This window comes from Ambystoma mexicanum, chromosome 14 (genome assembly GCF_040938575.1).
Source record: "Ambystoma mexicanum isolate Mex_15411 chromosome 14, UKY_AmexF1_1, whole genome shotgun sequence".
NCBI lineage: Eukaryota > Metazoa > Chordata > Amphibia > Caudata > Ambystomatidae > Ambystoma > Ambystoma mexicanum.
Genome location: NC_090940.1, coordinates 505,085,474 through 505,662,189, shown reverse-complemented (window position 1 = coordinate 505,662,189; position 576,716 = coordinate 505,085,474). Strand labels below are relative to the sequence as shown.

At 46.9% G+C, this 576,716-nt stretch overlaps 1 protein-coding gene and 1 long non-coding RNA gene across 6 annotated transcripts; one reads left to right on the top strand and one right to left on the bottom strand.

Annotated features, from left to right (window-relative positions):
• Window positions 1-214,397: 214,397 nt before the first annotated feature.
• On the bottom strand, window positions 214,398-350,981 carry LOC138526905 (uncharacterized). Its single transcript, XR_011283771.1, has 2 exons — window positions 350,842-350,981; window positions 214,398-218,193 (listed from the first exon to the last, which is right to left on the bottom strand). It is a non-coding gene; the product is annotated as an uncharacterized lncRNA (long non-coding RNA).
• Window positions 350,982-354,242: 3,261 nt separating this feature from the next.
• Window positions 354,243-546,816, top strand: BCL11B (BCL11 transcription factor B). 5 transcript variants are annotated; one of them, XM_069637728.1, is made up of 4 exons: window positions 354,244-355,154; window positions 376,422-376,787; window positions 540,332-542,191; window positions 542,837-546,816. In XM_069637728.1, the coding sequence occupies exons 1-4, from the start codon at window positions 355,097-355,099 to the stop codon at window positions 542,878-542,880; spliced, it is 2,328 nt and encodes a 775-aa protein (XP_069493829.1). In that variant the 5' UTR covers window positions 354,244-355,096; the 3' UTR covers window positions 542,881-546,816. The 5 variants fall into 5 exon arrangements, with proteins under 5 accessions (XP_069493828.1, XP_069493829.1, XP_069493831.1 ...); XM_069637727.1 differs by having other exon boundaries at window positions 354,243-355,154; window positions 540,332-546,816; XM_069637730.1 differs by lacking the exon at window positions 354,244-355,154 and adding an exon at window positions 355,474-355,560 and having other exon boundaries at window positions 540,332-546,816.
• Window positions 546,817-576,716: the final 29,900 nt, after the last annotated feature.

Here is a 576,716-nt window from a genome sequence, read left to right as displayed (position 1 = left end):
CTTCCTCACCCTTTGGAGTAGATTCATTTTCTTCACATGTAGTGCCTCCCATATTGCAGCTCTGCAATTGTTAAATGGAGCTCTGTCATGCGCAGTATTAATTGTGGTCACTCCAGGTTAACCTGCTCGTGTCCACACGTCGTCTGTTCTCTCACCAAGTATGGTGATTGGGAGACCCTTGATATCCCCTATAGGTAACGTGTTTCCGCCTGTCATTTTTTCTAAGTCGTGTATCCACTTTCTGGCTCCCTATGTCAGCATTGGAAGCTTGCTTTTAAAGTTTTCTCAATCCATGCGTGGCCATGGAATACATTGTGGTTTCGCTCCCCTTTCTCAACTAATGGAAATTGGAATGCATAGCCCTCCCTCTCTCCTCTCATTGTTCTCCTGTCTATTGCAGGGGTAATATTCCCCCATAGCCGTCTGCCTGGCAATGTCCTGAGCCTGTCCACATAGGGTGGTGATGACAGCCCCCTCTATCTGTGAGATATTCCTTTGTGTCGGTCTGACTGTGTGGCTGACTCTGATGCCCTTGGTGCAGACTCACAAGTGTCTGACCATCGTATCCCTTTCTCCCTTGGGAATCGTCTTTCATTCTTTCTCTCTTCCTCCTTTTCCTCCCGCTCCTCCCTTTCTGAGTCAGACATTGTCTGTCCCCAACTAGTGCAACCTCTTGTATCTTCTTTGTTCCTACTTATTTCTAGGCTATCCAGGGATATTTCTCTATTCCCACTACTTCGGGAGACATCCCCAGTGTCATACAGCTGAGTGCTCTCCAGGCGCTCGTCTTCCCCCTCCCCTTGGGGTGTTTGTCCTAATCCTATTTTATCATATATTCTATTGATTGTTTAACCGATACTTCTGGTGTCGAAGTCATCTTCCATATTTGCCCTAGATGTGCCTGGTACTGAATCATACGCAGGGAAGAATTCTTCTACATCTTCCCAATCTACTACTGGATCAGGCTTTTTAACCTCTCTCTCCAGATATTCAAGATCGTGTGCTCTCTGTCTTCGCTTACGTTCTACATCGTCATCAAATTCTCTGCGCTTACTCGCTTCCTCGCCTCTTCTCTGACCCTATCTCCTTCCTTTTCTTTTCATTTCTACATTCATCTGCCCTTCGGATTTCTTCATCCCTTCGTCTCTTTATTCTCGTCTTTCAGATTCTTTGCTCTTCCTCTGACTTTTGCTGCTTGTGTCTGTCTTGATCATTGGCTGCTCTTTGTTTGTGATCGAGCGATATAGCTTTTCTCAGCTTTGTCTATCTTTTTTCCTTATTCTTTCATCTCTCAATTCCTTCTCATTCTCCTTTCTCTGCACATTGTCTAGTCTCTCCTTTTGTTTCGCACTATCAATGCCTTTGCCATCAACTTTCAATAAAATTTGGCCTCCCATCCATTTGTTTTTCGCGAATGCTATCTCATCAGTTCTATCTTTGTTTCCCTTCCATCTTTTCCCTTCTCTCTCTTTATCCTTGGGACCGTGGAGGCGATATCCTTATCCTTTCTCTCCCTTGATTTTCGTCACTACTTTACGTAGGTAACTCATATGCTGGGTTACTATACCCTGTAGCTGCTTTAAGTTCTCTCAGCAGGTATAACCCTTCGTCTTTGTTTTCTTCAACCTTCATTTTGGATGGGGCGGGCGGCGCGGTTGGTGTCACACCCCCCCGTGTGCATACATTAAGTATCCAATCTATTCGCTGCTCCTGTTCCTTTCCCTGTTCATACATTTTCCAAAGTTCTAGAACAGCGAGGCGTTTGTCTAACTTTTTGCCCGTGTATGTGGCATGCAAATATGTTGTCATGTGTTGCAAGACAGCTTTAGATAAGGACCCCCCTTGTGGCCATGGCATAAACATTTTGTGGGCAGTCTGCTTAACCCACTCTGTACTGTATTTATTTTTTCTCAGGTGCATGTTTCGGCAACTGTTTGCATAGGTGTGCAAATGGAGTTATGTCTTCCATGCTTAAATCTGTTCCCTTTCTCCTTATATAACACGTGTCAACGCTTTGCGTGACTTAAACAACTTCCAACAATATGAGCGAGCACCAAACACTGCAAGCTCCAATCTCGATTTTTTCCACAAAATGTTATATCTTCTATTTCACTCAAAAACATCGATTCGCACGCAATATTATCTCAGCTATTCAATCACGTAAAATTAAAATCAGTTTTCTCAAAGAAAATGTTTTGACTTGTGACGTCACAACAAACAACATGTAAAACAGACGGTTTAACAGACTCGACGAACACCAGCTGGTCACACGTATCTCTGCCTCTAAATATTACCCCGACATGGAGTTTAACCGTACCCCTTTCACGGCGTCTATAATCGCCGTGGTAGTCGATTTGTTCCCCTTTAGTTGGGACTATAGGTACACGTTTCTTCTAGCTGCTTATATTAAAAGCATAGGAATAAAGCGTATCCTCTCATTTCTCGGATGTCCTCCCCGGTAACCTCTCTCTTCTCGGATGTCCTCCCCAGTAACCTCTTTCTTCCCCTTAGATATATACATTCTTCTCTGCTTCTAACTATATTTTGTTTTTTCTCCCACCTCCCTCCGTTACCTTTTCCCTTTACTTGTTCTAAAGCATGCACTTTTGCAAAAACACTCAGTCTTTTTCACTCACTGTTCGCTTTTTTTTCCTCTCTGGACCCTCGTTATCACCGCGTTCGTTACTGCCTTCTTCGGCTTTTCGCCCGCTCAGCTGCCTGTAGGAATGGGAAGGGGTTAGGTGGGGAAACATGGGTTCCTTCAGACCCTGGTCTGCAGATTTCTCTTACACTACCACTGTCCACACAGAGCTTCATGGTCTACTCAGCCGAATGGCAAAGGACTCGTGATATTGCCGAAGACCTAGAGATACTTTGGATGGATGGAGGTGCAGATTTATTACTCCAACACCAATCAATAAGGACAACTCAGTGGTTTGGCTAAGGGAGTCCGTTTAATGACAAGTACAAAAACGGGGAGTCATTGATCTCGCTTCAACTCCAACAAACTTCATACAAGTTGTAACATTTATACTCAAAACTCGTCATAATTGACGTGTAACACTCAAAAGTTAACATACAATTCTATTGGTTAGGAAAAGGTAACTTTACTATAGGTACTATAGGTACTATATCTTTATATGGTAACGGAGTGAGGGGATTGGGTAAGCACTGTCAGGTGGGTGTCTAAGCCCTTCCTTCAAAAATGACTACTGTAGGCATCACTAGAAGTACGACGACTCATTGGTTCTACTAACTATAGGACCGTAGATTATTTGGTCCATTGTGATTGGGTTGGCACCAACCCCATGCATACTTTTCTACTTTGATTACCAGCACACAGAACGGTCAGCCAGGTGTGAGGTGCCCCTTAGTTGCCCGGCCTTCCTCCAGCCCTTGTCACAATCAATCATAACTTTAATAGCCATATGTCAATGAGTTCACTGTGGTTGGCCTCAAAACTGCATCTTCTGTCTGGAAAGGTTCTGATATCTCTGCTTGATCCGGTGTCAAGCGTGGGTGTGAACCTCTGCTTCTTCTTGCTCGGCTGGTCACGGGATTCCCACACTGTGAATTTGTCTTGTTTCTCTCAATTTGTGTATTTGATTTTTGTTTCACCTGCCACCTACCTTCCCCTTCTTATCTTGATCCTTCAAAGGCAGGATATTCCGTTCTTAGTTTCAATTAAGTACCTACTGTTCATAGCTTCTATTGGTATGACCTTGGCTTCCCTGGCACGAGCTGCCTCTGCCGAGTTTCGATTCAGCCGTCTCTCCTCATGTTGCTAGAATATGAATCTTCTTGCGTTTGACCTTTAGTAACCTGGGTTGGTTCTGCTTTTGTGCAAAGTAGAAATAAGCTTATAATGAGGTGCTTTGTTTGAGGTAGATTATGTGTAATGGTGCTTGCCGCACTACTATTCTACTTAGCATAGCAAGCCGCACCGTTTCCTTAGCTTTCTTGTGGTTCCAAGCATATTTACAGGTGTAAACTAGTTGAATAGCTTCATCTTGCTTACAGCTTGAACTTCTTTGTATTTCAACATTGTTCTCCCCTTTAGGATCACAATATCTTTATTCATGGCCTTTTGTCTCTGTGTGTCATTCTTTGGTTGTCATTTCATCTATCTGCACGTCAGTCCGAGCCCTCGTGACGTCACCATTCGTCTTCCATTAAGGCCTTTTTGGTTTCTTCTGGGACAGTACTTAGGCAATCTTCATTTCGTTTCATTTGCTGGTAGGGTTGCCTTAATGGATAGTTTACTGTCCATGGTTTTCTGGGTATCGGTACTTCAATAGGTGTTGCTCTTCTAATAGGCACTGTGCAGAGCCCCACTGCGGCTCTCTGCTGGTTTATTTGCTCATCATACGTCACATATTTTGGTGTGAACGTTCCTGGTACTTCAAAATGGGCGACTGGAGTGCAGGCTTTATTTGGGACCTCCTCTACACCGGAAGAATTATTTACAAAGACATTAAGATTCCTGAACCAGGTAGAGGGAGGCTGGAAATTGAGAGGGGTCTGTGCCAGGAAGAGAGGGACCCAGGGGTGAGAAATGATCACCCTAAGCACCCTAAAGTGGTAAGAAAAGCCATAATGCCCCCGGAGGAGGGAGGAGGATGAGATATGAAAGAGGTCTGCGCCAAGAAGAGGGGGACCCAAGGGTGAAGAACCCTCACCCTAAGTGCCATAAGAAAGGAACTCTTATTGTTTGAAGACACCACATATCAGGCCCTCAGAAACCAGAGATATAAATACCAGACAGCGCTGATATTGCTAAAGACTTTTGTGGATCTGAGCCCGGCAGAGGGGAATCCAAGGGTGACAAATATCACCCTAAGCATGACGAACTGTAATTTCTTATTTTTTGTCAATAAACACCCTTGAACTGTGATCAGTTGTGCCTGTCTTTACTGTTGCCACCATGAATTCCTTACACTATCCCCTATAGAGGTTATTCTACTGGTCCTCGCATGTCACATGTTGGACCTGCCCCATCCCCAAAAATGATCTATTACATTGTTGCAGGCTAGTGTACTTACCGTTGGCCCTTGACCTCTGCCATCCACCCCTGGATTTCTGTCTCTTGATTGCCTGCATCTGATCTCCCCAGGCAAGGGACCCAGCTCGGTTCTCAGCTCTCTGTGCACCTCTTCAAGGTGATGTGAGATGTCTGTGTCTGAATTGTATCTGATAGTAGACCACTATTTGCCTGTGAGAGTTCATTTCCACGTTGCAACACTTGTTTCACTTCTCATCAGGATCCCTGAGAACGGCTCATTTTCCCACCATGGGTGAGTGCCTATTTTCTAGTTCGGCTGCATCACGTGGTTGACGACCACAAAATTGAGCTCTCTGTGTCTTCATTCATGAGGATTTATTCAATTTTCCTGCAGCTGGTCCCTTGTCGTCTGAAGCTTAGAATGTTACTTTTTATCTCTGATCTTGGCTGCGAGCTCGGTTTGTGCTTCTTGCAGCCTGAGTCTGCTCCTCTTGTCTCATGTTCTGTGGTTTGAGGCCTTCTATAATTTTCCTTAGACATAATGTGATTTCTACATGCTCTTTCTGTGCTATGTTACCAATGAATTAGTCGTACGTGGTCCTATCAGGCTCCATATATGTTCATGTAGTTCCATATAGTAAAGTGCCAGGAGCATCTTCAAGCTTGCTCAGGATCTTGTGTTGCCTTACGTTTCAATGTTACTGCTTTTGTCTAATGAGAAAAATAAGAAAAGCTTTGACAATATGCATATGTATCCATCCGCTACCTACAGAACTGTCTAAGCATGTTCTTCGTGTATGCGAATGTGTGCCTGTGTAATGCGGTACAGGGATGCGAGTGTGCTTCATGACTAACGCTGCTGCATCGTGGTGTCACTAGTGATGTCAGCACAGTGGCTTCTTGGCGTTTAATCGATACATTCCATTATAGTGTTTGGGTCCACGATCTCCATCGGATTCTCTGGATCTGGAAGGATCTGCACTGGATATGGCTGTCTGACGGAATACCTTTCTGCAGATGTTTCAGCCAGTGGTGAACTTGGGGTTTGTCCGAAAAAGGATGAGTGACTTTGAGCGTTTCTAGCCCTTCGGCCTGTCATGTTCATGGGGGTGAGGCGGGCCATTCGTGGGACCCTCTCTTCATTTTTGCTGCCCTCAACAAAGTCTTCAAATTTGCAATACACCCCCTTTTCGACTTCTTCAGATCCTCCCTCACTGCCTCCTACTATCGCCATGCGGGATGACTCCCCATGTAAGATCACTATCACTTTAAACTCCTGGTACAATCAAATAATGGTTTTACCCACCACTACCTCACTAAATGCATCCCACTGTATGCTCCCTCTCAGACTCACCACTCCTTATCTCCTCAGAACATATCAATGGGCCTCATTCCGAGTACGGCGCTAACCAATGGCGCTATTAACGCCTTGGTTGACGCCGTACCCGGACCGGCAGCGCCTTGGTGGATGGCGGAATCACCGCCCCATTCCAAGGTTGGCGGGGCGGTAATTCCCCATTCACCAAGGCTCTTCCCCATTCCCAAATGAGCCCCCATAGGGCTCAATGGGAATGGGGAAGATGCAAATAACGGTGACCGTTCATTACGGTCACCGTTATTGGCTTGGAGGCCCCTTTGCGCCCTCGACTTTAACACCTGCTCAAAGCAGGCGTTAAGGGCGAGGGCGCAGAGGGAACTCGGAGTATGGCGGTAAGGGATTACCGCCACCGGTCTCGTTACCGGTGGCCGCTATCCCTTACCGATATACTCGGAATGAGGCCCAATGTCCCACCACCTTGGTGCCTCCATCCTCTTGCACTTATTACTTACCCTGCTACAATGTAAAGCTCACCCTCAGCCATTAATGCCATGTCTTCAGTGGAATTCTTCAAAATGAGGCAACACTACCTGCTAGCAATAGAAGCACCCAAATCCCCTGCACCCACCTAACCTAATTAACCACCCACGCCACCTCTCCTGCATACTGCCATCAAAGGTATTCTATGTTATGTGTACATGTTTATATACTGGCATCAGGCTCATAATGCTAAACATATTGGGCCTCATTACGACCCAGGCGGTAAGTTACCGCCTGGGCCGTGACTTTACCACCATGGCGTAAACTACGTTTACGCCATGGTGGTTGGCGGACTTACCGCCCCATTCCGACCTAGGCGGGGCGGTAAGTCCCCAATCCCCATTTACCCTTCCCCATTCCCATTTTTGCCCCATAGGGCATAATGGGAGTGGGGTAGGCGTTAATTACGCCACCGTAAATTACGGTGGCGTAATTAACTCCATGGTCCCTTAGCGCCATGGATTTTAACACCCGCTAAAAGCAGGTGTTAAAAGCACCATGGCGCTAGGGGACCTCGTAATTGGCGGTAAGGGGTCGGCGCAGCTAACGCTGGCGTTAACCCCTTACCGCCAGGGTCGTAATGAGGCCCATTGTCATCTTTTTCATCTCCTGCCCCTGGTTTATTTTCCTATTCTGCCCCCTACACCACCCGCTATACCATTCAAACCAACAATGCTCTTATGTAAATGCTCTCTGTTTACCATTTCTGTTTGAAATTGAAGAGGGATGGGGAATCCCCCCCCTCCTCCCCCCTCCTATAAAATACATGACGTGGAAGAAGGCCAGGAGATACCGAGATCACTCATACTATTTCGGACCAATTCCTAGTGCTCCAATAATTGATAAATATGTCACTAGGTACCCACTCAGCCAGCCATACAGACCAGGTGCAGTACAAGTCTACCACCGATTGGACGAGGAGCCCCAGGCTACAACCAAAGAGACCTCTATTGACAGTATTGGTTAAAGCACTGAAAAGCCGTGTTGCTGACGTCGATAGAGACACCACGACTTAGCAGCATTAGACATGACGCATACATTCCATCCACACATTGGAACACAAACACACTCTTGAGTACATAAAGAACACAAGCATACAGTTCTATAGTTAGAGGGCATATACACATACATACTGTCATTGCTTTTATTGTTTTGCCATTAGCTAAACGCAGCAACGCAGAAACCGCAAGAAGCAAGAGATCCTGAATAAATCTTGCAAGGGCTTATATGCAAATAACCTTATGCAACTGCAGGAGCACCTATGGGACCTGACATAGCCAAGTGTGACTAAAGTATGGGGAATATAGAATAGCATGGACACTGTAGGAACCGCATAATGGTTTAGGAAAATTGCAGCAGGCCCCAAACAAGTCTCTCCGCAAGAGCTGAGCTGAGTTGAATTCAGTCTGGACAAGAGCAAACATGTGAGACAGGACCCACTGCCAAGGCCACCAGATACAAATGGCATTCCATTCCCTGAATGACAGTAACACCAGCTGCAGTAAATGTAAATAATTCTTCATAATTCAGAGCTGCAGAGCTCCAAATCATGGTCTCCAAACACGTGACCCGGCCAACTCAGACAATGGACAGCAACCAGCACTGGGAAAGGAAGCCAATCTCACGCCACCAGACAGAAGCTTGCAACATAGATGTTATAATGTGAGACAAGTGTTGCACGAGAAGAAACAGCACTCTCATAGTCTAAGGTGGCACACACAAGTTAAAATGCAGACACCTAGTAACTCTTATTACCATGAGAAGGTACACTAAGAGCTGAGAACCTTTGCGTATCCCAGGCCTGGGGAGGTCAGCTGTAGCCAGTCACAGTTCAGGCTCAGAGGGGTGGGCAGCAACGGGCAATAACCAATGTTAAGACCCTCACACTGCAACTTTGGTATAAATAGTGATTTTGGGGTGGACCAGGCCAGCCAACAGACATGCAAGAGCCAATAAATTAACATATATAGGGCCTCATTACGACCCAGGCGGTAAGGGGTTAACGGCGCCGCAAACTTTTACGGCTCCGTTAACCCCTTACCGCATAATTACGAGGTGCCTTTGGGGGTCCCTACCTTAACGGCTGGTTTTTACCAGCCGTTAGGGATTGGACCCGCAACGGGACCTTGGAGGTAATTACAGTACCGCAATTTGCGGTACCGTAATTACCGCCTTCCCCATTCCCATTGAGCCCTATGGGGGCAAAAATGGGAATGGGGAAGGGCCAATGGTGAATGGGGAATTACTGCCCGCCAACCTTGGAATGGGGCGGTAATTCCGCCATCCACCATGTTGCAATCGTTAAAATACCGGCATCAACCATGGCGCTATTAGCGCCATGGTTAACGCCTGGGTCAAATGACCGCCATAGGGTCCACTATAGGTAGACTATTACTCAGTACCCAATCCAGTAGTCCGTTAGGTTTTCTGGAGAGGGGCCCAGTTTGTGACATCACTCTGATGCAATTTTAGGTCAAAACTGTCCTGTGAGTCAGGAGATGTTGAGACGTCCACAGATTTCTTCTGTCCTTGTACTGATTCCTGTTGATTTTTGCTGTGATAAACCGCAGTTTGAACTTGCCATTTGACTGAGTCCTACATTCCTTTTGGGGAAGGTGTTGGGCCTTCCAAGAGTTCGCAAACTCCTAGAGGCCCTCTGGCATACCTGGGAGTTTATCCCAACAAAATGACAACCTATGCTAAAATAAATACAAATGTACACTTCTTGCAGAACACTTTTTTCGTCTGAATTAAGTGCTATCAAGTTTGTATCCTGTGTGAACCGCGTGTACCTATTCTTATCAGCGTCCATATGATTACCCAGATACCCTTTCCTATGTTGTATGTGCTCAATGGGTGTCATCAAGCCAGTCACCCCAGGTCTAGAAATTTCAGGCCTTTGATGAGGTTCTCCTAGGTGTGTATTTTGGGCACTAGAAACAAGCTTTCCAGAATCTGATGTGCTGTTTTTTTTGGCAAATGCTTATACTGTGTTTGATTTTCTCCTTGTATTTGCTAGTGACATTTTCAGCAGATTAAACCCCTTTCAGAATTTTAGCAGGTCTGTGATGTTGTCATGGATCACGAATGTACCGTTGTCAAAGATAATAATTGGAAGAGTCTTTGGGCCTCATTACGAGTTGGGTGATATTCTGGCAGTAAATCCACCAGAATACTGCTGAACTGAATTACTGTTACCGCCATTTGGTCTGGCGGAATTAGCGCCAGATTAGAAGTGGTGGTGACCGTTTAAAGCCCAATTTTTTATGAGTCCACAGGACTTTATCGGGCTTTTTTGGCTGAATTACTGCTGTGGTAATTCTGCCGATTTTGCAGATTTTTCGGTGGAGAGTTGGAGGATTTACCAGTTGGAGGATTTACCTCCAGCATGATGCTGGAGTTCAATTCTCCACTACAGGGCCATACTCGTAGTGTGGTGGAGTGGGAACATTGGCGCTAATTTCATTACAGACCTTTTTTTCCCTCTCCGCCATACTGGTAATGAGGCTTTGCTTGCATTGGCCCTCATTACGACCCTGGCGGAAAGCGACTGACCGGAGCGCCACAGCGTAAATAGCGTTTCCGCCATTGTACGAAGGAGCAAAGTGCGGCCCATTCCGACCCATCGGGCACGAGCACCACGCCACGGCGGAAGTGCAAAGTCCGCGATGGCGGAAATGACCCCAAAACGGCCCACACCGCCGCCGTACGGCGCCCTAGGTGCAATACCGCCACCCCTCTTAGCGGTCACCGCAGTGTGCGCCTACCGGAAAGTACGGTGCCCGGAAATATACGGAAACGGAAGTTAAAACATGGGCCCGGAACGGGAAACATCCCGGCGTACACCTATAAAAACACTAAAACCACACAACCACTAAAATCACTACCCTGAAACACACCCCAACCCGTCAACCACCCTAGCGAAACCAAGAAAAATGGGAAAAGTAGCGAAGAAAGCGTGCGACCGCAAGCGGCAGGTCCACTTCTCCCGTGAGGAACTCACCGTGCTAACAGAGACCCTCCAGGAGAATGCTGCCGTCGTCTTCTCCACGCAAATGACCAGAACGGCACTTGCAAACAAGAAGACCATATGGGCTCTTGTGGCACAGCGGGTAAGTGCGGTGGGGACCGCACCCCGCACCCCACAGCAATGCCGCAAGCGATGGGACGACCTGCGGATACGCGTCCGCAGCATACTCTCTGCCAACCGCAACATTGCCACAGCCACCGGGGGAGGTCCTGAATCACCCATCAAGTTGACCCCCTGGGAAGAAATCTGTGCCTCCACCATCGGAATGGAGAGCATAGAGGGAGTCGGAGGGATGGAGAAAGGAGTGCAGACATCCGAAGATTCAGGTAGGTGGGCCAGATAAAACAATGCCAAATCCACACAGTCCATCCATGTGAAGTACCATGCGTCCACATAGTGCAACAGAAACACATGTCCAGGAGAACGTCCACACACATCGGCCTGAAAGCGCACGTCAAAACCCACAATAAATACATAAATAATTAAAAACCCCTAATACACGCACTACACGTGCAGCAGGCACACCCTAACTGCAGGCTGCCAAACAACTGCACCCTCACTCCACACACAAATCAAAGCACCTCCAAGACCCCGACCCAAATCACCCTCAGGTACCACCCCAATGCATGTGATACAATGCCATTCCAATTCCCACTGACCCATCAATAACCCTCGCCCTCCTTTACTCCACCACAGGGTCCGATCCAAACGACGAGCTACAGGACACCCCTACCAGCACACCTGCAAAGAGGGCCAAGACCAACGGCCAGAGACCCTCCACCTCAGCTGCACGCATCAAGACACGGCAGCAGCACAAATCAGGTGGCAGCACAGAGGAGGGAACATCAACAGGCACCCCAGCAGCCAGCATGCCCACAACACCACCACCACAGGTCCCCCCAATGGATGCCACAGAAGGCACTGCCTCTGGTGGCAGCAGCACCATAGGTGACACCCCATTGATGGCAGCATGCTCCGACACAGAAAACGGGGATGTCGAAGTCAGATCCATCCATGACCTGTCCCAATCCCCCTGTCTGTCCCATCCCGTACAACATGAGGATACCACGCAGGGGCACCCACAAGACAACGACTGGCCATCCCCCCCGAGCCCTGTGGCAAGGCAACATGAGGACAACAGCCCCTCTGTGACACCCCCGCAAATGGGCATGGCCCAGCAGAGGCAACAGTCCCTCGACCAGTTAATCGTGCAACAGCAGCAAATGGCCACGCTCCTCAAGGACCATGCCGATGAATGTGGGGGCACTAAGGCAGACATAGAAACATCAACTGAGACACTTAGGGCAGAAATGGAGAGAGGCACAGAGACGCTGAGGGCACAAATGGAGAGTAGCACCGAGAGCCTGAGAGTCCAAATGGAGAGAAGCACCGAGAGCCTGAGGGGGGAACTGCATGCGACGTCCAAAGACGTATGTGCCGAACTTGCCGCAGTGCGCCGTGTGCTCACTGAGCTCTCGCAAACCCTTAGGGACATGCATGGACGTGAGCAGGCAGACACATCATCCGTTGCAAGTTCCGTCCAGGGCAGCCCTCAACGTAGATCTGGAAGGAACCTGCGCTCCACAGGCAGGGGTGCCCCTGATACCCGCAGAGGGGGCATGCAATAGCGACAGCCCACTGACAATGAGCATCTTTGGACACTGGTGTTCGGGGGGGAGGTAGGAGGGTGGAGGGGGTGTGTTGGGCTCACTTGGGTGGCGGGTCGATAGGGTGTTCAACATGATATCACATATGCCATAAAAAGTGCACGATCAACCAATGAGAAGTGTGGACATTGATCTTTGTGTACTAGGCCATCATAGGCGTACAGTCCATATTGTGCATGTCCCAGACACACGCAGTGCCACGAGTCCCGTGTCCATGTATCAGCCACCAGGCGTGAGTGCTAGAAGCATACATCAATGAGATGCTGACGAATGTCACGGGCCTCCGGTGCCTCGCAGACTCCATGAGGTGCTGCCACATCCCCACCCTCATCATGACCATCATCAGGTGCTTGCAGTTCAGCGTCAGGGGGCATGGGCACATTTCTACGTACGCACATGTTGTGGAGCATGACACATGCCATCACCATCTTTGCAACCTTCTCATGGCGGTACAGGAGTGCCCCGCCAGACCTGCTGAGGCAGCGGAAACGGGTCTTCAGTAGGCCGAATGCCTGTTCAATGACTACACGGGTACGTGAGTGGGCATGGTTGTAGTCCTCCTCATGCTGGTTCCGTGCGTTCCGGACTGGTGTGAGGAGCCATCTCTTCAGTGGATATCCAGCATCACCTGTATGTGGACGAGAAACGTATGATGTGGAATGCCATTGATACGTACGCACACCCCCCCCCCCTTCCTGGCAGGTCATTGCCAATTCACATACCCCACATCATCATGCATGTAATGAGACTCACCGAGTAGCCAGGATCTGTTCCCTGCGTGTCGCTCCATGTAGCGTGGTATTGTAGAGTTCCTCAAGACCATAGAATCATGGGTTGATCCAGGGAATCGGGCACAACAATGTGTAATGATCCTGTTGGAGTCACACACCATCTGTACATTCAGGGAATGAAATTGTTTTCGGTTGCGGTACTGGGCCTCCATGGCATGTGGGACGACCAATTCAACATGGGTGCAGTCGATGGCACCAATGCAACCCGGTATGCCGGCAAGTGCATGGAATCCCACTTTTGTGTTGGTTATTTCCTGCTCCGAGCGTGGTAGAGAGATGTAGTCGTCTGCGTGCTTCAGGAGGGCATCGAGCACTTGCAATAGTGTCCGTGAGAACAGTGGCTGAGAAATGCCATGCAACTGTCCGACTGTGTGCTGGTAGGTGCCTGTGGCCAGGAAGTGGAGTACAGACACCACCTTCAGTAGGGGTGGGATGGCGGTTGGGCTATCTATCATGCTGACAAGGTCAGCCTGTGTCATATCCACAATGGCGGCTATGGTGTCCCGGTCCAGACGGTAGAGGGTGTGGATCTGCTCATCAGTGAGGTTGAACGGATGTGCTCGGAGGCGTGGAATTGCGGGCTGCCTGCGTGGTGGTAGTGGCTGTGCTGGTGGGCCTTGCTGGCCCTGCCTTAGCCTCCTCCTCCTCCTGCGTCTCCTCCGTGCGGCTGGTTGTAGTTGGTGTTCGTCTACTTCTTGGAGTCGGAGCACTTGCAGTGCTATCAGGTCCCCCAGGGCCAACATCGCGAGTCCTGCCGGTAGCATTTCGGTGTGGTTGTGGGAGGAGACTGGCTGTGCAATTTATGTGTTTTCAGGCTGTATGGCCTCCACCTGTGGTGATTGATTCCACCTGTGCTAACTGCTCTCCCCTTTGGCCGAGCACGTCCCGCGCACAACGCTGCAAATCGGGGAATTGTATCTTGCTATTGCAATCATGTATTTGTACCCGATGGCCGTGTAAGATTGGTTGATATGTTCATTCTGCTGTGGTCCCATTGTTTCACATACTATCTGTGCAGTCGCGAACAGACTTGTGAGGGGTCAGTGGGACGTAGTACTCGAGTAACGGTGGGCCCTCATGCATCACTGTACCGAGTTGCAACGACGGGCGGGGCGTCCCATTCGTGGGTGAAGGCAGTTGCCATTTTCACACACAGCCGCACTCGATGGAATAATTAGTGATTTCAAACGGCCACAGATGCCTTTTCGACGTGATGTTGCAAATGAGGAATTCGAAGGGCGGCGCTTTCGGTTTCCAGCTAGCGGCGAGGAGATGCCCACAGGTCTGACTGCAAATGTAACGTTCTATTGTTCTATGTCCTTGAGACAGGGCCCATGGCGAGGGAGCAATGATTGATATGAATAGTTTGGGATGCGCAATAGCTACGTGGGCGATGAGGCCGTCCGTTCCCAAATACATGTTACTTCACAACACTGGAATTACGGGCTGGGGCACTGTGGATTTAGCAGGCTGCATAACGCACAGACTCAATGGATGTTTCTAATGTTATGTGAGTAATTATTCAGGCATTTTGATCCCGGGATGAGGGAATGATGGATGGATGCATGGGCAGGTGATTTGATACAGAGTTTGCCATGTACAGGGCTTCTTGGGATCTATCCGCCTCCCCTACGCTATGTGATGCAGGGCTGCCATAGTGGGACCATCGTCCATCTGGCCTTGTTGAGCCCTCCCTGTCTCGAGGCGCCCTCAGACACTCGTTTCTGATGGTGTTTGCACCTCGATATAGATGGTTATGAGTCGCAAGTGGTTTTGGGGTGGTGATGTTCCTTTGGAGTGGGCTAGCATGCATATGGCTGTGGATTTCGTGTGATCATTGAAGTGAGTTGTTGGTATGTAGTTCTGATGGCCATTCTGTTCTTTTTCTTTTCTTTTGGTTGACAGGTATCTCCTCCCCTTTTGCCACTGCCATCTGTATGCCACTCCTGCAGATGGATTTTACTCCCGACACCTGCTGCTTCGTGTTAATCAGTGGAGCAGCATTACGATCTTATGGGACGATCGCCAATGGGCCACATGCCCTTACGCAGTACTGGTGGCTCGGAGCAACATTTCGGCCTTTCAGCTGGACTAGTGCCTCCCCATTGGGACGGCCCTGCGGTTCTGTGCGCTTCCATGTTGCCTTTTCGTACGTGAATGTGGCTCTGTGTACCATGGGGGAACAGGGCGACACACAGGTAGTGGCTGGTCATTTCTTGCGGAAGCAGCCCACAATGGTGATTAGTGTTTTGGAGTTCATGGCCTGATGGCTGTATGGGCTTGGTGATTTTGATGTGCATTAAATTTCTATTCTGATTTGGCCCGTGTAGCGTTTTTCTTTGCAAGTGATGTGGCATATGCCTATTTGGGGGGCGATGTATTGTGAGGAGATCTGCATTGGGTTCCAGCTTCGAGGTTTAGTTGCGTGGTACTGTGCTGTGCGCGTTTGCCTACGAAGCCCAGTGAGGTCAGGGATGGGGGCTGCCAATATGCCAGTTTGAATGTTGTCATGCTCAGGGGCGGGGGATTGGGTTTTGTGTAACAGATGCCGGTCAGCCAGGTGGACTGGTGGAATGATGTGGTTTTCGGAATATTGCTGGTCACAGGTGCCTGTGTTTGCGTGCGTTTCTTGGTGGGGGACTGTGGTCATGTCCATTGGGATGGCTTCTGTATTCGTGCCATCTGTGCCCTGCAGCTCCCATTGGCCCCTCTTGTGTTTCTTTTGTTCGTTGGCATGCATGGGTGACTTGTACATTTCAATGGTTGCATTGTGGCTTCATTGCACCTACGGGGAGTTGTACTTTGTGGGCAGGGAGCGGTGTACAGGCACTCAGTGGGGCCGTTTACGGTTGATTCGCGATGCCGTACTTCTCGCCATGGCGGAATGGTACATTACGCCGTGCCTGATGGCGTTAGGTACATGTCCGCTAGGGTCGGAATTGGCGTACCGTTGCACCATGGTGGTGTTTGCGGTTTGGCATGGCGCGCGCGCGCGTGCTTGGTGCAGTTAGCGTTGGCGTTCACTACGGTGTCGCTAATGGCTTCGTACTTTGCGGTGACGGGTCATAGTCGCACCGAGCGCTATTCGATGGCGGTATTGCATTTCCGCCATCGTTTTTCGATTTCCGCCAGGGTCGTAATGAGGGCCATTGTCTCCTTGGGGTTCAATCTTTACTCTCCCTGCATTGCAAACTTTCCCTGCTGGTCAGATAGCACAGCCGGTTCAATGCTCATCCCTGATATCTGTGTGCAGCCTGCTCTGGCAGGTTCGAATCCCGGCAAGATCCACTCAGCCTTTCATCCTTCCGAGGTCGATAAATTGACTATCACTCTGTGGGATAATGTCATCTGTTATTTCAGTGCTCTGAGACTCATAAGAAATATTTGTTATTATTACCTTATTGATGGTGAAGTTTCCAGCTAATTATTTTAATTGTGACTTAGAGAACAACAGGTCCATCGGGGTCTAACCCATTTTGTAGTTAAGGCATGAGCCTGCAAGCAGAGATCTGTTAGCCTTTACAGTTGTTATTAAGTGTTCTGATCTTGATGGTCATGCCGATTATTGAATACCTCCGTCCCCAATTACCACACAGACAGAATGACCAAATACTGTCTGTGCAATCTTTGAGGCCACAGGTGTGGTGAGCCGTCAACTGGAACCAGGAAACGCCAGAAGAACCCCTTTGACCGCTGTAAGGCAATACACGGTTATCAACTAATGCAATATGGACACAGCAATATGGAACTGATTGTAGCAAAGCTTACCTAGATGAGCTGTGGGTCAGGACGTAATGCACTATGGGCAACCAGCAGGGACAGTGGGCCGGGTTTCAGAGAGGCTTGGGTAGTAGTTCCAAACCAGGGCAAGTTGGCACAAGAGGAGTCCAAAAACACGTAATGGGGTCAAAACCAGTTCAAAGCATAAGGTCCAAGCAAAGGGATAGTCCATTTAAGCAATCCGTGGAGGAGGTGCAGGGTCGAATATCTTTAGAAGTAGGCAAGAAGAGTTCCAGGGCAAAGGTAACAGATGAGGCCAAGAAGAAGTAGAGTATCCAAAAAACAGTCCGTGGTCGTAGAGCCAATGAATCCTTGATGAAAACGATAACGCCAAACAGTCCTTACGAGAAGCCGCTGAGAAGCGCTGCCACCGTGGATTCCGGCGCTTTTGACTGTTAGTTGTAGTCACATGATGCAAAAACGCGGCAGCGTGGGAAAATCACGTAATGGCAGAGGATGAACGTGATTGGCAGCAGTTCACCTCACGTGACGCGCAAATCGCCGTGTTCCTCGGCGGTGCTGCAAAGCATACAAGAGTTTCCACGGGAGTTGCCAGGACAATGAAGGTCGGAAAACACCTGGAAAACCAGTCATCTTTCTCCAGTGTCGAGCAGAAGGTCGTGTTCCTGTGCCCCGATGTGCAGCGAAAGATGTGCCAGGTAAACACGGGCTGATCGTGGGTTGCCTAGTGGGTTGCCTAGTAGTGGGCACACTGGGAGATGTGACAGAGCCCTCCCCCAAGGTCCCACGACCCTGTGGGCAGGAAGGATGATCCTGATGGAAACGAGCTACCAGTCTAGGGGCATTAACATCCCGGGAAAAAACCCAAGAGCGCTCCTCAGGACCGTAACCCAACCAGTCCACAAGGTATTGCAGCCGACCCCGTCTAAGACGAGAGCCCAAGATGGCACTGACCTCAAAGACATCTGGAGAGGAGACCGAGACAGGGGCAGGAGAGGAGATGATACGTGTGGGTGGAAAGCAAGGCTTGAGCAGGGAGACATGGAAAACCGGGTGTATACGCCATGTTGATGGAATCAAAAGACATAAGGCCACAGGGTTTAGGACCTTGAGAACCCTGTACGGGCCAACAAATCGAGGCAGCAACTTCTGGCAACCAGGGATGTGCAGATGGCAGGTCGATAACCAAACACGGTCACCCACATGGTAGTCAGGGGCTGCCAGCCGTTTCCAGTCTGCCTTTGCCTTCATAGACACTTGGGCCTCACGTAAATGGAGAAGGGTCTGGTCATGAACCGAAACAAGATCGCAGGCGCAGGCCGTAGCAGTAGGGGCAGTAGAGGAGTCGAAATCAGGGAAAGGAAGGGTTCGGGGATGCTGGCCGTATGAAGCATAGAAAGGAGAAAAGCCTGTGGAGGAATGCTGAGAGTTATTGTATGCGAACTCAGCGAGGTGGAGAAGGTTCAACCAGGTATCTTGGAACTGAAGAGTCAGACAGCGTAAGTATTGTTCTAGGGTCTGGTTCACTCTCTCCGTCTGCCCGTCGCTCTCCGGGTGGTAAGCGGAGGAGTAGCGGGCGTCAATACCAAGGAGCTTAGTGAGGGCTTGCCAAAAACGTGAGGTGAACTGTGAGCCATGATCCGAAACCAGGATCTGTGGCAAACCAAAAAGACAAAACACTGATTTGAAGAATAATCAGGCCAATGTAGGGGAAGAGGGTATCCCTGTACAAGGAATAAAACGGGCCATTTTGGTGTACGAATCAACGACTATCCAGATTGTGTCATAGCCCTGTCTGCGAGGTAGATCCGTGACTAGATCCATAGAAACAGTGTGCCAGGGTCTGGGGGGTAGAGGCAAAGGATGGAGCAGACCTAATGGTCGACCACGGCGTGTTTTGCACTGAGCACATATGGAGCAGGAGTTCTCGTAGCCTTCCACATCGCGCCGCATCGATGGCCACCAGCACCAGCGCTTTAGTAGTTCCAGGGTACGTAGTTGTCCAGGGTGACCATTGATGGCGGCACGTGGGACCAAGCAAGCGCCTGATTGCGTACATCAGTTGTGGGGAGAAAGAGTTTCCCGTGAATAAATGGTAACCCTTCCTGAAGTACCAAGTCCCAATCTGTCAATTCATTTGGATGTTGTGAAACCCACTGCCTAATGATGGATAGCATTGGTAGGGATGGTGTGCATAAACAGACTACGTGACCCTTCCCTGGTAGTGTTTCAGGATACAAAGACAGGGATATCCCCCCAGGAGAACGAGAAAGAGCATCCACCTTGCCGTGGGTAGTTCCGGCCTATGTTTCACTACAAAATCATATGCAGCGAAGAAGAGATGCCAGCGTACCTGTCTGCTATTTACACATTTAAGGGAGGCCAGGTCTTGGAGGTTTTTGTGATCAGTGTATACCACGGTCTGATGTTTTGCCCCTATAAGGTGATGTCACCATGTTTGAAAAGCGTCCTTAATGGCCAACAATTCTTTTTCAGTAACTGTGTAGTGATATTCGGACGACGTGAACTTCCTCGAGTGATAGGCTATGGGATGCAGTTGCCCCGTGGCTGAACAAGGTTGAGAGAGCACTGCACCTAACGCAAAGGAGGAAGCGTCGGCCTCCAGGACAAATGGAAGATCCGGATCAGGGTGTTGAAGCACCGGGGCGGAAGTGAACCTGGACTTCAGGGCCTCAAAGGCCTTTTGATGCTCCGGTGTCCAACAGAATGGGGCAAGAGGGTTGGTCAAGGCGGTTAGTGGTGATACAATGGAGGAAAACCCAGCGATAAAGCGCCGATAAAAATTGGCAAAACCAAGAAAAAATTGTACCTGTTTCAGGTTGGTCGGGGCAGGCTTGTCTATGATAGCACAGACTTTGGAGTGGTTCATGGATAGGCCACCAGGAGTTATGTGAAAACCCAAAAAATCCACCTCTTTACTGTGGAACTCACATTTTTCGGGTTTACCGGATAAGGCATGATTTTTGAGGCGTGTTAATACTTCCTTAACATGGACGATATGTTCCTCCAAGGAGGAGGAAAACACCAGAATGTCGTCCAAGTGAGCCACTACGTATATGTCAAGAATATCACTGAACACCTCGTTGACAAATCGTTGGAACATAGCTGGGGCGTACATAAGCCGAAAGGCATCACAGTATATTCAAACAAGCCATGTTTGGAGCAGAATGCTGTTTTCCACTCGTCTCCCTGACGCATACGGACAAGGTTGTAAGCACCTCAGAGATCCAGTTTAGTAAAAATGGTTGCACGTGTCAGTTTGTCTAGTAGTGGGGAGATCAATTGAATGGGATACCTGTTCTTTATGGTAATAGCATTCAGTTTCTGTAGTCCACACAAGGGCGTAAGTCCCCTTCTTTTTTCGGTACGAAAAAGATGGGACTAGCAGCCGGAGAGCAGGAGGGTCGTATGTGGCCTAATCGTAAGGCTTGTTGGATGTACTCCTTTAGGGCATGTTCCTCTGACTGAGATAGGGAATATATCCTGCCCCTTGGGATCACTGTATCAGGGACTAGATCAATGGGACAATCATAGGGTCTGTGTGGTGGTAAACATTCTGCCGTGGCCTTGTCAAACACAGTCAGGAATTCATGATAAACGGTGGGGATACCAGCCATTACAGCCCCTAGAGTATGTGTTGAGGGTACACTTTGCATTGTCTCCTCTAGATGGAAAGAGGCCATTGCCCCAAGAATACTGGTAGGGGAGGAGAGCGTCTGAGATTCTATCAGGCAGAAGTGTTGACAAATATCAGATTCAAAGGTGACTTGACCCATATCCCAATTGATCAGTGGGTTGTGTTGTCTCAACCAAGGAATGCCCAGAATGACACCGAATTGCGGGGTGGTGATAAGATCGAATGACATGGTTTTCTTATGGGTGTCTTGGATTATCACTTCCATAGGAGCTGTTTGATGCATGATAGGACCGGAGGCAAGGGAGGTACCATCAACTGCTTGCACTGGTTCTGGGTGTTCCTTCTTAATCAAGGGTAGATTGAGTTTGAGAGCCAATGCTATATCAATCAAGCAGCCAGTGGCACCAGAATCAATCACTATGTGTACCTGGTGTGTAAGCTCCCTAGTAGGTTTCAATGAGGCTTGGACCACGATAGGTCTGATGGGACCGAAAACGGGTTCAGTGGGGGACATGAAGGTGCTCGCCCGTACCCCCGCTCTTAGGGGCGAGCCTTCTGAAAACCCTGATTCTTATTTCTTGGGCGTTGTGGCCATTCTTTCACATAATGTCCGTTGATGCCACAGTAGAAACAAGAATTATCCGTTCTTCTGCGTTCCCGTTCAGCCTGAGTAATGGGACTCCGAATCCCACCGACTTGCATGGGTTCAGGGGCCGACAAAGTCGAGGATGTTTGATTTGAAAAGCCGACTTCTGCCTTACGCTCAGATCGGCGTGCATCTACTTGCAGGGTTAGGTCTACCAACTCGGAAAAAACAGAGGGAAGGGCCGGGACCACTGAGAGAGCGTATTTCATAGTATTACATAGCCCTTTGTAGTACACGATAGCTTTCTTTTCCTCCGGCCATGAGGTCTCTGCAGCAAGTTGGTTAAAACGTGTTATATATTCAATAAGTGTTTGTCTGCCTTGTGAGAGCTCTAGTAGTTCCAAGTCTCGAGATTGTGCTTTATACCTGGTATCAAATACCTTAGCCATTTCCGTTACTAGAAGATCGAAATCATATAATGCTGGATGGTTATTTTCCAATAACGGGTTCACCCAGGTAGCTGCCACGCCAGATAAATGGGAAAGAAGGAAGGCTGCCTTGGTGACGGAATCAGGAAAGGCCTGGGGTTGACATAGAAAATGTAGTTTACACTGGTTCAAGAATGTGCAGTATTTCTTTGGATCACCTTGGAATCGTTCTGGGGCAGCAAGGGGAAAGGAAGTAGGAAGTAGTACAGGGGTGGGAGTTGTGGGCGGAGCGGGTGGAGACTGGGCTTGAGGAGCGTCTCCAATCTCGGCATCAGCTGGTAGAGGATGACGTGTGCTTTGCAAGGTATCGAGACGGTGGTGGATTGCCGTTGTTGCGGTGACCATGTCGGTCCTAAGGGCCGCAACTGCCTGCATTAAAGTGGTCACGGGGTCCCCGGCGGAGGGATCCATAATCAGGGCGACCAAAAGGCTTCTCAGTCTGTTCTGATCTTGATGATCGTGCCGATTATTGAATACCTCCGTCCCCAAGTACCACACAGACAGAATGACCAAATACTGTCTGTGCAATCTTTGAGGCCACAGGTGTGGTGAGCCGTCAACTGGAACCAGGAAACGCCGGAAGAACCCCTTTGACCGCTGTAAGGCAATAGACGGTTATCAACTAATGCAATATGGACACAGCAATACGGAACTGATTGTAGCAAGGCTTACCTAGATGAGCTGTGGGTCAGGTCGTAATGCACTAGGGGCAACCAGCAGGGACAGTGGGCCGGGTTTCAGAGAGGCTTGGGTAGTAGTTCCAAACCTGGGCAAGTTGGCACAAGAGGAGTGCAAAAAAACGTAATGGGGTCAAAACCAGTTCAAAGCATGAGGTCCAAGCAAAGGGATAGTCCGTTTAAGCAATCCGTGGAGGAGGTGCAGGGTCGAATATGTTTAGAAGTAGGCAAGAAGAGTTCCAGGGCAAAGGTAACAGATGAGGCCAAGAAGAAGTAGAGTATCCAAAAAACAGTCCGTGGTCGTAGAGCCAATGAATCCTTGATGAAAACGATAACGCCAAACAGTCCTTACGAGAAGCAGCTGAGAAGCGCTGCCACCGTGGTTTCCGGCGCTTATGACTGTTAGTTGTAGTCACATGATGCAAAAACGTGGCAGCGTGGGAAAATCACGTGATGGCAGAGGATGAACGTGATTGGCAGCAGTTCACCTCACGTGACGTGTGAATCGCCGTGTTCCTCAGCGGTGCTTCAAATCATACGAGAGTTTCCACGGGAGTTGCCAGGACAATGAAGGTCGGAAAACTCCTGGAAAACCAGTCATCTTTCTCGAGTGTCGAGCAGAAGGTTGTGTTCTTGTGCCCTGATGTGCAGCGAAAGATGTGCCAGGTAAACACGGGCTGATCGTGGGTTGCCTAGTGAGTTGCCTAGTAGAGGGCACACTGGGAGACGTGACATTAAGACCCTTTTTTTCTAGCTTCTTTGGGATGGCAATGTCCTGACTATATGAAAGAGTAGCTGACAATGCTTGTTTATCTGAAATAGGCTGATCCTTCAGTCTCTGTGTATATAAAATGTTTAAACCTTTAAGCTGACATTGTATGACTTTTTGATTTGTGATTTCTAGGGGTAAATTGACCAAACTTCATGAATGTATTACTTTGTATTTGAACCTATAAAATAGTTGAGTCTCCAAACAATGGCAGATTAAGGCATCATGCATTACCTTAAATTATTTACATTTTAGAATACATTAATAACATTTTAGGTTGGGGTTGATTGCATAAATCAAACTATCACCAGTTTATGTGTCAATTTTGGTTGCTGGATATTCAAATTAAAGGGGTAGTTTGGTCAAAAATGTTATTGGCCCAAACAATCGGGCTTTTATTTTAGAGCATATATCGATCATTCTTAAAAAAAATTCCAATGCAACTTGCCAGAGTTTTTCTCACTTTAACACATGCGAAAAAGATGTATCAGGTACCGCCATCTTGTGCTAATCTTATCCGTTGATCCATCGCACTAAGTTCAAGTGCCCTTGTAGCACTAATTCAGATCACCCACCATTAACGCTGACAACACTAAGGGGTTAATTCATGGAATTAATGTGCGCCGAAAATTCCTGCGCAGAGGTGCCAAAACGTGCGAATCGCAGGAAAAAGTGCGAAAATCGCAGGAAAACCAGCGCACAGCGATTCATGGAAGTCCGTGCGTGAGAAAAACATTGGATGTGCGCTAAAAATGTGCCGGCGCACGCCGGCGCACAGGTCATCCAACAGCGTGCGCCACGGCCACTGCGAAATCGCACATAGCGCGGCGCACATCACAAAAGTAGGCGGAACACGGGGCATAACACTCGGAATGGGGAACAACGCGTGAAAATATGGGCGTCACGGGGGAATTACAGGAGGCAAGTGCGCGGAACGCCCACACGCTCGCCTACAACCCGTATTCATGGAATCGAATAGGGCAAACCAGCGCACGGTCAAATACGCGCACAGGGCCAAACAAGTACGCCACAAGAAAGCAGGCGGTAGCGCCCCTGCGACTGAAAAAAATGTGCGCCAAAATGTGCGCTAACAAAAAGCACCCATATACAGCCATGATGAATGGCCCATACAGTGGCCCTCTAGGACATATGAGGTGCAAACGGGCACCGACAAACACGGACACCCGCTGTGTGAAAAATAGCGTGTGCGCGTGTTCCTGGGTGCGCGGGAAGTTCCACACGCAATTAGCCTGGGTACGTGTACTTCGGGGTGCGCGGGAAGTTCCACACGTGATTAGCCTGGGTACGTGTACTACGGGGTGCGTGTGAAGTTCCACACGCGATTGGCCTGGGTAGGTGGGGGTGCGTGGGAAGATCCACACGCGATTGGCCTGGGTACGTGTACTACGGGGTGCGCGGGAAGTTCCACACGCAATTGGCCTGGGTACGTGTATTCCAAGGTGCGCGGAAGATTCACACGCGATTTCTGCAGGGTACGTGTATTTCGGTGGTGCCGGGGAATGCTACACGTGATTTGGCCATGTGGGTCCCCCCAGGTGTTCCCTCTACACCCTCCACGGCCCCTGCAGGCAGCCCACACCACAGGGTACTACCCTGCACCCCTGCTCATGTCCCACAGGCAACCCATCCACCATGGCCATGCCCACCAGCCAACCCACATGTCACCTTGCACTACTGATCACCAACACATCTCTCCCACCACCCCCACCCCCCAGCCACCAGGGGCAGCCTCCACCAGGCCCCCACTCATGTCTCCCACCACCCCCACCCCCCAGCAGTAGAGGGGCAGCCTCCACCAGGCCCCCACTCATGTCTCCCACCACCCCACCCCCAGCAGTGCAGGGGCAGCCTCCACCAGGCCCCCACTCATGTCCCCTATTACCCCTACCCCCCAGCAGTGCAGGGGCAGCCTCCACCAGGCCCCCACTCATGTCCCCATGCACCCCCACCCCCCAGCAGTGCAGGGGCAGCCTCCACCAGGCCCCCACTTATGTCTCCCACCACCCCCAGCCCCCAGCTACCAGGGGCAGCCTCCACCAGGCCCCCACTCATGTCTCCCACCACCCCCACCCCCCAGCCACCAGGGGCAGCCTCCACCAGGCCCCCACTCATGTCTCCCACCACCCCCACCCCCCAGCCACCAGGGGCAGCCTCCACCAGGCCCCCACTCATGTCTCCCACCACCCCCACCCCCCAGCAGTGCAGGGGCAGCCTCCACCAGGCCCCCACTCATGTCTCCCACCACCCCCACCCCCCAGCAGTGCAGGGGCAGCCTCCACCAGGCCCCCACTCATGACCCCTATTACCCCCACCCCCCAGCAGTGCAGGGGCAGCCTCCACCAGGCCCCCACTCATGTGTCCCACCACCCCCACCCCCCAGCCACCAGGGGCAGCCTCCACCAGGCCCCCACCCATGTCTACCATCATCCCCACCCCCCAGCAGTGCAGGGGCAGCCTCCACCAGGCCCCCACTCATGTCCCGATGCACCCCCACCCCCCAGCAGTGCAGGGGCAGCCTCCACCAGGCCCCCACTCATGTCTCCCACCACCCCCACCCCCATGCCACCAGGGGCAGCCTCCACCAGGCCCCCACTCATGTCTCCCACCCCCCCCACCCCCCAGCCACCAGCGGCAGCCTCCACCAGGCCCCCACTCATGTCCCCTATTACCCACACCCCCCAGCAGTGCAGGGGCAGCCTCCACCAGGCCCCCACTCATGTCCAACTCATGTCTCCCACCACCCCCACCCCCCAGCCACCAGGGGCAGCCTCCACCAGGCCCCCACTCATGTCTCCCACCACCCCCACCCCCCAGCAGTGCAGGGGCAGCCTCCACCAGGCCCCCACCCATGTCTACCACCACCCCCACCCCCCAGCCAACAGGGGCAGCCTCCGCCAGGCCCCCACTCATGTCTCCCACCACCCCCACCCCCCAGAAAAGCAGGGGCAGCCTCCACCAGGCCCCCACTCATGTCTCCCACCACCCCCACCCCCCAGCAGTGCAGGGGCAGCCTCCACCAGGCCCCCACTCATGTCCCCATGCACCCCCACCCCACAGCAGTGCAGGGGAAGCCTCCACCAGGCCCCCACTCATGTCTCCCACCACCCCCACCCCCCAGCCACCAGGGGCAGCCTCCACCAGGCCCCCACTCATGTCTCCCACCACCCCCACCCCCCAGCCACCAGAGGCAGCCTCCACCAGGCCCCCACTCATGTCTCCCACCACCCCCACCCCCCAGCCACCAGGGGCAGCCTCCACCAGGCCTCCACTCATGTCTCCCACCACCCCCACCCCCCAGCAGTGCAGGGGCAGCCTCCACCAGGCCCCCACTCATGTCCAACTCATGTCTCCCACCACCCCCCCCCCCAGCCACCAGGGACAGCCTCCACCAGGCCCCCACTCATGTCTCCCACCACCCCCACCCCCCAGCAGTGCAGGGGCAGCCTCCACCAGGCCCCCACCCATGTCTACCACCACCCACACCCCCCAGCCACCAGGGGCAGCCTCCGCCAGTCCCCACTCATGTCTCCCACCACCCCCACCCCCCAGCAGTGCAGGGGCAGCCTCCACCAGGCCCCCACTCATGTCTCCCACCACCCCCCAGCAGTGCAGGGGCAGCCTCCACCAGGCCCCCACTCATGTCCCCATGCACCCCCACCCCCCAGCAGTGCAGGGGCAGCCTCCACCAGGCCCCCACTCATGTCTACCACCACCCCCACCCCCCAGCCACCAGGGGCAGCCTCCACCAGGCCCCCACTCATGTCTCCCACCACCCCACCCCCCAGCAGTGCAGGGGCAGCCTCCACCAGGCCCCCACCCATGTCTACCACCACCCCCACCCCCAGCCACCAGGGGCAGCCTCCACCAGGCCCCCACTCATGTCTCCCACCACCCCCACCCCCCAGCAGTGCAGGGGCAGCCTCCACCAGGCCCCCACTCATGTCTCCCACCACCCCACCCCCCAGCAGTGCAGGGGCAGCCTCCACCAGGCCTCCACTGATGTCCCCATGCACCCCCACCCCCCAGCAGTGAAGGGGCAGCCTCCACCAGGCCCCCACTCATGTCTCCCACCACCCCCACCCCCCAGCCACCAGGGGCAGCCTCCACCAGGCCCCCACTCATGTCTCCCACCACCCCCACCCCCAGCCACCAGGGGCAGCCTCCACCAGGCCCCCACTCATGTCTCCCACCACCCCACCCCCCAGCCACCAGGGGCAACCTCCACCAGGCCTCCACTCATGTCTCCCACCACCCCCACCCCCCAGCCACCAGGGGCAGCCTCCACCAGGCCCCCACTCATGTCTCCCACCACCCCCACCCCCCAGCCACCAGGGGCAGCCTCCACCAGGCCCCCACTCATGTCCCCATGCACCCCCACCCCCCAGCAGTGCAGGGGCAGCCTCCACCAGGCCCCCACTCATGTCTCCCACCACCCGCACCCCCCAGCAGTGCAGGGGCAGCCTTCACCAGGCCCCCACTCATGTCTCCCACCACCCCCCCCAGCAGTGCAGGGGCAGCCTCCACCAGGCCCCCACTCATGTCCAACTCATGTCTCCCACCACCCCCACCCCCCAGCCACCAGGGACAGCCTCCACCAGGCCCCCACTCATGTCTCCCACCCCCCCACCCCCCAGCAGTGCAGGGGCAGCCTCCACCAGGCCCCCACTCATGTCTCCCACCACCCCCACCCCCAGCCACCAGGGGCAGCCTCCACCAGGCCCCCACTCATGTCCCCATGCACCCCCACCCCCCAGCAGTGCAGGGGCAGCCTCCACCAGGCCCCCACTCATGTCTCCCACCACCCCCACCCCCCAGCCACCAGGGGCAGCCTCCACCAGGCCCCCACTCATGTCTCCCACCACCCCCACCCCCCAGCCACCAGGGGCAGCCTCCACCAGGCCCCCACTCATGTCCCCATGCACCCCCACCCCCCAGCAGTGCAGGGGCAGCCTCCACCAGGCCCCCACTCATGTCTCCCACCACCCCCACCCCCCAGCAGTGCAGGGGCAGCCTCCACCAGGCCCCCACTCATTTCTCCCACCACCCCCACCCCCCAGCAGTGCAGGGGCAGCCTCCACCAGGTCCCCACTCATGTCCAACTCATGTCTCCCACCACCCCACCCCCCAGCCACCAGGGACAGCCTCCACCAGGCCCCCACTCATGTCTCCCACCACCCCCACCCCCCAGCAGTGCAGGGGCAGCCTCCACCAGGCCCCCACCCATGTCTACCACCACCCCCTAGCCACCAGGGGCAGCCTCCACCAGTCCCCACTCATGTCTCCCACTACCCCCACCCCCCAGCAGTGCAGGGGCAGCCTCCACCAGGCCCCCACTCATGTCCCCCACATCCCCCACCCCCCAGCCACCAGGGGCAGCCTCCACCAGGCCCCCACTCATGTCTACCACCACCCCCACCCCCCAGCCACCAGGGGCAGCCTCCACCAGGCCCCCATTCATGTCCCCTATTACCCCCACCCCCCAGCAGTGCAGGGGCAGCCTCCACCAGGCCCCCACCCATGTCTACCACCACCCTCTAGCCACCAGGGGCAGCCTCCACCAGTCCCCACTCATGTCTCCCACCACCCCCAGCCCCCAGCAGTGCAGGGGCAGCCTCCACCAGGCCCCCACTCATGACCCCCACATCCCCCACCCCCCAGCCACCAGGGGCAGCCTCCACCAGGCCCCCACTCATGTCTCCCACCACCCCCACCCCCCAGCCACCAGGGGCAGCCTCCACCAGGCCCCCACTCATTTCTCCCACCACCCCCACCCCCCAGCAGTGCAGGGGCAGCCTCCACCAGGCCCCCAACCATGTCTACCACCACCCCCACCCCCCATCCACCAGGGGCAGTCTCCACCAGGCCCCCACTCATGTCCCCCTGCACCCCCACCCCCCAGTCGTGCGATTTGCCTGGGTACGTGTACTTCGGGGTGCGTGGGAAGTTCCACACGTGATTGGCCTAGGTACGTGTACCTCGGAGTGCGTGGGAAGTTCCACACGCGATTAGCCTGGGTACGTGTACTTCGGGGTGCGCAGGAAGTCCCACACGCGATTAGCCTTGGTACGTGTACCTCAGGGTGCGCGGGAAGTTCCACACGCGATTAGCCTGGGTACGTGTACTTCAGGGTGCGCAGGAAGTCCCACACCGATTGGCCTGGATACGTGTACTTCGGGGTGCGTGTGAACTTCCACACGCGATTGGCCTGGGTACGTGTACTTCAGGGTGCGCGTGAACTTCCACACGTGATTAGCCTGGGTACGTGTACATCGGGGTGCGCGGGAAGTCCCACACGCGATTGGCCTGGGTACGTGTACTTCGGGGTGCGCGTGAACTTCCACACGCGATTGGGCCTGTGAGAGTGAGGTACATGTATTCCAGGGGTGGGCGGGAATATTTACCCGCGACTGTGCCTGTGAGAGAGTGCTACGTGTATTCCTGGGGTGGGCGGGAAGATTCACACGTTAGCCTACGACGTGCCGAAAAATAAATGGTCCAATCCTGAGACACGTACGCCAGCATGAAGCAGGCGTACGTCGACCTGCGCAGCATAAAAGTGCACGCAAGCAACAAACAAGATCATACGCCAGGATGAATATACCATTCCTAGCAGCAGTGGCCGTGGGTTACCAAAGGAGGAGGAGGAGGATAGTGAGGGTCCGAATTTTCACTCCGAGAACCACCCTTTTTGGGATGCCTGATGACCAGGTGTATGGGAGGTACAGGTTTCCCCCACACATAATACTGGACCTGGTCAGTGAGTGGGAGGATGACCTCACATCACCCACCCTGTGCTCCCAAGCACTCAGCCCCCTGGAGAAGGTCCTCAATGTACTGCACTTCTTGGCCACAGGATCATTTCAGCGGACAAGTGCCATAGTGGGTGGGGTGTCACAGGCCACGCAGTCACGCTGCCTACACCAGGTCTTGAACATCATCACTGCACGCCCATCAGTCCGTAGGCACATATACCTGCCCAGGACACCTGCAGAAAGGCAGGCTGCTACCCTCGATTTCTACGGTGTGGCACAATTCCCAAAAGTGCTAGGTGCCATTGACTGCACCCATGTGGCACTACGTCCCACCAGGGCATCTGAGCACATCTATAGGAACCGCAAGCACTGGCATTCCATCAACGTGCAGGTAGTATGTAATGCTAAGGGAATCATCACCTCAGTATATGCCAACTATCCAGGGTCCACCCACGACAGTTTCATTTACCGAATGTCTACCCTAAGCCGGGACCTAGAAGCTGGGCGGCATGGCGATACATGGCTGCTTGGTGAGTATGAATGCCACTGCACATGCATGCATGTCAGATGCAGAGTTATGTCACTACCCCACTAATGATACCCATCACCTCCTCACCAGGGGACAGTGCCTACCCACTGAGCACCCACATGATGACGCCAATTCGGGACCCCATCACGCCTCCAGAGGTAAGATACAACACAGCCCATATTGCAACCCGGGGCATAGTGGAGCGCACATTCGCAGTGCTCAAGTCACGTTTTCGCTCCCTTGACCGTTCTGGCGGGCAGCTGTTATATGCGCCCCCAGTAGTGTGCAGGATCATAGTGGCAGCATGTTTCCTGCACAATGTTGCAACACGCCGGGGCCTGGCTGTGGACATGGTGGTGCCCCCACATCCCCAACCACATGCACGGCCACTGCGCATGGGAGAGGAGAGGGCACGGGGTGAGGCAGCCCGTACGCAGCTGGTGGCTAATTACTTCACATAGAAATCACACCCCAGTGGAGTGCACACAGGCCTGGCACATACCATCTGATAAGCAATGATGACTCGACCTGACAATTAAGACGAACAAAGGGACTGTCAACTGTCAGAACCATAGCAGCCTGAGATTGTTCATGTGGAAGTGTCACAATATGTGCATCCCTACCTACACAAACACCACCAATGCAGTGTCATGAAAAGACACTTCCATGCTGCAGAAATGAATACCCACTTGCAAAATACTACATGAAAACAGTGCCATGTCACCCACCCCCTCCCCGGCACGGCCACACAACACACCAGGGCATGTCATGCAATGTGAGAGGAAATAAATTAATCCCCACAACATGCCCCAAGTGTCAGCAGCTACAGTGTCCCTAATGGAAACATGTCCACACACGAAATGCTCACAGTAATGCAGGACCTACAACCCACATTACCAAATACTTACCAAGAATACCAATCACCCACACAACCTCCAACCTACCTTAAATATGACATTACAGACTTAAAAATTAGCTAGCCTCACCAGCTGATGATGACAGCCCTCCGAACACTTCCAAGTATACAGTGTTAGCGCCACGCAAGAGTGTAGGTGCACTGCTTACAACATGGACTCCAGTTCCAAGGTGGACCGCATTGTGAAGACATGAGGAATGGACCTGCAAATATGGAGGATGAGATGGATGCAGAGGCACATATCAATACACCACGCAGTGTACAATACAACAACAATATGCACTATGAATGTATACACAGTATTGACTACAGACTGCCCACACAGCTCATGGGAGTCCAATGTCACCATGTACGTCAATGTCACTTGGGCACACCCTTTGCAAGCCCATGGAAACGGGAAGCAGGAGGGGTGTGTGTGACAAGAACCCAAGCATCTGAACCAAATCCATGACAAGCCTGCATGTGCCCAGCCACAATGCAGCGTATGCCCACGAGAGCCACACAAGGCAACACACTGTCCAAAAAAAACAAAAAAAAAACAAAAATGGCCATTAATGGGCCCGGGGGGATGGGGGAGGCCACCCAGGAGGTCCGAGGACAGGGTGCACACCAAAACCCACCTGTGTGGATCTTGCGAAAAAAAAACACCTCCATGGGCTCATGGCCTACACGGCTACCCTATTGTGGGAGTATCACTGCTGTCGCTATCCTTACCCTCTGCAGCTGCATCAGGAGGTGGTGGCACTATGGGAGGCAGCCCACGCAAAGCCCTAGTCTGTTCCTCCATGGCTGCAAGCATGCGGGTGTGGTAGGTCTCGTTCTGGAGGATAAGTGTGCGGAGGTCCCCATGCAACAACTCACGGGATGCCCGGACCTCCGCCCTAGTTGCCTGCATCTCAGCTGAGAGCGTACGGGTGAGACGCTCCAGCTGCTGTTCTGTCCTTCGGTTTGTTGAAGCCTCAAGCTCAACAAGAGTCGTCCTGAGGTGAAGGAGTTCCAGCCTCAGGGCTTCCCTGTGGCCCTCGGACTTTACGGAGATGGCTTACTGCAGAGTCGCCAGTGCCGCCCGCCTGTCCCTGTCGGACGCTAACATGTCCTCCCTGTGTGACTGGCAGATGGAGTTGGTTGCCTGCTGTAGTCGCTCCAACAGCCTTTCAGGGGGGACAATGGAAGTGGCCACCCTATCCATGGCCTGAGCCATCATCTCTGATGATGCTGCCTGTTGGGTTGCCATACCGTAAATGGATTGCTCCCATGCGGTATTGCCAGGTGGCGTACGGCCACCACGTCGGCGGGCACCACACCTGTCTGGGGCAAGGCGAACTGCGCCTTGCTGTGCCGGCACTGCCTGAGGCTGCAAGACTGCATTCCCCCTCTGATCTGCTGGCCCAGGAACAGGATCAGATGTCGCAGAGTGTGACCCTGCATCCGTAACCACCAAAGGCGTACCTGCCAACACTGACATCCCCATTGAGGGTTCTAACCCTGGTGCAGGTGGGTCGGACAGAACAGAATCCCTCCCAGGAACACTCACCTGCGACGGCACGTAGGTCTCATCATCCGAATCGACACCTGAGTACAGCTCGGGGGAGGTGCAGCCAGAGACACCCCTTGAGAGCACGACCTGCAGCAGTTGTGGGTTCTCACCCACCACCACACCACGTCCCTCACAGGGTGTCGGTCGGCCCTCAGTCCCCTCCTGGGTCTGCTCCATCTCCACAACCCCAGCAGTATCAAGTGCGTCTTCCCCTGCAAAGACATAAAAGAAAACAAATGGAAACAGGCATTAGCACTATGGCACACAATTAGGGCTGAGAGGCTACAGAAACAGTACTTGATTGACACATGTCCCACATGACTAAAACACTCCCATGCATGCACCGTCACTGCGTGTGATGGGGAGGCAGATGGCACACATTGATGACACCAAGATGGAAGATGAACACATTTGCTGCATGCTGCCTAGCAGTGTCATCACACATTGGCCAGTGATTGGCAGGTCAAATACACATGCCATCACACAGATGGCATGTACCCTAGCCATGAAGTGAAGAGGGAGAGGAGGTCACCAATTGTTCATTCAGTCCAGTTTGTTCATATAATTGATTATTTTCATTGTAATGGTTCAAATGTTTAACCTGCAGCTGCCAGTCAAAAATGGTCCTATAGCACAGGGACATGTCCAAACTAATCATGTCCACGAAACTGAGCCAGTCCACTGTACCATAGCCATGTCAGACATGTGACAATAGGACTGAGAAATCCCGAGTAAAAGTGGTGGTATGCAAACAATCTGCCTGAATAAACAGAGGTAAATAAGCAACAGTGTTGTGGCAAGATGACACTCCAAGGGCAACTGGCGTGGTGTTGGGCTGGATGTCTAATGTTGGCCGAAGGGATGCTGCTATACCCAAATGCTGTTGCCAAGAATGTATAGGAAGAGGCACATGGGTGAGCCGAACCACTCAGGCACACACACCCTCCCCTGGCACCCAAACAGAAGCCCTCCCACACACACCATGCACATGGATGACACACACATGCATGTGCACTCACCGGACAATGCCTCGTAATCTGCCAGTCCTCCCACGCCTTGGATTTGTTCCTCCGTGACGTAGGTCCCAGCAACCTGCTCATGTGGAGTGAGTTCTATGTCGTCTGCTGGAGACCCACCTCCAGTCACTAGAGTTGCGGCATGACTTGAGGCCAGCTTATTCTTTGCCCTGCACTTCAGGTCATTCCAGCGCTTGTAGCATTCATTAGCTGTGCGCCTCACAATTCCAAGGGCACTTATGATGTCCGCAATGGTCTGCCAGTGTGCCTGACGTTGTGCAGGTGTGGTCTTGGATCCTGCAACAATCACCATTTTGCGGTCATGTGCGGACACATACTCTACAAGTGCATTCAGTTCGGCCTCATTGAAGCTGGGCTTCCTTGACGGGCCGGACTGTGTAGCTGTGTCTGGGGCATCAGCCTCTACTGGACGAGCACTCTTCCTCTTCCGCTTGGAAGGTGGTGGGGATCCTGAGTGTCCTACGCCGCTCTGGACACTAGGGGCAGGAGCGTGGGATTGCACACTCAGCATGGGAGTTGGTGCAGGCATTATCTCAAGTGTGATGGTGTCAGGGGGAATGTCAGCATGATGGACTTGGACCAACACTGTCCTGGATGGGTGTGTGAGAGGTGGGGTGGATGGAGCCGCAGCTGCCCCTGCGGCTTCCCCAGCCTGCCTACGCCGGGCAGCAGATGACCTAGCTGCCCCTGATCCACGTGGCCTGATGACACCAACGTTGACCGCCGCACGTGGCCTAGACCTGCTGACCTGGAAGTCAGCCATGGAGTCACCCTGTGCCAGGTCTGGTTCCACAGTGGGCTGGTCCAACAAGGGCTGAGCATGGATGGTGTCAGCCACGGTAACCTCAACCAGGGGGGGGGACATGGGTGTCCCTGACTGCTCCTCCACACATGGGGGGCTAGGGGCACCCTGCAAGTCACGGCCACGTCCCCTACTGGATCCACCACGGCCACCACTTGGGGCTTGGCCACCTTTGCCACCCTTACGGCTTGGTCGCCTCCCAGCCATGGAACTGATGTTATTGTGCGTATGGGAGTCGATGTGAACTATTGTCCTGGGCAATTGGGGGTCAAAGGGGTTGGGTACCAGATGGTAATCGTACCCTAGTGCTCTAGCAAGGCTGTATGTCACCCCTGGGGAAAGATGACGGGTCACGCAACGCACAGGCACCCCAAAAAAGCGAAGTAAGGTGCACGCAACCCCTCCTAGACTACGTGCGTTGAAAAATAAACCTGCACTACGCTGTGGCACCCAGGAACACAAGAATGAACGTATGCGTGTCACACGCAGCCTAGAATGACCTCTGAAGGGGTACGTGACACACGGGGCAAGCACAGATGTTAAATACGTGCGCGACTCACCGTCTGCCAGGAACAAAAGCTTGAAAAATATGCGCGTGTGCGCATTGGCAACACCCCCGCCAAAAGAAGAATTGTACGCTGTCTGAGGAGACAGGACAACAGTAGTAGGGAACGCTGTTTGAGGAAACAGGCCCAGGAAAAAGAGGAAAAGAGAAAAAGCTGTCAGAGGTAACAGGGAGTACGAACTGGAAACGCCGTGAAGTAAATCGCGTGTGAACCGACAAGAAGTACAGATTTCACCCACTCGCTCTCCACGAAAAGCACGTACAAGGAAATGGCGTTCTACACGTACCTTTTATACACACGTCACAGACGCGCATACGCGATGATGCCATTTCCACCAATTACACTCTTTGACACTCGGACGTGTATCTCTTCATTTTTACATGCGCCATTCTCTACGGCCATGCGCGTGACATCACAGCTGCGCATGGTGGCCTTTGGGCCAATGAAATCGCATATGCGAGCACACATGGTAAAACTGCACGTCCGAGTGTCATCGCGTGTAATCGGAGGGAAGTGAGCGTACACGCGATTGGCCTGGGTACGTGTATTTCTGGGGTGCGCAGGAAGTTCCACACGCGATTGGTGGAAATCCACGTGTGCTCTGTCATCACGTGTAATGAGGGAAACACCCGCACGCCTCACGTCACAGACGCGCTCACGCGCTAAGGGCCTTTGGTCCAATGAAATTGCATATGCGTGTTGACGTGCATACGCGCTAAGGGCCTTTCCTCGATTTACACGCAGACGTGCAGGATTTTCACGTGCCAAATCACTCCTTATCAAGCTGGCCAAGCGTAAGCACATGGAAGACCACGCTCCTGCCCAAAAGGCCAAATTACTGCCCCCCAGAGCCCTGAGCAGCCTCCCACGAGCCATCTGCTGCTGCCTGCCTGCCTGCTGCCACCGTGCCCTGCCATTTGGTGCCTGCCCATCAGCCATCTGCAGGGGTCCATTTGCTGTGTCCACCCCTGCTGGAACAGAAGACTCCCGACTGGGATACCATCGCTCCACAGCCCAGCCCCAGGACCCAGTTGCCCACCCACTCCTGCCTCTGGGGTTGCCATGTTGGGCACTGCAACATCTGGCACCACTGGCAACCCCCGGCCAGAGTGGCAGAGGGGCACCAGCTTCACTGCCACCGAAGTTGGTGTCCTGGTGGAGCAACTCCTGGGGCAGTATGATGCCCTCTTCGGAAGTAAGCGCGCCAACAAGGAAGGACGGACTCGGATCTGGACGGACATCGTGACTGCCATCAACGTGGAGGGGGTGGCAGTCCGCGACTACCAACATGTCAAGAAGCGCTGGGATGACTGCAGGTCCAGGACCCTCTTGAAGGCCCGGCGCCTCGTGGAGGGGCGCCGGGGCCGCATGAGTACCATCCAGATGAGGGTCCTGGAACGCGTAGGCCCAGCGCTCCACGCCCAGATCCTTGAGAGGCAGATCCGTCTGGAGTTGAGCGGTAAGTGGCCAAGCATTGCTGTGTGAGACAGGGCATGTCGCAGTGTGGTGGTTGTCTGATACTTGCCTGTATGTGTGACATAGGCCATGTATGCATGTGTGTGTGCAGGGACGTCATGCATGTGAGACCAGTAATGTGTGAACCACACGGTTGGTGCATGTGTTCAAATGCAACATGGGTTGCCCTATGCGGAATGGCCACATGAAAGCATGCCAGTCTCTGTTCCTGGACATGGGTGAGGGATGGGTGCTGATGCCATGTACATGTATGCTGTCCATGTCTGTGTGTCTGACCTGCGTGTCTGTGACTTGTGAATGCCAGGGATGCATGACACATGTCTGTCGCAATGTTCAGGTTCACTGATGCAGCCTAGTCATCCTTGTATCCACTGTGTCTGTGGTGTACGAGGCCAGATGGATGAAACTAGGGTGAAGTGTGTGCATGTGATAGGCATGGCCCATGATGCATGTGAGTTCCAAAACAACAGTGTATGTTTCAAGAATCACTTGGACATGTATGCTAATGTTCATAGCATGCGCCATGCCTGTTACTGCATGTGTTTTACCTGCACTGAGCCATGTGTTGTGGAGGGACATGATGGAAGTGATCTTTGACAGTGCCACTCATCTGCTATTGCTTCCTGTCTAGGGGACCATTGTACAGTACCCTGATGCTTGTGTTCTATGTCTCCCTCTACACAGCGCCACGTGAAGAAGAGGGCGGAGACGGTTCTGTGGAGCAAAGCGGCGGGGATGCCCCACCGGCTGCAGCGGAAGGGGTGGGTGACCCCCACAGGGGCTTGCAACGGCGGAAGACAGGGTGGAGCCATCCAAGTTGGTGGTTTCCACAGAGGATGAGGAGGCCGCTACTGAGGCGCACATGGGGCCTGGTGGGGGCATCCCTGCTGGTGCAAGTGTTGCAGTCCAGGGGCAGGGGCAGGAGGCAGCACAGGTCGCCATGGAGGGGCCTGTGCATGTCACTGTCCCTGACACTGTGACTGCACCACCATGCACCAGCAGGGATGCCCCATCCCAGGCCCGTCCGCAGGTAGGGGGGATGTCCATGTCATCTGACTCCCCTCCACCTGCAGACGAGGGGACCCCTGGCCGTATGGAGAAGGCCCTGATTGGTGTCGCGTTGCGCACAGGTGCAATTCGTGATGAGGTGCGTGCTTCCCGGGAGGAGCATGCACGTCATCACGGAGAGCACCGTGCCAACGTGGCCCAGTTGGGATCGGGCATGGTCGGGGGTTTCCTACATGTGTCGGCCAATCTGGCGACCCTCTCCTCCTCTGTGGAGACTATGCACCAGTCGTTCTCCATGCCGTCTTCCGGCCAGATGCCACCGGGGCCCCCTGTGGACCTGCCCCGACCAATGCAGCCGGCTCGGTGGGGATCCCATCCCTGCCACAGTCGGGAGTCGGAGGTCCAGCAGGGGTGGACACACCAGCAACTGGACCCCAGCAGATGGAGGATGTGACGGCATCATCGGGCAGGGCACGTGCACGACGGCGTCGGTGGATTCCATCAGCCTGGATGCCGTCGTGCTGGCAGAGGCAATTGCGTCGGAGGCAGCGGCAGGCTCGACGTGGGAGGCATCATGGCTCGGGGCCATCAACATCAGGGGTGCAGGCATCGGCCGGAGGTCAGGAGAACCCTGGAATGGGAGTGGCTTCCGTGTGGGAGCGGTTGGGCCAGCAGATAGGTTCAGAGCGGCAGCGGGCAGAGGAGGAACGGCTCACAATGGTCAGGGCGGAGAACTCCATGCGGAGGGCGCTGAGGCGGGCTGAGTGCCTCGAGGGTCTTCGCAGGGAGTTGGAGCTGGACACTGCTTTATCCCTGCGAGACCTTGGGGCCAGGGAACATGCCCGCCTCCAAGCCATTGAACAGGAGTTCGATGATGCCCTGGCCCATGACAACATCCAGTGAGCCGTTGGACTAGCCCGCTGCCCATGTAAATAGTTATGTAGTTAGTGTTAGATTTCCTTCGTTTTTGCATTTTCTTTGGACCTTTTGGACAATGGGCCACATTTTTGTATATAGTTATTTTTTATTAGGTAGTTTTGTTAGATAGGTTTCATTTCTTTTGTTGGGATCATGGACCCTGGCTTGTTCACCTGTACATAGTTCACTGTTGGATTTTCTTTTCTTTTTACAATTTACCCATGGAGCAATGGCTTTCATTTATAATTTCCCATTGGATTTTCTTTTGTGGACTGTGACTTTGGACACCATTCCTTTGGATTCTGAATTTTGGTTTTGCATTTTTTCACGGACATGCTTCTTTTTACTTTTTTTACATTCCCATTTCTGTTAGTTTATTTTTGATTCAATTCATGTTTCCTTTAATACATATTTTTTGATCAAACTTCAATGTGTAGTATCATCTCATTGGTTTCATGCATATCATGATATGGGTTTTGAGATTCACTGACACCCATTGGGTGTATGTGAGGGACATGTGTTCGTTTCCAAACTTGCAATTACTGTTCTATCATGTTATTGCCATTTCTGAGTGGGTGGATGCAATACTCGGGTGGGTGTTTTGCATTTGGAGGCTGACCATAGGGACCAGGGATCTAGATTGTGATGACATGTTGGCTGGGGAACATGAGTTGGACATGAGTGGGGGCCTGCTGGCAGGTGCCCCACAGTGCTGGGGGGTGGGGGTGCAGGGGAATATGAGTTGGACATGAGTGGGGGCCTGCTGCCAGGTGCCCCACAGTGCTGGGAGTGGGGGTGGTGGTAGACATTAGTGGGGGCCTGGTGGAGGCTGCCCCTGCACTGCTGGGGGTGGGGGTAATAGGGGACATGAGTGGGGGCCTGGTGGAGGCTGCCCCTGCACTGCTGGGGGGTGGGGGTAATAGGGGACATGAGTGGGGGCCTGGTGGAGGCTGCCCCTGGTGGCTGGGGGTGGTGGGAGACATGGGTGGGGGCCTGGTGGAGGCTGCCCCTGCACTGCTGGGGGGTGGGGGTGGTGGGAGACAGGAGTGGGAGCCTGGTGGAGGGTGCCCCTGACTGCTGGGGGGCAGGGGAGCAGGGAGACATGAGTGGGGGCCTGGTGGAGGCTGCCCCTGGTGGCTGGGGGGTGGGGGTGGTGGTAGACATGGGTGGGGGCCTGGTGGAGGCTGCCCCTGCACTGCTGGGGGGTGGGGGTGGTGGGAGACATGAGTGGGGGCCTGGTGGAGGCTGCCCCTGGTGGCTGGGGGGTGGGGGTGGTGGTAGACATGGGTGGGGGCCTGGTGGAGGCTGCCCCTGCACTGCTGGGGGTGGGGGTGGTGGGAGACATGAGTGGGGCCTGGTGGAGGCTGCCCCTGGTGGCTGGGGGGTGGGGGTGGTGGTAGACATGGGTGGGGGCCTGGTGGAGGCTGCCCCTGCACTGCTGGGGGTGGGGGTGGTGGGAACTTGAGTGGGGGCCTGGTGGAGGCTGCCCCTGCACTGCTGGGGGTTGGGGGTAATAGGGGACATGAGTGGGGGCCTGGTGGAGGCTGCCCCTGCACTGCTGGGGGGTGGGGTTGATGGGAGACATGAGTGGGGCCCTGGTGGAGGCTGCCCCTGCACTGCTGGGGGGTGGGGGTGGTGGGAGACATGAGTGGGGGCCTGGTGGAGGCTGCCCCTGGTGGCTGGGGGGTGGGGGTGTTGGTAGACATGGGTGGGGGCCTGGTGGAGGCTGCCCCTGCACTGCTGGGGGGTGGGGGTGGTGGGAGACATGAGTGGGGGCCTGGTGGAGGCTGCCCCTGCACTGCTGGGGGGTGGGGGTAATAGGGGACATGAGTGGGGGCCTGGTGGAGGCTGCCCCTGCACTGCTGGGGGTGGGGGTGGTGGTAGACATGAGTGGGGGCCTGGTGGAGGCTGCCCCTGCACTGCTGGGGGGTGGGGGTGATGGGAGACATGAGTGGGGCCCTGGTGGAGGCTGCCCCTGCACTGCTGGGGGGTGGGGGTAATAGGGGACATGAGTGGGGGCCTGGTGGAGGCTGCCCCTGGTGGCTGGGGGGTGGGGGTGGTGGTAGACATGGGTGGGGGCCTGGTGGAGGCTGCCCCTGCACTGCTGGGGGGTGGGGGTGGTGGGAGACATGAGTGGGAGCCTGGTGGAGGCTGCCCCTGGTGGCTGGGGGGTGGGGGTGGTGGTAGACATGGGTGGGGGCCTGGTGGAGGCTGCCCCTGCACTGCTGGGGGGTGGGGGTGGTGGGAGACATGAGTGGGGGCCTGGTGGAGGCTGCCCCTGCACTGCTGGGGGGTGGGGGTAATAGGGGACATGAGTGGGGCCTGGTGGAGGCTGCCCCTGCACTGCTGGGGGGTGGGGGTGGTGGTAGACATGAGTGGGGGCCTGGTTGAGGCTGCCGCTGCACTGCTGGGGGGTGGGGGTGATGGGAGACATGAGTGGGGCCCTGGTGGAGGCTGCCCCGGCACTGCTGGGGGGTGGGGGTAAAAAGGGACATGAGTGGGGGCCTGGTGGAGGCTGCCCCTGGTGGCTGGGGGTTGGGGGTGGTGGTAGACATGAGTGGGGGCCTGGTGGAGGCTGCCCCTGCACTGCTCGGTGGTGGGGGTAATAGGGGACATGAGTGGGGGCCTGGTGGAGGCTGCCCCTGGTGACTGGGGGGTGGGGGTGGTGGTAGACATGAGTGGGGGCCTGGTGGAGGCTGCCCCTGCACTGCTGGGGGGTGGGGGTGATGAGAGACATGAGTGGGGCCCTGGTGGAGGCTGCCCCTGCACTGCTGGGGGGTGGGGGTAATAGGGGACATGACTGGGCGCCTGGTGGAGGCTGCCCCTGGTGGCTGGGGGGTGGGGGTGGTGGTAGACATGAGTGGGGGCCTGGTGGAGGCTGCCCCTGCACTGCTGGGGGGAGGGGGTAATAGGGGAGACGAGAGGGGGAGCCTGGTGGAGGCTGCCCCTGGTGGCTGGGGGGTGGGGGTGGTGGGAGACATGGGTGGGGGCCTGGTGGAGGCTGCCCCTGCACTGCCTGCTGGGGGGTGGGGGTGGTGGGAGACAGGAGTGGGTGCCCGGTGGAGGGTGCCCCTGGTTGCTGGGGGGTGGGCGTGGTGGGAGACATGGTGGGGACCTGGTGGAGGCTGCCCCTGCACTGCTGGGGGGTGGGGGTAATAGGGGGCATGAGTGGGGGCCTGGTGGAGGCTGCCCCTGGTGGCTGGGGGTTGGGGGTGGTGGGAGACATGAGTGGGGGCCTGGTGGAGGCTGCCCCTGGTGGCTGGGGGGTGGGGGCGGTGGGAGACATGAGTGGGGGCCTGGTGGAGGCTGCCCCTGCACTGCTGGGGGGGTAATAGGGGACATGGGTGGGGACCTGGTGGAGGCTGCCCCTGCACTGCTGGGGGGTGGGGGTGGTGGAAGACAGGAGTGGGAGCCCGGTGGAGGGTGCCCCTGAGTGCTGGGGGTTAGGGGGTGCAGGGAGACATGAGTGGGGGCCTGGTGGAGGCTGCCCCTGGTGGCTGGGGGGTGTGGGTGGTGGTAGACATGGGTGGGGGGCTGGTGGAGGCTGCCCCTGCACTGCTGGGGGTGGGGGTGGTGGGAGACATGAGTGGGGGCCTGGTGGAGGCTGCCCCTGCACTGCTGGTGTGTGGGGGTAATAGGGGACATGGGTGGGGGCCTGGTGGAGGCTGCCCCTGCATTGCTGGGGGATGGGGGTGGTGGGAGACAGGAGTGGGAGCCTGGTGGAGGGTGCCCCTGACTGCTGGGGGGTAGGGGGTGCAGGGAGACATGAGTGGGGGCTTGGTGGAGGCTGCCCCTGCACTGCTGGGGGGTGGGGGTGGTGGGAGACAGGAGTGGGAGCCTGGTGGAGGGTGCCCCTGACTGCTGGGGGGTAGGGGGTGCAGGGAGACATGAGTGGGGGCCTGGTGGAGGCTGCCCCTGGTGGCTGGGGGGTGGGGGTGGTGGTAGACATGGGTGGGGGCCTGGTGGAGGCTGCCCCTGCACTGCTGGGGGGTGGGGGTGGTGGCAGACATGTGTGGGGGGCTGGTGGAGGCTGCCCCTGCACTGCTGGGGGGTGGGGTGGTGGGAGACAGGAGTGGGAGCCTGGTGGAGGGTGCCCCTGACTGCTGGGGGGCAGGGGGTGCAGGGAGACATGAGTGGGGGCCTGGTGGAGGCTGCCCCTGGTGGCTGGGGGGTGGGGGTGGTGCTAGACATCGGTGGGGGCCTGGTGGAGGCTGCCCCTGCACTGCTGGGGGGTGGGGGTGGTGGGAGACATGAGTGGGGGCCTGGTGAAGGCTGCCCCTGGTGGCTGGGGGGTGGGGGGTGGTAGACATGGGTGGGGGCCTGGTGGAGGCTGCCCCTGCACTGCTGGGGGGTGGGGGTGGTGGGTGACAGGAGTGGGAGCCTGGTGGAGGGTGCCCCTGGTTGCTGGGGGGTGGGGGTGGTGGGAGACATGGGTGGGGGCCTGGTGGGGGCCTGGTGGAGGCTGCCCCTGCACTGCTGGGGGGTGGGGGTAATAGGGGACATGAGTGGGGGCCTGGTGGAGGCTGCCCCTGGTGGCTGGGGGGTGGGGGTGGTGGGAGACATGGGTGGGGGCCTGGTGGAGGCTGCCCCTGCACTGCTGGGGGGTGGGGTGCAGGGAGACAGGAGTGGGGGCCTGGTGGAGGCTGCCCCTGGTGGCTGGGGGTGGTGGGAGACATGGGTGGGGGCCTGGTGGAGGGTGCCCCTGACTGCTGGGGGGTAGGGGTGGTGGGAGACAGGAGTGGGAGCCTGGTGGAGGGTGCCCCTGACTGCTGGGGGGTAGGGGGTGTAGGGAGACATGGGTGGGGGCCTGGTGGAGGCTGCCCCTGCACTGCTGGGGGGTAGGGGTAATAGGGGACATGAGTGGGGGCCTGGTGGAGGCTGCCCCTGGTGGCTGGGGGGTGGGGTAGTGGTAGACATGAGTGGGGGCCTGGTGGAGGCTGCCCCTGCACTGCTGGGGGGTGGGGGTAATAGGGGACATGAGTGGGGGCCTGGTGGAGGCTGCCCCTGGTGGCTGGGGGGTGGGGGTGGTGGTAGACATGAGTGGGGGCCTGGTGGAGGCTGCCCCTGGTGGCTGGGGGGTGGGGGTGCTGGGAGACAGGAGTGGGAGCCTGGTGGAGGGTGCCCCTGACTGCTGGGGGGTAGGGGGTGCAGGGAGACAGGAGTGGGGGCCTGGTGGAGGGTGCCCCTGACTGCTGGGGGGTGGGGGTGCAGGGAGACAAGAGTGGGGGCCTGGTGGAGGGTGCACCTGACTGCTGGGGGGTGGGGGTGCTGGGAGACATGCATTGTTGATCAGTAGTGCAAGGTGACATGTGGGTTGGCTGGGGGGCATGCCCATGGTGGATGGGCTGCCTGCGGGACATGAGCAGGGGTGCAGGGTAGTCCCCCGTGGTGTGGGCTGCCTGCAGGGGCCGTGGAGGTTGTAGAGCGAACACCTGGGAGGACCCACACGGCCAATTCACATGTAGTACTCCCCAGAACCCCTGAAATACACGTACCCTGCTGAAATCGCGTGTGGAACTTCCCGCGCACCCCTGAAATACACGTACCCTACTGAAATCAAGTGTGGAACTTACCGCGCACCCCTGGAATACACGTACCCTGCTCGCACTGGGCCAATCGCGTGTGGAACTTCCCGCGCACCCCTGAAATACACGTACCCTGCTCGCACGGGGCCAATCGCATGTGGAACTTCCCGCGCACCCCTGAAATACACGTACCCTGCTGAAATCGCGTGTGGAACTTCCCGCGCACCCCTGAAATACACGTACCCTGCTGAAATCACGTGTGGAACTTCCCGCGCACCCTTGGAATACACGTACCCTGCTCGCACGGGGCCAATCGCGTGTGGAACTTCCCGCGCCCCCCTGAAATACACGTACCCTGCTCGCACGGGGCCAATCGCATGTGGAACTTCCCGCGCACCGCTGAAATACACGTACCCTGCTGAAATCGCGTGTGGAACTTCACGCGCACCCCTGTAATACACGTACCCTGCTGGAATCGCGTGTGATACTTCCCGCGCACCCCTGTAATACACGTACCCTGCTGATTTTGCGTGTGATACTTCCCGCGCACCCTTAATGCACACGTACACAGGACAATTGTGTGTGGAACTTCCCGCAAACCACTGAAATACACGTTCCCCGCTTGGCGTTTGCTGTTTGCCAGCCCTGTGAACTGGTCCAGGGTTAGCGCAGCCCTTTGCGATTATTTGGGGATTTTGAAGGCTTTTCCTTGCGCGAGGGCATTCTTGGGGGTGTAACTTGCACTGCTGCAGGGTCGCTGCGCCACGCTGCGCCACGGCTGGTTTTGGATGCGAAAATCCATGAATACGCTGTGCGCGGAAATCGATTTTAGCGCACGCGGCTGGCGCAGACATTCGTACGGGCACGCTGTGCGCCAGTCGCGTGCGGCACTTTTGTGCGAATTTCTATGAATTACCCTGTAGATGCTCTCGATGAGCTCCACCTATTTTAATGACGTCAGTGGGCAGCGTAGCCAAACGTACCCTGTCATCACCAATGCCATAACCTTATCTAACACAGAACTAGGACAATAAACACACACATCCACAAAAGATGCAAAAGTTTTGGTTCTTTTCACAAAAATGATAAAAACTGTTTATTTGAAAGAAAACAGCAATAGGCGGGAGCATAACAAGTACTTTCAGTTTTGACATAACGCTGAAAAGAAGTAATTAAGTCCACAAAAACATGGGTAACTTTTTCCAATAGAAGTTATAGCTAGCAAACATCGCATGGTTCTCATTTTTTGTTTAACTGTGAATTGTGACCTTATAATGCTGATTCTGTTCATCAGTCAATTAACCACAGTCTTTGCATTCTTCACAGAAAGTTATTATCTTCCATCACTGATTTCTGATCGACGCACATGGCGTTCCATTACAGAGAACAATGAGTGGTTTAAATTTCAAATGCAAAACTTACACATTCATTCGTTTTCAAAACCTATAGGCTGCCATGTTGATCCTTATTGCTGCAACCGCAAAAGGACAGATTGGTCTCTGTGATCGTCCCAGATAATGGTTATCACTGATGCTTTTTCGATGATTATTGTTTAATTACGGATGAAGAAGCCGTTGACTGGTAAACTGTAACCATGACAGGTGCACGTTGGTATAATACAACTATGTAGTATCGTGAAAGTAAAAATATATTTCAGTATCCAATTTATAATTGTATATGCACAGTACATATTTATGTTAACCATCAATTGAAGTTACAATTAACACATACAATGTCTATTATTTGCATCAAATTGAACATTCATCTGTCACAACGTTAATCATGTAGCATACAGCACACTTGCCATCCTCAGTTGCATAAATATTATTTAAAACTTTGCTTACATTTTGTCTTGTGTTTCCGTCCCCTTATGTGATGGATGACCAACCACTTCAAAAGAAAAGATCTCAGTAATAGAAACTTAACTTACCTGCATAAGATTTCAATATAGTGAATCTTATCTATTCTTTGTGGATATTCAACACATTTTGTCCTTCAAATTGTTAGTGCTGTGAATTCATGGACAAATAACAATGCAACCTTTCACCCAGCACAGTATGTCAGAGAGAGTTTCGTTTTGGGAACAAATGCCACAACAATTAACAATATTAATGCCAAGCTCTGCAGTGAAAAACAACCAAATATTTCATGTGAAAATATTTACTTCCATTTGAACGGTATCAATGCACTTGGACCCACAACATTTACGTATTATTTCAAAGATGACCCTATGCTAAGTGCAGACAGGATCGGATTTCCCTATACTTCATTAGGGAAATGCCTGAATAAAAGCCAAATTAATAGTGTCGGGCAGTTTTTTTGGGCCAAACTGGGCTACTTATTTTATGAAATAAACAGAATTCGAAAACGCATTAGGAAAACAGGCTTTTGCATCTTGAGCCCAATACGACGCCTTCGGCAATTCTGTCAATTGGTTAAATAAATTCACTGTAGAGACTATAAAACCTATTTCGACATTACTCTATGCACCTGGAACCCAAAACCTGATAAGTATTTATTGCTGTTAGCTAAGTAGCTATTTGCTACCCATCATCAGTGCGGATAAAAAAAAACATTGGTCTATTGCAATCTGCAGCCACATATCATGATTCCTACTTTCCAGCAAGGTTAGACTTCATTTATTTTATTTATTCTATTTATTTATTGGTTATTTGTAAAGCGCCTATACAAAAAATGGTGTTTCAAGGTGCCACAAGACTAAAAAGGGGGGCAGGGAAGAAAAAACTATAACTGTCTTACTAGGCCTTGTGTCATTCGGATCGTGCAAGAGCAGTAACAAGAAGTGCAAGGGGAGGGAGTAGGAAGGGGGAGTTGTAGGTCAGGGCAGAAGGGAAAATGCTAGGGTCGGAGGTAGTTGCGCAGCAGGAGGAAGCATACAAGTGCAGGGGAATGAGGAGTAGGAGGAGAAGAAGAGGAATAATGGGGATAGGGACTTGCTAAGGGGAAGCCAGGTGGGCAAGTGACAGGGGAAGCAGGCAGTTAGGACCACATGTGAAGCATGAGAACAGGGATGGACCAGGCTCAGTAGGGATGTACACCCACCAAGCTTGTCAGGGGAAAGGGGACTGGTAGAGCAAGTGCAGGTTGTGGGGGGAGGAAGTCAAGGTGCTGGGGTATACTGGGCGAGGAGGGCCTGGTGCCCTGTGGAGCTCAGAAGGGCCCAGTCCACCATTCAATGTGACAGAGGGGGGCATCAGCAGGGGGGTAGGGAATGAAGAAGAGACAAGTTGGGTCTTGAGAATCTTCCAGAACTTAAGGAGATGAGGCAGAAGCCCAAGAAGGGCAGGGAGGCCATTACAGAAGGATGCTCCTGCCGAGGAAAGAAATCTACCCACACTCGCTGCTTGGAATAGCATCTGATTTGCAGAGAATTGCTAAGGATGTAGTGGCGTCCCTGGCCCCAGAAAGCCATGTGGATGATGCAGAGGGTCTTGAACATGATACTTGCAGCCACCAGCAACCAGTGGCGACATTTATGTGCTTGAGAGATGCGGTCCCTGGGCTTGAGGCCAAGGATAAGTCGTGCAGTCCTATTCTAGATTAGTTGAAGAGGGCAAAGGGAGGATTTAGGTTGAGTGAGGAACAGGCTGTTGCAGCAGTCCAGCTTGGAGAGGACGAGTCCTCTGGAGACATTGGGCCTCATTAGAAGTTTGGAGGCAGCCATGCCCTTAACAAGGGCATGACTGCCTCCAAACTTGTGTCCGGGTTCCCTGAATGGGGAATTACCGGGCCATTCTGACCTAGGAGGGCCCTGTATTTCCCCATTTAGGGGACCCGGACCATCCCCATTCCCATTCGAGCCCCCGTATGGTTCAATGGGAATGGGGATGATGCTAACAACGGGCCCCTTAATAACGGGTCCGTTGTTAGCATGCTGGTCCCCTCACAGGACCCGCAAAGGATGTCTGGTCTGACCAGACGTCCAGAGTGGGTCCCGCGAGGGAACCTCGTAATGAGGCGGTACGGGTTACCGGCACCGGCACCTCACCAGCGCTGTTAAACCAATACCGCCATGGTCGTAATGAGGCCCATTCAGTTTCTGTATGTCTGGTGCTTCAATTTTCTGCTTAGATTCCCTCAACTATTGTGAGTTAATTACAAACAGGGCTTGAAATTAGGATTGGATAAACAGGAATTACAAGCAGTGCCAGGTTATCCAGCAGTAACCGGTCACCAGGATCTACCACTAGGGAACAAGGAGCTAGTTTATAGTGGTACATTAGTTGGCCTGGGGAGCCAAATGTTGCTCCTGGTAACTGTTGGTTTTGAGCTCACCAGTCTCTTCTACATTTCATTTGATTTGAGTCACATACTTGAAATAATCAGGCAGACATTTATTGTTTTTATATAAATCAATTATATTGATGGTAACAAATATAAACATCTAAGAACATAGGCATTTCAAGGCCTATCTAGTGACATTACTTCACAAACAATAATTAATTGAAACAAATGATTTAACAATTACATCTCAAGCAACATATTATTCAATTTATTGTAAAATGGAAACAGTTTCCAAACACTGTGCAAAAGCTTGATACTGGCTTTGTTAAACATTGTGAAGAGAGCCATACATCATTTTAATCTTGAAGTCATCTTTTCAACATATTCAGGTTTGGGGGTCAAACCTCTTGTGCAATGTTCTGTGGCATAGACTAGGCCTGGAAACAATTTCGGGATCAGTTTGATGCATGGGCAGCACATTCAATGTCTGATCTTTCACAAATTCAAAATCCATCTGCTGGAAGATTGGCTTTGCCACCCTCTGTTGGCTTCTTTTGGTAAAATCCTTGTTGTAACGAGACATCACGAAAAATACTGCAGTTTTTGCTCTTTCCCTTCCAATGTTCTCATTGTGTGCAAGTACAACCAGTCTTATTCTGGCCTTCATATCGTCTATGCCAAAATGCAACCTTTTATGCCTGTACTTTAGGCACATATTATGCAACACCTCCAAATCTCCAGTGTGGCAGAACTCAGAGGGCCTCATTCTGAGTAGGGCGGTAAGGGTTAACGGTCACCATTAACGGGACCGGTGCCGTTAAACCCTTACCGCCCTACTATGAGTTCCCTTTGCGTGTCCTTCCTTAGCGCCTGCTTTTAGCAGGCATTAAGGACGGGACCCGCAAATGGACTCCGGGGTTATTGCCGCCTTCCCATTGATCCCTATGGGGCCTCAAATGGGAATGGGGAATGGCCCTGGTGAATGGGGAATTACTGGTCCCTCCGACCTCGGAATGGACCGGTAATTACTCCATTCACCAGGCCGGAGTTTGGACGAGTTCGGAGGCAGCCATGCCATCTTTTCTTATGTTCCTTGTTCAATGGTTCATGTGCACATTCATGCAAATGTTCGTTTTCTTTCCAAGAGTGTATGTTAGAGCAATGGTACATCAATGAATGCCATTTTTCAAGCAAAATATCTACAGATCAATCACAAGTTTTTGAACTCCACCAAAGATGGTTGCTGATAGACTGTGACCAATTTAAAATGATTTCTGTATCTTTTTTTTCCAGCAGCTGTAATTGTTTTCGAAATTGATTTTGCAACATGCCATACATCATATTGATATTTTATAAACAGGAACTTCTCTCACATGACTTTGGCTATTGAAACGTGGCTGTCAGTGGCGATCAGGTCTATTTGCATTCCTCTGAATTGCAGCAGTTGAGTGGATTTAATGAAACAATATATTTTGATGGCAACAGAAGATGTAAATTCCGATACTTGCACAATGACTGAACTCACTATTTCTTTGGTTTCCATGTCTTGGAAGTGGTAAGTGCAGTATTTAGCAGAAAAACCTGGACTGTCACACTGTCCACCACCAGCAAGCCAGAACCTTTTGCCAGTGAGAGCATTGCCCATTGACATCTGTTTGAGTGTCCATGCCTGGCTAATAACGGTGAACATGAAATCCTTCTGATATTTGTAGTACTGGGATTTTGAAAGGAACTCGAGTCCCACAAAGTTAGAAAAACTTGAAATTGTACTGTACATTAATCCGAAAAACTACAAAGCAGATGGACAAAGTAAATTTCCAGCAGGAACTTTTCCAAGTATAGGTGAAGCAGACCATGAAAATGAATTTTTGTGGTGTAAACAGCTACCCTTGATCTTCAGGTTGGTGCCTTTGACTACACAAGTAAACTTCACCGATTGGTCACCACAAATCTTCCTATGCAATTCAATCATTTTCATAATCTCGATCAGGCAGCAGTTGAATACAATTGTATTTTGGTTCCTTTAATAGCCAATTGTCCAGATGTGTAGTGGGTTCTGATTCCATGTTGGTGGATAAGTCACCAACACTAGGAAGAGTGAAGTCCAAATTACAAGCACAATTGTTAATCAGTAGCAAAGATGCTTCTGTTATTTCTGTGTGTGATGGTTCTGATTTGTCCACATATATTGGGGAAACAGGAACACAGGGAACATTGCCTGTTTCTTAGATAGCATTTTTTTAGAGGATGAGGATTGTGTGAGCAGTTCTGCAAGCAATTATGAAACATCTTCTGTGTTGTCTGTTTCTTCTGGGTGATGTTGTGTGCTGTAACAATGATCCAGGGTTACTTTCCATGGGTCACTGCTGATATTCAATTCAAATATTCCGGCCACTGGACATTTGCATCAAGAAGCTGAATTTGGCCAGGAACATGCTGTGCCTCAAAATGTAGCTGCTCCCAAGTGACAACGGTTTGGCAAGCGACATCATTAGTTTTTGTAGAGTCTTTATGCTCCTCTTCTTCCTAGGCCTCTACAAAGAGACACAAACATGTTTAATTTATACCACAAATACAGAATATATGAATTACAACATGAAAATGGAAAATCAATTAAATAACTTAAAACAACACATTTGTTTTAAAAATCTTTGTGTACCCTTGTTCCCAAATTTTCCTTGAAAACAGTCCAATTTGATTTGCCGATAACCATACCAGGCTAAAAAACAGCATTTTTAAATTGTATAGACCTTGAAATGTGCTCTTCCACTTAAAAAAATCATACATAAACACATATATACATAATTAATATATATATATATATATATATATATATATATATATATATATATATATATATATATATATATATATATATATAATTAAAGGGGCATCGGACACTGAGGTGAGAAGACAGGAAGGCCAATGGGAAGAGATTCAATCCATCCCAGAGTGACAAAAGAAATTATACGATCTCAACCAAGGAATGTCCCTGGCGTCATGGAACTCTAGAGGTCATGGGTCCTTCTTAAGGAATCACGAGAACTTGGCGTTATTGAACACAATGTCGTGCTTCTGCCTGCAAGAAACATGGCTCTGCGAGCCCGGGTAATGGATGGTTATACGATAATTCACCGTTTGGCTGCGCACCCGATTTCAGGAAGACCAAAAGGGTGCCTCTGCATTGGAGCCAAAAATTGGCTCAATTTGGTGGAATATTCGGAAGGACCCCGAAATCTGAACTTCTTAGCAGCCACTATAACGATCCCTAACAAGAGCTCTTCCCCTATTATGGTCGCTACTCTATATGACCCTTCTGGAGGAGCTAAGACCTCAGAGATAAAAGCCTCACTGGTAGCTACCTTAAGAGCATGGTTAACCTCTAACAAGGATGGCCGAGTGATAATCGCCGGGGACTTTAACGTGGATTGTGGTCATACAGAAAAGGCAACCCCCCGGGGAAAGCAGGAGGGCATTTCAAGCTACCGAAGGAAGGGCTCCCAGAGAGCCAGAGCTTGGCTGCGAACAATGGCCGAATTCGATCTATCCCCCATCCGCGTTGAGAACAACGCAAATGAGGGTACATGGTCAAATGGAATAATCTCGACTAGGATCGACTTTATTTTTATAAATAAACAAGAGAGCTCGAACTTGGTGAAACTGACTCTGATGGAGAACAAGACCAGTGATCATGTAATGCTAAGCTGCAAACTACATGATTACATTTGCAGTCCTAAAACACAAATGAAGGAGAGTGTGACGGTCAACAATGGGGGAAATCGTGTTTGTTGGTCCCGAAAGACCACACTGAGATATAATACTCTATTAAGACATGATCTGAAGAACAGAGAAGGGGAGAGAGTACAAGACATCATTTAAGAAATCTATGCCCGGGTGGAAGCAGATGCTGCGACGTCTAACAAAGGGGCATACAAGAAATTATGGAGACCTGGTCAATATTTTGACCCTGCTATAGCCAATAAAAAGAAAGAGAAGAATTCTGCCATCAGAAAGTTGGAGAAAACATGTGGAGTTAACACTTCGGTCCAAAAAAAGCAGATAAAAAACATTAGGAACAACTACAACTCATGGTTACGAAATCATAGAGAATCCATTGAGGATGCCGGGTGGAAACATCTGAACAAATTAATAAGAACAAATGACTCCATGAAATTCTGGTACTGGATAGGGAAAGCACAGCACTCTACAAGGCCACAAAAAGAAATTGCTACAGTATCCGAGGCAAGCTGGATAAAGTTCATTAAAGGCTCATTTGATGGTCCGGACGGACTCGGTCTGATACCTGTGCAGCAACAAAATTCCATAATACGAGAGCTGATGGAAACTACAGACCTTGAGACAAGAATTAAGAAACTAAAATCTTCAAGTGCTACAGGTCCTGATGGACTAAATAATATGATCCTGAAAAGTGACCCAGAGTTATGGGCCAGCGCCCTGAGACAACTGTTTATACAGATCTGCCAATCAGGAGTGATCCCGGATACATGGAAAGAGGCCATCCTGATCCCAGTTTTCAATAAAGGTAATCGGGAAAAGCCTGAAAACTACTGTCTTGTAGCTATGCTAGACTGTAGTAGTAAGGTCTTTGCTAACATCCTCCTTGAATTACTCACGACCTGGACTACAGAAAGGGTATTTTAACGTACCATCAAACGGGGTTCAGAAAGGGGTGTTCAACAACTCACCCCATCTGAACCCTGCTAACCCTGATATCTGACCTGGATACAAAACCCGGGATGACTCTGTATGCATGTTTTGTGGACTTCAAAGCAGCGTTCGACAGTGTTGACAGAGCCAAATTATGGTCCATGCTTGAAGAATGGGATATAGAGCCTTCTCTGCTCTATTTCATAAAAGCCCTCTACGGGGACACAACAGTGAGAATTAAGTTGTCCCAGGAAGGGGCCCTCTCGGAAAGCCTCCCTACCAGGAGGGGGCTGAAACAGGGATGTGCACTAGCCCCTTTGTTCTTCAATTTATATCTTTCCATGCTGGCAAGAAGACTGGGGGCAGCTCATAATACCCCCCCTCAATATGGTAACAAAGGCTTGACGTGTATTGCTTACGCTGATGACGTGGTGATCCTCGATCGAACTAAAGTGGGGCTACAAAATTCTCTGACGACATTAAACCTGTTTGCACAAGAACTGTCTCTCAAGCCCAATATCAGCAAAACCAAAATCCTGATATTTGGGAATCCTAGCACAGCCAGGAAGAACAATCATTGGTGGCTGGGAGGAGAAAGAATTGACACCACCAACAGCTATTGATATCTGGGTATTAATATCACAACAAAATCCATGATTACCTCTATATTAGAGGAAGTAACAAAAAAAGTGTGGGGGAAATGCATAGTCCTAAAGAAAACCATCGATGGCCAAGGTGGCAGGAATATAGAAGCTAAGCTTTTAGCCTATAAAACCTCAATAGTGCCAACAATCATGTATGCCTTAGAAACTCTCCCTTGGAAATGTGTTGCGCCTATTGAGAAGATGGAAGGGAAGATCTTGCGCTCATTGCTGAGCCTTTCGCCTGGCACTCCTGCTCAGGCCATTAGACTCGAGCTGGGCCTAGCCTCCATCGCCATGCGCTGGTCCTTGGCATCATGTAATTTATGGGCCAAGATAAAGTTCGACTTAGCAGGCCCTGATAGCTTGCTGGCGCTCTCCACTCTACATGCTAGGAGATTCGAATCCAGTAAATGGTGCAGTGAGCTCGAGGCTAGAAGTATAAATTACAAGCGCAAAATCGGCCTTATACAAATACCAAAGACCTGGCTTGAATACAACCTGGCAAAAATTCCTGAAAAGGCTAGGACCTATGACATAGACTCTGCTTTGTCGCACCTTGCTACCTTGAGCAAATACAGAGAATATACCAAACAGGCATTTGATAGAAACAGCCCTTGCCTCTACCTAACCAGGAAACGGTACCCTAAAATGACCAGATTCATTCTATCACTCAGACTCCAAACCATCAAGGTTCTTGAAAATACGGGCGCATGGAAGGCAATCCCTTGAGAACAAAGGAGATGCAGATTATGCGGGAGATACCTTGAGACTGCCAGACATCTCCTAACTCAATGCGAAGAACTAGAGACAGAATACAAATTAGCGTAAGGAAAGCACTGTAACCCCAATTTTGATGTGTTTTGGAGTGAATTGTTTGCTGCTAGGTCGTCAGTACTAAATCATGCGGCATTCCATGTGTGGGAGATAATTAACAAAAAACTAGTGGAAATAGAGGAAGAAAATGTACAGTGACTGTAAGGATGCTGTATCGGGGAAATGTATGCAGATAACTGTTTATTACTCATGATGAAATGTAAAAACAGATAACAAAAAAATTTTACCTGATTTTATGTAGGTATTTTAAAATGAATGAAATGTCAAATGTTAACATAAAACTGTAAATTGATTTTAAATGACAGTGTGAAAAAGATGCACGACATCTAATAACACACTATAAATGAAATTAAAAAAAACATATATACATACATGACTAAATGTCACTATGGAAGCCATTAAAACATAATAAGCATTGCATCACAGTTAAAATGGATGATAATTGTACATCTTGAGGAAATTCATTTAATGATTGTCGACCTTACAACCTTACATTATCACTTAAACTGTGTACACAGATACAGTTAATCGTCTGATTAAAATTTTGAAATTAGTATTGACATAAAGTCGAACAAAAATGTACCTGATATCCTTCAGAGATGTTGCAAGGAGTTGGTGCGAAATCATCCTGCAAAACATATTGATTAAATGGTGTCCCCCGTAAATGCATTGCAATGTTATTTTGTTTCACCAATTCAATTTTTCGCTAAGCAGCTAAAGGTTATGAACAAAAAACATACACCATTGATATAGTGAAAGGGTCTATGTCAAAGTACATTTTTCTGAAGGTTTACTTTCATTGTTGCATGCGTTATTGCGATAAATACATCAAGTTTGTTGATCTAATGCTTTGCAATTTGCTGACAGTATTGCACATTATCAAAAAATATGTTATCTTAAATGTAAAGAAAGATATTGTTAATCAATAACTATTAGTATAAATCAATAAATTATCACTTCCCATACCTCATCCTCCAGACCGGTTGCAGCAGAAGAATAGTACGTTGTTTAAGTTCCAGGCTTTGCCTATATAACACTAATTGTAATAATAAATATATAAAATGAATAACAAAAAATACATGTAAAAGATGGTTGATAAAGACAAAGAAGCCTTTCAAGCCAGTTTGTATCAAAAGCTAATATTATACATACCATTAATCAATATGTTTTAAGTTGACTTTGAACAAATACATATTTGTATAGTCGCATCTGAAGGAATATTCTAAAATAAAATGACTTGAAAGGTGAGTGAGGTTGCTCTTAACTACGGAATAGATGTTGATGTAGCATCACAGTCCTTTAATCGATGTATATATTCATATCATTGTTCAATAGAAAATAGACATTAGTTTTATAATTGATTTTATTTTTACAACGGTAGCGGGCGCCCCTCTCTCGCAAGAACAGACATGATAACCTGTTCAGTGGTTATTAACCACTTGAGAGTTCGCAGCCACTGCTTTTACTCACTGTGCCTTTCACAGATGGGAAATATCCATTTGCATATCAGTCTTTGTCCTGCCCAGGGGCAGTCCAGCACCGAAATACAATGGCAATTCCAATCTGAACGAGAGTACCACCAGCAACCCCATACACGTGTTTCACCCTTGTTGGGGATCATCAGTGAGGTGAAGCTGATGCCTCTCTAAGCACAGTGAGAGGGAGACCACGTCTGGTTGCCCCCAGGAGACCCAGGGTTACCAATCCCAGGTTCCTTAAAAAATAGTTTTACAACGGTAGCGGGCGCCCCTCTCTCGCAAGAACAGACATGATAACCTGTTCAGTGGTTATTAACCACTTGAGAGTTCGCAGCCACTGCTTTTACTCACTGTGCCTTTCACAGATGGGAAATATCCATTTGCATATCAGTCTTTGTCCTGCCCAGGGGCAGTCCAGCACCGAAATACAATGGCAATTCCAATCTGAACGAGAGTACCACCAGCAACCCCATACACGTGTTTCACCCTTGTTGGGGATCATCAGTGAGGTGAAGCTGATGCCTCTCTAAGCACAGTGAGAGGGAGACCACGTCTGGTTGCCCCCAGGAGACCCAGGGTTACCAATCCCAGGTTCCTTAAAAAATAGTTTTACAACGGTAGCGGGCGCCCCTCTCTCGCAAGAACAGACATGATAACCTGTTCAGTGGTTATTAACCACTTGAGAGTTCGCAGCCACTGCTTTTACTCACTGTGCCTTTCACAGATGGGAAATATCCATTTGCATATCAGTCTTTGTCCTGCCCAGGGGCAGTCCAGCACCGAAATACAATGGCAATTCCAATCTGAACGAGAGTACCACCAGCAACCCCATACACGTGTTTCACCCTTGTTGGGGATCATCAGTGAGGTGAAGCTGATGCCTCTCTAAGCACAGTGAGAGGGAGACCACGTCTGGTTGCCCCCAGGAGACCCAGGGTTACCAATCCCAGGTTCCTTAAAAAATAGTTTTACAACGGTAGCGGGCGCCCCTCTCTCGCAAGAACAGACATGATAACCTGTTCAGTGGTTATTAACCACTTGAGAGTTCGCAGCCACTGCTTTTACTCACTGTGCCTTTCACAGATGGGAAATATCCATTTGCATATCAGTCTTTGTCCTGCCCAGGGGCAGTCCAGCACCGAAATACAATGGCAATTCCAATCTGAACGAGAGTACCACCAGCAACCCCATACACGTGTTTCACCCTTGTTGGGGATCATCAGTGAGGTGAAGCTGATGCCTCTCTAAGCACAGTGAGAGGGAGACCACGTCTGGTTGCCCCCAGGAGACCCAGGGTTACCAATCCCAGGTTCCTTAAAAAATAGTTTTACAACGGTAGCGGGCGCCCCTCTCTCGCAAGAACAGACATGATAACCTGTTCAGTGGTTATTAACCACTTGACAGTTCGCAGCCACTGCTTTTACTCACTGTGCCTTTCACAGATGGGAAATATCCATTTGCATATCAGTCTTTGTCCTGCCCAGGGGCAGTCCAGCACCGAAATACAATGGCAATTCCAATCTGAACGAGAGTACCACCAGCAACCCCATACACGTGTTTCACCCTTGTTGGGGATCATCAGTGAGGTGAAGCTGATGCCTCTCTAAGCACAGTGAGAGGGAGACCATCTGTGAAAGGCACAGTGAGTAAAAGCAGTGGCTGCGAACTCTCAAGTGGTTAATAACCACTGAACGGGTTATCATGTCTGTTCTTGCGAGAGAGGGGCGCCCGCTACCTTTGTAAAGCTATTTGTTAAGGAACCTGGGATTGGTAACCCTGGGTCTCCTGGGGGCAACCAGACGTGGTCTCCCTCTCACTGTGCTTAGAGAGGCATCAGCTTCACCTCACTGATGATCCCCAACAAGGGTGAAACATGTGTATGGGGTTGCTGGTGGTACTCTCGTTCAGATTGGAATTGCCATTGTATTTCGGTGCTGGACTGCCCCTGGGCAGGACAAAGACTGATATGCAAATGGATATTTCCCATCTGTGAAAGGCACAGTGAGTAAAAGCAGTGGCTGCGAACTCTCAAGTGGTTAATAACCACTGAACGGGTTATCATGTCTGTTCTTGCGAGAGAGGGGCGCCCGCTACCTTTGTAAAGCTATTTGTTAAGGAACCTGGGATTGATAACCCTGGGTCTCCTGGGGGCAACCAGACGTGGTCTCCCTCTCACTGTGCTTAGAGAGGCATCAGCTTCACCTCACTGATGATCCCCAACAAGGGTGAAACATGTGTATGGGGTTGCTGGTGGTACTCTCGTTCAGATTGGAATTGCCATTGTATTTCGGTGCTGGACTGCCCCTGGGCAGGACAAAGACTGATATGCAAATGGATATTTCCCATCTGTGAAAGGCACAGTGAGTAAAAGCAGTGGCTGCGAACTCTCAAGTGGTTAATAACCACTGAACGGGTTATCATGTCTGTTCTTGCGAGAGAGGGGCGCCCGCTACCTTTGTAAAGCTATTTGTTAAGGAACCTGGGATTGGTAACCCTGGGTCTCCTGGGGGCAACCAGACGTGGTCTCCCTCTCACTGTGCTTAGAGAGGCATCAGCTTCACCTCACTGATGATCCCCAACAAGGGTGAAACATGTGTATGGGGTTGCTGGTGGTACTCTCGTTCAGATTGGAATTGCCATTGTATTTCGGTGCTGGACTGCCCCTGGGCAGGACAAAGACTGATATGCAAATGGATATTTCCCATCTGTGAAAGGCACAGTGAGTAAAAGCAGTGGCTGCGAACTCTCAAGTGGTTAATAACCACTGAACGGGTTATCATGTCTGTTCTTGCGAGAGAGGGGCGCCCGCTACCTTTGTAAAGCTATTTGTTAAGGAACCTGGGATTGGTAACCCTGGGTCTCCTGGGGGCAACCAGACGTGGTCTCCCTCTCACTGTGCTTAGAGAGGCATCAGCTTCACCTCACTGATGATCCCCAACAAGGGTGAAACATGTGTATGGGGTTGCTGGTGGTACTCTCGTTCAGATTGGAATTGCCATTGTATTTCGGTGCTGGACTGCCCCTGGGCAGGACAAAGACTGATATGCAAATGGATATTTCCCATCTGTGAAAGGCACAGTGAGTAAAAGCAGTGGCTGCGAACTCTCAAGTGGTTAATAACCACTGAACGGGTTATAATGTCTGTTCTTGCGAGAGAGGGGCGCCCGCTACCTTTGTAAAGCTATTTGTTAAGGAACCTGGGATTGGTAACCCTGGGTCTCCTGGGGGCAACCAGACGTGGTCTCCCTCTCACTGTGCTTAGAGAGGCATCAGCTTCACCTCACTGATGATCCCCAACAAGGGTGAAACATGTGTATGGGGTTGCTGGTGGTACTCTCGTTCAGATTGGAATTGCCATTGTATTTCGGTGCTGGACTGCCCCTGGGCAGGACAAAGACTGATATGCAAATGGATATTTCCCATCTGTGAAAGGCACAGTGAGTAAAAGCAGTGGCTGCGAACTCTCAAGTGGCTAATAACCACTGAACGGGTTATCATGTCTGTTCTTGCGAGAGAGGGGCGCCCGCTACCTTTGTAAAGCTATTTGTTAAGGAACCTGGGATTGGTAACCCTGGGTCTCCTGGGGGCAACCAGACGTGGTCTCCCTCTCACTGTGCTTAGAGAGGCATCAGCATCACCTCACTGATGATCCCCAACAAGGGTGAAACATGTGTATGGGGTTGCTGGTGGTACTCTCGTTCAGATTGGAATTGCCATTGTATTTCGGTGCTGGACTGCCCCTGGGCAGGACAAAGACTGATATGCAAATGGATATTTCCCATCTGTGAAAGGCACAGTGAGTAAAAGCAGTGGCTGCGAACTCTCAAGTGGTTAATAACCACTGAACGGGTTATCATGTCTGTTCTTGCGAGAGAGGGGCGCCCGCTACCTTTGTAAAGCTATTTGTTAAGGAACCTGGGATTGGTAACCCTGGGTCTCCTGGGGGCAACCAGACGTGGTCTCCCTCTCACTGTGCTTAGAGAGGCATCAGCTTCACCTCACTGATGATCCCCAACAATGGTGAAACATGTGTATGGGGTTGCTGGTGGTACTCTCGTTCAGATTGGAATTGCCATTGTACTTCGGTGCTGGACTGCCCCTGGGCAGGACAAAGACTGATATGCAAATGGATATTTCCCATCTGTGAAAGGCACAGTGAGTAAAAGCAGTGGCTGCGAACTCTCAAGTGGTTAATAACCACTGAACGGGTTATCATGTCTGTTCTTGCGAGAGAGGGGCGCCCGCTACCTTTGTAAAGCTATTTGTTAAGGAACCTGGGATTGGTAACCCTGGGTCTCCTGGGGGCAACCAGACGTGGTCTCCCTCTCACTGTGCTTAGAGAGGTATCAGCTTCACCTCACTGATGATCCCCAACAAGGGTGAAACATGTGTATGGGGTTGCTGGTGGTACTCTCGTTCAGATTGGAATTGCCATTGTATTTCGGTGCTGGACTGCCCCTGGGCAGGACAAAGACTGATATGCAAATGGATATTTCCCATCTGTGAAAGGCACAGTGAGTAAAAGCAGTGGCTGCGAACTCTCAAGTGGTTAATAACCACTGAACGGGTTATCATGTCTGTTCTTGCGAGAGAGGGGCGCCCGCTACCTTTGTAAAGCTATTTGTTAAGGAACCTGGGATTGGTAACCCTGGGTCTCCTGGGGGCAACCAGACGTGGTCTCCCTCTCACTGTGCTTAGAGAGGCATCAGCTTCATCTCACTGATGATCCCCAACAAGGGTGAAACATGTGTATGGGGTTGCTGGTGGTACTCTCGTTCAGATTGGAATTGCCATTGTATTTCGGTGCTGGACTGCCCCTGGGCAGGACAAAGACTGATATGCAAATGGATATTTCCCATCTGTGAAAGGCACAGTGAGTAAAAGCAGTGGCTGCGAACTCTCAAGTGGTTAATAACCACTGAACGGGTTATCATGTCTGTTCTTGCGAGAGAGGGGTGCCCGCTACCTTTGTAAAGCTATTTGTTAAGGAACCTGGGATTGGTAACCCTGGGTCTCCTGGGGGCAACCAGACGTGGTCTCCCTCTCACTGTGCTTAGAGAGGCATCAGCTTCACCTCACTGATGATCCCCAACAAGGGTGAAACATGTGTATGGGGTTGCTGGTGGTACTCTCGTTCAGATTGGAATTGCCATTGTATTTCGGTGCTGGACTGCCCCTGGGCAGGACAAAGACTGATATGCAAATGGATATTTCCCATCTGTGAAAGGCACAGTGAGTAAAAGCAGTGGCTGCGAACTCTCAAGTGGTTAATAACCACTGAACGGGTTATCATGTCTGTTCTTGCGAGAGAGGGGCGCCCGCTACCTTTGTAAAGCTATTTGTTAAGGAACCTGGGATTGGTAACCCTGGGTCTCCTGGGGGCAACCAGACGTGGTCTCCCTCTCACTGTGCTTAGAGAGGCATCAGCTTCACCTCACTGATGATCCCCAACAAGGGTGAAACATGTGTATGGGGTTGCTGGTGGTACTCTCGTTCAGATTGGAATTGCCATTGTATTTCGGTGCTGGTCTGCCCCTGGGCAGGACAAAGACTGATATGCAAATGGATATTTCCCATCTGTGAAAGGCACAGTGAGTAAAAGCAGTGGCTGCGAACTCTCAAGTGGTTAATAACCACTGAACGGGTTATCATGTCTGTTCTTGCGAGAGAGGGGCGCCCGCTACCTTTGTAAAGTTTTATAATTGAGACCACATCAAAAACGATTAAAAATGTTTGTGTGCAAGTTGCTTGGCCTCACCATTAGGGTGTTGGATGTGTCTGTGGTTTCCTCTATGGTAATGGTCTGTAATTCCATCAGTGCGGTCTACGTAAAGACAGAAATTGTAATTAAAAAATAATTACCTATTTTTAAAGTACGCAGTGTGAGTGTGTTTGGAAAGTCTCCCATTGTACTAAACTATTAGAGTATCTCTAACAACAGTACATCGGATCACGAAAGAAATTTGTGTACTAAATATCAATGGAAAATCAGCCAACAACTGACAACCGTTCATTATGTTATTGTTCATAGATTACTTCAATATATTGAGTGGTCATTTATAAGACGTATTATACAGGTAAATTTAGACAATTCAGCGTCCACTACTCACCTGGGTCAGCGTGTGCTGAAATTCAGTTGGAACTGCATTGGGAAGTAATTTTGAGAAGGAGTCCGTGGCGTTGCTTTTTAAGTGTACTGTAATTGTTCGTGAATATCTTCTGAGAAGTGCATGCTGCAGATGCGGAATCGATTACCCTTCACATCATCCAAGACATCCTTGGCTCTACTTTCAATTTCAGAAACTGGAAATCTGCAGCTCAAGAGCCATTTTCTTATTAAATTTAAATCCTTTGGAAATACATGCAGGACTCTACTCTGACTTTTAGCATGGCTGTCACAAGAAGTGCCCAGCTGTGAGGCTAAGAACCTTGGGGTCATCTTCGACTCCACACTCTCCTTCTCTCCTCATATCTCTGATGTCTCTAAGAAGTCTAACTACCAGCTGCACCTCCTCAGATGTATTATTCCTTTCCTTCCGTACCCCCAGAAGTTCACTGTCTCCAGAGCTCTGGTTCTCTCTAGGCTGGACTATTGCAACAGCCTCCTTTTAAATCTACCTGCCTCTACTCTCTGCTCTCTGCAACTCATCCAGAACATGACTGCAAGACTTTTCCTTGGCCTCAATACCAGGGATCATATCTCTCCAGCCCTGAAATCTCTCCTTTGGTTCCCAGTGGCTGCAAGGATCAAGTTCAACACCCTCTGCATTGTCCACAAGGCCTTCTGTGGTCTGGGACCGCAGTACCTCCAACTCTCTCTTCAGAAATATCTTCCTGCTGGAGCTCTTCGCTCCTCCACCTCCAACTCCTTGAGGGTCAATCGCTTCTCCAAACAACAAGTTGGGGTAGATCCAGATGTCGAAGTGTACAAAGAAGTAGTGGAACGATGTTCCCTACTGGTCTGCACCGCTCCCCACAAACCCCATCGCCACGCCCCCTCCATGCACAATACAAACTCCAAAAAACATGGGCCTGCTGTTTAAGGGAAGATTCAGTGCAGTAAACTGAAAGTGCAAGTTTCAACTTCTTCCTACACTTTTATTTTAAAACAAAACTGTTCTGGAATGGTTTATTTTTAAAATAAAAGTACAGGAACGGTAAAACTTGATTAAAAGAAGTAGAGGAGCACCGCTCCCGACCGCTCCCGCCCACTTTGACCACTGGGTAGATCTCTCTCTTCGGCTGGCACCTCCCTCTGGAACAGAGTCCCTGCCTCTCTGACACGTGATAATAACCATCTCCGGTTCCGGAAGCACCTCAAGACCTTTGTCTTTGCTTCTGCCTTCTCTCCTCCTCTCCCCTGCTGATCTCCTGTCCGACTCTGCTGTAGTCACCTGTCTACCATCTGAATTTGGGCACAGGTCCCTGCCCGCCCAGTTGCACACCCGCACTGCCTCCTGGCAACCCCTGCACTTTGGGTCTGTATCTGTAACCCTACAGTCCCCTTATCCACAGTTATATGACACCTGCCACTACTTGTTTTTATCCGTTGTACTCCACTCTCCCTCCTCCCCCTACTCCCCGGCACTTTTTGCCTCCCCTCTACCCTGCACTTGCACACGCTCAATGTCACTTGGCCTAGTAAGATCGTTGCCTTTTGTCCTGCCTCTGTTTCCCTCCCTTGCCTCGGTGCGCCTTGAAACACTTGTATATAGGCGCGTTAAAAATACAATATGATATCATACATGGTATTCGGCACCTTGAGCGCTCCCATCCTCCCAGCCCGCTTGTGAGTGCACGCCCACAGGTGCGAACTGTCATTGATAGTGGAGAGGGATGATGGATGTGGATGAGGCAAGCGCAACAGGCCCGGAACTCAGTCAAAGGACACAGACATATGTTGATTGCTGGAACAGGGGTCTTCGAAGGGGAGTCTGGAGACACCAGGTCTGGGGTAGCCATGTGGATAAGGGTGTCCATGCGAAAGATACCTTTGTGGTGTACATGGTATTCGGCACCTTGAGCGTTCCCATTCTCCCAGCCCCCTTGCGTGCTCACACCCACAGGTGTGAACAGCCATTGATAGCGGAGGGGTGATGATGTGGACGAGGGGAGTGCGATAGGCCAGTAAACTTGTTAAAGCACACCTATCTTTTACAGTACTCTTAGATGTTTGGACGTGTTTTGGACTTACGAAATGTTCTAACAAATGTTCAGATTAACACATTTTTTTTTGTTTGGTAAAGTGGATGGCAATGACACTACGATCTATACTGCTGCGGTCGACGGATTGTCTGTATAAATCAACAGTATTGTCTGTGGTCACTGGGGAATTCATCACGAATGACTCGAACCACACAGGCAGGTATTACTCATCGAACGCAAAATCCAAGTCTTCCATGAATCCACCATGTAAAAGGCATAATATGCCACAAGTCTGTATTACCTGTGTAAGATATACAGAAATAGTTTACTTGAATGAACCAAATAATTGCATTTCTTTTGTTTGCACTACCTTGTAAAATGTAACTCATTGTTATGCTTTAAAAAGTATCATTTTTGTGCAAAGAACTCACAGTACTTGTGATTTCAAGTAGGGATTCATTAGAAATGTGAACTCACATTCCAGCAAAAACAGTTTGGGAGATACTTCCAAGTGAAACTTAATTGTTTGGATGATAAATCTAAAGATGAACACTTTGCTTTCAGATTAGAATGAGTAATTCATTCAATTTACAGACAAATTCTTTCATCAGTGATCCATCTAAGTTATATTGATGTAGGGTAACAACATATTATGTTAGCCATCTCGGTTGTCCAACAGACACATATATAGAGTGAACATACTCGTTACTCGCATTACGAGGGTGAACTGTAGCTCGAAGCTCATGTGTAAGGACCATCAACACAGATCTTTTAAGGCAGGCGGAAACACCCTAAAAGACTGAGGTAGAAAAGACTGAATCTCAAAAGACCGAATTTAATATGCCAGATTTGACCACATATAAATGTGGGGTGGGAGGCAGGGGGTAAAGTTAATAAAAAATGTGGAAGAGAAGGGGGGACCATGGCCAAAGAGGGAGAAAAAGAAAATGTGGTCTTTTGAGATTCATTTTTTTCCTGGTCATATCACAGTAAACCAATGCAGGCGGCCCTGAAGTCATGCAGCTTGGTAACGCATAGCTGTGGTGTGTCTTCTTTGGCAATGTAGGCCAAGCAGACAGAGTTTTCTCTGCAACAGTAGTTCTCCACCAGAGTAGGCATAAGCTCACAATGATTCCGGGTACACCAGGTGGAAATGTGTTCCATGCGACTGGGTTCAGGCTCCAGTGATTGTCCTCATGACATTATTATTATTATTATTATTATTATTATTATTATTATATCATTTTTTATGCACAACCAAGAGGCATACGGGTGCAGGTCCAGGCCCTATCACTACTGTCAAAAGAAAGGTGGCCCAAACCTCATTTCATCTGATTCCACATCGTCTCGACTTTTTTCTCTTTCAGTGATTTCCTCTTCTGAATATTCAGGATCTGACAGGTAGGGCCAGATTGTTGCCATAGTTCATGAATAGTGAAGAAGCACAGAATCAACAGTAGGCAAATAGAAACGTTTTTGTTTCCATTCAGTAAAGAAAAGACGTTTCCTATTAACATTGAATGATAAAGACAAGTGAACAAATAGCCATGTTCCAAAAGCACATCATGAAAAGACAAGATTAATAGGCTCAAACTTTAAAGGTTTGGAAGGACACATGTTTAAATATGGTTTGGTAAATATATTTTCCAAAATCTTAGAAATGAAAAGCAACTACTGAGTTAATTCATTTTAGGCAGTATAAGTACTGGTTCTCAGTGTGTCATACTTGGCAGATAGCTGAACAGATCAGAAACAAGTCAGGGAAACTCGAAATGAAATATACTGACAGTTAGGAAAACAACTTCAACGTTGTGTGATCAGAAGGGGTTTGTTTCCACTTGTCGAGGGACGAGGCATCTTGGCATTTTCATGGGGACACATCAAATTGCACACACAGGACGTTTACATGAGACGTGCATTGGCGTTGTGAAATGGGGCATGAGCGTCTAGAGACATCAGCGTTAGGGGCGGGTGATCGGAATTGGTGGTGCAAGGGTACTTGATGGTGATGGATCAACGGATAAGATTAGCACAAGATGGCGGTACCCGACCCGTCGTTTTCTATGTGTTGAAGTCAGAAAAACTCGGGTAAGTTGCATTGAAATTTTTTTTAAGAACGATCAATGTATGCTCTAAAAGACATACCTGATTGATTGGCCCAATAAAATTGCTGACTGCACTACCCCTTTAACTTTGGTAAAATCCTTAATTTGTATTCATTTCGGCAGCCCTCTGCAACCATTGGTGCAGCAAATATTGCGTATTGGATCATTCAAGCAAGCCGGTATGATATGATTACTTGCTATGTGCATGGTACTTTACGAAGTGATGCATGCACAGCCTTAATTCAGGATTTTGTTTTTACTGGCATGCAGCGGGTCTGGGAATAGGCTGCCCAAGACCATATTTTCTTCTATCGTCATTGAAGTGTGTGCATTAGATAATGTGAAAATCATACTTGTAGTTTTTGTAAATCAGTATCAAGAGGGTAAGAAATCATTGCGATTTTCCTACCGGGTAACTTTTTCTGGGAAAGTATTCTGCGGCAGGAGTGGGATTTTTTTTCGGGACTCTCCATCCTGTAAGACTAGATACCCATATTTGATTCTTTCCCATAATCTCTTGTTTTCGGACGGCCTTTCAGAAGAATGTCATACAGACGTTGAACACTGCCGAGCATCTCACGATTTTCAGAGGCTAGCCAGTGTTTCCTTAAAATACCTGAATGGAACCTGTGCAAGGATTGAGTAAAAGGAAGCCATGCGAGTCAGAAAGGGTGAATAGCTCCTGAACAGATAATCTTGTGGGAGGGCGGCTGGGGCCATTTTTTGAACAAATTTAAGAAGGGCAGAGTGAGAAAGCGGGCAAGGAGATAAGAACTCAAAAACTTTAAACTATCAGTGCAACGTTCTACTCGTCTGTACACAATAATGTTTTGCCGCGATACATTTAACAGCACAGTTTTGCAAAGAATTTAGATAAAAAGGCACAGTTTTAGAGTGAATTCTAAGGTGGGGCTGATTATAAAACATTTCAATATTGTAGGGTCTGCTGATGGAACCAAACACTTTGCAGCAGAGTTTGGGGTTGAAGACGCAGAGAGAAGTTTGATTAAAATGTATCAAATTGATGCATTTTCCATTACAATTTTCCAAAGAAATTGACAATAAATGCATAGGTTTTAGAGGAATTTTAAATAACCTGGATATGCAATTTTACAGCCACTTATAATTGCTTAAAATGCATAAAGAATCTCCTACAATTCTACCTCTCACTTCCTTCATTTTTCCATGCTCTGTTTTCAAAGTAGATTCCCACCTACACAATATGATTGACAATGTTTTCGAATGAGGCAGGATGGAAAAATGAAAGATTCCACAGATCTCACAATTTCTGTCCTTAAACCAAAGACCTGTCTCTCATGTTAAAAAAATCTGACACTCTCAGATAGCAGCAATACTGCTCAGGTTACATGGATCTCACAAACTTAGGGAGTCGAAATATCCCTTACATTACACAGAGGCTACACTCAGAGATCTCAGAAAAGAGTTCAATATAGTGACAATAAGGCCAATAAAAGTGTTATGAAATGCTTTGACATGAGTAAACAAGAAACGCTCTGCAGCAGCAGTGCCACCTCTTAGATTACATGAACCTCATCAATTTTGGGAGTCGACATACTCCTTACGTTATACAGATGTTACACTCAGAGAGAGATCTCAGAAAAGAGTTAAATATAGTGCCAATAAGGCCAATGGAAGTGTTATGAAATGCTTCTACATGAGTTAGGAAAAAGAGCTATGCAGCAGCAGCGCTACCTCTAAGGTTACATAAACCTCATCAATTCGAGGAGTTGACATATCCCAGAGGTTATGTAGATGTAACACTCAGAGATCTCAGAAAAGTGTTAAATATAGTGGCGAGAAGACCAATGAAAGTGTTATGAAATGCTTCTACACGTGCTAAGAAAAAAAGCTCTGCAGCAGCAGTGCTACCTCTAAGGTTACATAAACCTCATCAATTTGAGGAGTCGACATATCCCATAGGTTATGTAGATGTAACACTCAGAGATATCAGAAAAGAGTTAAATATAGTGGCAAGAAGGCCAATGAAAGTGTTATGAAATGCTCCTACAAATGCTTAGAAAAACAGCTCTGCAGCAGCAGTGCTACCTCTAAGGTTGCATAAACCTCTCAATTCGAGGAGTCAACATATCCCACCATAGGTTATGTAGATGTAACATTCAGAGATCTCAGAAAAGAGTTAAATATAGTGACAAGAAGGCCAATGAAAGTGTTATGAAATGCTTCTACACGTGCTAAGAAAAAGAGCTCTGCAGCAGCACTGCTACCTCTAAGGTTACATAAACCTCTTCAATTTGAGGAGTCGACATATCCCATAGGTTATGTAGATGTAACAATCAGAGATCTCAGAAAAGAGTTAAACATAGTGTTAAGAAGGCCAATGAAAGTGTTATGATATGCTTCTACACGTGCTAAGAAAAAGAGCTCTGCAGCAGCAGCGCGACCTCTAAGGTTACATAAACCTCATCAATTCGAGGAGTTGATATATCCCATAGGTTATGTAGATGTAACACTCAGAGATCTCAGAAAAGAGTTAAATATAGTGACTAGACGGCCAATGAAAGTGTTATAATATGATTCTACATCAGTTAAGAAAAAAGCTTGGCAACACCAGTGCTACCTCTAAGGTTACAAAAACCTCATCAATTCAGGGAGTCAACATATCCCTTAGTTTATATAGATGGTAAACTCGGAGATCTCAGAATCAGTATTTGAAGTGGGCAGGAGCGGTTTGGAGCAGTGCTCCTTTACTTTTTTTTTTTAATTAAGTTTTACTATTCATATACTTTTATTTTAAATGAAAACCATTCTGGAATGGTTCTGTTTCAAAATAAAAGTGTAGGAAGCAGTTGAAACTTGCACTGCACTGAACATTCCCTTATACAGCAGGTGCATTTGTTTGTGGGGTTTTATTGTGCGTGAAAGGGGGCCTGGCAATGGGGTTTGTGGGGAGCGAGGCAGGCCAGCAGGGAACATAGATCCGCTACTTCTTTTCATACACTTTGACCACTGCCGAAAAGAGTTAACTATAGTCAAAGTATGGCCAATGAAAGTGTTATGGAATGGTTCGACGTGAGTTAGGAAACCAAGCTGTGGAGCGGCAGAAAGTTGCAGTGTAGCACTGTTATTTTTATATAAAGGGGAACCACACGTGAGCTGGATCAGCAAAGTCATTTTATTTATATCCTTACAACAGGTAAGGTAAGCTGCTCACATAGCAACCCCTAGCCAGCACAACCTCTCCAACTGAACAGCCTGGAATCTGGAACCTTCATCATCAAGACTTCAGATTGCAGCTGTCAATAACTAAGTACATGCAATGAGTATGTGAAATAACATGCATAAATACTCATGGAATGATAAACATATGTATAACTAATGAAGAAGCACCGATAACAAGCACCAAATAGGCACGAATCCCCATTTAAATAATATGTTGGAAATGAGCTCCAATTCAAAATAGCATCTTATCAATCTGAGTGAAAACACGAATCATGTCTGCAAATATCACCGTTTCATGTTTGATAAATAAACTGATTGCACACCCAAAGATCAGGTGTTATTAACCGAAAAACACTGTCTTTGCATCCAAATACTAGCTTCAAAATGTGTATTACATAAAATCCCTGGGTTCTCCAAAGTTATCTTGTCCTTTTCTGAAAAAGGTTTTTTTTCCCTGACACACAAAAAACATTTTTATGTAATAAACACCTTTCTTTAAAAAATACACACATGTTTTGAACAAATAACAACTTTTTATTATTAATAAATGCGCAAAACATATGCTTGGATGTTGGGCTGTTAGATTCGGTAAGCACACATGTATCACTTGCCTACATGGGGAGATGTTGCCTCACATGTCCAAGTACACCATTTATCCATGTAACACTGCTTATGCCCATCTACCATGCACCAGGAAATGCTTCATGTGTCCAGGGTTCCCAACATAGCCCTTAACAGATCTATTTGTCCATGTAAAAGGCTTAACACTGTATTGTTCAAAACAAATTTTGAGTGCTGATTTCTGTCATGATTCCTGCCCCTCATGTCCGCAGCCCTCCAAGATGTCAGGCTGGAGCCAGGCCACGATCACCTACAAGGCCCTCAAGGGCCTCTCCATCCCTCCAAAGACCCAATTGGAGTCAGACTTTGCGCTTGTGGCACCAGACTCACTCACTCCCATAAGATAACATTGGGGATTGGACTTGTAGTGCATTGATGGGGACAAGATGGATGCCCCAACATAATACGGTTCCCAGAACTGCATGTGCGGTCTAGTCTTTTGGGTGTGGTTCAGCCCAGAGACACCTGGGATATCCAGAGACTATTTAAGCAACACCCAGGCTGAGAAACATGCTTTGAGTTTTCTGCATCTGCAGCGTGACACTCACCGCGTTCGGATCGGTCTCCAGTAGGCCTGCATCTTCCTTCTGCGCTCAGCTCCTGCAAGAACCAGAACATCGTTAGGAACAGCCTTACCTTGCGGCGCTTGTGCCCATCATTCATCGCTCCTTCTGTTCTGCGGGCATCTTTGGCGGTGTCATTGCCATCCCGGAATGCCACTTCCTAAAGAAAAGAAAAGAACAGAAAAAAGGCATTAGTAAGCATTCTGCAAATCTTTGCTTATTTTTAAATAATGTACGAGCTTCAAACGCTTACCTGAATCCCAGCCGCTCTGGGGGAACTCTGTCTCCGGAACTTCTCATCCATCTGCAAGAGGGAAAAGACACTCCAGGTTAGCGTGGAAACATCTAGAAGTGCCGCATACCGCGCTTCCCCACTGCATTTGTTCTTCATAACTGGCATCCACGCTGAAAACATTGCGGCACCTAAAAGACACAGAAAAAGAACTCAGGTCAATGCAAATACGAAAGGGGTGCATTGCGCATCGCGCTCTCACTCACCTTCAGCGCTACTCATCTAGGCAGCACGCCGCCATCCCCGGACGCCGCCCATCATCTAAGGAAGGAAAGGAACGAAGTTAGAGAACTGTTCAAAAGACTCTTTATACTGTCGGACTCTTGCCAGTGAAGTAACTAGGCAGCAACGAGCCCGCATCAATCAACACACCCCTGCGCTGAAAGCAGGACGGAGAGCACACTATCCAAGAAAACAAGGTGGGCTTTGGATCAAAGGGAAGGGTTGGAACCCGGGGAAGAAGGGGTTCAAGCACAAAGAGTCAATAGGCAGTTAAACTCTACCAATCCTGAGTTTCAGGCCTAGTCTCCAGTCGAATAGCCTCCAGGGAAGGGTTCAAGGTCGTAAGAGGTCAGAACAGGCTGAGTGACGTCCCCGTGGATATCAGGTGAGCGTTACAATTTCATGTTGTCTAGCCTTCTTTGAACATTTTACATTGTCGATCAAGGAACAAGGAAAGTTGATGAACTTTTTTCATCTGTTTAATACTTCATCAGTGGTTAACATTCCGCACTGCTGTGATGTTCTCCCAATGACATGTGTGGTGCTTATTCTGGTGTTGTTGTACTCTTGTGTACTTGAGTTTGTTCCGGGCACTTTCCATTCACCCATGCCCTTCCAAAACATTATAGACAGGAAATGTTCCCAGCGTGAGAAGTATGTGGCCCACTTTTACCTTCCCACTATTTACATGAGTAGGATTCCCAACAACATCATTTCTTTACTTACACTTCAATTCATTCAATATCGATTTCTATTTAAGGTCCCCTGCATGGTTATATCGTAGGCCTGTATGTACAAAACATCTTTTTTAATATGTACTCCGATTCAATTGTGGGATATTTTTACCCATGCTGATGCGCCCCACTGCACCCCTGTACAAATGGGGAAAGAAACAGCCAAAAATGAATGCGCTAACCCTTCTGCATGCAAAAATCTGCAAAACTACACATGGGTCACACTCACCAAAGGCTACACACCCCTGCCACACAGTCAAGGTGGGGTGACAACAGAATTCTCACTGCAGGAGAATGCCACTGGGTGCTGTTACAGTTAACATGAGGCAAGGCCACAGAATTGGGCTAAAAACCGAAAATGCCTTTTAAAATGCAGCTTTTGCAACCTTCACAGTGCTGTTTTGGTGCTAGATCTATTCATTTCTCAGAGAATCATTGAGAGTAAAAGAATTACAGATCATCCAGTGTGGCCAGAGAAGCCGGGCCTCATTGACTGACAGCAGCTAAGAAATGTATCTAATGAAAAACCAGCTCAATAACATTTGGCTCCATTTCCACGGGAAAAATGTGGCTAAAAATGGCAAAATATGTAACAATTTCTGTATTGTTTTGTCACCACATTGGGGATTGCTGCCGCATATATACATATTAAAATGTGGGTTTCATTTGAATTTTAAATAAATAAATACATATTTACCTTTACCAACCAGCCTGATTCCTGGTCCATTGTGACCTGGGGGTTATTTTGAGACAGGTGTGATATGAGTGGTATATCGCTCAGAATATTGAACCTATAGACATAATAAATAAGTATTTAATCTGTGCATTACATGCTAGGCGAGACCCGGGTGTGTGCCTGATTGAAATCCTTAACACAATACAGATATTACATCGACTTCATAAATTCAATTTCCTCCAATGGGTAAAACATTTGTAAAAAATCCAACATATAGTGCAAGACAATGGTAAAAACACACACCTGTTCATCCATATGTCATGAAATGGAACCAATAACAGTGTGCCTCGCATACAAATATCAACAAAACAAATAAAAAACATGAATTCTCTTGCTGTGCAAAACGAATCAACACCATGTGCCACTGTTCACATATGTCTAACTGGTGCATAGGTGTGTGTCTTTTACCACTGTCTTGCACTGTGTGATGGATTTTTTACAAACGTTCCAGTAAGTGGAGTAAATTGAATTGGTGAAGTCGATGTAATGTCTGCATTTAATTGGTGTACATATTAAGAAAGATGATTTGTACACACAGGGTTGTGATATAAACATGCATGCGTTCCTGAATGAAAATCAGAATGTATATTGAATACATTGATGTGCAACTAAAACAATGATGTTCTTGGGCACCTTACTCATGTAAATAGTGTTCAGAGGAGTTCCAGGGTAGGTAGGCTACCCTCTGCCTCTGGGCTCCTATATTTGAAAGGGGCCACTTTTACCCCATCCATCCCTTCCTTCCTCCCTTTTCCTCTTGGAGCACCACCAAGGGGCTGTGCTTTCAGTGGATGCCTATAACTCACAAATAAATAGATAAATAAAGTACCGCATTGTATCCCAAGGATGCTCCCCTTACTCCCAGGCACTGCCTTACATGCACCTGTATCATCACATAAGCCCTAACATATCGCTGTATGCCAGTAAAAGAGTATTGTGCCGGCAGCTAGTGTCACACAACCAGCTACATCTTCAAATAAACACGTACTGACAGCTGTGTATGCAGAAACGCACGCTCATCTGCATATTGGCTACCTCACATGCCTATCTATCGCCATGGAAGACCCTGCACCGTCAACATACACCAGGAACAGCTTTATATAATCATGGTCAGCCTCACATTACTTTGTGCACCCTTCTTTGCCCGTTTAATGAAGGGATATGCCCATGTCCAGCCTCACATGCCTATGCATAGTCTACTATGTCCACGCACTGCCCTGTATGCTAATGAACAGTCCTCATCTACAAGGAAGAGACGTTCATACCCACACTGAGCCTTGGGGTGCCATGTACAGACTCATATGCACTAGTGCCACTGCCATAGACCTTGAACAGTTTCACATGTCCCGGTTCAAACAAAGATGCTCTATCTGGTGACATCTATCCTCGTGCACTACCATGATATGCCCGCAAAGGCCTCATCTTGCCATGTGCAGCCTTGCACACCAATATACTGGCTCATATGTTCCATGTACTCTAATCACATGGCAAGAACAGCCACACATGCCATTATGCAACCCCAAATGCCCACAGCCAGTGATGTGTTTGCCCCAGGACACCAAATGGATGCCTTGGTGCCCTCCGATCACATGTAAGTGTGTGTCATCACACACCTTAATGCCAGAAGCCACATAATATGCCCAGGCATTCCCATCACCTGCCTAGTAGAGCCTTCGTAAATGTATCCCTCACCACACACTAGATCCTGCACATGCATGTCCACATGCCAGGTACCGCGACCAGACCCCATGTCACATGCTTTCTAGTACCATCATATGCCTATGTACAACACCGCCCATGTACTCAGGTTCTCACACACAGGGCTATCCTATCTTACACAGGTACACACACACACACACACACACACGAACACACGATACCGGCATCCCTGCACAGCCACTGTGTGGCCTGGTGCACCTGCTTCCACTACCACTTCCCTTTGTTAATCATCAGTGCCCCGTCTATGATTGAACGCTATTTGTTCACTCACGTTTACTCGTGCAACACCACCTCTGTGCTTTCTAGAGGAGCTGCCCAGAAAAACTCTCTCTCCGAGGTTTAGTGGGAATGTGTATGCCAATTGTGACAGTGACTCACCAACGTCTGAAGGCGTGAGCTGTAGCAGGGTGGGCCTCTCCTTAACGCCTCCAAATTCTCACGTAAGGTGCCAGACCTCTTGCATATTCTCTGGCTTTAATGCAATAACTCTGGGAGGCTGCATTAACCCGCCCAAAGCCTAGGACAGAGTGTCGTCACGGAGGGCTTCCTGCGCATGCCCAGTGTGGAGATTAAGTATGGTAGTCAGCATTACTCCAAGTCCTGGCTCATCACAGCCCTTAATGGTATACGGTTATGTATACACTTTGATGAGGTAGATGCAGTGGTCGAAGTTGCTGGTCAGGAGCAGTGCTGCTCTACTTTTTTTATATTTTTACTGTTCCTATACTTTCATTGTATTCATTTTATTTTAACAAGAAACCATTCTGGAATTGCTTGCTTTTAAAATAAGAGTGTAGGAGGAAGTTGTAACTTGCACTTCAGCGCTCTGCACTAAACGCTCCCTTAAACGGCAGCTGCGTTTGCTTTGGGGTTTGTATTGCGCATAGGAGGGGTGTGGTGATGGGGTTTGTGGGGAGTGGGGACAGGCCTGCAGGGAACATACTTTTTTTCATACACTTCGACCACTGGGTAGATAACAGGCAATATGCTCCTTACACATGTGCAGATACAGAGTGTCCAAAACATGCACGTTGCTTTAACCTTTAGCGGGGGGGGGGGGGGGGGTCAGAGTGGGCTAACTGGGGAAGTTGGAGTAGTCCGTCCACCTGCCCTAACAGACCTGCCACCACTGCTTTCCCCAATCATTTTGCCAAATGAGATTCTGTCCAATCACGTTGACGTTAGCCAAACGTACAGCACTCAGACACCTTTTCACCTTTGCGCTGTGGTGTATAAAAACACTGAGCGGCGACTCGCAGATTTGACCCCCCCAAAAAACAACAAACCCTGAAGGCCGCAAACAGTGTCAGGAAACCCGCGAGCAGGGTAGGCTGAGAAAAAAGGTCACCTCTCTCTAAAGTGATGGTCCTTGTGCATGCAAAGTGAGCCTTTCATCCCGTACAGTGGCTTCCCCGAGGCCTGATTCTGCCAGTGACCTGGGGTGTTGCTAGGTCTGGAAAAGTTCCGGGGAGAAGATGATATCGGAACTGGCAGGACTCGAGGCTAGGTAGCATTTTGGTTGTAGAGTACCTGAGATTCTATCCGGGGCTACAACCAAAAGACCCGGGGCTATAGGCCCCTCAGCCCTCCCCCCCCTCGCAACGCCTCTGCCAGTGACGGAGCTTTGACCTCCTGTGATCTCTTAACATTTGCAGATTTTGCGGCCCTGAAGCGTATAGCCTCGCTGCCACATCTCTGGAAAAAAAAAAATTAAAAATCGATTCAAGTCCATTGGGGTTAGGCCCAAACGTTATTGATGGCGCTGAATTAGAAGAAAAGAAAAGGCTAATTTCTGGTTTTCTGAAAATGAAGCATACACTGATACACACGTGTTTACAATTGGGTTAATTGGAAGAACAGTTGATTGCGTTTGTCCCATTACTACATATATGTTTTACTAATGTTTCACTTTTTCAAGAAAGTCACTGCTCGTGGACACTTTCGCCCAAGATCACAAGGCAGTCAGTCTAGTGCAAACCCATCGCTTCTGAATACTTATCAAAGGGTAACTCGAAAGTGCAATACAGAGTGATGTGGATAAAAGGAAGTGCTTGTCTGTCAGCCTAAGCACACATCACGGACAACTGAGCAACTGTCACCTCTATTGGGGCAAACACCCTTATCTACTGTATTAAACACTATAACAGAAGGGTAAAGAGAAGGGAACTATGCGTGTTTCCAATTGTAATACAACATTCCTCAATGTGGTGGGTCCACAGCTCAGCTTGTCCTTTTAGTGCGGAGCTGTGCAAATTGTGCACATTTTTGGGGTGTGGGCAAGGCACACGTGACTCTCGAGCGCACTGTGAAAAGTTGGCATGTATGAGACTGCATACATTAATGTAATTTTATTTTCCAATACCTACACACATATCAGCTATTTGCCCAACTGTGGAGATCTCGTGGGACCTTTCTTTCAACTTTTGCCACTAAAACCTTGTAGTGTACTTTGAATGACCATCTGCGGGCTGCCAGCATGTGTTTGCCCTCACCACCCGGGCTGATGCTTGTGGGCAGCACTTTAGCACTGCCAGCCAGCCCCAGAGCCAGGCAGACCCCCGCTTTCATGGCATAGTGGCATACAGGCCCCATGGAGGCCAAGCTGCCGCAGAGCTCCACTGCAGCTGAAACCCTTCCTGAGCCAAGTGCCCCACCTGGACCCCACTGCAAATGATTGTTTCCAATCACCACCTGTGCGCTCCTTCCCATGCAACTTATTGATGTACAATTACAGCAACACCAGTATAAATAAGTTATGCTGTGATTGTAAAACGCTGGCAAATGTTGCTGTAGCAATTACGTTCGGCAAGACGACAAAATAAATTTCCAGCCCGGAGCCCGCAGTAACCTGGGGAATGCGAACCTTTAATTTCCATTCATTTCGGATAATTTGGAGTAATTTCGGCATGTAATAACTTTGTAATGAAAAACACAGTGGTACTGAAGTGATTTGACTCTGTATTTTTTTTCTTCCCCCTCCCCGGTTCGACACGGCGCGAAATAAATAATAAAAATAATATTTCCTACTTGGCGCGTATATGTCAAATAACTCTTTCAGCAAAATCATAAACTAATACCAGGACTAAATCCGTGTCCACAAAATGAAAAATAAATTGAGTTAAAGAAAGTGTGGAAAAAAAGTCTCAAAGGCCATGGATGTTTTATTGTAACTTTATCACACCGCATCGTTCCTGCACACCATGATATCCCCTAGGGATTTTTGGGATCTCAGAGGGTATGGGGGGACTACCCCATAATAAAATCTGGGCACCCAGGAGGACAGCCTGCCCCAGTTGGGCCTCGTCAAACTGGGGCGGGGCAGATCTCAAGTTTAGTCTCCACAGTTTCTGTACTAATGCAATACTGGTTGCGTTTCCAATCAATGATGTCCAATTGTTGCCCTCATTCTGAGGGTGCACAGTCAGAAAAGTATCCAGGTTTTGCCCCATATTTTGCAACACAGCATATTCTCACTATAGCAGCATGCAGTGCAGCCTCACACATAGGCGCAGACAGCATACATGTGGGGATGCAGTCATGCATTAAGATTTCAAAGTTATCCGTAAAATAGTGTGGGTTGCACCAGCACACTCCAAGCGCAATCCGGACGGCGTGCATTACGGATGCTGACGCAATAATCACTGCCTCGAGCGCTCGCGACGCAGCCCAATGGCGTACATTGGAATAGCGGGAATAGACCGACCAGCGGGGCAGGTAAGGGGTGGCCCACTGTCCTTGGACAATCCTCCTTTCGTAGGATAGGATTTTCATGTCAATTTCAATTTCCTCTAGCATTGAAAGGGTTGACCACGAATGAGACCAAGCAAATCATTGTGGGGCACTGGGTGTAAGCAATGATCCCCGAAAGAAACGGCATTACGACCCTGGCTTTGTGTAATGTCCTCTCTAACAGTATTTATAGCTTTCATAAACCTTATTCACCTTAAAGAAATATTTGTATCATATTGGAATGACAAAAAGCCTCTGGTATGCACTGTTCTAAATGTTCAAGCCCTTTTGCCAATGTCAAAGGGTTTCAGAGCATTACCGCTGTGGTCTGACCAATCAAACTTTGCAATTCTCTTTGCTTTGCATAGACATTGCCGCTTAGGTACACATACTTATTACGTGCCCCCAATATAAATAGCGATGGTGCACTGAGTTGACTTTTTGAGATACTCCCAATGTTATTGATGGGGGTCAGCTATTCCATATCACCAATGACCACGCCCTGATAAAGACCTTTTGGGTCGAAACATGTGTTGGCTTTGCTCATGGAGAAACAAGCGTGTCCATACGTATGAAGTAAAAACCACTGCCCTAAAGATAACGGTGGCATGACTTATTTGAATGCGCTCCACGCACCAGCCTAATGAATCTCACCTCAACTCTTCCAGCGGCAGGACCAACAGGGTTCCCCCAAACCCCCTTTTCCTTCCCTCTAAGGTATGCATGCTGCTACTTTGGGTAGCGTGGCAAAACTCAATGCTTAACAATGCACGTCTCCTAGGGCTTCTGAAATATCAATCACAATGTTAAACAATCAAGAGAAAAATAACTTGCTGTGGATCCAAAGGATATCCATCAATCATGGCATCTACCGGGGGGTGCTGTGGTGCAGCCGAGGGATGAGGATGTGAGCTCTGTCAGCTCCGTTGGAGCCGCATATATCCTGCTGATAATATCCTGCTGGACCGCTGCATTTTGTCAACCCGTGTCTTGGTGCGGATTGCAGAGAGTCTCCGATTGCCCCGGTGTTACTCCAGTGGAAAATCGCACCAGATGACAGAAGAACAGCAAACTGTTCGGTGGCACTCTGTAATCCAGGCAGCATCTTGATGATCGGGCCGCTAATTCAGTCCTCTACGGCGGCATGACGGCCCGCTGCAGTGAGAGCGGCCTGTGAAAAGTCCAATATTGGCACAAGGGTCAGCAGGGGATCTTGTCTGGAATCTTCTGGTTGGGGTCGGTGGTGCCGGCAACCACATCTACTTAGGAGGTGGAGCGGGGGTGGCTAGCGTCAGCGATTGCTGTTGCACTGATCTGGACACCGGGAGTGTGGCCCGCGACCTGTGCATTTGGCATTGACTGTGATGAGTTGCTGCAGCAACGGTGCTGTCCACAGAGGCAGTCAGGCAGAACCAGTTGGGCCTCTACAATGACGCTGATCTCAATGACAGCCTGAGACCCGTATGGATCGAGTTGCATGCTGAATTCTGAAATAAGCCAGCCAGGTGGTGACAATCGCTCCACCAACCCCCCCCTTTTTTTGGTGACCCCCCAGAGTTGGAGACATACTCATTCCACCCCGACAAATGCGGCTGGGTGTTGGGGGATTTTGCAAATAAACCTGACAGGATCCCTCCTGGCTTGGGCAACGATTACTATGTGTGCTGATCCCTCAGTTCCAACATACCGCGTAACAGCATGAGGTCCTGTGGCAAAGTCTGCTGTGCTCTGACATCTCGGGCCGTGACTGGACTGCGTTCACACTGCTCAAATGACCAGCTGAAACCTGTGCAACACAACGCTGGCTTGATGATCTTGGTTCCCCACTACACCTTCCTGTGATCACTAAACAAGATGGATCATTATGCGGTATGTAATCCGCTGTCTGCTAAACTGCAGACTCCACTGAAACAAACACTACTGTGGACTTACAGGAGTGCTCCCTTTCTCTTAAGTAAGCAATGGGAGCCATTGCAGAATGCAGGATCTTGACGGAGGGGAAGGTGGATGGGCTCTCCTCGAAAGTATCCCCATTGCCTCATGACCTTCACAAGTTGTCTTTGTGATTTGGAGATGCAGCGAATCATATTTCGGACTCAGAAGACGTCATCAAAGCAATGCAACATGAACTTTCATCAATCTCATGACAACTCAAGGCATTGGAAAATAAGGCTGAGGACAGTGAGGGTCGATCTAGGCGCAACAACCTACGCATGTTAGGGCTTCCCGACAAGGAGGTAGTTGCCTGAACAGAGCTCTTCCTGGAACAATGGCAGACAGACCTGATGGCACCAAAGAAACTATCCAATTTCTTTTCCATAGCAAGAGCACACCGAATTATTACGGGTTGACCCATACCGGGGGCTCCCCTACATATTGAGATTGCTAGGCTTTTGAATTAACGCAATTGCAAAGCCTTACTACTAATATCACGGGCCACTGGTCCCATCATATAGAATGGGCCCAAGATTGCCTTCTTTCCGGACTACACTAGAGAGGTGCAGCGAGCCAGACAATCCGATGATTCTATCAAGAAGAAGCTGCACTCTCAGGGCCTTAAATTGTCTTACCGGCACAACTGAAGGTGTTCCATAAAGGGACAATCCATCTTTTCAATAATCCCTGCAAAGCTTGGGACTAATTTGATATGTACATTGTGTTCACTTCGACACCGAGGCCTCATGGGCAAGCTCCGCATCTGGTTCATGACCAGGACATACCCCCGGGCCTGCCTGATCCTTACATCCTTCACTCTCCCGAAGTGGGCAGCGAAACACAAGCAGCAACCGATACAGGATGACGAGTCAGATTTTCTCTGACTCTTATATTGTATCCTGAAGCACAGGCACAATTCTTTTACTTGTGATTTCAGATAATATGGCTCTCTGATAGAGTCGGGGCTCCAGAGTCTGTAATATCCCAAACACTGGCTGCCTCTCCATTATCCCCGCAGTTAGTCACACTTGGTTTGTTGTTTATGTTTCTTATGAGGTTTGGGCGACAGGTGCTCAGGTTGGGTTGAAGTGCGGGGTGGGAAGGGTGGGAAATGTTTTTATGTTGACATTGGTTCATTGGAGTGCTTATATGGTTTTCACATTGGGGATCATGGTTTCTTACATTCGATATGTGGTAAGAACGACAGACACATTGGGCACACAATCTTTCGCTTACACATATGGGGACCAGAGAACCTGATGGGTTGATTTCCTTCCCAACCTGGAATGCAAACAGGCTGGGATCAAGCATCACAATGCGGCTCGTGCTGCAGTTTCTCAATAGATTATCACTAGATGTGGTTCTTGTTACTGAAATATCTGGCTGCGTCTGAATGTCGATTTTTTATGAGATCCAATTACAAGATGTCAGCCCATGCTGGATTATCTAGGGGTGCAGGAGGTATCCTAATCTTGATTCATAGGTGACTCCCCCTTAGCTCCTCATGGTGAAGCATGACCCACGTGGGCAGTTTGTGTTTCTTTGGGGGGGGAACTTTGCGGTACTATTTGGGGTATTGATGCCGTGTACGCCCCTTCACCACTAATGCTTGATTTCTTGCACGACCTTCAGCTGGACCAGCTCAACATCCAGGTAGACACTTGGGTCCTCTGCAGGCACTTTAATGATGTGATAACCCAGTCGTAGACCGGACCCATCTTAAAGACAGGAATCGTAATGTGCCCATGAAATTACATTCCTTCCCAGTGAAAGGCTAAGTTGGCCTTGCCGGGATTCGAACCTGCGACCTGCATATCACGCTGAGATCGCAGCAGCAAGCGCTCAACTAAATTCATGAGGCCAGTGATAAGCAGAGAAAATGCTGGCATTGCTCTAGAGGGAAGATGAAGGCCACAGACATATGAGAGAATTAGTAGACAATATGGGGGACAGGATTACCAAGGACACTGATATTGCTGTGGCGTTTGCTACCTATTACGAAGAGCTGTACTGCTCAGAGCAGGGCCTGGGCTCGGTCACTAGGTTTGATGCCCTAAATGAAGTCACTCTCCTACAGTTGACTAACCAGCAGAAGATAGACCTAGAAACTGAAATAACTGGAGATGAGATTGCCACTGCTATCTCTTATCTTCATTCCGGGAAATCCCCAGGGCCGAATGGTTTCCTGGTCGAGGCCTGGAAGTGACTTAGCGACCTGACGATCCCTCATATCTATAATGTATTCCTGCACAGCAGGGACATCGGGATTCTCCCCCCTGACCTTCGAAAGGCTTCTGTGGCAGTCATTCCCAAAACTGGCAGGCCACCAGAACTCTGTACTTCATACAGGCCTATTTCCCTAATAAATAGGGAAGTTAAAATACTGGCTAGGGTGCTTGCCAATGTCTGAACGGGGTGATTAACTCTGTGGTTTACCCAGATCAATGCGGCTTCATGTTGGAAAAGTCAATCCACATGAACATCCAGAGGCTGCACCTAGCAATGTCTCAGGCAGCCAAAGTCCCAGACCCACTCGCTCTTCTTTCGGTAGATTTTGAAAAGATTTTTGATTCCGTAGAGTGGGACTACCTGTGGGAAGTTATGTCCCTTATGGGTTTAGGGGAGGATTATTTGGGTTGGATTTGCCTGCCCTACCCTTCACTGATTACAGAGGTGAGGGTTAATGGAGTTTCCTCTAGGACCTTTCCCCTAGAGAGTGGAACTAGATAGGGATGTCCCCTTTCCCCTTGCTGTTCACACTTTCTATAGATCCCCTTGAAATACGACTGAGGATGGACATGAACTGGTCAGGGTTTCCGATGGCCATTTGGGGAGGACGATAGGGTCTCTCTGTACACAGATGATCTGCTGGTATAGACTGGGGACCCAATACATTCTTGTCAAATAATTACTTAGATGTTGGGCGACTACCAATTGATTAGCAGACTCAAAGTGAAATGGAAGAAATACATTTTCTTTCCAATGCAAGGGGAAGATAGGCCAACCCTCCAAGTTGCCCATATTAGATATCATGCACTGGTTTCAAATGTTTAGGTACACGAGTCGGACATAGACTTGCTTGAACCTCCACGCCATTACAGATAAGTTCATGCAGAATCTGATACACTGGAAATCCCTTTAATTGACTCTCCTTGGGAAAGCCGCCCTGTTTAAAATGTGAACTCTGCCCAGATACCTATGTATACTCCATAATGCCCTGCTCCAGATCCCCAAGGGGGAATTTAACAAAATGAATGCTACCCTTGGAAACCTGCTGTGGGGTGGAGGTCAGCCCTGGATTGCCCTAGCTACACTTCAACGCTCAGTGTGGGAGGGGGCATAGGGCTCCCTAATATACAGTGATATTACTGGGCTGGACAGTTGACAATAGTTCATGATTGGCTACACGGGGATCCCCTACTTCCACATATCAAAGCTGAGCGGAGGTGGATGCATGGACTGCTCCCCACTCAAATCGTGTACAGTGAACGGGGAACACCACAACTCCCGGCCATTTATTTATTTCATTTGTTATACGCACCCAGGACCCGAAGGTATCATAGTGCTAGATTACATACAGTAAAGCATAGGTAGTTACAGTACAGTCCAGTCAACAGTAGTTACAGAGGTAATCATGCATATTTGTTAAAAAGTGCGGTTTTGACTTGTTTGCGAAATGCAAGGTAGGAAGGTTTGTTCCTGATTGTGGGAGGGAGAGTGTTCCATAATGTGGGTGCGATGACAGTGAAGCAGGAGCCCCCGATCGTTTTCTGGTGAATCTAGGTGTAATAAGTGAGATGGAGGGTGTTGAATGTAAGGTTCGCAGATTGGGTTTCTTGGAGATGCGGTGCGTGAGATAGGGGGGGCTGTGTTGTAGAGGCAGCGGTGAGTGGTGGAGAGTATTTTAAAATCAATGCACGATTTAATGGGAAGCCAGTGGGCTTTGCATCTAATTTGGGAGGTGTGCATTTGAGGCCCCAAATTGCTCTGAGGGCGTTGTTCAGTGTGAGTTTTGTGGCTGTGTGGCCATGACACAACATTTTACCAGGGTATACACAGATGCACACCACAGGGTGGAGGAAAAGGTCAATCCTGAGTCAACCCCTACGGTATAACGCACACATGCCTGAAATTAAAAAGATTGTCCGCTTCATGATGTGGGAGAGTTGTAAGATCCTAGCACTGTCGGATGTGGTGAAGGACGGCAGAATCAAATCGTTTGAAGGCGTTTGAAGACCTACAAACTACGTTCCGGATACCCTTTTCTGAACGGTACCACCATATGAAATTGTGTCATGCTTTGGGTACACACTTCCAGAACCTACAAGATATCCTGCCTTGCTCCCCCCTGCAGGCAACCTCCTCCCAGAACGTATCACTACCAAGGTTGCTTCCACTTTGTATCAGGTCATCACTGTTTCGGGACTAAGGAGCTGCCCAACCTTAAAGCAAGATGGAAAAGGGATGTAGGCATGCTCGACTCTCAAGAGTGGGTAGAGGCCTTGATGTTTCCAAGGGAGAGCGGAATTTCATCCAGACTGGTTAATCCAACTCAAGTATTACACCCATACTGAATTACTTACATTGGGGCGCGCTAACCACGCTTGAGGTGCGGGGGAGTGAAAGGTACCATTCTTCATACATTGTGGGACTATTGTGATTGACATTCTCGCTTGGTCCCTGCATCCCGGTTGCATGAGGTGTGAATTCAAGGTATGATGTCACGAATGGTATGCTAGCAGAATGATTGGAATGTTGTGTGCGAATGAGATTCCACCCAGGGCAGTTGGAAGATGTAGCCTGGGTGGTGGGAGCCAGTGGGTTCCCTTCTGTACTTCCCTATCTCCTAAATGTACCTGATTAAAATAACCTGAAGAATACCTGCAGCCTGCCAGCGTATCCTTCCTGAGTAACCCTGACTTTTAGTCTTAACAACTATGCTCAGATCATCACTTCTGGAAGAAATGCCTAGATAAACTAAATACTGAGCTGGGACTCACAATTCCAGTGGACCCAAAATTGGTTCTCCTGGGGATATGAGGAGACACAACTTTTAAAAGGTACGATAACTATTTATAGCCACTGCTTTTGGACTGCTGGAACGAATCATTGCAGCAGAACGCCCCCGCCTGAGCCGACGGATTTCTGAAATGGTTCTATGCATGACCCTGGAAAAAAGGGTATGCAATGCATGGGTTGTGCTGAGAAAAGAGGGAAGATATGGGGGAAATGGGAGGGGGAGGGTTAGAAGGAGTGGTTTTATGTGTGGATCCAATTGCCCCTCACCGGCTTTGTTTTCATCACTACGTACGCCAATTCTCTTTTGTAATTGTGTGCACCCTGAAAGAGACACCCAATCTTGTTCTGTCTTTCTGTCTTACTGTTAATGTTAATTTCCTTTTTGGAAATAATAAAATGTGTCAATCATGGCATTTAGTAACTTGCCACCACTATAATCTCAAAGGAGGAAACAGGGAGAATGCTAATAAAAATAGTCTTAAAGGTCCAATGGGAATTCATGTAGGGGGCTAGGATAAAGGCTAGGATAAAGGCATCTAGGGGTCCCATGGAAACCTATGGACCCTAGAAAATATCCCCAAATAATGATAATGATGTGTTATTTATATAGCGCCTTAATCCAAAGCGCTTCACAGAGAACATATTTACATACAATATCACCGAACCGAAATTGGTACTCATTTATCCACCTCGGAAGGATGAAAGGCTGAGTTGGCCTTGCCGGGATTCAAACCTGCGACCTGCAGATCACGCTCAGATCGCAGCAGCGAGCGCTCGACCAGCTGAGCTATCTTACCAGCAAACACCCCTCATTATGATGTGTGCGGATGCAAATCCTGGCACACCAGCTTTGTCCGTCTTTATTTCACTTATGCCAATTCTCAGGAAAGTGGAATGACCAGGTGCATAATTACCGCATGCAATAATACCACATGTGGAATTAACACAGGCACTATTACTGCTTCATCCAACACATGGCGATTCCCAGTAAATTGCAATTCGTTCAAACAGAAGGATTTTGCATGGGTTTTCCTCACCACACGACAGCACGCACAACTTGATACACGACCCACGTTCAGGGCCATGAAAGAGGAACATACGCCACCAATGATACAAGGTGACGTCATACCCTCCTATAATCACCGGAATTCTGCCAACAATGCAATTTCAGCTGTTCTAGGGTAGAGCATGCGCTACCATGACAAACCCCATTATCGCATGCCGCTGTGTGAATGCTCAGGGCAAAACACATGAAAACACATAAAAACATGCTAATGCACCCCTTGCATGTGGTAATTGACCATTTTATTACTGCCGGCTGAAGAAAGAGTTCAGAATGGCAAAGGCAAAAAGCCCAACTAGAAGTTGTAGCAAGGGTTTAGCTCTTGTCATGCTCTGAAGAGGCCTTGGAGTGCAAAGGTCATGTTATGAAAACTGATACCAAAAACAAAAAATAAAAATACATTTTCCAGGCAAACTCCTCATTCACCTGAATAAAGGCGAAATGGATGCTATCGTTTTTTTTTCTTCATGGGGGCAAGGTCCAAGGCCAGGAAGAGTTAATAGTGGCATGCGCCAGAATATTGAAGTTTGTATCCAGTGATAATAGAGAATACAATTACAGAAAATGCTATAACAGAGAAACAAAAACAGAGAAAAAAACATTCAAATTATTTTAAAATAGATATGGGGGTGGGGTAAGGAGGTAGAACAGGTGAGAATGTGGTTGGGGTTGGTTACATAGAACCAGAGGTTTTTGGGAGGGACTCCCCAAAATAAAAAAATAAAAATATAAAAATATAAAATCAGTATTTTTTCACTGTTAGGGTTTTTGCTGAAAAAGCATTCTCTGTTATGTATTATCTGTAATAACATAGAACTGTGGAAGTTACAATTCCAATGAGGACATTAGTACCAGACCACTAGCCCTGGCTTTTGGCCATGGGCCGTGCCCACTGTATTTTTTAAATCACTACCAGACCACTCGAAATGGCCTTCGGCCATGCCCACTGTCCATTTTAAAACCCTACTAGACCACTAACAATGGCCTCCGGCCATGCTCACTGTATTTTTAAATTACTACCTGATCACTAGCCATGCCGTTTGACCACGGCCAGTGTCCAAAATGTTGCCATAATTTGCTGTCTGGAGGGGTCCGGGCATACCTAGTTGTCTTCCAGATATTGAACAAATCCGTAGCACAAGTTAAATGTTATAAGCAATCAATTTTCTCAGGTTTCCTACGAAAGTCTGACTCACCTTAAGTATAGGGCAGTGGCCGCCGCCCTATGATATATTACATGGCCTGCGGTAGCGGCCATGTAGTTATGGTTAAGTTGCTAAACCCATAGGAAGAGCACATTTTGGGCAGCTTATAACTTCGCTTCCCCTGGATGAATCCTCACCAAACCTTGCAAAAAAAGTATATGGCCCCCTCGAAATTGTTTTGCAAGGTTTGGTCCAGCGGGGGCAAAGTTATAGGGGGGTCCCAAAATTTATTTGTTTCCCAAATTTGCGCACGCCTACAGCTCAAACTGCTGGACAGATTTCGACCAAATTTGCGGCAGGAGTGGCGGATTAGTCCCGAAAGCCTGCTTTTGTTAATTTGGTGTAGATCCGTCCAGTAGTTTTCTTTTAAATGACCAAAACGTAAGGCAAAAAAAAGTGTGATATCTATGTCCGCTCTGTGAACACACTTCCCTGTTTGCTCCGCGGACAGGACACCGATTGGCTAATCAACTTGCGTCATGTCCGCGGACACACAACGTGTCCGCCGATTGGCTGGAGTGGGGCGTGAAGTGCGTCACATTGTTTAGGTGCCCCTGCCATCTTGGATCACAGTGCGGCGGTGAAAAGGAGGCAAAATTCAATATTGGGGAGTGCGATGGTGTGTAGGAGTGCTTGGGGAGGTTGGGAAGTAAGAGATGGGTCAAATGCTGTATTTGTTTATGTGGCAGGTGCCCCTGATGTGTTTGCCATGCCCGCGGTCTTCTCGGCTATCCTCGGACATAATAAATGCACTACTAGCTATTTTACTTTAGTGTGATGTTGGTTTTGGGTTGTTTGTAGAGCATTGATTGCAATTAATATCCCCTATAAGCAGCCCACATACCACAGTCAAAATGTTTGGTAGCATAGGTGTGTTATGCTGCGGTGGTTGTGGCCAGGGCCTAGAGTCTTGGGTGCATGGCCGATGCACCCAAGACTCTAGGCCCTGGCCACAACCACCGCAGCATAAACACTCATAGAATCAAACACCCATCAAATATCCACAAACCAAAAGTTTGTCTACTATTTCATTTGTAGAGTTTGTATGTGAAGTTTTGGTTAGGTTATGTAGTTAAGATTGTACAGTTTGTAACAAGGACTGCGTCATAAAATACCCTTGGAAGTAAACATTTTGGATTGTGGTGTATGGTTAGATGTTTGCTTGAATGGGTGTGTTATGCAGCAGTGTTTGTGACTCCATTTATTTTATACTTACTGGTTTAGTGTTTTGTGGTTGTATGTAGTTTTTTCATGACATGGGTAACTGGACCAGACATACTTTTTCGATCTCTGTGATAAAAGAAAAGATCATATGGTAGAGTAGGTAGTTCATAATGAGTTATTGCATTGCATAATAGACATTTCTGTATTTTATTTACCCTCATATTTAGTACTTTACAAGTGCTACAGTTCAAACCTATGTACTACGCAATTTGCTCAGTTTGTGTGTTTGTTTTCTAAATCATTGGGTCTGTGGGAAAAAAAATCCATGCTGAATTAAAAAAAAAAACTTGTATGACAATATATTTCTTTCATTGTTTTACTGTTTATTTCTTGTTTCTTGCTAATCCTCTATCTGTTGGCTTGCTGCAGATTTTTGGGGCAATTAGATACCTGTTGGCATATTCTAATTGTTTACTTCTACTTTTATGCTATTCATGTATTTGTTGGGTTGTTGCAGATTTTTTGGGGCAGTTAGATACCTGTTGGCATATTCTAACTGTATATTTCTTGTTTAATTTTAGTGGTATTTATTTATCTGTTTGCTTGTTGCGAAATCTTGGGGCAGTTAGATACCTGTTGGCGTATTCTAACTGTGTATTTCTTGTTATAATTTAGTGGTATTTATTTATATGTTTGCTTGTTGCAGAATCTTGGGGCAGTTAGATACATGTTGGGGTATTCTAACTGTACACAGTTTTGAAGTTGAAGTTTTGCTTATGTTCATACACAGATTACATATCTAAGTTTGGTTTTAAGAATATTAAGTAAGCGTTTACAAGATTTGCTGGTAATCTTTGCTTTAGGGTAATTGTACCATCATTAAATTCAAACCATCCACAATTCTTTTTTATATATGCAGTGTAGTGACCTGCATTAGTTGTGGCTCCTGAGTAGTAGATTATACCTATTGTTTTGAAGGTTTTCATACCAAGTGACACATGACCATGTGTGAATCCAATCAGCTTACAGCTGTTTTTGGTACCATCTGCATTGTAACGTAAGAGCCTTACTATTACGTATTTACGATGTTTCTGTATTTGTAAGGTGGAGCGATTATCTGAATTGCATAATCTGCCCTGGTTTGCATTTTATTCAAGGTGCTGAAATGGAATGGATTCACAGTTAGGTATGGATACATACACAAAGCGTTCATTAGGGACTTGTTCCTGTGCCACATGGCTGTAGAGAGTGCATGTATGTTTCCACATGTATGAAATCTGGAAGATTTCATTTATAGGTATGTTTTTGTTTTCCAGTACTTGTAGTAAGTACATTAGAAATTCTTGTGGAGCTTCTTGTGAGTTTATAGTGAATTTGACCTTTCCAGCACAGTAGTCCAATTCTTGTCTTATTCCATGAACACGGTAAGTGTTGTCAGGATTGTTGGTTGCATTTCTATGAAGGACTAACATTTGCAAACACAATTGGTCTGTACTGTGTAAGTAAATGTTCTCAATAATTGGTGGCAATTGGAATAAAAGATTTCTTGCTACATTTGCATAGCAATTTACAGCAGTTGTATCTGAAAATGTGAATGGACCTGACTTTTCTGTGTCAAAGTCATTTGTTCTGAGTGTGCGTTGCTTCTTTGCAGAAGTAGTTGAGTTACTTTGACCAGTAGATTCTTCTTTGGTTGTGGTACTTGATGAAGTATTAGTTTGAAGTAGTTTTCTTTTACAACGTTTTGCTTTTTGTGGAAAAGGATAGGTTTTTAGATAGGGCTGTAGAGTGAAGGCAACCTATTGTATTCTAGAATGCAAGGAATAAATGCATTTACTTTACTTTCATCAAAGTTGATTAGAAATAGCACGTAAAGTGTATGTAAGCATGATAGTGCTACATAGCTCATGCCTTCTTTAAAGACTGTGCTACCAATGTCTATCAATGCTTTATCTAGGGTACGAACTTGTGATTTGTGAATGGTAAATGCATATGTTAGAGTTAGTGAAAATTGTTCTTTGCGTACATACATGTCTTTGAAAAGAAGGAAGCAGGCTTTTGAGCATCCTATCCTTTTAACTTTTGTTAGTTTGTCAAAGAGAATATTGACAAATTGAATGTTGTTGTCACGTGGGTATCTTTGAAAGCCAACAACTGTATTAAGTGCTCCATTAATTAGTCCTTGCTCCACATTAAGGTTATGTTTAAGCATTACTCTACAGTTTAAAGATAATTTTAATATTTTCTCCAAACCAGCTGTGTTGGAGATTTAGTTTTCTAAGGTATTTAGTCTTGTTGTGGCTTGTTGACACATGGGTAGCATCATACCATGTGCGTCCAGTTTATCTGTGGAGCAAATTTCAATTATTGGTTACATTTCTTTTTTCAACATTGTTTCATTGAATTTTGAACAGCTTGCAAGAGTTGGCATCAAGGACATACAATTGACATTTGTGTGTGCTAATTGTTCCATGACATCAGTAGCACACGAGTTATGGCCATAGAGTGTGTGGATGTGCCTGGTTTTTAATATTGATTGTGCTTCTTGAGATAGTATACCATCTCTAATACTTTTTAAAATGTTGGCGTATGTGAGGTCTGAAGACTGGCGCATGTTTTCTGGTAATTCTCTGTATTGGAAATGTTGCCAAAGGTTGACATTTCCTATGCTGCCAAGAGATTTACGGCACAGTTTGTGCCCTAAGGTTTTAAAAATAGGTTCAGCTTTCACTGGTGTCAATTGAAGATCTCCGAAAACAATAATGTGTTTTCCTCCAAAGAGCTATTCATAGTCTGTTTTGAGGACCTCTTGTAATCTGAGGTGAATCAACGCCAACATTAGGTTGGAGACCATGCTCACCTCATCTATTAGCAGCATTTTCATTTGTTTGAAAACTCTGTGTAGTTCCATTGCAGCTTCTGTGGAAAGTTTGTAATAGTCTAATTTGTTTTGATGTTCTACTGGAAGGAGTAGTAATCGGATTAAAGTGACACCGCCTATGTTGTAGACAGCCAAACCTCTGGGGCATTTACAACAGCTGACAGTTTGTTGTTTGTCAATTGTTGGAGGAACTTGCAGATGATTTTGATTAACAATGTTTTGACTGAACCAGCTTCACCGCTCACGTATAGCAGTATAGGTTTGTAATTTTGGCAGGTACAGTTTTTATTTTCATGTTGCACACCATGTTCATCAATTTGTTTTGTTATGACTTGTTATGAATGAGCTATGCCGCTCATTGTCCAGTTCCGATTCCAGTACAGCAAAGTCTTCTGTGGCTTGTTCATACTGACACATGGTGTTTTCTACTTCTGTCATGGCTAATTCTGCCTCATTTGCTATTAGTGGCTGTCCAAGTGGTTCTTGGCTTCCTGTTACAGAAGGTTGACTACTGTCGGGAGTGTCCACTTGTAGTTGGGCCTGGAGTTCTTCTTCGTGTTGCTGTTCATTGTGCAAAATTGTTTGGTACTGTGTAAAGTTTACATCTGTTATAGTTCTTTCATTTGCTTTGAAAGCGTCTTCATAGGAGTCATATGTATCCAGTAACTCTTCTTCTTTTCTCCATGGTTTAAAAAGTTGCAGCAGGGACATGTTATACCGTTTTTTATGTTGAGGAGTTTTTAATGACAATTTGATATGATTAATTAAGATGCATTTGGTAAGTTTCACTAAGCTGCCTTCACAATTTACAACTCTGTATCTACATTTCTTTTCATCTGGTTTAATATTATTTTTGTATGTGAAGTTTTGGGCTATGTGGTAGAGACACATGGTTTCCAAAGTGGTACTCCTGTTTGGGTAGTATGTGTCTAGTAACTTGTTTTTCAAAATGTCTTGGTTGTTGGCATATTTTTTTGCTATTGTTTCTATGTCCTCATATGATCTGAGAACTCTTTTTCTAGATTTAGCAGGACCAAGACTTAGCCATACTATATTGTCAGATTTTCCATACAAGGCAGTACAGGTCAAACGGTCTGCAGCTTCATAGCAGCCACGTTCTCTATGACAGAGCTTTTGATGCCTAAACTGTACAATTTCTGTGATAGTGTTTTGTCAGATGGTATTTCATCCCAGAGCTCTTGAAGCTCTGTTTTCTCTGCTTTGGTTAAGTAGGCTGTGACATATCGTGCAACTGCAGTGGAATTATGTGCAATGTACTGCACATCTATGTTTGCATTCCATAGGATGGCAATGATTGTATTGTAATCATTGATGTATTTTGATTCTTCTGTTCTTTTAATGTTATATTGTGTTCTTAGGTGATTTACCTTTGACACTATGTCTGACTGAAGACATGAAGTTGTTTACTTAACCTGTTGCTGAAGCCAGTCTGCGGAAACCAAAGTGGCATTTGGTGTAGTATATCCCTTTTTTTATATTTGCGACAACATTATTTCCCACATGGTGTCTTTGAAATTGTAAATTTGTGAAGGGACTGACAAGGGCAGTCTGCAGTCCTTGCACGCTGTGCTGGTGCATGAGTGACTTTTCCTGTTCCATTGTTGGAGGCGTGTGCTCGGAGGCGTGACCTGAGCCCTCCACCCTTTTTCTGCTCAGTGCTACGCGAAGCGGACTGCGAACCGGACCGCCAAAGGACTGACAAGGGTAGTCTGCAGTCCGCGGGCCCGCGTGACGGCGCGACACTTTCGACAACTGTGAATCTTCTAACAACAGAATTTTCGTCCTCCAAACCAACTCAACTTCGGTAAACAGCGCAGCCGGCGGGCTGGCGTATGGCAGCCCAGGACGAAGCCGTAAAGCGGAACCTTGGCTTGGAGGAGCAAGATAAACGTTCGCTAAGAAGCACCAAAGCCCGCCTGCAGAACCGTAACAAGGATTGCGCAGTTTCTCCGGAAACCGTGGAGCAGCTGGCAACCCAGAGACTCCAGCGCATTTCCCGCATCAAGCTTGCGGGGAAAGTGACACAGGCAAACATAATCCGACCATCTGAGCCCAACGAAGTAAGTGACTTCATGTTTCCCCCGAGAGAATCTCTGGGTCTGGATTGTACGCCGTCCCACTCGGCGGTGTACACGGGACATGACCCAACCATCTCTCAGGGTGCTCTTCCAGTGGTCATTTGTCCCATTACTCCCCACACTCCCCCCTCAAATAACCCTAATGTTCGAGGTTTGGAAACTGGGCGGGGTCCCTCCCTCCCTCCCCTCCCCTGGAGCTGATCCCATCGTCCAGTCAGGGAGCGCAAGAGGTCGTATCTGAGCAGCCAATGACCCCCTCACGGGTTTTGGGGGGGGGAGCCCGAAGCTGCTCAGCAATCTTGACTCTTCTTTGAACCGAACTACGAGTTTCGGGGACAGGAAAGCACCCCAGACAGACCCCATTCCGCTCTTACCTCTGGGGGAGCAGGTAGTGATTATGATAAACAATACAGAGGGAGTGGAGGACTTAAGGACACCTCCTGGATTAGATGTCCCCTAACCCTCTCCTCAGTTGTCGGAACATGCTCGTGAAGAGGGAGGGGAGGAACATAGGGGGTTGGAGAGTGCGGGGCTCGCTTTTGAAGAAGGTGGTGGCCAGATTACTGCTACTCCCTCTCAACCGACAAGTCCAAGGCGAAGCTCCGGCACCGTGAAATCCCTATAATCTTCTCCAAGCGCTCCCCCCACTGCCCCACATGTCTCTGTCGTTTTGCCAGTAAACGGTAACCAGATCCTTGGCAGCTTGCCGAAAACCTCGGGAGGCAGTCAAAAGATGTCTTCTCGTAGGACGGTGAGGGCCAAAGCCCCATACAAAAGAGGGCAGGTGGGCTGCAAAAAACAAGCAATCCCCCATAGTGTGAAATCTATGTCAACACTGAAAGAGTTTTTTGGAAAAAAAATACGAATGGAAGGGGAAGGTTGTCAGGATGTATCAGACGCGGAGCTATTGGCCATAGTCGAAGATACAGCCACGCACCTATCTATCTTGAACTTTCCTCTTAAGATGCCACTTTTGTCAGAAAAAACTGCCTATAAGTCACCACTGCCGACCCCCCAGGGGAGTCGGGGCCTCAAAATAACAAAGACGGGATCCGAGGGTCTGATGGGGAGGCGTGCTACAGAGCCTTCCCAGGGTGGTGGAACCAGTGGTCCGCAGAGCAGTAGGCTTACTACATCTCAGCGGAATGCCGAGACAGTTCAGCCGGGGAAGGGGGTTCAGGGGAGTGCCACCCAGATACCAGGTCTCTCACCCTATATGGATATGCAAGCAGGGGGAACGGGGCCGCCTGGGGCCCCAGGGGAGGTGATATCCCTCTCCCTGGCTTTGGAGATCGGCCCCCTTGTGCCACCAAAAGTGGCCATTCCCTGCCCTCCCCGTCCTCTAGCGGCTAGCTTGGATCTATGTATGGGGGGGTGGGTCCTCCTTATGACATAAGTCCGGGGCATTCCCAAAATCCGGGCTCTTCACTGCCCCTTAGACTTCCAACCGAAATTCCATCTAGACCAGCGACTGAAACCCCCTCAAAAAAGTGGACCCAATGACCATTCTATCCACAGTTACTATTGCACTGGCCCCGTTTGGGAAATTATATGAAGCAATTAGTGACACTCTAAAAGATCAAACCACTCTGATTGCTCATATGCACACCAAATTGAATTATTTAGAGGGGTTCATCACTGCTTTTCAACAGTATAGGGGCGCTGACACGGGGGGCAATAGCACTGGGAGCAGTGGACTATCTGTGGTCCGAGCAGCATCCCCCCAGCCGGGCTTGGTAACTAGGACGGTATGTGCCCAGGGGACACAAACGATCGCATGGCCTCGTCGGAGGGAAGCCTCTGCGCAGGACCAAGGTTCCGAGCTTTCCCGGGAGGTGGAGTTTATCGATCGGCCCTTAGATCGGTCCCCCCCTCCGGTGAAGGGGGCAGATCAGATGGAGCGATGTACAAAAGGGGGTCAATCCCAGAACGGTTTGACTAGTAATCCAGCAAAGAAAAATGGATCGGTGGCCTTTGCCCTCCCAGAAAACGCAGCTATTCAACCAGCTGCGAAAGCAATAGACTTTTCCACAGTGAAAATGCCTTCTACTTTCGAAATATTTCAACATATAGGTCAAAGTAAACCGGTTCGTAAAAGTAAGAAGGTCTGGAAACATAATCCCTCTCAACAACCCGCGCAAAAAGATAAGCCCGAGATCAGAGGGTCAAGTAACCGAGAAAAAGATACTCCTCCAACGCAAAACCGTCAAGTGTTTAAATTAAAACCCTCGGACAAGCCGCGGCAGGCTCCATCGAGTCCAGAGAGGTCGCGAGAGGTCTCATGTAGCTCAATGGACTTAATGAACATGAGTATATACACGGTCGAGGAATCGGAATCAGAAATTCCGCTAGCTCTCCACCAAAAAAGAAAAAAAACAGAAAGCCGTGATAATAGAGAAGTGGATGAACCGAAATCAAAGGCCCTGCTCCTTGACTCTCCCTCGACATCGCCGTGGACTGTGGAAAAAGCGACCCCGCCTCATAGAAGAGTAAGCAGGACGCTGGGCCAGGGGCGGGGTAAGGGGCAACAGGGGAGAAATCAAGGGGAAGGTCACCCCTGAGATCCACAGCGACGATCCAGCCCCCGCGGGGTGAAAAACCCTTGGGTTCAGCAAGATAGAAAAAAGGACAGGAATCCGTCTGTGGATAAATCTAAATCCCACTTCATATCAAGGGTCCATGCTCCGAGGGGATCTACAGATCGGCTGGCCGGTAGAGACACTCGACCAAATCACTCCCCTCTGCCCAGGCAAAGGAAAATGACGTCAAGAATGTTTAAATTGCAAAGGATACATGAGACTAAGGATAGCTGGACTCTGAACCGCAGGGCCTTATTTAAACTGTTCCAGGAGAGTCGGTTGTCCCAAATTGATGTTACAAAAGATATAAACATCTTGGAACCTAATCCTAATGGAAGAACAGATAGTTTGTTTCTACATATAAGGTCAAATCATATCCAAGAGCAAATCTGGAAAGCAAGAAGCAAATTGCATAACCTTGGCTTTGACCTGATAAATGCAGCGGAGGGCAAATCGTCGACCTTGTCTCCTCAGGAACGGACTCATCGTCGCCCCTCAACATCCCAATCTAGACACCAGGAATCTGATCAAGGCTCTTTGCTTCATAGGAACAACTCCGGGGAAAGGGCTTACAGTGAAAACGTTGAAAACTGGACTTTTCGAAAAACGAACGCCCCCAGCACTCGACGTGACGCGTATAGGAGACCGAGCCCGAAGAGGGGTCACTCTCCGGTACCTCACTCCATACTCAATTCCACTCGTAGAATTTTTGAACGCGTGTGGAAAAAACGGATGATGCAACGAAGCAGGGCAGAAGTCCATCAAGAAAAATTGCTCCCCGTGAGGAGGAACCCAGACACAGCAGGATCGTTCCGAAACCACAAGGGAGAAGGCTGTAGCCACCAGAGGGACTTATCCGTCACTCCAACCGGAAGGATTTGGTTCCCCTGGAAGTGCTGGAGGTGATTTTGAAACTAGGCTCGTGGAACACCAGAGGTTTCGCCCACTTAACTATCACATCAGATGTTAATTTTGGGAGTTTTGACGCCCTATGTTTGCAAGAAACAATGGCTAACCGAGTCACCTAAGCTGGACGGTTTCCAATTGGCACATTCACCTGCCCACAAAGGTGATATGGGTAGGCCTAGATCTACCCTTATTACAGCCATAAGAGTGGGTTTGGGTTTATCACTGTCCAAGGTGCTCTTGGCTTCAGAATTCATTTTGGCGATGCTATTGGAGTGGGAAAGGGTGGAAATCCCCACGGAGTCAATTCAACGTGCAGCGATCCTGCTGATCAACGCCTACTGGAACCCAAAGCGTGTGACTAATGACCATTTCCTCGCCCAAATCGAGTCCCTAATAGATGACTTTCTGATCACAACTAAGTCCAGTGATATCATCATTGCTGGAGATCTAAATGTCGACCTATCCCAGTGCTCCAACGCGCCCCAAAGCAGAAACAGCATGTGGCACAACCTACTAAATTCTAGAGAGATGCACATTCTCAAACAAAACGACGCTGTGGTGACTGAAGTCATCCCCACTTGAAGAAGCAACAATCGATTACATCCAGGTTTCCAGGAGCCTACAGCCGGTGTCTATATGTTTTACAGTTACCAGGACGCAGCACAGTGATCATAACTTGCTAACCTTCTTGGGCTACTCACGGAGAAGAGAGGCGGTTTATGGTGCTCAGAACCTGGTAGTAAACCAGAGCGGTATAAGGCTAAGATTGTCAGAAACTGCTATTGCCAATCTAACCAAGCAATATAAGGAACGCAACAGGGTTGACCTTTCTAGCCCGGCAAGCTTGGTCGATTATTCGCCTCTCCTGACAGTGTATCAACGGAAAAAAGGAGTGGTGAAACCAGGAAATAAGGCTCCACAACATGCATATAACGAACAGCTGGTTGCCCGAAGAAAAGGGGTCAGAAAGTTACAACGGGAGGCTGCTAAATCTATATCTACAAGAAAGAAGGTAGAAGCTATCACTGCAGCAAAATCTTATAAATGCTGGCTGAAGTCAACAAAAGCACAGAGGGCCCAGGTAGATGCGGAAAATATGCTACGCGCTATCTGTGGTCACAAGGCACGCGATTTTTGGTCACTGATTAAGGGTAACTCTAAATTAGTGAACCAGGCATTGCAAAACTCAATTGGTGAGAAAACTTGGCTATCCCACTTTGAAAATCTCTATGGAGTTCCGGATAAGGAGAAAGAGATCCGGGTCCCAAGTCCTGCGGTAGTGTGGGCAATTCCTCTGGACCTGAATACAATCAAATGGAAAATAACCCATCTTAAGGGGTCAAGGGCGGCAGGCCCGGATGGAATAACCAATTTTGATATAAAAAGCAACATGGAATTTTGGGCCCTATTCATCAAGGAGGTCTTTTCAAATTGCGTCCAGTTTTCGACCATTCCATCGTCCTGGAAAAAAGCGATCTTGGTCCCCATTTTTAAAAAGGGAGACAAAGACAATCCTCTACACTATCGGCCGATCCCTTTACTCGACTCTATAGGAAAGCTTTTTGGTGCCTTAATCCTGGACTCCTTCAGCAATTGGATCTCTGTGACTGGCCTGTCGGACCCCTTTCAGGCCGGTTTTGTAAAAAACGTCGGATCCATGGTTAACATCTTGGCGGTGAGCACATTCAAAGCCAAAGTGTTTGAGGGCAGCCCAAAGATCTATATGGCATTCATCGATCTGGTCCAGGCGTTCGACCGGGTAGACAGGCAACTACTCTGGTCAAAATTACAATACCATGCCTGTCCTCCAAGGATCTTGGAGCCTATAAAGGCCTTATATACCGAAACCACAATGTGTGTCCGTTTGAACAATCAACGCCTTCTATCGTCCTGGATTCAGACGGAACGAGGGGTAAAGCAGGGATGCCCCCTAGCCCCCGCCTTGTATAACGCATACACGGCCGATTATAAAGACTATGAAGCTAGAGTCCGTATGTTCCCCCCAACATTGGGAATTAGCAAAATCTCACGCTTATTATATGCGGATGATATAATACTTTTTGATGTAACACCTATCGGACTCCAGAGGCAGATAAATAATCTTGACTCCTATCTTAAAGAGAACAAACTCCTGATGAACTTGGAAAAAACTAAAATCATGACTTTGGGCGTAAATGAAAGGAAATCGGAGAAATTTTCATGGTCGGTAAATAACATCAAAATTGAACTTGTGGATAGCTTTAAATACCTGGGCATAATCATTAATAAAAGCAGTAATGAAACGCTGATGCAGGAGAGCATCATGTCAAAGGCGAGATTACTTATCTCTCAATCTCGGGCTATGATGAACAAGTATGGCAAATACACTATGGCGCCAGTGGTGATCTTCTATAAGTCGAAAGTGATTCCAATTCTCACTTATGGGGCAGAAGCCTTACCTAATCTTCCTGCATCCTTTTGGTTAAAATTGGAAGATTTTTACTGGAGAAAGGTTCTCAACCTTCCTGACTCTCTTCCAACTGTGTTAATAAGAAGAGAACTCTCTCTCCAATCTCTGGGCTCCATCGTGATTCGCAATGAAATTATGTTATTCCGAAAAATCTTACTTCCAGGTCCTCCATTGATTCTGCAAGAAATCCAGAGGGAAATCCATTCGGGATCCTGTAAAATGTTAACGGAATGGGCAGCAAAGATCTATTCATTGCTAGATGGGGCTGGCAGTTCCAAAGAAGAATTAATTCATAACCCTTCTAAGGTCAAGCAACGCCTCCTAAACCAAGACTGGATAGACACTTTGGAAAAGGCAGCAGCCTCGAAACTGTTAAAAGATCTGCCTCCGCAGTTGACTAAAGTGAATGACCTAAAATCTTACCTGATAAAAAGCCCAGACCCTAAACTCAGGGCGAACTTTCTAAGAATCCGCCTTAATATTCTTTATACAAAGGAAGTCCTGTCAAGAAGAAAATTGGTAGCGGATGCAGCTTGTAGATTTTGCAAAAATCCAGAGATGGTGGAAACTATAAGACATCTCCTGTTAAATTGTTTAGGGGTCACTGGCCCCCGTTTGACACACCTGGGGCACTTGTTCAAAAACGTGCATGTCTATGACAAAGAGGAATGGTGGTGTCGGCTTTTGAGTGGGGAAAAGACCACCTGGGTTATGGCGGTGGTGGGCTTCTTCCGAGATATCGACCTACTTACTTGACTGTCGTTATGGTCGGGCAGGGCCGAAAGAGGGTGTTCTCATCTTAACATATCCTAGGAGGACGTCGACTCCGACCCCGTCTCTGAATGTGAATTTGAAACTGAGCTGAACTGCCTGATTGGGATCGTTCTTCTGCTTCCTCTTCTTGTTCTTGTTCTCCTTTTTTCTCTCCCCCCTTCTCCTTTTCGGCTCCTCACTTTTTCATTTTCTTTCTCAAAGGGAGATTAGGTTTGTGTAGAGCTGAGGGACGACCTGGACATTGAATGTGGAGTGAATGTGCGGGGGATCCGGAACAGCTATGTGGGGATTATTATTCATTTTGTAAAAATTGTTTTATACAATTAAATCAAATAAAAAAAAATAAAAAAAATAAAAATAAAAATTTGTGCATGAATGTCACTATGTGTTGTTTGTGAAGGGATTTCACAAGTGACATATTTTTGGATGAACTGCAAAACAGTGGAATCACTGTCCTGATCAAATTTAGGAGCATCTTTAATCCATAATAGCATGTGCATATGTGGTGCTCCTCTGGGTTGGTATTCTTTTCTCCAAAAGAAGTGTTGAACTTCTCAGAGGGGAGGAACAGTCTTATTACAAATAAAGTGTAGCATAGCAATGAAGCGATGATGGAAATATCTTGATACATTTACAGGATCTAGAGAGCAGACTTCTCCTGGTGTTTTTATATCTATGTTTGTTATGTTTTTGTTTGCTATGCGTAGGAAATCGTGTAAATCTTCCCATGCATATTCTGTACAACTTAATGTAACAAACCAAGTGGGTGGGCCAAGGTTTCTTATCATACAGTGCACATCTCTGTGATGTTGGAACAAGTATTCTTTTGTACCACGCATGTTTGCTAAAAGATTTGGAATACTTGACTGTAAAACCTCATCTTTTTTCTTGCTCTTTTTGTAATAATTGCATAGCTGACATATTTTGAAAATGGGTACCTGATTTTAATGTGTGTGCAACTCCGTAGCATAGAGTTGCTAGTTCACTTTCAAAGAGAAAGTGGTTCCACGTTTTGTTTGAATCTGGGGTTGTCAGAATACATTAGTAGAGCGATATTCTGATGCTGTTATCTGTGTGGGTCTATCATCGTACCTTCCTCTTTTTCCAGTAGGAAAGAGTAGAGGAAAGGCCTGTGCTTCTATACTTTTTTCCCATATGCTGATTGGAGAGCCTTTGGCTTGTTGCATTTGGTACGTTTCCAGTGCATCATCTATAGTGTCTTTAGAGTCTAAAGGATGAATTGTATAATGGTCTAAAATATTAGATTCTATAGCAGGATTTCAAAGTTCAAATGGACCAGTTTCTGGTGACTCTTGAATTATTTCAATGGTTTCTCTCAGATTTTCTTCAATATTAATTTCTTTGTAGTATTCATTGTTGTTTTTTAGATATTGCATGGATTTTCTAACTTTATGGAAATCGATGAGTTTTTGCCAATTTTTTTTTGTTTTGTAGGTACACCATTTACTAAGACAATTAAAGATTGATCTATTGGCCGTTGCACATTTTCTTTGATATCGAATGGTAAATAAACTACTTTGCTACAAATGCCTTTCACTAATTCAGAGGGAGGTAATTTTGCTGTTTTTGGTTCAAGGCTTATTATTGCTTGAAATGGGTGCACTGTTTGAATTATGATGCTCTCATATAAATGTAGTTGTTGCAGGGGTGTTGATAGTGGGAATAATTCCAAGTTATTTGTGATAGCATGTGAAGGTGTTTGGTTGTTGTCAAGTTTTGCAGTGCAGTAATTGCAAAGTATTAAGGGGTCAGTAATGTCGTATTTGTTTTCTGCTATAAGGTAGAGAGCTAATTGGAACCATTTGGAGTCTTCATTGTCTTCTATTTTGTACGTTATGTCTACAGTTTTTGTGCTACTTTTATAAAAAGTCCTGCGGCAATACACACACAGATGGTTTGGTACTTCAGTGGAGGTACTTTTAAACTTTAGTATTTCTTTTTTGTATGTGTTTAATAGAAGGTTGCTAGTTTGTTGTAAAGCTATTGCATTTTGTAAGTGGCTTTCACTTCCAAAATATTTTCTCTGGATATGCTCTATTTCTTCGAGTAGTTGTTTGGCTGTACCATGTAGAAGATTGTTATTTAAATTGGCTAGTGCTAAAGCATGACTTTTAGCATGTAGAGTTTATGGACCAGATTTCTTATAGTTGAATGATTTGTTGATATCATTTTGATATGATGGAAGGTGCTTTTGCAAATAGGTCCTGAAATGCAGGCTAATTAATGTCTTTGTAGTCCTGTGTATTTGCGCACTGGACAGGCATCCATATTTTGTAGTAGTTTCATTTTGAATTTGTCTTTTCTTTTACATACTGATTGAGGAACTGGCGTAAAGATTTGAAAGATGTTTTGTCAATGTGACACATTGATGTGCACCGCCATTTATAGACTGCACATTTTGGTTCAGTAGAATGGATAGGTGATGCTGAGCTTTCGAGGGGTTATTTTTGTGTGCAGAGTTTCTTGTTCCATAAGGGTGTTATTAAGTTTTTCATACCTATGTCCACTGCTATGTATGGCAATTGGGTTTGTTTGCTTTTTTTATATGCTCTTCATTAAAATATGCTTTTGTGCTCGTGGTGTGACTCCATTCACCTCCACAGATGTTTAAGAAGCTATTTTTGTTGATATTCCTTTATTGAGAAGTCTTTTCTGTAGTTTAGTAGTTAGTTTTGTTAGTGGTTTCATTCTGTTTAAAACTAAAATAAATAACTTCCTTTTGAGAAGGATTGCGCTGTCTATGACAGCTTCTAGGGTTCAATTTTCTATGGTGGGTTTTAAGGGTTGTGCATGATTTGTCTCCTGTTTTTATAAGGTTCTGAACGATTCTGTGGTGGAACATTTTTTGTAAAATATTTTCTTTGGTATGGTTACTTGCCACTACATCAAGATTTATAGGTGCAGCATTAGCAGTAGTGGTAGCTGATGTCTTGTTAATCACTTTCTGTTTCGTTTTACATTTTGATAGAGGAGGGAAGGTTTCTGTACTGGAAGCTTGTTTTGTTTCGCTTAATGACTGTATTAGCTGTTTTGTTTGAACTTTTTGTACAAAATCTGCTAGAGATGAATGCTTGTTTTGGACACTTTTATTTTGATTTGCTCTACTTCTGAGTTGCTTTCTACGGAGTTGCTTTTTGGTAGGCATTCTTTGGGGTCTGTTGGAGAAAAAACAGAAAGTGTGGTTTGGGTTGTTGTGCAGTGTATGCGTGCTTTGTGCATGAGTGTCTGAGTATGATGGTAAGGATTATTGTGGAGGTGTGTGATTGTGCAATGGGCAGATACATCAAGGTGGGAAAGCTATTCTTGTATTTGTGTGTTACTATACTGGGCTTCAGATGACAATATAAAGTATGCAACTGGGAAGGGGAAGCACTAAGACTACATCTAATGGTAAAGGGTTAATACGCTTGTTTGTTCTACAATACTAAAATGCTAGTGTGTTTGAGTACTTCAGACGCTGCTGCTTTTTAGGAGAGTTGTCTTCACTGTAATCATAAAAGAAAGAAGTTAGTGAATATGTGTGTTTATAGCACTTTTGTTAATGTAGACATTTTTTTTTGTTTTTGTAGTAGTAGTGTTTTCTTACAACTGAGCATAGTATGCACATACACTTTCCTTTGCCTATGTGCATCCTGTATATTTTATTTAGAATTTGTTAGTTGAATATGTTTTACAAATGAGTATAATAGTAAACGAATAAAGCACACTTGTTTTTTTTAATGTTATGTTATTGGATGTTAAGAGATAGAAGAAATAATCATATACATTTTTTGCTATTTTTACAGTGGAAATGGCAGAGATTGTACAGAAAAGCATGCAATGTATGCATTTGTGAAGGTGTGGGAAATAAAGCAGAAGGATTTCATATAGAGGCAGTGGTGTTGTTTGAGCTGAGAGCCTTTCTAATGATATTGTCTGTGTGTATGTGCGTGCTTGAATGAAGATGCATGTACTCATCCTGGCTGCATGTAATTTTATATCACATTGGACAGCCTTTTCCATAATTATACTGTTATTTCTCCCATCTTTTAATATGAAATAAAAAAAATGTTAGATAGCTGTGTGAGCAAACAAAAATTTGGAGAACAGACAGGTTTACAATTGACACTTCATCATAGCAGATGGAAGAAATGACAGTAAGTTCATTTTACAATTTATACAGGGTAAGTGGCAGATACTCTGTTTATATGTATTCCTAGAAGAGCTGTACATGTACTGTGTAGAAAATATTCATACTTGTAGTCTGTGTTCATGCATGTGGATGTGCATGAATCTGCAAGAAGAAATCTTGGTGAGTTTTATAGTAGTTGTTGCTGTAGGTCCATTGCAGTCACAGCCGAATTGTACTGAGAGTGATCAATAGTACATCTAAAGTGCTGATCTGTGATGATAGAGTTAGATGTAGAGTTCTTGGATGTGACTGGTGGATGATTGTGTAACTGCTTAACAGTAGCCAAGGAGGAAATGGTGCAGAGAGTGAAGTGGAAAGGGTAGAAGGGCTGCACCAGTGTTACGTGCTCCGCGGACACCATGGCTGTCCATGGAGAGGGTGTGCCACATCGGGGGTTTCTCAGCAAATCCAGCATGGAAAGGGGACTGTAGGGATAAGCCAATCAGATGTTGAGTTGTGGTTTGTGTTGAAAGAGCCTGTGTGTAGTGAAGATGGCAGAGGTGGAGAAAGTCAGGGTGTTGGTGGTTGGAGATATGTTTGTGCATGGTTTGGAGCAGTATGCTCAATGCAGGAATGTGGCAAACAATTTTAATGTTAAAGAAGTGGAGGTGGTGTGGAACACTGTGCCTGGTTTCATTGTGCAGGGAATTGTACAAGTTTGTCGAGATATGAGAAGGGTAAACATTCCACATGTACTGGTTTTACACTGTGGTGCGTTGCATTTGGGGTATGTCAGTGCCCTTACTTTGTTGGCAGATTTGGAACACTTGGTTCAGGCAGTAATGAAAATACTTCCAAATGCCAAGGTTATTTTTTCTAGTTTAGTACCTAGGGCAATATTGGACAATAGTTTTGTTTTTTGTCCTCTGCAGGTGTAGAGAGGAAGATGTAGGGTGGGCTTTATTGAGGTAGGTCACAGTCCTTCTCATTCTCTGTTTTACAGTAATGTTGGTATCATTATATTTGACCCATTACACTTCTTTTTTATATATGCAGTGTAGTGACCTGCATAGGTTGTGTCTCCTGCGTGGTAGATTATACCCACTGTTGTGAAGGTTTTCTTACCAAGTGATAGTTTACCATGTGTGTATCCAGTTACCTTGCAGTTGTTTTTGGTACTATCTGCATTATAATGTAAAAGCATTACTATTACATATTTACTATGTGTCTGTATTTGTAAGGTGGCATGACCCCCACACCATTCATCTCGCTAGTGACCGAAAGTGGGATAGTACAAATACTTGTGTGCAAATTATAGGCCTCTAATATATAACTTCGGTCATGGGGTCAGGAGAGCGCGGTCTGGCTGGAGGGGGTTGCAGCAGGGTGTGCTCGGACATTCTTATACAAGCACATTTGTCAGGGCTCAAGACTTGCTCCTTTGAAAAATATTTACGTGATTTGCCGTGTGAAGAGGAGATGGGCTGTGATGACAGGTGGTGTGGCCTGGCTGTGGGAGCCACTGGGAGAGTGTGAAGTTCTCCAGAGGAACAAAGTAAATCTGTAGAAATGTCGCCCACATTGGTGAATGGTAGCAAACAATTCATATGTTTTTCAAAAATATTTCTAATGCCACTATGGTCTAAAGGGCTATTGGCTCCCATTCTGAGTGAAGGTCAGCGCTGTTGAATTTTTGTTTCCGAGCTGAGCAAACCCACACATTGTACACAGTATAAGGTTCAATTGTTTTTCGACCTGGAAACAAAGGGAGGATTCCGAAAGGAATGCATGAAGGGAGGCATGTAACATGTTCAAATATGATAAGGTTCACCATGCCAAAACTGGACAAAGGAACACGTAATTTGATGTTATGAAAATTTGTTGTCCTGATTGGAGTGTCTGCGTTGTGCTGATAGAATGGAAATGATGAATATTATGTAAGTTTTACTTTCGACGATTTTATAGACAAACTAGTCAATTTATCATTTGCTGACCGGTTGTATACTAATTGACCTTTTCACAATTGACCTCGGGAGAATTGACCTCGGGAGAATTGACCTAATTTAGAAACCCCCCCAATTCCCCTCCTAATCCAAAAACCCCCACACCACCCACCCAATCCCCTTATATTATTTATAATCTAAAACCAACCCAATACATATATAAAATAACTAAAATAATATAAACGTCAATTGTGCAGAAGGTCAATTAGGACCACTATAATTAGGTCAATTGTGCAAAAGGTCAATTGTAAAAGGTCAATTTGGATAATACCTCGCCGACCATTATTGGTGCTTACATTGTACGTGGTTGTTGTTTGTGGCGTATTTCAACGACACGTAATTACAACTTGTGTGTGTACTTGGCTTTGTCCTGGGCACATGGGCATTCCAGCATCGAGATGCGTGTAGTGCAATAGTAGGTTCCCCCAGATTACACAAATGCATAATTCAACGCTAATATTTCATTAAAATTCCATCTCTGTGTTCTTCTTGGCCTTAGATTGCTCACTGATTGTAGCGTCACCGTCTGCATCCCATTTTCGAGCTGACCATACTCCATAGCACTAACTTCTGAAGCAAATTGAAGAGTACTTTCCACATTGTTTTCTCTGTGTTCCCATTGTTTCACGTCCTGTTTATCAATAGTTGTAACACAGGGCCAAATGAATGGTTAAAATGATAAACTGTAATAAAGATCGGCTACTGAGACACATTTCTGTTATCGTTTTTAAACAGCTACATCTTGCCTTTCTGCGATTGTCATCGGTTCCAGATACCAACTGAGGTTTTTTTTAACCGTCAGCTGCAGATACACGTGAATGGGTGGATCACAGTGACTCTTTTTTGGGATGATCGCCACTGGCCGATAAGCCCTTATGCGGTACCAGCGATAAGGAGCAACTTGACATCGTTTACAGTGGCCTAGCGCCAGGCTGATGCCAAAGGTTTGCGATTCACAGTGTGTCCAATGCGCTTTTTATACCCGAAAGGAACACTGTGTGACTCACGATAAACATTTGTGGATCGAGAATGAAGAAAAACATTACACATTTGCTTGAATATGGCAATCGCCGGATGTTCTCGGAGCATTTATCATGCAATAAAAGTACTTTACAAATTGTACAGTTTTGCTATTTCCTTTAAAAGTATGGTTTTATATAAAAAATGGGGACCCGCTGCGTTGTGAGATGATGTTCGTTGATATTCCGGGTTCTGCGTTAACTAACACTATCACATAGGTGATGACTGGACGCATTTGGCTATGCTGCCCAGTAACGTCCTGGAGATAGGTGGAGAATATTACTAGGTTTGGTGATGTCAGCCTCAGGGGCGGGGCATATGAATTAGTGCCGCCAGGGCAGTCCACCTTGGGCAATACAGCAACGAATAAGATTATCACAAGATGGTCGCGCCCAGCTGCCTGATTTCTCATGTGTAAAAAAGAGGAAATGTACGGTAAGGTGCATAGGAAATGTTTGTACGATCGATCAACGTATGCTTAGAAAAACATGCCAAAACCCTCGGGGGAATCATATTTCTGAGCGCACTATTCCTTTAATAGATCAAGTTTTTACTCCATTCGCTGCAGATGATTTTCTAAGGAGTTTGTTTCTGTATTATTTTAAATTTCTGTATGGTGTGTTGAACAAAATGTGGTAAGTACACATAAACTAATGGTTAATAATTGGTTTATATAGAGAAGTGTAGTGTCTACCATTAGTATCACTGTTTTCACTCATTTCATTATGAAGAAAATGTTCTTCCAGCCATTCCAAAGTATTAGACATTTCTGTGGAAAAAGAAATATATATATACTATTTTTACTGTACCTAATACAGAAAGTTTATAAATATATAAAATACATGTAAAGGAAGACTGGGTTTGCTCTCACACTGCGCACACAATATCAAATAGAAAGCACAATTTGCTGATTATATTGAGTGATTTTAATCAACAACGTTGCAGCCTGACACGTGTTGCGAGCTACATGCTCTTCTACTGAGGCTGCTTAGACATAATTTTGGTAAAAATAATTATTACACAATTCCAAAATCAATAGTAAAAATAGAACACAAACACCCAGACCCAAAACACATGGAACAGGTAGGTTGTACCAACCAAATTAAAGTCAAAACAACCACAATGCCATAGTAATTGAATAGAAAGTTAGCAATAAGTACATTTGAATTAAACATAAGGTAAAAAACATATTATCAATGGAGTGTGGCATTGTTTGTCAAAGGATATCAGGTTGATAAAGAGAAATAAGAAAATAAATAAAGAACATTAATTGAGGGAAAAGGGTTGCAATGGTGATCAGCCAGAAAGTACATGGGTAAAGCCCAAATTGTATAGGGGTACCTTAATCTTGGTCAATCTGCAAATCTCGTGGTAATGGAAATAATTGCGCAATGAATTGATTTGAAATAAAAATGAGTCAAGGGATAACAAAAATGTTTGTCAAGCGTAAAGGGCTTACCAGGTATTGAACCTTAAATAGAGTTGAAAAGTAATAGGTGGGCTCCCTATAAAACAAGAAAAATGTAAGAATTTATTTTTAAAACAAAGGAAAATTTTGAGCTTCTATTAGCAGACATTACGAGCAAAAATAGCACATAATTGAAATTGAAAAAAGAAGGCAACATACCAATAACTTGTAGTTGCACGGAGAACGTATTTAGTCAATCAAAGCAATGCTGAAATGTAGCCAAAATCCAAGTGGTGAGCATCCCGTAAATAGAAAGAAGAGCAAAAGAGAGGCATCAATTAGCAAATTGGATGTTGCCTCCGGCGGTCGACTAGACTAACATGGAATTGATTTGGGTCCCCGTATAGGTTAGGGTTCATCTACAAACTAACTGACCGATAACTTACCAGCGCGTCCGCTGCTGAATGAAATGAATGGAGCCGCTCGCGTGAGGTTCTGTGTCCATAATTAAATGGAACAGAAAGGGGCGGAAACAGCGAAGAAGGCCGAATGCCGACACAAACAGTATGGCAAAAGGGCCGCCATGTTGAACTAGTGTTTTGCTCTGCAATGCTGCAAAAGAGGAGCAATGGAAAATATAGTATGTGAGAGAGTGGCAGTAGCCACTGGTAATTTTTAGAAGGGCTGAATGTAACTAGGCCCTTGAAATGCACATATTAAAGTGTTTTGGGTTACTGTTTTTCTTCTGCGCCCTTATGGATAGAAAAAATACGTATACCAAACAGGACCATTTGACACAGTATTCGCGGCTGAAGGGATTTAACCCATGACTTATTTGAGTCCACAGTAATGAACGTTTCAAATATTATGAATATCCAAATTAAAACATTAGCCCTGATTTGAAAAAGGCGATGGTTTCGCCGAAACACGTGTTATCATAGAGGGCAGTTCAACAAACATAACAATATGTTTGAATAAAAGATATCTATGTATTACAAAATTCAGAAAAAAGTTTGGTATACGTATTTTTTCTATCCATAAGGACGCAGAAGAAAAACAGTAACCCAAAACACCTTATTGTTTCTCAACCAAAACGGAGTAGAGGAACCGGAACTCCGTTGTTACAGTCATTTGCGACCACTCCGAAAATCAGTGAACGTTTTACAAAAACAAACAGGGCGCTGAGGTCAAACCCTTGGGAAACCCACACCAGAAAGCTTCCTCAATCATTATTCACATATTAAAGTGGCAGCTTGGCCATCCGGAACAGGGGACCATCCGTGTTATGAACATTAAAATTGAAGACATTTAGTACAAGTGACGGAATCCGGAGCCAACATGCAAGAGGAGGAGCCAATTAGCGAATCCCACCTTGAATCTATGATGGTTACTGATTACGTAACCGGGTCAAAAATAAAGGTTAAAAAATCGTACGCAAACACATGTATTGATTGACTGATCTCCATTGTTACAAGTATATAGTGGTTTAAGAAAACCCTTAATTAATGACACATAACAGATCACATAGAATAGTGTTCTAAAGCATATGTGGTCACAGAAAAACAGATAGTTCATGGTCTGTGTTTAGACCAAAATCAACAGTACGGTATTGGCATATTAGGCGGGCTTCTAATTGCCGGAGTTTTAATACCAGGTTGCCTCCACGTTGCGGGAGTGTAACCTTCATGATCCCAGCAAATTGGATCATTGATGTATTGTCCATTTGATGGACACGTTGCCAATGCATGGCTAGGGGGTATTTGGAGTCAGGTTGTGCAATTGAATGGAGATGTTCCCTAATACGGATTTTCAATGGACGAATCGTACTGCCAATGTAATAAAGACCACAAACACATTTGATATAATAAATGCAAAAATTAGAATTGCAATTAATGAAAGAATTGATCTTGTGTGTGCCTATATGACCAAAGTCAATGGCCGTGGTCTCAAGTGCATGTGGGCACACAGAACAGCCCCCACATTTGTAGAAACCTGGGCGTGAGGGTCGGTGTAACCACGTTTTATGTTGTTGGTGTTGTGGTGATGTTGGCATGAATGAGGAGGAGAGAATATTCTTAAGATTGCTTGCCTTGGTATAGATGAAGCTTGGTGTGCTCTCAACCCAAGGAGTGATGTCCCGGTCGAGTTGTAAAATGTGCCAGTGTCTTTTGATTATATTGTAGAGTACTGAACTATCCAAATTGAATCTGGTGATAAATTTCAGTTTATGGGAGTGAGTGGTCTCATTCCGTACTTTCCGTGTGAGTAGATGCAAAGCCACTTTAATATGTGCATTTCACGGGCCTGGTTACATTCAGCCCTTCTAAAAAATTACCAGTGGCTATTGCCACTCTCTCACATACTATCTTTTCCATTGCTTCTCTTTTGCACAATTGCAGAGCACAACACTGGTTCAACATGGCGGCCCCTTTGCCATACTGTTTGTGTCGGCATTCGGCCTTCTTCGCTGTTGCCGCCCCTTTCTGTTCCATTTAATTATGGACACAGAACCTCACGAGAGCGGCTCCATTCATTTCATTCAGCAGCGGACGCGCTGGTAAGTTATCGCTCAGTTAGTTTGTAGATGAACCCTAACCTATACGGGGACCCAAATCAATTCCGTGTTAGTCTAGACGACCGCCGGAGGTAACATCCAATTTGCTAATTGATGCCTCTCTTTTGCCCTTTTTTCTATTTACGGGATGCTCACCACTTGGATTTTGGATACATTTCAGCATTGCTCTGATTGACTAAATACATTCTCTGTGCAACTGCAAGTTATTGGTATGTTGCCTTCATTCTTCAATTTCAATTATGTGCTATTTTTGCTTGTTATGTCTGCTAAAAGGCGCTCAAAATTTTCCTTTGTTTTTAAAAACATTTCTTGAATTTTTCTTGTTTTATAGGGAGCCCACCTATTACTTTTCAATTCTATTTAAGGTTCAATACCTGGTAAGCCCTTTACGCTTGACAAAAATGTTTTGTTATGCCTTGGCTCATTTTCATTTCAATTCAATTCATTGCGCAATTATTTCCATTAGCACGAGATTTGCAGATTGACCAAGATTAAGGTACCCCTATACAATTTGGGCTTTACCCATGTACTTTCTGGCTGATCACCATTGCAACCCTTTTCCCTCAATTAATGTTCTTTATTTATTTTCTTATTTCTCTTTATCAACCTGATATCCTTTGACAAACAATGCCACACTCCATTGTTAATATGTTTTTTACCTTATGTTTAATTCAAATGTACTTATTGCTAACTTTCTATTCAATTACTATGGCATTGTGGTTGTTTTGACTTTAATTTGGTTGGTATACCCTACCTGTTCCATGTGTTTTGGGTCTGGGTGTTTTTGGTCTATTTTTACTATTGATTTTGGAATTGTGTGATAATTATTTTTACCAAAATTATGTCTAAGCAGCCTCAGTAGAAGAGCATGTAGCTCAAAACACGTGTCAGGCTGCAACGTTGTTGATTAAAATCACTCAATATAATCAGCAAATTGTGCTTTCTATTTGATATTTTGTGCGCAGTGTGAGAGCAAACCCAGTCTTCCTTTATCTTTTACTCTGTGGGTAATTTGGCAGGTTCCCACTATCGATCTCATCCGCAGCCCACCAGCAAGCACCCAAACTTGCCATCCATGCGCTGCACCCTTTAGGATGCTTTCTCTGCCATAAAATAAATGTAGTCTACTCACTAGTTTCTTGCTATGTTTTGGTGTCACTGCTGCGTAGGTGTGCTGCTGATTTTTTCTGTGCAGTTTGTGTGAGGTAATTCTGTTGGAGGCATAATTAATTTCTTTTGGTATATTGCATTATGTTGCATATGTTATGTAATTGGACGATTGGTGTGTTACAAATAGTTTCCACTTCTTTTTTATTGTTGAATATAATGTATTTATGTGCTGCTTTTTGATTATGTTCAGTGTTTTTATTCCATGATACAACAATGTGAGGAAGTCCCTGAGTTTTTGGATAGTGTTGCTGTTGACGGGGTCTGTCTGCGAACATACGCATGGTCAGCAAACATCAGACCCGCTAGCGCAGGTAGGGGGTTCAGTATGTTCTATGTTATATGTATATAAACTAAGGGAATCCTAGGAAACATTTATCCAATTTATATTGTCTATATCTGTATAAGTTGTGCTACTAAACACCTATGAAATTCAGTGAAAAGAACTTTGTTAAAGGGACGTTATGGTTAAGTTGCGCTACTAAAAACCTATGAAACTGAAAAACCCTTGAAATTCCCCAGTTATGGTAAGCTAAACAACCATAACCCGTGCCACCACTGTGCACTACTAAGACTAACACCCAGGATATCAAAGATGACATCACAAATGTCATTGATGACATCACTGATGACATCACATGTCTGGCTCCCTCTTTTTTCCTTTACTGACATATCTAGGCCAGTACAGTCATGAACTAAAAACTCATATACTCATAATTCATATTCAAGTACTATATTTGTAGAGTTATACTTCAAATATGTTCTTACAGTAATTTACTTGGGGTTCACTAACAGCATATGAAACATATACATAGGAGAAAACACAGATTTGGAAAACAGCAATGCTTTGTGTGTATAAAGATAATCATTAAGGTTATCAGCACTTTCTTATAGTTCTGCCTTTTTTTATTACTTTACTTTCCTGGATATGCTCATATTTGTATACATTGTATGCACACTACTCTCCTTAGGGTCCAGTCACATTATGTGGTAGCGCGAGTTATGGTTGCTTAGCTTACCATAAGTGGCGAATTTCAAGGGTTTTTCGGTTTTACGTGGAACCATAATGTCCCTTTAAGAAAGTTTTTTTACTGAATTTCATAGGTTTTTAGTAGCGCAACTTTAACCATAACGTCCCTTTGACAAAGGTTGTTTTAAATGCAGTTTTCCTTGTTTTGGGACACAGTTGGACCCTCAATCTGGAGGTACTGCTTTAGCAGGGTACTTTTTAGCTGGCTTTCTTGAAAGTCAGTTTCTCCTGTGTGGGTTATTTATATGTCTGCAAGGGTTCCTTTCCTCAGCCTAGCTGGAACCGAACTATCAAGATGATTTCAGCTCTACTTCCTCCATCCAGTTGTATCAAAAATCTTCAATGTTCATCTCCCGATATTCCATGTTAGTCTACCATCTATGATGATCCTTATTATACATTATTTAACTCCTCCCATATCTTGTGACAGAGGTGTGGTTTCTACCAGTCTCATGATATGATATGATATGATAGGTTATTTATAACACGCTCAATACTCAGAGGTTTCTAAGCGCGTACCCAGGGATCGAACCTGTGTTGCTCTGTGTCGTCTTGCATCCAAGGCAAGCACGTTGCCGCTGAGCTATCCTCCCAAGACACAGTAAGGAGGGCTAAGCTAACACCTAATGAAAAATGACAATTTCATTTTTAGGACATTGCTTTAGATGCATGTGCAATGTGAGATTCTTAAAATTAGTTTTATCGGGTTCCGTAGATCAGTGACATGGTCACATGTGTGACCCATCGTGGTGTGATAAACACTGAAGGATGTACGTGTTTTTCCTTATTGTCTCCTAATCTTTACAAAACACCCTAAGTGAACTTTTACATGGTTTGGTAGATATAATTTCCATCCACACAATATGATTTTTTTGTGTTGATCAGACCTCGCATCACAGAGATACAATGGCCCTCATTACGACCCTGGCGGAAATCAACTGACATGACCGCCATAGCGTAAATAGCGTTTCCGCCACTGCACGATGGAGGAAAGTGCGGCTAATTCTGACCCATCGGGCACGAGCATTACGCCATGGCGGAAGTGCAAAGTCCGCGATGGCGGAAATGACCCCAAAACGCCCCTTACCGCCGTCGTACGTCGCCCTAGGTGCAATTCCGCCACCCATCTTACCGGTCACCGTAATGAGCGGTCAGCGCAAAATACGGTCACCGTAAATATACGGAAACGGAAGTAAAAACATGGGGCCGGAACGGGAAACAGCACGCCGTACACCTATAAAAGCAGAATCCCAACACAACCATTAAAATCCGACCCTGAGACACATCCCAACCCGTTAGCCACCCCAGTCCAAAAAATCAATATGGGAAAAGTTGCTAAAAAAGCGTGCGACCGCAAGCGGCAGGTCCACTTCTCCCACGAGGAACTCAGCGTGCTCACAGAGACCCTCCAGGAGAACGCTGCCGTCGTCTTCTCCACGCAAATGACCAGGACGGCACTTGCGAACAAGAAGGCCATATGGGCGCTGGTGGCACAGCGGGTAAGTGCGGTGGGGACCGCACCCCGCAACCCACAGCAATGCAGAAAGCGATGGGACGACCTACGGATACGCGTCCGGAGCATACTCTCTGCCAACCGGAACATTGCCACAGCTACCGGGGGAGGATCGGAATCACCCATCAAGTTGACCCCCTGGGAAGAAATCTGTGCCTCCACCATCGGAATGGAGAGCATAGAGGGAGTCGGAGGGATGGAGAAAGGAGTGCAGACATCAGAAGAATCAGGTAGGTGGCCCAAATAAAACTATGGCAAATCCCCAATTACCAACCATGTGAAGTACCATGTGTCCCCATAGTGCAATAGAAACACATGTTCAGGAGAACGACCACATACAATGCCATGACAGCGCCCCTTAAAAGTCAGATCAAATAACTAAATATTCAAAAAACCAAAAAACACACCCTACATGTGCAGCATGCACACCCTAACTGCAGACTGCAAAATAACTGCATCCCCAATGCACACAAAAATGAGACCACCTCCAAGGCCCTGACCCAAATCACCCCCAGGTACCACCCCAATGCATGTGATACAATTGCCATTACAATCACCACAGACCCATGAATAACGCTCGCCCTCCTTTACTCCACCACAGGGTCCGATTCCAACGACGAGCTTCAGGACACCCCTACCAGCACACCTGCAAAGAGGGCCAAGACCAACGGCCAAAGACCCTCCACCTCAGCTGCACGGATCAAGGCACGGCAGCTGCACAAATCGAGTGGCAGCACACTGGAGGGGACATCAACAGGCACCCCAGCAGCCAGCATGTCCACAACAGCAGCTCCACAGGTCCCCCCAATGGATGCCACAGAAGGCACTGCATCTGGTGGCAGCAGCACCATAGGTGAAACTGCTTTCATGCCAGCATGCTCCGACACAGAAAACGGTGCTGTAGATGTAGGATCCATCCATGACCTGTCCCAATCCCCCTGTATGTTTCATCCCGTACACCATGAGGACACCACGCAGGGGCACCCACAAGACGACGACTGGCCAACCCCAACAAGGCCTGTTGCAAGGCAACATGAGGCGTCCAGCCCCTCTGTGACACCACCGCAAATGGGCATGGCCCAGCAGAGGCAACAGTCCCTCGATCAGATGATAGTGCAACAGCAGCAAATGGCCACGCTCCTCAAGTAGCATGCTGATGAATGTGGGGGTTCTAAGGCAGCCATTGAAACATCTACTGAGACACTTAGGGCAGAAATCGAGCGAAGTACAGAGACACTAAGGGCACAAATGGAGAGAAGTACCGAGAGCCTGAGGGGTGAACTGCATGCGACGTCCAAAGACGTATGTGGTGAACTTTCCGCTGTGCGCCGTGTGCTCACTGAGCTCTCACAAACCCTTAGGGACATGCATGGACGTGAGCAGGCAGAGACATCATCCGTTGCAAGTTCCGTCCAGGGCAGCCCCCAACGTAGATCTGGGAGGACCCGGCGCTCCACAGGCAGGGGTGCCCCTGATACCCGGAGAGGGGGCTTGCAATAGCGTCTGCCCACTGACAATGAGCGTCATTGGACACTGGTGTTCGGGGGGGAGGTAGGAGGGTGGAGGGGGTGTGTTGGGCTTCTTTGGGTGGCGGGTCGATTGGGTGTGTAATGTCTTCTCACATCTGCAATACAAATCTTCATATTCATCCTATGAGATGTGTGGACATTGATCTCTGTGTACGAGGCCTATCCTGGCGTACAGTCCATATTGTGCATGTCCCAGACACACACAGTGCCACAAGTCCCGTGTCCATGTAACAGCCACCAGGCGTGAGTGCTAGAAGCATGCATCTATGAGATTCTGCCGTAATTCACGGGCCTCCTGTGCCTCGCGGACCCCTTGAGGTGCTGCCACATCCCCACCCTCATCATGACCATCTTCAGGTGCTAGCAGTTCTACGTCGGGGGGCATGGCCACATTCCTACGTTGCACATGTTGTGTAGCATGACACATGCCATGACCATCTTTGCCACCCTCTCATGGCGGTACAGGAGTGCCCCGCCAGACCTGCTGAGGCAGCGGAAACGAGCCTTCAGTAGGCCGAATGCCTGTTCTATGACCACACGGGTACGTGAGTGGGCATGGTTGTAGTCCTCCTCATGCTGGTCCTGTGGGTTCCGGATTGGTGTAAGGAGCCATTTCTTCAGTGGATACCCGCAATCACCTGTATGTGGACAAGAAAGGATGTTTGTGGAATGTCATTGCTACGTACGCACCCCCCCCTTCCTGCCAGGTCATTCACGCATCACCTACCCCACATACTCATGCATTAAATGAGACTCACCGAGTAGCCAGGATCGGCGCCCTGCGTGTCGCTCCATGTAGCGTGGTATTCTAGAGTTCCGCAAGACCATAGAATCATGTGTTGATCCCGGAAATCGGGCAGAACAATGTGTAAAGATCCTGTTGGAGTCACACACCATTTGCACATTGATAGAATGATATTGTTTCCGGTTGCGGTACTGGGCCTCCATGGCATGTGGGACAACCAATTCCACATGGGTGCAGTCGATGGCACCAATGCAACCCGGTATGCCGCCAAGTGCATGGAATCCCACTTTTGTGTTTGTTAGCTCCTGCTCCGAGCGTGGTAAAGTGATGTAGTCATCTGAGTGCTTCAGGAGGGCATCAAGCACTTGGAATAGTGTCCGTGAGAATAGTGGCTGTGAAATGCCATGCAACTGTCCGACTGTGTGCTGGTAGGTGCCTGTGGCCAGGAAGTGGAGTACAGACACCACCTTCAGTAGGGGTGGGATGGCGGTTGGGCTATCTATCATGCTGACAAGGTCAGCGTGTGTCATGTCGACAATGGCGGTTATGGTGTCCCGGTCCAAACGGTAGAGGGTGTGGATCTGCTCAGCTGTGAGGTTGAACGGATTAGCTCGGAGGCGTGGGATTGCGGGCTGCCTGCGTGGTGGTAGTGGCTGTGCTGGTGGGGCTTGCTGGCCATGCCTTGCCCTCCTCCTCCTCCTCCTGCGTCTCCTCTGTGCGGCCGGTTGTTGTAGTAGTTGGCGTCCGTCTTCTTCTTGAAGTTGGAGTACTTGCAGTGCAATCAGGTCCCCCAGGCCCAACATCGCTAGTCCTGCCGGTAGCATTCTGGAGTGGGTGTGGTTGGGGGAGGGGGTTGGGTGTGCAATTTATGTGTTTTCAGGCTGTATAGCCTTCACCTGTGGTGATTCATTCCACCTGTGTCAGCTGCAATGCCTTTCGTGCGAGCACGTCCCGCACACGACGCTGCAATTCGACGCATGGCATCTTGCATTTGCAATCATGTTCTTAATCCCGATGGCTGTGGAATATTGGTTTATATGTTAATTCTGCTATGGTCCCATTGTTGCACATACTATATTTGCATTCGCGAGCAGACTTGTGAAGGGTCAGTGGAATGTAGTGCTCGATCAACGGTGGACCCTCATGCAGCACTGTACCGACGTTCTCCGACGGCGGGGAGTCCCATCAGTGATTGAGGCCAGTTACCATTTTCACACACAGCCGCACTGCATACATGTATTTGTGAATACAAGCGTTCAGAGATGCCTTTTCAACGTGATGTTGCAAATGAGGAATTCGAAGGACAGCGCTTTCGGTTTTCAACTAGCGGCGTGGAGACGCCCACAGGTCTGACTGGAAATGTAACGTTCTATTGTTGAATGTCCTTGGGACAGGGCCCATGACGGGAATGCAATGATTGATATGGTCTGAATGGGATGCGCCATGGCGTAGTGGACGATAAGGCAGGACGTTCCCAAATACATGTGACTTCACTACACAAGGAATCCGGGCAGGAGCACAGTGGATTTTGAAGGCTGCATTACGCACAGACTCTATGGAAATTTCGAATGTTATGTGAGTGAATATTCAGGCGTTTTCATTACGGGATGAGGGAATGATGAATGGATGCATGGAAAGATGATTTAATTGGGAGTCTGCCATGTACATGCCTATTTGGAATCTGTCCCCTTCCCCTGCGCTATGTGATGCAAGGCTGCCATAGTGGGACCATCATCTGTCTGCCCTTGTTGAACCCTCCCTGTCTCGACACGCCTTCAATCACTTGTGTCTATGCACGTTGATGATCCCATCTGATGGATCCTGTTCTGACAGGCGCATGCACACAGACACTCGTTTGAAATAGTGTATTCACCTCGATTTGTGCCGTAATGATTCGCAAGTGATTTTTGGGTGCAATTGATCCTTATGAGTGGGCTGGCATGCATATGGTTGTAGGTTTGGTGTGTTGAATGAAGTGAGTAATGCATATGGAGTTCGGATGCCCATACTATAATTTTTTTCATTTGGGTGACAGGTATCTCCTCCCCTTCTGCCGCTGCCATCTGTACGCCACTCCTGCAGATGGCTTCTACAGTCGACACCTGCAGCTTCGAGTTAATCAGTGGAGCACCATTACGATCTTATGGGACGATCGCCAATGGCCCACATGCCCTTACGCAGTACTAGTGGCTAGGTGCAGCATACCCAGCTTCCAGCTGGACTAGTGCCTACTTCATGGGACGGCCCTGCGGTCCTAGGCGCTTCCATGTTGCCTTTTTGGACGTTGATGTAGCCCCTGTGTGCCATGAAGGTACAGGGCGTCACACATGGGGAAGCTGGTCATTTATTGCGGATGCAGCCCACAGTAATGCTGATCATTTGTGATTTTATGTTCTAATGGCTGTATGGGCTTGGTGATTTTGATGTGCATTAAATTTATATTCAGATATTTACCGTGTAGCGTTATTCTTTCCTAGTAATGTGGCATATTCCGATTTGTGGCGCGATGTATTGTGAGGTGTTCTGCATTGGGTTCCGGCTTCTGGGTACAGTTGTGTGGTACGTCCTTATGCTGATGGTTGGTTTGACTACTGGCATGTGTACAGGGCTGGTGCAGTCTCCCTCAGGTTACTGCTTTGGATGTTGATTTGCACTGGTGGCAAGCGATGGGGAACTGTTGTTGTTTTGTGTCATGGAATTTTCTGTTCGTTTTGGTGTACTTGCACCTTCAGATGCCTGTGCTGCATCAGTACGGCAATGGTGTGTTGCCAATTGTGGATGGCCACTCACAGGGCACTTGGGGCCCCTGCATGCATTTGTTCGTTGGCATGCATGGGTGACTTGTACATTTCGCTGGTTGCATGGTGTGACTGCATTGCGCCTACGAGGAGTTGTGCAATGTGGCCAGGGAGTGGAGTACAGGCACTCAGTAGGGCCATTACGGTTGGTTCGCGATGCCGTAGTTCTCGCCATGGCGGAATGGTACTTTCCGCCATGCTTGATGGCGTTAGGTGAATGTCCGCTGGGGTCAGCATTCGCGTACCGTTGCGCCATGGCGGATATTGCGGTTTTGCAGGGCGCGCGTGCGCGTACTTGGTGCAGTTAGCGTTGGCGTTCGCTACGGTGTCGCTAATGGCATCGTACTTTATGGTGACGGGTCATGATCGCAACGGGCGGTATTCGATGGCGGTATTACATTTCTGCCATCGTTTTTCGTATTCCGCCAGGGTCGTAATGAGGGCCAATGTGTTTTAATAAAGGTAACGTGTATTTTCCCATCCAGTTTGGGAGTGAATAAATGTTGGCTTCATCCTACAGAGGTCATCATTGTTACATCTCCTGCATACTCCTTTTTCATGATATTTATATATCAAAAAACAATTTATTTGGCCACTCAGGAAGATCACACAAAACGTTGTGTGGATTCAGCTAAAGGATTTTTATGTGGCCTAAGTTTTGACAAATGGTCACATGTCTCTTTGATACCCAAGTCCATTAGCCGGCATCTGGCAGTGGTTTATTGGGGTGTCTTATTAGAAACTACTTTCAGCAAAATAGATCAGTGGTTCTTTGTGAGCCCATATCTTGTGACTACATTCCCAAACTAGGCCTTGGCTTTGCAAAGGATTTTCAAACAGTTTCAAGTTACCCAGCTTACTCAAAAATATGCCAGATACATTAATTTTGTATTAATATAGTATGATTCAGAGAGAAATACATGTGAGCATAGGGCCCTTTGGTTATCTTGCATGCAATGGATGGGGATGCAGAATAAATCTGACACCAAATAATCAAACCAACTCAGGAAGATGGCAAAGGTGCTGTTTTAATAACAATTATCTAAAACAGGAAGTTACAACAGACATCAACAGACGTGCGCTCGAGCTCTCAATGCATTTCTCATAAAAACATCCTTTTATACAAAAAATACATCAGCCGTGAGGTCATACTATGTGGCAAATAAGAAAAACCTATGAGGGATTGTGATAGGTTCAAGGGGAACACCTAAGTATACCTTCTACAAGGGGTGGGATTGTGATTGGCTGTCTAATGTCAGGTGGACAACTTATGCCTACCTATGAAACATGTCATCTTCAACACTATTAAGTACACAGTATATCATTGGCGCTCAAACTATACAGCCTTTCATTATAGGGCCCTCTATAATTGGTTGGCACGCTTGTGCCATGTCTGGAACTTTCGGTTCACTTAGCAGCACGTAAACTCAGACCAAGGTGCCAGGAGGTGGACTTGACTTTACCTCCCCAACCAATTAGCCCGACATCTCTCATCACCCATGCTTTCTGCCATGAAGTTTGTCTTTGAACTTGGCCTTGCAAAGTATTCTTGTCTGTGAGAATATATGGGAGTGAGGGCACTCACTATCATTGTTCTAGATCTCCAAGTTCAACTCTATTTCCATCCTTGGCTCACGTTACAGGAGACTACGATTTGGTCCATTTTGCAGCATTTAAATGTCTTAAATGAATGTCTTAAAAAGGAATGATTCAGCTTCTAATGTTCACCACCTTCAAGAATAGATAACTGGTCTTGGCTGCTTTAACCTTGACACCAGGCCACACAGCCTTACCATTTGCATCCACGATCTTAGCTTATTCTTGTTGCAATACAGTTTGGGGCCTTTTCCTCTCCATCGGTCCTGGCTCACTAAATTCATGACACTGATGTCCAGTTTCTATACAATGGCAGCATTGTCTGCAGTCTATTCACTAGGTATAGCCAGCTTTTAAGATTACTTAGGGCCTCATTACGACCCTGGCGCTAATGGGTTAACAGAGCCGTAAAAGGCTGCAGCGCCGTTAACCCATTAGCGCCTTACTACGAGGTCCATTTGCAGGACCCGGCCTGAACGGCTGGTCTAAAGTAGGGACCCGCAAAGGGACCTTGGTGCTAAGTACGGTACCGAAATTTGCGGTACCGTACTTAGCACCTTCCTCAGTCCCATTGACCCCTATGTGGCAAAAATGGGAATGGGGAAGGGCCAATGTTCCATGGGGAATTACCGCCCCGCCAACCTTGGAATGGGGTGGTAATTCCCCATTGAACATTGGCGGACTTGTTACGATACTGGCACCAACCATGGTGCTAATAGCGCCATGGTTTAGCACCAGTATCGTAATGAGGGCCTTAATTTACTTGGTGTTACTGTGTCTCTACATTTATTGAACAGCTTGCACACGTGCAATCTTCTTTTTGCATATGAAAGTTTACTCGATTCTGAACTTCGTCATCAGTTCTCTTCAGATGTAATGCTTACCTGGACTCCTCGGGAGCGTAATGCCTTCTCAGCCTATGAACCTGTACTTGGGCACTTTCTGGATTTCTTTTCTGTAAAAATGATAACAGCAACAATAGAATGGCTATAACATTAATTACTGAGAAGGTCCTACCTAAATAACATATATACTTTGATAATTCTCTCCTCTCACCTGTGTTTATTATGTGTGGAGCTCTCCATCCTGGTTTCTACAGGGGGCACGTTGAAAATGAATACAATGGAGTCTTGGAATGCTGGGGACTCAATAGTTGTTTGCCTTGAAAATGTCTTTGGGTAAGTATCTTGGTAAAATACTGTATTCTTTATATCTTGTAATTATCCCTAAGTTGGAGAGATCTCTCTTTCTAACAATTAACCTTTCTTTTGCAGATTCAGGAATTCTGAAAAGTTTATGGCTGTGAAAAACTATGAAGTTCCTTAGGCTGAGGAACCTTTTAATAACAAAAGTTCAACTATGCAGAAGAACTGCAGTCCTCAGGAAAAACACGGAACAAACTGTGCTGAGAGAAACTTGCAATACTTCAGGTACGTTAGCTTATTTAACTTTCTTTTGTATTTTTCTATTCAGTTCTTTGGTCAATTAAATACTTCTCTTTTATCTGCAGAATTTTGGTAACCTGAGGAAAATCTTTTCGGATGATGCAGAGGTGGCGGAAAATACTTCTGACTGAAGATGCTGCGGTTTCGGAGAAAACTGCAGTCGGAGATGCTGTGGCTGTGAGAGGAACTTCTGACAGGAGCTGCTGTGGTAATAAACAACCACTGCTGACTGAAAATACTGCTTCGAAGAAAACTACGGTTCGGTAAGTTTTTTCTATTAACTATGAGATTCTGTTGTCTCTTTTGTAGACCTAATGTTTAATATTTCTCTCCTTTTGACAGGTTCTGTGTGGAGAAAGCGTCGGAAGCGTTACCCGCTGTCAGCGGACAAGACGCAAAGCGAGCACTTCAGTGGAGGCGGTGCTTAAATAGCTCCCTCTGCAATATCAATGGAACGCTCTGTCAGATATGAATTGGATCTTGCGAGAGCCATGTTTGGAGTATAAGACCAATGTTAACCCTATGAGAGTCTATGAAAACTGATGCTGGGAGTGGTGCAAAAGCCATGTATGACAGGCTAACAACCACTTTATACCCACTGACTGAGGTAATGTTCCTGGCTTATCTGGGATACCTGAATGTACACTTTGCTCATTGGCTGGGATCATGGCAGTCCCCCCCCCCCAAGACCCCTCCCACGGATATACCCTCTGGTTCTGTCCCGTGGACCAAACCCTTACCAATCTACCAGGTAGAATAATGTCTTTCTTACAATCTTAGATCCTAAGATTTCTTTCACTACGAATTCTGGTTCTCCTCCTATGATGATTGTTTGTGGTGATGGTTGTGGTCTTGTCTCTGGGTTCACTGGTTTTAGCATAGAGACATGGAATACAGGATGAATTTGTATGTGAGATGGCAGATTCAATCTTACGGCTACGGGATTAGCAATGGTTTCCACAGGAAAAGGGCCCAGAAATCTAGGCTGAAATTTACGTGGGCCTTTAAGTGCAATGCGTTTAGAAAACAACCAAACCTTGTCCCCCACTTTATACTCTGGAGATTATCTTTGAAGGTTATCTGTGAATTTCTTTTGGCTTTCCTTTGCTGTAATCAAATGTTTCAGGACCCCTTTCTGTACGTGGGTAATATTCTCGTGATGGTTCTGTACTGCAGGCATCTCTAAGGCTTCTACTGGGTCAAAGGTAGAGGTCTGAGGATGTGAGCCATTAAGTATGTAGAAAGGAGTATAACCTGTGGAAGTGTGTTCGGTGTTCTTATACACATACTCAGCAATCCAAAGGACATCCACCCAAGAATAATCTATCTGGTGGAGCAGACATTGCAGGTATTGTTATAGAGCCTGGTTGGTTCTTTCCGTTTGGCCGTCAGTTTGTGGTTGGTGACTTGTATATAAACATACTTCGGCTTTAGCCAACTCACAGCACTTCCTCCAGAATTGGGAGACAAATTGACTTCCCCATCAGAGATCTCTGCAGACGGAAATCCATGGAGACGTACTATTTGTTCCAAGAATACCTTTGCTAGGACTGATGAAGTAGGAAGCCCCTTGAGGGCAATGAAAGGCGTCATTTTAGAAAACAAGTCCACTACTACAAGGATCGTATTAAAGCCCGATCAAGGGGGCAATTCAGTAATAAAGTCCATAGAGATGGTATGCCATGGTGCTGGTGGGACAGGTAACGGTTGCAGTAGTCCCGCGGGTCTCTGCTTACAGCTTTTGTTTTGAGCACAAATACCACAAGTTCAAACGGAATCTATGATGTCCTCACGCCATGTTGGCCACCAGAAGTGTCTTTTGATTTTGGCCGTGGTCTTAGCGATTCCAGGGTGGCCTTCCAATACAGCTCTGAGGTAATCTGCCATAACTTTCCTTTGTAGTTTCTGATTTGGTAGATAGAGCCGATTCTGGAAATAAGGTAAACCTTCTTGAATTTCAAACTTGGGTCCTCTGGATTTCCAGGCCTCTAACTCTGAAGTTGTCAAACTATGCAGAATGTGTGCCCATAAGTCTTCTTCAGAAGATCCTGTAACTCCTATAATTTTTTCTTCAGGAATTATATTTACAGGGTATGAGGTACTGTGGATTTCTTCTTTCTCTCCTATCCGCGACAAGGCATCCACTTTACCATTACGTGCTCCTGGGCGGTAAGTGATAATGAAATCATATTCTCCGAAGAACAATGCCCAATGGAGTTGTCAAGATGATTGTGCCTTTGTGTTGCGTAAATATTGCAGGTTTCGGTGGTCTGTGAAAACGGTGACGGTATGCCGGGCCCCAAACAGATAGTGTCTCCATTCTTTAAAAACATTCTTTATGGCTAGTAATTCCTTATGTGTAATGCTGTAGTTTAATTCTGCGGCTGAACATTTCTTTGACCAAAAGGCCACTGATTGCAGCTGTCCAGTTTTAGGATCTTTCTGGGATAATACAGCTCCCTTTACAGCCCTGGAGGCATCAGTTTCTACGATAAATGGTAGCTCAGGTTGTGCGTGTCTCAAAATGGGAGCTGTAGCACATTTTTCTTTTAAGCCTCTTCAGCTTCCTTGTTCCAGGAGAATGTATTGTGTTTTTGCAATAATTAAGTTATTAGATGAACTAGTTGGGAAAATCCTGCTACAAAGCGTCTAGAAGTTTGCAAATCCCCCAAAACATTGGACTCCTTTAACTGATGGGGAAGGCCAACTCAGGACGGCGTCAAGCTTTTGGTTATGCATTTGAATTCCCATTGGTGACAGGATGAATCCCAGAAACTCCACTGAGGGCGCATGAAAGGAACATTTCTCAAGCTTGACAAATAGTTTGAATAGTTTGTGTTGCCGTATTTTTGTAACCACTGGTCTTACATGGGGGATGTGTTCTTGAACCGAGCTTGAATAAATTAGGATATCCTCAAGGTACACTACGGGACAGACATTGAGTAATTCACATAAAATATCATTCATGAAGTTCTTGAAAGCTGTGGGGGCGCTGCAGAGGCCAAAGGGCATGACTTGGTATTCATGTAAACTGTATTTTGTGCAAAAGGCAGTTTTCCATTCATCTCCTTCCTTTATTCTCACTAAGTGGTAGGCTCATCGAAGATCTAGTTTAGTGAACATGTTGGCATCCTTAACTTGATCCATTAGCACAGGAATGAGTGGAAGGGGGTACCGGTTCTTTACTGTTATTTGGTTTAGGGCATGATAGCCTATGCAAGTACGAAGGTCCCCTTCCTTCTCGGGTATGAAGAACAAAGGAGACGCCATCGGGGACTTAGAGGGCCGAATGAAACCGTTAGGAAGATAATTTTCCAAATAGGTCTTCAAATGAATATTTTCTTGTTCAGTTAAAGCGTAAATTCTGCTGCATGGGGTCTTCGAACAAGGGATCAAATCAATTTGACAATCATAAGGTCAATGAGGGGGTAGCACGTTAGCTTGTTCTTCTTCAAATACTTCTTAGAAATCCCTGTTCTCTGGTGGAGGAGTTCCTATTAATCCTAAGGTGGATTCTTCTCTAGAAATCACTTGAACTTCCTTTTCAAAGGTTCCGTCTTGAACATAGCAGCAATATCTGTAATCCTCTGTAAATACCAAGGTCTTGGCATGACAATCATTCTGTGGGTTATGTTTCTCTAACCATGGGATCCCTAGAATCACTTTAAATTTTGGAGCATTAATTAGGTCAAACAAGATCTTTTCTCAATGTCCCTCCTGGCAAAGCAAGGTGCAAACTTCAGTACACTTTGTCACTGGTTCGGATATCAGTTGAGTTCCATCTACTGCAGTGACATTTTCTACCACAGCCTTTTGGTGCATACCAATACCCATCTTGCCTGATAGCTCATAATCCATGCAGTTCCCTATTACACCACTGTCCACATATGCTTCTAGAGCAAATGTCTGGGAAGGTTGAAGGTCACTGCTTAAGATAACTGGAACAACGAAATGAGAGATCTTAATTTCCTTCTTCAGGCTCGACAAGTCGACCTCTACACTTGTTGGGTGTTAGAGTTTTCCGTCGCCATTGTTTTCTTTGATATTTCTATCTGCCTGGTCTACTGCTCCCACTGGTTTCCATGGTGGATTCACTGGAAAATTTTGCAAGTGGTGACCTGCTGATCCACAATAGAGGCATAGATTCTGTTGCCTTATTTTGTCTCTTTCTTCCTTAGAAATGGGACCCTGAACACTTCCTAACTGCATTGGTTCAGAGTGACCTTCAGTCGCTGAACAAGTTCTACAATCTTTTGAACGAACATAGAAAGACCTAGGTTGCGATCTGGCACTATCAGAGCACCGGTTCTGCAGTCGGCAATCTAACTTTATAGTTAAGTCTACAAATTCAGCATAACCTGTAGGAGGATTCACTACTGTGCTAATATGTTTTTGAGTTCCCCTCGTATTCCGATAAAAGAGGGTGGTCCTATTCTCCTCAGGCCAACTAGTCTCTGCTACTAATCATTTAAAGGAAGCTATTGTGTGGGAGTGACAGGGCCATTCGGGCCCCCCATCTCCCATTCAGTTTAAGATGTATCACTTGCACGACCAAAGGTGGAGGACACTTCCTATTTTTGCCCCTGTGCACATAACCAGCCCCTGTGCTGATGATGATGCAGGTGGGGCTGTTGGAGAGAAACCTGGCATCCATCTTGGACACCTCCGACTCCATCTTTGGATTAGGCCTCACCGCGATACTACGAGAAGACTTCTCTCCCCTCTGCAGCACCGTGCACAGCGCTTGCAAAAGCCCCCACCTTTTCTCCCTGCTCAGAAAGCCCTGCAGCTCCATTCTCACACCTGAGCCGGAGGTAATTGCAACAATATAAATGTAACGCCTCACCATTCCTCTGAGATCACTGTCCTGTGTGTGAACCAGCTCGAACCATGCCTTGCGAACACATCCATCTCCACAAAACCTGCCTATGCCTCCCTCACCCCTGGTACTGGAAAACTATTGCCAATGCAACCCCATGGCCCCGATAGGTATTCTCTTGATGTGCCAAACATATAACCCCAGTGCAAAGCCCACCCCAGTGTGCCGCGACTAATAAAAGTCAACCTCTGTCACAGTATATTGCACCTTAAAACTAACAAATGTCAGCATGCCCCCTAGTCCCTTTTGATGCACCTAAACCCACCCCATGATCAATGATCCCACCTGGATCGAGCCCCCCCGAGTCGCAATCAACCCCTTAACACCCCAGTGAATAAGGATGTTGTTGTAAACTTAGAATTTATAGATGATAATGATTTTCTCAAAGAAGCCTCAGTAACTATTATTTAGTGCATGCTTGAAACAATATGTTATGTTATATTAGCTAGGGCCTGCCCTGCTTCATCGTGACCTGACCCTCACCCCACCCGGACACAGGCAGCTGGACCTCGTGGTATGAGCCCTCCCGCCAACTGAACAACCAATCCACCGGGAGCAACATCATATATTACATATGTATCCAACTGTTTTATCCAATCCTGTGTCTATGTAGTCACCTATGCCATGATATCATGTATGACGCGATATTCTTACTTAAGCTGCCACATTTGTAATGTTTGCCAGAGCGCTCTTGGGCAGCAGAGTTCTCTGGATGCCAAATTTTATAAACAACTAACTCTTGCAGCCTGTCCTCCTGGTCTCATTCCCCGCTGGGGTGTGTTATATTCTTTTGTATCTTGGGCATACAAGTCTGGGATTGGGCCCACATTTTGGTGACCCTGACGTGATTGGAAGGGTGCCCCGAGGCCCCTGTGCCGTGCGGCAAGATCCGGGACACCCCCCATCAAAACTGTTTCCTCCACGGTCGACCAGTTTGTGTGCACAAAAGAGCGGGTCCAAGGGTTCCCACTTGCCAAATACCCAACTAAAAACTGCTTGCCAGGGCTTGGTTGGGGTGCGAACCAAATTGTGGATAGACCATGAACGGTGACTCTCGGACCACCCAACTGAACAGGTGAGTACTGGCTGCAAGATTTTGCAAGGGGAAGAAGGGATTGGGGTATAAAGGGACAAGGGAACGGCTTGGGTAAAAGTATAGAACAGTGGGGGACAAGATACAGGGTCTGTGTGAATGTTACTGAGGCTTTTTGTCATCTATCCTTTATATGGCCATTATGTTTTGTGGTAAAGAGAAATAAACAGGGAGTATGGAAGCCTAGCCCGAACGGGGTAGAAGGCGGCGCTGCATAGCATTGTCTCGTCCAGTGCAGGGAACAAGTGAAGATAAAGAGAAAAAGTAGGAGTCGCGTATATTGAGTAGGCTCGGAGTAGTAATTTAGATTATGAGCAGAGTTCGTGGAAAGGTAGCTTGAGGGGGCTTACAGATGGGGATTGTGTGTGAGACAGCAAGAGTGAGGGGCAATAGCATTAAATAAGCCAAAACAGGGGATAACGAGAAGGCAGTTTATGTTACATGTACTTTGTTTTTTCTGTTATATGTTTGTCTGTCAGTAAGTACTGTTGCATTTGTGGTCCAAGAAATATAATGTTTAACAAGAAGTAGTACTGACAATATTGTGATTGACGATCAAAAATGTTCTGAATATTGGAGAGTTGTTGGAATTTTCTTTTGGTAAACAAAGTTGAAAGGTAAATCGAGAAAGTTTATTTGACCCGGGGAGGGGAAAAGTAAAAAGAGGTGCTAAACACGAGCCAAGGTAACACAAACGCCACTATGGGAGGGAGCACGCCACTAGCACATATCTGTCAGCATCTCCCTCTATATAGCGAGAAAATACAGAAGTATCATGATCAGTGGGTGACGGAAATAAAAGGAGATAGCATACAGCCCATATGGCCGGAAGGAGGGTCTTTCGATAAGAGGGTATTGGAGCTGGTATCAACACATTTACTAGCGAAATATAAAGGTAAGCAGTTGCAAAACAGAAGGGAAATACTGGATTTGTGGCGCATGTTCGAGGAAGTAACACCTAGCGGTGAGGTGAGTAAAGACCTGATAGTAAAAGAGGAAGAAAAACAGGAGGGAGGAGACGGATGCCCAGGGGGGGAGTGTTCAACGCCACCGAAAGAGAGCGAGTTGACAAAAATTTACCCGTTGCTGGCAAGGCCTGCAGTGGGGTACAGTGAGCCCCTGTATGTTCCAGCGTGCACCACAGCAACCCCAAGAACAGCAGCATCTCCCACTGCCCCGCCCCCTATGAGAGAGGAGGGCTGTATGGACCAACTACCGTGCCCCCGGTGAACATAACACGACCAACGGGAGACTTAGATAGACTGCTAGCACATGCACAGATGGAGATAACGAGGTTAAGAGCATTGTGTGACAGGAGCCAAATGTTGCAAGGGGGAGGGGAAATGCCACCATTGACGACTGGTGAACTCTCACCACCGTCGAGTGTTGCAGGATCAAGTATTGCTGGAGAAAGTGTTGTACGGGGGACACCAACACCACCAACACCTGTGCAGATACCAAAGGGACAAGAGCAAGAGTGGCAGTCTGGAGAGTTCCTGTTTCATTTAAATTGCAAACTGGTGAGGAAAATATGACTGGCAACACCAGACAGCCAACACGGAGGAGGGCAGGGGGAAAGGAAGTCAGAAGAAGAGTCAAAGGAAGTGTGGAGTGATTTAGATGAATATGAGGAAGGAGCAACAGCAGCGGGAGCAACACTGCCATTCCACTTTGATCAAGGAGATGTTAGATCGCCACCAAGGTGGCAAGGGAGGTTGAGACAGAGAATAGGAAGCATGCTGGTAAGTAAAACAAATAAGGGAACGGTAAGTAAAAGAGGGGGAAAGACAAAACTACAAATGCCTCTAATACACAAGGGGGCAAAGAGGCCCAACTACATACCATGGGTGCAAATGGCAAGAACAACTTGTTGAAGCTCCTCCCCCCACTCTCGGGTGGGGCGGGGAAGTGGATACATGCGTTCGAAAAACATACCCGCTAGCGATAGGGGTATGTAAAGAGTTTGTTGGTATCGGCGGTAGGTGATCAATCAGATGCAGTGTGGATAAAGGCGGGGTTCCCAGGAGTGACTATGAGTTGTGACAGCCATGACGGGTCAGCATTTAACAATGTCAGGGCAATGGTGTGGGATGCATTTTGAAGGACATTTCCTGATACTCCAGATTTACACTTAGTGATGCAATGCACTATGGGAGAGTAGGAGGAGCCTACGCAATTCACCCTCCGGGTGCAAGATCTGAGTAGAACTGAAACTGGCATGCCCTGGGACCAATCAACAGCCTTATTTTATTTTATAATAAAGAAAGGGCTCCCGAAGGAGGTTCAGAAGGCCTTGGATAAAATTGCTGGGATAGAAGCCAAAGGTTGGCCAGAGATTCAAAGCATAGTTGTACACCACTGTAGGAGGATCAAAGAAAGGGAAAAAGAGATAGTGCAGCGAAGGTTGGCAGATGAAGCAAAATTGGTACAGAATAAATTAGTGAAGGTTGCGGATATGAATGCTACAACATCAACAGCCAGACAGGAGGTAGGCGAAGAAGAGGGAGGAAGCGGCCCAATAAAAATGGCAGCAACATGGACAGGAAAAGGGCAAGAACAGTGGGATGGAGAGGAGCAATACGGAGGGCAACAGTGGCAAGGAAGGACACAAAGAGGACGAGGTGGATACAGAGGGCCGAGAGAGGGGGTCGGGGGGATGGGAAATAGAGGATTTGGAGGACCTGGGGCCAAGGGAGGGCCACAAGGATCGTGTTAGAACTGTAGAAGGTGGGGGCATTACTCACGAGAATGCAGGATGAGACCTATGGGATACTTCCAAGGGCAGCCCCCCATGGGAAATGAGTAGCAATATGGCCACCCCCACCCAGGCAGTCCATACGGGTTACCTATGGGTGGAAATGGACAACAAGGGCAAGGGTATAATGAACAACAAATGCAACAGACACAGCCACCACAGCAGCATGTGCAGCAGAGAGGTATGCCACAGCAGATAGCAAGACAAAACACTATGGCGAATTTTTGCAACATCTGCAAACGGTGCACCAGCACCTTTTCAAGGTGTAACAGTGGTAGGGGATAATGTATTCTCCGTTCCAGGAACTGAGACATATGCAGATTAGGACAGCCCACAGAAAGCACTTGCGTGTCCAGTCCTATCCACCACCCTAAGTGCAGAAGAGGAACCACTAGTGGGGGCGGAGATAGGCAACAAACAGTTAATCTTTATGGTGGACTCGGGAGCTGAAAAAATCATGCCAAATGGAAGGCCGGTTCCCGCTCTCGGGCAGAAACATGGAAACGCAGGTGTTCTCTGGGGCTATTTTAAAAGTTCCTTACACAAAAGACCTTGACATAACAGAGGGGGGAAAACAGTGCGAGCACCCCTATTGTATCATGAAGACTCGCCAATAAATTTGTTGGGAAGGACCTTCTAAGCAAGTTGAATATGACCATTTCCTTCACTCAGCAGGGAATAGTTTGTTCGACCCCAGGAGTATGCCCCATGCGGGCAATGTTAATGATCAGCACAATGATAAACGAGGTGGTGGTCAGAGGGGTACGTATAGATATAGACATGTTCATTTATGGTATCAGAGTGCTGGCACGGGTGGTGCCTGAGATAACAAGAAAAGAATGAAAGGTGCCTTCAGATTTTGTTTTCCGCCCAATTGTAAATACAGACACTGCTCCTGTTACAATTTTGTCTATTGATTTGGAAGCAGTACAAGTATCAAGTAAAAGTATTGCGGTGATAGGACTGGACACACATGGGTGTGAATGGCGAACAGTGTTATGCATAGACCTGAGCATGATGTTGCGCAATCTAACTGAGGAGGAGCTATTTACTGACAATGAATGTGATGGAGAGATAATAATGGAAATTAGTGTGCCCTGTGATATTATGATTGAACACAGAGAGGTACACAACCCCCTCATGGCCAGTGTCAATATACCACCCACTATATTTGAGAAAGACATGGAAAAGGTATCACCAGAGATTTGGACAACAGGCCCACACGACGTAGGATTAGTACAAGAAGTGACACCAATCAGGATTAAATTAAAACCAGGTGCCCTCCCACCTAGAGTAAAACAGTACCCTTTATCAAGAGAGGCAGAGGAAGGGATAAGAGAAACTATAAACGCATTGCTTGAGCAAGGAATAATAGTGCCATCAAACTCGCATTGTAACACAGCAATTTTCCTGATCAAGAAAGCAAAGGGAGGGGCTTGGAGGATGATCCAAGACCTTCGCCCACTCAATGACATCATTACAGAAAGAGTTCCCACTAGTTCCCAATCCGGCATCAATATTATGCAGCATACCAGAAGACGCTTCATGTTTCACAGTGGTAGACTTGAAAAATGCTCATCACACATGCTCCAGTACTAGCGAGCCCTGATTATGATTGAGAATTTGATCTCTTTTCGCACAGCAATGGTATACTCATGACCGCAGTGCTCAGGCAAAAAACATCACTGGGCCACGAGCCAATGGCCTATTACAGCAGCAGACTAGATTCTGTAATGCAGCGTCACTTCACATGCGAACAAAGTCTCGCTGCAGCGGCCTTCTCAATAGAAAAAAGCACCACAATTGTCATGGGATGCTCAGTAAAACTATACGCTGAGCACTCGCTGTTTACAATACTAGAGAGATCAAAGTCGACATTGACAACTCAAAGAGCAACAGCGTATGAAATAATCATCTCCAGTGCCAATGTCCATGTGGTCAGGTGCAAATCAGTAAACCCTGCCATGTTCATCACAGAGCCATGCACAGTGGAAGACATTAAAGGCATGGTCTAGTAAAAAATTTTATTTAAAAAATAGATAGGCAACATTAAAAAAATACTAGCATTCTCTTTTTTAAAACTTCCTATGTAAAATTTTGAGCTATTCAAGCTCAGAATTCGCAAAAGCAAGCACATGGGCGCATCCATTTTGTGAAATGGATGCCCTCCTGTGCTGGCTTTTGCTTTTGCGGCACTAATGAAGGAAAAGCCAGCCAGCTGTAGTAAACAAAAGCTACCGCTAGGTGGCTTTCCCTTCATTAGTGCTGTACGCGGAGGACGGGGACCGGAGACCAGAGCAGGAAAGCTGCAGCTGAATCTCGGTAAGTGCTGTTTATTTTAAAAAAAAATAAGCACTAGCTGGGTTTTTTTCTAAGTTTTCAGGGCTGGAGGAGCCCGGAAAACTTAGAAATAAAACCGCAGCTTTAAAAACGTTGTATTTATGTTTGCGGTCCCTTTTGAAGCGACCGCAAACATAAATACAACGTTATTGTGTTGGAAAACGCTGCGGTTTTTCTTTCCAAGTTTCTCAGGCTCCTCCGGCTCGGAGGAGCCTGAGAAACTCGGGGGAAAAAAAACGCAGCGTTTTCCAAAACAACCGCGTTGTTTCTGCCTGAATCTGCTTTCCCAAATGGGAAAGCAGATTCAGGCAGAAACAACGCGGCATTGCGGAAAACAACTGCGTTGTTTCTGCCTGAATCTGCTTTCCCATTTGGGGCTCTCGGGCTCCCCACGGGGAGCTGAGAGCCCCAAATGGGAAAGCAGATTCAGGCAGAAACAACGCAGCATTGCGGAAAACAACCGTGTTGTTTCTGCCTGAATCTGCTTTCCCATTTGGGGCTCTCGGGCTCCCCACGAGGAGCCCGAGAGCCCCAAATGGGAAAGCAGATTTAGGCAGAAACAACGCACATTTAGCATTTCCCATTTGGGGCTCTCTGACCCCACGTGGGGCGCCCGACAGCCCCAAATGGTAAATCAGCTGTAGGCAGAAACACTGCGGCATGTAAACACAACCGCGTTGTGTTTCTGCCTGCCTTGGCTTTCACTTTGGGTCTCCGGTGCTCCCCTGTGGGAGCACCGGAGACCCAAAGTGATACCCACAGCAGGCAGAAACACAACGCGGTTGTGTTGGAAAATGCTGCGGTTTTTCTTTCTGAGTTTCTCAGGCTCCTCCGAGCCAGAGCAGCCTGAGAAACTTGGAAAGAAAAACCGCAGCGTTTTCCAACACAATAACGTTGTATTTATGTTTGCGGTTGCTTCAAAAGCGACCGCAAACATAAATACAACGTTTTTAAAGCTGCGGTTTTATTTCTAAGTTTTCCGGGTTCCTCCAGCCCGGAAAACTTAGAAAAAAAAACGCAGCTAGTGCTTATTTTTTTTAAAAAATAAATAGCACTTACCGCGATTCAGCTGCAGCTTTCCTGCTCTTATCTCCAGTCCCCGTCCTCCGCGTACAGCACTAATGAAGGGAAAGCCACCCAGCGGTAGCTTTTGTTTACTACAGCTGGCTGGCTTTTCCTTCATTAGTGCCGCAAAAGCAAAAGCCAGCACAGGAGGGCATCCATTTCACAAAATAGATGCGCCCATGTGCTTGCTTTTGCGAATTTTGAGCTTGAATAGCTCAACATTTTACATAGGAAATTTTAAAAAAGAGAATGCTAGAATTTATTTTTTATGTTGCCTATCTATTTTTTAAATACTTTTTTTACTAGACCATGCCTTTAAAACACACGATTGTGCTTCATGTGAAGGAGAAGGGGATGGCATACCGAAGGCCAGTGAAAATGCATTACAGGAAGGAGAAATATACTTTGTTGATGGGTCTGCGTCAATAGACAGTGAAACAGGAGAAAAACATGTAGGGGCAGCAGTGGTACGATTGGAAGAGGAAGAATATGAGATAATTGTAAAGAAACGCCTACCATCTCATTCCTCAGCACAAGCAGCAGAACTAACACCATTAATTGATGCACTATGCACAGCTAAGGGGGGTGCAGTGACAATATATTCTGACTCAGCATATGCCACAACAACAGTTCATTCAGGGCTATCACGATGGAGACTCAGAGGGTTTCAGAGGGCGGATGGCTCACCTGTGCAACATGCCGCCCTATTGAACGAATTGATAGATGTATTGGCAGAACCGTCAGTAATAGCATTGGTGAAATGTCAGGCACATACAGCCTATACAGATTTCATCTCATTGGGAAACGCGGCAGCAGACGCAGCAGCAAAAGATGCTGTGTATTTCAATATGCCACAAGCAATAGAGTGCATCAGTAAAACACAACCTACAGAGAAACTAGGAGAAGGGTATAACAATACGCCAACCTCCCAAGTAATAGAGCTTCAAAGGTGGGTACCAACGGAAGAGAAAGAGTTGTGGGCCAAAAGAGGGTGCAAACAATCAGCAACTGATTTGATATGGAGGCAAGAGTTAGTTAACCGGAACAGTAGTAATGCCATTAGAGCTACTAGAAATTGCATTCCAACAGCCGCATTTCCCAACACACGTAACAAAACAACACATTACAGCGGACATACAGGAACATTGGTTCATTCCCAATTTTCAAGAGCAATTGTCAAAGTTCTCAATACAATGTACAAAATACCAAACATACAGCTCAGGTATGTCACTAAGAACATTAAGAGGAACACTACCAAGACCAATAGGTCCATTCAGGGAACTGCATATTGATTATGCAGATATGGGAGAAAGGTGCAATGGAGCGAGGTACTTAATTGTGATTGTGTGCCCGTTTTCAAGGTGGGTTGAGGCTGGACATGCGCTCACCCCGATGCCAAATGCCCTGCAAAATTTTTAGCGCAGGAGGTCTTTTAAAAGTGGGGCATTTGTGATGTGATACGGTCAGATAGCGGCTCACACTTTGTGAATGACCTCTTCAAGGAAGTGACTACACTGCTGGGGGTCAAGCACAAACTGTGTTCGATTTATCATCTGATGGCCAACGGAATTGGTGGAAAAGATAAACGGTCTACTGAAAAGCAAATTATCAAAACTGTGCAACACATTGAAAAAAAAACGGGTTTACTGCCTGCCACTAGCACTGTTTCAGCTCAGAACGCAACCAAACAAGGACCACCATTTAAGCCCGCTCGAAATAGTGATGGGCAGACGCATTCATATGCCACTATCCCCCATAAGAGGAGCTTCGGAGGCTCACAGAGCTGCCACAGTACTCGGGGACGAGTTTAAGGAATATCTCACCAACTTGACTCGTGCAGTACGTAGCATAGCCAGACAAATTGCACTACCATTTACCGAGAATGCTGCGACTGATACTGCCATGCCAGCGAATGATAGCCCAAAGGGTCAACTCTTCCCTGGGGAAAATGTTTACGTTCTGAGCTTTGTGCGGAGATGGAATTCACCAAGGTTTCATGGCCCAAATGAAGTTATTTATTGCACACCCACAGCTGTTAAAGTTAAGGGATTGAAATATTGGGTGCATTTGTCAGATGTGAGAAAGGCACACAATACTACAATCCCCGAAAATGAACATGGAACGAGCAACTAAGTTACGAGTGGATAATGGAACATACATGGTGTAACACTATGAGTATGAAAAAATGAAAAAATGATAAACTAGCCAACAGATCAATTGAAAAGATGCATATATCGACTGACATATAATTGTGTTTCCCTCTTTTATCTGTCTCACAATATATGACTTCCTACTGTACCTGTCTTTACCGCACTCTCTCTCTCTCTCTCTCTCTGTCTCTCTCTCTCTCTCTCTCTCCCTCTCCCTCTCTCTCTCTCTCTCTCTCTGTCTCTCTCTCTCTCCCCCTCTCCCTCTCTGTCTGGTTCTCGTTAACTGCCTACAAATACTTTGACATATAGCTCTATCTAGAGTTCTTTAGCTATCTCTTATCTATAGTTACAAACATAGGAGATGCCTATCTTGCCCTCCCTCGTCTCAACATTACCACCATTAAAGTAACTTTACGCCTATTGTATGACAAACATTTGGGAAATATGAACAAATGTCTTGATGATGATATGGTACAAGAGTAAAATATAAAATAAATGCAGTGTGTGAAATGATATGAAAAAGATTGCAAAAGTTGAAAAGTTAATAGAAAATAGTAAGATGTGCACATCATAGAATAGAAAAAGGAGTGGTAGAAAAATAGAGTAGGAAAAAAAATGAAATGTGTAAAAATTATAATGTATGTATGCATGTTACTTAACAACTTCATATCACCCCTTCAGGTAACACAATGGCAGAAAGGACTGCGCTCACGGATGACGACACAATCTTAGTTAGAGATAGGGTAGTAAATAGAAATAATAAGTGGTACAATTATGAATGTGGGGTGAAATACAGTGTTATATTGTTTTCCGTAATGTTATTTTTTATGGCATGGTATTACACGATTTCTTTTATTGTAGAAGATATAAAAGAAGGGGGGAGTGGGATAAACCTAATACGAGAAGGCTCAGCACTGATATGGGCCGGGGTTAAAACAATGTGGAAACACAGTCCCTCTAACAATGTAAATCTCACCACGTTGCACAAGAATCGAACTGAACCAATGCCTCTTTTTCCACTTCCAAGTACTATAAATGAGACGAACCAATATGATGGGGATTATCTTTGGGAAAGTGAGCATGATTTAATGTATACTAATGCACAGACAACCATAGAACCTGCCTCGCAAAGCACTGTAATGCACTTTAAAACTGCTGCTACTAGTACACCAGAAACGCCAGACACACAAGGCTGGGAAGCTGCTAACAACAATACAAACACAGCATGGGCAGGGGTATTTCCCATACACTATCGAAAAGTGAAAATGTCCCAGAATCACAAAGGGAGGAGGAGGAGACGAAAAAGGGGGTGGGAGGGAAGAGATATGATATTTACCATGGGTTGGGATTAGATGAAATAGAATACCCCCGCCACCCAGACCAGTCCAACAAATGGTACTCAGACATGAGCGCAACCGCAAAGCAAGCTACTAATGAGAGCTGCTATGTCTGTTCCCTCATACCGCACGCATCAGGAACTTCTAAAATACGAGTACCACAAGAAGTACCCTTGCAAGAAGCCCAATGTTTGATTCATCTAGTATTATGTAGAATTCGGAATACCTTCCAGGCACACACAGTTACAATAGAAATGCTGGAAAACGACAGAACGTGTACAATTAGGCGCCAGAGAGTGATTTGCATTAAAGAACCATTCTTTGTCATAAAGGGGACCAGATTCATAGACAATAAGTGGCATGACAAGAAAATAGAGTGCAAAGCTGAAGCATTAAGAGGGCTCACTGAAGAAAACTTCTAATGGATCAAAGAAACGTGTGCTCCCATCTGGTCCCAGCACATTGGAAAACTGACATGGGTTACTGCCCTTGAGAAACCAATCAAACCACAAAAGGAAATTTCACATGAACTATGCTTCCATGGAGAGGGGAAGGTGCAAATGGGCACAAACAAACAATGCAACAAAACCATCATCATCCCCGACATGAAGAAAGGTACAGCTGCACTTATGGACATGTATTGGGCGTGTGGCAAACAAGCGTACTTGCATTTACCAGCATCATGGAGAGGTACTTGCGCCCTGGCCACCTTGCACTCCGCACTAATGGTGATGCCAGAAAGCAACATCCAAATAAAAGGGAAATCGGCTGGCATTTCGGCAGCAGGGGAATCGGCTGGCATTTTGGCAGCAGGGGAATCGGCTGGCACATCGGCAGCAGGGCAATTGGCTATCACACCGGCAGCGCCCCAACCAACACATACGATATCATATCCATGAACAACCTCAAAGAGAGACTGTCCCGCAGAAAAAGGTCAAATTATATTTCCACGGAATCTTCCAAACTCTTTGCTGAAATTCCTTCAAAATACAAGCTTTTCAATGCAGCAGAAACATTCTTTGCATCCCTCCTAACGCCAGGGCTCCAGGCATGTACCAACATCAAGTGGTTACAGATCGTCCGCTGGGAGCTGATCCAACTGGCCAATGACACTGAAGAAGGGTTCAATGTCATCAAGGTGGAACTGCGTGCCTTGCAGCTAATGACAATGCAGAACCGGTACGTCCTAGACCTCCTCACAGCGACGGACGGCTGTGTTTGCCGAAAAATCGGGAGCGCGTTCTGGTCATTCGTACCTTCTGAGGACGCAGACAATGGGACCCTCACCTATGTTATCTCAGCAGTGCACAGTCTGGGGGAACACATGTGGGAAGAAGGAGGAGTAGAGCCGAGCAACTGGTTTGACAACATGTTCAATTGGATACCCTCTTGGTTCAGTATCATGATGAAAAAGTTTGTCCCGGTCATCGTTTTTATTTTACTTTACTTTTATTTTACTAATTTTCTGTGTGTGCCAACTAGGGATCCGATGTTGCGCAAAGTCTATGCCTAGTTCAGCAATGATGATGGTAAAAAGGGCCAACAGGCAACAATGATAGATGCACAAATGCAAACTGGAGAACCAAACCCCCCAAAATGCTGCATGACTGCTGTCTACCATCAAAATGGGGACATGGTAGACAACTAATATCATACCACAATCAAAGAGCCAGCAGAGCTGCAGTGGTATAGGGAAGTGTGAGTGGACCTGGATGGAGATGGAGGAATATACATGACCTGTACACCCGATGAGTATGCCAGGAATGGCCATAGTTTGGGAAGTGTATGTAGAGCATGGATGCCCATAAAAGGCACATCTGCATGGGACGAAGTGCTAGCTGAAGCAGAGTATTATCGCAATGAGAGTAAAAACAAAAAGTAATTTGTTACTTTAAATGTAACGAAAGAGGGGAATGTGTGGGAGTGGCAGGGCCATTCCCCCCCTCACCCATTCAGTTTAAGATGCATCACTTGCTCGACCAACAGTGGAGGACGCTTCCTATTTTTGCCCCTGCGTACATAACCAGCCCCTATGCTGATGACGACGCAGGTGGGGCTGTTGGAGAGACACTTGGCATCCATCTTGGACACCTCTGACTCCATCTTTGGATTAGGCCTCACCGCGATACTATGAGAAGGCTTCTCTCCCCTCTGCAGCGCCGCGCACAGCGCTCGCAAAAGCCCCCACCTTTTCACCCCGTCTCAGAGAGCCCTGCAGCTTCATTCTCACGCCTGAGCCAGAGGTAATTGCAACAATATAAATTTAACGCCTCACCCTTCCTCTGAGATCACTGTCCTGTGCATGAACCAGCTCGAACCATGCCTTGCGAACACATCCATCTCCACAAAACCTGCCTATGCCTCCCTCACCCATGGTACTGGAATATTACTGCCAATGCAATCCCATGGCCCCGATAGGTATTCTCTTGATGTGCCAGACATGTAACCCCAGTGCAAAGGCCACCCCAGTGTGCCACGACTAATAAAAGTCAACCTCTGTCACAGTATATTGCACCTTAGAACTAACAAATGTCAGCATGCCCCCTAGTCCCTTTTGATGCACCTAAACCCACCCCATGATCAATGATCCCACCTGGATCGAGCCCCCCCGAGTCGCAATCAAATTCCTAAAACCCCAGTGATAGAGGATAATGATTTGCTCAAAGGAGCCTCAGTAAATATTATTTAGTACATGCTTGAAACAATATGTTATGTTAGATTAGCTAGGGCCTGCCCTGCTTCATCATGACCTGACCCTCACCCCACCCGGACACAGGCAGCTGGACCTCGTGGTATGAGCCCTTCTGCTAACTGAACAACCAATCCAGTGGGAGCAACATCATATATTAAATATGTATCCAACTGTTTTATCCAATCCTGTGTCTATGTAGTCCCCTATGCAATGATGTCATGTATGACGCAATATTCTTACTTATGCTGTCACATTTGTAATGTTTGCCAGAGCGCTCTCCGGCAGCAGAGTTCTCTGGATGCCAAATTTTATAAACGACTAACTCTTGCAGCCTGTCCTCCTGGTCTCATTCCCCACTGGGGTGTGTTATATTCTTTTGTATCTTGGGCATGCAAGTCGGGGAGTGGGCCTACACTATGTAAGCCAACAATTCCTGAACACCTTGACGTAGAGAGAGCAGCTAATTACGCAAAGTATTCCCCTGGGCAGGATGGGCAAAGAGTTTCTCTAATTCCTGCAGAAATCCTGGGAAATTCCTCAACAAGGGGTCATCTTGATTATCTGAGGGTATAGACCAGTCAGCAGCATGTCCCCCCAGATATGATAACACAAATGCCACCTTGTCTTGATCTGAAGGGAAACCCCAGGGTCTACACAGGAAGTGTAAATTACACTGGTTCATAAAAACTGCAAAGCGCTGAGGATCCCCCGTAAACCTCTCCGGGGCTGCTAATGGAAAGTTCCTGGTCAAAACTACATGTAAAGGTGGACTGGGAGCAGAAATGGGACCCTGTGAAACCCCACTAGGGAGTGTTGCTTATCCGGCTTGGGATTGAAGTAATTGGCAACCCAATTCATCAGTGCGTTCTCTATTAACCACCAACTCTCTTCTGAGAGAATTGGTTTCAGACCTAGCTCCATGGACTTCTGCTCTTAATTCTCCTCAAATCTGAGATAAATTATTAATTCATGTGTCTTCCATTATGCTCAGGTAGAGTATTTTTAAGTATGTCTTTGCGTTCTGTAACGCTCACCTGGACTCCTTGGGAGCGTAATGCCTTCTCAGGCTGTGAACCTGTACTTGGGCACTTTTTGGATTTCTTTTCTGTAAAAATTATAACAACAATAGAATGGCTATAACATCTAATAACAGAGAAAGTGCTGCCTAAATAACACATATACTTTAGTAATTCTCCCCTCTCTCCTGTGTTTATTATGTGTGGAGCTCTCCATCCTGGTTTCTACAGGGGGAGCATTGAAAATTAATACAATGGAGTCTGGGAATGCTGGGGACTCAATAGTTGTTTGCCTTGAAAATGTCTTTGGGTTAGTATCTTGGTAGAAATGTTGTATTCTTTATGTCTTGTAATTATCCCTATGTTGGAGAGATCTCTCTTTCTAACAATTAACCATTCTTTTGCAGATTCGAGAATTCAGAAAGGTTTATGGCTGCAAAAAACTATGAAGTTCCTTAGGATGAGGAAACTTTTAATAACGAAAGTTCAACTATGTGGAATAACGGCAATCCTCAGGAAAAACACGGAACAAACTGTGATGAGAGAAACTTGTAATACTTCAGGTACGAAAGCTTATCTAACTTTCTTTTGTATTTTTCTATTCAATTCATTGGTTAATTAAATTCCTCTTTTTTATCTGCAGAATTTTGGTAAGCTGAGGAAAATCCTTTCGGATGATGCAGAGGCGGCGGAAAACACTTCTGATTGAAGATGCTGCGGTCTCAGAGAAAACTGTGATCAGAGATGCTGTGGCTGTGAGAGGAACTTCTGACAGGAGCTGCTGCGGTAATAAACAACCACTGCTGACTGAAAATACTGCTTCGTAGAAAACTACAGTTCGGTAAGTTTTTTCTATAAACCATGAGATTCGATTGTCTCTTTTGTAAAACTAATGTTTACTATTTGTCTACTTTTGACAGGTTCTGTGAGGAGAAACCGTGAGTAGCGTTACACGCTGTCAGCGTAGAAGAGGCGAAGCGAGCGCTTGAGCTCCCTATTCAATATCAATGGAATGCGCTGTCAGATATGAATTGGATCTTGCGGTAGCCATGTTTGGAGTATAAGATCAACGTTAACACTATGAGAGTCTATGTAAACTGATGCTGGGAGTGGTGCAAATGCCATGTATGCCAGGCTGACACCCACTTTAGATCAACTGACTGAGGTAATGTTCCTGGCTTATCTGGGATGCCTGAACTTACACTGTGCTCATTGGCTGTGATCATGACATCAGCCAGTATCCTCAGGGTGTCACGCTCATCTTTTGTGACATCACCAGCTCCTCTTTCACTCTTCTTCATATTCGTTCAGGGAGTTACTCCCTCAGATTACCATCTCTCCAGGGATACATTTGATAGAGTTTTCTCAGTGGGTACCTTCTTTTGAATCTTCGCAGTAGTATGGTCACAACTGCTGGTGTCGAGCATGGCACAATCTCAGGCTTTCAACATACAGGAAGTAAGGGGGCAGGATTTCCTGCAGAGGCATGTAACTGCTCCTCTACACATGCATTGCAGAACAAAATGGAACTCTAAATGAGGCTTTGGATCAACTCTATATTTCAAATTGTTTCGGATAAAAAAACATATGCAAATATAGTCATTGAAATTATATACAGTTTTCTATGCTACAAAAGTGCAGTTTATATTATCTGTGCTTGGTACCTGGGACCAAGGGCATCACATATGACTACACTCTAAAGTTCAGGGACTTGTCCTTTCCACATGTTTTTAACAGTGATTTAGACAATAGTTGAAGAAGTGTGCCAATTCCAGTTGTGTTTTTAAAGTATAAAATCCAGCCTTGGAAATCATTGCAATACAATATTTACTTGCACAACGTTAAAATGTTCTTGGGCACATATATTTGTTCACACCTCACACTTTAAACATGCATCCTTTTTATCACTAAAGCAAACAAGATGCACAATCCAATAGGAAGTATTATTTTGTGAATATCCCCTCTCTAGCTCTTTCAGAAAGGCATCATCTATTCAATTTATATTTAGCAATCATCCTTTGCTGTATTTTCCCACCCAAACCCCAGACGTAGTTCGGGGATTTTGTTTCAGGAGATAAGTTGTCTGCAATGTTTAACAAATTTAGTGATTGAGTTAATGTCTACTGCTCACAGTTACATGTTCTTACTAAGACAATTAATGTTTTCAAATAAAACTTTGACTATTTTCTCATAACAAAATTACAATTTTCTGCTGACACAGTAGCTTTGCATGCTTTAGTCCTATGCCATTTCTAAGCCAGTTTGTGTTGATTAGTTAGTAAAAAATGGTTTACCTACTTGAATGATATTTGTGAAGTTTGGTAGTTTACTGAACTATGATCTTTATTCTTTGCTTCTGATTTGAATGTACCAGCGTTCTGGGTGCCTGGTATTGTTGGCCAGTTGTCTGCTGCTTCGCTTGTGTGGTTGGAAGGCAGCTTGGACATGTGCCTTTATCTTTGTTGTTCATAGGATGTTGTTTTACATTGAATAGACAATGGGCCTCATTGCGGGTTTGGCGATAATTTGGTGATAAATCTGCATAATTTCTACCAACCACATTTACTGTTATCACCACTCAGTCCTGTAGAATTGCTGTGGGATTAAGAGTAGTGGGATTGCAGTATAGGACTCTACAGGGATTTGTACAGCTTTACCCCTACTGGTACATCTGCCATAGTAATTCTGGAGTAAGTTGGAAGATCTACCTGCAGCCCTCCACTTTACCATCCAAATCTAATAGTATGGTCTTGCAGTAATGCAGTATTAAAGTGGCAGTAATGGAATTGCTGCCATTTAACCATAATTTGTACTGCACCATCATACTCATAATGAGGTCTAATGTATTGTTTGTTAACCACATCACAGTGGGTGCATGATGATTTTCTCACATTTTCATGCCTTCACATAAAAATGTTATAATGAAGTATGACTTTCTCACATTTTCATGACTTCACATATGTCAATGGGCTCACTTCTCAGTATTCATAGCTGGAGTTTCTGTCTCCAGGTCTCCAGGTCCCAGTACTAGTAGTATTTGGCTTGCAAATGTCTCCTAGGGTTGGGAATCTGTAATGCTGTTGACCAGTTGTTGGTAGCTTATCTTCTGTGGTGGAAAGTCAACTGAGCTGGTGCCTTCAGCACTGATGTAGTTTGGCAACCATTTTATAATGAACTGAAATTAATTGTTTGTTAATCACAGTATAGTGGTGTATGATGGTTTTTCAAATTGTCATGTCCTCACCTACCTATGTCATAGTGATTTGTAATGGCTGGCTCATATTTTCATGGCTCCAATTGTGTGTCACATTCTTAATTGGTTGGAACATTTTTAATGGGCACAATTACCAAAAATCATAATTGTGTGCCTGTTTCATGGTTCCTGTGGTAGCAATGTTTAGCTTCTCATTATCTGGCAGGGTTGTGGGTCTCTGATGCAGGCGGCCAGTGATGGGTGTTTCTCTTTTGTGGTGCAAAGGCATCTCTCTCTCGAGTTTCTACAATAACTTCAAGCTGTTAATACATATGTATTGATGTAATAATTGGGTTTAGCCGGTCTGTGCCAGTATTTAAGAACGCCCACATCGTGTTCACATTTTAGGCTACTCCTTTGATTTGTGTTGCTAAACTTGCTTATTTGCACACATAGGCTATGTTTTAAATATTTTTTTATAATAACTCTGTTTTAATTGTGGGTTTTTTGATCCATTACTATTTGTTCTTTATTGTGCTAAAATTTGAAATTTGAACATTGCTGAATTGTATCTTGAAAAACCTCTGAAACTGCCTCAGTTTCATTTTGAAACCTCAATTGTGTTCGAACTACATTACCCTGTTTTATTGTAGAGTTTTTCGATCATTTATTTACATTTCAGGCGCGTGAGCACCGGCATGTGAGGGTTTCGCCGGTCCGTGTTGGTCTGTGTTCTACTGTGCCGTCGTTCCCTGTACTGCTGTTTGTCCGCTCTGATATGCAAGTCTTACAAGTTATTACTACTGTCAGAATGAACTTTGATAAGACAACACCCTGGTTTCATGCACCTCTAAAACATTCCCTCTTTAATGCTGCACTCCAGCGTCTCTGTTTTCCCCTTACTGGTGGTCTCTCTGTGCAGACCTTACACTGCACTGCCAGTGTGGATCCCTGTACTGATGGAGTCATTTACACAGATGATACTAACCAACAACATTATCTTGCAGTAGATCAGAACAATATCAGTCCCTTTATAGGAACTGCTTTGTGTACTGACTCGGTTGAAATGTAACCTGTATTAGTATGTGATGACGCCATTGAAATTAATATTCCTTATGATCATGCTATGGCACAACCTGCACATAACATTGTGATGGCTGGTCTTCCCTTTGAGAACACTCTGCCAGTGCTACAACCACTAAATATGGCATTGTTAAATATTTGGTCACTGGAAAAGCATGCTTTAGATATAGCAGTCCTTAGACAGACCCAGAATTTGGATATGGCTTGTATTATTGAAAATTGGCTTTCAGATTCCACTTATAATGTAGAATCTCTTGCACTGCCTAATGGCTATTGTATCTTTAGAACTGATCGCCCCCAAGGTAGGGGTGTGGTACCCTGGACATTCACATGAGTTCTCGATCCTCCATTAGCAATTGTGGATATACCCTGTCGGGGTAATTTCCCGGGGGCCAGAAGGGCGGTCCGCGGACCTCTGGGGTTGTGGAGGCCCCAATTCCTCCCGCGTCCCAACAGAGTATGAGGCACACAAAGAGCAAGAAGTTACTGCTGTTTATTACATAAAAACATGCATTGACAGTCTCACCGGTCATAGGCATCCGAGAGACCACTCGCTCTTGATGGATTCGCGGGCCCTTTTTCTAGCTGTATGACGCGGTTATGTTCGTCACCTGGGAGAACAAGTCCCTAAACCTAACGCCACCTCGGATTGGCTCCCCGAGTGGTGTGGTTAGTGTAGACACATATAGGAAAGATAGTTAGTGGTGGAGAAAGGGTCAGGTGGTACGCTTGGGCCATCGTCCCTAATAATTGCTACAAGTGAATTGTTACAAGGGGACAATTAGTGATTGGCTAAACTATAATGGCGTCCACTCTTTATCCAAAATTATCCAAAATTATCCACTCTCTTATCTCCTTGTACTCGCCATACTTTCGTTTTTCCGGCCAAGTGTCCGTACCGGTCCACATGATCTTAAAATGACCAATACATATAAACACACCCGCCACTGGGTTTGCAATAAACCCATTTCCCAACATAGCTTTTCGGGTTTCTTGGGTTCTCAACCTTTATTGATGGTGGGTACAGGTCTGCTTCTACTATCTGCTGGCGCAGTCGGTCACGTTCCTTAATAATGACATCTGTGTGTTGGTCATCTTCAGCTGGCATTAGGACGTGCATACCAGTCATTTCTTCAGCAGTACGTTTGGACCTTTCCTTCCATGCTTTTATCCCCATCATAAAAGCCATTCCTAAAATTATGCCTCCTGCCATAACCTTAAGAACATCTGAGAGCCAAGATGGCATCCAGGACCAGATATAAGAGAACCAGCTACCGTCTTTCTTCACTGCCTTTGCTTCTTCTTCCATCTGGGCGTGCATCTTGGCACTGCCTCTGATAGCATTCTGTTTTCCTTGTCGTTGGCAGGATTAAACGCGCAAAACGAGCTTCCAATTTTTGCGCAAACACCTCCTTCCATTGCTGTTAGGAGGTCCAGCACATATCTGTTCTGTAGGGCCACCATCCTGATCGCCCTTAGTTCTTCCTTTGTTGCATTGAATCTGTTAACCGTTGAATTTATTGTTATCATTAGCTCCCATGATCTGAAGCCACTATGCATTTACATATGCCTGTACCCCTGGATTTATGATGGAGGAAAAGAACATAGCCGCTCTGCTAAATAGTCTATGTGCTGGTGGGATGTCGCTTAGGGCAGTTTCTGAATTTCCCCACAGGTAGTTCCCTGTCAGTGGTTCTCCTTGTCTTTTTACTCTTGATAGATGGGCAGTGTCGTTCAGTTGCTTTCCGCCTCCCATCTTCAATGACCTTTTCTTCCTTTTATTCTCTTCATCCATTTTAGGGAAGCTCTCCATGTTAACGTGTTTCTGTGGTACTACCAGTGATGGGACGTTGATGTGTACCATGGTGCACACTCCATTGCACAATGGTGGCAAGCTGTTGAATGCCTTCGATTCACAGGCCCAATAATGATCCATCAGAACTGCTGTTCCTGCACCCGCCTCAGGAATCTTTATTGTTCTTTTGAAACCTTCATTTATTCCAACGTCTACTTCTCCATCATGCTGGTAACACAGGGTGGGTGCAGTGAGTGGAAGTATTGTTACAGGTTCCTCCTCTTTATCTAACCATGTCACCAGTGCTGCACTCTTTGTCCATTCCTTGTAGCATTTGTCATTTTCTTCTTGCACCATCATCACCGGAGACTTTGCCAAAGTCAATATTTTGCTTCCCACAACGCCGTCCACCCACCCATCTTTAGTGTATGCCTTGCAATATATTAATATCAGTGGCTTTTCCCAGCATCCTGGTTCTCCAGCAACTTCTTTTGCGTACTACTCGCATGGGAGGTAATTCAGTGCAACTTCTTCTGTCTCTCCTTTGTTGGGTCCCTCTGTTATGTAATTTAGCTTTTTGGTCAGTTGCCACGATTTGTGATACATTGGTAGTGTTTTAATTAAGTTATCTTCATAGGGGTACGTTGACCTTGATTTCCATCTTAGTGTTGCTCTTTTCCGTTGGAATCACCCATGTGTTTGGAACAATGCTAGATACAACAAACATTCAGCAGTTGTTGCAGGTACTTCAGTTGCCACAAACGTTCTTGAGGCACTTATGGCGTAAGGGATCAACAAGCACACATAGCAGTTGTCCTTAGTCATATCCTTACCACTTTTGGACATGTGCTTGTACCACATGTTGTTAGAGATGTGTGTGGATTCTGTAAGGTGCATGGCCACCCCATGTACATCAATAGAGACACTACATGTATCCCTCTTTGTTTTGGGCCCCGTACTACTTGTACCACCTGACACCGTGCTCGTTGCAGCCATGGTAGGGGAGATGTTAGTAGAGCGAGATGCCATCATTTAGAAAGCATACTATGCCTGCCAGACAGCGGCAGTAACCAGACCAGTGGTAAAGAATATCCCTAACATTTTTATTACAGTTGCTAATACCACTGGCATATCTCTCTTACCTTTGCTGCAGTCTTGCAGCTCCTTTACTTTAGATGGTGTAGGTGCCCGCCTGAATAACTCTCAAAATATACATTATTAATATTTTTATTCAAGCCCTGCTTATCAAATAATCGTTCAATGCCCAGGTGAAAAGCTGCTCCCACGCTTTCCTTACCATTCTATCTGTTAGGACGGGTAGTGCTGCGTGGAGATGTGGAAATGATTGGGCTATTATCATAAGGAACGTGTTATAATATACGCGTATTCTTCTTCTTAAGTATTTTGGCCTTTTTATAAGGTATACAAACTGGTGTGACAATGCTTCTGGGGTGTTATCGTCCACGGATAGCATTTACTCCTGGGCAGTGACGTATATTTCTTATCTTTCTTATATACACAGTAGCAATACGCAATACCTGCATGAGCGAGGCAAAAAGAGAAGAAAACATGCATGTGTTTACACAGTGTGGTGTATTTTGCAAGTTGTTTGACAATGTTCTTCATTAGTTGGTGGTGGTGGGAGTTAATTTTAGCTAGCTCATATGGTTTGTCTGGGATCTCGTGATCATAGGGTGGGCTGTGGGTGATTGGTCGGTTATGTCTTTTGGGGTATCTAATGTCTGTACTTTTTTGTTGTTATTGGCAGTTGTCATTGCTGAAGCGTTGGCCCCTTCGCTGAGGTGAGGGTGGGTCTGTGGTTTGTAGGGCTTGAGGTCGTGGATGTGCGTCCACACATCTTTTCCCCTGAGCTTCACTGCTCTATGTGCTATTTTGTGGACCAAGTACGGACCTGTAAATCGAGGATTGTTCCAACTTCTGTGGGAATTTCTTAGGAGAACCTGGTCTCCCTCTTTCACTGTCCACTGTGCTGGTTGTTCTTGTTCCTTGTTGGTTGCTTCTCCTTGCTGATGGTTCTTTGAACCGCCCTGTGTCCGTTTGATCTGTTGAGAGATAAAAGCGGCACTAGTAACCAAGGAAGAGACAGTCAGGTGTGGCCCTTGATGGTGCTGTGAGTGGGAGGTGCATTTGATGTCCGGTCACCTTCTCATGGGGTGTGAGGTAGTGGTCCGACCCTGACCTATTTCTCAACTCAAATAATGCCAAAGGGAGGTAGTCCATCCAACTCTTTTTTGTTGTTTGTTGGATGTTTGCTATCTCTTCTTTTAGGAGGCCACTGAGGTGTTCACAGACGCCATTTGCTTGTGGGTGATACGCGCATGCAAACTTATGTTTGATTCCCAAAAGGGCAGTTAAGTGCTGGAACAGTTCATTGGCAAAGTGTGGGCCATTGTCTGACCGTAATATTTCGCATACCCCCCCACCTCGGGAACACCTCCATCACCAAGAATTTGGCTGCTCTGAATGCATATGCATGGGAGCAGGGACCAGCCTTGATCCACCTTGAAAATGGGCATACTACTGCAATCATGTATCTGTAGCCTTGACATACATTGATCATGTCAATGTAGTTGATGTGTAGGTACAAGAACGGTCCTTCAGGCCGGGGTATTGTACCTTTGATCACCTGCAGTGTGTGACTGGCCCTAAATTGCTGGCTTGTGAGGCAGTTGCTAATGAAACTTGCAACATGTGAGTTTAGCTCGGGACAGAACCATGATTCTTTTATTCATGCAGCAATTACTTCTTTCCCTGTATGCGTGGGACAGTGTAATTGGGTTAGGGCTATTTTCAATAGGGCCAGGGGCATCACAACCTTTCTGGTATTATTCTGTCGTCATAATGCATCTGTGGGGGACATGGTGCATCCTCTTTTAAGCCATAGTTCCTTTTCTGCCATTGGTGCTGCTGCCGGTAAATCCATGATCTGTGTCTCTGGGTTGTGTGTGTATCCATCCTTCATCAACATCTGTCTAACCCCCACCCTTATCTTTTTGTTTTTCTGGGAGGGCCCATATCTCACCAAAATATGCAGCATGTTTCGCATGTGCATCTGCTGTTTCATTACCTCTTGATATTGGGTCAACCCCGTTAGTGTGGGCCTGACATTTTTCCAACACTACCTCTTCCGGGTAATTAATTACTTCAATTAGTTCAGCCAGTAGGATAGCATGTTGTACCGGGGTACCGTCTAAGGCTAAAATGAGTGCTACTAGCTCCGCTGCTTGCGCTGAATAGTGTTGTGGTAATTGTACACACTTCACTGAAACGTAGTACCAGTCTTCCTTCAAACGTACTACTGCTGCTCCTGTTCTTCTTATCCCATCGCTTTGGTCAATTGTTGATGGCCCATCTATGTACATGATCTCTCCCCCCCTCTACGACATTTTCTTCCACCTTCCTGGTGCTTGAGTAAATTTCAATAGCCTGTGTGCAGTCATGTGCATACTCTCCATCTTCCACCACTTCTGCTATGAATCGTGCTGGGTTAACATTACTGCATCTTACTATTTTGAGCTCCGGTCTGGACAGTATAATCTCGTACCCTGTAGCTGTTGGTGTGGTCAGTGTGGATTTTGGCTTGTTCAGTATTGCAAAGAGAGCGTGCTCCACGTACAGTGTGGTGGGGCATCCCATTGTTATTGAGGAGGATTTTTCTACCGCAAATGCTGCTGCGGCTAGGCTCTGTTCGCACGGGAAATTACCCATCATTACAGTATCTAAATGGCCACTGTAAAATGCCACTGGCTTCTGTCTCATGCTTGTTTTTTGTGTCAGCACTGCTTTCATCACTGCAGTATCACAATGTGAGAATATGTAAAATTGCTCTTCGTAGTTGGGGGTGGCTAGTACTGGTGCAGTTGAAATGGCGTGTTTTAATTCATTGAATGCCTCTGTCATTTCCCTCGTCCATCCCAACTTCTTTTCTCCCCTCTGTGCTTCTCTAAGAGCCTCGAGCAATGGTCCTATGTATGATCTGTAGTCAAAGACCCATGCCCTGCAGTAGTTGCAAAGGCCCAAAAACTGCTGCAATTCTCTTATTGTCTGCGGTTGTTGTGTATTCGTTATTGTTTGTGCCCTTTGTGGTGCAATGTTCCTTCCTTTTTTTGAAATTATCTGCCCGATATAGAGCACCTGTTCTTGACAGTACTGTAGTTTCCCCTTGTGAACCTTGTATCCGTTCTCAGCCAGCACTGTGACAATCTTTACAGAGTCCCTTCTGCACTTCTCCTCGATGGTGCTGCAGATGATGATGTCATCTACATACATATTGCAGCACCGTACTCTCCATCTCTATGTTTCCTAGATCCATTTGTATTACTCTGTTAAAGATGGATGGTGACTCGCAGTACCCTTGTGGTAGTCTAGTGTGTTTCCACTTTGTGTTGCGGTATGTGAAACTTGTTAAGTCTTGGGAGTCACGGTGTAATGGTATTGAGAAAAAGGCATTCTTGAGGTCATTCACAGTGAAACGTGACGCCTCTGCTTTTATGACTTTGCTGGTATCCCGCACAGTATAGTGGCTGGGTTAGCTGCTATGGGGTATTCTGCCTCTACAATATTGTTGAGGGGCCTCAAATCTTGTATAAAACGCAATGACTCTCCTTTTGCCTTGCACACCGGATACACTGCAGTGTTGCACAGTGATTCTGATGATACCAATATTCCTCTATCCATTAGGGCAGTTATTGTTTCATAGATCCCTTCATCAACTTCTTTGGATAGTGGATACTGTTTCACCCTGGGCAGCATTGCACCTTTCTTTAGCTTTATGCAGCCTACGTTATATGGACTAGTTGTCCATAGAGAGGCGGATACTGCAGCTAGATCTTCCTCGTAGAAGGGTACCAGGGTAGAGGTAGGTGCTTCTAGTGCCATTGCCATTTTTTGTGCTACCTCTTTGTATGTCACTCTCAGCCAAATATAGACGTTCATCTAGAACACAATCTCCCCATCTCCTGCTCCATCGTAAAACTGCTCATCATCTGACATCTGTGTTAGCCTGCATCCTTCTGCCAGTGCTATTACTGCTCTCCATGCTTTCCCCTCCCCATCCTGTGCGTGAACTGCAATGTAGTCTGTGGTTGCCACAATGATTTCTATGTCCACTGATATCATAGCCCCTTCTCCTTCACTGGTCGGTGTTTCTGGTCTGAAAAGGTAAGATGCTGGTCTACTCCACACCTTGCCATCAGTTCCTGGTAGCCATGCTAGTGCCATGACCGTGCCATATTGGAAGAGGTCCCCATCCACTGGCCCTGTCCTCGCTACTGTTTTGCCACAGAAAGCCTGAAGTATGTGACGTGCTGTGAGCATGTTGATGCCTGGTGTGGAGCACACTATTCCCTTATCAGTAAAGGATATAGTCCTGTTCAACCTGCTCATGATGTCTCTCCCTAGTATGTTTACTGGCGATTGCTTTGAGTATTTCAGTGGTAGAGGCAGGTAATGATCTCCAACAGATAAGGAGATGTTATCAGTGAAAGGAACCAGTCCCAGAGCCCCAGAGAATTCTTAGGTCGGCATAGCTTCACCTGACAAGTTTAACTTTCCTTCCCTAATACAGGACATAGGAACCTTGAACCTGTGTCAACTAGGAAGGAAAATGTTTTGTCACCTATCGCCACCTGTATGCATGGTTCCTCCGCAGGGTTATGTGTTACCAATAGGATGGGACACATCAAAGACGTCTGTGGGCTGTCCTATTGTGGGTACAGTGACTGCCTGCTCCCTGTGTATGGGTTGTGACCCAATATTGTCACCCTCCCCAGTTGTGTCTGTTGTATTGGCTTGTCTGTGGGTATTAATTTGTTGTCTTGTATTTGTGTGAGCTGTTTTACTGCCTGGACGTGTTGTTGTTGTGTTGTTGCTGCCTGTTGTTGTGCCTGCTCCGGTGGTGTGTATGTTTGTAGTTGTTGCTGAGGCGGTGGTGGTGGTGGTGGTGCTTGTTGTTGTATTAGTGTTTCTTTCCCCTGCTGTGGCTGTTGTGGTTGGTATAATTGTTGTCCCCCATTGTAACCCTGTTGCCCTTGCTCTCCCCAACCTGCTTGTGTCAGTCGTACTCTGCACGTGCGTGACATGTGTCCTATCAGGCCGCATATCCAGCACGTTGGTGGCTCCTGTGCTTGCCACGGGTATCCCCTAGTGCTGTCTGAGTATCCCTGCTGCCCATATTGGTTCTGCCCCCGGAACCCTCCCCCTTGTAGTGGTGCTGCTGGACAAAATCCCCTCTCTCTCATGTGTCCGCCCTTCCCCCGGTAGTTGTTTGTGTACCCGTTTCCCATTTGAGTGTAACCACCTCCCATTTGTGTTGTGTGTTGTGCTGTGTATGGTGGGGGTGGTGGCCTTTGCTGTGTCATTTGTGGTTTCTGTAGTGATGCTGTTTGTTGTTGTGTAGTGTCTTGTGTCGTGTGGCCTGGGTGGGGCCTGTTATCAGTGCATCTTCCATGGCATATTTGGACAGTTTCTTTTGGACCAATTTCGCATCCTCTGCTTTTCTGTCTTCCTCCTTCTGTTTCATCTTTTCTTGCCATAGTCTACAATGGCGCACTATTGTGAGCTGTACTCAGGCCATGCCTTTGCTTCCATCCCCGCTAATTTCTTTAATTTTCTCTTTACTGGCTGTGGGAGACCTTGAATCAATATGTGGTAAAACATTGCTAGTGTTTTGTCCCACGGTTCCCGCGTTTTCAGGCGCCACTTCTCCTGAATTTCCTGGATGTAATCAACAGGATCTTCATTCTCACGCATTTTGTGTGACGTTATTGCTCCTATGTCTGGAGTGTCTGGGTATTGCACCATCAGCGTCTGCCACAGTGCGTGTCTGCAATTTGCAAATGGCGCCCCATCATGCGAGGTGTCACTCATAGTTACTCCTGGGAATCCCGCCCTCTTCCAAATGTCATCTGCTGCGTCACCTAGTATTGAAATTAGCAACCGCTTTACAGAGCCCACTGCTAGTTTTTGCCCTGCAGATTGTTTTTCTATTTCATATATCCATTTCCCAGCCCCCCCGCTCAGGGATGGGAGTGTCCATTTGATGTTTTCTTTGTCTGTGTGTTTCCATGGGACATATTGTGGCCTTGCTCCCCCTCTCTCTAGTAATGACATTAGAGTGTACTCCTTCACTTTCCCTGGCGTTCGTCTGTGTGGGGATGTGTGAGTGTATTCCCTGTCCTCTTCCATGTCCGAAAGTTCAATAAAATCAGTAATGTGTTGTGTTACTCTATCCCCTCCTATGCTCTTGTTCCTTCTCTGTTGACCCACTTGACCTTCTCCGTGTGTATCAGCTAGCTCTTCCATTCTGCGTCCTGGGAGGTCTCTGAGTCTGTTAACATATGGCGTGTGCTGTGCTGGCGGCGTGGCTTTCTTCCTTTTAGTTGCCTTTTCTTTCCCTTCCCTGTGTTTTCTTCTTCCTGCATCTCACATTCCCACGATGACCCGTAGTCTGTGCGTGTTATGTATAATTTGCTTAACCCCTCCCAGCTTCCATCACTTCGTCCTCCACACGACCCCTCCTCTTCCTCACTGCAGAATCCATCTGAAAATGCCAATCCCGGGCCTGGGCGTTTTCCTTACACTGTAACGGTCCCTAAGACTATGGCCCTCATTCCGAGGTTGGTGGTAGTCATGGTGCAATTTGCGCCATGACTGCCACCAATAACGGGTCTGGCACCGGTATGGTTCAATGGGGACTTACCGGTGTAGTCCGACCTTTACGGGACTGGTAAGTCCCCATTGAAAATGCCATTCCCCATTCCCATTTGAGCCCCCATAGGACTCAAATGGGAATGGGCAGGGCGCTAATAATGGGTTCGCGACTTGCAAGCCCGTTATTTGCTCCCTGGTCCCTTATCAGGTCCCATTCACACTGGCTGGTCAGACCAGCTGTTAATTGTGGGACCCGCTAAGGGACCTTGTAGTAGGGCGGTAAGGGATTACCGTCACCAGTCTCCTTACCGGTGCTCAGTATCCCTTACCGCCCACCTTGGAATGAGGGCCTATGTCTGTGTACTCACCTTTCTTCTCTGTGCCCTCCCTTCTGTGGTGTTGTCGCAACTTCCTTATTGCAACATGTGTATTTCTTGGCCCCACATTCCTTGCGCATCTCTCCTTGCGCTGTATTGTTTTGCTTGCCCGCTTCACCACCTACTTCTGTTCATACTCTGCAAAGCACATTCATTATTGCGTCACCTGTTCTAGTATCTTCTCTTCTTCCTCTTTGTTGCCCCACATTCCACCCTTCTTTGCCAGTATACTTTCCATAACCTTCCCCTCTTCATATTTTTGTGCGCTTTCTGATGTAATCTCCTCCTCCACAGTCCCATTTCTCTGTCATTTTCTTCTCGCTCCTCTTCTTTTTTACCTAACCTCCCGCTGCTCCATGCGTGCCACCCTTTCTGCGATCGCCCTTATGCGGTCCTCTTCTCGTTTTCTCTGTTCTTCCTCTTGCCGTTTTACCCCTACCTTGTCCCCCTTGCTTCCCTTCCTCCTCTCCCTCCTTTTCTGCTTTTCCTGCTCGAACTGTTTGATCAGCACGCTCTGTGCTTCCCTCAATTCCGCTAATCTTACCTCTAACATCTCCTCTTCCTCCAGTGCCATTCTCCCTTCCTCCTCTCTACTTACCTCGCACCCCCTCTGTGTGTATTCTGTCTCTTCTTTACCTGCCTTCTGTACCGCCTCTTCCTCCTCCCCAGTTAATGTCCCTCGAAGCTTCAGTGGCACCTGTGCTGCTATCCATTTGTCCAGTCCTATACTTGTTAAGTCTAGCTGCACCTTTTTTTCACCTCCGGTGCTTACCTGTGTTTGTTTTGTGTCGAGTGCACTCCTCGCGCCCACCCCCTTTCGGTAACTAACTGCTGCCGCGTAGGGTGGTTTGCTGCATGCAGGGTTGGAATATCCCTCAGCTGCTGTTAGTTGTGCTCGTGTTGTTTCCCTCAACTCTCTGATCGGATACAGCCCCTCGGTTTCTTTCTTTATTTCTTTATGTGTGGGTGTCACTTCCTCGCTTTCCTTCTTCACCTCTGCGACCGCGAACAATCCTTCTGATTCTTCCTCACTCTCCTCAGCACTGGGTGTTTTCCCGGGTGCGCTGCACCCGTCCTCTCCATTCACCTTTTCCTCCTTTACTCCCTGCATTGTGAACATCCCTTGTACCCCTGGTGCATACCCCTGGAACATTTTCCAGAGGTTGAAAACTTCAAGGTGGCTTGCCAACTTCTTCCCCTTGTATGTGTTATGTAAATACGCTAGTAGTGAATGTTGGGTGTTCATGTCAAAACTTCCGTTGGGTGGCCATGGTATCCTTATTTTGTTATCTGACCCTTGTGTCCATTCGATGCTGTACTTTACTATTTTATCTCTGTGCGGTGTTAGTGTTGCGCAGATATGTTGGAGTGGTGTTGTTAAGGTGCTGGCGCAATACCCTGCCCCTATCCCATGATACGCAGACATCTTTAAAACTTTACTTTCTCGGCACCACGGTTACCTGGCCCCATAAGCTGGGGTCTTCAGATTTTTCGCTGCAAGGAAAACAATTTTTATTACAATACTTTTGTGCTTGGTGCCACAGCCCTCGTTATTCCTACAGCAGTGTCACCTTCTTCTATGCTTCTCCTTCTGGAGCTAGTGCCCCCTTCGACCTGTGGCGCACCAGCCCCCTGCAGCTGCGTGCCCCGCCCGGCATGCTTCTGAGCTGCCCCGTCTTTCCTGTGCTGCCGCTACTTGGCGCACCTGCAATGTACTTCTAGCTCCTCCTCCTTCTCCTCTGTCCTCACTGTCTGCACAGTGTATGCTCTTCTGATCCCCCTCCCACCCCTGTTGTCGAGCGCATGCCGGCGTTCTCCGTGCGTGGCCGCCATCACCCCTCCCTTAACGCGTATCCCTACCCCAATCCCCGATCACTCTTGGAGGAAGAAGACCACGGTATCCTATGCAAGCCCTACGGGTGACGTCAAAAACTACTACAAAGAGTTTCTGGTACGTACAATTACAACAAAGGATGAATGTGTGCCATATTTGACAAATGTATTCCCCGTTATCCTCACAGCTGTCTTCCCACCACACCTGGAGTGGAGTATCCGTCAATTACTTCGTTATTATAATCGGACTGCGCTCTCTGCATCGCCTCGTGTGTGATACACCCCCTCTCTAGGGGAGCTTAACCAGCCAATTATCTTCCGCACTAAGAAACAATCTAGCTACCTCCTGTGGGAATACGTCATCTATTCACAGAGCTAAAACACTCAATCAATAGGAATCTCCATCTGTTCATTGATCTACAATGCCAACTCATAGGAATGCCACACCCCCTATACAGGTGTCTGAGATCTCCACCAATCAGCGTAATCATCCAGTCACACGTGGGTGCTTGAAGCCCCACCCAGCCTGCTCTATAACACTATAGGGGACGGCCCTCGTGCCTGTCCCTGATACACCTTACACACTGATCGCCACTCGATGGCCAAAATCTTTTCTTAACACCATGTAAGAGCCACCCGCATTCCTCCCACCTCCCGCACAACATTGTATTGCTGGTTGTGTGTGCCATACTCACATCTATAGTTCTCGCCTGCCGGTGCCGCTCGACTGCGGGCACCCCTCCCAATCAGCTCGCTGCCTCTCCTTGTCTGGACCACGTCTGGACACTCGTCAATCGAGGGCGGGATACTTCTCAATTCAGCTCCCGACAGCCAATCTCTGGATTGCGCTGTCCGGTCGTCTTGCAGTTCCGCAATGGTCCTGTAGTCCTCCAAAGGGGGCAACGGCAGAGGGGGCCGTGATGCCGGGCCACATTGACGCAAGCGGCCACGCTGTGATCTCACTCAGTCTCCGAAGATCTCAGCAGTGCCTCCAACTTGTCGGGGTAATCTCCTGGGGGCCAGCAGGGCCGTCCACGGACCTCCGGGGTTGGGGAGGCCCCAACTCCTCCCGCGTCCCAACAGAGTATGAGGAACACATAAGAGCAAGAAGTTACTGCTGTTTATTACATAAAAACATGCAGGGACGGGCTCACAGTCATAGGCATCCGAGAGACCACTCGCTCTTGATGGGCTCGCAGGCACTTTTTCTAGCTGTATGACGCGGTTATGTATGTCATCTGGGAGAACTAGCCCCCAAACCGAACGCCACCTCGGATTGGCTCCCCGAGTGGTGGGGTTAGTATAGGCACATATAGGAAAGATAGTTAGTGGTGGAGAAAGGGTCAGGTGGTATGCTTGGGCCGTCCCTAATAATTGATACAAGTAAATTGTTACAAGGGGACGATTAGTGATTGCCTAAACTATAATGGCGTCAGTGGTGTGCGCTTCATATTCTGATTGGTTCACTCGCGAGCCCCCAAGCCTGGGACCATCGTTGTTCCCAGCTCACGGTGTACCTAGTGCTGGCAATAAAGTATGACTATGCGTCAGTTTCAGACAATGGTTAGGTCTGACTATTGGCTGGTGTGCATGTCTTTCCCATCGCTGTCAGTGTCCAATTTGTCACTTCATTGTTGCAGTCTGTGTCCCAGACGTGAGACCCCAGCACTTCTCTGGTCCCTGGAGCTTGGCATCATATCAGGTTGGTCTGGTCACGTGTTGCGGGACCGTGGCTGGAGCAGAATTATCAGCATTTGATTTGTATTTCGGCTTGGGGAGCGTTTAGCAGTGGCAGGTGTAACGTTGGCGCACGGAGCGCGGCATGTAGATTGCAACATTGCGGCCTTGGCTGGGGGCTCTTGTCGGGTCTCGTTCTGCACGATAAGCACCTTGCAGCTTTGTCTGAGCTGCTCCGGCCTGGACACTCTGATTTTGCGGCCTACCTCGGCCTGGCTTATGGGTGGCGGTACATCATCCATAATATGGGGTCACGAGGGGTGACAGACATTCATATGCATTAGTCCATATACAGGGTTACATCTTCATGGTTTTAGTGGCAAGGAAGCGTCGGCAAGCATGTACACGAGCTCTTCTGGCATCTTGCGTTTCTACGGTGCTGTAGCTGGCATATGTGAAAAATAACAACGATGCATGTGTGAGTGTAAGTGGTCCTCTACGTCACAGCACTGAGTATGCTCTTCATGTGGATTGGTGTGTGTATGACCACGTGCGTGGTGGCACGTGTGTTCTTGTCCGCTGGCTTTGTCATCATGGCATCTCTAACAATGGCGGTAATTGTGGTAGCTGTCTAATCGAGTTGATCCATATGGTCGATGTCGGCTGCATCTGAGGTTCCAGCACATGGTTTGATTGACGGGCAGCTTCCATGGCTGTGCGGGGTGTGGCCACAGTGGATCTTGACGTATGGGGTGGCAGTGAGTGGTTCGAATTCCTCTTGCAGTGGGTGCTTGGGTCGTGACGTCCTAGGCATTGGTCTGGATGAGAATCGAGGGAAGGAATCGTCCCCTTTTCCCTCTTCAACCCGTATTAAGCTTGCTATGGCTTTTAACACCACTATCAGTACTCTTGTGATTTACCGTCCTCCTATAGCTACCCCTTTGTTTGAAGAACAGCTCATGATGCTTATTGGTGACTTTATAAAGGCATCCTCATATGTGGTCATCATGGGTGACTTCAACCTGTGGGCATATCAAGAAGATGACCATTAGGTTAACTGTCTTCTTGATACCATCCAGGCCTATGGCTTTACTCAGCTGGTTAAAAATGCCACCCATAGAGATAGACATATTTTTGATTGGATGCTTATCCATAACCTTTCCACAGAATTTGTCCTCATCTCTTCATGTCCTTGGTCAGATCACTATCTGATCACCTTTGCAAGAAACACCTGTAATATTACACCACTATCTGATCACCTTCATAAGAAACACCTGTAATATTACACCAGAGGCCTTTTGTGAACTTGCCCGCTCTCTGCTGAACAACGGCACGCCTACCATTCCACTGAAATCCTTGTTGAACACTATGAAGACATTATTTATGGTATTGTCAATACTCTGGCTCCACCCATTACCAGGACAGTTAAAATGGGAACCCTGGGTAACACCTGGTTTTCAGGTGATATATTGGAACTTGGAAAGCAAAAACAACAAACAGAAAGAGTATGGAGGAAAGTTCTGTCTACGGATAATCTCATGTTTTATCACATTGCAGTTGCCAACTATAAAAATGCTATTGTGAGTGCTAAACGTGACTACTATGAAAATCGGATCTGGATCGATAAATCCTCTCAAAGAGAACTATTTTGCATATTGAAGACATTTTAGGGGAAAAGAAACCCTCATCCTGCTATTGTAAAAAGTGATAATTGGTGCTCTGACATTCAATCTAGCTTTAGTACTAAGCTTAATACTCATCGAGCCAAAATTGAAGTCTTCCAACTTAACTTGGTATCCTACAGCCATACCAGCATTAATATTGAGAATACTTATACTGCAGCGCCGCAATTTGACTTAACATAAATTATAGCGACAGACTTGATTGGTATTGTTCAACTTCTCAAACCTTCTTCTTGCCCTCGTGACATCTGTCCTCCGAGCATTGTTAAGGAAAATATTGGTTGCTTCGATATATGAGAATTCAAAGATAGTAACATCACTGATCACAAAGGGGGTGAGGATAAGATTTCCACTGGCAACCAAGGATATTGTTCTGCACATATGGTCCAGGAAAACACAAAAGAAAACCATCTGTGACTTCCCCTACTTGGGGACACTAACACCATGACCACCATAAAGAACCTGAGACATAGTGCTATCACAGCTGGGACAACACATCCGGCACTAGATACCAATGTACTTGCTATTGTGAAGGATCGACACAATAAGGGTTCCCTGACCAACAAGTCAAACACTCTGATCAACACAGAGGTGCCACCCCGGAAGGATTCCCAATTAGTGAGAAGGAGTAAGGACCTATCTACGAGTCACAGAGATTACCCGCATGGGAGGCAGGAGACCTCGGACCTGCGCCGTAGAAAACCTAGCTTCAGAAAAACCTCCATTCGGCTTCCTGAATCCTCTACTTTTTAATCTGTCATCGATGAAGACACTAATGTCCCGCTAAATAGTGCAAGAATGTTGACTCTATTGTCTTACATACCTGATCTATCCTCAGTATCATCGTCAGACATTAAATTCATCCATCCTTTTGACAAAGGGCACTTAGGTAAATGTGCGGTGCACTTCAATTTGAAACTGATCGAAGCCCTGGTTTTCCATCATCAAGAAGACTTCTTGTGCAAGGGCTTTGAATGTTATTACTATCACAATGAGGATGATCAGGAAAGTGTCTATAAACAAAATGTATCAGTAACTTACCATTTCTATTATGATCGTCGGTGGCACACGCATAGATCCCAGCCAGATGCAGGATGGGGCGGGCTAGCTAAAAATCCCTGTTTCCAGGCCCGGCTTCTAATGTCATAGGGCCTCATTACACGTTGTGCGGTAAAAAACGGCATTTACCGGCATGGTGCTATTAGCGTTTCCGCCCTCGCAAGAGGGCGCTAATTGCGTACCATTACGAGTACGAGGACACGAGCATAGCGCCATGCCGGTAATGACCCTACCGCCATGCCGTAAAAGTCCCCAAAAAGTCCCTTACCGGCTTCGACCAAAGTGCTAATAGCACCTCCACCCTAACGCTACATGCAAATTGCGGTCACCGCTATTAGCGGTCACCGCCATTAGCAGTCACCGTTAAAAAGCGGAACCGGAAATAGCGTCATCGCACAGGAACGGGAAAGAGCACGGCGGCCATATTTAAAAACACAATCCATTGCCATCCTCTGCATCCAGGACCTCTTTCCAGGAAACTCGAACACAAATTCATCCCGGATAGCCCGAAGATGCCCAAGGTTGTGAAAAAAGCTGCAGATCGCCAGTGAAAAGAAAAATTCAGCAATGAGGAGCTGATCATGCTCACTGAGACACTTGCGGCAAATGCCAATGTAGTCTTCAGCAATGACATGCAGCGGGAGACCCTCCTCAAGAAAAAGGCCATCTGGGCAGAGGTTGCCCACAAAGTCAGTGCGTTGGGCACCACCACCCGCACAGTCAAGGACTGCCGTAAGAGGTGGGACGACCTCCGGGTCCGTGTCAGAAACATACTGTCAGTGAATCGCAAGCTGGCAATGGGCACAGGAGGTGGCGCTGATTCCCCTCTGAAACTCCGGGAGTGGGAGGAGACCTGCGCCTCCACAATTGGTGTGGAATCGGTAGAGGGAGTTGGAGACATGGAGCATGGTGTAGCCACTTCATCCGATGGAGGTGAGTGTATACATCAAACAATGCACAGTGAAGGGTGAGGGGCCCCCCAAATATGTGTCCATATTCAGGCCATGGATCCAGCCACAAACATGCATCACCACATACACGTGCAACACAGACCCATTCATGCATGACCCAAAATAAAGAGTCTCTAAAGCATAGAGACGCATGACGTAAACATTCTGCATAAGGCACGTTGAACCATAAACGATGATATTCCCTATTTTTGACCCCTACAGGATCACAGACAGACACTGAAGACCCACCCACTGCGACACCTGCTCCCCCAGCAACGAAAAAGCCCAGGAGAGATGAGACAGGGGACACCACCACCACCTCAAGGGGAACCAGGAGGAGTGTTCAGCAGCAGAGGGCCAAAGGCAGCAAGAGCACCAGTTCTACGCAGCCTGAGGCCACGGCTGCTGCTATTGTTGCACCCACGCCAGTGTGTCCCATTACATGTGAAACCAGCATGGAGGACACGCACTCTGCTGCCACCAGTTCAACTGGTGAGGCAGCAGCCACCGCACCACTTTCGGACGAGGAGGAGGCAATTGACGTTCTGGATCGAAGCCAGACCCCCAGCCCAACACGGTCCATTGAGCCTAGCCCAAGGCCATCATCAGGATCAGGTAGCCATGGAGGATCAGCCACCCACATCGTGGAAGGAGCATGGAGCCCTCAGGTGTCCTCACCTGATGCCAGAGGCATGGACCAGGGCGCAGCAGCCACCCCAACAGCTCGTAGCACGCAACATGACCTTGCATCCATCAGTCAGAGGCAGGTAGAAATCACTGCGCTGGTTGGGCAGCATGTGGCCGAGGCAGCCCGTCTGAGGGATGACCTCAGTATGTATGCAAGCCAGACAAGGGAGGGCATGGAGGCCTGCATGAACAGGATTTGCGAGGAAATGGCCCAACTCAGGCAGGCCATGACACGTATTGCGGACGCCATTGAGCGCCAATATCCACCCCCACACAGGTTCAACCGGGTACCTCCTCCTCTGCGAGTTCCCGGCAAACAAGCCCCCTGCGCCGCTCTCTGCGCAACTTGAGGCGCACGACATTCCAACCACCCAATGGCGGAGGAGGCACTGAGGATTAGGGCCAGCAAGGACTAGGTGGCACATGTGGAGCAGGACACCTACACACTATAAGGCTCACATGGGGGTGTTGTGGGAGAGGGGGGAAAGGGTGTTTTTGGGAGTGTTGTGGGGGAGGGGGGAAATGGTGTTTTTGGGAGTGTTGTGGGAGAGGGGGAAAGGGTGTTTTTGGGAGTGTTGTGGGGGGAGGGGAAAAGGGTGTTTTTGGGAGTGTTGTGGGAGAGGGGAGAAAAGGGTGCTTTTGGGAGTGTTGTGGGGGAGGGGGGAAAGGGTGTTTTTGGGAGTGTTGTTGGGGGAGGGGGGAAAGGTCGTTTGCACAGTTGGGGCCATGCACTTTTTGTTCAAATTCTGATCACATTACACTGTTGAGAAGTTGAAACACAGGCTTGGTCTTCATCATTGTGTATGTGTACTTTATTGGGGAGAGGGTCCTTTGTGGGCCTCACCACATGCATCAGGGCAACAATACCCATCTCCATCCATAATAGTTCTCCCTTGTATCTCATAAAATTTGATACATCACATGCTGACGCACATCGTGTCCCTCCTGGCCATCGCCGCTTGCACGTCCTGGCGGACCATTTCACCCATCCTCATCCCCATCAACATCATCCTCATCTGGTGGTTGCATGTCAATGTCAGGTGGCATAGGCACATTCCGTCTGATGCACATTTTGTGCTGCATTACACATGCATTACACATGCCATGGTTATCTTCGGCACATGCATGGTTATCTTCGGCCGTACAGGAGAGCCTCACCCGGGCCGCTTAGGCACCATAGCTGTGTCTTCGAAAGGCCAAATGCCTGCTCAATCACGACGCGGGTACGGGTATGTGCAATGTTGTAGTCCTCTTCCTGCTGGTTCTGTGGGTTCCGTACAGGGGTTAGGAGCCACCTCTTCAGGGGATAGGTGGCGTCGCCTGTATGTGGTGAAGAATGGGTAACTGTTACCAGTCACCTCTGGTGCGGCCTGTACATGTCACACAAATCGTCTTTGCATTGTGATTGAAAATCACAACTACCAGCATGCATGCAGACGATCTGCGTGACTGCAATGTGCAAAGCTGAGCTCGACCATGCAAGTAGACATGCCCTAATCATGCCTCCGACAGTAATAGAAATGTCCTGGGTGAGGCCAGGTCTCAGGTGTCCCTGGGCCCAGGCAAATATAGTACCACACTGCCAGTGTACTGCCATTCCGACATCCATGTTGCCATGCTGTGAAGCATCACTTCAGTGGTGCTATAGTTGTGTGGTTCGATGCTATGGCTAGGGGTGATCCCTTTGCATGCATTCAAGGGCACATTGCTGTATTGATGTTGTGCTGCCCTAATTCTGTATGACTGTCTTGACGGCATGTTGCTGATTTGTGTATTATGTGGTGTGGCATGATGTGCAATGTGGGTGTGGATGGATGTGTAATCTTTTGAAACATGGATTTTTTTCAATGTTGTGCAGCTTCAAATTGCATGTGGTGTCTTCTCAAGTACATTGTGGCCTTCCCTGATGGACATTGGCGTACATCTGTATGTCCATTTGTCCTACGCACGACAGTCAACACCCAGTTGGAGTATGTATCTCCCCCCCTCAATCACACCGCCATGTGCATGCCCTGCTACTCACCAAGTTGCCACGATCGTTGTCCGGCTTGTCGCACCATGTTGCGTGTTATGGTTGAGTTCTGCAGGACCATTGAATCATGGGTTGATCCGGGATATCTGGCACAACAATGTGTGATTGTCTTGTTTACGTCACATGCCATTTTGACAATGATGGAGTGGAATTGTTTCGGTAGACTACTTCATTGTGCTGTGGGACCACCAATTCCACATGGTTACAGTCGATGGCCACGATGCTACTTGGGATGCCTGCCAGTGAATAGAAGGCAACTTTGGTGTTTGCGATCTCCTGGGCAGTCCGTGGCAGGAATATGTGTTCATGTGGAAGCTTCAGGAGGGCATCGAGTACCTGGTTCAGCGTGCGTGAGAATACTGGTTGTGAGATGCCATGCTTCTGCCCCACAGTATGCTGCTAGGAGCCTGTGGCCAGGAAGTGGAGCACAGTCACCACCTTCAGTAGAGGGGGGATTGCAGTTTTGATATCTATGAGGCTCACAATGTCGTCATGTATCTTATCCACGATGCTGGTGATGGTATCCCGGTCCAGACGGTACAGGGTATGTATCTGCTCAGGTGTTAGGTTAAATGGACTGGCTTGGATCCTGGTGATTGTTGGCTGCCTCTGTGGTATTTCTGGGTGCCCTGGTGGTGCTTGCTGCGCCTGTCTTGCCCTCCTCCTACTCCTCCTCCTCCTCCTCCTGCGTCTCCTCTGTGCTGCCTGTTGTTGTTGGTGCTGCACTGCAATCATGTCCTCCAGCCCATGTAATGCTGCTAGTATTGGAACCATCTTGGTGTGGGAAGGGGTGTGGTGTGCTCTTTTGTGCTGCCAATCTCCATTGCCTCCACCTGTGCTGATTGTGTCCACCTGTGGCAGGTGGGAACACTGCTCAGGTCTCTTTACGGGTGGTTCGCGATGCCAGTATTAGCGCCATGCCGGTAAGGGGTTTTTGGGTCTTTACCATGCGATATTGCCATGTCCGCATGGCTTGTAATGGCGTGCTATTAGCGCCCTATTTCCGGGCCTGGGGGTCGCGCGGCCACGGACTTGCCGCTATTAGTGGCACCGTACTTACCGGTTGCGCTAATAGCGGCAAGTCCGGGTCGTAATTGGCTAGGTGATTTAGCGGTATCGGTAATCCCTTACCGGTACCGTTATTCCCTTACCGCACAACATGTAATGAGGCTAATAGTCCTTTGCTGGCATACCCGTGGCCATAATTCATTCCTCCACTCCTTACTCTTGCTTAAAATTGACATTATAATGTTCCAAGAAACCTGGTTGTCTGAAAAGCTTGTAATCGACGGACAAATGATAAATGACAAACCAGCTAGGAAAAGTCTTCGAAGCCCCCCTAGAGGAGGTCTAATGACAGCTGTCAGAGTCAGTCGAGGTCGCTCCCTAAAGAACTGGTGCTGCATATCTGAAGCGTTTTTAGCAACAGAGCTAATTGATACTTCTGGTAAAAACAAAATATAGCTGTTAATTATCAACATTTACTTTAATTCTATTTGTTGCCCAATTGAGGAGGCCAAGGATGATCTAAAATATTTGCTCATAAAGTGGTAAAAAGTGCACTCATTGGCACCCTTACTGGTAGGGGGGGGGATTTCACTTCAATTGCCTTGTCAACAATGAGGAAGTCGATTTGGAGGTGGAAGCCAACACCACCACAGCCTCGCCTCCATCTAGGCCTGGGTCTGGGGTGCTCAGGGCAGGGCCTGCTCCGCGCTACTTTCTAGATGGGGATTTGTGCAATCCCCAAATAGATGGGATGGTGCGGTGTGCAAGTGGTTGCAAAAATGGTCTGTTGTGGCTGGGACCCTACCTACAGTCGTTCTGCCATCCTGTTCGTGTTGGAGGAAGAGCTATCAAGTAACTGGCCTGCTAACGCTACAAAGCTGCAGCAGAGGAACGGAGCGCAGCGTGCTGTGCAAGTGGTTGCAGAAATGGTCTGTTGTGACTGGGAACCTACCTGCCGTCTCTCTGCCATTATGTTAATGTTGGAGGAGGAGCTATCAACTAACTGGCCTGGTAACGCTCCAAAACCGCAGCAGAGGCATAGAGCGTGGTGCGGTGTGTGAGTGGTTGCACAAGTGGTCTGTTGTGGCTGATACCCTACCTGCAATCTCCCTGCCATTCTGTTTGTGTTGGAGGAGGAGCTATCAACTAACTGGCCTGGTAACAATAGACTGGAGAATGAGCTATCAACTAACTGGCCTGGTAATGTTCCAAAACCGCAGCAGAGGCACGGTGTGCAAGTGGTTGCACAAGTGGTCTGTTGTGGTCTGTTTTAGGACCGTTGGCAGGACTAGTGGCATTGGTCCAGGCAGTCACCACTTGAGGAGCCGTGGGACTTCATACCACTATGGACAACAGCAATGGGACCTTGACACTGTGAGTATGGGTGACTGACTGCCTGCTTGCCTGTACGGTGATTGTGGGCTGAAGTAAGTATGCTACATTCTTGCCTGCCTCTATCCATCACACTGACCCCTGTGCCCAGACTTCTCCAGCGACCGTGGGGGTGGGACCCCCGGTGATTAGGAGTTGTGTTGCCATCTAGGGGTGTGCAATAAGGCACATGCAGTAATTGTACCTACTTGGCTCAGTTGAAGGCTGGGTGGAGCCGTGTTCAGCGGTTACTTGCTCACCATACTCTTTATGCGACACTGACCGGATTTGTTGGCTGTGGCCGTTGGCAATTATACCATAATAATGAAGTTGAAGCCTATGGGCAGAGTGGGTCTGGGTAGCGAAGCTGCAAGGAAGGTGAAGCGACTACGCAGCCCAACACACACCCACACTTCGCAGAAAAAGCCCCTAAAACAAAAAAAGGGAAGAAAGGAAGTAGCCATAATGGTTGAGTCCCGCCCACAACACATTCAAGGATTTCGGGATTCTTCACAGGACTGGGAAGTGCCCCTGCACCACTGGAAAGCAATAGGGATTTGGACCCTGCCCTAAACTCCGGACTACCTTTTGTACAGAGGGGTCTAAGGGAAGGTATGACCACCAATACCTCCTTACACACCAGCATGATAGAGGACAATTCTGTTTTCCTGTCTGGCTCCACCCACTCCGTGGACAATAACGGTTCCCTTTTAAACCTGTGCAGCACATTGCAACGTAATTCCCAGGGGCTAAGTACACAAGTGAGCTGTGATAACCTGACAAGAAACCTCTCAAAAAGCCCCAATCTCGAGGCTTTAGTGGGCGATTCACAATTTGGTGTTAAAACCAATTTGGAGCCCAAACGCACGGCAAGGCAGTGTGAAGCAGATCAGGTGCACTTGAGTGGGCCTCTTACCCACTACCTAAAGGACATGTTGGCAAAACTTGATGCACTGTTTTCACTTAGTTCTAACCTAGCCAAGGATCAGAGTGATCTGAAATTGACTATTGCCAAGGTTGTGGAAGCAACTGGGGCCCTTTACCCCGTTTCAAATCTACACGTCCGTAGACCTGTGGACAGCAACCGTGAGGAGCTTGACACCACATCACACGAGGCCTTGGTCGAACCTGCTCCCCAGGCTGTATGGAGTATGGCTGGGGTTTTGGATGGCCCTGGTACAAGGATCCTCATTTCCAACGATGAATCCGAGGTCTCTTGGAGGTCCCAGGACTCAATAACAATTGCAGCCGAATTTGACCCTCTGCCTCTAACCTTAAAACATCTAGGAGCGAACAGAGGGAGGAGGTCCCAAATAAGCCAAAACACTATCGAGCTGTAATCTCGTCCGGGGACAAGATAGGACTCTTATAACCACAAGGCTTGGCAGAGCCGGAACATCTACTAGATCAAAAATAATAAAGACAACCCAAGTCGATGGATCCAGATGCACAGTGATTTTACAGAGGCCACTCTCCAAGCCCAGACCACCTCCACTCAAAATTAATGAAGGGACTGCAACACGAGAGATAACACTGAACGTTAATACCAAGCCTCGGTTATCGAAGTTGCGGTGCCTATTTACTAATTCCCATACTCGGGCAGAACCTCAAGGACAGGATTGGAACGGACGAGGTCCATCTTGGATGATGAGCGAAGGACCCACTCAACAAGTCTCTACCCGATGGGACATTAATGCAAAGTTGAGTATGGTCACTGCACTTAATACCATGGATTTGGTGGGGAGAGGTGCCAACCATAACCTTGGTTCGGGTGGGGCGACGCACCGTTTAATAAAACCTGGTAGATTTGTGGAAATTGAAGAGATACTCACCTCTGACTTGAGTCTGTTTCTAAACAGGATAACTCTGCTACGGCTCTGGGCCAAGATCACTTGGTTATCTACCAGATCTTCTGCTGAAATTGCCCAACTGAAATTACCGAAAGTGGGACAGGAGCACTAACTGGGTTTTATTATGTTTTGACTCACCTGCTATGGTACCATTGCGGTGTGCCAGTGTTGATGCTTTGCATTCTTTGGGTTTGAAACTGTTAGTATGTGGTACACCGTTAGAAAGACCTGGGCATCCTGTCCCTGATAACACTGTGTTGTATCATAGGGGGCAGGTCACCCAATTACGGATCCAGGGGACTAACAGCTTAAACAACCCCTACCCTACCCAGGTGACTCATGCTCTTACCTATCCTTGCCTCAAAGAAGTGTACTGGGTATCCCCGAAACAAAAAAAGAAGTTCTCCTGTATTTTGTTGGGACGTAAGTGACCCCTAAGGGTAGTTAGCTAGAATACCTGCGGACATAGTCACCTTCTGCACCCCATGGGGTCTATTCATACATTGTCCACCTACAATGTCTTTTTATTACAGGAGACCTGTTCTGTACAGGTCTCCCAAATTCTGGCCAATAAAGGCCCTAAGGATAAGGATCATTATAAGAATGAGTCAGAATGTATGCTCATGTGAGGTGCTTAAGTCTATGGTTGGGGGTAATATACAAGGTGTTGAGATATGGTCAGGCAAGGAGGCGGACGATTGGAGGATGTTTGTTATAAACCTTTACACCCCGCCCCCCGCCCGTACTAAATCCATGGAAGAAGTACATACTTTGTTGGAAGAAATATTGGCAGCAAGTGAAGTGAACTACGGGGAGGAGTGCCTTATATTGTTGGGCGGGGACTTTAATGCTAGATGTCGTGTTGACAGCAGTGTGCTGCATATAATAACGTGGTTGAACAGTGTGAAATGCAAAATGGGGAAAGTAACATCAAGGGAAAACAATGGGTAAATGTCTTGGGGCGGTGGGATGTCACTATGTTGAATGGCAGAACCAAGGCGGACATCCCAGGGCAATATACCTGGGTTGGGAACAATCACCAGGCTACACTGTACTACTTCTTTGGAAACAATGCCTGCCTCATGACCACACAGGACCTCAGTGAAATTGCTTGCAAATACAGCAACCATGATATGTTATCCCTCACTATTAACTTAAAGCATGATACAAAACTTCAAAAGGGGGTTCCTCGCAGTTGCACTGGTCTGCAGCCCAACCATGCTGGGAACCGAATATGCTGGACTAGTAGAAATCTTCAAAAGGTGGGGGCCACGGTTAATGTGCTCATGGGTGAGGATCTAGAGTCCCTGGGTGTACTGGACTGTAATGAGGTTCAAGCATGGCTCAAACGACTAGCTTCTCAAGTAGGTACATGCCCTAAGAGGCGCCTGTTGGTCAGTAACAAAAGTATAATAAATTTGACAGGGATATCCAGGATGCTAAGCGAAGTATGCGCAGGAAAATCAGAGTTGTGCAAGATAGTAGGGGGTTGAGGTCGGAGAAGCATAGATAGGTGTGGCATATTAAGAACAACTACAAGGGTTGACTATAAAAAAACACTCACTGGCAAAGTATGACCTTGGTGCTCAGGAAAGCCATACTAAGGACATCTGGTCCCTCTTAACCAATGCCAAAGGGGATGGTAGGGAAAGTGTTCTTAACCCTTTCAAGGAGTTTGAGTGGCTCAATCATATTAAGGGGGATGGTGGCACCCTCAGCAGGGCTTGCCCTCCCCAATTTTTGATTGGGGGTTGGCCACTGACAATCCGTGAGGAAGAAATTGAAAGTATGATTGTGAAGCTTAATAACTCCAGGGCCCCAGGGAGCTAATGGCCCTGCCAATGTAATACTGAAGCAGAACCCTGCGAAGTGGGCATCCATTCTGAAAATGCTCTTTGACAAAGTGTGCTCCTCACAGGTTATACAGACATCCTGGCAGCAGTCTGTGTTAGTACCGGCTAACTACAGGCTGCTGTCCCTATTAGACATTACCAGAAAAATCTTTGCTACATTCGTTCTTAGGGCCTTGCAGCATTGGGTAGACGATGCCCAAATATTAAACTTTACACAGATGGGTTTTCGCCCCGGGTGTGGCACTTCCCATAACCTTAGGCTCATGGACACATTGTTTAGAGAAGCTACGTCGCCCGGGGGTACGAGGGGTCAACATTGTATATCATCTATGCGACGTCCGGGTGGCTTTTGAAGTAGTGTGTCATGAGAAGCTATGGTCCAAGATGGAAAAATGGGCGTGCCCTTGTGGCTTCTGAGTATACTTAAGGGCCTTCATTTTAGTATACAAGTACATGTGCGACTGGACGACCAGTGTGGACTAACAGACCCTATTTTCACCTACATTTCATTTTTTATTTTTGGATTTATAAAGCGCTCTACAGCCCGAAGGCATCGAGGTGCTATGAGGTACATGTATGAAGGCTTTATTCAGGGTTACAAGAATGTGGCCCAAGAGGTTACTTGATGCAGAATGCTCAGTTACATAGGGGTTAACAGGGCTGCACATTGGCACCCCTGTTGTATAACATGTATATGTCACACCTGCCCCCGCAATTTAGCAAAGTAATTGTCTGCGGCCCAAATATTGGGGGGGCAGACAGTCCCCTGTATGTTGTACGCGGATGACTTAGTACTGTCCAACCACACTTACAGTGGAGCTAGGGCTATGTTTGACATATTGGTAAATTACACTGTTGTAAACGACCTGCGTATCAACATGGATAAAACTAAGGTTATGGTGATTGCACCCAAGAAGGTTAAATGGTCAGACTTCACCACCAGTTTGGGAGCGCTTGCGACTGTGGGAAAGTATCCCTATGTAGGGCTGAAAAGGAGTACCTCCAGATCTTATTCTCATATAAAAGAAACCAAAAGTATAAAGGCAAAACGCTTGACCCACTTGATTGGAAAGTTTGCAAATCAAACTGCAGGCTATTCCCTCGAGGGGATAATGACCATATATAGTCAGTGTCTTTGCCCGATATTACTATACTGACTAGATGCCTTAGCCATGCCTGATCTACTTTGGATTGACAAAATAGAGAGCTATTTTTGGAGGAGGTCGTTAAAATTACGATCCTCGACCCCTATTGAGTACCTCAGATTAGAATTGGGGCTTGTTTCCCTGAAAGGCCAGGCAATGATTAAACAGGGGTTGTTGCACTTAAAGATTAATACCAGGCCAAAATGCCAATTTCTTTCTTTGTTGGGCCTGCTCCGGGTTTGTGTAAGAAGTCTAAAGGAGATGAATTTAACAGTTTAATAGATGAGCTTTATGAGAACATCGGTTGGTCACCTGACTTCAAACGAGGGACGAGTCTTGTTACTTTGCAAAACCTATTTAAAAGCAAATTGAAGCAATGGGCTTGGAGTAACATTTATACGCACCTTTAACATTGAGCTCATAGGCATACGTCTCAAATGTCACTGGTTGGTATTTCAAAACTCAAAGATACTTGAGACAGTGGGCCTCATTACGTGTTTAGGGATAGCCATGCCCTTACCCCCAAACTCAGGTCCGGGCCCCGCAAAAGGGGACTTACCGGGCCATTCCGACTTTGGAGGGCCAGGTAATTCCCATTCACGGGACCTTGAACCGGTACGTCCCCATTCCCATTTGGGCCCCTATATCCCCTATAGGGCTCAATGGGAACGGGGAGGGTAGTAGCAGAGGTACCGTTCATAACGGTATCGCTGCTACTATCCTAGTCTGCTCACGGGTGCCGTTCTGCACGCCTGGTCTGACCAGGCGTCCAGAGCTGCACTGGCAAGCAAACTCGGAATGTTGCGTCGAGGTAACAACGGCGCCAGTAGCACTACCGGCACCGTTGTTGCCTTACCGCAACACTCCTAATGAGGCCCAGTGTCTTAGCCCTGCTGTTTGGCATTTTATATTAAGATTAAAGATACATCAACTCCCACTGTTAGTAACCTGTGGGGCTTTCCTTAATATTCCGCTTCAGCATAGGACCTGTCGTCTTTGTAATAGCAGGGTCTTGCTTGAAACTGCTAAACGTTTATTTATAGCTTGTGCAACCCTGGTACCAGCTATTATGACTATAATGGGTGGTTTCATGCATAATTAAGATTCCATAAAGCAGGACCCAGTCTGGAACTTTTGCCTCAACACAGTGAGTGCAAAGGTAGAGTTGCCCTCGTATAGACTCTGGTGTATTATTGAGAAACTGTTACCCAAGAGTAATTAATAGAGTACCTCTCGCGCTCGCTTACAATGACTGCTACTGATGTGATTGATTCACTGCATTGTATTAACATTTACCCTTCATTTGAAGTTGTATAGTTATTGATGACTGGTACATTTTAGTATTGATAGTCTTAAAGATTGTAAAGATATTATGGAATATGCACCGTGAATCATACTCACTACTCAACATGATAATTCTCTTTGGGACGATCATCACACCGGGACCATTAACTGTTGAAATATAATTTGACGAGACCTGGTTGGACCAGTACTTAAAAGAGAGAATAGGTGGAATCCCAGAATTGGGTGGAACATTTAGTGCGCTGTTTGTAGTGTATAAAATGTGATGTTAATAATATGCTTCAGCTTTTAGTTCTAAGTTTCAAAGTTTGTACAAGTTTTCGAACTATATAAAAATAAATAAAAATAAAATAAGAGGGGAATTTATTCAAACTAATTTACTATTTGACAGCAAATGGGCACAAACACCCATTTGGTATAACATCGGGGCTGAATCGATTATTGATTACTTATTTCTGTCTAATGTTGATCATGACTGTCTATGCTCCTTTGGGGTTATCAAGACCTCTCAAAGTGATCATTCGATGCTTCCATTAACTTTGACTGTGGGAAATCCATCAGCAGTGGACAGGACTGGCCCCACTAACTTGATGATATCTAGAGCTAGTAATAGGACTGGGAAAGGAGGAAATGTTGCAAATGCTAACAGCAAACTGAATGTCTGGTTTGCCTGACTTTTCCAAGAAGAGAAAAATGATTTCACTCGTCCAAGTACTTTTAGCTGTAGAATGCTTAGATTGGGTGCATCGGGTTATGCTCCCAACACTCTTCCAATTATTCCCTTTGCCTCAACACATAAAAGAACATTTGATGCTGCTATTAACAACAAGAAAAGGGAAAAAAAGAGTGATGTTCAGATTATTAAAGCGTTCCGAGTACTTGGCTGAAGATTTTGCTAAACGGAAAAAAAAATATTAAACTGGATTATCATAGATGGCTCAAATCACATTGTCTCCATCACTGCATTAGGAAGAATCAAACATTGTTTAAGAGGCTTGTTGTCAAAGATATTGGGGCAATTTGGAGAATGCTAAATGGCACATAATCTAAACAATCAAATTGACAGGCATGTTTTGTGTCAGAGGTAACCTGTTCTGAGTATCTGTTTAACACATTTAATTCAGGTATGGAGGAAGTCAATTCGGCTATCTGGGAGTTTGACTTTTACAGAAGTGATATTATTATGGTGATTGAGAAACAAAACAATTCTAGAGTATCTGGGCCTGATGGGGTCTCGAACCTTTTCTTTAAAGAAAATGCCACCCTCTGGGTGAATATTTTGTTTATATTATTCTCACACATTGCGGCTGGTGCTGATTGCCATAACTTGTGAGATAAAGCTATTATTATCCCAATTTTTAAATCTGGGAATCGAGCAAATCCAGCAAATTACCGCCCAATCATCCTAATTGATTTGTCAGCAAAGATATTTGCAAAACTAGTTTTGAAAGACTTAACAAAGTGGACTATGGGTAAGAACTTGTTAATCTTGTTACAAATAGGATTTAGAAAGGGAGTGGGATCGCTGCTAAGTGCCCTGGCTCTTTCCACCTGCACCTCATATAATAGTGGGACCTTCAGTAAATAATAATGTGGTCATTTTAGATCCAACTGCAGCCTTTGATAACATCAACACTGCCATTCTCTGGGGGAAACTAGAAACGTGGGTATTAACCAGGGCCTTCTGAGAATGAGTCAGTTATTGTACAGGAATAACTCTGTTAGTTTAAGATTGAATACACCGGGGATCTATCTAACTCCATTCCTGCTACACGAGGAGTCCGTTAGGGATGTGTCATCACCCCCATTCTCTTCAATCGTTTCTTAGCGGTCCTCTGGAAGTAGTGTCTAGTGTGGAAGGGGTATGCACCTAAGTGGGTGACTTCAGAGTTAATGTCATTGCTTATGCAGATGATCTGCTATTAATGGATCATACACCATTAGGGCTTCATAGACTTGTCGATGGGGTTCAAGGATACTTGGGGAGGAATCAGATGGAAATTAACCCCTGAAAGCCATACGTACTAACCTATTCTACCAAGAGAAAGCTTAGGTCTTACTCTTGGAATTTAAATCAGATCAAGATTTAACAGGTTACCACCATAATTTACCTAGGATTTCTGATCTCGTCGAAAAATCAACTCCCGCTCCAAAAAGATAGAATGGAAGCGATAATAAGTCCAGGTATTTCTCTCATGAAGGCACTAAGAAGTAAACTTTGCACTTTCGCATTGTTGCCACTAATTGAACTTTCTAAGCTGAAAATGACAACTTCTATACTGTACGGCTGCAAACAAATTCCTTTTTATGATTGAAGGTTTTTGGACCGGTTTGAAGGGAAAGTCCGGAAGGCAGTTCTGGGTCTTCCTAAATCCAAACCCATAAGTGCAATCAGATTTGACTGGGTCTTACATCTTGGTGGGCCCAATACGTAAAAAGAGGTTTGTCCATGCACCCTAAAATCATGGAGGTTGAAGGAAACTCCTTGTGCTCCTACATGAATTACCTTTCAAAAGGTAGTTTGGCTCACCCCTCCTTCCTGTCCAAATTTCACAAAAGGTGCAAGGAGTTTAGGGAAATGATTTCATTAGACTCCTCTGACAGCGACCGGGTGAAAAAAAGGAAAACCTAACAAGACTAGTTTTGTTCAGGGGCAATCACCATTTGTTCTTACCATCAGGCAAGCTGAGATCTTATTTACAAAAATGACTATCTAAGAAATTATGATATCTTTATCTTATATTTTGCCTAAATGCTGTACCCACTTTGGAAGCTATAGGGCCAAAAATGGGGCTTAGAAGGTGTAGCATCTATAGTATCTATCTGCACTGGGTGCACACTGTGCAGATGGTGGAATACAGTGATGTCATTTAGAATTTTATGGGACATGAGTGTTCCAATAGCTACAGTTGGGATTACGGGATGGGAGAACCTAACTGAAAGAATGTTACCTATTTAGCTCCTGCCTTTCCTTCTTAACTTGCCCTGTAACTATAAATAAACATACTCATTTTTATATACCTGAGTCTCCGGTGTTATACCTGCTTCCTGATGACTTCTTACCACCTCGCAATACTACAGAAGGGAAATGAGTGGCTGCTGCGCGTGTGGGTTGGCTCCACTAGAATCAATGGCCCATCTGGTCTTAGTGTCCTTTTTTTCTGGATCACAGATTTTGACTTTTAGGGTGTTTCTGCATTCGACAGCCTTGGTTCTGACTAAAGGTCCATAGGAGAGGTTGATGCTCGCCTCTAATCAGGCTCTGACAATTGCCCGGACAATGCTTCTAGAGGAAATCTTCCAGGAGTTAAAAAAAAGAATGTCAGAGGGGGAAGCTGCATGGAGGAAGATTTGGGACTAATTGATGAGATCTGTTATGGGAGAACGTACTATAAGATTGTAAGATGGCAACCTTGAGGTATTTGTTTGGATAAGCTGGTTGCAAATGTACTTTTGAGGGTATGGTATTAGTGTATATTTTGTTGTGATTTTATGTTGATTTAGTGTAAAAAAAAATTATTGTAACCTACAACACACTTAATAATAAAAAAAAGTCTAAACAATGAAAATAAATTATAATATATTGAATTTGTTGGTAACTATACAAATTACAATAGTTGCTTATTTTAGTAATGAGGTCACATGGTTCACTTACTGATTTTAGATCAAGGTTTTACATGGGAAGTTCTTGTTCAGTTCATTTTATTAACACTCTTTAGAACAGGGGTTTCCACATGTTTTAATGCTGAGCCACCCTTGAGTGAAAATAATGGTGGCGCGGCCTTACCAAATGATGGAACTGCTTATATTTTCTGATACAACCTTATCATTGTTTTTAAAGAGGTTTTACCCACACATTGGACATCTTCTGTCCACCCCGGGGTGTGTCACAGAAGTCATGTGGGATGCACAAATGACTGTACCCAAGATTGAGGTTTAGTGTCTTTGTTTCCAAACTACCCAAAGGATCAATATGATGTCAAATTAGTGAATGTAATGTTCTCAGGGGTAGTCCCCATCACATCTCTCACTATGGGTGTCCAGTCCTCCCTTTCACAGAGTGGTTGCAGCTGGTGTTTAGATAGCTAACTGTGGTCCTTCCTGGGTCACATATGCAAGACTACCTTGTACCAAGTGCTCACACCAAGTTCTGAGCCATATAGATCCTCCGGTCATTCTGCAAAGAGGTACTTTTGTGTATCCTTAACCAATTACAGATATAATTCAAGATTCTTGAGGAGCTTGTTTTGGAAACAAGGGTCCTCACTACCCCTTGCTATACCCCAGGCTCCCTTTCGAAGTTGGGATATTTGAGCCTGAATGCCCCACTCTCTTAGACTCCTCCCTACCCTTGCACTGTTCAACATACCACAGTCGTGTACCTACTGTCATATTCTTGCCCTGCCTTGCATTCCCCTGGCCCCAATCTTCCTTCTCTTAATAACTTCCACACCAGCTTTTCAAGTTGTTAACTCTTTTTCCAATTTTTCTCCACCTCCTCCAGCTACCACCTCTACAAGGGTTTCACGTTCTCCATCTCCCACATCCTCCACATCTTTGCCATCTTTACCATCTTCTACAACTATCATCTATCTATAGTCCTTCCTATCATCTATCTTCCTCTCTACCTGTGGTGTTCCCCAGGGGTCTAACCTCTCGCCCTGGCTTTTCAACCAATGCCTGGCAACTCTCACCCACTGCATTGCCATTTCTGCTCAGATTTCCAGTGCTACGCTGATGACACTCAACTCATTTTCAGGCTGCCCTTGGCAACCTCCTCTCCCTCTCTCATCTCTGATTGCCTAACTGCCATTGAAGATTGGTGTTCCGCCACTGATCTTTGTCTGAATGCCAGCAAGACAGAGATCCTCCTCATCGGCACACCTTCACCATCCTTACCCTTCACTCTCTGGCCAGCCTCCCTTTGCCCTCCTCCTACCCCCACCTGCGAGGCTAAGAACCTCAGGGTCATCTTTGACTCCACACTTTCCTTCTCCGCCCACATCCCAGATGTCTCTAAAAAGTCAAACTTCCTACTGCACTTCCTCAGAAGTACTCTGCCTTTCCTCTCCTTCCCCCAGAAGCTCATGGTCTCCCAGGCTCTGGTTCTCTCTAGGTTGGACTATTGTACCAGCCTCTTTCTAAATCTACCTGCCTCTACTCTCCGCCCTCTGCAACTAATCCAGAAGAGGACTGCGAGACTTGTCCTTGGTCTCAAGCCCTGGGATCGTATCGCTCCAGCTCTGAAATCCTTCCATTGGCTCCCAGTGGATGCAAGGATTAATTCAAAACCCTCTGCATTCTTCACAAGGCTTTCTGGGGCCTGAGTCCAAAATACCTTCAGCCATCCCTCCGCAAATACCTCCCCTCTCGAGCTCTTCGCTCCTCTACCTCTAACTCCCTCAGGGTCTGTCATTTTTCAAAGAAACGAGCTGGGGGTAGATCTCTGTCTTCGGCTGGGGCCTCCCTCTGGAACAGTATCCCTGCCACTCTAAAACTTGAGGAGAACCATCTCCGGTTCCGGAAGAAAGTCAAGACCTTCCTCTTTTCTTCTGACTTTTTTCCCCTTCTCCCCTGCTGATCTGTTCTCTCTTGGCACCGTGCACCTGGTCACCCTCTGTGCTCAGGGCCCAGGTACCTACTCACCCTGCCACCCTCCCACACTGCCTCTGGGCCACCCCATGCACTGGGGTCTGTATCTGTACCCATACAGTCCCCCACCCCTTTTTCGTCCTGCACTTATCAGACCTACCCTGTCTACTGCCTTAAACCTAGCACTTGCCAATTGCTGGCTGCACTAACACTATTTGTTGACTTTATTATTTATTTATTATTATTTATCTGTTTCTCCTTTGCTTCGCACTTTCCACTTCTCCCCCCTTCCATGCACTTTTCCGCTCCCCCTCTCCCATGCACTTGCGCGTTCTCAATGTCACTGGGCCTAGTAAGATCGTTGTTTTGTTCTCCCCTGTTCCCCTCCCTTGCCTTGTCGCGCTTTGAAACACTTGTGTACGAGCGCGATAGAAATAAAATATCAATATCAATATCAATGTGATTGGCTCATGCTTGTGGTTGCACCTAGGCCAGATTGACGATTAGGGGGCTGGAAATAATGATATGAGGAATTGTATTCACTCAGTTCAGTGATCCCTGTGGATGCCTTTATGGGGCTGCAGCCTGAGGATTGATCACCAATTGAAGAGCAGGCCCAAAGTGCAACGGTTAACATCTGGGACTCGTGTTAGGTTAGTAATGTGCTATCTTCGTCGGGAGGTTCCTGGTTCGGGGAATGGGGATTCATTGCTGTGATGCAAAATTATTTTTACCACCCGTGGAGATTCCCCGTGCAACGGATCAACAAAATCTTATGCACGCATTGCTTTTGTGGAGCCTGGGAGTTCACAAACTTAATATGGCCCATGAGATATTCACATTTGCTGCGGTGAACAGTTCGTTTTTAATAAAGGTGTCTCTTTTGGTTTGCTGTATGATTACTGATAGTTCTGGGTGTACGTTACTGGGATAGGACCTGTGGAAGTCTTTCCCATAAAGGGCCCAGTAACAGCTTTATGAGTAGGGATGCCGGGTTCTTGGTGATGCTCTGCAGATTCTGCTATTGAGGAGGAGGCAACTAGGGTTGGGGCTCTGGGCACTTTGCTGCAAATAATGTGAGGGTCCCCTGCCAAGTGGTAGGAACCAACGGAATGTGGCCTTGGGGTACTCCCCATTCTGATTCTGGAATACATAATTCACTGACTTTGGGAAGCACCTTGCCCCCCGAATCACTCTCCTGACTGTCCCCAGAGCCAGGCAGGGGCCCTCGTCACAGGGGGCAGGTCCATAGTGTTGGGGACACTAATTTAGTAAACTCAGTCACCATCCTCTCATTAAGGAGCCTTATGACCACCTGCTGGGCATCGTCTAGGCCCTTAGGTGGCAGACCCACAGGCTCAAGAGCACTCGTATAATGGTATAGTCCATAGTTAGCACTACATTAATGCTTTTCAACAAACCCTTGCTGTGATCTTTTTTCTCTTGCAAGAATAATAGTGATCATTCTCGTGCATTTTCTTCACCCTTTTGTGCATTCTCTAATGGTCAGGTGTTCTGCTCCCTTTTTTCTTTGGCATCTATGTGATAAAATGGAAATGCATATTTTTACAGTTGTCTGCAATGCTAATTATTTTATCATAATATTCTGTTTATATTTATTTTGATTAAATATAAAACAAGTCACAATAACAATTCAAGTATCTGACAATAGCCAGGCATGGTCACATCTCAAGACACAGTGCATTACAGTATGAAGGCAAAAGGGATGGCGGTGGGACGTATGCGGGCACCATAGGAGTAGGCCGGGGGTGGGGGGAACAGCAACGGGGAGGGGACCAATGGTCATGCCTTCACCTTTTAATTAAGTTATTTCCAAATGTTTCTTAGCAGGATGGGTGTTGGGTTTGGACCTTTCGAGTTGTGAGCTGTTGGGCAGGATCTGGAAACTTTGTTTTTCCTTTTCTTGACACAAAAGATGTGAGAGATGTTTCTGTAGAGGAATATATGTGAGTTAATGTATGTGTTCACACAAACTTGCTTTTGTCTTCTTTCGTTTGCCTTAATATTGTTTGGGGCTTGTGTGTATTGTGTAGAGTATAAGTTGATTGGATGCCATCCCCTCGATTAAATAGTGCCAGATTAGCATTTTATCTTGCACTGAAATATCAAGTAAGTATTGTTAAACAGATAAAAAAAGAAGTGACAGGAAAACATGTTACGTTGTAGGCTTTAATGAAAACAAAATCATGTAATGGAACAGAGTTTATGTATTTTTGCTGTCATTTGAAAGAGAATACCACAAACTGTGCAACATGTTATTTAGTATTTTATAAGGCAAGAATACACATAAAGATATTATGAATCACAAGAGAGGTCTAATATATTTATGAAGAGAACAACACATGGTTTGATTACCATTATAGGTAAAAACGGTTTCATTGTCTAAGTTATGTTACATGGGCCAGGCTATAGTTATGTAGCTTTGACAGTCGGCGAGCCTAAGCTGCGAACTCCAGTTCACATGAAAACTGTATGTTTCTGCAAGTTCAGCTTTCTTTAAAATAGGAATGCAGAGGCCCCATTAGTCATCCTTTTGATTGAGGCAAGGAAGACTTAAAGGACTAGGCTTGCTTTACTTGAGACAATAGGTCTGTTTTCAAAATGTGAAAAAACAACTCAAAATGATTTCTAGGATCATGGTTTTCATGGTTTTATATTTGTAATCTAATCTGGAAGACCACCTTGGAAATATATTGATATGGGTCTGTTTAACCATTTGTTGTTACTAGAAAGGGGTGATGCTTACATAGACCCTTACCTTTGAACTTGGCAGAGAAATAAGGCCTCATGAAAAACATATCTGTTTAATTAACCACTTGACTGCAGAACATGTTTCCTTGTGGAAATGCAGGACAAACAACCTATTAAAATGATGCCTTTTCCACAGAATGTATTTCTCCAGCAGTTGTCTATGTGGATAGGGGCAGGCTGCATACCATGGAAATGTGAGTTACTTCATATCAGTAAAACAAATCCTCTTTAAGAATAAATGCATTCTCAGAGGACATGTTGGCAAAGGATTTTAGTTATAACGTCAGGACCACATGTTGAATTGAAAAACAAATATACATCTGAATTCAGCATATACAAAGGATGGTTCTACATGTTTATTGTGAATACAGTTACTTCATCCTCTTTTTATCGCAATTGGTTTCCCATAAATGAATTTCATGCAACATACAGTACTCAACCAAACAATCGCTACCCGGTGGGCACTTGCACAGCCTTATACTGAAGTAAAAAGAAGGACGACACTGCCTACAAACCAACTTGATATTTTATGCCATCAGAAAATTAATCGTTAAAACAACAAATTGATTTTTCACTACCAAACTCATAGTGACCAAAATAAAGCAATGACTGTTGTTGATAAACACACATAAGTCGAATCAGTTGTTAGTACTATGATGCCCATGATTATGTTGGCCAATGTGTCAATGTCGTATTGAAAAGACTATAAAGAAGATTCTGAGTTCAAAGGGCACGCAATTAATTGAGGTCACACAAATGAAAAATAATAAAGTGCTAGTGCTGCTCAAACATTACCAATACTTAAAAACAATAAACAGATTATTCCTATAAATAAACATGATTTTAGTAATAAATTCATAATTCTGAAAAAGTTAATCTTGACTACTAAGCTGTGTATGAAAATAATGACTGCATGGAGAAAATAAAAGGTACATCAAAATGAAAAAAAGTGTACCTGCCTGATACAATTGAGTAAAAGTATTAGAATATATAGTATTAGAATATATATATATATATATATATATATATATATATATATATATATATATGTATGTCATGCAATCTACAGGAGTTGATCAACTGTGGCAGAAGAACTGCAGTCAAAATAAACATAATATGATAAAGGGGCCTATGTGTTTCTGGTGACTACAGTTACTTTAACACATTATGTATACATGTACATAATGTAATAACTCTGTTAAAGATGCAGTGACAAAAACATAAAGAGTGTCTCCGAATTCAAACTCTGCATGTGAATCCTATACAATTGATATTAATATCACATGTTGTACAAGAAATTATAAGTAAAATTAATATTTCAGTTCAATTTGACTCTTCATTTCTGTGGGAAGGGCTACCTCATAGCTAACACATACCCTCATTGTGCATATATTTAAGTAGGCCAATGTAAGCAGAGCAGAGGGCCCTGCGGGGGCGGGGGTGAAGGGAACCCACCAGAGGGTCTTATCAAATCCAAAAATGTTGCATCAAATTATGCAGTATTGGTGAGGTTTGCTGGTTATTTAAGCTCAAACATATCGGAAAGCAGGAGTGTTTTGGGACACTATTAAAGCAAGAAGACTTTCTGACAGCTGAAAATTTGATTGGGATTCAAACTGGAAGTAGCTGATAGAAAATCTCCTTAAAAGGGTCTTTTCCAGATGGGACTCAAAGCAGAGGCTTTTCACAGAGCAAAAACAGATTACCTCAGAGAGGTTTTGGTGCAGGTGGACAGACTGAAAGAAGGGCTTATCTGACAGTGCTGCATTAATCCAGTTGAGGTTCCTAACTGTCCTGGTCCTTTGAAAGACAAACCAAAAGTAAGTACAAGGATTCCAGAATATTTATATGAATGTCCCAGGAATTGATTAAATATCAAATCTAAATTACATTTATTTTGGGGGAACTCTGTTCACAAACACTCTCACTGAAACAGAGAATAAAATACAAGGTGTACATTATCATTAATAAATCAATTGAAATGCTGCGGAGCTTCACCATAGTAGGGCTTTTCTTGAGCAATTTCAGATCTCTGGCGGTCCTAGGCATCTGAAATTGAAATGTGGAATGACAAACATTTACGTTTGGCTGCCATAGTTCATGAAGTAATTGAGATGTATTCATTGATGAACACTTAGAACAGGGGTGTTGTGAGGGTGAATCTGATTGCTCATATAGTGAGAGTGTTAGGCACTGCTGTGCCTGCAGTCTTAAAAGAAACATAATTCTCAAACCCAAACCTTTAAGATAATTGCAACCTCATCCACACCACAAAGATGTAAACTTGTATCTATGCCCAAGCTAAACCAAATGTTTGTCACAGATAATTTCTAACATGTTAGATTAGAATTAGCCCAACAATCAAAGAACCATATGTTACAGAAAGTATTTTTCTCTGCTGCAAATTCTTGTTGATGGTTTCAGAGAAAATGCAGTAAACTGTTTTGTTTGCAACTTTTTTCTGAGAACTGCTACACCTTGATATATTAAAGGGGACTCAGGTTGGAGACAACTGTAATTCCATACGGTAGACTATTTCAATTCACTTTTATGACAATGTCAATTTGCGAGTAAGCATTGTGGTACATATTATCTTATTGTCTAGACTATTTGTTCATTTTGTTTTTTCTCTGCATAGATATTTGTGAGAATTGCAATGAAAACATTAGCAATATCATAGCAGGGAAGTTGCCTTTTCCTTTCTGTAGACAAGCTGTCTGTACTATTTTAAAGATTGTGGGTGACTTCCCTGGTATTTGAGGTTATGGGACCAGCTTTAATGGCAGTGCTATTATTTTACATAATACAAAATATTTATGCTTGTCCATTCACATCTGTAATAATGAGCTTTGAAAATGAATTAATTATCGAATTAAATCTGTTGATGTAGTAGATGAACACACTATGCTCCTAGAATTAAATAGAAAAGCATATGTGTGTTTAAGTCAGTGAGAATAATCTATATCTAAAACAGCTGGCTTTGAATGTATTTTGAGAGTTTGCAATTATTTGTCAGTTTTCCACATAGCACATCCATGGAATATATTCTGGTAAAATGTGATTGCATTCCTGAGCCACACCTAGTATGAAGACCTATTGCCCGGTTTTATGATTTATAAAGACATGTTTGTGAAAAGACCACAGCACAATTTCCTTTGTGCTCTGCCTATGCCATTAATGTGCACACATACTAAGGACTGACTTTAGAGGCTGCATTGATTGATATAGGTCCCACTATCTTTAAAGAAGGCATGTGATACGTGGCAGGGTCTCTTATGGAAGCAGCGTTTTTTAGTAAACTTTGATACCTCACAACTGGCAGCTGACATTTCATGTGTTGACGAGTAACATTGGCTACTCAAGCTCCTCACCTAAGTTGTTGCCTGGTCCTGCAAGAGTTCTTGGTCAGAAAAATAAACAAACTTAAAGTAAAGACAAAAAAGAAGGTGCAGCAATTATCTGCTTCAAAAGAACTGGAAGTTACTGTAGTTGAAAGTGCTGAAATTGTTCCAAAACATTGTCAGCATCGATTTAGTAATAAAACATGGGTTGAATGTCACTCTAATTGAACCTAACTTTTACCATTTTAAATGATGACACTGATGCAGTCAGTAAGTACAGTCTCGTGATTAACTTTTTCTTGAAGTCTGACCACTCTTAGAAGCTTAGATGAATAAAAAAAAAGCCAAGTCTAACACAGCACTCGGCACAAATGTGTGTATGGGACTAGCCCAGCCTATTTGTCTAAATGTCTTGCCTGGCTGCCGGTCCGAAGAACCCTGAGATCTAACATTCTGGCCCTGTTGATTACCCCCCTCGACCTCTGGGCCAAGCTGGATGGCTCAAGGATCCTTTACTTATGGTACCCCCACTAGCTGGAAAGAATTACCCCCAGACCTGAGACTGTGCCAGTCTCTTACAAAGTTCAAACAGGGGCTAAAAACAATTATGTTCTGCTAACTGACTATCTAGACCCGGATAGAGTGCTGATTTTCTAACCCTTGTGTTTTATGTGTGTATGTTTTTTTGGTTTGTGCTACTATTCCCACAGGCCTGTCTCATGCGCCATATAAATAAAAAATAAATAAATACAGAGATAATCCACAATGTGTTGTTTGGTATCTTCGAATCGAAATGCACATTCTTTTCTGAAAACCTCAACATTATGGACAAAAATGTCTTCTCTGTATCCTGGAGGTATTACTTGGGATATGGTTCTTGGATTATCTTATGAGAGGATTCGTGATTTTCAGCAGCAAATTGTTTGTAAAGAGCTTTTTGAAAGATGTCCAAACCCTATAGTACCAAATCAACCAACTGTGCAGTTTGCAGATCTGGGAACAAATTTGCACCATGACATGATCTGTGCTGACTGGTTTCTTACCATCAATCTGTAGTTTAATGAATATTGGTTAAGCAGGCTGCAAAGATATCAAAGTAATGGAACAAAGAATAATGCACCCATTTGAAACGTTGCTCAAGGTTAGATATCTGTTTCTAGAAAACATTTAGAGCACTTGGAATAATATTCCATGAGGATGTTTCTATTAATAGTGGACACATTACTATGTGGCTGCGAAGAGAAGTAGATGGGCTTGTCAGCAATTACTCTGTAGTATAATACAAGCCCTGATTGACAAGGTAGTTAAAGAATGCATATATGTACTACTATTGGAACCAAAGTTTTAATTTTGTTTTTATTACATAAGGCGAAGCTTACAAAACGTTAAAAAGAATTGGAAAAAATAAATATCATGAAAATGTACTTACAACACTGTGCATTCACTCGTATTGTGGATTCTTTTTACAATGTATAGTACTTTTTTAAATGTAGATGTGTCTTTTGTAGGGTCCAGTGTAATTCCTTAATTTTAAATAGAGGTCTTTGTTAATGTGTGTGGGGCCGCGGTGAGGATGCACACTACTGAAATGTGTAGAAGACCATCTGATCTTAAATATGTACGTGTGATATTGTTTGAAAACCGATAAGAGTTTCAGTGGGTGAAGAAAATTAAATATAGTTATGGTGGGTGAATAAAATAAATGTTGTCAGTTGCAAGTATTTCCATTCTGCATTTAACATAAAACATTAGGTACATATTCACATATAAATTCATTATGTGTCCTCTTTCCAGTGTTTCCCACACACATGTATTTCTTTTAAAAATGCTTTCATGTACTTTTCATGTAACTACTCAAATATAAATGTGAAAAGGAGTATTTGAACCATATACCCATCTACTTTAGAATGTACAGAATAAGAAAACCCTTGAAATTCAGTGAACAAAACTTTAGTTGCGAAACAGTTACGGTACAACACTCATATCAAAAATACCCTTGAAATTCAGTGAAAAAGCCTTGGTTCAAGTGACGTTAAGGTAAGGATTTAATGCAGCAAAACCCCAGAAATTCAACAAGTGTTGGAAGTAATGCCACCTTAACTCTGAGCCCCTGTTATTGTGCACAGTACCAATGACTTACTTTACATTGATTGATATAGGACACACTGGCCCTCATTATAAGTTTGCCGGTATCCTGGCAGTAATTCGACCAGGATACCAGCAAACGATAATACCGTAACCGCCACTCAGTCTGTCGGGATTACTGTCGATTGCGAGTGCCAGTAAGGGTTGTAAATCCCCATTCCATGGAGTCCGGTAGGACTCCATGGGGAATTTACTAGTAATACCAGCTATTTTTTGCCAATAGGGTGGTGGAATTACCACCAGCTTTTAGCTGGAGGTAATTCCTCCACCCCACGGGCGACTTGCAGTTTACTGTTCCAGAAACGTGCCAGTATAAGGGAAGCTATAAAGGAGGATAGCTCAGGGCCAACGCTTTTCTCTTGGAAGCAAGACAACGCAGAGCGACACAGGTACGAATCCCGATCTTGCGCTTAGGAACTGTTCTCCGGTATTAAGTGCGTTATAAAAAAACAATTATAAATATAATACCGGCATGTTAATTCCACACCTGCAAAGTTGTAATTAGGCCCACTGTCGTTAGAGAAGGCATGTGATTCATGGCTTTGTCTCATGTTAAAAATATGGAAGTTTTTTTATAGTACACTTTGATATCTCAAAAGTGGGAGCTGACATTTCATGTGTTGAAGAGTACTATTGTCTATGTATGCTGGATGCTCCTCGCCTTTGTTTGTTTCCTGGACTTTTCTTAGTCACATATGAATTTATGTTTCCTAGTACTGTGAGGCCGCTTTAATGGGCCCCATGTACATTGTGTCTGACAATGAGAGTGTTAGTTAGGAATTTATTGTGTTATATGAAAGCAGAAAGCCTGTGAAAAAGAGATTCAAACTCAATATAAATCAAGTTTTTGTAAAACAAGCTAAGTTGTGAATTGAAAGATCCAGTATATACATTTTTGGCAAACACCTAGAAGCATTAACACTTTTTTAAATTGTCATACTGTTCTAATGTGTGTAGGTGGCCTAATTGAGGGGGACACTCATTCAGGAGGTATACTAAATGGCGGTACATTAGAATTCATATTTTTTGTTTTGGGGAAACTGTAGATCTTACAGATATATATATTAAAAAATAACCTTGAAAGTAATCAATAAGAGTTTGCTGTTAATTGTCAAAACATATTAGAAAACATAATCAGTATTTTCTGTAACAAAGTACATATGTTAATTTGTGTAAGTAATGTACTATATGCTTTGTCATACAAGTCTGTCACAAAATAGTATAGTTTTGTGTGAGCGACTAATACACCACAAACAATGGTACACAATCCTGATGACTTGCTTTAGTAAAACATATGATATTTTAATAGTAGTTATCTGGCTTTTCCTACAAAGTTGTTTTAAACATTAGTACCCGGCGAGAGCCAAGCAGAATGCAACACGCATTCTGATTGGCTCTCGCCGGGTCCTTACCCGGCCGAGAATCCTTCGATTCCTGGCCGGGACTCCAGCTGCCTTGTCCTCGGCGGGGGGCGTGGCAGCCCCTCAGCCAATGAGGAGGCTTGAAGCAGGGCCATCCCCGCTCCGAGCCTCCCCACAGCTGAGAGGCTGCCTCCGCCCCCCGCTGGGGACTCGGGTAAGCTTTTTTTTTCCTTCCCTCCTTCCTCCCTACCCCACTCCACTTACCTTCTTGCCCCTGCATCCCTGGTGGGGGACGATGGCAGCCTCCAGCAGTGTGGAGACTCTGCGCCTCCACACAGCTGGAGGCTTCCATCGTTCCCTGGCAGGGATGAAGGTACGTTTTTTTTGTTTCTCCCCCTCTCCCGCCCTTCCAACCCCACTTACCTCCTGCTTCTTTTTTTTTTGGGAGCGGACTCGCTGGGAACACAAGTCTTCCCAGCACGTCTGCTCCAGAAGGCCGCCATGGAAAGAGAAAACAGACTCCCGTTTTCCCTTTCCCGGCGGCCATTTTCTTTGTCGTTTTTTTCTTTTTTTTTCTGTCCCGAAACGCTGCAGCTTTTCGGGAAAGAAAAAATGCTTTTAGTGCCCCGGTCACACATATAATGCGGGCCGGGGTACTAATAGCAATATGACCCTCGCGGCGGGGGCATTACCAACTATGGGCCCCGGGGCATTACCTGAGTCTATTGCTTAATTAGGCATGTTATATATTCTCTAACTGTAATATGTTGCTTCTGAAACGAGTACACTGTAATGTATCAGATACCTTGGGCTACATTTTTTGTCACATGCATATTAGGTGATTGTGCTTGTTCATTTTACATCTACAGCATTCTAAAATAACAAAGTATAATAGAATGTAATTAATACATGATACAAATTAACCTTAGTCAGTGAGTGGGATGTGTAAGGGCCATTAGGCGGAAAGGGGGAATGAAGGAAATCCTGCTATTCTTTTATATTAAGTCTTTTATATTTATGTTAGTTAGTAGGTGTTAACAAAATGATTAAGAATAATTTGAAAAACTTAACAACGTTTACTATTTATTTTAATTAAACTAAGTAATTACCTTAATATCGTAATACACGTGGAGCTTTTTTTCCCTGCATTCAGTTGTTTTATTACAAATTATTAAACTTAAATACCTTAGCAAGTTGGGTACTGAGAATGTGCACATCAGTTTAGCAGTAATGTGATGATAGGCCAAAAAAAAACAAGAATCATAAATATACATTTTTGATCATGTTACTCAGGGTCAGCAGGGTCACCAACCTTACATACAATTTGTTTTTCAGAATTCTGTTTCAAAAGGAAATATCTTTGAAGATAAATGAACCTGTACATTAAAGAACAGAATATGTATTTGTGGAGCATCTCACATAATGTGTACTCTTACCAGTGATTCCCAAAAAAATGTATTTAAAAAAAAATGCTTTTAGGTATTTTTCAAGTTTATGCGTGCTAGATTTCAGCCAGATACGTACACGACACACAAAGGAAGATCGGGGCATGTTCACATTGGTTTGCTCCTGCATTCTTTTTCCCAACATGCCGATCGAACATGGCGTTTCACATTTGTGAACCAATTGAAAGCGTCCATACTGTATCTGAAGCATGGATGGGTAGGAGTGACCATGCTGCCTGGTAGCAGGAAACGTTTGTTTGTGCAGCTACCCTGGAGAGGAGTGTGGACAGAGGACTGGGAGAGAGGACACCAACAGCACTCTGCCAACAACGTACATTACAAATATTGGTATTCACAAACTCTCTCTATCTTCTGGCTGGTGTTGCTGTGTGTGGCATGTGGATGGGGCTAGTACTATGCAGTGCAGTGAGGCAGTGCATGCTAGCACATGTTTCAGGGGCAGTGGAGGCAGGAAACCAGCAAGAAGTGGGCCACCATCTACTTACTGCTCGTTTTATTTTCATGAGCCGGCAGGAGCAGGATGCCCTGCCTTTGTGTTACCTGTGTGTTATATTCCATCTCATTTGCAGAACATAAAGGCAGGATTCAAAATACTCTCTATGTAGCGAGCTAGAACCCCAGTAAAATAGCAGTAGTGTGCCCAATGGCCTCCCACTTAAGCTGGGTGTACTCACTATGACACTTGCAGATGAGCCTTGCCCATTGAGCTTTCTTGCTTTGCCATTTTTTGGCCAGGTTTGAAGCTGCTATACGTGTTCCATCTGCTTGAGGATTGGCTCTCACCCCTCCTTCGTTAGCACAGCGTATGCCCGTTGGGCTGTGCACTGTGAGGAATTCGACCATTTTAAATTAAATTGAATGATGGTAGATCAACCTCTGGAAAATGTGTGGGGCTAATCCACACATTTTCCTATGCTCACCGCACAACATATACAGACTCGTGTACTCTGGGTGTACACAGCCTACACAGGTGTAGTCCTCCATGTCATATTTAGTTGGGATCTGACAAGTGGGGTACATGATGCATCTCAGAAGGGGCAGGGCCAAAACCTTCCTCCTGCCAACTTTCAAAGGCTCCATGGATCCGACTGGTCCGTTTGTTTACCCTCTGCAGATGGTGCAGCAATGTACATAATTAACATTCTAATATAGTATACTTCGAACAAGCCCCCATGGGGTCTGGATGCAGAGGTTATCAAAAGACAGGAAAACCGCAACAGGCTGTGATATGCTGTCAACCTGAAGCCAACTCTCGCCTCTCAGTATCAAGGGCAGTGACCTGTCATGTCTGGAACTATGTATTTACAGTAGTCTTCCCCACAGAGGGACCCTCTTCAGAAGATATGAGTACGTGGTTTGGCCAAAAGTCTGGTCCCGCCACAGCTTCAAGGGAGACCTGCTGCTTTAATCAGGAACCACAGAGAGCTCAATTAACCCGAGAGAGCCTTTGATCCACAAAAGACAGTAATATAGGGGGCACTTAGTATTACAAGGTTTCACCCTCTTCACTGTTTCTGTTGCAAAGTCTAAAGACTGGAGAGGGGAATCTGAACTCCTGCTCTCTATATGGCAGAGTAGAGGCACAGAGCACCCCAGCCAAGATTCTCTATTTGGTAAACGTGGGAGAGCAATCAAGGCTTCAGCTCTCAGGAGGTGATGCAGGCTGGTTCTTAAGTACAGTGTATTCACCAAGCACCCACAAAGGAATGTCCACACACTATGTTTGTGAAAACGCAGTCTTTATTTAAATAAGCTCAAGTTATGTACACAATCACAATAACACAATTTGTGCTCAAGATAATCTAAAATGGTAAATATATACAGTTTCTATGTGGTACCACAATTACTCTTTGATTCCATTAAAAAGCGGCACTGGCAAGATCGTTCTTGAATTCAAAGTGTCTTAATCAATGGAGCATTGCTGCTCTGGTCGTTGGTGGCACAGCATCAAGCTGTCTCTGCTTCTGGGCAAGACGGCTTTGACGGGCCTCCAGCAGTTATAGCAAACCTGCGACCCCTGGTTGACGACGGTGGACGTCTGTCCGGGTGCTTCTCTTCAGATTCCTCGGAGGTCCCTGTCTCCGGTTGACAGTCTTTCGAAGACTGACTTACAGGGCACTTCGACGAAGGTTAGCGGTGCACGATGATCCCTTGTAGCTTGGGAAGAGGTCTCCTAGCCAGGTCCTCTCTTGGATCAGTTTCGACGGCACAGCAGCTTTCGGATTGTGGCGAAGGTGGCAGCAGTCAACCTTCTTCTTCGGGCTCAGCTTTGAGATTAAGCATCAGTTTCGACTTTAGCTTCTGAACGATTTCCATCAGTGAGAGGTCTCCAGATATACTGTTTGGTCTCTCATTCACTCTGCTGGGTCACACTCAGGCAACCAATCATTCAGAAGGGCATTGATGCAGGCAGGCAGCCAATCCGTCTCACAGTGCATTCAGGCCATGCTCCTCCCTCCAGACACTCACAACAAGGAATGTGTATTGAGACAAATACCCAGCCATTCAGCACTCCAAACTGCATTCATACCAGTTTCGGGCAGTGCTGTCTCAGTCTTTGTGTCACATACCAGAAACCAGACACCCATAACAAGAAGTGCATATTGGTCACACACTCCATTTACCCAGGTCCCACCCTCAAGGGCTTTCCCACAACATACAGTCACTGGGAAGGCTCCAGCCAGTCTGGCCTGGACTTCCCCCACAATACCATATAAGGAACTTCCACCCAACAGCCAGTCAGGGGGAAGGAACAGAGTTAGGGCTTCCCAGGACTTTGGGAAAACAAGGTAACAGGCAATAGAAAGCAAGGGGCCACAGGGGCCATCTTGTCTCCTATCAGGAATCAACTGATTTCAATGGCAGAGCCTGGGTATACCACAATGGAGGATACTCAGAGCACCTGTCAAATTCACCATGGAGCTGCCACCAGCCCATAACATGCTCTGTGGGCCACACACACGTGCCCAAAAACATACACTAGGGGTATAGGGTTGTACCCCCAGTTATGGGTGCCATATGGCTATCCCAAGGATCTGTACACCAAACCAAAAAGAGAAAGAGCTGCACAGCCAGGAGTCCCACATGGACTCCGGGGCAGAAAACAACGCAGAACACACATGAAAAAGGACTACAGAAAAAGGTCAGGGATGCCCTGCCACTCCAATGCATTTCCAGCATCACATAAAGCACTGTACTTCTGACCTCACACATACAGGAGATTGTCGGTGGAAGCCTAGGATTGGTTCATTAAGGTAGGCTTACCCTACACCAATCACTGGGGTCCATTTGGCTTTAAAAGAGGGTCAAGCCCCTCTTTTGGGCAGATCATCTGAAGACTTTGCAAGGAGTAACAAGAAGAACTAATTTGGACCCTGGCTGAAAGTACAGTCTGCCTTGCAGCTTTCGCCAGTGAAGTAAGGCCAGGATTTCCAAAGAGGGAAGCAGGATCCCTCCCCTAAACATCTCCCTATGAACAGAAGACCCCAGAAGCTCCAAAACCAGTACCCAGCCAGCACACAGCGTGCCCTGCTAGGATCTGCCCCAAGCTTCCTAGGTGGGAAGTGCCATAGAGTCTCTGAACCAAACCAAGGAAAAGGCATTTAGCTGCAACATGCTCCTCACCTTTGGACCGTCCGTCTTAAAGGACAACACAGGCCTAGTGAAGAAGATGGGAGGAGTGCACCAACAAGCATCTACCAATGTCCGCCTAAAGGACATTTTTGAGCATGTCGAGCAACTGCACAGCTGACTGTTGTTACGCCGCAGTCACTAACGCCATCCGAAACACCTCAACCTGTGCTTCAGACCAGCCAACTAGCACAAAGACAATGGGCCTCATTACGGGTCTGGCGGTAACCGTGCTGGTACTACCAGTGGGTTGCCGCCGGACCCGTAAATATTTACCGGCACCTGACTTGCTGGTAACACTGGGGGATTACAACCCTGGCGGTCCGGAAAGTCATGCGCCGGTAAATTGTAATTCCCCATTCCCATAGAGTCCAATACGACTCTATGGGAATGGGGAACACAGAAGCACCGGCACCGTTGTTACGGTGCCGGTGCTTCTGTGAAGCTCTGCATAACATTGGTGCTGTGCAGGTCGGAACCTGTCGGACACAGCGGCTCCGGCATGCAGACCTGTAATATGCCGGTGTTCTGGAGGACAGGAATTCACTGACGGGCCCATAGGTCAGCGGTATAGAACTTGTAAGACGAGATAGCTGCACCATGTGAGGACATGTGGTGCAGGATTTACTTACTCCAACACGACTCAATAATGAGGACTCAGTAAGTTGGCAATGAGAAGTCTGTTTAATGACAAGTACATCAAACAAAGAAACAAATGGAAATCAGCAGCATTGCGATCACCTGTCTCACTCCAACTTCCTCGAACTTCAGTCGAAAAGTCCTTGTTATAGGCAAAACTCGTCATCACTGACGTCCAATTCTATAAAAAATCCTCATGCAATGTAATTGGTTAGGAAAGGTAACTTAAGTATAGGTGTTATATCTGTATATAATAATAGGGCATATGGATTGGATAACTCTTATCGGGTGGGCGTCTAGGCCCATCCCTCTACATCACGTGTGACGGACATCACTACAACTACAACATCCTATTGGTTACAGTATCTATAGGACTCCAGATAACTTGGTCCATTGTGATTGGGCAGGTTACACCCCTGGACATAAATCCCTGTTTTAATTAGTGGCATGCAGAATGGACACCCATGTGCCTGGTGTCCCAAGTTTCACCATGCCTCCCTTCCATCAATCAGTGTTTTAGGGCGATGTGTCAATTAGTTGGCTAAGGATGGTCTTGAAACGGTGGTCTCTTATCAGGAAAAGTTATGGCATCCTCGGGTCCTGGATGACATCAGCCGATGGTACTTCTTCGCGCCTGGCTGACCACGTGTTAGTTCACCATGAATCTGCTTCAGTTTCCAGCTTTTAGTGCATTTAATTCTGTTTCAGCCTCGCTACCTGCACGGGCCCATCTTATCTTGACCTTCATGAGGCAGGCTGGTATGCTCTGAAGCTTGAGTCCTGTTAGCTGACGCTCTAATCCCTTTCTCTGATTGACCTAGATTTCCTAGGCATGACCCACTCTTTGTTGAGTTTCGATTCCGCTCCTTCTCTTGCCTTTGGCTGGGTTACGAAACTTGGCCTGTCAGGCCTCTGGCAGCCTCAGTACATTTCTGCTTTTGCAAAATGGAGTTGCACTTGTATAATGTGCCTTATTGAGGTAGATATATGGTTGGCGCTTGCCGCTCTATCTTCTACTAAGCATTGCAAGCAGTATCGATTTCTTAGCATCTTGCGTTGCAAGCCTATTTACACAGGTTTAACAGATCGGTTGCTTCTATCTTGTCTCGTAGCACCGTTTCCTCGCGTTGTAACATCGTCTCTTCTCTGTGTCCATTATATTTATTTTCGTAGTTACTCGCACTGGCGTGTTATCTTCGATAGCTGCTTTTGTTCATTCACCAGTCTGTCCCTGCCCTTGAGTCATTTCCACTGGCCTTCCATTAGGGCTCTTTGGGTCTCTTCATGAACCGTCTGTAGGTACTCTTCGTTTCGTATCAGCGGCTGGTACGGCTGTCTGATAGGGTACCATGCTGCCCAGGGTTGTCTGGTTATGGGTGCTTCAACAGGTATGGATCTTCTGATGTATACTGGGCAGAGTCCCAGTGCAGCTCTTTGTAGGTTCATTTGCTCTTCATACGTCACATATCTTGGCGAGTACGCTCCTGGTACCTCGAAATGAGGGGAAGGGGTGCAGGCCATGTCTGGGACCTGCTCTACACCGGTCCTGAAACAACCGATAAGCTTACCGGCACCATTGTTTCTGGACCGGCAGGCTCAGAATGAGCCCCAATGATTCCTGATCTTGAGCCACCGTGTAGGCCAGCCTGCAGTCGTCCGGCAAGGCCCGCCAAACTGCCTGCAACCTGATACCCGCAGCTGTCTCCTACCTTGAAAATATTTCAAAAAAGGTAGCAGGCGCTCCTCTCCAGAAAGAACATGGCATGATAACCTGTTCTGAACATGGCATGATAACCTGTTCTGAGATGAGAGTTTGCAGCACATGCTTTTTCTCACTGTACCTTTCACAGATGGGAAATAAAAATTTGCATATTAGTCTTTGTCCCGCCCACATGGGCAGTCCAGCACCGCAATGCTATGGCAATTCCTCTCTGAACAAGAGTACCAAAAGCAACCCCATACACGTGTTTCAGCCTTGTTAGGCCTCATCAGTGAGACAAAGCTTTGCCTCTCTGAGCACAGTGAGCAGGAGTCCACGTCTGGTTGCCCCCAGGTAACTCAGGGTGACCAACCCCAAGTTCCTTGCAAATATTTCAAAAAAGGTAGCAGGCGCTCCTCTCCAGAAAGAACATGGCATGATAACCTGTTCTGAACGTGGCATGATAACCTGTTCTGAGATGAGAGTTTGCAGCACACGCTTTTTGCTCACTGTACCTTTCACAGATGGGAAATATCCATTTGCATATCAGTCTTTGTCCCGCCCACATGGGCAGTCCAGCACCGGAATGCAATGGCAATTCCTCTCTGAACAAGAGTACCAAAAGCAACCCCATACACGTTTTTCAGCCTTGTTGGGCCTCATCAGTGAGGTGAAGCTTTGCCTCTCTTAGTACAGTGAGCAGGGAGTCCACGTCTGGTTGCCCCCAGGTAACTCAGGGTGACCAACCCCAAGTTCCTTGCAAATATTTCAAAAAAGGTAGCAGGCGCTCCTCTCCAGCAAGAACATGGCATGATAACCTATTCTGAACATGGCATGATAACCTGTTCTGAGATGAGATTTTGCAGCACACGCTTTTTGCTTGACTCTGTTTAGCACCAAGAACTTCTACACATTTTACGGCCTATTGCTCCCTTTGTGTTGAAACCAAGTATTCTTGAACTATTGCAATTAATTACTTTACCAACTACCTTCCTATCAGTATCCAGCGTGCATCCCTTTTCCTTCTTGAAACTGTCCTATGCATTCCTTTATAGGGTGGGTATTATTTTATTTATTTATTTATTTGCATTTTTAAAGCGCTCACACAGCCCGTGGGCATCAAGGCGCTGTTTTTGTCTTAGTTGTGTATTTATAATGCGCTTAAACACCCAGAGGTTTCTAAGCGCGGACCCGGGGTTCGAACCTGTGTTGCTTGGTGTCGTCTTGCTTCCAAGGTGCGCAGGTTGCCGCTGAGCTATCCTTCCGGGTTGTATTTTTTAATGTGCTCGAACTGTCTGTTGTGAAAATAATTGTATTGCGCGCATCTTAGTCACCGGACGATAAAAGTACTGTTGTAGGCAACGTATAGACACTGCTAGTTATTTGTAATAATCATGGATCTTGACATAGAGACTGTAAAAGGCATGACCAAGGATGTCCAGCGTTTCCTATGTCAAGAGAGGGGACCTACAGCCCTAAGGTTAATAAACTTGACCAGCCTGCAAGCTTGGGTAGAAGCGAGGGCGGTTGGGGAGGAAACCCCAGGGGATGGGCTAGGCCGCATGTACCCGAACCGAAAAGACCTTCCAAAGGGGGAAGCGGAAGATGACGAGGAAGACAGCATGACCAGTGTTTCTCGCCAACCATCCCACCGGGATGCAAGCATGGTGTCAGCGAGGTCAGGGGTTAGTGCAGCATCACGCAGGTCCCAGTCTTCAGCACAGTCTCTAAGTGGCCCAGTAATTGTTCCGGCTGTTAGAAAGCTCCTGCTAGAGGAGAGGAGGGCTAGAGAAACAGAAAAAGTGGGACAAGGTCACCATATAGCAGGATAGGGCCACCATAGAGCTGGGCAGGCTGGCATTTGAAGGGAAGAAGGCGGCCAACAGATCCACCTCTAGAGAAAGCATCAGTAGTGGCTCAAACCAGAGTGTCTGGGATAAGCCCTGGTGGGGCATCCCCAAAGACTTAGTGCAGGCTTCCGAAGTGGGAAAGGATATTTTTGAATGGCTTGAGCGCTCTAACTTGTTTTCAGCTACAGGAGGTGGATGAAGTACTGTGGGGTGCAGCCCTGATGACAGCCCTGATGAGCTTACCGACACCAAGGACCGAAGCAATTCTTCAGTTATTTCCCGTTTACAAAAGCATGAAGGCGGCCCTCCTCTGGGAGTTCTGTAAAACCTCAGAACAGTATCTCAAGGGCTTCAGAGAGCTCAGAAAGAAACTGGCCAGACATTTAAAGCATTCACACACTTGTTGAAATATCTGAGCAGGTGGGTGGCTGGTAACCACGTTGACACATTTAAAGGGATGTACAATTTGATTGCATTTGAGCATGTATTGAAAGATTGTGAGTTTGACCTATACCAGCATCTTGTGAACAAGACTATTACAGACCCTAGGTAAGTTGCAAAAGCGGCCAACAGGTTTGTAAGTACTCAAGTCCAGAAAAAGGCTCAGGCGAGCACACCGAAACTGGAAGAGAAATCTTCAGACAAAAAAGTAAACAAGGATGGGAAGGTCAAAGGTCCCCAAAAGAATGAAAGGAAATCCCAAAACTTTAGTTCAGCTGTACACACTGAAACGTAGAGTGTAGGCACCCCTTACACTGGGACACCTACATTCTCACCTCCCAAAGGTTGTTTCATGTGTAAGGAGCTGGGCCATTGGAAAGGGGATCCTGTTTGCAAGGGGTTACCCAAGCAAGCCCTAGTGAATGCAGGACTCATGGAAGAGGCCATCTTTGGTGTGGGCTTCATAGAGGAGGACTTCCCACTAGGCCAAGGAATGGCCACATTTGGATTGGTTACACTGAGTGAGAATGGTACCAGGTCTCCGGAAGAGATCCCAGTTCCCAATAATACTCAACTCTATTTAGAACATGTGTATATCAATGGACACAAAACTCCTGTGGTCCGAGACATCCCGGCTACCGTCACTGCTGTCAACCGGCAGTGGGTACTGCCAGGCCAGTATATTGATGGGCCTGATAGTAGCTTCAGTGGGTTTGACGGAAATAGCAAGTGCCCCTTGACGATAGCAGAGTTCAGATTGTGAGGTGAAATGACCCAGTGTCGTGCAGACTCCATCCCTGTCCCATATCTGTTGGATAATGATCTTCCTGATCCAGAGATAGTCGCAGCAGCTATCCGATTGAGGGTCAAAGAGATCGCAAGATTGAACACTCTCAGAGTCTTAGGGCATGGAATGTTTCCAGAGGGCTTGTTGGAAGGACCGGTGTGGTCCACAGACTGCTGAGTTAACTAATGGGCGTAGAACTGAAGGGCCTGCCCAAGCTGGATGAGTTTGCATCAACTGGGGGCCCAGATCAGATAGACTTCTTCACAGCCCAGAAAGAGTATCCCACTCTGGCGGGTCTGCGGAAGCAAGTATAGGTGCAGGCTAAGGGTGAGGCCCCTAGACTGTCCAAAGAGTACTAGGACAATAGGCTCCTGAACAGTGAGCAAAAAGACTCTGAGGGTGAGGGAACCAGAAGGTTGGTGATTCCCCAGTACCACAGAAAATTCTTTTGGGATTTGGCACACCAAATTCCTTTAGCAGTTCACTTGGTTGTGACTAAGACATCGGACCGGTTGTCTGCGCACGTCTACTGGCTGCAGTTTGGCCTACAGGTCAAGGAATTTGTCCGGTCCTGCCTGACTTGTCAAGTTTCTGGCAAGTCAGGTGGTGCCACAAAGCCCCCTTAATTCCACTACTCATGGTTGGGTGGCCTTTCAAGAGAATAGGCATGAATATTGTGGGTCCTTTGGATCCTTAAACCAGCTCAGGGAACAGATACATCTTGCTGGTGGTAGACCATGCCACAAGGTACCCTGAGGCTGTCCCTCTAAGGATCATCAAAGCCCCCATGGTTGTAAAGGCTCTGATTGGGATATTCTCCTGTGTTGGATTCCCCAAGGAAGTCGTTTCTGACAGGGGATAAAACTTCATATCGGCATATATGAAGGCTATGTGGGAAGAGTGTGGAGTCACATACCAGCTCTCTACATTCTTCTATCCACAAACAAATGAGCTTGTTGAGTGGTTCAACAAGACCCTGGTGTACTAGAGGCGTGGGGATGATTGATGGTTTAGAAACCGATATTCTTCCCTGGACCACTGGTGCCCCGGAAATTGATTCATCACACCATCCACATGCTTTCATGGGGTTTTCTTACCTTACTGCCATGTTGGCTTAAGTCTTGCCCATCAAGACCTCCCTAGCTATATGAGGTGGACACATCCATCCCCAGACAGGACCGACGGGCCAACATGCTCCCCAAACCTAGTTGGAGTGTCTTTATGAGGTCCATGATCACAAACCTTCAACCTTGTCTAATCAGTGCTCAGTCACCCAGCCAGGTGTTATGTTATGTTATGTTATGTTATGTTATGTTATGTTATGTTAGAAACATTTATAGAGCACACAAACACCCGGAGGCACCCTGGCGCTAAAGTGAGTACGGAGCTACCTAACAACCAAACTAAAACACAAATGTTCTGAGCATACGCCGAAAGGTTAGGTGGTCAACTGTCATCCGCAGTGCTAGGGGAATAGCATTCCAAGCCTTGGCAGCAGCCACCGAGAAGGCACAGCTGCCAGTATGGGTCAGTCTAAAATGGGGAACCTTAACCAAAAAAGCAGAGTGTGAGTGGAGACACTGTGTTGGTACGTAGTGGGGATATTTTTCTTGGATGTATTCCGGCCCAAGGCTGTTAAACGCCCGATGTATCATACACAAGGATTTGAGTAGTATCCTATTGCCCACCGGAAGCCAGTGAAGCTGCCTTAACAGAGGGGTAATGTGGGCCCCAATTGGAGGCAGTAGGATCATTCTGACAGCAGCTTTCTGCAATAACTGTAGCCGATGGATCACATGGCGAGGCTGGGAAAGATACAGTGAGTTGCAGTAGTCTAGATCACTCAGAGACGAATGCTGCTACCACCGGAGCACAGCATTTTTCCGTCACAAAAGGGAGGACTTTCCTAAGTATGCGCAGTTTAAAATGCCCGCTCTTACATACTGCTGCTACCTGGGCATCCATCGTAAGAGAGGAGGAAATAACAACCCCCCGGTTCTTTACGGATGCCACAGGGACCGGGAGAGAGCCAAGAGAGGCCGGCCGGCAGTCATTGGTCCAATAAAGAAGAGGCAAGCTAGTCCCAACCACCAACACCTCCGTCTTGCTACCATTTAATTTGAGCCATTTAGATGACATCCATTCCCGACCTCCTGGAGACACAGCCTAAGCCGACTGGCCGTATTGGAGTGATTGAGGTTGAGGCGGACCAGAATGTGGGTGTCGTCGGCGTAGGAATAATAGCAGAAACCATGGAAATGGATGAGAGCCAAAAGATGCCTAATAAGCAGGTTGAACAGAATCGGGGAGAGGGCAGATCCCTGTGGGACACCACAGGATAGTAAAACTGGGCTAGAAAGAAAAGGAGGGAGTGAAACGGATTGTGAAAGATAAGCTAGAAAGGAGACAAACCAGTCCAGAACTCTGCCTGACAGCCCGGCAGTAGAAATCCGGGATATCAAGGTAGGATGGTTGACAGCGGTGCTAATTTCAACCAAGCTTTCCTGTATAGATGTGTTCCAAACAAGTCACCTCTCTGCAAGAGCTTCGCCTTAGGAGCTCTACTAGGGAGAAGACTAAATGCCCATTGAGCCCCACCCGATTGGCTCTTGATATTCCAAAGAGGCCAAATTGTGTGTTATAAAACACAACATATCTTGAGGCTGAGAGACTCTAATGGGCAATTCCCATGTGTAAAGGATTCATAACTAACTGACAGCCTTTACCACTCCATTACAGAAAAAATCCTTTTTTTTCTTCAAAAGGTCTTAATGGAATATGTGCAAAGCGAACTTGTCATATATTGGCACAGCCAGTATGGACAAGATATTTTAGGGAGGCATATTGGCATTATGGGCAAAGCGAACATGTGTGTATAATTACTTGTGAATACAGGCCTATTTAGGTGTGGACAGCTAGGCCATGTTTATCTAGACATTAATGGGATTATAGGTAAAGCAAAGCTGAGTCTGTTTTTGTATGCAGACACTGTCATGAATGTGCACAGCAACCATGGTCATGTTTTCTTAGCGTGGAATTGCAGCTATTATGGGCAAAGCAAACAAGATGGTGTTCTTTATTTTGAGTTATTGCCGGTATACGAGGAAAAGCTAACTTAAGTGTGTTCTTTCATGGGACCACTGGCATATATTGGCATAGGTGGCACAGGTGGCATATTGGCACAGGTGGCATGCCATGTATTTTTACTGGAACTTTACTGACATTACAGTCAAAGCCAAAGTAAGTGTGTTCTTTTGTGGGCATACTAGAAAGAAAACGAAAAGACAAAGGCAGCATTTCCACGTCTTTTTACAGGGGCATTACTTATATTAGAGGCAAAGCTTATATGAGAGTGTTTTTACATGGCAATACCAAAATATATTGGCAGAGCCAGTACACTCATGTATTCCCACAGTGACATTATTGGCATAAGTGGCTAAACCAACATAATTGTCTTCTTACTTAGGTATTATGGCATATGCAGGCACAGGCAGCACAGACATCTCTCCCTACAGTGGCTTTATTGATACTATAAGCAAAATCTACACAAGTGTTTTTGTGTGTGTGAATACTGGCATACATTGGCTCAGCCAGCATGCACATGTTTTTTAAAGTGGCACTCATAGCATTTGATGAAAAGCTAAGGATAGTGCAGTCTTTTGTGGGTATACTGGCATATATTCACACAAGCAGCACGGCAGGGCCTTCTAACAGGGTTATTACTGGTTTTAGAGGCAAAGCCAGCAAGACTCGTAAACATTCTGGCACACATTGGTGCAGACAGCATGATCATGTCTTCTTACAGTGGCATACCTTTTTTTTATAGAAAAAGCCTACAGGGCTCTTTTTATTACTTGGAAATACTGTTATATCTTGGAAGTATCATTACTGACATTAGGGGCAGAGCCAAAATGAGTGTGTTCTTACAAGAGAATATTAACATATTTTTGCATAGGCAAAATGTTGAATTCAATTAGTATAACTGTAGTTGAATTTTCCCAATCCTAAATGGAAGACTACAATTACCAGCATGAAAAATAAAATGGGCCATAATAAAATTCCTTTGGGTTTCCAAAATGTATGGCAGAGTCGTAAGGCACTTAATGAAATATAGCACAAGTTTAAGTAGCTTAGGCTTTCATTCACAGGAGGTTGCCTATATGACTGATGAATGTGCAATTGGTGCTTTGAGATATGTATAGGTCTGATGGGAGTGTTGAGGGCTGAATTTAATTCTAATGCAAAGAACTTCATGTTTGACTGATGGGGAGGATACTGTGGGTGTTGATGGGTTCTGTGGCGTCAGTGTCTCTGTGACAAATCAACTTCCAGGGCACCTGTGGTCCAGGGATGAATATCGGTTTCTGAACCATCATTCAACCCCACACCTCTAGTACACCAGAAGGGATCCGAACAGATTGGAATACAAGTGAATTATAAGACATCCTTGTCTAATTTTGGTAACATGGACGGAATGGCAGGCTTATCTCGAAAGGTCGTGGATCGTTGGTTATTTGCAACACAGCGAAAATACAATTATTACCCAATGATAAAAGAGACTGTCCAGCCAAGGTTGTATAAAAATATCTACTTTATTATTACCACAACAGACAGTTCGAGGACACTACAAATTCAACCCACCCTGTAAAGGAACACAGAGGACAGACAGTTTCACGAAGGGAACAGTTGCATTCTGCATACTTACAGGAGGGTAGTTAGTAAAGTAATCAGTCTTAGTGTTCAAGGTTATTCGGTTCCAGCACCAAGGGGGAAAAAGGTCGTAACTGTCTCTAGGGGCCTTCAGATAAGGACCAGGGGGACAGGACCACAATGTACCTGGTGCTGAAGAAGTTCTTGGTGCTTGACAGCATCGAGGCGGTTCCAGAGAACATCACAGCCCTCGAGACAGAGTTTTATTTTTTTAAATATATTTTTATTTTATTTTTTGAGGTCAAACAAATACACTACAACTGTTTCAAAACACAGAAAGCATCACATTCCAACACATTTTAAAACTCCCCAACTCCCCTCTCCCCCCTTAAACCAGAGCCGGTTCTCACATATTGTTTGCGGGAACATCATTTGGTGGCACACTACCTAGACAGCCATTAATCGGGTCCTCTGTTTCGTTGTCACCCCGGTGAGGGTTTGCTAACGAGGCCACCAATTGCCGCCAGGCCAGCAAGGGCCCTGCTTCTTCTTCGCCCCCCCCTGGTGACCGCTTCAAACCAGACTACGGATTCAGCTTCCGCCCACCTCAAGAGGTCTGTCCACCATAACTCCACCCTAGGTCTGTGGGCCGCCTTCCAGCCCATGGCGATCCTACGTTTGGCCAAGACATAGGCCAGGTCCTTCATCTTGCTCATGTGTTTCAAATGCCGGGGTCTAGGGAATAATCCAAGCATGCATGACCAGGCCGATTCCACATCCAGCACCACCCCACCCGCCAGCCAGTCTCGTCTTGACCTCGTTCCAAAATCTGTGCACCTCCGGGCAAGCCCAAAACATGTGTAGCAGTCCCGCGTTCACCTCCTCACACCTGGGGCATTGCTGCATAGCTGATCCCCCAAACTTTGCAATCTTCCCGGGGGTTAAATAAGCCCTGTGGGTAACATACAATTGAAGCTGTTGGAATCTCACGTTACGGGACACCTTTTTATGGTACCTCTGGGCCCGTTCCCACTGCCCATCCGTCATGGGTCCTCCCACCTCCTCCTCCCAATCTTGTCTCAATTGGAGCAACTCCTTCCCTGCCCTTGCTCGCAGGAGCTCATATATCCTCGATATTTCTTGCCCGCCCTCCGATACATCATACATGGTTTCCAGGGAGGCATCTGGATCCTCCGCGAGCACTGTCTCCGGCCATCTTTCTCTAGTCTTTTTCACCAGCCTAGTGTAGGTTATATATTGGCCACCATGTACTCCTGTCTCTTCCTGCAGCCGCTGAAAGTCCACCGCCTCCCCTTCCTGCCATATGTCCCCGAGGGTGGCTAGGCCTACCTGTTCCCAGTATCTGCGGACCGATTCAAGTAGTTGAGAGTCTCTCCCACACAGAGCCGCCAAAGGGGCCTGCTGGGAGTATGGTTCCAAGTCCCCCCCAATCTTCCATGTCCTGTGCCAGATCTCCCAGCCCAACCTCAGTAGCCGCCCCTTACCCACCAGTTTATCTCTGCCCAACCACACCACTTCCATCAGAAAGTATGGGGCTGTATCTTCGCTCAGGAGCCTGGCTTCCGCCGAATCTTCAGTCGAGAGCCACCTGGCCACGTACTGCAGCTGCCCCGCCAGGTAATAAAGTTCGAAGTTAGGCAGGCCTATCCCCCCCCTGTCACATGGGTTCTGGAGCTTCCACAGAGCCACCCTATTCCTAGAGTTGCCCCACACAAAACCCCTACACACGCTGTGAAGTTTCGCGAATAGGCTCCTGGGTATCAGAAACGGGACGTTTATAAAGAAGTGCAAGAGTCTAGGCAGGACCACCATCTTTAGCAAGGCCGCCCTCCCCATCATGGTCAGGGGCAATCTGGACCAGAATACCATACTGTTCTTAATCCCCTCTATCGCCTTTTCCGTGTTGTGCTTGTGTTCTGTCTCGATCTTGTGATAAATGTTTATTCCCAAATACCTAAATGTTATGGGCTGCCATGGTATTGGCAGAACAGGCAGCCTCTGCACCGGGACATTCCTATATCTACCCAAAGGGAACAGGCTGGACTTTCCAGGGTTCACCGATATACCAGAGAGGATGGCGTACCGTTCTATCACCTCTAGGACGTACTGTAGGTTTTCTTCTGGGTAGCGCAAATAAAGGAGCATATCATCCGCATACAATGATATCAGATGCTCTCCACTGGCCGTGTTTATGCCCACCTCCCCATATTGTTGACGCAGGCATATTGCCAGCGGCTCCAATGCCAGTATATATAGCATAGGTGACCAGCGACATCCCTGTCTGGTCCCCCTGCCCAGTTGCCAAGAGTCTGAGACCGTGAACCCTGTCTTGACCCTCGCCATCGGAGTGCTGTAAAACAACTGTACCCATCTGAGGTGTCCGGGTCCCACTCCGTACCCCTTCAGGACCGCTTTCAGCCAGGGCCATCGTACCGAGTCGAAGGCCTTGACCACGTCTAACGACACTATAGCCAGCTCGCCCGTGTCCTCCTCAGTTTGGTCTATGACATGGAGTAGCCTCCGGTGGTTATCGCTGATGTTCCTACCAGGAACATATCCCGTCTGATCTGGGTGTATCAGTTTCTTAATCACCCTCTTCAGTCTATTAGCCAGCACCGCCGTGAGTATTTTGCTGTCCTGGTTGAGCATGGACAGCGGTCTGTAAGACCCGCACTCCACGGCCAGCTTGCCTGGTTTCAGGAGTGGGATGATTACAGCCTCACGGAGGGACAACGGGAGTTCTCCCTTCTCATAGGCCTCGTTGAAAGTGGCAAGCAGTGGCTGGAGCAACTCTTGCTGGTACGTTTTGATGAACTCGCTGGGCAGCCCATCCGAACCCGGCGCTTTAAAAGTGGCCAAGTTCTGAATCACTACCTCCAGCTCATCCGAGGTGACGGGTGCGTCCTGCTCAGAACGTTCTAGACCATCTAAGGTGGGCAGCTCAATGTCCCCCAATGTGTCTAGTATGTCTTGGCCCATCTCCTCCCCCGTGTCCTCATACAAGTGTCTGTAAAACTTAAGGAATTCCTAATTTACCTTTTTCTGGGTGTTGCATATGCTACCTCCTTCGCCCTGAATCTCACTTATCACCGAGTGGGGGTCTCACTCTTGTACAGCCAAGTCAGCAATCTGCCCGGCTTGTCGCCCCCTGCGTGTATCCTCTCCGTATATTTCCTGTAGCTGAGTCTACACAGTCTATCCCAGAGTGCACTGCAGGACAACTGTAGCGCCTCTACTTTGGTTCTGTTATCTTGAGCAGTGCTCACGCAACGCGTGAGCTCCTCTAGCTCCCTTTCCGCCTCCCGGAGCTCCCTTTCGACCCCCCTGTAGCCCCTTAACTTGGGAGATAGCTGCCCCACGCACCACCACCTTAAACGCTTCCCACAATGTGCCCACAGAGCTTACGCTTCCCGTGTTTGTATCAAAATATTCTTCAATGGCATCCATCAGGCCCTCCCGAAACCCCTCATCCTGCAGAGCCTCGGTCCTAAGTCTCCATGTAGGGATCTGCGGTCGTGGGGGCTGGTGTCTCCAGTCTACCACCAAGGGCGAGTGGTCCGACAGCACTCGGGCTTTGTATTCTGCTCCTTCTATTTCTCTCACAATCCCGGCTGTTACAAACATGTAGTCTAACCTTGTGTACAAATCATGTGGCGCTGTGTAGTGTGAGTACTGTCTATCCGTGGGATGCAGCCTTCTCCACGCATCCTCTAGGCCTAGGTCTTTCAGTAGGGTGCTCAGCGCTTTAGCCGCCGGTGCTTTTTTTCCTGCCCCGCCCTTGGACCTATCCATACTGGGGTCTACGGTACAGTTAAAGTCCCCCCCACACTACCGTACCCCCCGCCAGGGGGCCAAGTTTACCGTAGAGGGTCCTAAAGTAAGCCGCTGTATCGTTATTGGGGGCGTACAAATTTATGATGTGTACTTCTCTGTTTTCCAAGAGACCCGTTACCACCACCACTCTACCCTCTGGGAGCACCGTAGAATCAAGCACTCGAAACGGCACGTGGGGCACCACCCAAGTGACTACCCCTCTGGCATACGCTGAGTACACCGCCCCCACAACGGTGCCCTTCCATTTGCTCCCGACCACCTCCAGCCTTTCCCTAGTGAGGTGGGTCTCTTGCAGCAGGGCTATGTCTCCGCGCATCCTCTTTAAATACATCATCACTTTGTTACATTTAAGGTAGCTGTTGAGGCCCCGTACATTCCAGGTCACAATTCTGAGATTACCCGATGCCATCTAGTCGGTCTATCTCCGTCTCATCCCTCCCCATAATGTTCCCCATGTAGGGTCGCTTCCTGGCTCTTTCCCTTCTGTTAATGAACGGTGCCCCCCTCCCCCCTTCCCCAACCTCGCACCACTGCACACAACTCCCCCCCCTCCCCACCAAACCCCAACAATAGCCCAGCTCCATCCCTGGATCTCAGGCCTACCCACGTCTGGACCCGTCTCGTGACCAAGAACAAGGACCCCGCGGGGTGTCACCAATCTAACAGTGACCTAACTAAATGTACTACTATCGGGTGCAGAGGTTGCTCCCCAGGAGCTCCCAGTCATCTATTTAGGAGAAGTGAATTCAACGGGACCCGCCGGCAGATGCCGTGACTTCCCCCACACAAGCGCAATGCCAAACTATATTCTAGTCCCAATGTCATAGCTATGGCCTCACGGGTGCCTCTGCAACGTGCTACTTATCTCCATCCGCTTCTGTCTGGGCATCCGATTCCTGTGATTGACCTTGCATATCCAGTCATTCCATCGCATCGCTCGGCGTCTCAAAGAAGAGGGATCTGTTTTTATGAATCACCTTTAGCCTAGCGGGGTAAAGCAACATGTAGCGGTGGCCTGCCTCTCTGAGCCTCCTCTTCACCGTTCCAAAGTTAATTCGACTCCGTTGTACAAGCAGCGTGTAATCCGGATACGCTGTTATATTCGCTGACCCCCTTTCTATCGTGCCCTCTTTCCGAAATAATTCGAGAATCTTCTCGCGGTCACAATAGTTCAAGATCTTTGCAATCAACGGCCGCGTGGGGGCTCCTGGGGCCGGTCTCCTGGTCATGGCCCTGTGCGCCCTTTCGACCGCGAACCCCTGGGTCAGCTCTCCGCCTGTAATCTCCTGCAAAAGCATGGTTTCAACGAAATCCGTGGGGTTCGATCCTTCCATTCCCTCCGGTACCCCCACTATGCAAATGTTATTGCGCCTGGCGCGCCCCTCCGCCTGCTCTGCTCTGTCCTCCAAATTGCCCACTCGCACGAGGGCATGAAGTTCCTTGGCGTGTGTATTGCACGCCTCCACGGTCGGGGCCAACTCCTTCTCCAGTTCCCCAGTGCGCTCCGCGATCGTTTGCACATCCTGGCGCAACAGGTTCACTTCTTCTCGGACCGCTCCTATCTTGAGGTTTAGGCCCTCTTGCAACTCTTTCATGGCCAGGCCCAGCTTCGTCTCCCAGGCCAGCTTCAAGTCGGCAATTGCTGCCAGCACCTCCTGGATAGTACCCGGTGGGTCCATCGCTGCCGCAGGGGTATCTTTGCTCTTGCCCCCTTCCGCGCCCGAGGGCGACCTAGCATAGGTCTCCATCATAGGATGTTCGATCCGGGGTTACACCACCTTGGAAGACATCTTGTTGTGTCGATTGGGCCCACGCGCTCTGTTGTATCCTCGCGGGGTTCGCTCGCCGGCCCCTTCACATCGAGGTTTCGCTGAACCTGTATTCATTCTGCTAGCTCGCCACGACCCATGGCCTCTGCAGTGGGGGCTCGCCCTTATGTTCTTGCCTTCAGCCCGAAACCCTCGAGACAGAGTTAGTGGTGGGAGACAGCTGTGGGTACCAGGTGGCAGGCAGTTCGGCAAGTGTGGCTGGACAGACATCTGCGGGCTGTCTGGTGCAGCAGCTTGGGGCCAACAATCGTTGTCTCTGTGCTGGTTGAGGTGGCTCAGACGGCATGACAACAGTCAGCGGTGCAGCTGGGTGCAGTTCGAGGACTCGACTGTCTCGAAAATGTCCTTAAAAGATGGATGCTGGATGATGCGTGTGTGCCACTCCTCCTAACTTCTTTGCAGGGCTTGTGTCCTTTCAAGGTGGACGGCCCAAACCTCAGGACTCTCTGACACTTCCCACCTAGGAATATTGCTGGCAGACCTCTAGCAGGGCACGCTGTGTGCTGGCTGGGTGCCAGTTCTGGAGCTGCTGGACGGGTCCTCTGAGTATGGTATTTCCCTCTGTTGCCAAGGGAGATGTTTAGGGGGGATGTTGCTTCCCTCTTGGAACTCCTGGCCTTCCTTCACTGGCGGACAATGTAACGTAGACTGTACCTTCAGCTCGGGTCCAAATTAGTCCTTCTTACTCCTTTCAAAGTCATTGGATGATCTGCTAAGTGAGAGATTCAACCCTCTTTTAAAGGCAAATCGGCCCTGGTGAATGGTGCAGACAAAGCCTACCTTAATGAAGCAATCCTGGGTCCCCAATACCAATCTTCTGTTATGCATGAGGTCAGGACGATAGTGTTCTGCAACCAGACAGACAAGGGGTGATAACATTTACCTAAGGCCCACTCATGTTCCTGTCTGTTGTAGATCAAAGTGTCTCTCTGTTTAACTGAGCCCTCTGTAACTCTTGATTAAAGTGCAGGTTTCCCTTGAAGTATGTGGTGAGAGCAGACTTCTTGTCTCCACCAAATCACATACGTCTCACCTCTGAAAGGGGTCTGTTCTGTAGTGACATAAATAAATGAAGAATACAGAATAGCTACTAAAATATATTAAATACTTCCCCCCAAAATAAAGCATTTTCAATAAAACCATAAACAGAAGGGGCCACATTCTTACAGGGAAGGGAAAACATCAACGTATTTGCCTCAATTAATGTTCTAACGTTATAAAACCTAAAAGTAGGGAGAAGTAACTTTCTTTCAAGCTTATTCAAAATGGGACAAAAAAAATCAAAAATTAGTTGAATCTTCCACCGTAGTACCAAGATAGCAGCAAAAAGGGGCTATATATATATATCCTGCATCTTACTGAAAGAACAACTAGCCACTACAGAAGATAGTGGTAAACAGATAGGTCTGACATCGAATAAAATGTCCTTATTACGTGGGTTAGAGAACCAGCATGTGTAGTTATCCAGACTCAGTTGTGGACTATGCTCCAGAAAATATTGAAGTTTGGGCTTTTCAAGCTCACAGCTTCGATGAGTCAGATTGTTTCCCTGCAGAAATGCAGCATTACATTTTGAGATAACAACTGTCCCTGCCAAGTCCCATTGACAACAAGGCCTGCTTTATAAATTGCAACCAAGGACTCCGGCCGCCAACCTCTGAGGTTAGCAAGTAGTTAATAAGCCACTGCATAAGATAATAATCACATTCCCTAGTAAACCACAGTCTCGCCCATAACGTCAATGGTTTAAGATTTAAAGTATCTGAAAAGTAGCCAAAGCTGGCTTCCAAGTGCAGAATGTATGTAGGGGCACCACCTGACACTCCAAATAGGCAGCGCAGGAATTGATTCTCTTTTCATTGAAATGTGGATACAGAAGAGTAGCCCCAAACCTTAGCCCTGTAGCTAGCAGTTGGCATGTTTTGGCAGTATAGATGGGATGAATAGTCTCCAACGAGCAATAACCCAGATTCTTACTGAATCACAGGACCACACCGTTCTTACTTTTGCACATTTTGTCGTGCAATTAGTTACCTGAAAGCCCCAGTCCAAATTATTCTTAATGATAATCACCAAATAAGAGAATCCTCTCAGCTATTCAAGACTCTTAGTAGCTGCAAAAATCATTGGTAGTTCATCCCTGTGGTGACCCGCACACATCACCTTTGATTTAGAAGTATTAAGATTCAAATCATAGGCTGCCATGAAATCAATAAAGCCAGGAGTTCCAGAGCTTTAGGTGGGTGGGCGAGCAGTACAACATCATCCATGTACCCAAAGCACAGATATGTTTACCTGCACACCATAGCGTATCCTGGTTATGGCACGTAACTCAACGAATAAAGAATTAATATAAAGGTTCAAAAACAGAGTGCCTGGATGCCGCACTGTCCAACACCTCGTGCTGATTGAAAGGCAGTGGACAACTCACCAGTGCAACCACTTTGCTGGAAAGTTAATCAGGGAGATGGGGCGATTGAAAAATTACACAACAATAGCCTGCTTCCAAGAATATCGAGCGGTACCATGTCAAACCCAAGAGCTTTACCATTAGCCAAGGACAGTACAGCTTGTCAAACTTCTGGGCAGATAAACACAATAAAGTCATCATCTGTCCTGGCCGAGAGTAGGGCCGACAAATGGTTAGTGCATTGCCAAAGATCTCCAATGAAAAATGATTTAACCACTCATCGGATGAGACAAAATTGACATTGTTACTTTGTCTAGCGTCTAAACCCCACACTACGATCTTCAAAAATAGAGTACTATTCTTGCTGTGGACAGTGCCCTCAAGCCCGCTCCAAACCTCACGTTTCAGCGAGATTTTGCTTCTGTCAGTCCCTTATTATAGTTTAGCCTGGCTGTTCTAATCGTACATATATCTCTAGGACAATTTTGTACTGCTTTAATCACGACGCCCTTCCGTATCCTGCATTCTTTTGTGTGTCCCAGTTAATTAGGCGTCACTCGCAACTCAGGGAATTCCTTTCCCCCCAAGCAAGGTGGCGTTCACCCAAAGTACTTATACAGATTCACTTTATTGAGGCCTCCAACCTGTCTCGCAGCACCCCACCGAACACCCGGAATGCTACCAATGAGCTAGGAACCAGGTCGGTGTATAGTAAGAATATATATATTTATTTAAGGTTTGAGAAAATGTTATAGCAACCAAAACCTCAACCACCAATACTGTTGCACTAAACAATATCACAACTCCAAATTACTTTCCGTTATTAAAGCAGAACAGATAGAATTTTGAAATATGCAGTCACAAATTACATCAGATGTAATGGCTAATTAACCAATAGAAAACATTCACAATCCAATGGAAAAATCTTTTTGGTTTTATTTTGAGAAAGGCAATGCTTGAGAAATACTCTCAATGGGAAAATCATTTTGGCATTATTTTAGAAAGGCAATGGGCCTCATTACAATTATGGCAGTAAGGCAACAACGGCGCTGGTAGCCTTACCAGCGCCCATGAGCAGAACATGATGGTAGCACCGTTACCGTTATTAACGGTACCAGTGCTAACACCCTCCCCATTCCCATTGAGCCCTATGGGGCTGAATGGGGTTGGGGAGTCCCTTATTACCGGCACCCGTGAATGGGCAATTACCGGGTCCGCCAAACTCAGCATTACCCAGTAATTGCCCATTCGCGGGTGCCGGAAACAAATGGATACCAAATGGATACCGGCGGCAGCTAGAGGCACGGCTACCGCCAGCCTTGTGAAGAGGCCCGATGTTTGGAAAAAAGAACCCAAATGGGGAAATCGTTTTTTTAGGATTTTATTTGAAAGGCAAGGTTGGGAAAAGGAACTCAATGGGAAAATTGTGTTGGGCTTTTATTTGAAAAGCAAGGTTTGGAAAAGGAACTCAAATGGGGAAATCGTTTTTCAACACACATTCAAAAGACATGCAGTGCTTTGTGATTCTGGTTTGGGATGCAAAGGAATAAAAGGGAAATTTCGTTTTGCAACACACATACACATGTGATGTAATGTTTGGTAATTCTGGTTTGAAATGCAAGGGAATCAATGTGAAATTTCGTTTTAGAATACACATACTAATGAAATGTAATGCTTGGTAGTTCTAGTTTGGGATGCAAGGGAATAAATGAGAAATTGCATTTCACCCGATCCCCATTCACTTGAAAGGTAGCGTTTTAGCATTACTTCTTTTGGGATTCAGGACTCCCCTTCTGGACAGTGGTCAGGGGTTTCAGAAGCACAGTCACGCAAGTCTTTATTGTCTATACTGACTCTAACACACTGGGCATGAACTTTGCTAGTTTCAAACTCTAACAATACTCACCCCATGATTTTCTACATTGGAATTAATGATTTAACTTCAATTCAATGCGCTAAGGAACTATACAGCTTCCACCCTCCCCACAATGTAATTGAAAGGATTAATGCAGGTGGTTACCAACACAATTCAATTTAAATGGATACAGGGATTTTCTATAGGGGAATAATTTGAATTTAGACTTGATAAAATGTGCCAAGGGCTTCCCAGTACCACCGCCTACCCGCTATGCGAGATCGAGATTAAGACTGGCAGTTTCCCCCCTCACACTTTTCATGGCATTTAGATTAATCTACTTACATAGGAGGCCTTGATTATGGGGCATCCGGGTAAAAACAGCAGGGCTCCTCTGAGGACAGCACAGATCTTGTCAAGGGCTTCAGTCAAAGATATTCTCCTGCACCCAGACGCCCTTTGGCTCATCTGATGGGGATCCCAGCTAGCTTCTAGATTTCCCTCTTACTGTCTCCAATGCAAGGATTGAGGTCTCTCTGCAAGTTGTTTCTCGCAAAAGTCCAGCAGTAGACTACCTACAGGAATACAGTGGAAAATGACCTGTTCTGATGAAAAATTGATCTCTTAGAGGGCTGATGACACCCCTAAGTTATCAAAATTGTAATGAATATCCACTGTAACCATTGTAATCACCATGTGCACTATATCCTGTAACCTCAAGCGAAGCTACCCTGTAACCACTTAGCTAAGCTGCAGCCTGTAACCATCATGCTCTCCACCTCCTTGTAACCAGCAAGTCTCTTCTCTGTAACAGCGCCACAATGCCTAAGGGCTGATGCGCGCTCTATAAATGCTAATAAATAAACAAATAATTCCCACGATAGGAATTGCTAGCACTCTTCCTTCACCACCCACCAATAATCCCACTGCATGCTGATAGGACCAGGGGTTGAGAGGTGTGGGTTAGAGAGGCTGAGTGACGAGAAAGATTTGTCATCCCAGAATGACAGGTGGGTTTTACATTTTGTGTTCTGAAAATCTACTAACTTGGCAGCTACCCTAATCTTTCAGATAGCTACATGAATATAGTAGATTCATGTAGTTATCTAAAAGATTAGGGTAGCTGCCATTTTAGAATCCTACATTTTATGACGAGTCGGCCAATATTAATTGTAATGTCTGCACGCACTTCCTGGGCAGAGACACTATTTTCGTGCTTTGTGGCTGTGCCGTAATAGTTACAACTCTGACACTATATACTTCCAACATTCATTTCACCGCCTATCACTCTATCAATTTTTCCAGTTCCTCAGATGTATGGAAATGCCAGATTCATAATTTTGATCATAACTTAATTACTTCCATCGCACAAATTTAGTTTTTATATGTTCCCAATGGACTCCAGTGTTGATCAAAGGCATTACATAATAGGTGCTCCTAGTTTCACTCTTATGGCCCCTACCATGTCTTCCCTTAAATTGAATTTATCTTTAAACATGTGACCAGGCCATCTACTGGAGCCAATGTTTATTTTACCCTCTTCCTCCTTGGCTTTAAAGCTCTTTGCTATGAGCTAATGCATAATTTATGGGGAGGTTTGACCTTAAGGGTAATTTCTGTTGGTCATTTGTAAATCCCATAATGCTGATCTCTCTCCTGTCATTCTTTGTATTTCTAACTGAACCAGGCCTGCTTTTCCTGGGAGGGCCATCCGAAAGGCCTTGAGTTCAAGTTTTCAAAGACACAGACCTGTCAGTTCAGTAGGGCAAACCCCAGCTGTATGTGCACTTCAGAAAATACAGCGTTAAATCCACAAGATGTGCTTACATGTAACATTTTAGCATTATATCTGGGCATGGGGTTTAAAATACAACATTTCTTTTCTACTATATTAGAACAGAGGTAGATTCATTCTTAATCTAATGCACACAAATAGGCCAAAGTTAACATAGGAAACCAGTGTCACTGCTACAAAAACAAAATAGGCCTTTCTCTTTACAGGCTGTCATTTTATATGATGAATATGAAGTCTCTTTATATTCATTTGTCGCGCTCTGAAACACCTGTGTATGAGCGCGATATACATAAAATATCATATCATATCATTCCTGATGAAAGCAATCTGTCACTTGACTTTATTTCTTAAATGCCAGGCATCATTCCTCCTATTTATATTCCAAATGTGCAGTGTTTCCAATGAATATTTTCTTTCCACATGCACTGCTGCAATTTTACATAATTTCTTTCCATTTCACTAGGCCTTATGTTGAAATCACTGTTTTGTACTGGCTTTTATATTTCAATGGACCTCCTCATTAGGCAGCTTCATTCGCAGAGTAGGGCCCTAGCATGGCCTCTCCATCTTTGTCACTCTGGGGCTGTCTTTTTTACCCCACAAGTCCCCCCCTTGGGTCTTTGACTCAGTTGACCCATAGAAAAGAGCAAGGGTGAGTGGGATATTGATGTTCTTTTTACTTTGGCTCATTGCATGTATTTCCTCATTGGAGCACGTCCGCTTTTAGCCTGTCCTGTGGGAGTGGCGCTCTGGTTTGCATTCCACTCTTTTCGTATTTTGGGGTTTGGTCCTGGAAACGCTCCTTTTTTGGAACCTCCAACCTCCAGGCTGTGAAGGTAAGGAGTTATTGAATCTGCCGAGAGAAAAGGAGATGTTAAGTAATTTACACAGTACTCCTTTCCTGGTAAATAGGCATACAACTTTAACAACAAAACAACATCACATAACACATTGACATTGATCTCCCTTACATGAACATTTCCACACATTTTATTTATATATTTTTTTCGGATTTGTATGCATTCTTTGTTAGTATAAATTACTTTACTCCCTGTATATATGTGCAATATTCTCCATCTGGGTTTCCATTCTTTCCTTTCATTCTTCAGATGGTTCCTGAGCTGTATCCTCACAAGGCTCTTCAATCATTCGTAAAGTCTGTCTGGGGTGACAGCTCTTCAGCTGATTGATGTGGATCCATTTCTTTTCCGTATGATCTCCTTTAGGGATGCAGATCTTATAGGCAACAGGTGAGATTTTATCGACAAATTCAAAGGCACTGCGCCAAGAGGGGAGGAACTTCTGCACCTTGGTCTGGTTCCTTTGAAAATTGTACAAGTAGACCCTTTCTGCCACTTCGTATTCCTTCTTGGTAGTTTTTAAATCATAGTAGGCTTTTATTCCTTCTGCCAACTTTTTGAAATTTCACTGAGAGTAAGCAAAAGCATGCTGAAGGTATTTCTGTAAATTCTCAATGTTATGTGTAGTGGACGCATTTATCAGGGTCTGCTCTTGAGTTCTGTATAGTGGATGTTGAGATAGCACCATTTTTGGTCCAGTCATGAGTCCAAATGGAGATGTTTTGGTTGCAGAAGACAGCATGGACCTAATGGCCATTAGGACAAGCAGTAATTGGATGTCCCAACTTAGTCCGGAGTCCAACACAAACGTCTACAAGATGCCCACAGTTGTTTCAGTGTACCTCTCAACTCCCCCACTCGAGGCTGACGGTAGGCAATGTAGAGTTTTTTCTTTACCCCTAATATCGCCCACATCTTGGTCATCATCTCGCTGTCTCACTCAATCCTTTGGGGAAGACCAAAACAAGAGAAGACCTGATTGATCATTAATGCGGCAGCTCTCTCCGCCTTATAATTCGGGGCCAAAAGACATTCTACCCACTTGGTAAACAAGCATCTCACGGTCAACATGTACTTGTTTCCTCTAGAGGAGCAAATCCGTGAACCAATGAAATCAACTTGCAAATCCAACCAAGGCAGTGTCATTCCCCTTTTCTGTAGGGGAGCTCTATGTGTGAGAGAACTTGCCTGAAACTGAGCACACACAAGACACCCCTTTAAGTAGGTGTCGAGTTCCAGGCGCATGCGTGGCCAATATGCAAACTTGTGCAAGATTTCTAATGTGGTATGAAACCCCCTATGACCAGAAGTGGCCGCATCATGGGCATGACTTAACATCAGGCTTCAGAAGGAGGTAGGTACCACCCATTGGTCATATCCAGATATAGGACTCTATACCAATAAACCGTTTTGGATTCTGAACATTTTAGAAAATGTCATCACCACGCAGAGATCCTCACTCCCGATATAATCGGATTCTGTCAGAGGAAAATTCACGGGGTATTCAATATGTTGATAACATTTCCCATTAATTGGGTCCTATTTTTGTGCAGTGATCACATCTGAATCTGGGGTTTCTTTACTTCACTGGGCAGTTGAGAGTTCATTATTGGCATGGGATTGGGATCTGGTGTTAGCAGTGACCTGGATTTCCTCCAACAGGGATTCGGTTTCTGTGAGATCTCCGTAATTGGCTCCGGTTTCAGCCAATTGGTCAGCCAAGTCATTTCCAGTTTTGTCTGGTCCCTTTATTTTGCAGTGATCTCTGATCTTTTTCCAATAGATGTTCATCTCTTTAGAGGTCATTAAATCATTAATTGATTGGATTAATTTTGGGTTCTTGAGCAGTTCCCTATTTGCAAACAGCATGCCTTGATTTTTCCAATTAATTGATGCTCCACTAACCCATTCCAGACATAATCAGAGTCAGGGATATGACCAGTTCTTTGAGTTGGTGTTGCACTGCAGTAGGATGGCTTGATGTATCACCATCAACTCTGCCACCTGACTAGTTGAGGGACCTTTTTTGTACTCAGCCAGCAGAGGGTTCCAGGGCATCATTCACCCAGGCATACCCAATGCCAGCCACTAGTTCTTTTTTCCCATGATTGTCAACAGGGTAGAAGCACCCATCCGCATAAACTGTGGGCATCCCCTGACACGTGTCGTCCTCATAGACTTTGTTTGGGGAAGTAAGGTACGTCTCCATATTGTCATTGGTTCTTAGACTTTCGTCCTCGAGCCAGTTTTTTTTAGCACATTCATGCAAGTCTGCCAATCCTTGCACTAGAGGACTCTTCTTGTTTTGACCATATCTGACCTCCACAGGAAAGCCTTGCATGGAGAGAATCCAGGAACTAATTCTGGACATACTTATGTTCCCTGTTCGGATTTGGTCACTTTACGAGTATTGCAAGGGTTGATGTGCTCCCCATGGATGATTGGGTGATAATTTCATCAACGCCCACACCGTTGACAATAGAGCTTTTTCACAATCGTTGAATTTTTCCTCCGCAGATGACAAAGTCTTGCTCGTGTACGAGATTACTTTGTTTTCCTTGTCGTGCTTTTGGTATAATACTGCTGTTAAGCAAGTATCTGAGAACCCCGTCTCTAAAAAGAACTCCTTGTTCTTTATGGGGTAAGCCTAACAAGGGCTTGGGAAAGGCTTCTCTTTAATTGTTTTACTGCCTCGGATTGTTCTGGATCCCACTCCCACTGGACCCCAGCCTTTAATAAATGGAACAAGGGTTGTGTGACCACTGCATAGTTTTCAATAAACTTTCTACTATAATTAGTGAGTGCAAGAAGGCTTCTTAGTTCTCACAGAGTAGAGTCTTTCAATTTCAATAATGCTTCCACCATTTTCACCTGGGGACTGAGACCCTCAGGGGTGATTTTGTGCCCTCGCAAGTGCATGCTGGCATTACACCACTGTGTCTTCTGAAATGACAGTTTTTCTCTGGCTTTCTGCAACTGGGTCAAAACATAACGTGTTTCTGTTATATGTTCCTCTACAGTTGAGCTCTTGATTAAGACATCATCTACATAGGCCAGGTTTTCCCTTTCGCCCAAATCAGACATGGCCTTATGTAGGAAGATGTTACATTTGTTTCCAGAGTTTATGCATACAAAGGAGGTTTGGGTCCACATGTAGGTAAAGGCAAGTTTGTACTGGTCTTCCCTACTCATGGGTACTGTGCAGTAACCGCTGGTCAGGTCAATGGCAGTATACACCTTTGACCCTTGTATCTGGGCCAATCCCTGATCGATGTAGGGAAGGGGCCATCTTGACATGTGGATCTGTTTATTTAACTCCCTTAGGTCTAAGCAAAGTCTCAATTGGCCATTGGGTATCATTATCCGCTGGGTTGTTAAAGGTACTGTGGATTGGACAAATTATCACACAGGATTCTGACTTTTAATAATCTCTGTGAGTGACTCCACAGATACGAGAGGTAACCGGTATTGCGTCAAAAATACTGGAGCCATCTCGATGTCCGTGGGTATTTTGGTTGAATGTATCTCTGTGCGTCCACAATCATATGAATCCACTGCAAAGATATCCTGAAAATCCTGAAACACCTGTTTGAGCTTCTGTTTTTGCTCCTCGTTTTCACAGGCATCAGCAAGATTGATTCATTCTTCGACATCTGCTTAAAGCTTGGAAAGACCTCGGACATGGCAATGTTGGCGGTATCCTCAAGTTGGGTGGAGAGATCTCTTGTTATGGTGTTGGCTGGGCGTGAGGTTCCAAGGATGAGAGGTAGTCAACTCTGAATACCACCTCATCCTTCCCGATGTAACAGGTCACCTCTTCCACACCATAAAGGCAGGAAGATTCCTTCAAGAAATTCCCTCTTATCTGGTGAAAATCTTTTCTGTAGGTATACCATTGTCGATATGGAAGCAGCCATTTGGAATTGGTCCAATGATCTCATTACCTAAATAAATAGAATAATGTTTGGCATCAACCGCCATTCCAATTAAGGTGTCTGCACCCAAAGGGATACTTTGAGGGTCGCTGTTATCCACCAATATTTTACTGGTGTTGTGTTCTAGGTCAACTAGGAGTGTTGGATGTAAATACAAGCCTTGCTGTAGGAGATGATAATTCAAATTTATATAGGCATCCCAGTTTGAGGTTCTGGCCTTGCTTCATTTTTAGAGGAATTATAAATTGTCGCTCCTGTCCTGGGATGGTAACCTCTTCTCTCTCTTGAACTTTAATGCATACAGCAGCAATTGAGCTGACCGGAAAGCTTTCTTAGTGTTGTCAAAGCCCATGGTGTTCCCCCAGTTGGGACCAGGCTTTTTATTAATTAGGCTCAAATTAATTGCAAATCGATTGAGAATGTCACTGCCAAGTTAAAAGGTAGAGGGGACATCTCTCACAACCCAACAATTATGTTATATGTTTTTGTTGCCAATCGAAATTTTTTGCATACACCTGCTAGGCAGAAGGTATTTGGAAGTTGTAGATTCCAGGCCCATTTCCCACTTATCAATAAATTTAAATGTGGGAACGTTCTTTTGGCAGTTTCCTGAATTTCTTTGCTGATGAAGCTTCTTCCGTTATTCAGGTATACTCTGAAAAGAACAGCCCCCCCCCCTCATTTGCCTGAATGGGGAAAAACAGCCTTTCACCATTTATCTGGATGTCGGTCAAACTTTGAGCTGGTTTTTCATCATTTTCCGTCATGGGACTTGGGTTTGCCTCTGATTGTGGATTGGAATAAAATAACAGTATTTCCCTCCAGTGTGGAATGCCCCTTAAAACTGGTAGGGATATTGATTTTCAAGAATGGAGAAGGGTTCCCATCCCAAGTTTGTTCTCCTTCAGAGATGATGGTGATGTCTGGGACTTTATTGTTCTTAAAACAGAATTCTATGTAGTCAGACCGTTGTTCAAACATGTGGTATGTGCCATTCAAACTCACCTAACTTGTACTTTGTTTTAATTTGATTGGCTGGTTAGTCTGACTCCAGAGGACCTTGTTCTCACAGTTAATCAGGGGTAATAACCTCAGTTACAGATCCGCAGTTCCTTCAAAATATCATTCCCATCAAAGTTTTGGAGTTGTCCGGGAAGAGGTTGGAGGGGAATTTGGTGACTCTCCCCCCTTCCTGAATTTAGTTGGTTGAAGGCCTTTTTGGACAGGAGGGGGGCTTGGGATCCAGTGTCCACCAGTGCTGATAATGCACACTGATCCTGTACTTTGATGGAAGCATAGAATCTCACGGGGGCAAAGAAAATGTGCATTCTGTGCCAGCTTGGCGGTTAACTTTTTTATATTGAACTCTGACACTGTGATCTTGGACAGTTTTCTGTGTCAGAGTCTGGGAATCTGTAAAAAAAGATTTCACACCCAGAAACAGGTGGGATTGGGAAGTCCCCCTTTTCCTCAGATTCTTTGCTGTCTCCCTTTTCCTGGAGACAGTTACCTGAACCTGTTTGGGGTGGGGGATACCTCTGGGATTTCTGGGCCCTGTGGCTGACATTGTTTGGGTTTAAGAGCTTCTTGCTCTGGGTCGGTTACCATACTTACCCCATCAAAATCAGGGTCTTTGAGACCCATTTTTCCTTGGGAGGTTTCCCTCCATCTCTGAAAGAGATAATTTTCTTCACTGAATCCTCCAAGGATTCTTCTCCTTTGAAAGGAATGATGCAGACTTCCTCCACAAAGTGGGTTGTCTTTGATTTTCGATTTCTACTACTTACCCGCTGCTCTTTAGGTTCTAGCTTTTAGTGGGTAGAAGATTTATGTTCAGGCTCAAAGGTTTTCAGGGGTTTTGTTCCGGTGGGAAAGGAAGCTTCCACTAAGGCTTTGCATCTCCCTTCCACCCGGGCCCTCTCCTCTGGAACCTGTGGGTTGTCAGAGTTTTCTTACTGTCATTCCCCCGGGGCACCAGACCCGGGTGTCGAGTTATTCTCGGCAGGAGTTTGCAGATGAGGGTTCTGTGAGTTAGTTGTTGGACTTGTCGCTACAGCTATGACATTATTTCTGGTTGGTATGGAGGTCTTGGTTCATACCTTTGCGAAGGGGTAGCTGTCCCTTCTCATGGAGTAGCTCAGGTATTGGGAGTTTCCCTGATAACCTTCCATCTTAGTCTCCCTTCTCCCAGGTTTGGGAATTTATTGTCCTGAAAGCAGGCAGAGAGAGGAGGACTGTTCTGGGAATTAGAGTTTGAAGGGTATTTGGGAAAGAAGCTTAGGATGGGGTGTAGAGTATGATATGATATGATAGGTTATTTATAACATGCTTAATACTCAGAGGTTTCTAAGGGCAGACCCGGGGATCGAACTTTTGATGCTCTCTGTCGTCTTGCTTCCAAGGCAAGCACGTTGCCCCTGAGCTAACCTCCCAAGCTATTACTTCCCTCCAAAGGGATGTTCTGAGGGAAGTTTTGATGGAGGTTTCCAGGGCAATACTTACCTGATTGGACACCCTGCCTTGTGCCGGGGAGAACATTCATACCCCAGGATGGGTCTGTTACCCTTGTATCTTGGACTGATATAGGTGGCAGGGTCAGATGAAGCGTTGGTCTGGTACCCTGCCTGGCTACCACCCGATTGGGTTGGATCCGAGGATCTCCTCTGCGTCTCATTCTGCTTGTTGGTGGGAGGAGTATTTTTAGCCCATCCATCTGCAAGTCCAATGTGAGAGTATTTTTCACCTCCACTACCTTTGCAGCGGCGGGTGTGTTTGATGGTTTGGGGTTTTTAGGGTTGTTTTTGTTTTCAGAGGGCTTTTGGACCTCATAAATCTGGGTGGCCTTTTTTAACACCCAATCCAGAGTCCTACGCTCATGGAAATACCTTACTAGTTAGGTCATAATGTATTTCGAGAGCACATGGAAGTATGTGTTGATGAAATCCCAGCTATTGGTGTTCACCCGCCTAGAGGTATGTGCAAATGCTAAATTCAGATCCCGCACAAATTCTGTAGGTGCTTGGTCTTCCCCACACTGCAGGTTGTATGCTGCCTTGTGGGCCTCCTGAGGGTTTCTATGATTGGAGAAGTGTTTCAGAATGGCAGCCTTGTAAGAGGACCATTTTTGGTAATCTTGGTCCTCCAGCCATGCAAACAAGCTTGAGTATTCCGTGGGGAATGTTCATTTGACAAATTCCATGGACGTTTTATCGTTTTTAATACCAAATGATGTCGTCATTTGGTCATAAAGCTTTAGATACTCCCATATTGAATATTTGGCATTCTTATGGTAGGGAGTCATAAAGCCCTTCATGGGTTTTTCACAAGATCTCTCTTCTGTTTGGCAGACTTTCTTTTCAGCTGCACTGGAGTCCACTCACCCTCTGACTCAGAGCTGCTGCTATTGGTTGTCCATTCCCTGTCCTCTAGGCGCTCCCTACCTCTATGAGACCGGGAATACTCCCAGAATTCCGGGGTCTGAATTCTTCTCTCCTGTGGTGCTGTTGGCTCTCAGGGTCATTTCTCTTGTACTACCCTTTTCGCACTGGAGAGTACGCATCCTCCTCACCCCTCCTTGTAGGGATGTTGGAGAATTCTCCACACCGCTATGATTGTGTAGAGGTTTTTAAAATACTCTTTTGAGACCTAAACTGTGGTCCTTCTCTTTCTGCAAAGCACACCATCTGGTCCCTTTGTAACCTCATTTTCTGCCAGTCCAACTGCCTAATCTTTTCATCATACGAGCCCTCCTGGTCAGAGGTACATGCCTGGGTATTTTTTAATTCTCAGAGCTCACTGGTCCGACAACCTTCCCTTCTACTTGGTAACCCTGAACCCTCATCAATGTCGGATAAGGACTGGCCTTCTGGATCAGTTTGACTAGGCCTGGTTGAGTCCAGCTGCCTCATGTTTCCCTGTTTTTGACAACTGGCAGGTATGAAGTCTGCTGCACTCTGTATATAGGTGGTGGTGAGTTGGCTTGAGTTCCCCGGTAAGGAGGTCATCAGTCCGTAAGCAGAGAGTGCTTTTCGGGACCCTTACTGGTCAGGGTGCCTCAAAGCCTGTTTGTATTTGGCTATTTCACTTTCCAACCTGTCACATTTGTTTTTCTCAGCCCCTATCTCTTGGTGATATGCAGAGGCCTGAGTTTTCAATTCTGACACCAGTGCTTGAGTGGCTTCCAGCACTTTACTTTGTGCCATTAATTGGTCTTTTAGTCCCTTGTTCTCTTGACAATGGGACACATTTTCCTTCTGTGAGGCTTGCATCGTTTGCGCATATTCTGAGTGTGTCTTTTCCAGGAGACTAATCTCCTCCCCTTGTGCAATTCTGGCCCGTGGTGCCTGCTCTAGGTCAATCTCTGCTTGCTTCCCATGTTCTATCAATTTTGCATTATTTAGCCTCATGTCAGTCAGTTCCTAAGAACATAACTCACTTTTCCCCACATCCATCCTTAACTGACGCACTCCCTGAAACAGGACACTATTCTCTTGACTTAATTTGTAATTTTCTTCCGTCAACTCCTCTCTCTGTTGTTTCAAGGTGTTCAGGTCTTGGTGCAACTGATTGAGTTCACCCTGAGAATCAACTCCCTTAATAATTAAATGGCTGTTTTCAGCTTTTAGTTGTTTAACTTGTGCTGAAATGTGAAAATGTCCTCTAGCAGGCTCTATTATGAACAACCTGCTCATTAAATTTGTGTTGACTTGCGCTCAGGTTTTCAACACATTCTTTATACTCCCCTTGCAGTGCAGAAAAAAAAGCCTCTCGCTCTCCATTTTCTTGCTGCTGTGCTTTCAACTAATCTTTTAACTGTTCAACAATATTTTGTAGGTGTTGGCTCTGTTGTGCTTTAGCTTCTAATTGTTTCAGACCTTTCTAGGCTTGATTCAAAGGCTCAGCCTCGTTTTGCACAGAGGCCACACTATCCTGGTGTCTTTCTTCCATGCTCAGCATATGGAAATACATATATGCTGTGAGCTGAGTCATTTTAATTTGCTCATTTTTGCTGGTTTGTGTCATGTAAAAGTTTGTCAGGGCCTGACGTAATAGCCCATTATCCTGCCACATGTCAACATTTGCAGAGGTAAACTCCTGCATCCTTCTGGTTTGCCACATGTCATGTTTTTGTTCTACCCATTCACCTTTAATAAATGATTTGGATAGGAGGTGCTTCCTGGCCATCTCGATTTCTACGGTCCTCATTCTGAAATGTGTTCTGCACCTTATGTACTCTCTATGCAAGGACAAAAATATCAACCCTGTTCCTGCTTAGTTTCCACTCACAATGATGACTCAAAGTCAACACTGTTTCATCTATACACCACTTTCGAACCCGGGGTACAGGTCTGAATAGCACCTTCACAATGCAATACAACTTTCCATCCACTGCAATGCAATTACACCCAAATGAGTAATCTGCTGCTACTGCACTGTCACAAGCGAAGACTCTCAACCAAATCCTGCATGAAACCCAGCTTTGTTGCGGTTTATTAGGCGGTCACTCTCAAATCAGGGACTTCTTTCCCACCAAGCAAGGTGGCACACACCCAAATCGCTTATACAGATTCAACTTTAGTGAGGCCTCCAACCCATCTCGTAACACCCCAACAAACTCCCTCAATACAACCAATGAGCTAGGAACTGGGCCGGTGTATAGTAAGAATGTTTATATTTATTTAAAGTTTGACAAAATGGAATAGCAACCAAAACCTCAACCACCAACACTGTTGCACTACATCATATCACACCTCCAAATTACTTTCCATTATTAAAACAGCAAAGGTAGAAGTTTGAAATATGCAGTCACAATTTACGTCAGATTTAATTGCAAAGTAACCAATAGAAAACATTCACCATACAATAGAAAACTCATTTTGGCTTTATTTTGGGAAAGGCAATGTTTGAGAAAGAAGCTGAATAAGAACATCGTTTTGGCTTTATTTTTAGAAGAGCAATGTTTGGAGAAGGAACTCAAATGGGAAATTGTTTTTTAGGCTTTTATTTGAAAGGCAAGGTTGGGAAAAGGAACTCAATTCGAAAATCGTTTTGGGCTTTTATTTGAAAAGCAAGTTTTGGAAAAGGAAGTGAAATGGGGAAATCATTTTTCAACACACATTCAAAGGACATGCAGTGCTTTGTGATTCTGGTTTGGGATGCACGTGAATAAATGGGAAATTTCGTTTTGCAGATGTAATGCTTGGTCATTCTAGTTTGGGATGCTAGGGAATAAACATACATGTTGTTTTATCCCCTCCCCATTCACTTGAAATATTGCATTTTAGGATTACTTGTTTTGGAATTCAGGACCTCACCCCCATTCTGGACAGCAGTCAGGGGTTTCAGAAAGACAATGTGAGAAAAATGAAGGTGTCTCACTTGCTAGTCCCCAGGGATCTGTCATTCAGGTGGCCAGGACACGGCCATTGCTATTGGATCCATTTCCTGGGGGTGGACCAGTGCGGGATAATCACATGGGTGGGAGTCTTCTGGGAGTGGAAGTGGGACACTGAAAGGTGAGATGTGGTACCCACTTCCTTATGACACCTTTTCCACATCCTACCCCATAGGATACTCTACCCCCACTTTCCTACACAAACCCTTTCTCACACCGTGAAAGACAATGGACTAACGCCAGAGTAGTTTACCTGACATGTCCCAACCCAAGGGTCAGGCAGAGTCAGGCCATTACTGATAACTGCGCGCACATGACTGGACTTTTCCTTCCCCACAGGAATAAAAAGCAGAGCACAAGAGCACACATTGAGCAAGGCCTAATGCACGAGGAAACAGCTGTTCCGGGATGGCAGTTCAAATGAAGGAGAAAGGCGGTGGAAACCGAAAGGACATCAAAGAGGCCTTGCCACCGTGGTACCGTCCTTGACTCCAGCAGAAGAACTCCAACGAGTTCAGTCCTGCTGGTGAGTTGGAGGAAACCGATAGTGGCCCGGATTGTTTTAAAACTCAAGGTTGCAGTGGCAACATTTTGCGTTAAAAAAAGAAGATAATAGACAAGGTCTTTTGTGAACAAACAAGGTATCAACGTTAGAGTGGTCTGGTGCCACGTGGGCACTCATTCAAAAGACTCTGACAAACACCCAGCTCCTGAACAAGGAGAATATAGTGAATTGAGAGAACTATAAGAACCAAGAGGCCCTAGGGGAGGCCGGTGTGAAATGTCAAAGTGGTCATACAAGGGTCAAGCCAAACTTCTTGTACAGTCGAAGGTCTATGACACATTGTGAAATTAACTGTGTAACTAAGGGAAACACCAGATATATTATCATAAAGTGAAACCTACACTTGCCATAGAAAAATGAAATGACCCAGTGAGACGTGCTCGCCCCTTCGGAAGTCTCTGTCTAAAGTGAAAAGTGTTTTGGAAGGCAGGTGAAGGAGATCTGAGCCCGGATGAGGGGGACCTAAGTAAAGAGAAGAAAGTAACCCAAAGAATTGTTTAAAAATACATTGGAATTCCTGAATAGTGCAAGACGTTGATGAATTGAAAGCTAAGGGAACTAAATTGTGATGACAAACATGAACCTGACTGAGGGATGTCCACAGTTAGTTGTTGGTCTGAGCCCGACTGAGGGAGGCTAACGTTGTGAAAAGGATTGGAGCCTGGCTGAGGGGGATCCTAGGGTGAAGAGTAATCACCCAACATGAAGATTTATAGAAGGAACTTTGTGTTTGTTATTTATAATACATCAGGCCCTCTGAAGCAAGAGACTTTGTTTAACAGCGACTTTGCCACAGAAGGCCCTGATATTTGAAAAGGAACTGTGAGCTTGGGCTGGAAAATCCCAGATGTATGCTGTGCTCGAGAGTCCCACCTTGTCCCATGCTCCAAACATGGAGAAGGGAGACCCCGACCATAACATCCTGACTTATCATTTGAAAACACGTCTTTCTTTCTTTGTGAACATTTTCCCACTCTATTTTTGTAGCATAACGGTAAGGATTAGCAATAGTTTTTTTGTATAGGCCCTTTTTATTAGACTAGATTCTCCCAGGACTGTATTATTAATATTTGGTGGTCATAGCTTGCTCCCATTTTAGATTTAGGTTTAGATTAGGTGTTTATCTCACCCATTTTTACAGTTTAATAGCCACCCTTGAACTGTGATCACTTGTCTGTCTTACTTTGATCCCATGCCTTCCTTGCAACAGTCACCCAAGTCTTTGTTGTCTATACTGGCTCTAAAACATTCTAACATCACTCATCCCATGATTCTCTATAAGGGAATTCATTGATTTAACTTTGATTCAATGCACTAAGGATCTATACAGCTTCCCCCCTCCCCACCATTTAATTGAAAGTATTAAGGTAGGCGGATCCCTACACCATTCAATTGAAATGGATAGGGGGATTTTCTATAGTGGAATTAATTTGAATTTAGACTTAATAAAATGTGCCAAGGGTCTTCCCAGTACTATCCCCCTACCCGCTATGTTAGATGGAGATTAAGGTTGGCAGTTTCCCCCCTCACACTTTTGATGGCATCTACTTACATGGGAGGCCTGAATTATGGGGCATCCGGGGTAAAACAGCAGAGCTCCTCTGAGGCAAGCACAGATCTGGTCAAGGGCTTCAGTCAAGGATTTTCTCCTGCACCCAGATTTCCTCTTGCCCTTCTGATGGGGGTCCCAGCTAGCTTCTAGATTTCCCTGTCACTGTCTCCAATGCAAGGATTGAGGCCTCCCTGCTAGATGTTCCTTGCTAGAGTCCAGCAGAAGACTACCTCCAGGAATACAGTGGAACATGCTCAATTCTCATGCAACATTGACCTCTTATAGGGCTGATGACACTCCTGCATTATTATAATTCCCATGATAAGGATTGGCTAGCACTCTCCCTTCACCTCCCACCAATACTCTAACTGCATGCTGATAGGACCAGGAGTTGAGAGGTGTGGGTTAGAGAAGCTGAGGGAGGAGAAAGATTCATCATCCCAAAATGACAAGTGGGTTTTACATTTTGTGTTCTGAAAATCTAATAACATGGCAGCTACCCTAATCTTTCAGATGACTACATTAATCTATATATTTTTGAGTTCTACATTTTATGGCGAGTCTGCCAATATTAATTTTATGTCAGCATGCCCTTCCTGGGCAGAGCCACAATTTTTCATGCTTCGTGGCTGTGTTGTAATAGTTACAACTCTGACACCTACATACTTCCAACATTAATTTCACTATCACTATCAATTTTTTCAGTTCCTCAGATGTATGAAAATGTCAGAATCATAATTTTGATCATAACTTAAATGACATGCATCATATAAATTTCATTTTTATATTGTCCCGGCGGGCTCTTTATACCGTTTAATATGAATCTGGGCTGGGCTAACTGGGATGCACGATTTTCTTTTTATTAGGGAAAAGGGAGTCCAATGTTCATCAATGGCAGTGCATAATATGGGCTCCTAGTTTCACTCCTATGGCCCCCACCATGTCTTGCCTTAAGTTGCATTTATCTTTAAACATGTAACCTGGCCATCTTCTGGGGGCAATGTTTATTCTACCCTCTTCCTCCTTGGTTTCAAAGATCTTTGCTCGGAGCTAATGCACAATTTATGGGGAGGTTTGACCTTAAGGTTCATTTTTGTTTTGTTCATGTTATCTGTAAATGCCATCATTTTGATCTCTCTCCTTCATTCTTTGTATTTTTAACTGAACCAGGCCTGATTTTCCTGGGAGGGCAAGCCATAAGATCTTGAGTTCAAATGTTCAAAGGTGCAGACTTTTCAGGTCAGTGGAGAAAACACCAGCTGCATGCACACTTCAAATCTACAAGATGTGCTTAAATGTAACATTTTAGCATTATATCTGGGCATAGGGTTTAAAATACAATCATTTTTTTACTACATTACAACAGAGGTAGATTCATTATTAATCTAATGCACACAAATAGGCCATCGTTAACTTAGGAAACCAGTGTCAGTGCTACAAAAACAAAATAGGAGTTTCTCTTTACAGGCTGTCATTTATCCTGATGAACACAATCTGTCACTTGACTTTATTTCTTAAATGTCAGGCATCATTCCTCCTTTTTATCTTCCAAATATGCAGTGTTTCCAATGAGTATTTTCTTTCCATCAGCACTGCTGCAGTTTTACATCATTTCTTTATCTTTCACTGGGCCTTATGTCAAAATCACTGTTTTGTACTGGCTTTTATATTTCAATGGAACTCCACATTAGCCAGCTTCATTCGCACAATAGGGCCCTAGCATGGCTTCTCCATCTCTGTCGCTCTGTGGCTGTCTTTTTACCCCACGTGTGTACCAACCATATGAGACCTGTGGCTCCATACTGATTGATCCTGGTTCAAACAGACCTTTCTCTTGCCATAAGACTATCGAAAACTAATAGCATATCTTCACAGGCAATGTCAGACATAAGACACGCTTCGGTTGTGGATGAGGTGAGAAAAATCGACTTATCAGACAAACGTACTGCACTAGTAGCATTAAATTTTATTAGCCATAGTGCAGAACTCGGACGGGTACATAACTGCATCTTGAGGTGGTCTGCACCTCCCAGCCAAGCGTGAAATGTCAGAAATACAGGATCCTAGTTGGACAACACTCTATCTGAAAGTCATATATATGATGCCAATCATACACAGGGAGCACAGAAAATCTGTTATCGGTGCAAATCTTTTATTTTGAAAGGCAAAGCATCCCGGGCGATCAGATGTGAACCTTATTTAGATTGGGCCTAATTCAGATAGAAAAGGTAGCAGAAGCTTACCAGATCTGCTCATCACAGGGTCCTTGACCATTGGTTGCAACATATTATATGCTATATCTTCTTTACCAAATGCTGACCAAGCCCAGAGCAATCAACCACTCTCAAATTAAAGTCACCCCCAGCAAAAGGAATGATTATAACCAGGTGGTGGATCACTATCTAAATTTTTCCTAGATACGTTTAAAAATTCCAATACATCATCCCCTAGATCGTGACAGTGGAATGAACTATAAAAATGAGAGATGTAAAAAAGCACCAACATTCGAATTTTTAAAAAGACTGAAAGAAGAGAAGTGCTTGAAAATAGCAAACAGCAAAAAGGTGAAAGACGATCTGCAACCAAAGTTACCAATCCTCCCCATTTCTTCCTTTCCCTTCTTTCTTTTTTGCTGCAGAAAAAATTTCAAAAACCTGTCTACAACCAACGAGACAGTTACCCAAGTTTCTTGTAGGAATATAATGTTAAACCTGCCCACAAACACGAAAAAGCCTCGATCATGCAATTGTCTTTCCAGTCCGGCAATGATCCAGGATACAATTAAAAGGCTAGATCCTGGAACAATCACATCACATAAGCCAGCTTTTAAAGATGACCAGTGGACTTGTAAACAGGATCTTTGGCCTGGCACAGAGCTGCAACTTGGTGGAATTCAGTAGGAGTCTTTCCAAAATGCCTGGATTTAGCTCCATGATATTTGTAGGGGTGAGGGCAGAGGATAGATCATTCGGACGTGAGTTATCATCAGTACCCGGAAGTTGGCCACTCTTCAGATGCTGAGCAGTTTTAGGAAGATTCAATTGCTCATGCAAGTGGCACTGTGAGTGAGGTCCCAATATCCAAACAGATATCAATTCTGACATCTGAGAATAGCTCCAGCTTAGACCAAAAGAAATTACGAATTGTTGAATGGACAAAGGTAACTCGAACGCTACAGTCCCCACAGTACATACAATTTGTATAATTATAATTTTTCTTTTATAACACGCTTAATACCAGAGATTGGTTTCTAAGCGCGGGATCAGGATTCAAACCTGTGTTGCGCTGTGTTGTCTTACTTCCAAGACAAATGCCTTGCCCCTCAGCTTTCCCCCCCTCACACATCCCCATCTCATACAATCAGAAAGGATGCATGATAGGGGCAGCATTTTATTAGCATTACCCACATTTCTGAATTATCTGCCAAGGCGCAGATAAAAGGAGTTAGTTATTTCATTCCTTAAGCTGCAAAGCTGAAAATAATCAGTAAGCCACTTGTGAGAGAAGATATCCCATTTTCCCAGTTAACTAGTGCCCCATCTCCCTATTTTGCTTTCTAGTGACAATTCTTGAGTCTCTTGGCACTGATCTGCTTGCTTCTTTTTCAGAAAAATCTTTCTTTTTCGACCCCTTTCAGCCCGGATTTTGACCAGAGCGGGGAACCAAGACTGTTCTGGTGTCGGTCTTGCATGATCTGGCCATGCTGTCCGACCAGGGTGGTGTCGGTGACCTGATTCTACTCGATCTATTGGCACCATTCGACACTATCGAACATGCAATCTTGTTTGAAAGGTTGGCAGCTGCAGGTATCTCGGGCCTGGTATTGGCATGGTTCCACTCTTTTTTTGCTGACGGCTCTTAGTCTCTGTCCCTGCCCCCTTTCCAGTCTTCTTCAGTCCCTGTCACCTGTGGGGTTCCACAAGGCTCTGCTCTGTCACCTATTCTCTTCAATATCTATAGGCAGCCGTTGGCTAACCTCATCCAATCCTTTGGCCTCCACTGCTACATGTATGCGGATGATACCCAAATTGTGGTGCCCCTCAATCTTGCCCTATTTATGACTTCAGCTATTCTAAGGAATTGCCTGATTGCAGTCAGGGATTGGATGAGTCGCAACTGGCTTAGACTGTTTGGTGACAAGACTGAGGTTTTAATGATGGGTGCCTCCTCAAACACCTCGGTATCGACCCCGAAGTACTAGCCTCCCTCACCAGGGCCATTCCCCAAGCCTGCTGCTGTTGTCAAGGATCTTGGCGTTAAGATCTCAGCCACCCTTTCTATGGACACGCAGGCCAGCTCAATCTGCAAGGGTGGCTATTACAAGCTCAAAATCCTTCATAAAATTCTTCCTTTCCTACCCCCTGGCATGCCTGCTCCTGTGGTGGCGGCCTCTGTCTTCGGCTCCCCTGACTACTGTAACTCACTTTTTCTGTCTCAGCCCCTTTATACACTTAATCATCTTGAGATACTTCAGAATATGGCTGCTAGAGTGGTTGCTTGCGTCTCTCCCAGGGAGCATATCTCTCCCATTCTGTGCTGCCTTCATTGGCTCCCTGTCAGTCGGCAAATTCAATTTAAGTCCCTCTGCAATGTGCATCAGGCTTTTTTCCAACCAGAGCTTTGCGCTCTGACTTTGTGATTCAGTAACCTATGTTTCTTTGGTCTAGGACTGGCGGCCGTGCTTTTTCTGTGTATGCCGCGGACCTTTGGAACAAGCTGCCGCGCACCGTCTGTGCCACTGATAATCATGTTCTGTTCAGGCGTCGCCTAAAATCCTTCCTGTTTTAGCCGTTTTCTTCTGTCTGTCCTGTTCCTTTATTTCTTCCTTTTTACTTCTGTTCTCCCGCTCATTAGCACCATGATGCCCTCAGGTGATTGTGAGCTTTATAAGTCTAATTAACATTAACATACCATAACATAAAAGGAGTTTGTTATTTGATTCATTGAGCTGCAGAGCTGAAAGACACCAGTAAGCCACTTGCCAGAGAAGATCACAATGGACTGCTTGATCGATTGGCACCTTTTATTCCAATAATCCTCCATCTAACTCTAGTCCGTTCGAGTTATTTTAGGGGAAATTGACAGAGGAAAGGTCACTTCCATTAACATATTGCAAAGTTTTCTGCAACATTTGATCAAACAGTTCAGTTAAAAAAAGCAGGGTCATGTCTGTGACTTGGTTTCCCTGATTCTCATGGAATTAATTAGCCAACCCTTTCTTATGGTTCCAAATCTATTTAACCATCCACTTTGTAAATATGCAAAGTTTATATTTTTAGTAAGAGTTTCATTGTTATATGGGTGATCAGAAGTTTAGTTCTCCAAAAGTGTATTTATTTTAAAGTATTGGCTCAATTTTTTGTCCAGTGGGTACAGCTTTGAAACTGAATATGCAGATACGCACGTCTCTGCCCCCATGCACGTTCCCCTTCGTCTCCTGCACACCATGATTCATGTGGGGAGTGGGTGTCTCAGGGTTCACTGCAAAATTACTTCAAGCTCTTATGTTGCATAATGTCAGGCAACTGGAGCCCATCACATCCTTATTTGGTTGTTTGCATTTTTGTGTGTGCAGTTTTCTTTCTGTGTTATAAAGGCTTGCCTGCACGTCCAAAAGTGTAAAGAGATAAGAAGGGCTACAAGATATGATATTTATAACGCACTTCATACCCAGAGGTTTCTGAGCGCGGACCCGGGGATCGAACCTGTGTTGCTCCGTGTTGTCTTGCTTCCAAGGTGAGCTATCCCCCCAGACATAAGAATAAGCTGTCATTTCTTTTGCTTTATAAGAATTACACACAAAATGCATGCAGCGATGAAAGGTAACATGTTTGTCTACTCTGGAAAAAACACAGTTGGTTGTAATTTTTTGGAGGCAGACAATAGCTAGGCATTGATAACCACAGATTTGGAACACTTTTCACAAACCTGGACACACACACATACACACAGAGAATGGGAAAAAGATAAGCACTGAAAACAGGACGCCCCAATTTTGGTTGATAACATTTGAGCGCTATATGAAAGCTACCAAAGAGACAGACCCAGCCATAGGGGGTCAATGCTATGACTTATGGCAGGGGATGAGGTACGGGATGACGCCCCTGATGGAGCCAATGTAAAATGGCGGGAGGTCCAACAAGCTGAAAAGCCTCATGTTGAAGGAATCGGGAATGTTATTGGAGAACATATTAAAATTAGGGTACGCACATGAGTGCATGAGTACAAGAACTATCCAAGCACGATCAATGCACATGGTAATGTCAAAGGGTGAAAACCCCATTAAGATGAAATGTGTGGTAGAACACATCACAGCATGTATAATGTCTTGTCCAGAATAGACTCTAAAAGAAACTGGGACAGGTTTGGAGGGGCATGTCCACATGATGAAGTATGATCAGTGCATGGACACATCTTTTCAGCATGTGGCCCTATGGAACCATAATGCGAGAGTGTGCAGGTCAAAGCCGTGGAGCGGACGAAAAAGATACCAAGACACTGTGACAGAGTTTACTAATGGTAGCCTAGAAAGCCCTTGCAGGTGAATCTGATTCAGAAAGGGAAGAAGTCTATGTAATGTTGATGGACAACACCAAGCCTAAGAAGAGATAACATCCCAAATGCCAAGTGAAATCATGGAGTTGACAAATAAGACACTAATAGGGTTTGGGGCCTCAGTTTATGTAATAGCCCATGAACAGGTAAAACATTTAAAGCTGAGACTATAGCTGAAATCCACCAAGATGAAGATATACGCTTATCGAGGAATGATGATGATATCATTGAGCGGTACCTTCTGAACCACTGTCACCCATGGTCAACACCAAGTAAGGACCAAGATCTTTGTGATGGAGACAGGCAGGAGCACTGCAGCAATGCTGAAGGGCTGAAACTCATTGTGTTTGCCAACAGTGTAAAAACAGGCAGCATTGACTCTTCAGCTGACTGTGTGATGGTAATGGTTGCCGGCAAGATAAAATGATGCAACTTAAGATTGAAAAATCTAACCAGACACTGGCACACCAACACCATAGGATGCCATTTGTGTACACAGACAAGCTGAATAGGACAGAAGAACACCATATAAATAAGACGGTAAAAAGGCCAGCACCCTGGGTGTCCCACATCGTCATCACAAAAAAGCAAAGACAACTGGAGAGGTCTGCATTTGCGTGCCGAATTGGGTGATGAAGGCGAGAGACATATTACTCATTCAATGGATGATATAATAGCCGATTTAAGCAGGGCAAAGTGGTTTTCAAAACTTGACCTGTAGTCAGATTATCACCAGCTATATCTACACACTAACTCCTGATATATAACAATGTCTGTCATGCATATGGGCTTACAAAGAGACAGGAGGCTGAATTTTGGAATATCATCTGGCAGGGAAGTATTCCAAAACGCAATTTGGAAAGTGCTAGGAGATTTTCTTTGCACTCTTAACATCAGTGACAATGCACTAACAGTTGCACATGATGAGCAAGAATATTACAAAAGATTAGGCGTGGTTATATCACAACAATTGCAATTTATTTCTGCAACAAAATTGAACTCTTTGTACACATCTTCTCAGATCAAGGGATATCAGAGGATCTAAAAAAGGCAAAAGACATCGAGACAGCCACAGCCCCCACCAGAATACCCGAGGTTGTAGTTTTAGAGATATGATTACCGGCTGTGGCCAGTTCATCTCCAACATGGCCACCCTGACTGTGCCCTGAACAGAATTATTGAAATCTGAAAGTGAGTTGAATTGGAGGTGATACAAGTGGCATTCAGAGACATCACAACCATGCTATCAGCGGGGAACATGACCGCATACATTCATCCTGGCAAACTCACGAAGATGGTTGTAGTTGTGAGTCTAGGTGGGCTATGAGCAGTCCTCGCCCAAAAAGGAAAAACAAGACAATAGATTGTCCATCGCCTACATGAGCCAAGCTCGAACACCGCTGGAACAAACGCATTCTCACATAGAAAAATAGGTTATGGCCATGCTGCGGAGATCTCACCATTTTCATATATACCTATATGGGCAGGGATTTGATATAGTTACTGATCACAGGTCGCTGTGGCCACTGTTCACTGGATCAGCCACTCATCCTTCACTCTGAAGTGAACAATGTGCACTTGAACTGCTAGAATAAAGGTAAAAGTTGAAATACATACCAACAGCACCAAACCCAGGTGACTTCCTGTCATGACATCCCGAGGTCCCACCCTGGAAGTGGAACAAGCCTGCCATACTAAAGTATGACAAATGGTAGAGTGAGTAGGGCCACTGGCGACCCCATCCCAAGAGATTGAAGCAGCCACAGAAGGTGATCTGGTATTGCAACTAGTCAAACAAGTACTCAAAATGGGCCAGTGGAGAAACATACTGGCTGAAAACAGTCAACACACCCAATCATCCAAAGCAGATCTACAAGGGCTCATGAACATGCACCAAGCGCTGTCAGTAACCCAGGAAGGTCTCCTGCTGTGTGATCACTGCATCGTGGTACCACAGTCTCTAAGGGTGAGGGACACCAGGTTTTGTGAAGAGAAAAGCCTGACTTGGTGAGAATACATGGTTCCTGGGAAGCTAGTCCGTAGGGGGGAAAACTGTCCGGGCATGAGTGTAATGTCTAAATACCAGATCAGGGGATGACCCTGAAGTGCTACAGAATGCAACCCCCGGCAACAAACCATGGATCATGGTCAATGTAGAGTGCTGTGCCTTTCCGACCGGAGAGCACAGTATTGATAGACGAATACTCACAATATCCATCTGTGGGGATAGTACTTATACTCACAGCTGCTGTCGTCAGTCCCAAGCTGGAGAAAATCATGGCCATTGATGGACTACCAAAGGTGATTAAAACAGACAATGTCCCACCGTTTCAATAGCATGAATGCCAGAGTTACCTCGAAACCCCGGTGGAACACCCCCATAAAATAATGCATTGGTGACCTCAAGCTACTATTGAGACCGAATGGTTGATGCAGACTCTCAAGAAAACTTTACAGATTGGCAATCGTCAGGTGTGTGATCCGAGCATGCTCTGCTCCTATCCCATAGGAAATATAGAGAAACTCCCTACTCAACCACTGTATGCTCCCCAGGCAGCATGCTGCTTGGCAGGACCATTGCCAGTGGTATTCATAGAAAAAAAGCAAATCAGAAAATGTTTGAGGTAGAAATGACCACATTTTTTTGACCTGATTATTTTCAAACTTGTTGTAAATATGTATTGAAAAATAGATGGGGGTGGGGTCAGGGCATAACTTAGGGTAGGGGGTAGTTGAGGTGGGTGCAGGAGTTTTACAAAATATTATCCTCCAGAATATTTACAAAAAAGTGCAAAAATCCAAAAGAGATTTTTGAAATTCGGCCAAAAAACTCTGTTGTTTCTTCTTCAAATTCTTTTTTCAATTTTTTCACAGACATCCATTGCCAGCACCATCCTTACCATGCAAGCTGGCAACCCAATTCCCCACAGCAAGAAATTGAAAGGCAGCCAAAAAGACGCAATGGCTATGTGAGCTGGACTTGATGGGGCGGAGAATCCTCTCTGCAAATAGGGGATTTGATCCCCATTAAAGATGGAGGCAGCTACCCGGGCAGAGAATACCCAACCAATACCTGGCAGTTCTTGCCCACCGCATTGCCACTCTCTGCCCCAACTTTCAGTGCTATGCGGGTGACACTCAGCTCGTTTTCAGGCTCCCATCTCCCAGCTCTTCTCCTTCTCTCATCTATGACTGCCTGTCTGGTATCCAGGGGTGGTGTGTGCCAATGATCTCTTCCTTAATGCCAGTAAAACTGAGATTCTCCTCACCGGCACATCTGCTCCCTCCTTTCCTGTCACTCTCTGGCTGGCCTCTCTTGGCCTTCTTCCTGCTCCCACCTGTGAGGCTAAAAACTTCGGGGTCATCTTTGACTCCACACTCTCCATCTCTCCTCACATCTCAGACGTCTTTAAGAAGTCAAACTACCAGCTGCACCTCCTCAGAGGTATTCTTCCTTTCCTCTCCTTCCCCCAGAAGCTCACTGTCTCCAGAGCTCTGGTTCTCTCTAGGCTGGACTATTGCCACAGCCTCTTTCTAAATCTGCCTGCTACTACTCTCGGCTATCTGCAACTCATCCAGAACAGGACTGTGAGACTTGTCCTTGGCCTCAAGCCCAGGGATCATATCTCTCCAGGACTGAAATCTCTGCACTGTCTCCCAGTGGCTGCAAGGATTAAGTTCAAAACCCTCGGCATTGTCCACAAGGCCTTCTGGGGCCTGGGGCCTAAATACCTTCAACTCTCTATTCCTAAATATTTTCCATCTCGAGCCCTTCACTCATCTGCCTCCAACTACCTCAGGACCCGTCGCTTCTCCAAGCAACGAGTTGGTGCTAGGTCTCTTTTTTCGGCTGGGGCCTCCCTCTCGAACAGCCTACCTGCCTCTCTGAAACTCAAGGAGAACCATCTGCGGTTCCGGAAGCACCTCAAGACCTTCCTCTTTGCTTCTGCTTTCTCTCCTCTCTGCCCTGCTGAACTACTGGTTGAATCTGAAATTACACTGTTCACCTGGCAACCCTCTGTTCTCAGACCCAGGTACCCTCCCCGCCAGTTGCACACCTACACTTCCCCCCTGCACTCGGGGGCTGTTTCTGTATCCCTACAGCCCCCTACCAGCACCTGATGTCTGCACTTTCCCATGCACTCGCCACCACTTTGCTGCACTTATTTATTGTATTTATTGTTTTTTTATTTATTTTGTGTTATCCTATCTACTGCACTGCCCCTCCCCTTCCCCCTGCACTTTTCCCTCTCCCCACTCCCCTGCACTTGCGCGATCTTAATGTCACTTGGCCTCGTTGCGCCTTGAAACACTTGTGTATAGGTGCGTTATAAATGCCATATCCTATCAAAACTATGCACCCGTTTGAAGCTGGCCCCTGCCAAGCGATTGCTCAAAAGGCGAGTATGGTGACAGTTTTGCAGAGACGTTCAAGCATCACATGAAAGGTATCCTAGTTCGAAATAGTGTAGTTCAGCACCACAATGGAAGTAGAAGAGCATGATTGGGCTCTGGACTCAGGGTTGAAGGAGAAGTGACAGGTTCAGGGGTGGACTGGCCTATTGGGAACTCTGGAGATTTCCTGGTGGGCCTCTGCACCCTGGGCCTCTTTTGTGTGGTATTTCCAAATTTTCTCATAGGAAAAGCAATGGGCTTGCTGAAAATGTGTCATGTGGGGCCACTTTGAACATCATTTCCAGGGCCTCTGTTGGTCCCGAGTAATTATTTCCAGGGCCTCATTTAGTTTCCAGTCCACCCCTGGACAGATTCCTCTGTAGGTCCCATATCCAAAACTCCCCTGCTACGGCCCGATGATATCTAACGTTGAACGCTCAAAAGACGTCATACTGACTGCAGAAGTTGGAGACTTGAAGTGTATCCTTTGTAAATAAAATGTGCTATTTTGGGTGGGGGCGTTGAAAAGTGAGCAGTTCTGTAAGACGGTCCCTGCTCACCCTGCTATCATGCCATAACACCATGCGTATGGACCAGGTGGGAGCTAATAAAGGGAGGCACAGCTCACCTGCAGTGCTTTACTTTTGGTGTTCCTCGATCCAATTACCATAGCACGCCTCTTATTTGCATTTGCATCCCACCCTGTGTAGCTACAAATTATAGTAAGAGTGCTTGAAGCTCCTAATTACATGATCACTTTGCTTTTAAAAACTATAGTGTGGCCTTTTCCACATAAGCCTCTGTCCATATACACAAGCTTTGGACATATGCTGAATGCCAACACTTCCTTAATAGATAGGGCTTTAGCACTAAGGCCCTGAGTCACAGAAAGTTTTCCAATGGGGTTTTGTTATTATAAAACGCTTAGGCCCTAAAAGGTACCAAATCATATGCACATACTAGAATAGCCTCTGTTAATATTTATTAGCACTCAGGGGAAAGGCCATAAAAGTGATTCTCTCTGGGTACTTGCTGGTTTTTAATTTTACCCAGTAATCCCCCACCCATCCACTGAGCAATTCCCTACTTGCAGCCATCACTATTTTTCCTGCACCCATTCTCTCCTCTCCCCAACTGATCCAATTAACTGCTCCTCTCCTCTGGTCCTGTGCCGTCTCGGTCTGCCATCACCGAAATAGAAAAGGGACAACTTCCTTTCCTATTTGCCATTGCGGCCGCCATGTTGTTTATTTTCCATTGGCGATTGGGCAATGCCAATTGCACAGAGTCCTTCCCTTGGACAAAAGAAATATGATTTGATACTATTAAAACCTCAGAGGGAACCACAGGGTGCTGATAATGATAACTACCACTCTTGCAGGAGAGCAGGTGTTGTAAAAGCCCTAAGCCTCACGAAGATCTCGCTGTACTCGGGCCCACCAGGTTCGGGCTTGTGGGCCGTTAAAGGACTTGCTCGCCCCCCTAGCGGAATTATCACTTGCCTACTAATAGTGGCAGAATTGCACTATACAACACTACTTACATTATATTAAATTACTTTACATTAACTTTAATGTTAAAAAAGGAAAGTGATGGCGTGTAATCTATATAATGTAAGGAAGGCATGGTATCAAACAGTAAGAAAGACACAAGTGACCACAGTTCAAGGGTGTTTATTGAACTTCAATTGGGTTTGAAAAGCGCCTATCTAATACAAAATCTAAAGATGGGAGCATGCTACGACCATCAAATAATAACGCAGTCCTAGTTGTGTCTTGTTAAACTGAAAGGGCCTATGCTAATAAACCTATTGCCAATCATTACTTCTAAATACAAATGGTGTGGGAAACAATGTTATACAAAAGAAAAGTGTTCAAGAAATATGTCAGGATAGTTGAGCCGTTAGCTTCCCTTCCTGATGTTTTCAGCATGTGACAGAGCAGCACACTCGAGCTTAGCACATACTCTGTCTTTTCTAGCAGGAGGAGGCAGTTCAAAATCTCAGTATCAGGACCTTTGTCGTGAATTGGGGAACCCTCCCGAGCCTCCTCCTCACCTTTATCTTCTGATGAGCTGTCTCGGGTCTCCGACTGTTCCTTCTTTTTTTACTTCTTTGCTTCCTTAGTCTTCTTTTCCTTGGACTTCCTTTCCTTTTTATCGTGCAAGTAGCGTCGGGCTCCCCCGGAGGCCACCTTCCCAGGGAATGGGACCTAAGCCAGGGGGAACCCCGAGGAGTCAGCCCAGAACCAGGGAAAAAGCCTTTAGACACCAAAAAAACATGCTAAGCTTCAACAGATGTGTATTCAAAATGTCCTTTAATGGAGACACTGACGACACACAACTGTATGGCAGAAAGATGCACCTCAATAAGTCCAAATGTAGTGAGAATGTTCACTTAGTCCTTGAATCGCACGGAAATGTGTAATTGGCTCCGTTAAAAAACTCCTCTCATACTGGGAAGAAGATGTGTAATTGGCTCTGGTAACAAACGCCACTCTGCCTGGATGATGATAGGAGCACCTGTGGCACTCCAGGAAAGGAGCGCAAAGACACTGAAAACCCAATGTGCTAAAGATTATCCAATCAGGATAAAAACCTGACTGTCTGCGGCGGAGGGAGACCCAGAGCGGGTAAAGAAAGAAAGAAATAATAGAGAGTGAGTGGAAGGTAAGCAGACCAAAGGAAAAGGCAAGAGGTAGTGCAAAGATTCACAGAAGAAGCACGCAAGGGAGCGGGAAAGAAAGGAAAGCTGAAGATAGCCAGAAATTCAGTCAAAAGGACTGATCGAACACGGAAACGTAATTAGTGAAACAAAAGCAGCCAACAGGCATAGTACTAAGATGGGACATCCACGAAGAGAGAGACGCAGATGTGAAAGCCGCCAAAACAGTATTGCGGGGTGAATAACCGCAAGGTGCGGCAAGGCAGAGGGATAGAATACAAGGACTGGAAACAAGGAGGATTACATAAATAGGACCGGCTGAGAACCGGTGGAAAGTGTAAACGTAGCTAAACTTAGCTATGGGGAACTGTGCTGGCACAGCAGCGAGCTCCAAAGAAGGACGGATACAACACACCGTTGCTACGGCAGGTTACATTGTTATACTCATTGGTGGCCATGTTGGATGAGGACTAGACCGCAACTTCAGTTCAACAGAGAGACTGGACTGCTCTATGTTGGAACTTCCACCTTTGCCAGAGTCTCCATGGCCGCAGCATGATAACCTTCTGTGCCAAAGTCTCTTTGCCATTGAAAGTCTCTTATTTCAGAGGGCCTGATGCAACAAACTAAGATTCAAAGTTGCTTTCTCCTCAGGATTCTCAAATGCACAACTTCTCTGGTGAGTCACTGTTTACCCTGGGTCCCTCTCCACCGGGCTCAGACCCGCTTTAACACAAAACCTTCAAGTGGTCTCCCTCTGCTGGACTCGAACCAAATGTATCTATTTTCCAAACTTTTTTTACTCTATCAAAATCAAAGGCTTTCGAAAGTGCACAGGATTTTGCTTGACCGTCGCAGGACCACTTCGATTCACAATTATTTGTTCTCTTCTTAATGCAACACCTTGGGGCTGATTCATGGAATTATTTGTGGCAAACAAAACGGGGATTTGTGCGCCATTCTGCCCGCAAATCCCTGTTTAACAAATGGGGATTTGAGGGCAGAATGGTGCACAAATCCACGTTTTTTGGCGCAAATAATTCCATGAATCAGCCCCTTTAACTTTCACTTCTGCCACTTCTCAGTTGTATACCTTACAGAGACCTTCAATTGAGCACCTATGCGGTGCCGGACCACTCTGTCAAAGGTATCGTATCGTGCTTTTCAAAGTTCAAACACTCATCAGCAGTTCTACTTTATCTTTTATCACACGCGTTTTAACAATGGTTATTGAAGCGCTCGCCATATGATGTTGCTGCTTGCAACCTCGGCTTCAACACAGAACGGTCTTGTATCAGTCTCCCCAACCGGCTGTGTTGATTTCACTGACGCTGCTTTGTTCTTGGAGCCAAGGACGGTACCACGGCGACTGCTGCTTCCCCCTGCCTTGATTAGTGAGGCGGAAGGGCCCCGGGTATCTCCGACACACAATACAGGAATCTTTAGCCTGGTTTCCTGGTCCTATGCTTTCTAATCTCGAGGGCTCTTGAAAATAGCAGCATCTTGTCGGAAAGGTCAAGGGATCTTCCCTCCTTGCGATCTCCTCCTCTTTTGCTGTCTTTCTTCTCTTGTTCATCTGCCGTCTCGAAACTGCTGTTTCATCATGTGCTTTGCCTTGTTCAGAGTGTGATTTCGTGCTCTGCCTTTTATCTGTCTGGGGAAGCTTAATGGAAGTCAGGTGTGAGTGTCGGACAGTAATTGCCTGATCTTGTCTGACCATTGAATTGGGACACGTCAGGTATACTGCTCGGGTGTTCGTCTGTTTTCTCCCAGAGCGGGCTGTCTGTGCAAATGTGTTTGTGTAGGAAAAGTGGGATGGGGTAGAGTTCCCACGTGTTCTACCTACTAGGATGAGGCAAAGGTGTTACAGGGCAAGGAATATAGCATCTCACCATCTGGTGTCCCACTCCTCGAAAACCCCTCACCCAGGTGATCCTCTCACACTGGCCCATCCCCAGGAACTGGATCCAAAAGCGATGGCCATGTCCCAGCTATCTGGATGACAGATCCCCGGGGACTAGTGGGTGAGACACCTTCTGGTTTCTCACAACAAACTGTAGTCTTTTTGACGAGACTAGGCTTAGAGGCATAACAGTGCTGGTGCTAGGTGCTCCAGAACGGGAGCGGGGAGCTTTTCTTTTGAACAGGGCCGCACTGCCACACTACTACAGGGTAACCTTCCCCAAGCTGGTGTGGCGGCGCGGCACCATGTTCAGTGAAAAGCTCCCCTCTCCTGTGATGGAGAGTGTAGACTTGCACTTTAATAAGGCACTGCTGCTACGCCAGCATCGGGCAGCCTTTGAAAGGCATTCCTGAACTGGTGTGGTGAAGGAACCCTATTAAAATGAAAAGCTGTCCTGTGCTGTGCTGTGCTGGAGCAGGAAGCTTTTCACTTTAATAAGGCGCCCTGCTGCGCCAGCAAGGGGCAGCCTTGGAAAAGCTTTCCCAAGCTGGTGTGGTTACAGCGCCCTATTAAAGTGAGAAGCTTCCCGCTCCTGTGTTGGGCTCCTTGGGGGAGAAGGAGGGCAGAGCCATGGCCTAACCTGGCATTTTGCATAAAAGCCATGCAGCCTTCGGAGGGGCAGGCACTCCCTACGCTGCTGGAGCAGCATCCTACAGCCAGCTGTTAATTTTCTTCAGCATATAGAGGTAAACCAGAGGGCTGTACCATACTTCAGTAGGAAGCTTTTGTGTATAATTATTCTTAGCGCGATCCGCGCGGTAATCACAGCGTTGCAGTATATATGAAGCCAGTGGGCTTTGTTTCCTTCCCCGTGCAACCTTATTGCATAATTGGCCTGTGTGCATCCGGCCTCCATTGGGCACCATGAGGATCTGACCAGTCCAAGATGGCCGATCCGACTTGCAGATGTTATCTGTGCCACATAGCCTCGTCCCATCCGTGATTCCGATTGGGAGAAACGTCCTACATCTGCACCAATTGGAGGCGAGAGCCTGCCCACTTCCTGGAAAGCCAAGGGATGCAAGGTTAGTGCCTGTCTGAGCCTCTCAGAGCCGTTCGGACCTTGGCCATGATTCATATCCGTCAACAACATTTGTAAGTACAAGTCCCATCGCCCTTTGCCCTGATCGCTTCCCAGCTGAACAGTACCTGCCTGAGCCGCGTCCCAAATAGGCGGGCTGACCCGCTTCCTCTTGGCGCACCGTCGCTAAGACTACGAACACATTCAACATTAACGGCCATCATGCCTTGGGGAGATATTCTGTCATTCAATACCTGTACCACTTGTATCTTTTGCCATTACTATTACCATCTCTATTGAAAACTTACATTCACAGCCACCAATGTCTACAATAACACCAACACACTGCTCGCCTACACTTCTACCAGCCTCACCAGCAGCTGGTTGTGTCGCTTCAATTACTCATGTATGTTTTAATCACCTACCCTGCCACTGTTATGGGTCAATAATGCAAAGGCACGTTTATCAGATGTCTAAATGTTCCGCGCCCAAGCGCGCCATGCTATAGGTGCCACAAACTATACTCTGTCTCACCGCTGTTTGCATGCCTTGTCCACAGCTGATTTTAACTGATCTATACTTGAATAGCCTCATTGTTGATTGTAACCAATTAACACATATGATTGCAACTCTGCCTGAATGCGGGAACAGCCTAATTTGTGAACTTATGATACTTGTTTAGAATGTTTTGCTTGTTTGTGTACCGCTAGCCGATTGCACTCCCAAGACTACGGTACCTGCCCACCAACACTGGTCTAGCCTATCCTTGTTGTTGATTCACCCTGTGTTACGAAATCTCACTAAGCTTGTACACTTTATTAATGGAACTCTGACTATAACATATAGTGCTCAGCCCACTTGGGGGGGTTATGTGCAAGGCCTATGAATGATAGACTGACCACTGACCTCATCCATGTCTGATTAACCATTAACACTTGTGTGACTACTGCATTGTGCCTGTGCTCATACCCGGCCCCTATCAGAATAGCTTGTTCTAATCCCTCATTCCATCCTCCTTGTGCCCCAACCAGTGTATTATCACCCCACCTATCATACCCATCTCGGAGGGCTCATGCCTATACCTCCTCAGCCAAACTGTCCAGCCCCTGTTATCAAGGACTGCGCCAAAAAATTATCTCCTTTCATCATCACTATGATAAACGCCTCATTTAAAACTAATCTGGTCCCAAAAAACCTCAAGGAGGCTTGGGTCATGCCTCTGCTAAAAAAAGCCAAATCTTGACCCAAACATCCCGACTAACTATAGACCAATCACCCCCATCCACTTCCTCGTAAAAATTCTGGATCGAGTTGCCTAATTACAAATCCAGAAACATCTGGAAGTCAACAACCTACTGGGTCTACGTCAGTCTGGCTTTCGGCCCAGGCATGCCACCGAGGCCGCCCTCCTGGATCTGAAAATACAGATGGACGAGCTGAGAGACTAAGGCAAGCTGGTCATGCTCCTCTTGCTAGAACTCTCTGACGCATTTGATTTGGTGGACCACCAGATCCTCACTGACCACTTAACCACTGCTGCAATCTTCTCACCAACGCATCTGCTTGGGACAAATCTTTCCTTTCCAAACGCACCACTAGGGTTTTCTCTCCTTCTACCTCCGCAGATCCTATTCCAATCCTTTGTGGGGTTCCCCAGGGATCTTGTACATACCCCACTCTATACAACATCTTCACAAATCTCCTTTTTGACCTCATCACTCTGTCAGGCCATTATGCCAACGATTCCAAACTAATCAACAATATCTACTCGGAAATCCAGGCATGGATGGCAAGACACAGCCTCTGCCTTAATGATGAAAAAACTGAGCAACTGAGCTCCTGATCATAGGCACCCACGCTCATTTGAACAAACTTGACCCTCAGTACTCGTCATTCATCATTGACGGCAATATTATCAAAGTTGCTAAAGAAATAAAGACGCTCAGAGTCTACGTAGACTCCACCTTATCTCTAAAAAAACAAATAAGCGCCATCACCTCCTCAGCTGCTTACACTAACAAGCTAATCAATGCTTGTAAGACCTACCTATCCTCCATCAGATGCTTGACATTAGCCAGAGCCTTAGCTCTCTCCAAAATAGACTACTGCAACACACTCTTCCCAGACACCTCTGAAACGAATCTAAAGAGACTCCAGATCTTACAAAATAACTCCTTAAGATCCGCCCTTAACATCTCAAGATCCAACCACATTTCCAGCCACAGACAAAATGCGCACTGGCTCCCAGTGCGCAACAGAATCACACTTCGCACCTTGGCAATCACACACAAATGCATTTGGACACCGCTCCCAAATACTTCTCAGACAAGTTCTCCCTACATCACGCCTCCCGCCTCACCAGATCATCCCACACCCACAGCCTGTCTGTCCCGAAATTCAACCTCAAAACCCCAGGTGGAGCTAGCTTCCCTGTCCAAGCGGCCAACCTTTGGAACTCGCGACCTCCACCCATCAGACAAGAACCTTCCTTCAATGCCTTCAAAACCAATGTCAAACTCTGGCTTACTGATAACCCTACCACCAACTGAGCCTAAACAATCCGGTCTCACAGGGATCGTGTGTCACAATCCTTGCTCGGCCAAGTACTCTGCTGCACCCACCTCCAACCCACTAGCCTCAACTGCCCAAACTAACACTGTCTATTATCCGTATATCTGTGTACGTTCCTGCCTTATTAGGCCTGCTTAATATGTAACCTAGTCATTATGACTACGTATAACTGTAGTTATCTTGCCTTCTGTACCTTCATGTAATTATGTATGTACCTTATTTTGCTGTCTGTGACATGTCAAGTTTTCCAGCGCCCAGTTACCTCAGAGTTAGGTGCGCGATACAAATAATAAACAAATTACAATATTGCAAAAGAGCATTTTGGGAACATATGTTCTCAAAATGCTCTTTGCTTTTATACAAAATGCATGTTTCAAATGTAAAATTGTGGGCATTCGTATTAAAAATGCCCACAATTTTGAAGGCTCGTCATAATAAGGTATTGATATGGCCTGGGTGGGCGTCATCATAGGGTACTGGCACCGCCTGGGTGGGCTTTTGTTCTTTGCCACTGTAGGCCTGCTCTCCCAGGTGCGAAAACGGACAGGATCTTGGTAGCACCCTTTTCCCATTGTATCCTAGGGCTTAGCACTCGGACATCAAGGCAGCATGCAGTGCAGCCTTCTTCTTGTGACCTCCTCAAAGTGAGAGGCGTACCCCTTCCTAATCCAGCGCCTGGCGCCACCCTGTTTAAGAAACAAGCTCCCATGCTTAGGGCCAGCCATGCCTTCACTGAGGTGCGCAAGGGCGCTGCCAGGCTTAGGGAGGCCTTGGATCTAGTTTCCACTGATATCATAGATGACGGCATAAGTAAAGTCATGCTTGGTGTACTTAATTACATTACCTGCGATGCCATTCGTGTTCACATGACTGTGCAAAATGGGGCGTGGAGTTAAGGAGGTGTCGCTTTCAACGATAAATGAATTCCTTGATCTTTGCGGCACCAAACAAGGAATGGAATGTCACTCGCTGTAACACTGAAAGGCTTTGTCACTGGACATGTATGAACTTAACTGTCTCAAATATGTGTCACTGCATATACACGGATGTATGTCTAGTTTTACTGTAGGTGGCTTCCGTTTTCGGGTGTGTGCTATGCATGCCACGCCAATAAAATGAGGTTTCAACAATCCATTTAATTTAGTCGTGACTTTACGCGCATTAGACGTGAAAAGTTCCTTTGAGCGCCGCGGGCGGTACCAGCAGCAGTGGCGGAGACGTGCGCAGCGTTTGCGCGCGTTACTCCCACGGTCTGGTGCCATGTCTAGCCCCTGTCTCCGCGCCTGGGGCGCCCCCCCCCCCCCCTAGCCACCTAGGGAGCTGCGGCCCTGTGTGTTCGTCTGCTGTCGCCGTGGACAGGGGGCGAAGAGCCGGCAGCGGGGCAGCTGCAGTCAGGGGACAGAGGTCAAGGGTAAGGAAATGAATGCCCAGGAAGCGAGACAGGGCGCGGGACGGGCCAGAGGGGGAGCTCTGAGACAAGACATCAGCCGCGCGCGCTGGCAAAGATCAGGCGCGGGAGGAAGGGGCTGCGCGGCCGAGGGGGGAGGAGGGGTGGCGGCATTCCAGGGTACATTCAATACTTCCAAAACAGACCACGTAATATCCACACGTTCTTCTACGCTCCCCCTATTGCTGTTCTTCATATGCACGTGCACCCCTTGTGTGTACACAAGGCCGTCCCGTGCACAGCTGAGCACACACAGAAACATCCTATTGCGCGATGTCCTCGTTGGCGCACATGCCTTTTCTGCACACGTGCATTTTAACACATTGGGCCTGATTCACAAAGCGTTTTTCAATGGGATCAAGCCCACATCACAACATTGATTGCTAAATCACACACGTGCTCTGTACCCATCATGTGTGAACATATCCATCAGATGGCACACCTCTCTTATTTGCGCACATATAGGCAATGTGCACACCCGCTCATCCCCCTCGATGGAATAGATGACCCCCCCCCACCCTTTGCACATGTCTTTCACAGACATGCGACGCGTGTACAGCATTTGCACACATTCTTATCATATTCCCTTTTTGCGCATTACCCATTAGATAAAGGTGTGCTGGGAAAAAGCGGATCGCCTGACAGAGCAAGTGATATTACATAGCCTGTACTGGGAAACGCACTGAGAAAGGCAAGGGGTGCACAAGGAGAGATGTGATATTACAGAGCCTGTACTGGGAAACGCACTGAGAAAGGCAAGGGGTGCACAAGGAGAGATGTGATATTACAGAGCCTGTACTGGGAAACGCACTGAGAAAGGCAAGGGGTGCACAAGGAGAGATGTGATATTACAGAGCCTGTACTGGGAAACGCACTGAGAAAGGCAAGGGGTGCACAAGGAGAGATGTGATATTACATAGCCTGTACTGGGAAACGCACTGAGAAAGGCAAGGGGTGCACAAGGAGAGATGTGATATTACAGAGCCTGTACTGGGAAACGCACTGAGAAAGGCAAGGGGTGCACAAGGAGAGATGTGATATTACAGAGCCTGTACTGGGACACGCACTGAGAAAGGCAAGGGGTGCACAAGGAGAGATGTGATATTACAGAGCCTGTACTGGGACATGAACTGAGAAAGGCAGAGCTTGCACAAGGAGACATGTGATATTACATAGCCTGTACTGGGAAACGCACGGAGAAAGGCAGAGTGTGCACAAGGAGAGTCGTGATAATACAGAACATGTACTGGGACATGAACTGAGAAAGGCAGAGCTTGCACAAGGAGAGATGTGATATTACAGAGCCTGTACTGGGAAACACACTGAGAAAGGCAGGGGGTGCACAAGGAGACATGTGATATTACATAGCCTGTACTGGGAAACACACTGAGAAAGGCAGGGGCTGCACAAGGAGACATGTGATATTACATAGCCTGTACTGGGAAACACACTGAGAAAGGCAGGGGGTGCACAAGGAGAGATGTGATATTACAGAGCCTGTACTGGGAAACGCACTGAGAAAGGCAAGGGGTGCACAAGGAGAGATGTGATATTACAGACCCTGTACTGGGACATGAACTGAGAAAGGCCGAGCTTGCACAAGGAGAGATGTGAAATTACAGAGCCTGTACTGGAACATGAACTGAGAAAGGCAGAGCTTGCACAAGGAGAGATGTGATATTACATAGCCTGTACTGGGAAACACACTGAGAAAGGCAGGGGGTGCACAAGGAGAGATGTGATATTACAGAGCCTGTACTGGGAAACGCACTGAGAAATGCAGGGGGTGCACAAGGAGACATGTGATATTACAGAGTCTGTACTGGGATATGAACTGAGAAAGGCAGAGCTTGCACAAGGAGAGATGTGAAATTACATAGCCTGTACTGGGAAACGCACGGAGAAAGGCAAGGGGTGCCCAAGGAGAGATGTGATATTACAGAGTCTGTACTGGGACATGAACTGAGAAAGGCAGAGCTTGCACAAGGAGAGATGTGATATTACATAGCCTGTACTGGGAAACACACTGAGAAAGGCAGGGGGTGCACAAGGAGACATGTGATATTACATAGCCTGTACTGGGAAACGCACTGAGAAAGGCAGGGGGTGCACAAGGAGAGATGTGATATTACATAGCCTGTACTGGGAAACGCACTGAGAAAGGTAGGGGGTGCACAAGGAGACATGTGATATTACAGAGTCTGTACTGGGATATGAACTGAGAAAGGCAGAGCTTGCACAAGGAGAGATGTGAAATTACATAGCCTGTACTGGGAAACGCACTGAGAAAGGCAGGGGGTGCACAAGGAGAGATGTGATATTACAGAGTCTGTACTGGGACATGAACTGAGAAAGGCAGAGCTTGCACAAGGAGAGATGTGAAATTACAGAGCCTGTACTGGGAAACGCACAGAGAAAGGCAAGGGGTGCACAAGGAGAGATGTGATATTACAGAGTCTGTACTGGGACATGAACTGAGAAAGGCAGAGCTTGCACAAGGAGAGATATGTTATTACATAGCCTGTACTGGGAAACACACTGAGAAAGGCAGGGGGTGCACAAGGAGACATGTGATATTACATAGCATGTACTGGGAAACGCACTGAGAAAGGCAGGGGGTGCACAAGGAGACATGTGATATTACAGAGTCTGTACTGGGATATGAACTGAGAAAGGCAGAGCTTGCACAAGGAGATATGTGAAATTACATAGCCTGTACTGGGAAACGCACTGAGAAAGGCAGGGGGTGCACAAGGAGAGATGTGATATTACAGAGCCTGTACTGGGAAACGCATTGAGAAAGGCAGAGCATGCACAATGAGAGATGTGAAATTACAGAGTCTGTACTGGAACATGAACTGAGAAAGGCAGAGCTTGCACAAGGAGAGATGTGATATTAAATAGCCTGTACTGGGAAACACACTGAGAAAGGCAAGGGGTGCACAAGGAGAGATGTGATATTACATAGCCTGTACTGGGAAACGCAGTGAGAAAGGCAAGGGGTGCACAAGGAGACATGTGATATTACATAGCCTGTACTGGGAAACGCACTGAGAAAGGCAGGGGGTGCACAAGGAGACATGTGATATTACATAGCCTGTACTGGGAAACGCACTGAGAAAGGCAGGGGGTGCACAAGGAGAGATGTGATATTACAGAGCCTGTACTGGGAAACGCACTGAGAAAGGCAGGGGGTGCACAGGGAGAGATGTGATATTACAGAGCCTGTACTGGGAAACGCACTGAGAAAGGCAGGGGGTGCACAGGGAGACATGTGATATTACATAGCCTGTATTGGGAAACGCACTGAGAAAGGCAGGGGGTGCACAGGGAGACATGTGATATTACATAGCCTGTACTGGGAAACGCACTGAGAAAGGCAGGGGGTGCACAGGGAGAGATGTGATATTACAGAGCCTGTACTGGGAAACGCACTGAGAAAGGCAGGGGGTGCACAGGGAGAGATGTGATATTACATAGCCTGTACTGGGAAACGCACTGAGAAAGGCAGGGGGTGCACAAGGAGACATGTGATATTGCATAGCCTGTACTGGGAAACGCACTGAGAAAGGCAGGGGGTGCACAAGGAGAGATGTGATATTACAGAGCCTGTACTGGAACACGCACTGAGAAAGGCAGAGCGTGCACAAGGAGAGAGATGTGATATTACAGAGCCTGTACTGGGACACACACTGAGAAAGGTAGAGCGTGCACAAAGAGAGACATGATATTACAGAACCTGTACTGGGACACGCACTGAAAGGCATAGCGTGCACAAGGAGAGATGTGAAATTACACAGCCTGTACTGGGATACGCACTGAGAAACGCAGAGCGTGCACAAGGAGAGATGTGATAGTACAGAGCCTGTACTGGGACACACACTGAGAAAGGCAGAGCGTGCACAAGGAGGGACGTGATATTACAGAGCCTGTACTGGGGCACGCACTGAGAAAGGCAGAGCGTGCACAAGGAAAGTTGTGATAGTACAGAGACTGTAGTGGGACACACACTGAGGGAGGCAGAGCATGCACAAGGTGAGATGTGATATTAAAGAGCTTGTAGTGGGACACGCACTGAGAAAGGCAGAGCGTGCACAAGGAGAGATGTGATATTACAGAGCCTGTACTGGGACACGCACTGAGAAAGACAGATCATGCACAAGGAGAGATGCGATATTATAGAGCCTGTACTGGGACACACACTGAGAAAGGCAGAGCGTGCACAAGGAGAGATGTGAAATTACACAGCCTGTACTGGTACACGCACTGAGAAAGGCATAGCATGCACAAGGAGAGATGCGATATTACAGAGCCTGTACTGGGACACGCACTGAGAAAGGCAGAGGATGCACAAGGAGAGACGTGTTATTACAGATCCCGGAACTGGGACACACACTGAGAAAGGCAGAGCGTGCACAAGGAGAGATGTGATATTACACAGCCTGTACTGGGACACACACTGAGAAAGTCAGAGTGTGCACAAGGAGATACGTGATATTACAGAGCCTGTACTGGGACACACACTGAGAAAGGCAGAACGTGCACAAGGAGAGATGTGATATTACAGAGCCTGTTCTGGGACACACACTGAGAAAGGCAGAGCGTGCACAAGGAGCGATGTGATATTACAGAGCCTGTACTGGGGCATACACTGAGAAAGGTAGAGCGTGCACAAGGAGAGACATGATATTACAGAACCTGTACTGGAACACGCACTGAAAGGCATAGCGTGCACAAGGAGAGATGTGAAATTACACAGCCTGTACTGGGATACGCACTGAGAAAGGCGGAGCGTGCACAAGGAGAGACATGATATTACAGAACCTGTACTGGAACACGCACTGAAAGGCATAGCGTGCACAAGGAGAGATGTGAAATTACACAGCCTGTACTGGGATACGCACTGAGAAAGGCGGAGCGTGCACAAGGAAATATGTGAAATTACAGAGCCTGTACTGGGACACGCACTGAGAAAGGCAGAGCATGCACAAGGGGAGACGTGATAGTACAGAGCCTGTACTGGGACACACAGTGAGAAAGGAAGAGCGTGCACAAGGAGGGACGTGATATTACAGAGCCTGTACTGGGGCACGCACTGAGAAAGGCAGAGCGTGCACAAGGAAAGATGTGATAGTACAGAGACTGTAGTGGGACACACACGGAGGGAGGCATAGCATGCACAAGGAGGAATGTGATATTACAGAGCCTGTAGTGGGACACGCACTGAGGGAGGCAGAGCATGCACAAGGAGAGATGCAATTTTACAGAGCCTGTGCTAGGACACGCACTGAGAAAGGCGGGGCATGCACAAGGAGAGACGTGAAATTACACAGCCTGTACTGGGACACGCACTGAGAAAGGCAGAGCGTGCACAAGGAGGGACGTGATATTACAGAGCCTGTACTGGGACACGTACTGAGAAAGGCAGAGCATGCACAAGGAGAGACATGATATTACAGAGCCTGTACTGGGACACGCACTGAGAAAGGCAGAGTGTGCCCAAGGAGAGACGTGATATTACAGAGCCTGTACTGGGGCATACACTGAGAAAGGTAGAGCATGCACAAGGAGGGATGTGATAGTACAGAGTCTGTACTGGGGCACACACTGAGAAAGGCAGAGCGTGCACAAGGAGAGACGCGAAATTACACAGCCTTTACTGGCACACGCACTGAGAAAGGCAGAGCGTACACAAGGAGGGACGTGAATTTACAGAGCCTGTACTGGGACAAGCACTGAGAAAGGCAGAGCATGCACAAGGAGAGACGAGATATTGCAGAGCCTGTACTGGGACACGCACTGAGAAAGGCCGAGCGAACACAAGGAGATACGTGATATTACAGAGCCTGTACTGGGACACGCACTGAGAAAGGCAGAGCATGCACAAGGAGAGACGTGATATTACAGAGCCTGCATTGGGACATGTACTGAGAAAGGCAGAGCGTGCACAAGGAGAGACATGATATTACAGAGCCTGTACTGGGGCACACACTGAGAAAGGTAGAGCATGCACAAGGAGAGACATGACATTACAGAACCTGTACTGACACACGCACTGAGAAAGGAATGGCGTGCACAAGGAGAGATGTGAAATTACACAGCCTGTACTGGGATACGCACTGAGAAAGACAGAGAGTGCACAAGGAAAGATGTGAAATTACAGAGCCTGTACTGGGACACGGACTGAGAAAGGCAGAGCGTGCACAAGGTTAGACGTGATAGTACAGAGCCTGTACTGGGACATGCACTGAGAAAGGCAGAGCGTGCACAAGGAGAGTCGTGATATTGCAGAGCCTGTACTGGGGCACGCACTGAGAAAGGCAGAGCGTGCACAAGGAGAGACGTGAAATTACACAGCCTGCACTGGCACACGCACTGAGAAAGGCAGAGTGTGCACAAGGAGAGTCGTGATAATACAGAACATGTACTGGGACACTTACTTAGAAAGGCAGAGCTTGAACAAGGAGGGACGTGAATTTACACAGCCCGTACTGGGAGACTCACTGAGCATGGCAGAGTGTGAACAAAGAGAGATGTGATATTACAGAGCCTGTACTGGGACAGGCACTGAGAAAGGCAGAGCGTGCACAAGGAGAGATGTGATATTACAGAGCCTGTACTGGACAGGCACAGAGAAAGGCAGAGCGTGCAAAAGGAGAGACATGATATTACAGAACCTGTACTGGGACACGCACTGAAAGGCATAGCGTGCACAAGGAGAGATGTGAAATTACACAGCCTGTACTGGGATACGCACTGAGAAACGCAGAGCGTGCACAAGGAGAAATGTGATATTACAGAGCCTGTACTGGAACACGCACTTAGAAAGGCGGAGCGTGCACAAGGAAATATGTGAAATTACAGAGCCTGTACTGGGACACGCACTGAGAAAGGCAGAGCATGCACAAGGGGAGACATGATAGTACAGAGCCTGTACTGGGACACACACTGAGAAAGGAAAAGCGTGCACAAGGAGGGACATGATATTACAGAGCCTGTACTGGGGCACGCACTGAGAAATCCAGAGCGTGCACAAGGAAAGATGTGATAGTACAGAGACTGTAGTGGGACACACAATGAGGGAGGCATAGCATGTACAAGGAGGGATGTGATATTACAGAGCCTGTAGTGGGACATGCACTGAGTGAGGCAGAGCATGCACAAGGAGAGATGCAATTTTACAGAGCCTGTGCTAGGACACGCACTGAGAAAGGCGGGGCATGCACAAGGAGAGACGTGAAATTACGTAGCCTGTACTGGGACATGCACTGAGAAAGGCAGTGCGTGCACAAGGAGGGACGTGATATTACGGAGCCTGTACTGGGACACACACTGAGAAAGGCAGAGCATGCACAAGGAGAGACGTGATATTACAGAGCCCGTACTGGGACACACACTTTGAAAGGCAGAGCGTGCACAAGGAGAGATGTGATATTACATAGCCTGCACTGGGACACGCACTGAGAAAGGCAGAGCGTGCACAAGGGGATACGTGATATTACAGAGCCTGTACTGGGGCACGCACTGAGAAAGGCAGAGCATGCACAAGGAGAGTCATGATATTACAGAGCCTGTACTGGGACACGCACTGAGAAAGGCAGAGTGTGCCCAAGGAGAGACGTGATATTACAGAGCCTGTGCTGGGGCACACACTGAGAAAGGTAGAGCATGCACAAGGAGAGACGTGATATTGCAGAGCCTGTACTGGGACACGCACTTAGAAAGGCAGAGCATGCACAAGGAGAGACGTGATATTGCAGAGCCTATACTGGGATACGCACTGAGAAAGGCAGAGCGAGCACAAGGAGATACGTGATATTACAGAGCCTGTACTGGGACACGCACTGAGAAAGGCAGAGCATGCACAAGGAGAGACATGACATTACAGAACCTGTACTGACACACGCACTGAGAAAGGAATAGCGTGCACAAGGAGAGATGTGAAATTACACAGCCTGTACTGGGATACGCACTGAGAAAGACAGAGAGTGCACAAGGAAAGATGTGAAATTACAGAGCCTGTACTGGGACACGGACTGAGAAAGGCAGAGCGTGCACAAGGTTAGACGTGATAGTACAGAGCCTGTACTGGGACATGCACTGAGAAAGGCAGAGCGTGCACAAGGAGAGTCGTGATATTGCAGAGCCTGTACTGGGGCACGCACTGAGAAAGGCAGAGCGTGCACAAGGAGAGACGTGAAATTACACAGCCTGCACTGGCACACGCACTGAGAAAGGCAGAGTGTGCACAAGGAGAGTCGTGATAATACAGAACATGTACTGGGACACTTACTTAGAAAGGCAGAGCTTGAACAAGGAGGGACGTGAATTTACACAGCCCGTACTGGGAGACTCACTGAGCATGGCAGAGTGTGAACAAAGAGAGATGTGATATTACAGAGCCTGTACTGGGACAGGCACTGAGAAAGGCAGAGCGTGCACAAGGAGAGATGTGATATTACAGAGCCTGTACTGGACAGGCACAGAGAAAGGCAGAGCGTGCAAAAGGAGAGACATGATATTACAGAACCTGTACTGGGACACGCACTGAAAGGCATAGCGTGCACAAGGAGAGATGTGAAATTACACAGCCTGTACTGGGATACGCACTGAGAAACGCAGAGCGTGCACAAGGAGAAATGTGATATTACAGAGCCTGTACTGGAACACGCACTTAGAAAGGCGGAGCGTGCACAAGGAAATATGTGAAATTACAGAGCCTGTACTGGGACACGCACTGAGAAAGGCAGAGCATGCACAAGGGGAGACATCATAGTACAGAGCCTGTACTGGGACACACACTGAGAAAGGAAAAGCGTGCACAAGGAGGGACATGATATTACAGAGCCTGTACTGGGGCACGCACTGAGAAATCCAGAGCGTGCACAAGGAAAGATGTGATAGTACAGAGACTGTAGTGGGACACACAATGAGGGAGGCATAGCATGTACAAGGAGGGATGTGATATTACAGAGCCTGTAGTGGGACATGCACTGAGTGAGGCAGAGCATGCACAAGGAGAGATGCAATTTTACAGAGCCTGTGCTAGGACACGCACTGAGAAAGGCGGGGCATGCACAAGGAGAGACGTGAAATTACGTAGCCTGTACTGGGACATGCACTGAGAAAGGCAGTGCGTGCACAAGGAGGGACGTGATATTACGGAGCCTGTACTGGGACACACACTGAGAAAGGCAGAGCATGCACAAGGAGAGACGTGATATTACAGAGCCTGTACTGGGACACACACTTTGAAAGGCAGAGCGTGCACAAGGAGAGATGTGATATTACATAGCCTGCACTGGGACACGCACTGAGAAAGGCAGAGCGTGCACAAGGGGATACGTGATATTACAGAGCCTGTACTGGGGCACGCACTGAGAAAGGCAGAGCATGCACAAGGAGAGTCATGATATTACAGAGCCTGTACTGGGACACGCACTGAGAAAGGCAGAGTGTGCCCAAGGAGAGACGTGATATTACAGAGCCTGTGCTGGGGCAGACACTGAGAAAGGTAGAGCATGCACAAGGAGAGACGTGATATTGCAGAGCCTGTACTGGGACACGCACTTAGAAAGGCAGAGCATGCACAAGGAGAGACGTGATATTGCAGAGCCTATACTGGGATACGCACTGAGAAAGGCAGAGCGAGCACAAGGAGATACGTGATATTACAGAGCCTGTACTGGGACACGCACTGAGAAAGGCAGAGCATGCACAAGGAGAGACATGACATTACAGAACCTGTACTGACACACGCACTGAGAAAGGAATAGCGTGCACAAGGAGAGATGTGAAATTACACAGCCTGTACTGGGATACGCACTGAGAAAGACAGAGTGTGCACAAGGAGAGATGTGAAATTACACAGCCTGTACTGGGATATCACTGAGAAAGACAGAGTGTGCACAAGGAGAGATGTGATATTACAGAGGTGTACTGGAACACACACTTAGAAAGGCGGAGCGTGCACAAGGAAAGATGTGAAATTACAGAGCCTGTACTGGGACACGCACTGAGAAAGGCAGAGCGTGCACAAGGGGAGAGGTAATAGTACAGAGCCTGTACAGGGACATGCACTGAGAAAGGCAGAGCGTGCACAAGGAGAGACATGAAATTACACAGCCTGCACTGGCACACGCACTGAGAAAGGTAGAGTGTGCACAAGGAGAGTCGTGATAATACAGAACATGTACTAGGACACGTACTGAGAAAGGCAGAGCTGCACAAGGAGGGACGTGAATTTACACAGCCCGTACTGGGACACTCACTGAGAATGGCGCAGAGTGTGAACAAAGAGAGATGTGATATTACAGAGCCTGTACTGGGACACGCACTGAGAAAGGCAGAGCGTGCACAAGGAGAGATGTGATATCAGAGAGGCTGTACTGGACACGCACTGAGAAAGGCAGAGCGTGCACAAAGAGAGATGTGATATTACAGAACCTGTACTGGGACAAGCACTGAGAAAGGCAGAGCCTGCACAAGGAGAGATGTGATATTACAGAGGCTGTATTGTGACAAGCACTGAGAAAGGCAAAGTGTGCACAAGGAGAGATGTGATATTACAGAGCCTGTACTGGGACACATGCTGAGAAAGGCAGAGTGTGCACAAGGAGAGATGCGATATTACAGACCCTGTACTGGGACATGCACTGACAAAGGCATAGCATGCACAAGGAGAGATGCAATATTACAGAGCCTGTACTAGGACACGCACTGAGAAAGGCAGAGCATGCACAAGGAGAGATGTGAAATTACACAGCCTGTACTGAGACACGCACTGAGAAAGGCAGAGCATGCACAAGGAGAGATGCGATATTACAGAGCCTGTACTGGGACACACACTGAGGGAGGCAGAGGGTGCACAAGGAGGGATGCAATATTACAGAGCCTGTACTGGGACATGCACTGAGAAAGGCAGAGAGTGCACAAGGAGAGGTGTGAAATTACACAGCCTGTACTGGGAAACGTACTGAGAAAGGCTGGGACACGCACTGAGAAAGGCAGAGCGTGCACAAAGAGAAATGTGAAATTACACAGCCTGTACTGGGACATGCGCTGAGAAAGGCAGACCACGCACAAGGACAGATGTGATATTACAGACTCTGTACTGCGACACGCACTGAGGGAAGCAGAGAGTGCACAAGGAGAGATGTGATATTACAGAGCCTGTACTGGGACACGCACTGAGAAGGGCAGAGCCTGCATAAGGAGAGATGTGAAATTACACAGCCGGTACTGGGACACACACAGAGAAAGGCAGAGAGTGCACAAGGAGAGATGTGATATTACAGAGCCTGTACTGGGACATGCACTGAGAAAGGCAGAGCCTGCATAAGGAGAGATGTGAAATTACACAGCCTGTACTGGGACATACACTGGCAGAACGTTCACAAGGAGAGATGTGATATTACAGAGCTTGTACTGGGACACGCACTGAGAAAGGCAGAGTGTGTACAAGGAGAGATGTGAAATTACACAGCCTGTGCTGGGACATGCACTGGCAGAACCTCCACAAGGAGAGATGTGATATTACAGAGCTTGTACTGGGACACGCACTGAGGAAGGCAGAGCGTGCACAAGGAGAGATGTGACATTACAGAGCCTGTACTGGGACACACACTGAGAAAGGCAGAGCATGCACAATGAGAGATGTGATATTGCAGAGACTGTACTGGGACATGCACTGAGAAAGGCAGAGTGTGTACAAGGAGAAATGTGAAATTACAGAGCTTGTACTGGGACACGCACTGAGGAAGGCAGAGCGTGCACAAGGAGAGATGTGAAATTACAAAGCCTGTACTGAGACTCGCACTGAGAAAGGCAGAGCGAGCATAAGGAGATACGTGATATTACAGAGCCTGTACTGGGACACGCACTGAGAAAGGCAGAGCATGCACAAGGAGAGACGTGATATTACAGAGCCTGTACTGGGACACACACTAAGAAAGGCAGAGCGTGCACAAGGAGAGACATGATATTACAGAGCCTGTACTGGGGCACACACTGAGAAGGGTAGAGCATGCACAATGAGAGATGTGATATTGCAGAGACTGTACTGGGACATGCACTGAGAAAGGCAGATTGTGTACAAGGAGAAATGTGAAATTTCATAGCCTGTACAGGGACATGCACTGAGAAAGGCAGAGCGTGCACAAGGAGAGACGTGATGTTGCAGAGCCTGTACTGGGACACGCACTGAGAAAGGCAGAGCGAGCATAAGGAGATACGTGATATTAGAGAGCCTGTACTGGACACGCACTGAGAAAGCCAGAGCATGCACAAGGGGAGACGTGATAGTACAGAGCCTGTACTGGGACACACACTGAGAAAGGAAAAGCATGCACAAGGAGGGACGTGATATTACAGAGCCTGTACTGGGGCACGCACTGAGAAAGGCAGAGCATGCTCAAGGAAAGATGTGATAGTACAGAGACTGTAGTGGGACATGCATGAGGGAGGGAGAGCATGCACAAGGAGAGATGCAATTTTACAGAGCCTGTACTAGGACACGCACTGAGAAAGGCGGGGCATGCACAAGGAGGGACGTGAAATTACACAGCCTGTACTGGGACACGCACTGAGAAAGGCAGAGCGTGCACAAGGAGGGACGTGATATTACGGAGCCTGTACTGGGACACGCACTGAGAAAGGCAGAGTATGCACAAGGAGAGACGTGATATTACAGAGCCTGTACTGGAACACGCACTTAGAAAGGCGGAGCTTGCACAAGGAAATATGTGAAATTACAGAGCCTGTACTGGGACACGCACTGAGAAAGGCAGAGCATGCACAAGGGGAGACGTGATAGTACAGAGCCTGTACTGGGACACACACTGAGAAAGGAAAAGCATGCACAAGGAGGGACGTGATATTACAGAGCCTGTACTGGGGCACGCACTGAGAAAGGCAGAGCATGCTCAAGGAAAGATGTGATAGTACAGAGACTGTAGTGGGACATGCATGAGGGAGGGAGAGCATGCACAAGGAGAGATGCAATTTTACAGAGCCTGTGCTAGGACACGCACTGAGAAAGGCGGGGCATGCACAAGGAGAGACGTGAAATTACACAGCCTGTACTGGGACACGCACTGAGAAAGGCAGAGCGTGCACAAGGAGGGACGTGATATTACGAAGCCTGTACTGGGACACGCACTGAGAAAGGCAGAGTATGCACAAGGAGAGACGTGATATTACAGAGCCTGTACTGGGACACACACTGAGAAAGGCAGAGCGTGCACAAGGAGAGATGTGATATTACATAGCCTGCACTGGGACACGCACTGAGAAAGGTAGAGCGTGCACAAGGGGATATGTGATATTACAGAGCCTGTACTGGGACACGCACTGAGAAAGGCAGAGCATGCACAAGGAGAAACATGATATTACAGAGCCTGTACTGGGACACACACTGAGAAAGGCAGAGTGTGCCCAAGGAGAGACGTGATATTACAGAGCCTGTACTGGGGCACACACTGAGAAAGGTAGAGCATGCACAAGGAGAGACGTGATATTGCAGAGCCTGTACTGGGACACGCACTGAGAAAGGTAGAGCGAGCACAAGGAGATACGTGATATTACAGAGCCTGTACTGGGACACGCACTGAGAAAGGCAGAGCGTGCACAAGGAGAAACGTGATATTACAGAGCCTGTACTGGGACATGCCTGAGAAAGACAGAGCGTGCACAAGGAGAGACATGATATTACAGAGCCTGTACTGGGGCACACACTGAGAAAGGTAGAGCATGCACAAGGAGAGACATGACATTACAGAACCTGTACTGACACACGCACTGAGAAAGGAATAGCGTGCACAAGGAGAGATGTGAAATTACACAGCCTGTACTGGGATACGCACTGAGAAAGACAGAGTGTGCACAAGGAGAGATGTGATATTACAGAGGTGTACTGGAACACACACTTAGAAAGGCGGAGCGTGCACAAGGAAAGATGTGAAATTACAGAGCCTGTACTGGGACACGCACTGGGAAAGGCAGAGCGTGCACAAGGGGAGACGTGATAGTACAGAGCCTGTACTGGGACATGCACTGAGAAAGGCAGAGCGTGCACAAGGAGGGACGAGATATTGCAGAGCCTGTACTGGGGCACGCACTGAGAAAGGCACAGCGTTCACAAGGAGAGACGTGAAATTACACAGCCTGCACTGGCACACGCACTGAGAAAGGCAGAGTGTGCACAAGGAGAGTCGGATTAATACAGAACATGTACTGGGACACGTACTGAGAAAGGCAGAGCGTGCACAAGGAGGGATGTGAATTTACACAGCCCGTACTGGGAGACTCACTGAGAATGGCAGAGTGTGAACAAAGAAAGATGTGATATTACAGAGCCTGTACTGGGACACGCACTGAGAAAGGCAGAGCGTGCACAAGGAGAGATGTGAAATTAGAGAGCCTGTACTGGACACGCACTGAGAAAGGCAGAGCATGCACAAGGAGAGATGTGATATTACAGAACCTGTACTGGGACAAGCACTGAGAAAGGCAGAGCCTGCACAAGGAGAGATGTGATATTACAGAGGCTGTATTGTGACAAGCACTGAGAAAGGCAAAGTGTGCACAAGGAGAGATGTGATATTACAGAGCCTGTACTGGGACACATGCTGAGAAAGGCAGAGCATGCACAAGGAGAGATGCGATATTACAGACCCTGTACTGGGACACGCACTGACAAAGGCATAGCATGCACAAGGAGAGATGCAATATTACAGAGCCTGTACTAGGACATGCACTGAGAAAGGCAGAGCATGCACAAGGAGAGATGTGAAATTACACAGCCTGTACTGAGACACGCACTGAGAAAGGCAGAGCATGCACAAGGAGAGATGCGATATTACAGAGCCTGTACTGGGACACGCACTCAGGGAGGCAGAGGGTGCACAAGGAGAGATGCAATATTACAGAGCCTGTACAGGGACATGCACTGAGAAAGGCAGAGAATGCACAAGGAGAGGTGTGAAATTACACAGCCTGTACTGGGAAATGTACTGAAAAAGGCTGGGACACGCACTGAGAAAGGCAGAGCGTGAACAAAGAGAAATGTGAAATTACACAGCCTGTATTGGGACATGCACTGAGAAAGGCAGAGCACGCACTAGGATAGATGTGATATTACAGACCCTGTACTGCGACACGCACTGAGGGAAGCAGAGAGTGCACAAGGAGAGATGTGATATTACAGAGCCTGTACTGGGACACGCACTGAGAAGGGCAGAGCCTGCACAAGGAGAGACGTGATATTGCAGAGCCTGTACTGGGACATGCACTGAGAAAGGCAGAGCATGCACAAGGAGAGACGTGATATTGCAGAGCCTGTACTGGGACACGCACTGAGAAAGGAAGAGCGAGCACAAGGAGATACGTGATATTACAGAGCCTGTACTGGGACACGCACTGAGAAAGGCAGAGCATGCACAAGGAGAGACGTGATATTACAGAGCCTGTACTGGGACACACACTGAGAAAGGCAGAGTGTGCACAAGGAGAGGCATGATATTACAGAGCCTGTACTGGGGCACACACTGAGAAAGGTAGAGCATGCACAAGGAGAGACATGACATTACAGAACCTGTACTGACACACGCACTGAGAAAGGAATAGCGTGCACAAGGAGAGATGTGAAATTACACAGCCTGTACTGGGATACGCACTGAGAAAGACAGAGTGTGCACAAGGAGAGATGTGAAATCACACAGCCTGTACTGGGATACGCACTGAGAAAGACATAGTGTGCACAAGGAGAGATGTGATATTACAGAGGTGTACTGGAACACACACTTAGAAAGGCGGAGCGTGCACAAGGAAAGATGTGAAATTACAGAGCCTGTACTGGGACACGCACTGAGAAAGGCAGAGCGTGCACAAGGGGAGACGTAATAGTACAGAGCCTGTACTAGGACATGCACTGAGAAAGGAAGAGCGTGCACAAGGAGAGACATGAAATTACACAGCCTGCACTGGCACACGCACTGAGAAAGGCAGAGTGTGCACAAGGAGGGACGTGAATTTACACAGCCCGTACTGGGAGACTCACTGAGAATGGCGCAGAGTGTGAACAAAGAGAGATGTGATATTACAGAGCCTGTACTGGGACACGCACTGAGAAAGGCAGAGCGTGCACAAGGAGAGATGTGATACCAGAGAGCCTGTACTGGACACGCACTGAGAAAGGCAGAGCGTGCACAAAGAGAGATGTGATATTACAGAACCTGTACTGGGACAAGCACTGAGAAAGGCAGAGCCTGCACAAGGAGAGATGTGATATTACAGAGCCTGTACTGGGACACATGCTGAGAAAGGCAGAGCGTGCACAAGGAGAGATGCGATATTACAGACCCTGTACTGGGACATGCACTGACAAAGGCATAGCATGCACAAGGAGAGATGCAATATTACAGAGACTGTACTAGGACGTGCATTGTGAAAGGCAGAGCATGCACAAGGGGAGATGTGAAATTACACAGCCTGTACTGAGACACGCACTGAGAAAGGCAGAGCATGCACAAGGAGAGATGCGATATTACAGAGCCTGTACTGGGGCACGCACTGAGGGAGGCAGAGGGTGCACAAGGAGAGATGCAATATTACAGAGCCTGTACTGGGACATGCACTGAGAAAGGCAGAGAGTGCACAAGGAGAGGTGTGAAATTACACAGCCTGTACTGGGAAACGTACTGAGAAAGGCTGGGACACGCACTGAGATAGGCAGAGCGTGCACAAAGAGAAATGTGAAATTACACAGCCTGTACTGGGACATGCACTCAGAAAGGCAGACCACGCACAAGGACAGATGTGATATTACAGACCCTGTACTGCGACACGCACTGAGGGAAGCAGAGAGTGCACAAGGAGAGATGTGATATTACAGAGCCTGTACTGGGACACGCACTGAGAAGGGCAGAGCCTGCATAAGGAGAGATGTGAAATTACACAGCCGGTACTGGGACACACACTGAGAAAGGCAGAGAGTGCACAAGGAGAGATGTGATATTACAGAGCCTGTACTGGGACATGCACTGAGAAAGGCAGAGCCTGCATAAGGAGAGATGTGAAATTACACAGCCTGTACTGGGACACACACTGGCAGAACGTTCACAAGGAGAGATGTGATATTACAGAGCTTGTACTGGGACACACACTGAGAAAGGCAGAGTGTGTACAAGGAGAGATGTGAAATTACACAGCCTGTGCTGGGACATGCACTGGCAGAACCTCCACACGGAGAGATGTGATATTACAGAGCTTGTACTGGGACACGCACTGAGGAAGGCAGAGCGTGCACAAGGAGAGATGTGACATTACAGAGCCTGTACTGGGACACACACTGAGAAAGGCAAAGCATGCACAATGAGAGATGTGATATTGCAGAGACTGTACTGGGACATGCACTGAGAAAGGCAGAGTGTGTACAAGGAGAAATGTGAAATTACATAGCCTGTACAGGGACATGCACTGAGAAAGGCAGAGCGTGCACAAGGAGAGATGTGAAATTACAAAGCCTGTACTGGGACTCGCACTGAGAAAGGCAGAGCATGCACAAGGAGAGACGTGATATTACAGAGCCTGTACTGGGACATGCACTGAGAAAGGCAGAGCGTGCACAAGGAGAGACATGATATTACAGAGCCTGTACTGGGGCACACACTGAGAAAGGTAGAGCATGCACAATGAGAGACGTGATATTACAGAGCCTGTACTGGGACGCATACTGAGAAAGGCAGAGCATGCACAATGAGAGATGTGATATTGCAGAGACTGTACTGGGAGGCACACTGAGAAAGGCAGAGCATGCACAATGAGAGATGTGATATTGCAGAGACTGTACTGGGACATGCACTGCGAAAGGCAGATTGTGTACAAGGAGAAATGTGAAATTTCATAGCCTGTACAGGGACATGCACTGAGAAAGGCAGAGCGAGCACAAGGAGATACGTGATATTACAGAGCCTGTACTGGGACACGCACTGAGAAAGGCAGAGTGTGCACAAGGAGAGATGTGATATTACAGAGGTGTACTGGAACACACACTTAGAAAGGCGGAGCGTGCACAAGGAAAGATGTGAAATTACAGAGCCTGTACTGGGACACGCACTGAGAAAGGCAGAGCGTGCACAAGGGGAGACGTGATAGTACAGAGCCTGTACTGGGACATGCACTGAGAAAGGCAGAGCGTGCACAAGGAGGGACGAGATATTGCAGAGCCTGTACTGGGGCACGCACTGAGAAAGGCACAGCATGCACAAGGAGAGACGTGAAATTACACACCCTGCACTGGCACACGCACTGAGAAAGGCAGAGTGTGCACAAGGAGAGTCGGATTAATACAGAACATGTACTGGGACACGTACTGAGAAAGGCAGAGCGTGCACAAGGAGGGACGTGAATTTACACAGCCCATACTGGGAGACTCACTGAGAATGGCAGAGTGTGAACAAAGAAAGATGTGATATTACAGAGCCTGTACTGGGACACGCACTGAGAAAGGCAGAGCCTGCACAAGGAGAGATGTGATATTACAGAGGCTGTATTGTGACAAGCACTGAGAAAGGCAAAGTGTGCACAAGGTGAGATGTGATATTACAGAGCCTGTACTGGGACACATGCTGAGAAAGGCAGAGCGTGCACAAGGAGAGATGTGATATTACAGACCCTGTACTGGGACACGCACTGACAAAGGCATAGCCTGCACAAGGAGAGATGCAATATTACAGAGCCTGTACTAGGACATGCACAGAGAAAGGCAGAGCATGCACAAGGAGAGATGTGAAATTACACAGCCTGTACTGAGAGACGCACTGAGAAAGGCAGAGCATGCACAAGGAGAGATGCGATATTACAGACCCTTTACTGGGACACGCACTCAGGGAGGCAGAGGGTGCACAAGGAGAGATGCAATATTACAGAGCCTGTACTGGGACATGCACTGAGAAAGGCAGAGAATGCACAAGGAGAGGTGTGAAATTACACAGCCTGTACTGGGAAACCTACTGAAGAAGGCTCGGACACGCACTGAGAAAAGCAGAGCGTGCACAAAGAGAAATGTGAAATTACACAGCCTGTACTGGGACATGCACTGAGAAAGGCAGAGCACGCACTAGGATAGATGTGATATTACAGACCCTGTACTGCGACACGCACTGAGGGAAGCAGAGAGTGCACAAGGAGAGATGTGATATTACAGAGCCTGTACTGGGACACACACTGAGAAGGACAGAGCCTGCATGAGGAGAGATGTGAAATTACACAGCCTGTACTGGGACACACACTGAGAAAGGCAGAGAGTGCACAAGGAGAGATGTGATATTACAGAGCCTGTACTGGGGCATGCACTGAGAAAGGCAGAGCCTGCATAAGGAGAGATGTGAAATTACACAGCCTGTACTTGGACACACACTGGCAGAACGTCCACAAGGAGAGATGTGATATTACAGAGCTTGTACTGGGACACGCACTGAGAAAGGCAGAGTGTGTACAAGGAGAGATGTGAAATTACACAGCCTGTGCTGGAACATGCACTGACAGAACCTCCACAAGGAGAGATGTGATATTACAGAGCTTGTACTGGGACACGCACTGAGGAAGGCAGAGCGTGCACAAGGAGAGATGTGACATTACAGAGCCTGTACTGGGACACACACTGAGAAAGGCAGAGCATGCATAATGAGAGATGTGATATTGCAGAGACTGTACTGGGACATGTACTGAGAAAGGCAGAGTGTGTACAAGGAGAAATGTGAAATTACATAGCCTGTACAGGGACATGCACTGAGAAAAGCAGAGCGTGCACAAGGAGAGATGTGAAATTACAAAGCCTGTACTGGGACTTGCACTGAGAAAGGCAGAGCGAGCACAAGGAGATACGTGATATTACAGAGCCTGTACTGGGACACGCACTGAGAAAGGCAGAGCGTGCACAAGGAGAGACATGATATTACAGAGCCTGTACTGGGGCACACACAGAGAAAGGTAGAGCATGCACAAGGAGAGATGTGATATTGCAGAGACTGTACTGGGATATGCACTGTGAAAGGCAGATTGTGTACAAGGAGAAATGTGAAATTTCATAGCCAGTACACGGACATGCACTGAGAAAGGCAGAGCGTGCACAAGGAGAGACGTGGTATTGCAGAGCCTGTACTGGGACACGCACTGAGAAAGGCAGAACGAGCACAAGGAGATACGTGATATTACAGAGCCTGTACTGGGACACGCACTGAGAAAGGCAGAGCGTGCATAAGGAGAGACATGATATTACAGAGCCTGTACTGGGGCACACAGTGAGAAAGGTAGAGCATGCACAAGGAGAGACATGATATTACAGAACCTGTACTCGACACGCACTGAGAAAGGCAGAGCGTGCACAAGGAGATACGTGATATTACAGAGCCTGTACTGGGACACGCACTCAGAAAGGCAGAGCATGCACAAGGAGAGATGTGATATTACAGAGCTTGTACTGGGACACACACTGAGGAAGGTAGAGCGTGCACAAGGAAAGATGTGACATTACAGAGCCTGTACTGGGACACACACTGAGAAAGGCAGAGCATGCACAATGAGAGATATGATATTACAGAGCCTGTACTGGGGCACACGCTGAGAAAGGTAGAGCATGCACAAGGATAGACATGATATTACAGAGCCTGTACTGGGGCACACACTGAGAAAGGTAGAGCATGCACAATGAGAGATGTGATATTGCAGAGACTGTACTGGGGACACACTGAGAAAGGCAGAGCGTGCACAAGGATAGACATGATATTACAGAGCCTGTACTGGGGCACACACTGAGAAAGGTAGAGTGTGCACAATGAGAGATGTGATATTGCAGAGACTGTACTGGGACATGCACTGAGAAAGGCAGATTGTGTACAAGGAGAAATGTGAAATTACATAGCCTGTACAGGGACATGCACTGAGAAAGGCAGAGCGTGAACAAGGAGAGATGTGAAATTACAAAGCCTGCACTGGCACACACACTGAGAAAGGCAGAGTGTGCACAAGGAGAGACGTGATATTACAGAGCCTGTAGTGGGACACGCACTGAGAAAGGCAGAGCGTGCACAAGGAGAGACATAATATTACAGAGCCTGTACTGGGACACGCACTGCGAAAGGCAGAGTGTGCACAAGGAGAGACGTGATATTACAGAGCCTGTACTGGGACATGCACTGAGAAAGGCAGAGCATGCACAAGGAGAGATGTGATATTACAGAGCCTGTACTGGGACACGCACTGAGAAAGGCAGAGCATGCACAAGGAGAGACATGATATTACAGAACCCGTACTCGACACGCACTGAGAAAGGCAGAGCGAGCACAAGGAGATACATGATATTACAGAGCCTGTACTGGGGCACACACTGAGAAAGGTAGAACATGCACAATGAGAGATGTGATATTGCAGAGACTGTACTGGGGACACACTGAGAAAGGCAGAGCATGCACAAGGAGAGACGTGATATTACAGAGCCTGTACTCGACACGCACTGAGAAAGGCAGAGCGTGCACAAGGAGAGACATGATATTCCAGAGGCTGTACTGGGGCACACACTGAGAAAGGTAGAGCATGCACAATGAGGGACGTGATATTACAGAGCCTGTACTGGGACGCATACTGAGAAAGGCAGAGTGTGCACAAGGAGAGATGTGATATTACAGAGCCTGTACTGGGACACGCACTGAGAAAGGCAGAGCGTGCACAAGGAGAGACGTGATATTACAGAGCCTGTACTGGGACACGCACTGAGAAAGGCAGAGCATGCACAAGGAGAGACATGATATTACAGAGCCTGTACTGGGGCACACACTGAGAAAGGTAGAGCATGCACAATGAGAGCCGTGATATTACAGAGTCTGTACTGGGACACACACTGAGAAAGGCAGAGCATGCACAATGAGAGATGTGATATTGCAGAGACTGTACTGGGACATGCACTGAGAAAAGCAGATTGTGTACAAGGAGAAATGTGAAATTTCATAGCCTGTACAGGGACATGCACTGAGAAAGGCAGAGCGAGCACAAGGAGATACGTGATATTACAGAGCCTGTACTGGGACACGCACTGAGAAAGGCAGAGTGTGCACAAGGAGAGACGTGATATTACAGAGCCTGTACTGGGACACGCACTGAGAAAGGCAGAGCATGCACAAGGAGAGACGTGATATTACAGAGCCTGTACTGGGACACGCACTGAGAAAGGCAGATTGTGTACAAGGAGAAATGTGAAATTACATAGCATGTACAGGGACATGCACTGAGAAAGGCAGAGCGTGCACAAGGAGAGATGTGAAATTACAAAGCCTGCACTGGCACACGCACTGAGAAAGGCAGAGTGTGCACAAGGAGAGACGTGATATTACAGAGCCTGTACTGGGACACGCACTGAGAAAGGCAGAGCGTGCACAAGGAGAGACGTGATATTACAGAGCCTGTACTGGGACACGCACTGAGAAAGGCAGAGCATGCACAAGGAGAGACATGATATTACAGAGCCTGTACTGGGGCACAGACTGAGAAAGGCAGAGCATGCACAATGAGAGATGTGATATTGCAGAGACTGTACTGGGACATGCACTGAGAAAAGCAGATTGTGTACAAGGAGAAATGTGAAATTTCATAGCCTGTACAGGGACATGCACTGAGAAAGGCAGAGCGAGCACAAGGAGATACGTGATATTACAGAGCCTGTACTGGGACACGCACTGAGAAAGGCAGAGTGTGCACAAGGAGAGACGTGATATTACAGAGCCTGTACTGGGACACGCACTGAGAAAGGCAGAGCATGCACAAGGAGAGACGTGATATTACAGAGCCTGTACTGGGACACGCACTGAGAAAGGCAGATTGTGTACAAGGAGAAATGTGAAATTACGTAGCATGTACAGGGACATGCACTGAGAAAGGCAGAGCGTGCACAAGGAGAGATGTGAAATTACAAAGCCTGCACTGGCACACGCACTGAGAAAGGCAGAGTGTGCACAAGGAGAGACGTGATATTACAGAGCCTGTACTGGGACACGCACTGAGAAAGGCAGAGCGTGCACAAGGAGAGACGTGATATTACAGAGCCTGTACTGGGACACGCACTGAGAAAGGCAGAGCATGCACAAGGAGAGACATGATATTACAGAGCCTGTACTGGGGCACACACTGTGAAAGGTAGAGCATGCACAATGAGAGCCGTGATATTACAGAGCCTGTACTGGGACACACACTGAGAAAGGCAGAGCGTGCACAAGGAGAGATGTGAAATTACAAAGCCTGCACTGGCACACGCACTGAGAAAGGCAGAGTGTGCACAAGGAGAGACGTGATATTACAGAGCCTGTACTGGGACACGCACTGAGAAAGGCAGAGCGTGCACAAGGAGAGACGTGATATTACAGAGCCTGTACTGGGACACGCACTGAGAAAGGCAGAGCATGCACAAGGAGAGACATGATATTACAGAGCCTGTACTGGGGCACACACTGAGAAAGGCAGAGCATGCACAATGAGAGATGTGATATTGCAGAGACTGTACTGGGACATGCACTGAGAAAAGCAGATTGTGTACAAGGAGAAATGTGAAATTTCATAGCCTGTACAGGGACATGCACTGAGAAAGGCAGAGCGAGCACAAGGAGATACGTGATATTACAGAGCCTGTACTGGGACACGCACTGAGAAAGGCAGAGTGTGCAAAAGGAGAGACGTGATATTACAGAGCCTGTACTGGGACACGCACTGAGAAAGGCAGAGCATGCACAAGGAGAGACGTGATATTACAGAGCCTGTACTGGGACACGCACTGAGAAAGGCAGATTGTGTACAAGGAGAAATGTGAAATTACGTAGCATGTACAGGGACATGCACTGAGAAAGGCAGAGCGTGCACAAGGAGAGATGTGAAATTACAAAGCCTGCACTGGCACACGCACTGAGAAAGGCAGAGTGTGCACAAGGAGAGACGTGATATTACAGAGCCTGTACTGGGACACGCACTGAGAAAGGCAGAGCGTGCACAAGGAGAGACGTGATATTACAGAGCCTGTACTGGGACACGCACTGAGAAAGGCAGAGCATGCACAAGGAGAGACATGATATTACAGAGCCTGTACTGGGGCACACACTGAGAAAGGTAGAGCATGCACAATGAGAGCCGTGATATTACAGAGTCTGTACTGGGACACACACTGAGAAAGGCAGAGCATGCACAATGAGAGATGTGATATTGCAGAGACTGTACTGGGACATGCACTGAGAAAAGCAGATTGTGTACAAGGAGAAATGTGAAATTTCATAGCCTGTACAGGGACATGCACTGAGAAAGGCAGAGCGAGCACAAGGAGATACGTGATATTACAGAGCCTGTACTGGGACACGCACTGAGAAAGGCAGAGTGTGCACAAGGAGAGACGTGATATTACACAGCCTGTACTGGGACACGCACTGAGAAAGGCAGAGCATGCACAAGGAGAGACGTGATATTACAGAGCCTGTACTGGGACACGCACTGAGAAAGGCAGATTGTGTACAAGGAGAAATGTGAAATTACATAGCCTGTACAGGGACATGCACTGAGAAAAGCAGAGCGTGCACAAGGAGAGATGTGAAATTACAAAGCCTGTACTGGGACTTGCACTGAGAAAGGCAGAGCGAGCACAAGGAGATACGTGATATTACAGAGCCTGTACTGGGACACGCACTGAGAAAGGCAGAGCGTGCACAAGGAGAGACATGATATTACAGAGCCTGTACTGGGGCACACACAGAGAAAGGTAGAGCATGCACAAGGAGAGATGTGATATTGCAGAGACTGTACTGGGATATGCACTGTGAAAGGCAGATTGTGTACAAGGAGAAATGTGAAATTTCATAGCCAGTACACGGACATGCACTGAGAAAGGCAGAGCGTGCACAAGGAGAGACGTGGTATTGCAGAGCCTGTACTGGGACACGCACTGAGAAAGGCAGAACGAGCACAAGGAGATACGTGATATTACAGAGCCTGTACTGGGACACGCACTGAGAAAGGCAGAGCGTGCATAAGGAGAGACATGATATTACAGAGCCTGTACTGGGGCACACAGTGAGAAAGGTAGAGCATGCACAAGGAGAGACATGATATTACAGAACCTGTACTCGACACGCACTGAGAAAGGCAGAGCGTGCACAAGGAGATACGTGATATTACAGAGCCTGTACTGGGACACGCACTCAGAAAGGCAGAGCATGCACAAGGAGAGATGTGATATTACAGAGCTTGTACTGGGACACACACTGAGGAAGGTAGAGCGTGCACAAGGAAAGATGTGACATTACAGAGCCTGTACTGGGACACACACTGAGAAAGGCAGAGCATGCACAATGAGAGATATGATATTACAGAGCCTGTACTGGGGCACACGCTGAGAAAGGTAGAGCATGCACAAGGATAGACATGATATTACAGAGCCTGTACTGGGGCACACACTGAGAAAGGTAGAGCATGCACAATGAGAGATGTGATATTGCAGAGACTGTACTGGGGACACACTGAGAAAGGCAGAGCGTGCACAAGGATAGACATGATATTACAGAGCCTGTACTGGGGCACACACTGAGAAAGGTAGAGTGTGCACAATGAGAGATGTGATATTGCAGAGACTGTACTGGGACATGCACTGAGAAAGGCAGATTGTGTACAAGGAGAAATGTGAAATTACATAGCCTGTACAGGGACATGCACTGAGAAAGGCAGAGCGTGAACAAGGAGAGATGTGAAATTACAAAGCCTGCACTGGCACACACACTGAGAAAGGCAGAGTGTGCACAAGGAGAGACGTGATATTACAGAGCCTGTAGTGGGACACGCACTGAGAAAGGCAGAGCGTGCACAAGGAGAGACATAATATTACAGAGCCTGTACTGGGACACGCACTGCGAAAGGCAGAGTGTGCACAAGGAGAGACGTGATATTACAGAGCCTGTACTGGGACATGCACTGAGAAAGGCAGAGCATGCACAAGGAGAGATGTGATATTACAGAGCCTGTACTGGGACACGCACTGAGAAAGGCAGAGCATGCACAAGGAGAGACATGATATTACAGAACCCGTACTCGACACGCACTGAGAAAGGCAGAGCGAGCACAAGGAGATACATGATATTACAGAGCCTGTACTGGGGCACACACTGAGAAAGGTAGAACATGCACAATGAGAGATGTGATATTGCAGAGACTGTACTGGGGACACACTGAGAAAGGCAGAGCATGCACAAGGAGAGACGTGATATTACAGAGCCTGTACTCGACACGCACTGAGAAAGGCAGAGCGTGCACAAGGAGAGACATGATATTCCAGAGGCTGTACTGGGGCACACACTGAGAAAGGTAGAGCATGCACAATGAGAGACGTGATATTACAGAGCCTGTACTGGGACGCATACTGAGAAAGGCAGAGTGTGCACAAGGAGAGATGTGATATTACAGAGCCTGTACTGGGACACGCACTGAGAAAGGCAGAGCGTGCACAAGGAGAGACGTGATATTACAGAGCCTGTACTGGGACACGCACTGAGAAAGGCAGAGCATGCACAAGGAGAGACATGATATTACAGAGCCTGTACTGGGGCACACACTGAGAAAGGTAGAGCATGCACAATGAGAGCCGTGATATTACAGAGTCTGTACTGGGACACACACTGAGAAAGGCAGAGCATGCACAATGAGAGATGTGATATTGCAGAGACTGTACTGGGACATGCACTGAGAAAAGCAGATTGTGTACAAGGAGAAATGTGAAATTTCATAGCCTGTACAGGGACATGCACTGAGAAAGGCAGAGCGAGCACAAGGAGATACGTGATATTACAGAGCCTGTACTGGGACACGCACTGAGAAAGGCAGAGTGTGCACAAGGAGAGACGTGATATTACAGAGCCTGTACTGGGACACGCACTGAGAAAGGCAGAGCATGCACAAGGAGAGACGTGATATTACAGAGCCTGTACTGGGACACGCAATGAGAAAGGCAGATTGTGTACAAGGAGAAATGTGAAATTACATAGCATGTACAGGGACATGCACTGAGAAAGGCAGAGCGTGCACAAGGAGAGATGTGAAATTACAAAGCCTGCACTGGCACACGCACTGAGAAAGGCAGAGTGTGCACAAGGAGAGACGTGATATTACAGAGCCTGTACTGGGACACGCACTGAGAAAGGCAGAGCGTGCACAAGGAGAGACGTGATATTACAGAGCCTGTACTGGGACACGCACTGAGAAAGGCAGAGCATGCACAAGGAGAGACATGATATTACAGAGCCTGTACTGGGGCACAGACTGAGAAAGGCAGAGCATGCACAATGAGAGATGTGATATTGCAGAGACTGTACTGGGACATGCACTGAGAAAAGCAGATTGTGTACAAGGAGAAATGTGAAATTTCATAGCCTGTACAGGGACATGCACTGAGAAAGGCAGAGCGAGCACAAGGAGATACGTGATATTACAGAGCCTGTACTGGGACACGCACTGAGAAAGGCAGAGTGTGCACAAGGAGAGACGTGATATTACAGAGCCTGTACTGGGACACGCACTGAGAAAGGCAGAGCATGCACAAGGAGAGACGTGATATTACAGAGCCTGTACTGGGACACGCACTGAGAAAGGCAGATTGTGTACAAGGAGAAATGTGAAATTACGTAGCATGTACAGGGACATGCACTGAGAAAGGCAGAGCGTGCACAAGGAGAGATGTGAAATTACAAAGCCTGCACTGGCACACGCACTGAGAAAGGCAGAGTGTGCACAAGGAGAGACGTGATATTACAGAGCCTGTACTGGGACACGCACTGAGAAAGGCAGAGCGTGCACAAGGAGAGACGTGATATTACAGAGCCTGTACTGGGACACGCACTGAGAAAGGCAGAGCATGCACAAGGAGAGACATGATATTACAGAGCCTGTACTGGGGCACACACTGTGAAAGGTAGAGCATGCACAATGAGAGCCGTGATATTACAGAGCCTGTACTGGGACACACACTGAGAAAGGCAGAGCGTGCACAAGGAGAGATGTGAAATTACAAAGCCTGCACTGGCACACGCACTGAGAAAGGCAGAGTGTGCACAAGGAGAGACGTGATATTACAGAGCCTGTACTGGGACACGCACTGAGAAAGGCAGAGCGTGCACAAGGAGAGACGTGATATTACAGAGCCTGTACTGGGACACGCACTGAGAAAGGCAGAGCATGCACAAGGAGAGACATGATATTACAGAGCCTGTACTGGGGCACACACTGAGAAAGGCAGAGCATGCACAATGAGAGATGTGATATTGCAGAGACTGTACTGGGACATGCACTGAGAAAAGCAGATTGTGTACAAGGAGAAATGTGAAATTTCATAGCCTGTACAGGGACATGCACTGAGAAAGGCAGAGCGAGCACAAGGAGATACGTGATATTACAGAGCCTGTACTGGGACACGCACTGAGAAAGGCAGAGTGTGCAAAAGGAGAGACGTGATATTACAGAGCCTGTACTGGGACACGCACTGAGAAAGGCAGAGCATGCACAAGGAGAGACGTGATATTACAGAGCCTGTACTGGGACACGCACTGAGAAAGGCAGATTGTGTACAAGGAGAAATGTGAAATTACGTAGCATGTACAGGGACATGCACTGAGAAAGGCAGAGCGTGCACAAGGAGAGATGTGAAATTACAAAGCCTGCACTGGCACACGCACTGAGAAAGGCAGAGTGTGCACAAGGAGAGACGTGATATTACAGAGCCTGTACTGGGACACGCACTGAGAAAGGCAGAGCGTGCACAAGGAGAGACGTGATATTACAGAGCCTGTACTGGGACACGCACTGAGAAAGGCAGAGCATGCACAAGGAGAGACATGATATTACAGAGCCTGTACTGGGGCACACACTGAGAAAGGTAGAGCATGCACAATGAGAGCCGTGATATTACAGAGTCTGTACTGGGACACACACTGAGAAAGGCAGAGCATGCACAATGAGAGATGTGATATTGCAGAGACTGTACTGGGACATGCACTGAGAAAAGCAGATTGTGTACAAGGAGAAATGTGAAATTTCATAGCCTGTACAGGGACATGCACTGAGAAAGGCAGAGCGAGCACAAGGAGATACGTGATATTACAGAGCCTGTACTGGGACACGCACTGAGAAAGGCAGAGTGTGCACAAGGAGAGACGTGATATTACACAGCCTGTACTGGGACACGCACTGAGAAAGGCAGAGCATGCACAAGGAGAGACGTGATATTACAGAGCCTGTACTGGGACACGCACTGAGAAAGGCAGATTGTGTACAAGGAGAAATGTGAAATTACATAGCATGTACAGGGACATGCACTGAGAAAGGCAGAGCGTGCACAAGGAGAGATGTGAAATTACAAAGGCTGCACTGGCACACGCACTGAGAAAGGCAGAGTGTGCACAAGGAGAGACGTGATATTACAGAGCCTGTACTGGGACACGCACTGAGAAAGGCAGAGCGTGCACAAGGAGAGACGTAATATTACAGAGCCTGTACTGGGACACGCACTGAGAAAGGCAGAGCATGCACAAGGAGAGACATGATATTACAGAGCCTGTACTGGGGCACACACTGAGAAAGGTAGAGCATGCACAATGAGAGCCGTGATATTACAGAGTCTGTACTGGGACACACACTGAGAAAGGCAGAGCATGCACAATGAGAGATGTGATATTTCAGAGACTGTACTGGGACATGCACTGAGAAAAGCAGATTGTGTACAAGGAGAAATGTGAAATTTCATAGCCTGTACAGGGACATGCACTGAGAAAGGCAGAGCGAGCACAAGGAGATACGTGATATTACAGAGCCTGTACTGGGACACGCACTGAGAAAGGCAGAGTGTGCACAAGGAGAGACGTGATATTACAGAGCCTGTACTGGGACACGCACTGAGAAAGGCAGAGCATGCACAAGGAGAGACGTGATATTACAGAGCCTGTACTGGGACACGCACTGAGAAAGGCCGAGCGTGCACAAGGAGAGACATGATATTACAGAGCCTGTACTCGGGCACACACTGAGAAAGGTAGAGCATGCACAATGAGAGCCGTGATATTACAGAGCCTGTACTGGGACACACACTGAGAAAGGCAGAGCATGCACAATGAGAGATGTGATATTGCAGAGACTGTACTGGGACGCACACTGAGAAAGGCAGAGCATGCACAATGAGATATGTGATATTGCAGAGACTGTACTGGGACATGCACTGAGAAAGGCAGATTGTGTACAAGGAGAAATGTGAAATTTCATAGCCTGTACAGGGACATGCACTGAGAAAGGCAGAGCGAGCACAAGGAGATACGTGATATTACAGAGCCTGTACTGGGACACGCACTGAGAAAGGAGTAGTGTAAACAAGGAGAGATGTGAAATTACACAGCCGGTACTGGGATACGCACTGAGAAAGACAGATTGTGCACAAGGAGAGATGTGAAATTACACAGCCTGTACTGGGACACGCACTGAGAAAGGCAGTGCATGCACAAGGGGAGATGTGATAGTACAGACCCTGTACTGGGACATGCACTGAGAAAGGCAGAGCGTGCACATGGAGGGACGTGAAATTGCAGAGCCTGTACTGGGGCACGCACTGAGAAAGGCAGAGCGTGCACAAGGAGAGACGTGAAATTACACAGCCTGCACTGGCACACGCACTGAGAAAGGCAGAGTGTGCACAAGGAGAGTCGTGATAATACAGAACATGTACTGGGACACGTACTGAGAAAGGCAGAGCGTGCACAAGGAGGGACGTAAATTTACACAGCCTGTACTGGGAGACTCACTGAGAATGGCAGAGTGTGAACAAAGAGAGATGTGATATTACAGAGCCTGTACTGGGACACGCACTGAGAAAGGTAGAGCATGCACAATGAGAGATGTGATTTTGCAAAGACTGTACTGGGACATGCACTGAGAAAGGCAGATTGTGTACAAGGAGAAATGTGAAATTACATAGCCTGTACAGGGACATGCACTGAGAAAGGCAGAGCGTGCACAAGGAGAGATGTGAAATTACAAAGCCTGCACTGGCACACGCACTGAGAAAGGCCGAGTGTACGCAAGGAGAGACGTGATATTACAGAGCCTGTACTGGGACACGCACTGAGAAAGGCAGAGCTTGCACAAGGAGAGACGTGATATTACATAGCCTGTACTGGGACATGCACTGAGAAAGGCAGAGCATGCACAAGGAGAGACATGATATTACAGAGCCTGTACTGGGGCACACACTGAGAAAGGTTGAGCATGCACAATGAGAGACGTGATATTACAGAGCCTGTACTGGGACGCATACTGAGAAAGGCAGAGCATGCACAATGAGAGATGTGATATTGCAGAGACTGTACTGGGACGCACACTGAGAAAGGCAGAGCATGCACAATGAGAGATGTGATATTGCAGAGACTGTACTCAACACGCACTCAGAAAGGCAGAGCGTGCACAAGGAGATACGTGATATTACAGAGCCTGTACTGGGACACGCACTGAGAAAGGAAGAGCGTGCACAAGGAGAGATGTGACATTACAGAGCCTGTACTCGGACACACACTGAGAAAGGCAGAGCATGCAAAATGAGAGATGTGATATTACAGAGCCTGTACTGGGGCACACACTGAGAATGGTAGAGCATGCACAAGGAGAGAAATGATATTACAGAACCTGTACTCGACACGCACTGAGAAAGGCAGAGCGAGCACAAGGAGATACATGATATTACAGAGCCTGTACTGGGGCACACACTGAGAAAGGTAGAGCATGCACAATGAGAGATGTGATATTGCAGAGACTGTACTGGGGACACACTGAGAAAGGCAGAGCATGCACAAGGAGAGACGTGATATTACAGAGCCTGTACTCGACACGCACTGAGAAAGGCAGAGCGTGCACAAGGAGAGACATGATATTACAGAGCCTGTACTGGGGCACACACTGAGAAAGGTAGAGCATGCACAATGAGAGATGTGATATTGCAAAGACTGTACTGGGACATGCACTGAGAAAGGCAGATTGTGTACAAGGAGAAATGTGAAATTACATAGCATGTACAGGGACATGCACTGAGAAAGGCAGAGCGTGCACAAGGGGAGATGTGATAGTACAGAGCCTGTACTGGGACATGCACTGAGAAAGGCAGAGCGTGCACATGGAGGGACGTGATATTGCAGAGCCTGTACTGGGGCACGCACTGAGAAAGGCAGAGCGTGCACAAGGAGAGACGTGAAATTACATAGCCTGCACTGGCACATGCACTGAGAAAGGCAGAGTGTGCACAAGGAGAGTCGTGATAATACAGAACATGTACTGGGACACGTACTGAGAAAGGCAGAGCGTGCACAAGGAGGGACGTAAATTTACACAGCCCGTACTGGGAGTCTCTCTGAGAATGGCACAGTGTGAACAAAGAGAGATGTGATATTACAGAGCCTGTACTGGGACACGCACTGAGAAAGGCAGAGCGTGCACAAGGAGAGAAGTGATATTAGAGAGCCTGTACTGGACACACACTGAGAAAGGCAGAGTGTGCATAAGGAGAGATGTGATATTACAGAACCTGTACTGGGACAAGCATTGAGAAAGGCAGAGCCTGCATAAGGAGAGATGTGATATTACAGAGGCTGTACTGTGACAAGCACTGAGAAAGGCAAAGTGTGCACAAGGAGAGATGTGATATTACAGAGCCTGTACTGGGACACATGCTGAGAAAGGCAGAGCGTGCACAAGGAGAGATGCGATATTACAGGCCCTGTACTGGGACACGCACTGACAAAGGCATAGCATGCACAAGGAGAGATGCAATATTACAGAGCCTGTACTAGGACACGCACTGAGAAAGGCAGATTGTGTACAAGGAGAAATGTGAAATTACATAGCATGTACAGGGACATGCACTGAGAAAGGCAGAGCGTGCACAAGGAGAGATGTGAAATTACAAAGGCTGCACTGGCACACGCACTGAGAAAGGCAGAGTGTGCACAAGGAGAGACGTGATATTACAGAGCCTGTACTGGGACACGCACTGAGAAAGGCAGAGCGTGCACAAGGAGAGACGTAATATTACAGAGCCTGTACTGGGACACGCACTGAGAAAGGCAGAGCATGCACAAGGAGAGACATGATATTACAGAGCCTGTACTGGGGCACACACTGAGAAAGGTAGAGCATGCACAATGAGAGCCGTGATATTACAGAGTCTGTACTGGGACACACACTGAGAAAGGCAGAGCATGCACAATGAGAGATGTGATATTTCAGAGACTGTACTGGGACATGCACTGAGAAAAGCAGATTGTGTACAAGGAGAAATGTGAAATTTCATAGCCTGTACAGGGACATGCACTGAGAAAGGCAGAGCGAGCACAAGGAGATACGTGATATTACAGAGCCTGTACTGGGACACGCACTGAGAAAGGCAGAGTGTGCACAAGGAGAGACGTGATATTACAGAGCCTGTACTGGGACACGCACTGAGAAAGGCAGAGCATGCACAAGGAGAGACGTGATATTACAGAGCCTGTACTGGGACACGCACTGAGAAAGGCCGAGCGTGCACAAGGAGAGACATGATATTACAGAGCCTGTACTCGGGCACACACTGAGAAAGGTAGAGCATGCACAATGAGAGCCGTGATATTACAGAGCCTGTACTGGGACACACACTGAGAAAGGCAGAGCATGCACAATGAGAGATGTGATATTGCAGAGACTGTACTGGGACGCACACTGAGAAAGGCAGAGCATGCACAATGAGATATGTGATATTGCAGAGACTGTACTGGGACATGCACTGAGAAAGGCAGATTGTGTACAAGGAGAAATGTGAAATTTCATAGCCTGTACAGGGACATGCACTGAGAAAGGCAGAGCGAGCACAAGGAGATACGTGATATTACAGAGCCTGTACTGGGACACGCACTGAGAAAGGAGTAGTGTAAACAAGGAGAGATGTGAAATTACACAGCCGGTACTGGGATACGCACTGAGAAAGACAGATTGTGCACAAGGAGAGATGTGAAATTACACAGCCTGTACTGGGACACGCACTGAGAAAGGCAGTGCATGCACAAGGGGAGATGTGATAGTACAGACCCTGTACTGGGACATGCACTGAGAAAGGCAGAGCGTGCACATGGAGGGACGTGAAATTGCAGAGCCTGTACTGGGGCACGCACTGAGAAAGGCAGAGCGTGCACAAGGAGAGACGTGAAATTACACAGCCTGCACTGGCACACGCACTGAGAAAGGCAGAGTGTGCACAAGGAGAGTCGTGATAATACAGAACATGTACTGGGACACGTACTGAGAAAGGCAGAGCGTGCACAAGGAGGGACGTAAATTTACACAGCCTGTACTGGGAGACTCACTGAGAATGGCAGAGTGTGAACAAAGAGAGATGTGATATTACAGAGCCTGTACTGGGACACGCACTGAGAAAGGTAGAGCATGCACAATGAGAGATGTGATTTTGCAAAGACTGTACTGGGACATGCACTGAGAAAGGCAGATTGTGTACAAGGAGAAATGTGAAATTACATAGCCTGTACAGGGACATGCACTGAGAAAGGCAGAGCGTGCACAAGGAGAGATGTGAAATTACAAAGCCTGCACTGGCACACGCACTGAGAAAGGCCGAGTGTACGCAAGGAGAGACGTGATATTACAGAGCCTGTACTGGGACACGCACTGAGAAAGGCAGAGCTTGCACAAGGAGAGACGTGATATTACATAGCCTGTACTGGGACATGCACTGAGAAAGGCAGAGCATGCACAAGGAGAGACATGATATTACAGAGCCTGTACTGGGGCACACACTGAGAAAGGTTGAGCATGCACAATGAGAGACGTGATATTACAGAGCCTGTACTGGGACGCATACTGAGAAAGGCAGAGCATGCACAATGAGAGATGTGATATTGCAGAGACTGTACTGGGACGCACACTGAGAAAGGCAGAGCATGCACAATGAGAGATGTGATATTGCAGAGACTGTACTCAACACGCACTCAGAAAGGCAGAGCGTGCACAAGGAGATACGTGATATTACAGAGCCTGTACTGGGACACGCACTGAGAAAGGAAGAGCGTGCACAAGGAGAGATGTGACATTACAGAGCCTGTACTCGGACACACACTGAGAAAGGCAGAGCATGCAAAATGAGAGATGTGATATTACAGAGCCTGTACTGGGGCACACACTGAGAATGGTAGAGCATGCACAAGGAGAGAAATGATATTACAGAACCTGTACTCGACACGCACTGAGAAAGGCAGAGCGAGCACAAGGAGATACATGATATTACAGAGCCTGTACTGGGGCACACACTGAGAAAGGTAGAGCATGCACAATGAGAGATGTGATATTGCAGAGACTGTACTGGGGACACACTGAGAAAGGCAGAGCATGCACAAGGAGAGACGTGATATTACAGAGCCTGTACTCGACACGCACTGAGAAAGGCAGAGCGTGCACAAGGAGAGACATGATATTACAGAGCCTGTACTGGGGCACACACTGAGAAAGGTAGAGCATGCACAATGAGAGATGTGATATTGCAAAGACTGTACTGGGACATGCACTGAGAAAGGCAGATTGTGTACAAGGAGAAATGTGAAATTACATAGCATGTACAGGGACATGCACTGAGAAAGGCAGAGCGTGCACAAGGGGAGATGTGATAGTACAGAGCCTGTACTGGGACATGCACTGAGAAAGGCAGAGCGTGCACATGGAGGGACGTGATATTGCAGAGCCTGTACTGGGGCACGCACTGAGAAAGGCAGAGCGTGCACAAGGAGAGACGTGAAATTACATAGCCTGCACTGGCACATGCACTGAGAAAGGCAGAGTGTGCACAAGGAGAGTCGTGATAATACAGAACATGTACTGGGACACGTACTGAGAAAGGCAGAGCGTGCACAAGGAGGGACGTAAATTTACACAGCCCGTACTGGGAGTCTCTCTGAGAATGGCACAGTGTGAACAAAGAGAGATGTGATATTACAGAGCCTGTACTGGGACACGCACTGAGAAAGGCAGAGCGTGCACAAGGAGAGAAGTGATATTAGAGAGCCTGTACTGGACACACACTGAGAAAGGCAGAGTGTGCATAAGGAGAGATGTGATATTACAGAACCTGTACTGGGACAAGCATTGAGAAAGGCAGAGCCTGCATAAGGAGAGATGTGATATTACAGAGGCTGTACTGTGACAAGCACTGAGAAAGGCAAAGTGTGCACAAGGAGAGATGTGATATTACAGAGCCTGTACTGGGACACATGCTGAGAAAGGCAGAGCGTGCACAAGGAGAGATGCGATATTACAGGCCCTGTACTGGGACACGCACTGACAAAGGCATAGCATGCACAAGGAGAGATGCAATATTACAGAGCCTGTACTAGGACACGCACTGAGAAAGGCAGAGCATGCACAAGGAGAGATTTGAAATTACACAGCCTGTACTGAGACACGCACTGAGAAAGGCAGAGCATGCACAAGGAGAGATGCGATATTACAGAGCCTGTACTGGGACACGCACTGAGGGAGGCAGAGGGTGCACAAGGAGAGATGCAATATTACAGAGCCTGTACTGGGACATGCACTGAGAAAGGCAAAGAGTGCAAAAGGAGAGGTGTGAAATTACACAGCCTGTACTGGGACACGTACTGAGAAAGGCTGGGACATGCACTGAGAAAGGCTGAGCGTGCACAAAGACAAATGTGAAATTACACAGCCTGTACTGGGACATGCACTGAAAAAGGCAGAGCACGCACAAGGATAAATGTGATATTACAGACCCTGTACTGCGACACGCACTGAGGGAAGCAGAGAGTGCACCAGGAGAGATGTGCTATTACAGAGCCTGTACTGGGACACGCACTGAGAAAGGCAGCGAGTGCACAAGGATATATGTGATATTACAGAGCCTGTACTGGGACATGCACTGAGAAAGGCAGAGCCTGCATAAGGACAGATGTGAAATTACTCAGCTTGTACTGGGACACGCACTGAGAAAGGCAGAGTGTGTACAAGGAGAGATGTGAAATTACACAGCCTGTGCTGGGACATGCACTGGCAGAACCTCCACAAGGAGAGATGTGATATTACAGAGCTTGTACTGGGACACGCACTGAGGAAGGCAGAGCGTGCACAAGGAGAGATGTGACATTACAGAGCCTGTACTGGGACACACACTGAGAAAGGCAGAGCATGCACAATGAGAGATGTGATATTGCAGAGACTGTACTGGGACATGCACTGAGAAAGGCAGAGTGTGTACAAGGAGAAATGTGAAATTACATAGCCTGTACAGGGACATGCACTGAGAAAGGCAGAGTGTGCACAAGGAGAGATGTGAAATTACAAAGCCTGTACTGGGACTCGCACTGAGAAAGGCAGAGCATGTACAAGGAGAAATGTGAAATTACACAGCCTGTACTGGGACATGCACTGAGGAAGGCAGAGCGTGCACAAGGAGAGATGTGATATTACATAGCCTGTACTGGGACACAAACTGAGAAAGGCAGAGCATGCACAAGGAGAAATGTGATATTGCATAGCCTGTACTGGGACACACACTGAGAAAGGCAGAGCATGGACAAGGAGAGATGTGAAATCACAGAGCCTGCACTGGGGACACACTGAAGGAGGCATAGTGTGCACAAGGAGCAAAGAAATTACAGAGCCTGTACTGGGACACACACCGAGGAAGGCAGAGCATGCACAAGGAGAGATGTGATATTACATAACCTGTACTGGGACGCACACTGAGAAAGGCAGAGCATGCACAATGAGAGATGTGATATTGCAGAGACTGTACTCGGACATGCACTGAGAAAGGCAGATTGTGTACAAGGAGAAATGTGAAATTTCATAGCCTGTACAGGGACATGCACTGAGAAAGGTAGAGCGAGCACAAGGAGATACGTGATATTACAGAGCCTGTACTGGGACACGCACTGAGAAAGGAATAGCGTAAACAAGGAGAGATGTGAAATTGCACAGCCTGTACTGGGATACGCACTGAGAAAGACAGATTGTGCACAAGGAGAGATGTGAAATTACACAGCCTGTACTGGGACACGCACTGAGAAAGGCAGTGCGTGCACAAGGGGAGATGTGATAGTACAGAGCCTGTACTGGGACATGCACTGAGAAAGGCAGAGCGTGCACATGGAGGGACGTGATATTGCAGAGCCTGTACTGGGGCACGCACTGAGAAAGGCAGAGCGTGCACAAGGAGAGATGTGAAATTACACAGCCTGCACTGGCACACGCACTGAGAAAGGCAGAGTGTGCACAAGGAGAGTCGTGATAATACAGAACATGTACTGGGACACGTACTGAGAAAGGCAGAGCGTGCACATGGAGGGACGTGATATTGCAGAGCCTGTACTGGGGCACGCACTGAGAAAGGCAGAGCGTGCACAAGGAGAGACGTGAAATTACACAGCATGCACTGGCACACGCACTGAGAAAGGCAGAGTGTGCATAAGGAGAGATGTGATATTACAGAACCTGTACTGGGACAAGCACTGAGAAAGGCAGAGCCTGCATAAGGAGAGATGTGATATTACAGAGGCTGTATTGTGACAAGCACTGAGAAAGGAAAAGTGTGCACAAGGAGAGATGTGATATTACACAGCCTGTACTGGGACACGCACTGAGAAAGGCAGAGCGTGCACAAGGAGGGATGCGATATTACAGAGCCTGTACTGGGACACGCACTGAGGGAGGCAGAGGGTGCACAAGGAGAGATGCAATATTACAGAGCCTGTACTGGGACATGCACTGAGAAAGGCAAAGAGTGCAAAAGGAGAGGTGTGAAATTACACAGCCTGTACTGGGACACGTACTGAGAAAGGCTGGGACATGCACTGAGAAAGGCTGAGCGTGCACAAAGACAAATGTGAAATTACACAGCCTGTACTGGGACACGCACTGAGAAAGGCAGAGCATGCACAAGGATAAATGTGATATTACAGACCCTGTACTGCGACACACACTGAGGGAAGCAGAGAGTGCACCAGGAGAGATGTGCTATTACAGAGCCTGTACTGGGACACGCACTGAGAAAGGCAGTGAGTGCACAAGGATATATGTGATATTACAGAGCCTGTACTGGGACATGCACTGAGAAAGGCAGAGCCTGCATAAGGAGAGATGTGAAATTACACAGCCTGTACTGGGACACACACTGAGAAAGGCAGCGAGTGCACAAGGATAGATGTGATATTACAGAGCCTGTACTGGGACATGCACTGAGAAAGGCAGAGCCTGCATAAGGAGAGATGTGAAATTACATAGCCTGTACTGGGACATACACTGGCAGAACGTCCACAAGGATAGATGTGATATTACAGAGCTTGTACTGGGACACGCACTGAGAAAGGCAGAGTGTGTACAAGGAGAGATGTGAAATTACACAGCCTGTGCTGGGACATGCACTGGCAGAACCTCCACAAGGAGAGATGTGATATTACAGAGCTTGTACTGGGACACGCACTGAGGAAGGCAGAGCGTGCACAAGGAGAGATGTGACATTACAGAGCCTGTACTGGGACACACACTGAGAAAGGCAGAGCATGCACAATGAGAGATGTGATATTGCAGAGACTGTACTCGGACATGCACTGAGAAAGGCAGAGTGTGTACAAGGAGAAATGTGAAATTACATAGCCTGTACAGGGACATGCACTGAGAAAGGCAGAGTGTGCACAAGGAGAGATGTGAAATTACAAAGCCTGTACTGGGACTCGCACTGAGAAAGGCAGAGCATGTACAAGGAGAAATGTGAAATTACACAGCCTGTACTGGGACGTGCACTGAGGAAGGCAGAGCGTGCACAAGGAGAGATGTGATATTACATAGCCTGTACTGGGACACACACTGAGAAAGGCAGAGCATGCACAAGGAGAGATGTGATATTGCATAGCCTGTACTGGGACACACACTGAGAAAGGCAGAGCATGGACAAGGAGAGATGTTAAATCACAGAGCCTGCACTGGGGACACACACCGAGGAAGGCAGAGCATGCACAAGGAGAGATGTGATATTACATAACCTGTACTGGGACACACACTGGGAAAGGCAGAGCATGGACAAGGAGAGATGTGAAATTACAGAGCCTGTACTGGGGACACACTGAAGGAGGCATAGTGTGCACAAGGAGCAAAGAAATTACAGAGCCTGTACTGGGACACACACTGAGAAAGGCAGAGCATGCACAATGAGAGATGTGATATTGCAGAGACTGTACTGGGACGCACACTGAGAAAGGCAGAGCATGCACAATGAGAGATGTGATATTGCAGAGACTGTACTGGGACATGCACTGAGAAAGGCAGATTGTGTACAAGGAGAAATGTGAAATTTCATAGCCTGTACAGGGACATGCACTGAGAAAGGCAGAGCGAGCACAAGGAGATACGTGATATTACAGAGCCTGTACTGGGACACGCACTGAGAAAGGAGTAGTGTAAACAAGGAGAGATGTGAAATTACACAGCCGGTACTGGGATACGCACTGAGAAAGACAGATTGTGCACAAGGAGAGATGTGAAATTACACAGCCTGTACTGGGACACGCACTGAGAAAGGCAGTGCATGCACAAGGGGAGATGTGATAGTACAGACCCTGTACTGGGACATGCACTGAGAAAGGCAGAGCGTGCACATGGAGGGACGTGAAATTGCAGAGCCTGTACTGGGGCACGCACTGAGAAAGGCAGAGCGTGCACAAGGAGAGACGTGAAATTACACAGCCTGCACTGGCACACGCACTGAGAAAGGCAGAGTGTGCACAAGGAGAGTCGTGATAATACAGAACATGTACTGGGACACGTACTGAGAAAGGCAGAGCGTGCACAAGGAGGGACGTAAATTTACACAGCCTGTACTGGGAGACTCACTGAGAATGGCAGAGTGTGAACAAAGAGAGATGTGATATTACAGAGCCTGTACTGGGACACGCACTGAGAAAGGTAGAGCATGCACAATGAGAGATGTGATTTTGCAAAGACTGTACTGGGACATGCACTGAGAAAGGCAGATTGTGTACAAGGAGAAATGTGAAATTACATAGCCTGTACAGGGACATGCACTGAGAAAGGCAGAGCGTGCACAAGGAGAGATGTGAAATTACAAAGCCTGCACTGGCACACGCACTGAGAAAGGCCGAGTGTACGCAAGGAGAGACGTGATATTACAGAGCCTGTACTGGGACACGCACTGAGAAAGGCAGAGCTTGCACAAGGAGAGACGTGATATTACATAGCCTGTACTGGGACATGCACTGAGAAAGGCAGAGCATGCACAAGGAGAGACATGATATTACAGAGCCTGTACTGGGGCACACACTGAGAAAGGTTGAGCATGCACAATGAGAGACGTGATATTACAGAGCCTGTACTGGGACGCATACTGAGAAAGGCAGAGCATGCACAATGAGAGATGTGATATTGCAGAGACTGTACTGGGACGCACACTGAGAAAGGCAGAGCATGCACAATGAGAGATGTGATATTGCAGAGACTGTACTCAACACGCACTCAGAAAGGCAGAGCGTGCACAAGGAGATACGTGATATTACAGAGCCTGTACTGGGACACGCACTGAGAAAGGAAGAGCGTGCACAAGGAGAGATGTGACATTACAGAGCCTGTACTCGGACACACACTGAGAAAGGCAGAGCATGCAAAATGAGAGATGTGATATTACAGAGCCTGTACTGGGGCACACACTGAGAATGGTAGAGCATGCACAAGGAGAGAAATGATATTACAGAACCTGTACTCGACACGCACTGAGAAAGGCAGAGCGAGCACAAGGAGATACATGATATTACAGAGCCTGTACTGGGGCACACACTGAGAAAGGTAGAGCATGCACAATGAGAGATGTGATATTGCAGAGACTGTACTGGGGACACACTGAGAAAGGCAGAGCATGCACAAGGAGAGACGTGATATTACAGAGCCTGTACTCGACACGCACTGAGAAAGGCAGAGCGTGCACAAGGAGAGACATGATATTACAGAGCCTGTACTGGGGCACACACTGAGAAAGGTAGAGCATGCACAATGAGAGATGTGATATTGCAAAGACTGTACTGGGACATGCACTGAGAAAGGCAGATTGTGTACAAGGAGAAATGTGAAATTACATAGCATGTACAGGGACATGCACTGAGAAAGGCAGAGCGTGCACAAGGGGAGATGTGATAGTACAGAGCCTGTACTGGGACATGCACTGAGAAAGGCAGAGCGTGCACATGGAGGGACGTGATATTGCAGAGCCTGTACTGGGGCACGCACTGAGAAAGGCAGAGCGTGCACAAGGAGAGACGTGAAATTACATAGCCTGCACTGGCACATGCACTGAGAAAGGCAGAGTGTGCACAAGGAGAGTCGTGATAATACAGAACATGTACTGGGACACGTACTGAGAAAGGCAGAGCGTGCACAAGGAGGGACGTAAATTTACACAGCCCGTACTGGGAGTCTCTCTGAGAATGGCACAGTGTGAACAAAGAGAGATGTGATATTACAGAGCCTGTACTGGGACACGCACTGAGAAAGGCAGAGCGTGCACAAGGAGAGAAGTGATATTAGAGAGCCTGTACTGGACACACACTGAGAAAGGCAGAGTGTGCATAAGGAGAGATGTGATATTACAGAACCTGTACTGGGACAAGCATTGAGAAAGGCAGAGCCTGCATAAGGAGAGATGTGATATTACAGAGGCTGTACTGTGACAAGCACTGAGAAAGGCAAAGTGTGCACAAGGAGAGATGTGATATTACAGAGCCTGTACTGGGACACATGCTGAGAAAGGCAGAGCGTGCACAAGGAGAGATGCGATATTACAGGCCCTGTACTGGGACACGCACTGACAAAGGCATAGCATGCACAAGGAGAGATGCAATATTACAGAGCCTGTACTAGGACACGCACTGAGAAAGGCAGAGCATGCACAAGGAGAGATTTGAAATTACACAGCCTGTACTGAGACACGCACTGAGAAAGGCAGAGCATGCACAAGGAGAGATGCGATATTACAGAGCCTGTACTGGGACACGCACTGAGGGAGGCAGAGGGTGCACAAGGAGAGATGCAATATTACAGAGCCTGTACTGGGACATGCACTGAGAAAGGCAAAGAGTGCAAAAGGAGAGGTGTGAAATTACACAGCCTGTACTGGGACACGTACTGAGAAAGGCTGGGACATGCACTGAGAAAGGCTGAGCGTGCACAAAGACAAATGTGAAATTACACAGCCTGTACTGGGACATGCACTGAAAAAGGCAGAGCACGCACAAGGATAAATGTGATATTACAGACCCTGTACTGCGACACGCACTGAGGGAAGCAGAGAGTGCACCAGGAGAGATGTGCTATTACAGAGCCTGTACTGGGACACGCACTGAGAAAGGCAGCGAGTGCACAAGGATATATGTGATATTACAGAGCCTGTACTGGGACATGCACTGAGAAAGGCAGAGCCTGCATAAGGACAGATGTGAAATTACTCAGCTTGTACTGGGACACGCACTGAGAAAGGCAGAGTGTGTACAAGGAGAGATGTGAAATTACACAGCCTGTGCTGGGACATGCACTGGCAGAACCTCCACAAGGAGAGATGTGATATTACAGAGCTTGTACTGGGACACGCACTGAGGAAGGCAGAGCGTGCACAAGGAGAGATGTGACATTACAGAGCCTGTACTGGGACACACACTGAGAAAGGCAGAGCATGCACAATGAGAGATGTGATATTGCAGAGACTGTACTGGGACATGCACTGAGAAAGGCAGAGTGTGTACAAGGAGAAATGTGAAATTACATAGCCTGTACAGGGACATGCACTGAGAAAGGCAGAGTGTGCACAAGGAGAGATGTGAAATTACAAAGCCTGTACTGGGACTCGCACTGAGAAAGGCAGAGCATGTACAAGGAGAAATGTGAAATTACACAGCCTGTACTGGGACATGCACTGAGGAAGGCAGAGCGTGCACAAGGAGAGATGTGATATTACATAGCCTGTACTGGGACACAAACTGAGAAAGGCAGAGCATGCACAAGGAGAAATGTGATATTGCATAGCCTGTACTGGGACACACACTGAGAAAGGCAGAGCATGGACAAGGAGAGATGTGAAATCACAGAGCCTGCACTGGGGACACACTGAAGGAGGCATAGTGTGCACAAGGAGCAAAGAAATTACAGAGCCTGTACTGGGACACACACCGAGGAAGGCAGAGCATGCACAAGGAGAGATGTGATATTACATAACCTGTACTGGGACGCACACTGAGAAAGGCAGAGCATGCACAATGAGAGATGTGATATTGCAGAGACTGTACTCGGACATGCACTGAGAAAGGCAGATTGTGTACAAGGAGAAATGTGAAATTTCATAGCCTGTACAGGGACATGCACTGAGAAAGGTAGAGCGAGCACAAGGAGATACGTGATATTACAGAGCCTGTACTGGGACACGCACTGAGAAAGGAATAGCGTAAACAAGGAGAGATGTGAAATTGCACAGCCTGTACTGGGATACGCACTGAGAAAGACAGATTGTGCACAAGGAGAGATGTGAAATTACACAGCCTGTACTGGGACACGCACTGAGAAAGGCAGTGCGTGCACAAGGGGAGATGTGATAGTACAGAGCCTGTACTGGGACATGCACTGAGAAAGGCAGAGCGTGCACATGGAGGGACGTGATATTGCAGAGCCTGTACTGGGGCACGCACTGAGAAAGGCAGAGCGTGCACAAGGAGAGATGTGAAATTACACAGCCTGCACTGGCACACGCACTGAGAAAGGCAGAGTGTGCACAAGGAGAGTCGTGATAATACAGAACATGTACTGGGACACGTACTGAGAAAGGCAGAGCGTGCACATGGAGGGACGTGATATTGCAGAGCCTGTACTGGGGCACGCACTGAGAAAGGCAGAGCGTGCACAAGGAGAGACGTGAAATTACACAGCATGCACTGGCACACGCACTGAGAAAGGCAGAGTGTGCATAAGGAGAGATGTGATATTACAGAACCTGTACTGGGACAAGCACTGAGAAAGGCAGAGCCTGCATAAGGAGAGATGTGATATTACAGAGGCTGTATTGTGACAAGCACTGAGAAAGGAAAAGTGTGCACAAGGAGAGATGTGATATTACACAGCCTGTACTGGGACACGCACTGAGAAAGGCAGAGCGTGCACAAGGAGGGATGCGATATTACAGAGCCTGTACTGGGACACGCACTGAGGGAGGCAGAGGGTGCACAAGGAGAGATGCAATATTACAGAGCCTGTACTGGGACATGCACTGAGAAAGGCAAAGAGTGCAAAAGGAGAGGTGTGAAATTACACAGCCTGTACTGGGACACGTACTGAGAAAGGCTGGGACATGCACTGAGAAAGGCTGAGCGTGCACAAAGACAAATGTGAAATTACACAGCCTGTACTGGGACACGCACTGAGAAAGGCAGAGCATGCACAAGGATAAATGTGATATTACAGACCCTGTACTGCGACACACACTGAGGGAAGCAGAGAGTGCACCAGGAGAGATGTGCTATTACAGAGCCTGTACTGGGACACGCACTGAGAAAGGCAGTGAGTGCACAAGGATATATGTGATATTACAGAGCCTGTACTGGGACATGCACTGAGAAAGGCAGAGCCTGCATAAGGAGAGATGTGAAATTACACAGCCTGTACTGGGACACACACTGAGAAAGGCAGCGAGTGCACAAGGATAGATGTGATATTACAGAGCCTGTACTGGGACATGCACTGAGAAAGGCAGAGCCTGCATAAGGAGAGATGTGAAATTACATAGCCTGTACTGGGACATACACTGGCAGAACGTCCACAAGGATAGATGTGATATTACAGAGCTTGTACTGGGACACGCACTGAGAAAGGCAGAGTGTGTACAAGGAGAGATGTGAAATTACACAGCCTGTGCTGGGACATGCACTGGCAGAACCTCCACAAGGAGAGATGTGATATTACAGAGCTTGTACTGGGACACGCACTGAGGAAGGCAGAGCGTGCACAAGGAGAGATGTGACATTACAGAGCCTGTACTGGGACACACACTGAGAAAGGCAGAGCATGCACAATGAGAGATGTGATATTGCAGAGACTGTACTCGGACATGCACTGAGAAAGGCAGAGTGTGTACAAGGAGAAATGTGAAATTACATAGCCTGTACAGGGACATGCACTGAGAAAGGCAGAGTGTGCACAAGGAGAGATGTGAAATTACAAAGCCTGTACTGGGACTCGCACTGAGAAAGGCAGAGCATGTACAAGGAGAAATGTGAAATTACACAGCCTGTACTGGGACGTGCACTGAGGAAGGCAGAGCGTGCACAAGGAGAGATGTGATATTACATAGCCTGTACTGGGACACACACTGAGAAAGGCAGAGCATGCACAAGGAGAGATGTGATATTGCATAGCCTGTACTGGGACACACACTGAGAAAGGCAGAGCATGGACAAGGAGAGATGTTAAATCACAGAGCCTGCACTGGGGACACACACCGAGGAAGGCAGAGCATGCACAAGGAGAGATGTGATATTACATAACCTGTACTGGGACACACACTGGGAAAGGCAGAGCATGGACAAGGAGAGATGTGAAATTACAGAGCCTGTACTGGGGACACACTGAAGGAGGCATAGTGTGCACAAGGAGCAAAGAAATTACAGAGCCTGTACTGGGACACACACTGAGAAAGGCAGAGCATGCACAATGAGAGATGTGATATTGCAGAGACTGTACTGGGACGCACACTGAGAAAGGCAGAGCATGCACAATGAGAGATGTGATATTGCAGAGACTGTACTGGGACATGCACTGAGAAAGGCAGATTGTGTACAAGGAGAAATGTGAAATTTCATAGCCTGTACAGGGACATGCACTGAGAAAGGCAGAGCGAGCACAAGGAGATACGTGATATTACAGAGCCTGTACTGGGACACGCACTGAGAAAGGAATAGCGTAAACAAGGAGAGATGTGAAATTTCACAGCCTGTACTGGGATACGCACTGAGAAAGACAGATTGTGCACAAGGAGAGATGTGAAATTACACAGCCTGTACTGGGACATGCACTCGGAAGGGCAGTGCGTGCACAAGGGGAGATGTGATAGTACAGAGCCTGTACTGGGACATGCACTGAGAAAGGCAGAGCGTGCACATGGAGGGACGTGATATTGCAGAGCCTGTACTGGGGCACGCACTGAGAAAGGCAGAGCGTGCACAAGGAGAGACGTGAAATTACACAGCCTGCACTGGCACACGCACTGAGAAAGGCAGAGTGTGCACAAGGAGAGTCGTGATAATACAGAACATGTACTGGGACACGTATTGAGAAAGGCAGAGCGTGCACAAGGAGGGACGTAAATTTACACAGCCTGTACTGGGAGACTCACTGAGAATGGCAGAGTGTGAACAAAGAGAGATGTGATATTACAGAGCCTGTACTGGGACACGCACTGAGAAAGGCAGAGTGTGCACAAGGAGAGTCGTGATAATACAGAACATGTACTGGGACACGTATTGAGAAAGGCAGAGCGTGCACAAGGAGGGACGTGAAATTACACAGCCTGCACTGGCACACGCACTGAGAAAGGCAGAGTGTGCACAAGGAGAGTCGTGATAATACAGAACATGTACTGGGACACGTATTGAGAAAGGCAGAGCGTGCACAAGGAGGGACGTAAATTTACACAGCCTGTACTGGGAGACTCACTGAGAATGGCAGAGTGTGAACAAAGAGAGATGTGATATTACAGAGCCTGTACTGGGACACGCACTGAGAAAGGCAGAGTGTGCACAAGGAGAGTCGTGATAATACAGAACATGTACTGGGACACGTATTGAGAAAGGCAGAGCGTGCACAAGGAGAGACGTGAAATTACACAGCCTGCACTGGCACACGCACTGAGAAAGGCAGAGTGTGCACAAGGATAGTCGTGATAATACAGAACATGTACTGGGACACGTATTGAGAAAGGCAGAGCGTGCACAAGGAGGGACGTAAATTTACACAGCCTGTACTGGGAGACTCACTGAGAATGGCAGAGTGTGAACAAAGAGAGATGTGATATTACAGAGCCTGTACTGGGACACGCACTGAGAAAGGTAGACCATGCACAATGAGCGATGTGATATTGCAAAGACTGTACTGGCACACGCACTGAGAAAGGCAAAGTGTGCACAAGGGGAGTCGTGATAATACAGAACATGTACTGGGACACGTACTGAGAAAGGCAGAGCGTGCACAAGGAGGGACGTAAATTTACACAGCCTGTACTGGGAGACTCACTGAGAATGGCAGAGTGTGAACAAAGAGAGATGTGACATTACATAGCCTGTACAGGGACATGCACTGAGAAAGGCAGAGCGTGCACAAGGAGAGATGTGAAATTACAAAGCCTGCACTGGCACACGCACTGAGAAAGGCAGAGTGTGCGCAAGGAGAGACGTGATATTACAGAGCCTCTACTGGGACACGCACTGAGAAAGGCAGAGCATGCACAATGAGAGACGTGATATTACAGAGCCTGTACTGGGACGCATACTGAGAAATGCAGAGCATGCACAATGAGAGATGTCATATTGCAGAGACTGTACTGGGACACACACTGAGAAAGGCAGAGCATGCACAATGAGAGATGTGATATTGCAGAGACTGTACTCAACACGCACTCAGAAAGGCAGAGCGTGCACAAGGAGATACGTGATATTACAGAGCCTGTACTGGGACACGCACTGAGAAAGGCAGAGCGTGCACAAGGAAAGATGTGACATTACAGAGCCTGTACTCGGACACACACTGAGAAAGGCAGAGCATGCAAAATGAGAGATGTGATATTACAGAGCCTGTACTGGGGCACACACTGAGAATGGTAGAGCATGCACAAGGAGAGAAATGATATTACAGAACCTGTACTCGACACGCACTGAGAAAGGCAGAGCGAGCACAAGGAGATACATGATATTACAGAGCCTGTACTGGGGCACACACTGAGAAAGGTAGAGCATGCACAATGAGAGATGTGATATTGCAGAGACTGTACTGGGGACACTGAGAAAGGCAGAGCATGCACAAGGAGAGACGTGATATTACAGAGCCTGTACTCGACACGCTCTGAGAAAGGCAGAGCGTGCACAAGGAGAGACATGATATTACAGAGCCTGTACTAGGCACACACTGAGAAAGGTAGAGCATGCACAATGAGAGATGTGATATTGCAAAGACTGTACTGGGACATGCACTGAGAAAGGCAGATTGTGTACAAGGAGAAATGTGAAATTACATAGCATGTACAGGGACATGCACTGAGAAAGGCAGAGCGTGCACAAGGAGAGATGTGAAATTACAAAGCCTGCACTGGCACACGCACTGAGAAAGGCAGAGTGTGCACAAGGAGAGACGTGATATTACAGAGCCTGTACTGGGACACGCACTGAGAAAGGCAGAGCGTGCACAAGGAGAGATGTGATATTACACAGCCTGTACTGGGACACACACTGAGAAAGGCAGCGAGTGCACAAGGATAGATGTGATATTACAGAGCCTGTACTGGGACATGCACTGAGAAAGGCAAAGCCTGCATAAGGAGAGATGTGAAATTACATAGCCTGTACTGGGACATACACTGGCATAACGTCCACAAGGAGAGATGTGATATTACAGAGCTTGTACTGGGACACGCACTGAGAAAGGCAGAGTGTGTACAAGGAGAGATGTGAAATTACACAGCCTGTGCTGGGACATGCACTGGCAGAACCTCCACAAGGAGAGATGTGATATTACAGAGCGTGTACTGGGACACGCACTGAGGAAGGCAGAGCGTGCACAAGGAGAGATGTGACATTACAGAGCCTGTACTGGGACACACACTGAGAAAGGCAGAGCATGCACAATGAGAGATGTGATATTGCAGAGACTGTACTGGGACATGCACTGAGAAAGGCAGAGTGTGTACAAGGAGAAATGTGAAATTACATAGCCTGTACAGGGACATGCACTGAGAAAGGCAGAGTGTGCACAAGGAGAGATGTGAAATTACAAAGCCTGTACTGGGACTCGCACTGAGAAAGGCAGAGCATGTACAAGGAGAAATGTGAAATTACACAGCCTGTACTGGGACGTGCACTGAGGAAGGCAGAGCGTGCACAAGGAGAGATGTGATATTACATAGCCTGTACTGGGACACACACTGCGAAAGGCAGAGCATGCACAAGGAGAGATGTGATATTGCATAGCCTGTACTGGGACACACACTGAGAAAGGCAGAGCATGGACAAGGAGAGATGTTAAATCACAGAGCCTGCACTGGGGACACACACCGAGGAAGGCAGAGCATGCACAAGGAGAGATGTGATATTACATAACCTGTACTGGGACACACACTGGGAAAGGCAGAGCATGGACAAGGAGAGATGTGAAATTACAGAGCCTGTACTGGGGACACACTGAAGGAGGCATAGTGTGCACAAGGAGCAAAGAAATTACAGAGCCTGTACTGGGACACACACTGAGAAAGGCAGAGCATGCACAATGAGAGATGTGATATTGCAGAGACTGTACTGGGACGCACACTGAGAAAGGCAGAGCATGCACAATGAGAGATGTGATATTGCAGAGACTGTACTGGGACATGCACTGAGAAAGGCAGATTGTGTACAAGGAGAAATGTGAAATTTCATAGCCTGTACAGGGACATGCACTGAGAAAGGCAGAGCGAGCACAAGGAGATACGTGATATTACAGAGCCTGTACTGGGACACGCACTGAGAAAGGAATAGCGTAAACAAGGAGAGATGTGAAATTTCACAGCCTGTACTGGGATACGCACTGAGAAAGACAGATTGTGCACAAGGAGAGATGTGAAATTACACAGCCTGTACTGGGACATGCACTCGGAAAGGCAGTGCGTGCACAAGGGGAGATGTGATAGTACAGAGCCTGTACTGGGACATGCACTGAGAAAGGCAGAGCGTGCACATGGAGGGACGTGATATTGCAGAGCCTGTACTGGGGCACGCACTGAGAAAGGCAGAGCGTGCACAAGGAGAGACGTGAAATTACACAGCCTGCACTGGCACACGCACTGAGAAAGGCAGAGTGTGCACAAGGAGAGACGTGATATTACAGAGCCTGTACTGGGACACGCACTGAGAAAGGCAGAGCGTGCACAAGGAGAGATGTGATATTACACAGCCTGTACTGGGACACACACTGAGAAAGGCAGCGAGTGCACAAGGATAGATGTGATATTACAGAGCCTGTACTGGGACATGCACTGAGAAAGGCAAAGCCTGCATAAGGAGAGATGTGAAATTACATAGCCTGTACTGGGACATACACTGGCATAACGTCCACAAGGAGAGATGTGATATTACAGAGCTTGTACTGGGACACGCACTGAGAAAGGCAGAGTGTGTACAAGGAGAGATGTGAAATTACACAGCCTGTGCTGGGACATGCACTGGCAGAACCTCCACAAGGAGAGATGTGATATTACAGAGCTTGTACTGGGACACGCACTGAGGAAGGCAGAGCGTGCACAAGGAGAGATGTGACATTACAGAGCCTGTACTGGGACACACACTGAGAAAGGCAGAGCATGCACAATGAGAGATGTGATATTGCAGAGACTGTACTGGGACATGCACTGAGAAAGGCAGAGTGTGTACAAGGAGAAATGTGAAATTACATAGCCTGTACAGGGACATGCACTGAGAAAGGCAGAGTGTGCACAAGGAGAGATGTGAAATTACAAAGCCTGTACTGGGACTCGCACTGAGAAAGGCAGAGCATGTACAAGGAGAAATGTGAAATTACACAGCCTGTACTGGGACGTGCACTGAGGAAGGCAGAGCGTGCACAAGGAGAGATGTGATATTACATAGCCTGTACTGGGACACACACTGCGAAAGGCAGAGCATGCACAAGGAGAGATGTGATATTGCATAGCCTGTACTGGGACACACACTGAGAAAGGCAGAGCATGGACAAGGAGAGATGTTAAATCACAGAGCCTGCACTGGGGACACACACCGAGGAAGGCAGAGCATGCACAAGGAGAGATGTGATATTACATAACCTGTACTGGGACACACACTGGGAAAGGCAGAGCATGGACAAGGAGAGATGTGAAATTACAGAGCCTGTACTGGGGACACACTGAAGGAGGCATAGTGTGCACAAGGAGCAAAGAAATTACAGAGCCTGTACTGGGACACACACTGAGAAAGGCAGAGCATGCACAATGAGAGATGTGATATTGCAGAGACTGTACTGGGACGCACACTGAGAAAGGCAGAGCATGCACAATGAGAGATGTGATATTGCAGAGACTGTACTGGGACATGCACTGAGAAAGGCAGATTGTGTACAAGGAGAAATGTGAAATTTCATAGCCTGTACAGGGACATGCACTGAGAAAGGCAGAGCGAGCACAAGGAGATACGTGATATTACAGAGCCTGTACTGGGACACGCACTGAGAAAGGAATAGCGTAAACAAGGAGAGATGTGAAATTTCACAGCCTGTACTGGGATACGCACTGAGAAAGACAGATTGTGCACAAGGAGAGATGTGAAATTACACAGCCTGTACTGGGACACGCACTCGGAAAGGCAGTGCGTGCACAAGGGGAGATGTGATAGTACAGAGCCTGTACTGGGACATGCACTGAGAAAGGCAGAGCGTGCACATGGAGGGACGTGATATTGCAGAGCCTGTACTGGGGCACACACTGAGAAAGGCAGAGCGTGCACAAGGAGAGACGTGAAATTACACAGCCTGCACTGGCACACGCACTGAGAAAGGCAGAGTGTGCACAAGGAGAGTCGTGATAATACAGAACATGTACTGGGACACGTATTGAGAAAGGCAGAGCGTGCACAAGGAGGGACGTAAATTTACACAGCCTGTACTGGGAGACTCACTGAGAATGGCAGAGTGTGAACAAAGAGAGATGTGATATTACAGAGCCTGAACTGGGACACGCACTGAGAAAGGCAGAGTGTGCACAAGGAGAGTCGTGATAATACAGAACATGTACTGGGACACGTATTGAGAAAGGCAGAGCGTGCACAAGGAGGGACGTGAAATTACACAGCCTGCACTGGCACACGCACTGAGAAAGGCAGAGTGTGCACAAGGAGAGTCGTGATAATACAGAACATGTACTGGGACACGTATTGAGAAAGGCAGAGCGTGCACAAGGAGGGACGTAAATTTACACAGCCTGTACTGGGAGACTCACTGAGAATGGCAGAGTGTGAACAAAGAGAGATGTGATATTACAGAGCCTGTACTGGGACACGCACTGAGAAAGGCAGAGTGTGCACAAGGAGAGTCGTGATAATACAGAACATGTACTGGGACACGTATTGAGAAAGGCAGAGCGTGCACAAGGAGAGACGTGAAATTACACAGCCTGCACTGGCACACGCACTGAGAAAGGCAGAGTGTGCACAAGGATAGTCGTGATAATACAGAACATGTACTGGGACACGTATTGAGAAAGGCAGAGCGTGCACAAGGAGGGACGTAAATTTACACAGCCTGTACTGGGAGACTCACTGAGAATGGCAGAGTGTGAACAAAGAGAGATGTGATATTACAGAGCCTGTACTGGGACACGCACTGAGAAAGGTAGAGCATGCACAATGAGAGATGTGATATTGCAAAGACTGTACTGGCACACGCACTGAGAAAGGCAAAGTGTGCACAAGGGGAGTCGTGATAATACAGAACATGTACTGGGACACGTACTGAGAAAGGCAGAGCGTGCACAAGGAGGGACGTAAATTTACACAGCCTGTACTGGGAGACTCACTGAGAATGGCAGAGTGTGAACAAAGAGAGATGTGACATTACATAGCCTGTACAGGGACATGCACTGAGAAAGGCAGAGCGTGCACAAGGAGAGATGTGAAATTACAAAGCCTGCACTGGCACACGCACTGAGAAAGGCAGAGTGTGCGCAAGGAGAGACGTGATATTACAGAGCCTCTACTGGGACACGCACTGAGAAAGGCCGAGCGTGCACAAGGAGAGACATGATATTACAGAGCCTGTACTCGGGCACACACTGAGAAAGGTAGAGCATGCACAATGAGAGCCGTGATATTACAGAGCCTGTACTGGGACACACACTGAGAAAGGCAGAGCGAGCACAAGGAGATACGTGATATTACAGAGCCTGTACTGGGACACGCACTGAGAAAGGCAGAGTGTGCACAAGGAGAGACGTGATATTACAGAGCCTGTACTGGGACACGCACTGAGAAAGGCAGAGCATGCACAAGGAGAGACGTGATATTACAGAGCCTGTACTGGGACACGCACTGAGAAAGGCCGAGCGTGCACAAGGAGAGACATGATATTACAGAGCCTGTACTCGGGCACACACTGAGAAAGGTAGAGCATGCACAATGAGAGCCGTGATATTACAGAGCCTGTACTGGGACACACACTGAGAAAGGCAGAGCATGCACAATGAGAGATGTGATATTGCAGAGACTGTACTGGGACGCACACTGAGAAAGGCAGAGCATGCACAATGAGATATGTGATATTGCAGAGACTGTACTGGGACATGCACTGAGAAAGGCAGATTGTGTACAAGGAGAAATGTGAAATTTCATAGCCTGTACAGGGACATGCACTGAGAAAGGCAGAGCGAGCACAAGGAGATACGTGATATTACAGAGCCTGTACTGGGACACGCACTGAGAAAGGAATAGTGTAAACAAGGAGAGATGTGAAATTACACAGCCGGCACTGGGATACGCACTGAGAAAGACAGATTGTGCACAAGGAGAGATGTGAAATTACACAGCCTGTACTGGGACACGCACTGAGAAAGGCAGTGCATGCACAAGGGGAGATGTGATAGTACAGACCCTGTACTGGGACATGCACTGAGAAAGGCAGAGCGTGCACATGGAGGGACGTGAAATTGCAGAGCCTGTACTGGGGCACGCACTGAGAAAGGCAGAGCGTGCACAAGGAGAGACGTGAAATTACACAGCCTGCACTGGCACACGCACTGAGAAAGGCAGAGTGTGCACAAGGAGAGTCGTGATAATACAGAACATGTACTGGGACACGTACTGAGAAAGGCAGAGCGTGCACAAGGAGGGACGTAAATTTACACAGCCTGTACTGGGAGACTCACTGAGAATGGCAGAGTGTGAACAAAGAGAGATGTGATATTACAGAGCCTGTACTGGGACACGCACTGAGAAAGGTAGAGCATGCACAATGAGAGATGTGATTTTGCAAAGACTGTACTGGGACATGCACTGAGAAAGGCAGATTGTGTACAAGGAGAAATGTGAAATTACATAGCCTGTACAGGGACATGCACTGAGAAAGGCAGAGCGTGCACAAGGAGAGATGTGAAATTACAAAGCCTGCACTGGCACACGCACTGAGAAAGGCCGAGTGTACGCAAGGAGAGACGTGATATTACAGAGCCTGTACTGGGACACGCACTGAGAAAGGCAGAGCTTGCACAAGGAGAGACGTGATATTACATAGCCTGTAGTGGGACATGCACTGAGAAAGGCAGAGCATGCACAAGGAGAGACATGATATTACAGAGCCTGTACTGGGGCACACACTGAGAAAGGTTGAGCATGCACAATGAGAGACGTGATATTACAGAGCCTGTACTGGGACGCATACTGAGAAAGGCAGAGCATGCACAATGAGAGATGTGATATTGCAGAGACTGTACTGGGACGCACACTGAGAAAGGCAGAGCATGCACAATGAGAGATGTGATATTGCAGAGACTGTACTCAACACGCACTCAGAAAGGCAGAGCGTGCACAAGGAGATACGTGATATTACAGAGCCTGTACTGGGACACGCACTGAGAAAGGAAGAGCGTGCACAAGGAGAGATGTGACATTACAGAGCCTGTACTCGGACACACACTGAGAAAGGCAGAGCATGCAAAATGAGAGATGTGATATTACAGAGCCTGTACTGGGGCACACACTGAGAATGGTAGAGCATGCACAAGGAGAGAAATGATATTACAGAACCTGTACTCGACACGCACTGAGAAAGGCAGAGCGAGCACAAGGAGATACATGATATTACAGAGCCTGTACTGGGGCACACACTGAGAAAGGTAGTGCATGCACAATGAGAGATGTGATATTGCAGAGACTGTACTGGGGACACACTGAGAAAGGCAGAGCATGCACAAGGAGAGACGTGATATTACAGAGCCTGTACTCGACACGCACTGAGAAAGGCAGAGCGTGCACAAGGAGAGACATGATATTACAGAGCCTGTACTGGGGCACACACTGAGAAAGGTAGAGCATGCACAATGAGAGATGTGATATTGCAAACACTGTACTGGGACATGCACTGAGAAAGGCAGATTGTGTACAAGGAGAAATGTGAAATTACATAGCATGTACAGGGACATGCACTGAGAAAGGCAGAGCGTGCACAAGGGGAGATGTGATAGTACAGAGCCTGTACTGGGACATGCACTGAGAAAGGCAGAGCGTGCACATGGAGGGACGTGATATTGCAGAGCCTGTACTGGGGCACGCACTGAGAAAGGCAGAGCGTGCACAAGGAGAGACGTGAAATTACATAGCCTGCACTGGCACATGCACTGAGAAAGGCAGAGTGTGCACAAGGAGAGTCGTGATAATACAGAACATGTACTGGGACACGTACTGAGAAAGGCAGAGCGTGCACAAGGAGGGACGTAAATTTACACAGCCCGTACTGGGAGTCTCTCTGAGAATGGCACAGTGTGAACAAAGAGAGATGTGATATTACAGAGCCTGTACTGGGACACGCACTGAGAAAGGCAGAGCGTGCACAAGGAGAGAAGTGATATTACAGAGCCTGTACTGGAAACACACTGAGAAAGGCAGAGTGTGCATAAGGAGAGATGTGATATTACAGAACCTGTACTGGGACAAGCATTGAGAAAGGCAGAGCCTGCATAAGGAGAGATGTGATATTACAGAGGCTGTACTGTGACAAGCACTGAGAAAGGCAAAGTGTGCACAAGGAGAGATGTGATATTACAGAGCCTGTACTGGGACACATGCTGAGAAAGGCAGAGCGTGCACAAGGAGAGATGCGATATTACAGGCCCTGTACTGGGACACGCACTGACAAAGGCATAGCATGCACAAGGAGAGATGCAATATTACAGAGCCTGTACTAGGACACGCACTGAGAAAGGCAGAGCATGCACAAGGAGAGATTTGAAATTACACAGCCTGTACTGAGACACGCACTGAGAAAGGCAGAGCATGCACAAGGAGAGATGCGATATTACAGAGCCTGTACTGGGACACGCACTGAGGGAGGCAGAGGGTGCACAAGGAGAGATGCAATATTACAGAGCCTGTACTGGGACATGCACTGAGAAAGGCAAAGAGTGCAAAAGGAGAGGTGTGAAATTACACAGCCTGTACTGGGACACGTACTGAGAAAGGCTGGGACATGCACTGAGAAAGGCTGAGCGTGCACAAAGACAAATGTGAAATTACACAGCCTGTACTGGGACATGCACTGAAAAAGGCAGAGCACGCACAAGGATAAATGTGATATTACAGACCCTGTACTGCGACACGCACTGAGGGAAGCAGAGAGTGCACCAGGAGAGATGTGCTATTACAGAGCCTGTACTGGGACACGCACTGAGAAAGGCACCGAGTGCACAAGGATATATGTGATATTACAGAGCCTGTACTGGGACATGCACTGAGAAAGGCAGATCCTGCATAAGGACAGATGTGAAATTACTCAGCTTGTACTGGGACACGCACTGAGAAAGGCAGAGTGTGTACAAGGAGAGATGTGAAATTACACAGCCTGTGCTGGGACATGCACTGGCAGAACCTCCACAAGGAGAGATGTGATATTACAGAGCTTGTACTGGGACACGCACTGAGGAAGGCAGAGCGTGCACAAGGAGAGATGTGACATTACAGAGCCTGTACTGGGACACACACTGAGAAAGGCAGAGCATGCACAATGAGAGATGTGATATTGCAGAGACTGTACTGGGACATGCACTGAGAAAGGCAGAGTGTGTACAAGGAGAAATGTGAAATTACATAGCCTGTACAGGGACATGCACTGAGAAAGGCAGAGTGTGCACAAGGAGAGATGTGAAATTACAAAGCCTGTACTGGGACTCGCACTGAGAAAGGCAGAGCATGTACAAGGAGAAATGTGAAATTACACAGCCTGTACTGGGACATGCACTGAGGAAGGCAGAGCGTGCACAAGGAGAGATGTGATATTACATAGCCTGTACTGGGACACAAACTGAGAAAGGCAGAGCATGCACAAGGAGAAATGTGATATTGCATAGCCTGTACTGGGACACACACTGAGAAAGGCAGAGCATGGACAAGGAGAGATGTGAAATCACAGAGCCTGCACTGGGGACACACTGAAGGAGGCATAGTGTGCACAAGGAGCAAAGAAATTACAGAGCCTGTACTGGGACACACACCGAGGAAGGCAGAGCATGCACAAGGAGAGATGTGATATTACATAACCTGTACTGGGACGCACACTGAGAAAGGCAGAGCATGCACAATGAGAGATGTGATATTGCAGAGACTGTACTCGGACATGCACTGAGAAAGGCAGATTGTGTACAAGGAGAAATGTGAAATTTCATAGCCTGTACAGGGACATGCACTGAGAAAGGTAGAGCGAGCACAAGGAGATACGTGATATTACAGAGCCTGTACTGGGACACGCACTGAGAAAGGAATAGCGTAAACAAGGAGAGATGTGAAATTTCACAGCCTGTACTGGGATACGCACTGAGAAAGACAGATTGTGCACAAGGAGAGATGTGAAATTACACAGCCTGTACTGGGACACGCACTGAGAAAGGCAGTGCGTGCACAAGGGGAGATGTGATAGTACAGAGCCTGTACTGGGACATGCACTGAGAAAGGCAGAGCGTGCACATGGAGGGACGTGATATTGCAGAGCCTGTACTGGGGCACGCACTGAGAAAGGCAGAGCGTGCACAAGGAGAGATGTGAAATTACACAGCCTAAACTGGCACACGCACTGAGAAAGGCAGAGTGTGCACAAGGAGAGTCGTGATAATACAGAACATGTACTGGGACACGTACTGAGAAAGGCAGAGCGTGCACATGGAGGGACGTGATATTGCAGAGCCTGTACTGGGGCACGCACTGAGAAAGGCAGAGCGTGCACAAGGAGAGACGTGAAATTACACAGCCTGCACTGGCACACGCACTGAGAAAGGCAGAGTGTGCATAAGGAGAGATGTGATATTACAGAACCTGTACTGGGACAAGCACTGAGAAAGGCAGAGCCTGCATAAGGAGAGATGTGATATTACAGAGGCTGTATTGTGACAAGCACTGAGAAAGGAAAAGTGTGCACAAGGAGAGATGTGATATTACACAGCCTGTACTGGGACACGCACTGAGAAAGGCAGAGCGTGCACAAGGAGGGATGCGATATTACAGAGCCTGTACTGGGACACGCACTGAGGGAGGCAGAGGGTGCACAAGGAGAGATGCAATATTACAGAGCCTGTACTGGGACATGCACTGAGAAAGGCAAAGAGTGCAAAAGGAGAGGTGTGAAATTACACAGCCTGTACTGGGACACGTACTGAGAAAGGCTGGGACATGCACTGAGAAAGGCTGAGCGTGCACAAAGACAAATGTGAAATTACACAGCCTGTACTGGGACATGCACTGAGAAAGGCAGAGCATGCACAAGGATAAATGTGATATTACAGACCCTGTACTGCGACACACACTGAGGGAAGCAGAGAGTGCACCAGGAGAGATGTGCTATTACTGAGCCTGTACTGGGACACGCACTGAGAAAGGCAGCGAGTGCACAAGGATATATGTGATATTACAGAGCCTGTACTGGGACATGCACTGAGAAAGGCAGAGCCTGCATAAGGAGAGATGTGAAATTACACAGCCTGTACTGGGACACACACTGAGAAAGGCAGCGAGTGCACAAGGATAGATGTGATATTACAGAGCCTGTACTGGGACATGCACTGAGAAAGGCAGAGCCTGCATAAGGAGAGATGTGAAATTACATAGCCTGTACTGGGACATACACTGGCAGAACGTCCACAAGGAGAGATGTGATATTACAGAGCTTGTACTGGGACACGCACTGAGAAAGGCAGAGTGTGTACAACGAGAGATGTGAAATTACACAGCCTGTGCTGGGACATGCACTGGCAGAACCTCCACAAGGAGAGATGTGATATTACAGAGCTTGTACTGGGACACGCACTGAGGAAGGCAGAGCGTGCACAAGGAGAGATGTGACATTACAGAGCCTGTACTGGGACACACACTGAGAAAGGCAGAGCATGCACAATGAGAGATGTGATATTGCAGAGACTGTACTGGGACATGCACTGAGAAAGGCAGAGTGTGTACAAGGAGAAATGTGAAATTACATAGCCTGTACAGGGACATGCACTGAGAAAGGCAGAGTGTGCACAAGGAGAGATGTGAAATTACAAAGCCTGTACTGGGACTCGCACTGAGAAAGGCAGAGCATGTACAAGGAGAAATGTGAAATTACACAGCCTGTACTGGGACGTGCACTGAAGAAGGCAGAGCGTGCACAAGGAGAGATGTGATATTACATAGCCTGTACTGGGACACACACTGAGAAAGGCAGAGCATGCACAAGGAGAGATGTGATATTGCATAGCCTGTACTGGGACACACACTGAGAAAGGCAGAGCATGGACAAGGAGAGATGTTAAATCACAGAGCCTGCACTGGGGACACACACCGAGGAAGGCAGAGCATGCACAAGGAGAGATGTGATATTACATAACCTGTACTGGGACACACACTGGGAAAGGCAGAGCATGGACAAGGAGAGATGTGAAATTACAGAGCCTGTACTGGGGACACACTGAAGGAGGCATAGTGTGCACAAGGAGCAAAGAAATTACAGAGCCTGTACTGGGACACACACTGAGAAAGGCAGAGCATGCACAATGAGAGATGTGATATTGCAGAGACTGTACTGGGACGCACACTGAGAAAGGCAGAGCATGCACAATGAGAGATGTGATATTGCAGAGACTGTACTGGGACATGCACTGAGAAAGGCAGATTGTGTACAAGGAGAAATGTGAAATTTCATAGCCTGTACAGGGACATGCACTGAGAAAGGCAGAGCGAGCACAAGGAGATACGTGATATTACAGAGCCTGTACTGGGACACGCACTGAGAAAGGAATAGCGTAAACAAGGAGAGATGTGAAATTTCACAGCCTGTACTGGGATACGCACTGAGAAAGACAGATTGTGCACAAGGAGAGATGTGAAATTACACAGCCTGTACTGGGACATGCACTCGGAAAGGCAGTGCGTGCACAAGGGGAGATGTGATAGTACAGAGCCTGTACTGGGACATGCACTGAGAAAGGCAGAGCGTGCACATGGAGGGACGTGATATTGCAGAGCCTGTACTGGGGCACGCACTGAGAAAGGCAGAGCGTGCACAAGGAGAGACGTGAAATTACACAGCCTGCACTGGCACACGCACTGAGAAAGGCAGAGTGTGCACAAGGAGAGTCGTGATAATACAGAACATGTACTGGGACACGTATTGAGAAAGGCAGAGCGTGCACAAGGAGGGACGTAAATTTACACAGCCTGTACTGGGAGACTCACTGAGAATGGCAGAGTGTGAACAAAGAGAGATGTGATATTACAGAGCCTGTACTGGGACACGCACTGAGAAAGGCAGAGTGTGCACAAGGAGAGTCGTGATAATACAGAACATGTACTGGGACACGTATTGAGAAAGGCAGAGCGTGCACAAGGAGGGACGTGAAATTACACAGCCTGCACTGGCACACGCACTGAGAAAGGCAGAGTGTGCACAAGGAGAGTCGTGATAATACAGAACATGTACTGGGACACGTATTGAGAAAGGCAGAGCGTGCACAAGGAGGGACGTAAATTTACACAGCCTGTACTGGGAGACTCACTGAGAATGGCAGAGTGTGAACAAAGAGAGATGTGATATTACAGAGCCTGTACTGGGACACGCACTGAGAAAGGCAGAGTGTGCACAAGGAGAGTCGTGATAATACAGAACATGTACTGGGACACGTATTGAGAAAGGCAGAGCGTGCACAAGGAGAGACGTGAAATTACACAGCCTGCACTGGCACACGCACTGAGAAAGGCAGAGTGTGCACAAGGATAGTCGTGATAATACAGAACATGTACTGGGACACGTATTGAGAAAGGCAGAGCGTGCACAAGGAGGGACGTAAATTTACACAGCCTGTACTGGGAGACTCACTGAGAATGGCAGAGTGTGAACAAAGAGAGATGTGATATTACAGAGCCTGTACTGGGACACGCACTGAGAAAGGTAGAGCATGCACAATGAGAGATGTGATATTGCAAAGACTGTACTGGCACACGCACTGAGAAAGGCAAAGTGTGCACAAGGGGAGTCGTGATAATACAGAACATGTACTGGGACACGTACTGAGAAAGGCAGAGCGTGCACAAGGAGGGACGTAAATTTACACAGCCTGTACTGGGAGACTCACTGAGAATGGCAGAGTGTGAACAAAGAGAGATGTGACATTACATAGCCTGTACAGGGACATGCACTGAGAAAGGCAGAGCGTGCACAAGGAGAGATGTGAAATTACAAAGCCTGCACTGGCACACGCACTGAGAAAGGCAGAGTGTGCGCAAGGAGAGACGTGATATTACAGAGCCTCTACTGGGACACGCACTGAGAAAGGCAGAGCATGCACAATGAGAGACGTGATATTACAGAGCCTGTACTGGGACGCATACTGAGAAATGCAGAGCATGCACAATGAGAGATGTCATATTGCAGAGACTGTACTGGGACGCACACTGAGAAAGGCAGAGCATGCACAATGAGAGATGTGATATTGCAGAGACTGTACTCAACACGCACTCAGAAAGGCAGAGCGTGCACAAGGAGATACGTGATATTACAGAGCCTGTACTGGGACACGCACTGAGAAAGGCAGAGCGTGCACAAGGAAAGATGTGACATTACAGAGCCTGTACTCGGACACACACTGAGAAAGGCAGAGCATGCAAAATGAGAGATGTGATATTACAGAGCCTGTACTGGGGCACACACTGAGAATGGTAGAGCATGCACAAGGAGAGAAATGATATTACAGAACCTGTACTCGACACGCACTGAGAAAGGCAGAGCGAGCACAAGGAGATACATGATATTACAGAGCCTGTACTGGGGCACACACTGAGAAAGGTAGAGCATGCACAATGAGAGATGTGATATTGCAGAGACTGTACTGGGGACACTGAGAGAGGCAGAGCATGCACAAGGAGAGACGTGATATTACAGAGCCTGTACTCGACACGCTCTGAGAAAGGCAGAGCGTGCACAAGGAGAGACATGATATTACAGAGCCTGTACTAGGCACACACTGAGAAAGGTAGAGCATGCACAATGAGACATGTGATATTGCAAAGACTGTACTGGGACATGCACTGAGAAAGGCAGATTGTGTACAAGGAGAAATGTGAAATTACATAGCATGTACAGGGACATGCACTGAGAAAGGCAGAGCGTGCACAAGGAGAGATGTGAAATTACAAAGCCTGCACTGGCACACGCACTGAGAAAGGCAGAGTGTGCACAAGGAGAGACGTGATATTACAGAGCCTGTACTGGGACACGCACTGAGAAAGGCAGAGCGTGCACAAGGAGAGATGTGATATTACACAGCCTGTACTGGGACACACACTGAGAAAGGCAGCGAGTGCACAAGGATAGATGTGATATTACAGAGCCTGTACTGGGACATGCACTGAGAAAGGCAGAGCCTGCATAAGGAGAGATGTGAAATTACATAGCCTGTACTGGGACATACACTGGCAGAACGTCCACAAGGAGAGATGTGATATTACAGAGCTTGTACTGGGACACGCACTGAGAAAGGCAGAGTGTGTACAAGGAGAGATGTGAAATTACACAGCCTGTGCTGGGACATGCACTGGCAGAACCTCCACAAGGAGAGATGTGATATTACAGAGCTTGTACTGGGACACGCACTGAGGAAGGCAGAGCGTGCACAAGGAGAGATGTGACATTACAGAGCCTGTACTGGGACACACACTGAGAAAGGCAGAGCATGCACAATGAGAGATGTGATATTGCAGAGACTGTACTGGGACATGCACTGAGAAAGGCAGAGTGTGTACAAGGAGAAATGTGAAATTACATAGCCTGTACAGGGACATGCACTGAGAAAGGCAGAGTGTGCACAAGGAGAGATGTGAAATTACAAAGCCTGTACTGGGACTCGCACTGAGAAAGGCAGAGCATGTACAAGGAGAAATGTGAAATTACACAGCCTGTACTGGGACGTGCACTGAGGAAGGCAGAGCGTGCACAAGGAGAGATGTGATATTACATAGCCTGTACTGGGACACACACTGCGAAAGGCAGAGCATGCACAAGGAGAGATGTGATATTGCATAGCCTGTACTGGGACACACACTGAGAAAGGCAGAGCATGGACAAGGAGAGATGTTAAATCACAGAGCCTGCACTGGGGACACACACCGAGGAAGGCAGAGCATGCACAAGGAGAGATGTGATATTACATAACCTGTACTGGGACACACACTGGGAAAGGCAGAGCATGGACAAGGAGAGATGTGAAATTACAGAGCCTGTACTGGGGACACACTGAAGGAGGCATAGTGTGCACAAGGAGCAAAGAAATTACAGAGCCTGTACTGGGACACACACTGAGAAAGGCAGAGCATGCACAATGAGAGATGTGATATTGCAGAGACTGTACTGGGACGCACACTGAGAAAGGCAGAGCATGCACAATGAGAGATGTGATATTGCAGAGACTGTACTGGGACATGCACTGAGAAAGGCAGATTGTGTACAAGGAGAAATGTGAAATTTCATAGCCTGTACAGGGACATGCACTGAGAAAGGCAGAGCGAGCACAAGGAGATACGTGATATTACAGAGCCTGTACTGGGACACGCACTGAGAAAGGAATAGCGTAAACAAGGAGAGATGCGAAATTTCACAGCCTGTACTGGGATACGCACTGAGAAAGACAGATTGTGCACAAGGAGAGATGTGAAATTACACAGCCTGTACTGGGACACGCACTCGGAAAGGCAGTGCGTGCACAAGGGGAGATGTGATAGTACAGAGCCTGTACTGGGACATGCACTGAGAAAGGCAGAGCGTGCACATGGAGGGACGTGATATTGCAGAGCCTGTACTGGGGCACGCACTGAGAAAGGCAGAGCGTGCACAAGGAGAGACGTGAAATTACACAGCCTGCACTGGCACACGCACTGAGAAAGGCAGAGTGTGCACAAGGAGAGTCGTGATAATACAGAACATGTACTGGGACACGTATTGAGAAAGGCAGAGCGTGCACAAGGAGGGACGTAAATTTACACAGCCTGTACTGGGAGACTCACTGAGAATGGCAGAGTGTGAACAAAGAGAGATGTGATATTACAGAGCCTGTACTGGGACACGCACTGAGAAAGGCAGAGTGTGCACAAGGAGAGTCGTGATAATACAGAACATGTACTGGGACACGTATTGAGAAAGGCAGAGCGTGCACAAGGAGGGACGTGAAATTACACAGCCTGCACTGGCACATGCACTGAGAAAGGCAGAGTGTGCACAAGGAGAGTCGTGATAATACAGAACATATACTGGGACACGTATTGAGAAAGGCAGAGCGTGCACAAGGAGGGACGTAAATTTACACAGCCTGTACTGGGAGACTCACTGAGAATGGCAGAGTGTGAACAAAGAGAGATGTGATATTACAGAGCCTGTACTGGGACACGCACTGAGAAAGGCAGAGTGTGCACAAGGAGAGTCGTGATAATACAGAACATGTACTGGGACACGTATTGAGAAAGGCAGAGCGTGCACAAGGAGAGACGTGAAATTACACAGCCTGCACTGGCACACGCACTGAGAAAGGCAGAGTGTGCACAAGGATAGTCGTGATAATACAGAACATGTACTGGGACACGTATTGAGAAAGGCAGAGCGTGCACAAGGAGGGACGTAAATTTACACAGCCTGTACTGGGAGACTCACTGAGAATGGCAGAGTGTGAACAAAGAGAGATGTGATATTACAGAGCCTGTACTGGGACACGCACTGAGAAAGGTAGAGCATGCACAATGAGAGATGTGATATTGCAAAGACTGTACTGGCACACGCACTGAGAAAGGCAAAGTGTGCACAAGGGGAGTCGTGATAATACAGAACATGTACTGGGACACGTACTGAGAAAGGCAGAGCGTGCACAAGGAGGGACGTAAATTTACACAGCCTGTACTGGGAGACTCACTGAGAATGGCAGAGTGTGAACAAAGAGAGATGTGACATTACATAGCCTGTACAGGGACATGCACTGAGAAAGGCAGAGCGTGCACAAGGAGAGATGTGAAATTACAAAGCCTGCACTGGCACACGCACTGAGAAAGGCAGAGTGTGCGCAAGGAGAGACGTGATATTACAGAGCCTCTACTGGGACACGCACTGAGAAAGGCAGAGCATGCACAATGAGAGACGTGATATTACAGAGCCTGTACTGGGACGCATACTGAGAAATGCAGAGCATGCACAATGAGAGATGTCATATTGCAGAGACTGTACTGGGACGCACACTGAGAAAGGCAGAGCATGCACAATGAGAGATGTGATATTGCAGAGACTGTACTCAACACGCACTCAGAAAGGCAGAGCGTGCACAAGGAGATACGTGATATTACAGAGCCTGTACTGGGACACGCACTGAGAAAGGCAGAGCGTGCACAAGGAAAGATGTGACATTACAGAGCCTGTACTCGGACACACACTGAGAAAGGCAGAGCATGCAAAATGAGAGATGTGATATTACAGAGCCTGTACTGGGGCACACACTGAGAATGGTAGAGCATGCACAAGGAGAGAAATGATATTACAGAACCTGTACTCGACACGCACTGAGAAAGGCAGAGCGAGCACAAGGAGATACATGATATTACAGAGCCTGTACTGGGGCACACACTGAGAAAGGTAGAGCATGCACAATGAGAGATGTGATATTGCAGAGACTGTACTGGGGACACTGAGAAAGGCAGAGCATGCACAAGGAGAGACGTGATATTACAGAGCCTGTACTCGACACGCTCTGAGAAAGGCAGAGCGTGCACAAGGAGAGACATGATATTACAGAGCCTGTACTAGGCACACACTGAGAAAGGTAGAGCATGCACAATGAGAGATGTGATATTGCAAAGACTGTACTGGGACATGCACTGAGAAAGGCAGATTGTGTACAAGGAGAAATGTGAAATTACATAGCATGTACAGGGACATGCACTGAGAAAGGCAGAGCGTGCACAAGGAGAGATGTGAAATTACAAAGCCTGCACTGGCACACGCACTGAGAAAGGCAGAGCGTGCACAAGGAGAGATGTGATATTACAGAGCCTGTACTGGGACACGCACTGAGAAAGGCAGAGCATGCACAAGGAGAGATGTGATATTACAGAGGCTGTACTGGGGCACACACTGAGAAAGGCAGAGCATGCAAAATGAGAGACGTGATATTACAGAGCCTGTACTGGGACGCATACTGAGAAAGGCAGAGCATACACAATGAGAGATGTGATATTACAGAGCCTGTACTGGGACACGCACTGAGAAAGGTAGAGCATGCACAATGAGAGATGTGATTTTGCAAAGACTGTACTGGGACATGCACTGAGAAAGGCAGATTGTGTACAAGGAGAAATGTGAAATTACATAGCCTGTACAGGGACATGCACTGAGAAAGGCAGAGCGTGCACAAGGAGAGATGTGAAATTACAAAGCCTGCACTGGCACACGCACTGAGAAAGGCCGAGTGTACGCAAGGAGAGACGTGATATTACAGAGCCTGTACTGGGACACGCACTGAGAAAGGCAGAGCTTGCACAAGGAGAGACGTGATATTACATAGCCTGTAGTGGGACATGCACTGAGAAAGGCAGAGCATGCACAAGGAGAGACATGATATTACAGAGCCTGTACTGGGGCACACACTGAGAAAGGTTGAGCATGCACAATGAGAGACGTGATATTACAGAGCCTGTACTGGGACGCATACTGAGAAAGGCAGAGCATGCACAATGAGAGATGTGATATTGCAGAGACTGTACTGGGACGCACACTGAGAAAGGCAGAGCATGCACAATGAGAGATGTGATATTGCAGAGACTGTACTCAACACGCACTCAGAAAGGCAGAGCGTGCACAAGGAGATACGTGATATTACAGAGCCTGTACTGGGACACGCACTGAGAAAGGAAGAGCGTGCACAAGGAGAGATGTGACATTACAGAGCCTGTACTCGGACACACACTGAGAAAGGCAGAGCATGCAAAATGAGAGATGTGATATTACAGAGCCTGTACTGGGGCACACACTGAGAATGGTAGAGCATGCACAAGGAGAGAAATGATATTACAGAACCTGTACTCGACACACACTGAGAAAGGCAGAGCGAGCACAAGGAGATACATGATATTACAGAGCCTGTACTGGGGCACACACTGAGAAAGGTAGTGCATGCACAATGAGAGATGTGATATTGCAGAGACTGTACTGGGGACACACTGAGAAAGGCAGAGCATGCACAAGGAGAGACGTGATATTACAGAGCCTGTACTCGACACGCACTGAGAAAGGCAGAGCGTGCACAAGGAGAGACATGATATTACAGAGCCTGTACTGGGGCACACACTGAGAAAGGTAGAGCATGCACAATGAGAGATGTGATATTGCAAAGACTGTACTGGGACATGCACTGAGAAAGGCAGATTGTGTACAAGGAGAAATGTGAAATTACATAGCATGTACAGGGACATGCACTGAGAAAGGCAGAGCGTGCACAAGGGGAGATGTGATAGTACAGAGCCTGTACTGGGACATGCACTGAGAAAGGCAGAGCGTGCACATGGAGGGACGTGATATTGCAGAGCCTGTACTGGGGCACGCACTGAGAAAGGCAGAGCGTGCACAAGGAGAGACGTGAAATTACATAGCCTGCACTGGCACATGCACTGAGAAAGGCAGAGTGTGCACAAGGAGAGTCGTGATAATACAGAACATGTACTGGGACACGTACTGAGAAAGGCAGAGCGTGCACAAGGAGGGACGTAAATTTACACAGCCCGTACTGGGAGTCTCTCTGAGAATGGCACAGTGTGAACAAAGAGAGATGTGATATTACAGAGCCTGTACTGGGACACGCACTGAGAAAGGCAGAGCGCGCACAAGGAGAGAAGTGATATTACAGAGCCTGTACTGGAAACACACTGAGAAAGGCAGAGTGTGCATAAGGAGAGATGTGATATTACAGAACCTGTACTGGGACAAGCATTGAGAAAGGCAGAGCCTGCATAAGGAGAGATGTGATATTACAGAGGCTGTACTGTGACAAGCACTGAGAAAGGCAAAGTGTGCACAAGGAGAGATGTGATATTACAGAGCCTGTACTGGGACACATGCTGAGAAAGGCAGAGCGTGCACAAGGAGAGATGCGATATTACAGGCCCTGTACTGGGACACGCACTGACAAAGGCATAGCATGCACAAGGAGAGATGCAATATTACAGAGCCTGTACTAGGACACGCACTGAGAAAGGCAGAGCATGCACAAGGAGAGATTTGAAATTACACAGCCTGTACTGAGACACACACTGAGAAAGGCAGAGCATGCACAAGGAGAGATGCGATATTACAGAGCCTGTACTGGGACACGCACTGAGGGAGGCAGAGGGTGCACAAGGAGAGATGCAATATTACAGAGCCTGTACTGGGACATGCACTGAGAAAGGCAAAGAGTGCAAAAGGAGAGGTGTGAAATTACACAGCCTGTACTGGGACACGTACTGAGAAAGGCTGGGACATGCACTGAGAAAGGCTGAGCGTGCACAAAGACAAATGTGAAATTACACAGCCTGTACTGGGACATGCACTGAAAAAGGCAGAGCACGCACAAGGATAAATGTGATATTACAGACCCTGTACTGCGACACGCACTGAGGGAAGCAGAGAGTGCACCAGGAGAGATGTGCTATTACAGAGCCTGTACTGGGACACGCACTGAGAAAGGCAGCGAGTGCACAAGGATATATGTGATATTACAGAGCCTGTACTGGGACATGCACTGAGAAAGGCAGAGCCTGCATAAGGACAGATGTGAAATTACTCAGCTTGTACTGGGACACGCACTGAGAAAGGCAGAGTGTGTACAAGGAGAGATGTGAAATTACACAGCCTGTGCTGGGACATGCACTGGCAGAACCTCCACAAGGAGAGATGTGATATTACAGAGCTTGTACTGGGACACGCACTGAGGAAGGCAGAGCGTGCACAAGGAGAGATGTGACATTACAGAGCCTGTACTGGGACACACACTGAGAAAGGCAGAGCATGCACAATGAGAGATGTGATTTTGCAGAGACTGTACTGGGACATGCACTGAGAAAGGCAGAGTGTGTACAAGGAGAAATGTGAAATTACATAGCCTGTACAGGGACATGCACTGAGAAAGGCAGAGTGTGCACAAGGAGAGATGTGAAATTACAAAGCCTGTACTGGGACTCGCACTGAGAAAGGCAGAGCATGTACAAGGAGAAATGTGAAATTACACAGCCTGTACTGGGACATGCACTGAGGAAGGCAGAGCGTGCACAAGGAGAGATGTGATATTACATAGCCTGTACTGGGACACAAACTGAGAAAGGCAGAGCATGCACAAGGAGAAATGTGATATTGCATAGCCTGTACTGGGACACACACTGAGAAAGGCAGAGCATGGACAAGGAGAGATGTGAAATCACAGAGCCTGCACTGGGGACACACTGAAGGAGGCATAGTGTGCACAAGGAGCAAAGAAATTACAGAGCCTGTACTGGGACACACACCGAGGAAGGCAGAGCATGCACAAGGAGAGATGTGATATTACATAACCTGTACTGGGACGCACACTGAGAAAGGCAGAGCATGCACAATGAGAGATGTGATATTGCAGAGACTGTACTCGGACATGCACTGAGAAAGGCAGATTGTGTACAAGGAGAAATGTGAAATTTCATAGCCTGTACAGGGACATGCACTGAGAAAGGTAGAGCGAGCACAAGGAGATACGTGATATTACAGAGCCTGTACTGGGACACGCACTGAGAAAGGAATAGCGTAAACAAGGAGAGATGTGAAATTTCACAGCCTGTACTGGGATACGCACTGAGAAAGACAGATTGTGCACAAGGAGAGATGTGAAATTACACAGCCTGTACTGGGACATGCACTGAGAAAGGCAGTGCGTGCACAAGGGGAGATGTGATAGTACAGAGCCTGTACTGGGACATGCACTGAGAAAGGCAGAGCGTGCACATGGAGGGACGTGATATTGCAGAGCCTGTACTGGGGCACGCACTGAGAAAGGCAGAGCGTGCACAAGGAGAGATGTGAAATTACACAGCCTGCACTGGCACACGCACTGAGAAAGGCAGAGTGTGCACAAGGAGAGTCGTGATAATACAGAACATGTACTGGGACACGTACTGAGAAAGGCAGAGCGTGCACATGGAGGGACGTGATATTGCAGAGCCTGTACTGGGGCACGCACTGAGAAAGGCAGAGCGTGCACAAGGAGAGACGTGAAATTACACAGCCTGCACTGGCACACGCACTGAGAAAGGCAGAGTGTGCATAAGGAGAGATGTGATATTACAGAACCTGTACTGGGACAAGCACTGAGAAAGGCAGAGCCTGCATAAGGAGAGATGTGATATTACAGAGGCTGTATTGTGACAAGCACTGAGAAAGGAAAAGTGTGCACAAGGAGAGATGTGATATTACACAGCCTGTACTGGGACACGCACTGAGAAAGGCAGAGCGTGCACAAGGAGGGATGCGATATTACAGAGCCTGTACTGGGACACGCACTGAGGGAGGCAGAGGGTGCACAAGGAGAGATGCAATATTACAGAGCCTGTACTGGGACATGCACTGAGAAAGGCAAAGAGTGCAAAAGGAGAGGTGTGAAATTACACAGCCTGTACTGGGACACGTACTGAGAAAGGCTGGGACATGCACTGAGAAAGGCTGAGCGTGCACAAAGACAAATGTGAAATTACACAGCCTGTACTGGGACATGCACTGAGAAAGGCAGAGCATGCACAAGGATAAATGTGATATTACAGACCCTGTACTGCGACACACACTGAGGGAAGCAGAGAGTGCACCAGGAGAGATGTGCTATTACTGAGCCTGTACTGGGACACGCACTGAGAAAGGCAGCGAGTGCACAAGGATATATGTGATATTACAGAGCCTGTACTGGGACATGCACTGAGAAAGGCAGAGCCTGCATAAGGAGAGATGTGAAATTACATAGCCTGTACTGGGACATACACTGGCAGAACGTCCACAAGGAGAGATGTGATATTACAGAGCTTGTACTGGGACACGCACTGAGAAAGGCAGAGTGTGTACAAGGAGAGATGTGAAATTACACAGCCTGTGCTGGGACATGCACTGGCAGAACCTCCACAAGGAGAGATGTGATATTACAGAGCTTGTACTGGGACACGCACTGAGGAAGGCAGAGCGTGCACAAGGAGAGATGTGACATTACAGAGCCTGTACTGGGACACACACTGAGAAAGGCAGAGCATGCACAATGAGAGATGTGATATTGCAGAGACTGTACTGGGACATGCACTGAGAAAGGCAGAGTGTGTACAAGGAGAAATGTGAAATTACATAGCCTGTACAGGGACATGCACTGAGAAAGGCAGAGTGTGCACAAGGAGAGATGTGAAATTACAAAGCCTGTACTGGGACTCGCACTGAGAAAGGCAGAGCATGTACAAGGAGAAATGTGAAATTACACAGCCTGTACTGGGACGTGCACTGAAGAAGGCAGAGCGTGCACAAGGAGAGATGTGATATTACATAGCCTGTACTGGGACACACACTGAGAAAGGCAGAGCATGCACAAGGAGAGATGTGATATTGCATAGCCTGTACTGGGACACACACTGAGAAAGGCAGAGCATGGACAAGGAGAGATGTTAAATCACAGAGCCTGCACTGGGGACACACACCGAGGAAGGCAGAGCATGCACAAGGAGAGATGTGATATTACATAACCTGTACTGGGACACACACTGGGAAAGGCAGAGCATGGACAAGGAGAGATGTGAAATTACAGAGCCTGTACTGGGGACACACTGAAGGAGGCATAGTGTGCACAAGGAGCAAAGAAATTACAGAGCCTGTACTGGGACACACACTGAGAAAGGCAGAGCATGCACAATGAGAGATGTGATATTGCAGAGACTGTACTGGGACGCACACTGAGAAAGGCAGAGCATGCACAATGAGAGATGTGATATTGCAGAGACTGTACTGGGACATGCACTGAGAAAGGCAGATTGTGTACAAGGAGAAATGTGAAATTTCATAGCCTGTACAGGGACATGCACTGAGAAAGGCAGAGCGAGCACAAGGAGATACGTGATATTACAGAGCCTGTACTGGGACACGCACTGAGAAAGGAATAGCGTAAACAAGGAGAGATGTGAAATTTCACAGCCTGTACTGGGATACGCACTGAGAAAGACAGATTGTGCACAAGGAGAGATGTGAAATTACACAGCCTGTACTGGGACATGCACTCGGAAAGGCAGTGCGTGCACAAGGGGAGATGTGATAGTACAGAGCCTGTACTGGGACATGCACTGAGAAAGGCAGAGCGTGCACATGGAGGGACGTGATATTGCAGAGCCTGTACTGGGGCACGCACTGAGAAAGGCAGAGCGTGCACAAGGAGAGACGTGAAATTACACAGCCTGCACTGGCACACGCACTGAGAAAGGCAGAGTGTGCACAAGGAGAGTCGTGATAATACAGAACATGTACTGGGACACGTATTGAGAAAGGCAGAGCGTGCACAAGGAGGGACGTAAATTTACACAGCCTGTACTGGGAGACTCACTGAGAATGGCAGAGTGTGAACAAAGAGAGATGTGATATTACAGAGCCTGTACTGGGACACGCACTGAGAAAGGCAGAGTGTGCACAAGGAGAGTCGTGATAATACAGAACATGTACTGGGACACGTATTGAGAAAGGCAGAGCGTGCACAAGGAGGGACGTGAAATTACACAGCCTGCACTGGCACACGCACTGAGAAAGGCAGAGTGTGCACAAGGAGAGTCGTGATAATACAGAACATTTACTGGGACACGTATTGAGAAAGGCAGAGCGTGCACAAGGAGGGACGTAAATTTACACAGCCTGTACTGGGAGACTCACTGAGAATGGCAGAGTGTGAACAAAGAGAGATGTGATATTACAGAGCCTGTACTGGGACACGCACTGAGAAAGGCAGAGTGTGCACAAGGAGAGTCGTGATAATACAGAACATGTACTGGGACACGTATTGAGAAAGGCAGAGCGTGCACAAGGAGAGACGTGAAATTACACAGCCTGCACTGGCACACGCACTGAGAAAGGCAGAGTGTGCACAAGGATAGTCGTGATAATACAGAACATGTACTGGGACACGTATTGAGAAAGGCAGAGCGTGCACAAGGAGGGACGTAAATTTACACAGCCTGTACTGGGAGACTCACTGAGAATGGCAGAGTGTGAACAAAGAGAGATGTGATATTACAGAGCCTGTACTGGGACACGCACTGAGAAAGGTAGAGCATGCACAATGAGAGATGTGATATTGCAAAGACTGTACTGGCACACGCACTGAGAAAGGCAAAGTGTGCACAAGGGGAGTCGTGATAATACAGAACATGTACTGGGACACGTACTGAGAAAGGCAGAGCGTGCACAAGGAGGGACGTAAATTTACACAGCCTGTACTGGGAGACTCACTGAGAATGGCAGAGTGTGAACAAAGAGAGATGTGACATTACATAGCCTGTACAGGGACATGCACTGAGAAAGGCAGAGCGTGCACAAGGAGAGATGTGAAATTACAAAGCCTGCACTGGCACACGCACTGAGAAAGGCAGAGTGTGCGCAAGGAGAGACGTGATATTACAGAGCCTCTACTGGGACACGCACTGAGAAAGGCAGAGCATGCACAATGAGAGACGTGATATTACAGAGCCTGTACTGGGACGCATACTGAGAAATGCAGAGCATGCACAATGAGAGATGTCATATTGCAGAGACTGTACTGGGACGCACACTGAGAAAGGCAGAGCATGCACAATGAGAGATGTGATATTGCAGAGACTGTACTCAACACGCACTCAGAAAGGCAGAGCGTGCACAAGGAGATACGTGATATTACAGAGCCTGTACTGGGACACGCACTGAGAAAGGCAGAGCGTGCACAAGGAAAGATGTGACATTACAGAGCCTGTACTCGGACACACACTGAGAAAGGCAGAGCATGCAAAATGAGAGATGTGATATTACAGAGCCTGTACTGGGGCACACACTGAGAATGGTAGAGCATGCACAAGGAGAGAAATGATATTACAGAACCTGTACTCGACACGCACTGAGAAAGGCAGAGCGAGCACAAGGAGATACATGATATTACAGAGCCTGTACTGGGGCACACACTGAGAAAGGTAGAGCATGCACAATGAGAGATGTGATATTGCAGAGACTGTACTGGGGACACTGAGAGAGGCAGAGCATGCACAAGGAGAGACGTGATATTACAGAGCCTGTACTCGACACGCTCTGAGAAAGGCAGAGCGTGCACAAGGAGAGACATGATATTACAGAGCCTGTACTAGGCACACACTGAGAAAGGTAGAGCATGCACAATGAGACATGTGATATTGCAAAGACTGTACTGGGACATGCACTGAGAAAGGCAGATTGTGTACAAGGAGAAATGTGAAATTACATAGCATGTACAGGGACATGCACTGAGAAAGGCAGAGCGTGCACAAGGAGAGATGTGAAATTACAAAGCCTGCACTGGCACACGCACTGAGAAAGGCAGAGTGTGCACAAGGAGAGACGTGATATTACAGAGCCTGTACTGGGACACGCACTGAGAAAGGCAGAGCGTGCACAAGGAGAGATGTGATATTACACAGCCTGTACTGGGACACACACTGAGAAAGGCAGCGAGTGCACAAGGATAGATGTGATATTACAGAGCCTGTACTGGGACATGCACTGAGAAAGGCAGAGCCTGCATAAGGAGAGATGTGAAATTACATAGCCTGTACTGGGACATACACTGGCAGAACGTCCACAAGGAGAGATGTGATATTACAGAGCTTGTACTGGGACACGCACTGAGAAAGGCAGAGTGTGTACAAGGAGAGATGTGAAATTACACAGCCTGTGCTGGGACATGCACTGGCAGAACCTCCACAAGGAGAGATGTGATATTACAGAGCTTGTACTGGGACACGCACTGAGGAAGGCAGAGCGTGCACAAGGAGAGATGTGACATTACAGAGCCTGTACTGGGACACACACTGAGAAAGGCAGAGCATGCACAATGAGAGATGTGATATTGCAGAGACTGTACTGGGACATGCACTGAGAAAGGCAGAGTGTTTACAAGGAGAAATGTGAAATTACATAGCCTGTACAGGGACATGCACTGAGAAAGGCAGAGTGTGCACAAGGAGAGATGTGAAATTACAAAGCCTGTACTGGGACTCGCACTGAGAAAGGCAGAGCATGTACAAGGAGAAATGTGAAATTACACAGCCTGTACTGGGACGTGCACTGAGGAAGGCAGAGCGTGCACAAGGAGAGATGTGATATTACATAGCCTGTACTGGGACACACACTGCGAAAGGCAGAGCATGCACAAGGAGAGATGTGATATTGCATAGCCTGTACTGGGACACACACTGAGAAAGGCAGAACATGGACAAGGAGAGATGTTAAATCACAGAGCCTGCACTGGGGACACACACCGAGGAAGGCAGAGCATGCACAAGGAGAGATGTGATATTACATAACCTGTACTGGGACACACACTGGGAAAGGCAGAGCATGGACAAGGAGAGATGTGAAATTACAGAGCCTGTACTGGGGACACACTGAAGGAGGCATAGTGTGCACAAGGAGCAAAGAAATTACAGAGCCTGTACTGGGACACACACTGAGAAAGGCAGAGCATGCACAATGAGAGATGTGATATTGCAGAGACTGTACTGGGACATGCACTGAGAAAGGCAGATTGTGTACAAGGAGAAATGTGAAATTTCATAGCCTGTACAGGGACATGCACTGAGAAAGGCAGAGCGAGCACAAGGAGATACGTGATATTACAGAGCCTGTACTGGGACACGCACTGAGAAAGGAATAGCGTAAACAAGGAGAGATGTGAAATTTCACAGCCTGTACTGGGATACGCACTGAGAAAGACAGATTGTGCACAAGGAGAGATGTGAAATTACACAGCCTGTACTGGGACACGCACTCGGAAAGGCAGTGCGTGCACAAGGGGAGATGTGATAGTACAGAGCCTGTACTGGGACATGCACTGAGAAAGGCAGAGCGTGCACATGGAGGGACGTGATATTGCAGAGCCTGTACTGGGGCACGCACTGAGAAAGGCAGAGCGTGCACAAGGAGAGACGTGAAATTACACAGCCTGCACTGGCACACGCACTGAGAAAGGCAGAGTGTGCACAAGGAGAGTCGTGATAATACAGAACATGTACTGGGACACGTATTGAGAAAGGCAGAGCGTGCACAAGGAGGGACGTAAATTTACACAGCCTGTACTGGGAGACTCACTGAGAATGGCAGAGTGTGAACAAAGAGAGATGTGATATTACAGAGCCTGTACTGGGACACGCACTGAGAAAGGCAGAGTGTGCACAAGGAGAGTCGTGATAATACAGAACATGTACTGGAACACGTATTGAGAAAGGCAGAGCGTGCACAAGGAGGGACGTGAAATTACACAGCCTGCACTGGCACACGCACTGAGAAAGGCAGAGTGTGCACAAGGAGAGTCGTGATAATACAGAACATGTACTGGGACACGTATTGAGAAAGGCAGAGCGTGCACAAGGAGGGACGTAAATTTACACAGCCTGTACTGGGAGACTCACTGAGAATGGCAGAGTGTGAACAAAGAGAGATGTGATATTACAGAGCCTGTACTGGGACACGCACTGAGAAAGGCAGAGTGTGCACAAGGAGAGTCGTGATAATACAGAACATGTACTGGGACACGTATTGAGAAAGGCAGAGCGTGCACAAGGAGAGACGTGAAATTACACAGCCTGCACTGGCACACGCACTGAGAAAGGCAGAGTGTGCACAAGGATAGTCGTGATAATACAGAACATGTACTGGGACACGTATTGAGAAAGGCAGAGCGTGCACAAGGAGGGACGTAAATTTACACAGCCTGTACTGGGAGACTCACTGAGAATGGCAGAGTGTGAACAAAGAGAGATGTGATATTACAGAGCCTGTACTGGGACACGCACTGAGAAAGGTAGAGCATGCACAATGAGAGATGTGATATTGCAAAGACTGTACTGGCACACGCACTGAGAAAGGCAAAGTGTGCACAAGGGGAGTCGTGATAATACAGAACATGTACTGGGACACGTACTGAGAAAGGCAGAGCGTGCACAAGGAGGGACGTAAATTTACACAGCCTGTACTGGGAGACTCACTGAGAATGGCAGAGTGTGAACAAAGAGAGATGTGACATTACATAGCCTGTACAGGGACATGCACTGAGAAAGGCAGAGCGTGCACAAGGAGAGATGTGAAATTACAAAGCCTGCACTGGCACACGCACTGAGAAAGGCAGAGTGTGCGCAAGGAGAGACGTGATATTACAGAGCCTCTACTGGGACACGCACTGAGAAAGGCAGAGCATGCACAATGAGAGACGTGATATTACAGAGCCTGTACTGGGACGCATACTGAGAAATGCAGAGCATGCACAATGAGAGATGTCATATTGCAGAGACTGTACTGGGACGCACACTGAGAAAGGCAGAGCATGCACAATGAGAGATGTGATATTGCAGAGACTGTACTCAACACGCACTCAGAAAGGCAGAGCGTGCACAAGGAGATACGTGATATTACAGAGCCTGTACTGGGACACGCACTGAGAAAGGCAGAGCGTGCACAAGGAAAGATGTGACATTACAGAGCCTGTACTCGGACACACACTGAGAAAGGCAGAGCATGCAAAATGAGAGATGTGATATTACAGAGCCTGTACTGGGGCACACACTGAGAATGGTAGAGCATGCACAAGGAGAGAAATGATATTACAGAACCTGTACTCGACACGCACTGAGAAAGGCAGAGCGAGCACAAGGAGATACATGATATTACAGAGCCTGTACTGGGGCACACACTGAGAAAGGTAGAGCATGCACAATGAGAGATGTGATATTGCAGAGACTGTACTGGGGACACTGAGAAAGGCAGAGCATGCACAAGGAGAGACGTGATATTACAGAGCCTGTACTTGACACGCTCTGAGAAAGGCAGAGCGTGCACAAGGAGAGACATGATATTACAGAGCCTGTACTAGGCACACACTGAGAAAGGTAGAGCATGCACAATGAGAGATGTGATATTGCAAAGACTGTACTGGGACATGCACTGAGAAAGGCAGATTGTGTACAAGGAGAAATGTGAAATTACATAGCATGTACAGGGACATGCACTGAGAAAGGCAGAGCGTGCACAAGGAGAGATGTGAAATTACAAAGCCTGCACTGGCACACGCACTGAGAAAGGCAGAGTGTGCACAAGGAGAGACGTGATATTACAGAGCCTGTACTGGGACACGCACTGAGAAAGGCAGAGCGTGCACAAGGAGAGATGTGATATTACAGAGCCTGTACTGGGACACGCACTGAGAAAGGCAGAGCATGCACAAGGAGAGATGTGATATTACAGAGGCTGTACTGGGGCACACACTGAGAAAGGCAGAGCATGCAAAATGAGAGACGTGATATTACAGAGCCTGTACTGGGACGCATACTGAGAAAGGCAGAGCATACACAATGAGAGATGTGATATTACAGAGCCTGTACTGGGACACGCACTGAGAAAGGCAGAGCGAGCACAAGGAGAGACATGATATTACACAGCATGTACTGGGGCACGCACTGAGAAAGGTAGAGCATTCACAATGAGAGACGTGATATTACAGAGCCTGTACTGGGACGCATACTTAGAAAGGCAGAGCATGCACAATGAGAGATGTGATATTGCAGAGACTGTACTGGGGCGCACACTGAGAAAGGCAGAGCATGCACAATGAGAGATGTGATATTGCAGAGACTGTACTGGGACATGCACTGAGAAAGGCAGATTGTGTACAAGGAGAAATGTGAAATTTCATAGCCTGTACAGGGACATGCACTGAGAAAGGCAGAGCGAGCACAAGGAGATACGTGATATTACAGAGCCTGTACTGGGACACGCACTGAGAAAGGCAGAGTGTGCACAAGGAGAGACGTGATATTACAGAGCCTGTACTGGGACACGCACTGAGAAAGGCAGAGCATGCACAAGGAGAGACGTGATATTACAGAGCCTGTACTGGGACACGCACTGAGAAAGGCAGAGCGTGCACAAGGAGAGACATGATATTACAGAGCCTGTACTCGGGCACACACTGAGAAAGGTAGAGCATGCACAATGAGAGCCGTGATATTACAGAGCTTGTACTGGGACACACACTGAGAAAGGCAGAGCATGCACAATGAGAGATGTGATATTGCAGAGACTGTACTGGGACGCACACTGAGAAAGGCAGAGCATGCACAATGAGAGATGTGATATTGCAGAGACTGTACTGGGACATGCACTGAGAAAGGCAGATTGTGTACAAGGAGAAATGTGAAATTTCATAGCCTGTACAGGGACATGCACTGAGAAAGGCAGAGCGAGCACAAGGAGATACGTGATATTACAGAGCCTGTACTGGGACACGCACTGAGAAAGGAATAGCGTAAACAAGGAGAGATGTGAAATTACACAGCCTGTACTGGGACACGCACTGAGAAAGGCAGAGCGTGCACAAGGGGAGATGTGATAGTACAGAGCATGTACTGGGACATGCACTGAGAAAGGCAGAGCGTGCACATGGAGGGACGTGATATTGCAGAGCCTGTACTGGGGCACGCACTGAGAAAGGCAGAGCGTGCACAAGGAGAGACGTGAAATTACACAGCCTGCACTGGCACACGCACTGAGAAAGGCAGAGTGTGCACAAGGAGAGTCGTGATAATACAGAACATGTACTGGGACACGTACTGAGAAAGGCAGAGCGTGCACATGGAGGGACGTGAAATTACACAGCCTGCACTGGCACACGCACTGAGAAAGGCAGAGTGTGCATAAGGAGATATGTGACATTACAGAACCTGTACTGGGACAAGCATTGAGAAAGGCAGAGCCTGCATAAGGAGAGATGTGATATTACAGAGGCTGTATTGTGACAAGCACTGAGAAAGGAAAAGTGTGCAAAAGGAGAGATGTGATATTACACAGCCTGTACTGGGACACATGCTGAGAAAGGCAGAGCGTGCACAAGGAGAGATGCGATATTACAGGCCCTGTACTAGGACACGCACTGAGAAAGGCAGAGCATGCACAAGGAGAGATTTGAAATTACACAGCCTGTACTGAGACACGCACTGAGAAAGGCAGAGCATGCACAAGGAGAGATGCTATATTACAGAGCCTGTACTGGGACACGCACTGAGGGAGGCAGAGGGTGCACAAGGAGAGATGCAATATTACAGAGCCTGTACTGGGACATGCACTGAGAAAGGCAGAGAGTGCAAAAGGAGAGGTGTGAAATTACACAGCCTGTACTGGGACACGTACTGAGAAAGGCTGGGACATGCACTGAGAAAGGCTGAGCGTGCACAAAGAGAAATGTGAAATTACACAGCCTGTACTGGGACATGCACTGAGAAAGGCAGAGCACGCACAAGGATAAATGTGATATTACAGACCCTGTACTGCGACACGCACTGAGGGAAGCAGAGAGTGCACCAGGAGAGATGTGATATTACAGAGCCTGTACTGGAACACGCACTGAGAAAGGCAGCGAGTGCACAAGGATAGTTGTGATATTACAGAGCCTGTACTGGGACATGCACTGAGAAAGGCAGAGCCTGCATAAGGAGAGATGTGAAATTACACAGCCTGTACTGGGACACACACTGAGAAAGGCAGCGAGTGCACAAGGATAGATGTGATATTACAGAGCCTGTACTGGGACATGCACTGAGAAAGGCAGAGCCTGCATAAGGAGAGATGTGAAATTACACAGCCTGTACTGGGACATACACTGGCAGAACGTCCACAAGGAGAGATGTGATATTACAGAGCTTGTACTGGGACACGCACTGAGAAAGGCAGAGTGTGTACAAGGAGAGATGTGAAATTACACAGCCTGTGCTGGGACATGGACTGGCAGAACCTCCACAAGGAGAGATGTGATATTACAGAGCTTGTACTGGGACACGCACTGAGGAAGGCAGAGCGTGCACAAGGAGAGATGTGACATTACAGAGCCTGTACTGAGACACCCTGAGAAAGGCAGAGCATGCACAATGAGAGATGTGATATTGCAGAGACTGTACTGGGACATGCACTGAGAAAGGCAGAGTGTGTACAAGGAGAAATGTGAAATTACATAGCCTGTACAGGGACATGCACTGAGAAAGGCAGAGTGTGCACAAGGAGAGATGTGAAATTACAAAGCCTGTACTGGGACTCGCACTGAGAAAGGCAGAGCATGTACAAGGAGAAATGTGAAATTACACAGCCTGTACTGGGACATGCACTGAGGAAGGCAGAGCGTGCACAAGGAGAGATGTGATATTACATAGCCTGTACTGCGACACACACTGAGAAAGGCAGAGCATGCACAAGGAGAGATGTGATATTGCATAGCTTGTACTGGGACACACACTGAGAAAGGCAGAGCATGGACAAGGAGAGATGTGAAATCACAGAGCCTGCACTGAGGACACACTGAAGGAGGCATAGTGTGCACAAGGAGCAAAGAAATTACAGAGCCTGTACTGGGACACACACCGAGGAAGGCAGAGCATGCACAAGGAGAGATGTGATATTACATAACCTGTACTGGGACACACACTGGGAAAGGCAGAGCATGGACAAGGAGAGATGTGAAATTACAGAGCCTGTACTGGGGACACACTGAAGGAGGCATAGTGTGCACAAGGAGCAAAGAAATTACAGAGCCTGTACTGGGACACACACCGAGGAAGGCAGTGCGTGCATAAGGAGTTATGTGATATTACAGATCCTGTACGGGGACACACACACGAGGAAAGCAGAGCGTGCACAAGGAGAGATGTGAAATTACAGAGCCTTTACTGGGGGACACACTGAGGAAGGCAGAGCGTGCCCAAGGGATAGCTGCGCAGAGCCTGTACTGGAACACACACACACAGCTAAGCAGAGAATGATCAAGGGAGAGCTGCGATATAACCGAGCCTGTACTGGGACGCACACAGGCATGCATAGCATGCACAAAGCAGAGCTGCCACATATCCAAGCCCGTACTGGGACACATGCAGGTAGGTAGGGCATGCACAAGGGAAAGATCTGACATATTAGATCCTGTACTGGAACACACACAAACCGGAATACAGAGCATGCACAAGGATGAGTTGTGACATATGGGAGCCTATACTGGTACACACAAACAGAATGGCAGGGCAGGCACAAGGGAGAGTTTGGAGCCTATATTGCGGCATGCACATATTGGAGCCTATACTGGGACACTTATAAGCATGCAGAGCATGGACAACGCAGAGAACAAATGTATATATACAATGCACAAGGGAGAGCTGAGACACATCGTAGCCTTACTGGACAGCCACAGGCAGGCAGGTAGGCAGAGCATACCTTAGGGAGAGCTGTGACATATCAGAGCATGTACTGGGAAACTACGCACACACCTACACACACACACACACACACACACACATACACACACACCTACATCCACACACACACACACACGCACACAGGCAACAAATGCACAGGTTAGAGCTGTGACATATTATAGCCTGTTCTGAGGGGCACGCACACACACAGGCAGTTAGAACATGCACAATAGAGAGCTGCCACATATCAGAGCCTGTAATGGGACTCCCATACAGAATGTCAGGGCATTAAAAAGGGAGAGAAGCAACATACCTGAGCCTGTAATGGGACACACGCAGGCAAGCAGAGGATGCACAAAGGAGAGCTGCCACATATTGGAGCCTGTACATGGACTCACACACAGCATGGCAGGGCATGCAAAGGGAGAGCTGCAATATACCAGACCCTGTAATGGGACAAACGCAGACAGGCAGGGTATGCACAAAGGAGAGCTGCCACATATCAGAGCCTGTAATGGGACTCCCATACAGAATGGCAGGGCATTAAAAAGGGAGAGAAGCAACATACCTGAGCCTGTAATGGGACACACGTAGGCAAGCAGAGGATGCACAAAGGAGAGCTGCCACATATTGGAGCCTGTACATGGACTCACACACAGCATGGCAGGGCATGCTAAAGGGAGAGCTGCAATATACCTGACCCTGTAATGGGACAAACGCAGACGGGCAGGGTATGCACAAAGGAGAGCTGCCACATATTGGAGCCCGTACTGCAAACCACACACAGAATTTCAGGGCATGCACAAGGGAGAGCTGCAACATACCTAAGCATGTAATGGGACAAACGCAGGCAAGGCGAGGATGCACAAAGGGGAGCTGCCACATATTGGAGCCTGTACTGGGACACACACACAGAATGGCAGTGCAGGCAAAACTGAGAGTTCGGGGCCTGTACTGCGACATGCACAAGAGAGCTGCACAATATTGAAGCTTTTACCCGGACAGCCACAGGCAGGCAGGCAGAGCATACCCTAGGAAGAGCTGTGACATATCAGAGCCTGTACTAGTCTGGGACACCTGCACACACACACCTACACACACACACACACACACACCTACACACACACACCTACACCAGTGCAGAGCATACCCTAGGAAGAGCTGTGACATATCAGAGCCTGTACTGGGACACCTACACACACACACCTACACACACACACACACACACACACACACACACACACACACACCTACACACACACCTACACCAGTGCAGAGCATACCCTAGGAAGAGCTGTGACATATCAGAGCTTGTACTGGGACACCTACACACACACACCTACCCACACAAACCTACACACACACCAACCTACACACACACACCTACACACACACACACACACACCTACACATACAAACCTACACACACACACACACACATACCTACACACACACACACGCATACACAGGCAACAAATGCACAGGTTTGAGCTGTGACATATTATAGGCTGTTCTGGGACACACACACACACACAGGCAGTCTGAACATGCACAAGAGAGAGCTGCAACCTACCTGAGCCTGTAATGGTACAAAAATAGGCAGGCAGAGTATGCACAAAGGAGATCTGCTACATATTGGAGCCTGTACAGGGACACACATACAGAATGGCAGGGCATGCAAAAGGGAGAGCTGTAACATACCTGAGCCTGTAATGGGACAAATGCAGGCAGGCAGAGTATGCACAAATGAGAGCTGCCACATATCAGAGCCTGTAGTGGGACTCCCACACAGAATGGCAGTGCATGCAAAAGGGAGAGAAGCAACATACCTGAGCCTGTAATGGGACACACGTAGGCAAGCAGAGGATGCACAAAGGAGAGCTGCCACATATTGGAGCCTGTACATGGACTCACACACAGCATGGCAGGGCATGCTAAAGGGAGAGCTGCAATATACCAGACCCTGTAATGGGACAAACGCAGACAGGCAGGGTATGCACAAAGGAGAGCTGCCACATATTAGTGCCCGTACTGCAAAACACACACAGAATTGCAGGGCATGCACAAGGGAGAGCTGCAATATACCTAAGCATGTAATGGGACAAACGCAGGCAAGGCGAGGGTGCACGAATGGGAGCTGCCACATATTGGAGCCTGTACTGGGACACACACACACAGAATGGCAGGACAGGCAAAACTGAGAGTTCGGGGCCTGTACTGCGACATGCACAAGAGAGCTGCACAATATTGGAGCTTTTACCCGGACAGCCACAGGCAGGCAGGCAGAGCATACCCTAGGAAGAGCTGTGACATATCAGAGCCTGTAGTAGTCTGGGACACCTGCACACACACACCTACACACACACCTACACACACACACCTACACCAGTGCAGAGCATACCCTAGGAAGAGCTGTGACATATCAGAGCCTGTACTGGGACACCTACACACACACACCAACACACACACACACCTACACACACCTACACCTATACACACACACACATACACACACACGCGTGCAGTGCATGCACAAGGAGTGCTGTGATCCATCGAAGCATAGACTGGGACACCCACAGGCAGACAGTGCATGCTCAGGGGGAGCTGTGATCCATCGAAGCATAGACTGGGACACCCACAGGCAGGCAGTGCATGCACAGGGGGAGCTGTGATCCATCGAAGCATAGATTGGGACACCCACGGGCAGGCAGTGCATGCACAAGCAAGCCACGAAACCGGCCAGGAATTCGCCAGGTGTACCAGCAGCATCAGAGACGCCAGGGCTGGTCCTTGGATGGTTTAGGGCTGCCTTTCTGCACATTATAGCCGCCCTTCCTTCCCTCTCAAACCAAGGCTGCCTCAACTGAGACAAACCCGCTGAAAACGCACATTAACATCAGTAAAGGCTCTGGGAGAAATCCTGCAGCATGTTCCTACTACAGCCATCAGTGTGAATAAAGGGTTGGCCACTGTTCGGCCACACCTCCAAGGCTCAAGGTCACCTGCAGGGCAGACAGCTGAGTGTGTTTGGTGCTTGCTGCTGAGTTGTGTGCTCACACTGTAGGTAGGTAACATGTTCAAGGCCAGGAAGGGTCAACCCATTTTTCTCTCTGTTTGATAATGATGTGTAGTATCACCAGTGCTGTGAAGCAGGACAGGAAGCACTATATATATATATTTTTTTTAAAAAACTAGAATCCCTCCTGTTTATGTTTTCCTCAGCCTGTGCAGTGTTTGACAAAACATCATTGAACTATATTTGTGACACAGCCGTGTTAGCAATGGGATCAGAAATATTTGTTGTGGCTGTGCTTCTGAAAACAGAGGTGTTCACAGTGATGTATAGAGGGGACTGTTTTAAATGTGTTTGAATTCTGTTGAAGTTCATACCAGTCCCTGGCCACTGGTGCCTCCCAGTCCACCCATGTGCACAATGTAGAGCTGCAACATCTAAAACAAACTGTGATATATCAAAGCCTGTACTGGGACGCACAAAGGCAGGGCATGCACTAAAACAAACTGTGATATATCAAAGCCTGTACTGGGACACACACAGGCAGGGCATGCACTAAAACAAACTGTGATATATCAAAGCCTGTACTGGGACACACACAGGCAGGGCATGCACTAAAACAAACTGTGATATATCAAAGCCTGTACTGGGACACGCACAGGCAGGGCATGCACTAAAACAAACTGTGATATATCAAAGCCTGTACTGGGACACGCACAGGCAGGGCATGCACTAAAACAAACTGTGATATATCAAAGCCTGTACTGGGACACACACAGGCAGGGCATGCACTAAAACAAACTATGATATATCAAAGCCTGTACTGGGACACGCACAGGCAGGGCATGCACTAAAACAAACTGTGATATATCAAAGCCTGTACTGGGACACGCACAGGCAGGGCATGCACTAAAACAAACTGTGATATATCAAAGCCTGTACTGGGACACGCACAGGCAGGGCATGCACTAAAACAAACTGTGATATATCAAAGCCTGTACTGGGACGCACACAGGCAGGGCATGCACCAAAACAAACTGTGATATATCAAAGCATGTACTGGGACGCACACAGGCAGGGCATGCACCAAAAAGAGCTGTGATATAGCAACGCCTGTGCTGGGACAGGGCATGGACTAAAAAGAGCTGTGAAATATCGGAGCCAGTACTGGAGGACACAAAATCAGGCACGGCACAGCAAGAGCAAGGAAGAGCTGCGACATATCGGAGACTGTAATGGAGGACACAAAATCAGGCACAGCAAGAACAAGGAAGAGCTGTGACTTATCGGAGCCAGTACTGGAGGACACAAACTCAGGCAAGGCACAGCAAGAGCAAGGAAGAGCTGCGACATATCGGAGACTGTAATGGAGGACACAAAATCAGGCACAGCAAGAACAAGGAAGAGCTGTGACTTATCGGAGCCAGTACTGGAGGGCACAAAATCAGGCACAGCAAGAGCAAAGTAGAGATGCGATATATCTGAGCCTGTAATGGAGGACACACAATCAGGCACAGCAAGAGCAAGGAAGAACGGCTGTTTATCAAATTCCTTACTGGGGCAACACATGCTCAGGAACTGCAAGAGCAAGGAAGAGCTGCAACATAACGGAGCCTGTACTGGAGGACACAAAATCAGGCACAGCAAGAGCAAGGAAGAGCTGCGACATATCGGAGACTGTAATGGAGGACACAAAATCAGGCACAGCAAGAGCAAGGAAGAGCTGCAACATAACGGAGCCTGTACTGGAGGACACAAAATCAGGCACAGCAAGAGCAAGGAAGAGCTGCAATATAACGGAGCCTGTACTGGAGGACACAAAATCAGGCACAGCAAGAGCAAGGAAGAGCTGCAACATAACGGAGCCTGTACTGGAGGACACAAAATCAGGCACAGCAAGAGCAAGGAAGAGCTGCAACATATCGGAGACTGTAATGGAGGACACAAAATCAGGCACAGCAAGAGCAAGGAAGAGCTGCAACATAACGGAGCCTGTACTGGAGGACACAAGATCAGGCACAGCAAGAGCAAGGAAGAGCTGCAACATAACGGAGCCTGTACTGGAGGACACAAAATCAGGCACAGCAAGAGCAAGGAAGAGCTGCAACATAACGGAGCCTGTACTGGAGCACACAAAATCAGGCACAGCAAGAGCAAGGAAGAGCTGCAACATATCGGAACCTGTACTGAGGCACACGTAGGCAGGTAGGGTTTGCAAAGGGGAGAGCTGCGACATATCAGAGCCTGTACTGGGGGACACAAAGCATGCAGAAGGAAGAGCTGTGACATATCGCAGCCGGTACCGAGATAGAGATAATCAGCCAGCACTAGTGGATCACACAGTCTGTGAGACACACAATCAGGTACATTATTCACTAAGTAAAGCTGTGGCATATCAGTGCCTGTACTGGGACAAAAGCAATAAGGCAGTGCATAACCTGGAAGGGCAGATCCTGTACTGGAAGACACACAGTCAAACACGTGGAAGAGACAATGCATATTATAGCATGTACTGGTACACATAATCATGCAAAACATGCACATGGAAGAGCTCCTGCTTGTACTGTGGGAGACACACAGAGACAGAATGCACAAGGAAGAGCTGTGGCATATCAGAGCGTGTACTGGGACATACAATCAGACTGTGTAAGCACAAGGAAGAGCTGTGACATATTTCCTGTACCGGGACACACACAATCTGGCAGAGAATGTATAAGGCATATTAGAACTTGTGTTGAGACACACACACACACGCACACACACAGTCAGACTGTGCGCGCACAAGGAAGCGCTGTGACATATCACAGCGTATACTGGAACACACACTAGAGCTGTGGCATATCACAGCTTGTACTGGGACACACACAATCAAACTGCATGCACAAGGAAGAGCTCTGGCATATCAGAGCGTGTACTGGAACACACACTATCAGACTCTGCATGCACAATGAAGAGCTATGACATATCATTTTCTGTACCTGGACACACACTCGCAGACTCTGCATGCACAGGGAAGAGCTGTGGCATATCAGAGCTTGTACTGGTACACACACTCTCAGACTTTGGACACATAATGAAGGGCTGTGAGATATTTCCTGCAGCAGGACCCACACAATCAGGCAGAGAATGCACAAGGAAGAGCTGTGGCATGTCAGAACTTCTGGTGTGGGACACACACAGTCAGACTGTGCATGCACAAGGAAGAGCTGTGGCAAATTTCCTGCACCGGGATACACACAATCAGGAAGAGACTGCACAAGGAAGCGCTGTGGCATATCAGAACTTCTGATGTGGGACACACACAGTCAGACTGTGCATGCACAAGGAAGCGCTGTGGCATATCAGAACTTCTGTTGGGGGACACAAACAGTCGGACTGTGCATGCACAAGGAAGAGCTGTGGCATATTGCCTGCACCGGGATACGCACAATCAGGAAGAGAATGCACAAGGAAGCTCTGTGGCATATCAGAACTTCTGTTGCGGGACACACACAGTCAGACTGTGCATGCACAAGGAAGCGCTGTGGCATATCAGAACTTCTGTTGCGGGACACACACAGTCAGGCTGCGCATGCACAAGGAAGCGCTGTGGCATATCAGAACTTCTGTTGCGGGACACAAACATTCAGACTGTGCATGCACAAGGAAGCGCTGTGGCATATCAGAACTTCTGTTGTGGGGCACAAACATTCAGACTGTGCATGCACAAGGAAGAGCTGTGGCAAATTTCCTGCACCGGGATGCACACAATCAGGAAGAGAATGCACAGGCAAACGCTGTGGCATATCAGAACTTCTGTTGTGGGACATAAACAGTCAGACTGTGCATGCACAAGGAAGAGTGTGGCATATTTCCTGCACCGGGATACACACAATCAGGAAGAGAATGCACAAGGAAGCGCTGTGGCATATCAGAACTTCTGATGTGGGACACACACAGTAAGACTGTGCATGCACAAGGAAGCGCTGTGGCATATCAGAACTTCTGTTGGGGGACACAAACAGTCAGACTGTGCATGCACAAGGAAGAGCTGTGGCATATTTCCTGCACCGGGATACACACAATCAGGAAGAGAATGCACAAGGAAGCGCTGTGGCATATCAGAACTTCTGTTGCGGGACACACACAGTCAGACTGTGCATGCACAAGGAAGCGCTGTGGCATATCAGAACTTCTGTTGCGGGACACACACAGTCAGACTGTGCATGCACAAGGAAGCGCTGTGGCATATCAGAACTTCTGTTGCGGGACACAAACATTTAGACTGTGCATGCACAAGGAAGCGCTGTGGCATATCAGAACTTCTGTTGCGGGACACACACAGTCAGACTGTGCATGCACAAGGAAGCGCTGTGGCATATCAGAACTTCTGTTGCGGGACACACACAGTCAGACTGTGCACGCACATGGAAGACCTGCAGCCCTCTCTGAATGTGTGTTGGGATGCACTCAATCAGGCAAAGCAACGAACGCTTGCAGAGGGGGCGGGGGGCTGTAAGAAACACGAGTCGGCGCTGGAGCAGAGAGCATCACGGGGCAGGAGAGAGCACCCGAAAGGGAAAGTTGAAGCATGCAGGAGCATGCACTGGGGAGGAAAGCGAGGCGAGCCATCGCCAGACCAAGGAATCAGCTGCATGCCTGGCAAGGCACGGCTTGCAAGGATGGAAAGTAGCAAATGTGGTACCAGCTGCACCCCAGGAAGAGCAGTGCATGGGGAGCAAGAGAGGGCGCATATCAGAGCCAGAGGTTGGGCACAGAGAGTGGCAACCCGCGGCAGAACAAAGCAGTGGCCCACACAGAGTGCCATCCCTGGGGACAGCGGGGTGTGGGCACAGGACTTGGTGCTTAGCAGAGACAGTACTGGGACACCGAGATTGCCAGCGCTGGGCGGGGTATGGGGAAAGAGACCAACATGTCAGAAACAGTACAGGGGCACAGAGTGTGCCAACACTGGGCAGGGTATACATGTCAGAAACAGTACAGGGGCACAGAGTGTGCCAACACTGGGCAGGGTATACATGTCAAAAACAGTACAGGGGCACAGAGTGTGCCAACACTGGGCAGGGTATACATGTCAGAAACAGTACAGGGGCACAGAGTGTGCCAACACTGGGCAGGGTATACATGTCAGAAACAGTACAGGGGCACAGAGTGTGCCAACACTGGGCAGGGTATACATGTCAAAAACAGTACAGGGGCACAGAGTGTGCCAACACTGGGCAGGGTATACGGACAGGGACTATAACATGGCATAAACAGTACAGGGGCACATAGAGTGCCAACACTTTGTAGGGTGTGTGGAAAGAGACTAACATGTCAGAAACAGTACAGGGGCACAGAGTGTGCCAACACTGGGCAGGGTATACATGTCAGAAACAGTACAGGGGCACAGAGTGTGCCAACACTGGGCAGGGTATACGGACAGGGACTATAACATGGCATAAACAGTACAGGGACACATAGAGTGCCAACACTTTGTAGGGTGTGTGGAAAGAGACCAACATGTCAGAAACAGTACAGGGGCACAGAGTGTGCCAACACTGGGCAGGGTATACATGTCAGAAACAGTACAGGGGTACAGAGTGTGCCAACACTGGGCAGGGTATACGGACAGGGACTATAACATGGCATAAACAGTAGAGGGGCACATAGAGTGCCAACACTTTGTAGGGTATGTGGAAAGAGACCAACATGTCAGAAACAGTACAGGGGCACAGAGTGTGCAAACACTGGGCAGGGTTTAGAGACAGGGACTGCAAGTCAGAAACAGTATTGGGACACAGAGAGTGCCCTCACTGGGCAGGGTATAGGGACAGGATCTGTGAAATAACAGAAACAGTATTGGGACACCGAGAGTGCCAACACGGGGCAGGGTATACGGGCAGAGAACATGCCAGAAACAGTACAGGGACAAAGAGCGTGCCCTTGCTGGGCAGGGCATAGGAACGGTAACTGTGATATCTCAGAGACAGTACGGGGGCACAGAGAGACATAGAGTGCCAACACTGGTCTTGGTATACGGACAGGGACTATAACCTGTCAGAAACAGTACATTGACACAGATAGTGCCAACACGGGGGCAGAGCATAACGGCAGTACTGGAAAACGGCGAGCGCCATCACTGGCCACAGCAGTGTATGGAGTACAGGGTCCTTTACACGTCACCTATGGTAGAGGAGGGGTCTGCCACCTCTGGTTCTCCAGATATTTTGGACACCAATTCCATTGATGTCTCACCATTGACTACGCTAGCTAATGCTGATGGGAGTTGTAGTCCAACACAGGTGGAAAGTCAGCGGATGCAGACCCCTGTATTAGAGGGCCGGAGAGAGCATTATAAATACCGGAGCTCTCAAGTTTCCCCATTCCATGCATGAGAAGTCCATCCAGTCCCGTTTTTATCCTGGAATTGTAGGATTTGTAGTCCTAACACAAGTTTCACAATCCCTTGAAAAAACAAGACTGGGTGGTATTCTCTATGTGGAACTGGGAAACGAAAGCTCTGCTGAAATGGGAAAGGAGAGCTCTGCTGGACTGGGTTACGAGAGCTCTGCTGAACTGAGAGCTCTGCTGAACTGAGAGCTCTGCTGAACTGGGAAAGGAGAGCTCTGCTGTACTGGGAAACGTGATCTCGGCTGTACTGCTCTGCTGAACTGTGCAACGAGAGCTCTGCTGAACTGGGCAACGAGAGCTCTGCTGAACTGGGCAACGAGAGCTCTGCTGGACTGGGCAACGAGAGCTCTGCTGGACTAGGCAATGAGAGCTCTGCTGAGCTGGGAAACAAGAGCTCTGCTGAACTGGGCAACGAGAGCTCTGCTGGACTGGGCAACAAGAGATCTGCTGTACTGGGCAACGAGTGCTCTGCTGCACTGGGCAACGAGAGCTCTGCTGAACTTGGCAACGAGAGCTCTGCTGAACTGGGCAACGAGAGCTCTTCTGAACTGGGCAACGAGAGTTCTGCTGAACTGAGAGCTCTGCTGAACTGAGAGCTCTGCTGGACTGGGCAACGAGAGCTCTGCTGGACTAGGCAACGAGAGCTCTGCTGAACTGTGCAACGAGAGCTCTGCTGAACTGGGAAACAAGAGCTCTGCTGAACTGGGCAACTAGAGCTCTGCTGTACTGGGAAACGAGAGCTTTGCTGCACTGGGCAACGAGAGCTCTTCTGAACTTGGCAACGAGAGCTCTGCTCCAATGGGAAACGAGAGCTCCGTCGAACTGGGCAACGAGAGTTCTGCTGAACTGGGCAACGAGAGCTCTGCTAAACTGTGCAACGAGAGCTCTGCTGTACTGGGCAACGAGAGCTCTGCTGAACTGGTAAACGAGAGCTCTGCCGAACTGGGCAACGAGAGCTCTGATGAACTGGGGAACGAGAGCTCTGCTGAATTGGGAAACCAGAACCCCTGCTGAACTGGGCAACGAGAGCTCTGCTGAACTGGACAACGAGAGCTCTGCTGAACTGGGCAACAAGAGCTCTGCTGTACTGGGCCACGAGGGCTCTGCTGTACTGGGCAACAAGAGCTCTGCTGTACTGTGCAACGAGAGCTCTGCTGGACTGGGCAACGAGAGCTCTGCTGTACTGGGGAACAAGGGCTCTGCTGTACTGGCAAAGGAGATCTCTGCTGTACTGGGCAACGAGGGCTCTGCTGAACTGGGCAACGAGGGCTCTGCTTACCTGGGCAACAAGAGCTCTGCTGTACTGGGCAACGAGAGCTCTACTGAACTGGGCAATGAGAGCTCCTCTGTACTGGCCAACAAGAGCTCTGCTGTACTGGGCAACGAGAGCTTTGCTGAACTGGGCAACGAGAGCTCTGCTAAACTGGGCAACAAGAGCTGTGCTGTACTGGGAAACGAGAGCGCTAATGTACTGGGCAACGAGAGCTCTTCTGTACTGGATAACAAGAGCTCTGCTGTACTGGGCAACGAGAGCTCTGCTGTACTGGGAAACGAGAGCTCTGCTGTACTGGCCAACGAGAGCTCTGCTGTACTGACCAACGAGAGCTCTGCTGAACTGAGCAACGAGAGCTCTGCTGTACTGGGAAATGAGAGCGCTGCTGTACTGGGCAATGAGAACTCTGCTGTACTTGGCCACGAGAGCTCTGCTGTACTGAGCAACGAGAGCTCTGCTGTACTGGGAAACGAGAGCTCTGCTGAACTGAGCAACGAGAGCTCTGCTGTACTGGGAAACGAGAGCGCTGCTGTACTGGGCAATGAGAGCTCTGCTGTACTTGGCCACGAGAGCTCTGCTGTATTGGGAAACGAGAGCTCTGCTGGACTGGGTTACGAGAACTCTGCTGGACTGGCCAACAAGAGCTCTGCTGTACTGGGAAACGAGAGCTCTGCTGAACTGAGCAACGAGAGCGCTGCTGTACTGGGCAATGAGAGCTCTGCTGTACTGGGCAATGAGAGCTCTGCTGTACTTGGCCACGAGAGCTCTGCTGTACTGGGAAATGGGAGCTCTGCTGTACTGGGAAAGGCAGAGGACTTTGGACAAGAAGAGCATGGCTTGGGTAACTGGCTGTTTTACATATCGCGACAGAACTGGGACTCAGGGAGTGTCTTCGTCTGGCAGGACAGGGCACTGGGAGCAAGAACTGTTAAATATCAGTGGATGTACAGGGACATATTTCAGGGACAGCCTGGAACATATACACTACCATGAGAGGAGCTGGGCATTCAGCCAAGTAGCTGTTACATATCAAAGACAGCACTGGGACATATTGGGTATCAATAAAGGGCAGGGGGTGGGGAAGAGGTGTTGCATATTGGAGACAGTACTGAGACACGCTGAATGCCATTACCGGACAGAGCATGGGGAAGAAGTGTTCTATCGCAGAGACAGTATTGAGACACGTTGAGTGTCAATACTAGGCAGGGAATGGGAAAGCAATGCCCTATATCAGAGACAGTACTGAGCACAATGAGTATCAATACGGGGGAGGAGAAAAGGTGTTGCATTCCAGAGAGAGTACTGGGGCACACTAAGTGTCATTGCCTTTAAGGACACGGGGAAAAGGGTTGCATATCAGACACAGTACTGGTACACACTGAGAGTCATTGCCAGTAAGGACATGGGGAGAAAGTGTTGCATATCAAAGACGGTACTTGGACATGCTGAGTGTAATTACTAGGCAGGGAATTGGAAAGCAGAGTCCTATATCAGAGACAGTACTGAGTTCAATGAGTATCAATACGGGGGAGGAGAAAGGGAGTTGTATATCAGAGACAGTACTGGGTCACACTGAGGGTCATTGCCTGTAAGGGCATGGGGGAAAGATGTTGCATATCAAAGACAGTACTGGAACACACTGGTGTCATTGCCTGTTAGGACACGGGGGAAAGTATTACATATCAAAGACAGAACTGGGACACACTGAGTGTTATTGCCAGTAAGGAGATGGGGCGTTGCATATCAGAGACGGTACTGGGACACAGTGAGCGTCATTGCCAGTAAAGACATGGGGGAAAGTGTTGCATGTCAGAGACAGTACTGGGACACACTGAGTGTTATTGCCAGTAAGGACATGGGGGGGGGCGGAGGGGAGTGTTGCATATCAGAGACGGTACTGCGACTCACTGAGTGTCATTGCCAGTAAGGATATGGGAGGGGGCGTTGTATATCAGAGACAGCACTGGGAAACACTGAGGGCTGATTCACATGGCGTTTTCCTATGGGATTGCGCCATTGTAAAACGCTTCTGTGAATCAGGCCTTGAGTGTCATTGCCAGTAAGGATATGGAGGAAGGTATTACATATCAGAGACAGTACTGGAACACACTGAGTGTTATTGCCAGAAAGGACATGGGGGGAAAGTGTTGCATATCAGTACTGGCACACGCTGATTGTCATTATCCGGAGAGTCTGGGGAACTTTAAATGTTACGTATCCGAGACAGTACTGGGACACACTGAGTGTCATTGCCTGTAAAGACACAGGGGAAGTATTACTTATCAGAGACAGTACTGGGACACACTGGGTATCATTGCCTGTAAGGACATGAAGGACAGTATTATATATCAGAGACAGTACTGGGACACAAAAGAGTATCATTGCCAGAAAGGACATGGGGGAAAGGTGTTGCATATCAGAGACAGTACTGGAACACACTGGGTGTCATTGCCTGTAAGGACATGGGGGGAGTGTTGCATATCAGAGACGGTACTGGGACACACTGAGTGTCATTGCCAGTAAGGATATGGGAGGGGGTGTTGCATATCAAAGACAGTATCGGGAAACACTGAGGGCTGATTCACATGGCGTTTTCCTATGGGATTGCGCCATTGTAAAACGCTTCTGTGAATCAGGCCTTGAAAGGTATTACATAACAGAGACAATACTGGAACACACTGAGTTTTATTTCCAGTAAGGACACGGGGGAACGTGTTGCATATCAGTACTGGGACACGCTGATTGTTCTTATCAGGAGAGTCTGGGGAACTTTAAATGTTACATATCAGAGGCGGGTCTGGGACACACTGTGTTTGCCCGTAAGGACATGGGGGAAAGGTGTTGCATATCCGACACAGTACTGGGACACACTGAGTGTCATTGCCTGTAAAATACGGGGGAAGTATTACATATCAGAGACAGTACTGGGACACACTGAGTGTCATTGCCTGTAAAGACACGGGGGGAAATATTACATATCAGAGACAGTACTGGGACACACTGAGTGTCATTGCCTGTAAAGACACGGGGGAAGTATTACATATCAGAGACAGTACTGGGACACACTGAGTGTCATTGCCTGTAAAGACACGGGGGAAGTATTACATATCAGAGACAGTACTGGGACACACTGAGTGTCATTGCCTGTAAAGACACGGGGGAAGTATTACATATCAGAGACAGTACTGGGACACACTGAGTGTCATTGCCTGTAAAGACACGGGGGAAGTATTACATATCAAAGACAGAACTGGGACACACTGAGTGTCATTGCCTGTAAAGACACGGGGGAAGTATTACATATCAGAGACAGTACTGGAACACACTCGGTGTCATTGCCTGTAAGGACACGGGGGAAGTATTACATATCAGAGACAGTACTGGAACACACTCGGTGTCATTGCCTGTAAGGACACGGGGGAAGTATTACATATCAGAGACAGTACTGGAACACACTCGGTGTCATTGCCTGTAAGGACACGGGGGAAGTATTACATATCAGAGACAGAACTGGGACACACTGAGTGTCATTGCCTGTAAAGACACGGGGGAAGTATTACATATCAGAGACAGTACTGGAACACACTCGGTGTCATTGCCAGTAAGGACATGGGGGAAAGGTGTTGCATATCAGAGACAGTACTGGAACACACTCGGTGTCATTGCCTGTAAGGACATGGGGGAAAGTGTTGCATATCAGTACTGGGACACGCTGATTGTCATTATCAGGAAGAGTATGGGGTACTTGAAATGTTACATATCAGAGGCGGGTCTGGTACACACGAGTGCCATTGCTAGGAAGGGCATGGGGAAGGAGTACTGGGACACGCTGAGTGCTCAGGCAGGGCTTGGGGAACAGGCAGTACTGCTAGGAGACGCCTTCGGCGCAGCGGGGGCATGGGACAAAGCACGTCTAAGAGTTTTGAGCGGGACACAAAGAGAGTCTGGGACCTGTGGGGGCTTAAGAAGCCAAGGCAAGCAACCTTCAAAAGAAGCCGGAAGAGTAGACGGTGTTTACGTTGCGCCGCGCTGTCTGATCCTTGTCGTAACCCAGCCCACATTCCTGGAAAGGCACGGCTGACCCCGGGGCATTCATCACGCTGACAGCAGGTGGGGCCGGGGAGCTTTCACCTTTCAACCTTCCCCTCCGAGGAAGCGGGCCCGGGCGGGCGGCTGCAGAGAGGCTAGGGGCAGGCAGTGCGGGGAGGCTGGCGGCCCCGCCCGCCCGCCATCGCTCCCACACAGCAGGGACCGCCCGTGGGAGCTGCTAGGTGAGCCGGGGAGAGGCGCGGCCCGCCTTCTTCCTCCAGGCCCGGCCTCCAGATCCTCACAAAGCAGCGCTGCCGGGCTGTAACCGTGGGCTAATGCCCCGTCGATGCCGGCGTGTCTGACGCACACACACCTTGTGGGTGCCACAGCAGCTGCCTTAAGTGCAAGTGCAACACACACAGCCCATGGAATTCGCTGGCCACAACGCACACATGGCAATTTCCGCACTGCTGGTGGCAGATGCCTCCCCTTCACAAACTTTACTCTGACTTCTTGCTCTCGCAATTCGCTCTCTCTCTCTCTTTTGTAGCCCTCTATCTGCATTGGGTTTTTTTTATCGCCCCTTTAATCGTTTTTCTCATGCCTCACCCCTTTCACTCATTTATGTTTCTCTTTTGTTTCCGCTGCATGTTCTCGCTCGTCCCCTCCTCCTTTTCCTCGCACTTCCCTGCCTCTTTGACTTCCTCTCCTGCAGGGTTCTCTTCTCCCACGTCTCTAACCCTCCTACCTTTAGGGTTGTTTTCTCCGCTCGGGTTCTCCTTTCTCCTCCTTTCTCCCTTATCACCTCTGATGTCAATTCTTCGGCTCTTCTTCACGCTCGCGCCTCATTTTTTCTTCCTCTGTATTATTCGCGCTACTTCTTTTCTCTAATCCCTTGCTCATTGGCCGTTCTCTTATTGTGCGAGTTCTGTTGCCCCTCACACACACTCTCTCACGCGCACCCACCTCCCGTTTCTGTAAGTCCCACTTCTCTCTCTCTCTTTCTGCGGCTTCTTTTTTCTGCTCATCTTCCTTGCCACTTGTTTTTACCTTTTCACCCTCTCGTTTCTAATGTCGGTCGTTTTCTCCTGTTCCCTCTTACGGTATAGGTCCCGTATTCCAGGCTACTTACATTTTGTTACTTGTTTCACCTCGCCAGTTTCTGTACATCTCACGTGTCCCTCTCGTTTCTTTTCCCTCATCTCTCCAGCTGTCTTGCCTGGCCACACATTTGGCACACCAGCCATTAGATGGCACTCCCCATCGGTAATGCGGCTTTCATGCCCAGGATCAGAACAGCTGGGATGGAAGCCGAGATTATAACGCTCGTTTCCGGGCTCAGTTCGCAGAAGTATCCACTCCAGCCATGGGGGAGGAAGGCGGTGCTCAGGGGCGCCTTCCTTCGCTCGCCCCACGGCAGCCCTTGGATTTTGGGTGTGTGTTTTTTGCACGCAAGGTCACGGGGATGGGTCCACGTGGCCGTGTGCGGGCAGAACCAAAACAACGGCTATTTCGCCGGAAGACTCGCAATGCACAAAGGGCCTTACCTTAAAAGGCGAGTGCAAGTTATGCGTGGAGATCCCCACACCCGGTAACCCCTACCGCTCCCTCATTTTTCTGTGTGCTCCCCCAACCTCACTCTGCAGCAGAACCTCCTACCCTCACCCCCCTATGGGAAAGGGGTGCACGGGCGGTGAAATTATCACACGGCGTATTGGCAATGCAGACAGGATTGTGGAGGGCCCCTTTTTTTTACCCCACATTGTCACGATTTAAAACTCTGCGCAATGCCATGTGGGGCTTCCGTCCACGCGAGCCTGACGCAGGTGCAGGCCGCAATGAGCGCAGGCTCTTCGTTGCACACCTCCTGTGTGCTGTGCACATGTGTTGACCAAGGTTTTGCTGCCCCTGCTGTGGGGGGGGGAGGACGCCACTTCAAGGATACGCCCAGGTGCTCTGCACCTATGAGGGTGGTAATTTGGGCGGTATACCATCCAAAAACCATAACATAACGTAGGGCCGGATTGGGAAAGCTGTTAGCAGGAGTACGCCGGAGTTGCCCCTGAAGCGGGCTATTAGATTCCCATAAGAAGTTGCCCTGAGGGGCGAGCGCCCGGGAGACCCGTGACGGGCGTGAGACGGGCGTAAAGGCGGCCCACTCCTAGCAATGTCTTCACCCGGCACCGTCATCGCTCTCATCGTATGGGGCCCAGCAAGGAATGGGCGTGTTGAAAAGCTCGGGTAAATGGCCACAGAAAGCACCTCTATACAACACTTGCCTCCGGGGGCAGAGTAGAGTTGTGTTCTGCAGCACTTGCTGCGATGGTGGCGGGCATCCCCGCGGGGCACAGTGAAACAAATGCGACGGGTCTCACACACGCGCCTGCACGCATGTATACGTGTATATATAGGAGCGGACGTGTGTGTCTGCATCTGTGTGCAGGAATGCATACGTGTCCCTCTATATGGGGCGTACATGTGCAATATATACATATATGCGGACGGGGCAATGTGACAGAGTTGTCATTGGCCGGACGAACTTATCTTACATCCCTTTCCCCGTTCGATGGGTTGCGAAATAATGACCATATTGTGCTGTCTGCTGATGCACGTATAGATGTGTGTGTGCCGAATAGTGGCAAGACAGAATCCTCCGAACCAGCGATCAATAGTTATGTGACTGGGCATTGCCAGTCGGGTGATAAGTCTGTGTGATGCTGTGCGTGGTCATTGCCAGTTACGTAACCCTGTGTTTTTGTGTATAGGTCTGTGTGATATTGTGCGTGGTCGTTGCCAGCTACGCAACCCTCTGTTTTTGTGTACAGGTCTGACTGATGTTGTGTGAGGTCATTGCAAGTTACGTGACCCTGTGTTTTTGTGTATAGGTCTGTGTGATATTGTGCGTGGTCCTTGCCAGTTACGTGGCCCTGTGTTTTTGTGTACAGGTCTGTGTATTGTTGTGCGTGGGGATTACCAGTTACGTAACCCTGTGTTTTTTTGTGTATAGGTCTGTGATGTTGTGCGTGGTCATTGCCAGTTACGTGTCGCTGTGTTTTTGTGTACAGCTCTGTGTGGTGTTGTGCGTGGTCATTGCCAATTATGTGACCCTGTTTTGTGAATAAGTCTGTGTGATGTTGTGCGTGGTCGTTTCCAGTTACGTGACTCTGTGTTTTTGTGTACAGGTCTGTGTGATGCTGTACGTGGTCATTGCCAGTTACGTGACCCTGTGTTTTTGTGTATAGGTCTGTGATATTGTGCGTGCCGCGTGGTCATTGCCAGTTACGGGAACCTGTGTTTTTGTGTACATGTCTGTGTGATATTGTGCGTGGTCATTGCCAGTTACGTGAACCTGTGTTTTGTGTACATGTCTGTGTGATATTGTGCGTGGTCATTGCCAGTTACTTGAACCTGTGTTTTGTGTACATGTCTGTGTGATATTGTGCGTGGTCATTGCCAGTTACCTGAACCTGTGGTTTGTGTACATGTCTGTGTGATATTGTGCGTGGTCATTGCCAGTTACGTGAACCTGTGTTTGATGTTGATGCTGTGCGTGGTCATTGCCAGTTATGTAACTGTTTGCACACTGCATACATTAAAAACTGCCTCTCACAATAATAAAATATTGCCTTTTGCAAAAGTCATTTCTTTCTCTCCCTCTTTTCCCTGAAGCAGCAGGCAGCCGTAGAGGGAAGGCACGAGGAAGCGTGCCAGGTGAGGCGGGCTGCCTGGGAGGAGAACACGCGGGTTCAAGTGGGCGTGAGTGTCCATTCAAAAATGCGGGGGTGGGGGGGTGGGGGCGAGTGACCTTTGCACCGTAGCGCCTACATTCAATTCAGCTACTGAAAAAAGCCCGAGACCCTCGGGTACACAACACCCACCACTGTGCCCTCCCCCCTCCCCAACAACGTTGTCTTGGCTCTTCCGAATTGTCACAACTCCTGCAAGAAAGCAGGCGATGACACGAAGGGGTGCACTGTCTGCATTCACCCACTGTGCACCCTGTGGCTAACTTTTGTAGTAAAGAGTGGGGGTGGGTGCTGCTGAAGCTCACTGGGTGCAAAGGGGAAGGGAGTGAGAGAGAGAGAGAGAGAGAGAGAGAGAGAGGGGCGTCAACTGCTCCAGAGCCCCGGCGCCTGCGGAGCGTGTGCTTTTCGTGTTGTCTTTCCAGGGTACAGTGTTAAAAAGCCACCACTAGTCGCCCCCAGTGCTCCTACGCTAGACGGTCTTTTTGTCTCTTTAGCGAAGATTAAACGTCACGTCCGCACTTGAACTTGAATGTTATCCCATTGTACGGAGTCAGACCCAGCCACAGAGAGGCAGGGAGCTCCCGGAGAACCAGGGCTCCGCCATCTTCAGGCTGCGGACATTATTAATAGTAATAGGCAGCCAGGCAGAGGAGGAGGAGGAGGAGGAGGAGAGAGCAGGCGAGCCCTTGTCCTCAGTGCCAGCCAAGGGGGGACTCCCGCCGGTGCAGAGTGCTGCCGCCGGGCACTGCGAGCAGAGGAGACACTGCTCCTGGCCACCCCTGAACCCCGAGCCAAGGGTCAGCGCTTCATTTTGGGGGCTTTTCGACTCCTTCTTTTGGCCAGGCACCGCTTTTTATTTTGTGTTTTCTTTTTTTTTTCTTCTCTTGGTGGACAAGAAGAGCAGTTGCCACATTTTGCTAAACAGCCCTGCGGGAAAGTGGCACGACTTCGGGCGCACACACAAATATTGACAAGAAATTGAACCCCACAAGAAGCATTGCCAAGTTCAAGGACAAGGTTGTGGAGAATCCCGAGTGTCCGGCTTTTTTTTTTAAAATTAAAAAAGATAAGAAAATTAATTTGAAGGAAACGAGATTTTCAGGGAAACGAGATTTTCTTCTGTGACTTTCTTTGCCCGTGAAGAAGAGGAGAAGACGTTTGGCAGGAAAAGGAGAAGAAAAAAGAAATAAAGTCGTGGGAAAAGAAGCGAGGACCCAGCGCTGCTCTCCGGGCAATGTCAGTGTAAATGCCAGGGCAATGTCCCGTCGCAAGCAGGGAAACCCTCAACACTTGTCACTGAGGGAGATTGCCACACGTAAGTTTCTACCGCTACCGCGGGGCGCTGGGGGCAATGTCTAGAAAGGAAGGGCATACCTTCAAAAAGAGGGGAGGGAGAGCAAATGCACCGTTTTCACATGCACACTATAAACTGGAAAATGCACAAAATACATCTTGACTTTTGGAGGGGAGCTCGAGCAGCTGAGGGTGCCAAGGTACACAGGATTTGCTTTTGGGGGAAGGGTGGTGGGAGGGTGCGGGGCGCTGCTGGTACAAAAAAAAAAAAAAGCGAAGTGTTGAAAGTTGGCGAGCGCATGGGGTTGTCTCTGACAGGAACGAAAGTGGAGAGGCTTTTGGGAAGGCAGATCCCGAGGAGAGCGGAGCGAGGCGCGCGAGGAGGCAGGGGCTGCGGCGGCAGCGCCCGGGGTTTGCTTCGGATTTGTGTCTGTTCTGTGTTTGTTTTTTTTTCTCAACTCCCCCCTCCCCCCACACACACTTTTTTTTTGCTATGTTTGAAGTTGAGGAGGGCAGACAGGGAGAGGTGAACCAGGCTGGGAGCTAATGACAAACACATGCGCTGCCCGGGTGCATGCTGCTTCGCCGCGTGCCAAACACATGCGCTGCCCCGGTGCATGCTGCTACACAGCGCGAGCAAGTTGCGCTCGCAGAAAAGAAGGGGAGCATTTCGTGTAATCTTGGGGTGGCGGCTCTGTCAGCGGGAGAACCTTTGACTGGGTGGGGGTGGCGTCTGCATGGTGTGCCCGCAGCTTGGAAGCGTGCAGAGAGGACGGTGCACTTTGTTGATGGTTGTGTTTTGCACGTGGGGTGTTCATTTTTTCAGCGCCACGGATGAGGAGCGAGGCTAAAACGCAGACTGGCTCTGCGGCTGCAGGCAGCACGTTCTCACGCGGGGGCTGCGAAGGGTCGAGGGTGGAAGGCGGCTGCTGGCGGGGGCAAGGGGCAGATGTGAAAGGCCGGAAGAGTGCCTTTACCTGGCAAGGAAGGGCACTGGTGAAAAACAAGACACGGGGAAAGAACGGTACCCGGACTGAAAGCACAGGCGTGCACCTCTCGCCTGGGCGGTGGGGGTGACCACCGAGACAGGCTTCAGTGGGGGATGAGGCGAACAGAGCTGTCAAGTAAAGGCGTGAGGGGGTGGCCTTCCGAGGCGAGGACCCGGAAAGAAAGACTGGGGGCGAAAACACCGTTTCGGGTGCATCTCCCCGATTCAGTGCGCTACTTGCACGTGAAAGTGATGTGGTGATTGTGGTGGGGCGGCCCGCGAGCACCCCCTTCTTAAAGCGAAGCAGGGCACACCATTCGAGGGTTAGACCGAGTACCTTTAGGGGGGACAGTGGTCAGCTTGGGTCCCGCTTGGCCGGAGACCTGGAACTCGGGTCGCCTGGCTGCAGAGGCCGTCCGTTCTGAGCGCCCACATGGAACACTTTTGCTGCGTTGACAATCATTTTGTGCAAGGGCACCTCACTGCACCCTAGTGCAAGAAACGGAGGTTGAAATAAGGGGGTCTAGCCTTCCAAATGGAGCTCGCGGCTGCTGTCGGCTGTAAAAGGCGGGCTGGAGAGTCCTGGGCGCTGCAGTCAGCCGCCCCACCCTCCCCCGTTCTCTGTTCAGGGCATCCCCCACCGGCGGCGCCCGCGGACCCTGGACAGGAGCCTCGGCTCCTGCACAGCCCTTCCACCGCTGCCGCCTCGGCTACAGAGCCGGAGCCCAACCCGCCCCTTCTCTCCCCCTCACCCCACCCCACCCTCGGCGCCTGTCAGCAGCCTGCGCGCACATGGCCGCGGCAGCCGAAAGAGCCGTCAGTCCCAGGCACCACCGGCGCTCCGAATATGTATGCCCCGTTTTACTACCCATTTAAATAAATAAATAAAGATGGGCCCGCACTCTCCATACCCCACTCCTCCGCGCCGGCAGGGGCGCGGGGAGGAAGGCGTGGGAGCCGTCTGCTGTCCAGCATTCCGCGTCCCCCCTCGCATTTCGCCAGTTGTGCGTTGGTGGGATGTTATTTGTCAACAGAATGTCTCTGGTCTGCGTTGTTTTTCCAGGATTTACGCGCAGGGACAGCTCTTTTTTTAATTGTATTCTTTTTATTAATGTTACTCTCACCGCACCCCCCCTACACAAAAACCTTTACTAGCTTTATTTTAAAATTCTTTTTTTTTGGCGTTTTTATCATTTGTATTGTTACGGGGTCTGCAGACTAGATTGGAGTCTCGTCAGATGTTACATGCATAATCCATCGCCCCCCCCCCCTTGGCCCCCCTTTTCCTGCCGACGTGCTGCACGTTATATATTTTTATTTTGGGGAGGAGGGTGATCCGAAATCGAGTGCTTTCTGGAGGCGCCGGAGCGCGTTGGCTTGAGAGGGAAGAGGAGGCGGCGTGCAAGGAGCAGGTAGGTTGGGGGGTGGGGTGTGGGGGGCAACAGAGTCTCCGCAAAAGAGGATACCGGGAGCTTCAGGAACATTGGCAGGGGGCGACAGGACCAAGGCTGCAGAGTGTGAGCTGGGCGCTGCATGGGCACACATCTGCTAGTGACAGACCGTGCAGGTGTTTGGGGGTCACTTGGAGAAGAGCTGAGGTCAATGTGGGGGGGGGGGGACGCCCAGGGTGCTCCTGGGCAGAGAGAGAGGTGGCCCACAGGCACAGGCTATGCAAACTGGAGGCAGTTGGCAACAGGAATGGGCGTTAGAGTTGTAGTCAGTGGTCACCTGAGGTGGTAGTGGGCTCATGGCACCCAGATGGGCAATCTGAAAGCGAGTAAGCGCTGGTCAGTGTAAACATGCTGGGTTGCACCTAGCGTAGAGACAGGGGGTTGCGTGAGTGCACCGACGACAGGGAAGGGGTAGTGGGCACAGGAAGGCATAAGGGGCTGGGGGCACCGCTTGTGATGAGTGCAGCGGCCAGCTTTTGCGTCCAGGCAATGAGAAGACGAGTGAATGGGATGCCCGGGGCAGCTGCGGGCGCTAGCTATGGCTGCCCAGAGGAATGCACAGGGAGTTGCGCGGGTGCATAGACGAAAGGAATGGGACCAAGTGCCGCACAGCGGCCGCCATGAGGCCAGCTCCACCGCTCACCTGGCCCGGACCTCTGCGAGCAGGAACTGAAAGCGCAGGTTATCACAGGAACAAAAGGGGCTGATGGGACATTTGCACCAGCGCACAGGGAATCTTTTGGGGGTCCGCGTGGGCACGGGTCAGTGGCGCGTAGAGGGTGGGGACTGGGTAGTGGTTTGCCTGTGCACATCTAGGGATGCACGCGAGTACGATTGCACGCCTCCCACCCCCTGAATGTCGCTGGACTCATGTGTTCAAAGCGCATTTGCATGCCACGTGTGGGTGAGAAGCAGTGGGCAGGACGCCTCGCTGCACTGGCACGTGTTCAGGGGGACATGGGCAGGCTGTCTTGGGGTACCGAGGCTGAAGGGGGGGCTGGCAGCAGGAAACGCAGACATTTTAAGCGCAAGAGCAGGGACGGCGCGGGAGTCTTCCAAGACCAGTCCGCAAACCCAGAGTCCACGAAAGGCACCGACAGTGTGTGTTGGGGATCCGGCGAGTCACCCTTCTGGGATGCCCCAATTCCCCTGCATAAAAGCCAACTCAGCACCCCTGCACACCGCCAAGTTCACGCTTAACGTGGCTTGAATGATGGTGGAGTTCGCCTGTGACAGGCGCGCCCGGACATTGCGTAAAGGGACACCGCTGTGGGACACCCCTTTACTCCGCCGCAGTGGTGCACGTTCTCCCGTACACCCGGGGCACTTCTGCCAGTGCAATAGCTGCGCAATGGTTAGGTTTGAGAGCAGAAGCGGGCACGTGCATTTAAACGTGTGCACAGCCAAACACGGTCTGGACGGTGCTGGGTCCCAGTAAAGCTTCGGATCACAATACTAGTGATGGCCCTACTCACAATTTCTATCGTGAAACCCTTTAATGCAACCGTGATCTATTAACAAGGGCTCTACAACGTGGGCAGGGCTAACAATATACGGCTGTTTCTCAAAGGGGGTGCTGGCCACTTCACCTTTTTACCTAGGGTGAGAAAACACACTTGTTCTGCTCTGTCCGTGGGGCGGTGTAGTGTGGTCAGCAGAGTTTAGCACTGCTCTCCCTCGTACCTTTTTCTGCCCTGTCCCTGTGGCGGTGTAGTGTGTGCAGCAGAGTTTAGCACTGATATCCCTCTTACCTTTTTCTGCCCTGTCCGTGGGGCGGTGTAGTGTGTGCAGCAGAGTTTAGCACTGCTCTCCCTCTTACCTTTTCTTCACTGTCCGTGGGGCGGTGTAGTTTGTGCAGCAGAGTTTATCACTGCTCTCCCTCTTACCTTTTCTTCCCTGTCCGTGGGGCGGTGTAGTGTGTGCAGCAGAGTTTAGCACTGCTCTCCCTCGTACCTTTTTCTGACCTGTCCCTGTGGCGGTGTAGTGTGTGCAGCAGAGTTTAGCACTGCTCTCCCTCTTACCTTTTCTTCCCTGTCCTTGGGATGGTGTAGTGTGTGCAGCAGAGTTTAGCACTGCTCTACCCCTTACCTTTTTCTGCCCTGTCCGTGGGGTGGTGTAGTGTGTGCAGCAGAGTTTAGCACTGCTCTCCCTCGTACCTTTTTCTGACCTGTCCGTGGGATGGTGTAGGGTGTGTAGCAGAGTTTAGCACTGCTCTACCCCTTACCTTTTCTGCCCTGTCCGTGGGGCGGTGTAGTGTGTGCAGCAGAGTTTAGCACTGCTCTCCCTCTTACTTTTTCTTCCCTGTCCGTGGGATGGTGTAGTGTGTGCAGCAGAGTTTAGCACTGCTCTACCCCTTACCTTTTTCTGCCCTGTCCGTGGGGTGGTGTAGTGTGTGCAGCAGAGTTTAGCACTGCTCTCCCTCCTACCTTTTTCTGCCCTGTCCCTGGGGCGGTGTAGTGTGTGCAGCAGAGTTTAGCACTGCTCTCCCTCTTACCTTTTCTTCCCTGTCCGTGGGATGGTGTAGTGTGTGCAGCAGAGTTTAGCACTGCTCTACCCCTTACCTTTTACTGCCCTGTCCGTGGGGTGGTGTAGTGTGTGCAGCAGAGTTTAGCACTGCTCTCCCTCTTACCCTATCCTTGCACTGGGTGCGGGCCAAGGGGGGCTGCGTTAATATTGTTTAACACCTCCAGTGACTTCTTGCCTGGGCAGGGCAGTGTTTATACAATGCAGGCGTTGCAAAGAGACACAATTTGGAATGTTTAGTGGACTTACACATCACGTACACTTCTGAACTAATACGGCAGGAAAACATGGCATCAAATGGGGCAATGCACTTCAGACTTTTATTCGCGTTTTGCCTAGGGGGGGACGTTACAGGGACCAGGGCAGATGAGAATGCCTGCCCGCTTGCCACCGTCCTTCGCCTCGGCACAGGGCGCTACCCAGGACCTTTCTCTTCCGGGTGCCTGCTTGCCTTTCGCCTTTCCCTCCCACGTTGCACACTCGGTGCTCTGTTGCTGTGATACATAACTCTCCAAAATAAACGAAGGACCCTCTTGCAACAAAAAAAGGAGAAAGAAGTACAAGTCACCCAGCTGAGCCCTCCGGCTGTATTCAGCAACTGTTGGCCGCTAGGGGGCGCTCATAGTCTGTGTCATGGTGCTTTGTGCCCTGATGCGCGTGAATCGCTCTGAGAGGAGAGAGGGGGAAGGAGGGGGGTGTTCATGTTTAGGCTGTTTACAGTCGACGGGGTGGTGTTGTGAAACGTAGTATTGATTTTATTCCCCGCAATAGACTACACACACACACACACACACACACACCTATATATATTATCTCATATTTTCAATATCCGCCCGAATAAGTGTGATGGGAAGCACGACAGCCGAGCAAACAAATGACTTTTTTAAAAGCCCAATTAAGGTATCAATTTCTTTCGAGTCCACACTTTCTCCATTCCCGTTGGCCAACATGGTACACGCACGATTCATTTATGTAACATTTTTTTAATTGTACGACTCATTTCGACTAACCCCGCGGGACTACGTGCTTAGATTGTGTTTAAGATTAGAAATGAAAGTGACGCGCGCTGTCGTGTTGCAATTGTTACTGTGTGTCGGCGCGGACTTGGGCTCGTCTGCGCGGCGTGCATAGGGTCACTTCTATATAGAGAGCGAGTAGGTCTAAGGGTCCGCCTTATAGCGAAGGAAGAGGTCCGAGGCTTCGGCTGTCGTGCAAACCTCGCGAACATCAAAAGGCTTGCGATTGCCCTCTGCCCTTGTATTCAAGGGGGCGTTTTCCTTCTGTTTCATTTTGAAATCACAAACATGGTTCAGCGGTGCTCAGACCGCAACAGTGACCTTCGAGCTAAAGTCCGGGGGAGCGTGGGGTGTCATTTCATGCCTGGAAAAAGTGATATTGAAGCTTGAAAGATAAAATGGACGAGACATTGCAAACCCCCCCAACTCCCCCCACACCCCCCCGCCCCACCGCCGCCATGTAGCCCAACTTTGAGCCTTCCGAGCTCGTCGGAGGGGGGGGGGTGGGTTTAGAAGATTGCCGTTGTGCATCTCAAACTTGTCACGATCTCACAGGAGTTGGCCAAGCCAAGCCATGGTGCCAGTAAAGCACGGCCCCAGAACGTAGAACGGGTGAGGTGTAAGTTAGAAGAGCACAGTAAAAGGACCCCCCGCCCACCCCGCATAATATTAAATTGTAAACCTAGAACTAGTGATGTGTAATCAAGAAAGACCTCCCCTCACTGCATATTAAAATGTGATAAAAAGCCGATAAGCAACAAGCACCCTGGAACCAGGGCTACGCATGTTATTTCTGGGACAGTGCACCTAAACTCATTGGTACATAAAAAGTGGCCTGTATCGTATAATTATATTTAAGTTTGTATAAATATATGGAATATATTCTCACATATGTGTCCATATATATGCAGGATCTTCGCTATCATGTATGGACGTATGTATTTGCCCACCTGTATGTGTGTGCGCCCACATACAAACACATATTTACACTCCTCGACATGCATACTTATGTCACTGCTTTTTGCGTAGCACCAAAGCACCACCGTGACAGCATCAAAGCAATGGAACGGAGCGGCTGGTGACCATGCAGATAGCAGCGGTGCGTGGTATAAATCCCAATAACACGTGCAGGAATGTTCAGGAATGTCTTGGCTAGCCAAGACCATCTCAGCGTCTCAAAGGAGGCGGTACTTAGGCCGGTTCTATCATTTCCAATTGGTGCACCTAAAATACAGCGTTTCTGAGAGAAAGGCATATCAACTTTGTAACCTGGGTTGCATCGGGGACAAACAGCCACCCGGCAGGGGGTGTCTGGAAAAACGTTAGACTTAATGGTGAGAGTTGTACCATTATAATAATGAAGGGGCATGGTTCGCAGTTCTTTTTGAAAATCTCAAGCTTTTGTGTCGTTCTGTCGTCGCGCAAGAGATTGCAATTTGCATGCAGGCCGCAGCTATGTGTGTCTATTGAGGCTGCGGCATCACATCCGGTAGCTTGAGAACCGCTGCGAAACGTGAGAAGGTTAAGAACCCCCGAAAAATATATTTTCTCAACGGTGTGTGTCTCACTTTATAGCGTTAGGTAATGCGGCGGCCAATCAATCGTTCAATTAAGTAGTTTAATTAAAATCAAAAATAAAATACCTGCAGAAAGTTCAATAATGGTTAGTATATGCCTGCATTGCACAGTCATGAAGTCTTCTTCAACCTCGAGATATTGTGAAATTGACCTGCGTGTACATTTCCGATAGATTCAGAGTGCATTCCATGATCTATTTCATAAGAAACTGCCTTTGATACTGTTGCCTTTAACCGTTGTTGACATTTTTCCTGAGAGAGCATTCCTTTTCACTTAAACAGAAGAGAAATATATTTAACTTTAAAACAAAACTAAGATATATTTGTTGGGGAGGACAGGCTATTTTGGTTTATTTAATTCAAATTTCCAAATTCCTTTATAGCCTAGAAAAAAAATCTTCCTGAAGGCAGGCAATCTTAAAATAAACAGTCAATGTTTAAAGAAATTATCCACTGATTTTAAAAAATATATAACTAGACCAACCCTACCCACCCAAAATTTCAGAACGATATCATGTGCTTTTGCCAGATGCATGCAGCAGCAATCCATCAAAGCAAAAACTGTTTTTTCTTGAAAAAAGAAGCCTCTGCGAATTAAACATGATATCGGTATATCTTTGAACTCCCCGTGGAGATTGAACACGTTCAACAGAAGGAACGCTTGTCTGTGAGCGGTGTAAATACTTATCGACAGAAAGGTGCCAGGCTGGTGCGTACTGTAAGGGCATATACCGGGCAAACGAGGATAAACCCCGATATCCTCCACTATTCTTGAGACAGAGGCCCTGCACGTGCCAGTGGGACATACTGCCAGTGCTCGCTGGATATCGGTTCAGCATAAACTCCCCGCGCAACACAGACAAAAGTATCTCCCCAAGGATAAGCGTTCGTAGATGGTTTTGTGCTTCGGCGAAACATAAAGCCAAACAAATCACAAAATCTCTGTCACACGAGGCAGTTTCTTATTATGTGCGTTTACGAACATCGTAATTAGATCGGCTACACCGTATGTGTAAGGGAAAATTTGAAAAATAATATTTGAACTTGTCCTCTGTTTGGTATTTTCTAAGGAGAATTATAACATGTTTGGCAGCATAATATTTAATTAGGATCTGTAACGTCATGGAAATAGGGATACATACTTGAGCAAATTAGGCATTACATGTTGCTAAACTCAACACCAGTCAATTGACTTGCAATTTGCCAGCAGGTACGATAACAATCAAAGCACATGCAATATATCACTGTGCTTCTTGCGAACATGTTACACCCGCAGAGTTAACGCTAAGAAATACTATTGTTACACCACAATGATCACTGCACGCAAGAAACAGTACGGGTACATATCTTGTTTTTACAAACTACGAGTAGCCATGAATTGATCACGCGTTCCTTTAACAGTTCATCAATCTCGACAATAATCTACACGCTCAGAGGATGTTTGCAGCGTGTCAATAGTATTGGTTCTAGGCACTGAAAGGTGTTGATTATTGTTTAAGGCTGATCAGTATGTTCGGTGGATAGCCACCCTTTGTCAAATCAGATGATACCATCAGGTTACATATGTTATTTATGCCCAACGTCAGTGATAACACAGTTTTGTTCCTTGGAAGGCGATGAGGGTGTAAAAAGTGCTGGGCTTCAAACTACCAACAGACAGACAGAAGAGGCCCACATGTTAGAAAATAGATAGGGCAATTTGTCAGCACACACAGCTCCAGTGTTCATAACCACAAGTCCCCGGGAAGCAACACCTGCACACATCAATAGCTTAAGGGGCCATTTCTCAACGGCGTGCTTCTAAGCAAGGAAATAGCGTTGCAGATGTAACATGGTTCCTTAAGTTTGCTGTTTCGTTCTTGAAAAGTGCGTCAAGAGGCAGCAGCTTGACTGCTGCTCAATTCTTGCCAATTTTCTGTATTTCTTGGATTTTGCATGGGAGCACCCTGCTGCTCTATGCCACATCACAATGTCTCAGGAAAATGCAATGTTGAATAAGATATGGGACAGAGAATGCATAATACCAATCATTGGGGAGGTCATGGTAAATACAAAGGGCCCTGGTTGATGAACCTAGAACAGTTGCCCGATTGTAGGTACCGCAAGTTGAATGTGCTTGGTAAGGTATCAAATACCGGTTGATATAGGAATTGATGCATAGTTTTGGTGTAAGGTCACGGCCCAGACTTTGATACAGAAAGGTGTTTGTTTTTAATGAACTGAAAGATGCTGGCACTCGAGGGAAGAGGTGCGGCAGCAAGACACACAATGAGCTCTAAGTGTGACCGAAAAGAATACGCCTGGGTGTGAATTGGGCCAACGTTAGTATTTATTGTGCCATCAATGATAGAATTTTTTCATAAACATGCCACGCTTAGCAGGAGGAACGGAGGGAAGCACGAGAACAATCAATCACGGCCGTACAATATACACAGTCGCAATTGCGTCACTGATGGAGACTACGCTATGCCTGTGGTCGTCTGAAAACGTTCACTGGCATCGTGTGGCAGGCACGACACACCATCCACATCTCGAATTTGAGAGATTTTTAGAGTAGCGGTTGGACACCAATGGTGATGAATTTCTTCTTTGGGGGGTCTGACACCTTTTGTTGGAAGAACAAAGATAATACAGTGTCAGCGGGCAAATTAGCATTTCAAGTGAGTAGCTTAAGAAGGAGCCATCTTTACTCCTGACGGAAACATATCCTGTAATCCCTTACTTATTCGTGTAGCTCTGATAACCTAGAGCCAGGATTTAGTGAGAAAAGAATAAAAAGTTAGTTGATGCGTCAAATTGTGTAAGGCATATTCGTTGTTCGAGAACATGTTGCCTGAATGTACTCCACCTTTGCATAAACCCATGTCTTCACCATGTTAAAGCATAAACAGTGGGTGCACGTTGTGGTATAAGCTAGTGAAATAAATACAGAACAATGGGTATGAGGGGCTAGCTCAGGTGGGATGTCGGCTTTGTAGCTACAAGGAAACAAGTAGCGCAAAGAGTCGGTTGCTACATGTGAAGCCAATTACTGACTCTGACACAAGCTCAAGGCACTAAGAAAGCGAAAGAGACGACTTTCAGTCTTACTAGGGCTGCCAGAAATTGAAAGAACACCACATGTTGCGAGTAAGTGCCCTGGCAGAGTTTTTGGCAAGGAAGAAGCGAAGAACGCACTTCTTTTTTTGCAACAAGGACATTTGTGTGTAGAGTTCCAGCTCGGCTGTTAAAGTAGACATTCTGTATCTCTTCAGATATAATGGCCAACACTGCAAAATTGAAATGATTTTAAAGAAGCGGGAGTGCGGACCGGAAATCGTCTTGTCGTGTCTTACTTGACGTTCATAAGTAGAAGATATGCTTGAGGCTTATGTGACTAGATCGCTAGAAGGATATGATGTTAGGCAAAGAGAACGACTGAAATCTTAGATATTGTGATAAGCAAAGGGATCGGCATATGTATTTGAAGCATGCGCAGAGCCACCTCGTACTTCATTTAACAGCTAAATAATTTTTAGGCCTGCGTGCATTTAGAAGCATAGTGCCGAGGGAGTCATGAAGTCAGGCCCTCATCAGTCAGAGTGCATAAAATATACAGTATCCACTGACTGGCATATACATTGGTTATGCCACAATTGGCAACATTTATCTTAAAAGACAGTGGCCTGCTTTAAGGAAAGGCCTTCTCACAGTTGTGCTACCAGTTGTGCTACCCGCTTATTGGGGCTGGGCAATATAGACCAACAGTCATATCTCTATATTTTTGGGCTGAATGGCGATATATATCTTCATATTGTTTATGCGGGTTGAATGCTCAGTGGTAAGCCGCCAACGACATGTGAGATGTCACAGGCACCTTTATTTATAAGACATTGATCAACATAAAGTGAAAATGCAGGGTTCCTCTTCCTGTGTGAGAATATACACACTGCTGCGTAAATATCAGAATGTAAATACATGTTTTTATTATATGAAATAATGCATATCTATGTATATATCTCAGTGTTAAGGATATTGTCTCATCCTATATCGATTTAGAAAATGTATCAAAATTTTTCAAAAACTCGATATATCGCTCAAACCTACCACTTATGCTACAGTGTGTGTGCCCCCCATCCAAAAAAAGAACAGGGTTATCAGAAAGCATTCCCCCCCCCCAAAAATGCATTTGGAATAGAAATCTTTGGATCACTTAGATATTTCACATATGCGTAAAAGGATTGCTGTCAGGTTAACCGTGCAGAAAGTTCTGGATAAATGAAACGCTGTCCGGGCCTGGCAGTTTATTGTGGCAGTACATCAAAGGGCGGTGTGAAGTGGAGAACTCTGGAGAAGCCTTCTCGTGTGACATAACTCAAGCCGGGCAATTGGGAATCATTATTGGCCGCTCAAAGGCAGCCATTCTTCTGTGGATTACCTGGTCAAAAGACCTTTCTACCAGATGCCGCCTTCAAACCAGAGAAAATGACCCAAACTTCACTTCCGATCTCTCACAGACGCTCTGCAATATACTGGAGAAAGAGAAGGGTGGTTGAGTTTACGAGCTGCATGAATTAGAAATAATCGCACTTCGCTCATCGGAGCCAGAATATCTCATCTGATCCCGGTGGAGGGTAGTTTTATTTTTTCCACCAGGCACACCTTTTTAGTACGTCCTTGCGAACGTCTATCCTGCACCATATACCATCGTTCTAGCCTGACAGCTTTTTGGATATTCACCAGGACAGCACGACACAACTCCAACCGCTGGGCGTGGCCTACAGCCCTCCCTTCTAGGACATGGCTTCTCATGCAACTTTCACAAACCTACCCCACTCCCTTGCAATTGGCACAGGTGAACGACCCGGGATTTGCTTCTGCCCCTGCGTTGCCATATTTTAAGAGCGACAGAAACCCTTCATCAGGGTGCGCAATTTGTTCTCACCATTAGCCATTGGCTGTTGAAATTTGACTCTTGATGGGTAAAAATGGTGTGCTGTGTGTACGTACAGAATTGTGGTGGCTAGTGGCTTTTTATGGCTGGCTCGTAGCTTGCAACTTGAATTTTTGGCCCTTGCTCTACATATTTCTGTCTTGCATATTCAATAATTTCCCTACAGCCCAGCCTCTCGACAGTTTTATTATTCGACAAGAATGATATATATAAATACATATTTACTGATGTTGCTGAACTGGGCCAGGCTAATTCAGGCATCAGAGCTTTGGGCAGGCTCTGTGGGCATATACATTCGTTTGTCAGTGTAGTAATCCTCGTACAGTAGGTTTTGGCAATTTAATTATGGCGGAGTGAACTAAATCAATCACAGCGTCATCGATGCTTAAATAGTGTGCACGTTGATTACAGACGTATACAGCGTCTAGCGGCGCATGCTATTTAGATATAAACACGGCAGCTCAGCTGCTGCAAAGCCTCTAAAAGTGCCTTGTTTCCGGGAAGCATATTTTCAGACTATCTCCCTGCCTTAATGTTTAATTTTCAATTTAATTCACACTTTTCCTTTCTTATGGTTGCTTAACGCTATGGAACTATGTGTTTGTACTGCACCACAGTAGTTTCAAAGCTCCAAATATACATTTAATATTACTTTTAAATAGCGATGCCTTGTGTTGAAAGGCATGCTATTGTGAGGAGTGCACCAGAAGCACAGGTTGTTGCCTTCCTCCAGGAAGGGGACACTCTCTCTTGCTGGTGGGCTTAAAAAAATGGGGTCGCGTTCAATGCGCGACATGCTATTCGGAGGCGCTTGCACCAGGTGTTACCTCGAATTTCTGCCTTCTTTAACTCACCACTTTTGGACAGCGCTACAGAAAATATTATTCATAGCCTTGTAGGTGCTATGACTTCCAGGTGATATCGGGTGAAAATCTACTTTCTGACTTCTCAAGGGCACTCTGCCCTTCCCAATGCCGGCACCTGCCACATTCACCACCTGTGTGCTGTTCTGCTTGGTGGTAAAATATTTTTTCAAGCAGAATATTTTGCAAGTCAAAAATTCAAGTTGCAAGCTACAAGCCAGACATCAAAAATTCGCCATCTCAATTCTATACATAGACAAAGCACACAATTTTCTACTCGCCAAGAGTCAAATATCACCAGCCAATGACTAGTGCACATTTGGCATTCTGCCTAAAGAACTTGTCTCCACTCGTGCACCAACCGATGCAGACCCCCTTTTTGGTAGGGGCGTTCGCAGTCAGGAGAAGGTATAATGACCGCTCTTTAGACGGAATGAGGTTTGGAAATAAGAATGCCGATTATGTCAGTACGATTTTTGCTTCAGGGAAGCTTGTGTGTTGTGTGTTAAGGTCTTCCCCAAAATTATTCCTGCATCCTTTTGTTATTTTACAAAAAAGAGATCCATCAGCAGCCCCTGGAAAACATCCATTAGACATGTCGATTATTGCTGCAAAATTTCACAGTGGCTCTGTTGAAGCTTGGAGCACAAATGAACAGTGCCGCAGTTAGTTCCTTGTGTCTGGAATGTGAAATACGCATGCACAAAGCTGCGTAAATAATCACCGTCAACTTCCTGCTTTTTTTTGTCTTCGTAATTGTGGCTCGTGCGGTACATTTGAGCGTGCTTTGTAGTTGCGCAATATGCTGGTGTCCTTTGTGACGCGTTATTATCCATGTCGCTCAGTACGGCTAGTACATTTTTCTGCGATAGGGTTGTCAAGGGTGTCGTAGACGAGAGTGTGCTCTCCTAGGGTGTGTTGAGAGTAGGTATCCAGGTCTTGGCATGACAGGATCCTCAGAGGTGGCTCCAGTAAACATTTCAGTGCATAGAGTGGAGAGCCATTCACATGCCACTGTGGGGTCTTCTCGCTGCCGTCGAGGTATCCAGCGCGTGGTCTTGCAGGATCATCAGCGGTGGCCCCAGTAAACAGTTCAGTGCATAGAGTGGGAGAGCCGTTCACATGCCACTGTGGGGTCTTCTCGCTGCCGTCGAGGTATCCACCGTGTGGTCTTGCAGTATCATCAGAGGTGGCCCCAGTAAACATTTTAGTGCATAGAGTGGGAGAGCCGTTCACATGCCACTGCTGGGTCTTCTCGCTGCCGTCGAGGTATCCAGCACGTGGTTTTGCAGTATCATCAGAGGTGGTCCCAGTAAATATTTCAGTGTATAGAGTCGGAGAGCTGATCACATGCCACTGCTGGGTCTTCTCGCTGCCGTCCAGGTATCCAGTGTGTGGTCTTGCAGGACCATCAGGGGTGGCCCCAGTAAACATTTCAGTGCATAGAGTGGGAAAACCGATCACATGCCACTGCTGGATCTTCTCGCTGCAGCCGAGGAATCCAGCGTGTGGTCTTGCAGGATCATCAGAGGTGGCCCAAGTAAACATTTCAGTGCATAGAGTGGGAGAGCCAATCACATGGCACTGCTGGGTCTTCTCGCTGCCGCCGAGGTATCCAGCGCGTGGTTTTACAGGATCATCAGAGGTGCTCCGAGTAAACATTTCAGTGCATAGAGTCGGAGAGCCGATCACATGCACTGCTGGGTCTTCTCGTTGCCGTCGAGGTGTCCAGCGCGTGGTCTTGCAGGATCATCATGGGTGGCTCCAGTAAACATTTCAGTGCATAGAGTGGGAAAGCCAATCACATGCCACTGCTGGGTCTTCTCGCTGCAGTCGAGGAATCCAGCGCGTGGTCTTGCAGGATCATCAGAGGTGGCCCAAGCAAACATTTCAGTGCATAGAGTCGGAGAGCCGATCACATGCCACTGCTGGTTCTTCTCGCTGCAGTCGAGGTATCCAGCCTCTGGTCTTACAGGATCATCAGAGGTGGACCGAGTAAACATTTCACTGCATAGTGTGGGAGAGCCAATCACATGCCACTGCTGGGTCTTCTCGCTGCCGTCGAGGTATCCAGCGCATGGTTTTGCAGGATCATCAGCGGTGGCTCCAGTAAACATTTCACTGCATAGAGTCGGAGAGCCGATCACATGCACTGCTGGGTCTTCTCGCTGCAGTCGAGGTATCCAGCGCATGGTTTTGCAGGATCATCAGCGGTGGCTCCAGTAAACATTTCACTGCATAGAGTCGGAGAGCCGATCACATGCACTGCTGGGTCTTCTCGCTGCAGTCGAGGAATCCAGCTCGTGGTCTTGCAGGATCATCAGCGGTGGCTCCAGTAAACATTTCAGTGCATAGAGTGGGAAAACCGATCACATGCCACTGCTGGGTCTTCTCGCTGCACTCCAGCACACAGAACTGTAATATTCCATGTGTCTCCTGAAGAAGTGTTGCATGTTGCCATAGAGTATTACATTGATGTAGGGAAAACTAGGAGCTCATTTCACAACCTTCGAAGTTACGGTGTGCACTTTATGAATACCACATCCATCCATTCCCTGCATGGACTCCTGCTCATTCTAATTAAATTGTACCATTTGACGGCACAGCTGGCAAAGTGATGACTCTTTCTAAATGAACAAGTAAGTGACAGATCGCAGGGATCGAAACTAAGATTGGAATAGCAGGAGCTAAAAGCAGCTCCTGGATATCCAGAATTAACCAGTCACCAGGAGCTACCAGTGGGGAACTAGGATCTAGCCCTTAGAGTTCTGGCAAATCTATGTTCCACATAAGATACAACTCATCCTTCATGTTGTCCTTTATACTAATACTTTAAATGTCAAATAGATGTGTCCTAATGTTTATTCATAGATTTCCCCAAATGCACAGCGCTAAATTTGGCATCAGTTGTCCTGGGGAGCCAAAAGTAGCTCCTGGTCGCAGTTGGTGTCAACCTAACCAGGATCACCTGGTCTACAGGCATTAGCTAAATAGCTACCAGCTCCTCTATATTTTGCGAACCCCGAGAAAATAGTAGATCTTTACGGAGGACTTGAAATAGGATGCGAGTCATTCTAGGGCAGACTTCAGACCCAGCATGCATCTGGAACTGAAGAAGTACCTTCACCTCAACATACCGCATGTCATGGCTAGCTTCAGACGGACAGAGCTATATGTAGTGCAGAGACATGTGAGCATTTCTCTAGTGTAAAGCCTCATCTTCAAAGCAACCCAAGAAGCTTCCTGTGGTGAGACGGAAGAAATAGCCAAAGTCAGGTCTGTAGGCCATTTAGCCAGTTCAATAGGCAATCATTCAGCCAATAAACAATGAAACCAGCCCCGCTGCCTGCAGAGATGCCATGCGGGGGTTGGTGGCTAAGGGAAGTAGTTATTTTACATAGCTCCCCACTCTGGGAATCTGTTGCCTGCCTTCTAGGTGCTAATCTTTGGTCCTCAAGCATCTGACAGCCACTCACCTATAATCATGGTGGTGAATTTGAGGAAATGGCGGTGGGACATGATCTGTCAGTTCAGCACGCGTGCGCGCACAGACACACACACCCACACCTTTATTAATTTCAGACGTAGATTACGAAACTGACTCCACATGTGACCGTGGCCATGTGTCTGGGTATTTGCAACGCGTTGCCTCAAACTCCTACTTTTGGTTTTTAGAAGCAGTTAATGTTTTGCAGAGGCTGGGAAAAAGCTGAAATAGTACAATTATGGGTCTTGGCATCATAATACAGTAGATATAATTATCTGCACATCATACTTATACGTTTATAAAAAAAGGAAGAAACTTGGGTAACAAATAACAGTAATTAAATCAGTGTGAGGGAAATACCAGCATCCGTGGAGCACAATACACAACCCATCCTTGCCACATAGGGAGAGCTTCACAGCGTTGCTCGGGCAATGACACACACCAGAGGCGATAGTCAAACTAATGGTTGCTGTGTGCAACTTATCGACAGTTTTTATAGTCAAAATAATGGTTGTTGTGTGCAACTTATTGACAGTTGTTATAGTCAAAATAATGGATGCTGGGTGCAATTTATCAACAGTTTTTATAGTCAAAATAGTGGTAGCTGTGTGCAACTTATTGATAGTTGTTATGGTCAAAATAATGGTTGGCGTGTGCATCTTATTGACAATTGTTATAGTCAAAATAATGGTTGCTTATTGCTTATTGACAGTTGTTAGGTTTGCTTTAATTGTGTTGCTGTGGTTCGTTTCAGGGACACAACAAGGTGAAGCAGTGCTGTGCCCCAAGGAGGCAGCAATTCATCCTGACAGGTTATTTTTTTCCAATGGGGCATATGTAATCAGGGATAGCTTTAAGCCAACAAAATAGTTACATTTTGTTCTCAAGGCATAGACTTCAAGTGAGGGCAGACAGCCTACAATTCACAGAAACCAAAAGCCACGTCAGGTGCAGCATCTGCTAAAAGCCTTTTACAATGACACAATCACATTGAAAAATGCTTTCTAAATCAGGCCTTTTCTCACAAATAAATTGGTGATGTCCTCATCAAATTGTAAGTTTGTAAATCGTTCTAAAATGTAGAAGGTAGAATGGAAGGGTGGGGTAGTACATTGTTTGCAAATGTGTTCATTTTAAAGCAATGCAGTGCTGTTTCCATGTCACTATAGAAGGGTTAATGAAGCATGTAATGTGGCATGTAAAGAATTGACAGTGGACACATGGGCCCAGAACATACAGTATTTGGCCAAGATCACAAGGCCCCGTTCCAATGCCATAGATCTCACCTCACAAGCTTTTTGGTCGTATGTCACACACCTTGTAAACAGCTGACTCACCCACCAATCCTCCTGCACGCCCATTCACCTCCGTGGGCTCTCACCCGCCAAAAACAAAATCGGGTGTTGAGTGCTCTGCACTGCAACGCCGCCGCTTCCCTGCAGCGGTACTGTTTTTTGTATTGCTGGCAACGTATAAGGGGGACCTGTACAGCGCCAACGATGGGTCATTCTAATGTATCCCTCTGAAGGAACACGTCTTAATCCTGGTTCATTCTAGCCTGTTGGGCTCCATATATGAATATGTTGGTGGGGTTCATGCTCCAAGGACTAATCGAAAATGGTACCGAAGGTTCAAAGTGAAGGGAAGAAGACATTAAGAAAGCTTTATAATGGCGCAATCCCATGGAAAAACACTCTCTGAATCAGGCGCTATATTTCTCGGAGGTCCTCTGAGAGGGATGAGATGCAAAGCTGCACGCAGGCCAGCGTGTTCTGTAGATCCGAGCCTCGAGGCTGCAGAGTTATCCACAAACTAAATAGTAACATCTGGCGTAGAGTAGCACTTGCAGCTGGTGTTTGAGGACTACAGAAACAAAATGGCTTCCGTTTCATACTGCCGGCGGCGTCGCACTTCGAAGCACTGAAGTCGTCGCCTGGGTGACCACCGGGCCGGGGGTAGGCCAATAAAAGATTGAACTATGAACAAGCGGCATGCGGGCGCCCAAGAAATCACTCATTTCCATATATTTATAAAGTAATGAATCCGGAACTGGCTTTCAACAGTAAAATATGGTAGAAGTAGAGGGACTAGAGATAAAAGTAGCAAAAGCAACCTGAATTAATAGAAAAGGCGGGCACACATATAAAAATAAAATTACACCTACTAGGCGGAGGTGGTGGAATTCTGCCATAAGGTGGAATCGGTAGCATTAAAAAGAGATCTTACTCCCGGAAACAAAGGGAAAATGTAAAGAAAGTATGAGTGGGAAATATTTAAACCCTTGACCTTAGCAGCCGTGAAACACGCCTTGCACAGGTAAATTGTTGTGTTTGCTGGTGACATCAACAGAGACATAAAGTAAGCCTGGCATGGATAATGTAACTTGCTTTTTTTGCCAAGAGCATGCAGTAAACGAGGGAGGCAACCCCCTTGCCCAGACCTTTTTCATTAGGGTGGCCTGATGAGGTCACTGGGGTGACACACCAAAACAAACACAGAACTGAATGCGGGCAGCGAGGCGGGGGCAGCGTTTTTATAAGGGTTGTCGTGACCCCCTCGGGCACCTCTTGGTGGCGCCACCTCCCACAGCTCTCTACGTAACGCAATGGCCAACCTTTCAGGGGAGACAGCTAGATATGTTATGGACTGGAGAAGGCACCCGGGCAAACTATGCCTGGGTGCTGCACCCAATAGCAAAGGCATACCTTGAATTCCTCCTGGAAGTTTCCTTTGTGGGAGTGGAAGGGTGACTATGACCCTCCATGATCCAGCTCAGATCTGACTCAAGTCCCTACCACCAATCCCTTGCAGAACAGCTCAGATTTCTGTTGCCTCCTCCCCTTCACTGACCGCAGATCACAACCAGTTGCCCACTTCACGCGACCTACGGTTTATGTTTTGGTTCAACGCATGAGTGTGTTTTTCCTTGCTTCATGCACAATTTGAAACCGCTACGGAATGAAACCACCTCACCTTCAAACCCAGCTAAGAAAGAACATATTTGCACATTTTCTAACGCGCTTAATACGCATTCTGTAGGTGCGGGACCGGGATTTGAACCTGTGTTGCTCTGCGTTGTCTTGCTTCCAAGACAAACACGTTGCCCTTGAGCTTAGATGCTATGGGTAGGCCTTACAGAAAACAGGGGGACTGGCAGTATCAGAGTAAGGGTTTTAAACAATTCAAAAGGAAAACCACTATCATAAAATAACCTTCGAGAATTCCCCTTGTTTGAAGGCGTGGCAAATGGTATTTTTTTTAAAGTTTTTGCAGGTATTGTCTTGCTCTCAGGGTATTCACAGCCTCTAGATCATGACATGTGGAAATTGTGCTTCTAGTTTATGTTTATCTCTAGCAGTGTACCCTATGACTATCCAATCTCTTAGTATAAGTCTAATGTGTGGCGTCGGCATGGTGTAGGGGTGCAGGCACTCATCGTACACAGAATGTGACGTTCCGTGTAGGATTTAATGGTGGCCAGTCTAGAGTATTGGCTATATCCTCATGCTTGCTTCATTCAGCTAAGCAGGCGTAGAGGAGAGCAAACACTGGGCCAACCGTCACCATGCAAATCCCAGGCGCAAACCGACACTTGGTGAACACACAGGCCACTCTCTCAGAATGTCACACTCAGCTACACCGCTCGCTCTCCTCCCTGTTCACAGACACAGCACACATGGCCTTTTGCAGCGAGTCAGCTAAAGGTCTACCTTTCGATGAGCGGAAGAAGAATCTTCATATGAAGAACAACTACATTACCCTGTTTTAGATTGAATCCACTCAGAGAAACCAAAAGAAACTAAAAAGACATGGAGCACCTCCAATGGTTCCTTGACCCATTAATGATAAATGCGCTGCTCCGTGATCCTAATGAATGCAATACGGTTGACTACATTGCAGAAACCAGTCGACCTCCATACAATGGGAAGTCCTTTGATATTCTGGAGATACCCTCATCCTCTTTGAGTACTTTTGGTACCTTTTTAACCATTTAATCTATCGAACAATACATACCGAGATAGGGGTTGAGTAAATGGCTGTAAATCCCCATCTGAAGTACTTTCATACAGAATTTGTAATATCATCCCAGCGGGGGTCACATTCTGGTGGACTGTTTTTCGTGTCCTACACACAAAGCTATACTCACATAACAATAAGGAGTGCACACCACCGTTTACTATGGACAGGACTCACAATTACCCGGGATAGCGTAGTTCTTCTTGAGGATGCACACTAGTGACTTTTTGCATTAGGTAAATTATATAACGTTTTCCTCCCTTTGTTGTGGTTTTTGAGATCATTATCCTAAACATCTGTTCCTATTAAGTGTGAGGTGCTGGATTAACTCTAATGTAATGATGGATCCTTACAGCCAATACATTCAATCCAAATGTGTTTTTTGAAGCATTCCGACACACATTTTGTTGTTTCTCTTTCCTGTCCCAATAAAGCTGAGGCACACCATGTGGAACCAGCAATCACAGATGAGGAGGAGAACTTCGCCGTACCAGAGTCCGGCAGCATCGGCGGCAGTGGCGGCAGAGACCCTGATTTGCTAACCTGCGGACAGTGTCAGATGAACTTCCACCTGGGGGACATCTTGGTTTTTATAGAGCACAAAAAGAAACAGTGCAACAGTGCTAGCGGCATCTGCTACGAAAAGAACCTGGATAAGAGCAGCCCGCCCCCGTCGTCGCGCCCTGAGCTTAGGAAGGTGAAAGAGCCAGTGGAGATCGGGATCCAAGTCACGCCCGATGAGGAAGACCGCCTTCACACACCTCCGAAAGGAATTTGCCCGAAGCAGGAGCACATTGCAGGTACGGCATGCTTCACGCGCCTTGACTGGAAATGATGAGGGCACGCATCACTGCCGGCTTGTCGTCAATTTCCACTGTTTACTGAAGGTTATGTGTACACATACATGTATATAGGGATACCTCTATATATATATATGTACTGTGCAGTAGTTTTCAAGAATGCAAAAGGCCGCAATTGGCTCAAAGTGTATGGAGACTTTGTGAATAGACAGACCACGCCCAGGAGAGCAACTTGTGTGTGTACATTCAGCCAAGCACACAGTAAAATGCACATCACAGAGGCCTCACCATGCCCCTGTCCTGCCAGCAGGGTTTTATATCCGGGCTGCTGAGCAAGGGCACTCGTCCTTTGATACTGGCGGGCAGAGGTATGTTTGTGCTGCTCTTGCATGGTACATATGTTGCTGTGTGCATGCGTGAATGTATAGTCACAAGCTAACGAGACATGGGATGCCATGTTGCAAGCTACTAGTCAGGCATAAGACTTTACTCGGTCCCTCAGTCCTCCACAGTACACTCCATTTCTTTCTCATCAAGTGCCAGTTACCACTGGCCAATGGCGAGTGCAAAGTTTGAGGCCTGTATATATGCATGTCTATATAAATAAGTACATAGAATATTTATGTTATGTGGTGGTTTGTAACAAGTTATTGGAATGGTCTAGCACTGGTCACTTGATCCGAAACAGTGATATGTGAGCACAGGGTGCGGGCCAGCTATTTCACGGAGGAAGTCATGGGATCATGGCTCTGGTCAGCTTTTTCATGGAGGAAGTCGTGAGATCATGGCTCTGGTCCGCTATTTCATGGAGGCAGTCATGAGATCATGGCTCTGGTCAGCTTTATCATGGAGGAAGTCATGCGATCATGGCTCTGGTCCGCTATTTCATGAAGGAAGTCATGAGATCATGCCTATGGCACACACTGTCTTCTGTACACTTCTTCTCCATCTGGGCAGCTTTTCATTGATTGGAATTAGGGAGTGGGCCTTTGTTTGGACTCTATCATTTCCCCCCATTTCTTTTCATTGTGCCCACTGCTGCACTAGGGTATACATCTCTGCCTACAGCACCATCCTGGTTTAGGAGAAGCACCAACCAAGGACCAGAGTCAGTGTAGCATCCCTGGCCCCCATGGTCCAATACTTCAGTGGTTTTCCATGGATTAAATAATCCAGAAAGCGTAAACAGTTACCATGCACTGTATTAGCCCTCAAGCCTAGCATGCTGCTCTTACTGGCACTGTCAAGCACAGCACACTGATCGTACTGGCACTGTCAAGCACAGCACACTGATCTTACTGGCACTGTCAAGCACAGCACACTGATCTTACTGGCACTGTCAAGTAAAGCACACTGCTCTTACTGGCACTGTCAAGTAAAGCACGCTGCTCTTACTGGCACTGTCAAGCATAGCATGGTGCTCTTACTGACACTGTCAAGTAAAGCACGCTGCTCTTACTGGCACTGTCAAGTAAAGCATGCTGCTCTTATTGGCACTGTCAAGTATAGCACGCTGCTCTTACTGGCACTGTCAAGTAAAGCATGCTGCTCTTACTGGCACTGTCAAGTATAGCACGCTGATCTCACTGGCACTGACAATTATACTACACTGATCTCACTGGCACTGTCAAGCATAGCAAACTGATCTTACTGGCACTGTGAAGTATAGCACGCTGCTCTTACTCGCACTGTCAAGCACAGCACACTGATCTTACTGGCACTGTCAAACATAGCATGGTGCTCTTACTGGCACTGTCAAGCATAGCACACTGATCTTACTGGCACTGTCAAGTATAGCACGGTGCTCTTAATGGCACTGTCAAGCATAGCAGGGTGCTCTTACTGGCACTGTCAAGCATAGTACACTGATCTTACTGGCACTGTCAAGTATAGCACAGTGCTCTAACTGGCACTGTGAAGCATAGCACAATGCTCTTACTAGCACTGTCAAGGATAGCATGCTGCTCTTAATGGCACTGTCAAGCATGGCACGCTGCTCTTGCTGGCACTGTCAAGCCTAGCACGCTGCTCTTACTGGCACTGTCAAGCATAGCACACTGATCTTACTGGCACTGTCAAGCATAGCACGCTGCTCTTACTGACACTGTCAAGTATAGCACGCTGCTCTTACTGACACTGTCAAGCATAGGATTCTACTCTTACTGGCACTATCAAGCACAGCACGCTGCTCTTCCTGGCACTGTCAAGCATAGCATGCTGATCTTACTGGCACTCTCAAGCACAACACGCTGCTCTTACTGGCACTGCAAACATAGCATGCTGCTCTTACTGGAACTGTCAAGCATAGCACACTGATCTTACTGGCACTGTCAAGCATAGCAGACTTCTCTTACTGGTACTGTCAAGCATAGCACGCTGCTCTTACTGGCACTGTCAAGCATAGCACAGTGATCTTACTGGCACTGTCAAGTTTAGCATGCTGCTCTTACTTGCACTGTCAAGCATAGCACGCTGCTCTAACTGGCACTGTCAAGCATAGCAAACTGATCTTACTTGCACTGTCAAGCATAGCACGCTGATCTTACAGGCACTGTCAAGCATAGTATGCTGAAATTACTGGCACTGTCAAGCATAGCGCGCTGATCTTAGTGGCACTGTCAAGCACAGAACACTGCTCTTACTGGTACACATAGCGCACTGTTCTTACTGGCACTGTCAATTATAGTACACTGCTTTTACTGGCACTGCCAAGTATAGCACGCTGCTCTTAATGGCACTGTTTAGCATAGCATGCTGCTCTTACTGGCACTGTCAAGCATAGCACAGTGATCTTACTGGCACTGTCAGGCACAGCACGCTGCTCTTACTGGCACTGTCAATCATAGAACGCAGATCTTACTGGCACTGTCAAGTACAGCATGCTGATCTTACTGGTACTCTCAAGCACATCACGCAGCTCTTACTGGCACTGTCAAGCATAGCACGCTGCTCTTACTGGCACTGTCAAGCATAGCACACTGATCTTACTGGCACTGTCAAGCATAGCACGCTGATTTTACTGGCACTGTCAAGCATAGCATGCTGAACTTACTGGCACTTTCAAGCATAGCACGCTGATCTTACTGGCACTGTTAAGCACAGCACGCTCCTCTTACTGGCCCACACAGCACGCTGATTTTACTGGCACTCTCAAGCACATCACGCTGCTCTTACTGGCACTGTCACGCATAGCATGCTGCTCTTACTGGCACTGTCAAGTATAGCACGCTGCTCTTACTGGCACTGTCACGCATAGCACGCTGCTCGTACTGTCACAGTAGGCACTGTCAAGTATAGCACGCTGCTTTTACTGGCACTGTCACACATAGCACGCTGCTCGTACTGGCACAGTAGGCACTATCAAGTATAGCACGCTGCTCTTACTGGCACTGTCAAGCATAGCACGCTGCTCTTACTGGCACTGTCAAGCCTAGCACGCTGATCTTACTGGCACTGTCAAGCATAGCACGCTGCTCTTACTGGCACTGCTGCTCTGCGTAGTCCTGTCCATTTAAGGCGAGCGTGTCAGAAATTGAACAGTGGGATTTTGTGTCCAGATGATGCATTTTGACCCCTTTGATAGAATTGCCTGCACCAAGGGAAAATTGCTCCTTGCCCTTTGCAAATATTCTTTTTTTTGTTTTTTAAACACAGCACTTGCTTCCGCGCTGTGAGGTTTCATAAACCTTTAGACCACCTGTGACACAATTTCTTCTCGCTCAGTGGTACTTATTGGGTTGGAACTGGGAAAAACTACGTTTTCCGGCTTGGATTTGAACCCACAACATTTATAGATCCCTGGTGAAGGTGCATGAACTTTCTGAGTTATCATATCGGCTTTTAAAGCTTAAAACATGGTTCCTGTTACTCAACAGCACCTTTCTTGAACTCGGTACACTCCGGTGTCTCATTGCCCATTATCCTGTTCTGCTTTGTGAAGAAAGACGCGCGCGCGCGCGCGTGTGTGTGTGTTCGCTATCAACCTATCAATTTCTGTTTCCCTAGCCAACTGTGGGCATGATTTACAAAAGCGTTTTCCAATGGCGAACTCCCATTGGAAAACGCATCTCTCTCTCTCACACGCCTCTTAAACAGGGTGCAGATATATTTAAATTCAAGGTGTAGATAGATGCATTGTGGCCTCGCCACTCCGCCGTGTCAATGTATAATTGGCCTCGCCGTTCGACAGCTGCGGAAAGAAGGCCTGGCTTTGCCGAGGCTGCGTTCTACTGTCGCACGCGCCCCCCCCCGCCCCCTTTATCTTTCAGCTCGCGTTAAACAGCAGCGGGAAACCGGACACGCTGGATGCTGAGGCGCGCAATGAGAAGAGCTGCTTTCACTTTCGGTTTGGCGGCTTCCGGTAGAGGGCGGCTAGAACCAGCCTGCAACTGTATCTGTGGCGACACGAAAAACAGGCCGCTTTCCACCACCGTGTGGAGATACATTTAGGGCAGGTGTATGGCCTGCCCTCGCCACACCCCCAACCTGGAGACTTCCTAGTTTACACTAAAAATGTATGCGAACAAGCTCGACAGATTGTGCAAGGAATGCCTTGAATTCGCTACACAGTGGTGTTATCTGTGAAGTGCAATATATTTCTAGGGAAGGAATATGGGGAAATGAAAACTAAAAAAGTGCTCATGGCGGCCACTGGGCCTTTAGATACCCATTGGAAGATATCCAGGGAAGGTTGATAAGGGACCGGCCATTAATAATGACATCTTCCTTCTTAAATGCTAGGTCCTCGAGCCGCCTGCTGACTTAGCGATAGGCATAGCTCTCAACTCACACGCTTTTGGCGGGTATCACCCGCCTTGTAAAAGGCTGACTCACCCGCCAAGCATCCTGCACGCCCATTCATTCCAATGGGCGTCTCACCCGCCAAAAACAAAATCGGGTGATTTCACCGCCTTTGCAACACAAATGGTTGAGAGCTATGGATAGGCAGGTGCGAAATAAAAACAATGACTTATTTTGGTGAATTGGAAAAGCCTAAATCGCTAAATCCGTTGCACATGCATTGGAACAATGCATGGACTTTATTTCTTACCTTTCCCCCAAGCCAAACTACCCAAACCGTAGGAATATTTGAACAGCTCTGCAGCAAAAAGTTCCCACGCTCGTCTCTAAACTTGTAACATGGATAGACCGTGCTTCAGAAGGATGGGCGCGGACTTTGCAAGACTGTACGGCCGCTGGGAAAACCGTGCTCTATGCTCCATGCGTACCAAGATTTCTAAAGGTATTAGCTGCACATGTGGTACCTTGGCTCCTGCAGTATTTTCGCTATTGCCCCTCAGCTTGACTTTATAGGCACAAAAAGCTGCAACATGCACCCGACTGCGCCTGCCTGGCCTGTGCTTCTCCCCGCGCGACGCCTGCCTCCTTCAGTTACAGCAAACACCCCATTTGTTGTCCCCAAAGTTCTGGACCCATTTGTTAGATATGTAAATCCAGAAAAATACACTCTCACCGGCGGATTGGCACTGAACCAGAGGCCTATACCCGCTACTGAGAGGGATCATTAGATACCCGTGTTCTGATGCGTGTTCCGCTTTGATGCGCAAGAAACGCTGCAGATACAGACACAGGTTCTGTGAGTCCAGACCCTGCATAAGGGTTATTACTCGGTATAATATCCCTCACTGCAGGAGTGGACGGCCACAGAGTTTTTGCTGGACTGCTCAGCAAGTGAACGCCTTGTTCAAAATGAGTACTTAAAAATAACCTTGCCACGAATTTAGTGCCAGAAAGCGACAACTGAACGATTTCCCTCCATTGCTGAGGAGTTTGTGAAATGTGGCCCCTGGCCATTGTGACAGGCAATATTTCTATGCCAATGCATGTTTCTGAGTTTAACCCTGTCATACCCTGTAGATATATAAATATGCCCTTAAAAAGTGGGCCTTGTTTTATCAAAGGATGTAAATATATGTTCTAATCCTTACTGGCCGGGAAGGGAAGGCAGAATGTTCTGTGCCCGATAAACATTTTCTTATTCCTCTGGATCCCAGCAAAGCTCCAGCTAGCTTCTAGTCTGCTTTCCAGAATACAGTAGCTGAAACTAAGGCGGCCCGGCTCACTTAAATGGACATAGACAACACATTTCACGCCCCTCATTGCATATTTACTCTCTCAATTTCAGTTCAACCCATGCTATGAATTGGTCAGTTTTAGTTAAAACCTTTTTTTCTCCCAAAAGACGCATTAAAAACACGCAGGGACTTGTCAACCAATAGAAATATTAAAAAGCCACAGTATTGAGGAAGAACCTGGCACACTTTGGAACTGGAAGGAAGTTAACAAAAACAAGCGCAGAAATTATGATTTAACGAGATGGCCCAAGCCCTTTCTTAAGCTTTAGTAGAAACTCTGTCTGCCTTAAACATCACAATCTCCTTCCAACATTAAAGGCACTCCCCGGCCAGATCCCGTAAAGCAATGTTGTTAGGTTCCTTCAATAGAGGCAACTAAATACAATTTGATAAAAGGAGAGAAGTTAATCTGTAGACAGCTCTTTTTTGGTGGGGAGAGGGAGGGCTGAAAGGGGGTTAATAATCCGACAGTCAGCAAATTCTTTTTATCTTCTTTTTTTTAAAAACTCTCTGTAAGGAAACATATTCTTAGTCTTCACTTCTGAGACAGGAAGAATAGCGTCTTTATTCTCTGAGAAATATGCAAAGTAATCCCTCACAAGTGGAGCGAGATATGTTTGTTCAAAGCTTTTAAAATGTTATTCTAATCAAAGGCGCGGGAAAAACACTTCACATGCTGCGTCAGCTGAAAGGGAACATTACACGAACCAATCAGGCCTTTTTCTTTCCCTTACTTTGCATCAAACTTTTTTTTTATTATTATTTAATAAAAACAGAAGATGAAAGAATAAAACGTCAATGGCTCAGATGTAAAATGCAGTTCAATGTGTTCGAATCATTAATTATTTTGGCTTAATTGAATTCTTGGGACTGCAGCGGTTGCGTTTTTGCTGCCGCGCACTGTTTGTTGTTTCTCTGTGTAGATGAGCAGTAAAGAGAGCAGAGATAACTTTCGGTTTTATTTATTATCAAATACAGTGCTCAATTGAAGCACAAAGTGTGCTGTTCAAAGATGGCGGGGGCCTGTGTGCGGCAATCACGGGTCCAGGCGTGGGCTGCGCTAGCTCTCTAGGCCCCTTTCTCATGTCGCCTGTGCATTGTGCCTTTCTTTTGGTCACCCACGTAGCCACTTTTCTCATAGGCAATGAGTTTTCGTGCATGTGTGTTTTTTGGGGGGTGGGGTCTTCCACCGTAGAGGAGTGTATAGATGAAGGTCCTCCAGAAAAGTATCACAATTGGGGCTGGAGAATAGCTCAGGGACAACGTGCTTGTGTTGGAAGCAAGACAACGCTGAGCAACACCGATTCGAATACCTGTCTGGCATTTAGACACTGCTCTATAAACGATTAATTCATTGATCCCCTCCATAAAGCACTAAGGTCATACAAAGCACTTTTTAATAATGAATTACATTTTCAGTATACGTTGTTGAGGGACTGATCGACTCATCATTCCCTAAAGAAAGCCACCCAGTGCTTATCCCAATCCATCGAACCAAGAGCAGAAAGTCAACTGTGCAATTTTGTTTTGCTCACCCAAAGGCCTACCATTAATTATTAGCTTATGCTCTTGGGCCCTGTAGGGGTGCCCTTCTGCTCAACCGGTCAATTTCCAGAGGCCTCAGTGGGATAAATCAGCAAGCGGTCACTTTTCTCTTGAAGGTCTTACATGAAGGCACCTTTGTCTAACCGCCTTGTCTTTGCTCTTAAGAGCGCGTTGATTTTCCCACGTACATCATTTTCTTACCTAAATCCTAGGCATGCGCTGTTCTCGTCCAAGTGCATCATGGATAATTCCAGTAGACACACTATGCAAATAGATCATACATTTGTTGTGGATCAAGTCCCAATCATTTCATGTCTATCGCCCAATGAGCTTGAAATCGAATTTATTTAGTAAACAACTCTGAATTGGTTTTCATTTATTCTGGACTTGTGCTCCTCATTAGTAAATGGATGCAGCGTAGGGATGCTGACCAGGAGACTGGCCCTCAAAGTCTGACCCTTCTCTGTTGAGGTGTCAATTTCGCAAAGGGAGACTAGCGCCCGCCTGTGTTACGGCCCTGCAGAAGAGAAATCCGAGGCTGAACTTGGAGACAAGATATCTTCCCAAGAAATGTGGGAAGTCTTCTAGCTTCTCAAAATAATTTTTAGAAGAGATAGCAGCAGTCTGTTGGGTGTATACTTGACTTCACAGGAAGAAGCTCTGGTTCATCATCACGGAGAAATAATCGCAGGTTTAGGGAGCAAAGGATGGCCTTGGTCATATGGGAACCATTTGTTAGTTGTAACTGGGCTCCACAGCTCTATGGTTTACGTGTTTCTGCACTCCACAGCTTTGTGGATCACCTGACTCCGCTCCATAGCTTTATGCATTAAGTGTGATTGCACTCCACAGCTTTGTGGATTGCGTGACTGCGCTCCACAGCTTTATGGATTCAGTATGATTGCACTCCACAGCTTTGTGGATCGCGTGACTGCACTCCACAGCTTTGTGGATTTAGTGTGATTGCACTGCTCAGCTGTGTGGATCGTGTGACCGTGCTACACAGCCCCATGGATCACAGTTGACTGCACTCCAAAGCTCTACGAATTCCGTGCGACTGCAACATTTTGAAACCAGTGTCTCTGTACTCCTAAACATTATGGACACAGTGGAGCTACGCTGCTAAGCATTATGGATGGGGCGTGACTACACTCTGAAACTTTAGCATTGGATATCACTGCCCAACCTTTGTAGATTAAGGGCCTAATTCACGGAAGCGTTTTACAATGGCAAAACCCCATTGGAAAATGCGTAGTGACTAAGGCCCTAAAGGTTTCTGCACTCCTCACTCTAACAGATTAGACTTGACTGGATGCCTTCGGCTTCAAAGATCGATCAGGTGTAGCCGCGTTCCGAAAGCTTGTGTGCAGCTGCGCTCCTTGATGGTATGGATCGGGTATGCTGCCATCCTTAGCTTTTTGGATCGGCTGTGACTGCTCTTCAAAACAATATGGATTGGGTGGGACCGAGTTGCTAAATCTTATGGATCACTCAAATCTTATGGCCTTCATAACCGTGCAGATCGGGTGTGACAGCACTCCTAAACCCTATGGAAGGAGAGGAACAGCACTCATGAACTGCATTGGTCAGGGATGACGGCAATGCAGACCCCGATGGATATGGCAGGACAGCACTCCTAAACTTTATTGATCAGTTGTGACAGCACTCCTAAACTTTATTGATTGTGTGTGACTGCACTCCGTGACCTTATGGTTCGGGCGTGATGTCACTCCTAAACTTTGTGGATGGGAGGTGGCTGGACATTGTGGATCCCTGCATTTTCAGTTTTAAAAAGGCATGGGGGTGATATTGGGTTTACAAGGTCACACGTATCTTCAACAACGGAAATAAGGGGTGTGCAGTGAAGTTAGAGATTAGGTTTTGGTGTCCAACTTTAAAGGTGCATTTTCACTAAATGGGTGCATATTTCACAGCATGGCAAATACCCTGCTTGTCAATTGTAATATTCATTCTCTCTCTCCTCTCTCTCCTCTCCCTTCTCTCTCTTCTCTCTCTCTCCTCTCCCTCCTCTTCCTCTCTCTCTCCTCTCACTCCTCTCTCTCCTCTCCCTCCTCTTCCTCCCCTCTCTCTCTCTCTCCTCTCTCCTCTCTCTCTCCCTCTTCTCTATCTCTCTCCCCATTATTCAGCAATAAATACTAATGTCACCACAAACATATCCGCAAGCCATATCAGCTGCCCATATCAGCTGATGTACACAGAACCATGTCTTTTTTTGTTGTTTTAAAAAAAAAATAACAAGATGACTGGAATCTGCACGTGTGAAGCCTTTGATTGCAGCGTGGCTTGGATGACAGCTCATTATTGCTCCTGTCTCTCGTGAGGCCTTCACTTACAGTGCACCGTGCCATTACGGACATTATGCAGCCATGTTAAATACAGGACTCAGACATCCATCATGGCACCTCGGGATAGCTCGCGAGAGGACAAAAACGCGGAGCGCTCTCCATGGCTAAAAGCTCATCGTGCGATTGCCAGGGGTGTCAGTCAGGCCGTGGAGCAGGTGTTTTGCTCTCTGTTGGGCTTGGCACATGGCACTGGAAAGCGGCAGCATTGGCTTCGCTTCCCTGTAGGAAGCCTGCGGTGGCACCTGATGTCACCACCACTAGGGGTATTATATACAGCGGACTGTAATTACAGGAGTGGTAATTTACTAACAAGTGGGAAGGAGGGACCCGGGGGTAGGGGCGGTGGGGGAAATGGAAGTTAGCGGCCATGGAACGAAGCAAGGAAACGAGGAAGAGATTTGTTTACATTCTTTGTGTGTGTGTGTGGCATGCATACACACACACACCGCCACACACCATGCACTGTCAGTATCTGGAAGAATCGGCTGGGGGCGCCGTGCCCTAGTACACCAAGTCCTGGCTCGGACTGAGGATTGTTGTGTCAATGCTATTCCCAATTGGCTACTATGGTCAACACAACGGGGTTGCAACTCCCTGTGCGCAACGCTAAGCCTCAACCATGCATGCTGCCCTTAGCCACCCTTCAGTTAAGGCTCTTGCTTACTGCTCGTTGCCACAGAGCCCAAACGAGCAAGGCCTGCAACTGTAATTATGTAAAACCGTGGACCAGGGATTTGCCAGATTTGTGTGAAGCAAAACACACATAAAACAGTGTTGCGAGTGGAGCATACCAGTTGACACTCTGCTGATGTGAAGGACGAGCCCTGATGTGTGGCACACTTTTGCCATGGTAGGCGTGCTGTTGGTTGGTCACGCGGTTGGTTTGCGACTTGGCTTGTTTATGTTCCTATCGTTGAAGGTCTACCACCTCAGGCCAGGAATGCGCATGCTCCACAACCACCACAGAGCAAGTTCCAACTCAACTGTGCCGGTGGCAGAAGCTTGCCGAAATACGCAGATATTTTCAAACTGTGCCTATGTTAGTTGTGGTTGCACAGGGGCTACACCGGTACCTGGTGCGGTGGAAGATGGTGGAAGCAATCCAGAGCAAAATTATAGGGGGCTCTAATCACTACATTGGTGGAGTTGTAGGACAGCTGTGACTTGAAATGACAGCGATCAATTGTCACACCCTTCCCAGTTCATTCAGTGGTCTTAGTAAATGTAATACTAGCCACAACATAGTCACCGGCAGACAGAAGTCCTTCATCAACGCCGCTATGTGAGGCTCTGCATTATTCTATCTCCATGGAATTCCCACTATTCTCCTTCTCCTCAGAGAGAATCCTGTGTGTTGATGGGTGGAAGCCGGAAACTATAAATGCCGCACATGAGCTTCTTCCCGGCCAATCATTGGTCTCGGATTTATAATGTGTACATTTGAGCAACAATTCCGGACATGCACTCTTAATGCAAGCTATTTGGGAGCCAGGAGGGAACACATCTCTGTGATGCATTCGGTACTAAAACTTGCTAAGTTTCAAGTACTTGCCTCAATATATTATATATATATATATATATACACACACACACACACACACACACATATATATATATATATATATATATATATATATACACACACAAACATATATTTGCATTTTCTTGTATTATACCCATCATATAGATTATTGGAGGCACGCCCTCCTGGGATCTTTGATAATATGAAGACTAGTTTATTTTATTTAAGTCACAATTCGCCATGATTATAGGGAAGCATTTGAGCAATTGTATCTCTCTGTCTGAAACATCAATCACCCTTAAAAATGTCTTTGTCAGCATTTCCCTTTTCTTCCGCTTTCCACACAATTTTAATATGTACTTAACCCCTTAAGTCCCGGGCTATTATGCCAGCATACTCGTTCTTGGCACTGAATTGAAGCACAGTATGCCCTAACATTTTGCACTGGGTTCAAATGCAACAGATTAAATGAACAATTGCAAGTGACGACATATCTGCAGATGGTACTGACTTTCAACCATAACCTGCAGGGCAAGCTGGCATGGACGATCAATTGCAAAGGGTGCAAAAGATTGATCCTCGGTGACGTATGGATGCATCACCCCCTCCAGCCCTGAGAGCTGAGCAATCTTACTGGGCTTTCCGTAGACAATTGAAAACACTGCTCTTTACCCAGGGTCAGCTGAATGCTCTGGACTCCACGAGTTGCTGCCCTATCTACCTACGTCTGATTGAATGGACCACACTGTTTATGTCTATTGCAGTGATACTAGTGCCTAGAGGCCCCTGGGCTGAGAGTGCTGCTATAAATGTAAAAATAAATAAATATATCCACCCTAAAAAGGTGGTATTTTGTTCTGCCACCAGGCTTACATGCATACATCCTAATTTGGGTTGTGCAGCATGCTGTATGCTCCCCATTCCCCACGGGTTCCCAGGCACCTCATGGAAACATTTCTTTTTGTCCTGGTACTGTGAGCCTGCCCCCCCTCACTGGGGTCATGAAAAAGGTTGAGATATTATATTCTATAGGTACTTGTGTCGGGCATCTTTGCCCTGAGACAGGGACTTGCTGCAGTCACATTTGTACAAACTGACCGGGTCAATGAGGGCATTTGCACTAACAGCCCAGTGCAAAGAAGACATTTTGCTGTGCAAATGTTAGTGTTTATTTGGCCAGCAGTGCTGCGATTTCTAAACTAACTGGTGTTATAATCACGGCTCCCCCATTCAGAACACTAATTGAGTGATCCTTGAATCATCACCCTGTGCCTAATTTCCCTTATCCGCTAACTGGTGTAATTAAAAAACAAAAAAAACATCCCGAATACCAGTATTAAGTGCAATAGCTATAAAGAAAACTTTTAAGCTTGTAGGAGTCTGGCTGTGATTCAGTTTCCCATGTGGGCTGCTCAAGATCACCCACTCACTGTAAGTAGAAAGACAAGCTGTATTCCGATGAATAAAAGACAGTTAGAACAACACATGTGTCGTAACATAGTTCCGGGGTCCCAGAGTCCCAACATATGAATGATTGAGATTAAGCCCTATCACCGGGATTCCAGTTTCAGAGCGCTCGCTAACTTCTTATTATTGCCCATGGTGTAGCGTAATATTCAGTTTATCACATGGCGGCTTGAAGAGCGGAATCACCCATAATGCTCAGCATTATCCAGTTCCCAAGGACAAAGAAAAAGAAGTGATGTGTGGCAGGTCCAGAATGAATCTTAACCTCTACCATCGGTCTAGGCAACCCTCCAGACCAGGCCATTACAGAAAGGGGAGAGACCATATGCAAATCAGGCTCAGCCCCACCCCAAACTGCTTGCTCACAAGGCAAGCGACCCTCAGGGCTTAAAGCAGAGGTCCAAGATACAGCTCATTGGATGACAGTTGTATATCTTCACAATAATAATTTCGCATTTATATAGCACTACAAACATTCATGTATCTGAGTGCTGCTTACGGTGTGTGGTGCTCATTTATCGTCCTCAGAAGGATGAAAGGCTGAGTTTGGCCCTGTCGGGATTCGAACCTGCATTAGCAGGCTCTGCACGGATGTCAAAGCGAGCGCGCTACTCGCTGTGCCACTTGATCGGCTAATGACCTCAAACTAAAAACACTATTTCAATATCGAATGTACAGGCAGCCTGTTCCTATTGCCCAGCTCAGCATGCTATATCTGTGACTGGTAGAATCGAGGGTACGTGTGGGTGGATGGAGTCCCCCCACTTTTTTCAGGAGTTCCCCCACTTTTTTTAGGACTTGACCCCTGGTTATAATTAATGAGGGTCAAATAAGGGGAGTAAAATAAAGAGCAAACTATCCAGCACATCAAAATACAGAGTCAATATCCAGTCTGGGGAAAAAGAAAGACGAACTCATAGAGGGTTGTTGTTGGGGGGGGGGGGTTAGGGTGGGCAAGAGAGGGAGCCACATGAAAAGGAGTGCTATTGACTTCCACCCAACCAGGCAATACTGCACCAGCATGTCTTTGTGGAATAATTATCCAAATTATCCAAATACAAAAGTCGATATTACACTAGATGAGGGGTCGGGTTTGCCATGTTTACGTCAAATAACTCTATTTATTAGGAATTCAGTATTTGGACTGCCCTTGTTCTGCGGTCAGTGTTAAGGTACTCTTTATTTTGTTTCATGATGTAAGGCTGCAGGCAATGACTAATAATTGTAAGAATGCATTTGATTGCACCATAATTCGTCCGCACATCGCACACTAAGGAGCGCCATGTAAGCAAGCAACCCTTATTTGTATCCCCGACTATGGTGACCAGCTGATCCGAAATGTTAGCTATGGACCGCTCAAAGAGTCCCCCATCTTGAGCTGCAGTGGCGCAACGGTCATTGGGCCAATGGGGCGTTAGCCCTCCCTCTGCCCCGAAATGTTGGGCTATATTGACTTGACCTGGCTCAGACAGGACACAGACAATTAATGGTACCGGGGCTGCACTGTTAATAAAGGCCCGGCAATTACTAATGTACCGGGGGCTGCACTGTTAACAAAGGCCCAGCAATTACTAATGTACCAGGGCTGCACTGTTAACAAAGGCCCGGCAATTACTAATGTACCAGGGGCTGCACTGTTAACAAAGGCCCAGCAATTACTAATGTACCGGGGCTGCACTGCTAACAAAGGCCCGGCAATTACTAATGTAATGGGGGATGCACTGTTAACAAAGGCCCTGCAATTACTAATGTACCGGGGGCCGCACTGTTAACAAAGGCCCAGCAATTACTAATGTACCGGGGGCTGCACTGTTAACAAAGGCCCGGCAATTACTAATGTACCGGGGGCTGCACTGTTAACAAAGGCCCTGCAATTACTAATGTACCAGGGGCCGCACTGTTAACAAAGGCCCAGCAATTACTAATGTACCGGGGGCTGCACTGTTAACAAAGGCCCGGCAATTACTAATGTACCGGGGGCTGCACTGTTAACAAAGGCCCGGCAATTACTAATGTACCGGGGGCTGCACTGTTAACAAAGGCCCAGCAATTACTAATGTACCGAGGGCTGCACTGTTAACAAAGGCCCGTCAATTACTAATGTAACGGGGGCTGCACTGTTAACAAAGGCCCAGCAATTACCAATGTACCGGGGGCTGCACTGTTAACAAAGGCCCGGCAATTACTAATGTACCGAGGGCTGCACTGTTAACAAAGGCCCGTCATTTACTAATGTAACGGAGGCTGCACTGTTAAGAAAGGCCCGGCAATTACTAATGTACCGGGGGCTGCACTGTTAACAAAGGCCCGGCAATTACTAATGTACCGGGGGCTGCACTGTTAACAAAGGCCCAGCAATTACCAATGTACCAAGGGCTGCACTGTTAACAAAGGCCCGTCAATTACTAATGTACCGGGGGCCACACTGTGAACAAAGGCCCGGCAATTACTAATGTACCGGGGGCTGCACTGTTAACAAAAGCTCGGCAATTACTAATGTACTGGGGGCTGCACTGTTAACAAAGGCCCGGCAATTACTAATGTACCGGCGGCTGCACTGTTAACAAAGGCCCAGTAATTACTAATGTACCAAGGGCTGCACTGTTAACAAAGGCCCGTCAATTACTAATGTACCGGGGGCTGCACTGTTAACAAAGGTCCGGCAATTACCAATGTACCGGGGGCTGCACTGTTAACAAAGGCCCAGCAATTACTAATGTACCGAGAGCTGCACTGTTAACAAAGGCGCGTCAATTACTAATGTAAAGCATTTCATTGATAGCAACTGCATTCACATGCATACATTTGTAGGGAATTGAAGCGGTGAGGGAATGTTAGCACTTGCACGTCGTGGTGGTGGTTGGAAGGGTAGGAGGGGTCAGAAGATAGCTCATTCCCACAGCAGTCCTTATGTGTCTGCTTTCAGACATGATGGGGAGCGATGAATGCTTTTACCGTTCAAGCTTCACCAGAAGAGTCTCTTTAGAATGTGTGAAGAAGTCAGATGACCCCACACAGGCAAGTTGGCCCCTTCCCACCACAGTCTCTGAAGTGACCCACTCTCCCAACATTTGAAGGGTTATATTCAAAATAGTGAATGCACCGTTGCATAAATATACTCCATGCACGCGCTGTGTTGCAAAGTTGAGTGGGCGTTTTTGCATTCTTATTAAGAATAGGAATGCAGGGGGCGATGGTAGGATTTTGGTTTTGGCCTGAGGGGCGGTTTCTCTACTCGTTGTGAGTGGGATGTCCTCCTTCCGGGTTCTGGTGCCGCCCTGGGAAGCATGTGATTTACACTCCACGTCCCCAGAGCCCTGTGCAGAGCAGGTGATGAGCTTGTGCTAGCAGCGATGCCCTGAGGAGATGGCATGGTGTCTGGCATGAACAAGCCCAATGCTCCGTCCCTTTGGTTTCTTGTAGTCCATTCTTTGTATTTGCTATTTCCATGTCCGTGCAGCTTGTAGGACACTCCCATAATGTCTGCTGCATATTCACATGATATATGATATGATATGATATGGCATTTGTAACGCGCCTATAGACAAGTGTTTCAAGGCGCGACGAGGCAGGGAGGGGGGAACAAAGGGAAGACAGACAACGATCCTACTAGGCCAAGTGTCATACAGATCGTGCAAGTGCATGGCTTGGAGGGAAGGGAAAAGTGCAAGGGGACAGGGAGGGGGGAAAGTGCAGTACAGGGAAGTAGAATAACAAATAAATAATAGGGCCAGCTAGTGGCAAGTGCAAGCTAAGTACAGACAAGTGCTGGGAAGGCGGGCTGTAGGGATACAGAGACAGTCCCGCAGTGCAGGGGTTGCCAGGGAGGCAGTGCAAGCGGAGAGTGTCTGGGCCAGGACTGAGATCAGTGAGAGTGGCCCAGTTGCAGATTCAGTGCAGTTTCAGTCAAGAATTTAACAGGGGAGAGGGGGAGAGAAAGCAGAAGCAAAGAGGAAGGTTTTGAGGTGCTTCCGGAATCGGAGATGGTTCTCCTCATGCTTCTACTGGGGGGGGACTGCCTTTTGTTCTTAGCTCACAAATGGTGATGCATCCACATAGAAATTCAGACTACCCTGCTCAGTCTCTCTCTCTCTCTCTCTCTCTCTCTCTCTCTCTCTCTCTCTCTCTCTCTCACACACACACACACACACACACATGCAAACACATGCAGGTGCACACAGACACACACATGCATGCATGGTTTCATATGCATACCAATTTTCAAACTTACCCACTGGCAATGTGCATTAATATTTTCATATTATGAAGATTACTTTGACAAGTGTATATATCATGCTGATGAATTAATCCCATGTCACCAATGGGTTTCTGTGATCTTGCAGGCAATCACGATTTCGGTGTTGATTCATGGAATATGAAGTAATTCAACTGGTATTGTAGAGCCTTGAAAAAGGCCCCGTCAGGGTCGAAACATGTGTTGGCTGTATTTCCAAATTGTCAAATATATCACCGGCTGAGTTAAGGGCACCCTGCTTTCACACGCACGCGCACACACACACACACAAACACATGTGATGGGAAAAAACGACCACTAAGAGTATTTCATTTAGGTACACTGAAATAGAGAATTTGGTGACAGTTTAGGACCCCTGAGCGCTTTGCGGTCTCCCTGCCACCGTCTCACTCCTGAAAGCAAAATCCCTACATTTCCTCTGCTTTTTATCAGTGCAAAACCCTACTTTACCGGCCCTTGTAGGATTAATCTTTTCTGTTAAACATAACCACTCCTGCGAGGATGATGTTCCTTGCCTTGCAGACTCTTCTGAGTTTTTATGTCAGAGAAAGGAGGATTGTCAAAACGCGAGTCACTTATGTACCGTGGTTAATCCTCAGGTTCTGGAAGGCCTCTATCATTTGCCCAAGGGGACGGTTCCATCGGTACTCCTCTTTAGCCACCCACTGAACACAGTAGGTGGGGCACTTCCAACTAAGACCTCGACCAGCAGGGACCTTAGAAAGTTGTGTTATTGTTGTGTTTCACCATTGTGTAAAGAAGGGAGATGTGTAGCATCCTAACTGACTGCATTTGTGTACAATTGAAAGTGCATTGGAATGTGAATCTGGGAAGACCCAGATTCCAGTGTAGTCTGTTGGACCGGACTTAAGGGGAGGAGCTTGAACAATATAGATGTGTAAGCTGTACCCTTCTGCTTAACTTCATAACTTAACTCTGTAACATGAAATGAAGAAGTTTCCTTTTATACTCACCGCGTATCCTGGTGTTTCTGCACCGTGTGATACTTACCTGAAGTCCCAGGATGCATCACGTACCCAGTGGGTCCATAATATCTGTTTAGGTCCTTCCGATCTCCGCTCATAGATGCACTTGAGCTTGATACTGAGACCGAACCATCCGTCTATTGCTCTCTACATACTCATAGAAGAGACTTTCGCTGTGAAAGGGCTTTTATTCTGGAAATAACTGGCAACCAATAAGCTTCCGGCACCCTTCTCAGATTTGCTTTCCCAGGGGACCGTGTATGTATCCCATCACGAGTAGCAGGAGTCAAATTTCTGGTGATAAAAGATTCGATAAAGGCAATGTAACAATATGACATAACATAACAGTACATACATGTGAAATGATTGGCCTCTGCTCCTAGAACTTGTATTTTAAAGTATGTACTCCATCTGCGAGTTATCCCTGACATCGCTTTGTCCATCTGAAATGCATCCTCCAAAACGTGCATGATCCTCCCGATCGTGCCGTACCACTCGCGCGCATCAATGTAGTAGAACCGCCATTTTCCTGTGTTTTTTATACCACAGCTTTGTCTCCCCAGGCCGTGTCACATTTTTGAGTCACTTGACCATGTGTCTGCAACCTTTGGTTCTTCAAATGTAAGGGAGTTATAGTCCAAAACATCTGGCAAACTGCAAAGTTTAGCTTGTTAGGTGTGCATGATAAGTGCTATCACTAACTCACACACTGCGATAAAACGGCTCTCTCTCCCTCTCATGCTTGCTGACCATATGTCACATCCCACCATGCACCATGCTTAACATTCTTGGCCCTCTTTGCAGGACCTTGCATTTGGGTGCATTATGTTTAAGATGCCATGTTTGACTTAGACTCAGTGCTGAAGATAAACCGAGTTCTTCCGACTGGCACCTAAAATATGTTTATACTTTTAAAATGTTCTTGTAATCCCAATATTATTTAGCAAACAATTCCTGTAAACAAAAAGAAGCATTTTTTGTTGTTATATAATCCCGGGGTTGTACTACAGCTCCCATGATCTCTCACCATTGACTATGCTGGGTAGGATTGAGGGGAATAGGGAGCGCCAAAGGTTGTAGAGTCCGGCCATATATAGGCCATCTTCACATCTGGCAGCGATATAGCAGAGGTCAGCTTTGCTCATCGCCTGAAGAGTGGAGGAGGCATTGAAGGTCAGACAGGCGCGTCCCTGTTACTCCAAAATGTTGGGAACACTGGCCAGGTTTAAGAGAGTAAAATAGGCGGGCATGCAACTCACCCGGGGCCCTGCCTAGACTCTGTGCAAGCATGTGCATGCCTACTTTTTCCCACTTCCTCAGCTGCATACATTACCCAGCATATCATACAGGAAGGAATATTGTTGCTTTGGAGTGAGACTCAAATAGCCGCCATTTTGGTTCCAAGCGTTTTGCTTGCGGTTCCACAGCTGCCCTGTCTCTGGGGGTTTGATGCTACTGAAACTGCTCACTTGCAGGATATAATTCTACCATCTCCCGCTTAATTTGCACAATATGTACTATCAAACAATATAAAAGGGCATATGTATGTTCCTCCCTGTATGTTTGTCCGATGCAGTAGCTTCGCCTGTTGTCACCGCTAGAGGGAGCTGTAGCCTTAGGATACATAGAGACAATGTCAATTTGTATAGCTTTGCCTGTTGTCACCGCTAGAGGGAGCTGTTGCATTCGGATACATAGAGACAATGCCAATTTGCATAGCTTTGCCTGTTGTTACCACTAGGGGGGGCAGTTGACTTAGGATATGTAGTAGTCCTACTGTGCCAATGGAAACCTGCACTTTGGCCCGTGTGCACAGGCTCTTAGACTAGTTTGAAATAAAACATGTGGCCTCCCATGCATGTGGAACGGTATCTGGTGTCTGGAACAGCATCACTTCTTGCATATACACATGCATGCATGGTCTTTGCACAGCAGCACTATTCTTTGGGCATACAGCATGCACCCTGGTGGCATGGCTCAGCCATCAATGGGCATGCATACAGATCCTCGGGTACACAGGCGTGTGACTGAGGGGCATTTGATCACATCTCCACTGTTAGCATTCTGCAGGTGGATACACTTTGAATATGCGCGCGCACACGCACGCACGCACGCACGCACGCACGCACGCGCTCCTAGTAACTATGTACTAGACACTGTTTCTCTGGCATTTGTGTGCATTTATACTGGATTGTAGGGTTGGGCAAGGTTTCATCTGCAAGCAAAAAGACCAATGTTGACCTGTTTGCCCCCCACAGAGAGCAGGATTTTCATTGGAAAATAGAATTTTCCGTGTTTTTTTCCCTCCTTATGTTACTAACATGGGTTTGGGGGCGGGGGAAGGGATAGCTCAAATTATTTCCAGCTGGCCTGGTCACAAATTGGCCCAGCGGGCATAAAAAAGTAAACCCCACCTCTTCAACAAAAGGAAACCTTTCAGATATAGCTCAGTGGGTAAAGTGAATGCTGAAGAAATTGGTGTGTGAACGAACATTGATAGTGCACTTTTAAACAACCGGTTGTCAGATTTTATGACATGTTTGGAAAAAAGTTGCTTTAAGCTTTTTTTTTTTTTTTAAATCGCCGAAGCCCAATATATTTGCAATTTATGAAAATGATTTAGGAGTGTTGTAAAAAAAAAAATTAAAAAAAAATAAAAAGGTATAACTGACACTTACATGCACCAATCAATCCCTTGTTCTACATTACTGCACCTGCACTGAGCATCCAGAAAGGGAAGCAGTCAGCTTCTTCCAATGGGGCGAGCTTGAGTGAGCTGGCTGTGGAGGGGAGTACATGGAACAGTCACCAGCGACAATACTTGTGTGGACATAGATAGATTAAGGACAGCCAACATTAGCCATTTTGAAGTGCAGGTAGGCGTAACGGCCAGCTGTGCCCACGATGTGACCATGATGGGTGAAGAGCAAGAGTGGAATTGGAATGTGTAACTCTCCCTTTCATCAGAGTAGAACGAATACAAGGAGTACCATAGAGTAAATCCAGCATGAAGCGCTATATAAACACCTGATAGAGCTACTGTGAGTTAGCAGAAGGAACCTGACATGTGTGACATCCTTTTTGTGTACACCAACACAATACTTTTTAAATGTAACCTCTTAGGGTGGCTCAGTTGTGCTTCTCCACTGCACACAGCGCCGCGAGGCCTCTCACAGTGGCAAAGGGGCTGCATACATGACATTACACATGAGTATAGTTTCCTGGGAAAATATCTGCGCCCAAGCTTTGTGTCGGCTCTCTTTGCAAGACAACATTCTTATTCATATGTGTACCGTGTCAAGTGTATGACACCATGGACACATATCCCCATGTACAAGGCATGCTGTCACATCATGCACAATGTGTGTGTAACTCCTGGGTTCTTGTGTACATGCACATGCTTTTTTAACATTCTACCCGGTAGTCCATAGTCAGCTACACTTGATGTGGGAGCATATTTCATTGGCCCTATACATCTCACTATGGGTTGTGGGTACACTGATATATATATATATATATATATATATATATATATATATATATATATATATATGCATAGGTGTAGATGGTACCGTAGTGATTCCCACACTCAGTTGTAATATTATTCACACCAATAATATCACCATATATATGGTCGTGGGGTACGGCCATAGGCGATATTGCTAGTGGGATAATTTATGGGGTTATTGGGAACGGGGGTTGCGGGGTGTCCCCCGCTCCATTAAAACAATTATGGGGGTTGCGGGGGTGTCCCCCTCAGGTTCCTTGGCTTAATATCGCCGCAAAAATATGGCAATATTTTTGTATGGGGATATTTTTGCGGGGATATTATCACATGAAACCCTTGCCCGAGGAAGGAGAGGAGAGATGTGTGTCTTGCATGGCAAATGCAAGTTAGGGGAGGATTACTATTGAAGCATGTTTTCAAAAACAAGCCAATAGGGAACCTGAAATTAATTAATTCTTTCTTTCTTTCTTTCTTTCTTTCTTTCTTTCTTTCTTTCTTTCTTTCTTTCTTTCTTTCTTTCTTTCTTTCTTTCTTTCCCTTCTTTCCTCCCTTCCTCTTTTATATTTCTCATGTGTGGTCTTCTTTAAAAAAAATATTTCTCTTGTCAGCTTTTCTTTTTCTCTTTATGTCTCTTCATTTAGTCAGTGGCTTTATCTCGCTGGGTTTCTTTTGTTCTTTCTTTCTTTTGTATTTTCTTTGTTGTGTTTGGCATTCCCCCTGTCTTTCTTTTCCCTCTATACTCCCCCTTCCTTCCTCCCTCCTTCTCTCCCTTCCTTCCTTTTCTTTTTCACTTTGTCTCTTCATTTATTCAGCGGCTTTATCTCGCTGGGTTTCTTTTGTTTTTTCTTTTTTGTCTTTGGCATTCTTCCTGTCTTTTCCTTCCTTCCTTCCTTCCTTCCTTCCTTCCTTCCTTCCTTCCTTCCTTCCTTCCTTCCTTCCTTCCTTCCTTCCTTCCTTCCTTCCTTCCTTCCTTCCTTCCTTCCTTCCTTCCTTCCTTCCTTCCTTCCTTCCTTCCTTCCTTCCTTCCTTCCTTCCTTCCTTCCTTCCTTCCTTCCTTCCTTCCTTCCTTCCTTCCTTCTTCTTTTTTGTCTCTGGCATTCCTCCTGCCTTTCTCTTCCCTGACTCCCCACTTTGCTTTCTTTTGCCCTACCTTCAGTAGGAAAAGGCTCCTTGCGATGAATCCCCCTCATTACGCTGCCAATCAGCCTGAAATTATTGATCCCATCCATCTGCCATCTGGACCCCATTTTTTTGTTTTTCATTTAAATATCCATTTCCTGTAGACTGAAATGTGCTAATAATGAGGGCTGGCGATGGCTTATAATATAAAATACGCTGCAGAGCGATCCGCAGCTTAGGGAGATTTACAAGTCAGAATGGCAAAAGAAAGAGCCGAGCTGGAGCCTAATTGTAGAAAATGGCGAGGCGCTTGAGAAACTTTACAGCGCCCCAGCCATACCAATTTGGTGTGTGTAATTGTGCCACTTCTCCCATGTTGCATGTAATGGGCGAAGGCACCTGTGTAGTTATCAGATGAGAATGGGCTGATGCCAATTTGATCGATGTTTTAATAAAAAAGGAGATTGTTGAGAAAGCGGCTCTGATTACCCAGTTCACCGTTCGCTGCCAACTCTTAGAAATGAGAAGGAAAAAAAAATCGTAACCATTAGAAAACATAATTTTATCGCTCAGTGCCATCTAGAAGGACTGCGGGCATGATCGGCATGAGCGCTGGTAGGGGAGCGGCGGATCCGCTGACGCGCCTCAACCCAGCAGCGAACGGAGTCACCAGTGTACACCGGGTAGTTGACAAAATTAGTTGAGGGAACAGAAACGAGTGCAGCAACTCGCCCACACTCCCAGAAATGATCAAAATTGATGCAGGGTAATAATAGTGATTCGGGGTAAAGATTTTAAGATGCTAGCGGCAAGTCTTGGGAGGATAGCTCAGGGGCAATGTTCTCGCCTTGGACGAAAGACGACACTGAGCACCACAGGTTCGATCCCTGGATCCGCGCTTAGAAACCTCTGGGTATTAAGCGCGTTACAAATAACCTATCATATCATATCAAGTCAGGCCTAAGAAGTCACTTGCTCTTTTAGTTCTGCACACGTAAGGCACATAATTTCTTACTCGCCAAGAGTCGATTAGCACTCGCCAAATTGTGAGGCCTGGTGGTCCGCTGTCGGAGTCGGGCAACAAGGGGCCTGTTTTCTGTGGTTAAGAAGAAAATGTGCTTTTCTTTGGGCAATGTTGTTATCAATCAATACTTTTTGGGAGATCTCAGGCCTAGCCTTCTAACCACATATATCCAGAACTAGGCCCGAGATGCAAAAATGTACAGTCAAGCCTTGGCTTTGTAATCAAACAACTCGAGGCCTGCAAGTTGAACAATTCACATTCAGGTTCAGATGTGAAAAATGGCCTGCAAATTATTGGACACCAAACTTCCAAACTGAAAGACTTATTGGCAGCAACCCCCTAGGCCGCCGATTCCAGAAATTGCCCAGTAAACCCTTCCATGGATGGCGAGCCTTCATCAAGGCTTCGAAATCGGCTACCAGGGCTTTTCTCGATGTGCCAGCTGGAAGCCGGATCTCTTAGACATGTCACTGAATTAATATCACTGTTTTGTATTCATTGAAGTGTAGAATGGAGAACACATTGAATGTAGGAAGAAAAACACGATTGAAGAAGCTCCATAAGGCCATATTATGGCCAGGTGGCTCCATTATCCAGTGTGGAACTTCAAGACTTGCGTACCAATATCTCCTCCTCCCTTCTGCCAAACTGTGTGATCCTGATCAGTTCACTTAATTTCCCTGTGGCAAAATGTCTTCCAAAATAAAGGGCTCAGCCAGACAGGTTAACCACAGGATATTAATTACTGAAAAAAAAACTGGGCGTTTACCCTTTACACTTAAAGCCTGCAGCATTTCTCCCAAGCACTTAAAGTCTACAGCATTTCTCCCAAGCGATCAATGTTGCACTTGAAGCCTGCAGCATTTCTCCCACGCTATCAATGTTGCACTTAAATCCCGCAGCATTTCTCCCAAGCTATCAATGTTGCACTTAAAGCCTGCAGCATTTCTCCCAAGCGATCAATGTTGCACTTGAAGCCTGCAGCATTTTTCCCAAGCTATCAATATTGCACTTAAAGCCTGCAGCATTTCTCCCAAGCGATCAATGTTGCACTTGAAGCCTGCAGCATTTCTGCCAAGCTATCAATGTTGCACTTAAAGCCCGCAGCATTTCTCCCAAGCTATCAGTGTTGCACTTAAAGCCTGCAGCATTTCTCCCAAGCTATCAATGTTGCACTTAAAGCCTGCAGCATTTCTCCCAAGCTATCAATGTTGCACTTAACGCCTGCAGCATTTCTCCCAAGCGATTAATGTTGTTTAGCTGCAATGTGCAATCGTAGCAGAGGATCAGTGCGCAAACCGCCAAGGCAAAATTATGAATATGCTGTAGCTAGCATGGCATTAAAAAGTACCATTAAAGACTAATGGGTCTGATTTACAAAGCGTTTTTCAATGGTAGTTTCTAATTAAAAACACTTTTGTAAATCGGGCCCACTGTTTTTTGAATTTCACCAACTTGTTTCAGTCAAAAGAGAGCCCTTATTTTTCGTTCCTCTGCTTTATTTTAAAGCTCCCTCCCTTTATCTCCCCTTAATGTATTTATACATTTCATTAATAGGCCCCAACATGTGCACTCAACATTGGCGAGTGATCATTGACTTTTGGCGAGTACGAAACGGTATTCTGCTTGCCAGCCTTATTTGGGTAAATGCACACACCCAGTCTAATCGTACTCTGTGTAGTCCAGCACTCTGGACTCCGGTCCCCGAGGGCGTTCCCACCACAAGCGCATTGAGACACTAATAATGGTGAAAGATGTTATATAAATGACAACTACAATACAATACAATGATGAGAACTGAAGGGGCAGGTGACTTTTTATACCTGGATAGCAGCTGGCAACTTGAAATGTTGCCCTGTGCACGATGATGATTTACACATTCTGTATATAAATAAAATTAACTTTGCAAATGAGGCAGGAGCGAGTCATGCTACCTGCTTCGTAATGCCTTTAAATAACTGGAAAGGGCTATAGAAGGGGTGCAACATACAAATGCTCAAACTGGTAGTCTGCCCTTTAGAAGTCCTATAAAGAAAAAAAATCCCAATACATGTATGCAGCATATCAAGCTATTTGGCACCCACTGCAAGAAACTAAGCCAGAAATCCAAGAGTGTAGTGACTTTTCACTTGCACTGCGGCGCGCTGACCTTGCGGCTGATGCCACATGTCAATGTTTGCACTGTGGGGTTTCTTACCATTTACTCTTTCTGTGGGATTTGGTACAGCTGACTTGCTTTGCAGGCCTTTGGGCTGCCTTCTTAGGGAAGGCCCAAGAACGAGCCTGTATGGTTTCGAAGCGCGGTGCTTGGAGTTGTTGGCAAAAGTGGGAGCCCCCCTTACTGAGAAAAATCATGGCTCAAATATCCATGGGCACTTTGAAACAGGATTCTACTTGCTGTACAAGCGCCTAACAAGCAAACAATAAATACATAAATAAATAAACCTGTTCTATGCGGTGTATTCCACTAGGGAGGGTCTACAACAGGATTTCAGTCCAAAGCACCCTTCATAGAGGAGAACTATACCTTTTGCATATCGCTCTGGTCCCACCCACAAGGGCAGTTTAGCACTGAAATTCTAGGCAACGCTTCTCTGGACAAGAGTACCCTCAGCAACCCCAGACACGTGTTTCGACCTTGTTGGGCCTCCTCAGTGAGGTGAAATTTGGAGAAGTTGGACTGCAGCAAGGAGACATGATAATATCAGGTTCCGGCATAGCTCTTTTATCAGGTCATCCTACTTCTAAGTGCTGAAATAGTAGTTGGTATTATAGTTTAATGGCACTCAATGTATGGACATGGGAGAGATAAAGGGCTGAGTCAGCCCTGCTAGGATTTAAACCTGCGACTTGTAGGCTGGCCCTGGATCAGAGGTGAGTGCTTAACTCGTGAGCTATCCTCCTGGATTTTGCACTATCGCTTTCAAGTTTTTTCAAGCTACGGCTTCTCGCTGGCAAGCCTTGTTCTCAGAAAGCAGTCTTTCACCAGTGTCTGTGTTGCGTGCAAGTATTAGCATATTTCTAAGCAAATACACTCTCCTGCTCCCTGGAAGCTGAAGCTGCACACACGCCCTGACAAGATTATTGGAGTGATTTTCCAGCTGCTAACATGGCCTTTGCTTGACAGTCTCTTCTGGTATTTTACCTTTTGTTTAGTTGCACAAAACGTCTTCGGGTGGACCAAATGCATCTATATATTAGATTTCAGGTGTTGTCTGTCCATATACATTGTATGCACTTTTAGAGAACTTTCATGAGAGATTCAGAGCACACGTAGGTTGCTTTCAACATTTCCATCCCCGGAAGGCCGTGGCCGGGATATTACACAATTTGTCGGGATCTGCCTTTGTTTATTGGGCTGTCCTTATTAGTCAGTGCTCCAGATAAGATTTTGAAGTGGGGGTTTTTTACACCGTATTTTTGAAAGTTGGGAGTAAAATGACTGTTTAGGGAGTAAAAATGCAAGTCCAATTCCCAATGGGAGTATTTTATAAGCAAGTAAAAATGTTTTCCCTGGAAAACGGAAATGTTTTTGTAATGATTCCTTTGCACTTTGTCATGCATGCACATTAAATTATACATGTTTACTTCTTCCAATCAGGCAGTAATAGTAGTTTCTCCCAGTGGTATTACGTGCACTACTGCTCCAAACATATCCATGGAGCTGTGCAGGAGCGTAAGGTCTTACGTGTCTGTTTCCTATTTTTTTTTTGGCAGTATTTATACTCCCTATTTACATTTTTTGGGAGTATTTGCCTATTTTGCTCATGTTCGCATTCATGTATTTGATCCCCCTGTGTTTTTGTTTGCTGATTTGGCCATTGAAGTGTTTTTTGTGCGTATGTGTGTGTGCGCACATATATGTGCGCACATATAGGCATGGGTGCCTGTGGGGTCACTGCAGTTGGGTGTGCTTGCGTGTGTCCTTCCCAAATGTATTTAATGTGTCCAGCACTTCCGGCTCTTTATTTAGAAGCCCCAACTGTAAGAACCGTTCTCTCTACAGCTACATCCCAAGTTCATATGCTCAGTCAGAAGTGCATTGCCGATGGATTTTGCTGTTTGCTGTGTTGCCCAGTTTTTGATCTCTTGTCTTTTTCTCATGGTTGACATGCATGCTCTTTGAGCACCCTGTGCATTCATTGAAGTAAATGTGTGTGTGTGTGTGTGTGCATGAGCGTTTGTGCACATGCACTGTACTTCATGTGGCCAGCTGGTCTGGTCTTTTCTTAGGTATACTTTGCATCTCCTTTCCTTTCCAGAATCTCTATTGGCTTTTGCTTTGTGTCTTGTGCTCCCGCTAGTTATTTCTCTATTGTCTCTCGCTCGTGGTTGGCATGCCTGAGTTTGTAAGGAGAAGTGAGCGTGTGTGCGTGCGTCCGCCCACACTGTATTTCATGTGCCCAGCTTGCCTGGTCTTTTCTTAGGAAGGCTCTGCATCTCCATTCCTTTGCATGTTTAAATCCCCCAAATTAATTTGAAAGGGGAATTTGTATTTCAGTGGATGTTGCTTTGTGTATTATGTTGCCTGTAGTTATTGCCCTCATGTCTCTCGCCCGTGGTTGGCATTTCTATTAATTTGGAAGGAGAATTTGTATTTCAGGTGGATTTTGCTTTGTGTCTTGTGTTGCCGCAGGTTATTTCTCGCTTGTCTCTTGCCTGTGGTTGGCTTTCCTATGAATCTGTGAGGAGAATCTGTATTTCAGGTGGATTTTGCTTTGTGTCCGGAGTTGCCTCTAGTTATTGCCCCATGTCTCTCACCCAAGGTTGGCATTCATATGAATTTTCAAGAAGAATCTATTTTTCAGGTGGATTTTGCTTTGTGTCCGGAATTGCCTCTAGTTATTGCCCTCATGTCTCTAACCCATGGTTGGCATTCCTATGAATATGTGATCAGAATCTGTATTTCAGGTGAATTTTGTTTTGTGGCTGGAGTTGCCTCTAGTTATTGACCTCATGTCTCTCGCCCATGGTTGGCATTTCTATGAATCTGTGAGGAGAATCTGTATTTCAAGTGGATTCTGCCTTGTGTCTTGTGTTGCCTCTAGATATTGCCCCCATGTCTCTTGCTTGTGGTGGGCACTCCTATGAATCTGTGAGAAGAATCTGTATTTCAGGTGTATTTTGCCTTGTGTCTTGTGTTGCCTCTAGTTGTTGCCCTTTTGTCTCTGACTCGTGGTTGGCACTACTATGAATTTGTGAGGAGAATCTGTATTTCATGTGGATTTTGCCTTGTGTCTTGTGTTGCCTCTGGTTATTGCCCTCTTGTCTCTCGCTCGTGGTTGGCATTCATATGAATTTTCAAGGAGAATCTGTATTTCAGGTGGATTTTGCTTTGTGTCTGGAGTTGCCTCTAGTGAGTGCCCTCATTTCTCTCGCTTGTGTTTGGCAATCCTATGAATCTGTGAGGAGAATCTGTATTTCGGGTTGATTTTGCCTTGTGTCTTGTGTTGCCTCTAGTTATTGTCCTCTGGTCTCTCACCCGTGGTTTGCATTGCTGTGAATTTGAAAGGAGACTTTGTATTTCAGGTGTATTTTGCTGTGTGTATTATGTTGCCTCTAGTGAGTGCCCTCTCGTCTCTCGCTTGTGGTTTGGATTCCTATGAATCTGTGAGGAGAATCTGTATTTCGGGTGGATTTTGCTTTGTGTATTATGTTGTCTCTAGTGAGTTCCCCTGATGTCTCTCGCTTGTGTTTGGCATTCCTATGAATCTGTGAGGAGAATCTGTATTTCGGGTGGATTTTGCCTTGTGTCTTGTGTTGCCTCTAGTTATTGTCTTCTCGTCTCTCACCCGTGGTTAGCATGGCTGTGAATTTGAAAGGAGACTTTGTATTTCAGGTGGATGTTGCTGTGTGTCTTGTGTTGCCTCTAATGAGTGCCCTCATGTCTCTTGCTTGTGGTTGGCATTCCTATGACTCTGTGAGGAGAATCTGTATTTCAAGTGGTTGTTGCTTTGTGTCTTGTGCTGCCTTTGGTTAGTGCTCTCGCCCGGGGTTGGCATTCTTCTGTTGGGCCTTGCTGTTTTGTTCCCTGATTCTGCCCCTGCGTGCCTGCCCGTGCCAGCTGCAGTCTAGCACCGAGCGCAGGGCATCGGCTCTTTCCTTGCGCGAGACCCTCTGCTTCTGCTGCAATTAACATCCATCCTTCCACCTCCTCCCCGGCTTCCTGGATCCTCTCAGGCTGCGGGGCCCGTGCAGATTCGCGGAATTTCAATTCCCTGCATAATTTGGGCATAATTGCACAGCTGCTGCCGGGTCCCCGCCTCGGCCTCGACCCTGGTCAGTGTGTCTGGCCTCTGAAAGGCTGTTTACCTTCCATTTTTTTCCCAGCCTCACAGACCCGCTTCCCTCCGCCCCCCCCCCACTTTTTTTGTCTGGTCTCATTTTACAAATTCCCCAGTCGGTGGTGGGAATCTCATGTCCCCCGGGGTCGCGTGTGTTCGCTTGTGAACAGTTCTTGATATTATGTTCATTTTAGGCCTAAGGGGCACCGGGATAACATATCAAATACATACGTGGCTCTCGCCACAAATGAATGCGAAAGGAAACAGGGTGCGTGTGAACCACTTGTGAGTGTAATGGTGGCACTAGCAATTGTGAATATATTTCATAAAGCGCCATATGTGTGCTGAATTAACGTGCTAGTTAACTGCGCCTGATTCACAACGACTGTGAAGGTTGTAAGCATGCGTTTATAAGGGGTAGAATTTCAAAGTCGAAGGCGCTCCTCAATTAGGTGTCCGTTTCGCACTTTGTCTCGCCACATTAACAATAAGTCGCGCTTTGAACTGTATATATGCTCATATTGCGGGTATGTTATTTTGAAAGATGTGTATTTTTTCAAAAGTGAATGAGTTGTCAGTCAACATAAAGCAGATGTAAGCTGAGGTAAAGTTAGCTCGGGTTCTTCGTGCGAGCGAGCGAGCGCGAGCTGCCCCCTGCGCACTCACGCACGCACGCGCGCACTCGCGCTGGCGAGCACGCAGGCCCTCCCTCGCGGGCTTGGCGCGGCGCCAGCCCGTCTTTCAGCACGCGGCGAGCCCTTGCAGCCTGAGATTGATGGCGCAGAGTCCAGGTTCAAGGGCTGGAGCCTCGACAGATTCTTTTGTTTCGGGTCTTTTCTGTGAGCGGTCCGGCTGCTCTGATCAACTGTCTGCGCTCTCAAGTCCCCGGACCCGGCTTGGCTTTCTTGTGGAAGAAGCCTTCCTTTCTCTGTAGACCCCCCCTCCCCGCCCCACCCTTCCCACAAACACTCCAGGGCTGTGTGTCGACTCTTTGGGGCGACTGCGCGTGAATTCTGCCACGCTGCTTTGCGTGTGTTTGTGGCATTGTCCAGGGGTGGACTGGCCTATTGGGGACTCTGGAGATTTCCCGGTAGGCCTCTGCACCATGGGCCTCTTTTGTGTGGTATTTTCACAGTTTCTCACTGGAAAAGAGTTGGGTTGGGTGAAAATGTGTAATATGGGGCCACTTTGAACATTATTTCCAGGACCTTTTTTGGTTCGCATGTCCACCCCTAGCGTTGTCAGTGCGTTTCAACCTTTGGAATTCGGTAGAGCACTAATGTTGTGACCCCCAGCATATCCTGTGTGTTGGTTTTAGACAGGGAGTGGCGTCAGGCGATGCTACACGCTGGCCAATAAAATAACCATATTTTTTATTGTGCCGACTCCAGCCAGGTCTATCTGTGCACATTGCATGGAGTCTCACACGGCTCAATCAGAACTGTGTACCCCAAATACACAGCCTTTTTTTTGCCTTGAATCTCACAGCTGGCAAGCCCCCGCTTTCCTTTCCCAATAGCATGCATTTGTGTAACTTTAATTACATTCTGGGGACACACATGCCAACATGTGCCTTGTACAAGAACTGCACCTCCAGTCCTGTTAACTAGGATGTTGGCTTTTCACACTTTGTATGACTACAAGGCTAAGCCATACTGCACGCACATGACAATCCATATTATAATCACATGCTGGACATCATTGTGTGCACATGCTGGGTGCTATCACACACCAGGAAGAAAGGTTATCTACTGCCATGCACCCATAGGTGAGTCCTTCACATTCGCCATGGAACTCTAAAGCACATCAGTCTGATCTTTCACAGGAGAGAACTTTGCCTACAGGTTCTTATCCCCAAAACCTCAGCACTGACCTCTGACTCCTGGAACAGTGATCCAAACACAATCTTTATATCCTCCTTCTCATTATGCTGGTAGGAGCCGGTCATGTCGATGCTTTCCCCGCCCAACTCAACGAACGACCAAAGTACCATTGCCACGCGGTTTCAAGAAGAAAGCATCGATCCCCAGATCTATCACACCTGACTTAAACGCAGGAAAACCTCTGTTCCTGTATCCCTGGTGTTGCATCCATCCCTCATTTCTGATGGGTTCCCCACCAAAGGGCCCAGCATTAGTGCAATGGAGTATGTTGGTAGTAGAGTAGCAACACTTACGCCTGCTTATGTGCCGGGTTACTGAAGCTCTGCTTGCAGCACAACGGGAGCTGTACCTGGTGCTCAATTAAGGAGGGAAGGATGAGGGCAGGGGATTGCAGGGAGTAGGGAAAACAGAGATTGCCAGGAGGCAGGGTATGGGAAAATCAATAATGAGCAGAGACTTGGTGGGAGGAGGCACTTGAAGGAGTTAAAAATGGTTGAGGCGGCAATATGGGCGACCGAAAATGACACAAGACATTCCAGCACAAACGCACACACTATCACAAGCAATTGGAGTCGGGAACACTAACTGTCTGCAGCCGTCTTTCACCTTTCCTCCATGGTGTGTCGATCCTGCAGGATGGCTGGAAGTGAGAGGTGCCCTTTTATGTCCCCAAGAGGCGCAGTGTGGCGCAAGACTTCCAAAAATGGTGCCCTGGGCTCAGAGAGCCTCTGACTCGTAACGTTATGTAGTACTGCGTAACTACGCTGGTCAGAAGAGGCAGAGGCAGCAATCGCAGCCGCTACTCGCCCCAGGGCATTCACACTTCACCACGGCAATCGCACCACCTAAGGGAAATTTCACCTTGCAGGGCAATTGCGCTATCCCCCGGGGAAATTGCACCCTGGGCAGCCGCCTGATTCTCCCAGGACAAGAAACGGGCTGCCCTAGGTGGGGGGAATTGAAGGCATCGGATGAAATAGAATGTTAAAGAAACACCCTGTGTGTAACAAAACGGGAAATCTATATGCTTCCATGCCCTTTCCAGTGGCCCGCCCCACCTGTACATACACGCCTGTTGCCCATTTTATTAATTGTACTTTTTGTAAATCTACCGGGCCAAGCCAGTGGATATAACCCTGTGCCCTTCAGGCACTTTGTAACACACCTGTGCCTGGTCTGTAGGGTTCTCAAAAATATTTTTGGGAGACCTCTGAAAATCTTTTTACTTCAAGTAACCAAAAAGTACTCTGTGTGAACATTCTGGCAGACAAGTGTACGTTTAGCAGTGACCTTTCTCAGGTCTTGAGGTTTGACGCTGCTGGGTACTTGGCGACATGCATGTTTCCCACAAGCACCCTCGGGCTCAAAGGTTTATTTTTTGGGGTTAAAAAAAACTTCACGATTCCCAGAGAGCAAGTGTTTTTGGTGCATTTTTACAGAACAACTCTATGACAAAGAAAGACAAAACATCCGTCTAGGACTACACTAGGAGAGGGGGCAATCCTTAGCGGTTGGGGGGCGGCGACCGGCGCTCTAGGCACCTAATCAGACTATTTTGTAAGGGGTGGGGGCCACCCAAGTGGCACAGCCCTTGAGAAGGCCTATATATCTGTGTACCGAAACATCACACAGTGGCACCAGAAGAACTCTGAAGCAGAGTTAGAAAAAGAAATTATCGGGGCACGCGGCAATATCTGAAATTATTTGTCAGAACAAAAAGAAAGAGAAGAAAGCTTCTGTGCGTTGCCTTTGTAATTTCGATGCTGGAAAGTGGAGCGTGCAGCTCTCTGAGGAGGGGGTTCAGATCTGCCTGGGCCTGTGCACCGAATCCCTGGGGGTCCTGCATGCACCAGTCGAACAAGACAGAATCTGCCTTTCAGCTTCTATAAATATGGCTGAAGATCAGGACGCTGAACCCATAATTGTTCAGGACTTAAAGGCAAAACCAGGCGTTTGATTAATGTTTATGTTGCGGCATTCCTGCACAGAGAAAGGGAAGACTAAACAGCCAGGCGAAAAAAAAGGGGGGAAAAGTGGGCTTTTAGGAAGACTTAACTAACTATTAGATTCTGCCTAAATAGCGCAGTTTCTGTTTTTTGTGTGCTGGTGGGTCTTGCATGTAATTGGCCTCAGAAACATGTGCAAAGAGGACGTGTTAGCACCTTACTTCTTCAGGAATCCCTTTGATGATCCGGCTAAGAGTACTGTGCATGGTCCTCAAATTACAATTGCAGAAATAATGCTGTCTTCTAGCAGCAGCTGCGTGCAGGGAAACTGACACGTATTCAGCACGTTGACTTGGCCACAGCAGCAACACGTCTAACGTAGGACCAAGGCGGCACGGGAGCACCAGCGCGGCCCGTTCATTGCAGGCTGTGCCATCTACCCATTTATGTTTGTTTGGTTAGTTTTTGATGGGGGTGGGGAGTAGCCCCTGCTCTGCGTCCAACCCCTGCCACTCCTTCCCTACCCCTTCACACCTCCTAAAGGGTGTAGCACATTCAAGTTGCAAGCTACTAGCCAGCCATAAAAAAATGTATTTGCACCCTCAATTACATGCATACAAACAGCACACCATTTCTTACTCTCCATAAGTCAAATATCACTAGCCAATGGCTTGTGGCGAATGCACATTTTGTACCCTGTTGCCAACATATGTAAATATGTTTTTTTAAGTTGAACTAACAAACATAGGTCTACAAAACTTACCACACAAAAGCTGAGATCGACGAAACCACAAAGGACCTCTCAAATGTATTGCCATTGGAAGGGAGAAGGACAGAGTTGGCCTTACCGGGGTTCGAACTTGTGAATTGCAGGCTGGCTGCATGTCGGAGGGGAGCGCTCTCCGCCTGAGGGTTCCACACATTCATCCTTTTAGTGTTAAAGCCCTAAGCTCATGATGGGACCCTAAACGAAATTGGTGAATTCGTGCAAACACAGATTGGTGAGTAAATACAGCAATACAGGTTTACCTCGTGTCAAGGGATAACACAAAGAATGTGCCCATGGCTGTGGCGGGGTGGTGGTTGCAGTACTTTCTGACGCTTCTCTAGAATTAGGGCCTGTGTATATTTCCTAATGGCAAAATTAGCACACTTTTTTTTTTAGAACATATAATTGCTTAATAGAGGCACCTGAGTAGTTTATATCAAGCATTGATTACAAGAAAAAGGAAAACCTGTGCCATTGGCATCTATTCACTTAACATAACTATCAATGGATGGGTACAATCTCGACAAATATCGACGATTTAACAGGGATTCTGTGACAGCGAATGTCTTATTTGGGGCCGCTTGCTGGTATGGAATGTAACATGGCCGCTAGGAGGCAGTGTAGAGCAGTGTTCCAGCTAAGCCCACGCTAAACTGTGTACAGCACAAGGTCGGTTGTTCTGCCATCGGATTAACAGTCATTGAATCATAATGATGAAACATGCCAGATAAGGTTTAGAAGTGCGCAGACGCAGTTTCCGGATGGCAGAATACCTGGCAGCTCAGTTGCCAAGCATTTTAGGCCAGTTCCCTGGCTTTGTGCAACCTGGAATCTGGACAAGCGGTTATCTGGTATATTTTGTTATCTGGCACCAGGTAACATAGATTTTATTGTACATATTTTTCTGACACCAGCAGTACGTTCGCAAGAGCATCCATCATACCATTTAAGCACACCTGCAGGTGGAAAAACAAATTACCTTTCTTATCACTGAGTGATTAATAGAAAATGTATATGGTTTCATTTGATTTCTGGAAATCCAAAGAATAGTTTTCCCATCTCAAGGAGAACAGACCATATAAATGTATCGGACACAGAGTGAAGGCGGTTGGGTGGGTGTATGAGAACGCAATCGTAGCCGTCACCCCAAATATTGGAAAATAAATAAGGAAAACAAAATCTGAATGTGTAGACCCTCCACTGGTTCAAAAGTTGAGTTTATGATCTTTTGCTTGACTCCCAATCCCCTCCCAGCACCCACCATATGTGAAATCCACTCTTGGAGCGGCAAGGCCTATTAGCGTCTGAAGCGATTAGGGCGACAGCGGCGGCAGTGGCTAAGCTCCCATCTTCCCGTATGAGTGCTGCCTTTCATGAGGACCAAGCCTGCGTTGCTGCTGTCATGGGAAGGTGAGCGTGCAGGAAGCGAGAATGGGAATGGGGTAGGCATGGTGTGTTGAAGGTAGCGAGAAGGGAAGCGACGTAGGCATGGGGTGTTGCAGGTAGCAAGAAGTGACGTGGACTAGGCATGGTGTGTTGCAGGTAGCGAGAATGGGACTGGGGTGGGCATGGTGTGTTGCTGGTAGCGAGAAGGGAAGTGAGGTGGGCATGGTGGCGAGAAGGGAAGTGGGGTGGGCCTGGTGTGGTGCAGGTACTGAGAAGTGAAGTGGAGTAGGCATGGTGTGTTGCAGGTAGCGAAAAGGGGACTGGGGTGGGCATGGTATGAAGTGTTCAATTGACCAAGAAGACCTACAGAAAGCAGACCCTAAACTCATGTATACCAAGGGTGTGGGTGAAGTGTTCTGTTGACCACGAAGACCTACAGAAAGCAGACCCTAAACCGATGCATACCAAACCTCTAGGTTTCTGACTGGGTGTGGGGAAATGCGAATGGCTTATTATTATTATTATTATTATTATTATTATTATTATTATTATTATTATTATTATTATGATGATTATTATTAGGGGATTTATTGAGTGCAGACCTAGCTTTGGGAGTGCCACCAATATATTTCCCGAAAAAAGCAGAAGTCTTGTATGTGATGATTGCAAAGCTGAATTGTGCCTGACATGTGCCTTACAATGGGGCCAGGATGGAATGTACCCAAGAATTGTTCTTATCCTGCAAACATTTGACAACTAGTGACTTGACATTATATCCCGGCCATTAACTTTTTGTGCCATTATCGGCCATTGTGTTCCATTGGGGCCCAACTTGAACTATCGTTCAATGTAATGCATAATGTATCGTGCCATCTTTGCTCCCCAGGAGTAGACCTACTTAGTTAAATTCTTTCTGTAAAGGTAAGTTTGGAGTCAGGTGCCCTGTCCTGGGAGGTTCACTGCTCTGGAATTCATTTCCGCAAGACTTCAGATCAGAAAAGGATCTTGTAGTTTCAAGAAGAATAAACATCTGTTCTTCTCAGGCAGGTGTGTGGCCAATAGCAGCCAGGGCCCCTTTAGGGTCTGGCCTCTGTGTGTTATTATGTATTGGCCACAGAAGGCTAAATGGCATTGGAACCGGTTACTGCAGGCTGCACAATGATATCCCAACTCTTTGATCTATAAAGCGGTGTTAAGGGATATGCCATGGCTGCACACCTTCCTGTGTTGTTTTCTCTTATCCTTCGATGCCTTGATCACTGTTTGTGGACCAAGTCTATGTTCCCATTTGCATATCGTTTCTCCCATCCTCGAATCAGGCCTTTTTGTCTGCTCTACAGTTGGGCAAGTTTGGGGCGTTGCTGGTGCAGGGAGGTTTCTGTTTGAATTTTGTGATTTGAGCCATCTGAGTGATGGCCATTGATTTGAAAGTGGATTTTATAAGTTACACAATTTGGGAATTTGTCATGTTGTGTCTTGCATTGGTTGTCCAACGCCGATTAGACTTACCAGGGAATTTTTCGTTGAATAAGATTGGGCAGGCCATAAAGGTGGCACGGTGGTCTAAGAGCCAAGGAGCTTTCATGCATCTACGGGGAAGGGACTGTGCCAAGGGGATGCTGCGTGAGCTGGGATGTGGATGACAGGAGAGGGGACCCCACCTCCCCCGGCCATCTGAAACACACCAGCCAATCTCTGTTAGCAACCATACAGGTTCTGCGGCCTTCGGGCTCTGCATTTGCAGTCATGCTACACCTAGCCACACATGAGTCTCCCACTCCATCCTGTTACTCCTTTAGCAATGATGCTTCTTCTGCATGAGGATTCCATGATGCACCACCATCCTGGGAAGGGGAGCCCGAGTCTCCTCCTAAAGCCGCCTTCGGGAATCACTCCACTAGATTATGTCCAACTGCCCTACTCGTTCTGAAGTCTTGAGATATTTACATTTCTTCATAAAATATCCCTTTCCAGACTTCACAGCTTGCTTGTCGCCAGGAAGGCCTGCTGGTCCAGACGACGCTGCCTCGCGGCTGCTTCTAGCATTACCATCCTGGAGATGCAATGGCCAGAGATGCCCACATGCTCAGATCATAACAGAGAGATGATCACTACAGGGGGAACTAGCACATGTTTGTGTTGCCCAGCAACCACCTCCCATAGATTTACCCCAGGAATTTTACCTTAAACTCATTTTTTGCCCTCAACTTCAGACCTATGACTACAAAAAGAAATTGCCATAGACGGGGGATCCAGATTAGAAGAAATTGGCCAATAGCAACTTTCCGTTACCCGCCCACCTCGACGAGGCGGTTTCACCACTTTATGCATGACTTTTTTAAGGGCGGCGGGGTAAGGGAGCATTACATAATGGTAGTGGGGGAGTGGAAGAGAGTGTGTGTGGGAGGATGCTATGGGGGTTACACCCATACTAAAACGCCACAGAAAATGCAGAAAAATTGCTATGGTCTTGAAATATGTAGGTATTTAAAAAATGAGTTCCTTTGCATGATGGGGAGTAACATAAAGCATAGGTGTGTGCTGATTCTCAACAGGTAGCACAGGCATGCTGCAGCTTGTATGCAGACTAAGGGCCTGATTTAGACAAATAGGAACTTTGTTTGTAAATCAGGCCCTAAGGGTTCTTTCGACTCTGTGCACCCATAGATTACCCGTCCGTCAGATGCCTAGAAGGCAGTCACCCAATCGGTTGTGAGTGGAGAACCAGTGTTGACGCGTGCATGCAGGCACTGCCCATCAAGATATGTGGTAGAGTTCTGATAGGCCTATTTACATAGTGTGTCTCTAGCCAAACAGGCCCTTCATCATTCCCAGTTGATGCCCATTGTTAATTAGCAACAGATCAGCGCTGTTTTCTTTCTTCCAGCCAACAGCATACATTTTGGTTTTGAGAATTCTTGCAGGCCTCACAAATGCGTGGCAGAACAATGTAAGACATATCACTGGAGCACTGTAATAATAGATTCCTTCTTTTGTTTCTTTTTTTTTGTTGCTATTTTGTATGCAGGCAGGCCTCTGCAGTCAAGAGCCGAGCCGCGCGCGCTAAACATAGCTAAATAAATCATGTTTACTCTTGGCGCTCTTTGGTAGTGAAAAATCTCTTGGCTGTTTTGCACTTCCTTGTTTCTAAGCATTTGCTTCCTACCTGTTCTTGAGTGCATGCCCAGAAATAGTAGTTTTGTCAGGAGTGGGGCCGGTGCCAGCAAGCGGCTCTCCCAGCCAAGCGCGCGGCTGGATTGCAACTGCTGGATAGCCAGGCAGCGTGACGTTCCTCTGTGCGGCTGGGATTTTTCAAAGAAATGGGGATACTGTAGCGGGCTATTAAAAATGCCTTTGATGTTGCCCAGTGAATGGACATACATTAAATGTAACCAGATATGGCCTCAATTTTCTATGCTTCTGCTGATTTCAGGTTATAAGTGGATCCATACGCTTAAACCCGGGCCGAAGGACTGAACAGAGACAGTGGCGTAAAAGAAAATGAAGGGGCGCCCCTTGCAAAATGCAGTAAGGAGCACCAGTGATTGCTACCACAGAGAAGCGTACAATGACCTGGGGCTCTGTTGGGGGGAACGGTTCCCATGCACCGCGGGGCTGTAGGCAGGAAAGCTACACCCCTGAACAGAGAACGGTTCCTTCGAAACCACACAGTGCAATCTTCAGGCTTGTGAGTGGTCAGCATTGCAGTGGTTTGCACCGCTGGTACTGTGTTAGGGACGCAGACGTCTGACTCCCCCCTTTTTGAGAGCGATTTGCGATTCAGAAAATCCCCATGACCCAGACTGTTTTTTTAGGCATTTGGTGATGGATAATTGCCCCATCTTGATAATATTCCTAAAAGCCAAGGCGAGACAAGTCTACACTAGAAAAACATATTTTCTGTGCACAAAATAAAAATAACACACAGGAGCAGATTTTTTTAAAACACAGATCTGCAATTTGACTGGACTCATGAAAATAGGGCTGATCTTAACGACTCACAAAATAAATAAAAATAAGTACATTCCAGTTACGTGTTCAGGCCTGCCCAAAAAATATGCATTAAAGAAAAGGTTACATATAATGAACATCAGTGGAGATTATTTGCGTGTATTTAGGTCATCCGGAAAACCTGATTGGGTTTGTATCATTGGTGGGTGATCTAGGATCGGTCTGGGTCTTGAGGCGATCGGACAATACCCGACGTGCAGGCCCCACGCGTGGGCCAGATCATTTGGTCAAAGTGGGTGTTTCTAGCCAAAGTGGGCCAGTTTGATGAGTTACTTCACTGTGAGGCTAGCAGTTTTAACCAGTGCTACTGAAGTGCATATTCTGCAAAACAATTGAAGAAAGAACTTGCCTTGGGTACTACTCAGCCGGTCACAAAAGGAATGAGTTGCCATTTGTGACTGAAGGCCACGTTTTCGCTGTTGCCCGAGACAAATGTGTGCCCGAGTCTGACCCCGGTGTGATCAAGACCTCCCTGAGCTCAGCACTGTCAGTGCTGAAAGTGTTCTGTCCAGCTGATATTTCACAATGCAGTACACAAACACATCGAGGGTGTGCAAATACACTGACTAGAAACAACATTTAAGCCGGGGGGCCCGGGGGCGGGCAGAGCTGATGAGTTAAGCACTCGCCTCACCTAGGGGGCCCGATCGCAAGATCAAATCCTGCGGGACCATTATTCAAAGGCTGATCAATTGAGTGCCATTCAAATGGCTAATAACATCTGCTTTGAGGCGCTAGGGATCCGGCATAAAGCGCTATACAAGAACAGAAGTCATTATTACCAATGGGGATGGAACAGTTGGGGTATTATATCAGTTCACGACTTTTTAGAACATTGCATAGTTTGTATGTGTTTTGTGGTGCCCCTTCAATTTACAGAAACCACAGAGGGCCACAGGGAGCATGCGCCCTGCACATCTGCACACTTCACGCGTGGTGAGGTGGGAGACTAACTGCCAGAGGTTTTTATATGTTCGGCTGTAGTACTGGCATGAGTTGAATTTAGGCAAACAGCTTAACACTGGGCATCAGGAAAGACCTGTTTCCAGAACAGCTGGAAACATTGTCGTTGAGCCAATTGGGCTCTAATGGTTAACTTGCTGACCTCTGAAGGCAGAGTTTAGGTTTCTAGGGTGACCAGATTAAAAAAGTGAAAAACCCCGACAGGGCAGCTAGCATACAAGCAGGACTAACTCTTGAAAGTGGCTGTCAAGGCACTACACTTCAGTAGCGGTTGGAGAAGGAGGTTTAAGTGTTACTGATGGAATAAACACATATTATAATTAATATATCACAAACTACCACAATCTTAATTAATAAAATACAACATTTCTTCTGTGTGAGATTGTGCATTCCTGCCTGCCAGCTATGAAAACCTATTACCAAAAAACGGGACCACAGCAGTTTCCAATGGAAAAATAATCTTGAGAAAGGGGGTCAGAGCACCCAATTCCAGGACTGTCTGGGCAAAACCGGGATGTCTGGTCACCCTAGGTTCGAACCATGTCCTCGACACTTGACCATAAAATAATTGTGTGATTCTTGACAAAACACTTTAAAACCATCTGTAAAAAAAAAAAAGAACTTTCGAAATGTTATGTTACCGACATGATATGATATGATAATTCATTTATATCGTGCCCATACACAAGCGTTTCAGGGCGCGACGAGTAGGATACAAAGGAGGACAAAAACAACAATCTTACTAGGCCTAGTGACATTGAGAACTTGCAAGTGCAGGGGAGAGGGAAAGGGGGAAAGTGCCCGGGGGGGGAGTTCTTGATTTCTGCAGTGGGGTCCCCGTTGGCCCCAAACACAGTAGCACTCTCTGCAGAGCAGGCAGTGACAAATAAAGCACTACACTTCGCTTTTGGGCTGCCTCTGCCTATATAAAATAATAAAATACCCAAAAATATACACCAAATACTAAACTGTCCCTCCGCCTTGGGGGTGTGCTTGAAAGGATGGCCCTATGGTGGGGATGCTCTGCATCTTCCTTGTGCACCTATTGTGCACTTATGGAGCAGCAGCACAACCCCACAGGAATAGCTACCCTTTCCGGCGCTGCACCCACTTAAATAAACACATACTGGTGGCTTCCTAGCGATCTAGCTGTTAGTTAAGGAAGGCCCAGCTAAACTTCAAGGGCCCGATTCATGGAATTTTTTGCACGATTCAAAGTGACTTTGCACTGCTGAAACAAACCCTGATTCATGGAACTGTGCAAAGTGTGTTTTTGCAGTGCAAGGTCCGTGCAAAGTCAGTGCATGCGCTGGCCCTGCCCAGAGGGCCTTGGAGCCCCCTACATGGATCACAGTTTGAAAAGGTGGGAGTTGAAAAAAGAAGTTGCAAAATGTTTTCAGGAAAGGAAGATTGGGGCTAGACTAGTGATAGCAGCACAGGAGTGCCCATGCGGCAACAAGTCAACCCTTCATAGCACGTGCACAGAGCCCACCCCGCCACCTCTCTTCCACAGCATCTGAACCAGGAAAAGCAGATGAAAGACATGATGAAGGCACTATGTGACGTCATCGTTGGCTCGCTAAACTAGTGAAAGAAGTTACCAGGAAAGTCATCACACTTGCTTTAAAAGAGAACAAAATAAGCCAACCAGTAATCCTTTTTTAGCACATACAAAAAAATCATTTTAAAGCTCAGCCCAGCGCTGTCCCAAAACATCTGTGTTCAGCCTGCAGGAGACAGGTTCGAATCCCACCAGGACCGACTCTGCCCTTCATCGGTCCGAGGTTGATAAATTGATGGCCCTTAAATTGGGAGGAATCCAGCATGGAAGTATGATGGAAACAGTTGTCAAATACCTGGTAAAAGCATAGGCCATGCCTGTACAGAACCCGCAAGCACAACCTTATCCCTCTCCTCGGAACACTAGAGCGCGTGCCTTTGCTTTGCAGTGTAAAGGTAGAGGAAGAGAGGGATGAATAAAGACAATATATAATAGCGTGTCATTTCTCCCACCCTTCCTAGTGGGACCACACTCCCGGCGAGCCTTGCGCCGCTAACCCGTCTAATTGCACGAGGTCGCGACGCAAAGCTCAAGCGCAACCGCGCCACCACCGTAGTGGGATTCAACGCAGGGCCTCAGGAATACTGTTATCCGTGTTTAATGTGTTAGAGCAATCACTATATTCAATTAATGATGTGATGTGTCCCTTTCTTTTACGAAATTGCTATTTTTGCACCCCATTGCCTGTTATTACCTGTTTGCTGGAAGACATATAAATACCCGGCACTGAACGGCAGAGGTCACGTGGCTACCTATTAATAGGTTTAATTATAGGAATATTTGTTATTTTGCCGCAGTGTTGTTCAAATTCCTGGGAAGGTTTACAGTGTTTAACTTGCAGTGCTGTCTGATTCCAGAAAAGTGAGGTTAAGGAGGCTCCTCTGTTGAGAGTAATTACAGGCCCCGCTCTAACTGTGTATCTCTGACATTTTAAAAACTTGCCTGGAAACACAAAAGGCCAATCAAAGATTATTTTGTCGTGCAGTATAAAAGTAATGAGCCCTTAGAATGTGCATTACTTGCATAGAACAACAAGCCGCGTTGGAGGCTTGTTTCTTTCTCCCTAAATGATAAATGGGAAACCGAGCAGCACAAGTGCTTGTGCCGCTTTGCCGCAGAAGGCAGGGCAGCCTGTAGCTTTCTTCCTGCCATGGTGAGAAAGTTAGTTCTCCTGCTCTCTAAGGGGGGCCGCTATAAACAACACACATTTCTTCTAAATGATGCGCATTCTTGTTTGTTGGAATTTTAGGGTATGCATAATATCAACTTTTTTTTAAAAGTATTTAGCATTCTCCCTAAACTTGCAAACTTCTTATCAATCTCAGATGTAGTCCGATTTTCCCTATTTTAAGATGCGATTTTGATGCAGGGGAACGTTTTGTTAATTTCGTTTACTGCTGTGCCAGATCAGCACTGTAGTACCTGCCGCTAGAGCTTCTAGTCTTCTCTGTGGAGTGGTGCACTAGGCCCGCGCTAGGGAAATACAGACCCTAGTCTGCTGCAAGAAAGAGAAGGAGCGAGGAGACGATAAGAGGGTGGGAAATCAACGCTGCAAACAGAGGCAGGCAGAGATAGGCCCAGGGATAGGAAGGGTGCGTGTTGTTCCTGTTAGGGGGGCCATGGCCCTGCCAAGGAAGGCGGTGCACCTGTCCTGAAGTCTTGTAATGGCTGGTTTCTGTTTCCAAGGCAGGTGAGGAGAATGGTAGGTTGGTACACCATATAATGTTGCAGGCATGAGAGTGTACTCAGCCCTTCATCGAGATTTGGGGGCGCGTTTGCCTGCGCTTGTCTATATTTTGTACCCCGGGCCAATCTCCAGAATGTTAATTGCGTGACTGCCAGGCCTGAGCCAAGAGTCGCATAGTCCAGGATTGACAGTACAAAGGGGACGCTGTTGGTACCAGAAGGTAAGGTCACTGAGTGGGCACTTTAAGAGGTCCTGGCAGTTGGAAGGCAAAAAGGACATTATTAAGAGTTTGTTCCATGCCATGCCAGACTTGTAGTTCGCGGTGAGACGTGGTGGTGCCTTGCTTGGATGCGCGCTGTGGCTCTTGGAGCTGGTTCGTTCAACCAGCCATCAGTTATGCTGATTCCAAGCTATTGACAAGCGGTTCTGACAGCAGCGGAGGCAGAATGCGGGATAGCAGCATACATGCAGGGAAATCCAGCCTTTCACCACTTAGATGAGCAAAATGAGGAATAACAAAATACTTGCATGCGCAGAAGGCCTGCATATTGGCCCTTTCACCACACGCATGCAGTGAATCTGTGGTGATCTCCTCCAAGTGTTTATGTACACCCAAGAGATCAGAAGTGGTAACCACCATTGTAGCAATGGCGGCCACACAGGCATTCACGGTCCCTGCACATTTATTTATAGGTCATTTGTAAAGCGCACTAAACAGCAGAATTGTGAAATGCACATGTTGCGCCTTGTTCTCACGCATGTAGAAAGGCAGGAACAATCTGGGCCATTGCAGAGACGTCAGTGACATCCATATTTGTGGGCCCCTCTGTATGCTCTAGCATTGCGCGCGTGTTGGGCCTAACCTTGCAGCACAGGGCATCCTTAGGGCGGGAACGGTTCCTGTTTGTTCTTACACACATGCGAATCTTGCAAGTGTTCACTGCGCGGAAATTTGACAGATCTGCTCATTCACATGGAGCTTCCTCTAAGAGGGAGCAGTTTCTCTTTGCCGCGTCCTACTCACACACGTGCAGTGAGAGTGTTCGCCCTGGCCGCCTTTTCCAGATCTCCTCACGGAGGATCTTGCAATGGGGAACGGGTTGTTGTAACTCACCTTAATGCATACCTTGAAATAGTTCAGCACGCCCACGTCTTGACAGATCCTCCCAGTAACAGGGAGCATCCGCTGGTTGCGAGATGGTTCCTGTTTGTTGTATCTCACCTACATTTGTAACTTGAGAGTTTTCACTACTCCACATGTATTTGTTTTTGGAATAATTCTCAGGGATCAAGGTTTGATAATGAGAAGCTACAAGTAGCTCCTGAGAGTAAGGCGTTCCTACCTTTGTGTACAAGGAGCTAATATATAGCGGCCTATACATCAAACTTCCACACGATACACACACTGCTAATTTGCTTCCCTTTGCATGTGGCATTAGACTTTAAATGTCTAGAATACTCGGATATACCCATTTCCACCGACATTTGTTATCACATAGGCATATCTGTCTGGCACTGCATGGCCTGGGGAGCCAAAGGAAGCTCCTGGTAGCTCTTGGTGTTTAGCTGTGCTGTACACAGGAGCTAGACCGCTCCAAGCAATTTTAATATAATTAACGAGAATACATAGTTAAAAGAAGATATGCACCTTTAATAACAAGGAATAGTAACTGAGGTGAAGAAAAAAAGTCACTTTCAAGAAAAAAAAACACAACCAAATGTACTATATTGTTAGGATGTAAAACCTAAGAAAAATCACAAAAATGTGCCAGATGTGGACATTTGCCAGAAATTGTTAGCTATGCAGCCACCCCTCAGTCCTTTTCAGGCATATAAATACAATATCCTCATATATAATTATATTTTATGTTATGTTGGGTTGTGCTGTATTATGTTAAAAAGCTTTTGTACTGCGCCTATCACCACCGTAGTCACACAAATGACATCAGGGAAGGAATCGCCCATGACATTATCAATGACATCACTGACGATATCGCAAGACACCACACTTCGCTGGCATAAGTGATTCCCTCGCCCCGGTCAAAGTAGCTTTGACTTGAGTGCCTGCATGGCTTGCCTTTGCCCCTGCCCTGGGCACAGGGACCAAGACTCTTTTGTGCCTACATTGCATTATCCTCACTAACTGACCTTAGGGAAATGTAGTTCGTGACACAGGAGTAGGAAAGTGACCAAGAGTGAAGCAGTGACCAGTAGACTGGCAGCACTCCGCAATCGAGTAGTACTCAATAGTAGTACCTGATAGTATAGTGATGAGGCCTGAACCATATAATCATTGATTTAGATCAGAGATCTGCAACCTTTGGCTCTCCAGATGTTCTGTAGTACAACTCCCATCCGCCCAAGCCAGCATAGACAATGGTACAGATGGAGCCCAGCACCATATAATCATTGATTTAAATCAGGGCTCTGCAACATTGGTCCCTCCACATGTTTTGGACCACAACTCGTATCAGCCCGAGCCAGCAAAGCCAATGGTGTCTGATCATTGGAGTCGTAGTCAAAAAACACCTTGATAGCTGCCGGTTTGCAGATCCCTAATTTAGCTATTGCAATATTTTCCAAATCTTAACTTAAGCCCGTAGTTCTCGGGAAGTGGGCAGCTTCTGACTAGGTGGCATATCAGCTTTGATGGTGTTACCACTTCCTAAGAATTTGGCCCAAAAAATACCCAGTCTTGAACCTCTGTTTTTCAGCAAGACAAAAAAGCTCTGCCTTTCAGCATTGGTTGCACCGAGGGTTGTCATTAACTCACAGCAAATATAAAATCATGTTTACCAGTCTCGAAAATGTAATATTTTCAACCCTCCGTGTCGATGTGGAAATATGTACTGTTTTGTCCACTGCTCACATGTTATCTGGCTCCAAGACACTTTTTCCAGTTTCATCTGGTTTTGATTTTTTTTTGTTCAGTTTTGGGGGTTAATCAGTAGCACATGGTAGTTATGTGGACTGCAGTCATGGTAGCTGCGCTTCCCTGAGTGCCGCGCGACATTGGTAGTCCTCCGAGCGGCTTCTGTCATTCCGTCCTGCAGAAGCTGTTGGGGAAGAAGTTACTTCTTTTCTATTGGGTAACCCTTGTAGTGAGTCAGTTGATTGGGTCTTTAGCAATGAATCATTTGTTTCTAAAACATGCCCATTTAGGTCCTGAGTGACTTTTTTGAGTCTGGCTTTATTTTGATATTTTCTTTCCTTTTCTATGTTTTTTCCATGAAGGAAAACATTTCTGGACCTAATTTTCTGCCAGGTTTTCTCAAATATTTAGTCAGTCGAGTTTAGAGCGAATGTGTCTTTTTTATGTCAGAATCTGGTTGGTGTAATATGCAACAGACTTGTATAAAAAAAGGTCTTTTATGAAGCATATTGTAACTACCGTAGGGCTCTTGTGTGAGCGGATATGAAAAGTATTAACCGTGCTGCGTGTGGTCCTGGATCGCCCTCTGCTTTCTTTTAAATGCCTGAAAACTGTTATGTGCTTAATGCACTTCTAGTTTTATATTCGTCATAAAAAAATGTTAATCGCAGACGTCAGTGCTAAAATAACCAGAAAAAGTCCCCTTACTGCACCGTGCTATCCCAGTTTACATATAGAGGAGAAGCTCTTTTCCCTGGCAGTCCATTAACCAGAATGTTAGGTATTACCCAAATTGACCTTTTACAATTGACCTAATTATAGTGGTCCTAATTGACCTTCTGCACAATTGACCTTTATATTATTTTGGTTTTGGATTATAAATAATATAAGGGGATTGGGTGGGGGGTTGTGAGGGGTTTTGGATTGGGTGGGGGTAGCAGGGGGTTTCCCCCTGCATATATTTCCTAATTGACCTTCTTAATTAGGTCAATTCTCCCGGGGTCAATTGTGAAAATGTCAATTAGTATACAACCGAATGTTATATAACTCGGCACCTATCATTTTCTGGTTAATAAAGTGCCTGATAACCACATTTTTAGGCTGGATGACTAAAATTCTAGATAGCAGGATGTCGGCAAAGTAGGCGGCCAGTGCGCCCTGTTATCTGACCTTTCTGGTTTGTTTTCTGACTCTCTCGCTCTCATTCGGGATATCGGCATGGGGTTATCTGGCATACTCGCTTATCTGGCACCAGCGGGTACTCACTGATGCCGGAGTTTTTCATGCAATTTGTTTTTTAAATTCCTAACCTAATCCAAACCCTTATCACATCAAGGCTGGAGCATTGCAATAGCCTCTTAATAGACCTTACCAAACAAGAGATATAGATCGTCTGCAGAGCAGTACAGGACTGCACACCTCATCTGCGGTATTAAAAAATGTGATCATGACCCAAGTGCATTAAGATCCCTCCAGTGCCAGCCTCTCCAATCCTGCCCCGCCTTCACGGCCCTGCGCATCCCTAGGAAAGCTGCCAGGCCCCAACTACATCTCCAAACGCCTCAGCAGATCCTGCCTTTTCAGCTGCTTAAGAACCAGCATTGCCGGCCACCCATAGAAAACAAGCATTGGCAATGCCAATTGTTTGGGCGTTTGTAGTTGTTCATTGCATTTTACATCTAGCACAGAGGGAAGGAATGAGGAATGACAGCGCATGGGAGAAAAAATGACAACATGGGAGGGAATGAAGGGCAGTGCCGGGGTTGAGGGAAGCACTGTGGGGGGAGGAATAAGAAATAAATGATAATACGGGGCAGAATAAAAGTCTCCATGCCACTAACTGAACGCTTTTTCTCATCCACACTATCAATAGTTGATGAGACAGGTGTCTTTGGGGCTCTTGGCCAGTATGTTAAAGTGATGCTTACTCAAGGTATCCCACTCTTCGTGTTTGAAAGAGATGGGGGAACCATTTTTTAAAGGGTGTGACACTGCTACAAGGCCTTCTTATGCAACCTTTCAGGAGGACACCGGCCCCTTCTTTTGGCAGTGCCCGGTTTGTAAGATAAGTCTTCACACACTGTACAGCAAAATAACGCTGCTTTTAATGGCACGAGAGAACACACATTCAAACTCTGTCTATGTGAGGGGGGGCTTTAGCTTGGGGGGTTTACATTGGTGCCAGATGTTTGAATCGCTGCCTCTCTACCAGCATAACTATGGGCTTCTGAAAACTATTTCATAACCTGCCAACATGTTTATCATGTGCACGCGATGTAGCCGCGCTTGTACTTTCTGTAATACTTCACTTCCTCGCTCCCCTCATCTCCTTCACCTTAACCACTAACTTCCTATTTCGATATGTGTGTGGCCCACCATACCAGCATACTCAATGGTCAGTGTTGGACTGGGACCTAAAATTGGCTGGGGCACCAATGAAAAAGTGGCCCACAGTCCCAAATGCCTTCTATTCGTTTTGCAACTTACTAGTTGCGTAGTACCCAAGGGGGTGTTTTTGGTAATCTGAGTCGCAAATCGTACATTTTAAGTGCCCGGCTATTATGCAAGTCTATGCAAAAAGGACGAACATACTCGTCCTTGGCACTTAAGGGGTTAAAGAATATGTGTCCAAATAAACTGGCAAAAAAGAATGGCTACACAATGAAGTAACTCATTAAACTGGCCCACTTTAGCCAAAAAAGCTGGCCAACACTAACCTGTAGGCCCCGTACTTTGACCATTGGCCGATGGGCCAGTCCGATCTGGTACTTACCATACAGCAGTGGTGCAACGGCCATTGGGCAGATTGGACTTTAAACCCCTTCACCCGCCACCACCACACCTCCGAGATGTTTATGTTGACTTGAGCTGGCTGACCAACTGAGCCTTGGCAGGACACAAAAGCATGACAATAAACACAGCTAGCAAAGGCCCAGCAATGACTAATGTAGAGCGTTTCATTGTTCTCGCCTGCATTCGTATACACACATTTTTAGGGACAGTATTAGTACTTTTATGTCACGGAGTGATTGGAAAGGTAGGGGGATGCAGATAACAAATCCTCACAGCAGTCCTTAAGGGTGTGGATTCAGACTTGAAGGAGAGAATTAACTGCTTGTAACATCAAAGCTGCACCAGAATAGTCTTAGAAAGTATAAAGACGTTAGATACCCCCACATAAGTAAGACTACCCTCCCCCACAGTCTCTGAAGTTAGCCCATCCCAACATTTGGAAACATTTTCAATCTGAATCATGTAAACGTATTTTGTAAGAGAATGATTTACTCAACAGACGGTAAGGTACTGCTTTGTGTGCTAACATTATGGCCATTATTCACACAGCGTTTTACAATGGGGGGTGGGCATTATAAAACGCTTCTGTGAATTAGACCCTATATCATTTAGCCACGCTATTCTCAAATCAATGCTACCATTTTAGGACAGGGTGGCGGGGAAATGGCCATGCCGGCATATAAACTCAAGTCAGGTAGTTTCCAAAATAAACATTTGAATGCCACGGTATAACAAAGTGCCCTTTCTATTGTTCGAGAGAACCTTTAATTTGCGTACTGTTTATCTCGTTCACTGCTCGCGCATTCAGGAGGGCTAAGGCAGTGCGGTCAGTGTGGCTCAACCTTGTCCATACCATCTGGGTTTCGAAAGCACGGGACGGACAAACTACTCACCTCTAGCAGCGGCCACAGCTCTCACCCCTTCTGCTGGCTGGGGAAGAAGCCGTGCCCGCCTGCCGAGTACCTGGCTCTCGAGCTGGCCTTCCAGACTCGCAGCACGCGGGGAGTCCATTTGCGGTATCTTTGCTGAAGACCGGTCCGGGAGGTTTCAACGAGTTGGGCAGCGGCGTTACTTTTCGTATGAGTCAGGCACGACGTACAGCAGATGCCAAGCAAGCATACCTGTAAAAAACACCTGAAAAGAGCACAAACCCACACAATAACGGAAAAGAGTTGAAAAATATATTTCACATTGAAATATATGTACAACGTACAAACGCACTCATTACGTTTCAAGATGCTTCATGTCTGTGCTGAATCCCACATTTCCTATTTGTGCTACCGCATCTACTCCAGTCCAGCTTTTTATTTTCTTTGCATTATGGGGGCTTTTTCCACTTAAAGGATCTACTTACGGTATGAAATGACGGAAGCGCAGCCCTCTTGGAAACAAATCAAGGCCCGGCCAGTGCTTCGTCCACTTCCTCTCGCGTCGGCCAGTTACCATGCCAACGCGAGACTGCTCCTGAATGCCCCTTTCTCTCACAGCACTTTACAGTACCAATGTTTTAGCATTAGGTGGTGCTAGCGTGCCCCCAAATACACCAAAACCAAAAAGGCCTTGTAGGAGAAGGCTTACAGCCACCGGTGCCATCCTTGAAAACCCTATTGTAGACACTCAGACGCAAACCGAGTCACATATCTTTCAGGAAACAACTACAACCCCCTTTTCTCAGTAAGGCTCTCCCGCCACACTCTCAGCACTTCAGCATTGGTAACTCATGACCTGTAGGCAAAAGCCTTCCCTTCGTTAATCACCTATTTACAAACTATGTTGTTAAAAGGCAGGAATCAGTTGTTGACATGGCATTAAGTCTTTTACCCGCGATCTATCGAAATCGCTGCAATCCTGCCACTTAAAGGCCGCACAAATTCTTCCTAAAAAGCAGCCTTTTTTCTGTGTGTCTTGAACAGACGGGATTATGGCATCACTCACAGTGCTCTGTAAAATCCTTGTTAGTTCTCATATTGCCACTAATCACGTTATCCCCAGACCTGTTGTCCCTCTCTCCATGAAATATCATGTGACCCGATTTATGGTCTTGTCATCTAAAACCATTGCATCAAATACCATTCCATGGAAATTTTTCCATCTAAAAAATGTCCATCTAATGCATTTTTTCCCCTTTTTATTGGCCCCTCTATTAAGCCCCATGTTTTTTACCCTTTAAAATACACCTGAACAAAACATAACGCGTTACCCCCCAAAAACATGCATTAGATGAACATTTTTTAGATGGAAAAATGTCGATGGAATGGTATTAGATTGCATGGGTTTAGATGAATTGACTAGATACCATGTGACACGTATGGGCCCTTGATAAAACATAACAAAATAAATCATATGAACACGGAATCGTCCACCACCCATGCCGCAAAGCATTTGAGTACTGGCAATGGAATTTAATCTAACTGTGTCTTGTAGACTTGGGCGTACAACATTTATGGGGAACCTCTCGATGCTGGTCTGAAAGTCAGTATTATAAAGTATATGAGGACCTATAGACTGGAGTGGAGATGCACTGTCTAAGTGTATGGACCGCAAGGGAGGGCACAGTGAGTATGTAGCCAAGGCCACAAGTCTATATAATCACGATGTCCCTCAGAGGGTTCCAGAGATCTAGTCTTGTGCTAGAGAACTCTAGTTATTGGTTACAGACAGCCAATTCCTCGAAATCAAGAAAAAAGGGCACATAGGGGCTTGTGAGAATTGTTTATATAAACAAATATATATTTAAGCTGCACAATGAATTGAAAGTTAATACATGCTGCGATGTGAGGCAGCACACGATCCCCTTGGTATTGGCGATGAAGGAGTATAAAGTTGGGAACTAACAAGAAAGTATGACCTTGCATGTGACCATGACTAAACAATCACAAGCAGAGAAAACCCCATGTGTTCCGTAGGAGGGGTGTCTATCTCTCGAGCTATATTTATCTTTATCCATCTTTATCTATCCTCCCATCACTCAGTTCATCCCTCCATTCAACCACTCACAAATGCAAGCATCTTTATATATATATATATACCTATTTTAATGTATCTTTATCAATCAGTCCATAGCTCAATCCATCGATCTATCTAGATACCAAGAGACAAAAACACCCACCACCCCTGGAGTTTTCTCGGTGCGTGGGTGCACGGGTGCGCACACACTTAACTGCTTTAAATTCAAAGCCCTTTTCTTTTTTGGCTGCAAGCAGCGTTATGTTACTTCTTGGAATCAAGCCTGTAATACACTGGAACATATGAGTATCCTTGGAAAGATGTTGAGTTCCATTGCCCCCCCCCCCTTAAGGAGCTGAGGACACAGGAACAAAGGACTTTCACCGACACACACCGGGCGGATGCTCTCCTAAAGGAGTGCCAGGCTTTATATTTCACATTCCAGATTGATTGGATGTCTGCTGCAGGCTGCCAATCAGATGTGTTTCTGGAGAAATCATTATTTGCCGGAGCTTGCTGTATCATTATGTGCTTGAATTTGAATCTTGAGTGGGCCTGGGGGCTTGTACCTTTGCAGGTCCTTGAGTGGAGCGTCAAGCTACGTCGAGTAGCGCTGTCCGCTCTGCGTGCACCTGCAGCGCTTTCCCGTGCCCCTTTCACAGACGCAAGGAGCCCGTGTAGTGGGACTCGTAGATGCCCCCTTATCCTAATCCACGGACACTGCTAGGCTAGACAGAACCACGCCCAATGGTAACTTTCCACAAACATTAGGAACTTTGGGAGCACCAGCAGAGTTTAGACAAGGCCTGCTGTCTACAGGTATTGTGTAATACTGGTGTACAGCTTAATGAACTCTGTGCATTTACGTTGGCGAGGTCTGTCTGATCATCCAGGCGGATAAATGATGTGCTGTGTTGCAATTAATTCCATCCCCTTCTCCCTCCAATCCTGCCCACCCATCACATCCCTACTTATTTTCTCTACTTCTCTACTTTCCTCCCTCCCTACCTCCTTTCAAATCTTCCTTCCACTAGTTTTCCATTTACCCGTTCTTCATTTTACCTTGTGTTTCCTTCCCTCCTCCCTCCCGTCTATCCTTATTAAAACTTTTTTTTATTCTGAGGTCCACCCCCTTGAGTGCAAAAATTGTTGTTGAGCGCCCCCCCCCCCCTTGAATAAAAATGGTGTTGCTGGCCTCTACCAGGTGCCATATCTGCGTATATGTTCTATTAAAAGCAGTCACTGGACACCCTTTATGAAGAGGCCTGACGCCCCCCACCCGGCCATCCTTTGGTCCACTGCGTGGTGCATGACACCCCCTTAGAAGAGCCAGCCCACAATTTGAAGACGACTGCTTAATACTTTCTCTTAACATCTCTCCCTCCCTCATTGCTGCTTCGATCTATCTCTCCCTCCATTCCTTCCCCATATCTCTGCCCCACTCTCCACCCTACCTTCCTCACTTCCTTGCTCACTCCATCTCTTCCTTCTTTCTCCCCTCTCCCTCCTGCTTTCCCGTATTTCCTCCCTTCCTCCTTTTTCTGACCTCTCACTCCCCTTGCTCCACCCCTCTGTCCGCCATTCCTCTCATTCCCTTCCTTCCCCAAAGCCCTCCTTTATTATAAACCATTTGTCAACTAACCAGGTTGATTCACTGAGGAAGAGAAGGGAAGATTTTGAGATTGAGACCCCATCATTCTGTCCCTGGCGGCGTACCGTAGCTACTGGACACAGATTCACAGTAGCAGGCCAGGACATATCCCTTCTGAGGCGTTTCTGACTTCTTTCCACATTGCTGGGCTGCGAGTGCTTAGTGGTCAAAAGTAAACTTCTGATCTTTGACTATAGGAGCCACCATCAGCACCCAATGCTGATTGGGTGGCACGCGGCGCGCAGCGCGCGCACACACACATACACAGTTAAAGAGATAGGTACAAATATAAATATATCTTACACTGATAGTGGTGATATTTCCCAGAGAGTACTTATCGGCCCATCTTGTTTATGAAATGCTGTGCTGTCTTTGCTCTGCAGACTGACTCTCAAATCTTCCCCGGCTCCATTTCCATATTTCTGCCTGCTTGTTCTTTGTTAATCACTTGGCAAGCTCTTATTTGAATATTAAAAATTTCTTTAATCATCAAAGGCAGGAGCACAGCCTCATGAATATTCATATTTTCTCTCCTCAGACTGGCTTCTAGTTCATTACCCTGCAGTAAAGCCAAACAGTCATCAATCGCGCTCATTACAGCCGCTGGCGTTTTGATTGGCTGCCTGCTGCTGGTAGCTTCTTTCTCCCCCTCCTCCGTGAGCTGTCGTGTACCTGCCAGCGAGCCCCCCTCACCCCCTCAAAAAATATATCAACAAGGCCAGAATACATTTCTCTGCTTGAAAAACAACTTTGCAAACTTGTCAAACCGAACTCATCCCATTTGTATTTATTTTTTAAAAAATGAGGGGAAAACTTGAGCTTTAGAGATGCATATTTGTCAAGAGATTTGACGTAAGTTTCATTTGCATAATGACTTTGTACTTCTGCATTAATAAAATTTGCATATGAAGCCATGTTAATTACTCCTGATCATGCTTTTTGCATTCATGCATAGTAATTTTCTCCGACTTGTGAGAATTAATGTCTTGGCATGGGGGGAGGGGGCGAGGGGTACTGTCAAGTTGCCGTGCCAGTGTCCCTTATTCACGGGCACGCGCAGTCTCTCCCTCTCTCTTTCTCTGCCTGTCTGTCCCTCTCTTTCTTGCTGTACTGCTCTCTCTCTCTCATACATTCTCTGCCTCTCCTTTACTCTGACCCTATCAGTCTGCCTCCCTCTGTCTCCTCTCTCTCTACCTCCCCCCCTCCACCACCCACCCACTCGTACTGCATCCCTCTCTCGCTCCCTCCTCCCGCTTTCTCTCCCCATTGAAAAGCAGGAGGGCCCATAATAGCTAATGGTGAGCTGAGCATGGCAACATTTCAGCGGCTTGTCTAGTAGAAAGGGAGTTGTGCTACTTGTATATATCATTGGCGAGGCCGTGAGCAGAACTGTCTCCATTCCGAAGGCCGCGTCCCCAGAAAAATGAAGATCGATTTGAATCCGGTCAGCGGTGAGCAGCTGCACCAACATGGCGTGATGTTTCCTCTACATGTCTCATGAAGAAGGGTGTTAGGACCAGAATCTGCATGGCATGGAAGAAAGGAGCAAACAAGGAAACAGAAGGCTATATTTATATTCACAAGGCAGAAACATACAGTAGAGGCGGCGGCCATTTTCCTGTGGGCACGGCTCAAGCAATACAGCTGATCCCTCTAACCAATTGCAGAGGTTTTGGGCTATTCAAAATGAATATTCATGAGAAATTGACAAATAATGAACTTCAGTGGCCTATACTTACATGTGTGTTGGCCTTTCGGGAAAAAGCGACACTGGATGGACCCAGTGCCTTACGCTGCAGTTGTTTTTGGAATTGCTATAATCCTGCTTTTCCGGAACACACTGACGACACACAACATAGACGCTGGGTTTCTTTGCACTCTAGTGAATGTTTACAGCTCACACCTTTCTCAGGACCGCACATATGTGAGCAGACACTAACAGCTTATGCCTTGGCCCCATACTATACGGATTCTGCAACAACAATCCCTGCTGGAAGATATTCCTTGAGTTTTAAGGAAAAAATCCACAGCCAACTTATTTCATAACCCTGACTCCTCGCTAGGACTGGGCACTGTAAGGATATTTGGCATGTTACAGCACAGAGTACAGCGCTACTGCACAAGTTGCACATTTTTTTTTTGCAGCACCACCACAAGGGTGCGGTGCATTGCTATATGGGTTACCAGATTAACAAGGAAAGACAGACTATTCAGTCAAAAACGATTTTAACATATAAGATGCAAATCTATTTTTACAGTTAAAAGCACACGTGCTCATTTAAAAATGCACACTATTTTCACCTGAAATGCCTATGGTGCGAGAGACACATTTGAAAATTAACAGCTAACCTATTAACCATTAACCTGACTAATAAAACCTTATTTAACATAACCCACTAATAAAATGTGTTCTCCACTGCAGAATTAGGCATACTATGAGTAGCGCTGTACTCTGTGCTGTAACATGCCAAATATCCTTACAGCACCCAGGCTCCACAGATACTAGACATTTTACAGGTTCTTCTTCTGTCTTTCTGGACATTGTTTATGATACAAGCAACACACATCAGATAACTTATGTGCCCTTATGGCACCTGAATATTAGCTAAAATGCTATGTGTTAATACATATGTTGCTTGCTGGCATAGGATGTGGGGGACAGAGGGAGTCCGCATCCTCATGCTAGAAATTCCCCTGCTACTCAGAGGAGGCTCTCGTGCAGCAGGAGCTCCTGGCTGCAGGCGCAGGGACAGATCGGCAGTGCCTCCATGCATGCGTGCTGAGCATGTTCCCAACTCGTTCACGTGCATTGGACACCAGCACCCGTGCAGGGTATCAGTGGCCCTCATTCCGAGTGGGGCAGAAAAGGATACCGGGCACCGGTAAGGAGACCGGTAATCCCTTACCGCCCTACTACGAGGTCCCTTAGTGGGTGCCTGCCTTAACGCCAGGTCTGAACTGGTGTTAAGGACGGGACCCGTTAAGGGACCTGGGCGCAAATAACGGGCTTGGAATACGCCGGCCCGTTATTTGCGCCCTCGCCATTCCTATTGAGCCCTCAGTGGGCTCAAATGGGAATGGGGAATGGTTTGGTGAATGGGGACTTACCAGTCCTGCCAAGGTCGGACTGGACCGGTAAGTCCCCATCTCACCAAACCGGGCACGGTACCATTATTGGTGGTAGTCATGGCGCAAACAGCGCCATGACTACCACCAACCGCGTAATGAGGGCCACTGTTTTTAAGGTTGATACTAAATTTAAGAGCCCAAGTCTGGCTCCCGGAGAGTGCATGTAACTTACGACACAGTCAAGCACACACGTTTCCCCAAGGTTCCCGCTTACCAAAGACCGTGACACGCTCCTAGTCGCTTTACATAAGACGGTTAATATAACATGAATCAAAGCTTGCTGTTTAGATGGACTGCAAGCTGAGTTCCATAAAATCCCCATAGACATCTCAAACAGTCTTGACAACACATTGTCGAGAAGCGTATCTTTTGTGTATTTGGAGCGAACACATTCATTTGGACACAGAATTAACCAAGCTTCGCATTTCTTTCCCACCAGTTTGGATTTGTGTTGGTTGAGGGCTCGATATTTTCTTTGATTGGCGCCTTGACCAATACGAAAATAGGCAGATTGGTAACAGTTGAGGTCATGACTGGTCATGTCCTCCGCAAGACCTAGCAACTGCGAGGATGTCTACTGTCTGTCCTGGCAGCACCCACCAGAATTGCGACACTGCACTGCTCCGGTTGTTGTAACTATGGCTAAACATTTAAATGTGCACCTAGACCAATATAGCCAGGCTTCAAAGTAGCGCTTCCGGACCGATTCCTGTCGCTTCTGAGCACTGTTATAACAGTTGTTATTTCTTGTCCAATGTAATGGCACTCACATGATCGACCACGGAAGGATGAAGCCAGATTGGGGCAAATGGAATTCCTACTTTAGAGGTGAGAACTACACCTGTGAGTGCTCCACTAGGCCATTGTGCTGGAATTTTCGGAAGGATTGTCCAGCCATGTGCTGGCCGAGAGATGGGACTCCAGCATCCCTTGTTGTATGCAACCAAGCAGCCCAGCTCACCTGGACCTGAACATTCCTGATTAAGATGTGGGGTAGTCACGACAGAGGTTATGCCTGCTGAGGATAGCAACCTTCACACAGTGGAGATCCCACTTACAGACACACATGCACCAACCCCCCACATATAGTTTTCCGTCTAGTAGTCAAAGTACAGTTAATGCTTCATGACACCCAGAACCCCTTGCTTATGTAACTTGACCCCGACCATGTCATTTCACGAAATTTGTAAACAAATGTTTGTCTGGCTACATCCAAACATGCATGTCAAACCTGCTAAACTTTCAGGAACGTTGTCATGTCAGAAAGCAAAGTGCAAAATAGTCTTTTTTTTTGCTTTGGGATTTCAATACGTCCAAAGGAACCTGCTTTCGGGGTACACATCTCTGAACTGTCCATTTTGACTTTCTTCACCTAGCCCTTGCCTGGAAATTGTGCATGATGTCGTCATTTTGAAAATTGGATATGAGAAACTCGAGCTAATCACTTGTTTAAGGTTTTTAAAAATGTACCTATAATTCGGGCCTGAACAGGATTCTGTGTATGGATTATAGATGCAGAATCTGGGTTTGGATTCCGAATGCGAACCTGCACCTCCACTTCCCGAAAATAATTCAGGCCATTTGCAGATGAAACTCGCAATGATTAGAAAGAGCCAAACCCTGATCAAAGAGGCTTGAATAGGTGGGGATACCCATTGGCTCTAAACAGCTCAAACGTTTTTGCATCTTTTTTCTGTTTTACTTATGTTTTATGATTTGCTTTCTTTTTATACTTTGTTTTCATTTAACTGCATTTTATTTATTTTGCATGTTAAGCTTTTTCCACTTATATAATTCAATAGTATTTGATTTATTTAAAATATCCCGTTTTTTTTTCTCAGATTCGCCACAATTAAACCCGATTTGATCCAATATATGCCTATGGTTAGGTAGTGTTTGAATTGACCCAATCACACACAAGGCCAATTGCAATTGTCAAATCCCTGCAGCTCTAGATGGGTTTGACTGAATCCAACTGATCAGAACCACTGTTTTAATTTGAACCTTGCTCCAAGTCCAGCTCTATCGCCCACACCAGGTTTTTACTAGAACAGGTGACGGGAGACGATGGCCGGGGAGCCACAGTATTTTGGTGAAAAAAGTCTTGACTTCAGCTATGCCCCTGACAGGTGACCAGATGCGCAATCCCAACTTGCAATCAGGAGGTGGACTTTAACTGACCACGTCCTCTGTGCTGATACACAGGTGGGTGGCATCCAGTGGCGGCCTTGCAACCTTTCAAATGACTACAAAGTGAGACAGATTTTGGCAGTTAGGTAGTGCTTATCCCTTCTAGCCTGCCCATTTACCTTCCTACTCTTGACACCCAGACTACATGGTCTCCAGCTTTCCCCCCTGCTTACTCAGTATCGCTGCCTGTGTGGGTCTGATTTTTGGCAATACCGCTCGCCTGGGTGTCTTGTTGCATAAAAGGCCAGTGCATCCCGTCGGGAATATTCATACGTCAGTCCTTTCCGATGCCCAACGCCAGGGTTCACTGCGATCTGCAAAGTACCATCCTGCATAGACGCGCCCGTTGTGCCAGAACAGAGCCAGCCCCTTTGTGTGGCGATGGGGGAAATTGGTCTGTCGCTCTGGCATAGAGCCATCGCCTTCTGTCATCTTGATACACATGCAATGAGTCTGCGAGCCTCCTTCAGTTCTGAATGGCAAAGTTGCACATCACGAAAGGACGGTTTCGTCAACAGCTGAAAGGGAACCCTTCGGTGGGCGCGGAAATGCTGTGTTCCCGAACTATTACACACAAGAGTATTTCTGAACCCTCAACTTGATGCTACAAATTCCCAGTAAAATCCCCTTTTCCAACTATCACCCTATTATTGAGTGCCTCTCAGCCAGAAGGCCAAAAAAGCAAGTAACACAAGGACTTTAAATGCATTCCCAAGCCCGTTGCCATCCTTTCCTCCTATTTTTGTGGACAGGGGCCTTCACATGTGTCACCTTGGAGCTCATACCGTGTCCTTCGATTCTTATAAAACATTCCTGCTGGCCTTATTTGATGTGACAAAGCACAGGATGTGTGTCCACTCCTCCAAGGCGATTGGGTCTCCGTCCTATATAATGTTTGGAGACGTTCTTAGAAACAGCGCGCAGAAGCTCTTCCCACAATGCACCCGCTCTTCCCACAATGCAGCACAAAAAAGGAAGCTAAAGGAAGCGCCGCTCATATCGACAACCCTCTTTGTTCTTCGATTACAAAACACGGTTATTGAGACTATAAATGGACATGTGGAATTCTGAATAATTTCGGGTGTAGCCAGTTCTATCTAAATGCGCACTTCGCATGGGAGGAGGAAACGAGGCGGCGCGCCCTCGCTCCTGCTCCGTGGCGCTTATTTAAAGCGGTACTCCCAAAGAAAAGGCCCGTAGTGTAACATCGACTCGCCGCTCAGAGCTCAAGTATTTACACTGGGAATTTCGACTCCTCACTTGTGGTTTTGGCAAAAGCTTCACACAAATGTTTTGCACTGGTGGTCTGTTGCCATTTAGGATAAACGAGCAGTCCTTGCGGAGCTGGATGCGCTGTCAAGGATGAAATACCTTTGCCCGCCTCACATGTGTAGAGCTGTCACATCAACATGGACACAGGGAGAGCTGGGGTCCCGAGATGGCGTGTCGGGGGCCAGGGGTGATGGCTTGTTGAATCTCCGAGTCTAGGAGAGTTAACTGTGGACAGTTTGGGAATGAAAGCGATGTTTCCACACGACAAAGGGCGCCAAACGTTTGAAATAGAATCCATTTTATTATTTTATTTTAATAGAGGAAATGTAGTCAGCATTTCAGCTCTCCTTCTAGAGACAGCATTGCACAATTGGTAATAGATTTCCTTTTTTTAAGGAATTCTCGGTTATTTTAGCAGCTGATTTTTGTGATGATTTGAATTGGCCGAGACCACAAGAGTTACTGAGCAGAGGCGGGGATGAGTAGGAAGGCTTTCTTCTGTATATATGTATGTTGGGCCTGATATCACATGGTGACGCGGCGTCTCTATGCCCTCTCCGGCTGTGGCACTGGGCCATCACAGTGTCATCTAGCTGGGCTGCTTATTTTTTGGCTTAGTTGGGAGAATACTGGAAATCTGAGCACTCTCATACCATTCTATGCGGGTATTCTTCGTGTGCATAGGCAGGCAGCAGTCCAGTCCTCAAGAGGGATATCCACTCCACGTTTTCCAGAAAATACATTTCAATAAATTGAATCTGAATGGGAGCCGGTTACAAAGTCAGTGGTTATCCTAAAAATCTGGCACAAGGACCAGATTTGTACAGCCCTGCAAAAGCAGCCTGGTGAGCATGATGTCTCATAGCAGTGTCTTTAGAGATGAAAAAGAGAAGACGGTTAGTCACTGTGGATTTGGAGAGCCCTCACACTGCATGGGTTGTGTTGACTTGCGTAAGAAGCAGATTAGATGATTAATACACAGCGGTTTGTTTGCTAGGGAATATTGCAGGGGTCTATAACCTGTGGTTTAACAGATGTTTTGGACTATGACCCCTCACCATTGACTATGCTGGCTAGGGCTGATGGTAGTTGTAGACCAACATTGGAGATCTGAAGGTTGCAGACACCTGGATTATCACCTCAGAAGAGGAGTAAATACGTCCTTACCCTCTCAGTTTCTCCAAACATGGAGGTGCTCTTAGGTTGTCTTTGGGGGTGTGACTGATCTTGTGTAAAGACCCCCGTTCCTCACACACTTGCCAATCCTGCATGTCACTGGAAGCACTTTGAGGATGCCACCTTGCTCCTAGTACTAAGACCCCACCTTATGCCATTTTATAACCTAGAGCCAGGCCTATTTAGACATCAACACTGATAATGATATACTATGTAAATTGGCTTTTGCACCATGCACATAACCATTGTAGTGGTCTTAAAGCACAACATCCTTGTTTGTGTGGAGCCAAACGGTCACCCCTCCAGGGTGTAAACCAGACAGTAGCATTACTGCACTTTCAGCTTAAGGTCCTTGAGCTGGGCAACCTCTCTGCACTTAACCTAGGGCCCTGCGGGACAGGATTCTTTGTTCCCCCTCACCCCTTACGTTTCTGCACCTCCGTCTGCACGCATGCATGACCTAAATGCACCAGTACAAGTTAGTTTGTCTGTCCTGATGCCCCCCCCACCGTTTTCCATCCCCTTCCCGAGCTTGTTCTCACCTGTACCACTTCATGCACTTACACTAGGAGAAATGTCATCAGACCTAGTAAGTTCGTTTTTATATTTAGATTATTCAGAATCTTCAAGACCTAAGAATGATTACTGTACTCCCTTGTTACCTTCCCACCTTGAAGCGCTTTGAAGCACTTCACCTGTGTATAAGCGCTATATAAATAAACAATAAATAAATAAATACTGTACCGGAAATGTGCAACCATGGTTATGCATGCAAATTTAGGATGTGAAGATGATCACATGTGCACATAAAGGCTATGGGGCTCGTGAATGAAAGTACGAGATGTGTCAAACACAGGTTAAGCAAGGGACTGTACAAGTGCAGCATGTCGGAAGCGGTGTAGTGTTTGCGAACAGAGCGTAACATAGTTAAAATGATTTGAGCTTTTATGTTGTGTGGTCAACATCCAGATTCTTGGTATCTGGGAGTTCTACAGTATGTATTTATATGACAACATTCAAAGAGATATCACAACAGATGCAAATACACAGTACACATTCTATGCATTACAGATGCATCGGTCCATACATAAAAGAGTATAGTCCACAAGCATGGGACCATATATATTTCCAGGTTCTTATGGGTTCTTTGCGTACGAAATATCTTTCTTCTTCGCCTCTGAAGCAGTGAGACCCGACAGTTTTGGACAGACACATGCCAAAAGGAAGTGTTTGGGTTCCTATGCAGGGTTCCTAGGTGTGGCAGAAAGGATGGTTTCAGAAGCCTCCCCTCCCCCAACAGGAGGGCTTTCCACCTTTGTTTCTGGTTCGACTTTGGGTACTTACCATACTTGCCCTACAATCTTCTTGCACTCGCCCAACTCCCTTTTATTCAAAATGAGGCCACATATTTCTTTTTGAAATGCTTGCATTGTTGCAGGTCATGTGTTAGTGCATTTTAAGTGGCGGTGCTGCTATAGGCCTTGGTGATATGGTCTTCTCATGTTGGTCCTGCACTGGTCACCTTTTTCTCCTTTCATTACCAATGATTTCCCATTTAATTTTCCATTGTTTGTGGGCCTTGAGGTCAGTGTCTGATGAGTCAAGACTACTAAGCACTAGTTGACTGATTTTTATTCTATGCTGCTTTCCGGGATTTGGAAGAGGGAGAGTTTCGGAGAAACGAGTTGCCCGGACTTTCAAGCCAGACATGTTACCCTTTGGTTCTGGATTTTTCCCATGTATGTGGGGGGGGAGGGGTAGGCTTTGGACTTAAATGCAATGTTTTCTTTTCTCCCTGGAAATTTTTAAAGGAATTTGTCACTGCTCAGGAATTCTTTTGTGGACTGCTGGATGCACGTTTTGCTTTCCAATGTTTGTGCATACTTTTGTGGGGTCTAATAGTGCTATTAAGTCCTGAGGTTCGCAAGCCAATCCAAATGCACCTCAGTCAGAAACGTCACAGACTGCCCCTCTTCCTGCTAATGATTGCTAGTGCTGGGGTGCTAGGAGGGATTTGCGGCATCTCCAACCCTCATGATATCCCTCTTAGCAATGGCATACATGAATGCCCATATGCCATATGCCCCTATGCAACTAAAGGTTTTTCTTGTTTGTGTTCTGTGCCCTTGTCATTGGCCCAGTTCTATGCTCTGTTACGTTGACCTTGCATCACTTTGCTTGCAGCCATTGTAACCTGTGAAGGCACGCTACCACGGGACTGTACGTTATCCTCGGTTTGCCATTTCTGATCGAAAAGACGCATCCATCAAATAGCAAATTCCTAAAGGTCCTATTTCCCTATTCATTGATAAGACACTTTATTCACCATATCTTATAGCTAAAATCTAATGTACATTTTTGGTGACTCATTCCCAAAAATTGAACATATCCAGCAATTTTGCAAAGTAAAGGGGAGACAGTAGTGACTGTGTCTCAATGATTTAGTGTTTCGATGGGGGCAGGTGTCTCACTTGTTTCGAACAAAGAAATGCTTGCTATGATTTATTTTTTACATTTTTGCGGGCGCAGAAAAATAAAGAAATATACAGAATACGAGGGTCTGTTAACAAAAATTGAAATGTGCCTCCATGAACCTGGTATACGTGGAATTATGGGGTACACAGCTAACAGGGGTTTGGCCATCCCCACCCAGTTTCATGTTGGCCAAAATGCACACACGCATTCTAAACTTCTCTGATGAATTTCCCATAACTTGGACTTTGGTCCCCCAAGGGCGTTCACCTACCGTGCTTTGAGGCCATACCAATGGGAACAGGGCTATTCAAATGAATAATTACATCACATTACATCTGGTTCTGTAATACACTGTGTTATCTGTATGTATGTGCCTGTGCCTGGCGAGGAGCAAGCCATCAGCCAATAGCGGATCACATATTGGGCAGCCAATAGGTGACCGAGATGATGTTTCCAAGTTCCACACCCAATCCGCATGATGTTATATGCAACTACAGAATTCCTTGATAACAACATATTCAATTACACGATACAGGATATTGCAGTAGTGATATATTTGATGCCAGTACAGAACAGAGCAATTAGTATGTGTTCAAGTATGATGCAAGCGCAGGATATGGAAGTCATGCACACTGTGTAACACACTAGTCTGTAGTGAGATACATTAGCAGTGTTTTTGTAAGTATTGCATGACACAGCCATGATATGATATAATAGGTTATTTATAACGCGCTTAGTGCCCAGAGATTTCTAAGCGCGGACCCGGGGATCGAACCTGTGCTGCCCCGCGTCGTTTTGCTTCCAAGGCGAGCACGTTGCAGCTGAGCTGTCCTCCTGAGACAATGATCTATGCATCTAGTGTACATAGCGGAGATGATTCTTGCATGTCCAAGACACAGCTGTGTTGAGTCAGGATGCCACCGTGATGATGCATGCATGCATGCAATGCAGGTTGCAGTGGTAATCTTGCGTTTGCGTTTGTGCTACGGCAGCACTGAAGTTGAACTCAGGCATGGAATGACAAGGGAAGCGGAGGATTCAGAGTAGAGCAGTTCGGCTAGTGCAGGGCCAAGGATGCCTGCCAGTTCCCGGGAAAGTAATGACAACAAAAGCAAGAGGAAGATGCAAATGCCAGTGACTAGGCCAGGGTAATGCAGAGATGCCAGGGCTGAGTTCTGTCCACCAGCACACGCCTGCGGACCTTTGTTTTTTGCAGGATTAGGTGTGTTATTATGACCAGGAAAAACTGTGCACATTAGTGCATGTCGCTATATAATGAGGTAGAGCCAGTTCGAGGGCAAAGTAAGGCACCTGAAGCACGGAACTTGATGTTTCACCAGGCCCCATCGCTAAGCTTTGATTTCTGCGGCTATATCCTTATGTTCCCCCATATCTAAAACAAGCAGTTTATAAGGCCCGCCAATCCTGTCAATTTCGCCTATTTTCTGGCAAAGTGCATTCCAGTGGGTGAGACCACGCCCTCTGAATTTTTTCTTGTATGATCACAGCAAGGCTTTTTTTGGATGTGTCACATGAAAGTGCAAATGAAAATTGCCCAAATCGATGTTGTATTTGTATTACTCTTACTAATCAAACACCAAGTCACGTGTCCGCAAAATTATAACAGGGGAATCATGAACATATGTAATGGGAACTGATGTCACAGGAAGTGAACATATGAAAGTGAAATATGCAAATTTCATTCAATCGACCTTACCTTATTGAAGAAAGTGTATGGGACAAATGAGTGTCTGCCTTTCAGGAAATTAATGAAGATCGCAAAAATAAACAGAGGGGACATTTTGCTGTAAACAGGGCTTTAAGTGGGCTGGGGCTGGCCGGGTCTGGCAGTCTTCAAAAAGGATTCCTGAGCTGGGGACTTGCCCGGGCCCGATTAGCCCCAGCCACGCTGACACCTGAGGCAGCCTGTGTAGCCGAAGTGCTGCGGTTACACAGGCTGCCTACAGGTGTCAGCCCTTCGGATTACAAAAAAGAAAAGGCATTGCTGCCTTTTCTTTTTCTAAACCGAAGTGTCAGCACCTGCAAGCAGCCTGTATAACTGTGCAGCACTTCGGCTACACGGGCTGCTTGATGTCTCTGTACTCAGAAAGAGGAGTGGGGCTGGAGGGCCCAGCTTTCCTTTGGTTTCCAAGTAAATAGTCATCACGCAGCATAAAGCACCTTTGCTTCATGCGGCATAATGACTTTACTCGAAAACAAAAGGAGAGATGAGCCCTCCAGACCTCCTCCTGTTTCTGAGTACAGAGCCATATGCAGCAGACAGACCTTTTATTCAAGGAACCTGTGGTTAAAGCGTTGCCCCACTGGGCTCCTTGAATGAAAGGGCTGCCTGCTGCTTGCAAGCTGGGGCACACTGGTGTCGGACCCTTCTTGTTTAAAAGAAGGGGCTGGGCACATCAAAGGTTATAATGCCAGTGCACCCCAGCTCTATTCCTTTAACAGCAGTCCCTCCGCCCCCACTTAGGCGAGCTCTCTGTAGGTGAGTCCCCCCCACCCCCTCGATTTCTAATCCCACTTAAAGCACTGGCTTTAGCAGTGCTGTCGAAGTATGAAAGGTGCACAGCTGTTAAACCAGAACATCTGTATCCAGAAAAAGCAAACCTATCCACCCAAAAAAGAACAAAAACAAAACATAAACCCCCATTTCATAATCGCATGTTGTCGAAAAGTGAATTTCTCAGATTTTAAAGTCGATTCAAGTTCACCGTCACAAGATTTGTATTTGTATTTATTGTTTTATATAGCGCCTTAATCCATGGCGCTTTACACTGAATAACAAAATATATATTAAACATGTTGAGCTTGCACGTGCTAATGGCCGCTTGCCTTAGACACCCCACATGTGTAATGTAAGTCGGTGTGGAGGAGCGCACCTCTGCTTTCTCCGGCTTCCTCGTCGTGCACGTGCGATAATAGCAGGCCGAAAAGAAGCAGAAATGCCATTTTAGATTTCCGAGAATGTCTGGCGGGGCAGGGAGCAGCCCGGGGAGTCCGGGGACAGTGGCAATCCGCGGACGTTTCCAGTTTAAACTAGTATCAGAGCCCCCGGGCGAATGCTCTCCTGACAAGGCACGCTGCGAGGCCTCCACCTGGAGAACGTCAGTAATCGCACGCGTGGTGCGTGGCGCCTGCACGCAGCCGTGTCCTTGGCTGACACACGGCAGCCATGTCAAAGGGGAATTCTGGAGGCAGGGCCTAATGCCAGCAAAGGGGGGGGCGGGGTACACAACAGGCCCCCCTCCCTAACTCCACTCTGCTGCTGACAGACAGAAAGGGGGGCAGCACTGCAGAGAACACACACGGCGTTTGTTCGCCTACTAAATGCTTACCGGTTTTTTTCCCCTGAGCGTTCTCGATTCGCGCCGCGACTTTTTGGAATCTTCCGAGGCAGGGTGATGCCAGCTTTATGGGGAGAAAGACCTGTTATCATGGCTTGCTTTAATTGCGGATGCAGTCTGCAGCACTTGGAGAATATGTCATATCAAAGCGCGCGCTAAGTGTTTATGACAGTAGTTGGCCAAGCGCTGCTCAGGAGAAACATTAGCTTTCTCTGGAAGGAAGGCTAAGAGGCCCTTAACTCTTTGTTCTCCTCTGAGCAAGATACCGAAGAACAACACTTTCTGTCCTTTGTGCGTTTTTCTGAATGTGTGGTTGTGAATTTTGGCATGTGTAAACGGCATGGTACCCGCTGAAAGCATCCAAGCAGCCTCTCATTTTGCATGTATATTTATTTATGACATGCTTCGTTAGGGTGACCAGATTTCGAAAATAAAAAACCGGGACAAGTCACTGACATAGAAGTAGGGCTTCAGCGGTGAAACTGTAGTCTTACTTCTATGTGGGTAGTCTACAGACTGCTTATAACATTGCCTGTTAGTTGTAATAGTGGGTTTGAGCTTTGTAGATGCGGCTTACAACATTGCCTGTAATTGGGTGAGGGATTGTGAACTTTGTAGAGGCTGTTTGGAAAATAGCCAATCAGGTCCGACCTGGGAGACTACCTGTTTATTGCCTGTTCGTTGTGATGGTAGTTTTGTGATCTGTCAAGAGAACTTAGAACCTCCTAGTTGGGGGGTATGCGGTTTTAGCATTGTGATGAGTTTGCTTGGGACACCACCAGCTAGTTTTGAGGGTGGTTTTGCACTCTGCCCAGACTACTTTGAACATTGCTAGACAGTTGTGGTGGTGGTTGAGCTCTCCACCGAGACTTCTTAGAACATCGATTATCAGCCAATTGTGTTGGCAGTTTTGCTTATTGCTTAGGCTCCTCAATACATCCCGGCCGGTTGTGTTGGTTGTTTGGCTCCCTGCCAACCCTGCTTTCATCATCAGTTATTAGTTGTGAGGTATGTTTTCTCCTAGAATATCTCCAGCCAATAATTATTGTGTTTTGCTCTAAGTGAAGACTGCTTAGAAAGTTGCTGTTCTGTTGCAATGATGATTCTGCTGCCTGCTGTGACCGCTCATAAAGTTGGTCTGTTGTGATGAAGATTCTGCTCCCTGCCGAGGCTGCTCAGAAAGTTGCTAGTCTGTTGTGAGGAGGATTCTGTTTGCGTCTGACGCTGCTTAGGAAGTTGCTGGTCTGTTGTGATGATGCTTCTGCTCCCTGCTGAGGCTGCTGAGAAAGTTGCCAGACTGTTGTGATTATGATTCTGCACCCTGCTTAGACTGCTTAGAAAGTTGCCTGTCTGTTGAGATGATGATTCTGCTCCCTCCTGGGGCTGCTTAAAAAGTTGCTGGACTGTTGTGATGATGATTCTGCACCCTCCTTAGACTGCTCAGAAAGTTGCCGCTCTGTTATGATGATGATTCTGTTCCCTGCTTAAACTGCTTAGAAAGTTGCTGGTCTGTTGTGATGATGATTCAGCTTCCTGCTGAGGCTGCACAGAAAGTTGCCGGTCTGTTGTGATGAAGATTCTGCTCCTTACTGGGGCTACTTAAAAAGTTGCTGATCTGTTGTGATGATGATTCTGCAACCTGCTTAGACTGCTTAGAAAGTTACCGGTCTGTTGTGATGATGATTCAGCTTCCTGCTGAGGCCGCACAGAAAGTTGCCGGTCTGTTGTGATGAAAATTCTGCTCCTTACTGGGGCTGCTTAAAAAGTTGCTGGTCTGTTATGATGATGATTCTGTTCCCTGCTTAGACTGCTTAGAAAGTTGCTGGTCTGTTGTGATGATGATTCAGCTTCCTGCTGAGGCTGCACAGAAAGTTGCCGGTCTGTTGTGATGAAGATTCTGCTCCTTACTGGGGCTGCTTAAAAAGTTGCTGGACTTTTGTGATGATGATTCTGCAACCTGCTTAGACTGCTTAGAAAGTTACCGGTCTGTTGTGATGATGATTCCTCTTCCTGCTGAGGCCGCACAGAAAGTTGCCGGTCTGTTGTGATGAAAATTCTGCTCCTTACTGGGGCTGCTTAAAAAGTTGCGGGACTGCACTGTTATGATGATTCTGCACCCGGCTTAGACTGCTTAGAAAGTTGCTGTTGTGAGGATTTTTCTAAACCCTGCTTAGACTGCTTAGAAAGTTCCCTGTCTGTTGTGATGATGATTCTGCTTCCTCACGAGACTTCTTAAAAAATTGAAGAGGTTTGAAAAAGAAGACATTTTTAAGTAGTTATGAATTATGCACATCCCAAAGTAGTTCTGTGGCATCATGTATTGAGATACGAACCACTAGAGTAAAGGAACAATGGCAGCAACAAATAATTATATTTTTCCTCTACTAACAGAAAGGCTACATTTGACACTCCAGCTTGTGAATCTACCCCTGCCCTTTTAGTTTTGGCTATTAGGTGGCACTTTAATGCCACTGATAAGCCAAAACGTTTCATTGGAAAATAGTTAGGTGGGTGGAGGGTTGTGAGGGACACACAGCTTGTGGGTGTTGTTTGCTTATTTAACCACCCATGGCTATGATACTTCCTATGGCCATTTCCCCCCTTTCCTGCCTCTTCCCACCGGAAACACATGCTCCTGGGATCTCTTTGAGCTCGCTCTGACAAATAGTAAGATCCCATTTTGTGCTATGTTTACTAGTGTTATTTCAAAGCAGTCTTTAGAGAGTAAATGGCTATGCATGCGCTGCTGATGTAGTAAAAATGTTTTAACCAAGTGTGCCTTCAACCACTTTATAAGCAGAGTCTGTGCTCTTCACTGAACTCTGGTTAAAAACAAGCATTGGCAAAGCCAACAGTTGTGGCTTTTGTATAGGTATCACATATGCATTTTCCTGGAACTGCTATCACATGGCCAGGTACTCACACCTTTTTGCAGCTGTTACCAAATGATGGCAGTGCCTGGCAAATGCCTATTCCATGCCGACACACAAACCACAACAGTTGGCTTATCCAGTGCTTGTTATATCTCAAAGCTTCTGAAAACGACTTGCTTCCAGTGGTCTCTGGTCTTGGCTTGTTGGCTCAGGATTGTTTTGGCTTCACTGAGGTCAAAGAACAGGGGATTATCTCTGCATAGAACGTTCACTGTAGAAGAGGCGCGGGGGAAATGAGTGACTTTCTGTTTGGTAATGATGGCAAGTCCTATCTGAGCACCTAGCAAAACTGTTGGTGGCCTAGGCTATACAAACTGTCCTTATTGTTACTGAAACATCTTTAGGAACTGAAAACCCACTAGCGGCTTTGCCCCCCATCGGCACCCGCTGCCCCGTTCTCCCCACTGGGCATATTATCTGCTGACTAACATATCAAGTGCAGCAGTTTCAGAGCATTGCAGAATCTAGAAATGGCCTATTGTTTGTGAAGTTTTTAACTTCATACATAAAGGCAGTACCATCTGCCATCTCAGGGGTGTCAGCAGGATGCAAACCCTCTCTGAAAATGTACACCCCTTAAGCTCTTCTTACATTACTTACCTTAGGGTTGCAGTTGCTACCTAAGGTCAATTTTGTAGCTCTTGGGCACTGCAGTGAGGGCAGAGAGGCCCAGTGTTGCCATCACAGGGAACCTGGCATGCTTGCTCTGCCTTTCATCTCACCATCATCCCTTGATTGCCTCAGTAAACCACTGCTACTCGCCGCCCCCTAGGACTCTGGGTAATGGAGAAAGGCGGCGGGGGTGTCTCAGGCTGCCACCAGTTCCGGCACATGTTCTTTCCACCATGAGTTCCTTGGCACAGGTTGGACTATAAGTTTGAGTTCAGTGCAGAGGATAAATGGACTGTGGTGATGAGCATACCTCCATGTCGTGCCATAGAGAACAACATATGTTGTACCCAGTTGCCTATGGTATTGCACATGTATATACATATATGTATATATATGGGGATCTACATTGAAAGACCGTACTCTGAAAAGCGTGAGTTAACGCCGCTGACTTGCTCGCATTTTGTAACTCAAGCTTTTCCGAAATGTCCCTTTTTGTCCCCCGCTTTACATTTAATGTATGCGGGGGACATCCCCACAACCCTTCAACCCATAATGCTGAATTAGGGAAGCGGAGGACACCCCCGCAACCCTTGCGCCCCTTGTTCAGCATTATCGGCCACGTTTTTTTTACTGAGCCGAATGCAGACTATATGCCAATTCGGCTTTTTATCACAAGCTGTTGGTGCGATACCTATATGTGGGGCTTGTGAATCTGGGAGAGCGAGTGAGATTCTACACTAGTGCTATTTAACGGTGTCCATTAGTGATTGTAATCATTTTCAATTAAAAAATATCTTTATATGTTTTTAGGTTTCAACGGGAAATCCTAGCTAGTCTCAGGTATATCTCTTGCGACAGATAACCAACAACATAGCGACTGAAAGTTACCATTCATACAGGAACAAGGACAATGGAGCATAACGATCACACGGATTCAGAGCGTTTTCCAATGGGATTGCGCCATTATAAAACGCTTCTGTGAATCGGGCCCTTGGTGTCACGTCCACGATTTCTCTACAGGTCCATGCATTCTCTTAGCTATGACGTCACCAGACTGGAGAATCACGTTCATGGTCTCTCTCTCTCTTTTCCTCTGTCTCTCTCTCAGCGGGCCGAACAGGTTAGTTTATTAGTCACCAGGACTATTTGACGTCATACAGAGATTCCGTAGGGTCCATTTTAATTTGCGTCGCAACCCTTGCCGTGCCTACCATTTGTGCAGTCTTGCATTTTCTTGGCATGGGCGAAGGTGACACTACAGATGAAAGGCATACCTGCAGGTAAATGGTAGGGTTCGGGCGTAGAATATTTTCCCCACCCTCAATTATGTGAAAGTATTCATTTTGTGTTGGTTTTCCTAAGCAGAGTGAGCAAACGGGCGGCCAGCGATTAGACCACCCCTGCTGCCAGAGCTTGATGCAATTAATACAGTCTGGCTCAAAAGCAGGGCTGTTTTCGAAAACTTTTGTTTTAATGACATGGTATGTGTTCAGCACATTTTTCAAGTAGAGAAGCCACCCCGGCCCCGTTTAACTCCAGACTGGCTTTTATTAAGAATGGAGAAGTGATGAGAACAGGACAAACTGCCGTAGTGTACATTACAGACAGGCACACACCCCTTTCAGTAAGCAAGACCCCTACCACCCGGAATACACAATGAGTTCTGGTTTAAACCCACCCCAAGGTGCAAACATTCATGTTGAAAACTAGTAACCAGCCATAAAAAAGTATCTCACCGCCTCAACGTTATACATATACACAACACACCATTTCTTACTTGCCAAGAGTCAAATATCACTAGGTAATGGCTAGTGGCGGGCCCCACTGGGCAGCATACTTATGTGAAATGCATCACATACCCTACCTGCCTCCATGCTCCAGGTGGCACTGCCCCTAAAGCTGTGGGTGGTTCACCTTGTGCCAAAACAAATCCCCACTCCAACTCATTTCAGCATGGCGATTGTTACTCCCACCACAGTCAAACTACACGCTGCAAGTCCAGGCAGTGTTTTTATCCATCCTGGTGGTAGGTCTGGGCACAGAAGGATTTCAGAAATGAGAGGTAAAATGAGGCAGTGAAGTGTTGCATGGTTCTGGGGGGTCATGTAGTGAGCACCCCCTCTCCTAGGGTTGGGGTATCTTGAAGCCTCTCCCGGAGATAGCTTAGGTCCACGTTCCTCTTGACACCTAGAGAAGTCTTCTTGTGGTGTGTGTTGGTGTCCACATACCTCTGCCGAGATTGAGGTCAGCATGAGCGCCATCTTGCTCTTGGAAGTATTCTCGCTGCCACTACTGGACTTGTCTTCATGTTATTGTTAAGAGGAAAGGCGCTGCGGCCCTATGCGGTATGTAACTACTCAACCTTTGTATCCAGTGAACATCTTGTCAAGGAAAATGCAACCAGGCGGTGACATTTCCACAAATATGCACCCTCAGTAAAATCAAACACTTTCCCCAAATATTCTAGGTTTGGGGTTTATAATTGTAAACTGCACCCCTCCTAGAATATTTAAGGAAAGTATTTTAGAGGTCAGGAAAAGAAATTCGCCTCCCTGACGACGGAAACAACCTTCGCAGGCCTAAAAAAACTAAGATAGGAGAACATGGCCAATTGGAGTCGCAGTGTTTTTAAGGTTTTTCGATGCAGCTCTCATGATAGCTCTGGCGGGGTGGGTCGCATTTGTGGAAGCGTGCACCTGATCAAATGAAGCAGAACCATCACAGATAAGTGGGATGTACACTGCTTGACTCCACCCGCTTGGCCCGTAATAACCGTGGTTAGGGCCCAGTTGTTTGTACTCACTGTGTTATGACCACAGGTCTTAAAACTGCACATACATTCAACAGAATTCTCTAACATTGCTGCGGGTCTAGTCCACCTTCTATTTCTGTTATCGCAATAGCATTTTAGCTGCATTTTCAAAAGTAACGTTTTTCTTAGATTTTTCTGGCTAAGGTGATATGGCATATGTTCACACACGCAGGCTATACTAAGATGGCTAATATTTTAATGCATGGATACAAGGTTTGTAGACAAAAGGACACATTCTCACCTAAAACACATGCAAAGTCGTTCACACAGTTGAAGGCTCTCGTTATGAGGTTAGCGGTAAAAGTAAAAACGGGGGCGGTTTGGAAATACCACCTGTTGTTACGCGCTGCTTGAATAGGTGCGTGAATTATTCGTAGGAAAGCTGTATACAGTGTGTACCGCCTGTTTATCAAATTAAATACCTCATAAAACTCCTCCCATTTTTAACTTCACTCAAGAGGCGGAGTTAAACTTGTAAATCTTCCCTGATGCTGTTCTGAGCCTTTTTCCCTTTAGTTAAGGGAAGCACAAGCCTACCCCCTCACGTAGCGCTTCGAAGCCATAAGCAATGGCAGGAGGTGCTATGCAAATACAAGATACCATAACAGAACTACATGAATTATAATTTTGCATGGTTTACCCAAAAGAGAGTGACCAAGCGAGTGTTCCTGTTGCCTCCCCCTTACTGCTTTTACAATGTAATCCAGATAAGGGTAAAAAAACCGACCCTTTTCTGCATTATTAAAAATTGTGCAGTATCGGTATTAATCCCGTACAGTCCACTCAGATTCTCAAACAGAAAGGGAATGGTGCACAACAAATGCATGATATGATATGGCATTTATAACGCACCTATACACAAGTGTTTCAAGGCGCGACATGCAGATTTTCTGGAATAATACATGCAGATTTTCTGAAATAATGCATGCAGATTTTCTGGAATAACGCATGCAGATTTTCTGGAATAATGCATGCAGATTTTCTGGAGTAATGCATGCAGGAAAACCCCATTGGTTGCCTCCTGCCCTGGGGATTTTCCAAAATGAGGTGGGGCCCAATAGCACTCCATGCAGCAAAGGGGGCTGAAACCCTGTCAAACGTAATGATGGCCCAAACAGGGTGCAGCATGTGCGCTTGGCACGAGTCAATAGCTAGTAATGTTTGACTCTTGGCGAGTAATACGTGATGATGTGTGTATGTATAGACTCGGGTGGCAGGCGACTTGTTTATGGTAGGCTAGTAGCTTGCAACCTGAATGTTTGCCCCATGGCTCAACTGTCTACATAATGAGTACTTGAACTAGCAGCAAGGTGTTTGGTGAAGCATGGACTCCACAGAGGGCCATATATACCAATAATGATATAGATAGAGGCTAGAGTTCAAGGGACACAGCACATCAAGGTCAATCCTCCATATTGTCCCCCTAAACCCCACTGCCCCCCCCCCCGAAAGAGCTAAATAGGTCACGAGCTGGCCCCCGAATGCTTGCATTGGAGGACGCTGGAACTGCGCGGGCAGCTGGGCATAGAGAAGTGTCTAATTGCAGGCCGAGAGGGGCGGCACTGGATCAGATTATCGCGAGACAAAAGCTGCAAGGAGGGCGGAGGAGCTCTGAGGGGGACGGGGTGGTGGCAGAGGCCGAGAGTTAACCGCCTCTCAGAGCCCGGTTCCAAGCCCAGCGCTGGGGCGCTTCAAACAGTCCAAATGGAGAGAGTTAAACCAAAGAATTCTGTGTCAAATCTGTACAAGATGTTGCTGTTTTTCTCTCTGACAGGGAGGGGCATATGGGAGGGCGGCGTCTCCCTCGTTCAGTATTTTCTTTTTATAGCTGCCTTTAAAAGGAGCTTGGATGCCTAGCCCACCAGCTGGTGCTGGGACCATTACGCATTATCAATATAAAAAAAACTCAATTAATGTTTAATGCACGGCTTGCAGGCAGCACCTTAAAACATTTACTGGACGAGGAGGCCTAACACCGGCGGGCAACCTACGGGAGATTTATGAAGGCTCGGCTGGAGTTTGCATCCGGGAGTTACATAGTATAATCAATAGTAAAAGTATATGGTATAGTGTAAGTGTGGCAGTTCAGACCTGTTGTGCCAAGGACTGGCAGAGCCCTTAGTGCATTTATTTATGCAGAAGAAGGACTGTTATGACTCTCTGGAAGGCTTCCATTTTGGATTTCCTTTGTAATGCACAGAACTGTGCACTGAATTAGAAGTAGGCTTTTATGAAACTGTGTATGTGTATAGTAGCGCACAAAAAAATAAAGCGCCTTCTGTTTGGCTATGCACTTTGCACAGTTCCATGAATCAGGGTTTGTGTCAGCAGTGCAAAGTCTGTTTTCAGCAGGGCAAAGTCACTTTGAACTTCGCAAACAATTCCATGAATCGGGCCCTAAATACTTAGCTCACATTTTTAAAAACTGTGCTATTTTTCAGGTGTTTATGATTAATCTTCTGAGGGGCTGAGCATCAAATGTGTATTGGGGTGTGAGTAAAGTACCTGCCAACTGCCTCGTCCCACTCCCTCCTGCTAGGTGTGATACCCCAGTAAAAAAAGGTCAGTTTCCAGCACTGCTGATTATTGCAGGTGAGAGCGCAGAGGGCCTGCTCGTACTGTACCAGGTACTGTACTGTACACCAGTCCCACCCATTACCCCATGAGCACTAGACACAATCATTTGGCTATTTCTGATTGCCTCGCGCATGCAAGATCAAAATACCACCACATGTAAAGAGCAAAATGACATTCAGTGATGCAAAAGTGTCAGTCGGGCGCGGCGAGCCAATGATTCTTCATGCATGCTCTAGAAACTTACGGTGCTCTATTCCTTTGGCCAAACACATTCACCCCTCGCACTCCTTTTGTCATTTTGGCAGGGTGGTGGCATGCATGGCTGACCTGGAGAAAGTTGTCTGTTGCGCCAGAATTTCTCTATATTTGGTAGAGTTGTATGCGGTCATGTGATTTGCAAACAACACGCATGCCTTGAATCTCTCTATATTTGGTAGATTTGTATGCGGTCATGTGGTTTGCAAACAACACGCATGCTTTTGCTGTGACAGCAAATTATCCTGTAAAATTACTAGACCGTCTACAAAAGATTGCTCTGTTTTGGTATTAATAACCGCTGTACAGTGAGCTGCAAAGCAGGCCTTTATTTCAATAGCACTGTAAAGTGAGCTGTAAAGCAGGCCTTTATTTCGATAAAGCAGGCCTTTATTTCGATAGCACTGTACAGTGAGCTGTAAAGCAGGCCTTTATTTCGATAGCACTGTAAAGTGATCTGTAAAGCAGGCCTTTATTTTGATAGCACTGTACAGTGAGCTGTAAAGTAGGCCTTTATTTTGCTAGCACAGGCCTTTATTGTGCTAGCACTGTACAGTGAGCCAGTGAGCTGTAAAGCAGGCCTTTATTTCGATATCACAGTACAGTGAACTGTAAAGCAGGCCTTTATTTGGATAGCACTGTACAGTGAGCTGGAAAGCAGGCCTTTATTTTGTTAGCACTGTACAGTGAGCTGTAAAGCAGGCCTTTATTTTGATAGCACTGTACAGAGAGCTGTAAAGCAGGCCTGGAACAAACTGCAAATTACTCAAAACAACGCTATCAGAGCAGCCCTAAACATCCCTCGAAATCACCACATCTCAGAATCCAGATCCAACCTACACTGGCTACCGGTCAAACAAAGAATATCACTGAAATTCTTAGGCCTCACCCACAAATGCCTAGCTAACCAAGCCCCACCATACCTCTGTAGCCGGTTATCCCATCACGCACCTACCCGCTCGCAAAGAACGGCGCAGACCCATTGTCTAACCATTCCGAGGTTCAAACTACAAAAGGCGGGTGGATCTAGCTTCCCCGTCCTAGCCTCCAAGCTTTGGAATGCCCTCCCTCTCACCATCCGATCTGAAGAAAGCTTTAGCGCCTTCAAATCTAAAACCAAATCTTGGCTCTTCAACCAGCCATGATGCCCGGACCAATCCCGGGAAACGCTTGCCTTAATCCTCGGTCTGTAAATATGTATACTGCTGTTGCTTTCGAATACTTGGTACTGCTAATGTGTTGAATTTATGTAAATGTATGCTTATGCAACCATGTCTAAAGTTGCGCCCTGATGCCTCCTGGCCTGATGGTGCGCGTTACAAATAAAACAAATTACAAAATTTATTTTGTTAGCATTGTACAGTGAGCTGTAAAGCAGGCCTTTATTTTGAAAGCACTGTGCACAGTAGAGCAGAGGTCTGCAACCTTCGGCTCTTCAGATGTTTAGACAACAACTCCCATTGGCCTTAGTCAGCATAGCCAATAGTGCGGGATCATGGGAGTTGTAGTCATCCAGAGAGCCAAAGGTTGCAGACTGCTGCATTAGAGAGTATTGCAGATACGTGCCGGGCATGGCAATAGGTCACCTGGAAGGAAGTGTTAGGAGCCTTGTTCGCTTTGGGCCAGGCATTTGCTAGGGTCACTTGTACTTTTGTTTAAAGATGTGAAGGCAGGTGCTCTGTTACCAGTCTTTAGCTTCTCCTCCTAACGCACGTGTGTAAGTTTGGTTTCAGTTATTTATGTGTCTTCCCCAGAAGTTGGCGCGGTATGCGCTTCTCCGGCCAGGATAATTTTCTATGCTCTAGCATGTAGTGCATCAGTGAATCCTGAGGGATGGGCATTCCAGGAGGTCCTTGTTTTGGTATGACGCATGCTACAGAAAGCAAAGCTCTTATACGGTTTGTTACCACTGATGCTGAAGGGCGGATTGCATTATAATAGCTGTATTTTAATTTGGAAGCACGTGTCCCAATTCTTCCTCCACCAGGACTATGCAACAAAAGACCATGTTTTGGAAGGGCGGCCATGGGCTGCATTTATTTTCAATCAAGCATATTAGAATTTAGGGAAAGGAATTGGGAAAACATGCGTTAATAGAAATATAATAATTATTTGTTCGTGAAGAATGTTTTGCAAAAAAAATCATCTCCATCAGTCGTCTACTGTGCGGATTGCTCAGTCGAAAACATTTCAGTGTACAGTAACGCAACAGCACGCTCGCCCAAACTCACGTGTTGGCTCTGAACCCAGTTACCTGAAGCGTGAAATGCAAAGCATGGCATTGTTGTGATTGCACTGCAGCTACAGTGTGGATTGCAAAGGACGTCTCTGCTTTGATAGCACAGTTACCTGAAGCGTGAAATGCAAAGCATGGCATTGTTTTGATTGCACTGCGGCTGCACTGTGGTTTGCAAAGGACGTCTCTGCTTTGATAGCACAGTTACATGAAGCGTGAAATGCAAAGCATGGCATTGTTTTGATTGCACTGTGGCTTGCAAAGGACGTCTCTGCTTTGATAGCACAGTTATCTGAAGCGTGAGCAGCAACGCATGGCATTGTTTTGATTGCATTGCGGCTGCAGTGTGGCTTGCAAAGGACGTCTCTGCTTTGATAGCAAAGTTACCTGAAGCGTAAGCTGCAACGCATGGGATTGTTTTGATTGCACTGTGGCTTCAGTGTGGCTTGCAAAGGACGTCTCTACTTTGATAGCACAGTTACCTGAAGCGTGAAATGCAAAGCATGCCATTGTTTTGATTGCACTGTGGTTGCAGTGTGGCTTGCAAAGGACGTCTCTACTTTGATAGCACAGTTACCTGAAGCGTGAGCTGCAAAGCATGGCATTGTTTTGATTGCACTGCAGCTGCAGTGTGGATTGCAAAGGACGTCTCTGCTTTGATAGCACAGTTAGCTGAAGCGTGAAATGCAAAGCATGCCATTGTTTTGATTGCACTGCGGCTGCAGTGTGGATTGCAAAGGACGTCAGTTACATGAAGCGTGAAATGCAAAGCATGGCATTGTTTTTATTGCACTGCGGCTGCAGTGTGGACTGCAAAAGATGTCTTTGCTTTGATAGTACTGAGCATCGTGCAATGGACAGCAAAGGGCCACACTGTTTGGATACTGCTTTACAAAACAGAGTGGACTTCAAAGGTGTTCTCCGCTTCCATGCGGTAGTACACTGCAGAGTGGACTGCAAAGGTTTTGATAGCACAGTGTGCTTCAGAGTGGACGGCAAAGGTCACCTTTGCTTTGATAGCACTGCATGCCTCAGGGCAGACTGCAAAGATCCTGTTTCCATAGCACGCTATGCCGGGGACTGGACTGACAGTCTCTGTTTCAATAGTGCCGCGCACTGTAGACGGGACTGCAAAGGACACCTGTGTGAAAAAAACAAACTCCCGTGCTTCGGTTGCACGCCTCGTCTTCTCTGTTCTGCACAATATGCTATAAAATACCCCTATTCTGTCTACCTTTGCAGAAATACTGCAAGCTCTTCATGAGCGCCTGGCTTTGCAGTGGAGCACCAACACCAGGGCAGTTGAAGTGGGCATTTCTGTGCTCTGCACTGCCGAGTGGAATAGCCTGTACTATACTATAGAGTAGCAGGGGAAAAATACAGTTTTTAAAATCCCGGGCACGTATTGCTTGTAGTGCAGAAATTATTAATCGGTTTGAATATTGGTGTCCATTTTGTTTTGGTGTGGCCACAGTAAAGTCGCGTCGCCGCCGTCAACTGCGTCTTGCGAGGCTTCCCCACGTCGGTGCCGGATTTCCGCAGAAGCGTGCCGAGCGTGGCAGAGGCCTGCACGTACGGCTGCGCCCGGAAGGGGAAAGTGAGTTGTCAGGTCGCAGCAGGAGGTGGCGGGAGAAGGTTGCGAGCTGTAATCCTGGCCGTGGCGCTTTATATGAGGAGCTTTGTCTCTGCGCAGCACGTTTGGCTACCTCCATTAAACACTGCCAGGCCTCTTTTCATGTTGCTTGAGAGATTCCTCCGGGGCAGCTGACACTAGGAAAAGCGGGGCGTGCCGAATTCTGAAGGTGCATGCCGGGACGGCCAATGCGCGCCCCTTTCAAGGAACACAACTAAATCACAAAAATGTGTCTGCAGCCATTGCTGCGTGAGTGCGCCTATGGCTGTGGGAAAATAGAACGTCTGGAGAGAGAGGCCTAGCTGGGGGCTGCAGAACAGCGTGCCTCTGAGTTGCGGCCAGGGTCAGACTAGGGCATACAATTGTCTCGGGCACCAATGAAAAAGTGGCCCACAGTTGCAAATGGCAAGTCATTCCTTTTATGACAGTCTGTTTGAATAGTAGCATAGGGCAATTTTGTTGGGATAACGTGATGCAAATTGCGCAATTTAAAGAAAATGTTTTCAGCAATAATGTTCAAAACTGCTAGCCACATAGTGAAGTAACTCATCAAACTGGCACACATTGGGCAAAAAAGTTTCCCTTTTTGACCCAAGCAATGGCTCTGCACTCGCATTTTGCGTTTTTGGTTCGAGTGTTGCCCACTTTCCCTATAGGCCAGTCTGAGCCTGGTTGTGACAGCCAAAAAAGTGCGGTGTGCTTTGTTGTCATACGCTTGTTATGTGTTTGAGAAGTGTCTGCCGTCAGCAGGGTCAGAACTAGCGGTCCCTGTGATTCAAGGAACTTAACAGCACACACTTTTGCCTCCGGCAAACCAAAGTAATTGGAAGTGAGCAATCACTTAAACTCCCATCACAAGCCCCCAACCCTCTAGCCCCCACTCCCGCCAATGAAATGGCACATCCACAACTTATATGAGTGGGTAGAACGTGGGCCGCAGCTGCTTAATTAGGCAGGAGTTATCTTTCAGGTGATCTATAACTTCGACGTTGCAGCTTCAGGGTTGTATGCTGAGTTGGCATCCTAGCTGCCCCCCACACCCTCCTCCGTGTACGGAATACAGTCTTATTCCTCGAGAGCGGTCACCGCAATCTAAAGCCCCATAACCATCCCACGCTATACATCACTTTCTTTACATCACTTAAACATTACATTTACCCTTCAACTTTCACTTTGGACTTTCTGTGGTCACTTTACGTAGATACTTCTCTGGCGATTATGTTCTTGGCACTTTTTAACTTCCCTCCCAGACGTCTGGGGCTGAAAGGAGTTCCATGTCCCCCTGTACCACCAAGTAAAACAAAAATGAACAGGGTCACCGAACCCAAAACACCCACTCCTCTGATCGATTAACAAATTCCACAATAGTTGCTGGTTATTCAACAGTTTTACTATATATCACAACGTGACACATAACGCTCAATATTTATACAGACAAACTCAACAAATGGTACAATACCAGCTCCTTCTATATCCAGTGGTCTCACAGAGGTCTTGTACCCCTGAGCGCTGTTGGCTAAGATAATGGCTGTGCTTCACCCTTGTGGTTCTTGACAGAACTTTTTGTATTGGATGCAACCTGTAACTCCGCTACAACAGTCCTAATATAGGAGAACAAAAGCAACAACAGACACACGCATCGTTACAAGTAGAATAGAGAATAGCAGTTACCACATTGGTTTTTACTAGACCCACTTTACAGTGGGTGGCATAAAGAAATGCCCCAGCTCTGAGAAAAGTGGCCATGCGCCCTCCCTCTATAGCGGCAACCACTTAGGCCGCTTATGGGTGGCACGTTTGCCGGCATTACTCCTTGCGCCATGTAGCCTCTAGACCAGGCTCATTCAACATACAGGCTAGGGGTCTCCATGCCATTTTGTGTGGCCTGCAGCATTGACTTTGCAACCTTGTTTTCAGAGAACGCAGGTGCAGCACTGCGAAACAGAAAGTAAAGAGCCTGGCTTACTTTCTGCATTTCCCAGAGCTTGGATCGCATTAATGCGCTTTTGAGACTGCACGGGACCTATGATCTCAGCATCTGCACTTTTGAAGCTATGCCAAACATTTGGCCACTATACCATGCACATGAGATTGGCACTGGCGCAGGATGGCTTTTCTGATACATGTGAGGGTGACCATGGAATTTGGTGTTAACACCTGCAAATGTGGCAAGGTATTTTACATATAGGAACTCAATGTGACCTATGAGCCATTAACTTGCATTAGGTGCCATTTCTGAGGCCTTTGAGGTTGCACTTGGGACATGGTGATTACATGCTCTGCACTTGCGCTGCTGTACCTTAGATATGGTGACTGTCAGTCATATGAGATATTACCTGCCATTAGATGAAATTACTGAGACATTGAGCCTCATTACAACTATGGAGGTAGCCATGCCGCTTTTAGCAGCATGGCTACCCCCATACCGGGTACCGGGTCCGGGTTGCTTGAACGGGGAAATACATACCGGGCCATTACAACCTTGGAGGGCCTGGTATTTCACCATTCAAGGAACCCAGGCCCGGTACATCCCCATTCCCATTTGAGCCCCAATAGGGCTCAATGGGAATGGGGAGGATGCTAACAACGGGCCCGTTAATCGTTAATGACGGGGCCCGTTGTTAGCATCCTGGTCTGCTCGCGGGACCCGCTAAGGACGCCTGGTTTTACCAAGCGTCCTTAGCAGGACCCGCGAGCAGACCTCGTAATGAGGTGGTAGGGGGTTAATGGCGCCGGCAACTGTACCGGCGTTGATAACCCCCTACCGCTTGGGTCGTAATGAGGCCCATTGGAAGCTTCACTTGGAATATGTTCTATGGTAATATACTTTCATACTGTGGCAAATCACCACTGTAATAGTACCAGATCTCCTAGGCTTGTTCGTGGAGTGGCGCACTGTGCCCCTGCCAAGTGTATAAAAACTTAACTCTGCTGGAAGAAAGAAAATTAGCCCGGGGAAGATAAAAGCAGGAAGTAGATGCTACAAACACAGGGAGGGAGGGCTACAGCAAGCGAAGAATGCTTTGTGATAGCATGCAGGGCAGTCTCTAGTCCATTTGCTGCCCAGGGCGAAACACTAAAATGTGCTGTCCTCACCCAGCCGCACTCGGTATGCGCACCACTCCCATACTACACTCCACGGTTAAATAATTCCTACACAACGTCAATAAATCACTACCATACAAATCAAACAGGTTTTATTACTTTGTGATTCAAGAACTTGGCTGGTATGACTCAGACTAAACAGAATATACAAACAAGTTTGTAGTTGTACCTGCAAAAAGTAAGGAAATGGTAGTGGCCTGACCCCTCTGACCCGACCGGTGCAGTGCCCCCTGACGAACACGCCCCCCTGGCACCAAAACCTGGCTCCCCCAGTGGTGACCTTCCCTAATGATAAAATTCCCCATGCAATGACCCTCCCTGCAGTACCCCCTATCCCCCACGTGAGACCCCCAACCCCACTCTAGTGAAGCACCACTGTAATGACGCTCCCAATTCAGAGGTGTTGAGGTCTTAGAATTCTGAAACTCTCCATCACAGTTTCACTCTGACCAAATCTGCCCTCCTAGCCCTCTCCTCTCTTCTCACTAACACAGGGGCGCCAGCCATTTCTACCCACCCTGCAACCCCTACGGTCTACAGCCTCTGCACCCTGCAGGACCGGGCCATCATCCATCTCTCGGCAGCCACTGGACAGTGTGGATGCAGCAAAAGAAGTGAATCATGACCTTGGTCCAGCCCAGCTGAGCAGTGATTCAGGGGATGGGAAGACCCGGAATCAGAACACGGATATGGAAGTAGAGGAGGGGTGAATGGGGGACACAGAGATTGTGAGGGGGCAAAAATGTTGGGGCTGAAACGGGCAAGCAGATGCTGTGACTGGGAAGTGTGAATAAAAGCAATATGGCAGCTATAGTGAGAGCCCGGGGGTTTAAGGTGATGGTGTGACATGTGGAATACATTGAAGCGAAAACAACTGGAGCAAATCTCGAGATGTCTGGAGCACCTCTGAGATGCTCACATACAAATGTGATTCACAAAGATTTTAGCAAGGTTGTAGTAGAGGCGCTCCAGGATCCCCAATGCAGTGAGTACAAATCGGAGATGCTCACAGGAGTTACCTCCCTTATCAGTTGCCCTAACTGTAAATGAGTTTGGTGGTATTTAATTAGGAAATACTGCAAAACTCATAATTAGACCACAAAACTTCGAATGGGAGAGGTCACTCCTTTTGAATGGGGCACACGCTGTGTACCCCTCTAATGATCGTAGGAGCAAAAGACTTAGGGAAGATGTATCAAACAATATGGGAATCAGGTTAGTTAATTTGCGGCCCAACCGATAGTGCCAGAGGCAGAGAGACTTGGCAATCAACGGTGTGCACAAATCTGGTCACTCTCAAGCAGTGCTCCAAGCATTGGAACATGCGGCAGGGGCCAGTCAAATAAAGTGCACGCCGAAGGGGTGTATTTACCTGGAGTGTGGCGTGTTTTATCTTGGCCCTGGGCCACTTTGAGATAAGGTAACGTATTACAACCCCTAAGCACGTAGGACACATTAGAGTAACCTACTATAGGCCCAGCTGTTGCTAATACCCAAAATGCCAATCACACAAATTAAGGCAATGTATTACCGCTGGACAATGTATTTCAGTTACTCCGGATAAAACATTTTTTAAAAGTGCCTGCTTGCACTCAAAACTGGTGGTCCATCATGCAGTTCTTCTGAGGTAGGGAAATATAAAGCTTTCATAAACTCTTGGCGAGAAAATTTTCCCACCACACACAATACATCCCAGCACAAACGCACACATATCACATGCAGGTCCCACAAACATACATACCTTACAGCAGGAAAACAATCTGTGGTGCAGCACGTAACTTCAAAAAATAGTGGCCGGGCTCAGAGAGCCACAGACTCGTGTAACGTTATGTACTACTACGTAACTACGCCGGTCAGAAAAGGCAGGGCAATTGCGCCCCTGGCCCAAGATACGTGCCTGATAGCATGGGTGCTTGTCAGTCCTGTTAGGTGGATTATAGTTTTGCAAAATGGAGGAGTTAGACCTGTCCTAAAGTGTTGTGATAGCTGGGTTGTGTTTCAAGGCAGATTTGGTGAATTGTAAGTCACTACACAATGTAATGTTGTATACATGAGGGGCTTGAAAGTGTACTTGCAAATTCCTGGAGGTATAGTGGCTTATTAGCCTGTGCATCTCTATACATTGTACCCCAGCTCAAACTCCACAATGTTAATTTAGGGACCGGCAAGGCTGAGCTAAGAATTGCCGACTCAAGAATAGACTGTGTATAAAGGTGAATGTTTTTGGTAACAGAAGGTAAGGGAATTAAGTGGTCAAACTTGTACAGTAAAATTAAAAAAGGCCTGTCACCCTAATGTTAAAAGGTTAAGAGTATGACGCCAGCACAGCTGCTTTGTTTTATTGGCGCTTTTACTTAATTTTTTTATTTTGGATATTGAATTACATTTTTATAGATCCATTTCATTGTTGCTTCTGGTGATGTTTTAGGTGCCAAAGGTCCGGTGACATCACTTCCGGTGATGACATTAGTTTCCATGGTCTTTTCTGACATTACTAATTGATGGGATATTTCATCCTGTGATGACTTTGTGTTTTGATGGCTGGGCCACTTGTTGACTGTACAAGTTCACTATATGGTCCCAGTTTCAGGAAAGATGGACAAGCTTTCTCTATACTGTTGTAATGTTTTTGGAGTGGGGAGTGGGAGCCCAAGAAGATGGCGGGTTAGATTTTGCCCTATTCAGTTACCACACTTTGGCATTTTAAAAAGAGGGACCGTTTTCACAGTCTCCCCCCGCCCCCGCGCCTGTGCCACGCTGGATGCCCCCCCCCTGCTGCGCGGTCTCCTGTGTGCCCATAGAAGAGCTTTGAACACGATGAACGCCCCAGCTCATGAATATGCAAAACCTGAGCTATTTGTGTACTCCCGCCCCCTTCCAGCCCTCCCACTGTGAGCACATCATAGGCGAAGACAGCGGACAGGCCCAGCACAGAGGGGATCAGAGAGCGAGCACAGAAACAGCCCTTAAAGCACGAGGCAAAAGCCCTGTCTGGATGAGGCTCAAAGCAGATAGGGGGAGAAAAACAGCCACTGAAAGCGGACGGCCACCGTTGACGCGGGTGGACCAAGTCACCCTGCCCACGAGACGTTGGGTCATTGAAGAATGCACAATCTATTTTATTAGGAAATGTTGGTTTCTAATGCAGTTTTTACGAAATCTATGCAGGTGTTTGGTCTACTGAAAAAAAAAAGATGTTAACTTTATTATTTCTTTATCGTAACGCCATATGACTCCTACATTTTCTTGTGTTCAGACGTAGCTGTGCGTTTTTCTTATCCTTTGCAAAGCTGGTTTACACAGGCCCATTCTGGGATTAGGATCTTTGAACTAAGGAAGTGCACAGATCATGCAACTTCTGGAGAAAAAAAACAAGAATAATTCTAGCTGCAGCGATGGTGGACATAGGTATGTGTTGTTGATGTCCACGTTAAGGGGAAATGTGGCCTAGTGGTCAAGTTGTTGACCCAGGCATAAGGAAATCGGGGTTCTAATGCCTGCTTCCACACTTCCCCAAATAGTGTCCTTCTGGCAAATCCCAAAATGTCCCTGGGTAGCAGGTGCCTCCCCTGGAAAATGTGGGAGCACAGACAAACAGGCTTTACCCAGCAAGATGCCTTACTGGCCATTGGCTTGTTGCAGTCATAGCCGTGCAGGGTGATCTTATTCTCTGCAGCTCATACAGAGGCTGTAAAGGCATTGCCACGTCTGTACCACCTAGTGGAGAGGAAAAGCATACCACAAGCCACCAGAGGTTAGAGGTTGTATTGGTATTTGGCAAGAAGGCAAACATTCTACTGTGCTCTCCCTAGCGATCATGCGTTGGCGTTGCTTAAACCTGGCAAAATCATGGTGACCCAATGGGATATCACCATCTCTTTTTTACTTCACACCAAAGCAATGTCTCTGGTCAGTTTCCTACGCTCTGTTCCCTCTCATCAGTCAGGTGGGTTTCACCGAAATGCGGTTGAAGATTTGTACAACCAAATGATGCAACAGCCAATGATGGTTTGCGTGAGCAGCATTTAGTCCTGGCCGAAATTTGCCTTCAGCTGTGGCCTTTCCTCTCCAGTAGCCTAAAGATTGTCTGTTGTGATTGTATGCACCTATTTCGATGAACATTCACTGTACTCCTAGGCATGTATCCCTCAATATGGCAGCCATATTGGAGTTGCCTAGATAGTCAACATTCAGTTTGTTTCTAGATATGCTTAGATCAGGTCCTGTAGTTGTGTGTTGTGCCAGACTGCCAGGCGTTCGCATAATGGTCTGTAAATTGTGCTTTTACCATCTCCATTTGGAATTGCATTCATGGGCACACATACCCTTCCTCCCTTCTCTATTCCATGTTATGTTATGTACAGTGCTCCAGATAAGATTTGGAAGTGGGAGTATTTTACTCCCTATCTATTCAAGTTGGGATTAAAGTGATTTTTTAGGAAAAATGTAAGTCCAATTCCTAATGTGAGTATTTTATAAGCGAGTACACATGTGTTCATTGAAAAACTGAAATGTTTTTGTAATATTTATTTCTTTGCACCTAGTTATTCATGCACATTGAAAGAGATAGGTTTACTTCTTCCGATCAAGTGGTTAAAATAGTTTCTTCCTGTGGTACTACGTGCACTACTGGTCCAAACATATCCACGGAGCTCTGAGGACGAAAGTAGGGGCGCAAGATTCTACATGTCTTTTTCCTATTTTTTATTGAGAGTATTTTTACTTTTTTGGGGGGAGAATTTGCTCATTTTTAGGGAGTAAAAGTGGCAGATACACCCCTTATCTGTAGGGCTGGTTATATACCTACTGACACATGCACACACATACATACGCTATACGTGCGCGCACACACACAATCACTACGCAACATACTTTTTTCCCTGTTTCCTTTTTCCCCTCCATTGTCTACAGTGGTGGTCTTCAAACTTTTTCATACCAAGCCATCTCTTGAGTAAAGATATTATTTTTGGACCCCCCTTCCTAAATTATGGCCCTCCCTAGGAGGCCCAAAGGATGTCCAGCGTAGCCCCAGGCTCTTTAAAATATAAGCAAGTTTTCTACTGATGACATGTTCTATTAAAAGCAGTCACCTTAATCCTCTTTTATATTAAAAAGTCTCATTATTCCCTTTTTAAAGAGTCTGGGGTCCTCCACAGACATTTTCTGAGCCCTCTCGGGGTCTACAGTCTGATTACTCCAATCGGGGGAACAGTACGCCAATTTCTCAGACAAGGTACCAGCGCCGTAAGACCGATAAGGTGTTGATTGATGCAGTATAAAGGTGTTATAACATCACATACTATAACACGCACCCACCTAGCTGTTGTAATTGTCTTGTTTTCAAAGGAATCAACAGCTTACAAAAAGTAGGCATACCTTTACAGAAATGTTAATGAAGTCTTGTGCACAATGCATAGAACCCAGTAGGTGGCCATTTTTGTTTTTGGGGACATTCTTCAGACAATATGAAGAAATCTAAGAAAACAAACAAACTGGGTGGCGTGTGCCTCCCGTAAGAGGTTTTCTTAGCGGCATATGTATGGGAGGCCTTTAAGACTGGATCTAAACTTTGCTGGCCATTTTTACGGAACCTGGTTTCATTTATACTGGAGCCAGACTTACTGCGCGAGAGCAGTCCACACGCTGGAATTAGTATTAAGCTCACTTCTGTGGTGTTTGCCAAATTCCATGCTTGTGTTTTATTTAGAATTCTTTTCACGGCCAGTCGGATCTGCTCAGGCGCACATCAGTGCTGTTGCGCCCCACGGAGAAAATAAGCAAGCTTGCGCTTTCCTTGGCTGAAGTCATGGCCGCAAAAGACTGTGGTGGAATAAAAAAAATGTTTTAAAGAGCTATTTTAACCCGTAGCAGATGTAGAAAGTAGGCACGTGCGAGCCAGTTCTCTATGTTTTAATTAAAAAATAATTGCAGGGTAACGGAAAGTTAGCGACACATTTGGATGAATGGTGAGACTGCACTATCAGAAGTCTTCTTCATTTTATCAATGCGTGCCTTTACCTGTGCCATTTTTATAACCACAATAAAGCACACAAAATCAAGTCATTTTGGGGAATTGCATTTCTCCAAAAAGCACATTGGTGCAAAAGCACTGAACACTGTGTGCCTGATTCACAGAATGTTTTCCTATGGGATTGCACTTTTATAAAATGCTTCAGAGAATCAGGCCTCGAATTGCCACTTCTACCTGGTGATTTTTGCCAATGCCAAGGTGGCGGATGTCGCCGGATTTCCCACCTTCAGATGTTCCCTGCCAGCTGTGTTGCCAAATTCCTTTGCTTGATTTCAGAACACAGCTCTATTTTTAGCTCCAAACACGTAACTATAGCTCCTGCACAAAGGATTTGCATGTTCACAGTAATGCGTACAGGACTGCTGTGCATTTCAGTCCGCATCGCAAGGGTGCATCGGTGCCTGGCCACTTTCACCCGTACCAAGACCATCCCATGTCTGGGGACTTTTGGAAGAAAAACAAGATTTTGTTATTGGTTCCTCCTGGCATTACAGGTGAATAAAGTGAATGCTTTGAAAGGCCTGGTAGCTTCAGCCTCCAGTTTTCCCAGTAAGAATGCATCCACAGCTTATCATGTGGGCTGCATGAGATAGCCCTGTGCTGCATGTGCAGACTGCATATTCCCTATACCGGTAGAACACCTATCTCATGTAATGTAATGTAATGTAAAGTGGTATCATATAGCACCCTTCTGCCAATAATGTTGGCCTCGCTGCGCATGTGAGAAAGGAGGGCATGGTGTGTTAGCCGGATAGCAGGAAGGCAGAAACCTTTGCTGTTGAAGAATGCAGGTAGGTAGCACCCGTCGTTACCTGTGTGTCGATATGAAAATCACTTTGTTGTTTGTGGTTGGTTCCAACCGGGCAGGTTAGCCATATGGGCAGCCCCCAGGTTGTGGAGTGCACACATTAACAGCATGGTTGTTGATAGAAGTTGGATTATACAGATCGGTATGCCTGTCTGTTTGTCCATTTGTACAACTTCGGTTTGGTGATATTGTATGAAAATATGTTCTATGTAAAGCACTTTGGTGAAAGCGCTATATGAAAAACACACCACTATCATTATCATTACGCGTATGTATGTAGACTGTCGCAATCTTGTTGCATGAAACCTGACCATTTTGATCATCAATGCGGCGCAGGCAGGTGCACAATCTATCATGTTATAAAGATTTTATACAACGCCAATCCCCACCATAGTGGTCTGACTGCACCGGAACATTGTCCGAAATAATGGCACATTGTGCCCTGCCCGGGTTAATCAGATGGGATTCTGTGGAGGGAAAAGATAGGAAAACAGGGGAAAACGTAATAACAGTATATTCATCTGGTGTTGTGTTCGTCCTGTTTTTGTTTACCGTTTGCTTGTTAGGCGCTTATACAATAAGAAAATACTGTTTCAAAGCGCCCACAGGGCAGGGAAGGAGCAACGGTAGGAAATATATAACAACACAATATTTAAGAGCAGAGGGGGAGCGACTAACCTACTATAGCTTGTGAACATTCAGAACGTGAAATCACAGGTGCTGCAGTTATTGGTACTGAGTATATTGACCGAGTTTGAAGGGCTGAAGGAGTCCTGCTGGAAATCCAACCTGTGACTCTGGGTAGGCTATAGATCTGAGGTCGCCGGGCCTACATGGAAGTTGTACATATCGATGTATTCATGAGTTTATGCCGAGTTCTTATATATACGCGGCTACACAGTCGGAGATACATAAAGACAGTAACATTAATGAATAATTTTTTTTATAACGCACCTAATACAAGGCCGGGATTCAAACCTGTGTTGCTCTACCTTGTCTTGCTTCCAAGATAAATGCGTTGCCCCTGAGCTATCCTCCCAGGTTGTATTATATATTATGGTTTGTTTGATTGCTTCTCAATATATCAAGTCACACCTTCCAATTGTAAAACTTTGTTGAAATAGCTCTGCATCCTTATGGGAGCGTGACCACCAATCGTTTCGCCCCTATGGGTCTTCTCTTGAATGTTTATGGAAGCTTGTCCACTAATCGTTTCGTCCCTATGGGTCTTCCCCTGCGTGCTTGTGGAAGCGTGACCACCAATCGTGTCATCCCTATGGGTCTTCCCTGCATGCTTATGGAAGCGTGACCACCAATAGTTTCATCCCTATGGGTTTCCCATGCATGCTTATGGAAGCGTGACCACCAATCGTTTCATCCCTATGGGTCTTCCCCTGTATGCTTATGGAAGCATGTCCACCAATCGTTTCATCCCTGTGGGTCTTCCCCTGCATTCCTATGGACGTTGAGTGTAAGATACTCTGCATTCATAGGGACGTTTGGTGACATGCCCTTGAATACCTATGGAAGGTTCTAAAACACACCCACATCCCATTGGCTATTTGGCGACATACTGCTGCATCAGCATGGAAGGTTGGTGACATTCCTTGGAATCCATAGGGAAGTCGAATTACATGCTACATCCCTGTGGATGACTGGTGACATACGCCTGCAGATGGGTGCATGCTACATCCCTATGAAAGTCTGGAAACATACTCCTGCAGATCGGTGCATGCTACATCCCTATTAACGTCGAGCAACCTACCCCATGCAGCTGGATGCATGCTACAGCCATATGAAAGTCTGGAAACATACTTCCGCAGTTGAATGCATGCTACCTTCCTATGCAAATCTGGCAACATACTCCTGCAGATTGGTGCATGCTTCCACCCTATGACAGTGTGGTGACATAATCCTGCAGCTTGATGCATGCTACAGCCATATGAAGGTTTGGTGACATATATACTCCTGCAGATGGGTGCATTCTACTTCCCTGTGAACGTCTGGTGACATAATCCTGCAGATGGGTGCATGCACATCCCTATGAAAGTCTGGTGATATACTCCTGCAGATGGGTGCATACTAAATCCCAATGAAAGTCTGGTAACATACTCCTGCAGGTGGGTGCATGCTACATCCCTATGAAAGTCTGGTGACATACTCGTGCAGAAGGGTGCATACTAAATCCCAATGAATGTCTGGTGACATACTCATGCAGATGGGTGCATGCTACATCCCTATTAACGTCGAGCAACCTACCCCATGCAGCTGGATGCATGCTACAGCCATATGAAAGTCTGGAAACATACTCCCGCAGTTGAATGCATGCTACCTTCCTATGCAAATCTGGCAACATACTCCTGCAGATTGGTGCATGCTTCCACCCTATGACAGTGTGGTGACATAATCCTGCAGCTTGATGCATGCTACAGCCATATGAAAGTTTGGTGACATATATACTCCTGCAGATGGGTGCATTCTACTTCCCTGTGAACGTCTGGTGACATAATCCTGCAGATGGGTGCATGCACATCCCTATGAAAGTCTGGTGATATACTCCTGCAGATGGGTGCATACTAAATCCCAATGAAAGTCTGGTAACATACTCCTGCAGGTGGGTGCATGCTACATCCCTATGAAAGTCTGGTGACATACTCGTGCAGAAGGGTGCATACTAAATCCCAATGAATGTCTGGTGACATACTCATGCAGATGGGTGCATGCTACATCCCTATGAAAGTCTGGCAACATACTCCTGCAGTTGGATGTAAGCCAGGGGACATTCCCCAACATCCCTATGAAAGCTTGGTGACATACCCCTACTGATGGTGAAAGTCTGGAAACATACTCCTGCAGATCGGTGCATGCTACATCCCTATTAACGTCTAGCAACCTACCCCATGCAGCTGGATGCATGCTACAGCCATATGAAAGTCTGGAAACATACTCCCGCAGTTGAATGCATGCTACCTTCCTATGCAAATCTGGCAACATACTCCTGCAGATTGGTGCATGCTTCCACCCTATGACAGTGTGGTGACATAATCCTGCAGCTTGATGCATGCTACAGCCATATGAAAGTATGGTGACATATATACTCCTGCAGATGGGTGCATGCTACATCCCTGTGAACGTCTGGTGACATAATCCTGCAGATGGGTGCATGCTACATCCCTATGAAAGTCTGGCAACATACTCCTACAGTTGGATGCAAGCCAGGTGACATTCCCCAACATCCCTATGAAAGCTTGGTGACATACCCCTACTGATGGTGCATGCTAGTTGACATTAATCTGCATCCCTGCAGATGCGTGCATGCGAGGTGACATTCCCCAACATCCCTATGAAAGTTTGGCTACATACCCCTGCAGCTGTATGCATGCTTGGTGGCATTTCCTTGCATCCCTAAGAAAGTCTGGTGACATACACTTGCAGTTGGGTGTGTACCAGCTGACATTCCCCTATATCCCTATGAAAGTTTGGCCGCTGCAGCCACATGCATGCTTTGTGGCATTTCCCCGAATCCCTATGAAAGTTTGGCGAAATAGCCCTGCAGATGGGTGCATGTGAGGTGACATTCCCCTGCATCCCCATGAAAGTCTAGCTACACACCCCTGCAGCCGTATGCATGCTTGGTGGTATTTCCCAGCATCCCTAAGAATGTCTGGTGACATACTGTTGCAGTTGGGTGTGTGCCAGGTGGCATTCCCCTACATCCCTATGAAAGTTTGGCCACTGCAGCCACATGCATGCTTTGTGGCATTTCCCTGCATCCCTTTGAAGGTTTGGCGAAATAGCCCTGCAGATGGGTGCATGTGAGGTGACATTCCCCTGCATTCCTATGAAAGTCTGGCTACATACCCCAGCAGCCGCATGCATGCTTGGTGGCATTTCCCTGCATCCCTAAGAAAGTCTGGTGACATACCCATGCAGTTGGGTGCATGTGAGGTGACATTCCCCAAAATCCCTATGAAAGTCTGGCTACATACCCCTGCAGCTGCATGCATGCTTGGTGGCATTTCCCTGCATCCCTAAAAAAGTCTGGTGACATATTTCTTCGGTTGGGTGCAAGCTTGGTAGCATTGCGCTGCATCCCTGCAACAGTTTCAGAACATACCGCTGCATACCTATGGTAGTTTGTTGGCTTCGGGCCTGTTTAAACTTTTCTTGCCTACACAATATTCGTGTAGTACATGCTGCTGCCTACTAAGTAGACAGTGCTGGGGGTCGCAGAAGGGATAGCTTCACTGGCACTCCTAGTAAAACTGGCCTGTGTGGTCTATTTGCAGAATCTGCATGAATTAGTCCCAAGACCTTTCTGGGATGGCACAATAAATGTAGGCTCTTGTGATTGGCTGAGCGGGCATTTCAGGGCCAGGTTAGCAACAGAGTATCCGGAATGGGAATTAAGGCTGGGGTTACAAAGAAACGAATAGCAACAAAAACAGGTGGAAGATGGACATATTACATAGTATGAAGGAAGGACGGAGCATGTGTCCATGCCACCTTCCATTTAGTTACATGCTATGACAGCAGCAGGCCGCCAGGCATTCCTTTGGCCGCCTCGCCTTACTGTGGAAGAGGAACCCGTCTCGCCGGCCGAAGTTCCAGTTTGCAGGCCTGCACTGAGCCTGCACTGGCAGCCCCACAGACTCTCTGCTCCTTTGACATGCCTCCCCGCACACAGGTTTCCCTTTTATATAATTGGATACTCAGGGTTTGTCCTGATTCACTGACGGTATCTAATTGGGGCCTTTGAGAGTGATTAATGCCCAGTTGAAAAGATTCCATGTCTATGAAAGAGAATCAAAAGCAGATGCTAGTTTGATTAAAGCCTGTGCCCCCCACCCCCATTGCAAGCCTGCTCTGGCCAAGCCAAGCGGGCTATTTAATTTGATTTCCACCCCATCTGCCTATGCCCGGGCTGCATAGCGTGGTTTCCCACGTATCCGGCTATGGCGTAACGAGCGCGGCCCGTGGCAAGGTATACCGGGGCTCCTTTTACAGGATGCTGATAATTAAGCATTAGGACCCAGCGGGGAGTGCTTTACCTGCAGTTACGGCTCATTCCATGCAGTTCTGCAGCCACCGGGCCAAAAAGAGATTAACAAATTCACCCGTGCCATCATGTATCACGCTGATGATGCGGCCATCCAAAATGTATTTAGCGACACTACCATAGGGGTTTCTTTCATTGATTTTAATTTTAAAATATTCAGCGTCTTAGGGTCTGATTCATGGAAGTTTTTGCATGGTGCAAAGTGACATTTCACTGGTGCAAATTGACTTTGCACTGCCAACAAACACCCTGATTCATGCAACCATGCAAAGTGTCTTTTTGCCATGCAGTGTCACTTTGCACTGCACAAATACACTTTTCACGGTACCATGAATCAGGGTGGAGCAGTGCAAAGTGTATTTGTGCTGTGCAAAATTACTATGCACGGCAAACGACACTTTGCACGGTTCATGAATCAGGGTATTTGTTGGCAGTGCAAAGTCAATTTACACCAATGAAAAGACCCTTTGCACTGTGAAAAAATTGCATGAATCAGGCTCTTAATGCTCACCACATAATATGCATGAAGTCACACCACAACTGAAAACCCACCTTCCATATGCTATAGGTTTAGCCTGGAGACTGCTTTGGGTGGTAGCGTTGCGTGGTATAAATCAACGTAGCATAGCATAGTCCTCTGAATCTGCATGCCGCAACTATCCCTCGTTTTGCATGTAGGCCTTTCTTCCCATGCAGTTGCACACTTTCGACCGAACCTGGGCACTTGCCATCCCCTCCTTGGGAACTTAGAGCTCGGAAAGGAAAGTGCTTATTTGCAAGTGTGTTGAGAGGAAAAACATGTAAAACCCCATTTCAAATACTATGGAGATGCTCGCTGTGGAATGTCCAAGGCATTGTAGGAATTGCTTTAAAATAGGGTATTTCATTTCCATATGTTGAAATAAATATATGTGCTAAAGATCAAGTCAGCACATTAGTACTCCATATTGGTTTTGGATGATGCCTTGGAAGGTGCTTTCCCAAATCAATGCAACGAGTGACAGAGCAATCAGACAAGACCACTGAGCCATATGTACGACCCATGGAGACGCAGGTGGTTTAACACTAGCATTTTAATTTAAGCACCTTCTATGGAATAATACTAAATTAATATAGAGTCTTGATGAAGTGAAGTGCGAAACATGCGTTGACTCAAACGTTCATGGGTTCATTTGCGCTACAATTGAGAGTAAATCATATTTTGAAGGCCTTCCTATGACATTTGGGTTATTCTTAAAGTTATCTCTGGTATGGCATTTTATTTGTTTTATTCTTTATTTATATTGTACTTTATGCCAGACTCCTCCATCTTCCAAGCACCTGACCCGGTTTGTACACATGTTGCATGACATCATACTATTTACAGGGCGAGCGTATTGCCACAGAGCTATCCCTCTGGCCTAACTTAGTTTATGATAGCCTAGATTGGCATCCCACCACTCCTGATCACTCAAAATGGCACTGCCCGTCATGTGCAGGACTCTGATAGCTGCAGTTTACTTAACAGTCCCCAGTGGTTGAACAGCAGCAGCTTTTTTCACCAGGGTTCTTCAGAGGTGCTCTCTTTGCTTTCTCATGGCATGTTACTGGCTTGCTTTAAATTCTTGCACTGTCTCATAGCAGACTCACCGTGCTGCCCTGTACGTGATACACAATGCCGTTTCCCTGAACATAGTCTTGTGGCATTTGTAATATTGAGTGCACAGTCTTGAAGTTACAGTCGACCCCTGGACACACTGTGTGATTTGAGAGTTGTTGTTGCTTGACTCTAAAGTCTTCCTATGATAGTCTTACCTGATAGGATGTATACCTGTGCTCCGGGCCGGCCACCCGGGTGCCCCATGTCATGCAAGTGGGCACCACATTTTTTAATAGGCTCCTATGCAAAGGCATCAGCACCCTATTTTTAAATTCGCTCCGGGGCGCATTTAATTTCAATAGGGCGGCTCTGTCCTAAGGCCGGCCCTGTCTGCGCTGTCTGTGTACTCCACCATTTACAATTCCCAAGGAAGTCACTGCCGGAAAGTGCAGGGTTCATGTATGTACAGTTATACTGGCTCTGTCACGTTGTCTATGCATCTCGAACAGTTGTTTCTCCGAACCGCCCCCAGCGTGTATTTAATGAATGTAGCATATTAATAAGCAGGTCTCCTTTTTTCAATCAAGCCGCACATACATTTGAGCATGCCATCTAGCAGCCTGGAGGTTGAGTTCCAGTTCAGGTACCTTAATCAGGGTGCACTGGAGAGCGTCCCCAAGAAGTCTCCGAGCTCAGGCAGAACAAAAAGCCAGAGCTTGCGGACACAGCCCGTAATGTTATTCACGCATAGCGTTCCTACCCTCCATGCAATGGCGGAGGTTTACATTTTCACAGGCCTTTGATACATTTCTTTTGATGAGCAGTGGACAGCATAGTTAATGAAGTGGGGTGTGCGAAGGCCTTTATTTTCATTTATTATGGATGAGCCTGCGGTACACCGGCGACCCTGCCACTCGTGAGTGATGCCGTTCTCCCTGACTCATGAAAATAGAAGCTCAGCTTTTTTTTCCCCGGCTCCTCTGCATGCTTAACATATTCAGAGGAATACATTTGCCTGCATATTACAAGAGCGGTGTTATTATCTGTGCTGCTTGTAGACTTAAAGTATTTTTTTTATGTTTGCTTGTGCATATGTTGTGGTACAGCAAAAGCAGCTGAGCGTGGTTTACGTTGTGTGAGCACCAGCCATTGGGCAACAGATCTGTTTACCAAATGGCTCTGACATCACTCTGCAGGAAATAATGCTCTGAGTGTGACAAGTGACACAGGGAGCCGAAGGTTTGCAGAGGTGCCAACTCTTACGTTTTCTAGCAAACCTATTCAATCGACTTCCAAAATGTGTACACGCAGCGCTCCAGACAAGATTTGGAAGTGGGAGTATTTTACTCCCTATTTTTTTTCAGTTGGGAGTAAAATGTTTTTTCAGGGAGTACAAATGTATGTCCAATTCCAAATGGGGTATTTTATAAGCAAGGAAAAATATGTTTAACTGGAAAGCCGAAATGTTTTTGTAATAGTTATTTCATTGCGCCTTGTCATTCATGCACATTAAAAGATACATGTTTACTTCAGTTTCTTCCTGTGGTACTACGCGCACTACTAGTCCAAACATATCCATGTTTGGTGCTGTGACGATGATAACAAGGGAACAAGGCTCTATGTGCCTGTTTCCTATTTTTTGTTGGGAGTAATTGTACTCTCTATTTTTATTTTTTGCCAGTATTTGCCTATTTTTAGGGAGTAAAAGTGGCCGCTAGACCGCTTATCTGTAGGGCAGTGTACACATACATTACGAATGTGTTGTATGAGTGGAAACATGTCTGCATAATATAACATATATTCACTGGTAAGCATGATTTCCCCGAGAGTGCTTGTGCTAGAGTGGCTTCTTCGTTTTTGCATGGAGAGTTTGCTTCCCTGCAGTGTTTGGCTTTACTAACGAATATCTGTGTGACGTAGAGAGTACTGCAGCAGAGGAGACTACTTGACTTTGGTCAATAATACTTGTGTTTTACTCAGGCGCTGGATTTAAATTCCCATTGCATGCAGTCAGCCATGCCATGTAAAATGTTAAAAAGGATGGCCGGTCTGTGCGCCCAGGCTGTGGAAGTTTCTTACAAAGGGAAGACTGCGACATTGTTTGATTGCATTGGCAAACGGTTGGGTACAGCATGTTTGCAGCACATTTTTATCCAAGATTTCATCTTAGCAAAAGAAGGATGATTTTTTGAGCAATATTGAAAAGCAGACCCCCATGAGTATGTTAATTTACTGTTTTCACATTACTGCTTTTGTATGCATACTTTTCTTTATGAAACTCAGAAACACTTCAGGGCTTTCCACAAACAGTACACAAACATAGTTGAAACTTTATCTTTTAGCGGTGGTCTTGAAGCCCAGCCTGCTAGCCATGAGCTAGAGGCCTAACCTGGGACACATTTACATTTGCAACTCAGCTGAGAGGTGAAAATGTAAAGACTAAAAATAGGTTGCAGCAGTCCGAGATAGAAATTTAAAATACTAATAAAACTGAACTTCAATAGGAGGGACTACTGCTGCCAGCCCAAACGCTGGCTACTCACACTCTACAGCGCTGTGCTGCGCTTGAGCGAGGTCCACGCGTTAAACAATACAATACAAAGAAAAAAAATAGGGACACGCGTGAATGTTGGCGAGATATTTGAAGAGAATTTATAATGTTTAATTATAAGTTGCCTTTACGGTACGAAATGGGTGCGTTTGGGTCGCTTGATTGCTGGCCGGCTTTCCAGGAAGTGCACAGCTCCTGGCAAAACCCCCGCCGAAGTCAATGGGGTTGATTGGCTGAAAGAGCTGGTGTTCGTTTGGGTGTGAGGGACATTAGCCTCGCTGCGTCTGAACGTCTCTTCTTCCCCAAAGAATTCCAAGGAAGGAGCTCGCGTTCAATGCATTGATTTCCCTCGGAGGAATGTTGAAAGCGCACTTGCGGTCTGAGGGGAGAAAATGAAAATATGCTGTAATTGCTAGCTGGCAAACGAGGAGCAGCTGAGGCGAACCCGATCTGCCTGCACTCTGTGGTGGCGCGGCGTGGGGCGAGCGCGTTCAGATCCGCAGGCCCGGCGCATCACGTGGCTCCAACGGGATGACGCGCCTGCTGTGCGCCATTTCCATGCTCTCCGGACCGAACGAGGATTATCTGTTATCAGTTCATCCTCGACGGCTCCCCCTCCTTTTGAAAATCAATCCTGCGGTCTGCTGTCTTTTCAACTCCCCAAAATCCTTTATTAATTGATATAAGTTTAAAAACCCTATAATCGCATTTCACAATGAAAAAAAAGAGCTTAAAAACGTCAGTAAATCCTGACATATAAGAGAACTCAGCAATGACAAGAGAAGTTTACAGGAAAAAATGCATTGATTTCTTTAAAACACCAGCTTCTTACGAGAATCAAATCGAATCTTACCCTGGGATTACAGAAGCTGTGAAAAACAGAAACAGGCGCGTGCATGTTTAATGTGCACGCTGCCTTTCTGTCTCTAACTGCTGAGTCTTATTTTTAGTTTTGACTATTAAGCCTTGCTGTTAGTGCTACCTACGAGCCTAAACTGTTGACATAGGAAGTCAAGATAAGAGAAATGTGTAATGTGAGGAGGGATACACAGACTGTGGATTGTTTGCCTTTTATCCACCCGATGACTGCCCATGGCCATGGTAGTCCCTATGGCCATCCCAACACACTATCTGCCCCCCGTGGCTCCAATCAGACCTTGTGTGCTTTTAAGTGGACGCCAATGATATTTCTAATCAGTTCCCTGAACGGTAATGGCTTATTTTGAGCTATAAAACAGTTCCTGGAGTAGTAAAAGTGCCCTAACCAAGTGGGCCTTAAGCTCCTTGATTTCTAAGCAATATGTGTGCCATTGAATATGTTCCTTGCACAGAATTTTCTATGAAAAACAAGCATCGGCAAAGCCAGAAGATTTGGCTCTCATAAAGGCATTTGAGGAGCGTTTGGCAGGAACTGCCATAGTATGACCAGGTAGTGACACCATTTGCCAGCTATTACAGTCGTATGGCCCATAGTACCATAATGACAGTGCCAGGCCTATTCCGTGACTATGCAAAAGCCAACATTGATGGCGTTCCCAATGCATGTTATTCTATTCTGTTGTTTTTGTCCTCTGCCAGTGTCCATCTACACATGCACTCAGCGTTTCTCTCACCCAGCATTGGCTGGCTGTCTTGGGGTTGAAGCCGTTACCACGGATCAAGGAATTAAGATGGCTTCGGCACCGGCACCCCTGTTCAGTTCAAGAGCGTGTCCAGTCAGCACAGACCACTCGTTGACATCAACATGGCCACTGTTCGTTTCCTTTTTTTTCTAGTCAACAACAGAGACAATGCCACCATTTTCTTTCCATTCCATTTCTGCGCCCTGGATCAGGGTGCTACTTGAAGCCCTGCTGTAATCATCAGAAGGAGCTATGAATTCAGTTTTTGCCATGACAGAGTGCTGAAGTAACCCAAGAAGTGGGAGGCCCTATTCAGTGATCGCATTCACGTCCCCCCTCCCATATCGATTAGCAGGGATGTCTGACTGCTGACTCATTGCAATCTGATTTAGGGACTTGTCTATGTCTACACATGGGTAAACCTTCTTTTCGTTGCAATATCACCACTACACCCCATGAGAGAATTAGAGCAGTGCTACTCACACTTTTTTTATGCTGAGCTCCCCCTTGAATAAAAGTATTGTCGAATCCTCCTCCTCCCCTCTGCCCCCAAGTAGAAATTGTGTTGCTTGACTCCTCAGATGCCCTATCTGCTTATATCTGCTTATATTTTCTATTGAAAGCAGTCACCGTGCTCACGTTTTAAAGTGCCTTGTACCTAGGGTGACCAGATAAAAAAAAGAAAATGGGACAGGCCACAGACATAGAAGTAGGACTAAAGTAAATACAAATAAAAACTGTAGTTCTACTTCTATTTTGCTGGCCTGTTGCGTGGGGCTGGGGTGGGGGGCGTGCACACAGGCACACTCCTCTCACTGGAGAAGAGTGGCCGTGGAAGGGAATGGGGAGGAAATGGGGGCATGAAAAGCATTTCACGCCACGTTTGCGCAGGAAGAGTTGCGCTGTGCCCGATTTCGGGATTTCAAAATCGTGTCCTGGCAAAAACCGGGACCGGAAGGCACCCACCATTGCAAACCCGGGACAGGGTCTTTAAAATTAAAAAACTCCCAGGACCTCGGGACAAAAAGTGTATTTTTGCAGTGCAAAGTCGGTGCAGTCATTTTGTACTGTAAAAATGTCCTTGTACTGACTGCACTGCAAAAATACACTTTGCACAGTTCCATGAATCAGGGGTTGTGTCGACAGTGCAAAGTCACTTTTCAGCAGTGCAAAGTCTCTTTGAACCGTCCAAATATTCCATGAATCAGGACCTAAGTTTCAGACCACATACACAATGGGCGCTGTCCACAATCTAAAGCACATCTTGACCCACAACAGAGTGCGGTTTCATCTGTGGCAGATCCGCAGCTTCTCCTGCTGCTCTTGGTCTCCCTTGGATTAGGTAGGTTGAGCACAGTGTCCGGGGTCTGAAAAGACCCCCTTAAGCATTGATCTGCCCAAAAAGAAACCGCTCATGATTTATATGTATGTTTGTAATTTGTCTTTACATTTCCTCTCTCAAACAGAGTTGGAAATGTTAAAAAAGCATTTGCATTGGCTGCCCTACAAGGAACTGTCACAGCAAGCTCAGACACTGACCTCTCGTGGTTGGGTGACTGAGCTTAATCTCCGACCCATGGGGGCTCAGTTAGCCAGTCCATATTCATGAACGGGTTGGCGGCTAGTCCCTTGCCCCAGCAGCGGGCTCGGTGAGCCAGTCCATATTCAAATGTTGGGAAGGCGGCCGTCTCTCGTATATATGCATGAAGGGGCTGGCCGTCAGTCCCTTCTCCTGGTGGCCAGTCCTTTCCCCCTATTGCAGGTTCACAGAGTCAGTCCCTATTCAAGAGTTGGGAATGCGGATGTCCCTTGAATGTGCATGAAGGGGCTGGCGGCTTGCCCCAGCATCGGGCTCGGTGAGCCAGTCCATATTCAAGAGTTGGGAAGGCGGATGTCCCTTCAATGTGCATGAAGGGGCTGGTGGCTAATACCTTGCCCCAGCAGCAGGCTCGGTGAGCCAGTCCATATTCAAGAGTTGGGAAGGCGGATGTCCCTTGAATGTGCATGAAGGGGCTGGCGGCTAATACCTTGCCCCAGCAGCGGGCTCAGTGAGACAGTCCATATTCAAGTGTTGGGAAGGCGGCCGTCTCTCGTATATGCATGAATGGGCTGGCCGTCAGTCCCTTCTCCTGGTGGCCAGTCCTTTCCCCCTGTAGCAGGCTCACAGAGTCAGTCCATATTCAAGAGTTGGGAAGGCAGATGTCCCTTGAATGTGCATGAACGGGTTGGCAGTCAGTCTCTTCTCCTGGCAGCCAGTCCTTTCCGCCTGTAGCAGGCTCACAGAGCCAGTCCATATTCAAGTGTTGGGAAGGCGGCCGTCCCTTGAATATGCATGAAGGGGCTGGCGGCTAATACCTTGCCCCAGCAGCGGGCTCAGTGAACCAGTCCATATTCAAGTGTTGGGCAGGCGGCCGTCCCTTGAATATGCATTAGCGGGCTGGCAGCCAGTCCCTTCCCCTAGTAACAGGCTCACTGAGCCAGTCCATGTTCAAGGAAGGTAGCCATCCCTTGAAAATGCATGAAGGGACTGGCAGCCAGTCCTTTCCCCTAGTAACGGGCTCACCGAGCCAGTCCATATGCAAGGAAGGTGGCCGTCCCATGAATATGGCTGTTGGGGCTGGTGGCTAGTCCCCTATGTGAATTGGCAACTTGCGAGCCGAAATCTTCAGACACAGTGAAGCGGGGGCAAATTTACTGTCAATTCTGCGTCCCAGAGAGTTTTGAGAATCTGCTACTATTTGCATGCATCACCTCCTCTCGAACGTGCATTGAGGAGTGTGCCTATAATGTTAAGTCCCCTTATATGACTACAGGGTCGCCGGCTTACGAATGCATTCAGGACAGCCAGAGTCTTGTAAGCCTATTGAGGCGGCACCGGCTTCCCGCGGAACAGTGTATTAAATTCAGAATTGAGTCTATCGATTGCCTCTATGGAGAGCTAGAAAGTGAAAGGTAAATTTAGTTTGCAGTTTATCAGCCTGACCTCACAGCGCAGCGCCCATCCAGGAAGATTATTATGTTTCAGCCCTGATAGCTTATTGATTCGCAGCTACCCTTCTTTTCTCCGAGCAGTTTCCTGACTTGCAGCGGCACCTGGCGGATCTACTTCAACGCTAACGCTTCCCCGGGTCAACCGCCTCCTTGTTGGCACCACTCAGCGTTGGGTGGACATTACAAGTAGTGTTGTGAACTTAATGTATTGCTGCATGTTGCTTGGTTGTTAAAAGAGACCTGGGAGCAGGTCTGGAACTTAAGCAGGGCAATTCTCAGCATTTGACTATGACTCCACCACAAGGGGGTGCCACTGGGGCCCAACAAGCATTCAAATCTAGCCCCATTGCAAAGAGAAGGGGGCCAAAATGGCCACTTGCATAAATCTTTATTCCAGCTCTTTTCGTAAGGTTAAGACTACTGAATGCAACCACAACCAAACTGTTGAGGCAACACGTCATTGCACGGGTATGGGAGGTCACCCGCGTAATCACAGCCAATATGGCACTAGTGGAATGCCGGGCTGCACAACGCGCCTGCCTCTGTGAGAGCAGAGTAGAACCCAGAATGAGCGTGGTTGCCATTTTCTCAAAAATGTGCCCGCTGTCATCACTGATTGGAAAAAGCTGGTGGAGAATTTAATAGCAAAAAGCATGACATTCGCAGCATGGCCACCCAACGACCAGGTTGGTTTTAGGGGGTTTCTGCGTGTACTTCATCGATCTGCGCAAGCATCATTCCTTGCACAGATTTACCAGTCTTAACATGTGTTGCGTGCAATCTGTGCAGCAACTAAGCTTCCTTGTCACTGGACTTGGCTTGATGTGGTTACCTATAGTTATTTATGAAAGTCCCAGGGTTTAAATAACTGTGATGTGAAGTGTAGCTTCTTAAAATGTGTGCGCAGCATAGCTGTGGCATCCTCGCTGGATCCTGCAACAGAGAGTAGTGGAAGCAGAGAGGGGCCAACTGCCAGTGACAGATTCCACCCAATGAATACACCCCGAAGGCCTTCAGTCAAGATCTGCACATTTCCGGTTGCTTGGGCCCATTAATGGGCAATAATATCTTTAGGACCTTGATCACAGAGGAGAAACACGTGGCAGAGGGCTTGAAGAGGTTTGAGTTGCAGTAACACAAGCCCAAGGCTGGATTTCAGGTGCCGTGGAGCCAATGCTTGGCATATATCGATGAGTGGACATTAGGACCCTGCAAAAGGTCCAATGTAGTGGTCATTGGATACCACTTCGTGTCTGAATAAGAAGACAGGAAGTAGACATAGAAACAGGCAAGGTAGGATTTGACTTTGCATTGTGGGTGCTGGCCTCCTCCAGAAGTTGGGGAACAGTTGTATCAAGAGAGGAGTAAGTATTGAAGAGGACTTAGCTAAGAGTGGTGTCAACCCCATCATTGTCAACAACAAAGTCCTCCCTTGGATGCTCTTACGTTGTGCCTACGTGGAGGATCTGCAAAAGTGGGGAAACGCCCAGAAGTGGTCTTGATAGCAGCACACAAGATTTCACTGGAAACAGTCTTTTGCTTTTCATCAGTCCTTTGCCTGTATTTTGATCTTTCCTTGCAATACAAAACACATGTACCTGGAGTTACACAAAAATAGGCCTTGGTTAAAACATGGCTTAAACAAAGACAGAAAATATGCATACCTCTATTCACTTGTATATCTATCCATCTGTCTGTCCACTTATTTTATAAATCTATTGCCTCTATCCCACAATCCCGCTGGACACATATTACATGTTTGGCTGTTCATATTTTAGAAATGGCATTGAAATGGCATCTTTTTAAACAAAAACAACAAAAAAGAGTCATTCGCCAGCATGAAGCCTTAGCCGTGAGTTATTTTCAACAGTGCAGAGGAATTAGAGCATTCCAACGCATTTTGGGTTTCATGCAGTAGGAAGCCTAGAATTTGTTTTGCATGTAATATGAAACAAGCATGATGGTTCACATATTTACTACGGCCCAATAATTCCTACTTGCCATTCTAGTGACATTTGCAACCCACCTTGTGCCATCAAAGAACCACTTTGTCTTTCTCTCTGCCTACTCCTGTGTTTATAAAATGCAAATAAAAATACTGCAACTCCATCACAAGTTTACGCATCATTGTCTCCACTCATTTGTATACTATAGTCTTATTTTGCACAAGTGCGTGCACACACGTATACACCCTTCTCTCTCTGCCTCTCGCTTGTAATTGGAGCGTACTCTTTTGGAATTGTGAGCATTTAAGGAATAAAAGTAACCAACCTTAAAAAAGGAGTAACTCTCATGGACAGCCGTGAACCTCTCTCTGATTGACACCACTATCCATCGACGTTCTTGCAACAGATTGTTCTGAAAAGGTGTTGCGGTCAGCTTTCTGCCCACTACATGGCTAGTTATGGTTAGCGCCCTTTTTGTAGAATCTACTTCCATTTACTCTTGGGCTGCTGGGGACAGTCGGGCATCTGCCCGTTTGGGGATATTGGGGCATCTGCCTGGTTGGGGACAGTTGGGCGTCTGCCCGGTTGGGGACAGTCGGGCCTCTGCCCGGTGGGGACATTCGGGCATCTGCCTGGTTGATGCAGCAGATGTCTGCCCTAATCGCCTGGGTAACAATCTCCCATAACCGTCTCCCAATAGCCTTTTGCAGTTATGGTGCCATCATATCAACATGTTAACATTGTGTGGGCGTGGCTATCCCAAAAAACGGGTATGCTTTAAGATGGGGGAAGCCGATGGTTGGACGGACTGCCAGTCATTTGCCTAGTACCCATTCAGCCCGTAGGGGGCCAACCCTCAGGGGCTGTTTTGCTGCATGTTTTCATGGCATTTTTATGGGAGCTTGCGGGGTTAGGGTATATCATTATTTTACATCTATGGTTAGTTGGAGTTGAGGAAGGGTGGTGGTGGTTGTAGAGGGTGGTATAAAGGGTTCACCCCCACTAAAAAAGCCACATAAAATGCCTGGAAATAGATGCGAGCATTGGACCCCCTACTAGTCGTACCAGATCCCATTGTCCCAACTAAACCATTCAAAAGATGCGTGTACTTGTTCAATACCACAGTTGCAAATATGATCGATTCCAATCTGTAGGTGCCTATCCAGTCCTGTTTTTTTCTTTGCATTCTGGGACTTGTATGATTATAATACTCACAGTGCCTCATTATGTCCTGCAGGTCACCAGCACTCTTAATTGCACACCCTATAACGGTATTCATGTGGTTCTCTCATAGGTATTTGTGACACAGCCTTAACACATCCACATCTAATACACTGGTGTGGTGATTACACACATTACTTTGTGGCAGAATTATTTCTGTTCACAAGCGGGTCTGGCAGCAATCAGAAACACTGAGGATGCCCTCAGAAGTTCTGCGCCACAGATGAAGTAGTGAGCAACTAATATCCTGCCCCTATCATAAATAAATGTCATGGGGGGTGCTGTGCCATGGGATGAATAGTCTTTCAGATGTACAGCGCCCTGGGGCAGTTGATTCTCAAGATGGGTCTTCAGAGAGAAACAAGTTCCACCAAAATTCACACTTGCCTGGGTCGCCACCTGGGTTCTATCACTCGGACCGAGGGCATGCAGACCGTGCCCGCAGCTCATTCCCTTGATTCCTGCTAGTCTTGCTGTGGCAAAGGACATAGAGCCTGGCAGAAAACACCTTCCTCTAAGGGCAGCAGGTGAGTTAATCAGCAGCGCATTATCAGTAATGGAGATGGCCGAAAATTGAGCAAATATGAGAAATTGTGCACTTTGGGCCTAATTCACCAAAGCCTTTAAAATACCATTGGAAATGCTCTGTGAATCAGGCCCTTTATCTCGTCAGTTTTACGAATTTAGCAAAAATCTTGCAAAACACCTGTGGTAAACAGATTGCACAAAAATTGTTTAAAATCAGGAAAACTGCTGCACAAAAATGTCAACAAGTGGACTTCTGCTGGAGAATTATTCTGCCAAGTGAAACGTTTTCACTTCATTGACTGATAAAATATCCAGCAAAAGTTTAGCTGCAGTTTTTTTTAGTTTCGTACTGTTTGCCACTTGCTTGGATGAAAAAAATAAAAAAAACTTCAGTTAAACATTTGCTGCAGATTTTCCCATGAAATTAAGTGAAGACTCTTTAGTAGTTTTCTTTTTTTGTTAATAGCAATGCTGCAAGTTCGTTTTTTTGTAGCAATTTTCGCTTGCAATTTCACCAGAGGTGTAATTGGAAGGAAATTCAAAATTTTCCAAATTTAAGAGTGAACAATTAAGAAATGTTGTGCTATTATGCCAGCAGAATTTAACGTTCACACACCACTTATCAGCATGCACGTTTCTTCTCTCCCCCTGCCATAATTTCACAGTTAGTGTTACAGTGAGATTATGAAAGGCCTGGAGAGCAGGCAGTGCATTGTAGAGAGATAGACTGCAGTCTGAAAAATACAGAAAGATCAGGACCGGCTGAGTTCAACTCGGACTGCTCCCTGTGAGCGAGTGTCTGTGGCTGCTCAGTGTGGGAGTTGGACCTCGGCATGGGAGCTGTAAGAATGAAGAGGCAGAGGCAAGTATGAAAAAAAGAAGCCTACGATTGTGTGCGTACTGATCGGCATGTTGCTACACTGCCAGATGGATATGGTAGGGAGTCTGTATTTGTGCGACAATATAGACTACCCATGGCCTGTCTAGAGTCTTTGGCAGATATAATCAAGAACTTAGAGTCCAGAGGAAGCATTACACCCATTCACAGTGCATCAAACACACCTATATTAGGCGTGTTGAAAGCCAATGGTCAATGGCAGATGTGTGCAGATAAAGGAACTGAATAAGTGGGTTCCTGTGTCAAGGCGGCCCATCCCATTGATTGACCAAGGGCTTGCACAAATCCAAGGGTCACATTTCTACTGGAGAGCAACTTATACATTCAGAGCATGTGCTACAATAGGTCAATGCTAGGTGTCTTCCTTGGGCACTTTCTGCAGACAGCCATATTGAGGTGCCATTTTGGCACTCAAGCATCAACTCAAGCCACATTATAAGGCGGCAGGCACAGGAATGGCACTTTGCTTGGTGCAAAACGAAAGGTTGCTGACTGAAAGGTTTTGACTTAATCATAATCTTTGGCATTGATCTGGGCAACCCCCCAGGTCATTGTTTTTTAGCCTACCAGGCAATCCTAGAAGGGCAGGTGGCAGCAACCTTTGGCACACTAGATATTTTGGACTACTACACCCATCACCTTTAGCCAGCATAATCAATCGCAGGGAATGATGGGAGGGGCAGTCCAAACCTCTGATGTCGAGAGATACATCTTGTAAATAAGAAATGCGGGCACAGTATGGAATCTATTGCTGCAGACGGAGTACTTACCCTATTGCCCCGCAACTCTGCCTCCACACAATCTGCCTAGATTCATACCAGGAACAAGAGTACAGTGCTTTCCTTTGTACATCTTAGGTCTGGGTTCATGGACCCACTAAATCTTAAATCCAGTCCAGCTTTTCAGATATCCACGATGAATATGCATGAGCATCATTTGCATAGAATTGCTTTCAATGGAGATAATTTGCATAATTGTTGGTCATTTGAAAACATCACTGAGTTTGGTTTGCGGCAGCTTGACTGTTCCCACTCCAAGATTTAATAATAATTATAGTGCCACATGGCATTTTCCTCCCGCTTCCATGCACTGTAATCATAGCTTTTACCCAATTAATGGGCAATTTATCGACCTGAAGGATTAAAGCCTGAGTGGATTCAAACTTGCAAAGTGCGGTCTGGCCCCATGCCTTTGAGCTAACACCCCAGCTTAGCATAAGGGGCTCACGCCATTTTACACACCTGATGTACAAAAAAAGTGATTTTCAGAATTCGCTCCGATTTTTTTCAACGGTGACCTGGTCATTTGAATGCCCTCGGAAATAACACATAGACGATAATCTCACGTTTCAGGCAAACCCACTCTGTCCTCAAAATGTTCACCAATGGATTAGGCGACAATAGTTATACAATGTATTGTGTATACATTTGATCAAAAATAACATTCACAGGATGACGTATGAAGATGAGGGTCACTTTTGTTTTTCACACTAGCTGCACGCTTCTAGCGCTCAGGAATAACTCAGGGGGGCACTGCAGAAGCGCCAAGAAGAGAACACATCACTGAAATCCTGTCTCATTAAGCAGCCCACGCTGACAGTCACGCGCACTTTCTAAGGATGGGGGTGCGCATTGGCAGAGCCGCTTCATGCTTCTAAGCGCTGTAATAATAGCGGTGATGATGGCCTGATCCAACTGTACTCAATGTATCGACTTCCGGAGGATGGATCGGTCCTGCCGTGGTATTCGAATTGCCAAATGACAGGCTTTCGCCCCCCGCCCCCGGCACCCTCCCTCAGCTAGAGAGATGTGGGTCGGTCACACTCCCCTCTCTCTCGGCGGGCATAATTCTGCTTTCCCATCCACGTTTCGTGAAACCTGCGGCCCTGCTGCTTTTGCGAAGTAAGGGGGAGCTCTTCCACAAGGAATGCAGCCGCGCGCCGGGGCTCGGGAGCCTCGGAAAATGCAGCTTTCTCTCCGCCAGTCAGTGATGCCGGGCGCCTCGCGCGGCTGCGTGCAGCTCTTACGCAAGGGACGTGTATTCCAAGGCCCGCGCTAACGGGGATAATAATAATACGTCTTATCTCAGTCATGAACGATGCCCGGTATCGCGAAGGAAGGAAGCAGCTGAGAAATGTGTGACATACGCAATGAAGTACGTGTGTGGGACGACACACGTGTCAATACACACACACACGCCAAAATATGCAATCTCCCCGGTATGCACTTGGCTTTATGTAGGCCCAGTTCCATACCTTGCATCCAAGCAAAATCCCTTTTTAAACAGTATGCTTGGCTCATTTCAAACGCAGGGGGCTGTTTGTTTTTTGCCAGTGCATGGCAAGGCTCCAGGTTTAGACAGACAGGCATTGGTCATTTGTAAGTGTGGGCTTGGGGGGGGGGAGGGGAGAGGGGAGGGATGAGGGGAGGGATGGGCCCCCATGTATGTTCTGATCACGTGCCCAGGGACCTAGTCCTAAAGAAAGACGTGGGGGACTGATTAGCAAACGCAATGGGATGTGACGTCACAAGAAATTAGCATATCAAGGTGAAATATGCACAATTCATTGAATTGGCTTTGCAAACCCACCCACATTGCATAGGTTGAATGGCATTTGACTTCCATAACATCAACACACACACAAAACCAAGAGAGGATATTTTCTTCTAATAGTGTTTTTGAAAACATTTCAAGGTGCGCATGTTTTAAATTCCAAATAATAACCAATACCAATGTTTCCCTGGAACATGCCCTACTGAAATGGGACATATCACCTTAGATGTTTGCTTTTTTTAAATAAAGTTATATAATTCCGTGGTGAAGTGTCCGCCCTGTGAATGAAAAGACCATGGTTCGAGCCCCGAGGTTGGTGTTAATTCATAAATTGAAAGAAAACACAATGTTTCTAATTTTTGCTGAGGGGGGGGCGGAGTCCACCCTCTGAAAAAAGTGGGCAGACTCCGACCACCCGCGTGTACCCTCAACTTGAGCCCCGCACCTGCATCCATTAGCCGGTCCTTTCAGACAAGCTATGTGTTGGGGTCAGTGCGGGTTGCAGGACAGACCTGCCAGGAAACGTGAAGTATGCCCACCCCCCTTGTGTCCCTGTGAAACAGCATCATGGCCGAGCTAGAGACGTCATGTGGCAGGCTGTCCTGGAAATGTCACCAATTCTGGTCTTGCCACACGGTTTTTAATATTCACCAGCATTTTAGGAGTTCTTCCAGTCTCCTACTATGCCCTTTCGGCTCATAATACGTATCCGACTGACATGCAAGGCTGGTGCTTCAATAAAATGATAACAGTCATTTACCTACACCGACCACCGGGGAGAGCTGGTGGAGGGACGTGGGGGGCATTTCAGCTCTAAAAATATAAAATCGACCTGAAATGTAAGTTGGGTGGCTATGCCAAAATAGCCTGTTGCCTGACGGAGCAGAAATTCATGCACCAACCCTGCTGGCACCAGACCAGACATACTTTGCCTCTGTCCTAATGGGCCGCATGCTATTCGACTGACTCTATCCCAACCCAACCAGGCTTCCAGAGCCATAAACTTGCCAGGAAGGCTCCCAGTTTCTAGCCTTGGCCCCAGTGCTGGAAATGGAAAACATTTATTGGGGTAAACGTCACTTCTTAGGAGGGGCAGGGCTTTGGGAAGGAGGGGGGGGTAAGGTCATGGCCCCGGGGCAGGTTGCGCAACTCTATATAGAACGCAACGCTGGCGATTTTCATGAAAGCAAAGATCATTATGGGAATAACATAATGTCCACAATTTTAAATGTTAAACATGTCATAGCGATTCATTAAGAAAACCTTGCAAGCGAATAATGGACTCTTATGTTTTGATTGGTCACAATATTCACCCTAATAAAGAGATGTCTATAAAATGCAGGACATATAGACCAGTTTGAACAGCTGCAAAACTGTATGTGATGATTTGGCAGTTTCTGTATGCAGGCTGCAGTGCTATGCGTTCTGAGCGCTCCTTGAAGAATGGGCTGTGCAGCGGGAGTACATCCTGCGCTACAACAAGCAGACTTTTTTTTTAGAAGACCCAGCACCAACACTGAATCTTCGAAAAGTCATCTACTTGATGAGGCACAGGATCTGTGAGAGTTGTGTCTGGGATTCCCTTGGTCTGGAGGACGGAGTGGTGCTCCGGCATGACATTTTTTGCTAGAGCGGCGCTCCATCTCATTCCGGCCCATTTCATGTGCTGCTTGGCCCTGCATAAGAAAGTCTAGCAAGTGACTGACTCTGACCCAGCCCCATCAGCCTCTCAGAGACCTGGTCTTTTCCCATACCTTTCCAAGTTTCTGAAAGATTGCTACATGAATATGACAGCTAGACATGTGCCTGATTGCCACAGCTCAACCAGCCTCTGATGTGTGTGAGTGACTCTTTCCCAGCCTGGCCAGTCGATCAGAGGCATGACCTATTAGGAGCGCTCCATTGTACTGCAGTTTTAAATGCGCCTGACTGCCTCAGGTCTTCCAGCCTTTCTGAACACCAAACCAGGTATGAGTCTGCCCCAGGTTACTAGGCCCGCTTCTAGGGATGGGCGAAATAAGCAGCTGCCCAGGGCGCAGTGTGTGAACGGGCACCGAGAGGAGGTGTGAATCATCCCTAGGGCATCAGGGAAAGATAAAGAATGAGGAAGTCTTTGTAGTATTAATAGCAACACATCAGCGGCACACAATGGCAGAGGGTAGAGGGTAGAAGCTTGCTCTTGCTTGGCATAGCAAAGTCCCACATTCAGGCACCTCAGCCTTTGTTCAACAAGGTCTCTTCCACCATTCCAAACATTAGCCCCTTTTAATATGCCCTAATGTTGTATGGGGACCTGCTGGCATTGGATATGGTGTGACTGTTAGCTCCCAGGGAGAGGCTTGGAAAGGCTGAGGGGTGGGGCAGAGGTGGAGCTCGAAAGCCAAATAAGATTGAAGAGAAAGGCAGTATGGGAAGGCAAGCGGGCTAAGGTGGGGCTAAGGGGCAGAAGCAGGTTAGTGTGAGAAAGAAAGGGAGAATGATAGAAATGATGAAGTTAGTGACAGGAGAATAAAACCAAAAGAACATGAAAATCATAATGAAAGGAGAAAACGGAAAGAACGTAATTTACAATATAACAAAAGAAAGTGGAACAGGAAGAAAAAGACACAGTAGAGAGGGAGAAACAGCGGAAAGCAAGTGTTAGGTAAGAAAAAAGCAGTGGGGAGATAGAGGAAGGGCAACATAAAGCAGGGGATTGAACAAATAAAAAGTAAACCAAAACAAAAAAGCTGATGGCTGCAAGGTTTAGAATGAATCTTAACCTCTGCCATTGTCTGGGCCAATCCATTATAAAAGGGAAAAGACCATATGCATTTCAGGCCTGGTCCCAAAAGGGGCAGTCCAGCCCGAACTGCTAGCTCACATCCCTTCCACACAGCACCACAAGCATCCCCAGACATGTTTCAGACTCATTGGGCTGGTTGGGGGCTCAAGTTAGTTATGATTGGTTATTTATAACGTGCTTAATACCCAGAGGTTTCTAAGCACGGACCCGGGGATCAAATCTATGTTGCTCCGTGTCGTCTTGCTTCCAAGGCAAGCACGTTGCCCCTGAGCTCTCCTCCCGAGACTGTTCAGACCCATGCCCTATCTGGCAATTGCTGGTCTTGGTATTGAGGTTGGCTGTCTGGAGTTGTGAAACATTTTGAGATGTGCCATGAAGTGCTTTCATGTGGCATTAGACGCAGCTTTGGAATACATGTATGCCACATTCTAACCATCTATGTCAACATCAAGACATGTTCCTTGCGGATTTACAGGCTGCAGTCATTCTCACAGATAACCTTGATACATTGTGCGATGCTCATCACAGCCTGGATTGTCCCTTGGCTCACTCATGGTATCACAACCTGTGGTTTGGCAAGCGACTCATCCTAGTAGAAGAGTGAGGTGAATGATATACTGCAGAGTTTGGTGGGGGTCTGGTTTAGGCCTGGCCTTTGAGTTGTGAATTGGCATACCCAGCTGCATGGTCGTTGCGTCTGTGGCTGTGGAGGTGCAGCCTGATGCCAGGTTTTTGCATGAGACAGGAGGGGTCGACTAGTCTTGGGCGTGAACTTGGAGAGTGCTTGCAAAGCGGGACAACATTTATCGCATGGGAATGAGCGCCACAAGCGTGAGGGCCGCATTTTCATTGTCTGTCCCGGGCCCACCACACTGTCTAGAAACTGCCCTCCGCCCCACTTATCACCCTGTAGCCAACTTAACCAAAACATTATTTACCAGTGAACATTTGCTTTTAGCAACAAGACACAAATCATCAACTACCCCAAGAGTATACACTGTCCCCCCCCACGCCCCAAGCAACCTGGCCTTGCTAAAGTCTCCTCCATTTCTAAAATCATTTTCCAACACACAAGCCAAAGGCAGCATGGATAGGCAGAAGAAGAAGAAGACCCCCCCCGCCCTTAAGCACTTACGTGCTACGGTGGGCACCAGCCCAATCAGCTGGAGCGAGGCCTGGCACGTCCCCGCCACGCTCTCTCTCCGCCCTCCCAACTGCCCCATGGGCCAGAAGCAGATGCCACCTTGACCCGTTCCGCCGCTAAGCTTCGCAGAGGACTAGAAGCCTCCTCCAGCGGGGGGGGGGGGGGGGGCTTCCTCAGCTCAGGGCTAAAGGCACCATGAAGAGACAGACCCCTTTGCGCTCTAGCCGATTCCAAGTGATTTACTGCACGGAAGGCAATCAGAACGCTCAGGCTGGTGAAACTTCCCCTCTAATTGAACTGGGAAAGGTAAACCAGTTTCAGTGCTCTGCACGCTGTAATTGCAATAATTTAATTTAGCTATTTAACCTGCAATTCAGTGGTATTTATTAAAGAGCATGGGAGAAATGAGGCCATTAGGAGGTACAGATAAATGCATTGAAATGAAAATGAACGCTTCTAAATGCCAGTTGACCTTCGTTTTGTGGCGCTTTTTATTAGGCCGGTCGTGACAATTACCGGGGTGTGAATCGCGGCCAAAAGTGAATAAATCCACAATGAACCATTTTTTAAAATTCTTTATCTCCCAGTACAGCAAACCATGGAGGGTGCTTCGAAAGGGGACCCACGCAGATGGTCTGTCTTTTGTTTGTTTTTAGGCAGACGAATTGTTTGTCGACAATACCTACCGCGCAAGATCACCATTCCGCGACACAGTTCCGAATCGCACGAAATGGATGCAGCCTTGCATATGCAAGAGCACCCACTCTTCCTGACACAAGGGGCAGGACGGCCATAAGCCGAACAGCTGGACAAGAGCACATGCTGGCCGTACACTCAGGCCCAATACTCCTATTTCACAAATCCTGTCCTCTGCTTTTTCTTTTTTGGAGCCATTTTAATAGGTAAAATCTTTGTCACAATAATGAAGTGTTAGAGTCTGCACCAATGTTCTCTATTGTGTAGGAGGTGACCACTGCCCAGGTCCGTGATCTCTGCTAGAATTCAATAGAGCCTGAGGGTAAAAGCCCGGATGCTATTAGAGTTTTTGCAGGGGGACTAAGAGAAGCCTTCCTTGGGGCTTTCTGGTACAAAGCATTTCCATGTCTTCTTGAGCAATGCCCAGTGTCGCCACATCACAAAGTGACGCGTGGAAAGCAGCCTTTCCCGATAGTTGTAGCCTCCATTGCAAGCCTGCTGATTGGCTACAGAGCTAGATGCTGTGAGGAGAAGCACCCAGAAGCATAGAAGGTAGTACAGTGGGTAGTAATGTAGCTGATAAGCTATGATGCAACTAGTGCTGTGATGTAGCCTATGTGGAATGTGGGTGTTCTGAGTGTTCCGAGAGTGGCGGTTGGGAGACCAGAGTGAGAGTGGCCATTACTGGGTGTGGGGCAATCCCGGTGTTCCTCCTGTGTAAACTGTCTTGTGGACCCTACCATCCCTGTGTTTGTACTACGGAAGTTAGCACTGGCTTGGACAATAAACCTTGTTGAACTTACCTGCTTCTCCTGCTACCCACGTTATTACACAGTGATCATAGAGTGCCACAAATGGTCAACAAGGTTGCACAAGAACAGTAGTATGTTTTGTGTTTTTTGCATACTTGTAATCCACTAAACTACCACAGATGTGGCCCAATATTGGCATGCAACGCTGGTGCCTGTGTGGCAGACAATATGCCGAGCCTCACAAGTGGTGAGGTGTAGGTGATTGTGTTGGCTTCGATGGGCTGATTCTTTTCAGTAGCCATGTGGCTATTTCCATATCTGACACAGAGAAGGAAGCTGGCGGGAATAAAGGTGGGGAAAAGAGAAATGCCAGGGGAGGCCAGTACGAGGGAAATCGGGTGTGCATGTTGACGGCTGTCCAGTTTTGCCACGTCGAAAAGCCCATCAATCAAAGGTATCCTGGCAAAATCCTGCTTTTAGCCTCTTTCTGAATGTGAGATAGCATGTTTGGACTCCTGGATGCCTTGTTAAGAGATCTTTTTGAGACTAAGGGTCTCTCCTTCTAGGGGTTTTGCTCCCCATGTTTCATGCTGCTTCTGACGTTAGAGGAGCGCAACCGCCTGGTCTGCGTGCCGCATGGAATTAGTCCTAGAAGACAGGCTGGGCCCTTGCACATGGTTAAGACTTTGATGAACAAATAAGCTTCATCATTGAAGTTACATGGGAGCTTCTTAAGGTCACACCTAAAGTGGTCATAATTTTGTCTCAAGGTCTTTCTCGTTGCCTAGTTTGCACCCTCTGAACCAGTCAGCCACTCTTGTTTGGAAGGCCGCAATAATCCAATCATAGCATCACTTGGAAGCCCGTCAGCTCCATTACCTTTCTCTGGGTATATAATGCATACATTTTATCAGGACATTCTGCTCGATACAAATATTAGCTTGTGTTTTATCGGCAAGAATGGCCAGCTATCATGTTCCTGATCCATAAGCCTTAATTCATTTCTAAATAGAAATTTGCAAACTGGGTAGGGTGGACTTTTACATTGTTCTGGCTTCTGTGCGGGTATGCAGGTAAAATGGCCTGACACCAATTTCTCAGCGATTTTGATCTCTGCTAAAAATTGATTTTTGTGTCGCTTTTGTGGTTCTATTGGTTCTTGTGTCTACATTTCTACCTTCACCTGTTTGAAGCATGGAGATGCTAGTTATATCCCTTTTTTACTCTCTTTTTTTTAAGAAGTGGATTTTGATTTTGCTCTGCAACATTTTGGTAGCACCAGAGGTGGAGGAAATGTACTCCAAGCACATTGTGGCATTGCAAGAACTCCCAATACTAAATACTAGTAGAAGGCCTCATTTGGAGAATCAGGGCTGTGCCAGACCCTTGAAGGTCACAGGAAGATCTTGTATCAAATGTATGGGTCCTTTGATACCAGAACAGGTGCTTGGCATGTTAAACACTTTTTGGAAGCAGCGTTTTTTTGGTAAATATCTCAATTTTACAGAATTTGCGGCCATTAAGCCCCTTTTTTGCACACGTACAAGGCAATCTACTAAAAACCTGATGGTTATATTGCTCAACTTGGCTGCTTGAATAGCAACATAAGGTGTCTGTGCGGCCGGAATCTACAGCAACAATGTAACACAGAAAAAATTGCACAGTGCAACTTCAATGCTTAAGAGCCCTGAAAGTGGCCACCCACGTCCTGTGATTGTCCTCCCTGTTGCTCAGGGCAAGGCCAGGCACGTCCTTGCGGCAGCAGTAATTTAGCGGCTTAGCACTGCAGCAGGAAGGCCTGCCGCAAGAAACTGACTAAAGACTGAGGGGACTCTTGGCTGCAAGTAGAGAAGGCGGTCTTGGACGAGTTGCCCCCTGAGCCCCTGATAAGAATGTGGCAGAGGTGGTTTAGGTTTTCACGTTTGGTGAACTTTAGTCTAGTTGTGTCTTTGATCCCCCATAAGAATTTGGTGGGAGTGGTTTGGGGTTTTCATCTTGATTCAAAGTGAAGAAAGATGGAGGAACTCGACTTTGCCATTGTTCCCAAGTACACAGGCTCAGTATATGGAAGGTGAGTGCGGCCGCTGAAACCACTGGATTCCTGCTAGACTGCAATGGAGGGACAGGCAGTTTGACATCAGTTCATTGATCCAGAAATGGCCTTACAGAAATGAGTTGCGCTTCCAGAAGAAGCTGTAGGTCAGATAAAGAAACATGCGTAGAGCTCATTGCTTCGAGAGCTAATATCTTGAATGAACCACACAATGCTTCAAACACACAGGTAATGTGGTTGTTGAAAATGTTGGGAAACATCAATTGGCTCTTGAATGTGCTTCACTCATCTTTAGCTTTCTCTGAATAGGTTTGGTGTTTGCTTTGGCATCGGGCAAATTAAGGTTTGTCGCCTTGCATTCGGGTTCCCGACTGGGACTCATTGGTTGAGTGTCTTGTATTTGTTCTACAGTAGGCCCTTCGTTTAGTGATCTTTATTTTGGCTTGCACCAAAAGGAAGGGAGAGGTTGTTGATCTTGTTTCTGGATTTGACTTACATCCTACTTGAAGAAAGTTTGTTGACATTGGATTGTCGGGGGCTAAAGCTTCACGGCAACTGGGAGCAGTAATGACGGTACAAGGCCCTTCCGAGAGATGCACTATATTACCATACCATAAGGTGAGAACTGATGTGTTGCTAGTCAACATACTTTGGGACAAGCGCGTCCTAGTCAACAGGGATGTCCTACCCGTAGTCCATTTGGAAGAGTTGAGTCTTTACAAGCAACCAGAATTTGAGAAAGTCTGATTCTGAACGAACGTGTGGTGGGAAGATATTCCAGAGAGCCTCACCCATTCATGTGGGGATCTGATGTTATGTATCTTGTATCTCGACAGGCAGGCAAGAGCAAATTTAATGAGTCGATCTAAAGTTTCTTGTTGGTGGCCTTGGTTAGAAACGCTAAGTCGATTTTTATAAATCGACTCACACTTTGCCTATTACCCTACTTTTCACAGTAAGTAGTTCTGAACTTGTGACTTCGTCAGTTTCTTGGCTTCTGGTTGGCCTCTCTACAACTACACTGTTGGCCAAACTATTTGATTTTGCCCCTTTTCACTCAAAATTAGTAAAATGAATGGTCCTGCAACGTTGCAAATTCATGCATCTATTGGTAAACTATCAACACCCTCTATGCATGTCCCATTTTTCACGATAGTGATGGAACCTTTCCATGTCTTGTGCCACTCAGTGCTGCAGAATTGATGAGGGGCCATAGACACCAGCAAATACCAATCTACCAAAATATGAGGGTTCTCACCAACGATTGCATGTTCCTTGTGCCTTTTACATCAGTAACATTACTTTAGAGGAGAACTAAAGGAAAGGCAAGGGTTCTGGTAGGAATAAAATACTTGTCAAGATCGTGTGACACAAAAAACAGGGTTTAATGTAGCCGTCAGGGTTTAGGATGCTACTTGATAAAGTAGGGTCAGCCGGAACTGTTGCAGCCCAACAGCCCAGTGTTGACACGCTGTGTTTTTTGTGTGATCATTTTGATAATCTCGCTTCATCAGGTCACGAACCCTGTTCACAACAAATAGTTTGCGTCTTGGCTGCAGAATAGAAATCTCAAATAAAACCTAGCGTGATTTTCCTAGAGAACCGGTTGCTCTGCGCCGGCTGGCGGTATTGATTTTATTCTTCCAAGCATCCGTGATTACAGCTAGCAGGTTACAGTTCCTCTGAAATGCGCTCATAAACGGTGCCGGCTGCGTTATTGATGGGCAATCCTGGCCTTATTTACTTTACTCTAGCTAGAGTCATTTGTGTGAGGGAAGTATCTCAACGTCGAAATTGAGCTCCAGCATCAACGTGGAGACACAAGGCACGATATATTGAATTGAATGCGCAAGCAGGGTTCTAAATCTACGTAAGAACGGGGTCAATTTTTAGCATTACATTCACAATATCGAGGTCTCGCTCCTGGTCTGTATCGCTATCGGCTACAATATGGAATCCTTTCCTGTGATATTGTTCGGTTGTGTTTTGGACCCTTTCGTAACAATATATCCTTAGAACCTTTGAAGAGGATTCTGATGAAAAAGCAATGCCAATTCCCTAGAGCTCCTCCTTTCCTCCTCGACAATGTCAATGCGTTTCATGGTAGTTGCGTGGGTGGTGTGACCTTCTGCTGCTATTAGCTCTCTACATGATCTCTTTAAATAGGGTATCTACTGGGAAAAAATCTATTTCTCTTTACCTGTACTGGCATTAGCAGCAATGGCAACAACAAGTATTCCAGTATGTATGTCTGTTTCATGAGGCTGGGTTACGTTTTGAGATCTATTTGAGGGCATAACTACCAGCCCAGTGGACTGACCCTGTCCCGCCAACAAACTTAAGGGTCCACGCAAAGTGAGGACGCTTAGCAGTGACAACCGTGCTTTACCAGTATGGTTGGCTCCTCTGCCCCGGCCTGGGAATGTATTGCTACGAGCACTGGCAAGTTGCAGATGCACGTGCATAGCCCATTAAAAAAAAACAAAAAAAAAGGTAAAAAACCTTACCTGCGGGATCAGAGTCGTGGGAATGTTTTTTTTCTGCCTGTTGTTCACACGTTGGTAGCTGATCCATTAAAAGACGTAGTTAGTAAAAAAAAGAAACATTTCCGGGTCTCTTTGCCCATATCCCCTTCATTAACAATCACCATCAATAGGGATTCCAGAATGTTCTTTTTGTGTGACAATGGCTAAAGGGGTTTGGGGCATATTGTGGCCTTGTGCACTAGGACTGAGGCGCTGTTAACAACATAAGATAGCCTCCGCGTTTCCCAGGTATTGAAAGTGAGACGCACATGGAGTGAGAACGCATGCGTAGTTCTTTGGCGCGTGCGTTCAGCGTCAGTCAGCGCTGGGTGATGCGTGGCGTATTGAGATCATTTGAGAAAAGCGAGCTCGGCCCTGTCAGGTGCGCTGATAACCCACAACTCCTTAAAGGCCTTCATTTCCTGCCTTATCTTTTCTGCGTCGAGTGTCACTTAGTTCATAGCCTGACCTTAAGATGATTGCAGATACGCGTTTTCCATGAAAACACGTGAAAGAAAGTACCCCCTTGCCTGTTCTACTTTCTGTCAGCGTTGTTGTACATTTACAGCTCTAAAACGAAAACGGGGGGTGGGGGAGTAGGCTACCGGTTTTTCTAGTAGCAAAACAATTGGACATGATCTGCGTGCTGGTTTGGGCTCTTCTAGTTTCTGTATTTCTGCATCTTAATCAATGCTCATGATTCCTGTCGCAGAGCGCAGTGGTCTCCAAACAGTGGGACCGCCCCCCCTGGGTGTGGGTGCAGATGCTGTCTGGGGCTATGGGTTGTGACTTTCCTTAAAAGGGAGGTACTGCAATTGCGTTTAATAGAAAAAATAAGTACTCTCATTTAAGGGGGCCGGCAACAATATTTTTATTTGGTGGGGGTAGAGGTGTATGTGTGGGGCCAGGGGAGCTTCAGCATAAGAAAGCTTGGGTAACATGGCTGTACATACCCTTTCGAAACTGTATCTGTTTTCCACCTTGAAAGACAGTTTAAATACACAAATCACACCCGGGGCGGGGGTGAAGCCAGTCAGGTTCTGCGGATCGCAGGCTGAAACCTCTAATCTCAGCCCATGTTCCATAGAATCCGCCACCTGCCTCCCCTGCCCCGCAACGCCATCTTCCCTGTCACCCCTCCCGTTTTTATTTTAACCATTCTCTCACCTCAGCCCCACTTACCCGTTTGCAGCAGCACACCACTCCGCCGCACCACCTTTGCTTTGCCGGTCGCCATGAAGACAGAAGAGCGACTCTGTCCGGAGTCCTGCCTTCTTCAACCATGGTAGCCATCTTCGTAAAGAATGTTAATTAAAAAAAATGTTAAAAAAACGGCACCCATGTGGCGTCCCGCGATTTGAATGAAAATACTTTTTTTTAACACCCGGGATAACCGCTTTGGTGCTATTGGCATTATCACCCCCCCTTCCAAGAGCTGGAACGGATGGTAACTTCCCGGTGCCCTTGCCTCGTTATAGGCCCGAGCGAACTCAGTCTGCCGGGCCTTGGAACGGGGTGATAACGCTATATTCTAAAAGCAGTACTACGCATGCTTATCTGTTTGCTTCATAACACCAGCCCTACTTAGTTTCCAGCTTTTTCTGCGATTTCATACTACACTTACCACCTGTATTTGTCATGGGTATTTTCAGTCATGTGGGCTATTTTAGCCTAACTTATAAAAGAGAATGCCGGTTTTCCCGATGTTCAGCAACCTTTGGCTCTCCAGATGTTTTGGACTACAACTTCCAACATCCCTAGCCATCATAGTCAATGAGAAGGGATCATGGGAATTGTAGTCCAAAACATCTAGAGACCCAAATGTTGCAGACCTCTGCTAATCATACTGTCGTAATAATTACATTATTTTTTGCTGAGGTAACCTGCTTCTGATAATTCTTTACCCCAACGGTTGCTTTGATCTCTGATTTCAAGATGGTCTCTGCATCATTCCGTCATAATGTTGCTCATCAGTCCCCCCACCATCGATGTACGAATTGACAGCATATGAGATCCTAGTGTGAGGAAGCAGGCTATGGTACAATTATTTCCCTGTATCCAAGTGTTTTAACATAACATTGAACATACTCAATTGTAGGGCCTGATTCGCAGAGCGTTTTCCTATGGGATTACACCATTATAAAACGCTTCTGTTAATCAGGCCCTTAATGTCATTATTCGAAACACATTTTATTTTTGGGTTTCAGATGTTTATGCCCCCCCACCTAATTTTATTTCACTTTGTTTTCTACAAAAAACATAAAAAGTTCAACATGTTCCGGGATGGTTGTTCCATTCTCAAATATCACGGATGGTTCTTTCACTATTCCTGAAGCCCCTGGTGGTCTTCAAGAGTGGGATTCAAACATAAAGGGATTGGGCCCAGGTGTGCATCAAGGAAGCACAATTCTGTGTCACAAGTAGTGAGACAGTGTTTTATGTGTGTCAGTTAGGCTTTTCCATGATCACCTTTCCAAAGGCGTGTGAGCCGTGGTGATGTTGACACAAAAACTCTTCCGTTCCCTGTAATCCATTACAATTTCCCCAGGATGTTGTCCCTTGACACCAGTCTATGCCAGCCCCCAAAAGGCAACTCAAATGCCCAGTGATCGATCGACATGAAAGACAATTGGTGGAAGTTTGATCCTTTTGGTGGGGCAGCATAGTAACTCCTCCATTTTAAAAGATGAGATCCGAAGTCTTGTACTGGGCATTTTTTCGAGGATACCTTGTGCCACATAAATGTGTGGTGGGGCTGATGGGTTCCGGGATGTTTAGACATACGTGTGTTATCTGGTCTGTGATTCCCTGTAGAAGGCCTTTACTAGAAGGTGATATGTAATGATGATTTATACCACACACCGCTACCACCAAGGAGCAGTTTCCAGGCGCTCGATATCTCAATTCACTTGTGATGTGGGTTAGGTCTTGTTGGACATGAAATGGGGAGTGGCTATAAAACGATGCTTTTATCAGACTTAATCTGAGTTCCTAATCAACCAACATCATAGGCCATTATCAGTGCCTGTTACACCCAAGTAAGTTAGCTAGAGGGCTTCGGAATGCCTGTATACATGTTTGTAATTGTCCTAATTTCCCCTCCATATCTGTCATTATAACGGCTACAAGCAAGGTGGATTCTGTGTTCCCTGGGTTTCTCATGCTGTCCTGTTTAATAGTAAATTGGCACTGAATTCCAAGCAGGTAAATCTTATTGCTCATTAGATCTTTGATTTCAAAACACTAGTGTCTCGGGAGGATAGCTCAGGGGCAACGTGCTCACCTTTGAAGCAAGATGACACGGAGCACCACAGGTTCGATCCCTGGGTCCTATCATATCATATTGCTGGCAATCATTTAGACAGCCAATATACCATGCATGGAAAATGGGACCTGGAAATGCTGCCCAACCCCAACCTTCAGACACTCTTTTTCATGTGGACGTGTGGGTGAAGGGTACATGGAGTACGTCCCCATGGGAAGCAATCAAGTGTACCCATAAACCACATTCTCCACCTGACCCAGATTAAGTACAAAATGGAATGGAGAACCTCTTGCACAACGAGGTTCTGTGCACAAGCCCATGTGCCTATTATTGGGGGAAAATGCGTCTGCACGGTCCCCAAGTTGGCCAATTCTGTCTCTATTGTTTTGAGAAGGGACTTTTTTCTTTTACTTCAAACATTGTTTTTTTAAAAATGTTTGGCCAAATTGCTTTTCTAGGGATCCATGTGCTTTTGTCACCAGCTTTTTACGTGCCGCAGTTGTTTTCGCCGATATGGGGTTTGACCTGCCACCCCCACCTGATCCAGCACCTCACCATGTCAGCCCCCACCCCAAAAACACAACACATATATATTTTTAAAAATAAATTCAGTAAAAACGACCCCAGCAAAAACTACACGTTGAAATGCAAAGGTGTAAAAAGCCGGCAAAAACACAGCACACGTTTTTGGGCATGAAAAAAAGTACATTAAAACGTGCTGATGCACCACAAAAAATTTAGCTACAATTCGAGTTTAAAAAATATTAAGCAATCATCAATATTACAAATATGCACACAAAGGCATCTGATAAAATACTGTGCGGCGTGGCTGGTGCTCTTTTACAGAACCTCTTGCAGGGGACAAGGTAACCCCCACTAAACACCTGGAACACTCTTCATTGGCTGAAAGGCCACACTGAGTAAAGCCAATCTTCAAATGAGGTTTCAGTGCCCTGGGAAACCAAAGACTTGGGGTGTGATTTATAAAAACACTTTTGAATGGGAAAACCCCATTGAAAAAGGCTCTGTCAATCAAGCCACTGGTTTCCGGCCGGTTGAGGAAGTGCCATGCTCAAGACCCAGAGGAAACGTTCAGATACACCTGACGTGGGGCCCAAAAAATGCATTCTGCAGTCAGCTAAAACAAGGCACTGATGCCATGACAAAATACCCAGAGGACATTTTGAGAAGAAAGAGAAATGTGGTACTGCATTCGGAGACGTGCACAGAAAGTACCAAATTAGAAGAGAAAAAAACACTGCATGTAGAAATTAATAGACACTGAATTTGGGGGAAACATATATATTGTCTCAGGAGGATAGCTCTCAGGGACAACGTGCTCACCTTGGAAGCAAGAGGACACGGAGCAACACAGGTTCGATCCCTGGGTCCGTGCTTAGAAACCTCTGCGTATTAAGCGCGTTATAAATAACATATCATATCATATCATAAAGTACCACTGTGTTGGGGACGGCTGTAAAACATTTCCCAACCCATTAACCATGTGAAAACATTGACATTGTGTACATTAAGAGATGCTGTCACACAACAGGAAATCGCCACAACGATTTAGAGGTCTGACAAAACTAAAATGGATTCATCATCTTGGTTACGTATAGCCCAGGGTCTTGCGAGTAAGAAGGCGGGACAAATGCCAAGACCCTCCAATCAACAGCAGAGGAAAAACGTTACTACAAGGGGGAAACGGGACCAGCAATACAGAAGGAAGGAGTTTTGACTCAGAGGCATGTGACCGGCCAGAGCTCCAGGGGCTCAGACCCACAGGGGGGACATCCCTGAAGGTGATAGGAGAAGATGTGACCCCTGAAGGGCCTGTGAGTTGCTGCAACACCTGCAGGAGCTATGACCCCATGAAGGAGCTGTGAGGTGCAGTGTTTCCTGCAGGAGCTGTTATGTGTTGTGACCATCCAGAAGCTGTGATCCCAGAGGAGCTGAGGGGTGCTGTTATCCATGAAGATGTTGTTGTCCACTGAAAGTGCTGGGTCCCCTGAAGGTGCCTGTAGTACTAAAAGGACAGGTACCCTGAAGGGACTGGGACTCCTGAATATGGAGAGCACGGAAGTGCTGTTGGGGATCGAAATTAAGATTGGATAAGCAGGAGCTAAAAGAAGCTCTTGGGTATCCAACATTAACCAGTGACGAGGACATACCACAGGGGGATGGGGAGCTGGTACATCGTGTTCCCCAAACCTAACTTTCACATTATATACAAACATATAACATTCTATTCATTATTAATAACACCTTATGCTTTAAATGTTGTATAGGTATATCATAATGTATATAGATACCTCACCTCCAAATTCTCAAAAGCCTTAAACACTAGGCTTACTCGTTCTACCCCCACAAATCTTCTCAACACACAGAGATTCCGCCTCCAAAGAGCTGGAGGAACGAACCTCCTGCTCATCGCTGTCAAGAACTGCAACAATCTCCCATCAACACTAAGACTTGAACACCCCTACTGGTTATTCCGTAAGCACCTTAAAACCCTGCTTTTCTATGAAAACACCCAATGATGACCATCATCTCATCACCTTAACCAACATTTTCATGCCGCACTTTATACAACTTAAAGCTATCAGTGATTTCTTGATTTCTTGATTTCTTTTACAAGTCAAATCTGACCTGCCGTCTGTACCTTTGCGCCTTGATCCCCTTGGAGCGCACATTACAAATTCCTAACTAACTAACTAAATAAATAAATAAATACAATTGTCCCAAACGCACAAAGTTCAATTCACATAGGTGTGTTTTTTCGGCATCAGTTGGCCTGAGGAGCCAAAAGTAGTGTTGGTAGCTGTTGGTGTCAAGCTAACTAGGCTCTTCTATGCTACAAGCAGGAGATACATAGCTCCCAGCTCCCCTCAATTTCGAACCCTGGATGTTGACCCCAAAGATAATGGGAAACCCAAAAGTGACATGAATGCTGAGGGTAATATGTACCCTGAGAGCATTGAAAACATTGATATGAGAACCATGAATATCATTAAATCCCAAAAGTGGTGGGGATGGTGGCCTGAAGCTCTAAGAAAACTGACAAGATAGCAAGACAGAGAAACAGGAAGTTCTGAGAACACAGAGACAAGTGTCCTGGAAAGAAGGGAGAGGGAGAGAGAAGTGTGTGTGTGTGAGAGAGAAAGAGAGAGATTTTCACAGCATTTTTTTACAACAACATGCTGGGGGACATCCTGCAAAGCCTCTGTTAATACCCGACCCACGCAACTTCTTTTAAAAAAGTATCACTGAATAGTCTCTACTGAACTTTATGTGCAATGTACATTCAGCAGTGTCATCACTGGACACCCTTGGTGCACTACGTCAATGTATCTTTTATGTTCTTTTTCATAATCTCTCTCCCACAATCAAAAAATGATAGCCTTATAGACTGAAGGAGTAGTCATTATTGCGGGATAATGACCTGCCACCATATTATGGCTCGAGGCGAAGCAGAGGGCCATAATTTGGGAACGGACATTATACCAAGCTATAATGACCCCTCCTGAGGTCTATAACACTATTCATACATAATTTTATTAACAATAAATGTTTTGGCATTTTCATGATGAAGTAAAAAGATTACTTTAATAGTGAGTAAAGTACACAGACAAACTGAGTTAGTAAATTAAATGTGCTTTTATTTTGCAGTATTTAAGTAAGGTTGTCTTCATAAGTCAAGCATTTAAATTGCAAACTTGGCTATAATGGAGTGGGTTTAACATGACCGGGCACTAGAAGTTATGCAAAAGTAAAAGATTGCGCTATAAAAAAAGAGAAAGCATTTACCCTTGTTTAAGCTTTCTCTGTGTTGTTTTGAAGAGGATGTTGCAGCAAAAAAGCTCTGCCCAGAGAGGAAGTGTCTTGCTGAAAAAAATCTTGCCTGGAAATTGCATTGTTGTTCTCTGTTTGCTTTTTGAAGACACAGTGCTCAGAATGCAGTCAATAACCATAGTTATTGTCTGGACTCTGAACATTCTCATTGACTGATAGGAGGTCAATAACGATCTCCATGTGCTAATATGTTTAATGGAAGCAGTAATGATTCCCTTTGCCTTATCAATACGTTTTGCTTTGTCCTGCAGTAGGACAAGTCCCCCTGACCTTGTTCACCAGCAGAATTGCAAACAAACACAGCATCACAATGGATATCATTAAACAATCTTAACTTTGTTTATGCTCTAAAACTCATCACTCATAATAAAGTGTTCCTGTTTCACCTTTAAGAATTGTGTATATTAACTTGGGTAAGGGGAGCATCCAGATTGAAATACAGTTTGTAAAGGAGTTGCTGAACCAATCTGCTTTTCTCAATGTCACTGGGCCTAGTAAGATCGTTGTTTTGTTCCCTCCTGTTCCCCTCCCTTGCCTTGTCGCGCTTTGAAACACTTGTGTATGAGCGCGATAGAAATAAAATATCAATTCAATTCAATACTTATATATGCGCAACTAAATCCGAGATAACCGAGTGTAGGGGATTGTGGGATTTGCAGTTTATTGGTAAAAGACCTGAAATTAGTTTAGAGTTCAGATTTCCTTTGCAACTAGAGGGCCAAAGAAATGATCTGATTTCTTTTATAGCCAGTGAAATGACTATATGAGTGAATGAAATGATTAAGAAGTAACACCAGATGGCTCCAAAGGAATAGGTTTACGGTGATGAGTTATTTTGTGTATCTTTCTTTTGCTGTTTTTCAGCCCAGAGTTGCCTAATCGACTGAGTTTATCAACCCCTACCCTGGATACAAAAGTCTATGCTTGGGGAGGTGCTTCGGTGTAACTGTTACTTATTAAGCTATAATCACCCATTCCCTGGGCTGTAACTGGTGGTAACATCCAGAGGCTCAAGTTATAAGGCCGGAGCGTGCATGGCCCATTGTTTGAGAAAAAAAAAACCTTGCCAAAGCTGGACACCATGAAAATGTAAGCGAGTGCTCTGTGGGGAGCTTTGCTTCCGTTTCCATGGTGGGCCTCGGATGGGGAAACAGAGAGCAGGGGGGGGTCTGAGCCGTGAGTAGGACCAGGGATTGAGCCGAGCACAGGCAGCAGGAAAGCCCAGGGCAGTGACCAGTCTCCCGAGGACAGGCGGTTGGTGAGTGTGAGCAGCGCAGCGCCTTGTTAGATTCAGCCTGGCTTCCAGCAATCTGCCAAGAGTGCTGCCAGTAATGTTTCTCGGTTGCATGTCGCTATTTTGTTTGCTTCATCCTTATGTGCTTCCCCTTTGTTGTATTAGATGAGGTGGATAGCTCACGCCTTGAGCCCATACTTCGGTCATGAGAAGCGTATGCACTTTGCAAATAGGAATCACTAGCAGGGCCGACAGAGCCTTCATCCTTCAAAGATACATCACCTGATCTCCATTGCATTGGTTACAATACATATTATTACAGCGCATAGAAGCATGTAGAATCCAAAACCAAGTGTCATATCGGCCTGGGAGGAAAGCTCAGTGGCAACGTGCTGGCCTTGGAAACAAGACGAAACGAAACACTACAGGTTCGATCCCCGGGTCCGCGCTGAGAAACCTCTGGGTATTAAGCATGTTATAAATACGCAACTAAGACATATTCTGGTAACAGCACCTCGATGCCCCTGGGCTATGTGTGCGCTTTAAAAATATAAATAAATAAAATAAATATTGGAGCATACATTATCAAATTCTTCTCTTATGTGTTGGCAGAATGAAAAACAGAAAAGCATCTCTTTACAAAGACAAAAATAAACCATAAACGGATCTATAGCATGCCCAGCACATTTCATCACTTCTGAAATAAAGCGCATTTTCCTGAGCAAGCTCAGTTGGTCTCATTGTCTGGTCTTGAGCGGCAGAGTCGGGTGGGCGTTGGCGCAAACAGTTGACTGTCAGTGGCGCACACATACATGCCATCCCTCCAAATTAAGGAGACTGCAGGTTTTTCACATTAAAATGATTGCTATTTTGACTTTCTCCCGCATAAAATAATTATAACTCCAAAGCAATCCTACGGGAGAATTAATTTCTCCCCTCTTTTGAGGTGAAATCTCACTCTGGGGTGCTCCAGAATATTGGCATGTATTTGCATAGACGTTTGCCCTGGCAAGTGTCTCCACCCCGCTATGTCGCCCGCTTGTCTTTAAGTCCTTGGAGTCAGAAGCGTGAAGGCAAACACTTTTGCCTTGGACTGTGAAAATAAAATAGAGCAGAAGAGCCGCTGTCACCCACTGAAGCTTCTGAGAGACTGATTCCTTCCTCCTAGTGTTACTGAAATACCACGTTGGCCAGTGGGCGTCGCTGCAGTGCACGCAAACGAGGGCCGCCGGGGACGCAGGGCGCTCTGCGTCTGCGGATTGGTTGAAATCACTGTCACTAAAATGATCAAAAGGTATGTTATCATGTACTGGAACTTTGCAGCCCCTCATTTGTCCTGTTGCTTAGTAACAAGATCATTTGTCATGTAGTCACTGGGAGAGACGAGGGGGGAGAAACGTGACGTGCCGTTGAAAATGAAAGGAGCACGTTGGATCATATCTAATTCCCGTTTATATTGCCGCGGACATCCCCACTGCCCAGCTGCCCTCCGAGAGCCGCAGAGCCCTGGGAATCTTTGACGCATGAATGGAGACTGGGAAGCGGGCCAACGGGCGCATCCTGGCATCTTCCGTCATTTAATACCTTCCAGTTTTAATTGTTGCCTCGCTTTTTTCAGATATTTATCTAGGGCGAATGACACCCACTTACTGCGTCACGCGGGGAGCGGTGTGTAGAGCATCCTAACGGGTTTATAAGAACAAAGAACAGACACCCCCTCTCCCTTCACTGAATTTAAAACGCATTTTTGGCTTTGAATACAATCGTTTCCTGAATGAGGAGAGCTCCTGGCTATGAACTGTTCAGAAGTGCTTGCTGCAATACACGCCTGGCCTGTAATAGCTAAGTCCACTCCATGTTTTCTGAATTTTCACAGAAAATACATTTGAATACAGCAGATGTGCACCTAAGCTAAAATGTCGGCGGCGGGGGCCAACCATTCAAATGTTGGGAGAGGCGCTAACTTCAGAGACTCTGGGGGATAGGCAAACCTACTTGTGTGGGGGCATGTCACCTCTTTACGCAATTTATTGAGACTATTCTGGTGCAGATGCAATGTTACAAGCAGTTAACTCTCTCCACATTTGAAACCACACAGGGAAGGACTGCTGTGAGAATGAGCTGTCTCTTGCCCACCATCTACCCATCCAATCACTCCCCTGGCATGCAAGTACTAACCCCCACATCAAGATTTCAATTCACTAAAAATGCACGTACGTGAATGCAGGTTTTAACAAATGCTTTACATTAGTCATTGCAGGGGCTTTGCTAATAGCAAAGCCCAGGGACCGTTTACGGTCTGTGTCCAGTTCTGTCTGGTGACGGGCGGCTCTGTAGGTCAGTCAGGTCGAGTCAACGTAGCCCAAAATTTCAGGGCGGTGCGGGCTACAGCCCGATCTGCTTAGTGGTGTTGCATCACTGGAATACTGTGAAAATAAATGGACGTTATTTGCAAAGCCAATGGTTATCCTGAAACGGCAGTGTGATTGCAGATCGTGAGGACTGCAGTCACCCACCTTTGGTGCACTGACTGTGGCGGCTTGAAATAGGTGTGTAGTCCCCAGATAAAACCCAAAACACACATGATGTCACATGCGTGCCCCTTCTCGCATGTTATGCTTCGTTATGTTACACAACTCCACGCAAGTGGCAAGAGTGCGTGCTACAAGACCCATTAACATAAACATGCCGTTGGCACAGCATGTCGAGTAACACCTCTGCAAGTTATGCAGTGCTATGTTATACAGCATGCATGAAACACAGCATTTGCCTTTTACATGGCCTCTGACATCTGTCTCTGGTAGCAGCGTCTGTTTTGGATAACCTGCTGACTGTGAAAAGACGGTGCAGGGCAGAGTGGGTTGCAGTCCAAAGTCACTTTGCTAGTCTCTGTGAATTAGGCTTGGTGCAAAGTGTATTTTTGCAGTGCAAAGTCGCTTTGCTCCGTGCGAAACGTTCTGTAAATTAGGCCCCCTATGTCACATTCACACAGGAAGCACTTGGAAGGCACCGCACAGCCCGGGCAGCACGTGCATGGCCGGGGAGGTGGCTCCTAACTGCAAACATTAACAACCCAAAGCTGTAAAATCGAGGAGCTGCTTTGCACGAGTAGCCTGCAGACTCGAGCACACAGGGCGAGGACAGCGCTCCGCTGGTCGGTGGCCATTGACACTGGTTTTATGGGACAGTTGTGCAATAAAGAATGTCGTTATTGTGCTTGCAATACGGTTAAGCATAAGAACACCATTACCGCTGAGTAGCAGAGATCGGCCAACTCAGATTATAGTATAAACCAATATAGAAAGCACGTGTGGCCCAATCTATCGTGTCTTGCCAGTATGTGATGCTGCCATGCGATTGGCTATAAGTAAGGGGGTCAGTCCTAGCCTGGGTGCTGCAGGCTCTGTCAGAGCTAATACAGTAATGCACGGGTGAGATTGCGAGGACAGGTAAATGAAACCAAAATGAAAACCAAATTTGAAAAAAAAAAGACTTCTTTGCTTTTCCTAAATTAAATCAAACTAGTGTATTAATCGTACAGGAATTCTTAATTATTTCTGTTATCATGCATTCTGCCACACTCCTCTGATTACCCATAAGCATTCATTTTGCCTATTACATGTTCATATATGTTGGATTACGTTTGCCTGGTACACGTTCATATATGTTGGATTCTGGCACACGTCTCATATTATACTGGAGCATTTACATGTTCATATATGTTGGATTTTGGATTTTGGCACACATCTCCGATTATCCATGGACATTCCTTTTCATGTTCATATATGTTGGATTCTGGCACACATCTCCGATTATCCATGGACATTCCTTTTCATGTTCATATATGTTGGATTCTGGCACACATCTCCGATTATCCATGGACATTCCTTTTCATGTTCATATATGTTGGATTCTGGCACACTTTTCAGATGATTCATGTGCATTTATTTTCCCCTATTACATGCTCATGTGTATTGCATTCTGGCACAATCCTTAAGGTACCCATGCACTGTCCTTCTGCCTATTTCACACATTCTGGTACGATGACGAAAGGACTTATTGCGCTAGTCGTTAACTGCCTACTCAACCATCACAGTTCTACAAAACAAGAGTGATCCCACTCATGAAGCTGAAACAGGCCCAGTTAAGAAATATGCCTCCTTCGTCTTTTGTTGTTAAATGGGCTGAGGGCCGACTATACTCTCAAGAGGGGTGTGGATGAGATCCAGTAGCAGCCCAATCAGCAAAGTGCAACAGCTCAATATATAGGAATCTCTATTCAAGGTTCTATATAAATATATACTTTACTAAATAAAAAAACACTACACAAACCCACCCCTGTGAAAAAACACAGAATATGCAAAAGATAGAAAGATTAACCACTCTGGGTAAAGAAACAGAGGTGAAAGGCAATTATTAACCACAATGTTGGTAAAAGGATGTGTCAAGAAAAGGGATGAAAGGAGACCTAACCAGTATCTAGAGGTCAAAGATGGAGCGGGGAACAGTTAGGAGCCAATGATACCTACTCATTACCAAACTGGGAGCAGGTGTTGAGTCAGGATTGAGCTTGAAGTTTGCTGCAATTCAAAGTGACATTCAAAGAATAAGGATCGTAAGGGCCACCAGGGTTGGGTCGACAGATGTTTCGACGTTGAAGATGTGGGTGACTGGTTACGTAGTTCAAATCAGTTCGATGCATTGTTTGCAGAGGTTGCGGTTTGATGAGGCCACGAGGGTTGGTTCTAAGATCGAGCGAGGTTGTGGATCATGATGTTGCCAGTTCGAAGAGCCATTCGAACATGGCAGTTGCAGTAAGGAACTTCTTCTGCCAAGCCAGAGCAGGTGATGGGCTCAATTGGCGTGATGTAGCTGCAAACTGGATCGACGGGCAGCACAGGGATTTGAAGATGTTCAAAGAGTGCCAAGGCAGCTCTGCAGATCCCGATGGTTCAAATGAGTTTGAATGGTGTTGATGGAAAGTCCAATGGGTCCAATCCAGGGGCTGAAGGATAAGATTAATGTTTGTTCCGTTTTCTCCCAACAGTGGAAGGCTGGCAAATACTTGCTGGCATCCTTTACCTCCAGTAGAATCCAGGGTACCAGTATGGCTGGCAGAGAGGAAGGTTTTACTCCAGCAGTTGGCCCCTCCCAATGTGCCCTATCCATAGTGCGGGATCAGAGCTTGCCTCTGCATTGGAACATCTGCCTTCACCTCACAACTGGAGGACTCTGGAAATTACTCTCCCAGCAGGGTCCAAAAAAATTCTTCTTGAAGTCCAAAGAGGAATCAGAGTAGGGGCGGGTGGCCCCCTCTTTTATAGCTAAAATCCAAAGGTGATAGAACAAAAGCTAGCAAGCCAGCTTTAAGGAATCCAATCCTTGTCCTTCACGCATCATATGTGAAGTGTTTTGTGTTGTAGTAAGTGAAGGAAACGGTGAGGAAAGAGGGATGCTTAGAGAACCAGGGTGGTGGAACCTTTCCCCCAAATGTGCTGAGCTTCCTCTGGCTGCACTAGCTCTGTCCACTTTTTAGACCCAGGTTCTCAAAGGGCCTTTGGTGTGCAGCACCTTGGTGTGAGGCCTGTCCTTTTGTATAGGGTTTGCCCTTTGATTCTTGTTTCTCATGGCAGCTCCTGCTGAGGCTGTCTTGCTGGAGAGAGGTGTCCCTCAACCTCATAAAGGTTCAAAGGAGAGGCACTGTCTCTCTTTCTGCTGGCTGGCACAATCATTCCACAGCTGGCCTGGGCTCACAGTGCTGTCACATGTTTGGCGCTTAATAATCAAGTTAATAATATAGTAAACCCTCCACCACCAGGTGAGGAGTTTATCATAACCATATGACATTTGGAACAGAGCTGCGCACTTAAATGCATCCTCTACATTGCTGTGACCTCTAAACCTGTTCTGTGCCACTGGAGAGCAGGAGCTGCAGTTCAGGAGACTGGTGCTGCAAGTTGCAGATATGCTTTTTGCATGGAGCTTAGATAAAAGGAGGTATATTTAGCAGACCACCCTCTCTGAGATGGAATTACACACATCACTTTACATGTATGCCATTTGCATGTCAGGAGGTTGCCAACACGTGTTTCGACCTAGGCCTGACGATAGCTGTGAGCCCCCTATGTTACACAACAGCCCCGCCGAGCTATAGAAGCTAACCAGCTATTGGTAACAGGACCCATCAGGCCTGCTCATCCACGGCTTGACAAAGACCCTAGGTCAAAACACATGTTGGCAACCTCCTGACATGCAAATGGCATACATGTAACATGCAATTGTACACAAGTTTGTCTGCCAAACCAGGGCATCAATTACGCCCTGACCAACACACTGTTAAAATCGACGGGCTTTAGAATCCAACTGTGTCCAGCAGTTAATGGAGGTTCTTTCTTTGGTACTACCATACCACATGGCAATTGCCATATCCAGCACCAATTAAGGCAGGGTTCCAAACCCAACTCTCCAGTTTCACAATCATTGGGACTTCAGGAGCTCTGTCCCATTGGAACCCAAGCATCGGCTGCAGGAAGAAATCTTACCAACCTAGACAGAGAACATATTAGCACGGGGATCCACTCTTCCTACAAGCTCCTACCCTCCCCATTCCATCATAAAATAAGCCACGTGCAGTCAGGCCCAGCTAGAGCCTCAGAGCTCATTTCTCCACTGAGCTGCCATCATGTGCCACACTGGGAATACAGCAGCTGCAGAAGCACAGATAAATGTTGGCTGCTGTGCACACAAACTGTAGATACACCTGTATACTCTCTCCCGCTATTTATTCCTTCTTGGAATATGTGCGGTTCTGAATAACAACTCCCGGGGACTGACATCATCTCTGGGGGCCGGAAAGAATCCCAGAGTGACTGGCGGAAATGCATAATTTTTTATAGGCAAATGGAGGTGTTGAAGGGGCCTTTGCACCTGCTTGTGTGCCTGTCCCATATCTTCACCCTCGCAGCAGCAGATGTGTGCACAGCGGCGCTTACTCTTTCTTAGTCGCGATGTCTAGAAAGTGTCCTGTGATCTTTACACTGAACGCTACTGTCCGTTGGAATAATTAAGACCATCATTTCTTATATGAATATCCGAATCATTGTTTTACCGCCATTATGCTGTTCGCAGTGTTTTGCCTTCGGTTATTCTCCCGTGCTCATAGCTCAGGTGTTTTTGCGCCATTCCTTTCGAAAGCGCTCTGCAAAAAACAAAGGACTTCTACAGCACGAAACAATGCAGGCGCTGATGCGGCCCTTGTTCTGCAAACTACCAGGTTCTTATTACAAACAGGAAAAAAGATGCTATTTTTATTTGCTTTTAGCATTTTGCCCTTGGCATCTGTTCCCTCCATTGTGGCCTAACCTAAACCGTGTTCCGACAATGGGTTAAATCAGGCACCTATTGAGAAGCATTCTCGCCTTAATCACATTTCCTTCCTCTGGAAGCCATTTTAATTTTTTGTTATAATTGCATGTTAATTGTGTATTAGCAGGCCTTTCTGATTAGTGGAAGGCATAATGGAACCTTTGTAACCAACCGAGAAAGCGGAAGACACGGGTTGGGGGAGGGACTGTGATGAGCATGGGAGCAGGTGCTGTCGATTTTAAGGCTAAATTGCCATATTTAGAACGCAGTGGCAGGGACTGTACACATGACTGTCAGCCGCGGGTGGTCTCTGAGGATGAAGCTTCATGGAAGAAGCGTCCCCATCCTTGCTGGTAACATGCATGCCAACATGCCCATTCCATTCGGGAGATGCTAGTCCAGTCCTGGTTTTAACTTTGCATTGTGCTCTTGGGTTTAAAACTACCAGTCCCAGAATGCTAAATTGTCTTGGCATGTGTGTGGTAAGGATTCTACAGTTTATTAGGTGCAACATGCTGCAGAATTAATAGTTTCATCTGGAAGTAAGGCACTTTTCTGACATTGCTACTAAATGTGCCCCTCTTGAATTGCAGTCGATGTCAGGGGTTTAATGTGCTGGGAGGGATGCGCTAAAACAAACAATACACTTTTGCACCTTGGCACACTTATTTCTGGCGGTCAGAGGTTGGGTGGCCAGCCAGATATTGATTGGTTGGCCATTTAAAAAAAAAGTGTTGCATGAAACACAGTTTAACTCGTTTTTTTAAAAAAAAAACGTATGAACGATTTAATAAGTAAGAACTGGCTAAGCATGTATCCAGAGGCAGGTGGGGCGACACTCACATGAAGAGAGGCAGGTCGGTAGATACATGTAGATCAGCAGGTTGACGCCAGCTAGACAGAGACAAAGAGAGCAAGTGGGCACATTAAGAGAGATGAAAACATGAACACATAGACATATCTAGAGGCACAGACACACACGCAGTAAACAGAAAGGACAACACTGTGAAATCTCTTTACATCTGCATTTAAATCTCTATAAGCATCTAATGCATGTACATCAGTTTTTATCATTTTTCAGGGAACAAGCAAGACATGTAAAGAGGTAAGAGGAGATAAAAGAAGCAAAAATGTAAGGGGTTCTGTGCGCTTGCCCCTCAGATTTTTTTTTTCTCGCAGAAAAAGATTTGCATGCATAGCGCTGCAAATGCAGGAAAATGCAATCACCACCGAAGCCCAGCAGATAGGCTGAGGTCGATAAATGGGCATGTGGAGATATATACCATAACACGGTGGTCTTCAAACTTTCGGCAGGCCTCCCTAGGGGGGCCCGAAGGATGTCTGGGGTAAGAGGGGGACGCAAGAGATGATTTAAACTGGCATTACGATGACTGCTTTCATTAGAAAATAGAAGCAGTTATCGCAATATCACAATATTTTTAATCGGGGGGGGGGGGAGATTTGGGGACTCGGTAAAGCAAAGTTTGGATACTGCTGCCATAAAATATAGATAGGCAATTTAGCCCATATGTATAGTTCCAAGAGGGACCTCTACCGAGTCTGATGGGTGGAGAGTAACATATACGAATGTGCTCAAGAAGGTGTGGGCAACCATACAGCTGGAGGGACAGATGGGCGCATGCGCGGAAGACAGCCGCAATGCCGGGCTTAGTCTTTTTTTTCTGTCATTTGCTGTAGTTCCATATGTTTGGTGACGAGAGGCAGCCGCACCATTCTCTTCAATTCAAGTTCGCTATCGTCCCTCGAAGACTCCAGAGTAGAACAACACCCACCTGCCTTAATGGTTGGACGAGGCCTTGTCAAGGCCCACCAGACCCTGGAAAGGAGCATTTCAACCCGAGCAGCCGTAAACAATAAGACCTCGCTCGACGAGCATGGGGGTCCGGAGGGAAGACGGGGGTTTTCTCGGTAAAGGTTTCCGTTGCCATGCTTTTTGGCGCCACCGTCAGTTGGAACATGCAGGCCCGTCAGAGGGCGCGGCGTCTTTAAAGGCCCCCCACTGGCAGGGCTCTTCCCGCGCGCGGGGTGTTCTCGCAGAACGCGTGGCAGGGCTGCTCGAAACGCGAGTGCTACTGTATGCAAGAGCGATAGTCACTGTACGCCATCCAAGGGAAGCCTGCCAAGGCAGGCTGTGAACGGCAGCCAAACACAACACCGGCGCCGTTCCAGCGAGAACCGGCGCACTCCTGCAAATAGAGGAAAAATGGACTTTCTGATGCGCAGCGCCCGGGCCAGCCAGAGGAATTACAGCACCGACGGCTCTAAAAATAGCTTTTTAGGCACTACGTTCTCCCAGGATTTCTGGAGCGGTGCATTCCTTCATTTCATTGTCAGCTACAATCGAGATATTAGTTTATTTTTCGGAGCCATTGTCCCTACAGTTGTTTACTACCAAAGATATTTTTTGACAAAAATAATTTGAATTTCACATAGGCAGTGGGCCTCATTTACTAAGCGTTGTTCAATGGGATTGCACCATTGTAAAACGCTTTTGCAAATCAGACACAGTGTGTTCACATGGGCCAGACAAACCACATTAATTGCTTATTATCCTGCTCAAATTATTTAAACTGACCTCTATAAGGATGTGCATCGAATATTTAAACATCCTGTGCTGTGTATCCCAGTTAGTTCATGTATTTATCTGCGCTCCATCTTTAACGCGCCTTTCCCATGTTACTGTACAGGCGGTGTGTTCTAGAAGCGCGTCGCCGCAGTGTGTCGCGACGCGTTCCCTCTTATTCATGTCATTTCCATATTCCATAATGATGGAAATTGACTGGGATTCCACGCATTTGCTCAGCGCAAGGAATAAATAATGCATGCGCGCTCTTTCTTTTTAAATCTCTTTCGCTGGGCTCAGCGCGAATTCCCACAAAGCAGACTTATAATTGAGTTCAGAAAATGCAATCTATCTGCATGAGACAGAAATAAAAGAAACATTTTTAGGGGCTTATTCACCCTGATAAATAACAGCATACGCGAGGCGCGTCAGCGGTTCCGCGTCGAGGGCTGTTTTTAGCAGGCGCCATGTTTTTTAGATGTGTCTATCACATGTGTTCCACGGTTACTCAGAGATCTAAAAACATTAAGTAATGGCATCCAGAAGGCAAACAAGCTATTCTTGTCAACTCTACCGCAATACATTTGCCGGATAAGCCCTGTTTCTTCGTGGCTAGAAACACTTGTGTACAGGCGCGTTATAAATGACATCGTAGCATATCTTCTAGCCTCTGATACTTTCTCATTTTGCTATGTTTAGTTGAAAAAGCAACCGCAGGATTTTCCTGGTGCACCTGTAATAAAGGAGGGAAAAACAGATAGTGAGATACATCGGCTGGTAAAACAATTCATCTGATCAAACTGTGGGTGTCTTTTTAGCACTGAAAGTACATCATCATTTGTATTGCTTATATTAAAATCAGAGAGGAAGAAGGGGGGGGACAGCGCCAGCATGGGTCCAACCCCACTAGGGTTACCCCAGGATAACCCTGGGCTAGGAAATTGAAGGGAGGCCTTAATACGTTGCAAAGCAAAATTTGGCAGGAGGGGGGAGTGGGGGGAGGGGCTAAGAGGTGTCTGACACGGCCTCAGAAACCCAAATTCCTAAGGAACCTTTTCAAGACCTGGGACTCGTGCGATTAAAGGAGGGGCCTGACATGGGCCCGTTTTCGCAGCTGGAATAAAAGGGGGTTCATTCTATTTTAAAAGGCATCGTAAATACAGATGAATGCATGGTAAAATATCAACTAAAATGAAGACATTAAAATATAAAATACAATCAAAATGGTTCAACGTGCGCTCCATTCCCTCGTTTGTTGTGTGAGGAGATCCTGTGATTCCGTTGCATTCATTTTTATTAAATCATTCGCAGGGCAAACCTTCAAGATAATAAATTGCAAACTTCAAAGAATGTATTCTCCTCTATCAAACTTTGCCTTCCCTTAATTGTTTGACTATTTGCTTTCCAATTCTAAATGTATGTAGCTGATGATTTAATTCTAAACATGGCTGGGCGTGACTTCTACTGTAGGGCAGTATTGTGACTTGTCTTTTGATTTACTGTGGAGTGCTGGGAAATGCAGGTCGGGGAAATCAGTTTGGAAGCCCTACCAGAGGGCCATTATTGGAAAATGCTGGTCATAGCCCAAGCCCACTTAAAGCCCCAGTGGTTACTAGATGTTCCATGTCACAGGGACACCTTGTTACAGGCCTTTTCTTTCATTTGATAGCATTCTGCTGCTTGCAGATTTGGATTTGCACATTACGTGCACGAAATGGGTAACTGAGTACTTCAGCTAAACGCTTTAGGGACATTTTAAGTCCAGAAAAAGACCCAAAACATTCAGAAGATAAGAATAGAAAGTCAAAGATGTCCATAGATTTAACATATAATTGTCTGTCATGGAATCCCAAAAGCATTCTTCGAATTGAGGATGGGATTATTATTTTCTTTGAAAATCTCAGCGAGGCCCTCAAGCCCCTTCCATGTGGCCAGAATGCCATTGCAGGCTTGTTTTTTTCTTTTCTTCGCAGGAGGCAGGACTCATGTACCTATCTTCTTAAATAAATACTGTGCTCTCTAAGAAAAAAAAATAGAAGTTAATTTCCTCCTAAAAACTTTGAATCTGGAATCTATTTGATTTACCAGTCCTAGGTTTTCCCTTGGGAGGCTTCTATGTTCTGGAGCTGTAGCCTTCTTCTATTTGAATTAAACCAGTTGAGCTAGCGTACCAGTTTGCAAGGAAGGCCAAGGTCACACTGGTAACATGCAGTCCCCTGGCATCTTTAACTATTACATACCCTTGCCTATTGCTGGGCGCCCCGGTGCAAAGAACCAAAGGTCCTCTATGACCCAGTGCTTTCCTAGCCCTTTGCTGTTCTGCAGAAGAGGGACCAGGATATGTTATGTTTCTAGGTATTGCTATGGTGGGGGCTGCCATGGACTTTGATCCTCGTAGATGGGTGGGTTAGTGGGAGCAGAGATGAGGTTGCTCTTAGGCGGTGCTAGGCAGGCATGTTGTGAGCATTGCTTGGATGTGTTTGGTGTGCTTTGTATGCTATGCATTAGGGGGTGTTCAGTAAACCAGAGCCTTTTGCATGTGTGGAATGGCTGGAATGGGGGGAATGGGGGGAGCGTGGGGTAATAACACAGGTGAATTTTACGAGTGACTGATTTGTGCGATGCATGTTGACTGAAGCCAGTGAGCCAAATAAATAGGAATGACTAACTTTTGCCCCGGGAGGATAGCTCAGCGGCAACGTGCTCACCTTGGAAACAAGATGACACGAGGCAACAGAGGTTTGATGCCCGGGTCCGTGCTTAGACATTTCTGGGTATTAAGCGCGTTATAAGGGTGCAGGCAGGGGTCGGAGATTGTGTCATACGCTCAGTACTAACCTACAGTCACTGTGTGCTAGTGCCAAGGAGTGGCAACCTTTGCCTCTTTCTGCTGTTCAACGTCACTTGATATTCTCTGAGGTGGGCAATTCAGAGAAGGAACAAGGGGAGCTTGGCATGGACGACAAATAGGTGCGGTGTCCAAGCGATACGCCACGGAGACAACCATTTCTGACTGGGTTAAAGCTCCAGATGGCAGAGAACGGGTGCAGACTGTTCATAATATAACGTTTGTCACATCATTTTCAGTTCCATTCTGTTAGAGGTCGCGCTGCAGCGCTTGTCTCTGTATCATTGTCCGCAGTCGCTGGGCAGAGCACTAGAAAGTGTCCTGCAGCACATCGTTTTTATTCAAGTGCCACATCTTGCCCAGACCCACTTCCCCATCCTCTGAGGCTCTTTCTGACAGTGATCTTAGTCCCCACGTCTTTATTACTGCTAGCTCCACTGCTGCCAGGATTAGCCCGCTTAACATCGTTGCTGTTCTCAGTACTTCTCTGACCAAACACTCACACAAACTCTGGTTCTCTGTCACCTGGATCACTGCACTAGCCTCAACCTGACCTTCCTATCTACTCCTGCCCATCCAAATACTCAATTTTGCTACCTTCATCCTCAATGTCCTTCGCAAGTCTCCTCCCACTTCCCAACACTGCCACCATGCCAGATGGCATTCGGTGAGAAACTGGTTCTCCTCAAATTCGTAGTTCATGTTTTTAAGTGTCTTGCCCCCGCTTTCCTTGCTGACACTATCTTTTGCTGCTCTCCATCATTCAATCTCCTTTCCAATAACCTCCCCAATATGTATCTCACTTTCTCTCTTTCTGCCACTTTACTCCTCATCAGTGGAATGTTCTACCTCCCTCATTAAACCTTGCTACCATCCACTGCTTTTTATCTGGGCTAAAAGTCTGGCTCCTAAGCTTTGAATTAGCATTCTTTACTTCTTGTGTCAATCACCCTCTCCTTGAACACCATGCTCCTGGCTCCGCGTCATCCGTGACCCCGTAAGTAGCAAGCCTCCTCAGCATGTTGGCTGTTGGTTGTCTTGTCCTGTCCTGTCCTTGCTTTCTATATCCTGAATTTCGTAAACATTAACTATTCTGGTCTACTCCTCACCAGGCCGTCATGTTATGTGCAGACCTATTACAGAATTCTCCCAGATACTTAATTGATAATGTAAAGGGGTTCTGATGAAACCCCGTTCCCTTCAATAAATAAAAAGAAACATTGAAAACCAGAATGAAGCTTGTACCAGCCTACTGGCTGGTGTTGCAGTATTTTTTTTTTAATGATAGTTTTATTGACACTTAGTCACAACTTGCAATGTCCGCAATGATATGTTATTTATAACGCGCTTAATACCCAGCAGTTTCTACGCGCGAACCCAGGGATCAAATCTGTGTTGATAGTGTTGTCTTTCTTCCAAGGCGAACATGTTGCCCCTGAGCTATCCTCCCGAGACTAATGCTGGCTAAAACGTCAAGGAATCCTTGGAGAATACTAAGGGACCTTTGAGTTCCCTGCCTCCCGAGCAAGTTATTGAACGTTTCTGTGGCGTGCCATTTAGGACTTCTCAAGGCTCCGTTAAGGCTTCTCAGGAATGGCTTCCATTGTGAAGAGATCAGACAGTAGCGGGCGTGCGGGAATATTTTGAAATGGAACCATTTATTTAACCTCCACATTCATGGGAAGTTGGTCCAAAGCAGCAGCATATTTGGGTTTTCATAGGCAGGGAAAAGAGCAGTGTGGGAGCTCCCCGGCAGTCCGTACCATATTGTCACACTATTTGCAAAGCATTGGGTCGTTCCGTGGCTCTGCGACGAGTCCAGTCTCATAAAGCCGCTCCACTAACACAACATACAACACTAGGCTGGACTTGGGCCACTCCTGCTATCATTGGGGAGGCAAAGAACCCAGGTTCCAGGTGCTCTTCTGGGCATGCTGTTGTGAACACACAGAAACCTGCCAGATACGCAGTGCTGTCGTTGGAAAAAGGCCTCTTTTGGGTGGAGCATTGGTTGCGTGTTCGACTCCTGTTTCTCAATGGCTAAACATGTGGAACTGTGAACATAGTTCTTTCAAGAAAAACGCTCTGGGCCTGATTCACAAAACACTTTTGAATGGGAAAATCCCACTGAAAAAAAGGCTTTCCCCTCTCCTCTCATTGGAGGCTGTTCTGACTTAAATGATAAGGGAGCTTCCCACCTACAGCACGCACATATAGGCTATGGCTGGCCTCCTTAGTGCAATAGTAAATGATATAGGAACATGCCACATACAGGTACTAAATCCAGTGGATTTTGGGAGGATGGCTCAAGGGCAATGCGCTCGTCTTGGAAGAAAGACAATGCAGAGCAACACAGGTTCGATCCCCGGGTCCGTGCTAAGCACCCCTGGGTATTAAGCGCGTTATAAATAACCAATTACAATTGCCAGGGGTGCTGTAGATACTGCACACACAGTCGAGCGGCATGTGTATGGGGCAAGTTCTCTCTCTCCCTTTCTCTTGCTATATGTGAATACCAACAGTGTCTAACTTCGTAAACAAAAATAGTTTTTGCTGGCCACGGGCACAGTTTTTGTATTTATTGCTAATAGAGCGGGTGAAACTATGGAAGAAGTCTGTGCACAGTCTCGAGATCATTTTGTTTGTTTCTGAATCACCCATTCACCCGTCTGAGATGTAAATAATGGCTACCATGCGCGTTTCACAGTACCACGAAAGTGCAAGGCGCTTTATAAATGAAGCATGCCTCACATTTCTTCTTTTTTTGCTCTTTAAGACTCCCATCACCCATTCTTGTCAAGCATTGAGCGCTGCACCGTCTGAGTGGTGCGGGCTGTGCTGACCAGGCCTTAACTGTGACGTCACGGCGCTGCTCCCTGGGTGTTGGCGCGCCCTTGTGCAGCATTGCTTGAGCAAATGGGTGACTCAACGAAGGAGAAAATGGCTGAACTGCAATGACTTCTGAACTCCCACCTTTTATGTGGCTCCAGCATAAAGCAGTCTTTGTTGCCACTGCGGAATGCACTGTTGGAGGTGCGCTTTCAGCCTGCCGGGCAAAGGTTGCGTATATAAACATCAAACACCACCTTTGGAAACAAAAGCAGCCGTTGTGGCTGTAAAAGCGTGGATAGTTTAGTTCCTAGCTCGCCTGCTTTTTCAAGAGGACCAGGAAATTAATACAAATATTTTATTCTACTATCACACACTCTCCTGCTAGTCCTCTTTGCATTTGGTGGTCCATTGCACGTTACCCAGGTGTTGCTAATTTATATGAGCGCCATATGAAGGTGAGTGCTTGTGTCTTCCTTCCAGTGCTCGTATCAACACATGTTCATTTGAGCAGCGCCTAGTCAAGCACCACGTAGAATATCTACCAGTGGTCGTATCAACACAAGGTGCTGTTGGGCAGCGTCTGGTCGGACACCACGCAGAATATCTTCCAGTGCTCGTATCAACACAAGGTGCTGTTGGGCACCACCTGGTCGGACACCACGTAGAATATCTACCAGTGTTCGAATCGACATAAGGTGCTGTTGGGCAGCGTCTGGTCGGACATAACATAGAATATCTTTGATTGCTCGTATCGACATATGGTTCGGTTGGGCAAAGCCTGGTTGGACGCCACATAGAATATCTCCCTAAGCTATTTGCTCGTAGTTTGAAAATAAATATTCTGATCAGTTGACCTCCATGTATCAAACTTTTGGTCTACAGTTGACATGTCTTTCTCTTGTAGAGTGCAAAGTGTGTCTGTAATCTGTCATCGGTTAGTACTGCCCAAACGTCTAACCGTTGCCCAACCGGGATCATGTGTGTCTGATAGCTCCTGGACTTAGCCCAGAGAGGAAAGTCCCTGGTTTGTAGATTGTGCATGTGCTCCTGACATTGTCTATCGCTACAACAAGGTCAAATGTTCGGTGTCCCCAAAATCAAGAGGGGCCTCTAGTCCTTGTCAACAGGATCTGGACACCTAGGCAATGATGTATGGCCAACCATCAGCCGTGGGCATCACACTGTACCCGCCTCCTCTCCCTGTGTGCTGCACACGCCTATGCTACACGAGTGCAGTTCTTCTGCTCAAATCTTTCAATCCACAGCGGCGATGTATAAACAGTGCACGATGTGTGTTTGCATTTGCGAGTAGCAGGACTCATATTAATTATAATTGTTTTTTTATAACGCGCTCAATACCGAAGAGGTTTCTAAGCACGGACCCAGGATTCGAACCTGTGTTGCTCTGCATCGTCTTGTTTCCAGGGGATCGCCACTGAGCTATACTCTCCCTGTCAATGACTTGCACAGTAAGCAATATCGGAGGGCAGAGTCAGTCGTACTGCAAGGTGCCATAAGAGCATTGCTTGATTGAGTGATGTATACGGGGCGTTGAAGGGCAAAGCGTAGGAGCATTTACCAGGGAATGGAGGACATTGAAGCATTTGTATTATTAGGAAACCGAGGTCAGGATATTTAAGAATACATAGAGAAGGCCTGAAGGCAGAATGTTGCAGGAAAGATGGGCGTTGGGTGGTTTCTTTGAAAAGGTGAGTGTGGGGTGTGGCAAAAGCACAAGTGGCAATAACAAAGACTCTTCTATGGGTTTTGGGGCATGCTTGCTTTTTCTGCCAGTTTGCCTAAGCAAATAATCGATGGAGTAGTATTTTCACAACACAAATACGTGGTCAAGCAAAGACAATGGGCCTCATTACGACCCTGGCGGTAAGGGGTTAACGCCAGCGTTAGCTGCGCCGACCCCTTACCGCCAATTACGAGGTCCCTTAGCGCCATGGCGCTTTTAACACCTGCTTTTAGCAGGTGTTAAAATCCATGGCGCTAAGGGACCATGGAGTTAATTACGCCACCGTAATTTACGGTGGCGTAATTAACGCCTTCCCCACTCCCATTATGCCCTATGGGGCAAAAATGGGAATGGGGAAGGGTAAATGGGGATTGGGGACTTACCGCCCCGCCGACCTCGGAATGGGGCGGTAAGTCCGCCAACCACCATGGCGTAAACATAGTTTACGCCATGGTGGTAAAGTCACGGCCCAGGCGGTAACTTACCGCCTGGGTCGTAATGAGGCCCAATGTTCTTTTTCTCATCTGACACTGGAAAAATGGCTAATATGGGCAAAGCTAACCCTAAAGAGAATGGAAAGGATTTCTTTAAGCACAGAGTTTAGAATCTTTCAAAGAAAACCTGAAAACCTGGTTGTTTACTTAATTGATTCCGTCGCTGACGGTTCTTTGTCCCAACCCGTCTCCATCTTGAGGCTCACTGCTTGCTTTACGTCTATGTCAGCGCTCTTATGCCCGCAGGTCCATGGCTGTGCTATATAAGTGTTTAAAGTAAAGTAAAGTCATATGGATAGGAAAAATGGACCCTTAGTCCTATTGCTGTCATTCGTTTCATGTAATAATGTCCCCTCAAAAATATCGGCATGCAAAATAATATCGCAAAAATTGCCGTTTTTTGTGGGGACATTATTACATGGAACATGCGGGTGACACCCCCAAACTCTTTTTTATTTTTCATGGGGTGTGGGGGACACCCCCGCCTGCTCCTGTTCCTATATATATGGTCACCTATATAATGTTGCCACAACCTTTTCCCGGTGCCATTATATACGGTGATGATATATATAGGGATATTTTCATCTGATACCTGTCATTCTATGCTACACTTTCATTTGATGTCCAAATTGTATTTCATTTCATTTTTTTGTTTGAAACTATTACTTGGCTTACTGTATACAGATCTATTTCCCATACTTGTTCATTTCCACCTGTGCTCCCCACAAAATAAACAGTTATGAATACATTCGTCCTTGCATTGTGTGCGTCGCCATTTTAGGCGAGTGGATGTGTTCATGCCGGCAGGATGCCTGTCGCCAGTCGGCAAGACTGTAACTTTGAAGCGATAACGTTTTGGCTGATGAGAGTGACCGGCCTTCCTTTCTCTTATTCGCCGGTGAGCTGGTTGAAGGGAGCTGGCATTGTCGCAGAGTGAAAGCTCCGCAGAAGTGCCGCAGGTTTTTCATATGGAAATGTGAAATAATGGGGTGATTAAATAGAGCTGTATATTAAAGTACATCTGACATTAGAATTAGCATAATGTGCTCTAGCCCTAGGCTGAGTACTTTATTTGCCATCTGCGTCGGACCGAAATCCCCGGGAGAAGCGCTAAAATATTCTGAATAAACTCAGCCCGAGTTGTTATTGAGAATAAAATACCATTTGCGGCACGTCGTATTGATTCGTCTTAATTGCGGTGCAGAAAAGAACATTTAGCAGCTGATGACTTTTGTACTCTGTGACAAGTCGGCAGGAGTTATTCTAACACTGTAGTTGGTTAACCGGAACTGACTGGGCCCCGCTCCGGCGAAATCGAAAGCGACATAGTCCTGAACGGAGGCCTAGGCCTAGATCTCGATTGACTGCCACCGTCTCAGACTCTCTTCACCGTCTGACACTCAGTGTCGCCCGAGAAGCACCACTCACCAAGCCACCGTTTCACTTCAGAGAATGAGCGCCTACCCACTTATAGTTTCATCGATTTCCATTTTTATTTCTACAACCATATAATGAATGTAATATGGCCGCCTTCCCTTGGGGAACCTGAGTTCCTGTTCATATTGGCTACTGCAGAGGGAGGCCCACTAGTCCAAGAGACAAATATAGGTCGTTGGCCTACTCTTCGACATCTCTCAGTTCACTCCAGAACAACATACACAGCCCCCACCACCGTCCACTCAGAGGCCAAACTAGGTTTATATTTGGTAAATAAATGGATACATCAGAACATTTCTACATACGGAGGATACAATTCTCATTCCAGGAATTGCTCATTTTTTCACAAAAATGTATTTTATCTTATGCTGTAGATTTTTCTCTTTTAATTTCTCCTACAAAGCAAGGTGAGAAGTAATTTTGTAAACACATAAGGCATGTTCTCTATATTATCTATGTATACATATAGTTATGTATCTATGATAAATAGTTATATAATACAACATAGTAACACATCACTCAGTCCATCAGTGTAAAGGATGAGGATTTAGCTACATATAAATATATATCTATAATGTGCAAGAGCTTCATTATCTCTAAGTCATCTATAAGTGACCAAAGCTTGCCCACTTCTTCACAGGGAGAAGAGTCGGTGTGTCGATAATTGATAATGTTGTGTCTTCGAGTGCAGAAACGTTTTCAGCTCCTTAATCTTTATGTACTGAATCCTCCTCCTTTCAAGGGCACTCCAGGAGAGGGTGATGTTTGCGTGCCGCCGGGGTGACGTACAGGCTATATATGCTCACCTATGTACATATATAGAATTGCATGTGCAGATTGCATTGCCAGTGTGCTGCTGCAACTCTCCAGCCCTGGCGAAGCCCTCCCCGCACCCTGTAATCGTCTGTCCTTACATAGGCCGCTGCGTTGTTGTTATTACACATTCAGATCAAGGTAATAACCTTTAACTTCGCAGCAAACGAGACACATGTACAAGTGCGTGCCTGCTGTTTCCTCGCGGTTTATAAATCCCCCGGACCCCGGCACTTTTGGCGCACCACCACCCCGAACAATATACATATCTCACCACTTGTTTGTACTGTTTCATTAATGAGTCCCCTTTGTATTGGATAACCTACATAACGCAGTATCCGGCCGCGCTGCAACGTCAATTATGGGCGCGCAGCTAAACGCGCATTCCATTAGAGCAGAATTTACAGGCCGTGTCCCGCCTGTTAGGGTCGAGCATGGCGACTCTGTTGGTTTAAAGACACGGGAAGAGTTTGCTTTGGTGAGGGCGTCGTGAAATAAAGCCGCGTAGTGCTACATCTCGCAGCTTTTAATGAGGTCTCCAAGGCCCGGACGCTTAGCGGCGATTCGCAAGGACAAGGAGACCTCACACTTCTTCCTCACGCGTTAAAGGGGCGCAGGCGCGCGAGCTGGGTGCTGAAAGGTCGTCAGGGGCGGGGCCTTTCTCTGTTGAGTAATGATGTTGTCCCCTCCAGCCCATGCCCCGAGGAAGACCATGGCCGGCCACTGCGCGACCGTGGTTGGCCAAGGAGCATAGAACTGGCCGCCATGTTGGCACGTGCACGCTTGTACAGGAATGCTCGTGCTCGCTTGGTTTAGAGCCTGTTTCTTGAGCCTGCCACGTCACATCCTGTTTTCTCCGCACCCTCTCGTCTACCACGAGACTGTGCACCTGCTCTTTTCTGGACCACATCCTGCCAGGGTGCTTCAGCTGTTTGCTTGATCAGATTGAAGAGTTTCTGCAAATGCTGCTGAGATAACTCGTTGAAAGGCAGTGGAGGGGTCATGTCCAAGGTGAGAGAGTCAGCGGATAACACAACATCACACAGAAACTAATATATTCCCAGTGGGACTGGCAGACCCCAGTTACCCTGCGGTCACCAACCTATGGGCCAGGCTATGATCTGCTCAGGAACTGAAAACAGACAGGACGTGCTCCAATTCTGGGTAGCAGTGTAAAAATCCTGTCTAGGACCAAGAGGCTGCACTCAGCAGTTTGTTGGAAGTGGGCTAAAAAGGGGCAAGGCGCCGTCGTCTGGATATACGTGCTTGGTCAACCACTGCTGTCACTAGGAGGTCTCCGCCTGGGCTCTAAAGGGGGAGCGTGTGGTAAAGTCCACCGGCGTTTTAATTAATTTGCAGCCTTTGTTCTGAGCTAGAGCAGATACTGGCCGAATGATGGCAGCCAGGAGGAGAGCTCAGGGGCAACGTGCTCACCTTGGAAGCAATACGACACATAGCAACACAGGTTCGATCCCCAGGTCCGTACTTAGAAACCTCTGGCTATTGAGCGTGTTACAAATAACCAATCAATACAGGAAGAAGGGTCCCGCTAAAAGGGCAATGCGCAAAAGCACACCTGCTTGTTTTCCACAGCCACACAAACAGCCCACCTAAATGTAACACCTGCCCTTTTTTTCTTTAAGCAAATATTTAATGCGTTTTAGTTCATACAACATTTCACATATTATAATCAATAGTTTTACAAAAATGACAAGTGATTATACAACTTTACATTAAGCTTTTATATATAAACACATCACAATAGATCTTGAAAGCTGAATATATCATCCGTTTAAGCAATGCATATTAAATATATCCAATGTACAGCATATAAAAAACAGTATAAAGATACGCCGCACATGAGGAATACAATAAAATACAACCTTAACATGGATTTCCTTTTGCTGGACACATTTCCTTCTGTCTATTTATCAAGATTTCCGTCCTTAGCCATAAACGATATAGTGCTGCATGCAACGATTTGTTATTAGTGTTCGGGCAGTAACCCCAAAATGCATTGTCCATGACACCGCCATATCTCTGCACAAAGGGTCCCAGCACAGTGATCCCAAAAAGGCAATTTCCCCGACATTAAGCGAGGACATGACGCGCCGTGCCGTCTTCTTTACCCCTGATACAACAGACACGCCACGTCGTGGCCTCGCTGGCGGTTGAAAAGACAATTCCTGCCTTAGACAATACTGGACGTTTATTCAGTCTTAATAACAAAATAAACCGTCGCGATGCAGGAGAAGAATGCAGCATCAGATAACCTTGAGGAATTTTGTAGCTATGGGTTTTTCGGGAGAATAGCTCAGGGGCAACGTTCTCGCCTTAGAAGCAAGACGTCACGGAGCACCACAGGTTCGATCCCGGGATCAAAGCTTGGAAACCTCTGGGTATTAAGCATGTTATAAATAACCTATCATATCATATTATACATATTTAAACTCTGTGTAACTTTTCAGTTCCTCCATATGCATATTATTTTGTGCCCAATCCCACCTTTGCAGTTTCAATACAAATTCTTTCTGTAAAGTATAGTAATCAGATTCCCGATCAGGTTTCCATGCTATGTCCACAAAAGTGTTATTCACCAACTGCATATATGTATCTCACATGGATGTGTTTTCACCTCAATAACTGCCTTTCCATGGCCAGCAGCCAGGGATGCAAAGCAACCTGTGATGTAGACATGTTATGTTACTATGCTTTTGTACAGCACCAAATCACCATTGTAGTAGTTTCAAAGCGCTTGTAATTAATTTTCCGTGACATACTGTGCCCCCCAAAAAGATGAACGCGCACCGTCACCAACGAAATTGGTCCTCAGGCGCTCAGGTGGATCTGCAAACAAGAAGGCGGGGGGGGGGGGGTTAATTGGGTGAAGAGGGAGTAGGAAAGTGAGAAAGGTGATGTCCTGTTGGCAGCTTCAGTTCAGTGACCTTGCATGACCTCACTAGTCCTGCCTCCATGTGCTGTCCACAACATGCCTTTCCTACACATGGCATAAGGATGTCAGGGTGTTGGCTGGCACATGCCGCCTCTACCTTGGCCTCTCAGCACACATACCCTGCGGCGTGGATGCTGAGGGGCATTTTTCGGCACTTCACCCAGTTTTTTCCCGTAGAGAGCCCCATAATTAGGCATGTGTCTTCCAGATACAAAAAACATAAAAAAAAGTGCAGTGACCTTCGCAAACATAGCCCGTACGATAGGTTGGTGGGTACCGGTAAGATAGCTCACTGGGTTAAGCGGGTTAAGGGCTTGTGGCTGTGATCTGTGTGTGATCTCCAGGTCGCAGGTTCAAATCGCGACAAGGTTAACTCAGCCTGTTGTCCTTCAGAGGTCGATAAAATCATTACCAATTTCGATTGTTTAATAATAATTGTATATAAAAAAATTCTATGTAATAACATGAAAGGTTTTTTGATGTAATTGACGATAGATTACTACCCCCCCCCACCCTCGCTGCCGAATAGAGTGCCTTAATTTTTAAGCTTATACATTCCTCCAATGCATGGAGTCAATAGGTAAAGGGGGCCGACAATACATAGATACTGGAGGTCAAGAGGTTGGAGAGAGCCCTGTAGATTCTGCGGTATTCCTACGTCGAAAAGGGCGCAGTCTTAACTGGACTGACTCTTTGTCTGCTATCAAACCCTATGTCCCTCTGTGCACTGCACTTAAACTCTCGGAGCACAGATTGCAGCCCCTGCTAATGAGCTTCCAAACATGATGCAAGGCCGTCACGTGACACTGTTTACCCGGGAGGTCGAATGGATTAGTGTGGTCACGCGACATTGAGTGCATGCTGGGAACAGACACTTCTTGAAAGCGTATGTTAAATGCGAGGGTGCTGTTAGGGCAGTGCCTGCCTCACCAGCACTGAGCTTCACCAGAACACACCTTAGTAGAGGCTTAACCCGCACACAGTTCACCAGCCGAACAGTCAAATCCTGTTAGGTAATTCCCCAATTCATGTTTTCGAGAAGGATATTACATCTAATGAATTGAGTGAAGGTATTTGCACATTTCAAGTAGGTTAGGCCGATACAAAATGTAGCATAACACTAATGTCTGGTATCTTTTTTTCATAACACTTCATTCTGGATTCCTTTCGGCCTCAACATGCTTTAATAATCTGGCCTTGCAGACTGCGGGAGCGGTCATTATCATGGGATAATGACCTTGATCGCAAGATGCAAAGTCAGCGAAAGTCACAAGCCCAAGTGAAAATGACCCTTCCATTGGACTTATAAGGTTATTAGCACATACTGATAATAGCAATATAGGTTTTGGAGTTGTTGAAGTAAAGTAAAAATGGTATAATACTAAAAAACACATTAAAAAAAGTTCGAAAATTGCAGGTGCTTTAATTTTGTGATATTTAAATAACAAGGAACAGTTTTTCACGGGAAAGGGTTTTCTGGTCCATGTTTTAAGTTTCACTTTGGCATGTTAGATTGGATGTTACAGTCACCTTAAAGAAGCAGTGAGAAAAAAGTCCCATGTTGAACGACATTTCTCTGGGGGACAGCAATGCTTTTCCTTCAATGGCGAGAGATGCTTTGTAGTTTCTCTGACTTCCTTAGATGGCAAAAGGTTGGATTGCAGTCAATACCAACAGTTAGTGGCTCATTGCGGCATTCTGATTGGTCGGGAGGCGGTTAGTAAACATCTCCATATTGTAATGGCTGTTAATAGTACACAAAGTATCAGTAATCCGTTTTACAAACCTTGGAATGATAAAGGGCTTGGTTGGGCCAGCAGGGATTCGAACTTACAAACTGCACGCTGGTCTCATGTCAGAGGGAACTGCTTAACTAGTTAGCTATCCAACTAGGGACCACAACGAAAAAGCAAAGAAGCAGTACGCAATGGCGATGGATGATAAACCTTTATTAGGCGGACGGGTTTTGTTTTGCCAGCTTTTGGGACACGAATGGTCCCTTTTTCATTGCATATTTTTGGGTCCTTTGAAAATCATCACTAGATTTCACTCTTCGTGGAAGCCCAGTCGTAAGCGAAACACGCGTCGACATCGAAGAACAATACGCTCTGATTTTTTTGATGCCATGGCTGCTCAAAATCATTTCCAATTGTTTCGACTGTTGCCTCCTCTCACAATGTCTTATTTTACTCCCCCCACTGATTTCTTTTTACTTAAGAAGCTTTTCGCGGGCACACGGGATGCCATGTTTGCCTCGCCTCATTAGCCTTCATGTTATGTGTACGCGGACTCAGCAATAAAAAAAAACATAAACAAAATCTGTAATGCCAAAATAGTTGTGTTTAGGAACATAAGAGCAAATGCCATGGATGGCTTGCAGACAACAAGAGCAAAGTCCTCATGTTTGACAGCATGGGCGATGACTACGCCATTGCCGATGCTTCGATCTTGTGAACTTGGGGGTGAAAGCAAACCAGTGCATAAGACGGCTGGTCCAACACCCAGTGCTTGGGATATTCATCGAGGTCTTGAGAGCTTTTTTGGCGGGCTAATGTGCCTTTTATCGATCAAGCACTGATAGCGGTCTCAACCAAAAGATTGCGAACCATAGGCTGATCCATCAATCGAAAGCTTATTCTCGGAGTGGTGAATTAGAGAGAGGTAATAGTCTACCTGCCCTGCAAGTTAAAACAGACTCCCTCCAGTGTAAACGAGGTTGCTGTGCATTATAGGGGATGTAGGTTTTGCAGGCCCAAATTAACGCGCTTAATACTGGCGGCCAGTCGCTAAGTGCGCGGCCAGTATTCAAACCTGTTGTCGCTCTGCAATGTCTTCCTTCCAAGACAAATGTGTTACCCCTGAGCTATCCTCCCTGCCCGGCCTTGACTCAAAGGAGACCTTTCAAGTGGATAGAAAATAATCTCAACTTCTTGCCCATCTGAGATGCACACTGTCGGCATTACTTTTTTCCATGCCACGCCGTCTTATGGAGGGGTTACTGATTTTTATGAAGTTAGTAACCCCTAGGGGTTACACATTTATTTCCCTGCCTCCTACCAATGAAAGCCTTTTTCCCGGCAGAAAGGAAGCAAAGTTTCCAGGCAAGACTTCAGGAAAGTCCATCCCTCTTGTAGCTCGACGTGAAGATGTCCTGTTGAATTTTCTAGCATGACAAGGAAGCTTCAGCAGCTATGGAATCGCCACCAGGGGTTTGGGGTTTTCTCTGAGATATAATGACCCATTTACCACCAGACAACTAAACTAAGCAAGGCTGTAGCAGTTTCGAAGCCGGACAGAGTCACTCAACAACAGAAGAAGCCAACTTCAAATGAGTTCCAGAGGCCGCCCGCAAGCCTTTGACGCCGAATCGCAACCATCAATTCTCACCGGCAAACAGAGCAACAGCATAAGATGAGCTCTGGACAAGGAGAGCGAATGCTTCTGCCAGCCCTTTCCAAGATCAATGGGCAGCATGCCCTCACACCCTGATGCCTGGTATCAACTAAAACAATCAGCGTTACATAGTAGCCGTGACCTAATCCAGGGTGTGCACACTTTGGCTCGCCAGGTGTTTCGGGCTAATACTCCGCAGAGCCAATTGGGAGGTATTATATTATTTATTATTTATTATTATTTATCTGTTTATCGTTTGCTTCGCACTCTCCACTTCTGTCCTCTTCCATGCACTCCCCCCCTCTCCCATGCACTTGTGTGTTCTCGATGTCACTGGGACTATGAAGATCGCTGTTTTGTTCCCCCTGTTCCCCTCCCTTGCCTTGTCGCGCTCTGAAACACTTGTGTACTAGCGCGATAGAAATAAAATATCAATATCATGGGAGTTGCAGTCCTCAACATCTGCAGTGCCGCAAGTAGCAGAGCCCTTAGTAGAATCTCACGTAGAGCACTACCCAAATCTATTTTTACTGCTTCGGCTTTGTATTCCCAATGGCCCCACCCAACAGTTGCCGAGATTGGTAACCAGGGCCCTTATGTGTCCTCCCAGGTCCTGGCCTCCCACACCAAATAATCTGCAGCCTCCAGCTCCCCCCAGCACTTTGCCTTAGCACCCACTGGCCTATGTCACCACATGCCTTGCACTTATTTATTGGTGGCTGACCACTCCACCAAGGCACTTACAGCTGCTCACTCCCTAGCTCTTGATACACCTAGCACTTACGTCCCCGCTCCCGCATCCCTCCTCTTTTCCGTCTGCACTTGCACGTTTTAAATGCTCACAAGGCCTAGTAGGTCCGCCTCTATCTTTCATTGTTATAGTTGACTTTCATTCCCATGTCCCCTCCCTGTTGCCCTGTGGGCGCTTTGAAACACAATTTACTTGATGTATAAGCACCTTACAAATGCACAATAAATAAATAAATAAATGGCATAATCTACACTTAACAAACAATAAAACAACAACAGCAAAAATGAAGAATTTAACAGGCTGGGTCGCTATTGTCATGAAGCATGTTGGTCCCTTGTTAATGTGCAACCACAAATTTGCCAATAACTATTCTGTAATTAAAAGTGTCTTTATTTATTTTTTATTTTATTTTAATTTTTATTGACTTATACAAGCCTTTAAAACAAAAACCAGACAAATCAAATTTCAACACATCAATTACATGCGATGGGCGTCTACTTAAAAAGTCTGTGTCTGCCTTGACCAGGCCATAATTAGTCAATGATCATTGATTTACTGCCATAGTCCGGATACATAACGCGGCACTATAAAGTCAACCTTGTGCATTCGCTGTCCGTGGTTTCAAGACATTTTTCAATCTCCTCCAAAAACAAGGTTGGTGCAATTGTCCGTTTTTTGTTCTCTCCAATAAACATCAAGTGCCACCACTCTTCTGCATTCGTCACTGACAATCCTGCCATCAGAGAGCCAATTAAAAGTGTCTTTATTTTAATTCCGGATCAAACCATCTTCTAATGTTACCATTAAACTTGAAGGCACTTTGTGAGAAAATAATGATTTCGGTGCTCGACAATCTCCACCTCTGCCCCTTTGCTCCAATCAAAAGTGGAACAATTGACCAATGTCTGCTCTTACCGCACAAAAAGGACCTGTGTTCAGTGGCAGGACGTGTCTTCATGAAGCGAATGCCACTTGTGTGTGTGTTCACCTGCACTTTCTGAGCATCAAGAAAGCTTAGATGCTCTTCTGTAAGAAGTTGGCTGCTTGACGTGCCTTAATTACGAAAAGCCTGAAATTAATATTTTATACTGTCAGTTTGCATTTCCATCACAAACACATCAACCCCTGCCACCATGTCACAAAATATGCAGTAATTGCGCCGGAGCGAAAAGATCTGTGCGAATGCCGAGGATTAAGAGTAATGTGTATTGTCTCAGGGGTCGGAGATAAAGAAAAAAAAGCAGCCTCTTATGCCAACATGCAAACAAAGATCCCTTTATCTGAAGAGTTAATGGCAACGAGAGTGTTGACCCAATTCTGCACCAGTAATTAATAACACAAGCTCCATGCGTCTGTTACCTTGGACAAAGCCATTGTCAGCAGGCATACTAACGGCCCCCTGAACTGCTTTCCACACAAACACCCACCCGTGCATCAGAGGGCGTCACCGTCGTGTTGGTTAGGTAGCCAATCAGATGGCTCGTTTGACGGAAGTTGCAAGGGTCGGTCAGGACGCTCTTCTACTGTGCTGGGGCAGACCACCGTTCTTGCAGGGGTCGTTTTGCAAGTAGATATTGTTTATCATAATTCCAGGGACCAATGAAGCGCATGCACTTACAGACTACCCAGGGTACCTGCCATGGGTGACCAATCAGCAATATCTCAGCAGTTGTCCGGCCTGTAAATGGCGCCCGTCCGCCGGCTCTAGCTGTAGAGTTGGAGAAGAAATCAGTGATTCCATGGACAGTTCTGCTTCTCAACTAAATGCAGCGTTGTGTTCCTCGCTGGACAGAAATGACCATTACGGAAAGATGTATTTGTGCGGAACAACACAGTTTCATGTTGTGATATTTCCAATGATGGGGGTTCGACAGTGTTATTCTTAAAATATTCAGCATATTTGTAGAAACAAAAACTATTCACAGGAGGTCATTGAAGACGGCTCGGTATTGCCCCTCTGCTAGAAGTACCCGTCTGCACAGTTTCCAGGGATTTCCTGGTTGGATACCCAAAAGAGAACTGGGAGGGGCGAAGACTTAGGAGTGAGACAGAGAGAGAGAGAGGACTGCCAGATTAATCCTATGGTGCTTCTTAAGTCTCACAATTAAATTGGGTTCTTATATCGCGCTTCATGCCCGAGTCCGACCTCTTAGCGCGGGACCCGGTATCAAAGCTGTGCTGCTCGGCGAGCATTGCCCTGAGCTAGCCTCCTGGCTTATAACGGAATTAAACATGGGGCTCCCAGACGCCCGGGAACGCTCAACCAGTGTGAATGGTGCCTAGCGGGAAGGACAGAGACAGGAGCTAGTGCGTAGTGTATTTCTTTTTTCCAAAAAGCACTAGCTGGGTGGTTTTAGTACAGATTTCTGTGTACAGTGTGTGCTGCATGATATATATTCAGACGGAAGGCCACACTGGCTTTGTTGTGTGATGATTTCATTGAACAGACTTCAGGTGCACAGTCATAGTGTGTAACTGCTTCCTCCTCTGTACGTTACCCAACCTGCCACCTGGCTACCCGCTCCTCTACGTATGAAATATAAATGTGCTATTATAGCCTTCCAAACTCCGCAGAGGATCCTAACAGTGAATACCTAACCTACCACCCTTCTAAAGTCAATAGAGTGGGCACCATATAGTTGGGTATCAACAACTCCTACTATTTAAACACCAAGGGACCATTCCGGTTGTGATGTACACTGCTTGAACAGTCAACAGTAATATGTTTTCCTCTTGCTTGCGGCTCAGCTGGCCTTGTACTCCCATTAAAGCTTTAAACGCCTGCAATCAGGAAGACCTTTGATTTTCAACTTGTTAAACCTAAGTAGTTGGCTTGGTGTATGCCAGATGCTGCACGCAATGGTTGCGTTACGCATGTCAACTCAAAAGCTAGCAGGTTGCTCAGGAGGATAAGGGCAAGGCGGCTCCCTCCTTACAAGCACAATATGACTTCCAGTCTCCCCTTTATCTGCTCTCCATTTCCCACCCCTCATCACCCCTGCAAATATTCAGCCGGGTCATGACACATAGTCATCTGTCTTCCATAGCAGAGCTTCCAGTTCCATCTCTGTTCTCCCATGCGCCAGAGGTTGTTAGGTTCACCAACATCTATTTGACAGTCTATAAAACCTACAGTGATTTGACAAATTGTGAAATATAATATGCTTGTAAAGTGAAGCAAACCTTTTCCTTAGCCTACAAAAAACTCCTTCCATCTGCCCCTGAACCCACATAAATGTGTTGCTATGCAACCACTGTAACATCACCTTCCTTCAGCTTCAGTGGACCCTTAGCAGTATTTATTTATGTTTTCTTAGATTACAATAGGAATAGTATTATGTGCTGGGTGGAAAGCAGAGCAAACTAAATTGCCCCACAGGATATAGAAGACCAAAAAGCCAGACTAGAAGCCTACTAACTGAAAGGGAGGGTTTTGACAGTCTAGCTTTCCAAAGGCCAAGAAACAGGGGAATGGCTAGATGTTCAAAGGAAGGACTTTTGAAATCTTTAAGGCCCAGACAGAAAATCTTCTTTCACCTCTGAATTTGATCTGCAGGACGTAAAGCTCTCCCAGGGCTCCATTCCATAGGTCTGCAAACCACCCAACTCTGCTGAGGTGCTGTTTGACTGCAAGATAAGACAAGGCCAGGAGATGGAGGATCTTAAACAACAGGCAACACATCCTAAAGGCTCTCAGACAGTGCACTGATAACCAGTGCAACTGTCGACGTTGAGGGGAGATTGAGTCTCTAAAGTCGACGATCATCCGGCCAGCTGCATTTTGGACAGTCTGAAACCTTTTGACCTTGAAGGAAAGGAGGCCAATCTAGACTGAAATCATATAATTGGAACTGGCGTTAATAGGGAGCCCTAAGGAATATGGTGGCAATCCTTCAAAATGAAATGGCACTTGTCAAGTGGTGAAGTTTAAAAAAGACGCCTAACGACTGAGCTGATTTGGGAGCTAAGGCTGAGACAAGGCTTCCGAAACAAATACAAAAAAATACCTCTCCGAGAAAAAATGGTACAAGGAGATGAGTCTGGTCATCCAGCAAATGCCGGTGGTCTAACAGAAACACCACCAAAGTAAGTTCAAAGAAGTCTTCTGAAGGCCTAGTGGCATGCAAAAACATCTACATGCCGTCTGCGTTGCAGTGCAATTTGGGGCCCAATACTAACAATCCTGTGACTAACAATCTTAAAACCAGCAGAAAGATTCAGTGAAATCTTATGAAGGGCCGTTGACCTGCAGGAAGATCTCTGTGTTGACTGCGTTGCCATGGTATTTGAGTCTCAATGAGTTGAGGAGCTTGAAAGGAAGAATCATTTAGACAATAAACAAGAGAGGAGAAAGGGGGAACCCCATAAGCAACCATCAGTGTAGAGGGACAAAACAGTGTCCCACCCTCTCAAGTAAGGAACAGAATTATTGGAAGAGGGTTCCTGGCACCTACGCTCCTTTGTACAACTTGTCAATACGTAAATTATGATTCATAGCATTAAAGGTAGAAGGGAGCTCAAACAAGATAGGGAGCGATAGAGAACCCGTACCAGGTGCTGTCAGAATATCATCCCACGCGGCCACAAGAGCTTTCTCCATGCCATGTTCGGAGTGAAACCCAGATTGAAAGGCATCCAGCCAATCGGCATGATTTAGATGGCCGTGAACCTTACATGAGACCGACATCTTCAAAACCATGGCATTCCTTGGAAAAGGGAGCATGGGGGGGGGCAGCGGGTAAAACAGCGGGACAAGGGCCATCTTTTCTTAACAGTGCAGTCAGAATAGTACGGTTTAAAGATTGAGGAAGAGACCCAGAAGACAGAGATACATTAACACATGCTGGGACCCACTGGGCTCTAGACCTAAGTATGTTCATGGTTGCTGCAGCTGCGGGGGGGGGGGGAATGCATCTGCAAGGCTGGATGTAGGGTGCAAAGCTTTTAGCAGTGGTAAGATCTCATCAGGGGAGGTGGTATGCCCCTTCCGAAATTATTTACACATGGTATCCCGTCTGTGGGCTTTTCTGACATCTCTCTCTCTCTCTCTTCCACCTCCTCTTTGGGGTGTTGGGCGGTTAGATCATGCAGTCTTTTTGTTAAGTAAAGATTGTCTGTTGCACTCAACCGGGAACAACTCTCACATATCCTAGACTGTGCTCCTTCCCTGTCCTACACCCCTCCCCCGAACAGATACATTGAGCTAAGTGTGGTCATGTGACTTTAGGTTGGGGCTTTGATGGTGCAAATCAGTTATTATTTCCTAATTGAAAATGTATTGATCGCTAAGTCATTGCAGGAAAAAAGGCTGAATGTGCAGACTTTAGATATGTGTGACTGTCCCTCGCTTTTTAAATTTCAGTCCCTTTAATAAGTAGTATAATCCGCTACAGCACTGATCTACCACTAATCTCAGTGAGTTCATTCAACGACTAGCAAGAGCTGTGAGTTACCTTTAGGTTACAGGATCCAATCCCTGCAAAGCTGGTACTGCTTTCTATTGTAACAATCAGGGGTAATACTACCCACCTGCATTGGATGTCTGGTGGATTAAGCATTGAAATGTTATTGTTTTAAAACATACTTTTTTCAAGGAGAGGTCCTCTTGTCAGTCTGTATTGCAAGTTTATCACGTCATCTATGCCTACTCCCGTGTGCAAGGCCGCCGGGAAAAGTGTGTGAGTTGTAGGCGGTGCATGACGGATTGTGAAATGGCCTACTTGTGAACTTTCTGCCATGCCTTTAGGACCATTTGCAATAAAACGATTCAGAAACAATAACATGGACGTGATTCATGTTATGCCATTTTAATTCGCCTGTGTTTTATTTTACAGGTAAAGATGAACCGTCCAGCTATATTTGCACAACATGCAAGCAGCCTTTTAACAGTGCGTGGTTCCTGCTCCAGCATGCCCAGAACACCCATGGATTCCGCATCTACCTTGAAGCAAGCCCGTCCAGTGGTTCGCTTACTCCACGCCTCACTATCCCCCCGCCTCTGGGACCGGAGAGTATTGCACCGTCCCCGCTGATGAACTTCCTGGGCGATACCAACCCGTTCAGTCTTTTGCGAATGGCCGGACCCATTCTGCGCGAACATCCCGGCTTTGATGCTCGGCTTCCCAACACCCCGCCACTATTTAGCCCACCCCCACGTCACCATCTGGACCCACATCGCCTTAGTGCCGAAGAAATGGGGTTAGTTGCCCAGCATCCCAGTGCCTTTGACAGAGTTATGCGTCTCAACCCCATGGCAATAGAATCTCCAGCAATGGATTTCTCCAGAAGGCTCCGCGAACTGGCAGGTAACAATTCCACTCCTCCTCCTCCTGTCTCACCAAACCGTGGCAACCCTATGCATCGTATGTTGAATCCTTTTCAGCCAAGCCCTAAATCACCTTTTTTAAGTACTCCGCCACCATTGCCATCAATGCCTCCCAGTAGTACCACTCCTCCCCAGCCCTTAGCAAAAAGCAAGTCGTGCGAATTTTGTGGAAAAACATTCAAGTTTCAGAGCAACCTTATAGTCCATCGCCGTAGTCATACGGGAGAGAAACCGTATAAATGCCAGCTCTGTGACCATGCCTGCTCACAAGCCAGTAAGCTAAAGCGTCATATGAAAACCCATATGCACAAGTCTGGGTCAATGACCGGCAGGTCAGAGGACGGACTCTCGACCACCAGCTCTCCTGAGCCAGGAACGAGCGATCTTACTGGTGAAGGTGGGAAATCCAATGACAACGATTTCCGAAATGAGAGTGATCGCTCGCTGGGGCATGACAATGAGGAAGAGGAGGAAGAGGAAGAGGAGGAAGAAGAGGAACTTGAGAACGAAAGTAGGCCCGAATCTAGCTTCAGCATGGACTCTGAAATTTGCCGAAACAGAGAGAACGGTTCCAAGCCTCTACACGATGAGAAATCCATTATGCTTGGAAAAGTCATGGAGAATGTAGGCCTTGGGGCCTTGCAGCAATATAATGACATGTTAGCGGAGAAACAGAAAAGGAGTCATTTCATGAAACGTTCCAATGACCCGCGAGACCTCTGTAGGCGGCATCCAGGTGACGAAGACATTGTCAGAAGAGAACTTGAGCATAACGAGGAAGGGACTGTTAATGGCAGAAACTTTGGCTCAGGGGAACCCTTTCATGGCTTGCTCCCTCGAAAGCCAACACCCATTACAAGCCCTGGGCTCAATAACTCCTCTTCAAAAAGAATAAAGGTGGAAAAAGAGCTGGAGTTACCGCCAGCACCAATGATTCCACAGGAAAATGTTTACTCGCAGTGGCTGGTGGGATATGCAGCCTCAAGGCACTTCATGAAAGATCCGTTCATAGGATTCACAGACTCTCGACAATCCCCCTTTGCAACCTCATCCGAACATTCTTCAGAAAATGGAAGCCTGCGTTTCTCTACTCCGCCGGGCGACATGCTAGATGGGGGTCTCTCAGGGCGTAGTGGGACGGCTAGTGGAGGCAGCACTCCGCACATCGGTCCCGGTCGGCCCAGTTCCAAGGAGGGGCGGCGGAGCGACACATGCGAGTACTGTGGCAAAGTGTTTAAGAACTGCAGCAACCTCACAGTGCACCGCCGGAGTCACACTGGAGAGCGGCCTTACAAATGTGAGCTCTGCAACTATGCATGTGCCCAGAGCAGCAAGCTGACCCGCCACATGAAAACGCATGGCCAGCTAGGTAAGGAGGTCTACCACTGCGACATGTGCCAGATGCCCTTCAGTGTTTACAGCACCCTGGAGAAACATATGAAAAAGTGGCATGGAGAACATTTGCTTACAAATGATGTAAAAATTGAGCAGGCAGAAAGAATCTGAGGCCCCCCCAACTGGGTTATTTCAGGGGTCTGGGTATCACTTAATGTGTACACTTTTAAATATTGCCAACTGAGAAAAGATGACCTAACTTGCCTCTTTAAATATAATTTAGTGTACCTATTTAAGTGCCAGAAACTGGCCCTTAAGTATATCCTGTGTCTACAAAGTTCTATTGAACCTGAGGGTTGATTAAGGCAGTAAAAAATGTGGAGCCTTTTAACTGTGCAATAATTTCTGTATTTATTGGGTTTTTGTAATTTTTGGCATGTGCAGGTACTTTTTATTTTTTTATTCTTGTTTAAAGTTCTTTTACATTTTGTTGGGTATCCCTTTTTAATTTTACCCGATCGTAGCCTGAGATTACTTGCATTGTAGGGGCGGAGAATATCTTTTAAATGATCCTTTTTGGGCTGCTGCTTTTTTTGAATTTAAGCTAAGCATGTGTAATTTCTTGCAAAGAAGCCAAAACTTAAGTAACTTTTCTTTTCTCTTTTTTTTTCCTTTAAAGCATGGAGATCAGAAAAAAATTGTACAGCGGATAACAATCTTTGAAATTGTAGCACTTAACTTTCATTCGTAATTGGATCTGATATGTAGCACTGTTGATGTCACTAATGATAAGAGGCCTTTTTCTCTGCAAATTTCAACATGGACATATGTACTTAAATAGGAGCTGGGATTGATGGAAGGCAGCTACATTAAACTTGGCAATAGCATGCATATTGTGCATTATGAGCAGATATCCTGGGTTTTTAATATATGCATCAGAATGCAGCTATTTCATCAATCGCTGCAAGTTCTCGTTAAAAAAAAACTAATAAGCAACGGAATATCTAGTTGCAAAATTTCTCTTAGAGGTATATACAAATAGAAGTCCTAGTGAACAAAATCCCCTTTTGTTACCAGGAAAAAACTATGTAGCAGACATGTACATTTAAATTATTTTACAAGTGCACTGCTACCGTACTGGAATTGTGGCGGTGAGGTATATACACAGTAGCGGATCCATGCTGCAGATATCATTTGGCCGTCTGGTGTTCAATTGGAAATGCAGTTAGTTATCTCATATAATGCACAATAATGTTATTGTAAGAGTAACAGGAAAGCTAATCACAAACTCCAGTAATGTTATCTGTTTTTGAGCAATGTATTATAGTTAGACGTCTAATACATGTGCTCTAGGTTTTCCCATTTTTTTGTTATTTAGCTATTAGGACTAGCAAGAACCAGTGGATGATAAAGGTTAGATATTTTAATTATGTTGACCCGCACTTTAAAACTTTTGTTTGAGTTTGAATGGCTTCTAAACAAGAAATTACATCATACTATATAATCTACTTAGCCCATGGGTGGGCTAAAACTATAAGGGAACCGCTGAGATTCAGTGCCGGTGTTGCTAAGCGTGGCATTCACAATGCTGGCACTATAAAATAAAACGTAATATATATATATTGGACAGTTTCTTTACTGCCATTCAATTTGACATGAGTGCCTTGAAAACTGATCTTCCTATTTGAGTCTCTTGAGACAAATGCAAAACTTTTTTTTGTGAAACAAAAAAAAAGACTTTTCTAAAAATAGTAAAACGAGAAAAGTACATTCTTTTTAACAAAATCCACATTTACTTAAACAAATTCCTGGTTGACGACAGTGAACATGGACATGCCATAATATCCAATCTTATGAAGATATAACCCAGCACAACTTCGGACGTCCACTAGCTGAATTATTCTCAGCCTTTTTCTTTTTTCAGGACAACGCTGCTTAGAAAATGGAGTGGAAATTATTTACTGCTGAATTGAAACTGAACTGACACAAGTTACGATTTCTTATCGTTGAATGGAAAATAAAAACAATTCAGGAACAACGGCAAATTTTTTAAAAGTTACATTTAGTGCACTCTGTCTTAAAATACGTTTACAGTATTGAATACATACAAGGGTAAAACAAATTGTGTGTATGTGTGTTTGAGCGATACTTTTTTTGTTCAAAGTTTGCTTAATAGGTTATAAGAAAATGCCATAATGGCCATGTATATATTGTTTTTTTTCTTTGGTGATGGGGTTTTAGTATATATTATATATATTAAAATTTCTTGATTACTGTAAAAGTGGACCAGTATTTGTAATAATGGAGAATGCCTGGGCATTTTACAAAACTAGAAAAAAAAATCTTTTCCTTGCAAATGTTGCAGTAAAAAATTAAATGGTGGGTCTATAAAATTTGTTCTTGTCACTGTAACTGTAAAGTCTGAGTTTTAGTCAATTTTTTCTGCCTTGGGTGTTCAATTTTTATTTCAAAAATGTATAAAAACTTGTAAATGGGGATTAAAAGGTGATTGCTACACCGTGTAGAAAAGTGAGTAGGAAAAAAGTGCTTAATATTGTTATTGCTTTGCAGAAAAAAAATCACATTCCTGACCCGTACCTATTTTTCGCTTATCTTCCCACCCTCCCCCTATTTTCTGGAATGGATATTAATATTGGTTGGTTCATATAATGTAGGCACTTGCTGTATTTTTACTGGAGCTTGTAATTTTTTAACTGTACGCTTGTCCTTTTAAAGGGATTCAATGTTCCTTTTTTGTTAGTGAATTTGGAAAAAAAATAAACCAGCTGCCATAATATATTTTTTTTAATTTGGCAGGATAAAATATTAAAAAAACAAAATAAAAAAATTTGTATGTTGAGTCCGACTGTACAGGAAAAAAGGGTTGTTCGATGACCTTGTGTAAAAGAAACAGAACAGGTGAATTTTTTTTTGTTCACAAAAATCTTTAGTTGTATATATTTTTTGTCAGATTTTGGCCTACAGTAAGTACTGTTCCAACAGGGCTCTAACAACCTATACGCTGCCTGGACCTTGCATCAAGGGTTTCCCAGGTAAGGCCATATCAGGCTGCTTGGTAATTGCAATTCATTTTAAGGGAAGTTGAGTTTTTGTAAAATAATTAAAATAAACGATACTTGTTAGCAACATTCCACCAATGCTCTTTGCAGTAAATAGATGGGGATTGCCTGAAAATTAGAAGAGGATGAGATTGGGTTGGCTATTCACCAATCCCTCATGTCCTATTCCCCGATCGAAGACCACCTACTAAAATGTAAGAATTCCTTTTCATCTACTTGATAAAGGGGAAGTTAACTGCTGTTGATACCATTATATGTAGATTTAAGTTAAATCTTAGTGGTCCCGGCACAGCCACCCTTTTCCATCCCCGCTGGCAGAACGGGACCTGTACCACCTAGAGGTCTTGTTGGTTCATTCCTGAGTTGCTTCGCTACTGTCCCCGTCCCAATTTTACATTCCATACGCTTGTGAATGTTTGAGGGCTGGGATGAAACGTCATCTACCTTTGATCTACCTACTTAAAAAAACTCATTTCACAGGAAAGGACAGATGCAAACCCAACCAAGAAAGTGCAAGTTAAAAATAGAACTCCTGAATCGAACTAGATGCCCCTTTGATTTGGGGGTGGACACAGTTCCAGTAAACAGAAACACTTTTTGCAACCCATCTTCATTTTCTGCCAGACAGGGTCTTGCTTTATACATTACATGCATGTACTGCTATTCGTTTTCAAAATGGGCATCTTCCTTTCACTTCAGGGAGTTTGCTTTGCTTAGCCTTTTAAAAAGCATCATCACAATGTTTACTGGTGACCAGTAACACCAGCCTCAGAAATACTGCTCAAGTCATATAACCACTAACAAAGCACTGCAAAGCACAAGGATTTCTTTCTCTACTCAGTGGACATGGACAATGTCTTTCCCAAACAAAAGAATTTGCTTTACTAGGCCATAAGCACAAGATGGCATCCTCCACTGCTATCCATGACAACGAGTTTTAATCCTTGCGTTAATTTATTGACTCTTCATATCTAAGGGAATAGTCCTTGCAAATTAGAATGTGATATTTATTTCTTGAAAATTAATTGCGTGTAAATAAAAGCTCGACATGACCATTTCATCCCAGCCCAGATAAAAGTTTTAAAATAAAACGACAGTCCAAAATGTTTGTTTATCGCACACAACCTCATTTTTTTATGGTGCTCTTCGTATTTCAGAACTGCAAAGCAAAGTCACGTCTCTTAAGTTGTTTGCATTTGTACCAGCAGGGCAAAATATTTTTATTACATTTTTCTATTATTGTATGAGCTTTTGTTGTTGGAGGTTTGTCTTTTCCTACAAGTTTGGAACTATTTATTATTGCTTGGTATTTGTGCTCTGTTTAAAATGGAAGACATGAGCACTTTTTTTTTTATTATCGATAAAAAAATGTTGAAATGGCTGGAGGTCATTTCAATGTGGCTTAGTGAAATATTTATTGTTCCTTTGATTCTCTGTAAAAGATTTCAGCCTCTTTCTTTCCCCCTTACTGTCACAATGTTGACTTCAGCATGTGTCTACCATTTCATTTGTACGCTCGTTCAAAACAAAGTTTGTTCCAGTTTCAAGTTATAAAAAATAAATTGGACATTTTACTTGACGTTTTCCACTTCTTGTCTTTCATGTCTTCTTTGTCTGAACTCTTGGGATCTGAAATGGAATTGTGGATTCAGGGCATACCCGCCATGGGATGCTTTGAGAGCTTCAGTCTGGGTTATTTGAAATGTGGCTTGTTTTCACAAAGAAGAAGCACCACTCATGAAAAGGCACTGACACGTCCCATGCTTCAATATTAACCTGTTTTGTTGACTTTAACATATTTTAAGAAATACTCAAGTTTAGTTTAGTTTCGTTTATTTATTTGTATTGCGCACCTGGCCCAATGGCATCTGGGCGCATTTCTTAAATGTACATGGTTACAGAAACTAAACAGTGCAAGGTGGCTAAAGCTGCCCTGTTACATGATGATATTTACAGGTATACAGGAATACAGGAGAAATTGACACACAATACAACCTTGGAATTGACAAGGTAACAAGAGAATACAAGAATAAATACAAATGTAGGTGTGCAGACAATGCACACATTTACAAAAAGACACAAGCACATTAGATGGTGGTTCAGTGCAGACATACATGAATAGTAGGTCTCTGGGAAGAGTGGAGAGTGTTCCTACTTTAGTTAGAATGAGCAAGATGCATGTGATGCCAAAATGTACTATTTTCCCTTCCTAAATGACCTTGAAAACATACACAGGCAAGAATATTCACTAATGAAAATAGTACTTCAGACTTAAACATCACATGCTTTGGTGTAGTCCGGGGGTCTGCGACCTGTGCCTATCCAGATATTCTAAGTTACCACTCCCACAATCCCTCCCATTTGATTAAGAGAACTTGAGATGGTGGGATTTTGTTGTCCATACCATCGGAATAACCTAAATTTTCAGAACCAATGAGTCGACCAAGGTAGTGCAAATCCAACTCCAATTTCTATCTCTCCACTTAACTGAGGATAGCAATGATTTCAGTGCGAATTGGTTCATACCAAAACCTTGCCTCATTGGGGCTTTGCATGTTAATCATTTCAGTCTATCAGGCACAAGTCAGTGTTAAGAAAATGCATGAAAGAATATACTTTTATTATTCTTGCTGCACATGTCCACGGGGACCACTTCACGAAGGAATGTGGATGCATGGCGGTAAGTCTGTGCATAGATTCAACATGGTTTCTTGGAGGATCGTGCCTTGGAAGCCTGAGTCAGACTTCTCCCCACTATAGTGAAACAAGCTAATAAACTAAGTGTCCAATATCTCTTGTAACTCATCGATCGGAAGAGATAAGGAGGAATGTAATTCGACACATAATCAAACAGAATATTTAGGAAATGATCTAGCAGTGAGATGTTCTTATATTGTTATTTTTATTCTAGGGAGCACATGAAGTGTTAATTTTCCATGATTAACAAGCACCATTTGTTTCACTTATAGGCTTGGTATGAGGGGGACACAGTAATCTGACTCATGTTTCGCACTGATGAGCTTCCTCAAGGCTTGCATTTGTTTTTGGACTCCATTTCGCATTGGGTGCCAATATGGGCAAGGGGGAGCTCATTGATAAGCAGCTGGCTGATGGCGCTACCACATCACTGTCAACATGCCATTTGAAAAATTGGTGCTACTGAAAAAACGTTTGCAAGAAGAATTTTCCAACCAGAAAACGTAGTAGCATAATGGCTAGATGGATGCAATAACAACCATGAATAATGCGATAGCGACATAAAAAGGGGCCAGGTAGTTGTGGTATGCTATGCCAAATTGTTCTCGGCGTAAACTGTGTATCTTTAGTTTGACTAATTCCTCATTCCAAAGGAGAGAATAAAAGGCATAAACAACTAGATGAGGCTCCATTGAAAGGGCTTTGAAGCTGCCAACACTGGTAAGCAGTGCTTTCTAATAAAACACAAAATGTGTATACACTTGTGCAGTGCGCGGGTAAAAAATAAAGCGACAGCGCCCATGCAGCACACAGGCCTTTAATAAAAGTGAATTAACACACTCATTTAAAAAACAGGGAAGTAAATAGTGAAAACATGAGAATGTCTTCTAATAATGTGAATTATTAGATTGGCGGCACAAAAGTAAATCAAAATGCACCTGGTAAATGGATTTAAAATCAAGCATCAGCCGAGTCTGTGACAGTGTCGGTAGATTGCACTTGATATGGACAAGTCAGGGAAAAAAGGCAAAAAGAAATGAGAATTCCCCTTGTTACTCACAAGTTCATGGCTTGCAGCTGGTGCATTAGTTGATTATCCCACAAAGGCAACTGGGAGGCCCCATAGGTAACCATAGTCTATGGAGGATAGCTCAGGGGCAACATGATCACCTTGGAAGCAAGATGACATGGAGCAACACAGGTTAGATCCGCTCTTAGAAACCTCTGGGTATTAAGTGCATTATAAATAACCTATCATATCGTAAGTCGTAGCTCTTAATGGGCTAGATTAATCTCTACTGGGTGCCGTTTCAGTTCCCAAGTTACTCCAAGAAACTCCCCACTGGGCAGTATAGGCCGAGCATAAAAGTCCCCAAGGGTGGTGTTTCAAGAGACAGTGATCAGCAAAAACAACAATAATGAAGAAGGGCACACACCAGACATTTTTAGTTAAAATAAACCTAGATTTTAATTATTAGCAAAAGTACAATAGAGGGCGTTGTCTTGGAACTATCAGTTACAAGTCAAAGATAGGAAAAGGTAGCGTGAGCAATTAAAACAATAAAGTGAGCACACTTTTTTGCATGGTTTTATAATGCAGTAATTGAGATTTCAACAGTACAGTCTTTATAATGTAGTAATTACATCTTTTTTCACTTTCATACAGTTTCAGAGATTTGCATCGAGCACGCTGATTGTCTCTGAGCACCTTCCCCGGCAGAATCAGCCAATCCAAAGGCGATATCTATCACACAGCAGTTTTCTGATTGGATATAGCTTGAAACTGGGTGTAATGATTGGTTTAAGCCATACCGCAAGCTCCGTTGATCCAAAAGGAGGGACACATCAGTGAAGAATATCCTTTATGAAAAAAGTCATCTGTCCCTCTGCAAGGAAATTATCTTATTTGAAGGACCAGATCATCTCTATGCAGGGTAGAATAGCCTTTCAGTGCTGAGCTAAACCTCAGAGCGATCTAACTTCAGGGAACTGCTGGAGGCGTGCCGGCCCAATGCTTTCAAACACTGGTGCTGGCTCCTGGAAGCTGCCGATTCTGCTTCGGCTCCCAGGGAATCTGTGGGGATTAATTTGCTCAACAGAGGTCAATTCCAGCCTGGAGTTTCGAAATAGGTGCTTGAGCTGTGATATTATGAGGAATTTTGGGGTGAATGCCACCCACATAAGAATGGGAAAACCGGATGACACCTTGATTGGTCTGCGGATAGTCAGGTTCCCCCACACATTAATTGGTTCCATGTGTTAATATCCCCGAAAAAATATTGCCATACAAAAATATTGCCATATGTTTGCAGCGATATTAAGGCATGAAACCTGCGGAGGACACCCCCGCAAACCCTGAATTATTTTAAAAGGAGCGGAGGACACCCCTGCAACCCCCGTTCCAAAAAAAACCTGATATTATCCCCACTAAAAATATTGCCTATGGCCGTTCCCGATGACCATATATACAGCGATATTTTTGGCGGGGATCATATTACCTGATACCGAATCATTTTCTTGTCAAATCACAGTTCCTTCAGCATTCTAGTTGAAGCCAGAGAAGGGGTGGTGCCTATCTAGCAGCAAGGTGCCCACTAGCTAAGGATTATTCTGTCAGCATTCAGGCTACCCTCATCATTCACTCCCTCTGCCACTATTATAAGTGCACATAGGGCAGATACTTCACACTTGTCATTATTGTGCTGGAGAATAGATATCTATAACATTCACCCAGACAAAAAGGAGAGAGTGCCATTAAACTCTAGGATCTTTCTCCAGGGATTCTCCCTTTTGGCCTAGCTTCTAACCCCTGGTATCAGCACTTTCCCACCAGTTCCTTGACCGATATTCCCAAGTTCGGTCAGGACTCTGCAGTGAAATACACAGCAGACAATTGGACGTTGACTGCCTCATATCCATGTGGAAGGGAATTGACACATCTCTATATTGGGGGTTTCTCTCCTGTCCACAATCTTGCTGCACTGGTTACAAATTTGTTTTATTTCATAGTGCATAGTGTGCACAGTGCTTTAAATGGAAAAGGTTTACTGGGGGAACAGGTCATCAGGAGGAGGGGTGGGGCCGATGGGCGTGGTCCCATGCCAGCTCACACAAACACAGTATATCTTTATAGAACCCAAACCTGGATATTTGCATAAAAGTAACAAGCATTATGGGAAAATACAAATGTCTACAATTTCACATTTGAAACAGGCCTGATAGTGATTGAGCAAGAAACTGTTTTGAGCGAATAATCGAAGTTGGACTCTACTCTTTTCATTAGTCACAATACTCACCCTAACAAAAGCATGTCTGCAAATTGCAAGACATATATACCATTTTGGACAGCTGTGAAACAGTATGTGAGGCTTTGGCTGCCAATCTCCATTGGGAATCTTGTGCTGTGAAAGCTTGGCTTGAGAACATATTTGGGAGTTTCCTGTGTTAGTGCTCGGCCCTCGAATGGGGTAATGCTCCAGCAAGACAAACATTGGCAGAGCTCCCTCCTGGCTCATTTCATACCCTGATTGGCACTTTCCTAGATTGTGATAGTGTTTCCTCAAGGTCAAATCTCATTCATATATGATCTAGAAAAACCATGCTAAAATCAAAAAAAGTTGAAGCTTTTTAAAATTAGAGAAACGATAAATCTATGAGGGTGACACAGGTTCCACGAAGGACTGAGGTTTGGTTGGAGATTGGGAAAACCTTAGAATCAAGTGTAAGGACAGCATGACTCCTGAAAACTGTTTAACCTTTTAAAATAATACATTTGGGTATTTAATACGTAGGACCCCACTAATGTATGGATTTTTAAGTCTTGCAGGAATTATTAAAGAGCTCCCTGTATTCCGGAGAAATCATGTGGACCTTGTGCAGGATATGAGTGATCTTCGGAAACTTACCGAGACTCACCACTAGCTGAGTGAGTGTGCACAACAGCATTCAATAGGACCAATGAGGTCTTGGGCACCCTCCGGTCCAATTATATGCCATCTGAAGCAGAAGAGTTTAGGCTCATACCTGCTCTCTGGACCATGTCAACATGCACCACATGTTTGACACCCGCCAAAGATGACAGCTGTAGATGGAAAGGACTGTTGCCTTTGTACTCGGGTGTCCATTTGGTCGAAGATCCCGCCCGGAATCACCAGAGATGGAACGAAGGAGTTGGTAACAGAACCCTAACTTCTGCAATCAACAACCCTCAAAATTTGCTATCCTCTGGCCAACAGTGCAGGAGCATATCTCCAATTGCTCTGGGGACCCCCAAAACATTTAAAATAATAAGTGATCAATGGTTTCAAAGTACTCAGAGATGCACCGGGACTAGTAAGACACAGGTTACCTCCTTCTTGTTTGTAAAGGGAACCTGAGCCATAGCTGTGTACTGCATTCCGTAGAAACCCAACTAGTAAATGTGTCTAATGAAGTTGGACACCTCCATCCCAAGCAATTCATTCTCCCTGACTTCTCCCATTAAGGACACCCATGTATTTGTTGAGAGTCTGAGGACGCACTTCTTCAGTACTGGAATAATCGTACCAACTCGCCATGCATCAGGAAGTTACCTAGCGAAATGTTGATTGAGGATGTCCAAAAAGGTATAAACAAAAATGATAGGTGGCATGGAACATAAAGCATTTCTTATTGAGTTCTGCTGGCTGGTCTGTTTCGTTAGAGCAATTGCATTTCTACAAGCAGAGCTTGGAGGAACTTGAAGGAAGGCAAAGCAAATTTGAACAATTTCAAAGTAAGCAGAAATAGAAAAGAAGCTTGAAATAAGCAGAACCTTTCATTGTGAGACTCTCCCTCCTCGTGCACACTGCGTTGAGCATACAGGGACAACCAAATGCTCCTGAACACTTGTAAACACTGACAAATAAATGTAGCAATTTTCTGAAACTTATTTCATGAATTTGAAATTCAGAAGTGGGCAAAAAAACCTTAAGCGATCAGAACCTTGTTTTTTAGGTTTTTGGTTCCATCATAAGCAATTATTTTGTTTTGCAAGAGTATTTTGTTAAATAGGATGCTAGTTTTACAGGTGGCAGTAATGTACACGATATCCAAAATTGTTAGGTTTTGCCTGACTGAATAGGTTTGCCCAGAGCAGCTTTTAAGAATCCTATTTCAACAACAAACTGAGAAGGGGAGGGAAAAAAGTGAAAGACTTCGTTTATAATCATATCTTTGATATTTTTAATGAGAAGTTGCCAAAATCAGCCTGATTCATGGTATTATTTGTGTGAAAAACGCAGATTTGCATGCCTTTCTGCCCGGAATTCCCTGATTGAAGTATGGGGATTTTCGGGTGGAAAGGCGCGCAAATCTGCGTTTTTCACGCAAATAATTCCATGAATCAGGCTGTAAAACTCTTCTTCGAGTCAAGATTTCTGAACAAGCCCTTATGTCTGTTGTCAATTTTATTTGAGTACACTCCTCTTCAAACAAAAAGCAATGGATCAGAGAACGGGAGAGTGATCCGACCTCTCCACTAGGGCAGGACTTTACAAAATATGTTAGAATTGAAAGAAAGACATACACGCAATACTCCTTCGTGTGTTGCAGATGAATATTGGAGGTATTGAATTTTTAAACAGAAAATTGTAATTGCTTAATATGTTTTCTACTTTAAAGAACATTTGTATGGCGCTTATACCTCAAAAAGGTGTTTCCGGGAGCCATAAGACAAAGAGAGGCTGGGGGAGGGAGAGGAGAAAAATAGTTACAGTCCTACTAGGCCTTGTGACATTAGGAACATCGGGCAAGTTCAGTAACCAGAAGTGCAAGGAGAGGGGAAGAGGGAGAAGTGCAGGAGGGAGGGGGGCTCTGGGGCTATGCAAGTGCTAAGGGGGGGCATGGGGACAAGTGCTTGGTGAACAAGGGGTGAGGGTATCTAGTCTGAAGGAGGAGTGAACCAGACTCAGTAGTCTGGTCTGGGAAGGGTGCCCAAGGGCATGTGCTGGTAAGGGGGAGGGGGTACTGGTTGAAGGAGGGCCTGGCCCCATTAAGGCTCATGATGGATACAGGCAATCAGACATCAAGGCAGGTGAAAACTAGCAGGGGAGGCGGAGAGGGAAGGAGGAGGAGATAAGGAAGGACTTGAGAAGCTTCTGGAACTTAAGGAGATCCGGCTCAAGACAGAGAAAGGCAGGCAGGCCGCTCCGGAGGGAGGCTCCTGCAGAGGAATGAGATCTACCCCCCCACTCTCTGCTTGGAGAAGCGCCTGACCTGCAGAGAGCTAGAGATAGAAGACTGAAGGATCTAGCATAGAGGTATTTAGGGAGAGACCATTTTATGTTGGGAGATCCCCAGCCCCAAAAACCTTGTGGATGATGCAAAGGGTCTTGAATTTGATCCTTGCAACCACAGGGAGCCAGTGTAGAGAGTTTAGGGCTCGAGAGACGTAGTGCCTGGGTTTGAGGCCAAGGATAAGTCTTGCAGTCCTATTCTTGATTAGTTGAAGAGGAAAGAGGCAGATTAAGGAAGAGGCTGTTTCAGTAATCCAGCCCGGAGAGAAACAGAGCTCTGGAGACATTAAGTTTCTGGGGGAAAGTGATGAAAGGGAGAATGCCTCTGTGGAGGTGAAGCTGAAAATGAGATTCCTCGACAGGGTCAGTGATATGAGGTGAGAAGGAGAGAGAGAGAGGAGTTGAAGATGACACACATGTTTTTTGCCTCACACATGGGTGAGGGGAGGGGGCCAAAGGAGTGTGGGCCGAGAGAAGGAGGGAACGAGGGAGCAGGAGTCCCAATGAGAAGGATCTCAGTCTTAATGGCATTAAGGCAGTGATCATTAGCAGCACAACATGCCTGAATAAAAGTCAGACAGTCAGGAATGATAGGTGAAGGAGAAGAGGAAGAGGAGGGAAGCTTAAAGGAGAGCTGTGTATTATCAGCATTACATTGGAAATGAGGAGAGAAGGTGGAGATCGGGTGGGGGAGAGGGTCAAGATAAATGTTGAAAAGCCACAGTGAGAGGAGAGAGCCCTGAGGGACAAAGCAAGTAGACAGTGATATAGAGGACAGAAATGGGCACAGTTGCATTTGGGAGGGGCGATTTGAGAGGAAAGAGGTTAGCCAATCCAGTGCCCGGTCCGTGATGCCCAGGGTTTCACATAGCCAATTTATGAGGGTGGAATGATTAACCGTGTAAAAGGCAGAGGACAGATCAAGGAGGATGAGAGCAGAAGGGGAGTTGGAGTTGAGGTTTGAGAGCAAGTCATTACGGGTGTTCAGGAGAGCAGATTCAATGCCTCTGGCTGCTCTGAAGGCAAACTGGTGGTCATGGAGGTAGCAAACAAATTCACTGTGATGGATTAGTTGGGAGATGACCAACATCTCCACGAGTTTTCCCAAGAATGTGGTAGTGGAGATAGGGTGATAGTTAGCTAGGCAAGAAGGGTCCGGAGACAGTTTTTAAGGAGGGGGTGCACAAGGGAGTGTAAAAAGCTGAATTTTCACAGTATGTTCCCAGAAATGCAATGCGTTAACACTTATAAAAAGAAACCTGAAAAGAACAAATGGTTTAGTGGAATTTAAAGGACAGGAAAAAAGAGGGGGCATGTTGTGTTGGCTCACCTTAAAGAAATAGTGGGAAATAAAATTATGCACATCTGCGCAGATGAGGCCAGGAAACTAAATATCTGTAAACCCAAAATTGGAAGAGTCCGATGGATCTGAATATTGCAATGATCTAGTCAATGAAAAACTGTTAATAAAAATTTCACATAGAGATCATTACGGTTTGTCCAAACAATTTCCATCATCATTTAACTTTATTCAGCCAATGGGCCATCAAAGTACGTACATGCATCATGTCATCACATTAATCAATACTAAAGTTCCCCACATCTCAAATCAAAGCTAAACATAATGCCCAACCCCAGCCATTTCTAGCCTCAGCTATGTCACTGGGTGGAAAGAAACAGTATGTGGTTTTGGGGGTGCTGCCACATCCCTTGAAAGACCCTGTTGATCTTGCCCCAGGGGACTAAATTAGCTCCTAAAAGCCTTGAGTGCTGAGGCCTGTGGGGTCATGGGTCCTGAGGGGTGAGCAGTGTTAAGAGTGAGAGAAGCAGAGATTGGGATCAGACTGCTGGGCATTGAACACTGTCATAGGCCAATTCCCAGTAACTCAGTGGCCAGTCTTGGGTCCCTAAGTTCTATGCGGATGAAGTCATAAAGGCAGCCCTCCCCATAGGACAGTCTTCTAGAACTTAATATGTCCTCTCCAAACACGGAGCAGAACCCATATACTGACCTCATGTCAGAACTCACCAAAGATGGGGCTGAGGGTATTCAGGCTTGCTACTGCTATGTGATATAATCTGGACCGGAACAGGCCCAAGTCTCCTCAGAGAGGAGACCTTTACAGTGATACCCCCTATATCTGTTTAAAGAGACAAGAATAGAGGGGTACATCAATTGAAAGGGCAGGAGAAAACACCATCCGTGTGCCAGGCTGCAAGAAAAAGGAACAGGTTTAGAACAAGGTCAAGGAATCAAGAACAACCTAAATACGAGACTGGAGAACTAACCTCCAAAGGTGACGCTGGGTCTCATCTATTTCTAGGTGACATAAGAATTCTCCAGCCTTGAGTCTTCCACTAAGATGTACACGGAAAGATAATTAAGCAATGCCTTGCTATGATTGTAAAATAAGGAAACAAGGCTGAGTAAAAAGAAGCTTACCAGGGAAATAGTAGCGCAGGTATTCACGGTAATGGGAAGTTGAAGGTAATATCCAAATCAAAGAGGAAGGCAAAAGGAAGGGTATGGGAAGGGTCGGTAAGGGGCTGGGTACCCGAACGGTGATGCACTAGTGTTGGGTAGGTGCACAGAATACAGCACTGCAAGGCATTCAAACTCCTGTGCACAGGAAGTGTTTTTAAGAATGGTTTTGTAAAGTTCTTGGTTCCCCACAGATGACTCTGACCTCAGGTGAAGTTCCAGTAACTTCTTTAATTTCGTCCCAGTACATAGTGACAATCAATTAAGCTCAAGTACATCTGGGTTCAGGGCAACATACACCTGCATCCTCCCAGGTAGGCTTACATCTCCCAACTGACCACATAGAACCCCAGTCACACATAAACATTCTAACCCTTAACACTCCATTGTCAATCAATACACTGACCAAAGGTTCCATTAGGATGCAGGATAATACCAAATCCCTACATATCTCCCTTCCTTAGGGACATAAAAACACAAGTAGATAACTTAACCATAATGGCTAATAACAACACGCACACAAACAACCCCACGTTCAATGCACTTGCCTCATCACTCCTAACTGAGAACATTCTGCTAGTCTCATTACATATTCCAAAATGGTCCACACAGCCGTGGGACACAATTACAATCAATGCCCCTTCCTCTTTCTACCAAGTGAGGAAAAGGCACCCAACTGCTCAAACATCCTTACTAAAACTTTTACAAATAGAGGCACCCATACCTCTCTTCCTAAACTTGACTTCATCGTCCCACAAAAGAACACACACACATCTCCCTCACACCCAACAATGCAAACCGGTATGTACCTAAATACACACCACCTCCAACTAGACTGAGAATCCCAGATACCCGGGTAACTACTTCACTTCTTGTGACACCATTACCCCTAAATTGCCCATGTTGAAAGTATTCCTAAATACAATACAGCTCCTATTAGGGAAAACCACACTTCATTCACACCAGCATCATACCAACATCAATGACTCTACTATAGTCTTTGCTGTATCATCATGAAACTCTGAATGGTTTCTAAACCAAACAACCAAACAAAAACTTTGTTTGACACTTAGCACTTTAAACTTTAGCATTAAATAAGGTCTTAATACATCTGCATTACAAAAGTCCCACCTGTGGAAATAAAACATTAGTGCACATAACTATACTTCAGATTCCACATACCAAACTCTAGCAATGTTGTCAATGCAACCTATATTTCATTAAATGTCCATCTGTGGAAGGAAAAGCGTGTTAGTTAAACATGACCGTACCACAATTTTTTCCTTTGCATCATAACATTGCCATGTATTTGTTGACAGAGGTAACAGAGGCCACGACTTTTACACACCATCCGTGCACACCTATCAAACATGCTAACTACCACTTGCAAGATACCTCTCATACCAATGTACCTACAACATAAATACCAAATAGCATTTCAGAAAACACTATTACTACGCATATCTCAATCTCTTTCTACTAATGTGCAACTTTAACCTACTTAATAAAACCTCACATTTGGATCACTTAATCCCTTGGTTGACTAATTACAAACACCCTTGAGACCTAAATCCAATCTAAAAAACTATAAACTTTGTTCTCTGCTCTTAAGCTTCAACAACTTCCATGAAGTACCCCTATTACAGGACAACCTATCCCACAAGAAACTACACCTGACAACATACAGGTTCACACTCTCATGCACTCACGCTGTCCAAATGCCATTCAGGCCTCACATGACAACAGATTCTGAATCAATAACTAATTATAACTACTTAACCAATTCAATGAAGGCAAGACCAAATTGGTTCCTTTACTTATGCTCGTGAAAGCATCATCTCTTAACTTAAAAGTACCTCTGTTTTTCATTCCGGCAATTAAGATCATTCTCAACTTAAGCTTTTTGAAAAAAAATTCCAACGGGCGGAAATGCAGCCGCCCGCAACAGAAATGGATTTACCAATCCATCTGCCACACTTCCTTTTGTAAATATCACCTCCCGAAGCGTTCCTTTCCTGGTATGTTCATAATGCTGCTTTTCATTGCTGCCAGCCGCCTGCTATAAAAATTGTACTCCCTTTGCCTCCTACCGCATCTCTCAGTCCTTAAGAAGGCTCCAAGCCCCTCAGGAACTACTGACAACATGCCCTCAAAGATCCTCATCACCTCATATAAGTGATAGCTCCTACATGCACCTCCTTAGCGCTGCTGCAAATGGGCCCTTGCCCCTCCAGGCACCACACATGTTGTCTTGAGCAATATTCTTTCATCTCTGCACATGGGCTCTAAGCCCCTAAGGTGCAGTCACGGGCTACAAGTCTCTTAGGTGCAGGTATGGGCTCCAAGCCCCCTCAAACACTGGAATGGCCCCCCAGGACCCTCCTCTGCTCCAGGCGCTTTTCACATTCGCCACCAATCTTCTATTTAACATATAGGCGCAGCTTAGGTTCCCAACCTCTTCTATTGCTGCTGCCCCAACTCCAGGCCTCAAGCTGTACAACATCACTCCTCATTGCTTAATTTCCAGGTGCAGCTTAGGCTCCAAGCCTCTCCTGTTGCTACTGCCTTGGCTATATCCCTCAGCTGCCCAGCATGGCTTCCTCATAATTTCCAGGCGTAACTAGACCCCAGGCCTCTTCAAATTGCTACTGCCATGGGCACCAAGCCCTCCATGCTGCAGCTAGTGGTCCCAGACCCCTTAAGCAATCAGTCTCTGGGCCCTCAGCCCCTCCTCAGTCTCTTGCTTTCCTCTTTCCCTGACCTGTCCTTCTAGTGACAGGCCAGCTGGCCCCTGGCTCTGGCGCAGCCCATTACTTTCTGCCCCTGAGCTCCATGCGCTGGGCCCTTCTGCGCCTACAGTTTTAAGCGCTCACCCTACCTGGGAGGTCTTCTTCTTGGGTTGGAGGGAGGTATATGTGCCATCTTCAACGCTGTCCCCCCAGCACGGCCAGCATCCTCGTCGCCAATGTAAAGTTCTTGGTTCCCCACAGATGACTCTGACCTAGGTGAAGTTCCAGTAACTTCTTTAATTTCGTTCCAGTACATAGTGACAATCAATTAAGATCAAGTACATCTGGGTTCAGGGCAACATACACCTGCACCCTCCCAGGTAGGCTTACATCTCCCAACTGACCACATAGAACCCCAGTCACACATAAACATTCTAACCCTTAACACTCCACTGTCAAACAATACACTGACCAAAGGTTCCATTAGGATGCAGGATAATACCAAATCCCTACAGGTTTCCAGTAATAGGAAGAAGGGAACAGTAGTCAAGGAAGTTGAGGCAATCCAGCGACAGGCAGTATCCATGCGGTCAAGAACAAATCCAATTCAGTGCGCAGAATTCTGAGTGACAGGCAGTAACGAGACGAGTTAAGAGAATGGTCACGGCCAACTGGGATCGTGACACCTCAGCCAATGAGTACATTTATTAGTGAGAGAGTCTCTAGATTCAGCTCTGTCACTGGTGCCTTTTGGGAACCTCTGCATGAATACCACTCTCTGTCTTTGATTTACCCACTGAGGACTTGATACTCCATAAGATGGCAAGGCTGGGGATTCACTATGACAACCCACCATAGCACCCCTCCTCCACTTCTCCACACCCTTACAAGGCTGACCCCCCTGGTGAGCCTCCCCAAAAATCCCCCGCCTGCATGTTTGATCAGATTTTTCCTGGGCAGCAATAGTTGGGGGACTGGTGCCAACATCAGCTTGACCCCGAAACCCCCTCTGCGGACACCACTTCTGTGATCACTGGAGGAGCAGTCTTGGTGCATTAGGTGGCAACCGAGGTCGGGGGTTTGCCAAGTTCCCTTGCAAGAGTTACAGGACCCCTGTTGTTGGTATCATGGCTTGAGTGCAGATATCCAGGGGTGCCTCTTACTGGGCCTTTGCCATTTTCTAGGATCCTTAATAATAGTTCCTTTAGGAGTAGGAGGGGCGGCAAGTGCATTTGTAAATCACGGTACTAATACTGGTGTCGGATCGCAAGTCCCCATGGAAACGTTGTCTACAACCGACCCCACTCCATAACTGCACGTCGTTGCTGCATGGGCCATTTCTAACCCCTCATCAAGCTGGCCAGAGTTTTCCCCGGCTGTATGTTCTGTGTTGAAATCGTCATCATTAGCACTGACATTGGCATTTTCCCACCAAAGGATCGAGGCGCTCCCGAGGAAGTGATGGATTTCATTGATCAGATTATAGGCGTCACTCGTTAACGTTACAGGGCTGTGACCGCAGGACTCCCCCACCTACCCCCGCCTGGCTCAGCATCTATATTAGAGACAGGCAACAGCTTCCATTTCACTGCTAGAATGTTGGGCTTTCCAGGGCATAATGCGGTTGGGCTTCGTGGGGGTTAGGGGTGAGCTGAGGGTAAGGGGACCACCACCTCCGTGGCCACTGCTTTCGTCCCCATTTTGAGTCAATACAAGCAGGCAAAGAGGGTGTGGATTGGGGCTGGTATAGACCATGGAGGGTTGAAGGGCCGTCCCCGCTTCCTCCTTACCTTCCTTGCTCCTTGAGACTTCGGTCCAGTATGGTATTTCACTAGCGTGGGCAGGGGGATGACAAATAGCTTTGGTCACCGAACACCCTTAGTGGGAGCCAAACACCCCTGCACCCTTGTGTCCCTGCAGGCTTCAGCCCTAGCAGGCCTGGGAGCGGATTATGAAGAGGGAGGGGGCGTGGCCTAGTGCTCCAGTGACAGCTTCCTCCTGGCCAAACAGCAGCATACCGCAGCGGAAGCCAAAACACCCTGCACCCTTGTGTCCCTGCAGGATTTGGCCCTGATGGGCCTGGGAGCGGATTATGAAGAGGGAGGGGGCGTGGCCTAGCGCTCCGGTGACAGCTTCCTCCTGGCAAAACAGCAGCATACCCCAGCGAAAGCCAAACACCGCTGCACCTTGTGTCCCTGCAGGCTTCGGCCCTGATGGGCCTGGGAGCGGATTATGAAGTGGGAGGGGGCGTGGCTTAGTGCTCCGGTGACAGCTTCCTCCTGGCAAAACAGCAGCATACCCCAGCGGAAGCCAAACACCCCTGCACCCTTGTGTCCCTGCAGGCTTCGGCCCTGATGGGCCTGGGAGCGGATTATGAAGAGGGAGGGGGCGTGGCCTAGCACTCCGGTGACAGCTTCCTCCTGGCAAAACAGCAGCATATCCCAGCAGAAGCCAAACACTGCTGCACCCTTGTGTCCCTGCAGGCTTCGGCCCTGATGGGCCTGGGAGCGGATTATGAAGTGGGAGGGGGCGTGGCTTAGCGCTCCGGTGACAGCTTCCTCCTGGCGAAACAGCAGCATACTCCAGCCGAAGCCAAAGACCCCTGCACCCTTGTGTCCCTGCAGGCTTCGGCCCTGATGGGCCTGGGAGTGGATTATGAAGTGGGAGGGGGCGTGGCCTAGCGCTCCGGTGACAGCTTCCTCCTGGCAAAACAGCAGCATACCCCAGCCGAAGCCAAACACCCCTGCACCCTTATGTCCCTGCAGGCTTCGGCCCTGAAGGGCCTGGGAGCGGATTATGAAGTGGGAGGGGGCATGGCTTAGTGCTCCGGTGACAGCTGCCTCCTGTCAAAACAGCAGCATACCCCAGCGGAAGCCAAACACCCCTGCACCCTTGTGTCCCTGCAGGCTTCGGCCCTGATGGGCCTGGGAGCGGATTATGAAGTGGGAGGGGGCGTGGCTTAGTGCTCCGGTGACAGCTTCCTCCTGGCAAAACAGCAGCATACCCCAGCGGAAGCCAAACACCCCTGCACAATTGTCCCTGCAGGCTTCGGCCCTGATGGGCCTGGGACCGGATTATGAAGTGGGAGGGGGCGTGGCTTAGCGCTTCGGTGACAGCTTCCTCCTGGCAAAACAGCAGCATACCCCAGCGGAAGCCAAAGACCCCTGCACCCTTATGTCCCTGCAGGCTTCGGCCCTGATGGGCCTGGGAGCGGATTATGAAGTGGGAGGGGCGTGGCTTAGCGCTCTGGTGACAGCTTCCTCCTGGCAAAACAGCAGCATACCCCAGCCGAAGCCAAACACCCCTGCAGCTTGTGTCCCTGCAGGCTTCGGCCCTGATGGGCCTGCGAGCGGATTATGAAGTGGGAGGGGGCGTGGCTTAGCGCTCCGGTGACAGCTTCCTCTTGGCAAAACAGCAGCATACCCCAGCGGAAGCCAAACACCCCTGCACCCTTGTGTCCCTGCAGGCTTCGGCCCTGATGGGACTGGGAGCGGATTGTGAAGTGGGAGGGGGCGTGGCTTAGCGCTCCGGTGACAGCTTCCTCCTGGCAAAACAGCAGCATACCCCAGCCGAAGCCAAACACCCCTGCACCCTTGTGTCCCTGCAGGCTTTGGCCCTGATGGGCTTGGGGGCGGATTATGAAGAGGGAGGGGGCATGGCATAACACTCCAGTGACAGCTTCCTCCTGGCAAAACAGCAGCATACCCCAATGGAAGCCAAACACCCCTGCACCCTTGTATCCCTGCAGGCTTCGGCCCTGATGTGCCTGGAGGCGGATTATGTAGAGGGACGGGGCGTGGCCTAACGCTCCGGTGACAGCTTCCTCCTGGCAAAACAGCAGCATACCCCAGCGGAAGCCAAACACCCCTGCACCCTTCTGTCCCTGCATGCTTTGGCCCTGATGGGCCTGGAGGCGGATTATGTAGAGGGACGGGGCGTGGCCTAGCGCTCCGGTGACAGCTTCCTCCAAGCAAAACAGCAGCATACCCCAGCGGAAGCCAAACACCCCTGCACCCTTCTGTCCCTGCATGCTTTGGCCCTGATGGGCCTGGAGGCGGATTATGTAGAGGGACGGGGCGTGGCCTAGCGCTCCGGTGACAGCTTCCTCCAAGCAAAACAGCAGCATACCCCATTGGAAGTCAAACACCCCAGCACCCTTGTGTCCCTGCAGGCTTCGGCCCTGATGGGCCTGGGAGCGGCTTATGAAGAGGGAGGGGGCGTGGCCTAGCGCTCCAGTGACAGCTTCCTCCAAGCGAAACAGCAGTAGCCCCTAGAAGGAGCTAAACATCCCCACGCCCTTGTGTCCCTGCGGGCTTCTATATTACAGGTATATCGACTAACGCCTGCAGGAAAGGCTTCTAAGCCTATCAATCATTAAAACTATTAGTGGTCCAAGAAATCTGAGCGTTAACGATAAACCGTGGGCAATCGGACCACTGGAAGCTAATTTAGAAATATGGTCACCATATGTATGGCCAAGGAATAGTTGCCACCAACTTTCCCATCATAGAGGATGCAATTGTGTGCAAGGACCAGTAAATCATATGAACGCGGATATTTACACAATGCTACTACACACAACCAAGTTTACTGAGTACTTGCTTAATGTGGTGTCTAGGGTTAGTTTGGATGTGATTTTGACCAAACGCAAGACACATTTACAACAGCATCAACAAAAGTCATACGTTCACAAACACTCTCAATGAAATCAAGCTACCACACTCCGCTTGAATTCACAGGTGCTCTGAGCGGAGCCTGGGATACCATGAAATACTGCTGGATTTATTCCACCCAGCTGGTATCAACACACACAGTATAAAGTGCTCAGTGAGTGTAGCCATCTTTCCATGAGGATGCTGGGATATGGAATCCAGCAGCAGGTAAACACATGCAACATCAAGTGCTTAATGAGAGTAGCCAGCTTTCCAAGAATATGCTGGGAGATGGAATTCAGCAGCAGGTAACAACACATGCAACATCAAGTACTCAGTGAGAGTAGCCAGCTCTCCAACAGGATGCAGGGAGATGGAATTCAGCAACAGGTAACAACACATGCAACATCAAATGCTCAGTGAGAGTAGCCATCTTTCCAAGAGGATGCTGGGAGATGGAATCCAGAAGCAGGTAACAACACATGCAACATCAAGTGCTTAGTGAGAGTAGCTAGCTTTCCAAGAGGATGCTGGGATATGGAATTCAGCAGCAGATAAACACATGCAACATCAAGTGATCAGTGAGAGTAGCCATCTTTCCAAGAAGATTCAGGGAGATGGAATCCAGCAGCGGGTAACAACAAATGCAACATCAAGGGCTTAGTGAGAGTAGCCAGCTTTCCAAGAGGATGCTGAGATATGGAATTCAGCAGCAGGTAACAACACATGCAACATCAAATGCTCAGTGAGAGTAGCCAGCATTACACGAGGATGCTGGGAGATGGAATTCAGCAGCAGGTAACAACATATGCAGCATCAAGTGCTCAGCGAGAGTAGCCAACATTCCAAGAGGATGCTGGGAGATGGAATCCAGAAGCAGGTAACAACACATGCAACATCAAGTGCTCAGTGAGAGTAGCCAGCTCTCCAAGAGGATGCAGGGAGATGGAATTCAGCAGCGGGTAACAACACATGCAACATCAAGTGCTAAGTGAGAGTAGCCATGTTTCCAAGAGGATGCTGGGGGATGGAATCCAGCAGCAGGTAACAACACATGCAACATCAAATGCTCAATGAGCATAGCCAGCTTTCCAAGAGGATGCTGGGAGATGGAATTCAGCAGCGGGTAGGAACACATGCAACATCAAGTGCTCAGTGAGAGTAGCCAGCCTTCCAAAATGATGCTGGGATATGGAATTCAGCAGCAGGTAACAACACATGCAACATCAAGGGCTCAGTGAGAGTAGCTAGCTCTCCAAGAGGATGCGGGGAGATGGAATTCTGCAGCGGGTAACAACACATGCAACATCAAGTGCTCAGTGAGAGTAGCCATGTTTCCAAGAGGATTCTGGGAGTTGTAATCCAGCAGCAGGTAACAACACATGGAACATCAAGGGCTTAGTGAGAGTAGCCAGCTTTCCAAGAGGATGCTGGGATATGGAATCCAGCAGCAGGTAACAACACATGCAACACCAAGGTCTCAGTGAGAGTAGCCAGCTCTCCAAGAGGATGCTGAGATATGGAATTCAGCAGCAGCTAACAACAAATGCAACATCAAGTGCTCAGTGAGAGTAGCCAACATTCCACGAGGATGCTGGGAGATGGAATCCAGCAGCAGGTAACAACACATGCAACATCAAGTGCTCAGTGAGAGTAGATATGTTTCCAAGAGGACGCTGGGAGATGGAATCCAGCAGCAGGTAACAACACATGGAACATCAAGTGCTTAGAGAGAGTAGCTAGCTTTCCAAGAGGATGCTGGGACATGGAATTCAGCAGCAGGTAAACACATGCAACATCAAGTGCTCAGTGAGAGTAGCCAGCTCTCCAAGAGGATGCAGGGAGATGAATTTCTGCAGCAGGTACAAACATATGCAACATCAAGTGCTCAGTGTGAGTTGCCAGCTTTCCAAGAGGATGCTGAGATATGGAATTCAGCAGCAGGTAACAACACATGCAACATCAAGTGCTCAGTGAGAGTAGCCAGCATTACACGAGGATGCTTGGAGAAGGAATTCAGCAGCAGGTAACAACACATGCAACATCAAGTGCTCAGTGAGAGTAGCCAGAATTCCACGAGGATGCTGGGAGATGGAATCCCTCAGCAGGTAACAACACTTGCAAAATCAAGTGCTCAATGAGAGTAGCCAGCTTTCCAAGAATATGCTGGGAGATGGAATTCAGCAGCGGGTAACAACACATGCAACATCAAGTGCTCAGTGAGAGTAGCCATGTTTCCAAGAGGATTCTGGGAGTTGGAATCCAGCAGCAGGTAACAACACATGGAACATCAAGGGCTTAGTGAGAGTAGGCAGCTTTCCAAGAGGATGCTGAGATATGGAATTCAGCAGCAGGTAACAACACATGCAACATCAAGTGCTCAGTGAGAGTAGCCAGCATTACATGAGGATGCTGGGACATGGAATTCAGCAGCAGGTAACAACACATGCAACATCAAGTGCTCAGTGAGAGTAGCCAGCATTCCACGAGGATGCTGGGAGATGGAATCCAGCAGCAGGTAACAACACATGCAACATCAAGTGCTCAATGAGAGTAGCCAGCTTTCCAAGAAGATGCTGAGATATAGAATTCAGCAGCAAGTAACAACACATGCAACTTCAATTGCTCAGTGAGAGTAGCCAGCATTCCACGAGGATGCTGAGATATGGAATTTAGCAGGAGGTAACAGCACATGCAACATCAAGTGCTCCATGAGAGTAGCCAACTTTCCAAGAGGATGCAGGGAGATGGAATTCAGCAGCGGGTAACAACACATGCAACATCAAGTGCTAACTGAGAGTATCCAGCTTTTCAAGAGGATGCTGAGATATGGAATTCAGCACAAGTAACAACACATGTAACTTCAAGTGCTTAGTGAGAGTAGCCAGCATTCCATGAGGATGCTGGGATATGGAATCCAGCAGCAGGTAACAACACATGCAATATCAAGTGCTCAGAGAGAGTAGCCATCTTTCCAAGAGGATGGTGGGAGATGGAATCCAGCATCAGGTAACAACACATGCAACATCAAGGGCTCAGTGAGAGTAGCTATGCTTCCAAGAGGATGCTGGGAGATGGAATCCAGCAGGTAACAACACATGCAACATCAAGTGCTTAGTGAGAGTAGCTAGCCTTCCAAGAGGATGTTGGGGTATGGAATCCAGCAGCAGGTAAACACTTGCAACATCAAGTGCTCAGTGAGAGTAGCCAGCTTTCCAAGAGGATGCTGGGAGATGGAATTCAGCAGCGGGTAGCAACACATGCAACATCAAGTGCTCAGTGAGAGTAGCCATATTTCCAAGAGGATGATGGGATATGGAATCCAGCAGCGGGTAACAACACATGCAACATCAAGTGTTCAGTGAGAGTAGCCATGTTTCCAAGAGGATTCTGGGAGTTGGAATCCAGCAACAGGTAACAACACATGGAACATCAAGGGCTTAGTGAGAGTAGGCAGCTTTCCAAGAGGATGCTGAGATAGGGAATTCAGCAGCAGGTAACAACACATGCAACATCAAGTGCTCAGTGAGAGTAGCCAGCATTACATGAGGATGCTGGGACATGGAATTCAGCAGCAGGTAACAACACATGCAACATCAAGTGCTCAGTGAGAGTAGCCAGCATTCCACGAGGATGCTGGGAGATGGAATCCAGCAGCAGGTAACAACACATGCAACATCAAGTGCTCAATGAGAGTAGCCAGCTTTCCAAGAAGATGCTGAGATATAGAATTCAGCAGCAAGTAACAACACATGCAACTTCAATTGCTCAGTGAGAGTAGCCAGCATTCCACGAGGATGCTGAGATATGGAATTCAGCAGGAGGTAACAACACATGCAACATCAAGTGCTCCATGAGAGTAGCCAGCTTTCCAAGAAGATGCAGGGAGATGGAATTCGGCAGCGGGTAACAACACATGCAACATCAAGTGCTAAGTGAGAGTAGCCATGTTTCCAAGAGGATGCTGGGAGAAGGAATTCAGCAGCAGGTAACAACACATGCAACATCAAGTGCTCAGTGAGAGTAGCCAGAATTCCACGAGGATGCTGGGAGATGGAATCCCTCAGCAGGTAACAACATTTGCAAAATCAAGTGCTCAATGAGAGTAGCCAGCTTTCCAAGAATATGCTGGGAGATGGAATTCAGCAGCGGGTAACTACACATGCAACATCAAGTGCTCACTGAGAGTAGCCATGTTTCCAAGAGGATTCTGGGAGTTGGAATCCAGCAGCAGGTAACAACACATGGAACATCAAGGGCTTAGTGAGAGTAGGCAGCTTTCCAAGAGGATGCTGAGATATGGAATTCAGCAGCAGGTAACAACACATGCAACATCAAGTGCTCAGTGAGAGTGGCCAGCATTACATGAGGATGCTGGGACATGGAATTCAGCAGCAGGTAACAACACATGCAACATCAAGTGCTCAGTGACAGTAGCCAGCATTCCACGAGGATGCTGGGAGATGGAATCCAGCAGCAGGTAACAACACATGCAACATCAAGTGCTCAATGAGAGTAGCCAGCTTTCCAAGAAGATGCTGAGATATAGAATTCAGCAGCAAGTCCCGACACATGCAACTTCAATTGCTCAGGGAGAGTAGCCAGCATTCCACGAGGATGCTGAGATATGGAATTTAGCTGGAGGTAACAGCACATGCAACATCAAGTGCTCCATGAGAGTAGCCAACTTTCCAAGAGGATGCAGGGAGATGGAATTCAGTAGCGGGTAACAACACATGTAACATCAAGTGCTAAGTGAGAGTATCCAGCTTTTCAAGAGGATGCTGAGATATGGAATTCAGCACAAGTAACAACACATGCAACTTCAAGTGCTTAGTGAGAGTAGCCAGCATTACATGAGGATGCTGGGACATGGAATTAAGCAGCAGGTATCAACACATGCAACATCAAGTGCTCAGTGAGAGTAGCCAGCATTCCACGAGGATGGTGGGAGATGGAATCCAGCAGCAGGTAACAACACATGCAACATCAAGTGCTCAATGAGAGTAGCCAGCTTTCCAAGAAGATGCTGAGATATAGAATTCAGCAGCAAGTAACAACACATGCAACTTCAATTGCTCAGTGAGAGTAGCCAGCATTCCACGAGGATGCTGAGATATGGAATTTAGCAGGAGGTAACAGCACATGCAACATCAAGTGCTCCATGAGAGTAGCCAACTTTCCAAGAGGATGCAGAGAGATGGAATTCAGCAGCGGGTAACAACACATGCAACATCAAGTGCTAAGTGAGAGTATCCAGCTTTTCAAGAGGATGCTGAGATATGGAATTCAGCACAAGTAACAACACATGCAACTTCAAGTGCTTAGTGAGAGTAGCCAGCATTCAATGAGGATGCTGGGATATGGAATCCAGCAGCAGGTAACAACACATGCAACATCAAGTGCTCAGAGAGAGTAGCTATCTTTCCAAGAGGATGGTGGGAGATGGAATCCAGCAGCAGGTAACAACACATGCAACATCAAGGGCTCAGTGAGAGTAGCTATGCTTCCAAGAGGATGCTGGGAGATGGAATCCAGCAGGTAACAACACATGCAACATCAAGTGCTTAGTGAGAGTAGCTAGCCTTCCAAGAGGATGTTGGGGTATGGAATCCAGCAGCAGGTAAACACTTGCAACATCAAGTGCTCAGTGAGAGTAGCCAGCTTTCCAAGAGGATGCTGGGAGATGGAATTCAGCAGCGGGTAGCAACACATGCAACATCAAGTGCTCAGTGAGAGTAGCCATCTTTCCAAGAGGATGATGGGATATGGAATCCAGCAACAGGTAACAACACATGGAACATCAAGGGCTTAGTGAGAGTAGGGAGCTTTCCAAGAGGATGCTGAGATATGGAATTCAGCAGCAGGTAACAACACATGCAACATCAAGTGCTCAGTGAGAGTAGCCAGCATTACATGAGGATGCTGGGACATGGAATTCAGCAGCAGGTAACAACACATGCAACATCAAGTGCTCAGTGAGAGTAGCCAGCATTCCACGAGGATGCTGGGAGATGGAATCCAGCAGCAGGTAAAAACACATGTAACATCAAGTGCTCAATGAGAGTAGCCAGCTTTCCAAGAAGATGCTGAGATATAGAATTCAGCAGCAAGTAACAACACATGCAACTTCAATTGCTCAGTGAGAGTAGCCAGCATTCCACGAGGATGCTGAGATATGGAATTCAGCAGGAGGTAACAACAAATGCAACATCAAGTGCTCCATGAGAGTAGCCAGCTTTCCAAGAGGATGCAGGGAGATGGAATTCGGCAGCGGGTAACAACACATGCAACATCAAGTGCTAAGTGAGAGTAGCCATGTTTCCAAGAGGATGCTGGGAGATGGAATCCAGCAGCAGGTAACAACACATGGAACATCAAGGGCTTAGTGAGAGTATCCAGCTTTTCAAGAGGATGCTGAGATATGGAATTCAGCAGCAAGTAACAACACATGCAACTTCAAGTGCTTAGTGAGAGTAGCCAGCATTCCATGAGGATGCTGGGATATGGAATCCAGCAGCAGGTAACAACACATGCAACATCAAGTGCTCAGAGAGAGTAGCCATCTTTCCAAGAGGATGGTGGGAGATGGAATCCAGCAGCAGGTAACAACACATGCAACATCAAGGGCTCAGTGAGAGTAGCTATGCTTCCAAGAGGATGCTGGGAGATGGAATCCAGCAGCAGGTAACAACACATGCAACATCAAGTGCTTAGTGAGAGTAGCTAGCCTTCCAAGAGGATGCTGGGGTATGGAACCCAGCAGCAGGTAAACACTTGCAACATCAAGTGCTCAGTGAGAGTAGCCAGCTCTCCAAGAGGATGCAGGGAGATGGAATTCTGCAGCAGGTACAAACATATGCAACATCAAGTGCTCAGTGAGAGTAGCCAGCTCTCCAAGAGCATGCAGGGAGATGGAATTCTGCAGTGGGTAACAACACATGCAACATCAAGTGCTCAGTGAGAGTAGCTATGTTTCAAAGAGGATACTGGGGGATGGAATCCAGCAGCAGGTAACAATACTTGGAACATCAAGGGCTTAGTGAGAGTAGCCAGTTTTCCAAGAGGATGCTGATATATGGAATTCAGCAGCAGGTAACAACACATGCAACATCAAGTGCTCAGTGAGAGTAGCCAGCATTCCACAAGGATGCTGTGAGATGGAATCCAGCAGCAGGTAACAACACATGCAACATTAAGTGCTCAGTGAGCTAGCCAGCTTTCCCAGAAGATGCCGGGAGATGGAATTCAGCAGCGCGTAACAACACATGCAACATCAAGTGCTCAGTGAGAGCAGCCATGTTTCCGAGAGGATGCTGGGAGATGGAATCCAGCAGCAGGTAACAACACATGGAACATCAAGGGCTTAGTGTGAGTAGCCAGCTTTCCAAGAGGATGCTGAGATATGGAATTCAGCAGCAGGTAACAACAAATGCAACATCAAGTGCTCAGGGAGAGTAGCCAACATTCCACAAGGATGTTGGGAGATGGAATCCAGCAGCAGGTAACAACACATGCAACATCAAATGCTCAATGAGCGTAGCCAGCTTTCCAAGAGGATGCTGAGATATGGAATTCAGCAGCAGGTAACAACAAATGCAACATCAAGTGCTCAGGGAGAGTAGCCAACATTCCACAAGGATGTTGGGAGATGGAATCCAGCAGCGGGTAGCAACACATGCAACATCAAGTGCTCAGTCAGAGTAGCCATCTTTCCAAGAGGATGCTGGGATATGGAATCCAGCAGCAGGTAACAACACATGCAACATCAAGGGCTCAGTGAGAGTAGCTAGCTCTCCATGAGGATGCAGGGAGATGGAATTCTGCAGCGGGTAACAACACATACAACATCAAGTGCTCAGTGAGAGTAGCCAGGTTTCCAAGAGGATGCTGGGAGATGGAATCCAGCAGCAGGTAACAACACATGGAACATCAAGGGCTTAGTGAGAGTAGCCAGCTTTCCAAGAGGATGCTGAGATATGGAATCCAGCAGCAGGCAACACATGCAACATCAAGTGCTCAATGAGAGTAACCAGCATTCAACGAGGATGCTGAGAGATGGTATCCAGCAGCAGGTAACAGCACATGCAACATCAAGTGCTCAGTGAGAGTAGCCAGCTATCCAAGAGGATGTAGGGAGATGGAATTCAGCAGCGGGTAACAACACATGCAACATCAAGTGCTCAGTGAGAGTAGCCATCTTTCCAAGTGGTTGATGGGAGGTGGAATCCAGCAGTGGGTAACAACACATGCAACATCATGTGTTCAGTGAGAGTAGCCAGCTTTCCAAGAAGATGCTGGAAGATGGAATTCAGACGAATTAAATAAGAAATCCAACATCAAGTGCTTAGTGAGAGAAGCCAGTTTTCCAAGAGGATGCTGGGAGATGGAATTCAGCCGCAGGTACATGCAACATCAAGTGCTCAGTGAGAGTAGCCAGTCTTCCAAAAGGATGCTGGGAGATGGAATTCAGCCGCAGGTAACAACACATGCAACATCATGTGTTCAGTGAGAGTAGCCAGCTTTCCAAGAAGATGCTGGGAGATGGAATTCAACCGCAGGGACATGCAACATCAAGTGCTCAGTGAGAGTAGCCAGCCTTCCAAAAGGATGCTGGGAGATGGAATTCAGCCGCAGGTAACAGCACATGCAACATCACGTGTTCAGTGACAGTAGCCAGCATTCCACGAGGATTCTGGGAGTTGGAATTCAGCAACATGTAACAGCACATGCAACATCAAGGGCTCAGTGAGAGTAAACTGCTTTCATCGAGGATGCTGGGAGGTGGAATCCAGCAGTAGGTAACAGCACATGCAACAACAAGTGCTCAGTGAGAGTAGCTAACTTTATATGAAGATGCTGGAAGATGAAATTCAGCAACAGGTAACACGTGCAACATCAAGTGCTCACTAAGAGTTGCCAGCTTTCCAAGAGGATGCTGGGAGATGGAGTTCAGCAGCAGGTAACACATATGCAACATCAGTGCTCAGTGAGAGTAGCCAGCATTCCAAGAGGATGCTGGGAGATGGAATCCAGCAGCATGTTACAACATATGCAACATCAAGTGCTCAGTGTGAGTAGCCAGCTTTTTACGAGGATGCAGGGAGATGGAATTCAGCAGCAGGAAACAACACATGCAACACCAAGGGCTCAGTGAGAGTAGCCAGCGTTCCAAGAGGATGCTGAGAGATGGAATTCAGCTGCAGCTAACAACACATGCAACATCAAGTGCTCAGTGAGAGTAGCCAGCTTTCCACAAGGATTCTGGGAGTTTGAATCCAGCAGCAGGTAACAACACATGCAACATCAAATGCTCAATGAGCGTAGCCAGCTTTCCAAGAGGATGCTGGGAGATGGAATCGCAGCGGGTAACAACACATGCAATATCAAGTGCTCACTACGAGTAGCAAGCTTTCCAAGAGGATGCTCGGAGATTGAGTCTAGTAGCGGGTAACAACACATGCAACATCAAGTGCTCAGTGTGAGTAGCCAGATTTCCACAAGGATGCAGGGAGATGGAATTCAGCAGCAGGTAACAACACATGGAACATCAAGGGCTTAGTGAGAGTAGCCAGCTTCCCAAGAGGATGCTGAGATATGGAGTTCAGTAGCATGTTACAACATATGCAACATCAAGTGCTCAGTGTGAGTAGCCAGCTTTCCACAAGGATGCAGGGAGATGGAATTCAGCAGCAGGTAACAACACATGCAGCATCAAGTGCTCAATGAGAGTAGCCAGCTTTCCAAGAGGATGCTGGGAGATGGAATTCAGCAGCGGGTAACAACACATGCAACATCAAGTGCTCAGTGAGAGTAGCCATCATTCCAAGAGGATGCTGGGAGATGGAATCCAGCAGCAGGTAACAACACATGCAACATCAAGTGTCACTACGAGTAGCGAGCTTTCCAAGAGAATGCTCGGAGATGGAGTCTATCAGCGGCTAACAACACATGAAACATCAATTGATCTGTGAGAGTAGCCTACTTTCCAAGAGGATGTTGGGAGATGGAGTTCAGTAGCAGGTAACAACACATGCAACATCAAGTGCTCAGTCAGAGTAACTGGCTTTCCAAGAGGATCCTGGGATATGGACTCAGCCGCAGATAACACATATGTAACATCAGTGCTCAGTGAGAGTAGCCAGAATTCCAAGAGGATGCTGGGAGATGGAATTCAGCAGCATGTTACAACATATGCAACATCAAGTGCTCAGTGTGAGTAGTCAGCTTTCCACAAGGATGAAGGGAGATGGATTTCAGCAGCAGGAAACAACACATGCAACACCAAGGGCTCAGTGAGAGTAGCCAGCTTTCCAAGAGGATGTTGGGAGATGGAGTTCAGTAGCAGGAAACAACACATGCAACACCAAGGGCTCAGTGAGAGTAGCCAACTTTCCAAGAGGATCCTAGGAGATGGAATCCAGCAGCATGTTACAACATATGCAACATCAAGTGCTCAGTGTGAGTAGCCAGCTTTACACGAGGATGCAGGGAGATGGAATTCAGCAGCAGGAAACAACACAAGCAACACCAAGGGCTTAGTGAGAGTAGCCAACTTTCCAAGAGGATGTTGGGAGATGGAGTTCAGTAGCAGGTAACAACACATGCAACATCAAGTGCTCAGTCAGAGTAACTAGCTTTCCAAGAGGATCCTGGGATATGGACTCAACCGCAGATAACACATATGTAACATCAGTGCTCAGTGAGAGTAGCCAGCATTCCAAGAGGATGCTGGGAGATGGAATTCAGCAGCATGTTACAACATATGCAACATCAAGTGCTCAGTGTGAGCAGTCAGCTTTCCACAAGGATGAAGGGAGATGGATTTCAGCAGCAGGAAACAACACATGCAACACCAAGCGCTCAGTGAGAGTAGCCAACTTTCCAGGAGGATCCTAGGAGATGGAATTCAGCCGCAGGTAACACATATGCAAAATCAGTGCTCAGTGAGAGTAGCCAGAATTCCAAGAGGATGCTGGGAGATGGAGTCCAGCAACATGTTACAACATATGCAACATCAAGTGCTCAGTGTGAGTAGCCAGCTTTCCACGAGGATGCAGGGAGATGGAATTCAGCAGCAGGAAACAACACATGCAACACCAAGGGCTCAGTGGGAGTAGCCAGCTTAGCTTTCCAAGAGGATGCTGGGAGATGGAGTTCAGCTGCAGGTAACAACACATGCAACATCGAGGGCTCAGTGAGAGTAACAAGCTTTCCAAAAGTATTCTGGGAGTTTGAATCCAGCAGCAGGTACCAAAACATGCAACATCAAGTGCTCAGTGACAATAGCCAGCTTTCCAAGATGATGCTGGGAGATGGAATCGAGCAGCATGTTACAACATATGCAACATCAAGTGCTCAGTGTGAGTAGCCAGATTTCCACAAGGATGAAGGGAGATGGATTTCAGCAGCAGGCAACAACACATGCAACATCAAGTATTCAGTGAGAGTAGCCAGCTTTCCAAGATGATGCTGGGAGATGGAATCCAGCAGCATGTTACAACATATGCAACATCAAGTGCTCAGTGTGAGTAGCCAGCTTTCCACGAGGATGCAGGGAGATGGAATTCAGCAGCAGGAAACAACACAAGCAACACCAAGGGCTCAGTGAGAGTAGCCAACTTTCCAAGAGGATGTTGGGAGATGGAGTTCAGTAGCAGGTAACAACACATGCAACATCAAGTGCTCAGTCAGAGTAACTAGCCTTCCAAGAGGATCATGGGATATGGAATTCAGCCGCAGATAACACATATGCAACATCGGTGCTCAGTGAGAGTAGCCAGCATTCCAAGAGGATGCTGGGAGATGGAATCCAGCAGCATGTTACAACATATGCAACATCAAGTGCTCAGTGTGAGTAGTCAGCTTTCCACAAGGATGCAGGGAGATGGAATTCAGCAGCAGGAAACAACACATCCAACACCAAGGGCTCAGTGAGAGTAGCCAGCTTTCCAAGAAGATGCTGGGAGATGGAATTCAGCTCCAGGTAACAACACATGCATCATCAAGTGCTCAGTGAGAAAAACAAACTTTCCACAAGGATTCTGGGAGTTTGAATCCAGCAGCAGGTACCAAAACATGCAACATCAAGTGCTCAGTGAGAGTAGCCAGTTTTCCAAGATGATGCTGGGAGATGGAATCCAGCAGCATATTACAACATATGCAACATCAAGTGCTCAGTGTGAGTCGCCAGCTTTCCACAAATATGAAGGGAGATGGATTTCAGCAGCAGGCAACAACACATGCAACATCAATTGTTCAGTGTGAGTAGCCAGCCTTCCACGAGGATGCATGGAGATGGAATTCAGCAGCAGGAAACAACACATGCAACACCAAGGGCTCAGTGAGAGTAGCCAGCTTTCCAAGAGGATGTTGGGATATGGACTCAGCCGCAGATAACACATATGCAACATCAGTGCTCAGTGAGAGTAGCCAGCATTCCAAGAAGATGCTGGGAGATGGAATTCAGCAGCATGTTACAACATATGCAACATCAAGTGCTCAGTGTGAGTAGTCAGCTTTCCACAAGGATGAAGGGAGATGGATTTCAGCAGCAGGAAACAACACATGCAACACCAAGGGCTCAGTGAGAGTAGCCAACTTTCCAAGAGTATCCTAGGAGATGGAATTCAGCCTGAGGTAACACATATGCAAAAAAGTGCTCA

What these genes read in the sequence shown, in the direction of transcription:
- BCL11B (XM_069637727.1), top strand. Translation starts at nt 355,097, where the DNA reads ATGTCCCGTCGCAAGCAGGGAAACCCTCAACACTTGTCACTGAGGGAG. An exon ending in ACTGAGGGAGATTGCCACAC is followed by an intron (nt 355,155 to 376,421) that starts GTAAGTTTCTAC and finishes GTCCCAATAAAG; the next exon opens with CTGAGGCACACCATGTGGAA. An exon ending in GAAGCAGGAGCACATTGCAG is followed by an intron (nt 376,788 to 540,331) that starts GTACGGCATGCT and finishes TTTATTTTACAG; the next exon opens with GTAAAGATGAACCGTCCAGC.